Source organism: Rhineura floridana, chromosome 1, assembly GCF_030035675.1.
Source record: "Rhineura floridana isolate rRhiFlo1 chromosome 1, rRhiFlo1.hap2, whole genome shotgun sequence".
NCBI lineage: Eukaryota > Metazoa > Chordata > Lepidosauria > Squamata > Rhineuridae > Rhineura > Rhineura floridana.
Window position 1 is genome coordinate 264,004,381 of NC_084480.1, and position 563,061 is coordinate 264,567,441.

General features: G+C 42.3%; 2 protein-coding genes and 1 long non-coding RNA gene across 12 annotated transcripts; 2 read left to right on the forward strand and 1 right to left on the reverse strand.

The window, feature by feature from the left end:
- The first annotated feature begins 42,470 nt into the window (after positions 1-42,470).
- NKAIN3 (sodium/potassium transporting ATPase interacting 3) lies at positions 42,471-374,937 on the forward strand. The gene is made up of 6 exons (XM_061599855.1): positions 42,471-42,556; positions 97,169-97,306; positions 103,192-103,272; positions 236,777-236,974; positions 350,072-350,179; positions 374,912-374,937. The coding sequence occupies exons 1-5, from the start codon at positions 42,530-42,532 to the stop codon at positions 350,141-350,143; spliced, it is 516 nt and encodes a 171-aa protein (XP_061455839.1). The 5' UTR covers positions 42,471-42,529; the 3' UTR covers positions 350,144-350,179; positions 374,912-374,937.
- A 19,095-nt stretch (positions 374,938-394,032) lies between these two features.
- Positions 394,033-495,129, reverse strand: TTPA (alpha tocopherol transfer protein). 9 transcript variants are annotated; one of them, XM_061599889.1, is made up of 15 exons: positions 494,879-494,932; positions 494,315-494,516; positions 486,305-486,458; positions 482,786-482,979; positions 481,089-481,199; positions 433,703-433,926; positions 425,394-425,524; positions 406,580-406,694; positions 406,036-406,086; positions 403,723-403,807; positions 403,328-403,466; positions 401,121-401,227; positions 400,809-400,899; positions 399,113-399,250; positions 394,033-395,021 (listed from the first exon to the last, which is right to left on the reverse strand). In XM_061599889.1, the coding sequence occupies exons 2-15, from the start codon at positions 494,339-494,341 to the stop codon at positions 394,900-394,902; spliced, it is 1,689 nt and encodes a 562-aa protein (XP_061455873.1). In that variant the 5' UTR covers positions 494,342-494,516; positions 494,879-494,932; the 3' UTR covers positions 394,033-394,899. The 9 variants fall into 9 exon arrangements, 8 of the variants coding, with proteins under 8 accessions (XP_061455873.1, XP_061455863.1, XP_061455907.1 ...); XM_061599879.1 differs by lacking the exon at positions 494,315-494,516 and having other exon boundaries at positions 494,883-495,129; XM_061599923.1 differs by lacking the exon at positions 494,315-494,516 and having other exon boundaries at positions 494,879-494,968.
- On the forward strand, positions 492,136-507,673 carry LOC133371926 (uncharacterized). Of its 2 annotated transcripts, none has more exons than XR_009759423.1 (3): positions 492,136-492,937; positions 503,119-503,450; positions 503,563-507,673. It is a non-coding gene; the product is annotated as an uncharacterized LOC133371926 (long non-coding RNA). The 2 variants fall into 2 exon arrangements; XR_009759424.1 differs by lacking the exon at positions 492,136-492,937 and adding an exon at positions 494,267-494,558.
- Positions 507,674-563,061: the final 55,388 nt, after the last annotated feature.

Here is a 563,061-nt window from a genome sequence, read left to right on the forward strand (position 1 = left end):
ATTTATGGGACATTATAGATGGACCACCCCCGGCGGTATTGACCGCGGCCTGGAAGCGCAAAGATCAGAGGGCGCAGGCGTTTATAATCTTGGCTCTATCGGATTCTCAACTGACGTGTGTGAGAGATGAGCCGTCGGCTAAACAGATGTGGGACGCGTTGCAGGATTTGTCCCAGGAATGGCAGCGGAGGCAGAAGGCGCAGAGAGCCGTGCAGAAGGAGGCTGTCGAAAGCAAACAGGATTACAAGCAGCGGCTGAAGTCTTGTTATGCCTGTGGGGCTCGTGGGCATCTTCAAAGAGACTGTGCAGTCAAGCGCAACTCCAGGGACGGAGGCTTGAAGCAGGGAAGTGTGAACTTTGTTTGTAAACAGAAGTCTCAAGATTTAGGACCTGTTGACTGGATTGTTGACAGCGGGGCAAGCCATATATTAATCAAAGACAGAAGTTTGTTTTACACTTCAGAAGACGTGCAGGATTTTGTGCAACTAGCAGATGGATCGCAAAAGATTGTGGAAGCCCGAGGTCTGGTGAGATTTGACAAGTTGGGAATACTGTCAGATTGTTTGTTTGTACCAGAACTGAATCATAACATGTTGTCAGTCAGAAAACTGGTGAATTCTGGGTATTGTGTAACATTTGATAGAGGAAAATGTTTTGTGCAGAGAAGAGGCAAAGTTGTCTGCCGGATTCATGACACAAGGGCTGTTTAGAATGTCCATGGGTGTGAAGTGTGCTGATGCTTTGCGTTTAATGGGGCGGAAAGGGAATGACCGCCAGAGCTGTAAAAAGACAGCTGTAAAAGGCACACAGTCAGTATTTACTGCTCACATGGAATCTTCATGTAATGCAATCAGGTTAATGCCTAAGAGAGTGCAAAGCAGCCGGGTACACATTCCACAGAGAAAAAGAAGAGGCAAACTTGCACCCAGAGAACAACAAGAATTTGTTTGGTTGTCAGAAACACAGCAGTTAATTCTGAGCAGAAGCATTAAAGTCTCAGAAAAACCTTGGGATCAAAGGGAAACAGTCATTCTTACAGGGTCAGATGACACACAATCACAAACATTTAAGCCAAATCCAGACATAAAGGTGGAGGGCACACATATTCCTCTCAGGGATGCATTAAATGAGCTCATATGTGGGAAACGTAGAGCGAAGAAACGCAAGGCTGAGGAAATGGAATCTCCTGCGCAGGCTGTGCCAAGTACCAGCTCAAATGGGGGGGCAGAGAGAGCAAAAGTCCTAGTGCCTGAAACCGCCTGAAAGATTCACTGTGGGATTAGTGACCAGTCCTAGAATGCACAAACTGGTTGAAATGGATCCTGACACGTTATATATGACATGTGTTCAGCCAAAGTTTGATTGAATAAAGTGTTAGCTAAATGTACAGAGATGTTCTGAACTGTACTGCAATGTAAGCTGTATTGCAAGATGTATTGGAGAAATGTATTGTTGTTATTGTTGTAATGAGTTACAGACATGATGGGAAAAAGGGGGGGATTGTTGACCATTGAACCGCACTGTCACTGAGTTTGTTTTCCATCAAGTCTGAAAAACTGTAGCTTTGCCCAGTCTGGGAACGGACAGCCAAGGCTGTTGCTATGGTAACCATCGCGATAGACTGGGAAAAGTTCTAGCAGCTATCTGTGTTGAGCTGAGTCTTCTGTGTATTGCCTCTGAACTGAGAGGTTGTCTTCTGTGTTTACCTTTGGAGAGAGATGTACCAGAAGGGGGGTGACTGAAGAAACTCTACATGTTTTTACTCTTAAGCCTTTGGCCGTAATGTCTTAATAAAGACTCTTAACATGATCTAATGCTCTGAAGAAGTTTCTTGCTCAACTTAACTCCAACGTAATGTATGCTGTTTCACGCAACAACGCACAAACGTCAACAGTTATGTGATATCAGATGGGCACGGACAAGAGGCAAGGTCTTGTAGAATACCTTCCCAGGGAAGGTCCACTACATTCCTCTTTCCATTTTTAGAAGGCTTCCAAAGGCATCATTATTTCAACTAATTTTTAAAATGGGATTTGCTGTTTTTAAAGAATTGTTATTCATTGTATATTTCCCCCCAAGTTATTTCTATATTATTGCACATTATTAACCACCTCAGAGATTGAGGAGGCTAAGAACAGAGAGAGAGAATTTTACTTCTGAACGTACTGCATTTCCCATGTTCATAAGACACAGGAAAGGTGAAAGCTTCCTTAGGAACACATGAAGCTGCCTTTACACTGAGTCAGACCATTGGTCCATCTATTCCAGTATAATCTACAATGATTGGCAGTAGCTCTTCAGGGATTCAGGCGTGAGTTTTTTTCAGCCCTTCCTGAAAATGCTGGGAATTCAACTTGGTACCTTCTGCAGGCAAAACGTGCTGTTCACTGAGCTATAATTCTTATCAGTATGCAGAGACAGAAAGATCCATCAGTTTTGTTTCTCTTGGTTTCTCATTTTTCTAATAATAAATTCAAGTTTCCATATTTCTGTAGCAATTTATGTTTTTTTTAAAACAAGTCAGCATTTTAGTGCTAATTTCTCCTAATAAATTTATTTTTGTATGCAGGTTTGACTAATTAAACATGTTTGCAAGCAATTTCCCCTAATACAATGCATTTTATGAACACTTTACCTTAGCATATGCATTTTTCTATTTGTTGCCTGGCTGGAGAACTGCATTGCAAAATCCAGAGAACTTCAATTTTTTAGGGATGGCTGTGCTTTGGTTAATATATTGTTTCCAAAAGTGTGAACTGAATCTAGTATCTCTACCATCCCTACTTACAGGGCAATCCTCACCATGTTTACTCAAAAGTAAGTCCTATTGAATTCCATGAGGCTCACTCTTCAGCATTTTAGTGTGAAGTTCTCCTAATAAACTCATTTTTGTTTGCTGTTTTAATTAATATACACATTTTTGCAAGCAATTTCTCCCAACAATGCATTTTTGTAAGTTATTTTCACCAATATATTCATTTTTATGTACACTTCCACCTAATGTATGCATTTTTAAAGCATTGTTTGGTTGGAGAACTGCAAAATTTGGATACGTGCCAATTTCTAAAGATGCCTGTGTTTCAGTTCTCGTGTTGTTTTGGAAAGTGTAAATTTGATAGATTTGGCTTTAAATGCAAACTGAATTGAATTTCTCCCCCATCCCTATCAGTTTGGCATCTTCCTCCCTGCAGACAGAGCTTGGAAAAGTTACTTTTTTGAACTACAACTCCCATCAGCCCCAGCCAGCATGGCCACTGGATTGGGCTGATGGGAGTTGTAGTTCAAAAAAGTAACTTTTCCAAGCTCTGCCTAAAGAACAAAAACGTATGTACCCTAGAGGGCTGTGTGTATCCAACAGTGCACAAACTGGGTCATACTCATATTATTTAATATATTAAAGTTATTTGATGAACTAATTTTGTCCCCACAAGATTTCTGGTGCCAAATAAATAATTGGGACAGACTATATTTTATCTGGTTGCTTTCATTAATAAAGACAGACATGTGAACTATCTCCTTCTACTGATTGCTCTTCAGCAATAGTATACTAATTAGGACAAGCCAATAATCGATGAATCAGCATCCACCCTCTGAACAGTGTGATCCTTCAGCCTGCAAGGATGTTAATTTGCATAATTTTAATAGAAATAAGTGTTACCATTAGCAAAAGGAAAATCAGTAAGAACAGGTGATAAGTCAAAGTCTGATTTATATTACTCTCTTAGGTTGGTTCAAAATACATGGGTAGGTATGATAAGTGAGAATTCATTAAGGAATGTGTGCAGTAGTCTTTTAAACCCTCAGGGTAAACCAACAGCGTATTCTGGAAAGTGAGACACAAGTCAAGTGCAAAGTGTTTGATAATGCCTGCCAGCCTTCTGCACACTGTATGTTTATATATGTGTGTGTGTGAGAGAGAGAGGGAGAGAGGGAGAGAGGGAGAGGGAGAGGGAGGGGGAGAGGGAGGGGGAGGAGGAGAGGGAGAGGGAGGGGGAGGGAGGGAGAGGGAGGGAGGGAGAGAGAGAGTATATGCAGCATCCACACAATGGTGGTCTATAGAGGAACCAGAAAGCAGACAGTTTTGCAGAATGAGAGGCTGTGAACACACTTAGTTGCCTACAGCAAAGCATTTCCATTGGCCACACCTGGAGGGGCAACGGGGTGATCTGCCGATCAGTTGTGAAATCTCTTTGAAGTGAATTTTTAAAAATGCATTCAAGCTGATCCCACGCGATTTTTAGACTAAAAAGAGTTGGGGTTTGACTAGTGTCGTGTGCCCCTGTTTTCAGAAAACAAAGGTGGAGATACTCTGGAACTGGCAGAACAGTGTGTCTCTATCCAGAGGCAGCCAGGAATGCAGACGAGATTCCTTTGTAGATTAGGGTACCCGTCATGATTGACATCTTTTCCTTTCTCCTTTGATGAATGTAAACTCATATACACTCATCTGTGATTTTTGGGTTGGTCCTGTTTTACTATCCCTCTCTTGAACTTTTCTAGTTGTGCTTGTTCCTCTATGACAGCCATAGTGAGATTAATTGTTTGCCCTGCTTCTGTCTAGGCATGTTACAAAAGCCAACTGCTCCTGGTGCTACTTGTTTCACCCATATCACAAGCTTACCTCTGTCTGTTCTCTCATTTAGTGGGAATAGTCTAGAAAAACTGAATATCTGTTAATACTGGTGTAGATAATTTTTTGCTCTGTGTGGCAGACATGAAGATGATTATTTTAAAATACAGATAGCAGTACAGTTCAGAAATGAATGCAGTTGTGCTAGTGCATGTTGAAGTGAAATCCTCCAGGAGGAAGCACAGATTTTCCAAATGTATGGTTGTATAGTGAAGGAGAGAATGCTAGCTATGTTGGTCTGTAGTGATTTCCACGAAGATTACAATAAATCCAGCCTTTATAGCTTGATATTACATGCTAGAATGTTGCAGTGTGAAAATTATTATTAAAATAAAAATTATTTATATTTTAAAATTGCCCTTCAGCTAAGGCTCTCAGGGCAGCCTACAGACGTTAGAATACAATACGAAATTAAAATATCAACATCAAAGCTATAAAATCACAAATAAACATAAACAGGCTTCCCTAAATTTCACTTCAACTCTATATAATTCCACCATGAACAGAACAACCAACCCCTTCCTCAACCTCAAAGGCCAAAGAACAGATGATACAGCCACAAGAGTGGCTGTATACTATAGCCAGTGTGGATTTTTCACATTCCGCAATGTTATATTGAAAATACCCCCATGTCATTCTGATGCTTCCCATAAGCTCATTTCAGAACAAAACCTTACAAAACTTATAGTCCTGAACTCATAAAAGTTTGCTTAACAACCCTGTAAATTTTCATGGCGATACACAAAACAGTCAGAGAGAATAGAAGGTTCCAATTCTAAAAAGAGAGGGGAAAAACTCAGAGCCCTTTTGGACTTTTCTCTCTCTGAGTTTTCATAATCTGTTGAAATTCATTAAAAATTAGCCATGTTCACAGAGTACCTGTACTCCTATTACTGACCTTGCCCCATACTCTGACCTTCATCTTCTGCAGTTTAAAAGTTACAAAAATGCCTGGCTGATTTTTATTTAATTTAAGAAATTTTGCATTGAAGTGAATGATAGCTCAGTAAGAACCAACTGCCAGTGTTCTAAACGCCAGACTCACAGCTGTGTGGCTAATCAGGGGGCCACATCCCACCAGACTTTGATTTCACTTGAGACAGTCATGGCTTCCCCTAAAGAATCCTGGGAAGTGTAGTTTGTGAAGAATACTGAAAGGAGACTTCTATTCCACTGACAGAGCTCCAGTAGCGAGGGGGGTTTAACAGTCAGCCACTCTGATTGAAGGTCTGTGAGGGGAACGGGGCTTCTCCTAGCAACTTTCAGCACCCTTCACTAACTACACTTCCCATGATTCTTTGGGAGAAGCCATGATGGTCTAAAGTGAAATGAAGTCCTGTTGTGGATGTGGCCAGGGACAGCTTTGGTTTAAATTTGGGTGGGAGGCTACATGTGCCTGCTGTAGAATAAAAAGGTGGGAGAAACCCTGAAAAGCAATGACACTATTCACAGTGTTTTCCTTTTGGAAAGGAAAGGGCTTCCCCTCTCCCCAGTGCCTATCCACCCAATCTCCTCCCTTCCTCCTCCTCTCCCTGCCCTTCCCCCAGGCCAGTGTTGGACTACGACCTGGGAGACCAGGGTTCAAATCCCCACACAGTCATGAAGCTCATTGTGTGACCTTGGGCCAGTCACTGCCTCTCAGCCTCAGAGGAAGGCAATGTTAAAACCACCACTGAATGCTATTTACCATGAAAACCCTATTCATAGGGTTGCCATAAGTTGGGATCAACTTGAAAGCAGTCCATTTCCATTTTCAGACATGATTGCACAGAAATAAATCCCATTGAACTCAAAAAGAATGCAACTGATCAAACCCACCCTCCCTTCTACTCCCTCCTATCCCCACCCCCTTGCCCCTTCCCTCTTCCTTCCTTTGCCCCTCCCTACCCATCCCCATCCCTTTCCAATTCTCTCCTTCCCCTTTAATGTAGGAGGGGAGCAGGAGACTTGATGTCCTCTCTGAGATATTGTACTGCCTTACAAATTTGTCAAAATGCAAACACAATTTGGGTTGGTCTTTCACAGTCCAATCCACTTACTGTGTAGCTTGGAAGAATTTGGTAACATGTGCCTCTGAGAATATGGTGAGTGGTGGCAACACTTGTAACCAGCCCAAATAATAGAAACAAGACATGTGCTGTGCTGATCTTGTTTTAGCAGGGAGGAAGTAACATTATTAAGACAGTTGATATAGTTCAGATGGTCACTTTAAATATGTCTGATTTACTTTGCAATTTTAGTGAAGTTTCCTATAGGAAATCATTTTCTTTTGTTTCTGTTTCTGTGAATATGTGAAGTACAGCAACACTTTGCAAAATTTACAGTAAGAAAACTCCAAAAATAATTGTGGAATAATTACACTGACTATTCTGCAGAATAGTCTCCAGTAGACATCAGGAGTGTCTCAGTTTGCACAAGATAAAACAGTGGGAGGTGAAATATATTCTAGCAAAATTCTAGGTGTGCTCTATGTTTTTAATTGACCATGCCCACCTTGCCTTAAATGAAATGGTTTAAACATAGCAGGCTGAAAACATGCATCTTCTTTTTTCCAACAGCTAGAGTGATTGCTGAAGTAGCAACATATTGTAATCAGTCTGATTTTACATCAAACTGCAGTTTCAGATTCAACTGTTAATGCACCCAAAATACAAATAGAACATAACCTCCAATTTGAAACACAAAAGGCTGTCTTCACCATCTTATGACATTGACCAATAAAAAGGTTTTGAAATTAATAAAAATAAATTTGACACAGATTTCTAGGATGAATTAGGGAAATAATATTTTCTAGATTAGATTCTCTGTAGAAACATTAGTAACACAGGAAAGAAGCAAAGTAAGAAGAATACCATCAAACATACAAAAATATAATTCTCTATCTTTGGAGATGGCAGGTGTTGCCACCACTCATCATATGCTCAGAGGCACATGTTACCAAATTTTTGCAAGCTACACAGGAAGTGGATTGAACTGTGAAAGACCAACCCAAATTGTGTTTGCATTTGGACAAATTTGTAGGGCAGTCCAATATCTTAGAGAGGAGGTCAGGTCTCATGCTCCTCTGGTGCATTCACTATAGCCGCCCAATTTCCCTGCTGTTTAAAGTTTGATAGAAATATCTGTGGGCTATAGGCACATTATTAAACCGTAAGGTTTTTTGCCTATTAGTGAATATGTCTTCAACTGATATCCAATAAGTGCGTTCATGGAAAGTCTTTTTGTTTTGACCACTGTTACAGAAAGATTCCTGCTAAATATTAGGGGGAAGTATGACTTAGTCTGTTGCAGCAGCTCATATTTTTTATCAGTCCTTTTTACTGCTTTCCCTTCTTGACACGTGTTGAGATGCACATGTTCAGTGAATGTTACACTGAAGTCAGTAGCTTTTTTTTCTTGATACATTCTGCCAGAGGAGCTTAGAAATCTTTAAACAGCAGACAAATGGTACAAAAAGCATTGCTCTTCTCATATTCGGGCGCTTTCTCTTAGAGTCCCCAGGATACACACAGTGGAGCATTTAAACTGAGGCTGAATTCAAGTTAACTCATTACATAATTTTAATTTATATTTAATTTTAGTTCTGAGTCAGCAGAGGAGTGAAGTGGACAGGAATCAGTTAACTCCTCCTGAAGGCAGAATCAGCACTAGAGAAAAAAAGATTAGTTGGTGGCCAGCCGAAAGGGGGAGGGAACCTTCTCTCCATCTTCCATTCTTGACTCCACCTTCAGCAATGAACAGAGTCAACCTATTTATCTTGGGTCGCCATAAGGCATCCAGGAGCAGTTTAGTTGTGTTTCTGTTCTTCTCAGAAATTTTCTTCTTTTTCGGCTGCAGTTGCAATACACAGACTTCTGCTTCTCTCTTCTTTCACTCCCCACCCTTCAGTGAATAGGCAGATTCAGGGGCGGAAGAGAGGGATTGTTTCTGAGAAGCGTGGGAAGCGCCAGGATGCAGTGGAGGGTGGGATTTGTCTCGCGCCTCCCCCTGCTGTCTTTTGTCGGAACACTCTGCTGTGATCCTAAGGAGTGGGAAGCCCTTTCTGGAGCATTGCTGGGGAGGAGCAGGGACTGGTCCCTTACTATCCAAGGCTCCTGTAGAGCTAGCCCCCCTCAGCAATGTGCCTTCACAATCTGTGGTAGCCACCTTTGCTGCCTTTTCAGGTACACCCGCTCAGCTTTTCTGGGGGGAGGGCATCACCTGCTTCAGCTCCAGCTTTCCCCTTTTGGCCATGATTGAAGTTATGCCTAGTGGAGGAGGCAGCCCATTTCTATCCTCGACCAAGGAAGATGGGTCTCTGAGTAGGGGGAATCTACTCCTCAGTTAAGTAATCCCCTAGCCACCCCGACTTCAGTGGCGGGTGCCATGTTAGACTCCCTGCCTGAAATAGATTCATTTTCTCAGCTCCCTTCTACTCAACCAGGGGGAGGGGAGGAAGTACATGACTCCTGTCGGAAAAAAGTGTGCCAAATTTCACCATCTAGAGAAGCCCTCTACCTTAACAAGGCCATGATGATGGAGGCGGGTGCTTTCTTAGCCAAGTGTTGGATCCGTGCACTTAGGCAAAAAGGCTTCAAGCATTCCAGGGCCTGCTATGGCTATGTAGACCCTGCTAAGGAAACTCCCCAGGAGGGAGAGCTAGAGGAAGGGAAACAGGGATTCTCAGATGTTTTCCCGAGATCAGGGGATCAGAAGAACTTCCCCAAGTTCTTCAAGGACATTGTTAAGGAGGAATGGGATCATCCAGCCAAATCCAAAGCTCCTCATGCTTTGTCCAGAAACTTCCATGGCCTTCCTGCCACAACCACGCCAACCTTTCAAGTTCTCGTCATTGATGAGCCCGTGTCTACCCTCAGGGCAAAGATGGCTATCCCCAAGCAAGGAACAGATACTCTTATCAGATCAAAGTGACAGGTGCAGTGAGTCTAGCTTAAAATGTGCACACGAAGCATGAGGGCTTCGGCAACCAACTCCTTTCTAGCACAAGTGGTTGTCAAATGGACTAAAGCACTACTGACTGAAGTACCACCAGCACCAGGCACATCAGTGAAGGACTGCCCAAATTGGTAAAGACAGCTGAATTCCTACCAAACTCCTCCATGGAAAGCCTGCAATATAGCACGAGTACTCAGATATGGTGTGGTAGTAAAATGCAACATTTGGCTGGAACAGTGGGAGGTGGACCATCACTCCAGAGTCAGCCTTTCATCTCTGCGTTACTCAGGTGGCCAGCTCTTTGGCAAGTCTCTAGAGCAACCTTTTCCAACCACTGTGGCTCCAGATGTTGTTGGATCACAACTCCCATCAGCCTCAGCCAGCATTGCCAATGGTCAGGAAAGATGGGAATTGTAGTCTGTGATGATCCCACATCTGGCTCTACCTATGATACTCCCACCAGAGCCACCACCTGTCAGGATCTCGGGTTTTTTTTGTTCTCTCACACGCTCTAGCACAGATCTCACAAGATCCCACTGCTAGGCAGCACTACCAGCCCCTTCCTGTAAACAATACTGCCTGAGACTTCGCCTTTAGTCTCCTTCTGGCTTCTTGCTACTATGTGTCTGAGTGCCCTTGTCATCCACAACCCCCCTGTACTTTGTCTCTAAAGTATACAGCCCTGGGTTGCTCTATATGCTTGACGATGTTACAATCTCTCTCTGTTCACCACTGCCACCATTTGATACTGTTTCTCTCCAGTCTTTGGTATTACCCTGCCCACCCTTCTGGTCTGTATCAACCCAGCCAAGGATCAGGCTTTTGGTAAACCAATAAAATATTTATTTATAAACACCAGGAAATAACAAGATTATGTAAGGTAGATTTAACAAGCGTGTGGTTTCATACAGTGTCACTCTTTATGTTTCTGGTCATATATAATTTGCCTAAATATCAGCCAAATACAATCCAAGCCTCCCTCAGAACTCTGCCAACCAACTCATCCAAATAACTCTCCACTCACGGCTCTCACGACTCTCACAACTCCCCCACAACTCCCCCTGACTCAACTGTCATCCTCTCATCCTGGCTCATCCTCAGCCATTCAAAACACTCAGCCAATAATCATCCAAAATTCTCCAGCATTCTAGCCCATGTAGTCCCCACTCTCACTCAGTCACTTACCATATATCGCTTAATAAACCCGCACCTACTATATTTACAGATATTAAAATACAGGGACATCACATAGTCCAGCAACATCTGGAGGAACACTGGTTGGGAAAGGCTGCTGTAGAGCACTGTGATGCCCTTCCCTGGCTCTTCCTGTCAGGTTCCTACCTGCGCGTGGCTACTGCCTGTCACTAGGCACCACCAGGGACTCCACCAGTCCGGACTGTCCTTTTTTATTGTTTCTCTCCCCGCTCTAGCACAGATCTCAACAGATCCCCCTGCTAGGCAACCACCAGTCACGTCCTAATACTAGTATTCCCAGAGACTCTGAATACTGGTATTGTTATTCTCTTCACCGCTGCCACCATTTGTTACAGTTCCCCTTCAGCCTTGGTCATTACCTTACCCTCCCTTCTGGTCTGTGAAACCCCAGCCAAGGATCAGGCCTTTGGTAAACCAAATTAAGTATTTATTAAAGATAACAAAGCTAACAAGATTAACAAGATTTCTTCTTAAGGCACATAAGCATATGGTTTTACTCAGTACTAATCCGAACTCCACCCCCCTCCTTCTCCACTCTCTCCTGGCAAACAACTCTCTCAAACCCACCAAAACAGCCCACTCAGTTCACCTCATCCACCACCACCACTTCCCAGATTCCACTGTCTCTCTTCCTTTTATACGTTCAGCCATTTTAAACACTCAGCCAATCATCTAGCATTCTACTGCCCATTCACTCCCCCTCCTCTTTCACTCCACTTACCATGTATCTTCTAAACAACCAACACTTACCATATATACATTAATATAGGAACATCACAAGCACCACCTGGTGGAGGCCAAGGATAAAAATAATGATCTTTCTTCTGCTCCTAGGAAAGATGACAAGTCCCATAAAAAGACTTCACATTCCTTTCATTTCAAGGGCTATCCAACTACCTACAGAACTACTCACTAGTTCCATGGGTCCTGGAACTCTTCCTGGAATTCCTCCTGACAGCACACCCATTCCACACCCTCCTCCAGTGGGGGTGCAACAAATATTGCCGAACATTCCAAGCCCAATGCCAAGCAAAGCCAAACAAGGACTGCCCAGGTAGGGTGCAGCCTTCACCTCAGACAAGTGGATACTGAACACCATCCAGTCTGGCTATTCCCTGGAGTTTGCCACCATTCCTCGGGACATATGGCAGGCAGCCCCCCCCCACATTGTGCCAACTGGAGAAACTACAGAAAACTATGGATGCCATTTCTTAACTCCTTGAACCTGTGCCAGAGCATCAATGGTCCTCAGGAATCTTTACAGTCCCCAAATGCAATGGTGATTACTGCACTATCTTGAATTTAAAGTTCCTGAACCATTTCATATGAACAAAGATTTTCAAGATGGAAATGCTCAGGTCCATTGTGGAAGCTATTTAACCAGGGGACTTCCTGGAATCTATAGACCTTACAAAGGCATACCTACATGTCCCCATTCTTCAGCAGCACGGGGACTTCCTCCACTTCATGCATGGCCATTACCAGTACTAATACAGGGCCATGCCATTCAACCTCTCTTAACCCCCGTGAGCGTTTACCAAAATCATAGTAGCAGTAGTGACACACCTTCACACTCAGGGAGTCCACATGTACCTTTACCTGGACAACTTGTTGGTTAGGGCCTCCTCAGCAACAGTGGCTCAACAGGATCTTGAGACTGCCATCCAGTGTCTGGAGAACCATGGCTTCATTATCAACAGGGATAAGAGCCATCTGATCCGACGCAGCACCTTCAACATCTGGGAGTGATCATCGACACAGCTCAAATCAAGCTCTTCATGTCCAGTGAGTGCATGGACAAACTTTTGCATCAGCTGCACACATGCCTGCTGGACAGACAGGCTCCTCTGATGGAACTGGCTCAGCTGCAGGGCTCCATGATAGCGGCTATGGACTCGGTGCTGTGGGCATGCTTCCACACAAGAGCCCTACAGTGGCTGCTACTTCCATAGGACCAGATTGCCTCATGCCAGAACTGGCCATCACCATCCTGAGGCCTGTGTGGGACTCCCTTCAGTGGTGGGGCCATTTGTGTCATCTGGAGTAAGGCTTTCCTCTCAGAGTCCCAACAGTCTCGGTAGTCACCGTGGATGCAAGTCTATATGGCTGGGAGATGACCTGTTGCTCCAACATTGCACAGGGGAAGTAGTCAGTGCAGGGCTGGTGCTTGTCAATCAACTGGTTGGAGCTCAAAGCCATCCAACTAGCACTCCAGGAGTTCCTACCTCTTCTATCTCAGACATGTGCTGGTACGCACCGACAACGTCATGGCCAAAGCACATGTCTGCAAACAAGGGGGCACAAAATCAAGCCCCCTTCAGGAGGAGACCAACCTGCTGTTCCAGTGGGCAGAAAGACGTGTGGAATCCATATCAGCCATATATTCAGGGATCCTGAACACACAAGCTGATTGGCTGGGCCTGGAACAAGTCCACCAGGGAGAGTGGGCCCTTCAATGGGATGTGTTCCTACAGCTCATGTGCAAGTGGGGGCCCCATGCAAGGATCTGTTTGCCTCATCGGTGAATTCTTATCTGGATCAATTCATGGCACAAGGCTGGGATCCACATGCCCAAGATATAGATGCCGTCTCAGTCCCCTGGCCTTGGGGACTTCTCTATGCCTTTCTGCCTCTAACTGTATTGTCCAAGCTGTTCCACAGGACCCGAGTTTTTCAAGCTCAGGTGATAGTGGTGGCTCCACACTGGTCTTGGAGACCATGGTTCTCTGACTTAGTAGACCTCAGCTCCAGCCCCCCGTGGCATCCTCCTACCAGACTGGCTCCATCTTCACTCCTGGAAGCTGAGCTGCAGTGGTTGAGTGAAGAGGAGCTATCTGAAAGGGTTGTATCCACTATTCTGGCATCTTGCAAACCAACCATTCAGAGAATTTATCTCACCTGGAAGGCGTTCAATAGGTGGTGCAGATGCAAGCAGTTACCTGTTGCAGAATGCCACATCCACACCATCCTCGACTTCTTGCAGAATCGTATTGACCAAGGGCTGGCACCCAACACACTCAAGAGACAGGTGGGAGCCCTTGACAGTGTGTTTCTTCTCACCCTTGAGTCAAATGCTTTCTCTGGGGGTCAACCCTGCTGTCACTTCCAGTACAACACAGCTTTTCCTCCTGGGATCTCTTGTTAGTCTTCAGAGCTCTCTCACAGCATCCATTCGAACCAGCATGTTCCATACCAATCAAGGACCTTATCCTGAATACAGATTTTCTTGTGGCAATCACCTCAGCTAGGAGGGTGGGGTAATTGGGGGCTCTCTCCATCTAGAAGGAGCTGTGCATTTTCCGCCCAGACAAGGTGGTCCTTTGCCCTGACCCTAGTTTTCTCCCTAAGGTCAATTCCCCCTTCCACAGGGGACAGGATCTGTCCCAACCCAGTCCATCACAGGGAGAAGAAGTGGCACAAACTAGATGTCAGGTGGGCCCTTTCAATCTACCTGGACTGAATGGAGCTATTCAGCAGGTCCGAGGCCCTGTCCGTGCCCTTTAAACAGGGTGCACAGGGTTTGAAGGTGTCCAGGTCCACCATCAGTTGCTGAGTGAGGGATTGTGCGGTCAAGGCATATCAAGCCAAAGGGAGAGCCCCCCACCAGGATCACACTCCTGTTAGGGGGGCTGCACTCCACATGGATGCCTGTCTGGAGGAAATCTGCAAAGCCACCACCTGGGCTCACCCATCTTCATCAAGCACTACAAGGTGGATAAGTTTGCATTTGCCAAAGCTGCCTTTGGCAGAAGGGTCCTTCAGAGGGTGGCAGCCTAGGTTTGCTCCTGCCCAAGGATGTGTCACTGCTCAGGTACATCCCATTCCTGTCCGTTCCACTCCTCTGCTGACTGAGAATGGAAAGCTGGACTTACCATGAAGTGTCCTTCTGGTCAGCGGAGAGTGGAGCAGACAGCCCTACCCTGCAGCAGAACCTAGGGAGTTGGGTGGGAAGGGGACCTTTCCAGGAATCCTCAGGCAACCTCTGGTCGCTCACCCTCTGGATAGTGTAGTAAGAGTCTCCTATGCTCCTCCTTGCACTGTCTGCTGATTTGTTAATGTTTTTTCTTAATCTATCCACTCTTCAAGTTTCAGTGTTCAAGTTCATGTAGGTTGGAGTGGCCTGCTGCTCAGTACTCAGTTTTTTTTACAGCTGTGTCACAATCTGAAGATGGGGAGAAGGTTCCCTCCCCCTTGCAGCTGGCCACTAGCTAATCTTTTTTTCTAGTGTTGATTCTGCCTCCAGGAGGAGTTAAACCATTCCTGGCTGCTCCACTCTCCACCGATGAGAAGGATACTTCACGGTAAGTCCAACTTTCCATTCCTATGCTGTGTGGCATGGACCTCCTGATAAGATGATATCTGTGGGAGACTGGTATCTTAGGTAGAATGAAGCTAGTGGCATGAAAGGATAGCATATTGTTTTATGTTTGCCCTCCAGAAATGTCATTTGTGGAATATTCTACCTTTGGTACCATACTATGCACCTTGACACGGTGAGGTTTTTTTTTTTAATTTGCTGTTCTTCTCCAGGGAACAAATGTCTTGAACTAACTCTGAGAAGATTTCTTTCTTTCTGAGCAATTGGAGAGAACAAAATATTGCAGGAGGAGATGTGTCTTTCTAAACCAGGGGTAGAGGACCTTTATCAGCCCAAGGGCTATGTGCCCTCTTGGATGACCTTCCAGGGGCCAGAGGCAAAAAATGGCTGGAACCACAGATGTGACTCTTGCCTTTGTACAGGAGGCTACATCCTGGCCATGGAAAATCCAGAGGTTTCTACACACATCTCTTCATCCAGGCAAGCAAGGCGCGTGATCACAGTTCAAGGACTCATTCCAGCCAGGCAGAAGCACTCAAGGAAAGAATAAAGCAGGGTTAGTGAGGTGTGTGGCCTGAGGAGAAACTGGTCTGGAGAGAGTCCTGAAAAGTGGGTAGAGAGGCCTGAAGTTCCTCATCCCTCCTTTAAACCCTATGGATAAGAAGGGGTTAGTAGATATCCCATTGTCTCTTTGCTCTTTTATACTGTTTCTCTCTGTCTGAGACAGCCAGTTGTTCTAACCTCCATGGCCAGTAACAGCATGCAGGAATGTGGCTTCCTTGAGAGCCTTTTCTTTTACTTGTTCCTCTAAAGGTGGGTTTGGCTGGAAAGGTTGGGGGATGTTTCTGCCCTCTGGAATCTCCAAAGAAGCTTCGGTCCGCATGCAACTTTGTCCCTTCCCCCTCCTCTATCCTTTGTTGGAGTGCTTGGACGTGCAGACCTGTGTAAAGCTGGGTAGAGTTGTGGGGTTTTTTTTGTTACTTTGCAAATCTTGAGGTTCAGTGAGCTCGTTGATACCAATATAAGGTATTGAAAGCACTGGCACTCACCCTTGAATTTAAAAACGGAGATAATATTACTGCCTGCTTGTTTTCCGTAAATTAATTTTTTAAAACAAAAGCTGACATTTCAGCCCTGGTTCTTCCAATTTCTTTTTGTGGGGGGAGGGGATAGTTCAGTGTTGTTGTTTTAAAAAACACGCTGTTTAGAATGACAAATGAAGGAGAGAAGTTAAATTTCTGTTTAATCTGCTCGTGTTCTTCAAAGGTTTTTATTTTTTGCATTTACTTTTCTATCTTTGAGCATTAGTTTCAACAAGAAATTCATTAATGAACTTTTAAAGCATACAAATTGTTTTCCCCTCCTTTACTTGTTTCACACAATTATCCGTGCAGAAGTGACTATGGAGTGCTAAATACGTATGATTGTACAGCCTAACGTAACTACAGGACCCTTGGTTTCTGATATTATTAAAAGTATTATCTGCCCTTCACCCAAGGGTCCCAGTGCAGGTTACAACAGTTCTGAAATATATCATTAAAAATAGATTAAAGCAACCAAAACTCACAGCATCACAAAAAAATAGGATGGGTCCTTAAAATATACATCTCAGGTATCAAAGGCCAGGGTAAACAACAAATGACCCATGTGTTTCCTGATGCCCCTTCACCTCTCTTGCTATCAGTCCAGCATAAATCCAGATGTAATTTTAAAAATGCTGCTAAACAAGTCCTGCTGCTATGTGCCCTCTGCATTCTGAAACTGCAATTGCAATTGAAAGTGAGAGCCAGTGTGGTACAGTGTTTACAGTGCTGGACTGGGATCTAGGAGACCACGGTCCAGATCCCCCTTGACTGTGAAGCTTGCTGGGTGACCTTGGACCAGTCACTATCTCTTAGCCTAACCTACCTCACAGGGTGGTTGTGAGGATAAAATGAAGAGGGAGGAGAACCATGTACACCACCTTGAGCTTCTTGGAGGTGGGATAGAAATGTGATAACAAAATATTTACACAATGACAGTGATGAGTGGCTGACAGTTTTTTGCCAGAGCTTCTGCTTATTAGTATGACATTATATGTCCAGTTTTCTGGAAGATCAAAGTAAGCCCTGTATTTCATTTTGAAGCACCAAACATTTGGTAAATCAAACTTTTGGTAAAAAAGAAAGACGAAGTCCAGAGGGTCAAATCACTCCAAAATGCTTGGGAGTTGTTTAAAAGCACAATAATAGAAGCACAACTGGAGTGTATACCAGAGATCAGGAAAGGTACCACCAGGACCAAAAGGATGCCAGCATGGTTAATGAGCAATGTCCTAGGTTCTAGGCTTAATAGACAAAATAAAAACTGACAAATTGCTGGGTCTGGATGGCATCCACACAAGAGTTCTCAAAGAACTCAAATGTGAAAATGTGATCTTTTAATAAAAATGTGTAACTTGTCCCTCAGATCCACTTCTGCACCTCAGAACTACAAAGTGTAATGATAATCTTTAAAAAGGAATCCAGGGGGGATCCCAGAAATTACAGGCCCGTTAGCTTAATGTATGTCCTGGGAAAACTGGTGGAAAGTATTATTAAAGACAAATTAACCAAGCATATAGAAGAACAATTCCTGCTGAAGCAGAACCAGCATGATACCTGCAAAGGAAAGTCCTGTCTCACTATCCAATTAGAATTCTTTGAGAGTGTCAACAAGCTTATAGATAGAGGGGATCCAGTGGACATAGTGTACTTAGACTTTCAAAAAACTTTTGACGAGGGACCTTACCAAAGACTCCTGAGTAAGCTTAGCAGGCATGGAATAAGAGGAGAGGTCCTCTTGTGGATCAGGAACTGGTTAAGTAGCAGGAAGCAGAGAGTAGGAATAAATGGATGGTTTTCCCAATGGAGGGCTGTAGAAAACGGAGACCCCCAAATATCGGTATGGGGACCTATTCTTTTTAACTTGTTCATAAACGATATAGAGTTAGGAGTGAGCAGTGAGGTGGCCAAGTGAGCAGATGATACTAAATTGTTCAGGGTTGTTAAAACAAAAAGAGATTGCGAAGAGCTCCAGAAGGACCTCTCCAAACTGAGTGAATGGGTGGTAAAATAGCAAATGCAATTCAGTGTAAACAAGTGTAAAGTTATGCATATTGGAGCAGAAAATCTTAATTTCACATATAAGCTCATGGTATCTAACCAGGAATAAGATTTTTGGATTGTAGTGAATAGCTCAATAAAGATGTCAACCCAGTGTGCAGCAGCTGTGAAAAAGGCAAATTCCATGCTAGGGAACATTGTAAGGTACTGAAATACCATTGTATAAATCTGTGGTGCAACTGCATTGGAATTCTGTATACAGTTCTGGTCACCTCACCTCAAAAAAGATATTATAGAATTGGAAAATGTTCAGAAGAGGGCAACCAAAATTATCAAGGGTATGGAGCGACTCCCCTATGAAAAAAGGTTGCAGAATTTGGGGCTTTTTAGTTTAGAGAAAAGGTGAGTCAGGGGCAACATGATGTTGTTATGTGCCTTCAAGTTGATTTTGACTTATGGCAACCCTGTGAATCAGCGACCTCCAATAGCATGTGTTATAAACCACCCTGTTCAGATCTTGTGGCTTTCATTGTGGAATCAATCCATCTCTCGTTTGGCCTTCCTCATTTTTCTACTTCCTTCTGTTTTTCTCAGCATTATTGTCTTTTCTAGTGAAGTGTATAAAATTTTGCATGGCATGGAAAAAGTAGAATATTAGGCAGGCTATCTGCTATCTTTTCGGCACCTTTTGAAGACTTTTCTTTTTCAACAAGCCTTTTAAGTTGAGAGCTATCCCAGTCTGTGTCAGAATCGCTTAATATGTTTTTTAATAATGTTTTTAACCCTTTTTGAAAAGTTTTTAAAATGTTTCTAATGCTGTTTTGTCTTAATGTATTTTAAGATTTATTTTTATGATGTTTTAAAGTGTTTTTAGTGTCTTGTTTGCCGCCCTGGGCTCCTGCTGGGAGGAAGGGCGGGATACAAATTAAATAAATAATAATAAAATAATAATAGATAAAGGTTTTTCTCCCTCTCTCATAACACTAAAACTCATGGACATTCAATGAAGCTGAACGTTGGAAGATTCAGGATAGACAAAAGCCCTGGGCTCCAATAGGAAGGAAGGGCAGGTTAATAAATAATAAATGGTGGAATTCACTGCCACAAGAGGCAATGATGGCCACTAATTGGATGGCTATCAATGGCTATTGGCTATGAAGACTCTGCTCTGCCACCATAACCAGGTGCAGTATGCTTCTGGAAACCAGTTGCCGGTAGCCGTGGGAGGGGAGACTGCCCTTGCACTTAGATGTTGCTTGTGGACTTCCCATGGGTGTGTTGTTGGCAACTGTGAGAACAGGATGCTGGACTAGATGGGCCACTAGCCTGATCCAGCAGGCTATTCTTATGTTTCTATATGCAGAGCTTCCCCCTGCATAAAATGAATGGAGAAGTGGCATGTTCTCACGGTTCTTCAAGCTGTCTGTATGTGTGTCAGCTTTTTATAAGAAGCAAGCCACATGGCTGTGAGTCAGAATTTGAAAAATATTTAAAAATCTTTAGTTTAGTCATAGGATTTCATGCTGGAGAATAGATGAAGCAGATATCAGCTGTTTTTTACAGACACAAACAGCACAGATTATCACAAAAGCACATAAGCCAGCTTTCAGGTTAGATATTGAAGCTACATATATGAGTTTGCAAAAAACAAGCTAATGTGTATAGAACAGCCTTCCCCAGCACTGTGTCTACCACAACCTGTGGTCCTCCAGGTGTTGTTGGACTACAGCTCCCATCATCCCTGACCATAATGGCTGGGGCTGATAGAGTTGGAGTCCAACAGCATTGGGAAAAGGTGGTACAGACCCTCCTCTCTCTGTTCAGACATCCTTCAGCAGATTCTTGTTTGCAGAGTTCAGGAAAAAACAAATTAGAAGCTAATTTAATTGAGCAAGAATAGAGATGTGAAGGCCCAGAAAAAAACCAGGGTAGGAAAAGGTTTTTTTGGTTTTTTCCCCTGAAGCCTTTTTTTCTGGAAAAAGTTTGGATTATGATTTTTTTTTTAAGAATGATGAATAGAATGTTTAAGCCAGGGTGTTAATATATTTCCTCCTTAAGAATGATTTCAAAAACCAAGTAATAGGTTGTCTTTTGAGTAAGTCTGTATCAGATCATCAGATCATCATACCCTGAGGACAAGCAAGTCCTATGTTGTACACTGAGAGTACAGCTCTCAAATGCAAGAGCAAGATGCATACCTACCTCTAGGCGGCGCTGCCATTGACCCAAGAGAAGGAGGAAGGATTCAGTGCCTTCTGTGCTTGTGGGCTTCCTCTTCTTGGCATAGTTGGTGAATCAGGCCCCAAAGGCTGGGAGTGGGGGGAAATACAGAACAACACAAAGAAGCAGAAACTGACAATGATGGCTCGGAAAATGAGACTGATTACATTTCATGCAGTATTCTTTGAGACTCCCCCCCGTCCCCCCTTTTCTCTGTTATTTGTATGTAAATGAGTGCCTTACGTCCACAAGACACTGGAGGACTGGAGAAGACATAATTTTCAGAATACATAATAATTTTCTTTGTTTGACTTTTAAAAAGATGCTTTTAAGATGTTGTATTGCTTGTGTGTTTTCCACCTTGGGCTCCTTTGGGAGGAAGGATGGGATATCAATTTAACAAATAAATAAGTAAATAAATATGTTGATGTTTTCTTCTGTTTTTATTTTTTGCCTGCTCCTCATAAATGGGCAAAATGGAAGAGATGCTAAGTTCCTTACAGCTCAGCAGCTTGTAGCTCAGTTTGTAACAAAGTTTAAAAAAGTAAATTCAATGCGTGATTATTGTCTGAATAAACTGTACTTTTAATACACCAAACATGATAGTGTTGTGGGCACACCAAAGTTATATATAATACGTTTTATGTTCCTCAAGTAACAAAGTGACTTTCAACCTGTCAAGGGTGTTTGAAATAATAAGCATTGCATATGTTTCAAATTTTCCCAAAATTCCGGGTTTAAAAAATTCTGGGAAAAAAACACAACCTGGTTTTATTCCCATGACTTCAAAACTTCTGGAAACTTTACATCTCTAAGCAACAAGCCTAAACAATGCTTTCTGATAACAATGTTATTGTTTAATTTGATGATATAATGAAAGTTTACTTAATCTTTTTGTTTGTCATCCTTTCCTAAATGCAGGGATGAGGAATCTTTGTGGCGTCCCCAGATGTGTTGGGTTCCAACTCCCATGATTCCCAGCCAGTAGTTAGTGGTCAGAGATTATAAGAGTTGTAGTCCAAGAATATCTGTGGAGGGTCACAGGTACACCATCCCTGTCCTGATGCATGAACTCTGGAAAGCTTTTAGTCACTTCACAATAGTAACTTCTGCAAGCATAGCTATTATTTACTAATAGGCAAAAAACCTTGCGGTTTAAGAATGTACCTATAGCCCACAGTTATTTCTCAAGGCCGGTTCTAAAGGGTGGCCAGGTTGGGCACTGGCCCAAGGGCCCCAGAGCTACAGGAGCCCCTGAGGGGGCCTCTGCTCCCCTTCTGCAATCTGTGCCCCCCCATGCCCCCCACTTACCTGTCAGCTGGCTTTTTAGCATTGCCCTTAATGAAGATGGCGGCCGCAGCTTCCCTAAGGTACTGAAGCTGCTGCTGCCATCTTAGTTGATGGCAGAGATGTGCACATGTAGCACGCACGTGTGCAATCAACAAACATGGCAGTGGAGCTTCATTCCCCTTAGGGAAACTGTGGCCGCCATCTTCATTAAGGGCAATGGTAAAGACTAAACAGGTAGGGGGGCCATGGGGGGCACGGGGGGCACATGCATGCACATACACACACGCACACCCACCCACCCATCGGGGGACGAGGGCAAGCTGATGCCCAAGGGCCCCCACATGTCTGGAGCCGGCCCTGATATTTCTATCAAACTTTAAAAAGCAGGGAAATTGGGCAGCTATAGGGAATGCACCAGGGGAGCAGGAGATCTGACCTCCTCTCCGAGATATTGTAGGAGGAGGAAGAAGAAAGAGGGGAGAGGAGGAGGAAGGGAGAGGAGAGGGGAAGGAGGGGAAAGGCAGGTCTGATCATTTGCATGCTTATAGAGTTCAATGGTATTTACTCCCATGCAGTCATGCTTAAGATAGGTAAAACTGACCATAGGGAGGAAGAAGGGGAGGGGGAGGAGGAGATTGGAAGGGGATGGGGATGAATAGGGAGGGGCAAAGGAAGGGGGAGGGAAGGGGCAAGAGGGAGGGGATAGGAGGGAGGAGAAGGGAGGGTGGGTTTGATCAGTTGCATTCTTTTTGAGTGCAATGGGATTTATTTCTGTGCAGTCATGTTTGAAAATGGAAATGGACTGCCTTCAAGTCAATCCTGACTTATGATGACCCTATGAATAGGGTTTTCATGGTAAACGGTATTCAGAGATAATTTTACCATTGCCTTCCTCTGAGACTGAGAGGCAGTGACTGGCCCAAGGTCACCCAATGAACTTCATGGTTGTGTGGGGATTTGAACCCTGGTCTCCTAGGTCGTAGTCCAACACTGACCCAGGGGAGGGGCAGGGAGGGTAGGAGGAGGGGGAGGGGAGGAGATTGGATGAGTGGGCACTGGGCAGAGGGGAAGCCCTTTACCTTTCCAAAAGGAAAATGTGAACAGTATTATTGCTTTTCACCATTTCCCCACCTTTTTATTTTACAGCAGGCACATGTAGCCTCCCACCCAAATTTAAACCAAAGCTGTCCCTGGCCACATCCACACCAGGCCTTTATTTCACTTTGGACAGTCATGGCTTCTCTCAAAGAATCCTGGGAAGTGTAGTTAGTAAAGGGTTCTGACAGTTGCTAGGAGACTCCCTGTTCCCCTCACAGACCTTCAATCAGAGTGGCTGACTGTTAAACCAGTCTGGCCTCTGAAGCTGAGTCAGTGGAATAGAAGTCTCCTCTCAGCACCTTTCACAAACCACACTTCCCAGGATTCTTTGGGGGAAGCCATGACTATCTCAAGTGAAATCAAAGTCTGGTGTGGGTGTGGCCCCCTGATTAGGCAAGCCAAGCAGCTGTGAGTCTGGCTTTTAGAACATTGGCAGTTGGTTCTTACTGAGCATGCCCGACACTATCATTGGGTTCAAGCCAAAATGTCTTAAATTAATTAAAAATCAGCCAGACATTTTTGTAACTTTTAAACTGCAGAAGATGAAGGTCAGAGTATGGGGCAAGGTCAGTAATAGGATTCCAGGTACTCTGTGAACATGGCTGATTTTTAATGAATTTCAACAGATTATGAGAACTCTTGACAGAAAAAAAGTCCAAAAGGGCTCTTGGTCCCCCCCCTTTTTAGACTTGGAACTCGTTATTCTCTCTGACTTTTTTGTGTATTGCCATGAAAATTTACAGGGTTGTCAAGCAAGCATTTCTGAGTTCAGAACTATACGCTTTATAAGGTTTTGTTTTGAAATGAGTTTATGGAAAGCATCAGAATGGCAAGGGGATATTTCCAATTTAACATTGCAGAATGTGAAAAATCCACACTGGCTATAGTATACATCCACTCTCATGGCTGTATAATAATCTGTCTTTAGCAAGCTGCATCCTTTAATTACATAACCAATAGACCTTGAGTGCTTGTCAGAAAAGACAAATTCCCTATCCTGTAAGACCTTTCTGACAGATCAACTAGAAATGCCCAGCTTTAGGTCAAGATTCAAGGCTGCCAGGTCAGGATATGACAGGCCTTTAATGTCAAATATGATATGAATATACTGTATGGGAAAAGAATATACATTCAGATTCATACTCCTATACTCTGGAACTCTTTGTGGACCCAAGGGTTTTAATCTGACAACTTTGGCAAAAAGCATATTGTAGATTTTAAAAATGTACAGACTATTCAGTCATTAATTGTCTGAGGCATTACTTGCCCTTTGTGAAAGTTGGACAAGCAAATCACTTGGCACACAGGACAATTCAATTCAATTCATTTATTTATAGACTTCATCCAGTGGATTCCAGGGTGGAGTAAAGTGATTAGGAACCACCATCACTTTACACCATTCCTTCATCCATGGTGGCAAGATAATATTCTCTTGCTAACAACTGCAGCTTCATTTTTCTGCTGAAGACAGAGAAGAGCAGCCTTTGTTAATATGATGTATTGTCCCCTTAGAGGCAGGTGCTGCTAAGTATGAGTTATTATAGGGTGACAGTTATTCTTGTTTTTCTTCTCCAAACCCCAGGAAATAGTAAACCAGCCCTCCTGACCCTCCTACATTCATTAATAGTGACTAGGGCTGTGCAAGGAGCCTCCAACCCAATTTGTGGCTTTGATTTATTAACACAAATAAAGCCCTATTTGATCTACACATATTTGTAGGCATTCCAACCTGATCTGGATCTGAATTGGGATGCGGATATTACAAATATCCAGAAATTAACTTGAATTGCAAAATGAAAACAGCTCTAACTTTCTTGTTTTTTGACATGAAATTTGGGGACATAGTAGTCCCTAACGAGTGGAGTAACCAAAATGTCAGCCGCCACCCCCCCGCAACTTCTGTGAAATGATCTGTTAGCTGGCTGCTCTAACCCCGCCTTTTCAGGTTTGTAGCAAATAAGTGAAGTCAGAGTTGCAATTGACAATGGATTTCTTGGCTTCCAGGCAGTACCTAGACCCCATTGCAAAAGCAGAAACGGTTGTTTTTTCCTGTTTATCTGAAAAGCTCATAAATTGAGTAAGTATATAGCTTTCAGTTTTTTTCTCTCTTGTGTGCAGGAGTCAGACAAGTTTAAATTTCCTGGGCTGTTAAAGAGGGCAGGGTTTGGAAAACCTTCCCAATATGAAATTTTAATCCAATATTCACAAACCCAGAGTAAACCCCACTGAATTCAACAGAGCTTAGTTTTGAGTATACATGGTTAGGATTGTGCTATAAATTAATTGGACTTTTGAGTGAACATAGCAAAGAACTGTGTTTGTGTTATAAATCTTTGTCTCCCCCTTCAGTCCCATTTTTAAAGCAATTAGGTGGGGCTTACTTAGATATTACAGTTTTTATTATCTAGGAACCTAATACTGATTTTTAAAAAATTGTTCTGCAATGACCAACTGGTTTGACAATAAACTGTTATATGGAGTGTACATATTTTTACATCTGCAGTGTGTGTGTATATATGGAGTCTTTCCAACAACCCTGTGAGGTAGGGTTGGTGATTGGAAACCATGGCAGCTCACAATAAGAAATAAATCCCTTTAAATCCAATAACCATAAAACCAAGTATAAGCAGTTGCAAAACAGCTTAAAGTGGTATGATTCTGAATTTTGGGTTGAGTGAATGAAGTTCCTTATCACTTGAGGTTGCAGTTCTGTTTGAGTAAACCCCACTGAATACATTGGGACTTGCTTCTGAGTAAACAAACATAGGATTGCACTATATATATCTTTACAGGTTGTGTAAATAATAAACATGTTTGACAGTCATGCTTATATAAATAATTCTTCATACTGTGTCCCAATAAGTATTCTAGATTATTATTTCCTGTACACTTTAAGTGTGCCCTTCTTCCTTGGGGTGGTCACGGTTCCCACTATGGTTGTAGATTATTATTTCCGGTACATTTTAAGTGTGTCCTTCTTCTTTGGGGTGATCATGGTTCCCTTCTGTGTTCATCCTGATAGGCTGAGAGATGGTGAGTAGCCCATGGTCACTCAGTACACTTTACAGCTCATTTCCATTTTGAAAAAAATAATTAAAATGATTTACATGCAGGCAAAGTTTATGAAGTAGATCCACACAATACATTTAAAGCACATCCAACTCACATTTAAAGTGCATGACTTCCCCTAAAGAATCCTGGGAAGTGTAGTTTTCCCCTCACAGTTATAGTTCTCACCACCCTTAACAAGCTATAGTTCCCATGATTCTGTGGTGGGATTCATGTGCTTCAGATGTGTATTGAATGTGCTTTAAATTAATGGTGTGGATCTGCCCTGCGCATGATGTGCATTCATTAGTGAGTTGAAAAGATTAAATGTTCCCTACCCAGGCTCCATCTTTTAGCTAAGATTTGTATCTTAATTTTCAATCAGATAAATATTTTTGTTTGATTTGCATGTTCCAAGTAACTGTGATTGATGCTTAATGTGTCATGCTTAATGACATCACTTGGGCCCGCCCCATGACATCACTCAGGCCTGTCCCTATGAAATCATTAGGCCCTCTGTGACGTCCTTCCCCAGCACCACCTGTGAAGCTCTCACTTTGTGGCTACCAGCAGACAGGAATGTCAGGTTTATTTTTACCTTTCACCGCACTAGCACAGATCTCAGAAGATCCCCCTGCTAGGCCTTACTACCCAACACTCTGTATCTCTTATAACCTTTAGACTGTGCCTTAGTCTCTGCCAGGCTATTTTGATACCTTGTGTCTATGGGTATAGGTAATTCCCAACCCCCCCTGCAGCCTCTTGCACTGAAGCTTACAGCCCTGGGTTTCTCTGTGGTACTGGATACAATATCTTTTCCTCCTCCGCTGCCACCATTTGATACAACTGTTCAGCCTTGGTTACTTGCTATTCCCCCTGGTTTGTGTTTCCCAGCTGAAGGAATCAGGCTTTTGTTTAACCAAGAAATATTTATTTAGTATTAGAAATAACAAGATTACTTAAAAAATGTTTCACAAGCGTATGGTTTCATCTATATTCTGTTATGTACTTGACTTCTTACTAATTGCCTCAGAACTCCGACTCACTCTCAACAACAACAACAACCTCCGAACACCACATCACAGCCACCACCTCAATTCACCACTAAACCTCCACCCAGATTCAACTGTCATTCTTCCATTTATACTCCCAGCCATTCAAACGCTCAGCCAATCATTCAGCATTCTACTGCTCATGTACTCCCCCTCCTCTTTCACTCCACTTACCATATATCTTCTATATAACCAGCACTTACCATATTTACAATATAAGCAGGAACATCACACCCTCTCCCAAAATCTAGGGTTTGAGATGCTGCTGACCTGGCAACCCTATTTAACATGATTACAAAAGGGAAAAAGATATAGCAGATGGGCTTAAGAGACAATATTTATTGCTATAGTACAGGGGCTCTGCTAAAGCATTGTGCTATACTTGGAGAGAGAACTAACAGCAGACTGAGTGATACAGAGAAAGTAAGAATCAGTCTCATCCAGCCACATGAAGCATGACTGGACAGCAAAGAACCTTCCCTGCTTTCCCAACCATTTCTCTGTGCTGATTTGCAGGAAGAGAAGTAAAGGGAGAGGCTCAACATTTTCCTTACATGATATGATCCTGCACAAGAGCACAATTATTGGAAGGCAGGCACCTGTCCCCACTGGCACTTTCTGTGCTGATTTGCAGGAAGAGCTGTCAAAATTCAGTGTTTTTCCCCTTCTTGCCATTCATGTGTCAGTGTGGTGTGTGTATGTAATGTAATGCAGCCCGACAGCTAGCCAAAAAGCCAACAAAGAAAAAGAATATCTGGAAATGCTTTATCTGCCCTGTACAAGGCTGTGAGTGACTGCCCGACTTGTAACATCACAAAAAGGTCCCAGAGAGGCCCAATTCACTTCATTTTTCATGATTTGTCTGAACATAGAGCACAGCCCTAGCAGTGAGTGCAAGGGCTTCTGCTCCCTTCTTCAAGATTCCAAAATGGGAAGAGGAGGAGTCAACCTCATGTATTCCCTTGGGGAGCCTTTTTTCAGCTCAAGAGCCACATTCTTCTGGGCAGCCTTCTGGGGGTCCCATGCTAGCGATGGGTGGGGTTAGAGAAAAAATTAGATAACTATATAATTGAGGCATCAGTTTGAGGTGAAGAAAACGTCAAGTAACCGGTTCACTTGACTCAACTCAGCAGGTTAGTTTCTTTTTTTAAAGAGAGAGAGAGGCATCTATTACATGAATAGTGAGAAGATTTTTCATTAATTTGGATTTTAAAATGTAATGTACCTTTTCAGTACAATTCGCAATCGTATTTTCATTTTTATCACGACATCATTTGTTGATGTATTCATAACTGTATATGTTACCTAAATTTGTTAGGTCACTGTTTGATGAGGAAATTTTTAAACCAGCCTTCATAAAAAGCCTAGTGACATGAATTCCATTAGAATAGTCCTTGAATAGTTGTTGCTGCATTCCTAAACTAAGAATTTCATTGATGCCCTTGGGAATCATGGCCTAGTTTTACATTTCTTTAATATTAATGACCATGTGATTGAGAGGTCCACATTTAGATGCCAGTAAATTTGGCTGGTGGACCAAGATGTGAATAAATTATTCGTATGCAAACACACACATGAACATTGACTTTGGGAAATGGCTGTTAGATGGAACAGAACATGGATTATCGTGAGTGTATCAGAAGCTGCTGCAATATGATGGTATTGGTAAGAATATAATTAAAAGGAAGAGTCTTTCATAAACCTGTAAAATATAAGTAACACCCTGGAAAATTGAAATTTTGGTATAACTTATAAATATTTTGTACATTACATTGACACTGCTTATCCACATATAGGGATGTGCTAGAATTATGCCCAATTCGAGTTTGGTACCAAATTTTCCATTAATTTTCTTACTCTCAATTGCTGAAGATTGGATTTTAATGTAGTGAATTTCTGTGGCTAATTTTGAAAACAGACTTTTAAAAAAAAAATCTGCCTCTAAAATATTAGTCAAATGGACTTGAAGACACATAACAACAACAATGAAGTGGCAGCAACTATGATTTGGAACTCCTTGCCTATTGACATTAGGCAGACGTCTCTTTTCAGCACCTGCTAAAATCATTTTTGTTTAGGCAAGCCTATCCATGCATGTAGAAGCTATTGTGTTTTTAACTCATTGTCGGTTTTATTAATTTGAATGTTTTTCAATACATGTCTTTAACTGTTTTTGCCAATAATTTTATTGTTTTAATTCTTTCTGTAAACTGCTTTGAGATTTTTTACAATAAAGCAGTAAATAACTTGTAAATAAAATACATAAATAAATTTTGGAGTCACAGCTTTAAAAATGTTTTTAAAGATGTTTTGTTTTAATATATTTTAAAGTCTGTTTTTATGATTTTTAAAGTTTTTTTAGTGCTTTTGTTTGGCACTCTGGGCTCCTACTGAGTGGAAGGGCGGGATATAAATCAAATAATAAATAAAAATAAATAGACTTCATTCACCCAACCCAAAATTCAGAATCATGCAACTCTAAGCTGTTTTGCAACTGTTTATACTTTTCTTATGGTTATGGGTTTTTAAAGGGATTTATTTCGTATTGTGAGCTGCCTTGGTTTCCAATCACCAACCCTACCTCACAGAACATTTTTTTAAAAATCAGTATTAGTTTCCTACATAATAAAAACTGTGACACCTAGGTAAACCCTGCCTAATTGCTTTAAAGATAGGATTGGAGGGGAAGAGAAAGATTTACAACACAAACACAATTCTTTGTTATGTTTACTCAAAAGTCCCATTAATTTACAGCACAATCCTAACCATGTCTACACAAAAGTAAGTCCTAATGAATTCAATGGGGTTTACTCCAGGTACATGGGATTAGCATTGCTTTACTCCTAGAAAAGCAAGTATTGGATTAAAAACGTTCATATTGCCCAGGTTTTCAAAGTACTGTCTTCTCCAACAGCCCAGGGTCTGACTCTTACACACAAGAGAAAAAAAACTGTAAGCCATATTCTTACTTACTCAAACTGAAGATCTAAAAGTCACAATTTCCTGACATTGCAATGAAGTCTAGGCACTGCTTGGGTCAACAAATCACAACCCTGGCTTCACTTATTGGCTACAATCCTGAAAGGGTGGGGTTAGAGCTAGGAGCTGCTATACAGATCTGTTAAACAGATTTAACAGTCGTAGGGGGGCTGACATTTTGGTGTATATCTCGGGAACCAGACCACCTAGAAACTTAATTTTTAAAAAAAATTGAAGCTGAGAGTCTGGAGATTAAGGTGAGTTACCCAGAGACCTGGAGGGAACCCCAAAACTGGAAACTCTGCCCAGAAATCGGACACCTGGTAACCCTATCCCCGGCCTCCTTTGCTTACAGAACTGCTGACCATGCTGCAAAGCACAGTGCTGATGAGATCCCAGCCATCCACCAACTTAATTTGTTCAGACTTAAATTTGCACCCATACATATAAATTAGCAAGCAGAATTTTATGCAAATTTGCATCACACACTTGTACCCTGAGTCTTTTAAGTGCCATATGCAATGTGAGTGCCTTGTATATGGATTATCTGAATTAGTCCAGTTTGAAGTGTAGGCCAAAAGCAGCTTGCCCATGTGGCAGAGACACAATGCTAGATTTCCAGCAGAATGGGCACTTCTGCTTACTGGGAGGTAGAGAGGTCAGATGGCAGTAAGGTTGCCATGGGGCAGTTGTCCCAGTGGAGCTAATCCAGTGCTCCTGGTGGTGCACCTGCACCACACTGACCTGACTTCTAACTTGCCCCTGTCCTTCTCCTTCCTGGTAAGTGGCAGTGACCCTCCTGCTGGGAAGCTAGCATTGCAACTCCTCCCTATTGTGGGAGCTGGTTCTGATGTAGGCATTTCATCCACCAAAGCTGCCAGAGCAACTACAGTAGTTCTTCAGCGACATCAATGCTTCTGTGCAAGAGAATTCAGCCCACAGTTGCAACCTGTTGAACTTTTCCATGGTTGTTCTCCATACCTTCTTCTGTCCTGTCTTTGTGAGCCTTGTGTGGGACTGGGTCTTCATAGACATAGGTAGTGTCAGTGCTTACTCACATGATTCTTATACAGTGCCCCTCCAAGAGCCAGCACTGATATACTATGTTAACATTTGGAGCACAAGGGGATTATGGATTGCTGTAATGGAGTTGCATGTTTTTCATGGTTATGAGATGGAGAGCATGGAGACTTGCGGAAGGCCACCAAATGAGTTTGTAGCTAACGTAAGTTCTGAGTGCTTCAGTCAGTTGCAAGGAACTAAAATACATGCAGAATTGGCTCCGTGATAGTCACAAACTTTTATTTCTCCTCTGTCTTGATCTTTAGTTGCTTTTCTAACTTTTACAAATAAAAATGTAGCTTGTGTTTTCCAAAGGCCAGACTAAGTAGGAAATATATTTAGCTCACTCAATACATAAGCCAATTAGGATGATTTCTCCAGTGCAACTATTGTGTGAAGGCAAAACACATCCTTTGTTGAAATGTCTCTAGATGGCAATTCAAGCTTTCTAACACATTTTTCTTATTTTGTTCAATTATATCTCTTGCATAACCTTAGAGGCTTGCTGCCACAATGGCAGAGTAATGTTCTGAGCCCCATTTATTTCAAATACTGTTCTTCAAAAGATTTGTCACTTTTTCTTTGTAAGAAACCTGTTTTGTAGACAAGTGGAAAGCACATACGTTAAGCATTCTGTTTCTTAAGGAGTTACAGCATAATATTATTTTGAGGCATTTCAAAAAAGCAAAGCTGTGAAAGCAAGGATGTCTGATTAAACTATGAAAATAAGATATCATGTAAGGCTGTGGTCCATGAGCTTTGGAGTTCTGTGGAGTCTATGACAGAAGGGAAATTGTTATAGTACTGTAGTTCCAGTACCAGAAAAGATCAAAAGTTCATCCAGAAAAATACTGTCTTTTTATCTATACAAGCTTTGAGAAACCTTTGGTCTGTGTGCCAAGTTAAGCCTGGCCAGGGCCCTAATTTGGCCTGCAAAGCTGTTTTCCCTAAGCTGTGCCCATCTGCCCCACCCTGGATGTCATATATGTTGTTAGGCATGGGGTAGATAAAGATGTGACTGCAAAGGAACAATTGGTAGCCTTACAGAACACTCCTGATTGTTCCTTGGTACGCATGGCTTTTATTTAGGGTTGCCACCTATCCATGCCACCTGGTGCCCGCTTAGTCCATTAGGTGGCACAGATTCTCAGCTTTCATTAAAAGAAAAGAGCTAGTCTCTAGCCCTTGTGGATCCAGAGATAGAAGGCAAAATGTGGAGGCAGTTTTCTGCCCATTTTGTCCGGACTTCCAATGCAAAGTATTTAGAGTTTTCACCATAGAGATGACCAGGGCTTTAGAGTGTCGCCAGTCTCCATCCATAAAGCCCATAAGCCTACGTTACTTCCTTGCTTTTTCTTTTAGAGCTTTGGTGGGTGCACATGCTGCCTGAATTTTGTTGTGGTTACTGCAGCTGCCATTTTGCTTGGTCAGGTGGCTATGGTGAGTCCAGGGGATGGTGTTTCTTGTGCATGAACCCTTGAGTGGGGGGGGGACTGGCAGCTCCTGCACCCCAGGCAGTGTTCAACCTAAAGGGATCAATGTAAGATCTGGCGTTAAACAACAACACACACAGGTCACTGGGCAGAGCAGATGAGCAATGAGGAACCCATCCATGAGAGGAGTGGCAGGAAGGAACAAGGAGTAGATAGCCTTGCCCTTGTCTTCTGTGGTAATTCACCACATCCCCATGGTTATATTTCCCTCTACCCGTGATCAGTGAAATTGGGGTGGCATCTCCCATGTTCCTCCATACTAAGACTCCTCCTAAACACCTGATATGGACCCAGCACAAGCCCACCAACAAAACCTGCCTGAGCCAATTATCTCAGTAGGCCTCTGCAAGAATTGGAAACAGTAATACGCATTCAAACTTTTTCACACACACCCTCCTGTCTCACACTCAGGGAGGGCCAGCCTTCTGCCAGTTACAGACTCTCACTCTGAAGGCATCTGTCAACTTTCTCGTATTATTCAGTTCACTACACAGGCTCTCACCCTGTGCAGGAATTACACATGCACCACACACCCTCACCACCACCAGTCTCCTCTAGATTGGTTTAACATTTTTTTAAAAAAGGTAATAGAAGGGTGGTAGCACCCTTGCCCTTGGGACTCCCTAAGGGGCTCTCCAAGGGGCAATTCTCTTTGGTGTTGCCCCTTTGGTGGTAACCCCACTGGTGGCAGACCCACCGCCCAAGGGCAGCTGGGCTTTTATGCCTCCTGGCCCAGCCAGCAGCTAATGCAAGAGGCTGCAAGAGTAACTGAAGCCTCTCTCTGGAGCCAGGGTCAAGCAGGGGGTCCCAGTCCTTGCAGCGCTTACCAGGGACTTCAGCTGTCTTGAGGGACAGGAAGCCAAAGGAGCAAAGAGCAAGCACCCAGATGCTCAGATACCCAGGGCAGGTCTTCTTCAGTCCCTGAGTGCTGCAACTGATTCTAATTAGTAAGGGGAAATAGTCTGGAAAGTAAAATGCAGATACTCCCACCTTCAGAAATGAGGTAGATGGCTATTGGACAAGCAGGCCTTCTTTGTGGTGGCACCTTAGCTTTGGAACTTCCTTCCCAGACAGTTCTCCTGAAGACCTTCAGTATTATCAAGAAGTCACCAGGCCACTCCTTCCTATTCAACAGAGCTTTTAATTACCTTCAAGAGTTTTATTGGTTGTAGCTTGCTCTGTTGATAAAATTGCACTGCTTTTTAGAATCTGATTATAAAACATTATGATTGTATTTTGATGTTTTCATCATGATGGTTTTTAATCTTTCATTCGTCATGATGTTATTCATAGTGAAAAGTGGGGTAGATTAGCCATCTGGCTGTATCAGGCAATAGCCAGTGGCTGACAAACCAGCAGATATCAGTGTGATGGTGGACAGTGCTGCTGGCCACTATGCCATCATTTTTGTGCTATTCAGTAGCACTGGCTGCCAATGGTGATATAAGGTAGACTAAGGGCTTATCCACAAGGGAGCATTACTTCATACTAGCAGTTAACGGCTGTACCTTGTTCCGGTCCTCCCCACATCCATGGGTATGTTGATTGCCCTATCAGCCAGCTCTCGGGTCTCCGGATGCTGCTCTTAAATGCCAGATCGGTATATAACAAGACCTCCCTCATCCATGATTTACTCCTGGAGGAGGCAGCCAATCTGGCTTGTATAACTGAGACCTGGGTGGGCGAGCAGGGGGGAGTTAGTCTCTCTCAGCTGTGCCCACCGGGGTACCAGGTTCAGCATCAGGGTAAACCTGAGGGTCGGGGAGGGGGGGTTGCTGTAGTCTATAGGAGTTCTATTTTCCTTTCCAAGCACCCTGTCCATGTGACTACTGGTCTGGAGTGTTTACACCTTGTATTGGGTCAAAGGGACAGATTGGGGATTCTGTTGGTGTACTGTCCACCCCGCTGCCTAACAGACTCCCTAACTGAGCTGACGGAGGTGGTCTCGGAGATACTGTTGAGATCCCCCAGACTATTGGTAATGGGGGATCTCAACATTCATGCCGAGGCTACCTCATCTGGGGCAGCTCAGGACTTCATGGCCGCCATGACAACCATGGGGCTGTCCCAATATGCTACTGGCCCAATCCATGTAGCAGGGCATACTCTAGATTTGGTTTTCGCAACTGGACAGGGGGATGGTGATCTGAATGTGGGGAGCTTTACATCAGTTCTTTTGTCATGGACAGATCACCGCTTGTTGAAGTTTAGACTTACAGCGGCTTCTCCCCTCTGCAAGGGTGGAGGACCTATTAAGATGGTCCGTCCCCAGAGACTAATGAATCCGGATGGTTTTCAAAGGGTTCTGGGGAGTTTTCCAGCTGATAGGGCTGGCGCTCCTGTCGAAACCCTGGTTGAACTGTGGAATACAGAAATGACCCGGGCAGTTGACATGATCGCTCCTGTGCGCCCTCTCCTATGTAGAGCTCATACAGCTCCATGGTATACTCTGGGGCTGAGAGCGATGAAGCAATATAGGAGACGTCTTGAGTGCTCGGCACCCTGGGTCCTCCAGTATGGAGTTCCGCAGGGGTCAGTTCTATCCCCCATGCTTTTCAACATCTACATGAAGCTGCTGGGTACAGTCATCAGGAGTTTTGGAGTGCGTTGTCACCAGTATGCTGATGACACGCAGCTCTACTTCTCCTTTACATCTTTTTCAGGTGAGGCTGTCGATGTGCTGAATCAGTGCCTGGTCGCGACAATGGACTGGATGAGAGCTAATAAACTGAGGCTCAATGCAGACAAGACTGAAATGCTGTTAGTGGGTGGCTCTTCTGATCAGATGATGGATGTTCGACCTGTCCTGGATGGGGTTGCACTCCCCCTGAAAGAGCAGGTTCGCAGCTTGGGCGTTCTTTTCGAACCATCCTTGTCACTTGAGGGTCAGGTAGCCTCGGTGGCACGGAATGCTTTCTACCAACTTCGGTTGGTGGCCCAGCTACGCCCCTATCTGGACAGAGACAACCTTGCTTCAGTCATTCATGCTCTGGTAACCTCTAAATTAAATTACTGTAATGCGCTCTACGTGGGGCTGCCTTTGAAGACGGTTCGGAAACTGCAGCTCGTGCAAAATGCAGCGGCCAGATTGTTAACTGGGACAATGCGGTCCGAACATATAACACCGATTCTGGCCCGTTTGCACTGGCTGCCTATATGTTTCCGGGCCCAATTCAAGGTGTTGGTTTTAACCTATAAAGCCTTACACGGCATGGGACCACAATACCTGTCGGAACGCCTCTCCCGATATGAACCTACCCGTACACTTCGGTCAACATCGAAGGCCCTCCTCCGGGCGCCTACTCAGAGAGAAGCTCGGAGGGTAGCAACAAGAAAAAGGGCCTTCTCAGTGGTGGCCCCCGAGTTATGGAACGATCTCCCCCTTGAAGTACACCTGACCCCAACGTTAATATCCTTTCAGCGCCAGGTTAAAACGTTCCTCTTCTCCCAGGCATTTTAATTAATTATGTTAATCATTTTTAATCATTTAATCATTCAACATTATAACATCTTTGTATTTTATACTTTATGCTTTTAGTATTTAGAATATCAGTATTTTTAACGTTAGTATTTGTGAGTTTTCTAATTCTATATGTGTTTTAATTGTATATTGATGTATTTATTCTGTTGTGAACCACCCAGAGAGCTTCAGCTATGGGGCGGTATAGAAATTTAATAATAAAATAAATAAATAGACACTGTTTTCCCCTCTGTTTTCTACTTGCACTGTCTGCAGTGAGTGCTACAAGCTAGATGCAAATATGGTCTCTTTAATTCACATCAGCAGTCCTTCTGTGAAGGATCAATAACTCAGTTTCCTAATGACAGTGCCCTCTAATTTTACATTTCCACTCCCTCTGGTTGCTAGGGAACTCAGCATGCTCAGTTTATTTTACCAACTGCAGTAGATTCCTCAAAAAAGGGGGGGAATAATCAAAACATGATGGGCAAAAGAGGGGTGGAGAAAGAATACACCTCCCTCTGTTTACACCCCATGGGCAGAGGATCCAAAATTAGTGTATATCAGGAGTTCTGAAACTTTGTCCCCTACTGTACCTCGACTGAATAGTCAATGGTGTTTGTGGGCAAATGAATTGATTTTATTCCTGTTTTAGCAATTGTAACATGTTGTGCTAGTGATCTATGATTTTTAAATTTATTTCTATTGCTACTATTATTTCTGCTCTGGGTACTTATATATTGATGTTTTTTTCAACTTTCATCTACACAAATGCTATTTAGGTGCCCTAGCAAGCTGAGACTGAAGGGCTAGTCTCCTAATGCATCACCAGATAATCAACTGCCCTTAGATATTTTAAACTGGGTACCCAGTGTGGCAATTAAAAAGAAACAAGCTGGACAAGTTTATTTTGAGTTGATACAGCTGAAAGTACAAACCTTTGTTTGAGCAGTATTACAACTTTGTGCACAAGTCAGACCAAAAAGGAGAAAGGAGAAAAAAGAAATAAAAAATAAGCTCCCCACTCTTTTTAGGTGTCTGCAAATAAGGGAGAAATAGGTGATGCCACCTATGTGAGTAGCAGCAAACACACAGTAAACCACCGTGCTACTAGCATGATGTTAGTACTAACCCAATCTGCTGATTATTTTTTAGCTTGAGTTGTTACAGCTTAAAGGACAAACCTTTGTTTGAGCAGCACAAGTTAGAGGAAAAAGAAAACAAAAATAAAGACACCATTCATCTGCCAGGAATTGGGGCTGCTTGTTGCAGTAAATAGCTAGCAGAACACTGTCAGTAGTCTGCCCCCTGTCGCTGTTTGCAACAACATAAAAAGGCCAGCAGAACTGAGGAGAGCAGCTGGAATTTGCTTGCCACCCTACATGAAACAAAATGAAAGAATGGAGGATATAGTGGGTATGGAAAGGTATGAAAAAGTAATGATCGATACTCCCACCTAAAAACATCAAACTGTCTGCAGCTACTAGTGGACCAGAGTGGAGAGGTATTTTTCTTCACTTTTTGTATTATCAGCTGATTGGGTTAGTACATATTTACAGGGGGAAACTGCATGACAGCTTCTGGTTGCCGGTAACACCATGTGAACGATGTGAATTAAGAGGAGATTTGAGTAGCAGCAAATACACACTAAACCACCATGTAGATAAGCCCTAAGCCTTGAAGCATGGTGATATTTGTTGTTGTTATGTCCCTCCAAGTTGATTTAGACTTATGGCAACCCGGCGCCAGGTCAAAACTTTTTTATTCTCCCAGGCATTTTAATATTCTTAATATTTTTAATACTTGAACTTATTTTAACATATTTCACTTGTAGCTAATAATGTTTTAGGATGTTGAATGTTTGAAATGTATGTTTTGATGTTTTTATTGTGATTTTATTGTATTTTATAGTTGTAATAATTTTATGCTGTGCACTGCCCAGAGAGCCTTCGGGCTTTGGGCGGTATAAAAATTGAACAAAATAAAATAAATAAATAATGAATCAGCGAGCTCAAAGAGCACTGTTATAAACCACCCTGTTCAGATCTTCTAAGTTCAGGTCTGTGGCTTCCTTTATGGAATCAATCCATCCCTTGTTTGGCCTTCCTCTTTTTCTCCTGCCTTCTACTTTTCCCAGCATTATTGTCTTCTCTAGTGAATCATGTCTTCTCATTATGTGTCCAAAGTATGATAACCTCAGTTTCATCATTTTAGCCTCTAGTGATAGTTCTGGTTTAATTTGTTCTAACACCCAATTATTTGTCTTTTTCATGGTCCATGGTATGCATAAAGCTCTCCAACACCACATTACAAATGAGTTGATTTTTCTCTTATCCGCTTTTTTTACTGCCCAACTTTCACATCCATACATAGAGATCAGGAACACCATGGTCTGAATGATCCTGACTTTAGTGTTCAGTGATACATCTTTGCATTTGAGGACCTTTTCTAGTTCTCTCATAGCTGCCCTCCCCAGTCCTATCCTTCTTCTGATTTCTTGACTATTGTCTCCATTTTGGTTAAGGACTGTGCCAAGGTATTGATAAGTTCAATGTCCTCATTGTCAACTGTAAAATTGCATAAATCTTCTGTTGTCATTACTTTAGTGACGTTTAGCTGTAGTCCTGCTTTTGTGCTTTCCTCTTTAACTTTCATCAGCATTCGTTTTAAATCATTACTGGTTTCTGCTAATAGTATGGTATCGACTGCATACCTTAAATTATTGATATTTCGTCCTCCATTTTCACACCTCCTTCATCTTGGTCCAATCCCGCTTTCTGTATGATATGTTCTGCGTATAGATTAAATAAATAGGGTATTAAAAAATTCCCCCAGATGCCTGTGGATTCCCTGCGCTTGCCTAGCTAAAGCTGCACAAGGCTGACCGAAGGCGATCGATCGAGCTCTGCTGTGCCGCTGGTGAAAAATCGAAAAAGGAAGAGGGCGGGCCCTTTTCCTGCGATGGCGTCTGCCTCTGCGCAGCGAGGGGCGTGTTCGCCAGCTGCCCAAGCAAACGATGCTTCCCGCGGCGAAACAGGGTTGTCGCCTGTTTTACGTTTCTGCCTTTAACAGAAGGGAGGAACCCTAAGCGAGTAACAGAGAGCCCACGCTTTGCACGTGGAAGATCCCAGGTGCAGTGTTTGACACATCCAGTTCAAAAAGGACCAGGTAACGGGAAATACCTCTTCTAGAGATCCTGCCAAAGTAGATAATCCTAATCCTGGGTTTGAGGGACGAAAATAATCTGATCTGGCATGAGGCACGTCAGAATTTCCTGGCATGGAAATGCAGTGATGGAGAAGCTGCCCCTGTTGAACTGCTGTTATTCAGCTGCCTTAGCCTTCTGCCAGTCAACCTTATGCGAACTCTCGCAGTCGACAGCAGCCTCCCTTTCTGACAGAAGCCGAGGAAAGGCGCGCTTAAGAACTGTTTCCCCTTACCCTTCCAGCCAACTCCTTTTGTCTTCCAGGGAAAGGCGACCTCCTCCTTGGATTGCTGGACAAAGGGTTCAGCTCTGAGCGACCTCCGGTGGAGGGGAGCTTAAGCCTCCGGGAGTTGGGATGTATAGTTAAAGTGTGCTTAGGCGCTCTACCTTCGAAGGAAACCTTTCAAAACGAAGTTGCAGGGCTAAGGGGGTGACTGTGATTTGACTGTTATCTGGACGCTTCCGAATTGTACAGAACCCTTCGGCATTCTCTTCAATCCGACCCAATCCTAAATTATCGATCAGATTCAAAATGGTCGCTTCTCCGGCAGCCCAAAACGCGATGGGCCCCTTGTCCACTTATCGAGGCTGGTTTGAAGGAAACAAATTCACCAGTTTGGAACGTCTTGGGACTTGGAAAGAAGACAGCCCCCCCCACCTCACCTCCTCCAAAGTACAATGGCCTGAACCCAGGCCTCGGCCTGAGCAGCAGGGCAATCAAAGCAGAAAAGATGAGACTTTCCACAAACCGCTACGACTGTAGGTGGACAACGACTATCTTCCTAAACGTCTTTGGACTACAATCCTAAACCTGGGAGTAAGCTGCATTGAGTTCGGTGGGACTTACTTCTGAGTAGACATGCACTGTTACTTTATGAAGTTTGGAAGGACAGTGGGAATTAATGCCAATACTGCAGTGTTGCAGTGCAGTACTCTCTGTGTCTACTCAGAAGTAAGTCCTACTGAGTTTGTTGGGACTTACCCCCAGGTAAGTGAGTAGGTTAGCAGTCACTTGCTCAATAATTTGCTTTAATAATGTTATTTGTTATCTAATTTTGAGAATTGTATTATTTTATTGAGGTATTATGTTCTATTGATGTATGTTCATTTTTTTTGTAAGCCGCCTTGAGGGCCTTTTGGCCAGAAGGCGGGGTATAAATTTAATAAATAAATAAATAAATAAATAAATAAAATACACCCCTGTCTCACACCCTTTCCGATGGGGAACCAATCGGTTTCTCCATATTCTGTCCTTACAGTAGCCTCTTGTCCAGAGTATAGGTTGCACATCAGGACAATCAGGTGCTGTGGCACCCCCATTTCTTTTAAAGCATTCCATAGTTTTTCATGATCTACACAGTCAAAGGCTTTGCTGTAATCTATAAAGCACAGGGTGATTTTCTTCTGAAATTCTTTGCTCCGTTCCATTATCCAACATATGTTTGCGATATGATCTCTGGTGCCTCTTCCTTTTCTATATCCAGCTTGGGCGTCTGGCATTTCTCGCTCCATATATGGTAAGAGCCTTCGTTATAGAATCTTGACCATCTTTACTTGCATAGGATAGTTCCATAATTACTGCATTCCCTGGAATCCCTTTTCTTTGGAACACAGTGTTGTAGTTGAGAGATATTAGAGTGCATTGCACAATATAACAGAGAACTTTTTTTTTTTAAACAGCTTTACCTCTGTATACATCTTTCACTACGATGTATCTGCATTTTAGGGCTTTTTGAGTCTTTTGCATTCAAGCTGACTGCACTGTTTATGCACAAAGTCCTTCTTGTCAAATTGCTGGTTGTCTCAGAGTCTGGTGACACCTTTGTCCTCATCAAAATGCTTATTTGTGAGGACGGTTTGTTTCTCTTTTCTCTTATTCAAGAGGAATTTTCAGCTTCTCAGAAATGTTTAATGGACTTAGTATTGAGGTTTCTTGGATATATGTTATACTGCTTGATGAGTAGTCTTACTGTTTTCTTTAAAAGGGGCATAGTAGTATCAATATATAGCAATATATAGTACAATAACAGGCTACATAAAGTATAGAGTGGGCAATTAATATTTTCTCTTTGCAGCTCAATTCTGTTTCATAATTGGCATGCTATTCAGAAAGTGTAAGTGACCAAGAAGGCCAAAATATGACACAAGGAAAAACCCTGTATTTTAAGAAACTTTAAAATAAGTACAGGTGGCCTTTAGTATTGAAGCAACAGTGCTAGGTTATAGGTATTTAATTCTCCTCCCTCCTCATGCGGGGAGGGGGAATACAAGTACAGATGTTGTTCCTGCATTCTTTCCCCATGAGGGAGGATCCTAATATCAGCCTTGTGTATCTTCTTAGATGGAATGATAGGATAAATTAGTGCAAGCCTGAATACCCTACACACACACACACACACACACACACACACACACACACACACACACACACACACACACACACACACACACACACACACGCATGTATGCACACACACATACACACATATTTTGTGGGACCATTTGTCTTCTGCAAAAGGGAGCAGGAATACCAGGTGACTTTCAGGTGTGTGTGTATACAAGGTGAAAGAAGGCTTTTTCCCTTCTCCCCTCCCTGCTTTTTTTTTTTTTTACATAATGTCATTCCCAGTTTCTCCCAGCTTGAAGCAGCAGCAAGGCTCTTTTTGATGTTTTAAAAAATGAAACAAAAGAAATAAAATTCTCAGCCTCTTCATTTTTAAGGTAAGACAAAATTCTTCAGATTTGCTGCTATCAAGTTGTGAAAAATTACTGGGATGAATATTCCATCCCAGTATAACCCATTCATCCAATGCCATGGCACCAATCAAATTCAGATCCTCCTGCATCCGATTTAACTAAAACAAAAATTCCAGAAGTTGGAATCTGTCATTATGCATCTTCTGTGTGGCATAGGTTTTGGCTCTGTCTCATCTTTATCTTTTAACCTAATTCTCAGCTGCTTCCTTTATATGTGTCCAGGAGTAATGAAAAACTCAGCATTTGCTAATTATGCATTTGATTAGATCAGATAGGAATGTGAATCTAGCCAAGCCACAGTACATGTGTTGGTAAGTAGTTTCAAAACACTATGCAAATCATTTATTAGTAGCTCTGGTATTCTGTTTGCTCTCTTTCCTGCAACTGTAATGCATTGGAAAGTAATTATCTGCTTACACTGAGACAAGCAATTCTCCATTAATGCAAGCTTTTAAAAATGTATTCAGGCAATTTAAGCAAAAGTGACTTTTTTGTTCTGCTCAGTGTTTGAAACTGATTGTAGGAATTTTGGTGACAGCGCTTGCAAACAACAACAAAACTTCAAAATGTAACTCTCTTTGTTGTAAAGGTATCCAAAGAACAAGTGTAACAACTACCATGAAAACATTAATGACTGGGTCTGAGAGAGGAGTTCCTTAAAATAAATTTCTAATAGCTTTGCTCATGATTGAAGAAACAGGAGAGAATACAGTAAGTATTATATACATGATAAAATTTTATAGCAGTCCTGTAAGTATATCTCTGCTTGACAGGCCATTTATCATAACTGCAACCTGGAATAGAACACTGTTCGCATGGAGGGTTTAATCACCCAAAATAGGCCACAGAAATGTTGTTCAGATAAATCTTATTTAGCCTCATATGTTTCAGAAAATTGAAGAACTGAAATATTTTTGAAAACACACATGTATGTTATAATCCCCAATTTTTGCCTTCACAATGGACTTATGCTTGATGCTTTCCCTGTTTTTACACCAGGATTAACTTTAAAAATATAATTTAGTATAACCTCCCAATTTGCTGCTTGTCTTCCGTGCAACAAAAATTTGGGTATCAGAGATGTTGTTTTAGACTACCTGAACAGTCTTGAAAACATCTGTTCTGAGCATGATAAGGTTCTTATAGTTGGAACCAAAGTGAGCTACTTAATGAACAATCTCTATGTCAAATACAAGTGCTATATGCCTTTTTAGTGACCCAAAAACCTTTCTGTGGTGTTAATGTGACCCAGGGGTATGTGCACTGAAATTAATATGTGGCACATGGTGCGTATCAGCATGATAATTGATGCCCTGCCTTACTGGGCTTATGTTTTATCTTTTGCATCCTGCCTTTGATCCTCTTCTTGGAGGACAGAGGAATAATCACTCTTGAAGAAAATGCAAATGGCCAGCACATTTTTTTTTAAAGCCAGATGAAATTCTTTATCACATTTTTGCTATGAAAGCAAACTTTCTTCAGCTATAGGGAAGGCATGACTGATATCTATATAATAATGTGTAGGTTACGGCAGAATTATTCATCCTTGGCCCCCCAGATGTTGTTGGACTACAACTTCATCATCACTGAACATTGTCTAGGATGGCTGGGGATAAGAGACTTGTAGTCCAACAACATCTGGGGACACAAGGTTGAAAAAAGGCTGGGCTAGGTTACTTGAGACCTTAAAAAAAACATTAACATAGTTTGGTTAGCAAGGAATACAACAGGAGGTACCTGGACTACTACTAGGAATGTAGAGATCTCAATATTGCTGTCCTATAAGATGAGCCATGGGTGTTGGCAGTAAATGTAAAAGGACTGGGCAGCAGGTGACGCAAAAGACTTGGAGAGCTGCTGTGAGTAGACAATATTGGGCTATTAGTCTGTCATGGTGTAAGGCAGCTTTTTATGTTCCTAACTTAACTGGAAACGTTTGTCTTAAAACTTCTGTTCTGAAGATACTTCAACTTTTTCATTATTCCTTTGGCAGAGTTTGACCCACCCAGTGTTTGTCTCTGCTCATTTGGGGCTCATTTCAATAAGCTGACCTTAATAGTATTGTTTCAATCATTACTGCTGTGAGTGTAAATTTTCAGCATCAAAAGCTCACATAGATTTACAAATGAGAATAGACTCATTTGACTACCAAGAGTTTAATAACTTGTAGCACTGAGTGATCAGACCACAGAGAATACTGGTGGAAAGCTAGGATAATAGCAGCAAACTGTATAATGAAGAGTACAGTCATTTGAAGAACAACAGAAAAACATATAACACCAGATAGGCTTTATCTCTGTCTTTAGGGAAACATTAGGAAACAAAGTATAGATTCTCTTGTGCTCTTTCCTAATTTGAGAGAGGGGAAAGCTGTAATGTTAACCTGAATAATTTAGAGAAGGAAAATGAGGTTTGCCTCCTGGAATAAATTTCTTCAAGCCAAGAAATATGGGCATGATGCTAGAAAATCACATGTCAGAGAATTAAGATCATGCTTTTTTTTACTATTGAAAATGACAAGGTCATTAAACTTTGATCTGTGAAGGTTACTTGCTTAATCTTCAGAAGCAAATATGCCATTTTCCAGGTAAAACACGCAACAATACTGGATCTCTGACTAGCTAAACATCAGACAAATGTGCTTTTAATGTTGTTTCTTTTTATTATTATTACAGCTCAGTGTTGCATTTTACCTTAGTTCACGAAAGAGTCCCTGAACCCATTGGGTTGGTTCTAGACATGCTTTAGATAGAAGCTGAACTGGAATTAGAAAAAACAGGCTGAAGCTACAGTCAACAGACCACATTTCCTATGCTGGTAGAACCCATATCCATCATAGGTAGATCGTTATTCTAAGACCTCAGTTATATCTCAAAATATGAGATACTATGTTCTTCAGGACACAATTAAACATGAGCAAGTGAGAGCACCTCCTAAGAAAGCTTTACCAGAGGGAAATGGGAGGAATAATTCATTTCTATGGCTGATTTTCCTGTCCAAAATGTTTGTGTAAGATGCCTGTTCCTAAACCTGGGCATGTAGGGAGTATTGTCAGGTGAGCTGCCTATCTGTACTTCACTAACTTTTGTATGGTTCAAATTGTTTCCCCCCCTTGACTTTGTGTCTGGTGCTGGTGGGCAGAATTGCTTTTTTGTAGGCACATTATCTTTCACCATACTTTTTGCATGTGAAAAAGAGGGAAAGTCATTTCTAGTGGCATACACAGTTAGATATACAATTTATCAGTTATATACATTTAAAAATACATTTTTGAAAGCTTCATGTATCTAAAGAAAAAAGTCTAGGAAAAACTGTGAACTTTGGTATGATAATCAAGTGTCCAAAGTTACCTACAGGGGGGCAACGTTTTAATCTCCAATTTCATGCAACAGGATTATGTTCTCTGAGGCTGCCAATCAGCAAGGCTTGAGCAAAAACCATTTCCAATTGTTCACTGAAAAAATCCTGTGCATGTTGGAGGAGTGGGTTTAAGAACAGCTCTAACCTTTTCATTGTTTTACCTCTGCTGGGCAGTGGGTCAGTGTTTTTTAGCATAGTTTAAAGGAAAGGCATATCAAAAGGCAGCATTAAACTGATGTGGCTCAGTGCATTTTCCATTCATCTTAAACAAGCGTATCATACAGTTGTTGGCATGTCATTGTCATAACTGGAATAGCAAACTCAAGCTCATTTGTATTATAAACTAAGAAATGCAATAAACCTTCATAAATGATTCATATGTATTGGATGCTATTTGATATTTTGTTTTTTCTTCACACATGATAAAAAAGAATTAATTTTTAATGCTATTTGCACTATAATATGAAGTAATAAAGTAGCACTGAAAGCAGAGAGTCGAAAGCTGCCAAATGAAAAGGAGGATTGCTTTGCCAAATTACTGCTGAATTTCACATATAATTAATAATGACAAAAACTTTTGAGGTGGAAGGCAGAAAGCCAGACTAAAAACAAGGCTATGTATCAGTTCTAGGCTTTCACTCAGTCTTTGATAATTGGCAAATAGCCACAATATCCTGTAAAATGGAAACACTTTATAGCGCATGCCTATGCATGTTTACTCAGAAATAAGATGCATTGTGTTTAGTTGGGTTTACAAACTAGTAAATACAATGATGATTGCAGCCTTAAAATTGTTTTAAAGTGGGCGTGCACACACCCAATGCATCTCATTTTATGTGTAGCTATAGATACAGGTTTTGTTTGACTCCTCTTTAGGAAAATTGTTCAAGTACTTGAACACAGATAGAAAGCTGAAATTTGGTACACCCATTCCACCGAACCTGAGCATAGAAGGAATGTGTTCATGTAGGAGTTCCCTCAATACATACATGAAGATATCTTTGATTAGCAGTGGTGGCTCTGCAGTGGCAACCATAAGCATAATCTCTAATAGAATACAAAAATGTAGGAGTTCATACACTTAAACAGTCCTTGGATTGAGAGAAGGAGTTTGCCCATGTCAGTAAAAAGGAATGCATGTGGAATGTAACATGTGTGTTAGGATGTGTGCACACATGCATGCATGCACGCACATGCACTCACTCACACATACTCAGAGAGACAGAGAGAAACAAATGCCTCATCTGGAGGATCAACTTGATTTTGGTACATAGTGGTTTTTTTACAGCTGACAGTTAAAAATATAACAGTATCACACACTACTACTAATATTGTTACTTCTTTTATTATTATTATTGTTGTTGTTGTTGTTGTTGTTGTTTACCCACCCCTCATCCTGAGATTCCAGGGCAGGTTACTACAATTTAAAATACATCCCTAAAAACAATGTAAAAACAACTTACAATCACAAAAAAATAGGGTGGGTCCTAAAAATTTACATCTCGGGTGTCAAAGACCAGGGTAAAGAGGCGCATCTTCAGCATTCGCCAAAAACTGTACAGTGAAATTGCCAGACACACTCTGTGGAGACTGAGTTATACAATTTAGGGGCTACAACAGAGAATGTCCTCTCCTGGGCCACCACCCCTCGAGTTTCTGAGGAGGATGGAACACCTGAGAGGTTCTGTAGAGGAGGAGGCAGTTTTCAGATATTTGGGATCTAAGTCATTTAGGACTTTAAATGCTAATGTGAGCATCTTGAATTGGGCCCCGAAACAAACTGGTAAACAGTGCAGCTTTTCAAAATGGGGGAATGGAACCCCAGTAAGTAATCTGGCCACTGCATTTTAGACCAGTTGAAATCTGTGAGGCATCTTCAAGGGCAGTATTAATCTTCTGGTACCACCTGATCCCTCTGTGCTAAACAGTACTAGACTGGCCATCTACTTTGACAGAGCAACTATCTGTTGTAACTTTCTCCCTGCAGAGCACATATATATGCATAGTATGACTGACAGCTCTTGAATAGATGAAATTAATAAATCATTTTTGAAAACTGGTACCATTGCCTTGGTCTTTGTGCTTTCCTCCTCCGATCCTAGATTGCATTAATGACAAGAGGCAGCAAAAAGCTGTAGCTGTTAAAGACCAACTCTTATTGTAAAGGTCATTGCTAGAATGACTGGAGGTATTAATGTTCTCTTGGAGAGATTGTCCTTATAAGTATAGAACAGACACAATAGTGGTAGCTGTTCTAGAGCCACTCGTATTTGGTGATCATACTTACCTATGCTAGCAGAATGGATTATAAGTATTTGCCTTGCTGGAGTAAGAAGAGCTTTGTTGACATAATTTGAGGTGAAGCGGAAATCAGCAGAAAAAAATTCTTAGTGTGTAAATGACTGTCCCAAGTGGGTACAACTGGAGAGCTGCTTCCAGCTGAGATGTACTGGTGGGGTCATGGTATTCCTGGCAGGGACTGGTCAGTGTTGACTCTCTTGGGATTGAATGCCAAGGTCTATGAAACTGTAACTTACTTGGGTTTACATATTCACTGAAAACTCAACAGCATTCACTGATATATTCTGCATGCAATTTGACTTCATTGACAACTGCTCCATTCAGATGGTTGCATCCTAATTTCTTTCCACAGTTGACAGAGAATGTTAATAAATAGTGGTGGTATAAAATATTTAAAGCCCATGAAGCACTGCAAATTGTCAAAGTGTTCCATTCTGTACATGCATCACCAGCCCATGTATTTAATGACTGCGTGCAGTTTATAGTCACCGTAGCTTGAATCACTATTTTCTTTTCAGTGAACTGCATCATAAAAGTGACAAACTTCCTTCTTCTTTTTATCCAAGGGGTTACTTCTTGCTGGTGGAGCACACTTATAATTTTGACATGGAAATTAACTTGGGCTAGATGAGCTGACATTTCATGTATGTGTGGTTTGTTTAAGTAAATATTCAGCTTCTTCTTTTTTACCTTGCTGATTTGACAGCGTGAACTAATCCAGAGAAGTGAAGTTTGGAGGAGAATAATTCATGTGAGTGTTATGAAACTTCTCTTTGGGCTCAAGGAAACCTATTTGTGTTCTGCTAGGTTTGCCACCTGACATGAGTAACACCTTAAAAGGGGTGATTAGAGAGAAGGGAGAGATAGACATGCAGAATAATAATTAAAAGCATAATGGTAATTCATGATGAAGTAATATGAATATACTAAGAACATTATATGTGTGTGTGCGCGCGCACACGTAATTGTGATTAACAAAGAGGGTTTTATTGTATTACCAAAACGTTTTGGCTTCCGCCTTCATCAGCTGCTAACATACAAATGCTGTTACCAAGGTGGCAGTTATAGAGCTTTGAGGATGGAATGCTCAGAGGGGCTTCATTTGCAGAAGCTAAGCGATGTTTGTACTGTCCTCCAGGTTCAGGCCATGTGGTGCCAATGTGTCCAGAGGGTATATCCAAAAGTTCTCCCTTTTAGTCAATGCTGCTGGATCTGTTGGCATCTCTATAGCTGTTATAGACAAGTCCAACAGGCTGTGACCCTCAATGTTGAAATGTTTTGCAACTGGTTGCTCTACATTTTTTGTTAAGATTGCCAATTTGTGGTTTCTGAAGCGTGTGCGTAGGTCACTTGTGGTTATTCCTACATATTGGATATGACATCCTGGTATTTTGCATTCAGTGACATAAATTATATTGCAGGACTTGCAGGTGATGTTCTGTTTGATGTAATATGTCCTGCCTGTCCTAGTGCTTGTAAAAGTGGCTGTCTCCCTGAGGTACACACAGGTGATAGTGTTTGGAGTGACAAGGATGAGACCCAGGATTGGTGATAGGTGGCTTAAGCACAGCTCTCACTAACAGTCTGCGCAAATTAGGAGGCTGGCAAAATGCTACAACAGGAGGCCTGCTGATGGCTCTAGCAAGATGTTCAGAGTTTGCCAGCAATGGGTAGCTCTCCCTGATTGCTCAGTGATAGGAGATGCTGGATGGAAATCTACCACAAATGGAATCTGTTGCTCTCTGCTCTTTGACACCTCAGTATGATGGAGGAGGTTTTCTCTGGACAGAATGGAGGCTTGGTGGATGTTGCAATCAATAATATGTGGAGGATATCCTCTCAGAAGAAAGTGTTCTTTAAATTCACTGATCCTTCTTTGGTATTTATCTTCAGTGTTGCAAATAAGTTTGATTCTCAGAGCTAAGCTATACATAATGTTTTTCTTTATATGCTTAGAATGGCAGGATTTCCAGTTTAAATAGGTGTGGGCATCAGTGGGTTTGCTGTAGAGATCAGTGGCTATTTTGTTGTTTTCAATGGTGAGAAAGACATCAAGAAAAGGGATGTGCGGATTGTCATTTGTACTATTAAATGTAAACTTAATAGAGGGATGGATAGAGTTGATGTCATCAATGTATCACCATCATATAAGTGGCTTGTGGCCTATTGCCGAAATAAAACACAAACACCATTCATTGGGTTAAATCATGGGCCACTTTATTAAACGGAATCAATTAGAATAATGAACCTGCAGAGGGGAAATGAAGTGCGGGAGCATTCTGATGATCCAGGCAAAGCCTGCTTGCAGCCATAGGGCGACTAAACCTTGCCTGAGCCCGGGGCTGCCCTATGCCAGACCCCAGCTCAAGCCACACCCTGAAGATGTGTAGGGGGTCCAACCCGCATCACCGCCCCCCGGAGCCGTGAAACTCCGAGCGGATGAGGCACGTTGGCCCCAAAGGCGGCCCGTGTTCTGCCCCCTGGGCCGTATAGCCCTGAGCTGCAGGCCCCCGGACCGCCAATCGCCCCCAAAGGTGCCTAAAGGTGTCACCTAGCTGCCCTTTCCCTTTAAACCTTTTCCCGCACTTCTTTGCCACAAAAGGGGGACAAGCTTCTGCTTAGTCTCCCTTTACCCCACACCCGATAAGAATCTCATGCAGACCCCTCTGCAGGTCCATCTGGAAGATGCCATCGTTGCCCCACGAACTGCATGTCCACGCATGCCTACTACTGAGGGCCTTGCCCTCCATGTCTGACCACAGCAGACGACCCAAGGCTACCGAGGCCTCAACTGCATGTCCTCACATGCCTGCCACTGAGGGCCTTGCCCTCCATGTCTGACCACAACAGACGACCCGAGGCTACCGAGGCCTCAACTGCATGTCCTCACATGCCTGCCACTGAGGGCCTTGCCCTCCATGTCTGACCACAGCAGACGACCCAAGGCTACCGAGGCCTCAACTGCATGTCCTCACATGCCTGCCACTGAGGGCCTTGCCCTCCATGTCTGACCACAGCAGACGACCCGAGGCTACCGAGGCCTCAACTGCATGTCCTCACATGCCTGCCACTGAGGGCCTTGCCCTCCATGTCTGACCACAGCAGACGAACAGATGCTATTGTGGCCTCAACTGCATGTCCTCACATGTCTTGCCCTTCAGTAACCAAGGTAATTCCCACCCAGGGGAATGACCACCACCTGCAGAACCTTCCGCCCTGAACCCTGCTGGAACAACATGGGTAGGAGACCATTCCAGTGCATACTCTGTCAACCCAGCCACCAAACTGTGGCCCACCATCCGAGGCCCAGCTGTGAACCAATGTGCATTTGCGGCCCCAAGGCCAGCCTATGAGATCATGCCATGGCTGCAGAGTAGGCTGCGCGTCTGCTCCATCCCCATCCAGCAACCTGCCAAAACAGAAACAATCGTGAACAGTTGGGTCGCGGACCTTCAGACTCACCCCCAGGGTGAATGTATTTCATGCGCCCCCTACTTCCACCTCCTAATGACGTGCACCTGCATATACCAAAACCAAATGGACCGTCCCAGGTAGGCAATTCCACTGCCGGGTAGGCAAACCCCATTCCGGAGGAGCATGTCCCTCAAACCCCCATGGGTCTGCTCCCAGGCACTGCGACGCTAAACTGAAACTTTATAAGGGAAGATCCCTCCCCCTGAATATCAGGCAACCAGGCCTGTAGCTTCAGGCCAAAAACACTATGACACCGTCATGGGGAAATGTCCAGTCCAGGGGGAGGGTAAAATAATGTGGACTAACTCTTGCACCCCTGGTCTGCCTGGAAGTCTGACCTGGCCCCCAAACACCCTCGCCCCCCATCCGGAAGGCTCCGAATTAAGTGTGAGGGCCGCTACATGCAACTGCTGAGCTTTGAAGCATGATGGTCTCAGGGCACCTCCCTGATCAACCATCCCTGGCGGGTCAGGTGAACATGGAGGATGAGGATAAGGGGTGTGGGGGTGTGCATGGGCCAGCTGGCCAGCACCTGACATATCCCAAGACATCTGAATGGTCCTAAAGGCCCCCTGCCAGCCTACCTTGCGACACACTGACAGACAAGCTACACTCCTACCATGTGATGAATTCCAGCACGTGATTCATAGGAATAGGCCACACTTTGCATAGCCCCTGCCAGCCCCTAACTCCCAGGAATCCCCTCCTGCCCTCTGATAGCTGGTGAGCATGCTGGGGCAGCAGATAGGCATATGGCCATCTCTGACTCCCTTCCCCCATCTCCCAGTATGCGGTATGGGACTAGCTGAGTCGGTCCTTCCTCTAACTGAAACACCATTGACGCGCCGCAGGAAAGGAGGGGGCCACCACAAGGCAGCCAAAAACTTTGAACTTGTGGTAAGGCTGTGAAATCCCTGTTATGGCACCATCACCCCCACCGTAGAAGGCCCCCAACACCTTCCCCAGCCCCTGAAAACTGCAGGATCTTGATCTGCAACAGTTCAAGCTTTTCCAGGGGAGCCTGCAGCCCTGGGTCCAAAAGTCAGTCTTCATACCCTGGAAGGTGAACACTGGGGCAGGATCTTCCCTTTCCCCAGCTGCCAAAGGAACCCCCCAGTTCATAGCTACGCTATAAACTGTGCCATCAGGTGCTAATATGCACCCAAAGTCTGCCCTACCCGTAAACTGTAAATCATGAAAGTAGTGCCCCACTGCTTCTGAGCCCTCTCGTCTCCAAGAAGGGGCTGAAGTGCTCCATGCAAGAATACAGCAGCCCCTAGGTAATGCTCTGCTGCATAGTTGACTTAACAGGCAAAACTCAGCAGCTCAAAATCCACCGTGTGTAACGGCCGGCAATGCAGGCAGATTAGCTGCCACACTTGCCCATAAGGCATCACTGAGTGACCCCACTTGTATGACAGATGGTGAATCAGGTAGACTTTGCCCACTGCCACTTTGGGCACTATACGGGGGGGGCGCTGAGAGAGCAGAGGTAGGGGATGATGGGAAGGGGCCAATAACCCTGCCCAACTGTATGTCTTCATCAATTGTCCCCTGGACCAGTGCGTCCATAGGATCCGGAAAACCGTATAATAAAGAAAAACCACATCATAAAATGAGTCCCCCCATAACTGGGCAGTCTGCAAGCAAGGTCCATAGCCCTCGAACGTAGCTGGGAAGGGACACTTTTTCCGAGCAGCCTCTGCTGGGGGCTGCCCTGGCCCCACATATCCTTCTGGCTTGTTGTTGTGCCTTTAATAGCAGGTTCGTATTCAGCAGTTATTACATGGCATGGAGTTAAGCAATGTCATCTTCTAATGTCTGCAGATCAAATGACCCTTAAAGGCACAGGACTAGAGGCCTGTAAAAAGGTGGGCACCTTATCTACAGACCAGTTTGTAAACTAGCTAAAGTGAAGATGCAAGCAAATGTGCAGCCTGCACGTGATTAATTCCATTATGTTTAAATAATTTACTCAGAGAAATATGAATTGGACCAATTCTATGCATACTTACTTACGAGAAAATCCCCGAGTGTCTCGTTACTTCTTCCCCTGGAAGGGTGCATGTGATTGCACACATACAGAAGAATCCTATGTGTGTTTACTCAGAATAACACAGATTAAATGGGTTTTAGGACAGAGGTTTATGGGACTTAACTGATGGAAAGGTTCATATATTTTTACCTGGGTTTGAAGAACGTATTTGGGGGGGGGAGAAGCTTAACAGTGAAAAAAGGGGGGATGAGTTCCCTTTGCATTTTGGAGTTGAGGTAGTTTTGGAGGTGAGGTTGCAGCACTAACTGGGGTCCCTACAGGCTCCTGCCGCCTCCCTTCTGTCTCCAGCTGCCCCCCACCCTCCTCAAAAAGCCCCTGCTCTTTGTAATTACATTGCATTGCTCCAATCCAAATGGCTGCTACGTTATGACAGAGCATCTTTCTAGGTTATTCTGCAAAAGAAGTGGCGGCCACAGGCAGCAGGAGGCTGAAATTTAAAGGAGGATTAAATTTAAAAGAGGATTAGACAAATTCATGGAGGACAGGGCTATCAATGGCTACTAGCCACGATGGCTGTGCTCTGCCACCCTAGTCAGAGGCAGTATGCTTCTGAAAACCAGCTGCCGGAAGCCTCAGGAGAGGAGAGTGTTCCTGCACTCGGGTCCTGCTTGCGGGCTTCCCCCAGGCACCTGGTTGGCCACTGTGAGAACAGGATGCTGGACTAGATGGGCCACTGGCCTGATCCAGCAGGTTCTTCTTATGTTCTTAACCCATGGCTGCTAAGCTCTGGAGGAAACCAGGTTAGGGAAGGCTGACTTATAATCATAAGATCACCTAGCATTTCATTTTCGTAAACTGTTGTGATACCTCAGTTTGGTTCTTCAGCTGAATCCCTTTTTAAACAGTATTGTCACCCATTGTATCACATTGATTCACCATTCTGTGCAGTGAATTAAATAGGAATTAAATGATTGACAACAAAAATAAGCAGCTGTTTTTAAACAAAAACACTCAACTAAATTGTACTGAATGGTTTTGATGTTCAAACAAAAATCAACCACCTGAATTCCCACTATCCAGGGATCTGCAGTTCTGACTCATTTAAACTTCAGATGCATTTTCCATCTCCACTGCATATTAACATATCCTCCTGCTAGGATACTTTGAAAAACATGGATTAAATGCTAGCTTGCTCTTTATAATTCCATGGGTAGATCAGGATAATGAAGCAGCTGCCTTTTTATGAACAGCCACAGAGAATCAACAGGACTAATCAAGTAGTTTGGGGGACCAAAATCTTTATTAACCTCGTTGCCATGCTTGAAATTCTCACTGATGCACAGGATGGTGCTTTCAAGATAAACCAAGAAGCCAACCAAGTAATTAAAAAGAAGCTGGTAAATGTCCCTGGCTGGCACTGATTAACAATCAAACAACAAAGCACTAGTTTAGATCTTATTCTACCGAGTGCAACTGGGAAGAATAGTATAAGCAGGCTGATCCTTTCTATGCTACTTAGAAGTAATTCTCCCCGTATTCAGTGGGCCTTATTTATTCTCTAAGTGTGCTTAGGATGCAACCATAAATCTTCCTTACACCACCTCGCCGTGGCTGAAAGTCCTCCGGCGCCTCGCCGCCGCTGGAAGTCCTCACGTGTCTCGTCGCAGCCGCAAGGCTGGCCCATCGCGGCCAGAAGGCCCCCCGCGTCCCGCTGCCGCCGCTGCCCTTGCAAGGCCAGCTCACCAAAGGCCCCGCCGCGGCCGGAAGGCCTCGCCCGCGCCAGGAGGCTCCCCGCGCCGTGCAGCAGCCGCCGCCACAAAGCCTCAGCCGCCAAAGGCCGACTCACCAAAGGCCCCGCCGCGGCCGGAAGGCCTCGCCCACGCCGGGAAGCCCCCCGCGCCGCGCAGCAGCCGCCGCCACAAAGCCTCAGCCGCCAAAATTCAAAGGAGGGTGGGAGGCTGGCAGAGCGGCCTTAAATGGCCTTCAGCCGCCCCGCCTCCTTCCTGTGTGTCACGATGGTGCGCCGGCGTGCCGCGTGCATGCCCGATGGCGGCCTGAGCTTCGGCTGTGGCCACAAACTCGCCCCTTTGCCCGGAAGTACCGGGCACGGAACGGGATTGTTGATGGCCTTTTTGAGGATCTCCTGTTCCAGTTTATCCATAAAGAGATTCACATATGATGGAGCCATGCGAGTCCCCATAGCTGTGCCTTGTGGTTGCAGGTAGTGTTCTCCATTGAATGTAAAGTTGTTGCAAGTCAGGACTAGCGTAGCTAAAGTTGTGATAACCTGTGTTGGAGGATTGTTCGTATTACTGGTTTTAAGGAACTCATGAGGTATATTGGTGTAAAGAGATGTGACATCTAAAGTAGCTAGTATAGTATTGTTGTGGAATTGATACTGCTTGTTTAAGACTCATTTTTAAGCAAGAAGTCCTTGGTGTATTTGATATATGATGGGAGGTTTTGCACCATGTTTTGTAAATTTAAGTCAATGTACATAGAAATCCTTTCAGTAGCTGTGTTGTTGACAATTGGGCGACCAGGATTGTTGGCTTTGTGGATTTTAGGCAGCATGTAAACCCTTCCAGGGATGGGATTTGGATTAACAATGAGATCAGCAGTCTCCTCTTTAAGAAGCTTCCTACTCGTATCATTACATCTATACAAAACCTTACAAGTAGGAAACTTCTTAAAGAGGAGACTGCTGACATGTAATTTCACACAGTCAGGGGAAATGTTGGCATTGACTGACTTGGTTAGAAGCAGGATTACCTTGTGTGGTTTTCACAGTACAGACTCTGCTCATCTGGGTGTTTTCAATATAGTAATATAGTGAAAGTAAGCATTGGTTTTCTTGCATTACAGTGCCGTTTCTTTTACAGTGATTTGCTGTTTTTCTTGCAGAGTATAATCAATTAGGCAACTGAGTGAATAATTTATCATTGATTCTAATATACACTTGAAGTGGGACACTGTCAGACAGTTGTTGTTCATAGCTTGCCATATCTTACAAATTGTTTTGCCACAGTATAATCCTTAGGAGTTGCTTAATGATCAATTAATTTCTATTTAGGTGGCATTTAGATGGTTTCATTTTTCTTGCATATTGAGCTTGTGGTCAGAATCACCAAAGTGGCTGTAATAATGTCATTATTGATTACCAAGAGAAGTTTTCCCCCCTCATTTGGATGTCTCTTTAGGAAATTGTCAGAGGTTAGCAGAAAGTGGAACTACTTCTTCCATTTACCAGGGAGGCTTTGATTTCTGGATGAACAAAAAAGGCTGACAAGAGAATGCTCAAGAAGAGTCTGTAATTATTGCTTTCTGTATGCTAGTCTGTCATTAGTGATTAGTACTACTTGCTCACCTGAATGTTACAATGCAACAATGTCCATCTCTTCACTTATGTGTCTCACTAAGGCCAGGAGCTTATTGAACTGTGAAACCTGCAAGAGCGCCAGATGAACAATTAAGAGGAATCCTGTCTCTGGCAAGGCAGGCAGAACCATCTGGCTCTATTCCCTGCCAAGGAAATACACATTGTCTTGGATCCTAACGAGGCTTCTGATGGCAGAGTTTTGCTTATGGGACATTCTCATCAGTGAAAGGGGGATAGGCAATTTTCACCAATTTCCCCTGTCCCCTGCAGCCCTTGAAAATCTGCTCGGGGGGGTTGGTGGACCCTCCAGTGCAGCATGAGAGGTGGTACAGGGAACTACAAGACTGAATCAGCTTTGGTCGCCCTGATGGATGACCTTTATCTGGAGAAGAACAGGGGGAGTGTGACCCTGATATTCTTACTTGACCTCTCGACGGCTTTGATACCATTGACCATGGTATTCTTCTGAGCCGACTTGGTGAGATGGGTATCAGAGGCACTGTGTTACAGTGGTTCCAATCCTATCTCCATGGACATTTTCAGAGAATAGCATTGAGTGATTGTCTTTTGGCCCCTGGCAGTTGTGCCCCTGTGGGGTTCTGCAGGGTGCCATTTTGTCCCCAATGCTATTTAACATCTATATCCAGCCCTTGGGAGCAGTCATCAGGAAATTTGCGGTGAGGTGTCAGCAGTATACTGATGATACCCAGCTCTATTTCTCTGTAACATCTGAATTGGGTGCTCCTGGATCCATCTTTGTTGCTAGAGGCTCAGGTGACCTCAGTGGCTACAAGTGCCTTTTACCAGCTTTGGCTGGTAAGACAGCAGCGGCCGTTTCTGGGCCGGGATAGCCTGACCACCATTGTCCATACACTGGTAACCTCCAGGCTGGATTACTGTACTGCGCTCTACATGGGGCTGCCTTTGAGGTTGGTCTGGGAGCTGCAGCTGGTGCAAAATGAGGTGGCAAGACTGCTCACTGGGGGAGGTATCGCCAACATGTCACCCTGCTGCTGAAAGAATTGCACTGGCTGCCCATTTGCTACTGAGCCAAGTTCAAGGTTCTAGTTTTGGTGTACAAAGCCCTATACAGCTTGGGACCAGGATACCTGAAAGACTGTCTTATTCCTTATATACCCAGTCAATCACTGTGCTCTGTGGGTGAGGGCTTATTGCAGATACCATCTTATCAGGAGGTCTGTTCAACACAACATAGGAAGCAGACCTTGTGGCACCGACATTTTAGAATTCCCTCCCCTTAAATAGACAGGTGCTATTTCTGTTATCTTTTCAGCACCTATTGAAGACCTTCCTCTTTCAGTAAGCTTTTTGAGTAGAGACCTTATCCCAGTTTGTGTATGTGCTGGAATTGCTTTTTAAGTTGTTTTTAAAGTTGTTTTTTTAAAGATGTTTTGTTTTAATATGTTCTAAAGATGTTTGTTTTTAAGATGTTTTAAAGTGCTTTTGGTGTTTTTGTTTGCCACTGTGGGCTCCTTCTGGGGGAAGGGTGGGATATAAAATTAATAAATAAATAAACAGTAGACAATACAAGGAGAAGGTACAAATTGCCTCCTTTCTCCCCTTCCACCAGTAGGTTCCTCCAATGGATCTTCTTCCATTTGTGGGGCCTAGTTAAGATGTAAGCTGTCATCAGTTATATTGCCTTGGATTTGGCTAAGGAGGCAGCCATGGGTTGCACTGGATTAAAGCGTTATACAGTGCTGCTGTAGCAAATGATTATTATTCATTTCTATTTTATTATTATTTATTACTAGCCCTTCACTGTAAGATCTGATGGTGGGTTACATCTAAAAAATTAATACAATGCATTAAAACAAACCATTGAATTATGTCAATGAATGTTGTCTTGGAATGTAATAATTTTATATATTAATATTTCATAACTTTTAAAATGTAAATTGACCATTAAAATACACAACTCCCCTGCATATTTACTGCTATTTAATAGATTTACATAATATTCCACATTTCTTATAAGTAGTTTAAGGTGACATACATGGGCCTCACTATTCATTTTATCCTGCCAACAGTCTTGTAAGGTAACTGAAGCAGAGAGTGTGTGACTGGCCAACGTTGGCCCAACAGCTTCATGGTTGAGTGCGAGTGTGAACCTGGGTCTTTCCAGTCCTAATCTGACATTCTAAGCACTAACCACTCTGACTTTCAAAATCCAAATAATTTCATGGAGACTTAAATCTGTCAGTTCCTTTGGAAGCACAAACTATATTTTTCTGTATCAGAACAGTCACAGATGCCCAGCCACTGTTCCATCACTCATTATGCCAGAGGTAGCCAATGTGGTGCCTTCCAGATGATGTTGGACTACAATTCCCATCATCCCTGACTATGGATGGGTGAGAATTTTGATACAGTTTGCATTTAAAGGTGCATCTATGAAATTTGCAATTTCTGAAACACAGCCATCCTTTGAAATCCGCACATATTTGAATTTTGCAATGCAGTTTGCCAGTCAAACAATGTTTACAAAAATGCATATATTAGGGGAACATGTTCATAAAAATGAGTATATAAGTGAAAAAAACGTACAAAAATGCATTGTATGACATGAAATGGCTTGCAAAAACATGTACATTAGTCAAAACTGCCTACAAAAATAGGTTTGTTAGAAATTTGCACTAAAATGTTGGAGAATTTTCATGAGGATTTTTTTTTAAAAAAATTGCAAATTGCTGCAGAAATGTGGAGAACTGAATTTAACACTGGAAAAATGAGATTGGAAAGATGAGAAATTGACAGCCATAATGGCTGGTGCTCACAGGAATTGTAGTCCAACAGCATTTGGAGAGCACTATGTTGGCTAATTCTGCATTCTAGATTGCAACAGAATTGCCATTCAGCCCCTCCAGAAAGGTTAATGAGAATCTTCATTTTTCAGTTACCTGTATTTCTGAAGAGGCAGGGCTTTGACCCTTTAAGAGCTGTATAGGCAACTACCTGCAGGTAGTGCAGAATGTGACCACTCAGTTGTTGACAGGCTTGAGGCAAGACAATGATATAATACCAACCCTGACACAACTTCAGTGGCTGTATGTTTCTAAGTTGGTTCTAAGTTGGTTTGTAAAGCCCTGTACAGCTCAAGATCCCAATATATTTTGGAATGCCTCTCTCAGTATGAACCTACCTGGACTCTTCAATCTTCATTTGAGACCCTTCTTCAGGTGCCCCATTTGAGGGAGGTTCGGAATGTGGCAACAAGGGAGAAGACCTCTTTAATTTTGGCTCTCTACTTCTGGAGGGCTCTCCTCAGTGAGGTCCACCTGATGCCATCATTTAAAATCCTTCTCCTAGGCTTATGACTGAGTATGATAAATGTTTTGCTGTTTATTGATAACTGTTTTCTGACTTTTTGCTGAGCCAGTTGATGGGCCATTGTTACGATTTTATTGTAAACTTTTTCATGCCGTTGACTCTTAAGTTTTTGTAAGTTGCTTAGAGGCTTTTTTGTAGCGAGTGACTAATACATCAAATGATAAACAATAATTTACCGCTTTACAACCTCCAAAATTTGTGTACCTAAACAATTGTATCAATATGTGAATAACTACCTCTTCTTGCTTATGCACTATTATAAATAGGAGTAACTTTCTGTTATCTATGTTGAAGTAGTTTTAACTATCTTTCATCTGACTGTGATGTGCTTTGTGAAATCAAAGTGTGATGATATGAGAAGCTGAAAATAACTCTTGACACAGCCGATATCTTAACAATTCCATTTTCACCACATGTAAATGTAAAAGATGTAAAAGGCATCTAAAAGTAGACTCTTCATTTTTTTTATTTTTCATTGTATTTTTAAGATGCTTTGTAAATGTGCTGTTTTTAAAGAATTCCTGTTAATGGCATTAGAGCAATAAGATGTTGATACTGAATAGGTAGAAGGAAATAGCGTATGAAAATCTTTTTTACTTCCTTAAATATACAATTTTAATTTTAGAGTGTTTGTACTGTCAGTTAATAAAAATATTATTTTTCCTGTAATAAATATGGCAGCCAACACATAATTCATTTGTGTGAAGCCATTACTATGATTCTGCCACCACACATCTGCTCTTTGTTTCTGTCCCAGCTCAGCAGATGGGGGCTAACTGGAGAATCACAACCTCTGCTGCAACTTCTTGGTAATGGTTTCAGGTTGATGCAGCCTGATGACATAGAGAAGGTGCTTGTGATGATGCGGCCAGCAATGTGTTCTCTCAACCCTTGCCCTTCTTGTCTTATTACAGCTTGCTGAGGGGGTTTGACCGAGTGGATCCAGGGTGTGGTCAACACATCATTGAGGGAGGGAGTGGTTCCACCCACCCTGAAAGAGGTGGCAATCCAACCACTCCTGGAAAAGCCCACCCTGGACCCACTGGTTCCTGACAATTACCGACTGGTCGCAAATACCCCTTCTTAGGGAAGGTGATTGTGGCACAGCAATTGCAAGTACTCTTGGATCAAACAGATTATCTTGACCCATTCCAGTCTGGGCTCAGGCCTGGTTATGGGACTGAATCGGCCTTGGTCGCCCTGATGGATGACCTTTATCAGGAGAAGGATAGGGGGAGTCCGACCCTGTTACTCTTACTTGATCTCTCAATGGCTTTTGATAGCATTGACTATGGTATCCTTCTGAGCCGACTTGGTGAGGTGGATATTGGAGGCACTGTTTTACAGTGGTTCCAATCCTATCTCCAAAGTTGTTTTCAGAGAATAGCATTGGGTGATTTTTTTCCAGACCCCTGGCAGTTGTGCTGTGGGATGCTGCAGGGTACCATCTTGTCCCCCATTCTGTTTAACATCTATATGAAGCCCTTGGGAGGGGTTATCAGGGGATTTGGGATGATGTGTCAGCAGTACACTGACAATACCCAGCTTTATTTATCATAACATCTGAATTGGGAGAGGCCATTCAAGCCCTGGACTGCTGCCTGGACTCGATGGTGGGCTAGATGAGGGCCAATAAACAGACTCTGAATCCTCGCAAGGTGGAGGTGCTGTGGGTTGGTGGTTCCCAAGTTCAGATAATTGGTCAGTTTCCTGCTTTGGATGGGGTCGTACTCCCTCTGAAAGAGCAGGTCTGTAGTCTGGGGGTGCTCCTGGTTCCATCTTTGTCTCTAGAGGCCCAGGTGACCTCAGTGGCTACAAGTGCCTTTTACCAGCTTGGGCTGGTAAGACAGCAATGGCCGTTTCTGGGCTGGGATAGCCTGACCACCATTGTCCATGCACTGGTAAACTCCATGCTGGATTACTGTAATGAGCTCTATGTGAGCCTGCCCTTGAAGTTGGTCTGGAAGCTGCAGCTGGTGCAAAATGTGGTGACAAGATTGCTTACTGGGGGAGGTATCACAAACATGTCTCCCTCCTGCTGAAAGAATTGCACTGGCTGCCCATTTGCTACTGAGCCAAGTTCAAGGTTCTATACAGCTTGGGACCAGGATACCTGAAAGATCATCTTATCCCTTATACACCCAGTCAATCACTGCACTCTGCAGGTGAGGGCCTCCTGCAGATACCATCTTATCAGGATATCCATTCTGCACAACATAGGAAACGGACCTTTAGTGTGGTGGCATCTACCCTGTGGAATTCCTTACCCTTAAATATTAGACAGGCACCATCTCATTATCTTTTTGGCGCCTATTGAAGACTTTCCTCTTTCAACAAGCCTTTTAAGTTGAGACCTTAACCATTGTGGAGAGTTTCTACTTAAACAGCAGAGTACAACACAGTAATAGAAGGAAAGTTTTTCATCTGTATCTCCCCCTGTGCCCTATCTCATATAATCTAACAGGAGTACACAACCCTCCAGAGAGACTTTTTAGGGTGATTGCAGCGACCTCCAATAGCATCTGTTATAAACCACCCTGTTCAGATCTTGTAAGTTCAGGTCTGTGGCTTCCTTTATGGAATCAATCCATCTCTTGTTTGGTCTTCCGTTTTTTTCTTTTCCCTTCTATTTTCCCCAGCATTATTGGCTTTTCTAGTGAATCATGTCTTCTCATTATGTGTCCAAAGTATGATAATCTCAGTTTCATTATTTTAGTTTCTAGTGATCGTTCTGGTTTAATATGTTCTAACACCCAATTATTAGTCTTTTTCGCAGTCCATGGTATACGCAAAGCAGTCCTCAACCACCACATTTCAAATGAGTTGATTTTTCTCTTATCCACTTTTTTCACTGTCCAACTTCCACATCCATACATAGAGATTGAGAATACCATGGCCTGAATGATCCTCACTTTAGTGTTCAGTGATACATCCTAGTTTTCTTCAGATTTCTTGACTAATGTCTCCATTTTGGTTAATGACTGTGCCAAGATATTGATAATCTTTGACAATTTCAATGCCCTTGTTGTCAACGTTAAAGTTACATAAATCTTCTGTTGTCATTACTTTAGTCTTCTTGACATTCAGCTGTAGTCTTGCTTTTGTGCTTTCCTCTTTAACTTTTATCAGCATTCGTTTCAAATCATTATTGGTTTCGGCTAGCAGTGTGGTATTGTCTGCATATCTTAAATTATGGATATTTCTCCCTCCAATTTTCACACCTCCTCCATCTTGATCCAATCCCGCTTTCCATATGATATTGTACTGCGTATGTTGTTATGTGCTTTCAAGTCGATTACGACTTATGGCGACCCTATGAATCAGCAACCTCCAATAGCATCTGTCATGGACCACCCTGTTCAGATCTTGTAGTTCAGGTCTGCGGCTTCCTTTATGGAATCATATAGATTAAACAAATAAGGTGATAAAATACACCCCTGTCTCACACCCTTTCCGATGGGGAACCAATCAGTTTCTCCATATTCTGTCCTTACAGTAGCCTCTTGTCCAGATTATTGGTTGCTCATCAGGACAATCAGATGCTGTGGCACCCCCATTTCTTTTAAAGCATTCCATAGTTTTTCATGTCTGTTATCTATAAAGCACAGGGTGATTTCCTTCTGAAATTCCTTGGTCCATTCCATTATCCAATGTACGTTTGCATTATTATCTCTGGTGCCTCTTCCCTTTCTAAATCCAGCTTAGACATCTGGTATTTCTCGCTCCATATATGGTAAGAGACTTTGTTGTAGAATCTTGAGCAATACTTTACTTACATGGGATATTAAGGCGATGGTTTGATAATTACTGTATTCCCTGGGATCCCCTTTCTTTGGAATTGGGATGAATATTGAACGTTTCCAGTCTGTGGGCCATTGCTTTGTTTTTCGTATTTGTTCAATTTTTTGTCAACATTTGGACAGATTCAGTCTCAGTAGCTTGTAGTAACTGTATTGGTATGCCATCTGTTCCTGGTGACTGGTTTCTTCCAAGTATATTAAGAGCAGCTTTCACCTCACATTCTAAAATTTCTAGTTCTTCATCATACAGTTCCTCCGTGAATGAATCTGTCCCTTTAATTTCTCTAATCTTTTGGAATAGGGCTCTTGTTCTACCCTTTTTGTTGTCCTCTTCTATTTCTATACAATAACTATTGTAATAGTTCTCTTTGTCCCTACATACTAGTCACTGTGTCATTGCATTTAGGGTTCTAACCGTGTTTCTATCTCCTTTTGCTTTTGCTTTCCTTCTCTCTTTAACCATTTTAAGAGTTTCTTCAGTCATCCATTGAGGTCTTTCTCTCTTTTTAACTAGAGGTATTGTCTTTTTGCATTCTTCCTCGATAACGTCTCTGACTTCAATCCGTAGTTCTTCTGGTTCTCTGTCAACTAGGTTTAAAGCCTCAAATCTTTTCCTTATTTGATCTTTATATTCTTTTGGGATGTTATTTAAATTGTATTTTGGCATTATGCTTCTTCTTTAGCTTTACTCTGATTTTCGAAATTACCAGTTCATAATTTGTACCGCAGTCTGCTCTTGGTCTTGTTTTCACAGAAAGTATGGAACTTCTCCATCTTCTGCTACCAATTATATAATCAATTTGATTCCTATATCAACCCTTTGGTGATGTCCACATATACAGTCATATTTTTAGTTGTTCAAAAAATGTTTTTGCAAGAAACCAATTATTGGCTTCACAGAATTCAATAAGCCTTTCTCCTGCTTCATTTCTGCCTCCTAAGCCCCATTTCCCCACAATTCCTAGTTCTTCTTAGTTCCCTATTTTTGCATTCCAGTCCCCCATGATTATCAGCACATCTTGTTTTGGTTTGTGATCAATTTCTTCCTGTATGTCTGCGTAAAATCTTTCCAATTCCTCTTCTTCTGTGTTTGCCATTGGAGCATAGGCTTGGATGATGGTTATGTTGATAGGTTTCCCATTAAATCTCATTAACATAACTCATTCAGACCTTGAGTTATAGCTCTTAATTGCTTTTGCTACCTTACTTCTCACTATTAAAGCAACCCCGTTTCTTCTTAATTTCTCATTTCCTGCATAAAATATTTTGTAGATCCTGACTGAAAATGTCCAATTCCCATTCATTTTAATTCACTCATGCCAAGTATTGTAATGTTAATATGTTCCATTTCTTGCTTGACAATTTCTAACTTTCCCTGGTTCATGCGTCTCACATTCCATGTTTCTATTGTGTATTTTGTGCAACTCCAGACTCTCCTTGCGCATCTGTGTGCATCAGCTTCCAGACTTCCTTTCGGCTTTGACCCAGCTGCATCATTAGTCACAGTGCTACTCGTACTTGTCCTTTGTTGTTCCCCAGTAGTTCGGTGAGTGCCTTCTCACCTGGGGATCTCAGCTTCCAGCACTATGTTGTGTTGCATTTTGAATACTCTGTTCATAGGGTTTTCGTGGTAAGAGGTATTCAGGAGTGGTTTTCCATTGCCTTCCTCTGAGTTTGGATGCATCTTAGTCTGGTCTCCGCTTTACCATTCCACCTTGGGTGCCCCTGCTAGGAGTCTAGCCTCTTGGTCTAGACTCCTGACAGCATTGCTCTCAGCTTCTTTGACACTCTCAAACCCACTCACCACGTTAAGGTGTGCATCCTAGAGGGGTTTACATTCAAGTAAAAATGGAAAATCTAGTTTAGGTATCTGTGGTCATTCAAACATCATTTCTGTTTCTTTTCCTTTTCTGTGTCTGATAACCTTGTCGCACAAAATACTTGGGCCAAATTCTACAGTATTTAACATATGAGACCTGCTGTATTTGACTTAATCAAGGACTTGTTCTTTATACATGGCTGATCTCAGTAATAGATTGCCAGACATCAGGGCATAGGAAAATGCCTTTTAAAACTGCTTCCACCAATTAAATCTAATTTCTAGTTTCAATCTGTGGCTTTCAGAATACCTGCACTTTGTGTAGAAACCTTTTCAGACAACAGTATGCTACCTGCTGCTACCATTTGTAACTACTGAGGCTTAATTCTTCTTTTATTCAAATAACACCTTCCAGTTATTAAAAAAAAACACCCTGTGAATTATGTTTCCATTTCTTGCCATTGTCTTCTAGTTAATTAGCTCTTGGCATGCCTGAGCGTCTAAAGAGATTGCAGAAATGATGTGTAATTGCTCACTGAAGTAGCGGTACTTGAAACAACCACAAAAGTACTCAGTTGCTAAAGAAGTATATTTCTGTCCAAATCATCATTTAGTTTTTATTTCATATATATTTACCTGAGTTTTGCAAAATCTTAAAACATGCAGTTGCAAAAATAAATGAAATGGAATTTTGCAGCACAAGCTGGCAAATGAAGTGAATCCTTTTATTTATGACTTAACTATTCATTAACAGATTTCGGTGCCATTTTGCTTTTACAAAAAGAAATCCCAAAGCTGTCCACACAATAATAAAGCATAACCAAGACAAATAATCAGCAATAGAATGAATAAAAGCATAACAATGATTCAGGAACCAGTACTAAAGACAGGGAAAGCTGTCTAAACAGGTGGGTAAGGGTAAGTCCTAATAAGGGAGAGCATTTCATGTGGTGAGCACCACAGCTATACCACCAAAACTCTCACCTCTTAAAAGATCTCTGGCATAAAATAGTTCTCACTGATATGGTTGTATTGCAAAGGATCTAGCACACAGAGTGAGAGAGCCAGCAAGCTATTCAAATGGTGGAAGTGGTGCCACACTACAGAAGGCAGAGCCCCAGTAGGAGATTATGGCCAACCAACCACTGTCTGCTTTCAACATTGCATCAGGTGATGGAAGATTCTTGGCTGAAGAGGTTCATTGTCTGAAGAGGAGACAGATGTGGCTAGCTCATGCTGCATCTGAAAGGTACTGGGAGGGGCTGGCTTAAACTCCTTAATTGCCTCATTTCAGAAAGGCAGCAGTGGCAGAAGTGGTTGCTAGAATGTGCTCCAGCCTACTGGAGAGGAAAGAGTGATCCCCACCTATCACAGCTCACTGAAGAGATAAGTGAGAGCCAGAAGACTGGGCAAACTGTATTTGAGAAGGCACTCCAGTCTGAAGAAAGCACAATGGAAAAGGACCACCCTATGGGAATCTGGAGTAACATACCTTCAATGCCTCATCCAGCTACCTCATTGTGTGCTGCTGCTGCTGCTGTTGAGTATGTGGGAACCCTCCCCTTTGTTTCATGAAGTTCCACTCTTTTTCATTGGTTCTCTGCAACCCAGGCCAAGATGCACTCGCATTACAGGTGACAAAGGCTTTGTTCTTCCACTCAACAGTTTGTTGAGATCTCCAGGTGTTGCAACATCCCCATCTCCATCTCCCAAGGGCTCTGTTTTGCCTCTGTGAATGTCATCCTACAAGCTCTTCTATATAGCTCTCCTAGTTGCTTTGTGCTTTTTTGTGTGCTTGAAGCTGGCTCTGCAAATTAGCACGTACTATTGTTTATAGTTTGTAAGAAAGAATACAGATGATATGCCATGTCTGCAGTGTTTATGCACATATCCCCAAGGGCAATTACAGGCTAAATTAGAACTCCATATGGGTCTGCCCCAGTTTGCATCAGCAGCTTATAAGGCAGCTTTTTGGTTGTGTCTACAATCAGTCCATTAGCTTTGGTAGCTCAGTTGGCCCCTATGACTAGAACACATTAAGCCTGAACTGCCAGGACCATTCCTAATGCCTGGCAAGTATGGCTGTAAAGTGTTACAATCCACATATTTATAGACAAATTATTAGCTTGAATCCTGACTAGTTTCTTTTTTCCTCTGCTGACGTAATAGGGTTAAATTCAGTGGGCTACTGTGTCTTGCTCAGATCTCCTGTTCTGATGTCTGTGGAGACTGGGAGAGTTCCCTGTTTTCCCTTTAGAATCATTTCAGTTTTAATGGACTGGAATTAGGATAGCTACATGGTGTGTCATGTGTGCATTTACTAGATCTAGTGGTTGTGATCCAAAGGATATCCATTGAACTCTTGAGAGAGATTTTGAATTTAGTGGATGTTAGATTTGACCCTCTGTACATATTTTGTAAGCTGTTTCCTTAGAGCAGACTTGATCTTCTAGGAGATACAATGGGCCCCATTCTGGCCCCAAATGTTCACTTGATAGTGTAATATTTTATCTCTATGTAATAATAGATGTGGAGGAAGCCTGAAATTGTACTGGAGAAATACCAGCCTAAGGTTGCAATCCTATGCTCCCTGGAAAGGCACTGGATTTTTCTCTCCAATGGTGGGGAGAGAGAGAGAATTATGCCCTCAGACAGAGAGATCTGATATCAGATGCATCCTCCATGAGGCTGTAGAAAGGTTCATAGTCAGTTCCTCTCCAGGGTTCAAGCTCCATCAGAGAGCGCAAAGAGGAGATGTTCCAAGGGTGTGTTAGGAGAGACAGCTTCTATTTATTTAATTATTTAATTATAGAATTTATATCCAGCCCTTCCTCTCAAAGGAGCCCTGGGTGGCAAACATACCAACAAAAACAACTGAACAACAAGAAAAAGAAAAGTATAAAACTAGTTAAAACATTCTACAACACGGTTACAGTTACAAACTTTCTAAAACACAGTCCCTGTTAAAAACAGTTCTACAGCCCTCTCTTTCCCTTGACACACCTCTGGAACCGGTATAATTTATTTCCCTCCCTTTGAAAATTTATTTTTTTAAAAATTAAAAAACAGAAAAAAGGAAGAACACACCTTCTGCCCTTCTGGGACGAGCACAGTAGTTCATTTGCTTCTGTTTCTCTCTGTCTGTCTCTCCCCCCACTCGACCATTTTGGATTGCTTTGCCCATCATCTGAGCCCCCAAGCTTTACATTCCTAGATTTAAGAATGGAAACTGTACAATTACAAGCAACTCCTTTTTCTTAGCTCAGCTTTTTGTTGTTTACCAAATGCTCAGTCTTCTGAATCCATTATGTATCTACAACAGAGGTTGTCAAGTGCCTTGTTAATGCAAAATTGTATTGTACTGCAACAATAGTGACAGATAATTAGGCTGACAGCACAAAGACTCTCCTACAACACTGATGGCATAAACATTTTTTTAAAAAAAATATTGCACATTCTTGACTTAGCGGAAATGAAAAGATTGGAAATAAAACAATGAAATCTACTAGCCAGTTTATTGTTTTGCTCACCATCTCTTACAGAATTATTTCTGCCTAACATCTTTTGACTGCCCCTCCCCCCAACTCTGAGCTGCCAGTGAGCTCTTAATTCTTATAATTAGATCAGAAATGCACTTTGGTGTGAAAACAGTGTTTTCACCAACCATAGCCACTTCAAATAATTTTGCAATGTTTACCTTTTTTATGACCTCACACTGACTTTACAGAAGTTGTCCTTTTGATATCTACCTGTCTTTGAACATGGTCTGTTTTGTGAAGGGGAAAAGTGGGTATTTGTTTTTTTTTTAAATTAAATCTGTCTCACACACTGCATCTTATATATCGGGTAAAGCGGGGGGGGGGATTGCACAGCAGAGTGTGGGACCAGTTTGCCCAGGTGTAGCTCATCAATGCAGGGGTTAAGCTGGTGAGTCTTCTCTAGCTCAGATTTCAATGCAAGCCAGGGAAGAAGTTTATTTGTTTGTTTATTTATTGAATTTATATCCCACACTTCCTCCCGAAGGAGCCCGTTTGGGGACTTTGAACGAGGCAAGCATTATTGAGTCCCTGAATCTTGTTCTCAGGCATGAGCATCTTTAGTGAAGATAGATGTTGCATTTAATTGTGGTGAAAGTGGTTTCTGAAAACACACTTACTGCATTCTGAACCTTTTTTCCCCCAAGGCAGCAAATGTGCACTGAAGCCACTTCTAGACTTAAAATGTTATATCTGGCTTTTCCCTGCTGCTCAGTTCCAGACTTCAGTTCTGTACACCATCACTGCTGTCACTACTTCCAACTGTCAGAATCTGACAGTTTTGTTAGCTGGGAGCTTAGTGTCCTTAGCTGCTTCTTTCAACAAGCCTTTTAAGTGGAGATCTTTATCTCAGTCAGCATCTGTATTGGAGTTATTTTTTATATATATATGTGGAATTGTTTTTAAATGTTTGAATTGTTTTTAATGTATGCAATTGTTTTGCATAGGAAACTTTTTATTTATTTATTACATTTTTCTTCTTTTATGGCTGTAAGTGTTTTATTTGTTTTGCAGTTGTATACTTTATTGTTGTAAGATGCCCTGGGACCTTATGATAAAGGTTGGGTAAGAAATCTAATTAAATAAGCTGGGAGCTTGTGAGAGAGGGGAATTGCCTTACTTAGAACAATGGGTGGAGAACCTGTGGCTCTCTAGATGTTGAACTAGCATGGTCAACTCTCAGAGACCATGGTCAACAGTCAAGGAGGATGGGAGTTGGAGTCTAACAGCATCTCAAGGCAATGGGTTCCCCATCCTTGCCTTATGTAGTTGGTGATTCTGTAGATCTTTAGATTCAGATTCTTTGTTTGAAGAGACTGAGACTATGGGCATATTAGTCACTTCAAAAGTAGCCAGAATGGTTTTTATGGGTATATTTTGAGGTGATACTACCCCCTGCTGGCCACATCTCCCTTCCCATCTGCTGGCTTCAGACCTTTAAGGACCACCCACAGGAAAGTGTGGGGCAAATCACTGTGTCTGCCTGAGCCTGCAGCAAAGCGTTTCCACCTGGAAGACAAAGGGGTCAGTCTACCAATCAGTTGCAAAACTTCCCTGAAACTGTTTTTTTTTTTTTAAACAACACACTGGAGCTGATCCAACAAGGATTTAAGAGTAAAATGGGGCAGAGTTTGACTACTGCCACATGCCACTGTTTTGAGGAAAGTAAGGTACAGACACACTGGAACCAGCACAACAGTGTGTCTCTACCCTGAGTCCCTCTACCCAGTTGCATTTCTTAGGATGGCCCATGGATTGCTCTCCTTCTGTCTGAGCCTTAACCAGACTTTGCATATGTTCAGGAAGTCTCAGTCACTATCTAAGCTGTCTGAAGACATGGACATCTGCAGGCAGGATCAATGTTCTCCGAGCTTGACTGACCCACTTGGATATTCAGGGAGTCCTGAGGTCAAGGGTACTACCCCCTTCTATTTAAAAAAAAAAAAAACAATCTAGAGGAAATGGATGACCTCTATTGGGAGAAGGATGGGGGAGTGCAACCCTGGTATTCTTAAATAATCACTTGGTTGCTTTTGATACCATTGATCATGGTATCCTTCTGGGCCGACTTGGTGAGATGGGTATCAGAGGCACTGTCTTACAGTGGTTCTGATCCTATCTCTAGGGTCATTTTCAGAGAATAGCATTGGGTGATTGTCTTTCAGCCCCCTGGCAGTTGTGCTGTGGAGTGCTGCAGGGTACCATCTTGACCCCCATGCTGTTTAACATCTATATGAAGCCCTTGGGAGTAGTCATCAGGAGATTTGGGGCTAGGTGTCAGCAGTACACTGACAATACCCAGCTCTATTTCTCCGTAACATCTGAATCTGGAGAGGCCGTGCAAGCCCTGGACAGCTACTTGGACTCAGTGGCGGTCTGGATGAGGGCCAATAAACAGACTCTGAATCCTAGCAAGATGGAGGTGCTGTGGTTTGATGGTTCCTCAGTCCGGATAATTGGTCAGTTTCCTGCTTTGGATGAGGTCGTACTCCCTCTGAAAGAGCAGGTCCATATTCTGGGGGTGCTCCTGGTTCCATCTTTGTCTCTAGAGGCCCAGGTGACCTCAGTGGCTAAGAGTGCCTTATACCAGCTTTGGCTGGTAAGACAGCTGTGGCTGTTTCTGGACCAGGATAGTCTGACCACTGTTGTCCATGCACTGGTAACCTCCATGCTGGATTACTGTAATGAGCTCTATGTGGGGCTTCCTTTGAGGTTGGTCTGGAAGCTGCAGCTGGTGCAAAATGTGGTGGTGAGACTGCTTACTGGGGCAGGGTATCACCTGCAAGTCAGGCCACTGCTGAAAGAATTGCACTGGCTACCTAATAGCTACTAACTATGTTCAAGGTGCTGGTTTTGGTGTACAAAGCCCTATACAGCTTGGGACCAGGATACCTGAAAGACAACCCTCTAAAATGTCATCGCGATACACAAAACGGTCAGAGAGAATCGAGAGTTCAAAGTGTAAAAAGAGAGAGAGAAAAAAAACAAGACCCCTTTTGGACTTTTTTCTGTCCATTCTCATAATTTGTTGAAATTAATTAAAAATCAGCCATGTACACAGAGTACCTGTAATCCTATTACTGACCTACTGACCTTCTGACTTTCATTGTCTGCAGTTTAAAAGTTTTAAAAAATGCCTAGTTGAGTTTTAATTAATTTAAGAATTTTAGCATTAGAGTCAATGATAAGCCCTGGCATGCTCAGTAAGAAGCAACTGTCGGTGTTCTAAAAGCCTAATCTGTTCTACCAGTATGGGTAGACAAACAGAAAAAAAGTTACTTGTCCTTCACAAAATTCAAAAGTTAGAAAAAAAAGTTAAAGATAAATAATACATAAATGTAAGAATTTTAATGTATCAAACAATAAAAGCAAACTTTAAACACTTCTTCCAAAGGCACTTATATCACCAGTTGATGAGACAAAGACATATTTTTTAAAAGTGCTCCTTTGGTGTTTTGGCCAGACGTTTTGACAACCTTCCTCAGTAGCCAAGTGCATAAAATCTAACATAAAAATACAAATAGTAATGATTAATGTCTCAAAAGGAAAAAGGAAAAAAAACTCTGGTAGGGTCAGCTTGAGTGCTTTTATTTTAAAATCAGCTTCAAAGAGATTTTGCAAGTGATCAGCAGATCAACCCATTCCCTCTCCAGTAGTGGGTAATGGCAATGCTTTGCTCTGGTGACTGGTGTGTTCACAGCCTATACCTCTCAATACCAGTTGCTGGGAATGAGAAGTGGAGAGAGTGCTGTTAAACTTGCGTCCTGCTTGCAGGTTTCCCTAGGCATCTGTTTGGCCTCTGTGAGAATGCAGTGCTGGGCTAGATGAGCCTTTGGTCTGATCAAAGGGCTCTTCTTATGAGCTTATGTTAGTTTAATGTGCGAGATGCTCTTTTTTGATAAAATTCCTGCACAATTCCATTATGTATACCAGTCCTCCAAGAAGCCTTTCTTTCCTATTTTTTATGCTTACTTTTCTAAAGGGATATATTTAGTAACTTTTTTATTTTACCAGTTATTGTACTTTCCAAATATGTTCCATTTTTATTAATGACTTGGATAAAGAGGTGCTAGGAATGCTTATCAGATTTTCATATGATACAACATTGGGAGGAATAGCTAATAGCTTGGAAGACAGATACGAAATTCAAAGGGATCTTGATAGGCTGGAGTGTTGGGCTGAAAACAACATAATACAATTTAAGAAGGATAAGTGCTAAGTTCTATACTTAGGAAAAAGAAACCAAATGTATAGTTATAAGATGAGGGATATTTAGCTCAGCAATACTACATGTGAGAAAGATCTTGGAATTGTTGTCACAAGGGGAATATGAGCCAACAGTGTGATGTGGCTGCAAAAAAGGTAAATGCTATTTTAGGCTGCATCCACAGAAGTATTGTTCCAAATTGTATGAAGCATTGGTTCCCCTCTATTCAGCACTGGAACAGGTTCAGAGGAAGGCAACGAGGATGAGGGGACTAGAAACAAAGCCCTATGAGGAGAGACTGAAAGAACTGGGCATGTTTAGCCTTGAGAAGAAAAGACTGAGGGGAGATATGATAGCACTTTTCAAGTACTTGAAAGGTTGTCACACAAAGCAAGGCCAGGATCTCTTTTCAATTATCCCAGAGTGCAGGACATGGAATAATGGGCTAAAGTTACTGGAAGCCAGATTTCAACTGAACATCAGGAAAAACGTCCAAACTGTTAGAGCAGTACAGCAATGGAACCAATTCCCTAGGGAGGTGGTGGGCTCTCCAGCACTGGAGGCATCCAAGAGGCAGCTGGACAGCCACCTGTTGGGTGTGCTTTAATTTGGATCCAGGGGGGTTGGCCTCAATGGCCTTACAAGCTCCTTCCAACTTTATGATTCTATGATTCTAAGTCCTATTGAACTATTGAGCGACTCCCTTACGAGGAAAGGTTGCAGCATTTGGGGCTTTTTAGTTTAGAGAAAAGGCAGGTCAGAGGAGACATGATAGAAGTGTATAAAATTATGCATGGCATTGAGAAAGTGGATAGAGAAAAGTTCTTCTCCCTCTCTCATAATACTAGAACTCGTGGACATTCAAAGAAGCTGAATGTTGGAAGATTCAGGACAGACAAAAGGAAGTACTTCTTTACTCAGCGCATAGTTAAACTATGGAATTTGCTCCCACAAGATGCAGTAATGGCCACCAGCTTGGACGGCTTTAAAAGAAGATTAGACAAATTCATGGAGGACAGGGCTATCAATGGCTACTAGCCGTGATGGCTGTGCTCTGCCACCCTAGTCAGAGGCAGCATGCTTCTGAAAACCAGTTGCCGGAAGCCTCAGGAGGGGAGAGTGTTCTTGCACTCGGGTCCTGCTTGCGGGCTTCCCCCAGGCACCTGGTTGGCCACTGTGAGAACAGGATGCTGGACTAGATGGGCCACTGGCCTGATCCAGCAGGCTCTTCTTATGTTCTTATGTTCAGTGAGGTCTGCTCTGAGTAGACATGATATGCGTGCAGTGCAATCCTATACAACAGAATGCATATATGAAGAACATAATAATAATAATAATAATTTAATTTCTGTGTCGCCTATCTGGCCAATGGCCACTCTAGGCGACGTACATCTTTGTTTCAATAAAATACATCATAATAAAACAATACAACGATAAAACTATAAAACTATAAACAATGACAGTTCAGAGTACTAGGCAATTTATCATAGTGATTAACCCTCCCCGGAAGTCCCAAAGGCCTGTCTGAAAAGCCAGGTCTTCAAAGCTTGGCGGAATACATTCAGGGAAGGGGCATGCCGAAGATCATACGGGAGGGAGTTCCAGAGAGTGGGGGCCGCCACTGAGAATGCCCTCTCTCTCGTCCCCACCAACCTAGCTGTTTTAGTTGGCGGGACTGAGAGAAGGCCCTGTGTGGCTGATCTTGTGGGGCGGCATAATTGTGTTGACTAGCTGCAAATATGTGTACTGAAGCCTGTGTTGTCATGTGATATGACTATAATCAGTTGGATTTAATCCAGCATTGCATTCTTAAGATTAACTTTATTTTAATGCCATAACTTTCTTAGCAGGGAATATTTCAATTTTCCTTTCCTCATCCATATCAGTGTAATGATTCTTAGCCATCATAATAGGAATAATGAAAATGCTTCATTAATGGACAGGGACATTAGAGAATCATGTCGATTCTGAAAATGCTCTACACATTTCATTATTAAGAAGCCATTGATTCAATATCTTTTTCAAAGATTAAAAAAGGAAGACATTTCCCCAGTGATATTTACATGTATCAGAACATTGGATAATCTAAAGAGAACCCCCTCCCTCCTCTCTTTAGAAGAAGCATTTGTCTCAGCATGAGAGCATTGTTGAATCTCATAACTTGCCTGAAATATGTAGATTTGATATCAGTGTGTCTTTTTATCTGTAGCTACACATATATTAGCCAGTGGCGTACCAAGGGCGAAGCAGTGGGAATGGTCTGCCCCTGGTGTAGGCAATAAGGGGGTGGCTGTGGCAAACAATGGAGCGGCTCCCTTGGGCTCCAGCAGCTCTTTTCAGCGGCAGAGGCAGGAATGCCTCTGTGGCAGCCCCATGGCTGGCTGGCTGGCTGGCTGGCTACAAGGAAGGGGGCCGGTGGCGCAGCTCACACCCACATCTGCGGGGCTGCGCCAGAGGCTCCTCCATGGTGCCCCTCGCTGATCTCCATCTGCCGCCTGGCCGCAGCGCTCGCTGTCGCCTTCTTCCTCCGCCTCCTTCTCTGCTTCCCTGACCGCCCCAAGAGAGGCAGCCCTCGGGCCTGCAGAATGGGGCAAGCACCAGACTCCGTGCCAGGGCGGGGAGAGCAGGAACGTGCCAGGCCCCTCCCTCTGGCCAGGCAGGTGCTTTGGTGGCCAGACTCATTCACCGCCTGCCCGCCTGTCTGCTCAGCAGTGCCGCCGGCCGCCAGACGAGAGGGTCGTTGTGCTGCTTCCTGGCCCTGCTTGTGGGCATTCCTGCGGGCATCTGGTTGGCCATGAGACAACAGCGGGACAGGCTAGGTGGTGCCAGTGACCTGATCCAGCTGCAGGGCTCTTTCACGCTCCCCACAAGCAAGCGGGGCGATCTCCACGGCGTGGCCACCACTCGCCACCCTGCCCGCGTCACCGTTTCTCTGGCACATCCCTAGCCTTGCCTGCTCACAGCCAGTCCTCAGAGGGCTCCTCCTGCAGCCGCTGCAACCTGCCTGTACCAGCAGATATGGTGAGGGCCTCCCGCTTGGCTTCTGTGGAGCCCCCACAGTCAGAGGCAGTCTACTTCTGTGTCACATTTGGCCCGGGGGGGAGGGGGGAGGGCCATTATTATTTGTTGCATTTCATGATTATTACTGAAAATAATTTTGTCGTATGGAGGAGGGGAGTGTTAAAAAATGATCTGCTCCGGGTGTCAAATACGCAAGGTACGGCACTGATATTAACAACATGTTAAAAGTCACTTGAAAACTTTAATATGTGACCAAAAGCTAATGTGCTTATTTGTGAATTATTACTCTAATCCAGGAAAGGTGGCCTGCATGTGGAAGAAGGAAGGCTTATGTGTTCAGACATTCAACTGACAGGCAAAAATGTGTAGTGCAGAATTGAAACTGCTACTTCAGGCACCCAGGACCATATGCACAGTGAATGTCATTGGATGAAGTCCCCTTAAAAAAAGAAAGAAAAAAAGCCAGTGCTTTGGAAGGATGGGGTAAATGATTTTATCAGTCATTCTATCAAACGATTGACTCTCTATCCCAAACATAAAATCAGTGTTTTCATCGCTAAAAAAACTTACCATATGTTCAGCGGATAGTTGCATGTTTGTGCACTAGGATCTATGGATTGGAGCCAATGTATAAAACCTTAGTCCAGTGATCATCTTTCCGTGTCCATAGAAGAGCATGTGCTTTCTATAGCATTGTGTGAGTGCAAAATTCATGTATGTAGAGAGGAGAATATCATAAATTCACCTTGAAACCTGTTCTGAGTCAATAGGTGCATTATAGTGAATATTTGGGATTAGCTGAATGTCAGCATTTAGATATAGATACTGGCAATCCCAAACAACTTTTCTGAATGTCCAAAAACTGATAGGGTGAGATCCAACAATGTATGAATGGACTTCTGTTTATGCAATAGGTATTCACCTTCCTCTTCTCCCCCAGCACATACCCAAAATCTTTGTGGGTGACTGTATGGAGGTGGAGAGTAAGATGAAGTCCTGTTGCATGAATCAAAGTGTATTCCACTCACACATGGACACCATCGATACAATCCATAGCAATACCAGTGAAAGCTGACACTTGCTAAATGTGATGTTCTGCATTTGCTGGTGTGTCTTCAAACAGTGGCTAAACAGATAACTATTTTTATACATTCACAAAATTAAACTGGGATCGTCACATTCACCAAATGTTGGACGTGCAATGTAACAGACACAGACTTCATTATCACCTAAGATCCTGTCCTCAAATAATTAAGCATATGTTTAATCTCTTTTTAAAGAGGGTAACATACTCACCTGAATAGAGGCTGACTAAAATTGTTTCTGTTCAGAAATAAGAAGTTTTGTGTGCAGGATTACATTGAGAAGGGTTTCAGGTATTATATACCATAGAAAGAAATAGCTCAGCTCAAATACATTATTCTGATATCTTCTTTCTTTCTTTCTTTCTTTCTTTCTTTCTTTCTTTCTTTCTTTCTTTCTTTCTTTCTTTCTTTCTTTCTTTCTTTCTTTCTTTCTTTCTTTCTTTCTTTCTTTCTTTCTTTATTTATTTATTTATTTATTTATTTATTTATTTGTGAGTTTTTGTTTATATCAGAGTTACTTATTTTCACCAGCTAGGAATCCATCCAAAGAGAGTGGAAGCAAGATGTGCAGAGATGGCAGATAGGCTGGGGTCAAATACAGCAAGAGGGAAAAACCAGTCAAGGAAGGCCAAGACAGTTGCTGTCCATTTAAAGACCCAGGCTTGATCTGGAAGCAGTTATTGCCAAACCAGACTAGGAGGATCAATAAATTGTTTGGAGGGGGTCAGTGTTTGAGCCTGGGGAACGAAGGTTCTGCCTGACATTCTGGTAAGAGTGTCCCCAATTCAGGACTTGCTAATTCTAAAAAGATGACATTGTAAAATCTATGGTCAAATACTCAATGATTTTTAAAGCGTCTGTTTTGTATTTGTGGTGCAGTGAGACCACAGTCCACCAGCATTCACAGTCTTAGGGTGGTGGTGGCCACATTGAGCAAGGAAGTGAAAATTTCCATGGGGTTCCTAAGCATTCCCATGTATATGAATGCTTTTCAGGTGCCTCCAGATTCTTCCAAAATATCTGTCTTCAATTACTATGCAATTGTAAGCTTTTTTTGGCTGCCCTGAGCAGATTCGGAAATAGTCCCAGGGCTGGTTCCGGGTTTCTGGGGGCCCTTGGGCACAGTGGACCCCTAAGGAATGACTGGATCACTTCCTCCTGCCACTTGTCTTTGTTGCTGCAGCGGCCCTCTGCTACCTCTATCACCACCACTGCCACCACCTCCACTCTTGCTCGCCCATCCCTTTAGCAGATGGAGGGTCTGTGTGCTCCACTACAAGCCCTTCCATAGCCACTTCCACCAGAAAAACAAGGGGGCTTGCCCCCGCAGAAGCAGCTTCCATGATGCAGTAAACTTCACCTCACTCTCCTGTGGTATCTCGTATGGCAGTTACAGTGTCCATGAGGGACAGTTTCCCATGGATTTCTTCTGGGAGGAATGGTGGGATGTAAATTAATTAAATAAATAAAACAATGCAAGCTGCTTCCAAGGGGGCAGGGCCTGACATGTTTCTGGTGGCGGTAAGCGTGGAAGGGCTTCTGGCAGAGCACCTGGAGTCTCCAGCCACTTGAAGGGATGGGCTAGCGAGAGCAGAGGAGGAGGAGGAGATGGTAGCAGCACCAGTGGGCCCTCACAGCAACAAAGGCAGGTGGCAGGAGGAGTGCCAGGCCCAGTGCTGGTGGGTGGTGGGTCCCTGTGACCTTCTGGGGCCTTGAGCCTGTGCCTGAACTGGCCGCCTTCTGGTGCCAGTCCTGATAGTCCCTTTAAGCTAAACCTCATTTTAACATATCTTAACTACAAAAACTGAATGAGGTTTATTTTTGCTTTCTTGAATACTACTTATGCACAGTATTATCTCCCTTTCTATGTTTTGTTCTGCTTAGGATTTTAAGAGGAATGATGGCACCTCAGTGAAAGAGCACATGTTTTGCATGCAAAGGGCCCCAAGTTCAATCCCTGGCCTCTCCAGGTAGGGCTGGGAAAGACACCTATTTGAAACCTTGGAAAGCTGCTGCTAGTCTGTGTAGTTGACAGTAGTGAACAAATGGAACAGATTGTCCGACTTGGTATACACAGTTTCATATGTCCCTAAAGAGTTTAACAGTTCAGTTAATCACTTGTTATTTAGTGTCACAACTCAGGCAGTGACTGATAGCTTCATAAAGATAGATAACCAATGATTAATTTGCAAAGGAAGTTTAGCATTTTTACAATGCTGAGCATCACTTGAACTATTCTGTGTTGGAAAACGTTAAGAGCAGCCATCTGGAATGCTCTCTGGCCAACTTCCTCCTTGTCCATCAGTATGTAAAGCTGAGTCAGATTCTATTCCTGTCCCCCTTTGTTTTTAGCATTCATATGTGAGGAGGTCTGGACATACTATATCTTTTTGCATTGGTTTAAATTTGTGCAAAATATTTGTGCAAAATAAGATCGGCTTCCAACAGAGCTTTTCTTCTTATTTTTCAAAGGTAATTTTGAATTAAATTACTCATAATCTTGTGATGCTCTGGCAAGTGTTAAATTCATAGTTCGTTACTCAAGGAAAAAAGGGGATTGCAGTGCCAGAAGCAAATGATAATAATTGTTTTTTCTTAGGTATGACAGAGCTGATGATGACTCCAAGTGCTAAAGCAATGTCTTATGACTGTAGAATAAAATCTTTAAATGAAAAGGTCTTGTTTTATGTGGGCAGTGAACACAGAGTATCAGAATAGTAATGGGGGGAATTCAGATACATGAGATTTGGCTTTAGGCTTTTTAAGTACAGCCTGTTACTGCTTTATAAAAATGGATGAAATAAACCACATTAGGAATGTAATATTTTATAGGCAAGAAACAAAGATGCATAGCTAGCTTGTTGTGAAAATGAGCTATGAATATGGAATAACTGCATCTTTGAATCCCTGTTTAATGCTTATTCATAATCTTGAGAGTCATTGTGGTATTGTGGATAGAGTACTGGGCTAGGATTCGAGAGACCTGGCGTCAAATCCCTATTCCCTACTTGGCTCCACATACAGACCAAATTTGCCAGGTGGGCAGGACCAGGAAGAGAAATTGATCCTTAAACTACTCTGGAAATTGTTGCTCTGTGAGGAGTATAGGGGTCTCCTAACAACTCTCAGCTCCCTTAACAATGACAATTTCCAGGATTCTTTGGGGGATGCCAGACTGTTAAAGTGGTATAATAGTGCTTTAATGGTGTGGATGTCACCATAGAGTTTTTACCTATTTAAATGATTGATATCCAGTGTTAGTCCTACTCAGAGTAGACCCATTGAATTTAATAAACATGACCTTTGGTTTATTAATTTCAATGGGTAAACCCTGAGTAAGATTTAGTTGAATAGAACTCAATGTTAGTGACGGAAAGGCCAATTATTTTTGTTAGTTCAACGGCATCGATTCTGTTGTGCTTTTAAAAATGGCCATATCTAGACATATCTTGCATGTGGAAATGGATTCCGTGTGCAGAACACTTGTTTTGTTCATTCAAGCACCTTTTTAAGTGGTGAGCAAGTAAACATTTTTCAGTCTGGCATCTTTTTCTATTGCATTGCATGACCTGGCAGGCCAGCTTCCAAAACCTGAAAGCCTAATTCTTTCTTTGCAGACGTGGCTTGCATTCAAGTCGAGTCTTCAAATTAAGAATAATTATTTGCATCTTGTGCTTGAATCAGGGATGTTGTTTTGCAGACTCAACTTTCATTCAAACCAGGAATGCAAATGAAGATTATTGCTTTCTAGACGTGGCTTGAACGTAAGCCATTGCTGCAACAGAAAAGCTGGGCCTTCAAAAGATGACTGTTCCTTTAAAACTGCAGCTTGAACTTTGAATCACCTGATGTCATATGATGTCAGGTGATTGACTGGTGGGTAGCCCCACTTACCTGACAAATTGTCCTGCAGGGGATGGGGCAGTTCTGGATCTGACCCGCTAGCTAGATTCAATTTCCCCCACACGCTATAAACCATCAAGTAACCTGTTGTGATTTCTCATAACTGCAGCGAATGAATCTTGTAGAGGAAATGGCAACTGACTAGCCTTACAAAAAGGCTTTATGTTTTATTTCCTTTTCTGCTTAGATGGCTGCTCTAATATGATCATTGTGAATGAAGATGCTTCTTCCTGTATAACAGCTTAGCCTCTGGTGAGATCAGTTGTTCCCTTCTGTTAATGTCCATTGTTGTTCACTATCCATGATTGACATCTCCCCTGTCAGTTATATAACAAAAAGTTACTAGAGCTCAACACACATCAAGGGTATTAAAAAACTAAGCTCTGTTCTCAAACTTCTAGGCCACTATTCTAAAGTCCCATAAGATTAAGATCTACAGAGGATCCCCCTCCCTTTTCTTTTGACCTACAATAACAGTGATTGAATCACCTTATGGAAGTGAAATAATTCCTTTCTCTTGTCTGAAAAACATAGGCTGCAACCCGACCCTTCCGGCCTGCAGTGGTAAGGCTTAATAGAACTTTTAGCCAGTGCTGCATTCACAGCCCTGTTATTCATACCACCAGGGTGGAAAGGGGGAGGGAGGAAAAATGCCCCTTAGCTATGCCAGCTCCTAGGCTGATGTAATGAAGACCTGGACTGGGCACATTGCCATCATGAGATGGTAACAGGGCCAGTTCAGGATCCCGTGGATCCTATGCCATCCTGGTTTTGCCCATGTTTCAGGTGTTTCCACTGGCTGCCACCAGAAGGGATACTGCCGGAGGTAACTTCTGCCTGCTTTTGGGGTGGGTGCACTGGGGTGCTCCTCACTGGCAGAGCTTCCTCACTAGCAAAGTCCAAAAGAACTGGGCAGAGGGACTTGTTCACCTCATCCAAACATTCAGAAGCCCTGCAAAATAGGAAGACAAGGATTGTCGGTTGTTTTCTGTCCCTGGCACTTTGGGAAATAGGATAAAGTCGAGCCAGTGTGGTGTAGTGGTTAAGGTGTTGGACTATGACCTGGGAGACCAGGGTTCGAATCCCCACATAGCCATGAAGCTCACTGGGTGACCTTGGGCCAGTCACTGCCTCTCAGCCTCATGAAAACCCTATTCCTAGGGTCACCATAAGTCGGAATCAACTTGAAGGCAGCACTACATTAGGGCAGGTTCATGTTTGTCACTAGTTCTTTTTTTCTTTCTTTCTGGCAAACTGAAGGTTCTGGAGCCCTCCCAATCCACAAATAGGTATTTCCTTTTGACCCAAGGATTATGTTTCTGCAAACTTCCAGCGCAAGGCTTGAAGTTTGATTCAAGCCTAGAATGACCAAACTTTAGCCCAGGTGGGGGAACCTTTGTTCTTCCAGATGTTGTTTGCCTCCAACTCCTAGCAAATCAGCCAGCATGGCCAATGGTTAGTGAAGATGGGAGTTGTCATCCAATAACATTTGGAGGGCCACTGGTTCTCCACCCTTGCTTTAGCCTATTGAAATTTGCCTGCAGTGTGTCTGAGAAAAAGAATTAGCAATTTTATTTAATTGCTAAAAAGTAAAGGTGTCCCCGCACTTATAGTGCGAGCCATTTCCGACTCTTAGGGTGATGTCTTGCGACGTTTACTAGGCAGACCGTATATATGGGGTGGGATTGCCAGTTCCTTCCCCGGCCTTTCTTTACCCCCCAGCGTAGGCCGGGTACTCATTTTACTGAGGACGGATGGATGGAAGGCTGAGTGGACCTCGACCCCTTTTACCGGAGATTCGACTTCCTCCTTCCATTGGAATCGAACTCTGGCCGTGAGCAGAGCTTCGGCTGCGTTACCGCCGCTTACCACTCTGCGCCATGGAGGATCTTATTGTATAATAAAATGGAACTTGGAAATAACAGCATTGCTCTGATAAGTTCTAAATGATTTACCAATTTCAGAGCATCTAAGCAGCAGGTTCAGAAGTACATTTTAAAAGCAACATAAGACCCTACTTCAGCTATGAACTTAAACAGCATCTGAACATCTTTAGCGAGTACTACCCAGCAGTTGTGAATTTAGCACACTAATAAATGCTCACAATTGCTTCTGACTCATTCTGTACAGTTTTTATCATTTTATGATTTCAAGGCAAATAAAAACAAAATCCTAAAAACAAACACAGTAGATTATTGATGGGTTTCTTAATTGCTTGCCATTTTTTGAGACAGCCGTTCTGTAAAGTTTGTGTGTGTGCGAGCTTTCATTCTGTCAGTCTTCTAATTAATTATTGATTGAGTGGCAAACAACTGTGCAAAAATAAAAGTTTCAAAGGAGATGGGCACCATTTAAACATTTATTTCTTGTATGTTAGCTGAAGGAATGAGGAGTGAAGGTTTCACTTAGGAAATGGGACCAAAATGAAAAAATTAACCTTCAGGCTGTTGTGGAATTTTCTCCTAAATGGAGTTCTTGTCCAGGAAACGACACGAAGGCAGTTGAAGCTTATAGCTGTTTATTACAATTGTAAGGAGTCCCTGCTAGCGTGTGCTATGGCGGGAGACTCTTCTTCTCCACATCGAGGGTCTTTTATAGGTTTGTACAAGGTACAGTCATGTGTCCCAAGGTACCCAATAAGGGGCTTTACCTGTTTCCCGCTCCCACCTGGCTGCGTGATTCGTCAGGTAAGTCTCCATTAAAGGGAAGTAAGAACGCACATACTCATCTTTTGTCTGCCCTGTCCAGTCGCAACATCTGTCCCCTTCCACCTTATGCACGTACTAATACCAACGACCCTCAGAGGTGGAATTTTCCACTTCAAGGCTACATTGGGTTTCTTGCTTTTTACTCTGAAAGCATTCATTAACTTATGCTGTTTTAAGCTGTTGTAACCATGTAATATTCTTTAAGAGAAGTACTGCCTTTCTTCAGCTTGCTGCTGTAAGTCTATGGGATTTTCAGCTTGTTTGACTTTCCTTTAAAACGTAAGTGTGATAGTTAAAGTCTTTTATTTAAAGAGCATTATATCCATTCTGTATGAAGCGTAGCCTGCTCCATGCTTGCTGCCAAGCACATCTTGAACATGGATCTCCAGAGGGTGTGTATGCTCACACCTAGCAGGTGCATAATTTGGCTTTGTATACAGTTGTATTAAAAATGTATTAACTGTACTTCATGATTAACATTGACTGAAGGGTCTTGGAAAACAGAGCCCACTCAGTAGCAGTTCATTAATATCACCTTGGCTTATGCTGAGACAAGTGATGCAGAAAAGTGCGGAGGGGAGATGGTGAGCAAGCTCATGTAAACTTCTTCAATCAACACTAGCATAATAGTTTTGGCTGAGGGCCATCAAGTCATCAGCCCTAACTTTAATAGAGAGTGTTGTAGGGAGATTGCTACCAGAAGCCTCCTAATGAGAGATGATTACATTAAAAGCGCCCCTCAGGGAATTTGTGTAGATGATGATCATTATAACTTAAATTTTGAAGGAGGCAGGCATTAAGGGGAAAGAAAACTATATTGGACTAAATAGGCTTATTAAAATGTCAAGGTATTTTATATAAATAATTCCTGTGTGCAGTGGTGGCTGGTGATTCTAGCGTCTTGGACAACTCCTTGAAAGTTCGGACTAAAACCTGGAGCAGATTCCACTGCCCCACTGACATGCAGTTATCAGCCGCCACTGCCCTTGTGTGTGTTTCAAGATCTAGAGCAGTGGCTTCAGCTCCCTAGCAGTACCTCACTGAACAAAACCCATGAACATTAAGAGTACAACCTAGCTGATTGTATCATTCAGTTTTCTTGCCAATCTCCTGCTTCTCCTTGGGTAAGGCATTTGAAGTCATTGCTAATTATTTCTTCTTATCTTACGTCAGGGGAAAGGGAGATAGTGAACATTACTTCATTAATGTTTGTGGAGGGTTTTAAGATGTGGATTTGTTAAGAGTTTCATTAACAGACTGGAAGTCTATGAGACAGAGAGAAAAAGAGAGGGAGTGCTAGCCAGTGGAGGCTGGCCCATTAGGGCAACTGGGGTGCTGTCCCACCAAACTCAGTCTGCCCTTAGCTAGCCCCCCACTGCCTTCTTACTTACCTCCAGTCCAGGGGGTAGCACTGCCTATCAGCTTCCTCCTCCTTAGTCTCAGTGTTGCTTTTCTCGAACACAAAGCATAGACAGGCTCTGGTGCTTCCTGGAGTGAGATGTTTATTTTTCTCTCCACATTTCAGAACTGAATCTCCTTCATTAGGAGCTGTAAACACTTGCAAATATCTTGGACCTCAAAAAGCCTTGTTCTGTACACCTAAACTGAAAACAGCTTCAAGAAAGCTACGAGGCTGTAAAATAATATTTTTCCTTTCTGTGTCTCCACAATGAATGATGCTCTCCAGGTGATAAAAAGGTGATCAAGAGACTACTGAAAATCGAAAGTGAGGATGCTTGCCTCATCTCTGCTGGAAGAATGTTTCACAGCATGGGACACTAAATGCCTGACTTCTAGTTGAGGCCAATTGGGCCTCTGTAACATAGAGGACAATATACAGGAGTAATCCATTTCCAAGAGGATATGATTCCTGATAGTTTCCAAAAAGGAAATGTGCAAGAGATGGAAGGACAAGAATAACATAGAAAAGACAAAGCTACTGTATTTGAAAGCCATCATTATCTTGATAAAGCAAACTCCCCAGTGAAAAATGATGTTAGCTGAAGTTTTGAGAACTCTTCATTTCTCTTCTAAGCTAATTCGTATGGGCTCTGATACAGATGTAAACTATTAGGTGAGATGAGTTGTATACTTAAAAATAGGAATTCTTCCATTTGGCAGGTATCCATTAAGTTGGACCATCTGTTTACAAATATACTGGCTTAAAGACTGTCTCAGGGTTCAATGGCTGTCTCACATCTTAATGAATGAAAAACTAAAGATTCATCAAGTGATGCATGATCAGTGCACTGTTGAGCAGGGGTTGATCCTGTAGGCAAGTTTACCATTTTCCTGTGAGCCACTTTCCTAGGTTGTGTAAGAGCATGTTAACTGGCCGACCATGCCTGGAGTAAAAGGGGGTAGACCAGAAAGGTATATTTTCCTTCACTTTGTGTCCAAGGCTAGTTCCCCACACCGGAGGGCTTGAACATGGTCCATAAAAAGGCCTACTGTGTTTCCACATTTGTGATTTAGTTCTCTCTTCCTCTTTCTCAGGTTCAGCTCCTCTTCTTTTTTCCTGTACCTCTGCCTCATTATTTCCTCACATTTATCCTATTCTGCCAAGTGTGGGGAACCTTTGGCTCTCCAGATGCTGCTGAACTACAACTCCCATCATCCCGGGCCATTGTCTATGCTTGTTGGGGTTCATGGGAATGGTACTGCAGCAACATCTGGAGGGTCACAGGTTCCCCACCCCTGCATTCCACATTTTGTCAGTCAGTGTGACAGGGGTGGAGCCATTGTGTTTGTATTGAAGGAATAAGGGGTAAAAACACTGAGAATCTCCTAAGTGACTTCACCAGTTTTGAAAATATTCCTTGCCATCCTTTTGGCAGTTATGTGATATACATTCTGATTGATGTAAAGTCTTAACATTTGTTTAGCCTTCATTGTTCATATTTAGGAAGCAGCAGTTGACAAAAACGTGTGTATTTGTTTGTCTGCTAGAGTTTTGAAGAGGAAAAAGAACAGCTAGAGCATGATCCTTTTCCTTCCCCCTCCTCCTCCCCCATGGGTAATTTTACCTATCCTAATCATGATTGCTTACGAGTAAATCTGATTGACTTCAATAATCATGCAAATGATCAGACCTGCCTTTCCCCTCTTTCCCCTCTCCTCTCCTTTCCTCCCCCCCTTCCCCTCTTCCTCCTCTCCTGCCCACTTCAGCCTTCCTTCCCTTTCCCCTGGTCAGTTTTACCCATCCTAAGCATGATTGCATGGGAGTAAATCGCACTGAGCTCAATCAACATGCAAATGATCAAATCTGTCCTTCCCCCATCTGCTCCCATCCCAGTCCTCCCCTCTGCCTTTCCTCCTCTCCCTCCTCCTCCCTTCCCCATCCCCTGTGGTCAGTTTCACCTATCCTAAGCATGATTGCAGGGGAGTAAATCCCACTGAACTCAATAAGCATGCAAATGATCAATCCATTCTCAGCAAACTTGCACAGGATCCCATTTCTTACCTCCCGGATTAAAAAGCAGAGAAATTCACTAATAGGCAAAAAAACCTTGAGGTTTAAGAACGTACCTATAGCCTACAGATAGTTCTATCAAACTTTAAAAAGCAGGAAAATTGGGCAGCTATAGTGAATGCACCAGGGGAGCAGGAGACCTGACCTCCTCTCTGAGATATTGGACTGCCCTACAAATTTGTCAAAATGCAAACACAATTTGGGTTGGTCTTTCACAGTCCAATCGACTTCCTGTGTAGCTTGGAAGAATTTGGTAACATGTGCCTCTGAGCATATGGTGAGTGGTGGCAATACCTGCAATCAGCCCAAATAATAGAAACAAGACATGTGCTCTGCTGATCCTGTTTTAGCAGGGAGGAAGCAACATTATTAGGACAGTTGATATAGTTCAGATGGTCACTTTGAATATGTCTGATTTAGTTTGCAATTTCAGTGACGTTTCCTATAGGAAATCATTTTCTTTCACCTTTATTTCTATGAATATGTGAAGTACAGCAGCACTTTGCAAAATTTACACTAAAAAAACCTCCAAACATAATTGTGGAATAATGGCATTGACTTCTGTAGAATAGTCTCCAGTGGACCTCAGGAGTGTCTCAATCTGCACAAGATAAAACAGTGGGAGGTGAAATATATTCTAGCAAAATTCTAGGTGTGCTCTGTTTTTAATTGACCGTGCCCACCTTGCCTTAAATAAAGTGGTTTAAACATAGGAGGCTGAAAACATGCATCCTCTTTCTTCCAACAGCTAGAGTCGTTGCTGAAGTAACAACATATTGGAATCAGTCTGATTTTACATCGAACTGCAGTTTCAGATTCAACTGTTAATGCATCCAACATAGAAATAGAACATAACCTCCAATTTGAAACACAAAAGGCTGTCTTCACCATCATATGACATTGACCAAGAAAAAGACTTTGAAATTAATGAAAATAAATTTGACACAGATTTCTAGGATGAATAATGAGGGAAATAAAAATTTCTGGTTTAGATTCTCTGTAGAAACATTAGTAACACAGGAAAGAAGCAAAGTAAGAAGAACACCAACAAACGTACAAAAATATAATTCTCCATCTTTGGAGATGGCAGGTCTTGCCACTACTCACCATATACTCAGAGGCACATGTTACCAAATTCTTCCAAGCTACACAGCAAGTGGATTGGACTGTGAAAGACCAACCCAAATTGTGTTTCCATTTTGCCATATTTATAGGGCAGTCCAATATCTCAGAGAGGAGGTCAGGTCTCATGCTCCTCTGGTGCATTCTCTATAGCTGCCCAATTTCCCTGCTTTTTCAAGTTTGATAGAAATATCTGTGGGCTATAGGTATGTTCTTAAACAGCAAGGGTTTTTTTGCCTATTAGTGAATATAGTATTTTATTCTGAGATCTGGGGAAGTCTTCCTTGATACCTGCACTTTTTGTGCTTTAGAAACATTAAACATAAGTAGTGAAGTAACCATATTATTATGCTTGTATTATTATTAGCATGCACCTTTCCCTTCTTGTTTGGGTAATAAGCCTATAATGCATCAGCTCCATCTTTCTTACATGCTGTTATTTGTAATTCTGCTAAATATATTTGTCCCTGTCTAGCTAAGGACATCCATGTAAGATGCAGATGCTGGATTAGGACCCATATGCATAAATCAGATGTGAGGCTGAATACATGACTCATTAAAAATATAGTCTAGCAACAGTATGTTGGTGGTATTCCAGGCTAGTCCTATTCATTATAGACCCAGTGTTCTTAATAAACATGACTACCTTGGATTATTAATTTGAATGGGTCTAGTTTGAATAGAACTTAGTTGAATATAACTCTTTGTTTTGATTGGATGCACATTCTGATACACATTGGGATGTGTATCTCCATTAATGTTTTTACACTCATCATGCCATATATCACAATCTTTTTTTAAGAGCTGAATTGGAACCATTATGCTATGCTCCCCCTTCCCCCCAAATGTCATGTTATCAGCCATTGTTTACATTATTTTGGTTACTTAAAAAAAATAACTTGTATGAACAGGACTGGAAACAAAGCCCTATGCAGATCAACTGAAAGAACTGGGCATGTTTAGCCTTGAGGAGAGAAGACTGAGGGGAGATATGATAGCACTCTTCAAGTACTTGAAAGGTTGCCACACAGAAGAGGGCCAGGATCTCTTCTCAATTGTTGCTGAGTGCAGGACACGGAATAATGGACTTAAGGTACAGGAAGCCAGATTTCGACTGAACATCAAGAAAAACTTCCTAACTGTTAGAGCTGTACAACAAATGGGACCCATTACCTAGGGAGGTGGTGGGCTCTCCAGCACCAGAGGCATTCAAGAGGCAGCTGGACAGCCATCTGTTGGGTATGTTTTAAGTTGGATTCCTGCATTGAGTAGCAGGTTGGACTTGATGGCCTTACAGGCCCCTTCCAACTTTATTATTTTATGATTCTATGAACAGAAGAAGAACCCTGACGGATCTGACAAATGACCCATCTAGTGCAGCATTTCCCCACTACAGTGGCCAGCCAAAGGCCTATATGGAAGCCCACGAGCAAGACATGAGCACAACAGCCCTCTCTTGGGTTACATTTCTCAGCAACTGGTTTTCAGAGGTAGGACACAGGTTATGACTAGTAGCCATTGACTTCATTTCCTCCTTTTTTTTTGTTCTTTCCAAGAAGGAAACATATATTTCTAGATATCCCAGTAGACTGCAGCTACTTCATTTCATGGTTCATGGAGGATTCTGGGTATCTGTCAAAATTGGAAAGGCAAATATTTTGCAAGCAAGGTTGTCTAAATGAAAAATAGTGCAGTGCAAAGGACACATTGTACAGATCACTGCACTGTACAACACTTTGTGCCTGCACCCATAAAATGAAAGGTCACCACATCTTTTCTTTTCTTTAAAGCCTGTAGGACAGCAGTAATTCAGTGAGTTGCAAAAACACTGTGGTAAAAAACCCCTACATTTTGGGATTATTTTGCTGCTCCTTTTTTCTTAACACTGGCCTTGTTCACTCAAGCTGGTATTGAGGTATATATGTTTCTTGATATAAATCTTGATATCTCTGTTCCATGATTGAATGGACACAGCAAGTTCAGGAAGATCCCAGATAGAGAAATTCAAGATTGCACTGCTTTATATGGAATTTATTCCCCAGGAGGGTGTTGGGATAAGGGTATATGTAATTTTGAGACTTTGACTGCCTTTCAAAATTGGGCACACAAACAATAATTAAACTGTTCTCTTACATACATGTTGGGCTTCAATATATACATCTTGGATGAGATTCCACAGCATGAAGTTATATTCACTTATTCTCACAGATTAGGCAATCTCACTATAGCTCAATTTGACTCCTGTATGCTAGCCAGTTCTGAGATTCCACAGAGCATGTGCAGAATGCCTCACTGATTTTCTTCATCACTTTCATTTTTATCATCTGAACAGAAGCAGCCTTTCCACCAACACAAAAGGCTACACTTACTGTCAGCTGAGCGCTTTATGGTGTGCACAATAACATCTCTGGATATATGCCTGTTCTGACAGGAGTGGTCAATTGAGATGGAAAAATGGATTAATTCAATTCTTCTGTGAATTGTATCTAGTGCTTTATAATGTGTAGAGCATGAAAAACTGAGAATTAGAATGTGGTTTTGGATCACTAATCAACATTTTGTATAGCAAGCAATTCCTTCCGGGGAGAAAAAACAGTACATTTCATGGTCCTTTGCTTAGTGTGTGCTGGCATTTAAATAATATATATTATAATGGATGTCTCAAATTCCATCATAGACACTTTATTCCTAGTGTTTGTGGGATTCAGCCAAAAGTTTCAGTGCTAATGTTTTTGGTTTATTTGCAGCATCATAGAAGAGTCGCCTATTGGTCCTGTGGGTCACTGGGTCTTCATTACAGTAGCTAGACTATTACTAGACCAGAATACCTCTTTCACAGAGCATAGCTTTAGTTTTGAAATATTTGCTTAATCCAAATGCAGCAGTCAATTTATAGAACAATATAGAAGGAAACAGTTATTTAGGAGGCAAGACAGTCTTTGACAGATGTGTGTTATGAAATAATTTTGGCATATGTTTCTGTTGGTGTTTTTGAACTTGATAACTAAAGTTTCAGTTGGACACCCCTTTTTCATCTGACCTGGTCATTAAGTTTTGCTTCAGATCTCTCTCTCTCTCTCTCTCTCTCTCTCTCTCTCTGTGTGTGTGTGTGTGTGTGTGTGTGCAAACTCAGCTGCAGTTCTAGTTCGTTTATATGCAAACTCAGCTGCAGTTATAGGCAATTTAAGTTCGGGCTATCTGCACATACCATACCTGTCCTGTGGCTCTGATCGGGGGGGGCATCGAGATTCTATAACATTCAGTGACAGTGACAAATCAAGACAACAGCAAACCAGGTGATGCTCCCACCATTTAGGCAATGCCGCTCTCTTCCACACTAGCATTCAATGGGCTGGTTTTTTATATGTAGCTATGAAAATCCCAGCTATGGCATATGCATGTTGGTAAGACTGATGTTCGTGAAGAGAGTAGGACTTGAGTGGAACTGAGTATCTAAAGAGCTCTGACATTTGATGTTTCTATTATGGTTTCCATAAGCTTGTCCATAACGTCAAATCATAGGTTCCCATCATATCATTGGACCTCTTTCTACATCCCTTTCTGCTATTTGATGACTGCAGAAGTGTGTGTAGTATAAAATCTTGGAAAAGATGGAGTAGGGAAAGAGTGTTCAGAGGGAAATAGAAGCAGAAGAACCAATACATGGAGAGCACATGATGCAACTAGTGCATAAAGAGCAGGAGCTAGGATTCCCCTTTGGGCAATTTAAACCAGTGTGATTCTTTTTCCCTGGGTGTGGTGTTTGTGTGTATGCCTGCATGCAGATATTGAGATTTCCCGATTTTTGTTGGAAATGGTATCCATCTAATACCAACACAGGTTGGGATATCAAAACGCTGTTCTCTGCATGTTTCAGTTTTATATAACATTTAACAGAGCTTGGAAAAGTTACTTTTTTGAACTACAACTCCCATCAGCCCCAGCTAGCATGGCCACTGGATTGGGTTGATGGGAGTTGTAGTTCAAAAAAGTAACTTTTCCAAGCTCTGATTTAGCAGTAATAGTATTGTTACAACAGCTGGTGAATTTAAACATGGGATGTTTCCACACTAGTGTGGAATTGCCATGCTTTGTTCTCACAACAAAACATCCATACAATATTTTCACCCAGTTATTTCCTTCGACATTTTTCCTATGTTTCTTCTACCTTTTCCCAGACTGCAGAAACACCACCTTTTTTTGAATGGAAGAGTAGTGCAATCTCCAAAGGAGTAGATTGCTCCTCCTCATACTCCTTTTTTTAAAAAGGGTTTTAACATGTGCAAATATATAGGTCAGGAGAACCAGTTACAACTCAGCACACCTTCACGGTTACCTTTCTGGTCATCTCCATTTTATTAGACAGTCTTATTTAACAGGAGCCAGTGTGGTGTAGTGGTTAAGGTGTTGGACTACAACCTGGGAGACTAGGGTTCGAATCCCCACATAGCTTTGAAGCTCACTGGGTGACCTTGGACCAGTCACTGTCTCTCAGCCTCATGAAAACCCTATTCATAGGGTTGCCATAAGTCAGAATCGACCTGAAGGCAGTACATTTACATTTTTTTATTTAACAGTCTTTTAATTAGCTCTGAAAGTTTCCATGCCTATGTATTTTTTCAAAAATATTGTTCTTACATGAAAGAGCTTTACAATAATTTACAATAATTTGATTTTGTAAAAATGTCCATTGATTTGTGTGGGAGAAAAGAGAAACTATGCCTCAAAATGATTAATGGGCAGGCAAAGACACAATTCCCCAGCAAGAACCCTTGGAACAACAGGGTCCATGCTGGAGGGTGGATGCTGGTGAATTGATCCTTCTTCACCCACATGACTATGCTGGGGCCACTAGTGTGGATGGAATATCGTGGTATGATGTATACAAAGAAAAAGTGAGGAAAGTCCATTTCAGTTCTAGCTGCAGGTTATAGAAGGTAAGCAATGACTGTTAGCTCTGAGATCTTTTTGTCTGGAAGCACCCATGATGTTTTTCCAGTGAGACTTGAGTAGAGTCACAGAGTTCCAATTGTCAGAGTGGTTTAGCAGCTAGTCCCTCTTCCCAGACAACTCTGAGAATTGTACCTCTATGAGGAGAATTGGAGTCTCCTAACAACTCTCAGCATCCTTCACAAACTATACTTCCCGGGATTCTTTGGGGAAAGCCATGACTGTTTAAAGTGGAATAATAGTGGAATAAATGTATGACATGAAAGTGGCCTAAGTCTAGAAAAAGAAAGTGGGCTTCTGCTTTCTGCATTGAAAAATAAAGTATCTATCTATTATTTGATTTATATCCTGCCCTTCCTCCCGGCAGGAGCCCAGAGCGGCAAACAAAAACACTAAGAACAGTTTAAAACATCATAAAAACAGACTTTAAAATACATCAACACAAAACATCTTTAAAAACATTTTTTAAAAAGCTTTGAAGACATCTTAAAAAGAAAAAAGAAAAAGTTTAAAATATTAAAAATAAAGATTTACAAATATATTAAAAAGCAATTCCAACACAGACGCAGACTGGGATAAGGTCTCAACTTAAAAGGCTTGTTGAAAGAGGAAGGTCTTCAATAGGCGTCAAAAAGCAGAGATGGTGCCTGTCTAATATTTAAGGGGAGGGAATTCCACAGGGTAGATGCTGCCACACTAAAGGTCCGTTTCCTATATTGTGCAGAATGGACCTCCTGATATGATGGTATCTGCAGGAGGCCCTCACCTGCAGAGCGCAGTGATCAACTGGGCATATAAGGGATAAGTCGGTCTTTCAGGTATCCTGGTCCCAAGCTGTATAGGGCTTTGTACACCAAAACTAGAGCCTTGAACTTGGCCTGGTAGCAAATGGGCAGCCAGTGCAATTGTTTCAGCAGCAGGTTGACATGTTGGTGATGCCCTAGTGAGCAGTCTCGCTGCTGCATTTTGCACCAGCTGCAGCTTCCAGACCAACCTCAGAGGAAGCCCCACATAGAGCACATTACAGTAATCCACCCTGGAGGTTACCAGTGCATGGACAACAGTGGTCAGGCTATCCCGATCCAGAAACAGCCACAGCTGTTTCACCAGCCGAAGCTGGTAAAAGGCACTCCTAGCCACTGAGGTCACCTGGGCGTCTAGTGACAAAGATGGATCCAGGAGCACCCCCAGGCTACAGACCTGCTCTTTCAGAGGGAGTATGACCCCATCCAAAACAGGCAACTGACCAATTATCTGAACTCGGGAGCCACCAACCCACAGTACCTCCATCTTGCTAGAATTCAGACTAAGTTTATTGGCCCTCATCCAGCCCACCACTGAGTCCAGGCAGTGGTCCAGGGCTTGCACGGCCTCTCCTGATTCAGATGTTACAGAGGCCTCTGCGAGAATTTGCAATAGTCAGACCCACTCAATATTTTTCACACAGGGTACATCTACTCCCCCTCTGTCTCACACCCAGGGAGGGCTGGCCTTCTGCGAGTTACAGACTCTCACTCTGAAGGCATCTGGCGACTTTCTCCTATCATTCAGTTCACTGCACAGGCTCTCACTCTGTGCAGGAACTATACATGAGCCATATGCCCTCCCCACTACCAATCTCCTCCAGATTGTTTAGGGGGGAAAAGAAAGAAACAGAAGAGGGTAGCACCTTAGTCCTTGGGACTGCCTAAGGGGCTCCCCAAGGGACAACTCCCTTTGGTGTTACCCCTTCAGTGGCAACCCCAGCAGTGGCAGTCCTGTCGCCCAAAGGCAGCCACGCTTTTATGCCTCCTGACCCAGCCAGAAGCTGATGCAAGAGGCTGCAAGATTGACTGCAGCCTCTCTCTGGAGCCAGGGTCAGGCAGGGGGTCCCAGTCCTTGTAGCACTTACTAGGGACTTCAGCTGTCTCAAAAAACAGCAACCCAGAGGAGCAGGCAGCAAGCACCCAGATGCTCAGATACTCACTCCCAGGGCAGGTCTTCTTCAGTCCCCCCAGTGCTGCAGCTGTTCCCCATCTCTTCTGCTGTTTCTCCCTGGTTGTGGGTGAGTGAAATGATAACATACATTATTTTTTGTTACAAGTTAAATGTAAGTCAGATGAAGGGGAAATGGTCTTTAATCGCACCTCACTCCAATTTTAAGGTTCATCATAGTCAGACCCACATTAGTTAATAAGCATGGTAGCTGACTAAATACTCGGAATAGACCCATTGAAATCAATGGACAAGTCCATTGGGTCTATTATGAGTATGATTTAATCATTTACCAACCTGTATAGAAAATGGTATCTCTAACTGTTGTTATAATGTTGTTGTACAGAATGGATTCAAGTGTATATAAGCAATAAGTACAACCAGGATATTTATTTGAGGAAGTCTTATATGATGAGACCAGAGTCATCCAGGGTCTCAGGGGGTCTTAGACCCTTTACTTTTTTGGGAGCAGGGTCCCAATGTCTCTAGCTTCCTAGGAGCCAATGAGCATGAAAAGGGAGCCATTTAGAAGAGTCTTCTAACATTCTTCCTTGTCCTTTCCTGATGATTTGAGCTAATCAGAGTGAAAGGAGGTCAGTCAGCCAGTAAGAAGACTCTTCTCAGTAGCTAACACCCCTCCGGTCATGTTTATTGGCTTAACAGCTGTTGTGGGAGAAGCCACTTATAAGGATCTCAGCAAAAAAAGGGGAGGGACATGTGACTATCATGAAGGGACCTTGCACTTCTGAATTTGCCACCACACTGCTGTGTTTGTCCACATAGAGTACAACGCGTATGAACATTGTTAATGCAGGACAGAAAGTGAAAATAATTCATTAAAAAGTAGAAATAATTCATTTAAAAATCAAACATACATTCTTGTCAATGTGGAATTTACATTCAGTGTGAGCCAGTGGAGTAGAGTAGAGACTTGGATTTGGGAGAACTAGATTCAAATCCCTGCTCAGCCTGAAGGTTCACTGGAGACTCTGGAACAGGCAGAATCTGGCCCTCTAGACCTCTCTGTCTGGCCCTTTGAACTCTCCCCAGGCCATACCCCTCACTGGCCCTGCTTTACACCCAGAATGTTTTACCTGTCTGGAATGTGTTGTTGAACTTGGAGGGGGGGTTGTCCAGGAGAGGGCATTTGCTCCGGCAGCCCCTAAGTTGTGGAAATCCCTCCCCACAAAGGTGTGTCTAGAACTTCACTGTAGAGATTTCGCTGAATGCTGAAGAGGCACCTCTTTATCCTGGCCTTTGACACCTGAGATGTAATTTTTTAGGACCCACCCTTTTTGGTGCCTGAATTTTGTGACTTTAGGTTGATTTAATTGCTTGAATGCTACAAGCATTGAATGTAACCCACCCTGGAACCTCTGGGTGAAGAGTGGGTGATATCATCATCATCATCCTCATCTTAGAAGGGACATGGCTGTAACTATCATGAAGGGACCCCACACTTCTGAATTTGCTACTACACTACTGGATGAGACCATGAACATCAATGCATTCCACAAAGGGGGTTATAATTGCTTTTTTAAAAAACCCAAAACAGGACTTAGCATATTATTGGCTGCTTTTATCTGGTGTGTATTGCATGATATGTCAGTGAAACAGCAAGCAAGACTCAGGGGTTTGGTTTCATGCAATGGGGATCAGATAGGAAACATACCCATTTTAAAGTCAGTAGTTTTTCCAGCCATGAATAATAAAATAAATTCCTTATGCAACAAAGTAATGGATAATAATCCTTCTTCTTCAAAAGCTTTATCACTAGGTCTTAAGAATGATACTTATCTATGAATGTCTGATTTAATCCTAATTAAGACTTTTTTTATATATATATACATTCTGTTTCCTTACAGTTAGCTGCCCTGGAGAGACAGATCTTTGACTTCCTTGGATTCCAGTGGGCTCCTATCCTTGGTAATTTCCTGCACATAATAGTTGTCATTTTGGGTTTGTTTGGAACTATACAATACAGACCTCGATATATTGTTGTGGTAAGTTTTCTTTTCACTGATTTTTTTTAAAGTGGATTTATAATATTTCATCTCAGTTGATTATTCAGTGTTCTCAATTATAATTGTTTCTTTTGTACAATTTTACATTTTTGTTCTGTTCTCCAGTGCATTTGATTTATTTGTACCATGAATATTGTAAGAAAAAAGGGGGTAAGTGCTAAAAGCTGAATAGAATATTGGCATTAAAGCAGATGTCTCAGAAAATGCAGATGTAGATATATTCTACCAAGCAGAGGCTTCTGAAAATGTCATGGGTTGGGGCAATTGACCTCAGAGGAACTGTCCTTCAAAGCCAGAAGCTCAAGGAGTTCTACATTCAGGTCTTGGATAAAGAATGTCACTGTCCAAGACTTTAACTCCTCCCACAGTGGTTAGGCTGTAGAGGTAGTGCCTTTCAGCAGAAGGGAGTGCTACTGATGGGGGAGCTCCATCACAGTGAAGGCCCCTGCTGTGTCCAGGCAGGCAGAAAGCTATCACCAGTGGGAAGTCATAAAACAGGGCGTTTCCCGGTTAAGGTGAGTTGGGGCACCAGCAGCTTTGGATCCATTTTAAAGTCAAAGTAATGTCTGCAGCCGTGAATAAAAACAAGATGAATTCCTTATGCAACAAAACCGTAGACTTTAGTGACTGAGCCTGAAGGCAATGAAAAGACAACGGTTTCAAAAAAATAACACTGGAGTGTCCCTAGGCTTTCACATTAATTGTGTAAACTTACACAATTCCAGGCACAGTCCGTATATAACTTTCAGCTATACAGTTTTTCACTGTTGCAAAGAAAACCCCAGGGGCTCTCTACAACTTAACCCATCCAGAAATCAAGAATTCTGAAGCCTCCTGAAAAAGTAGCCGCTTCCACATATTGGTGACCCTTAGCTGGCTAGAAAGGTTGAACACTTATTGCTTTTCCTCCTGAAAATGTCAGCACTTGGGATCTCTCTATAATTTTATCCATAATGGCTTTTGAGATGTAAAGATCACCTGTTTTATTTTTATTTTTTAAGGCTATCCGTTGGAGAATTTTATAAAATGTGCTTTTATTTATGTTTTTGCTATATTGAGACCTGTAGTTCTTTATCATTTCTAAAAATATGGTTACAACAAAAAGACCTTAAGCATGGAAGTCTTGACAACTAGCCTTTTTTCTAAAGATCTTACACTTGGGGGGGCATAATTTTATGTGGTTGGGTGAGCTTTTAAAAAGCAACTTTACTGCCAGCTGGAAAACATTTGAATCAGCCCCAAGCGCCACCTGTGCAGCTCCTTAATATCTGTATATTTCCAGAGATTTTTTTTTTCATATTGACTTCTGCCCCCCCCATTGCCCAGTCCTTCCCAGAAGAACACAAAGTGGGAAGAAATGAGACTGGAGGGGCTTTAGCTGTGGGCTTCCTAATTACTGTAAGTGAATATACAGAGACTTCTTGTCGTATAGTCTTGGTAAATAGGGAGTTAGGTGATGTAATATTTGTGCAAGTACAGAACTCTATGTATTTATTCACTCAGCTTTAACATGAAGCCAATTAACCTGAGTTTCTGAAGGAACATAAGAAGGAAAAGTGGATTCATATGGATCTTATAGTGGTTTGTCAGAAAACATATGGCTACTTCATGTATTTTGGGAGATGTGTGTGCTCTTTATAGATGTGTACACTTCATGGGGAACTCTAGACAGTAATGGCTCCTTGGAGTCTGTGTAGTGGTAGCTAACCTGTGGCCCTCCAGGTGTTGTTGGACTCCAACTTCCATTAGCCCCTGCCAGTATGGCCAGTAAGAGGATTGGAGTCATAGTCCATCAAAATCTGGAAAGTGGTAGTTCTCCACCCCCGGGATACATGGTGTATGTGAATGAAAAATTACAAGCACACTCCATGTCATTCTTCATTCAAGCACTCTTGCAAAACTGTAGAACTACCCCGAATACTTTGTCCAATATATACAGCTTAAAAATGTTTCACAAAAAGTGTTTCTCTGTTCATTCTTTTTATTATTCCTACCAAATTTTGTCGTAGTATGGGAGATTCCCAAGCTGTTATTGGTTAAGGATGATGAGAGTGTATTTGCTAGGGTTTTCCTTTAATACTGATGGTGCCTTACATTTGTGAAGTGATGCTTCATGTCATTAAAATTGGCCTAATGTAGTCCAGTTCAATAAAATAAAATAAAATCAGTTTACACATTTCTGAAAGATGGAAATAGGACATGTTTTCCCTCCAGGGGAGCACAGAGGGATTTCATATTTGCATAGATAATTTTATGCTACCTAGTGTGCTTTTACAGTGTTGGAATGTATATAATATAAATTCCTACAGAGGCAGAGTTAGATTAGTGTGGGGAAGAAACCAAATCTTTTGAGAGTAATAAATGCAATATCCACAAGGAGCGGAACCAGATTACTTGGATTTAAGCCAGCCTAGACAAGAAAGGCAATTCCACACTGACTTCAAAAATACTGTGAAATGGTTGATAAGGCAGAGTTTTTCTGTGGAAAAAAGTGATTTTGATAAATTTTGGGACGATCACTTTCATTTTCTGTCCTATTGCCTTGGCCTGTAATTTCCCTTGTCACTCACAAGCAGAGCTGAACTGGGTCAGGGATGATTGTAAGATACACCTTTAAGGTGCAGGAGGCTGTAGCTGGCATTCTTGATGCTTTGCTTAAGGCAACAGCTCATTCTACAGCTACAAAGATATGGATATATAAGGCTGGATATATTTCTTATCAGTTGGTCCTCAGCATTCTAGACACTAGTGCTTCTTGCTTTGTTTACAATTGGCAGGATTTCTTGACTTTCTATCCAACATTTATTGAATTTTGGACTGCTTACATATTTTTGATGCCTTATATCAGAGGTGACTTCATGACAGTAACAAATGAAATTATGTGATTGTGTTCTTTATTTAGTGTAGGATAGGATTTGATAGATGTGACAAGGTTAAATCCACCTTCTGCTTTTGATATGGGGTTCTATCATCACATTATTTATTTATTTGTTTGTTTGTTTAATTTGTATCCCACCCTTCCTCCAAGCAGGAGTCCAGGGCGGCAAACAAAACGCTAAAAATTAATTGACTGTCCCATTTTATATTGCCAGCAACCATGTGAGTCAGTTAAGAGGGTGTGTGTGTGTGTGTGTGTGTGTGTGTGTGTGTGTGTGTGTGTGAGAGAGAGAGAGAGAGAGAGAGAGAGAGAGAGAGGATCTTGCATTCTGCCATGAAGTCACACTAATTGTACTACAGTTCAGTGACCCATCTTATCCTCCAATACTGGAGCAACAGCTGCCATTGGGACTGCTGCATCTTACGGGGAGAAGTGTTTTTGTTTTTTTGAGAGGGGGAAGGAGTTGGACAGCCCCTCATGCCTCAGTGAATTACCACCTTAAGATACCTGCAACATCAGCACAGTGTTATGTTGGCAAATCACTACAATAAAAGTGTTCCTGCTTGTACCATATGAATTATGTATATGATTGAACTTCCCATCAATGAAAATTCAGGTGTAAGAGCAAGCAAGCAGTAACAGCACTGCATAGAAGTTGTGAATCCAAAGTCCTTGGTTCACATTTAATATATTAATTGACTAAACATTGCATGCCTTGTTAAAATAAGTATTAGCTACATCCGCCGAAAGGCATGTCACAGAATCCTTTCCTAAGCTGCCCTAGCCCTGTTTTCTCTTTCCCCCCACTGACAATTGATGGTTCCCATTCCTATTTGTCAATTCCACTTGCTCCAAGGTGCTGTCTCCTAACGCTGCTTTATCTTAAAGAAGAAATAATTCAGGTTTTGTTACATTGAGGGTAGCCAGTAATGGTGCCCTTCAGATGTTATTGAATTCCAAATCCCATCATCCCTTACTATTACATGCTTGCTGGGGCTGATGAGAGTTGATGTCCAACATCTGGGGGACTCCATGGAGGACACTGGAGGACAACTGTGTTATATTCATTTGCATGTAGCGTGTTGTGAAGGTCCACCAGGGACTGCCTCACTGCTCCCTTGGCTTCAGCCCTATGTGGATTCAGAATCAGGTCCCCAGTCAACTGAACTGGTTGAGGAAGAAGGGCCAGAAGACAAGCCAAAGGAGGATTAGCTGGGGGGAAACTCACCTGTTGGTAGGGACCCTTTAGAAGCCCATATAAGAAAAAGCAGGAAGGAAGCTGCAGGGAGTCTTCAGCCTGAGAGGGAGAAGAGACTGTCAGAGACCTTGAGGGGCTGGAAGGCTACAGGACGAGGAGTGAGGCCTCAGCATAGCCCCCCCCGGGACTGGGAAAGGACCCTCATGGAGGAAGTGGGGAGTGATGTAACCACCTGTCCCCAATAAAGCTTAAGCAGCAAGGTTGCTCTGGGAGTTGTAATTCTTTTCCCACAGTAAGAGGGAGACCCTGGCCATGGACCCTGGGCCTTTTGATGTTCCCTTACTCATGGATGCCCAACACATGTAATTACAGTATGTGTGTTGCGTGTAGATATTATTCTGGATCCCAGATTTCCCCATGGAAGGGAGAGCAACTTGGCATGGAAAAGGAGATTTTGAATAGACCACTGGCTGCAAGAGAAAGAGTTCCCCTCCCCCTACTGTAATTCTCAAAATTTGGAGCAAATTTCACCAAGAAAACTGTCCTGGGAAAGAGGCATATAAGTTCATGTCATGTAGTTTGATCTTAATCATTCTCAGTTCCATACTCTGAATGTTACAGAGCACAGAAATGTAGCGCAGTAAGACCTAGTCACAAAATTATATATAGTGAAATATTGGGATTGCACCTGTTGTCCTTAAGCCCAGTCTTTGTGCTTTCATCCAAACTGTGAACAGAGCCTAAAGGCACACGTAGTCTCTATGTACAATCAGGGATCTTTTTTTCCCCTTTGGGTAGCATTCCCCCTGAAACATAGGCTCTGTCCACCACTTCACTTGAATGTGTAGAGGTCGAGAATGTGACAAACAAGCACTGTGAAGCTGTATAACATTATTAATTTTGGTGTTTATCCTACTCTGCTTCACTGCTTCTGAATTAACATATTTGGGTTGTGTGATCCAACCCATTATTCATATACAATTCCTGTCCTGGAATTGACTTTGAATTGTGTGAACTAGCACGAAATAAAATCAAAAGTATGTTTAAATCCAGATATCTGAATGCAACCTGCATTTTCCTGGGATAGTTTCTGTGCTCTCAACTGTGCTCTGTAGTATCTCTCATTTCTAACAAATCATTGATCATGTGTGTTTTCACCTCTTACTTCCTTCTTCCCACCTTCAGACATATATGCATGCATACATGTGTGTTTGTGTGTGTGCTTCCTGTACTCATTCCAAACACTCATGATCGGGTAGGATACAAAATATACAGTTAACCAAAGTTCAGGCTTTCCCCCCCTTTTATCTGCAGTTTTACTTCTGTACATATGTCCTTCATGTGACCTTTATTAGTGTGATCTAATGATGGCTACTCCTGTTTATTCCAGCACCTGATTACCAGAATTTCTGGATATACTCCAGGCCATTCAGCAAAATAAGGTTATAGTGTGATTGTTTCTGTGCTTTTATGTATAAAGATGTATCATGAAGAGGAAAAGGTAGAGCACAAAATCTTTAACTGGGTCAATGTTTTGGAATTTACTGGTGTCAATGGGCTAATATGGCACCATAAATAATAAATCTAACTTTTCCTTGAGTGTTGTTAAAGAAGCGAATAATATTGGATTTGCAGTTGGCTACAGTTCTACAGTTTCTGCCAGGAGAAATCTTCTACTCCTGGTATGATGGTTCCCAGAAGTGCTGTACTTATTGAACTTTTATATTATTGATCTACGCCTTGTGTACAGTATTTTCATCTTCACATTTTCTCTTTTTTTCACCCTAGTACTCTATATGGACTGCTATCTGGGTCACATGGAATGTTTTCATTATCTGCTTCTATTTGGAAGTAGGTGGGCTTTCTAAGGTAGGTTTCACATAATTTCTGATTTTGGAGAGGCCAGGACAATGATGTTTTGATAACAACATTTTAGGACTATTTTTTTAAAAAAAAGAAGTACAGAGATGTGAACTTTTGCTGATGGTGTGCCAGTCTGTTTGCTATAGTAAATGTTTGGGCTGCTTCATTTGCTATGTTTGCTGCTGGAGGGTGACATAGAATGAACTTAGATATGAAAATGGTATACAATGATTCCTATGACCATTATCATTGTTGCAGGTGAACTGAGGGTCAAACTAGAAGAGAGGTTAATTGCATGAGTACAATTAATGTCCATGGTTTTTTAATAGAAATTGACATAGCAAAAATATGCACACTGATTACATTCACACAACTGATTGTCTCATTTGGACCTCCCTCTTGTTAGATGCAGTGGCAGTTCATCAAGTATTGCATTGCTTTTTTCAGAATGCTGTTGGTAGGTTGCCTCCTGAATCCACATGCAGGTGGGGTGACTTGGAGCTGACAGGACAGTCTGTCTTCAATTCTTGCTTCCTTCTTTTTAACTATAGTGAAATTTCATCTCCTTCCTCTTGTCTCCAAACATGGTAGTTTTTCTTCTACATCTGAACCACTGAGTAAATCATAAGTGCACAACAATAATCGGAATGACTTCTGCTTTAGAAGTCATTGTGGCTGAGTTTGGCCAAATTGGAGAACAAACGTGCAGGAGAAGTTGGAAATGGCAACATCTTTATTTATTTATTTATTTATATCCCACCTTTTCTCCAAGAACCTCGAGGTGGCTTACATGGGTCTCCCCCTCCTCATTTAATCCCCACAACAACCCTGTGAGGTAGGTTAGGCTGAGAGACAGTGACTGGCCCAAGGTCACCCAGTGAGCTTCATGGCTGAGTGGGGATTCCAACCCTTGTCTCCCAGGTCCTGGTACAACACCCTAACCACTACACCACACTGACTTTCCTTTTCTCCAACAAGGTACAATGTAGTACAACATCCTATTCTTTTGCTAGCTTCCAGTAGCTATGGTGATTGAGCAGATTTGGGGATAACTGTAGTAAAAAAAAATTGTTACACTTTAAAGACTAACAGATTTATTGTCCCATGATCTGAAGGGACCTGATTCAGCAACCTTGCAGAAGCTAAGCAGGTTTGTCGGGTCAGTGCCTGGATGGGAGACCACTTGAGAACCTCTTATATGCCACCTTCAATTCTATTATGTAAGAAAAGTGGGTATATACATAATATAATAAAAATGATACTGTGGCATACATTTTTATGAAGAGGAACCCATTCTGTTAGATCACATTGCAGTGTAGACCCTGTAGATTCAACAGGCATCACAATAGGAATGGGATTGGGACCCTCCAGCCCAAGGAAGCAGCCACCCTGCTTAATTTCACCCAGCCCCTGGGGTCTTTTCAGCACTGAACTGGTGCATAAAGCATCTGCTCAGTGCTGAAGCTGGCCTGCTATGCTGTGGAGGCGCTTAGGAGAAAATGGTACTGCCTGGCCGAAGAAGGTGGCTTGAGGCCCAGCCTCCCAACAGTAGGAGCGAAATCGTGAAAGAACAGATATGGAGGAGGAAGATAAGCAATTGTAGCTCTTGTGGATGTGAAAGATCAGAGTCCAAGATGGGAGGCCCAGAGTCTACAGGACAAGCAAGACTACCTACTGCTGCATCAGGCAGTAGCATACTCATAGCATTCCTTCTCACACAGTGCTGATGACAATGAGTACTATTAGACAAGAGCTCCTGCTTTATCCACTCTGAGGTGCAGGATATGACACCTTCTGCTTCTGCCTCTTAATTCAGCAGCCGTCTTCTCCACTTTGACTACCACTGCACAAGGTGGCAGGAGATAGATGTAGAAGAAAGGGTGGTGGTGGTTAGAAAGGCTCTGTTTATATGAGCAAAAAAGCAAAGGCTTCTATCCCTAACCTGAAAGAGTTTCTTCCTCCCCATTTCCTGCATCTAAAATCCTGTACCCAATTTTTGCCAGATTGCTGGGTGCAATTTGATGCAGCCTTGTTTAGGAGTAAGTTAGTTCTTGGTAAGCATACATAGGGTTAATCTGCTAGCACAGTTAACCTGGAACTACTGGGGGAGGAAAGCAGCAAAAACATACTTCATTAAATAATTTTGAAAATCTTAATATATATGTATTAATGCATAATATATATGTGAGATATATATATCAGAAATATACATAATGCTAGAAGCATGTTGTGTCCAACTCCTTATCTGTCTCCCCCTGCAGAAATAGTTATAGCATTGTTCTTGTTATTCAGATGTGGAAGATATAGGGCAGATACTCATGCTTGAACTGACCTTTTACAGGAAAGGAGTCTGATGAACTGAAGCAAATAATGGTGATGTTAGACAAAATTCTTGGCAAATTTTGAAAATGATCAAATCAATGGGGTCAGATGCCACCCACTCAGATTAGAAACTACTGATCTTTTAACAAATATATGTGACCGATCTCTAAGATCAGCTGCTGTAGTTGAGAACTGCCCCCTGGGCTCCTACTGGAAGGAAGGGCGGGATATAATAATAATAATAATAATGATGATGATGATGATGATGATGATGATGATGATGATGATGTCGATGTCTTTTTTGTGGTCCATTGTATCTGGAAAGCTCTCCTTCAACGCTACATTTCAAATGAAAATATTTGAAATGTGGTGTTGGAGGAGAGCTTTGCGGATACCGTGGACCGCGAAGAAGACAAATAATTGGGTGTTAGAACACATTAAACCAGAACTATCACTAGAATCTAAAATGATGAAACTGAGGTTATTATACTTTGGACACATAATGAGAAGACATGATTCATTAGAAAAGACAATAATGCTGGGAAAAACAGAAGGGAATAGAAAAAGAGGAAGGCCAAAGAAGAGATGGACTGATTCCATAAAGGAAGCCACAGAACTTAGAAGATCTGAACAGGGTGGTTTATAAGAGAAAGCCACAGACCTGAACTTACAAGATCTGAACAGGGTGGTTTATAACATGCTACTGGAGGTCGCCGATTCATATGGTCTCCATCAGTCGTAATTGACTTGAAGGCACACAACAACAACAACAACAACAACAACAACAACAATAAGTGACCAGTGTAGTTTTTAAAAAGGGGTCTTGGGGGTGTGTGGGAAATTATAGGCCAGTTAGTTTAACATCTTCTCTGGGAAAACTGGTAGAAAGCATTATTAAAAATAAAATTACTATGCATATAGAAGAAAAAGTCTTGCTGAAGAAGAATCAGCATGGTTTCTGCAAAGGTAAGTCATATCTCATTAATCTTTAAAGTGTCAAATCTCTAGAGTAGACATTTTGAGAAGAAAAAGCTTGAAAAAGTCTCTCAACAACCATTCCCTGAGTAAGCTTAAGAATCACAGGATAACTGGACAAGTGCTCTCATGGATCACGATAGCTGGGGGTAAGAAGTAGGGTCCCCCAAGAATCAGTAATTAGTTGTGTGGGTCTTTTTTTAACTTGTTCATAAATGACCTGGAGTTAGGGGTAAGGTGGCCAGGTTTTCCTCAGAGTAGTAAAAAAATTGCAAGGAACTCCAAAAGGATCTCTCCAAACTGAATGGGCATTAAAAGGGCAAATGTGGTTCCATGTAAGCAAGTGATACACATTGGAGCAAAAAGTCCAAACCACGTGCATACACTGATTAGGTCTCAAGAGGCAGTGACTTAACCAGGAAAAATATCTTGGCTAGAGTGTATAGCTTGATGAAAATGTTAACCTAGGGTACTGCAGCTGTGAAAAGGCAAATTCCATGTTTGGTATAATTTAGAAAGGGGATGAAAATAAAACTGCCAATATTGTAATACACACCTCAGCTGTCCAGTGTATCTAGCTGTAGTGTCCCATCTTTTGTGTGTACCACCTGGGAGATCCTGATACAAAACCAATGTGTTGGGGACAAAGTTCAGGTGCACATTCCCCTTTTTTATACCAGCATAGTTCAGTTCAGAGGAATGAGAAGGTAATTTGGAAGGATACAAAATGTGATTAACTTTTTATCTATAAAACAAAATGAAATGGACTGCCTTCAAGTCGATTCCGACTTATGGGCGACCCTATGAATAGGGTTTTCATGGTAAGCGGTATTCAGAGGGGGTTTACCATTGCCTTCCTCTGAGAGGCAGTGACTGGCCCAAGGTCCCCAGTGAGCGTCATGGCTGTGTGGGGATTCGAACCCTGGTCTCCCAGGTCGTAGTCCAACACCTTAACCACTAGACCACACTGGCTCTCTCTGTATCTCTAAAGAACAATTAAATCCATGTGATTATGTGAATATTTAAAAGCATGCTGTTGCTTTATCTGAAGTCTTGAATATGTAAATTAAAAATGTGACTCCTCTCCCCCAAGCTGCTTTTACTGGCTAAAGAAATTGACTAGGAAAGTTCATGTGACAATCTGTTGAGTAAATGAGTCTCATTGGAAAAATGTTAATTTGGCCCCTAATATTATAAGTAATCCCCCCCCTTTCCCGTGCTGTTGTGTGGACCTTTTTCTGAAGTTTCATATCTGAAGAATGTTTATTACATGCATGAAACAACCAATATTTTATTGTATTGAACTTCTGTTGGTATAACTTTGCATTCATGGGAAATTCTATGTATTAACCTCTTATTCTTATCCAGATGTGATGCACACATTTATTGCATTCATTTTGTTTATCTGTTTAATTGAATAAACAATAATTTTGTTTGTTTGTCTTTATATGACTTTGGGATGGATCAGACTTGAAGGGGGCTAGTAAAAGTCTCTCTCACATTTAAAGGCATGGCACCTGGCCTTGGGAAGAAGCCCACCCATGCTGTATGTTGAAAGTAATGTGCAACTTATCTCTCTTGTACGATTGTATATCCTACTCACCTGACCTTGAAGGAGCGAGGACTGTGATGATATGGGAAAATTTATTTATTTATTTCCCGACCTTCCTCTCAGTAGGAGCCCAGGGCGGCAAATCGCATGCATGAATCATTTTCTGAGGAAGCAAGAACCTCAGCCCTTTTAGTAGGATTAGTTTCAGAACTTTGGATTCCCCCCCCCCCGCAAACAACTGGTATTCAGAGGTATACAGTTTCTTGCCCTTAAGTCAGTTCTGTGACTGCTGACTGCCCTGTAATAAGATTCCTGTTGCTGCATGAACGGCTTAGCAACATTCACTATGTGAGAATTCCATTTTTGTGTTGCTTCTTCTGTGTGCTTGCTGAAGGCGTAGTGTGGACCACAGGCTTAGATTCCTTTAAAATGGTGTCAGACAAATTAATGGAGGGTAGATCTATCAGTGGCTATCAGCCATGGTAACTAAAATGCATCCATCACATTCAGAGGCAGCATGCCTGTGAAAACCAGTTGCTAGGGGGCAAATGCTAGAATAGTGCTGCTACTTCGTACCCTTCTTGTGGGTTCCCCTGAAGTATCTGTCCGGCTATTGCTTAATTAGAAGGGCCCTGGGTCTGATACAGAAGGGATCTTACGTAATATAGTTAAACATTTGTGCCACTAAAAAGCAGCAACATAGCCATGTAATGTAGTAGCATGATGGCATGGGAAACATAAGCTTGATATGAGCTGGACACATGGGGTGGTATTCAACTTATTCATCCCATCAGCACAGGGATTACCACTAGTGCAACAGGGCTTCCCTTCTGTCTTCCCCCTGTACATACCCATGCCCTCCCCAAATCTGCCTTAAGGAGTTGGGGGAACCCCTACAACAGATTTAGGGGGTATGCAGGGGGAGAAGGGGAAATTCCCATTGCACTAGCGGTAATCCTTGCATCCTCTTTTAGCACTACGTTGGATACAACCCATGCTCTTGAATGATAGCAGAACAAATCTCTGAAAATCTTCAAGCACCAAGTTCAGATGATGGTTTGCAGGAGTGTTGCATTTGTTTGGAGAATGTATCAGCATGAGATGAAAGAGCTCATTGGGCAGCAATGGAGTGAGCTCTTGCGTGTCACTGAATATATATCACCTTTGGTTTTCATGCTCATCTAAGATGTAAAAACTTGTCCATTGCACTAATATGCTTTCTAATCTGACCAATGCATGAACTATGTTTCAAATTCCAGTGGAGACAGAGGTTTATCATCTCTGAATGCAGATGGAGGCAGGAAACATTCTGGTTTACTGGTAGTTTAACTTTGTAACCTGCTCTGGAGTTGTCTTTTGCAATGAACAGCAGGCTACAAATGTTTTAAATATATAAATAAAATTTTAAAATGGTGTGGCATTTTAACACATACAGTATGAAAACAAGCTGTTTGGAGCACCGTTATACAAAAACAGCTTGCTGTCATTATTTCATTACTATAATTTTATTACTATTTCATTAAAATGAAAAAATCACAGATGAGAGCATGCATGTTTTCTAGTTTCTATGCTTGGAGAGTTACAGGGGTATCTCTTACTTTCAGGATGTGTGAGTGCTCAGGGGTAAGGGACCCCCAAAGCTTATTTTAAAACTGCAAACTGCCATCATCTCTGTAGTTTAAATAGGCCTCTGAGACTCCCTTTTGTGCCCAATAAGATAACTCAAAAGATTTGAGTCCCAAGAAGTATGGGTAGTCCGAAATTCTGTAACACAGTCAACCAAAGAGGCATGGGGGTGTGCGGGCAGGGTGAGTGTGAATGAACCTTGGGCACAAAAGTTTTATAATCAAAAAGTAAATGGCTATACCTTTAAAGAAATTAGAGTTTACATGGAATTATAAAAGTAAAAGAGAAGAAGTTGTTCAAAACAAAATATTGTCAAAACGATTAAAATAACCAGGCAAGTTTCTTACACACAGCTGACCTGGTTGGATCTCCTGCTCAGACTTTTCTGTAGTCTTACAGCTTCACTTTAGACCCATAAATCCTGCAGTATTTCATCATAATCTAGTTCATTCTGGATTTTCTAACTATTTTAATCATCATACTTAAATAAATTCAAAAGTTATTTTAATATATTATTTCTGGTCTTGAAGAGTTATAGCTAGTCTGATTGTTTTTTTCTACAGCATATTTTCAGAGTCTGGCTTTTTGACTTTCAAGCTTTAACTTTTAGCCTGACTTTCAAAGTAAAACTTTCATTGCATTGGTTATAAATACCAGAATAACCCGGCCTCCGTCGTCCATGCTCTAGTGACCTTCTGCTTGGACTACTGTTATGTGCTCAGTGTAGGGTTGCCCTTGGAGACTATCTGGAAACTGCAACTAGTGCAGAATGTGGCTACTAGGTTGGTAAGCAGGGCAGACCCATGGGGCCATGTTTCACTGATCCTGAAAGCATGGCACTGGCTGCTGGTGAGTTACCAAGCCTAATTCAGGTGTTAATACTAGCAAACAAAGCACGAAATGGCTTGGAGTCCTAAGGGAGCAACTCCCTCAATATCAATCATGTTGGGTTCTACAGGTGGCAGGGGAGGCCTTGTGGTGGTGCTGCTGGTGGCTGCTGCCCAGTTGGTGTTGACCCATGAGAGGGTCTTCTCGGTGGTGGTTCCCCATTTGTGGAATGGCTTCCCTGGTGAAGTGCATCTGTCTCCCTCATTATTGATTTTCAGGAGAAATTTAAAACATTCCTGTTTACCTAGGCATTTGATGGTTAAGAGATACTGGCCATGGCCACTGTAGAATTACTTTTCAATTATTTTAGATGTTCTAAATATTTTTAAATGTTTTACATGGTTTTTAATTGTTTTAAATATGTCATTTATTTTAAATTGTACTGTTTTAACTCTTAAACCTTTTGTCATTTACCTTCTTTTGGGAAGAAGGGTGGGATATTAATTGAATGAATAAATGTAAAATAAAATAAATGTTACCTTGGAGCAAAAGGCCTTGAGATACCAGAGAAGTTGGTTCTTTCTTCCACAGTGTGGTTGTATGGAGGTGTTAGGTTTTCTTTCAGATGTCCTTTATTATATCTAATAAATGAGATTGTTCTATAGCGTGGCTACCGAAGTAGCAGCAAAGTTCATGATCTTTGTAGCTCAGCTCTTATTTCATATTTTTTAAAACAATGTTTTTCTGAATTTGTAAACGTTGTAAAAAAAACACCACCATCCTGCCAGTGCTGATAAAATACACCATTATTATACCAACCTATCTTGCTGGGAGCGTGTCTGTGGCTGAGAGAGCACAAGTTATTCTTGCAAACTAGCCCCATGTTGTTACAGCCGTTTTGCTACAGGGAGAAGGGAGTTAATGTCATGTATGACAACTCTGAAGTGTAGTTCGTTGTTGTTACCCTGGCATGTTAGTTTTTGGGGGGGGGCATTGGAGGAGGGCTGTGAAGTTGATTGTAGCTGCATTGCTATTAAGGGTTGCAGGGAATGAAGGAAGCCAGGAAAAGAACTGAGGACTTCAGTGGTGGGTGGAAAAACATTGTCTGAATGCAGGGTTTATCCATGGATGGTTAGCAGGTCTGCCTATTGAGAAACAACTGAGCAGTAGACCTGGGGTGCAAGTTTCTCAGAGGCCAGGTATACCCAAATTTCACCACTGCTCAGTCACCAGATCTACCAGAAATGATAGAGCTGTTCTCTGGTGCTAGTTAAAAATCTCTGTGGAGTATCCATGGGAATGGAGGGACAACTCAACACAGAGCTGTTGTTTTTGGATGCAGCTCTGTTTCTCCCTTGCTGTCTAGTGTTTTCCAAACCATCTTTCAGCTCATCCTAAATACTTTTGTAGTCTTTCTTGTTTCCTGATGTATCTTGTCACAAAGATAAACAAAGCATATGTGATACATTTATCTGCTGCTCCTAATGTTCTCATTCAAAGCCTATTTGAATCAAGCCAAATGGCCTTTACAATGACTGCTTTTGGTTCTTGTGTTCTTTAAAATTCGGGTGTCTGTTACCCACTTGTAGAATCCTTGCTTCTTGAGCCTTTGCTTTCATTTGTGACTGGCATTTAAACAAAAGCCTATGGTGCTCCTTTATAATTTCTAGGTTTGTTGTATAATCAACCACATAAGTATGATGAGTGAGTGAGTCCTGAAATGTTTTAAGAATTTTTTATTTATTGACTACAGAAGGAGAAGAGTGTCTAGTATTGAAAGGAAGACTCAAGGTTTCTGAAATCAATGATTCTGAGAATTGCCTAAGTGTTGAATGATATGCATGAATAATTTAGGACTATTTTGTTTAAATGTGCAAAAGTCAAGTTATCCTTGCAGTGTGACACATTATCAATTGCCAGCAATTTCCTATGTTTTTGAAAACCACAAGCAGCAATTTACAGGAAAGATTAGGGTTGTTACTATACAATGTGTGACATTTTCTTGATTTAACCTGTCATTCTGAAAAGCTGTTAACAGAGATCTGGAGTTGGAGAGAGGATATAAACTTTAGTGGAAGACTTTTTCAAGCTGAGCTTCAGCTCTCTCTCTATTTTTTTTTTTTTTTGCTTGTTAAAAGCCAAGCACAGAAGTTGAAGAATGTGTGTATACTGTAGCGCACTGCGTGTGTAGGTGAGACGTGGTATGGATCCAAGAGCCGTTTAGAACAGGAATAAGACAGGCCAGGCAAGTTTCATGTAAGAGTCTTTACTAGGCAAAGACATTAGAGACATCTTCCTCCATTGACAATTCTTCCCCCACACTCGAGTTCCTGCCAGTTCCCAGCTTATCACACTCTCAGCTAGCCAGACCGACCTTGATTGTCTGGAACTCTGTTCTCACAGTTTAACCCTTCTGCTTCAGGTTTCTCTCTCTCTGCTAAAAACCTTATCTGTAAGTCTCATAACCTGCGTCACTGACCAACAGCCCCCACCTGAGACTTGCAGACTTCAAAACATCAAGTTACAATTATTACATTTCTACAACATTAACTTTCATTACAAATACATTTCAGTACATGGATTCTTACAGTTTCTATTTACAGTTTCAGTTCAGTTCAGTTTCTCTTTATTCTTTATTTACACAAGTTTCACAGATTCAAGTTTGCTTTTATTTGAAGATACATTTACATTTCATTCTTCAACACGATACTTCCACATTAGATCCATTGTTTCTTTATCTATAGGCCCCTCTTTTTCCCATTCCTCTGGAATTTCATCTGTTTCATTATTCTGTTGTGTAACATTAAATGCAAATCTCTGAGGAGGTTGACCTTTCGTTTTTTTCTCTGATCTCCTGACATTATCTATTTCCATTTCTTCCTCACTTTCAACTTTAGTTGGACCAGCACTCGTACTTGGCATTTCTGTATCATGTGTTGTTATGTCTTCACCTCTCAGCCTTTTAACAGTACGCTTGCCACCACATATTAAATCTGTTAAAGCAGCTTTTAATGGAATTTGCTGCCCGAAAGGAACATCTGCAGCTTCCTGTCTGTTTTCACTCTCTAAGATCACTGTTTGGCTGTGTCTCCAAGGTTTATCTATCACTTTTATGTTTCTGCTTAACACTACTTGTTGTTTCTCAGGTAACCAAACTCTGTAATATGAATTCTGAAATCCCAAAATGCGTCCTGCTTGAGCTCTTGAGCCTAATTTGCCATGTCTTCTTTGTTTTACTACATGTACCCAGCATTTTGCCCGAAAACGTTCTATGTGTTTCACCCTGGGTTTTCTCCCAGTCAGTTTCTCATAGGGAGACATGCCTATTGTTCTGTGCATTAGGCGGTTCTGAATATAAACAGTGTACAGTATACATTCACCCCAATAAGTGTTATTCATATCAGCATCTGCTAGCATTGCTCTCAATGAATCCTGCAATGACCGGTTCCTCCTCTCTGCCGTGCCGTTGGAGGATGGGCTGAAGGGAGCGGTGAGACTATGAATTATTCCCTTCTTTTCCAAATATGTTTGAAATGAATTACTGGTAAATTCTCCTCTATCTGATCTGATATTTTTGATAACAGCCCCATGTTGTGTCTCTGTTTTCTGTATGAATGCCTTTAATTTCTCTTCTGCGTCACTTTTCTTTTTCAATAAGAACACATGTGTAAATCTGGAAAAATCATCCACAATCACTAAATAAAACCTTGCTCCACCTTTTGAGCACTGAAAAGGACCAGCTAAATCCACATGTATAAGCTGATAGGGTTCTGAAGTCGTGCTTTCACAGCTCTTATTTACTGGCTTCACAGTCATTTTTGTTTTATAACATACCTCACACTCATCCACATGCTCACAGTGTGTTAACTTCAAATCTTGACTATATTTTGGGGTGTTTTGTATCTTTTGGAAATGTCCGTGTGCTAATTTTCTGTGCCATTCATGGACACAATTCTCATGTTTCTCTTTATTTACTGCTATCCAAGCACACATGTCTTTATCAATCTTGCATTCAACTATAAACATTTTGTTCTGTAATTTCCCTTGCATGCATATTTCACCATCTTTTCTCACAAAACATCTATCCCCTTCAAATGTAACTTTACAACCTATTTGAGCCAATTTTCTCACTGATAGAATGTTATATTTTAAACCAGAAATCAATAATACATCTGTTAAAATTCCCAAATTACCCATCTTCAGCGTTCCTCTTGCAGTCGCGTCCTGAGTGGATCCGTCAGCCAGATAAAGCTTCTCCTGCGTCGGCTTTGAAGTGTAAAATAAACTAGAGTCTGTGATTAGGCAATTAGACGCTCCACTGTCAAGAAGCCACTTAGAGTTAATCAGTTTATTGCTTTCCTTAGAAACAAAGTTCACGCTTGCCCTCTGACTTTCAAAGTCTCTGTAATTCCTCTTCTTTAAACAATGTCTCTGTATATGCCCACGTGACCCGCAAAAATAACATGTTTTAGTCTCTTCCCTGCTTCTTTGATTCCGTTGTACAGACACAGTCCCAGCCTCTTTTAAGTCCATTTTCTTGTTTTCTTGTCTCCTACACCACTCTTGTTGAAGTTTCTGTTCCACAAAGTCCAAAGATAGAGTCCCGTCTGGTTGACTTTCAAGACCAGCAACCAGCACGTCCCATTTTTGATCCAATGAAGATAACAGGAGATAAACCATCTGCAAGTCATTATGATGAACGCCTCGATCTTGCAGCTCTGCTTTTAATCTACGAAATTCAGCCAAATGCTCTTCCATAGTCACATCATCAGTAAAACGCATCTGATAAAGCTTCCGTGCCAAACACAGCCTGCTCCCCGCAGTTTGTTGCACGTGTGCAGCTCTTAACTTTTCCCACATCTGATTAGCAGTCGGCTCATTACTCACCAGCAACAGTTGTGAATCTGATAGCCCCAGAGTAATAAAAGCCTTCGCTTTCTCGTCTTTCTTCAGCCACGCTGCTGAAGGAGCTGCCGGAGGGGGTTTTTCCATGACATCATTTAAATCCTCTTTAATCAGTACAGCTCTCATTCTCCACTTCCAGCTGGAGTAATTTACAGCATTCAGTCTCTCCATCGGCATCCCGGATAATAGATTTACAGCCATGTTGCCCACTCTTACTTGCCTCTCACTTGCGCTTTGTTTCTCTCTGCAACTACGCCACTTCACCAGCTCTCGAACCCGCTACAACGCCTCATAATCTGGGCCCATAACCCCTGTAGCGCACTGCGTGTGTAGGTGAGACGTGGTATGGATCCAAGAGCCGTTTAGAACAGGAATAAGACAGGCCAGGCAAGTTTCATGTAAGAGTCTTTACTAGGCAAAGACATTAGAGACATCTTCCTCCATTGACAATTCTTCCCCCACACTCGAGTTCCTGCCAGTTCCCAGCTTATCACACTCTCAGCTAGACACACCGACCTTGATTGTCTGGAACTCTGTTCTCACAGTTTAACCCTTCTGCTTCAGGTTTCTCTCTCTCTGCTAAAAACCTTATCTGTAAGTCTCATAACCTGCGTCACTCATAACCTGCATTTTCAAAGGAAATTGTACATTGTCTCTTTTGGCATTCGTGTGATGTGGTAGTGCATTCTACAGCACAGACATTTTACATCTTATAAGTACGGCTATGTATTTCTTAAATATCACCATTGTTCTAAGGATATGCCAGAAGCATGATCGTAAATGTTGCAGACAGCTGGCACCACACTATTATATACAGTGCTTTTATCTCACTATGGCTTTCTAGAAATAATGCTTAGGGCTTTTTTTTTTAGATATCTAGAACAAACTCCACTTAAGCTGTCTAGTTGTTTTATGTTTAAAGATAGTGGGTGTCAGTAATTATTCTGTAAACTGGATTGTATTCAACAAATTTTATAATGATTTCTCTAGCCAAATTAACTTCCAGACTAAATTCTGGGTTTGGTTTGCCTTGCTTCACACAAATCACTCCACATTCTGTCACCATTTCACCAAGGCAATGTGTTTTTTTTTTGTTTTTGGGTACTGTTTATTACACAGCACAAAATACATACAGCAATGACTTGAGACTACGGCAAAACAAGTTCTAATTGTTATGCACAGAATTCATCTAGTGTCTCATGACTCAATAAATGTTGAACCTTGCAGTTTAATTTTAAGTTGAGCTATTCAGTTTCTGAGGAATAGCATTTTGGTGTCAACATGTCTATATTAATGCTTACATGTAGAAATTAGCAGTGCCCCGTTTTTTCTAACAAAGTCACCTCACATTTCCTGCTTCAGCACTTGGGACAGCTCCTTGAAAGTTAAGACTAAAGCCCAGATTCCACTTCTCCACTGACGTGGAGCCACTAGCTGCCACTGTTAGCCCATTAGTTCAGTACTGTCATATTCTGTGGCCTTGATTTTCCCCTCAAGCGCCACACAGGAAACTATCATTCCTCACTCCAGGACCTTCTAGGTCAGGGATGGGAAACTTGTGTCCCTCCAAGTGTTCCTGGTCTCCAACTCCCATAACCTCTGATCCTTGGCGATACTGGTTGGGGCTAATGGGAGTTGGAGTCTATCAACATCTGAGGGCCACAGATTCCCCATTCCTGACCTCGTCAATAGAAGTGGCTTTGCTGGACTTCTCTAAGTCAGAAGACACTCTCAGTGCAGTCTTTATCACCCCCATGCTACAGGATCTAATGGGTGCAGAATCAGGCAATGACCTGTAAGAGTACAGATAGTTTCTGAGATGGGTGGGCCAACAGCAGGCCCGGAGCAGCTAGCCTTCCAAAGGCCTCTGTACTCTGCTTGAGGCAACAGCTCTCCTTGTGAGTAAGCGAGTGAGTGTTCCAGCCAGCACCTATCAGGGTGCTCTGTCCAGGGTCCTAACAGACTTTGCCTTCCCAAATGTAACTCTGCCTTGCCAATAAGTGCCTTGTTTGCCATCAGCTTTCCCTAAGTCTTGAGCTGTTGAGAAGAATTGATTACAGAAGTGGGCTCCAAAGAGGTAACTGTTTCTCCACTTGATAGTTCCCACATACAAGTGAGCTCTAGCTTGGACTAGAAATTGTGATTATGTTCCAGGCCTGGGACATGAAAGATATTTGTCTATGCATTGTTGACCAGATCATGTGATTCTCACCTGGTAACAAGAGCATTTCTGTGAAATCTAAGGAACAATACAGTAAAATGCATGTGTCTCTCTGTTTTTATAATGTTTCCTTAGATGTTAGAAAGAAGCTAATGAATATGTGCTTCTGCCTCCCTGGAACCCTGTTATGAACTTGTGTCAAGTCCAACTAACTTCACTAATGTTGCTGAAATTATGAATCTATATAGAATATGAACCCTTTCAATGTATTTTTCTCTACTGCAGTATGTATAGTATCCTTGATTTATGAGGCCATTTTTAGTAATGTCATGTTTTATTACCTAACTATGAATTCTGAATCTTTGATGACTGCAATTCCAACCCAGGTAGTAGCTTTCATGTCTGGATATGTAAGCCTAAACATATTTGCATTTTAGAGATTCATTATTCTTGCTGGGTGAAAGTTGTGATATTAAACTATTATTAGTACTTGGTAAACACTGCTTGCAAGTTTTGGGTTTGGATAAATTAACATTTAAGAGCTTTATGCAAGTTAGATAACACTAGACATCTCATTTGTCTCTGTGTCTGTTGTTGAGCCAGGACTCATGTCCAAAATATGCTTTCAAAAGGTATAAAACAATAGCTGATTAGAGTGCTATCCAACACATGTGGAAAGCATTTCCCTCAAATCTAAGTAAGCACAGCCTGTCACTGTGTTGGAACTGAATGCAGGCTTTCTATCATAGTGCCCTTCAGAGAAGCTTGAGCCATGGCATATCTCTTTTAGGGATTAATCAGAATTTATTTCCTTAGAGTTTATATTTAACAAAAAAGGTTTTGGAGGAAATATGGGAGTACAGACAGTGGTTAATATCTGAGGGATAGGCATTGCTTCCTCAGATGCCTGTAGACTTATGACTGCTTCCTGATGGGATGGGGTGGCATATTGGTAGTATAGTTTCCACTACTGAATTGTGACAGTCTTCTGAGGTTGTCCATAAATTTTTTTAATTCAGTTTTATTCAGAAAGTTTATTCAGAAATCTCCTGGTTAACATCTAACATTTGAAAAATATCCAATTTCTGCTGCCTATTCCTATGAATGCTTGAGCACTAACAGTTACTCAGCGATAAATATATATTTTGCAAATGCCTACATGGCTGCCCTTTTTCTTCCATAGCTTTTCTCCATTTTTTCTGTGTCCCCTCATCTATTTGGACTTCTTTTGTATGCTGTCTTTCTTCAGGATTGAAAACATGTGCAGTGTGTGCTTTTGGTGTTTTTAAGGAAAGAAAATGGGGCTGTGGCCGTGCAGTCTCCTTGCAACATCTTCTTCTGCGGCAATGCTTTCCAGTGTGCCAAGTGCCTGCTGTTTTCCTTTATTGGATAAATGCTGCTTTAACACTTGTCTTTAGTGATACCAGCTTATTGTTGTTCTCTTTTTATGTGAAAATTCCCTAAGCTATCCTTTTTTTTTGTACAAGACTTGAGCAGTATTTGATTTCAGTTAGCACAGGAATGAGGGTGTCGATCAAGGCCAAGGAGTTTGTGTCCAAATGACAGTCACAAGGGCCAGAAGGGACTGAATTTGACCCCTGGACTGGAGGTTCCCTGCTTCTGTTTTAATGTATTCTCTAACATCCTTACTCTCTGTTTTATTTTTAAAATAGAACCATGGTGAGATTCAGCATATGGTGTGACATAAACTGAAATAAATGTTACTTATGAGATTTTATGTGCTCACAAAAATGATAATAATTTGACATACAGGAATGTAATGGCACATTCCATCCTGGCAGAAGCAAGGAAGAAAGCCATGTATAAGCAACAGCAAAGAAATTGCCACTACTTTCATCTGGAGTGATATGCTGTTAGATGGTTATCGAGTGCCTTAAAAAGGATATATTTAAGTGACAATCATTCTGAACAGCTGAGTGTTCATTTCATTGTCTTGGCAGTTGCTATGATATTTTACTGCCCCAGACTTTTTTTTAAAAAAAGATCATATGGCCTAGCAGCAATATTTCTACTCTTTGTAATAACTGAAGGGCTATAGGCCTCTTCTAACAACTAACTTGGCATGTGATAGTTATGGATAAACACCCAGCCCATGCCATGTTCCAGCACATTGGATTGAAATGTACATCACTGTGCACTGAACTCACCCCAAATAAAGTTTTAGCACATACATTTGTAGTGATCTGCCAAAAGAAAATCTAGACATTCTTTAGAGTGGAAATGACTAAATCAGATGCAGCTTCTAATTCAGTCTAGTCAATTTCACCACTTCATTGATTTGTACAACACTGGGAGAAAGTTGCATCTGGGATAGGAATTAGCTAGTGTTTTTTCCCTACATGGCAAGGTTCCACCCTATTGTCAGGCTTTACTTTTAATCATCATGTGTTGAACTAGGTATGTACCACATTACAGCTTTCTGTATTCTGGCAAGTACTATTAAAAGATGACTGTGATCGTTTACACTTCAAGCAATGACACATGGAAATGGTCTGCTTTTGGTTATATGTGCCACAGGGAATCTTACTACACTTAAATTTAATGATTAGCACAGCATAGCCAGTAGATACACAGTAAACCAAGCTATAGGGAATTGGGGTGTACCAGGCATTTTCAAGGCCATCTTCTGTCTTTCCTGTACTGGAATACTGCTGTCTTTACAGCCCAAAACTATGTTAATACTTTTTTTTATAATGTCTTACCATTAATAACCAGAGATCTTTGGACTGAAATTAACATTTCTCACAAACTAATCTGAAATGTATCTCTTTAACAATTCCCCTCACTTCTTTGTGGCTGTCTTGGGAATATGATAAAGAGTATTTTTAATAGGAATGTTTAATCTGTTTTAATTTAAACATTGCTCAGATCATGCTGTTGGGTGACTGTTAAATGAAATAAATAATAAATGAACACAGGCATTTATCATACTTAAGTCTTTATTTAGACATTTATACCCTGATGTCCTTTCAGTGTTACTTAGGGAGGCGGACAATAACAAAATTCAAAGCACTCAACAAAAACAAAAACAATATGAAACAGCTGGCTGAAAGAGGAAAGTAAACCACAAGAGCAACAATGAATTAAAACAGCCAGATGTCAAAAACAACACTGCTAGTTTGTCTCAAAGACTTGGATAGCCAAGTCGAGCAGCATAGTGGGCATGCAGCCTTCTTGTTCTGCAATTGGAATCGCCCTGCTTCCCATCTCGACCTGCCGTGCATCAGACAGTAGGAGACCAATCAATTAATGGAGACAAGTTCTTTCAGAAGGGTCCTGTACACCCCACCCTGCTCCGCCCAATTACTGGAAGCTGCTGATAACACCAGTTTCACTTAAAATAATATTAAGCTTTGGACAAACTTTTAGCACGAACCTGCTGTCATTTTGTTGCACTGTGTGTCTTTGGAACTCATATGAGAAAAATGAAAAAAAAATCCCTTGTATGGGGGAGTCGGTGCAGCCATCCTCCTGTAACAACAGTGATCAGCATCTGATTCCATAGAGGGTGGGGATATTGGAAAGAGAATAATGAGCTTGTACCAGACACATCTTTGTCTGTTTATTTTATTATTTGATTTATATCCTGCCCTTCCTCCCAGCAGGAGCCCAGGGTGGCAGTCTGTTGTCAGTGTGTGTATGCTACCGGACAGACCCTTATCCAGTGAATGCACTGGGATGAGGGTTCTACTCGTTGTTTCCAGATTTTTGTTTCTCCAGAGCCTTATATGCCAAACTCTGTCCTCGACTAAGTGAATCCTGTAATTGACAGCTGACAACTGGCTAGGTAAACCTACAAAAGGAAATTCTAACCAAGGAACCTCTTCGGGCTGAGGATGTATCAGGAAATATATTAATAGAATTCCACAGTGGAAAATACAAATACATTTCTTTATTTCTATATTAAAGTTTAGTGTAGACTAGATATACAAGTAACTGGCCTCAGCCAGTACAGAAATTGTGTATATATAGTTGCAGAGAAACTCTGGCCTTAGCCAGTAACTTAACAGTTAAATAGAGGTGTATTTCTGGCCATAGCCAGGACATACAATGCTAACAAACATATAGCTGCTTCTGTCTTACATCACATGGGTTAGATAGGTACATAGCTGGCTTTATCATTTGGATTAAAGTGGCACATAGCTGGCTTTAACAAGTTTATAATAATTCTTATATTTGTGAGGCCATACTGTGGCTAGCAGTAGTGTAGTGGCAAATTCATAAGTGCAGGGTCCCTTCATGATGGCCATTCTACCACCCCCTTTTATGCTGGGTTGAGAATGAGATTCTTGTTAATGCCTTCTCCCACAACAACATACATCTCTAGGAGCCAATCAGCATGAAAGTGTGTTAGCTGCTGAGAAGAGTCTTCTCAGTGGCTGACTCACCTCCTTTCACTCTGATTGGCTCCAATCAGCAGGGAAGGACAAGGAAGCATGTTAGAAGGAATGCCGGAGAAGTAGGCAGCCTGCTGGGACCCTACTCCCAAAAAAGTAAGGGGTCTAAGACCCCCTGAGACCCTGGACAACTACACCCCTGGTGGCTAGCAAATAACATCTTCATGTGGGTGGCTAATATTTTCACATGGCTGTCAAACAACATTTTATCTAATAACAAACAAACAGCTTTACGAACGGCTTTATGCACTTCTACTGTTCAAATAGTTTTATACATTTCTTGTTTGTACAAACAATGCTCTTTTTGGCCCCAGCTAAAGGGTCTTTAAACTTTATATAATTATTCCCTCTCTCGCCTTAGCTAAAAGTTTTTACACTTCATATAATATACTCTTTTTTATTTCAGGAAAGAGTTTGAAAACTTCACTTAATGTTCTCTCTTTAGCCATAGCTGAAGAGTTTAAAAACATTACTTAATATTCTTTTATAGTTTAAATACCTGCTAAAAGAAATGCTCTCACTCTTTTTTGTAATTCTATAAAATTGCGCAGGTTGTTGGGCTTCAGTGTCAGACAGCATCTTTGCTTTAATCTTAAGGATGGGCTTGTAATCTTATCTTTAGTCATCATTAGCAGACTTGCTTTGATAGCCTTCGCTTTGTTAATTTTCTTCGGCAGCTTCTGTGACTTATCTTCTACCTCTTTTAAGCAGACTTGCTTCAATATTCTTCATTCAGCAGTCTTGCTTCTTTTCTTGTCTCTTTGGCGCAGTTGCAAGGACTGGCCACGAACAGCTCTGTTCTGGCTTTTTTATAGGCAGTATCTAGGCTGCATCTGAGGTGGGGGTTCCTCCCAACAGTTGACATGTTCAGTTCCTGTCACCTTTTAAAAGAGTGACAGGACATAAACTGTAGACTTTTTTTTTTTTTTAAACCTCACTTTTGCATATCGTCTCCTCTCCCTCTTGGCTGTCTTCCCAGACTCAGCAGCAGTCTTCTAATAGTTATGTAAACAAGAGAGGCAGGAGTTTGCCCATTCTTCAGAAAGGGAGGAGGGAAGAGGAGTGAAAGAAACTTAACCCTTACAGCTGTCAGCAGCTAGGCTTGTTCTAATGGGAGATTTTTCACTGCAAACCAAACTCCTATCTCCCAATTTTTACGCATTTTATTCACCCTTAGAGACTTTGAAAGGGCCAAATATCAGGAAAATCTCAGAAAGCCCACAATCCCCCCATTCTTGGACATTGAAAGGTGTCCAAGTTACAATATCCCCTTTAATACATTAAATATATATTTAGCATTCTATTCAGAATTAGATGCCACATGTGGAGTTGGCTGGACAACATACGTGGGTACCTCTGGCAGCTCCTCTTGGTTGGATGTCTCCATTTGGCTGGTGACACATCTCATATAACTTGGTGGTGTGTTTCTTCAAGAGGGCAGGGAACTAGGGTGCTGGGTAAAGACACACTGTGGTGGAAGAATCCTTTTCTGTTCATGGTGTTTCTTATTCTTGTTTCTTCTGGACATACTTTTCTTAGGACAGTTGTCAGTCCCTTCTCAGGAATCTATCCTGGATAAATTTTAACAGGTTAAAGCATGGGAAAAACTATACACGTGCTATCCTTATACCTACTTTGGGTTATAGAGCCATACCTGCTATTAGCAAGCCATTCATTTACTTCATATAATTAGAGACCACATCACGTGGTCAAGGAACCCCTTTTATGTAAGCCAGCATTCATTACTCAACCCATCTAACGTAATTTCTCTATGTTATACCATTGTCAATGTTTTAACATGACATTCTCAACTTTTTTGGAGTCATTGTTCAACTGTTTATGGTGCTCTGGCACAGTTACAGAGGAAAATCACGTCCCCTGATGAGAATGCAAGAAATAGGGAGCTGCAAGTCCTATGAAATTGGTTAGGACTCGTCTTGTGGCATTAACTGCTGAATACCAGATGAAGTGTAACCACATATCTCCAGATAAATATTTTCACAATTTAATAAGCCTTCTTTCTCTTAGAAGAGCAATTGGTCTCTCCATTGCATGAAGGTGATTACATGTCTCTACGTCTGAGGAGGCTTAGTGCCATCTGCATGGTTATCTTTATCAATCTTATTTAATCATGCCATGCAATAAATGTGAGAATGCTTACAATGTTTATAAACCTGTTTGTTATTTCAAATATAAGCCAACATTCATTACTCAACCCATCTAACACAATTTCTCTATGTTATACCATTGTCAGTGTTTTAACATGACATTCACAACTCTTTGGAGTCATGGTTGAACATTGTTCAATGGTTTATGGTGCTCTGGCACACTCTTATTTATTGCTTAACTTTTTTAGTTAACTGTTAATAGTGCTTTTTAATCATGGCTTAAACAATATAGCGTACGTTTAGTACTCACTCATTTTGGTGGTATCCATCTTTGATGGGATGCTCATTCAACACCCTCGGATGTATTTTCCACCTAGGTTTCAGCTAAATGGGGAGAGTCAGGACAGCAAAATATATTTTCATATAACAAGGTCACGTGTGGGTATGTCTCCGATGTTTCTTCTTGTTCTAGGCACATTAAGCTCATATACCATCTTTCTCGCCTTTTTCTCTTAGGGCAGGTGCGTAGGTGTTTCACAGCTTTTCATTCTAGCTGGGTTTTTCTGTCTCCTTTCTGGGAGTAATTCACAGCAGAGTTGCTTGTTTCTCAAGCGCCATCTGATCCTCTTCTCTTCTTTATTTATTTATTTATTTATATACCGCCCCATAGCCGAAGCTCTCTGGGCGGTTCACAACATAAACATCCAATATACAATTAAAATATATATTAAACAACTTAAAAATAAAGTAATTATACCAGAAACCTAAACATAATTAAACACATAAGCAGCTACAAAACTCAACACTAAAATATTAAATATTTAAAAAGTATTAAATTGGTTAAATATTAAGATGTTAAGATGTTAAATATTAAAATATTAAATATTAAATATTAAATATTAAAATATTAACGTATTAAAATGCCTGGGAGAAGAGGAAGGTTTTTTCCTGGCTCCGAAAAGATAACAATGTTGGCGCCAGGCGTACCTCATCAGGGAGAGAATTCCATCATTCGGGAGCCACCACTGAGAAAGCCCGTTTTCTCGTTGTCACCTTCCGGGCTTCTCTCTGAGTAGGCTCCCGAAGGAGGGCCTTTGATGTTGAATGCAGCATACGGGTAGGTTCATATCGGGAGAGCCGTTCCATCAGGTATTGTGGTCCCAAGCCGTGTAAGGCTTTATAAATTAAAACCAGCACCTTGAATTGAGCCCAGAAGCATATAGGCAGCCAGTGCAAGCGGGCCAGAATCGGTGTTATATGTTCAGACCTCTGAGTCCCTGTTAACAGTCTGGCCGCTGCATTTTGCACTGTAGCTGTAGCTTCCAAACCGTCTTCAAAGGCAGCCCCATGTAGAGTGCATTGCAGTAGTCCAATTTAGAGGTTACCAGTGCATGGACAACTGAAGCAAGGTTTTCCCTGTCCAGATAGGGGCGTAGTTGGGCCACCAACCGAAGTTGATAGAAAGCACTCCTTGCCACCGAGACTACCTGTGCCTCTAGTGACAGGGATGGTTCTAAAAGAACTTCCAAACTATGGACCTGCTTCTTCAGGGGGAGTGCAACCCCATCCAGGACAGGATGAACAACCACCATCTGGTCAGGGGAACCACCTACTAACAGCATCTCAGTCTTGTCTGGATTGAGCCTCAATTTATTCACTCTCATCCAGTCCATTACTGCAGCCAGGCATCGGTTCAGCACCTTGACAGCCTCACCTGAAAAAGATGAACAGTATAGGAGAAGTAGTGCCTAGCAAATTCATTACAACGGGCTTCGGATGGATCTATCATGTCCTTAGGGCCAGAATGTAACAGCCCTCAGACAATTTTAAAAAGCTCCGCTGGCTGGCAGATAGAAGATTGTATGGTGGCAACAAAATATTGTTTTTTCGCTGCCCGCACTGCCCCTAAATACAGCTTGGTATAGGCACTTACCAGTGCGAAATTGCATCCATCAGGAGTTCGTTTCCATCTGCGCTCAAGCCGTCTCCTATACTGTTTCATCACTCTCTGCTCTGGAGTGTACCATGCAGCTGTATGAGCTCTACCCCTCAGGAGCGATCATGTCAGCTGCCCGGGTCATTTCAGTATTCCACAATTCGACCAGGGTTTCGACAGGAGCGCCAGCCTTATCAGCCGGAAAACTCCCCAGAGCCTTTTGAAAACCATCCGGATTCATTAGTCTTCAAGTTTTTTTCATCACCAGAACATGGTGGCACTTCTTCGAAATCTCATAAAATCTTAGAATCACAGGGTTGGAAGGGGCCTATGAGGCCATCGAGTCCAACCCCCTGCTCAATGCAGGAATCCAAATTAAAGCATACCCGACAGGTGGCTGTCCAGCTGCTTCTTGAATGCCCACAGTGTTAGAGAGCCCATCATCTCCCTAGGGAATTAGTTCCATTGTGCCACTCTAACGATTAGGAAGTTTTTCCTGATGTTCACTTGAAATCTGGCTTCTGGTAACTTGAGCCCATTATTCCGTGTCCTGCACTCTGAGACGATCAAGAAGAGATCCTGGTCCTCCTTTGTGTGGCAACCTTTGAAGGACTTGAAGAGTGCAATCATATCTCCTCCCAATCTTCTCTTTTCCAGGCTAAACATGCCCAGTTATTTCAGTCTCTCCTCATAGGGCTTTGTTTCTAGTCCCCTGATCATCCTCCTTGCCCTCCTCTGAATCTGTTCCAGTTTGTCTGCATCCTTCTTAAAGTATGGTGTCCAGAACTGGACACCGTACTCAAGATTAGGCCTAACCAGTGCTGAATAGAGGGGAACCAATACTTCACGCAATTTGGAAACAATACCTCTGTTAATGCAGTCTAAAACAGCATTTGTCTTTTTTGCAGCCATATCACACTGTTGACTCATATTCAGCTTGTGATCCTTCTCGCATATAGTATTGCTGAGCCAAGTATCCCCCACCTTATAACTGTGCATTTGGCTTCTTTTTCCTAGATGTAGAACTTTGCACTTATCCCGGTTAAATTTCATTATGTTGTTTTCAGCCGTATGCTCCAGCCTATCAAAATCCCTTTGAATTTTTTTCTGTTTTCCAAGCTATTAGCTATCCCTCCCAAGTTTGTATCATCTGCAAATTTGATAAGCATTCTCAGCACTTCCTCATCCAAGTCATTAATAAAAATGTTGAACAGCACTGGGCCCAGGACCAAGCCCTGCGGTACTCCACTCATTACCTCCTCCCAGTTGAAAATAAACAATTGATAAGCACTGTAGCCAACTGTGGATCCACCTGATAGTTTCCATCCAGCCCATATTTAGCTATCTTGCTAATCAATAATATCATGGGGCACTTTGTCAAGAACTTTGCTGAAGTTGAGATATATTATGTCCACAGCATTCCCACAGTGTACTAGGAAGGTTACCCGATCAAAGCATGACATAAGATTAGTCTGGCAGGATTTGTTCTTGATAAATCTACGTTGGCTTCTAGTAATCACTGCATTGTTTTCAAGGTGCTTATAGATTGGCCGCTTTATAATCTGCTCCAGATTTTTTATTGATGTCAGGCTGAGTGGTCTGTAGTTCCCAGATTCCTCATTTTTGCCCTTTTTGAAGATAGGGACAATGTTAGCCCTCCTCCAGTCATTTCACCCATCCTTTTCTATTTCGCAAAGATAATAGAGAGTGGTTCCAAGAGTTCTTCAGCCAGTTCCTCCAATACTCTAGGATGCAGTTCATCAGGCCCTGGAAATTTGAACTAGTTTGTATTCCTTGACCATTTGTCTATCTGTCTCAAGCTGCAATCCTGCCCCTTCGACTTCATGTTTCCTAGGAGGGTCATAGACCCTCTTTTGGGAGAAGACTGAGCCAAAGTAGGAATTGAGCACTTCTGCCTTTTCTTCGTCATCTGTTATCATTTTGCCATCCTACCATTTCTTTTCTCTGTCTTTTACTATGGATGTACCTCAAGCAACCTTTTGTGTTGCTTTTAGCATCCCTCGCTAGCCTCAGCTCATTCTCAGATTTAGCCTTCCTGAAGCCATCCCTACAATTCCTTGCTACCTGTCTGAACTCTTCCTTTGTGGCCTGGCCTTCCTTCCACTTTCTGTACATGTCCTTTTTTGTTTTCAGGTCATCTCTAAGCTTTCTGTGAAGCCACATTGGCTTCTTCTGCTGTCTTTCCCCTGTTTTCCTTGATGGAATTTTTTGCCATTGTGCCTTGAGAATTTCCTCTTTTAGCAACTCCCACTCATCTTGGGCTCCTTTTCTCATTAGGATCGCTTGCCACAGAATCTTACTTACTATTGTTCTGAGTTTATTAAAATAATCTTTCCTGAAGTCCAGGGTACACATATGGCTACTCTCAGCTTCTGCTCCCTTTAAAACCAAGAATTCAAGTATAGTGTGGTCACTTTTCCCCAGAGTTCCTGTAACTGACACTTAATCCACCAAGTCATCTCTATTGGTTAGAATCAAGTCAAGGATAGCTGATCCTCTCATTGCTTCCTCCACTTTCTGTAGGAGAAAGCTATCTCCAAGACAAGTCAGGAATTTCTTGGCAGGGCCGTGTTTGGTAAAATTTGTCTCCCAACAGATATCGGGGTAATCGAAGTCCCCCATTACTACTACATCATGTCTCCTAGAAACACTGCCAATTTGCTTTGCAAAAGTTTTATCCTCATCTTCTCCTTGATTGGGTGGTCGATAGTAGACTCCAACTACCATGTTCCTTTTATTCTTTGCTGAATTAATTTTAATCCAGATACTCTCGGTGGAGCCATCAAGCTCATCCTTGTGTATTTCTGTGCAGGGGTATATTTTTTTTAACATATAGTGTGACTTTGCCTCCCTTTCTATTCCTTCTGTTCTGTTTGAACAAGGTATATCCTTCAGTCACTGTATTCCAGTCATGGGAGTCATCCCACCAAGTTTCAGTTATATCTCTTGGGTCTAGTCTTCATTTCTTCTGTGGAATCCCCTTTTGTAAGATTATTACACAGGCAACGTGTGAGTCTTCTTCTTTTCCCATCCTTCATCTCTTCAGCTCAGACTATATCAATTTGATTTGTCATGTCACAGATGACAAACTGTCATTCCTTTAAGCTCTCTGTCACTGCCTCTATACCAGCCTTCTCTGTCAATGAATGGCTGGGCCATGATTAAACATTATGTCTTCTCGAGACTTCTCAGGTTATGAGTTACAGGGGTTTCTTGACTCACCCTGCTTCTCAATATGGTCCATAAATCTTTCACACAGTTCCCTGCTTGAGCTATTACACTGTAGTGGTGTTCACATATTACATACAATGAGTGTACAATCTGTGTACCTGGGTACACAAATAGTTGGGCTGTATACTTATGCACTTATTTGCATGTAACATCCATGACTGTAGAGTCTGTGTATCTGTGTACACAATAGTTAAGCTGCACAAATAAACAAGTGTTCACTTTTTCAAACACTTGTACATGTGTGGAGATGGCTTGTACCTGTGTCCAGTGCAACAAGCCTTGTGTTAAAGACCTACCTGAGTGCAGTTTGCTTTAGTATCAGTTGCCTCTAGATCCACTTAGTGTTGAGATGTCCCCCCCAAAAGAAAATGCCCTAGTGGGTTTCTGATGTTTTTTGTGATCATTATGGAATTTACACCCTTTCTCATAACTGCAAAGGTGTATATATGAAGGGGAGTGAGCACAATTGTTACTCTCCAATATCAAGCTTATTTGCTTATTATTATAAATATTATTATGTATTATAAATATATTCCTACTCCACCTTTTAAGACAAGCTATTTTGAGGTGGCTCACAATTAGGGGGTGTTGGAGAATTCTGTCAGAAACAGAAACTGGAGTGGAAATTGCTGCAATTGGACATTTGTTGGAATGTGCAGTAACAGAAATCATACAAGTACATAAATGTGGTATTCACTATCTTTTTTTAGTCCACAATATGTAAACAATTTATGCTATTTTTTGTGTTCTTAACATTTCCCTTTCACTGAAATGCTTTGAAATGAATTACGTAATTAATTACATAATTATGTTGGCTTCTGTCATAGTGAATAGTGAGAACAGCATATGTTTTAGTGGAAGCCAAACTTTAGCAGTACAGAAACAGTGCTGATTGTGACACAGATAGGATGGGACAGAAACTGCTGCTTCCTTACATCCCCACTTACAAGAAAAACCTTTTTAAAAACCAATTGACCAATAGCAGAGTGAAAACAGCATCAATTAAGTTCATATACAGGAGCCAGCAAAATTAATATATATTTGGGTCCATAAGTGTGGGGCCACAATTCAAAAGAGCTGGTACCCATCAACCTCCTCAACGAAGCAGTGGGCCTGAAAGCAGAGGCACTGAGACTGATCTTAGAGTCTAGGCAGGCTCCTATGGGTGTAGGTGTGCCTTCAAATACTCAACTTGTCTCCTTGTGGATGGTTTCAGTTTAGAATTTGTACTATAAGCATTTGGATTATTAGGTTTTAAAAAGTAATAATTTATCTGGCATTTCAGTTCATATCAAGTATGTGTTAGAGGCTGGCAGTCCAAAATTGGACTCATCCATCCAAAATCTGTCACATCACAAAATTCCATCCATGCTGCATGGCCTCAGTAGAAGAAATCCTCAAAGTGACAAACAGAGCAAGCCTAAATATAGGAAGCTGGCACAAAAGTGGCTAGGTTGGTGGGGACTAGAGAGAGGGCTTTTTCGGTGGCGGCCCCCACTCTCTGGAATTCCCTCCTGTTCGATCTTCGACATGCCCCTTCCCTGGATACCTTCCGCCGAGCCTTAAAAACTTGGCTGTTTGGTCAGGCCTTTGGGACTATTGGGATGGGCTAATTATATACTCAATGCCCATTGCTATGTATTACATTTGCTGCTATTTGTCACTGTTGATTATTTGCATTTTATTGTATTTACTGTAATTACTGTATTATTGTATTTTATTGAATTTGTTATGTACGCCGCCTAGAGTGGCTTCGGCCAGATAGGCGGCCTAAAAATTAAATTATTATTATTATTATTAAGTTACTCTATTCAGGAACTTCTGGGAGGGGTTACTGCCAGCTGAGCCAGTAGGTGAACATGGGCCTGAATTTTGAGATTGGGCCCTAGGTCACCTGATCAAGCTGAACAGGGTTTGGAATAGCTGTATGTCTCTCCTTGCCCCATCCTGTTCCTACCACACCCTTTTGGGGGATTTATGCCAGCGTAACATATGTTGGAAGAGACCTGGCTTAGCCAGGGTGAGGGATTTATTCCAGTGTAGGCCCAGCTGGGAAAGCCTAAGATCCATCAAATCCAAACTCCCTTATCCTGACAGATACTGGGTTGCTCTTTAGAATAGGAAATTGATTTTCATGGGATTTTCTCCTCCATTTCTTCATGATAATTTGCTGTTTATATGAGTACCAAGCATATGCTAGCCACTATACAAAAATAGAAAATGCAACTCTTTGCCTCTAAGCTCACAATCTAAAAGCATGTTACAAGGAGAGGAACTGGAGAGAAAAGGAAATTTTTGCTCAAGCTGAGAGAGAATGAAAGCAAGACTTAAAGACTACAATAAACATGCTTCCACCTAAATATGCGCAGTTATGATTACAGCCTTAATATGTTTACATTTATAACTCTGAAATCTTTTGACTGTGTGCCTAAAGGGAAAAGGCTGTGGCTCAGTGCCAGAGCATTTGCTTTGCAAGTGGAAGGTCCTAGGTTCAATCTCTAGAGACTCAAAGTAGAGCTGGGAGAGACCCCTGTCTGAAGTCCTGGAGAGCCGCTGCGAGTCACTACTGAGCAAGACGGGACAATGGTCTGACTTGATACAAGGCACTTCCTATGTGTCAACTGGAGACTAAAGGGGAAATTGTGGCAAACATCTTAAACCAGAAGGCTGCTTGGGGATGCATTGCTTAAGTGTAAACGCTGTGCATAAATAACACAGAAGGAAATGGAGGTGTTTCTTCTTGAAGATGACATAGAGTCTATTTATCCATAATTTTAGTAAATTTCCACATGTTCACTTCTGACACTTTAGCAGTGTATTCTGTCCTTAATCCTATTTTGTTGCAGGATTGCTCTTTTCTTCCCCTGAAAGGTGTGGAAGCAGTCACTGAATTATTGATGGAATCATCAAACTTTCAGAAAACCTCAACAGCTGTTCATCATACTGTTAGATCCAGTTTGCATGCCATACATTTGTAGCGGAATTGCAGGGTGCCTATGCTTCAACATTACAAGTAAGGATCACTTTCTCTCTCACACCAAATGAACTATTTTGCCAGGTCCTCACCTGGACCACCTCGTAAAATTTGCTGGAGTCGGAATTCTGAAGCAGGGCTGTGTTTTAGTCCACACGCTAATCTGGGAAGAGCAGATCAGGTGAGTTCACTTGAGAATTCAGATTCAGTTAATTCCTTCCCCATCCCTAGAGTTCAGAAGGAGTTACTCTCTACTCTAGCATGTATTTGGGATTATAAACTAAGTCTGTCAAAAGGTCCCAATTGGTACATAATACAGCAAGTTTTGTAGAGTACTGAAACAACAGTACTCTTGAAATATTGTCCCCAATATTTTTCTTGAAAATATTGGGGCAATTAATCAGTATGAATTACTTTCATATCCCCATATGGATTTGACTGATTTGTAAACTATATTGTTAAAATACTGTCAGCTCACATTAAGGATACAATAACCATCAATACATCCATCTCAGGTTAAACATCTAAGTTAATAGAAACCCTCCAGACATTCAAACAGGTATCCAGATAAAGCTGATGTCTGTAAGAAGTATATTCAAATGTAGTCAGCGCAGTAAGGTCCTCTCACCATGGCATAATAGACAATGGATGTTTATCCTTGCAGGCTGAAAGTATGTTTTTTAGCAGCCATAAGGCTCACAAAATCCACTTTTGTCTTGCCATTAATCTCCATACTACAGGAATAAAATTTAAAAGTATGTAAGCATCTGCAAATACTGTATCAAGGATTTTGCCAATACAACATTAATACAGACAACAACTTCAGTCCAAAAAGAATATATTTCTGGGCAAGCCCACATTATAAGCCTCAGGGCAGCATTTTCAGCTTTACACCTCCAACATCTCTCTATATTGGACAGTGCCTTCCTATACATATGTTTTGGAGTCCAATATACCTGAAATATTCATTTTGGCTGGATAAATCTCAATTTCAAATGTAAAGATTCTAAGGCAATTTTCAATTGTTTAGGCTGTATTATACAGCCATATTAATGTTCTGATACATTTATAGTTACATGTTTTTATTTCCAAGCAGGGCTAAACAAAGAAACAATAACCTCATCATTCTTGTCTTTGGGTGGCCCTATGAATAGTGATAGCAGGAGACTTGTGAAGGGAAGAACAATGTGTAATTGACTACCTGCAACTTGGTTTCCATGTCTTTTTTGCAGTATATATGTGTGTGTGTGTTGTGCATGCCATTGCAGTTTTGAAAAATGAGAAGGCTTACATCGTTCTTCCTTGGCTATAGGGAAGATTTCATCAACTGGAGCTGATAAAGAACATTTTATACACTTCCTGTCAGAAAATGGGAAGTGGCTGCTGGTGATAAAGTTAATTATTAATGGAATGGAAACTAGGCTCTCAATCTATTTTTGGCACTGGAAAGAAAAAGTCATATTCAGGCTGACTATTGCATCTCAAAATTGCATCTGCCCTGCATTGCTTTGGTTAGAATCCTGAATGTAGCTTAACAGTTTAGACTCTTCACCTATCTCCTAGGATTTATTGAAGTGGTCTGAAGTACTTAAACAGTAAGGGCATATGCACTGTCCTTTGGGGGTGGGGGAATCAGATATGAGCATCATTTGATAAAAAGGTGGAATACAATTTAACTAATACACTTTACCAAATCCCAGGTGAGAAGTGACGGTGCTTAGAACACCAGATTTTTCTTATTTCCAAAGTGGTAGTCATGTCAGCCCAGGAACATAGGAAGTTGCCTTATACTGAATCAAACCTTTAGCTCAATATTGTCTACAGCAGGAATAGGGAATTTATGCCCCACCAGATGTTGCTTGACTTCATCATCTGTGACCATTTGCCAGAGAGCAATAAGTTCTCCATCACTGGGTCTATCCTGACTGGCAGTGACTTTCACACTGGAGTATTTCCCAGCCTGACCTAAAGATGCCTGGAATTGAACCTTGTACCATTTGCACACAAAGCATGTGCTCTGTTGCTGATTTGATAAGCCCCTCCCCCTTTTGTCATCCCAGGCAGGAATCAAAAATAAAAGGTACAACAAGCCCTAGGTTGACTTCATGTAGCTTGCAAATCTGTTGAATTATCTCACCCTTTTTTGAGAGATCCCCAGGAATATCAGACTTGACTTTGCCTGTAGCTATATTCCCCTGTGTTCTGGCTCTGATTCTTTATGAACTGAACTACTTTGATAAAGACTGTGATATCCTGCACTTGGCTTTGATGCTGCATTAGGTATCTTAGTTTTAGATTCAACCTGAAAAACAAACTTGTCCATGCTATTTGATTTTAAAGGGAAAAAAGCTGAGAGTAGCCATATGCGTACCCTGGACTTCAGGAAAGACTATTTTAACAAACTTGAAACAATGATAAGTAAGGTCCCATGGCAAGCGACCCTAATGAGAAAAAGAGTCCAAGACAGGTAGGGATTTCTTAAACAAAAGGAAATTCTAAAGACACAATTGCAAACAATTCCAATAAGGCAAAAAGATGGAAGGCAGCAGAAGAAGCCAATGTGGCATCACAAAAAGCTTGGAAAACAAAAAAGGACACATTCAGGAAATGGAAGGAAGGCCAGGCCACAACGGAAGAGTACAGACAGATAGCACAGAATCACAGGGATGGCATCAAGAAGGCTAAAGCTGAAAACAAGCTGAGGTTAGTGGAAGGATGCTAAAAGCAACAAAAAAGGTTTCAGGTATATGCATAGTAAAAGACAAGAGAAAAGAAATGGTGGTTAAGCTAACCAGTGAGGCTTGCAAAATGACAACAGACAACAGAGAAAAAGTAGGACTCAATTTCTACTTTGTCTCAGTCTTATCCCAAAAGAAGACCTATCACCCTCCTAGCAAACATGGAGTACAAGTTGAAGGGGCAGGACTGCACTGGGCTGAAAACTCCGAAGGAAATTTAACAGGGATAAGTGCAGTGTTTGATACCTAGGACAAAGAAATGAAATGCACAGTTATAAGATGGGAGATGTTTGCCTCAGCATTACTACACATGAGAAGGATCTTGCAATTGTTGATCAAAATCTGAATATGAGCCAACAGTGCAATGTGGCTGCAAATGCAAATGTTGTTTAGGCTGCATTAACAGAAGTATAGTTTCCAAATTGCATGAAGTACTTGTTACCCACTATTTGGCACTGGTTAGGCCTTATCTTGAGTACTGTGTCCAGTTCTGGACACCACAATTTTAGAAGGACACAGACAAAGTGGAACAAGTGGAGGACAGCAAGGATGATCAGGGGACTAGAACAAAGCCTTATGAGGAGAGACTGAAAAGAACTGGGCATGTTTAGCCTTGAGATGACAAGACTGAGGGGAGATATGATAGCACTCTTCCAGTACTTGAAAAGTTGTCACTCAGAAGAGGGCCAGGATCTCTTCTCTATCATCCCAGGGTGTAGGACACAGAATAATGGGCACTGGAAGCATTCAAGAGGCAGCTAGAGAGCCACCTGTTGAGTATGCTTTGACTTGGATTCAGTGGCTTTATGAACCCCTTCCGAAGGGCTGCCTTTGAAGATGGTTCGGAATCTGCAGCTTCTGCAAAATGCAGCATCCAGATTGGTAACAAGGACCAGATGGTTCGAACATATAAAACTGATTCTGGCCCGCTTGCATTGGCTGCCTGTATGTTTCTGAGCTTGATTCAAGGTGCTGGTTTCAACCTATACAGCCTTACATGGCTTAGGACCACAATACCTGATGGAACGCCTCTCCCGACATGAACCTACCCATACACTACGCTCAACATCCAAGGCCCTTCTCCGGGTGCCTACTCGGAGGGAAGCTGGGAGTCTGTCAATAAGGGAGAGGGCCTTCTCAGTGGTGGCCCCCAAATTATGGAATGATCTCCCTGACGAGGTGCGCCTGACACCAACACTGTTATCTTTTCGGTTCCAGGTCAAGACTTTCCTCTTCTCCAGGCATTTTAGCATGCATTTTTAAATTGCTTTTTTAAAAAAATGTGTTTTCAAACTTGTATATTTGTTTTTAATGTTTTTAATTGTTGTAAGCCACCCAGAGAGCTTCGGCTATGGGGCGGTATACAAATGCAATAAATAAATAATAAACTCTACTATTCTGTGATTCTGCAAGTTTAGGGAAGGGCACAGAAAATAAATACTATAGGGTGTATTGTTAACTCCTCCTTGAGAGTCCTTCCTTCTTGTTTTGTTCCTGGTGTTTAGATTCCCCTTTCTGTTGGACAAGCAAGGGAAAACATTTTAATGGTCTGCTATATAAAGGAGGCGCTTATACTGTTGTAAGTGGTCTGCTCATTTGAACTTCTCGCTAGCCTGCATTCCCCTGATGAAGGCCTGAAAATCAACAGGCTGAAACGCATTGGGTTTAAACACACAATAAATTCCTGTTTTTCTAGCATCTTGGTTCCCCCCCCTTTTATCTCTGTATTTCACCCTTTAGCAAGAATCACCCAATCCTGCTGTACTCATCATGATAGCTGTGTAAAAAATAAACTCTTTTTACTGCAGGCAAGCAAACATGCTTCTTTATTGCTGGCTTGGTGGACAGCACAACTGAAACTGAAAAGCAGGAGTCTAACTCTAGCCCATCATACATCATTCTAATGCTTAACTCTTAAAGGATCATGTTACTATACAGGCTGTTTTTTTCAGAATCACTAAAGCAACTGTAAGGTGATTGTGGTATTGAAAAATCCACCCTCAGTCAGGGAAAGTCTTGAGTGAACAGATGTTTGGGGACTCTTCCAGATGAGGGTTTTGTTGTGCACTCCTTGCCTTATTCACTGAATTTTTCAGAGGGTCCTATTCTTAAATTGCTCCTGTTCTTAAAACAAACTGCCATTCTTTAAATGGGGGTTGTCACTGTCTGTCATGCCACAAATTGAAAAAGGAGTCAATTTCCCAAAAAAATCCTGGGGGGGGGCAACGCACAGCTCTAGGGCTCCCAGCTACAGGCCTGGATGCTAAGTGGACAAAATGTCCTGAATCCTCACCTGGGTCCCAGCATATGTGGCATGGACAACCAGACTTTAATAAACAGCATTGTTGTTCTCATTGAAATGTTTACATTCTAATTCATTGTCAAGGATCGCCTTTGTGTATATAACTTTGTTGTTATATGTCTTAAAGTTGATTATGACTTATGGCGACCCTTTGAATCTTTTGGATATATTCATAGGATTTTCATGGTAAGAGGTATTCAGAGGTGGTTTACCGTTGCCATCCTCTAAGCCTATGGCACCTGGTATTCCCAGGCAGTCTCTTAGTCAAAATAATAATATACAACTTTTCAATCAAAACTTCTCAAAGTGGCTTGCATAGAAACATCTGTTGGTAGGGACGGGATATTCAGAATATTTTGTCACAACCACATAATTCAGCTGAATCCATACTGAAGTTTTTCTCTTCAATTTTCTTCCAGATAAGCACTTATGCTATAGTCTGAGAATTCTCTGTTGTTCAGTCATTTTCATAACCTATACCATGCAAAAGGAGATCTGCATTTGAGGATTGTACTCTTCTCACACTGGAAGCATTTTAATTCTTTTCTACAATATTCGTGCAGGGTAGGAGAGTCGACAAGCCTTTTGTGAAACTTCTGTTTTACTTATACCCCTTAGACCAGGTATAGCCACTGTGCTACCTTCCAGATGTTGCTGAACTGCAGCCCCCATTATACTTGACCATCCGTCAACATTTTGACAGAGGAAAAAAATATATTGTGCGTTCCAAAGATTGTGAGCCTGCCAACTAAGAGATTCCTTCCAATGGTAGCATATCATACCAATGAAGTTTTTAAAATACTAAATTCAAACTATACATATCCTTCCAACCCAGAGAATGAAGCTTTCCTTGCCATTATTTTATTTATTTTATTTTTATTTATTAAATTTATATCCCGCCTTATGGCCAAAAGGCCCTCAAGGCGGCTTACAAAAACACGAATATAACACATCATAAAGCATAAATACAATAATGCAATTCTCAAAGTTAAATAGATGCCACACCATATTTTGTTCTTTTGTGTCACAACTTCATCCCCAAACAGTAAATTAATTTGAAGCTCCCACTGGTTGTGTAATATTAAACTTGATGGCTGAACGATACTGTTCCTAGCAACCTTGAATTTATTAGCTCTCAGAATATGTGACTGTTTTACATTTCTTTAGATTTATAATATTTTAGATGTTCTTAATGATTTTGAATCTTTTTTTTAAATTTTAATTGTATTGTTTCACTGCTTTGGTGTTTGCTGCCCTCGGCTCCTTTGGGAGGAAGGCTGGGATGGAAAGTTAATAAATACATGAACAAACTTGCTATGGCCCATTTCCCAAGTAGAGAGAAACTGACAATAAAATATGCATAGTGGGCATGTAGGCTGAAAGTATTGGGGATCAATCTGCTGCATATCATCAGCCTACAGCTATGGTAAAAATGAGAGGGTGATAGAGTTTGAAATAAATGGAAAATGGGGGTAAATACAGACCCATTTTTCTCAAACTGTTTGGTTGTGGGTTCTGTACATATGCTTATTTTTACATCCTGGTCTTATTGCTGGTAATAGTTTCAACTCATTGGTAACAAGCTGCTGAAAATAGGTTTTTTAAAAAAAATACTTTCATATTTTCACCGTGATCTTGTGGAGTTAATATGCATCTGAAAGTTGGGAAAAGACCACAGCTCAGTACTTTGTATGCAGAAGGTCCCTGATTCAGTCCCCAGAATCTCCAGCTTCAAAATGATCTTAGGTAGCAGTGCTGGGAAAGACCCCTGTCCAATGTATTGGGGAGCCAATTGCAATAGACAGTACTGGGCTGGACGGACCAATGATCTGACTCAATAGAAGCCAGCTTCATATGTTTAAAGTTGGAACCAGCTTTCTGTTTTCATTATGAGACCTTAAGAACATACATAGTGAAGCTAACATTTTCATGTAAGTCTAATCAAATTGTGGATCTTAATCACCCTAATTATTTCCAGTTCTAAAATAAGCAAACCACTGCAGTCCAAAATGAACCCTAACTAGAGGTTAAGTGAAGCTAGGAATATCATTAATGACTCACTTAATTATGAAGGTAGTAGGTAAATGATCCAGATAACCTTTCATTTTCATCCTGTTGGAGGAATTTGGCCATTGTAACCCTTATGTTAGAGGCAGATAGTTGGGGAAGTATCTATGGAAATTAATTTCCATAGAGAGCATAAAGTATTTATGATTTAAGCTTCAGTGATCTGTAGCTCAACATTAAATGTAAAGTTATAAAGAACCTTCATGTCATCTGAGAAAGCTGCCCAAAACTGTCTTGTAAGAGGCTCTTTTGTAAGTGCCTAAACTGATTACTGGAAATGTCTGCTCTGCCCTGCCATACTCACATAGTGGAAAAGTTGTTCCCATGTTAACAGATGAGAAATGTAATCAGATTTGTCAAAGCTATAATAACTGAGTTTGTGGGGTATAGTAATAAGAGAGAGAAGGGATCATTAACCTGAGCTGTATGAACAGTTTAAAGAAAAAATCCTGGACTTTAGAAGACTGCCTGTCAGACCTACTACTTAAAATCTTCAGTCTCCTGGAAAAAAATCCCAGAAACCTATTAAATTGTATCTGGCAGAAATAAGAGACCAATTTTTGATTTGGTTTGATCTCAAAGTCAAAATGAAAACAAGAGAAAACAATTAGAGAGCCGAGCTAGGAAAAGATCTGGGAGCACAGAACCTTCTCTTTTGTGATGTATAAATAAGCTGTCTTATACCATCCAATATTTAACAAATGAAAACAGGTAAATTTGCAGTTAGTGCAACATGGTTGTGATGGGTGCATTTCAGTTACTTTGGAAATGAGCTCAGAAGATGAAATTATTGTAAGAACATAACAAGAAGAGCCTGCTGGATCAGGCCAGTGGCCCATCCAGTCCGACATCCTGTTCTCACAGTGGCCAGCCAGATGCCCACTGCAAGAGCACCCCCACCCCCCACCCCCGCTGTAGCTACAGGGAAATAGTTTTCAGAAACATACTGCATCTGGCTATGGTGGCAGAGCACAGCCATCATAGCCAATAGCCATTGATAGCCTTATCCTCCATGAATTTGTCTAAAGTTTTAAATCCATCCAAGTTAGTGGCTATCACTGCCTCTTGTGAAAGCAAATTCTATAGTTTTACTATGTGCTGCATGAAGAAATACTTTATTTTTGTCTGTCCTCTCCTTCTTTTTGTACGAGGAAGATCTGGAGTAGCTTGCTTTTTCTGAGTTTAATGTCAAAATCAAAAATTCCATCTTGCTCTTGATGTCACCAGGAGTCCAATAAATACCTGTACCTCAACTGCCCCTTCCTATGACACCTAAACCCTGTCCCAATAGGCCCTTCTCTTCCCTGAATGTGTTATAGGAGAATAGGGGTGATGGCATAGCCACAGCAAGGCCTCCTCACATGAGACCGTCTTTATCTTTCCCTGATGTCTAGAAGACTGCAGTGGCAGTGTCCCAGGGAGCCTGGGAAATGTGCTTGTGCAACAGAACTTCCCCAACTCTCCTCTCCCTTGCAGCCCCTCACACACCCTCAAATGTGCTTCAGAGGGTTGGGGAACCCTCTGGAGCAGATGAGGGGGACGCATGGGGAGAGGTGAGGAAGAGGAAATCCTGTTGCATGAGCAGCGTGCCGCTCACACAACATTGGATACAACCCAGCGTTTCCCAAGAAAAGAGGGTGGCTTCAGACCTCCAGAAAGATTTTTCCAGTATTATGCTGTTGCTGCTGCCGCCACCAGATAGGTATGGGGGAAAGGAAGTGAGACAAAAGAGAAGCAGGAGATAAAAGAAACTCTCAGGGATTGGCTATTTCCACCTGCCTTGCCCCATCCGCCAGTCCTAGGAAATAAGAGAGCTGTTGCCAGAAGAATTCTGAGGGATCTTTCTGGCCTTTGGGGTCCAGATGTAAAACATTTTTTTGGGGGGGGGGGAGTTGCTAGTCACCAATATTATCAGCTTTGGGGTTATTTTGGAACGTGAAAGTACTGGATATTGTTACTTTACCCATTGATAAATTATAGTCAATTACATTTTTGATATATGTTAAATGAACTGTTGTCACACTTATGTTTGATTGGTATTATAATTTTTATTATGTATCACAGTGCTATTAGCAGTGAACCGACAGTGACTACATAAGGATTGCTTGGGAGTGTTGTGGGGGGGGCAGGTGAAGTCCTCCACCCTCTAGTGATCCCAGTCTTGGCTATATTGGGATCGCTGAGGGCAGGGGGACTTGGAGACAGCTATCTTAACTGCCTCAGGAGTGCTGGGGAGGTTAAAATAAGTGTGTGTGTGTGTGTGTGTGTGTGTGTTTGTGTGTGTGTGTGTGTGTGTGTGTGTGTGAGAGAGAGAGAGAGAGAGAGAGAGAGAGAGGTCTTGTGCGTGAGGACAGAGAGTATAGATCTATATGTGTGTCTGCCTGTGTGAGCGAGGGGGCAAGAAGGGAACTGACCTTGGTCCTGGGTCTGGCCCCACCCACTAGCATCAGGCTCCATCCACTGCCACATGTGGTCTTTGGGGGCAAAAATCTGCCCTATACATTTATACAAACTATACATTTAAATAATTGGTTTAACAATCAATTCCTCTTTCCAGAGAACTCGGGAATTGTAGCTCTGTGAGGGGAATAGGGGTCTCCAAACAACTCTCAGCACCCTTAACAAACAGCAGTCTCTAGGATTCTTTTGGGGAAGCCATGACTGTTTAGTGGTAAGTGGCGGTAACGCAGCTGAAGCTCTGCTCACGGCTGGAGTTCGATTCCAACAGAAGGAGGAAGTCAAATCTCCGGTAAAAGGGGTCGAGGTCCACTCAGCCTTCCATCCATCCGTGGTCGGTAAAATGAGTACCCAGCATATGCTGGGGGGTAAAGAAAGGCCGGGGACGGAACTGGCAATCCCACCCCATATATATGGTCTGCCTAGTAAACGTCGCAAGACGTCACCCTAAGAGTCGGAAACGATTCACACTACAAGTGCGGGGACACCTTTACCTTTTATGACTGTTTAAATACTGCTTTAAATACATGGGGCAGATGGGGCTTTAATAGGGAGTAACCTCAGTGAACACTTGTGAGTCTTCTGAATATACATGTGTACAATTACACTGTTAATCATTTATGCAAAGACAATTTGGATATATTTTTGGGGAGTAAAATATTTGGCAAAATATATGAAAGAGTCAGCTTGATTGTTTCTGTGGTGATTGCTGTTTGTTCAACCAACTCCTAAGAATTCACTCAATGACAGATTCCACTATGATTTATTATTTATTCATGGCATTATCACCTTCATCCTCTAAAACCAAAGAAGCTGCAACATATTTATAATACTTGCAGAGAACTGGTATTGGAAAGCATTTGTCTTTTCTTTCTTTTGTTTGACAGAATCATGTTAAAAACAAATCCAAGGTCAAGATATCCAACAAAAGTTAAATACTCCTAATGATTTCTGTGAGGAAGTTGAACCCCATTTAAAATTATTGGGACCAAAAATGCTCTCCAAGTTCAAAGACCTTTCTAACCCTGTTGCTAGAATTTCTAAGATAAATGTTATGTGCAGGGATATTATTTCCGGGGTTTAAGCTACAGATCTCTAAGAGAGAATTTTCCCTGATTTCTACATGTATATAGTATTAGGCACAGCATTACAGACTGTTTTAAAACAGACAAATGTTTTTGGCTGAAGGAAACATAAGAACAGCTCTTCTGGATCAGACCAAAAGCCCACATGGTCCAGCCACCTGTTTTCCATGGTAGTCAACCAGATGCCAATGGGAAGCCCACAAATAGGACATGATTGCAACAGCACTCTCCCCATACTGACACTAACCATAGTAGTATACAGCCATCATGGCTAGTAGCCATTGATAGCCTTATCTTCCATAAATTTGTCTAACCACCTTTTTAAAAGATACAGACACACATGAATGAATCTATCAAACTTTTTGTTTTCATTTGGTTTAATGGACCAACGATGACCACAAATTTGCTTTCTAGAGATTAAGGCCCCTGGGTTTGATGTGAAAGATGCTCAGTAATATATTGTGATGAGGTTGAGGATGGAGCAAGATAATCTCCTGGGATTACTTCTATTTATTTATTTATTTATTTAATTCAATTTTTATACCGCCCATAGCAAAGCTCTCTGGGCGGTGTACAACAATAAAAATATAAATTTACATTTCAATTTTAAAACCACATAATCATCAAATCAACAATTAAACAAACAGATGAAACATGTAACTGACATATATAACAATAATAATAATAATAATAAATAAATAAAATTTATTTTTAAGCCGCCTATCTGGCCGAACCAACAGATACTAAAATACTAAAATATTAAAAATATTAAAATGCCTGGGCAAAGAGGAAGGTTTTCACCTGGCGCCGAAAGGATAGTAAAGTAGGTGCCAGGCGTACCTCGTCAGAAAGGGTGTTCCATAGTTCGGGGGCTACTACCTAGAAGGCCCTCTTTCTTGTAGTCGCCTTCCGGGCATCTTTCTGAGTAGGCACCCAGAGGAGGGCCTTCGATGTTGAGCGTAGTGCACGGGTGGGTTCATATCGGGAGAGACGATCCACCAGGTATTGTGGGCCCGTGCCGTGTAAGGCTTTATAGGTCAAAACCAGCACCTTGAATTGGGCCCGGAAACGTATAGGCAGCCAGTGCAAGCCGGCCAGAATTGGTGTCACATGTTCCGACTGCTTGGTCCTGGTTATTAATCTGGCCGCTGCATTCTGCACAAGCTGCAGTTTCCAAATCATCTTCAAGGGGAGCCCCACGTATAGTGCGTTGCAGTAGTCCAATCTTGAGGTTACCAGAGCATGGATAACTGAGGTAAGATGTTCCCTGTCCAGATACGGGCGTAGCTGGGCCACCAGCCTAAGTTGGTAAAAAGCACTCCGTGCCACCGAGGCCACCTGTGCCTCAAGTGACAAGGATGGGTCCAGAAGGACTCCCAAGCTACGCACCTGCTCCTTCAGGGGGAGTGTAACCTCATCCAGAACAGGTCGAACATCCAACTGGTCAGGGGATCCATTTACTAACAGCATCTCAGTCTTGTCTGGATTGAGCTTCAATTTGTTTGCTCTCATCCAGTCCATTATCGCGGCCAAGCATCTGTTTAGGACCTTGACAGCCTCACCTGAAGAAGATGAAAAGGAGAAGTAGAGCTGCGTATCATCAGCATACTGATGAGAGCACACTCCAAAACTCCTGATGACCGTACCCAGCGGCTTCATATAGATGTTAAAGAGCATGGGGGACAGAACTGATCCCTGCGGGACTCCATATTGGAGCGCCCAGGGTATCGAGTAATGCTCCCCAAGCACTACTTTCTGGAGACGACCAGCCAGATAGGAGCGGAACCACTGCCAGGCAGTACCTCCAACTCCCAAATCCGCAAACCTCTCCAGAAGGATACCCATGGTAAGAGTAGGATCTGATAAACTGGCTGAATCAGTGAGACTGCTGGGGATCATCTTAATAGCCCTGGGAAGTATCCTCTTTGTTACTGAGATTGCTGGTAAATGATTAAGGAATGCACAGAGATTATTCTGGAATGAGGATGCCTTTTCTTCCCTCTGCCTCCCAAATTGGGGATGCTGTAAGCAAGAAGTAAAGAGCAATCATGTGGAAGTTTGAGTCATTCTTTTTCAAGAATGAAAAACAGCCAAGTTGGCCTCTGTGGTAATCCACTGGTGCTGGCTGTTCCTTTAGAAGTTCTGATGTGGGAGCAGTGACCTGGAAGCGGGGAGGGGAAATGAGTTGTTTAATGCTGTACCTCCATCTGTGCTAAACCTATATATTAGTAAATAAAGGCAAATATTAGAAAAAGCCAGAAGGCCTCCAGTGACCCCATTCCAAAGGAAACCAAACCCAGGGAAGCACTGGAACATCTGACACTATGAGATGTAATGGCCTAATCTATGTGGACTGTAGTTTGTGAGCAGTGATGTGATCCTGATTCACCCCCATCCTAGTCTAATATGCTAACCATTAAGCCACACTGACTCTTGTCTATGCAGCTGTGAATTGTCTATGTAATATCTTTCTGTTAGAACTAACATCATCCTATATGATGTGATATAGGCTACCAATGTGATAGATGATAGCCATGCTTTAAGTCCACTTCCATGTCCTGTGTTGAACCACTGACTGGTTTTACAGTCATCGTGGTTTCCCTTCTTTAAAACTGGTGTAAATTTAATCTACCATACATGTTTATGTTTGTTGGTGAACAGTTGAATAATTGAGGGTAGTATTCAGTGACAGTCCTACTCTGAGTACACCCACTGAAGTTAATAGACATGACTAACTTAGGGTCAGTAATTTCAATGGGTCTACTCTGAGCAGGACTTGAACACAACCCTGTATGTGTACCTTCAGTAAAAGGAAAATACAGATTTGAAAGGAACTCCAGCATCTCAGCTAATTGCTAACAGACTCTGTGTATGACCTGAAAGTACATGAGGCAACCATTTCTGACCAGTCTGGGTCTGCTCAGTGCCTGGTTGAAGATGATCTGGGAACCATGCATATGATGCCTTGGGTTCCATGTTGGAAGGAAGGCAGGATATAAATGTAAGAAAATAAATAAATTAGATAAGTATTGCTTAGGAGACATGGGCAAAGAAATCACTCTTTAAATCAAACCAACAAAGCTTTTTTTAAACCCCAAAAACGATAAGATTTAAACATTCTGGACAGATAATTATTAATACATTTGCTTCCTAAAGCAGATCTCTCATGTGTTGAGAGTCTAGATTGGGGGGAGGAGACATTATTGACAGTAGCACCGGTCATCATGGCTATGTTCTACCTCCACTGTTGGAGGCAGTATGCCTCTGAATGCGAGTTGCTGGGAATCACAAGTGGGGAGAGCGCTGTTGTGCTCAGGTCCTGCTTTCAGGCTTCCCACAGGATCTGGATGGCCACTGGATGCTGGACTAGTTGGGCCACTAGCCTGATCCAACAGATTCTTCTTAGGTTCTTAGTAGTACCATGCCTGCTCAGGACATACATCTCTATGCATATCTGAAATCTACTTCTCTATGTTTAAGGAATAAGTCCTTCTACAATACAAATAGCTGGAGGAAAGATTCAGCTGAGGTGTTTATTTATTATTTGATTTATACTCCATCCTTCCTACCAGCAGGAGCCCAGGGCGGCAAACAGAAGCACTAAAAACAATTTAAAACATCAGAAAAACAGACCTTAAAATACATTAAAACAAAGCAACGTTAAAAACATTTTTTAAAAAAAAGCTTTTAAAACATCTTTTGAAAAAGGGTTAAAACATTATAAAAAACACATATTAACAAGCAATTCTAACACAGATGCAGACTGGGATAGGTCTCAACTTAAAAGGCTTGTTGAAAGAGGAAAGTCTTCAAAAGGCACCAAAAAGATAGCAGAGATGGTGCCTGCCTAATATTCAAGCGGAGGCAATTTCACAGGGTAGGTGCCGCCACACTAAAGGTCCATTTCCTATATTGTGCAGAACAAACCTCCTGATAAGATGGTATCAGTAGGAGGCCCTCACCTGCACAGCGCAGTGATCAACTGGGTATATAAGGGGTCAGACGGTCTTTCAGGTATCCTGGTCCCAAGCTATATAGGGCTTTGTACACCAAAACTAGAACCTTGAACTTGGCCTGGTAGCAAATGGGCCGCCATTGCAATTCTTTCAGCAGTGGGGTGACATGTTGGTGATACCCTGCCCCAGTGAGCAGTCTCACAGCTGCATTTTGCACCAGCTGCAGCTTCTGGACCAACCTCAAGGGCAGCCTCACATAGAGCGCATTACAGTAATCTAGCCTGGAGTTTACCAGGTCAGGCTATCCCAGTCCAGAAACGGCCGCAGCTGTCTTACTAGCCGAAGCTGGTAAAAGGCACTCCTAGCCATGAGGTCACCTGGGCCTCTAGCAACAAAGATGGATCCAGGTGCACCCCCAGACTATGGACCTGCTCTTTCAGAGGGAGTACGACCCCATCCAAAGCTGGCAACTGACCAATTATCCGAACTGGAGAACCACCAACCCACAGTGCTTCTGTCTTGCTAGAATTCAGACTCAGTTTATTGGCCCTCATCCAGCCCACCACTGAGTCCAGGCAGCGGTCCAGGGCTTGCACAGCCTCTCCTAATTCTGATGTTACGGAGAAATAGAGCTGGGTATCATCAGCATACTGCTGACACCTTGCCCCAAATCTCCTGATGACTGCTCCCAAGGGCTTCATATAGATGTTAAACAGCATGGGGGACAAGATGGTACCCTGCAGCACCCCACAGTACAACTGCCAGGGGGCCAAAAGACAGTCACCCAATGCTATTCTCTGAGAGTGACCCTGGAGATAGGATCAGAACCACAGTAAAACAGTGCCTCCAATACCCATCTCACCAAGTTGGCCCAGAAGTATACCATGGTCAATGGTATCAAAAGCTACTGAGAGATCAAGTAAGAACAAGAGGGTCGCACTCCCCCTGTCCTACCGATAAAGGTCATCCATCAGGGCAACCAAGGCCGATTCAGTCCCATAACCAGGCCTGAACCCAAACTGGGATGGGTCAAGATAATCTGTTTCATCCAAGAGTACTTGCAATTGCTGCACTACAACCCTCTCAATCACCTTCCCTAAAAAGGGGTATTTGCAAGCAGTCGGTAGTTGTCACAAACCAATGGGTCCCGGGTGGGCTTTTTCAGGAGTGGTTGGATAACCGCCTCTTTCAAGGTGGCTGGAACCACTCCCTCCTGCAATGATGCATTGACCACACCCTGGATCCACTCGGTCAGACCCCCTCGGCAAGCTTTAATAAGCCAAGAAGGGCAAGGGTCGAGAGGACACATTGCTGGCCTCATCATCTCAAGCACCTTGTCTATGTCATCAGGCCTCATCAACTGAAACTATTCCCAAGAAGTTGCAGCAGTTGTTGCACTGGACACCTCATAGGGGACTACAGTTGATGTGGATGGGGCATCAAGACTGCTATGGAGGCGAGCAACTTTACCCTCAAAGTGCCTTGCAAACAATTCACAGTGGGCCTCCGAAGGGTCTAAAACTCCATTTCCTGGAGTTGATGTCAACAGACCCCTGACAATATGGAAAAGCTCCACCGGACGGCTACTTGAGGATGCGGTGGAGGCAGAGAAGTGGGCCTTCTTTGCTGTCCTCACCACCACACAGTAGGCACAGTTATGATGTTTTACTCATGCCCAATGAGCCTCAGAGCATGCCTTTTGCCACTTATGCTCTAGCTGTCATCCAGCCTGTTTCATTGCCCTTAGCTCACTGGTGTACCAAGGTGCAAGCCGGGCTCCAAAATGCTGGAGAGGGCGCTTGGGGGTAACCGTGTCAAGAACCCGACACACCTCGCTGTTCCACGGTGTGACAAGGGCTTCAACAGGGTCACCAGTTCTATCTACTGGGACCTCCTCCAGGGCATTCAGGAATCCTGTGGATTCCATTAGGCTCTGGGGGCGGACCATCTTAATCTGTCCACCAGCCCTGCAGGGAAGGATCGGAGCCATAAGTCTAAACTTCACCAGGAAGTGATCTGACCATGACAATGGGGTGACATCCACCTCCTATCTTCAGACCACCCCTTCCTCCATCTGGAGCAAAAACCAAGTCAAGTGTGTGCCCTGCCCTATTTGTTGGGCCAGTGACAACTTGAGACAGCCCCATGGTCATCATGGAGGCCATGAAGTCCTGAGCCGGAACACTAGAGGCAGCCTCAGCATGGTCATTGAAATCACCCAGCGCTATCATTCTGGGCTCCTCCAACACCACAGCCGAGACGGCCTCCGCCAGCTCAGTCAGAGAAGCTGCCGGGCAGCAGGGTGGATGATACACCAGCAACAACCCTAGTTTACTGTCTCCTCGGCCCAACACCAGGTGCAGGCCCTCACAGCCAGCTCCAAGACAGAGTGGTTTCCTGGTGACAGAGATGGAAGTTCTGTAGACCACAGCAACTCCTCCCCACCATCCCTTCAGCCTGTGGTGGTGCTGCACCAAGTATCCAGGTGTTGAGGGACCTGTCTCCAGCCCAAGGAAGCTGTGTGATTATGCTTCAGAGGGATCCCATGTAATAGCATGACATATAGTGTAGCTTAGGGATGGGGAAGAATATCTGCTAAATCGGACTTAATGCCAGATACCAACCGAAACTGACAGTCCACTATCTTTTAAGATGGGCACTGATTTCTTGTGGTGGGCCATGGCTGTAATCAGCACAGTTTTTTTTAATTCCCCCCCCTATTTTACATAATTATCTTCGTAATTTCCTCTAAGTTGCTGCATTCATAACACTTTTTTTATTAAAAAAGCTTAAAATGTAGCAGGAAAAATGATATTAAAATACTACTGCAAACAAAACAAAAATAGCGAATACCGAAAGGGAGGGGAATCATTAAGCAGCATGTCAGTTAGCTCGAGGCAAGAGACAGACTCAAAGGTGATTATCTGCCTCACTGATGTGTAAATAGGAAAAAAACCACATGGAACACCGTGTTCATTTACATAAGTATGTTAAAAATTATGCCATTTTTTAGCCACCAACCCCCCACAGTTCGAATCACACACCCTCAAAACCCCCCCACAGTGCATCGAATTGGCAAGTGCCAAAACAAGCAGGAACAAAAAAAAAAGTGGATCAGGATCGAGCAACGGACTATCTGCATACAAATGGATCAGAACTAGGCAGTGAATCCATCCAGCTACAGCGGAATCATTGAAAACTGGGAGGGCTCCCCTTGCACAAGCATGCATGTCTTATGCTATTGCCGCTATACTTACGAATCCAAGCCAAGAGTGTTGGAAAAGTGTGTGTGTGTGTGTAGGCACTGTTGGTTCATCTCTGGGAAATATACATAATAGATCCTCCTATATTATGTCTGCCACAGACATTTCCCCCTAGTTTAGTCTCTCTAGTCCTCCTTATAATTCTTCCCATAGCAGTGACACCAGATCAGAATGCTTAAATCAGTTGAAAAATGTCATAATCATCCAGTATTTAGTAGGCAATAAAGCAGTAGATAGAATAATGAATGTAACTGAATGGGAAGAAGTGACAGTGCTTTTCAATTAATCTACTGTGGTAGCCAAACAAACGGTGCATAAAACTTTTACAACCACATAAACAAACAACAGGAACACACACACACACACAAAGTAATAATTTGCTGATGGAGAAGTAATAAGTAAATGCTAGTCATAAAAGCAAATGCTTTCAGCGAGGTAACGTGGGACATGGTACTCCCATGACCATGATTTTTTTTAAAAAAAATACACAGGCTAAAGTCAATTACCAAATAAATCAGTTACAAATGACTGCACTGGTGAAGAGGCCCAGTGACAGGCATGTAGTGGGGGGGAGTGGGGGAGCTGCCCCCATAGAGCTGTGCTTTGCCCCCCTGGATTTTTTTTTGGGAAATTGTCTTCTTTTTAATTTGTGACATGACAGTGACAACCCTCCTTTAAAGAAAGATGGCTTGTTTTAAGAAAAGGAGCAATTTAAGAATAGGACCCTCTGAAAAATTCAATGATTAGGGCAGGGCAAGTGCACAATGAAACCCTCATCTGGAAGAGTTTCCAAATGTCTGCTCACTCAAGACATTCCCTGACTAAGGGTGGATTTTTCATGTTCACAGTCACCCTATAATTACTTAACTTATCCTGAAAAAAAAAAGCTAGTATAATAACATGACCCTTGAGGAGTTAAACATTACAATGTTGTATGATGGAGTAGAGTTTAACTCCACCCCTTGGACTTTGCTCTGCTTTTCTGTTTCAGTTGTGCTGTCCACCAAGCCAGCAATAAAGAAGTACGTTTGTCTGCAGTAAGAAGTAAGAGGGTTTTTTTTTTATTCTGCAGTTACTATAATGAGGAGAGCAGGAATGGATGCTTATTGCTACAGGGTGAAATACAGAGATAACTTAAAAGCAATCTGAAAAAATGGCTACCCTTCACTCTTTTAAAGCACTCACTATACTCACAATCATAGTGGCCATTTTCTTTTTTCTTTTTCTTGATTCTTTGATGGCAAAGAATGAAAACAGCTTCAGAGGAATAGAAATATTGCTGTGTACACTGCTGTTAGATATCTGGCAGGAGGAACACATAGGCTCTAACTTAGGCCTAAATTATCTCAATATGTGAAGCCCAGCATGAGGCTTTTTTAGGGTTTCTGGAAAGAAAAGTCAACCGAATAACCAGTAAAAAGAATTCCAACTGCTTTTCACAATAAGTTTCAAATTACTTAGTTCATCCTTTATATAGCAGCCAGTTAATTTGTTTTCCCTTGATTGCCCAAGAGGAAGGAAAATCCGAAGGCCAGAAACACGACTAGAAGGAGGCACTCACAAAGAGGAGTTAACAAACACACCCTATAGTATTTATTTTCTCACTGCCCTTCCCTAAACTTGTAATATGGACAACTTTGTTTTTCAAATGGAATCTAAAACTGAGATACCTAATGAAGCATCAAAACCAAGCTTAGGAGTTCACTGACTTTACCAAAGTAGTTCAGTTCATGAAGAATTAGAACACAGGGACAGATCACAGGTGAATGGGACTATAGCTATAGGCAAAGTCAAGAGTGGCATTTCTGGGGATCTCTCAAAAAAGCATGAGACAATTCAACACATCAAGCTTCATTCGTGTAAGTTAATACACACTCTGGATAGAGGAGGAGTGATAGGGAAGGTCACTGCTTTTCTCTTCCCCTGGCCTGGCCCTCATATCCTCTCCATTAGTGGGGGGGAGGCATTGGCTGCCACTATGCACCTCCCCCCCAAAATGCCCCACCTTGAAATGTGGCTGCCCCACCTAACAAGGAATGCTGGCAACAGGGTTGCCTAGTGATAACTGTGGGTACTTGATCAGGACAGTGTGTGTACACAGGTACTTAAAGAATCACATCTAAGTGCATCTACTATTCACATTTACCAATCCCCAGTAAGTGCTGCATGGACTGGGACCCCCTGCCTGACCCTGTCTCCAGAGAGAGGCTGCAGTTAATCTTGCAGCCTCTGGCATCAGCTCCTGGCTGAGTCAGGAGGCCTAAAAGCCTGGGTCTGCCGGTGGTGGGGTCGCCATCGAAGGGCAGACACCAAAGGGGATTGCCCCTTGGGGAGACCCTTAGGGAGTCCCGAGGGTGAGGGCTCTACCCCCTTCTATTTCTTTTTTTTAACCAATCTAGAGGAGATTGGTAGTGGGAAGGGTGTATGGCACATGTGTAGTTCCTGCACAGGGTGAGAGCTTGTGCATTGAACTGAATGATAGAGGAAAGTCGCCAGATGCCTTCAGAGTGAGAGTCTGCAACTGGCAGAAGGCTGACGCTCCTTGGGTATGGGACGGGGGAGTAGATGTGCCCCATGTAAAAGATATTGAGTGGGTCTGACTGTTCCCAGTTCTCTCAGAGGCCTACTGGGATAACTGGTTCAGGTAGGTTTTGTTGGTGGCCTCTTGTTGGGTCCATATCGGGTGTTCAGGGGCTTGGTAAGGAGGAACATGGGTGATGCCACCCCAATTTCAGTGATCACAGGTACAGGGAAGTATAGCCATGGGGAGTGGTCAACTACCATAGAAGATGATGGCAAGGCTATCTACGCCTTGTTCCTCGCTCTCACTCCTCTCATGGATGGGTTCCTCGTTGCTCATCTGCTCTGCCCACTGGCCTGTGGTTGTTTAATGCCAGATCAGTACACAATAACACCACACTCATCCATTATTTGATGGTGGATGAAGATGCTGATCTGGTGTGCATTACCGAGACTTGGGTGGGTGAGCTGGGAAGAGTTGTTCTGACTCACCTTTGCCCACCTGGATAGTCAGTGCAACACCAGCACAGGCTGTGGGGAGGGGGAAGGAGCTGCTGTGGTCTACAGGACTTCCATTTCTGTCACCAGGAAACCGCTCTGTCTTGGAGCTGGCTGTGAGGGCCTGTACCTGGTATCAGGTAAACTCCTGGTGTACCATCCGCCCTGCTGTCTGGCAGCTTCTCTGACTGAGCTGGCGGAGGCCATCTCGGCTGTGGTATTGGAGGAGCCCAGAATGATAGTGCTGGGTGATTTCAATGTCCATGCTGAGACTGCCTCTAGTGTTCTGGCTCATTTCCTGGTGAAGGTTAGACTTATGGCTCCGATCCTCCTCTGCAGAAGTGGTGGACAGATTGTCCATCCCCAGAAACTAATGGAATCCACTGGATTCCTTTTTTTTTCAATTAATTTTTATTCTAATTTTCAAAACCAAAATAATACAAAAAGAAAACAACACAAATCAATAACTAATACAATACAAAAAAAATACATATATATAAAAATATTGACTTCCGATTTGTCATAGTTCAGCTATAAATCTATAATATATAACAAACCTATCTCTTAATAGATTATAAAATCACCTTCCTCCAGCGGTTATCTTAGTTGGTTTCAAATCTCATTAACATCATATCATTTTAATATTCCACAAAAAGTCAAAGAGAAGTTTCCAATCCTTGAGATATATATCAATCAATTTTTTTTCTAAATAAACATGCCAATTAATCCAGCTCATCAAATCTACTAAATCCAGTAATTTCAAAACACTATAATTCAACTATAAATCTATAATATATAACAGACCTATCTCTTAATAGATTATAAAATCACCTTCCTCCAGCAGTTATCTTAGTTGGTTTCAAATCTCATTAACATCATATCATTTTAATCTTCCACAAAAAGTCAAAGAGAAGTTTCCAATCCTTGAGATATATATCAATCATTTTTTTTTCTAAATAAACATGTCAATTAATCCAACTCATCAAATCTACTGAGTCCAGTAGTTTCAAATCGCTCTTCTGTCATTATCCATATTGGGTCCATCTTCCATCTTTACGCACCCAAAAATCTTGCTGTCATAGTCATATAATAAAAGTCTGATAGGAATTTCCTCCATCACAGATATTTTCTTACCATCAAATCCAAACGTAACACTGAAGTATTGTTTCAAAGCCGCATCTCTGCTCCTCTTTTCCACATGATACACTAGTACATTTCTTGAAGGTTTTTCCATTGACACAAAACAGGGATTAATTCTATTAACTTTCTCCATTTCAAGTTCCATCAAATCCTTCCAGTCCAGGAATTTTTTTGAACCGATAATATCTTTATCTCCAATCTCTTCAATTCCTTCAGAGACAGCGCTGTATTCCAAACTGTAATATTTATCTCCAGGATCCGTCACAACCAGGAAATCCAAATCTTTTTTCATGTCCATATTTAAGCCAATCTCCATAGATTGAACCTTGCCTTTAATTTCTCTTTCATCCTTTTTTTGTTTTCCAGATCTATCTTTATTCTCCTTTCTCATAGAATCCTGAGTTTCTTTCAGCTCCTGTCTAATTTCATGAAATTCAGTTCTCCACGCTTGTCTATTATTTCTCAGTTCTTGTTTTATTGAGTTAATCCCATCCATTATTTTCTGAAGCATGTCTAGAAATAAAGTCCCTTCTTGTACATCCATGATCTTCTTAATTGCCATTCTTAAAACCAAAAGAACAAAACTCCTTCAATTTTCAATGTCCCAAGCAAAGAGCAGTTTATTTCTTTATCCAGTTACAAAGGAGTTAATCTTTCCAACCAACTAACGTCACACGCTAGACAGTCCTTATCTCTTAAATGTCCAGAAGTGCAAAAACAGCTTTTAGTTCACAGCGTTCAAATAACTAGTAGCAGAGAGAATGAGCAGATTCGTCAACAACAACAACAAAAAGTAGATCAGAAAAAATAGTCCCTTATATATATTACACAAAAGTCTTGTAAATCAAAAAGTTTTCTTATCTCTCCCAATCAGAAAGCTCTCATCCGTTGTAATCTTTAAAACGCAATTTTCCATGTCAGCTTTTTGCAATTAAAAAAAAAAAGATAAGCTATTTACATTTTCTTCCCCCTTAGTTCCGTAAATAAAGAAGGAAAGTCTTACCTCATCTAGGTTATCTTAATTGCTGTTACTTTGACAAATCTCTTTAGCTATATAGATAAGAAAATGATAAATGTAGACAGGAGGTTTGCCTGCTAGTCCGTTAAAAAAAAAGGGTCACTTATCCAGCTGAGCTAGCATAAAATCCTCGCTCTGTCTGAACTGCTGGAAGACAGACAATTCTGACGAATTCCAGGCTCCAACAATCAAAACAAAACTATGTGGCAGATCTCACACTTCTTCCTTATCCGGAAGAAATCATCCCCAGTCAGAAAAAACCCTTCTGACTGAATTTAAAACTGGATAAGTTTCATCCAAGACGGGAGCCCGTCTCAGAGGCAGCACAGGCGGAGGGATCCTCCTGGGAAGTCGGAATCCACTGGATTCCTGAATGCCCTGGGGGGGTAGCAAAGGGCAATAAAACAGGCTGGACGACAGCTAGAGTGCAAGTGCTGAAAGACATGTTCTGAGGCTGATCGGGCATGAGAAAAACATCATAACCGTGCCTACTGTGTGGTGGTGAGGGCGGCGAAGAAGGCCCACTTCTCTGCCACCATTAAATCCTCAAGTAGCCGTCCAGTGGAGTTTTTCCATATTGTCAGGGTCTGTTGACATCAACTCCAGGAAATGGAGTTTTAGACCCTTCAGAGGCCCACTGTGAATTGTTTGCAAGGCGCTTTGAGGGCAAAGTTGCTCGCCTCTGTAGCAGTGTTGATACCCCATCCACATTTACTGTAATCTTCATTAAGTCGTCTAGTGTAGCGTCTGCTGCAACTTCTTGGGAACAGTTTTAGTTGATGTCACCTGATGATGTGGACAAGGTACTTGCAATGATGCGGCCAGCAACATGTCCTCTCAACCCTTGCCCTTCTTGGCTTATTAAAGCTTCCTGAGGGGGTTCCTGGGTCTGGTCAACCCATCATTGCAGGAGGGAGTGGTTCCAGCCACCCTGAAAGAGGCGGTGATCCGACCACTCCTGAAAAAGCCCACCCGGGACCCATTGGTTTGCAACAATTACTGACCGGTCACAAAAAAAACCTTTTCAGGGAAGGTGATTGAGAGGGTTTTGGTTTAGCAATTGCAAGTACTCTTGGATGAAACAGATTATCTTGACCCATTCCAGTCTGGGTTCAGACCTGATTATGAGACTGAATCGGCCTTGGTCGCCCTGATGGATGACCTTTATTGGGAGAAGGACAGGGGGAGTGCGACCCTGCTACTCTTACTTGATCTCTCAGTGGCTTTTGATACCATTGACCATGGTATCCTTCTGAGCCAACTTGGTGAGATAGGTATTGGAGGCACCATTTTACAGTGGTTCCTATCCTATCTCTAAGGTTGTTTCAGATAATAGCATTGGGTGATGTCTTTTGGGCCCATGGCAGCTGTGCTGTGGGGTGTCGCAGGGTACCATCTTGTCCCCCATGCTGTTTAACATCTATATGAAGCCCTTGGGAGGGGTTATCAGGGGATTTGGGGCGAGGTGTCAGCAGTACACTGATGATATTCTATTCTAGCTCTATTTCTCTGTAACATCTGAATCGGGAGAGGCCATGCAAGCCCTGGACCGCTGCCTGGACTCGGTGATGGGATGAATGAGGGCCAGTAAACTGAGTCTGAATCATTGCAAGATGGAGACACTGTGGGTTGGTGGTTTCCCAGTTCGGATAATTGTTCAGTTGTAAGCTTTGGATGGGGTCGTACTCCCTGTGAAAGAGCAGGTCCACAGTCTGGGGGTGCTCCTGGATCCATTGTTGCTAGAGGCCCAGGTGACCTCAGTGGCTACGAATGCTTTTTTCCAGCTTCAGCTGGTAAGACAGCTGTAGTCGTTTCTGGACTGGGATAACCTGACCACTGTTGTCTATGCACCGGTAACCTCCAGGCTGGATTACTGTAATGCATTCTATATGTGGCTGCCCTTGAAGTTTGTATGGAAGCTGTAGCTTGTGCAAAATATGGCAGTGAGACTGCTCACTGAGGAGGGTATCGCCAACATGTCACCCCGCTGCTGAAAGAATTGCACAGGCTGCCCAGCAGCTACCCTACCAAGTTCAAGGTTCTGGTTTTGGTGTACAAAGCCCTATACAGCTTGAGACCAGGATACCTGAAAGACCATCTTATCCCTTATATACCCAGTTCATCACTGCACTCTGCAGGTGAGGGCCTCCTGCATATATTATCTTATCAGGAAGTCCGTTCCGCACAACATAGGAAATGAGCCTTTAATGTGGTGGCACTTACCCTTTGGAATTCCCTCCCCTTAAATATTAGATGGGTGCCATCTCTGTTATCTTTTTGGCGCCTACTGAAGATCTACCTCTTTCCACAAGTCTTGAGACCTTCCCGGTCTGTGTCTTTGTTGAAATTGCTTTTTTAATATGTTTTTATACCTTTTTTTTAAAAAAAAGTTTTAAAACCTTTTTAAAAGATCTTTTAAAACCTTTTTTAAGAAATGTTTTTAAAAATGTTTTGTTTTAATATATTTTAAAGTCAGATTTTATGATGTTTTAAATTGTTTTGAGTGCTTTTGTTTGCCGCTGTGGGCTCCTGGGAGGAAGGGTGGAAGATAAATCAAAGAATAAATGAATAACTTGTTTATAGCTGGAAGTTTGAATGTAACACCATTTTTTATAGCTGGAAGCTTGAATGTAAGACAAGTATGGCTGCGGCAAACATAATTGCTGCGTAACACAGAAAGCAAGTCCTCCTTACTCTATTTTAAAATCTAGTTTTAATTGTTTGTATTTTTTAAAAACTCATTTGGGTTGTATTCAGCTAAGTTGTACTCAGTTTAGACCCAGTGAAGTTAATGGACCTAAGTGAGTCATGTCTTAACTTCAGTGGATCTGCTCTGAGCAGAATTAGCATTGAATACCACCCACTGATTTGTGGGCTGTATCCAATCGATGGTCTTCCAGAAATGTAAGGACCTTCGGTCCCTCAACCATCTGGAACAGATTTTGGTGAGGGTTGCAGAGGGAATGGGAAATGGTAAAAATTTTCTCCCCTCCTTAATTAGTGGACGTCTTTGTTGGGACAACAGTGCTTGGAGGACAAATGGGCTTCCTCCAAATCATTTTAGAATCTGATGAAGATTTAGACTGTGGCCCAGAATTAATCACATTTTGCCATGTGGGATTGATATACCAATGGTGGCATAGAACTAAAGAATGGAATAACTAAATGCTCTAGCAAACTAGGTCTCAATTTATGAATGAACAACAGTGGCTGTTAGTGGGGAAAAACAGCTGTGTCAGTTAATGTTATGTTACAATCAAGTTCAGTTACCCATGATTTGTGCAAAATGGGCTTGTTGGCAAGCAGTTCCCTTTCTGGAAGAGAGAACTCATATAACAGGATATGCATACATTTGCACCCCTCCATTTTCGGGGGAGCTTGCCTCTGGTAAACTCTCTGGTCCTTGTGGCCTTTGATTCTCTGCTTGCAGGGGCCTTGCCTCTGCTTTTTCTGTACAAATTATGATTTTTAACATTTATATCCCACCCTTCCTCCCAGAAAGAGCCCAGGATGGCAAACAAATCACTTTAAAACATCTTAAAAACAAAAGACTTTAAAGCATATTAAAGCAAAACATATTTAAAAACATATTTAAAAAACAACTTTAAAAAATCTTTAAAAGTAATTCCAGCACAGAGGCAGGCTGGGATAAGGTCTCTACTTAAACGGCTTGTTAAAAGAGGAAGGTCTTCAATAGGTGCCGAAAATATAACAGAGATGGTGCCTGTCTAATATATTTATGGGGAGGGAATTCCAAAGTATCAGTGCCACAACACTAAAGGTCTGCTTCCCTTCCCCAAGGAAGGCAACAATCAAAAAAAGACACTTTCTCTATAAGGATATCAAACAGAGGGGACAGGTATCCGCCCTCTTCTGGTACTTTTATTTAAATAGTTTAGTACTATATATTATGCCTATTCTGGTGTCTCTGTTCACAAAACTTCTAATTGAGCGTGTGGGGAGACCCAGGGCCTGCAGGAGGAAGAGACCATCGCCCAAGGGAAGGAGAGGCTGCTGCTCTTGCTGCTGCTCTGCTGCTGCTGCTGCCGCCGCTGCTGCCGCCGCTGCCGCCGCTGCTGCCGCCGCCGTGGGACCACCACCTCCACCACCCTTCCCAGAGGGACTTCTGCCTGGCAGGACCAGGCCCCAGGTACCCAGCCAGCCAGGACTGATTCTTACCACCTGTCCCTCTTTGGAGGGATACATAAGCCGGCTGGCTGAGGTGGCCTGGGAGACCCAGGGCCTGCAGGAGGAAGAGACCATCGCCCAAGGGAAGGAGAGGCTGCTGCTCTTGCTGCTGCTCTGCTGCTGCTGCTGCTGCTGCTGCTGCTGCTGCTGCTGCTGCCGCCGCCGTGGAACCACCACCTCCACCACCCTTCCCAGAGGGACTTCTGCCTGGCAGGACCAGGCCCCTGGCCTGATCCTGATCAGGGCGTGGACGTTTCTGTTGCTGCCATTGGGCTGTCCTGGAATGCGAGACTGAAGTGCTGCTGTTGCCTCTTCTGAGGTGTATGCCACCGTTGCTGCTGTCATTATCACCAGGTTGGGGGTCATTGCTGTCTATCGTTCTTGGGTCCCATTACATCAGCTGCTATGGATTATCGGCTGCTGAAGCTCCTCGGATGCTGCTGTGTTGTCTGAATGTATGAGTGGGTTGTATGAGTGAGTGTGTGATTGTGTGTATATGCCATGAGTTTTATTATTTATTTTATTTTTATTATGTGCCTGGGCGAGAGGACAGTGTTGTGGGAGGGAGGACCAAAGGGGGCCCCTATTAATGTAGTGACGGGTAATGGGAGGTATGGTGCTGTGAGTAGGACATGCCAGTTAAGGGGAACTCGCCCCAGACAACTGGTGGCTGTGACGTGTTCCGGTCCTCCTCACACCCACAGGATTGCTGGTAGTTCTATCAGCCAACCCTCGGATCTCCAGTTGCTGCTTTTTAATGCCAGATCGGTAAATAATAAAACCTCCCTCATCCATGACCTAATTGTGGATGAGGTGGCCGATCTGGCATGTATTACCGAGACCTGGGTGAGCGATCTGGGAGGTATTAATCTCTCCCAGTTGTGCCCACCTGGGTATTCGGTTCAGCATCTGGGTAGATCCGAGGGTCGGGGAGGGGGAATCGCTGTGGTCTATAGAAGTTCCATCCCTCTTGTTAGGCACCCTATCCAGATGGCTAATGGTCTAGAGTGTCTGCACATAACGTTGGGTCAGCGAGACAGACTGGGAATTCTGTTGGTGTACCGTCCACCCTGCTGCCCAACAGCCTCCCTAACTGAGCTGACAGAGGTGGTCTCGGATCTATTGTTGCGTTCCCCCAAACTTTTGGTATTGGGGGATCTCAACATTCATGCTGAGGCCGCTTTATCTGGAGCAGCTCAGGACTTCATGACCTCCATGACAGCCATGGGGCTGTCTCAATTTGTTACTGGCCCTACGCATGTGTTGGGGCACACTCTGGACTTGATTTTTGCCACTGGATTAGGGGATGGTGATCTGAGAGTGAGGGATTTTTCATCTATTCCTTTGTCATGGTCAGATCACCGCCTATTAAGGTTTAGACTCACACTGTTTTCTCCCCTCTGCAAGGGTGGAGGACCAATTAAGATGGTCCGTCCCCGGAGACCAATGAATCCTGAGGGTTTTCTGATGGCTCTAGGGAATTTTCCGGCTGATAGAATTGACGGTCCTGTCGAAACCCTGGCCATGCTGTGGAATACGGAAATGGCCCGGGCAGTTGACACGATCGCCCCGGTGCGCCCTCTCCGTTGCAGAGCTCAATTGGCTCCCTGGTTTACTCCGGAGCTAAGAGTGATGAAGCAAGAAAGGAGACGGCTTGAGTGCAAATGGAGGCGAACTCCCGACGGCTGTAATCATGCACTTGTGAAGCTCTCTACCAAACTCTATGTGAAGGCAGTGAGAGCAGCAAAGAAGCAATACTTTGCTGTCTCTATTCAGTCATCCCTTAACCGCCCAGCGGAACTTTATAAAGTTGTCCGGGGACTTTTACACTCTGGTCCCCAGGATGCAATAACACCATCAATTGCCCGCTGTAATGAGTTTGCGCGACACTTTCGTGATAAGATCATGAACATCCGCCGGGACCTTGACTCCATTATTGTAGCAGTTGATCCTAATGAGGTGTCCAGAGCACAGTCTTGTCCTGTTTTATTGGATGAGTTTCAGTTGGTACAGCTCGAGGATGTGGACAAGGTGCTTGGACAGGTGCGGGCAACCACTTCTGCTCTGGATCCTTGCCCCTCATGGCTAATAAAAGCTAGCAGGAATGGAACAGCCGGCTGGGCCAAGGAGGTGATTAATGCCTCTTTACGAGAGGGAGTGGTCCCACCCTGCCTGAAACAGGCGGTGGTGAGACCGCTCCTAAAAAAATCCTCCTTGGACCCTGATAATTTGGACAACTATAGGCCAGTAGCAAATGTCCCATTCCTGGGCAAGGTTCTAGAGCGTGTGGTCGCTCGCCAACTCCAGGCTCTCTTGGATGAAACTGATTATCTAGACCCATTTCAATCGGGCTTTCGGCCGGGGTTTGGTACAGAAACGGCCTTGGTCGCCCTGTATGATGACCTCTGTCGGGAGAAAGACAGAGGGAGTGTAACTCTGTTGGTTCTCCTTGATCTCTCAGCGGCGTTTGATACCATCGACCATGGTATCCTTCTGGAGCGACTTACGGATTTAGGAGTGGGAGGCACTGCTTGGCGGTGGCTCTGCTCCTATCTCGGGAATCGTCTCCAGAAGGTGATGCTGGGGGAACATTACTCGAGTCCCTGGGTACTCCAATATGGGGTCCCGCAGGGTTCAGTTCTGTCCCCCATGCTTTTTAATATCTATATGAAGCCGCTGGGTGAGGTCATCAGGAGTTTTGGAGTGCGTTTCCAGCAATATGCTGATGATACGCAGCTCTACTACTCCTTTTCATCTTCGTCAGGTGAGGCTGTTGATGTACTAGACCGCTGCCTGGCCGCGATAATGGGCTGGATGAGAGCTAATAAACTGAAACTCAATCCTAACAAGACTGAGATGCTGTTGGTGGGAGGACCCTCTGCCCAGATGGTTGACGTTCGACCTGTCCTAGATGGGGTTACACTCCCCCTAAAGGAACAGGTACGTAGTTTGGGGGTCTTATTAGATCCGCTCCTGTCACTTGAGGCTCAGGTAGCCTCGGTGGCACGGAATGCATTCTACCAGCTCCGGCTGGTAGCCCAACTACGACCCTATCTGAGCAAGGAGCATCTTGCCTCAGTTATCCATGCTATGGTAACCTCTAGATTGGACTACTGTAATGCACTCTACGTGGGGCTACCTATGAAGACGGTTCGGAAACTTCAGCTAGTGCAAAATGCTGCGGCCAGAGTTCTCACTGGGACAAAGAAATTTGACCATATAACACCTGTCCTGGCGCAGCTGCACTGGCTACCGATATGTTTCCGGGCCAGATTCAAAGTGTTGGTTCTTACCTATAAAGCCCTAAACGGCATCGGACCGCAATACCTGATGGAGCGCCTCTCTCGCTATGTACCTACCCGTTCACTACGCTCGACGTCGAAGGCCCTTCTCCGGGTCCCAACCCATAAAGAGGCCCGGAGATCAACAACTAGATCTAGGGCCTTCTCGGTGGTGGCCCCCGAACTATGGAATGCCCTCCCAGACGAGATACGCCTGGCTCCTTCTCTGTTATCTTTTCGGCGCCAGGTAAAAACTTACATTTTCGCCCAGGCTTTTTAAATTTTGTAAATTTTTAAATATTTTAATTTAACATTCTAAACTTAATATGATCTTAATTTAAATCTCAATGGCAATTTTATTAATGTTTTATAATTATACTATATATATATATTTTTTCCACACTTGCTCATATTTTAATTGTGATTTTATTTGTTGTACACCGCCCTGAGAGCTTTCTGCTATAGGGCGGTCTAGAAATGTAATTAAATAAAAATAAATAAATAAATAAATTGTAACAGGCTGGTATCTGAATGACTGACTTTTATTTGTTGATCATCAATAAACTTTAGTACACGTTGTTGCTGTGCTCTATTACAATATTGGTTTGAGGAGGTGGGAGATGTCAGCAGGAAGACAGGCAAGGTATTTGGCATTTTAAAAAAAATGGCTGAGAGCTGGGTGTCACAAAGCAATCACTTTCTGTGTCCTCATCACTCACACAAGGTTGTTTCAAAATAAAGACTTTGATGATTCTTTTACCGAAATCAAATAGACTGTACATTGCCTTACCCTTTTAAATGGAATGTCTATATTTTGTTCTTCTTAGCAGAAACGCTTCTATTAAAAGACCTGTTCCTTTGTTTCCTTGCACTGTCTTAATTGAGCCTTTGAACTGCATTAAAAGCTTGCAGTGCATATAGTCTCCAATAAGTTGTATATTTTTGAACTGAATCTGCATTTGAATACCTTTAGTTACTTCCCACCAGCACCTGTGCTCATAGAAAAAAGTCTGTTTAAAAAGAAAATATATTTGCAAGTTTAATTTCCCTGGGGAGAAGTGGGCTTTTCAGAACAGCTTTGATATGTTTTTCCTTTCTTTTCTGTGTAACCTGTGGTTTGATTCCTATTCACATTTTGTATTCATATTTGCATGATAAAAGAGTACCACATCTTTTTAAAAGTTCCCTCTTGAAAGTCTGAATTGTTCATGAAGATTCAAAAGAGCAAAGCAGGAATAAAATAAATCTCTTTAAAAATTAGCATAATCTTCTAACATTCACAATTTTAAGAGATCCTGCTATTGTCTTTAGGAAAGCACATGAATAATAGGGCTTGACTGTTTTTATGGGAGCAGCAGTGTGACTCTGTAGTTCCTTTCTTAATGGAATCACCTCCCTGCTGAAATTTTTGGCCTCTGTGTTAAAAACATTTTCTGTGAATGTTCCCCAAACCAAATAATTCAATTAGGTCCTTAACATCTCAACTGGAGGGGGGGAACCACCAGTCTATCTCCCTTGTAGGTTACACTTGGCAAGTGCACTAGATGTTAAACATGACATGATGCTGCAGTTAACTTTGTGTTTTTCTGTCCTATTTGATAACATCAACATTACATGGGAATGCTACTTAAAATATTGCCAGCAACCAATGATGTGGAGGGAAATGCCCAGCAAAAGGATACCACAACTTGAGTTATGCTTTGTTACCAGACTCCCAAGTGATGGCAGTTCTGGGTCTCTTTATCATTTCGTTCCTCCCTTAGTGACATTTTAGTGAAACATGTGAACCTCTGAAAGGAATAAGGACATCTCAGGGTAAAAAGGTTGACTGCAGATTTGAGTCACCTGTGTACCACAGTGCAGAATTCCAGAAATGGAGAGCCTGTGGCCCTCCAGGTGTTGTTAACATGTTGGACTACAACATTTATTTCTATTTCTATTTTATTTATTCATTTCCATCCTCCACATACATATAAAAATAGATCTATGCAGTGTACAAAGCTTCAGTTAAAACCAAGACAACATAAATGAACACAAAGCAAAATACATTCAGGAAACTGAAGTACAAGAAGGTCATAAAAACAATAAATCATGATCATAAGAAGATTTGCTGAAATAACAAAGTCCTACCACACTGAATACACAATTCCTTGTTGAGGACAGTGTGACACTGCCAGGCACTGTTAGATGTGCCTCAATGGCAGATCACAAAGATTGTGCAGGTGTGTAATGAAGGTGATATTTGTAAGTACACTGGTCCCAAGCTGTTTAGGGCTGTATACACTGGTAGTGTACTCACAGCCAATGCAGCTCCCTCAGCACAGGTGTTATGTGTTGTTAATAGGCAATGCCCAATAGCAGTTGAGCTGCAGGATTCTGTACCACCTGCAGCTTCCAAACCAGTCTCAAGGGTAGCCCCACAGAGAGTGTATTATAGGAGTCTGTTCTCAAAATTACCATTGTTTGGACCACAGTAGCTAAACTATCCCAATCCAAGAATGGACACAGTTGATGTACCAGCTGAAGCTGGTAAAAAACAATCCTAGCCACTGTGGAAAACTGAGCCTCAAGCAACAAATCTGGGTTTAGAAATACCCCCAGATTGCATGCTTGCTTCTTCAGCAGGAGTGCAACCCAATCCAGAACAGACAGCTGACCTATCTCCTAGACATGGAAACATCTTACAGTGCTTCTGTCCTGCCAGAATTTAAACTCAGTTTATTGGCTGTCATCCAGCCCACTACTGCATCTAGGTACCATTCCAGAACTTGCATGGCCTCACGATGTCATGGCGAAGAAGAGCCGGGTGTCATCAACATACTGGTGACACCCTACCATAAAACCTCTAGTGATTACTCCCAACAGCTTCATATAGATGTTAAACAGCATCAGGGATAATATAGTGCTATGTAGTAACTCTTCTAGGGCACAGTCATTAAGGCATCTAGAAATTGTACTTCATTGTCATTTCTGCAACATGCATTTTCCCAGTCTATGTGAAGATATCAAAATCTCCCATTAGTAAACCATTTTCTCCTTGGGATGTCTCCTTGATTCATTCTTCATCTCAAGATCACCTTGGACATTGGGTCAGGGAGATGGACCATACATCCCTAGTACTCTTGGGGCTCAACATTGCCCCTCACAGTGCTTCTGTGGATGAGTCTGCCTTTTTAGGGACTTCACTTTTTGTGTGAAGTCATGCAGCCTGAAGTTTGAGAAACAAGACATTTTGCACCCTGATGAAAAGAACAAGGTGGTACCTCCTCCAGGCCCTGGCCTCTTTTGGGAGGAAGGGTGGAATATAGGTTTAATGAACAACAACAACAACAACAACAAATGTAATGTAAAGAAACCAACAGGACTGGCAGATGAGTCTTAATTCATCACTGACAACAAGACAGCATCCTCCACCATACCTGAGAGCAGCAGACTAGCCGAGGGGTCAAGAGCACACAGCAGCCTGTGTGGCACGTGCAGCTCTCGACTCCAGCAACTTTCTGCTGCTTCCCACCCATTCACCTCCATCTTTTGAGGCATCCACCTAACTCTGCCTAATTGTAGGGCTGGTCATGGTGGGGTAACTGCATTTGGATGCATTCTTGAGAATTCCTACCCATTTCACTAGATGTAGATGTTGTACAAACACAGTAGCTTTTCACTCTTATATAATTACGGCTTTACATATAGTTGCGTTTAGAAAATATTTTAACCACAAGTAGATCTTTTCCTTTGTTCTTAAAATGAATAAAGTAACTTTATTTGTTAGTAAATACTTTCCCCCCTTTTGTTGTCATGTATCTTTACATAATAGCATTATTGAGAGAAATGAACAGCAAAAATAATTTTAACTCTGGAAGTGGAAGCAGCTATTATTTTGCGGGGTGGGTTCTTGTATAATGATATCAGGATCCTTTAGAAATTCTTTATTATGCATTGCTGAAGCTTCACCAACAGAAAAGCATCATTCATGTTTCAGCAGCAGCAAAATAGCATATTTATAGTTGCTGTGAAAAGAACTATTTTAGCAGTTGGATGCTAACAGGAAAAGTGCCATTCCAATGGATGGTATTTAGTTTCAGGAGCTTTTGATCTTAGGAATGGAATATGCAGCATGAAGAACAGGGTTGGGAAAAGTCAATGGTAGATGGGTATCGTTGAGCAGCAATGCTGTTGATCTTATCCCAGTGGGAAATTTTGGGAGAGGCTGTTATGTCTTCTAGTCCATAATAGAATGATGAGTTGCCATTAATGCAACAATCATGTACATGGCATAGCTGATTCCAAATCCTGTTAATCCAGTGCATAGCTTCAGATTCATGGCATCTGTGTTTAGCAGTCTCTTTCTGAATTATCTAAAGGCCTGCTATTTAGCTGTTATGGCAATAAACAGTTCAGTATGACAAGGACCTGGCTTACGCTGCTGGCCACAGGATGTGTTCTTTACTGTGAGTTATTACTCACTGGCTCTCACTCTGCAACCTACTTTAGTCCCTGATTTAGATACTTCTTTGGGGCTTAATGTGGCTTCCTGATTTCTTGCTCTGGTGATTTTAGAAACCTAATGTCTGGTTTCTGCTTAGTTATTGCATCTTCAGACCTGAACGAGGTTCTAATTTCCTAGCTCAGAGATTATCCTAAAACACATCAGAGAAAAGACAGTTGGCTGGATTCAGATATGGCCTTCTCCTCCTGAAAGCATCTTCTAGTTGCCCAGAGACTATTTCAAAGCTCATGCTGGAGGGGTCTTATCAAGTGCTATTCAATAAACCTAAAATCATGATTGTAAGACCCCATCCCCATATACATTTAAAGCAGTACCACTTTAAACAGTCAAGGCTTCCCCCAAAGAATCCTGGGAATTGTAGCTTGTCAAGGGTGCTCAGCATTGTTAGGAGACCTCTATTTCCTTCACAGCGCTACAGTTCCCAGAGTTCCTTGGAAAGAAGGATTAATAGTTAAACTACTGAGCCAGGATTAGGGAGTTATGCTGGTGTAGACCTGGCTCAGCCAGGACAACCCAGATCTGCCTATACTAACCTTCTCACCCCAGCAGATCTTGGGTTCGGAATTTGCTGTAATTGTGTATTGAACTTTTCTCGTAATCGGATATTTACTTTCAGCTACTTTAATTATTGGGAAATTTTCTTGAGATATTTATATAGCATGTAAAATTAACAGGACGTACTTCAAACATTTAGCTAGCTTACTACGAGTCAAGCTTGTTAAATTGGATCTTAATCTAATTGGGGCACTAGAATGTTTTCCAGAAAGCTCACTTTTCTGTACAGCGGGGTTAGGGAACACCTGGCCTGTGGGCCTCTCCATTTGGCCTGCCAGGCTGTTCTGGGGAAGCCATACCACCTGCCCTTCACCGGACATCATACATGACATCAGGTGTGGGGCAGGTAAGGGCAGGGTTTCAAAGGAACCATTGGGAGCTTAAAGTAGGTTCCCAGTTGTTCCTTTGCTGGAGCAAGGCATGCTCCCTGATGGGCAGGAGGAATGTGCCTTGCTCAAGGAGGGGGAAGTGCCACCCTGGGCTCCTACTGGGAGGAAGGGTGGGATATAATAATAATAATAATAATAATAATAATAATAATAATAATAATAAAAAGTGGACATTCAGTGAAGCTGAATGTTGGAAAATTCAGGACAGACAAAAGAAAGTACTTCTTCACACAGCACATAGGTTTTTTTATGTTGTTTTTGTTCTTGTTAACCGCCCAGAGAGCTTCGGCTATGGGGCGGTCTATAAGTTTAATGAAATAAATAAATAAATAAATAAAATAGTTAAACTATGGAATTCGCTTCCACCAGCTTGAATGGATCTAAAAGAGGTTTAGACAAATATATGGAGGATAAGGCAATCAGAAGAGCCAGTGTGGCATAGTGGTTAAGGTGTTGGACTACGACCTGGGAGACCAGAGTTCGAGTCCCCACACAGCCATGAAGCTCACTGGGTGACCTTGGGCCAGTCACTGCCTCTCAGCCTCAGAGGAAGGCAATGGTAAACCCCCTCTGAATACCACTTACTATGAAAACCCTATTCATAGGGTCACCATAAGTTGGAACCAACTTGAAGGCAGTCCACTTCCATTTTCAAGGCTATCAGTGGCTACTAGCCATGATGGCTATGCTCTGCCTCCATAGGTGGAGGCAGCATGGTTCCAAATACTAGCTGCTGGAAGCTGCAGGAGAGGAAAGTGCTCTTTGCACCCAGATCCCAAGGGCATCTGGTTGGCCATAGTGAGAACAGGATGCTGGACTAGATAGGCCATTGGCCTGATCCAGCAGGCTCTTATTATATTCTTAAGTGGTTTCCATTGATTAAAACCACTTCTTCCTTCCAGCACTGCTCTTTGAAGCTGCCCTGCCCTGCTCTTTTCAACCTCTTAAATCAGAAGTTGAAATGATCAGAGTGGAACAGCTAGCAAGCTGCTTCACACTACTCCTTTCACTATCTGATTTCAGAGGCTGCAAGGATCAGCATGAAGCAGCTTGCAGAGCATGGGGCTGGCAATGCTCATTGCCCTGTGGTTCCCAAACATGGGGCTTTTGACAGGTATACAGTGCAACTCACCTGTAAATATTGTGATGTCACAATTATACTGTACCCACATGTCAAAGTTGGCCCATGGGTTGGCCAAAAAGGTTCCACCACACCACTGTGCTACAGATATAGTATTACTGTTAGTTAGATTTCTAGTCCTCTTTTCAAGGTAAAAACCTTCACAGAGTGGATTACAGCATAATTTCAGAAAACAAATAATGAAACCATAGAAATAATAAATGATATTCAAAACATAAATAATTAAAATAACAAATAAGATAGCAGCAACAGTTATACATAAAATTAACGGTGTAGATCTTGAAAACCCTCCTAAATGCAAGCTATGCAAACATATGGACGTTATTCCAAAGATGTGGTGCCACCACAGCAAATGTTCTGCCCCTAGTATTCACTAAAATCACAGATCTCACCAGTGGCCAAGAGAGCAAGGCCTCAGATGCTGATCTAAATGCTTGAGCAAGCTTGTATGGCTATAGGTGATCCTTTAGATAATCTGGTTCAAAGCCACTGAAGGTTTTAAAGGCTAATAATCAGCACCTTAAAATAAATAGCCAGCCAGTGTAGCTGATGTAGAAAGGGTGCAGTGTGATCCAAACACCCATTTCCAACAATTTATTTTATTTATTAAATTTATTAGTCACCCATCTGGCTGGCTGTCCAGCCACTCTGGGCGTCGTACAAAATAAAAACATACAAATACATTAAAACATAAAAAATCTCAACAATAATAATAAAACCTAACCCACCCCAAAAGCCTGCCTGAAGAGCCAGGTCTTCAAGGCCCAGCGGAAGCTCATCATTAGAGTTACCAGGTCTTCGGTTTTCAGCCGGAGTTTCCGGTTTTTGGGGGGCCTTCCGGCTCTCCGGCTAGCACCCCTTAATCTCCGGACTCTCAGCTTCAATTTTTTTAAAAAAGTTTCTAGCTGCTCTGGTTCCCGAGATATACACCAAAATGTCAGCCCCCCCGCGACTGTTTAATCTATTTAACTGATACAACGCTGAAGTTGGTTCCTAGTTCCCAGTTCCTTATTTGCTTGAAAGTTCAAAAAACTAAAAAAGAAGAGTTGACAACTACAGCAACTTTAAACCAAACTCTACATGCCTCTGAACCCCAAAATATATGTTGGGGTACCCTGTATGATATATCACTGTGATCGAAGGACTCTCCCCGTCAAGAATAACAATACATTTATGCAATCAAAATCATCAGGCTTCTGATAGTATCATAAATACATAATGATGTCATAAAATCATAAAAAAATAAGTAACTGGGGGTGCCCACCCCAAACTCTGCTCTGGGAGAGGACAAATCATATACCCCAGGGAAGGGGAGGGTATCCTCTATGATATGCCATTGCGTCCCGCCTGGCCCAGAGCTTCTGCTGGGCGCAGGGCACAGAGGAGGGCATCTATGCAAAATCAAAATGGACCAAAACATGTAGAAAAAAATAAGTAACTGGGGGTGCCCACCCCAAAATCTGCTCTGGGGCAGAACAAATCATATACCCCAGGAAAGGGGAGGGTGTCCTCTACGAGATGCCAGTGCATCCCATCCGGCCCAGAGCTTCTGCTGGGCACCAGGCACGCACGGGTGCATCAAAGCAAAATAAAAATGGACAAAAACACATAGAAAAAAATAAGTAACTGGGGGTACCCCCCCGAAATCTGCTCTAGGACAGCATAAATCATATACCCCAGGAAAGGGGAGGGTGTCCTCTATGAGGTGCCACTGCGTCCCGCCTGGCCCAGAGCTTCTGCTGGGCGCAGGGCACAGAAGAAGACATCTATACAAAATCAAAGCAGAAAAAGACATACAGGAAAAATAAGTAATTGGGGGTGCCAGCAATGCCGGAGGACGTCCATCACGCTCTAGCTGAATAAACGACACGTTTATCTTTTCTTTAAAGAAGAACGGATTTAAACAAGCAAGCACCCTTCTTTCTATATTTTTTTTTTTATTTGGTTTAAATCGTTGCTGCAAAAAGAGATTTGTCAATGTATCAGCTATAAAGATCTTCTGGTTGAGTTAAAAAATTTTTCTCCTTTATTCACGAAACTAAGGAGGAAAGAAATTGAAAAAGCCTATCTTAGTTTTTATTGCAAAAAGCTGGCCTGGAAGTGCATTTTAAAGATATAAACGGAAGAGGGATTTCTATTTCGAGGAGGGGAAAAAATAAATAAATTTGATTTATGAGGTTTGGAGCATTATATGTTTGGGATTATTTTCTTTTTGGTCTATTTCATTTTGACGAATCTACTTGTCCACGACGCCACTAACTCTTTTGAAGCTGGGAACTAAATTTGTTTTGTATTCCTGAACATAAGAGATAAGGCAGGCTGTACTGTCTACATTGTGACTTCAGCGAACCTGGAATATTAACCCAATTGTGACTGAAATAATTTTTGTTTTTGTGGTTCTAAGAATGGCAATCAGGAAAGGGGCTGAGACCATGGAAGAAATCATGTTTCAGAAAATAATGGATGAGATTGAGATAACGAAACAAACCCTGAGACAGGGTAGACAGAAGATGAAAAATGAATTTAGCAAAATGACGCAGGAGTTTAAAGAAATAGTGGATTCTGTGAGAGAGGCTCTGGAGACTGGAACAAATGTAGAATTGGAAAAAGATCTGGAGTCTATGGATACAAGAAACAAAGCTTACTGCTTGGAACTTAACGTTGTCTCTGAAGAAATTAATGAAGATAATAGAGATAAAGTTGTCAATGTATTGGATAATTTTTTGGACTGGAATGATGTGATGGAGTTTGACATAGAAAAAATCTATGGAATTGGCTACAGATATGGGACAATGGAAAAATTCTTAAGAGATGAGCCAGTGCATTTTGTAAAAAAGAAGAGTAGAGATGTGACTCTACAACAATATCTCAGCAACATATTCAGAATTGATGGCAAGAAAAGATTTGTGATGAGGGAGATTCCCATCAGACTCTTATTATATGACTATGGCTATGACAGCAAGACTAATATGGGATACTGATAATGGAAGAATGGATACTGAAAATACTGGATTGAACAAGACTACTGAAGATGGAAGATGGAATCAATATTGATATTGGAAGAATGGCTATTGAAATCATTGGATCAAATTGGTTTGATGAGATGGATTAATCTATATGTTTATTTGGACTATGGCTATGATAACAAGATTATTATGGGATACTGATAATGGAAGAATGGCTATTGAAATTATTGGACTTAATAGGATTATCGATAATGGAAGAATGGTTACTGAAATTATTGGACTTAACAGGATAATTGAAGATGAAAGATGGAATTAATATTGATAATGGAAAAATGGCTATTGAAATTATTGGACCTAGTGGATTTGAATGAGATGGATTGGTCGACATGTTTATCTGGAGAAAAATTGAAAGATATATCTTTCAAGGAATTGAAATCTCTCTTTGACTTTTTGCGGGAAGAATAAAGTAATGTTTATGAGATTTGACGATTAGTTAAGATAGCTACTGGAGGAAAGTGATTTTATAACATAATTTAGGAGACAGGATTGTTATATATTGTAGACTTATAGCTGATCTGCGATAAATCGGAAGTCAACATTTTATTTTATTGTTTAATAATTTTTGTTTTGTTTTGTTTTTTGTCTTTAAAAATTTGAATAAAAATTAATGGAAAAAAAAAAGACCTGAGCCTCCATGGACAGCTGGGAGTCAAGAATGACCCCCAGGCTGCGGACCTGGTCTTTCAGGGGCAATTGTACCCCACTGAGCACCAGGTCAACATCCCCCAACCTTCCCTTGTCTCCCACAAACAGTACCTCGGTTTTGTCAGGGTTCAGCTTCAGCTTATTCCTTCCCATCCAGCCACTCACTGACTCCAGGCACTTGGATAGGGTTTCTACAGCCAACCTCAGTGAAGATTTGAATGAGAGATAGAGCTGCATGTCATCAGCATACTGGTGACACTGCAGCCCAAATCTTCTGATGATAGCCCACAGCAGCTTTATATAGATGTTGAACAGCACCCATCCTCTCCCCGAGAGAGTGAGAGGCCAAGGATCCAAAACCTCATCCCACAATGCCACTCTCTGGTACCTACCAGAGAGGAAGGAACAGAACCACTGCAATACAGTGCCCCCTATGCCTAACCTCTTCAGGCGGTCCAGAAGGATACCATGGTCAACGGTATCAAAAGCTGCTGAAAGATCCAGGAGGACAAGGAAGGTGCATTCGCCTCTATCCAACGCCCTCCTCATATCATCCACCAAGGCGACCAAGGCCGTTTCAGTCCCATGTCCAGGCCTGAAGCCTGATTGAAATGGATCCAGATAATCTGCTTCCTCCAAATGCACTTGCAACTGCTTCGCCACCACCCGCTCAACTGCCTTGCCCAGGAATGGCAGATTTGAGACCGGGCAAAAGTTGTTCAGATCTTGGGGATCTGGATGCTGTATTCTGCACTGGTTGCAGCTTTATATAGGCAATAATGGTCTGGAGTCTCCTCTTTCTGCCTTCCAGTGGTTGATAAGAGGGAGGGAGGGGTCTGCCCTGAATCCCTAATCCACCAGGGGGCTTTTTCAAGCACAACAGCAAATGTGCAAGCAGGGGTGCCTTCAGTTATTTGCACTGGGCCAAAATCCTTACATTTATAGCAAAATGCCTACCTCACTTTGCAAACATGTGTTTGTTCTTGTTCACCTTTGCTGTAATCCTTCAAGTGGTTGTGTGTATAAATATCATTGCTATCTTGCATTTGGGGAACCATGTTCCAGCAGTCCTTCTTTTGTTTACAAATTTACATTTCATATTCAGTCTCTTACAAAATGTACTTTTTCTCTTTTCAATCTCTTATAAAATTCTCAGAAGTATTCTTTTTTTTCAGAGTGGTAAAAGGATGGAGAGATTTCCAAAGGAAATGTTAGAGCCTTTAAGGATCTACCTTATGTTTTCACTGTCTCCTTCTACTTGACTAGTTTAATACCTGTCATTTTAGATACTTCAAAAATGGAGGGAACCCTGCCATACTGGACACAAATAGCATGGAATCTTTCCAAGATTTGAGATGTTATACCAAAACATTATTTACACAAGTCTATAGTGTGTTTAAAGACTTGATTAGATTTGTGTTTGTTACTGTCAGATTTGTGACAACACACCTATGGAACACCAATAGGACTCTTACTATAGATCTCTAGCGCAGTAAGCTTTGGAAAACTGCCACTGTGGAGAAACATATGCACCAAATCCATGTCATCAGGGGACAAGCAAAATTTGTTTGTTTGGTAGAATGAAGTATACTGACAATACATGGAGACATCCAGTGCAATATGCAACAGTCTGGAAAATAATCAATCACTGAAGTGTCTGGGGACTTACCATCAGTGTGTTATTTATGATTATGCCTTAAGTCCCTCTGTCTGTCAAATATGCTAAAGGTGATTGTCTTCTTCTATACTAGACTCGTAATGAACAAGAATATTATGTTAGCTCAGCTGATGTGCCATTATAGTTGTCGGGCCTTGCCTCTCACCTGGACAGGACTGGCCTTAGGGAGGATGGGCAGTCACCCAGGGGCACCAGGCTGAAGGGAGCTCTTAGTTGAGCTGAAGGGGGTGCCTAGCTGAGCTGGGGGGGGCACCTAACTGAGCTAGGGTGTGTGAAGTTGAGTTGAGGGAGGTGCCTAGCTGAGCTCGGTGGCTGTTTTTTTTTTTAATGCACTGTCTGCAGTGAACTAGGGTGGCAAAAAGCAAGTTGTAACTTTTTTCAAGGTGCTACAGATTGTTTGGGTACTAACTACAAAAAGATCTTCCTTCAATTAGCTTTCTAGTATGTTTCTCTTTCAGTTTCTGCTTTGATGTCATTTACACTAGGTAAAAGTAAATGGAACACAGCTTTACTTTGAGGCAATGTTACTGAGCAGTTAGCACTTCAAATATTATAAGCACTATATAAAGAATAATAGCATATTATAAAGCCATAGACCATAAGAGGTCAGCTGGATGCCTTTTTATTTATAATTTATTTTAAAGATAAAAATAATAGATATTCTAATATAGAGACTGTTTACCATAAGATAGGAACTGCTATAAAAAAATATTAGAAGTGAAACCTGTGATACCTGAGGAGGAACAGTTGGAGCTCATGGAGGAGAGCATGCAGCAGGAGCTATTTTGTGTGTGCTTGCTGAACAAAATAAAGAACCTAGGCCTATAACTCCATGAGAGTCATCCTTTGAGAGTCATCCACACCATATGACAGAGACTTTATTGGGATCCTAGAACTGGAGCAGGAGTGCACTGAAAGCAGAGCAGCAAATAAGAGGCAGCTTTTCATTGGTATTGCTGGGGAAAAGTCTAGGGGTACCAAGCTCTGTTACACTGCAATGTTTTGTAACCCTCCACAAGGCATACAGCTGGGTAATACTGCAAAGCTACAGGGGTGTCTGGGGAGGGAGGATAACTGGGGCAACAAAGCAAGCCTTGGTTCCTATGTGCAGCATTGGCTCCTTTCCTAACCCCCCCCACTAGAATTCTTGATATTTTGTTTACCATTTTCATAAAAAGAAGAAATGGCATATTAGAGTGTAAGACGACACTGAATCTCAACATGTAGTTGTGACATAATGGGACCTCTCCCTGGTCATGATGAAGTAAATATTTTACATAGTTGTGCATGAAATAGAATAGATGCCAATTTCAGGCTTAAGCTCGCTGTAAAATGTATCCTTGGGAGGCTGGAAGGGTGGTTGCCTGCTTATTAGCCAGGCCTGCAGCCCAACTGTAAGGGAGTCTAAACCAATCATCGTAAGGTAAAATCTCTCCTTATGTCTAGGCAGCAATAGAAATAAGGTTGGTTAGGCAGGCATATGATTGGCCTAGGCCAAGTAGCCCTGGTTACAGAATTTGTTGTAAGGAGAAAAGGAACAGGGAAGGCTTTAAGGAAGAATTCTTTGGCAGAGCAGGCAGCCTATTCCTGTCACAGAGAACTCCAGGCCCACTGAGGAAAGAGTTCATGGAGTGAGTTAGTGAGTGAATGCCACCTAAGATATCCTGGCAAAGCACCACTGGAGAGTAATTTTCTGTAGCAGTTATCACAGGGAAAGGCATAAGAGTAGTGTGAGACCTGTTGTACTCTCAGAAGCAATGTGTTTCCACAAGAACAGTAAAACAGGCAATTATGTGGTTAAGCCAGCAAAGTGTACGTGCCAAGGCCAAACTGCAGATGTTGCTGAGCAAGGGCACAGAAATGAGATAAAAGCGCTGGGCAAAACCAAAAGTGTTGTGGGGGTTGATTTTTGGAGCTTGTAATTCTTGTAGCTGAATGTCTTGTAGAATAAAGACTCTTAAACCTTTTAACGCGTCTGCTTCTCTACCGGACCTGAAATCCTTTAACAGGGATACTCACAGCAATCTCTTGTGCACGCTGCCTACGCTGCATTACACAGAACAACAGGGGTTATGGGCCCAGCCTATGCAGCATAACGCAGAGGTTGCAGGTTCGAGGAGACGTGTGAAGTCTGTGGCCGAGTGTTGGAGAGGTGAGCAGAAGTGTACTGCTAAGTATGGCTGTGGTGATGTCAGCCGGGTTACCTCTGGAGCGGCTAACAGAGAAGAATTACAGTAGCTGGAAACTAAGGATGAAAGCATTCCTGATTAAAGAGGACCTCTGGGATGTAATTGATACGGCCCCACCGGCAGCTCCGCAGAATGAATGGCTACGCAAAGACGAAAAGGCAAGAGCGTTTATAATTCTGTCATTGTCAGACTCTCAATTGCTATATGTGCAGAATGAGCCCACTGCCAAAAGGATGTGGACAGTGTTAAATGGGATCCATGTGAGACAGACAGCGGGATCTAAGATATTTCTGGCTCGGAAATTATATCAGATGAGACTGGAAGAAGGCTGTTCCATGTCAGAGCATCTGCTGGAATTCAGACGGCTGTTTGCGGAACTAGAGGAGAGAAATGTGGCACATACAAGGCTTCAAAGAGTGTTTGTAATCTTGTCATCTCTTGATAAATCCTGGGATTCCCTTGTGACGTCGATTGAAGCGATGCCTGAAGCCGGTCTTAATGAGGAATATATTACGTCTAAACTTCTTCAGGAATGGCAGAGAAGAGAAGAAATAGCCAAGACGGAGCAAGAAAGAAGCAAGAAGCAAAACTTCAAAGACAGTGAATGGGCAGAAAGCATGTTTTTCCTGTGGAGATAAAACGCACTTACAACGAGACTGTGCGGCCAAGCGTGGCAGACGGGGCTGGCAGCAATCCAGCGTCAAACTGGTGAGTGAAAGAGCTCATAAATCAGAACCTTGTGATTGGATTTGTGATTCGGGGGCTTCTCATTGTTTAATAAAAGATCCAGAACTGTTTCATACGTCAAGATCCGTGACAGAGACTGTGCTTTTAGCGGATGGATCGAAAAGAGAAGTTATGGCTCGAGGAACGTTGAAATTGTGTAAGCTAAATACGATTATTACAGATGTATTGTTTGTTCCACAATTGGATTGTAATATATTATCTGTAAAGAAGCTGAATGAAATGGGTTATTCTGTGTTGTTTGACAAAGGGAAATGTAAAGTGATTAAGAACAATGTGGTATGCTTACAGGGGGTTCTGGACAGGGAATTATTTCATATGACTTTGCATGTGATGAAAAGGAAACAGGCTGATAGCAAGCAGGTTGTAAAACATGAGGGACATAACAGAAAGGCTCTGGAGAAAGCAGTTGTAACATGCCCGCATGCAACCTTCACGGCTAAGTTAATGAACCATGAAATAACACGGGAGGAACCATCCTCCATAGATAAAATCAGGCGATTGCCTTTGGCTGAACAGGACAAATGGCAAATGGCTATGCAGGAGGAGTTGCAAGCCATGGCTAACAATGGAACATGGACTTTATGTGACTTACCCACAGGAAAAAGGGCCATAGGATGCAAATGGGTGTTCAAAAGAAAGCGCACCAGTTCGGGGGAGGTACAAAGATACCGGGCAAGATTGGTGGCTAAGGGATTTACCCAACAATATGGCACAGATTATGATGAAGTGTTTGCGCCAGTGGTGAAACACGAATCCATACGTGTTTTGTTGAAGATGGCTGCAACGCAGGGTAAGAAAATAAACCACTATGACATAGGCACGGCTTTCTTATATGGAAAGTTAAAGGAGGAGATATATATGGAACAACCTCCAGGTTTTGTATTGCAGAAAAGTTTAGTCTGCAAACTAAATAAATCTCTGTATGTGCTACGTCAAAGCGCCCGATGTTGGAATGAGAAGTTAGATCAAGTGTTGCAGGGCATGGGATTTGAACGTTGTAAGTTAGACACGTGTGTGTATGTGAAAGGGAAAGGGACAAGAACCTCCTCATATTGCGCTGTGTACGTCGATGATATTTTATATATTTATCAGGATGATCAAGAGGAACAGGACTTCCATGAGAGCCTGAGCAGGCAAGTGGATACTAAGAGGTTAGGTCCAGTCACACATTACCTGGGCACAGACATTGTGCGTGCAGCTGACCGCACCATAATGCTGAGACAGGAAGGGAAAATTAGACAGCTGCTGGAGGACTGTAAAATGTCAGAATGTAACGCAGTCCAGACACCTATGACAGTTACATTCCAACAGAACCTGAAGGAGACTCCTTGTGCCAATCCAGCTCTGTACAGACGAATACTGGGCAAATTGCTGTATCTGGTCAAAATATCAAGACCAGATATTTGCAATGCGGTCAGCATATTGAGCAGAAAAGTAGAGCAACCGTCTGAGGCTGATTGGCAAGGAGTGAAGAGGGTGTTGCGCTATTTACAAGGTACGAAGACAAAGGGTCTAGTTCTCTCTGTTGAACACGAAGGAGGTTTAGAGTGTTACGTGGACGCTGATCATGTGGGTGAGCTGGAAAGCCGAAAGTCAACCACAGGTATAATTGTAATGCTACATGGATCAGTGGTTGACTGGAGCAGTAGAAAGCAGGCTGTAGTTGCCACCTCCAGTTCGGAGGCTGAATATGTTGCTTTGTCTAATGCTTGTAACGAACTTCAATGGTTCGAAATATTCATGCAGGAAGTGGGAATAGAATTGAGGATGCCTATTACAGTCCATGAAGATAATCAATTGTGCATTAAAATGGCCACTTCAGAGGCACACACTAAACGGACAAAGCCCATAAGTGTGAGGTATCATCACGTCAGAGATAACATAAAAAATGGGTTTATCAACATTACATATTGCAGCACTGAAAACATGTTGGCTGACATAATGACCAAGCCATTGTGTGAGGACAAGTTCACCAGATTAGTGAAAAGGATTGGTGTGTTAAATATATGTGAATAAAGAAACTGAGTGTGTGAAAACTGATAGAAATGAAATGAAATGAAACGTAATGTGATGAAATGTAAAAATGTTTGCTGTCTTGTGGGGTGGGGGCTGTTCTACTCTCAGAACCAATGTGTTTCCACAAGAACAGTAAAACAGGCAATTATGTGGTTAAGCCAGCAAAGTGTACGTGCCAAGGCCAAACTGCAGATGTTGCTGAGCAAGGGCACAGAAATGAGATAAAAGTGCTGGGCAAAACCGAAAGTGTTGTGGGGGTTGATTTTTGGAGCTTGTAATTCTTGTAGCTGAATGTCTTGTAGAATAAAGACTCTTAAACCTTTTAACGCGTCTGCTTCTCTACCGGACCTGAAATCCTTTAACAGGGATACTCACAGCAATCTCTTGTGCACGCTGCCTACGCTGCATTACACAGAACAACAAGGCCAGGTCTTAAGGGAGGAATTCTTCCTAAGTAGTGGAGACTAAGTAGTGGTCAGTATAGGAATCTAATTGATTATATTGGAAACAGAAGATGGAGAAGTTCCATACTTTCTGCAAAAACAAGACCAGGAGCAGACTGCGGTACAGATCATGAACTGATCGTATCGAAAATCAGAGTAAAGCTAAAGAACAACAAAGCACTCATAATGCCAAAATACAATTTAAGTAACATCCCAGAAGAATATAAAGATCAAATAAGGAACAGGTTTGAGGTTTTAAACTTAGTTGATAGAGAACCAGAAGAACTATGGACTGAAGTCAGGGACATTATCAGGGAAGAATGCAAAAAGACAATACCTCTTGTTAAAAAGAGAGAAAGACCTCAGTGGATGACTGAAGAAACTCTTAAAATGGTTAAAGAGAGAAGGAAAGCAAAAGCAAAAGGGGATAGAAACACAGTCAGAACCCTACATGCAACTATACAATGACTAGTACGTAGGGACAAAGAAAACTATTACAATAGTTATTGTATAGAAATAGAAAAGGACAACAAAATGGGAAGAACAAGAGCCCTATTCCAAAGATCAGAGAAATGAAAGGGAAATTTAAACCAAGATTAGGGATGTTGAATAATCAACAGGGGAACACACTGATGAAATAGAAGGAAGATGGAAGCAATACACTGAAGAACTCTATAAAAGAGATGACAGGATGACAGATTCATTCATGGAGGAACCATATGATGAAGAACCAGAAATTTTAGAGGTGAACCAGAAATGTGAGGTGAAAGCTGCTTTTAAAATTCTTGGAAGAAACAAATCACCAGGAATAGACGGCATACCAATAGAGTTGCTATAAGCTACTGAGACTGAATCTGTCTAAATTTTGACAAAAATTTGTCAAGAAATATGGAAAACTAAGCAATGGCCCACAGACTGGAAGCGTTCAATATATATCCCACTTCCAAAGAAAGGGGATCCCAGAGAATACAGTAATTACCGAACTATTGCCTTAATATCCCATGCAAGTGAAGTAATGCTCAAGATTCTACAACAAAGGCTCTTGCCATATGGAGAGAGAATTGCCAGACGTCCAAGCTGGATTTAGAAAGGGAAGAGGCACCAGAGATCATATCGCAAACATACGTTGGATAATGGAACGGAGCAAGGAATTTCAGAAGGAAATCACCCTGTGCTTTATAGACTACAGCAAAGCCTTTGACTGTGTAGATCATGAAAAACTATGGAATGCTTTAAAAGAAATGGGGGTGCCACAGCATCTGATTGTCCTGATGTGCAACCTATACTCTGGACAAGAGGCTACTGTAAGGACAGAATATGGAGAAACCGATTGGTTCCCCATCGGAAAGGGTGTGAGACAGGGGTGTATTTTATCACCCTATTTGTTTCATCTGTACGCAGAATATATCGTACAGAAAGCGGGATTGGACCAAGATGAAGGAGGTATGAAAATTGGAGGGAGAAACATCAATAATTTAAGATATGCAGACAATACCATACTCCTAGCAGAAACCAGTAATTATTTGAAACGAATGCTGATGACAGTTAAAGAGGAAAGCACAAAAGCAGGACTACAGCTGAACGTCAAGAAGACTAAAGTAATGACAACAGAAGATTTATGTAACTTTACAGTTGACAATGAGGACTTGTCAGGGATTATCAATACCTTGGCACAATCATTAACCAAAATGAGGACAATAGTCAAGAAATCAGAAGAAGGCTAGGACTGGGTAAGGCAGCTGTGAGAGAACTAGGAAAGGTCCTCAAATGCAAAGATGTATCACTGAACACCAAAGTCAGGATCATTCAGACCATGGTATTCCCGATCTATATGTATGGATGTGAAAGTTGGACAGTGAAAAAGGGGGATAAGAGAAAAATCAACTCATTTGAAATGTGTTGTTGGAGGAGAGCTTTGCGGATACCATGGACTGCGAAAAAGACAAATAATTGGGTGTTAGAACAAATTAAACCAGAACTGTCACTAGAAGCTAAAATGATGAAACTGAGGTTCTCATACTTTGGACACATAATGAGAAGACATGATTCACTAGAAAAGACAATAATTCTGGGGAAAACAGCAGGGAGTAGAAAAAGAGGAAGGCCAAACAAGAGATGGATTGATTCCATAAAGGAAGCCACAGACCTGAACTTACAAGATCTGAGCAGGGTGGTTCATGACAGATGCTCTTGGAGGTCACTGATTCATAGGGTCACCAAAAGTCATAATCAACTTGAAGGCACATAACAACAACAACAGTGGAGACAGCCAGCAGCAGGCCAGAATCAGCAGACCTGTGAAACTGAGCCCCAGGACACAGAAAAAAGCTCTGCCAGAAGGGGTTTGGAAGTTGGAGGAGTACTCAGGAGAAGTACAACCAAATCCCTATTCCCTTATCCCCTTGTAAGAAAAAATGATGCACATCTGTCATTCTGCTTGATCCCAGGGCAAGGAGGAGCAGCAGCCAAGAATTCTCACATGTACTCTGTGCATGCAATTATTATCATGTGTGGCCCCCCAGCTTTGCACACCCATGCATGGGTCCTTGTAGGGGGCAGCAGCAGGGCCCTCAACATTACACCTGCACTAGGCCCATAAACCATCTGGAGGCCCCTGCAAAGCTGACCACGGGGGATACAGAAGGCATTCCCTCACCCTCAATGCTATTTAACCTAGGCCAAGCCCTGCGTTTGGAGTTCTGTTTGTTTCTTAGTGTTTCTGTATGATACAAATGAATAATTGTAGTTCTCAAAAATAAATAAATAAATAAAAGTCTGCCATGTAAAAGGAAATTGCCTTCACTTCAGTGCAGACATCTAAAAACAGAAACCAGCATGACAATCTGTTCAAATTTTCCCCAAAATCAAAGCAAAGTAAATGTCTGGGGGTTTTCTTTTTCAGTCCGTCTTCTTCACTCAGCATTTTTATGCCAAAAAAAAAAAAAGGTGGAGGCATTCACATTTGTTCCCAATTAAAGTTGCATTAGATCCAAGAACACATACGTAATGGGTGGACAGAATCTGGAGGCCATAGTTTAAGCTTTATTCTTAAGCTTTTCTTCTTTCACCTTTAGAGATTCTTTTCCAGAGACCTTAGCACAACCTTCACATGCTGGCTGGGGCTAATGCAAGTTGTCGTCCAAAACACAGAATTATAGAATAGTAGAGTTAGGTTTTATTATCATTGTTTGAGATTTTTTAATGCTCTAATGTAATTTGTCTGTTTTTATGTTGTACGTCGCCCAGAGTGGCTGGATAACCAGTCAGATGGGCGACTAATAAATTTAAATAAATAAATAAATAAATAAATAAATAAAGTTGGAAGGTTGGTTGCCAGGCCCAGCCTCCAAGAGGCCTTCTGTATCTTTAAAAGTTGTGCAGGGGGAAGGGAGAACTCCACCTTGTGGTTTTTCCCATTACAGTGTTGCAAGAACACCTGCACTTGGCTGACCTTCTCTTCTCCTAAAGATACAGGATCAGTCTCAGACCCTGAACCTGGCAACCCTACTTACCACACACACACATGCAGACACACACATTCAAAAAATAAATTATGCCCAGCCAGATATCTAGCCTGCCTTTTTGTTACATAGATGCCTGAAAATGCTTAGTTTATTTTGCGGCTTAAGAAAGCTTATATCAAAGTTCAAAAACCTTGCTTCAGAATCATAAGAGCTATATAAATTATCAATGGTTCCATATTTGAGCTTTTTGATTGCAATGTTTTAAAATGTAAATTGTTTGCCTGAAGCCATGCATAAAGAATGACACTGGTGTTTGCCTTTACACCTGCTGACACCTTGTCATGTTACAAAGTCAGCATTAAACTCTATAGTTCTTGAGTGAAAAAGGTTGCATAATGCTGGGCATGATATACTGAACAGTCTAATTCTACAGATCATTGCTTTTTTTAGCTTCTGGGGGATTACAGTTTTTATCAAACTGATTTTTAAAAGTGCACAATATTCTTTTCAGCCACTCTAGGTGGTTTTGAATACAGAAGTAAGCCTCAGCAATAATGTGTGTGAAGCTGAATTTGATAATATTATTTTATATTTCTTCTAATTTAAACTCATGTGCAGAAACATCTCTATATGACTGATCAGAAATGGGATCTGTTTCAGCCAAAAATCTTGTCAGTTCCGTGTAGACTGCAAAAACCTTTTTAAAAAACCAAACAAACTGATTTACCCACTTTGTCTAAGTGCGGTCAAGTACACTTATTTGGAGATAGCTAACATGGAAATCAATTGGTTCTGTTTAAGTCTTAAGAAGAGGAGCTGATCCACATATCCAAATCACACTTACTTTCTCCACAAGATCCTTTATAATATTCACTAATAGGCAAAAAAATCTTTGTGGTTTAAGAACGTACCTATCACCAACAGATATTTCTATCAAACTTTTAAAAACAGGGAAATTAGACAGTTATAGTGAATGCACCAGGGGAGCAGGAGATCTGACCTCCTCTCTGAGATTTTGTACTGCCCTACAAATGTGTAAAAATGCAAACACAATTTGTGTTGGTCTTTCATAGTCCAATCCACTTCCTGTATAGCTTGGAAGAATTTGGTAATATGTGCCTTGGGGAATATGGTGAGTGGTACACTAATACCAATACAACCAAAACAGGCTCTAACAGAATCTGTAAACAATTAGCACAAAAACAACAGCAATCAGAACTATTGGAATCAAATAAAACAGTGTCTAAATGATTATATATATACCAAAGATGATATGAATTTGGAAGTAAAAGCTCTAAATTGCTTGCCAACAAAATTAAAGTTAAGCAACAAAATAAAATAACCCACTATTTAGAAATTCAAAATGGGACATTGATAAGGAACATAGAACAAATTAACAAAGCATTTGCACATCACTTTGAAGTTTTATACCACCTCCCTCTCATCGAGAATTAATGACTCAATATCTATCAGAAATTAATTTGCCAACAGTTACAGCAGAACATCATAAAATTTTAAATGCCAACGTAACAGAGGATGAGGTGAGAATAACATTTAAATTTATGAAAACTATGCCCACCTGGGCTAGATGGTTTTGTTAGTAAATATTATTTTAAAAAAAGAGATTTTATTCCTCCATTAACAGTACTTTTTAATGACATCTTACATGGAGCCCAAATCCTCCTACTTGGAAGAAATCAAGAATAATAGTACTCCCCAACCCTTTAAAGACCCCAGCAAATTAGATTCCTATTGTACAATATCTTTATTGAATCATGATTATAAATTGTTTACAACTTTATTAGCAAAATGATTGAATCTTCTACTCCCTAAGTTGATACATTCTGATCAAAGTGCTTTTATTCCCAACTGTCAAATTGCAGATCCTATCAGAAGAGTTTTAAATGCAATTCATATTTGTAAAAACATCAGCATCCCCTCTTGCTTTGATTTTCCTTTATATACAGTATATAAAGCATTTGATTGCGTCTCCTGGGATTTTTTAAAGTTGATTATTAAAACAATGAATTTGGGTGAACTCTTTAACCAGGTCATTAATGCATTGTATACTCCTTCTCAGGCTGTGATTAATGTAAATAGAATGGACTCTCAACCAATCACCATCAGACAGGGAATGAAGCAAGGTTGCCCTTTTTCTCCACTCTTGTTATTAATAATGGAACCATTAGCAGAAGGTCTTAGAGAAAACTGACATATAGAAGGGGCAGAGATGGGAGGACAAATCCATAAATTAAGTCTTTATGCCAGTGATTTGGTGCTAATGTTGCAGAATCCTGAACAAGTGGTCCCAGTTTTATGCCAGTTTTACTAGACATATTTCATTTAATATCAGGGTTACAAACAAGCTATACAAAATCTGAAATGCTTTGCTACCATGTTTGCCCTGGGCATCTCCTTACACAGTAAACAGATGGGGTATCTAGGAGTACAAATAACAAGGGATTTAAAAAAATCTTTTTTTAGTCAATTACACACCAGTCTGGTCTGCTATCAGTGCCTTAATGAAAGCGTGGGGAAAATTAAATTTGTCTTTATTGGCTAGAATAGCTGCAATTAAAATGACAGTGGTTCCTGAATTAACCTTTTTATTTCACTCCTTACCAATATGGATCCCAGACACGCAATTTAATATTTGGCAAACAGAAATGGAATCTTTTATTTTTTCAAAGAAAACCCCCCAGATCAGACAACAATATTGTTACAGGCAAATAGGATGAGGGGGCTGGGGATACTTCATCTTCACTCTTGCTATGAAGCTAGTCAATTACAGCATTTGATTTCTTTTTTGAGAGAGAATGAGGAAAAGAGATGGACATCAATGGAAAAACAGACATTTTAAAGGGTACACTATAAGCTCTTTATTTTATACACAACAAAATAAACAAAACATAGATCAAATACAGGACAATCCCTTCACAGGAGCCTTATATTGATGTTTCTCTCGCAGAGTAAAATCAATTTCCTCATGGATCTCTCCACTTTGTTTTTCCATCCACATTTTTTAAAATAAATATAGAATATTTCTATGGCAAGACTGGAAGTCTAAAGGCCTTTATAGGCTAAGGGATTTTTACAAAGATGGCAGGATGTTATCTGAGGAAGAAACTAGGGTAATCTTAAATAAAGTTCCTTTAGGATGGTTTCAGTGGCCACAACTGACAGCTTTTCTAACAAAGGAAGAAACAAAGACACAAGCAATGAAAAAGCTGTCAGCTTTTGAAATGATAGTGGTTAACACAACATCTGCAGCTAAAGGTCAGATCTCAAACATTTATACACTATTAACAGACAAAGATATGGGCAATCTCACAGGCCTTAAATAGCAATGGGAAAATGACATAGGTATAACTATAGATAAATTGTGGAATACGCCAGCCTTGGATACCCCTGCAACACAAGTTAAAGAACAAATACTTAAATTAGAATACCGTTGGTATACCACTCTGATTCTGTTGTCTAGAATGACAGCGTCTACTTCTCCAATTTGTTGGAGAGGGTGCCAAATGAAGGGTACGTATTCTTACATATGGTGGTCATGCCTCAGGGCGATGGAATCTAAACAGGGTGGTTCATGACAGATGCTCTTGGAGGTCACTGATTCATAGGGTCGCCATAAGTCGTAGTCGACTTGGAGGCACATAACAACAACAAAGCTAATAATATGATCCCTCCAGCACAACAGCTGTGGAATGCTTGATCACATTTACTGTATTATTAAGATTGTTACCTGTATTATGTTAACAATCTTTGCTTGGTGCCAATACGCATTAGGAAATGAATGAACTTTGATAATGTTATATCCCATTCAGCAGTTCCAGCCACATGATGGTCTAGCTCCCAGCATATAGCAAATCACTGAATATATAACATTTAACAGCTTTAACACCTCTTTAAATATCTACATGTATGGCTTCCTTTGCAGGGTTCATTTAGTTAGTTAATATGTTTAGTTGTTTAATTTCTAGTTAATATATGGGAGGAATAGAGAGGGGCTCCTATTATCGACAGCAATAATTGTAAAATGATTTTGTATACTCCATTGTTTGTAAGCAGTATATCCTGTGAAATTTTTTCTTTGGTTGTGATTGCTGCATATTTTTCTGGAGTCAATGTAGATATTTCTTTTTATTTATTAATAAAAAATTAATTAAAAAATACAAAAGAAGCAAAAGAAAATGATATGCTATAGGAAACTTCATTAAAATTGCAAAGTAAATCAAACACATTTAAAGTGACTATCTGAACTATATCAACTCTCTTAATATGGTTGATTCCTCCCTGCTAAAATAAGATCAGCACAGCACGTCTTGTTTCTTTTATTTCTGCTGATTGCAGGTGTTGCCACCACTCACCATATGCTAAGGAAGGGGGAAGGGAGGGACAGGACGGAGAGGATAGGAGACAGGAGGAGGGTCATTTGCATGCTTATGGAGTTCAGTGGGATTTACTCCTGTGCAATCATGCTTAGGATAAGTGAAACTGACCTGGAGGAGGGGAGGGAAGGAAGGAAGGGGAGGGGTAGGGAGGAAAGTGGAGGGGAGAAGGGGAAAAGTAGTGGAGGGGAGGGAGGGGAGGAGATTGGAGGGTGGGCACTGGGCAGAGAGAAAGCCCCTTTCCTTTCCTTTCCAAAAGGAATACATTGTGAATAGTATCATTATTTTTCAGGGTTTCCCCCACCTTTTTATTCTATAGCAGGCACATGTAGTCTCTCACCCAAATTTAAACCAAAGCTGTCACTGGCCACGTCCACACCAGACATTTATTCCACTTTAAACAGGTGTGGCATCCCCTGAAGAATCCTGGGAAGTGTAGTTTGTGAAGAGTGTTGAGAGTTGCTGGAGAGGCCCTATTCCCATCACAGTACAGTCCCCAGAAGAGGGGCTGACTGTTAAACCACTGTGACCACTGGAACTCTGTCAGAGGAATAGGAGTCGCCTAGCAACTCTCAGCATCCTTCACAAACTACACTTTCCAGCTTTCTTTGGGTGAAGCTATGGCTGTTTAAAGTGAAATAAATGTCTGCTGTGGGTGTGGCCCCCTGATTAGCCAAGCCAAACAGCTGTTAGTCTAACTTTTAGAACACTGACAACTGGTTTTTACTGAGCATGACTGCTCTATCATAGACTCCAATGTTAAATTTCTTAAATTAATTAACAATCAGCCATAATTTTTTTTAACTTTTAAACTGCTGAAGATGAAGGTCAAAATATGGGGCAAGGTGGACATTCCCAGGAGGATCCCTCCGCCTGTGTAGCTCTGACACGGGCTCCCATCTTAGATGAAACTTTTTCAGCTATAAATTCAGTCAGAAGGGTCTTTTCTGACTGGGGATAATTTCTTCCGGATAAGGAAGAAACGTGAGATTTCCCACATAGCTTTGTCGTGACTGTGGGAGTCTGGAATTCGTCAGAATTGTCTGCGAAAGAAAGGCTTCCAGCTGCTCAGACGGAGCAAGGATTTCTATGCTAGCTCAGCTGAATAAGTGACCCGTTTTTTTCTTTAAAGAACAACGGACTAGCAAGCAAACATCCTCCTGTCTATGCTTATCATTTTCTTATCTATACAGCTAAAGAGATTTGTCAAAGTAACAGCAATTAAGATAACCTAGGTGAGTTACGACTTTCCTTCTTTACTCATGGAACTAAGGGGGAAGAAAACAAAAATAGCCTATCTTTCTTTTATTGCAAAAAGCTGATATGGAAAATAGCATTTTAAAGATTACAACGGATGAGGGATTTCTGATTGGAAGAGATAAGAAAAATCTTTTTGATGTATAAGACTTTTGTGTAATATATGCATGGGACTATTTTTCCTGATCTACTTTTTTTTTTGACGAATCTGCTCATTCTCTCTGCTACTAGTTATTTGGACGCTGTGAACTAAAGCTGTTTTTGCACTTCTGGGCATATAAGAGATAAGGACTGTCTAGCGTGTGACATCAGTTGGTTGGAAAGATTAACTCCTTTATAACTGGATAAAGAAATAAACTGCTCTTTGCTTGGGACATTGAAAATTGAAGGAATTTTGTTCCTTTGGCTTTAAGAATGACAATTAAGAAGATTATGGATGTACAAGAAGGGACTTTATCTTTAGACATGTTTCAGAAAATAATGAATGAGATTAAGTCAATAAAACAAGAACTGAGAAATAATAGACAAGCGTGGAAAATTGAATTTCACGAAATGAGACAGGAGCTGAAAGAAATTCAGGATTCTATGAGAAAGGAGAATAAAGATAGATCTGGAAAACCAAAAAAAGATGAAAGAAATTAAAGGCAAGGTTCAAACTTTGGAGATTGGATTAAATATGGACATGAAAAAAGATTTGGATTTCCTGTCTCTGACGGATCCTGGAGACAAATATTATAGTTTGGAATTCAGCGCTGTCCCTGAAGGAATTGAAGAGATTGGAGATAAAGATATTATCGGTTCAAAAAAATTCCTGGACTGGAAGGATTTGATGGAATTTGAAATGGAGAAAGTTAACAGAATTAATCCCTGTTTTGTGTCAATGGAAAAATCTTCAAGAGATGTACTAGTGTATCATGTGGAAAAGAGGAACAGAGATGCGGCTTTGCAGCAATACTTCAGTGATATGTTCGGAATTCATGGCAAGAAAATATCTGTGATGGAGGAAATTCCTATCAGACTTTTATTATATGACTATGACAGCAAGATTTTTGGATGCGTGGAGATGGAAGATAGACCTAATACGGATAAAGACAGAAGAGCGATTTGAAATTACTGGACTTAGTAGACTTGATGAGTTGGATTAATTGACATGTTTATTTAGGAAAAAAAATTGATTGATATATATCTCAAGGATTGGAAACTTCTCTTTGACTTTTTGTGGAAGATTAAAATGATATGTTAATGATATTTGAAACCAATTAAGATAACCGCTGGAGGAAGGTGATTTTATAATCTATTAAGAGATAGGTTTGTTATATATTATAGATTTATAGCTGAACTATGACAAATCGGAAGTCAATATTTTTATATATATGTATTTTTTTTGTATTGTATTAGTTATTGATTTGTGTTGTTTTCTTTTTGTATTATTTTGGTTTTGAAAATTAGAATAAAAATTAATTGAAAAAAAAAAAGGAATCCAGTGGATTCCATTAGTTTCTGGGGATGGACAATCTGTCCACCACTTCTGCAGAGGAGGATCGGAGCCATAAGTCTAACCTTCACCAGGAAATGAGCCAGAACACTAGAGGCAGTCTCAGCATGGACATTGAAATCACCCAGCACTATCATTCTGGGCTCCTCCAATACCACAGCCGAGATGGCCTCCGCCAGCTCAGTCAGAGAAGCTTTTCTTTTCTTTTTTTATTGTATTAGTTATTGATTTGTGTTTTTTTTGTATTGTTTCGGTTTTGAAAATTTGAATAAAAATTAATTGAAAAAAATATGGGGCAAGGTAAGTAATAGGATTACAGGTACTCTGTGAACATGGGTGATTTTTAATTAATTTCAACAAATTATGAGACCACTGACAGAAAAAACGGGGGTCTGGATTTCCCCCCCTTGTTTTACAGTTTGAACTCTAGGTTCTATCTAAGTGTTTTGTGTATTGCCATGAAAACCTAGAGGGTTGTTAAGCAAGTGTTTTTAAGTTCAGGACTATTAAGTTTTTTAAAGATTTTGTTTTGAAATGAGTTTATGGGAAGCAAGAGAATGGCATGGGTTTTTTTCAATTTAACATGGTGGAATGTGAAAAAATCATGCTGGCTATAGTATACAGCCACTCTCATGGCTGTATAAAGAACCTGTGGCCCTCCAGACTCTGGTTCTCATGAGCCCCAGGCAACGTGGCTGATGGTCAGGAATGATGGCCATTGTAGCCCAGGAACATCTGGAAGGCCAAAGGTTCCCCATCCCTCTACTTTATAATATGAATACACAGCTGTGCCAAAAACAGTAGTGTTATCTGGGATTATTCATATACCACTGTTGTGATTCCTGTGGTCCTGGTGGATGGGTGTAGGATCGTCATGTGTGTGCTCACGTGTATAGCAGCATGGAGAAAATAAGGCGGGCTCAAATGTACGCACAGGGCATCATATCCTTGGACTTCCATTTGTACCTGTAAAACTGTTTGTAGTGCAGCTTTGCGTCAGCTGGATGTTCATTTTTCCTAAAAATTTGAAATTGACCCATCTCTGTTTTAGACTTTGCATCTTCCCCCCTACCCCAATTCTGTTTAAAGTGGTGGTATAAAATCATCCTCTCAGCTTTAACTATATTATTTCCGTCTTTTGCATTATTTTACCTTTTATCAATTTTCATCTGTTTTTTCTTTTGCCTCTGTCTGAAACTTTTCCATTGTTTCTGTTTCATACAATCCAAAATTAAGGACTCCCTGACCCTGGCATGATGACAAATAAATATTATATACACACAAGCTTTTTCTCATACCACCTTGCCCAAAAAGGGATATTGCTAGAGCGTGGCCCAGAGGGCCTGAGTCCCTTTAGTATCAGATCCCAGATCTCCTATCCCTTGATCCCCTTCTATTTTACTCTCTCTTTTTAAAAAATAAATTGCTTACAGAGCTTCTGAGTCTGGTGAGACCCCACCCTCTCATCTTAATTTGGTCAGAGGCACTGCATACATTTCTGCAAATTTGCGTCAGGGGCCTGTGCCAACCCCAAATCCTTTAGGTATGCAACATTGCCCCTGTTGCCTGTTCCCTAAGATCAGAAGGAGAGCCCCCCCTCTTTGTCTTGGCTATGGTGGAAGCACAGCTGGGTTGAACAAGGGAGATGGCTTCTCAGAAATAGCAGGAGGTGGGGTAGCAGTGCTTGCCTACATTCCCATCACTGGCATGATCCTTACTGGGAGGAAGAGGGGCAAGGCAGTGGCTAGATTGGTGCAATTGCAAATACAGTAGCAGGAGCACCAGACTGGCTCTGCTGGTATGTTTGCACAGTGCAGACCTCACCACTGTCTTCCCCCTCCCGCTCCCAGTGACACAAGGGATGGGAGGTCAGGTAGCGCTGATAGTGATTGCTATTGTTTCCCAGTGGCTGCACCCAGATTATAGGACACCTTTCCCATGAAGTTGGCCTCCTCCCTCACTGTTTTCCCCAAGTTATGGAAGAATTGCTCATTCCAACAGGCTTTTATTTTATTATGCAGGCAATGTTTTTATGATTTCTTCAGTTTTATGTAATGCTAATGTTATATATGTTGCAAGCCACTCTGGGTGGTGATTTCATTTTTACATTGGAAGGGTGAGTTACAACCATTTTAATAAATAAATCTAAATAAATAAAATTACTGAAAAGCACATGCTAAAAGTTATTATAATAGAACCAAAATCTAATTCAAACACTCACTCAACCCCACCATCTTAGCCTACCGGGCTAATGTACTGCTGTTTACATATTTTAAAATCTTACAGTTGGATATAGCTCTTCAGCATGCAAGTCATGATTTTAAGATTTCCTCCTACCCATCTTTAACACAAAAATATAATTTCATCTTGTTAATACTGTATTTTTCTTCTATGCTCAAATCATGCACCCATAGAATTATGGGAATTGGGGGAAGGGGGAGTAAATACTATTAACGCTAATTCAGTTCCCATTCTATTACACTGTTCTCTGGTGTATATTTGCATGTATTTATTATTAGCCTTAAAATACAGCTTTGACCATTTTCCCATGGAGGAAGTGTTTTGAAGCCTTACTGTTCTCTCTGTAAAGCCTTCTGTCATCTTTGTACAACTAGATTTTTTAGTGAACATAGGTCGCAGCAAGTAAGAGATCACAGGTTTTCTCGGCCAAGGATTATAAATTGGCAAATTGAAATTCATTTTTGCTTTATTCATAGTGCAGCTTCATTTATTCAGACAACACCCAAAATGAGACATTTAGGACAACATGAGTCAATTTACACAAGATGACACTGACATGGTGCTATGTATTTAACAAACTATAACAAAGACTATCTTATAAGAACAACCAATGAACAAACTTCTAGACCAAGTTTTAATCAACACTGCCACCTGAAAACTTCCAGTTACAAACCTCAGTTCACCTATTAAGTAATTCTAAAAATAACACCAAAAAACTGCTTTAATTAACAAACAATAGCACGGTTGACTGGTATCAAGCTACTAGTCATTTTTTTATAAGTAAACTCCCCCACACCCACTTTACATGTGGGTTTCAGGTAGGACCCAGGTTAGCTCATGGCAGCAAGTTTAGATTAGAATTTAGTATAGCAAATGATATAAACGTGGCAGAATCCTGCCTATTTATATGCTCATGTCTACACTGTTCATTAACAACACTACATGTGGCAACAATGTCCAATAACACCAATTTATTATCGTATGTAAATTCTGCAATAGCAATATGGAAGTGCATTTTGAGGGTGTTTATGCATAGACATAAATCTTATTTAGTTATTAAATTTATATTCCACTCTTCCTCCCAGTAGAAGGAGCCCAAGGTGGCAAACAAAAACACTAAAAGCTCTCTAAAACATCTTAAAAACAGACTTTAAAATATATTAAAACAAAACATCTTTAAAAACATTAAAAACAAAACATCCTTAAATCTTCACCTGTGTTTAACATAAAGGAGCACTGTGGTATCTAATTAGTGGTATAGTTCCTAACACTTCAGATTTTAGAAAGTAAAATTCAGTGATAACACTATTTGTCTCATCATGTTTCTTCAGTTAACAATGCAGAGTCTTAGTAATTACAGTGTACAAATGAATGAAATGATACCTTTACAAGTAGATAATTACCTTTTACCTTCAATCTTCTACAAATCAACTTTGTCACACAAATTGCAGGTTAAATGGCAATTAATCATTGTAGAAATAGGACTTATGGAACGGGAGAAAAATAAGGAGGCGGACATCAAACATGGAATTGAGTTAGGCTGCAACTATCTTTAATGTGAGAGGCCAGGGTTGAAGGGAGAGTAGAAAACTCGTAATGCACTGCACAGGGAGACCTGCATGGTTAGTGTCTGTCAGCAGTTCCCCATACCTGGGAGCAGGGTGAACCAGCACTGGAGTTAGTGATGCTAGGATGTGCTGAATGTGTAATAGTGCCTAGGAGAGACTACCAGGTTTATATCTTCTTAGATAGCTACTCTTGCTTCCAGGTCATCTGCTAGGTCTGATCCTTCTCTGGTTTTTCTCTCTACCCAAGTAGATCCTTGTTAGTGAAGCCCTCTGACCGCCAGGCAAGCATTCCTCTGCCAGCTCTAGATTTCTCACTGGGCCCAACAACACTTCCATTCCTGGAGGGCTGAAGATGAGAGTCTAGGCTCAAGGTGAGAGTCCAGATGTGTGTGTGTGGGATCATGGGAGGGGCAGGTAGGGTTGCCAGGTCTCCGGTTTTCACCGGGAAACTCTGGTTTTGGGGGGCCCTCTCTGGGTGATTCACCCCAATCTCTGAACTCTTAGCTTTTCTTTTTTAAAAATTAGGTTTCTAGGTGGTCTGGTTCAAGAGATATATACCAAAATGTTAGCTCCCCCCCCGGCAACTTCTGTTAGAACTCAGCTGCTCGAATCCCGCCCTTTCAGGTTTTTAGCCAATAAGTCAGGGTTGTGATTGATGAAAGATTTGCTGACCTTGAGGCAATAGCTAGAACACATTGCAAATCCTTAAAAGAACCTTCCTTTTCCTGCTCGTTTGCACATCAGAAGTTGAGTGACTATATAACTTTCAGCAACAGCGAGATTGCATTTCTCTACAATAATACAGCAGGAAATCTAGTACTGAAGATCACAGCTGGATCTTGGTACACATTGCAAAGTAAACAATTTCAGTTATGATTATAATGAAAGTGTACATGCAGGGTTTTTAAAAAATACTTAAGAATAGCATATTATACATTTTCACATAATTTTTGAACAGAAATTTGAAAATGTGTACATGCTGCAGCTTGTGATGGCAGTACAACATGTTATTCTTTTCTAAATATAAGGAGTCAAAGAAGTTTAAATTTCCTGGGCTGTTGAAGAAGGCAGTTTATTTGTCTAATTCATAGCCTGTTTGGAAAACCTTTCCAATATAAGCCTTTAATCCTATACCTTTTTCCTGACACTCTCTCCAGCAGGCAGGATTCATTACAGATGTAAATCGAGCAATCTGAACTGGAGTTTTGTACTGTCTATGATATATTTTTAAACTCATTTCTTTCAAATTAGTGGAGACTGACTTAAATGATTTCAACGTCCATAATGCCTCTCACTTTTTATTCTCTATTTTTATTTTAATATCCTCCCATATTTGTTTAGGAAAAAGAGGAGGTCCTGTTTGAGTATTCACTAAGATTTTATAAAAAAGTTTTACTATCCCTTTCCATGTCAACCCCTGATTCAGGACCGCCATTTCAAATTGTGTAAGTGACCTCGTAGCATGTAATTTAAGATTAGCATCCCAAAGAAAATGTGCCATTTGTTTTTCTTGTAACCAATTTAGATCATAGAATCATAGAATAGTAGAGTTGGAAGGGACCTATAAGGCCATCAAGTCCACCCCCCTGTGCAATGCAGGAATCCAAATCAAAACATTCTCGACAGATGGCTGTTCAGCTGCCTCTTGGATGCCTCCAGTGTTGGAGAGCCCACTACCTCTCTAGGTAATTGATTCCATTGTCGTATGGCTTTAACAGTTAGGAAGTTTTTCCTGATGTCCAGTCGAAATCTGGCTTCCTGCAACTTGAGCCCATTATTTCGTGTGCAGCACTCTGGGATGACTGAGAAGAGATCCCAGCCCTCCTCTGTGTGACAACCTTTTATGTACTTGAAGAGTGCTATCATATCAAATCTGGGATATCAATGTTCAATTGTTGTATTGTCACCGACGCACCGTGTAAAAACAAATCTTTTATTCTACAATATCCACCTGTTTCCTGTTGCTTAATTTTGCCATGCAGGGTGCTGCCAGTCAAACCAGGATATGAATTTATTGGGCTCAATGGTGAGAACATAGGGGCAAGTTTAAACTGCCATCTCTGCCACACAAGAAATGTTGAATTATTATTATTATTATTTATTAAATTTATATCCCGCCTTATGGCCAAAAGGCCCTCAAGGCGGCTTACAAAAACACGAATATAACACATCATAAAGCATAAATACAATAATGCAATTCTCAAAATTAAATAACAAATAACATTATTAAAAGAAAAGAAAAAACATTTAAATGTGTCACAATAAGAGAACCAAACACTTTATAAAAAGGCCTAGATAAAAATCTTCAATTTCCCAGCAAATAAGTAGCATTTTTATTTTTAACATGTAAATATACACAGTATATAAGTAGCCAAACAATAATAATAAACAACAAACTAATGAGAACATCTCAATAAATATACAATTAAACAATCCCCACACACTTCACAACAGTGTTTAACAAAAATATGCTATAGTCTAAATAAGTAAAAGTCTAAATAAGTAAAAGGGTTATTTATCTGAGCTATTATTGATTTCCTGTGGGGCAGAAATGGAAATCCCGATAAGTGTCCATTAGCCAACATATTTTCTTCAAATGATATCCAACTTTTATTTGATTTAATAATCATAAAGGCCAATTGCCAAAATTGGAAGGCCACTCAGGAGGATAGTATGTTTCCACATAGACAGTTGAGAAACAGCACTTATTGGGTTAATCCAGCAACCAAGATGTGCCAAGGTCAGATAGCAGATGTTGCTTGCCAAGGGCACTGTGTTGTGATATAATGCTGGAGAAACCGAAAGCTAAGTGTGGGGGTGCAGTAGAACTCAGTGGGGGTTGAAACGCTGTGGAGTGAGAGAAGTCTGGAAGGAGCTGGAAAACCGTGTGATGCACAGACTAGGTGCAATAAAGACTCTTAATACTTTTTCGTCTGAACTTGTCTTGTTTCTGGCATCCAAGCCTAAGACTGGTACTTTCTTCTGAGCACTGGGCCAGGCAGCTTTCCGCACAGGACGACAAGGGTTATGGGCCCAGCCTAAGGCCTAAACTGCCAAGAAGAAGGTCCTGAAAGTGCAGAAACAAGCAAAGGAGACGATTGGAGACGTGGCCATGTGTTGGAGAGGTGAGCAGAAGATTGCTGCTGAGGATGGCGGTTACGTTATCAGCAGGTATGCCTCTGGAACGGCTCACAGAGAAGACTTATGCCAGCTGGAGACTTCGTATGCAAGCATTCTTAACAAAGGAAGACCTCTGGGAAGTAATTGAGGCAGCCCCCCCGCGGCTCCGCAGATAGCGTGGACAAGAAGAGACGAAAAGGCAAGAGCATATATTATATTGTTGTTGTCTGACTCCCAGTTGTTGTATGTTCAAAATGAAACAACAGTGAGAAGAATGTGGACAGTGTTGAATGGGGTCCATGTTAGACAAACAGCGGGAAGTAAATTATTTCTGGCAAGAAAACTGTATCAAATGAGACTGGCTGAGGGAAGCACCATGTCTGAGCATTTGCTGGAATTTAGACGACTGTTTGCTGAATTGCGGGAGAGACAAGTAGAACACACAGATCTTCAAAGAGTGTATATCATCCTGTCCTCCCTGGATGACACGTGGAATTCTCTTGTCACCTCAATGGAAGCTATGTCTGACGTGGATTTGACGGGGCAGTATGTTACTGGGAAACTTTGTCAGGAATGGGAAAGAAGAGAAGAAGCCAAACAGACGGAGTCGAGAAGAAGTAAGACAGAAACAGCAAATGGACTAAAAGCTTGCTATTCCTGTGGTGAGACAACACATTTACGGAGAGACTGTGCAGCCAAGCGGAGAGGACAAGGCTGGCAGCAATCAAGTGTGAAATTAGTGAGTGCAAGGACTCATAAATCTGTATGTTCTGATTGGGTGATAGATAGTGGAGCAACGCATTGTCTGGTAAGAGACTTAAACTTGTTTAACACTTCGAAACCTGTGACAGAAACTGTGATTTTGGCTGATGGATCAAAACGGGACGTTTTGGGACATGGAACTGTGAAAATATGTAAGCTGAAAACCATTATTACTGATGTATTATATGTGCCACAGTTAGAATGTAATATTTTGTCAGTTAAGAAATTGAATGACATGGGTTACTCTGTAACGTTTGCAAATGGGAAGTGTACTGTGCAAAAGGGTGAAGAGGTCTATATGCAGGGGTGCCTGAAAGACACTCTATTTGTCATTCAAAGCAAACACGCAGGGTGTGCTACACTAAGTGCAAACAGACAGACACATGAAAGCTGCGTGCATAAATGGCACAGAAGTCTAGGACATGTTAATGTGGAAACTGTAATGAAAACTCCAAAACATAGTGAGGATATGAAGTTAAAGGAGTGTGGGCAGTTTCTTGAATGTGATGCATGCAACAAAGCCAAAGCCACAGTAGCGCCTATAAACAAAGAAGCAGAGTGCACTACAGACGCACCATATCAATTAATTCACATTGATTTGTCAGGACCATTGCAAAGTTTGAAAGGAGGTGCAAAGTACTTTATGGTCATAGTTGATGATTACACGAGGTTTTGCACTGTATATTTGCTTAAGAGCAAAGACGAGGCAGAGAAGAAACTGCGTTTGTTTGTTGAGAAAGTGAAAGTGCAACATGGAGTTACAATAAAACAAATACGTTCTGATCAGGGGGGTGAATTCACAGGCAAAGCGTTGCGTGAATACCTGGAGAGTAAAGGCGTTGAGCAAAACTTTACTGCCCCGTGTTCACCGGTTCCGAATGGGATCTCAAAGATGAGAAGTATGTCACTGCAAGAGGCTACGAGAGCCATGCTTAACGATTCAGAACTAACAAATGCTTTTTGGGGAAAATGCATCCTGTACGCAGTGTATATACAAAACAGGTTGTTGCATAGGGCCCTCGGTATGTCACCTTATGAGAAGCTGACAGGAAAGAAGCCAAGATTGAATCACATTGTACAGTTTGGGGCAAGGTGCTGGGTGCACGTTCCTAAAGGTAAAAGGCAAGGGAAACTGGCCCCAAGGGCACAAAGGGGAAATGTGCTTGGATATCAAAACGCATATTACAGAGTGTGGGTGCCTGAGCAAAGGCAAGTAGTGCTTAGTAGAAGCATAAAGGTTTCAGAACAGGTGTGGGAACAAAACAGAAGTGTTGAATTGAGTGGTTCACAAAACACACACACACCACAAGAGGTGAAAGATGAAATGCCTGGTACTAGTAGTGGCACAGGGGAAGTAGTGCCTACTATACCATTAAGATGCTCTGAAAGGGCTAATTTGGGACAGCCTCCAGATCGGTTTAGAGTGGGCAATGTCAAAAGCCAAAACTCATGCACAGACAAAGAAACAGATGGTGAAACTCTGTACATAACATGTATGAAACCTCTTGTGTATAAATAAAGAAAAAGGAAAAACTGAAAATGTAAAGGATGCTGAAAGTGAAAAATGCTCTGTAATGAACTGTAATGAAAGGTAATGAAATGTAAGGTTTAACAGATATGACAATGAAATGTAACTGTCTTTATGGAGGTGGGAGCTGTTGGCCACTCAGGAGGATAGTATGTTTCCACAAAGACAGTTGAGAAACAGCACTTATTGGGTTAATCCAACAACCAAGATGTGCCAAGGTCAGATAGCAGATGTTGCTTGCCCAGGGCTCTGTGTTGTGATATAATGCTGGAGAAACCGAAAGCTAAGTGTGGGGGTGCAGTAGAACTCAGTGGGGGTTGAAACGCTGTGGAGTGAGAGAAGTCTGGAAGGAGCTGGAAAACCATGTGATTCACAGACTAGGTGCAATAAAGACTCTTAATACTTTTTCGTCTGAACTTGTCTTGTTTCTGGCATCCAAGCCTAAGACTGGTACTTTCTTCTGAGCACTGGGCCAGGCAGCTTTCCGCACAGGACGACATGTTTGCAGATGTGCCAGCCTCCAGCCTCCTCCATCTGATTTCCTATAATATACTTTCATTGCTATTTTTTTTTGCCATTTCTGAAAGACATCCTGATTGGGGGGGGGGTGACAGGGAGAGTTTGAAATAAATGTAAAAATCTAGGTATGATTTTCATTTTGAAGAGCTGCAATTCTTCCTAAAATTGATAAGTTTAATTTACTCCATTTACTAATATCTCTTTTCAAATTCCTAATTAATGAATACTAGTTCAGATAAAACAACGTAGAGAGTTTCCTGGGAATCTGAATCCCTAGATATCTAAATTATGTTCTGCATATGCGTAATTTAAAAAAATTACAGACTTTCATTTGAATCTTAGGATGACATCTATGGAACATAATAGTAGATTTTTCAAAATTTACCTTTAATTCGGATATTTGTGTGAAGGTATTCAGTTCCCTTTCAAGTGCTACCATGGAGTCCTGAGGTGCCCCCAACATCAATATCATATAATCTGCATACATATTAATAAGGTGTTCCTTGTCCTCTCCCCGGTATCCAATTCTGTTCGGATTGTGTGGTGTAGTGGTTAAGGTGTTGGACTACGACCTGGGAGACTGGGGTTCAAATCCCCACACTGCCATGAAGCTCACTGGGTGGCCATGGGCCAGTCACTCCCTCTCAGCCTCAGAGGAAGGCAATGGTAAACCCCCTCTGAATACCACTTATCATGAAAACCCTATTCATAGGATTGCCATAAATCAGAATCGACTTGAAGGCAGTCAGTTTCCATTTTGAGCGTAATCTATCTGCCAAAGTTTCCAGGGAGAGGGTGAAGAGCAACGGTGACAAAGGGCAGCCCAGTTTTGTTCGTCTTCCTATACAAATTGGTGGAGCATTAATATTATTTGTGTGAACAATTGCCTCGTTTCCAGAATACAATGTGGTAACTGCCGAAATAATTTTTTTTCCTAATTCAAAGTGATGTAAAACTTGTAAAAGTGTTCTTGCACTCAGGTCCTGCTTGTGGGCTTCCCCCAGGCACCTGGTTGGCCACTGTGAGAACAGGATGCTGGACTAGATGGGCCACTGGCCTGATCCAGCAGGCTCTTCTTATGTTCTTATGTTCTTAAAAAATATGGCCATTCCAAACAATCAAACTCTTTAAAAATATCTAATGATAACAAAGCAAGGGGACGATCATGTTGTACAGAGTGATAGACTACATTTAAAACTCTGCATATAGGGTCTGAAATATGTCTTCCAGGTATAAAACTTGTTTGGTCTAAATGTACAATACAGTAGGGCCCTGCTTACTTCGCTTCCCGACGTTCCTCTAATGCGGCAGCTTTCATTCCCCGTTTTAAAGCCGATTTTGTGTTTTGGCGGCATTTTGTGGCATTTTCACAGCATTTTCACACGACGCACCCTGTTATACTCAATAGGGTTCCGCTTTATGGTGATTTTCGCTTTACAGCGGGGGTCCGGAACGGAACCTGCCGTATAAACGGGGTCCGCCTGTATGCAAAGCTGTTCTGTTTAACCTAAAGGCCAGAATGGATGTAAACAATTTCTGATCTTGGTTCAAGAGGGTAATCGGACAGTATGCTTCCACTTGGGTGCTATCTTTCCCTGGTTTGGGTATTACAATTATTCTTGATTCATGCCACGTGTTTGGTATTTGTCCCTTAGTCCAAACTGCAATAAATAATAATCGAACCAAATTGGGGATCAAGATATCTCTAAATATTTTATAAAATATGCTCCCAAACCCATCACGTCCTGATGCTCTATTGTTTTTAAGATATTTATTGCTATTTTGATCTTTTCTTCAGAGATAGGAGGGTTCAAGGAGGACAGTTGATCAGGGTTTAATTTTTTTGGAACAAATTCTGATAAAATCCTTTATACTGTGTTTTAATGGATTTGTAGAGTTATATGATTCTTTGTAAAATTTAGCAAATTCTAAATTAATATTTTCCTAATCACGTATCACTTTGCCTGATTTGTTTTTAAGGCATATATTTTATTTACATTTTGTTTCTTTTTTAATGCATTAGATAATAGTTTACAATGTTTATTCCCTGCCTCATAATACCGTTGTTGAACATACAGTAAAGAAGTGGCAATTTTGTTAATTTCCAAGGCTTCAGGTTCTCTAATATATGCAAGATTCTTCTAGAGCCCCTTTGTTTATAACACTGTTCCAGACTCAATATATCTTTTAATAATTGGGACCTAATAGGATCTGCATTTTTCTTCTTCTTTGCTTGTTCTGCTATGCATACTCCTCTGATTGTTGCTTTCATAGCATCCCAAACTGTGATAAATGCTATATCTGGAGTTATGTTAAATTCAAAATATTCCTTTAATACTCTTGTTATATTTTGAACTAAATCTTGAGAGGCCATTAAATTTGGATTTAACCTCCAGATTGGATGAGCAGGGGTGGATTGCAAATGTCGAAGTACCACTTCAACCATTGAATGGTGTGACACTGTCCTTGGCATTATGTCTGCTGACCACAGATTTGAGAGCAGGGGGGGCAGATATTAATACATGATCCAGCCGGGAAAGAGATTTATACCTTGAAGAAAAATATGAATAATCTCTGATCCCCGGGTTGGCCTATCTCCAGGCATCAGACAAATTAAATCCTGTTAATAGTTGTAATAATTGTTTTCTCTCACTTATAGGCCCTCTCTGCCCCCTGTGGATCGATATATATTTGCATCACAGACCATGTTCAAATCTCCCCATATAGTAAGACTAGTTTCTTTTGCAGATTTGATTGATTTTTTAACAATTTTACATAAAAAAGAGGATGGACATATATTCGGAACCTATACCGATGCCAGTGTGAATAACTTACCATCCAACAATCCTCTAGCAAAAATATATCTTCCATCAGGGTCTCTACAGATAGCATGTAACTGAAAATCCACAGAGCTTGCCAATACAATACTCACCCCACGAGAGTGGGAAGACCACTTTGGTACAAATTGTTGACCAAAATATGAATGGATTATTATTACAACCTACTTTATATGTTTCTTGGATGGTCTCCGAACACGTAAGTGCTCCCTCTCTTGATAATGTTCCCACTCCTCTAACATTTAATGTTACACACCAAAAATCAGACATTTTAAAAAAATAATAAACTGTCCGCCATTTAATTATACCACTGCCAGCAAAACCCAAATTGCTCACCATATTGTTCTGCAGTTTCCCTTCAATTTTATTTTATCTAGTTCCTCTTTCTCATAGACCCCCCCTTCATCCCCTCCTACCCAACTGCCCCCACTGCCCAGCTACAGGCTCCCATATATATCTCAGGAGCCTGCAATATAAACCAGATGAATTCCCGCCGACTTTGGGCTTGTCTAAAGTGGGGGTAAAAACATGCGCTGTTGCTATTAACAAAGCTAACCACCACACTTGTAACCAGATCATACTAGGTCAATCAGAGTCCGGGCACAGAAATGTCCCCCCATCCCACATCATACTTAACATTCTCTAATTACTGTGAATAAACCTACAGCCCCCCAGCAATAAATTTGAATTCTAAACTGACTCAATAACCATACACTTATTTATATATTATCCCTATATTAATTATATCATATAAACCTTTCAGTTATATATATATGTATCATATTGCTGTGCATATAGACTCTTATTTTCTTTTTGCAGCATTTGATCTCGTGCTGCTTTCTGTGCTCCTTTGTGGGAGAGGAATAAAGGGGACAATATAGTTTGATGTTACTTTAGGGCGGCGTCTACGTTTTGCCACCTGAGGAAATCTCCTCCAGTCCTCCCCTGCAAGGACCATATTGATCAAGTCATCTGCCTCCAGATCCTCCTCATTCCAGGGTGACACAATATGCAGTAGAGCTAACAAGAGGGATGTCTCTTGTTGCCTGTTTTGTTGAGCAGAGCTTGGAAGATTACTTTTAAAAAGTACTAAATTACAGTTACAATTACATGGCCCCCAAAAGTAGTAATTACTATTACAATTGCTCTGAAAGTAACTGATTACTTTGCTTTTTCTCAGACGTAATCACTACAGTTACCTTTCAGGCACTTTAAAAAAAAAATGCCTACAATGTGCTGGCCTTGGCTGCTGCACATCTAAGTAGCCTAAAATAACATTAAAAATAAACACATACATACAGAGGTAGTAGAATAATTCTTTTTATCCATAAGATAGCAATGGTGGTCTCTCCACGGGTAAGGGAGGTGGGGAGAGAGGCAGAGGCCACTACTCAGATCTTTGCATGTCAAACCAAGTGCAACCCCCCCCCCTCAGCCAGCAAGCATAATCTCTCTCACTTAACCACCTCCCGGACCCTGCCCTGCCACTAACTAAGGGACACTCACCCAAGAAAACATTTTCCCCTGAGATGCAAACAAGTTAAAATACTGCAAATGCAGCACAGTAGCCAGAGAGGGTGGTAGACACCAATTTGTGTGCCAAATGCAAACACAGTATTCATACACACACACACACATTGTCATCTTTCACCTCCACAGTTCTTTATCTCCATTCTTCTGCTGCCTCTTTCTCCTTCTTTATCCATGTTCTTGCCCTCCAGCTCCTTTTCCCCTCCACTCCATTCTTCACCACCACCATCCATTTCTTTTAAGCAATTGTTTTCTCCACTTCACCTTGGGCTGGTTCACATATGAGCTAAGATCCACATTAAAAATGCTGCTTTTTCCATCGCGATTGTTTTTTACAGCTCACATACTTCCACCCTCATCACTACGAATAAATTGCCTGTTTTTCTTTTTAGCATTCACACGCGTGTGCGTTTATTGCTATCAGCATTTTCTTGTTGCCGCACCCACACATTAGAATGTTAACTGCGGAGGCAGGGAATGGGCGGTGTTTCCCTAAACGAAGGGAGGGATAGGTGCTTGAAAGAGGCTTTCTCCCATCCCCCCTGCTCCCACCCGTGGCTGTTAGGCTGTCCCTGTATGAGATTGGTGTGCCTTTGGCACCCTGAGACAAGCCTCAGCATGCGTTCTGGGAAACATAAAAAACCCCAAACAATTATCTTTAGAGAGACCTTAAATGCAGCTACTAAAGGAAGCATTGACTGTTTAAGATGCCAAGGCAGCTCCCTTTTCCCCTGTGCTTTTGGGCGCTTATAAATTACCCCAGCGGCACCTTCGCCAGCCTCCTCTCACCATGGCTGTATGTGCTCCAAGCCTGGGTGTAGCTCCAGCAAGCAGCATGTAGCAGCTTGCGGACCCCCCCCCCCCCGCAGCTCAAGAGAGAGAGAGCCATGCAAGGCTGAAGTCTCCCTCTCTGGCGGCCAGGAAGGAATCTCCTGAGCTCCAGCTCTCCCTTGCTACCCTCGGGGAGTTGTTGGTGTCGCGGCAGAAGAGGGAGAATGCAGGGGTGGGAATGTGATTTTGTTTAAAGGAGCGGGGGAGGAAATGTATTGGGGGAAGTGGAAGAAAGCGGGAGAAAGGAAGGCAAAAGCAACCGAGTTGCTTCGTCAATGGCAGGAAACAAAGTGATGCCCAGAGACAGTTAAAGGGGCGGAGAAAAGGGAGGATCTAATGGCAAAGAAACTGCGCAGCCAAAAAAAGGTGCTTAAAAGATAATACACGTTAGAAGCTCACCGAAGCAGGTGCGGATTTTAAAAGCAATTTTGAGTTTTTGTCGCATCCATTTAATCCGGAGTTAAAGGCAAAAGCAGTGTTGGGAAAAACTTCATGCAAATGGTCCAAATTAAAAGGATCTGCAGAAAGCCTCTGAACAAGCCCCTTGTCTCACTCTTCACCTCCTCCCTCATCACCTCCTACCCTCCTACAGAGCATGAGGGAAGAGCGACGCTGCACAGAAGCCCAGTTTGAGGCACATGATTTTCATCCACAAATCAGAGGAACAGAAGACTTCCCCTGCTTCCCCCCACCAAGTAATGCTGGAAACATTACAATTACTCCACAAAAGTAATGAAATTACTCCTAGTTCTATTACAATCTAAATGTAAAGGAATTAACCACTTGTTCCTCAAAAAAGTAATGAATTACAAGTAATTTGTTACTTGTAACTAATTACTTCAAAGCTATGGTATTGAGCCATCAATTTCCATTAGGGAAAGGGAGTCCCCATCTATATTTCACCTCTGCTTCTTGAAGCAGGTCCATAGCTGGTTTCAAAGTTTTTTAGCAGCAGAGGGTTTCAGAACTAAGGTCCTCTCCTGAGATTTAGGACCTAAATTCTGACGTGTTCTTTCAATGTCCTCATGGACTATATTATATTCAGGGAGAATGTCCTTCCACCAATTTAATAAAAATTGTACCATATCCTCTGGAGCTATTGATTCTTTCAGACCACGAATCCTCAGGTTCCTTCTGCAATTCTCCTGATCATCGAGGTAATTCTGTAAGTCTCTTTGGCTCTTTATTAAATGTTTAATAGTGTCAGTATGTTGTATTCCAATATCTGGAGCCTCCCCCACTGTCTTAGCTATCTTGTCCACATGTCCAGTTAAGGTGGAAATTTTTTCTTCCAAGGATTTAAAACCAGTATCCCATCTCTTTATGAGATCTGTGCTTAAGGAGGCAATCTGTAACACAAGTGATCCCTCTTCTGTATCCTATCTCGCACTTTGATTTTCTTTAGCGTTTTTGGAGCCCTTCGACCCCATTTAAGGAGCTGGCATTAAACTACCATCTCTGTTGTTTATCTTGGTTAGTGGTTTAAAGAAGTTCATAATTACTTTTTCTTTAGCTCCGGAGATGCTAGACAACATCTCACACCAGTTCCTTGTAGTCAGTAAATTAAACACGTTCAGTAACTGGGGGTTAATGGCTTAAAATGTGGGATGGGGAGAGGAACATCAGAGCTGCCCCACTACTTCCCTCAGCGCGCACAGGCACCCCCCGCATGCTTCCCTGTCTGAGTAAGCCCCATTGAATACATTGGGACTTGCTTCTGAGTAAACATGCATAGGATTGCATTATAAACATCTTTACAGGTTGTGTAAATAATAAACATCATTGACAGTCATGCTTATATAAATATTTCTTCATACTATGTCTTAATATGTATCTGATTTCACACTATGGTTGTACATCATTATTTCCTCTACATTTTAAGTGTGCCCTTCTTCCTTGGGGTGGCCATGGTCCCCCTCTGCTTTTTTCACCCTGAGGGGCAGTTTAAGCTGAGAGATGGTGAGTAGTCCATAGTCACCAAGTAAACTTTGTAGCTGATTTCCACTTTGAAAATTAATTAAAATGATTTACTGTACATGCAGGAGAAGTTTATGAAGGAATGCAGATTCACATAACACATTTAAAGCACATCCAACTTGCATTTAAAGTGCATGACTTCCCCCAAAGAATGCTGGGAAGTGTAGTTTCCCCTTCACAGTTATAGTTCTCATCACCTTTAACAAGCTACAGTTCCCATGATTCTGTAGTGGGATTCGTGTGCTTCAGTTGTATGTTGAATGTGTTTTAAATGCATGGTGTGGATCTGCCTTAGGTATGCTGTGCGTTTATAGATCATAGAATCGTAGAGTTGGTAAAAGGTAAAGGTATCCCCGCACTTATAGTGCGAGTCATTTCCGACTCTTAGGGTGATGTCTTGTGACGTTTACTAGGCAGACCATATATATGGGGTGGGATTGCCAGTTCCTTCTCCGGCCTTTCTTTACCCCCCCAGCGTATGCTGGGTACTCATTTTACTGACCACGGATGGATGGAAGGCTGAGTGGACCTCGACCCCTTTTACCAGAGATTTGACTTCCTCCTTCCGTTGGAATCGAACTCTGGCTGTGAGCAGAGCTTTGGCTGTGTTACCGCCGCTTACCACTCTGCGCCACGGAGGATCATAGAGTTGGAAGGTGCCTATAAGGCCATCGAGACTAACCCCCTGCTCAATGCAGGAATCCAAATTAAAGCATACCCGACAAGTGGCTGTCCAGCTGCCTCTGGGAAGCCTCCGGTGTTGGCGAGCCCACCACCTCCCTACGGAATTGGTTCCATTGTTGTACCACTCTAACAATTAGGACATTTTTCCTGATGTTCAGCTGAAATCTGGCTTCTTTTAACCTGAGCCTGTTATTCTGTGTCCTGCACTCTGGGACAATCAAGAAGAGATCCTGGCCTTCCTCTGTGTGGCAACCTTCGAAGTACTTGAACAGTGCTATCATATCTCCCCTCAGTCTCCTCTTCTCAAGCCTATACATGCCCAGTTCCTTCAGACTCTCCTCACAGGGCTTTATTTCCAGCCCCCTGAACATCCTCATTGCTCTCCTCTGAACCCATTGAAGATTGTCTGCATCCTTCTTAAAGTGTGGTGTACAGAACTGGATGCAGTACTCAGGGTGAGGCCTAACCAACTCCAAATAGAGGGGAATCAATATTTCAAGAAATTTGGAAACTATAATTCTGTTAATGCAGCCTCTAATAGCATTTGCCTTTTTTGCAGCCACATCACACTGTTGGTTCATATTCAGCTTGTGATCATCAACAATCCCAAGATCTTTCTCACATGTAGTATTGCTGAGCCAAATATTCCCCATCTTATAGAATGCTCAACCATAACAGTGAGTTCTTCATAGTCCTTGTGGCACTGCAGAGTCCCACATGTTATCCTCAAATGAGGTCTCCCCAGAGTGATGACAGGACTCCTGAAAGTTAGCCTGCTGCAATTTCCCCCTGGCACTGCCTGCTTAAGTCAATATCTCAGAAGTTGGTAGCCTTATCACCCAATGGGTAAAGACAAGTGAAAATATACTCAAGCTCTGCTGGTTGTCACCTGGACAGCAGAATCACCCAGCCCTGTGAATGATAGTCTACCCTTAATCATTCATGGATGAACCTTCTAGGGCACTTTCCTATGCTCCTTCATCTGGGAACTTTTTCCTCATCAATACTGTTCCACCTGCCATAGGAAAGGGCCAGCCTACCTTGACTTGCTTTCTTTCCCCAAAAGCATTTCAATAAACATTTGGATCGCTCTAGGATAGAGCTCACATCCCACATCAAATAGGTGAACTACATTCCCCAGGGGTTATCCTGGCTAACCAATCACCATCTCACTTTTCTAACCTATAATGCTAGTGATCGTACTATTGGCCTTCTACTTCACCCAGTTCATGAAAGCAGCATTCATTTTATGTCAAGGATTCAGGATGGCGTACAAACATGGTTCTCCCCCTCTCCATTTTATCCTCACAACAATCCTGTGAGGTAGGTTAGGCTGAGAGACAATGACTGGCCCAAGGTTACCCAGTGAGCTTCATAGCCAAGCAGGGATTTGAACCCTGGCCTCCCAGGTCCCAGTCAGACACTCTAACCACTACACCACACTGGTCTGTGCAGGGCCAGCATCTCCACAATCTTCACCTCAGAGAACAGCACAGCAATATGGTTTAAATCTCTAAACTGATGCTAGTTAACTCCAGGCTGGAGATCTTGTTCAAGTCATTCTGCCAAGGTGTAGTGTAGGACCAAAACTTGTTCAGGCTGTTCATCCTGCAGCTATTCACGATGCTAAGGCATTGGCACATCCCACCACATGCTCCTCCATCCAAACCAGTGGATAACTATCAGCTTACTGATGCCCAACTGGGACCTGCAGACTGCCAGTACCCACTTCTAAGCAGGGCCGTAGGCAGCCTAAAAAGTTTTGTGGGGAGGGACCAAAATAATAATAATAGGGAACAGAATGATTTTAGCGTACGGGTGGACCCCCTAGACACCCCCTGGCTACAAGCCTGCTTCTAAGCCCAGAAGATAAGCCTGTGCCCACAACTGACACCCAGTTGGCAATGAGTCAGAAAGAGGGAGTCTTGGCTTTTCATTCTCATAGAGCAAGTTTTCAGTAGAAAAGTTAAAGCAATATCTTTGAAGATTTAGGTTGACCTTATGTATAACAGCCTGGAATAATTTTATGTAGAAGTGAAAGACAGGGTTAGACCTACTTCATTATAATTCAAGTTACCGCAAGAGTTATAGATCCCAAAGGATCTTTTCCATCAAATGAACGTAGTGTGAGATATTGGATAAAAGACACTAAGTCATCCCAAAAGTACAGCTGCCCCTAAGCTACTGACTGCTTTATGAGAGCAAATTATTTTAAAGTCATTGCTTACAGTCTTTTGAACTATAGGAATGTTCTCATCAATCAGTCACATAGCAATTGATAAGTAATGAATATTCTTGAATGATCTATTTCCCTATATTTTTCTAATGTACAAATGTTCATGATGTCATATCCTGCAGCTACCAGATACTCCTTTTTTCAATAGCGAATTAACCTAATTAACGTGCCCCAGAAAGCAGATGGTGCATTTGTATTGAATCCTTGCAGTCAAAGCTCTAAACACCAAGCAAACATGTTTCTTTTTTATTTTCAGATTTCTTAATATATAGTATACAGTTCCATTTATACATAAACAAATAATTATTTAAAAAGCTAAGCTACACATAATTCATCTTATTTTTAAATAGACAGAGTAATACATCCACAATGTGCAATTCATTAAATTGATATAAAGAAAGGATATGGTTGTGCATCATCACTGAGGCTGCAGTCCTAACCCCAGTTACCGGAGAACAAGCCCCACTGAATTACTTACTTGCGTGTAGACAGGGTTAGGATTCTGCTGGAAACTAATAATTCCAAGAATGAATTAATATTGACCAATACATAAGCTTTTCATGGGACAAAATATATTAACTTGTAGCTACATCCCAAATCCTTCAAAAACATTAAGATAGTGGAGGTGCTATTCCCACCCCACCCCCGTTCATGGTGATTGACAATAAATTTTAAATCATCTCAATATCTTCTTTATTGACACATCCTTTAAAGTAATTTAACAATACTATAATGAGTTCGTTTGGGGTATTATACCCAGTTATCTGTCTGATATAGTGCAACATTCCTTGCCAAAACCTTCTGATCATATCACTTCCAAAATACATGCATACAATCTGCATGAGGTTTTCCACTTCCTGGGACTATTCTGGGACAAACTGTAGATCTACTTTAATTTATACAGTGTCAACTACCATTGATGCATAGTTTTTTTTTATAATAGCTTTTATTAGCAGCAATTGACCCTTTTGTCTACATTTCCCCCAACCAATTCCATACTTTTCTGAGATAGTTATATCTAGATCTTTTCCCAATTTCTTTTCATAGTTCCTAGAGCCTTTATACTGTATTTCATGAAGCTTCCTGTATATCTCTCCAATGACTCCCTTCCTTTCTGATGCATATAGCAACTGCTCCACTACCACTGAGTTCCACGTTGCACTACCAACCAAACATATCAGGAATGGAGAATTATCCACATTTCCTTATTGAAATTTGGGGCAAGTATTTTAGTTTAAAAATTGGCTTCAGTATTATCATGATTATGATTAAATCAGTTTCTGCACAGGGACTTTTCACTCTGAATGTTAATGCATCCTTTTCATTGCTCATCCATGAGGTAATCATGGGTGTGGGGACTGACCCTGTTAATTGCCAAGACCTGGGTGGATCTGTTCTGATTCCACTATTATTACAGGTCTTCGGGAGGTGTACCAGAAGTTTGAATTGAAGGTTCCTAATAATACTTCCTTATCAATTTAATCTTTGGTCCACTGAGCCTTGATCAGCACCTGAAGTTGGTGCATTCAAACAAATATATTTATGGTTTAACAAACCTTTTTATTGAAAATATGTGCACACAGCTTCATGCAAGCATTTCAAGAGAAAAGTACAATTACTCAAAGCATGCATAAAGAATATACAAAGTAATTTTGTATGTTCCAAGATAGCAGAGATAATGACAGTGACCTGTAAGCCTGGATCCCACATTTTAGCAAATGCTCCTCATGGGGGGTAGGTCCAAGGGAATCAGGGTTTATTCTAAGCTTTTTTCCCTACTGCACAAGCAGCCAGCACACTGCCAGTCCCTGAACTAGTCAAGTAATTTGTCCCATAATTACTGTTAGCAGGTCTTTTTTTCTGTGATAGTGTTTACCTCTTTTTTGGCTACCCCTGCCAGACATTTTACGCTGGCACCCACAGTACTTTTATCAAGATATGAGTACTAACACCTCATTTTTTTTTACCAAAAAAGCACTATTAGTATAGGGTTATTAAGATTTGAAAAGAACCAGAATTTATCTTCATTTTCTATTCCTTTTTATCTTTTCTTATTTCTTTTCCCCTCAGAAACTATATACAGAAGCTCCTTATTAAATCCCATACACTCAACTGCAAAAAACACCCCTCATTTCACACTGCACAGATTTTTTTTGACACTGCAGAAAATGTGTCTAGCTGCATGTTAGAATAAACCCTGAAGAGGATAATCTCTGTCCGTACCCCATCGCCAAAGTGATGACCTTTCGCCACGTGTCTCTTGTACATGTACATCCCATACACATAGCCAAGAGCCTCCACATGTATTGTGAATTACTCAAATGCTCCAGTTAAGTCCCTAAATGTTTACTTCTTGTTCTGTGTGTGAATCCAGCCCCTCTGTACATTTGTCATTTGGTAAACACCAATTTCATCAGTCTGGTAGGGATGCTGAAAGGTTTATGTTCCAGGACTCCTCACATACGTTTCCAAGTAAACACCTGAAAAATCGAATGTGTGCATGTGACAAGTGTGTGCTCATAAAACTGTGAAGCGTACAGAAACACACAGTCTGTCAGAGTATTAACAATTATTATAAAAAGGCCATTCAAGAGATTTGGCTGTAAGTAATATGTATGTATGTAATGAGGCCTTAAACACTAAGGGCTATATTCAGCATAACACTAATGCGAACATTCTGTCAAAACAAGGATTTCTCCTTGCACGATGGAATGTATTCCTCTCCCCCCTTGCACCCCCTAAATCTGTTCTGGGCTTTTCCCCTGGAGCAGATTTAGGGACACCATGGAGTGCACGCAAGGGAAGGACAGGGGAGGGAGATCCCCTTGAGCTAGGGCTAATTCTTGCACTAGTGCAAAAATTTTGTTGAATACTGCTCCAAGTACTATGCATGTTTCTATCACTTAGGGTCAGTAATGCTAAAACATTATTTTAAAATTAATCTTATGGTCAGTGATGCAATCCCCATTTTCTTACTGTCTCCTGTTTTCATTGTATTAATCTCTTATAACTAATGATTTGGCTCTGAGATTAATAGTCAAGAGTTTGGATAACCCTCCTGGCACCTGCCCTCCCAAACTTGCTTTTGCTTCTCAAAGCAAGGAACATATTCACCAATAGGCAAAAAACCTTGCAGTTTAAGAACGTACCTATAGCCCACAGATATTTCTATCAAACTTTAAAAAGCAAGGAAATTGGGCAGCTATAGTGAATGCACCAGGGGAGCAGGAGACCTACAAATTTCTCAAAATGCAAACACAATTTGGGTTCATCTTTCACAGTCCAATCCACTTCCACTCACCATATGCTCAGAGGCACATGTTACCAAATTCTTCCAAGCTACACAGGAAGTAGAGGTCAGGTCTCCTGCTCCCCTGGTGCATTCACTATAGCTGCCCAATTTCCCTCCTTTTTAAAGTTTGATAGAAATATATGTGGGCTATAGGTACGTTCTTAAACCTCAAGGTTTTTTGCCTATTGGTGAATTTCTCTGGTTTTTAATCCGGGAGGTAAGAAATGGGATCCTGTCCAAGTTTGCTGAGAATGGATTGATCATTTGCATGCTTATTGAGTTCAGTGGGATTTACTCACCTGCAATCATGCTTAGGATAGGTGAAACTGACCACAGGGGGATGGGGAGAGGAGGAGGAGGAAGGGCAGGGATAGGGGAGGAAGGGCAGGGGTAGGGGAGGAAGGACAGTCGGGATGGGAGCAGGCAAGAGGGGGAAGGGAGGAGGAGGGCAGATTTGATCATTTGCATGTTTATTGAGTTCAGTGGGATTTACTGCTGTGCAGTCATGCTTTGGATAAGTACAACTGACCGGGGGGAAAGGGAGGGAGGAAGGGCTGGAGTGGGCAGGGAAGGAGGAAGAAGGAAGAGGGGAGGGGACAAGGAAGGGAGAGGAGAGGGGAAGGAGGGGGAAGGCAGATCTGATCATTTGCATGCTTATTGAGTTCAATGGGATTTACTCCTATGCAATCATGGTTACGATAGGTAAAACTGACAATGGGGGAGGAGGCAGGAGAGGGGGAGGGGGAGGAGATGGAGCAGATTGGAGGGGGGCAAAGGAAGGGAGAGGGCAGGGCAGGTTTGATCATTTGCATGCTTATAGAGTTCAATTGTATTTACTCCCGTGCAACCATGATTAAGATAGGTCAAACTGAACATGAGGAAAGGGAGGGGGAGGAGGGGGAAGGGGGAGGAGGGGAATGGAAGGGGATGGGGATGGGTACAGAGGGGCAAAGGAAGGGGGAGGGGAGGGGCAAGAGGGAGGGGATAGGAGGGAGGAGAAGGGAGGGTGGGTTTGATCAGTTGCATCCTTTTTGAGTTCAATGGGATTTATTTCTGTGCAATTCATGTTTGAAAATGGAAATGGATTACCTTCAAGTCGATCCCGACTTATGGCAACCCTATGAATAGGGTTTTCATGGTAAACGGTATTCAGAGGTGGTTTTACCATTGCCTTCCTCTGAGGCTGAGAGGCAGTGACTGGCCCAAGGTCACCCAGTGAGCTTCATGGCTGTGTGGGGATTCGAACCCTAGTCTACCAGGTCATAGTCCAACACTGACCCAGGGGAGGGGCAGGGAGGATAGGAGGAGGGGGAGGGGAGGAGATTGAGTGGGTGGGCACTGGGCGGAAGGGAAGCGCCTTTCCTTTCCAAAAGGAAAACATTGTGAACAGTATCATTGCTTTTCAGTGTTTCCCCCACCTTTTTGTTCTACAGTAGGCACATGTAGTCTCCCACCCAAATTTAAACCAAAGCTGTCCCTGGCCACACTGACACCAGGTTTTTATCTCACCTTGGACAGTCATGGCTTCTCTCAAAGAATCCTGGGAAGTATAGTTAGTGAAGGGTGCTGAAAGTTGCTAGGAGACACCCTGTTCCCCTCACAGATCTTCAATCAGAGTGGCTGACTGTTAAACCACTCTGGCCACTGGAGCTCTGTCAGTGGAATAGGAGTCTCCTCTCAGCACCCTTCACAAACTACACTTCCCAGGATTCTCTGGGGGAAGCCATGACTGTCTCAAGTGAAATCGAAGTCTGGTGTGGGTGTGGCCCCCTGATTAGGCAAGCCCAGCAGCTGTGAGTCTGGCTTTTAGAATGCTGACAGTTGGTTCTTACTGAGCATGCCCAACATTATCATTGAGTTCAAGCCAAAATTTCTTAAATTAATTAAAAATCAGCCAGACATTTTTTTAACTTTTAAATGGCAGAAGATGAAGGTCAGAGTATGGGGCAACGTCAGTATTAGGATTACAGGTACTCTGTGAACATGGATGATTTTTAATGAATTTCAACAGATTATGAGAACTCGGACCAAAAAAAAATGTCCAAAAGGGCTCTGGTTTTTTCTCTCTTTTTAAACTTTCAGCTCTCTATTCTCTCTGACTGTGTTGTGTATTGCCATGAAAATTTAGAGGGTTGTTAAGCAAGCGTTCAAGACTATAAGTTTTGTAAGGTTTTGTTTTGAAATGAGTTTATGGGAAGCATCACAATGGCATGGGGGTATTTTCAAGTTAACTTTGCGGAATGTGAAAAATCCACGCTGGCTATAGTATGCAGCCACTCTCATGGCTGTATAATCTGTTACTTTCAAAGGATTGTATTGAAAATTGTATCTGCTTCCCATATTAATTGTTGTTTGTGAATGGTGGCTATTTGTTTGATGAAATGTAATTGGAAAATCAGAGTTTTTGCGGGATTGTTAAGAATAAAATGAGAAATCACTTGGAAGATGTCATTCATCCTTATACTCTGCAGTAACCCTCCTCTTAAGGTAAACTAACATTTTATACCAGCTGACTATTTCAGTGACAAGACACATTAGAAATAGTAGTGTCTTCATTCCCTAGTCACTGCCTTGAATAGCACCCTCCGCTTTATTCTGTTTCATTATCTTTCCAATCTTCACCAGGAAGTGATACAGATTTAATACATTTTCTTATTCCCTTTTGCTTCCTCCCTGAAGCAAACCAATCTCTTTTGGCATTTAATAAATAACAAGCATTCTCTTCTAACATATGTCATCAGCTCATAGCTTTACTTTTTATGAAAATTAGAGTACATTTTACCCTAAGTGAATGGAAACAATTTTTCCCTCAGTAAAATAGATTTTGCTTTATGTATGGCCACAGCAACATTCAAATATCTTTCCATTGGGCTTTAATTAAAGGTGAGAATGGTGGTTACGTAAAAAATAATAGATATAGGCAACTAGACTTGAAAATAAGCAGAATTCACAGTTTAGAATCTATGTCTGAAGCCATGTATCTACTTTGTATCATTGTGGTTGTAACTACAGTGGAAAGCTTATACTGTCACATGCACAATGGGCTCTCCTTACTTTATTTCCTTACATATTTATAATATAAGAATATATCAAGGCAAAATACAACATATAAAATCAGTAAAAATAAATGTATTTATTTATTTGATTTATATCCCTCCCTTTCCCCCAGCAGGAGCCCAATAAAATAACAATAAAAATATGATTAAAAACATCATGCATCAGTAAATGTAGATTGGTTGAAAAGAGAACATTCTGTCTAAAGAATACAGCTTTTAAAAGATGTCTGAAAGAAGGGCCTGCTATGCTAAAGGCTCAATCCCTGGTGAAGGCAAACCGAACTTTCTCCCAACCAAAATGTACTTCAACAGCAATCCCCACATAGGGATTTCTAATTTCTTTCTTCATTTGTGTATACTGAACTCTAGCTTTCCACAATTCCATCTCCCCCCCACTTTTTTATGCTTATTTTTTGCCCACACTAGCAGAAATTAGTGGTGGGTGAGAATTGCATCAATATCCTTTTTTTAAAAAAGAAAAAAACCTAAGTTGAGCTCGCAATGAGGATAAAAGGAAATATGTATGTACTGGACGTATGTGAAGAGCAGCACAGGGACAACAAGAGTGCAAAACAAAGTGGGAAGAACTTTGATTGAGGGCACTGGAGCAAACATATCCTTTGGCTGCAAGTCTAACCATGTCTCACTGAATTCAGTAGGTCTTATTCCCAGATAAGTGGGGTGAAGATTGCAACCTTAGTGCAATCACCTTAGTATCACCTGTTTCTTTACTAATTATATGCAGTCAATGAACTCAACCCTGTAAGTGGCATAATGTAAGGGAAGGCTTGTGTCACAGCAGCTAAGGGATTGTAGAGATAATTCCAGTTTTGAAAAATGGTGACACATTACAATAACATAAGAAGAGATGGTTGGATTAAGCCAGTGACCCATCTTGTCTAGCAATCTGTACTCACAGTGGCCAAAGATGCCTGTGAGATGCCCACAAGGAGGACCCGAGTGCAACAGTGCTCTCTCCACTTGTGGTTCCCAGAAACAGGTATTTACAGACATGCTGCTTCTGACAGCAGTGGTAGGACATAGCCATATGGCTAGTAGCCATTCATAGTCTTATTCTCCATGAATTTGTCTAATCCTCTCTTAAAGTCATCCAAGTTCGTGGCCATCACTACCTCTTGTGGGAATGAATCCCATATGCCCTGTGTGAAGAATTACTTTCTTTTGTGAGTCCTGAATCTTCCAACATTCAGGCATAATACTATGTAATAATAACAATATTATTATTGTTGTTGTTGTTGTTGTTGTTGTTATTATTATTATTATTATTATTGATATCTTGCCCTTCCTCACAGTTGGATCCCAGAGCAGCAAACAAAAACACTCTAAAATATCATAAAAACAGACTTTAAAATAATTAAAAGATAGCATCTTTAAAACATATGTTTTAAAAACATATTAAAAAGCAATTCCAACACAGACGCAGACTGGGATAAGGTCTTTACTTAAAAGGCTTGTTGAAAGAAGAACGTCTTCAGTAGGTGCTGAAAAGATAGCAGAGATACCACTTGTCTAATATTTAAGGGGAGGGAATTGCAAAGGGTAGGTTCCACTACACTACAGGGCACTTCCTATGTTGTGCAGAATGGACCCCATGGTAAGATGGTATCTGCAGGAGGCCCTCACCTGCAGAGAGTAGTAATCAACTGGGTATATACAGGGTAAGACGATCTTTCAGGTATCCTGGTCGTCAGTGGCTCTGCTTCGGACTGGAAGGAGGTTTCGAGTGGAGTGCCACAGGGTTCTGTCCTGGGGCCGATTCTCTTCAACATTTTTATCAATGACTTAGATGATGGGGTGGAGGGAAGCCTTATGAAGTTTGCGGATGATACGAAACTGGGAGGGATAGCTAACACAATGGAAGACAGGAATAAAATCCAAAGGGACCTGGATAGACTTGAAAATTGGGCTGAAATTAATAAAATGACATTCAATAAAGACAAATGCAGGATTCTGCATTTAGGCCACAAAAACAAAATGCATGGGTACAGGATGGGAAATACCCGGCTTAGCAGTAGTGCGTGTGAGAAGGACCTTGGAATTGTAGTGGATCGCAAGTTGAACATGACCCAGCAGTGTGATGCTGCGGCAAAAAAGGCAAACGTGGTTTTGGGCTGCATAAACAGAGCTATAGTTTCCAGGTCGAGGGAAGTAATAGTCCCACTATATTCTGCATTAGTCAGGCCTCATCTGGAATACTGCGTTCAGTTCTGGGCGCCTCATTTTAAGAAAGATATAGACAAGTTAGAGCGGGTTCAGAAGAGGGCGACAAGGATGATAGCCGGTATGGAGAACAAGTCTTATGAGGAAAGGTTGAAGGAACTTGGCATGTTCAGTCTGGTGAAGAGAAGGCTGAGGGGCGACATGATTACACTCTTTAAGTACCTGAAGGGCTGTCACATAGAGGAGGGTACAGATTTGTTCACTGCTGCCCCAGAGGGTAGGACTAGGTCTAATGGTTTTAAGTTGCAGGAGCGTAGATTCAGATTGGAAATTAGAAGGAACTTCTTGACAGTAAGGGCAGTTTGGCAATGGAACCGACTGCCTAGGGAGGTGGTGGGATCCCCTTCACTGGATGTCTTCAAGCAGAGGCTGGACCGCTATCTGCGGGAGATGCTCTAGCTGTGGATTTCCTGCTGTGAGCAGGGGGTTGGACTCGATGGCCTACAAGGCCCCTTCCAACTCTATGATTCTATGATTCTAAGCTGTGTAGGGCTTTGTACACCAAAACCAGAACCTTGAACTTAGCCCAGTAGGTAACAGGCAGCTGGTGCAATTCATTCAGCAGTGGGGTGGCATGTTGGTGATACCCTGACCCTGTGAGCAGTCGTAGTGCCTCATTTTGCACCAGCTCAGCTTCCAGACCAATGTCAAGGGCAGCCCCACATAGAGCGCATTGCAGTAATCTAGCCTGGAGGTTTCTAGTGCCTGGACTACAGTGGTCAAGCTATCCTGGTCCAGAAACGGCCACAGTTACTAGCCGAAGCTGGTAAAAGGCACTCCTAGCCACTGAGGTCACATGGGCCTCTAGCAACAAAGATGGATCCAGGAGCACCCCCAGACTATGAACCTGCCCTTTCAGAGGGAGTACGACCCCATCCAAAGCAGGCAACTGACCAATTATTCGAACTCAGGAACCACTAACTCACAGCGCCTCCATCTTGCTAGGTTTCAGACTCAGTTTATTGGCCCTCATCCAGCCCATTACCAAGTCCAGGCACCGATTCAGATCTTGCATGGCCTCTCCTCATCCAGATGTTGCAGAGAAATTGAAATAGTACTAGATCAGAGTTAGAGAAAGAGCAAATTAACTATACACCTTCTCCACACTATGCATAATTTTATACACTACTATCCTGTCTCCTCTTACTTTCTGTCTCCTTTTCTGTAAACTTTTCTCTAAACTAAACCAAACCATTTCTCTAAACTAAAATTGTAACCTTTCCTTATAGGAGTGTTGCTCTCATCACCTTGGTAATTTTGGTTGCCCTTATCTAAAAGTTTTCCAGCTGTAAAAATCTTTTTTGAGGTGAGGTGACCAGAATTGTACAAAGTACTCCAAATGTGATCACACCATAGATCTGCATAGCAGCATTATGATATTGGCAGCTTTATTTTCATTCCCTTTCCTAATGATCCTTAAAACAGCCTTTTTCACAGCTGTCATACACTGGGTTGACATCTTTCATCAAGATGTCATACAGTGTGTTTGAGGGGGAGAATGCAAATGCTTCCCTGCCAGATTGTATATCCAGTGCTCAAGAACCACATTTTATAAGCACTCAAAACTGTCATTATTAAATATAAGTCTCCAATAGTATACATATCTCATTTGACATAACTGTGTGTAAGGAGATGTGCAACTGTCATGGAAAGCAGCTGGATAACAGCTGTGACATCACTCATTACAAGCAAATGACAAAGAGAAAAGTTACTTCCATCACTTAAAATAAAATGCTCATTTGTCATCCCTTTGGCTACAACGGTTTATTGAGACAATATGCCTTCTTGAAAATACTTGTTTTTAAAAGTGTTATACTCGGGCAGATGTAAACTCTGGGAAGCTTCCAAGTCCTCTGTTGACTGTATCTGTATTTTGAATTCTTAGAAAAAGTATTTAAAAAAAAACTAGAAGAGATGTTCATAGCCCCTTGTATTGTATCCAGTGTATTTCACTGTATTATTTGCAGCTGAAACTTTTTCCAGTATAGTATCACCAGAGCTTGGAAAAGTTACTTTTTTGAACTACAGTTCCCATTAGCCCCAGCCAGCATGGCCACCATGGTTCAAAAAAGTAACTTTTCCAAGCTCTGTGTATCACAGGTAAGACAGTAACTATTTACATTTGTTGTGGGTCCATTCTAGCAAGGTAAATGTTCTTTGATATGAGTAATAATGTAGGACAGAGACAGAGAGCTAATATTTTTGTATTGTTACTGAATTGCCATTGTTACTGTTTCAAACACCCCCTTTTCCCTATGAAGAAGGGAATTGTTGATGAAGACATAGGTTGCAATCCAGTGAAATTCAAGTAAGTCCAAGTTCCACTGAGATGAACAGAAGAGAAATGCACAACTGTTTTCAACTAGGATGCCCAGGCTCCATCCCAGATACCATGGGCCTCTTAACACCTTTTCAACAGTGTACAACAATATACATCTTCCCCTGCTCTCCTCTCCTTATATTCACTCTCTTTCTACCTACTAGATCAAACAGAACCCTCAATAGGCAGGGATATGGGGTGGGTGATGGGCTCAAAGGGGAACAGAACAGGTGAGTGTATGGTTACAGAAGGCCAGTTAGATGTGTAATCTTTATCTTGTGGTGTAGTAAGCTTAATTCAATTAGACGTCAGAGTGTACTTGTTGGGGCAGTATATAGAAGCAGTATCTATTACCTGCTTTTTAAAAAAAAATGCTGAGAAGTATGAACAACATATAGTCTATTAATCCAAAGAGTTTATGGATTAGTAAGAGTAAAACCATTTTAAAACTATTTATTTAGCTATTGCAAATAGCATGATGAACTTGGTGCCCTTCCCCTTTCATTTTGCAAATTTTAAGTATTCTTAGCATAATTAAAATTTGCCTAGTGGGACCTTCTCAGTGGTGGCTCCCGAACTATGGAATGGTCTCCCCGAGGAGGTGCGCCTGGCGCCGACACTATCATCTTTTCGGCGCCAGGTTAAAACCTTTCTCTTCTCTGAGGCATTTTAATTCCTGTTAATTGTAAATTATTATATTTTGATTTTAGACTGTACAGTTTTGTGTACAGTTTTGTGTTATTTTTATTGCATTTTTAATGTTCACCGCCCAGAGAGCTGTTGCTAGTCGGGCGGTATATAAGCTTAATTAAATAAAATAAAATAAATATCATTACAACTGGGCACCTTATGGGAGGAGATCTGAAGTACCAAGCTGTGTGTCTCACTGGTCACTGGTCCTTGGTACAGATCATGTGTTATAGTTTAGAATAGACATTCTTCCTCGAAAGAAGTCATACAGATGACAGGTCAAGGAGGCGCAGAAACAGGAGCTAATTTATCATGGTTTCAAGGAAGATTAGAATTAGTAAAGACACAAATAACAAGGAAACAAAAATAGAATGTGATATTTTACATGGGAGTGGGAACAGGGACAGTGTACGGCAGCTCTTTGAAATGTAACAAAAGTGTCTGAGGAATTTCTTATCAATTTTAACAGCATCTCATATTATTCTCAGCTGCAAATGAATTTGCCTAGTGGGATAATTTTGAATCTGTTCTAAAAGTGTTAAAGTAAGAGCAGCTTATATGGCCATAACTGGAAGCTGACACAGAACTGAGTTAGTTTTCTGCCTTGTGTATTCTCTGTCAAGTTGCAATGAATTTGTTCCACTAAAATATGAAGCCTAGTATAGGACTTCCAATAATCCACCTGGCTTGGTTCCACTTGTTTGAAGTCTGAGTGGGATTTAAATGTGAGACAATAAAAAAAAGAGACCTGCCTACTGAGAGACAGTTGCTATCTATTCATAAGAATATAAAAAGTCACCTGTTGGATCAGATTAAGGGTCCATGTAACCAAGGGACAGAGAACCTCAGGCCTGGGAACCAAATGCAATCTTCCAGGCCTTTCTGTCTGGCTCTTTGGACTCTCCCCAGGCTGCACCCCCTCTCCCACCCCTCTCACTGGCCCTGCTTTGCACCCTCCTTGAGTGTTTATGCATGAACAAAGTGTATCCTTGAACTCTGAGAATGCTTCTTGATGGCCTGGGTGGAGGACAAAGAGGAGCATGCAAATTTTATTTATTTATTTATTGCACTTGTATACCGCCCCATAGCCAAAGCTCTCTGGGCAGTTTACAGCAATCCAGTGGTGTCACGAGGGGGGTGCGGGGTGTGTGGACTGCACCAGGTGACACCATCAGAGGGGGGTGATTCTCAACTTTAATTTTTTTAAAAAATTAAGTTTCTAGGTGGTCTGGTTCTCGAGATATACATAAAAACATCAGCCGCCCCCGTTAAATCTTTTTTAACCCCGCCTGTTCAGGATTGCAGCCAATCAGTGAAGTGTTTGTTTGACCTGTGGCAGTGTCTAGTAAACCTCATTGCAAGGCCAGAAAATGGTGGTTCCACCCCCTGTTTATCTGAACATCTCATAAATTGGGTAAGTATATACATTTCAGTTTTTTCCCCTCTTAACAATGGCTAATTGGCCGCAATAATAAAAGCTACTACTACTAGTAGTTTTTTCCCCTCTTGTGTGTAGGAGTCAGATCCTGGGCAGTGTTTTGAAAACCTTCCCAATACTTGCTTTTGTGAGGGTAAAAGCATTGCTAATCCCATATCTCCAGAGTAAATCCCATTGAATTCAATAGGATTTACTTTTGAGTAAACATGGTTATGAATGTGCTGAGAATCAATGGGACTTCGGAGTGAATGTAAAAAAGAATTGTGCTTGTGTTCTCTTTCTGTCCCCCCCTCCCTCCAGTCCTATTTTAAAGCAAGTAGGCAGGGCTTACTTAGGTATTACAGTTTTTATTCTGTAGGAAACTAATACTGATTTTTTTAAAACTAATATTGATTTTTCTGCAATGACCAACTGGTTTGACAATAAACTATTATATGGGCTGTATGTATTTATACATCTGCAGTGTGTGTGTGTGTGTAGTCTTTCCAACAACCCTGTGAGGTAGGGTTGGAAACCAAGGCAGCTCACAAGAAGAAATAAAGGCATTTAAAATCCAATAACCATAAAGCAAGAATAAACAGTTGGAAAACAGCCTAAAGAGGCATGATTCTGAATTTTGGGTTGGGTGAATGAAGTTTATTTATTTATTATTTGATTTATATCCCGCCCTTCCTCCCAGTAGGAGCCCAGGGCAGCAAACAAAAGCACTAAAAGCACTTTAAAACATCATAAAAACAGACTTTAAAATATATTAAAACATCTTTGAAAATATTTTTTAAAAGCTTTAAAAAAACATTTTTTAAAAAAGAAAGAAAAGGCTTAAAAACATATTAAAAAGCAATTCCAACACAGACTCAGACTGGGATAAGGTCTCAACTTAAAAGAACAAGTTGAAAGAACAAGTTCCTTATCACTTGAGGATGTAGTTATCTGCACACTTCCCAGTTTGAGTAAGCCCCATTGAATACATTGGGACTTGCTTCTGAGTAAACAAACATTGGATTGCACTATAAATATATTTACAGATTGTGTAATTCATAAACATATTTCAGAGTCGTGTTTATATAAATATTTATTCATACTGTGTCTCAATAAGTATTTGATTTCACACTATGGTTGTAGATGATTTTTTCCTCTACATTTTAAGTGTGCCCTTCTTCCTGGGGGTGGTCATGGTTCTCCATTGTTTTCATCCTGAGGGGAGGATAGGCTGAGAGATGGTGAGTAGCACATTTAAGGTCTCTTCACCTCCCCCCCTTTTTCATTTGTATTTATTTTATATTTCTCCATTTCTCTGTTTTTATGTATTTTAAATATTTTTAGATTAAATAAATAGGAAATCATAATTGTGAACCTCCCTAAAAGCAATTTACCTATCCTTATGTTTTGGCAAAGTGATGGTGTGAAGGCATGCTGGTAGAACAAGAGACCATGTTTGAGGCATGTTATAAGGTGCTTGAAGACTTTGTGACACATTACTTTTTGAGACCTGTAGATTCATGTCGGAAAGAACACGTGTACGTATTGAATGGTGGCTTGGGTGCTGTTTTTTCAGTCTATGCTACATGCGTAGGGAAGGTGATACATCATCTGGCAGCTAGCTTCATAACGTGAGAATGAAAAACATTTGGATCACCATTCATTTGTTTTCTTTTCTCACTATTGAGACCACTTCATATATTACTTTTTCATACACAGAAATTTAATCTTTGTATAGGAAAAAGTATTTTGTAAAATGTGAAGGACAGTGGCTGCCCAGTCAGTATAACTACTGTACAAGATCTACTCAGCCACTGTAATTACCTTTTTGTTTTGAGTGCCCTTTTGTCTGGGTCTTGGTTCAGGTGTGTATCCAACTTTGATGTGCTTATGGAAGGGGTGTGCAAGTAGTGCCCCCCCAAGTGTGGAGGCTTGGACAAACATTGTGTTATGGAAAACCAAAGTCTGTGTGAAAGTACATATTTGGGAATGCCATCAGTGTAATCCTAAACACACTTAATAAATAATATCGAACTTGCACATCACAAAATATATTACGGTCATGTCCATAAGCACGAGAAGGGTAGTCGCCCAGGGGATCTTAGTCTCTCTGCTGTTTTGGGAGCAGGGTCCCTATGTCTCCAAGCATCCTACAGTCAGCATGAAAAGGGAGTGTGTTAGTCACTGAGAAAAGTCTTCTAATAGGCTTCCTTGCCTTTCCTGCTGATTGGAGCCAATCAGAGTGAAAGGAGGTGAGTCAGCCACTGAGAAGACTCTTCTCAATTGCTAACGCTCTCCACTTACATGCTGATTGGCTCCTAGAGATGTTTGTTGTTGTGAGAGAATGCATTAACAAAGATCTCATTCTTAATCCAGGAGTAAAAAAGGGTGTATGTGGCTGCAACTATCATGAAGGGACTCTGCACTTCTGAATTTTCTACTAAACAACTGATAAATACCTATGTAACTTTGTGTCTGGAGACTTATTATTAAGAATCACTTTCCATAACTGTAAGGAGGTATGTCTACACGCATGCATCCCAGACTCCTAAATGAGGGGTGAGAGCAGCATAGGTACATAAGCAGATGTCTTACACCAGGGGTTCCCAAACTTTTCTTCTACATAGACCACTTGAAAATTGCTGAGGGTCTGAAAGTATCTGAAAATTTACTATGGGCATATGCAAGATAATTAACTCCCATTAGTGATAAGAGCAAGAATTTGAGCTGTGTGTATGATATTGTAATTTAAAGGTGTAATTTTAATTTTGCTAGCTGTTTATGTCACTACTATTGCCATTACATTCAGTGATATACGGGAATTACTATTTACGAGTAACATTAGTACAAAAGACATTACTAAGGATTCTGTATGGTCTGGTACGGGAGGAGGTCCATGGGGGTGACACCATGAGTTACCGCACCAGGTGACACCAACCCTAGTGATGCCATTGCAGCAATCAAAAACAATGTTTGTAGAAACTAACCTACTGTACACAGGCTAAATTCACATGTGTTGCTCTGCCAACTTTTGCTTCTGACTGAGCCCACCACTCATATGTAGCCCCTAGAAGCTTTCCCAGAAGGGAATGTGGCCTTTGAACTGAAATAATTCCGTTTCTTACAGTGGTCAGCTAAATGCTAGAATTCACATTATTTGACAGAAAGCTACATTAGACATTCAGAGTCCCTGGCAACCCCATCAGCACTTACCCATCGCAATTCCACTTTCATCAGCAGTAGACCTGAGATTCCCTGTGAGAGTTCTGGAATTGTGAAGCAGGATATCTGTGGGGGTTTAGGGAACATTAGATTCATCACTCTGTCTTCCTTACTTTGGCTGTTTGCTTTTTGTACAGCGTGCTTTTACCAAATTCACTGTTCATATATCCATAATTCTGTAGACTTGGGTGGAGTGTGATGTAGCCTAATTCTACACATCTTGTTATATGAGCTGTGATGCTTTGCATTAATACACAGCTAGTTCTGTGCAATGATCAGTCAATGTTCCCTCTTCTAATGTGACAGGGATGTAGAGCAGGAAAGTGTTTAAACTTGGGAATCCCATGCTTAAATTTATTTCAAGATCTTGTTTATAATTTTAGTGCCTATCATTCATTAATTTTTATAATTTTTAGTTATTTTTTAAATTAGGCATATATACTTTTGCTTATAATAGCTTTTATTCAAATGTTATGTGTTGCATTATTTAAAACCTTTTAAAATGTGGTATTTGATTACTCCGTCCTACAGTTCTGTATTTGGATGTAAATTGTGACAAGAGTGCTTAGGAGTACAGCCTTAACATGATTTGTATTACCTTGAAAGTTTTCAAATTTATTTGTCATTAAAGGTGAACACATTGCTGACAAACCATTAAATTTCTTGATGGCACATCAGAGGTTTTTATATGTTTGTTATTATGACCACCTGTATGTTAAAACCTATTAGAAAGAATAGTTATCAATTATGGCATCCCATATTTCTGACCAATTATTTTAATGGACATTTTAAAAGGTGTAACTTTCCATGATAACACACTGAGCAACAGTGATGCAGCAACATGTTCTTGACCAGATTGCTGTGATACTTTCACATTTTCAACATCAATGTAGGTTAGATTAATCTTAAACTTTAGAAGTCTGTTGAGGAAGAAAATATGAATGGACAGTCTATTTCCAGTCCATGTCAATCTTGCATGTGTTCATTGATAAGTCTGTCCCATCCCATATTATTTATTATTTATTTATTTGTTAGATTTTTATACCGCCCCACTAGCATAGCTCTCTGGACGGTGTACAGCAAATAAATAAATAAATAAATAAATAAAATTAATTTGTGATGAATTGGAATTGCTTTTTAATATGTTTTTAAACCTTTTTCTTAAAAAAAAAAACACCCCAGTGTTTCTTAATCTTTTTTTAAAGATGTCTTCAAAGCTTTTAAAAAATGTTTTCAGAGTTGTTTTGTTTTAATGTATTTTAAAAATGTCTGTTTTTCTGAAGTTTTAAAGTGTTTTTAGTGCTTTTGTTTGCTTCTGCGGGCTCCTGCTGGGAAGAAGGGTGGGATATAAATCAAATAATAAATTAAATAAATAAATGTTTAAAAATCCATACAAAAATCCATATTTAAATATGTTAAATACATATTGTCTCTCATTGTGCACATTTCTAAACATATTTTATCCTCAATTACACATCTGTATGTGTTTTGCTATGGGTTTTGAGCCAAGAAAGTTTGGAGAAATGCAAAATCCAAAGGATAATTACATTCTGATGCATACATTAGTCCAGAATGTGTGAATTAGATCAATTTACTTATAGCTGCAGACCGAACGAAATTGTCCTCCAGCGAGTAGGATTGCCAGGTCAGAAGCATCCCAAACCCTGAGAATTTGGGGTGGGCCTGAATAATGTCATGAGGTGTTCCCGAGTGATGTCATGGGGTGAGTCCAAGTGATGTCATGGGGTGGGTCCAAATGACATCATGGGGCGGGTCCAAGTGATGTCACGGGGCAGGTCCAAATGATGTTATTAAACATGATACATTAAGCGTCAACCACAGTTGCTTGACGAATACCATTCATACAAAAACATTTCTCTGATTGGAAATTAAGATAGAAATCTTAGCTAAAAGATGGAGCCTGGGTGGGGAACATTTAATCTAGCCAATTCGCTTCTGGCAAAAAGGGTTCAAGTGCCCTCAGGCCAGGCCAGGCCAGTCACCAGAAGGCCATTGTAGGAAGAAAGGAGCCTATTGTTGTGGAGATGTTAGATGGGAGCACTCAGGAGTAAAGATGGATGCCCCCGAAGAGCTGCAATTCTAAACACACTAAGGGACTAAGCCCCATAGAACTCAATAGGACTTACTTCTCAGTAGATATAGTTTAGATTGTGTTGTTGGTAAAGCTTGACTAGGGATCTTCTGCAAAGATATCCATATCCAAGTATCCATATCCAAGTAGGTTTGGCAACCCCCTACCTGTAATGCTCTGCCCCTACCTTTTAACATTCAAATTTCTTTACAGATTTGACCCTTCACTTCAGAAAGAGGTCTGAGTAATGAGTAAGAAGATTCTCTACACTTTTCTGTCTCCCCTGTGGGCTGCTATAAACTCACTTCATCAGCCAACCCAATTCCAGTGAATATAATTGACAGAGAGAAAGCACACATGATTTAGTCTATCTTCATATTATTATTATTATATAATAATAATAATAATAATAATAATAATAATAATAATAATAATAATAATAATAATAATAATAATAATAATAATAATAATAATAATAACATTTGTATACCGCCCCATAGCCGAAGCTGTCTGGGCGATTTACAACAATTAAAAACATTAAAAACAAATATACAAATATACAAATTTAAAAACACTTAAAAAAAAACAATTTAAAAACACACGCTAAAATGCCTGGAAGAAGAGGAAAGTCTTGACCTGGTGCCGAAAACATAACAGTGTTGGCACCAGGCACACCATGTCACAAAGATCCATACTGGAGAGTCCACGGTGCCGAACAATGCTTCCCAAGGACCACCTTCTGGAGCCGACCCACCAAGTAGGAGCGGAACCACTGCCATGCAGTCCCTCCCACTCCCAACTCAGCCAGTCGTCCCAGAAGGATACCATGGTCAATGGTATCGAAAGCTGCTGAGAGATCAAAGAGAATCAACAGAGTCACACTCCCCCTGTCTCTCTCCCGACAGAGGTCATCATACAAGGCAACCGAGGCTGTTTCTGTGCCAAAACCAGGCCTGAAACCCAACTGAAATGGCAGCAGCTTGGGAATAACAACAATTGCAGCCATGCTACCCAGTATGTGAATTCTCTTTTACCACTATTGAACAAGAAACAAACAACAAGGTGCATTATCAGTGGGTTTAAGAAGGTTGAGCGGAGCACATGGAACCACTGTTGTTGCTTCTATGGATGAAAGGGAGTGAGGAAAAAGGTAAATAAAATGCAAATAGAAAAACAAAAACAAAAGCCAGTGATGATTTCTTAAATGCAATACCATACCAACCACAACAAGATTCCTACGAGTAAGGCAGAAAACTAAGCATCCCACAACCAGTCAGTATTCCTAACCAAAGATCAAAAATATGATAAATGAAGAAATATTTGTATAAGCATGACTATCAAATTTGTTTATTATTTACACAACCTGTAAAGATATTTATAGTGCAATCCTACCTTTCAGAAGCAAGTCCCAATGTATTCAGTGGGGCTTTCTCAAACAGGGACAGAACTGCAACCTCAAGTGATAAGTAACTTCATTCACACAACCCAAAATTCAGAATCATGCAACTTTAAGCTATTTTGCAACTTTTTAGACTTGTTTTTATGGTTATTGGATTTTAAGGGGATTTGTTTCTTATTGTGAGCTGCCTTGGTTTCCAGACTGCAACCCTACCTCACAGGGTTGTTGAAAAGATTCTCATACACACACACACTGGAGATGTAAAAATACATACACCCCATATAATAGTTTATTGTCAAAACCAGTTGATCATTGCAGAACATTAAAAAAAAATCAGTATTAGTTTCCTACATAATAAAAACAGTGATACCTAAGTAAACCCTGCCTAATTGCTTTAAAAATAGGATTGGAGGGGGAGAGAAAGCTATACAACACAAACACAATTCTTTCCTATGTTCACTCAAAAGTCCCATCAATTTACAGCACTATCCTGACCATGTCTACTCAAAAGGAAGTCCTATTGAATTCAATGGGGTTTACTCTGGGTATGTTTACTCTGGAAAAGCAAGTATTGGATTAAAACTTCATATTGGGAAGTTTGTAAAACACTGCCCTCTTCAAAATTTAAACCTGTCTGACTCCTATATACAAGAGAGAAAAAGACTGAAAGCTTACTTATTCAATCTGTGAGATGTTCAGAAAAGCAGGAAAAAGCACAGTTTCTGAGCCTTGGGCCATTCAGTGCCTCTCAGCCTCAGAGGGAGTCAATGGTAAACCCCCTCTGAATACTGCTTAACATGAAAATCCTGTTCATAGGGTGGCCAAAGGTCAGAATTGACTTGAAGACAGACAATTCAGTTTGACTCTATAATTTCTTGGCTCTATAATTTCTTGTCAATCACAATCGTGACTTCTTATTGGCTACAATCCTGAAAGGGCAGTGATTAGAGCAGAATTTAGAGCAACTAAGAAGTTGGGGGGGCTGATGTTTTGGTGTATATCTCTGGAACCAGACCATCTAGAAACTTAATTTTTTTAAAAAAATGAAAGCTGAGAGTCGAGATTAAGGTGAGTCACCCGGAGACACAGAGGGGACCCCCAAAAACCCGAGTCTGTGGCTGAATATGGAGGTGGCTGAAAATGGAGGTCTGGAAACCCTAACCAGAAGTAGGATTGGATAAATCAAGTACACATCTATGTGGTGCAGTCCTCATGCACTTGGGTGGCAAATAGGGTTGCCAGGTCGGAACCATCCAAAAACCTGAGAAAATGGGGGCGGGCCCTAGTGATGTCATGGGGTGGGCCCTAGTGACGTCATGGGGCGGGCCCTAGTGATGTCATGGGGTGGGCCCTAGTGACATCATGGGGCGGGCCCTAGTGATGTCACGGGGCGGGCCCTAGTGACGTCATGAAGCATGATACATTGTATCAACCACGCTTGCGTGCAGCATACCATTCAAAAAAAAATTTCTGATTGGAAATTAAAATAGAAATCTTACCTAAAAGAGGTCCAGCTGAAGTGACAATATCATTCCTTCTCACCATCTTAGGGAGTATGGATGGAAAATGGAAATGGAATGCCTTCAAGTCGATCCCAACTTTTGGTGACCCTATGAATAGGGTTTTCATGGTAAGAGGTATTCAGAGGTGGTTTACCATTGCCTTCCTCTGACTTTGGACACATATACTTTGGACACATAATGAGAAGACATGATTCATTAGAAAAGACAATAATACTGGGGAAAACAGAAGGGAGTAGAAAAAGAGGAAGACCAAACAAGAGATGGATTGATTCCATAAAGGAAGCCACAGACCTGAACTTGCAAGATCTGAACAGGGTGGTTTATGACAGATGCTATTGGGGTCGCTGATTCATAGGGTCACAATAAGTTGAAATTGACTTGCAGCCACATTAACAACAACAACTGAATTAAAGATACAAAAAAGGAAAGTGGAAGGTGTTTTATTTTATTTTTTACAGCCTGGAGAAGTGGTAAGAGGTAAAGTCAGGAATGAATGCATTTTTTTAATGAACAAGATAGCATGTTGAACTATCTTGTAAAAATGAACTAAGAGTGCTTGCAGCAGCAATGCTAATGCAGAGTGAGCCAGTTGTTATCTGCATGGTGCTATGAAGTCAGTTGTATGTTAACTGTATGCTCATGCAACAGATGGTATAGCACAGTGGGGAGGAGAGCCTGGCTGGGAGTCCAGAGTCTATGAGTTCAAATCCCCACTCGTGTCTCCTGGATGTCAAGGGCCAGCTAAAGATCACCCCCACAGTGAGTGGCTCAGGGATTATGTGCCCTGCCACCTGTGGGCAAGGTGCATAGTCGCAAGGAGCCGTTTCCCCCAGCTGGCAGTTGCGGACAAGGAAGGGACTGGCTTGTGCAGCTGTGGCAAGCTGAGCAGGCCCTAGCCAGGTGGGGAGTACTAGCCTTAGATGGTAAACCGCCTCTGAATACAGCTTACCATGAAATCCCTATTCATAGGGTAGCCATAAGTCGGAATCGACTTGAAGGCAGTCCATTTCCATTTCCATGCATATCATTAAACAGATGCAGTCACGTTTTTGGACTTTATTGTGATTGCTGGTCAAGCAGGATAGGGCTCATGGGAGTTTTAGTACAATATCTGGAGGATGCTACTTTGGCTGCCTTTGGGATAATAGATGGCAGCCTTAAGTCTGAAATGGTGTTTGGAATTCTGTAGAGACCAGCCAGTACACATTATGTCATAAGGCCAATTCTTAACCATTTGGCTGTGGCAGTTACCTGAAATTGCTCTTTCGTGGGCTCTCACAAACACCACCAAGCTTTTCTTTTAAAACAGACCAGCTTGTTTAAGTACATACAAAGAATAAAAAAGGAAGTCAACTGACAAGAACAAGACACTTTTTTTCTAAGCAAAATTGATCAAAGGAAAAAAGTATGCTTGTGTGTGTGCCTGTGCGTTTGTGTGTAACACACACACACACACACTTACATGTATTATAGAATCACAGAGCTAGAAGGGGCATTTTAGTCCTTCTAGTCTAAGCCCCTGCTGGAAGTCCAAAACCCAGAACAAGATCAGGTCTGTTCGCTTAAATTGCCACATTAGAGACTTAATGAGACAACACGAGTCAGTTTAATGGGAACTTTCCCACAACAGGGTGACCATATGCTTAGATCTGATAGACCTGAAGTAGCTGACAATTTAGGGCAGACTTCCCCAGCTTGGTGCCCTCCAGATGTTAGCTGGTGGCAGCTGTATGCCCAAAGATATCTCGAAGGCACCAGGTTGGGGAAGGCTGCTTTGGGGAGATGGGAAATGTGCAGAAAAATGGAACAATGGCACACATTCCTATTTGTTGTAATTTCAATCTCACTCCCACATCCTGTCAAGAAAAGACAATTACATGATGATTCTGTCCGTTTCCAGCAGTGCAATTATCCAGAGGAAATAGTAAGAAACTGAGGATTAGGGCCAAACTCTCTCTTTCTCTCTCCAGCCTCTCTCTCTTTCTCTTTCTCCAGCATCGCTCTCTTTCTCCAGCATCGCTCTCTTTCTCTCTCTCTCTCTCTCCAGCATCTCTCTCTTTCTCTCTCTCTCTCAGCATCTCTCTCTCCAGCATCTCTCTCTTTCTCCAGCATCTCTCTCTTTGTCTCTCTCTCTCTCTCTCCAGCATCTCTCTCTTTCTCTCTCTCTCTTTCTCCAGCATCGCTCTCTTTCTCTCTCTCTCTCTCCAGCATCTCTCTCTTTCTCTCTTTCTCCAGCATCTCTCTCTTTCTCCAGCATCGCTCTCTTTCTCTCTCTCTCTCTCTCTCCAGCATCTCTCTCTTTCTCTCTCAGCATCGCTCTTTCTCCAGCATCGCTCTCTCTCTCTCTCCAGCATCTCTCTCTTTCTCTCTCTCTCTCTCTCCAGCATCTCTCTCTTTCTCTCTCTCTCTCAGCATCTCTCTCTCCAGCATCTCTCTCTTTCTCCAGCATCTCTCTCTTTGTCTCTCTCTCTCTCTCTCCCCAGCATCTCTCTCTTTCTCTCTCTCTCTTTCTCCAGCATCACTCTCTTTCTCTCTCTCTCTCTCCAGCATCTCTCTCTTTCTCTCTTTCTCCAGCATCTCTCTCTTTCTCCAGCATCGCTCTCTTTCTCTCTCTCTCTCTCTCTCCAGCATCTCTCTCTTTCTCTCTCAGCATCGCTCTTTCTCCAGCATCGCTCTCTCTCTCTCTCCAGCATCTCTCTCTTTCTCTCTCTCTCTCAGCATCTCTCTCTTTCTCCAGCATCTCTCTCTTTCTCCAGCATCTCTCTCTTTCTCTCTCTCTCTCTCCAGCATCGCTCTTTCTCCAGCATCTCTCTCTTTCTCCAGCATCTCTCTCTTTCTCTCCAGCATCTCTCTCTTTCTCCAGCATCTCTCTCTTTCTCTCTCTCCAGCATCTCTCTTTCTCCAGCCTCTCTCTCTTTCTCTCTCTCCAGCATCTCTCTCTTTCTCCAGCATCTCTTTATCTCTCTTTCTCCAGCATCTCTCTCTTTCTCCAGCCTCTCTCTCTTTCTCTCTCTCTCTCCAGCCTGCTACCCACAGCAGCAGTGGACGCCGGACGGGGCCAGCTCCTTCTTAGCCCCGAGGATGCCCGGCCGCTTCACCCCTCGTGCTGTGGGCGCCGCTGGGCGGCAGCGGCCGCGATGCGCTCCCCAGCCAGAGACGCTGCAGCTGCCGCTGCCGCCGCCACTTCCGAGCTCCATCGCGGCCACTCCCGCCCAGCGGCGCCCACAGCAGGAGGGAGAATGACAGCGCCGTGCTCGCCTGACTGGCCTTTTAAGCAGCGCCCGCCTCGCGCGCCCAGGGCCAGCCCCTCGTTGCCGCTCCCGCCCGCCCCTGTCCAAGACAGGCTGCTGCCTGGGAAGACAGAGCCCGGCTCCGGCGGCACTAGCTCTCCCTGCCTCAATGACAAAGGGCGGGAAGGCGGCCAATGAAAAGCCGGAGATCATCCAGTTTAAGCAAAGTATTGCCGGAGGCTGGAGATGGCCCCTTTTTCCCTGAAACTCCGGCCAAAAACCGGAGACCTGGCAACCCTAGTGGCAAATGTTTGTTGTGGATGTGAATATTCTGGATTTGAAATACTTCCATTTCTCCATGAAGATTTTTTTTTAGTACTGTAGTTCAGTGGTCTCTAAATCATGAGCCATGCAATGGTAGCATTATTATTATTATTATTATTATTATTATTATTATTATTATTATTATTATTATTATTATTTCTATCCCGCCCTTTCTCCCTGAAGGAGGCCAGGGTGGTAAACAAAGGGCAAAACACTAAACACATCTGAAAAACATTTAAAAAAATAAAACGTATTAAAAACATATTTTAAAAATCTTTAAAAGCAATTCTATAGAGAATTCACTATGGATAATCAAAATGTAATCTTTACAAGCAATATGATTATGATCTACGTAGTGTAATATTTGGGGTTTATTTTGTTGGTTGTGTTTATATTTTGTTTTGTTTATTTTGAAAATTAAAAAAAGTAATTCCAAAACAGATGCAAACTGGGATAAGGTCTCTACTAAAAGGCTTGTTGAAAGAGGAAAGTCTTCAGTAGGCGCCGAAACGATAACAGAGATGGTGCCTGTCTAACATTTAAGGGGAGAGAATTGATGGGGATATATATTTCTCACAGTGGTTGTAGCTCTGTATTGCTCTTTTTACATTATTGTCGGGAAAGTCAGTCACCACAGGGAACAGCTAAAAATAGTTTTATATCTAACTCTGAACTAATGACAGTGTGCAAGGGAGAAGGAATACTCCATTGTTAATAGCATTACAATGCACTATTAAGTGATGAGAATCTAATGACTAAATCAGTCTTTCTAATGAGGCCATCTGAACTGAACACTTTGCTGTGGAAGGGTTCATTCTCTTCAATGGGCTTTATTTCTGCAGATCATCATCATCATTTTATATAATTTATGTGACACCTATGACACCGTGGGCACTCTACAAAATGTAACAGTCAGTTCACAAAGGAAAGGGGAGAAACTAAGAAGCAAGAATGCATGGACGTACAATACATATATATGCACAGAACAACAGATGGCAAAGGATACAAAGGCCACAAAGAAGTGTTTTAAGCAAATTTATAAAAGGTGAACGATCCTGCCAAATATTCAAAGGAAGAGCGTTTCATGCATTGGAGAAACTACAGTAAAAAGAGAGAGGACAGTGCCAGTCTGTAGGTCTACAGTCTAAACACTGAGTAGACGCCTGAGTACAGCTTATGCCAATGTAATGTTTCCTGTTCTTAAGAGACTGGATTCAGATGGTCGCTCCCCAGTCCCTGTACTCTTCAGCATTAACCATGATACAGTATACTGTTTGGACTGAGATGAATGCTAACCATAATTAATGCTTTAAGTCAGAGTTTGAAACCCTTCTTCTTCTCTCTTTGTTTACTAGGAAAGTGATCTCATGACTTTTAACATCTCAATGCATCGATCCTGGTGGCGAGAACATGGGCCAGGCTGCATACGAAGAGTGGTGCGTCCTTCAGCTCCTGGGATGCTGGATGATTTTTCCTATGTCTCTGTGACAGGCTGCATCATCGACTTCCAATACCTAGAGGTCATTCACAGCGCCATCCAGATATTACTCTCTGTAAGTCACTGTTTACTGAGAAAATCAAATTATGCCATTCCTGTGTTGCTGCCTTATACAATTTACACATTGCCACTACTGCTTTTTCAACCCAGAAGCCTAGATTTTTGTGTTAACTTGAGACAAAAAGAAGAGGATTAAAAAATATTACAGAAGATGTCACCAGGTGAAACATTTCTATATAAATATATATAGGGAAGGGAGGAGATGTATTATAGAAGATTGTCCCAATTTTTTATCAAAATTTAAGAATATTTCTGTGAGTGAAGGTTCTTTTTGTGACATGTAAATGTTGTGCAAAATGGAGAAGTTACATACTTCTGGTATCTATAGCCACCAAGGATATGTGGCTAATAGCTGGGAGCAGCAGAAATATGTCTCTATATTTTAGTTTATTTCTCAATGCCGAAGATGGTTCCTGAATCCTATAACACTTTAATGCTTGTTAATGCAGATATTTCTTAAGTTTATGTTTTGAGTTTGTCAGGAAGGCTTCTATTGCCTAGAGGCTACACTGGAGGACTCGCATATGAAATCCTGTACACACAAATTTACGTGTACCTCACAACACATCTTTACACCAACACACAGAGACATTGTTATTCATGCATGCAAATGGCATTGTTTCATACATCTACAGAAGAGCGGCCAGAATTATTTCTTTCAAACATACAAATAATCCTTTGTTTCATTGGCGCTGCCTTCAATAGGAACTGTGCACAGCTGTTCCAAGAATAAACTTGCTACTAGGAATGGAAGAGAAGCATTTTTCTCCATCTGTAGGAAAACCTCATGAAGAAGGCCTAGTTTAGCACAACTGGTGCTGCCTATGCAGATGGATGGGAATTTTACCAAAATTAGCGTTCATCAAAATAAAGGATTCTTAGAGCTGTTTTAGATGAAGGATATAGAAGACCTAGTTTGGCTCATAGATGGGAAGTTTTATATCTTTTCAGGTAATTGAGCATGTTTGCCCCTTTGCACAGCAGCAGTTTTCAATCATGGTGAGTAAAATGTATATGCAAAAACACATGGAGTAATCTAATCTAAATGTGTTCATATTGTATGTGAGTTGAAGATCTTATCCAAATTTAGTCAACTGGATGTGCATGGATCTTTTTTCTAGTAGTCCCCTGGTTCTTCATTGTATCTCCTTGCCTGATAAAGTTTAGGTTAGTTTTAAAAGTTAGGTCATTTGTGAGAAAGGGGCGGAGAATGGAAAGGTAATAATGACTATAATAATTAGGAAAGCATTGTAAGAATGGAGCCCATTTAGAATTGGTGGCAATTTTGTCTGTATAATGTGGTTATCCATAGTGCCTTATTTTGTAAATTAGCATAAATCATTATGTCAATTAGTGAATGAAATCACAGAATGGGAAAGAAGAGTCAATGAGGTGCCTCAATTAGCCAGAAAGAGGTTATCTTCATGGGGAAAGCTTCAAAACATCAAGGGAACTTAATCTGCTGGCGTAAAAGTCATCTTCTGATTGTCAATCACCTGCAATTGCCCATTAACATGAGAAAGTGTTTGATTAGACTGGGGCAATGGTCTCTTTACCCTTTTAGTGTATGTTGTCCTGGAAAGCTAACCACCTGAATTAATCACTTATTTTCTAATTGTGCTCTGTGACTTGGACAGGCAGTGCTGCCTCTTACGCATAGGGTCTTAAGAGTGGACTCTACTGTGTGCATTTACGTTACATATATTTTTCTTTTACTAACATATTATATACTGCAAAAGAACTCATCCTTTAGGATCTTTTTCCTTTTTAGAGGCAGTGAATCTTTGAATTATTATTTTTTGTCTGAAAAGATGTAATAATGAGGGGATTTTTTTAAAAAAATATTACATGACATGTAGGCAATTGACTTAAATCATGTGGGAAGCAACTCAGAGTATTTTTTGTAAAGTTTCTCTGATTAAATATGCAGTCATTTTGTTACCAGACTACTTGATTTGTCAGAATTATGGATTGTAGCCAGCGGTGTTGCTCAGCTGATGGCAATGCTTCTGTCAGTGGAATAGGGAGAGAAGCCATTTTCAACCATTTCTCCTGGGGCCCCTCCCCAGATCTGCTCTGGAGAATCTTCCAATCCTGCAGAGCAGATTTAGAAGGGTGCAGGGGTCTGCAGGGGGGAGAGGGAATTGCTGAACATTGCTTTCTTTCCCATTCAGCTGACAGAAATCTTACCGTCAGTAGAGCAGCACCATTGAATACAGCCCTTAGGAGTGATTTTGCATGTCGCCATTCTTAATCACTGTATTGCAAACTCAAATCAATAAAATTTGGGATCAAATACATTTAATGCAATTTCAACAAAGCTCTTCAGAAAAAAAAGACTCCTAATAAGTGTTGGAAAGCCAATGTACGTGTTCCTCCTTTGGCAGAACATGGTTTGTCAGGAAATTACAGATCATTCATAGATTATGTTGTTTCCCCTCCCCACTCCCAATGCAGCAGTTGGTTTATTTTTCATGTAATCCAAGTGGTTCCGCTTGCAAGGAAAGTGGTTAGCATGCCACTTCCTGACCAAACAAGAAGCACACAAAACCTAAAATTTGTGAGAAGGTAATTATCTTACATCATCACCTTCTTGCCCTTTGCCCCACACTTTTAGGGTTGTAATTTGCTATTAGGTAGTTGGCTTCTATACAGTATTGATTTTTCATTATACTGTGTAGGATAGAATACCAAACACACAAGGCTGAAGTTTGATAACAAGTGTATCAGATGACTCTCATTTTGGAGAAATTAAATATTTGACTCATGAATACATTTAAGTGCATCCTTGACTTCAATAGTGTATATAATGTTTCTCTTTGGTATGCTTTAAATAAATCTTCATAACTATAAATACTTTTAAATAGTCTCCTGAACGAAGATTCTTTTTTCCTAAAATGAAGTTAATGGAAAGACCCTTTAATATAAAACAAAACAAAATTGGTTACATTTATTTCACTGTCTATAGCCAAATAGCCTACAGCCAAACTATCCTGAATACACCCGATCTCTTAAGCTAAGCAGGGTCAGGCCTGGTTAGTACTTGAATGGGAGATCTCCTAGGAATACCAGGTGCCATAGGCTTAGAGGAAGGCAATGGTAAACCACCTCTGAATATCTCTTACCATGAAAACCCTATGAATATATCAAAAAAAGATAAGTCATAATCTACTTGAAGGCATATAAATATACACTTATGTAAACAAATCTTTTTCACACCCATACCACTACTTTGATTGTTCCTGAACTAAATGTTTAGTTTTCTTCACGTGGAACTTTTTGTGTGAACCTGTAGTAATATAAGTCATTTTATAATGCAGCAAAATGTCATAACAAGTACCAAAGCTTGCTCGTGTGCAAATGAAATACGTGAGTTCATTTTACAGGAGGCTACTTTAACTCTCATCCTGACGGGGGGGGGGAAATCACACTAATGTTTTTTGGGGGTATATTTTGACCCCAATGAGATTTCCAGTGGTAAGGTGGGGTCATTTTTTAATCCCAGAAACCATTTTCTTTGGGGGACAATGTCAGCACAAGTGTGCTTAACAATATCCAAGTGACCAGAGCCAGAAAACAGTTATTTAGAGGAGGTAGAATTTTTCTGAGTGGTAAACTCTTGTCCCTTCCTTATGCTTATTGAATAAACAATAAATTTTTTATGTTCAGTTACAAACAAAAACTATGTTTTAAAGGGGGGAAGTTAAAATATGATAAAAATACTGTAAACTGTTTAGAAACAACTTTAATCTGCTAACATTGGCTGGGGTCAAAACAGACCCGAATGGCAAAATTCAGTGCATTTCTTGGGTATATTTTGACACCATGTGTTTTTTTTTTCCAGAAGGAAATATGAAGTGGTAACTGGCTGAAATTTGGGGATGTTGTAAGGCTGACAATTTGTGACAATGTCCTAGAAAGACTACCTGTATATCTACTTATGTATAAATTGTAGAATGAAAAGTGCACCTGGGTGAGGTATTGACCCCAAAAGTCAGTTAATATTTCTAAAATAATATAGGGTGTGATGTTGCTTGTATCTGCAATTTATTGAAAGCTTCCTACAGAAAAGAATTTTCTAAACAACTTGTTTTAGTTTCCCATTGTACTGTAGCTATGATCTGTAATTTTATGTTTAGTGGGTAAACTGTGCCTTCAATCATATAATACAAACACTGTGTAATCAACTGATGTGTTTAGAGAAGTGGGGGACAGTTTTTAAGTCAGAGGGAAAACAGGAGTTATTCCAGGACTCAGAGCCAAAGGACCAAGCCAAAAATCAGTACTGAAGAAGACACCAAAATGCACCATAGTAAGACAGATTATTGTTTCTCAAGTAACAGCCCAACCAGAAAGCCTTTTATAGCACTTCCCCTTAGGGATGGCCCAGTGGCTGGTCTGATGGTAAGGTCAGTCCAGCACCTGAGACGGCTCCATTGCTTTAGAAGATGTGCCATTCTGCAGCTCTGGAGGCCCACCATACAGGCAGCTGCACACAGAGCCAAGGGTCCCTAGTTCTGGCTTAGGTAGTGCCTCACAGTTTCAGATCCTTGATTAAAGTAAGGGCTCTTGATAGCTACAGCATAATTACTGTCACTCTGGGTCTAATAGTGAATCACTAGAACATGGGATTGGTCTTGGCATTCAAAAACGAAAAGTGTGGGGGAAGCTCCTAGTCCTGCATCCCACTCCCAGTTGTTTAATCATGGCTAAGCAAGCAGGAATATTGCATCATCCAATAAATACAGCTGAAGATGGAAGACAAACCATATAGCTTTGGTTGTACCTCTTATGTAAACTACAACACAATTTGTTTTGAATATCTTTTTTTAAATTATCCTGATTTATAGCAGCTTATAAAATATCTTATTATAGAAAATAATTTTGGAAAGGAAACTATAGAGAGAGAAATTTTTCATTTGGGATTACTTCATTCGGATATATTTTAATTTGTATTTATAAAAGCTGAAGTGATTCTGAATGGGGACTCTTTTATTGTTGTTTTTCTTTCATATTTCCTGAATTCACCTCCCTAATAAACAGCCAGATTCACTCCCTGCTTTCTTCCACTTGGTCCCTATCTATTGTCTCTATCGCTTGAGGATTTAGTTGAACGTGGTCCAGAGACAGAAAATTAGGAGCAAACATTTAACATCCTCTGAAGCTGTAAAATACAGACCTTCAGGTAGCTGAAACCAAAGAACTTGATAGAACTAAAAACTGGTCTGCTCACAGTAATGCAATATTTTATTCTTATTTATTTATTTATTTATTTTTATTTATTAAATTTATATACCGCCCGACTAGCGATAGCTCTCTTATTATTTGATTTATATCCAACCCTTCCTCCCAATAGGAGCCTAGGACGGCAATATTTGGATGAGGAACTAGCTATTCTAATAATGTATCTGTAGGTGCTGTACTTTTCCAACTTTAAACAGTACCAACAGATTGTCAGATTTGGCCCAGGAAATCTATGATTAGAAACCTCCTGGGTGCAAAACCTGGAACTTATTGCCTGGTTAACACAAAACTGGAGGGTTTGATTTTACATAAAATTTAATACAGGAATAAACTCACAATAAATGAGCTTATTTGAGTTTTATTTTCATGTTCACTGAACTAGCAGATGCTAATTTGGGATTATTAACGTGATAAACCAATCATTTATTTAAACCATAGGTTAAAACAAAAAAGACTAATATCAAATATAGGTCCAAACCACAATTTAAAATGTAAAACACAGAATATATATACAGAATAAAATGCAAAACAAAGTATATTACTGAAAAAGCAAATTTCTGTCCACAGATTTCCAAAGTTTTTGCATTCATACTGAACTTTCTGAAGCTGTGATGTCAGATGTACCCACCAGGTCATGTGTCAGTTAATGAGTGCACAGCAATGGTTGTGAATCAGCCAAAACTAGAAAAGCCATGTTTGCACTTCACAATAAACTAGGATTTCTGGCTTACTATGGTTTACTGTGTAAGAGCAATATGCTAGTGCATGCTGCCATGTTAGGGTTGCCAGGTCAGAAGCATCCCAAACCCTTAGATTTCAGGTGTGGGCCTGAGTAATGTCACAGGGACAGGTCCGAATGATGTCATTAAGCATGATACATTAAGCATCAGCCACAGTTGCTTGGCTCATACAATTCAAACCAAAATATTTCTCTGATTGGAAATTAAGATAGAAATCATAGCTAAAAGATGGAGCCTGGGCTTTGTTGTTGTTACGTGCCATCAATTACGACTTATGGCGACCCTATGAATCAGCGACCTCCAGTAGCATCTGTCATGAACTACCCTGTTCAGATCTTCTAAGTTCATGTCTATATCTACCTTCATGGAATCAATCCATCTCTTGTTTGGCCTTCCTTTTTTTCTACTCCCTTCTGTTTTTCCCAGCATTATGGTCTTTTCTAGTGAATCATGACTTCTCATTATGTGTCCAAAGAATGATAACCTCAGTTTCATCATTTTAGCTTCTAGTGGTAGTTCTGGCTTAATTTCTTCTAACACCCAATTATTTGTCTTTTTTGCACTCCGTGGTATGTGCAAAGCTCTCCTCCAACACCATATTTCAAACAAGTTGATTTTCCTCTTATCCACTTTTTTCACTATCCAGCTTTCACATCCATACATAGAGATCGAGAATACCATAGTCTGAGTGATCCTGAGTCTAGTGTTCAATGATACATCTTTGCATTTGAGGACCTTTTCTAGTTCTCTCATAGCTGCCCTCCCCAGTCCTAGCCTTCTTTTGATTTCTTGACTATTGTCTCCATTTTGGTTAATGACTGTGCCAAGGTATTGATAATCCTTGACAAGTTCAATGTCCTCATTGTCAACTTTAAAGTTACATAAATCTTCTGTTGTCATTTCTTTAGCCTTTTTGATGTTCAGCTGTAGTCCTGCTTTTGTGTTTTCCTCTTTAACTTTTATCAGCATTTGTTTCACATCATTGCTGGTTTGTGCTAAGAGTATGGTATTGTCTGCATATCTTAAATTATCGATATTTCTCCCTCCAATTTTCACACCTCCCTCATTGTGGTCCAATTCCGCTTTCTGTATGATAGGTTGCACATATAGATTAAACAAATACAGTAATAAAATACACCTGTGTTTCACACTCTTTCTGAATGGGAACCAATCGGTTTCTCTATATTCTGTACTTACAGTAGCCTCTTGTCCAGAGTATAGGTTGTGCATCAGAACAATCAAATGCTGTGGCACTCCCATTTCTTTTAAAGCATTCCATAGTTTTTCATGATCTATACAGTCAAAGGCTTTGCTGTAATCTGTAAAGCGCAGGGTGATTTCCTTTTGAAATTCCTTGGTCCGTTCCATTATCCAATGTATGTTTGCGATATGATCTCTGGTGCCTCTTCCCTTTCTAAATCCAGCTTGGACATCTGGCATTTCTCACTCCATATATGGTAAGAGCCTTTGTTGTAGAATTTTGAGCACTACTTTACTTGCATGGGATATTAAGGCAATAGTTCAATAATTACTGCATTCCCTGGGATCCCCTTTCTTTGGAATTGGGATGTGTATTGAACGCTTCCAGTCTGTGCGCCATTGTTTAGTTTTCCATATTTGTTCACAAATGTTTCTCAAAATTTGGACAGATTGTCTCAGTAGCTTGTAGCAGCTCTATTGGTATGCCATCTATTCCTGGTGATTTGTTTCTTCCAAGTATTTTAAGAGCAGCTTTCACCTCACATTCTAGAATTTCTGGTTCTTCATCATATGGTTCCTCTGTGAATGAATCTGCCATCCTGGCATCTCTTTTATAGAGTTCTTCAGTATATTGCTTCCATCTTCCTTTTATTTCCTCTCGGTCAGTCAGTGTGTTCCCCTGCTGATTATTCAACATCCCTACTCTTGGTTTAAATTTCCCTTTCATTTCTCTAATCTTTTGGAAGAAGGCTCTTGTTCTACCCTTTTTGTTTTCCTCTTCTATTTCTATACAATAACCATTGTAATAGTTTTCTTTGTCCCCACATACTAGTTGCTGTATTGTTGCATTTAGGGTTTTAACCGTGTTTCTATCTCCTTTTGCTTTTGGTTTCCTTCTCTCTTGAACCATTTTAAGAGTTTCTTCAGTCATCCATTGAAGTCTTTCTCTCAAAAGGTATTGTAGTTTTGCATTCTTCCCTGATAATATCTCTGACTTCAATTCATAGTTCTTCTGGTTCTCTATCAACCAAGTTTAAAGCCTCAAATGTGTTCCTTATTTGATCTTTCTATTCTTCTGGGATGTTATTTCTATTGTATTTTGGTATTATGATTGCTTTGTTGTTCTTTAGCTTTACTGTGATTTTCGATATGACCAGTTAATTATCTGTACCAGAGTCTGCTCCTGGTCTTGTTTTTGCAGAAAGTATGGAACTTCTCCATCTTCTGTTACCAATTATATCATCAATTTGATTCCTATATTGACCATTTGGTGATGTTCATGTGTACAGACATCTTTTTGCTTGCTGAAAAAATGTATTTGCAAGAAACAAATTATTGGCTTCACAGAATTCAGTAAGTCTTTCTCCTGCTTCATTTCTATCTCCTAAGCCCCACTTCCCCACAATTTCTAGTTTCCTCCTTTTGCATTCCAGTCCCCCATGATTATCAGCACATCTTGTTTTGGTGTGTGATGAATTTCTTCCTGTACTTCTGCATACAATCTTTCCAATTCTTCCTCTTCTGCATTTGCCGTTGGAGTGTAGACTTGGATGATGGTTATGTTAATAGGTTTCCCATTAAATCTCATTGATATAACTTGCTCAGACCTTGTGTTATAGCTCTTAATTGTTTTTGCTACATCACTTCTCACTATTAAAGCAACCCTGTTTCTTCTTAATTTCACATTTCCTGCATAAAATATTTTGTAGTTTCCTGATTGAAAATGTCCCATTCCCATCCATTTTAATTCACTCACGCCAAATATTGTAATGTTGATACATTCCATTTCTTGCTTTACAATTTCTAACATTCCCTGGTTCCTGCTTCTCACATTCCATGTTGCTATTGTGTGTGTCGTACAATTCCAGACTCTCCTTTCACATCTCTGCACATCAGTCCCTGGGCTTCCTTTGGCTTTGACCCAGCTGTGTCATTAGTCACAGCAATACTTGTACTAAACTAGTCTACTTGCTTCTGGCAAGAAGGATTTAAGTCCTATCAGGCCAGGCCAGTCACCAGAAGGCCACTGTAGGAAGAAAGGAGCCTAGTATTGTTGAGATGTTAAATTGGAGTACTCAGGAGTAAAGATGGATGCCCCCAAAGGCTGCAGTTCTAAACACACTTATTAAGGGATTAAACCCATAGAACTCTATAGGACTTACTTCTGAGTAGATATAATTTAAATGGTGCTGTTGGTAAGGCTTGATTAGGGATCCTCTGCAAAGATATTCATATCCAAGCAGGGCTGGCAACCCACTGCCTGGAATGCCCTGCCCCTCCCTTTTAATATGACTGCTCCAAACATCTTTACAGATTTCACCCTTCACTCCAGAAAGAAATCTGAGAAATGAATAAGAGTAAGAAGATTCTCTACACTTTCCTGTCTACCCTGTGGGCTGCTATAAACTCACTTTGACAGCCAACACAATTCCAGTAAGTAATAACTGAGAGACAGAAAACAAGCATGGTTTGGTCCACCTTCACAGGGAGCAGTTTGGGAATATAACAATTGCAGCCACACTTCCCAGTACGTGAATTCTCTTTTACCACTATTTGGCAAGAAACAAACCATCATGCAACCAACAAGGTGCATCATCAGTGGATTTAGGGGGGCTGAGCTGAGCGCATGGAACCACTGCTGTTGTTTCTATGGATGTAAGGGAATGAGGATAAAGGTAAATGAAATGCAAATAGAAAAAGAAAAACAAAGGATGGTGATGATTTCCTAAATGTTATACCATGCCAACCATAACAAGATTCCTATGAGTAAGGCAGAAAACTCAGTATCTCACAACCATTCAGGATCCTTAACTAAAAACCAAAACTAAAAAAAATCCTGGCAGCCAGTCAGCCAAGGTCACAGAAATCCCTTTGCAGCATAACCTGACTCGGGAGCTGCAGTTAGTGCAGAATACTGTGGCACGATTGCTGACATGAGTGAGACGCTATCAGCAAATAATACCTCTGCTCTGAAATCTGCAGTTGTTGCTAATGATTTCTTTGACGAGGTGCCCCTGGCACCAACACTGTTATCTTTTCGGCTCCAGGTCAAGACTTTCCTCTTCTCCCAGGCATTTTAGCATGTGTTTTAAATTGTTTTAAATTTTTAAATTGTGTTTTAAATTGTTTTTAAAAGATGTGTTTTTAAATTTGTATATTTGTTTTAATGTTTTTAGTTACTGTAAACCGCCCAGAGAGCTTTGGCTATGGGGTGGTATATAAGTACAATAAATAAATAAATAAATTTACTACCAGGCCAAGTTCAAGATGTGCTTTCCAATTTACGGGTGCCACATGGTACTTGTTCTGATTTTGTAAGAAATCAGTCCTTTAGTGTGGCAGCACCTACACTTTGGAACTCCCTGCCTATTGACATTAGGCAGACACTTTCATTGTACTATTTTCAGCACCTGCTAAAAACATTTTTGTTTAGACAAGCCTACCTAGGCATGTAGAAGCTATTGTGTTCTTTTATCTGTTTTTTAACTTCTTGTTGGTTTTATTATTTTGAATGTTTTTAAATACTTGTCTTTAACTCTTTTTGCAAATAATTTTATTGTTTTAATTCCTTTTGTAAACCACTTTGAGGGGTTTTTTTACAATAAAGTGGTATATAAATGTTGTAAATAAAATACATAAATAAAGTTTGGAGTCCCTGTGGCCTTTTGGTCTCTTTCCACTTTTAGAAACAAAGGAATCTGCCTTATACTAACTCAGGCCATGCCAATGATCAAGGATGATGGGAGCTGTAGTCAAGCAACTAGAGACAGCATAGTGTAGAGGGTTAGAGGGTTGCACTAGAGCAGCCCCCTTGCTGGATCGTCACCTTGTAGTGGTGAGTGGGCTTGCATGTTCCAATGAACCCTGTGAGCGATGCCGTCGGGAGTCATGTGCTCCCAGTAGGGTCACCCATGGCGGTAAGGTCGAGGGAGAGGAACCAGACAAAGAACGATCCAATAATGTCCTCAACGGCAGAACAGGCAGAGGATAACAATGTGTATGTTACAACGGCTGTGAAGGCGGATGAAGGCTGCAGCAGATAAAAGACTTCCAATCGTCATGGTACCTATGCCATTTGATCAAAGTCTTTTTCTATCAAGATTGTGTGTTGATCATCATGCTCCAATCTCCCCACATAAAACAAATTCACGCACAAGCGTCTTCCAACCAAATTATCTTGGAAGACAATCTTACTCGGTCACGAGTGATCGCCAACCACAACCAGGCCATTTGGTACTATCTAGCTCATTACCGATAACATGGACTAGCATTGGCTCTCCAGGATTCCGGGCAATAGTCTTTTCCAGAGATTGAATATTTGGACCTTTGCATGCAAACTAAACTAAAAAGCCCCAACATGTTGTAACCTTTCCTCATAGGAGACTTGCTCCATCCTTTTGATCATTTTGGTTGCCCTTTCTGAACCTTTCCCAGCTCTACAATATTATTTTTTATTTTATGGAAATCAAAACTTTTCAAAGTCAAACTTGCTTTAAGCTGCAATCTTGTACCATCTCCCTTGGGAGTAAGCCTCACTGAGCTCAGTGGGATTTACCTCTGAGTAGACTGTATAGGATTGAGCTGCTATTCAATTTGTTGGGTCCATTATGTTTCTACAAACAGTATCTCTTATTTTTCTTAATGTACAGAGTACCTCCTTTTGTTAATGCTACTTCTAAAGGAATGTACTGACTCTAACTAAGCACTTAGTAGCCTCTCTCTATTAGATAGGCCTTGTTCACTTATTGGCTGTGCTCACGTGTCATGACAAACCAGAGTTTATAGTGCATATATATTTAATAACCTTTATAAAGTTCATAAAGATATCTAGGATACATGTACCTTAATTGTTTTTAAAAGCCTACAGATACAGAATCCTCATTTGTCACAACAAAATCAACTTTACTATTCCCTATTTCTTTTGGATTCAGATTATGAGGAGTTTTAATATAAATTGTTAACATTAAATAGGCATGGTTTGGATTTGTCCTTTAGCCAATAGATCATAATCACCACCGTAGTCTCCTTGATTTTTTAAACAGATGTCTGCCTTAACGTTTTCAAAGCACCTGTAAAGCATTGATTATTTAATGTGAAGATGAGCAATGGCATTTTGTGATCTTAAGTGCTATTTCATCAAAGGGGAAATAATTTAATTAGCAAATTTAATTAGTAATCTTTAGTAGAGCAGCCCTTAAAATGAGGAACATGTCAATTAATCAAATGCTATAATTTGTGGGCTTAACAGAGGCTTATGGCCTTTCCAAATAAATGTTTCTATGATAAATAAATATATTGTTGCTGTTCTGTTGTTGCAGGGAATCCAGACATCTTCCCCTGTGGAAGACCTGTGGTGATGTCACATTTTCCTAGAAGTATAATATTTTGTCACCAGCTAGCATATCTATTTCCCCAGCTAGAAATGTGGAGTGTCGTTAAAATGATTCTCATGGGCATCTATTGGACAATGGGTTGCCAACCTTTTTAGGCTCGTGAATGATTAGTACTGTGGATGCCACCCCCTCTGGTCACTTCTCTTCCGTGGACTAGCCTCTCCTCCCCTGAAAGAGAGAGTGCACACATAATTTTCTTTTCCAAGGGATCAGGGTAAAATTCAGATATAGTAGAATTAATATGAGGCTTGACAATTGCATAGAGCCAAAAGTGGAAATGGGAAACCTTTTCCAACTTCCTGCTTTTCAAGGGAGAAAAAGGTGACCACATCATGGCCAAGGAAGCAGTGAGTGGAGGAGCTCATGGGTGGCAGGGGAATACCTCAGGGGCATCATTGCAATCATGAGCACCACTTTGGCAACCCCTATGCACATGATCACAGCAGGGACAATGACTAACATAGTATCATGTTTTTCTGTTGCAATCTGCCCTGTGACCTTTTGGCAAGTGTGTGTGTGTTCCAATAATGCTTAAGCACGAGGCAACTGGCTTTCACTATCTCCCTTATCACCATATGATGGTTTTAAAACAAAGCTCAGACTGAATAAATTTGCCTGGGTTTTTTTTCCTTTTTACATATTTTTCTCACTTGTCTTGTCTCTTTGGTGTGCCAGGCTTGTATTTGTGCTCTATACTTTCACCATAAAACAATGCCAAAACATATGTAGACTTGTTCCAACGTGTTCTAGTCACAGAGTACATAATAAGAGTTGACATGCATCTATTAGCTTTCTCTTTATCTGGCACTGTGGTAGACTGTTCCTTTAATAGAACTGTAGAAAATGCTTGTTGAGCAAATGTGAACTGGGAACTGGTAGTTCTGTAAACTGTGAACAGGGGCCTACTAGCAGGGCCTACTAGTTTTGGTCTCAACCTGAGATCCTCAAGGTGTATGTTTTGCTTTGCCATGTCTGAATCATATTAATAAATGTTGGTACTTACAGAAGACTTGGATATGCTGAGATTTAGCAACTGACGTTATACCTATTCTCTGGTCTGTTGAAATGCCAACATTTATTTTGTAACGTATTTGTTTTTTCACAGCCCTGCCCCCAGAGGTCCAGGCCCCCAGAGGTCCAGGCCCTGGGGATTTTGCTCCTCACCTCCTGCTCTTGTCAGCCCTGACCCTCTGACAGTGGATCATCCTAATAGGGCCTCTGCCTCTGCAGAGGGGAAAAAGATGCTGAAAGGCTAAATCACAACAGGAGGTGATATCCCCTTCTTTCAGATCACCCTCTTCCTGCCCAGTCGAGAAAACCAGATCTAGAGTGTGGCCGTCAGGCCTATGACATGGTGGGACAGCTCCATGGGTTGCCATGGTGGCCATGAAGTCCTGAGCTGCCGCAGAGTTAATGGCCTCAGCATGGATGTTGAAGTTCCCCGGGACTAACAATCTATGATTCTTCAACTCCACTTCTGAGACCATCTCTATCAGCTCAGGGAGGGAGATTGTCGTGCAGTAAGGCAGGCAGTAAACCAGCAGAATCCTTCATATATCCCGATTACCCAGGGCCAGGTGCAAACACTCCAGATGCCCACTCAAGTGGACAGGAAGCATGGAGAGGGAGATAGTATCCCTATAGAACAGAGCATCTCCCCTGAGCCACAAAAGGTTGGGGACTTCTCGTGTACAGGATGTTGGAAAGCATATTATTAATATTGTTGTTAAGATAATTGCCATCTATAGCTCCTAAGATTATGGTACTCTAGAAAGTACTAAACCTGGATTCACCAACCACTGTATGGATCATAAACTTCAATAAGGGATCATTGGATCAATTTTGCAGATGGCAAAAAAAGCAACCATTTATGATTGGGCAAGGAAAATCAGTAGCTTCTTTCTAATTAACAAATTGCTTGTGACAGTTAATGTCATCACCAGTTGCCTACAATGAACAGTAATTCAGCGTTTGGGGATTTGAACATAAAATATGTTCCTTGTTACCCTTTTCATTTCAGGTTTATTCCCCACATTTGTTATGTTTATTGGCTAGGAACTACAGGCCTAGGGAGAGCTCAGGAAAGTAAAACAGTGCTGAACCTATAGATAGCCTTTAAAATGTAGAACAAAAGACAATCTAAGATGAAACCTTGCATTTGTAATAGTTAAGGTGAAAATACTTGATTGACAGTCACAGGAATAGCATTTAGCCCATGGATTTCTCAAAGGTTCATTACTAGCTTGGGAATGTGTAGATTGAAAATTACTGATGTGTGTGTGTTTTATACAGCCACGATTCCACAATTTTAAATTGAAAATAACCCCCATGCCACTCTGCTGCTTCCCATAAGCTCATTTCAAAACAAAACTTTGCAAAACTTATAGCCCTGAACTCAGAAACATTTGCATAACAACCCTGTAAGTTTTTGTGGTGATTCACAAAACACTCAGAGAGAATCAAGAGTTAAAAGTGTAAGACAAGAGAAACAAATCCAGACCCCTTTTGGACTTTTTTCTGTCAGAGTTCTTCTAATCTGTTGAAATTCATTAAAAATCAGCCATGTTCACAGAGTACCTATAATCCTATTACTGACCTTGCCCCATACTCTGACCTTCATCTTCCGCAGTTTAAAAGTTTTTTAAAAAATGCATGGCTGATTTTTAATTAAAGAATTTTAACATTGGAGTCAATGATAAGCACGGGCATGCTCAGTAAGAACCAACTGTCAGTATTCTAAAAACCAGGCTCACAGCTGTTTGACTTGGCTAATCAGGTGGCCACACCCAAGCCTGACATTGATTCCACTTGAAACAGTCATGGCTTTCCCCAAAGAATCCTGGGAAGTGTAGCTTGTGAAAGGTCCTGAAAGGAGTCTGCTATTTCCCTGACAGAGCTCCAGTGTCCAGAATGGTTTAACAGTCATCTACTCTGATTGAAGCTCTGTGAGGGGAACAGGGCATCTCCTAGCAACTGTCAGCACCCTTTACTAACTATCCAGGATTCTTTGAGGGAAGCCATGACTGTCTACAGTGGAATAAATGTCTGGTGTGGATGTGGCCAGGAACAATTTTGGTTTAAATTTGGGTGCTCAGACGTACGTTACCAAATTATTCCAAGCTACACAGGAAATGGATTGGACAGTGAAAGACCAACCCAAATTATGTTTGCATTTTTAAAAATGTGTAGGGCAGTACAATATCTCAAGCAATCTTCTGCTCCCCTGGTGCATTCACTATAGCTGCCCAATTTCCCTACTTTTTAAATATCTGTTTTATATAGAAAATGCCTGTTTTAAATAGAAATATCTGTTGGCTATAGGTACATTTTTAAACTGCAAGGTTTTTCGCCTATTAGCGAATATTTCTGCTTTTCAATCAGGAAGGTAAGAAATGGGATCCTGTTGAAGTTTGCTGAGTATGGATTCTTCAGTTGCATACTTATTGAGTTCAGTGGGATTTACTCCCCTGCAATCATGCTTAGGATAGGTGAAACTGACCCCAGGGGGTGATGGGAAGGGGAGGAGGAGCAAGGGGAGGAGGAAGGGAAGAGGGGGATAGGAGAAGGCTGGAGGGGGAGGGGAGGAGAGGGGCTGGGATTGATCATTTGCATGCTTATTGAGTTCAGTGGGATTTACTCCCATGCAATCATACTTGGGACAGGTGAAACTGAAGGGGGGAGGAGGAGAAGAGGGTGAGAGGGAGGGCTGAAATGGGCAGGGGAGGAGGAAGAAGGAAGAGGGGAGGCAAGGGAGGGGAAAGGAGAGGGTAGGGGAAGGGGAAAGTCAGGCCTGATCATTTGCATGCTTATTGAGTTCAGTGGGATTTACTCCTGTGCAATCATGCTTAGAATAGTTTGATTATTTGCATGCTTTTTGAGTTCACTGAGATTTACTTGTGTGCAAATGTTTAGGATAGGTGAAACTGCCCTGGGGGAGGGGCAGGGAGGGAGGCGGAAGGGGAAAGGGGAGAGAAAAGGAGGAAGTGTAGGGGAAGCGAGCAAGTGGGGGAGAAGGGCAGGGGATGGGAGGAAATTGGGTGGGTGGGCACTGGGCAGAGGGAAAGCCCCTTTTCTTTCCAAAAGGAAAACATTGTGAACAGTATAATTGTGAACTTTCATGAGGACTCCAGTACAGGAGAATGGGTTCAGGTCCTCCTCATTCACTGAGTCCTCTTTTCTTCCATCGCTGCTGTTTAACAAAAAATCATGTTAACACATTTAACATGTTTTCTAGTTTGACTTTAAGATGTGCACTTTTTTCCAAGAGTGTCTCCTTTGAAATCAGTCTGTATACGTGGCAGCATGAGTATGGAGATGAATCAAGCTTCTCTTTCACTATGAGGCAGGGATGATGTGAAATTGTCATATATTAGTACTCTTCTAATGAACACTTCCAAATGTGCAATGATAGTTGGCAATCCCTGAGTGAGGATCTGGAGGAAAAAAACACCAATGGACTTCTTTACTCATGAGGCTTAGAGTAGCTTGTGCTTCAGTTGATTTGTAATGGGAATGTTCAAAAATTTTCACTGGATAAAATGCTCCTTCCATTAACCAAAACCCTGTCGTCTACTTCCTCTTCTATAGTGACAATGATCAGATGTTAACATCAGTAACACAAAAGAGGCTGAAAGGTAATTTAACGCTCCCTTATGATAATGTTCAAAGGAACAGCTATTGTTATATGACTGTTAGGACTGATGTGACAGCCCTGTAGCCAGTGTTCCTTGTTTGGTGGGGCAGCCACACTTCTAGGTAGAGCATTGCAGGAGAGGTGCATAGCGCCACCCAATCCCACACACATACACTCACTCACTAGTGGAAAGGATATGATGGCCGGGCCAGGAGAACGGAAAGGCAGTGACCTTCCCTCTCATTCCTCCTCCATGCAGAGAGTGTGTTACATAATAGGGTATGTAATGATCAAGTTAACAGAAAATTTAATATGAACATTAGGAATTAAATGACTGGCATTTTTTGTTTCATAAGAAAAAAAGGATGTTAAGGATTCAGTGAACAAGAAGATCTCAAAAGGTGTTAACTCCTCCTTGAGGCTTCCTCCTAATCTTATTCCTGACCTTTACATTTTCTTTCCTGTTGGACAATCGAGAAAATCTATTAACTGGTTGCTATATAAAGGGCTAACTGATTGGAAACTAACTGTGGAAAGCTTTTTTTTTCTAATTGCTGGCTTGATTTTTTTGCCCAGAAACCCTGAAAAGGTCTTATTCTGAGCTACACACATTGGGAAAATCAAAAACTAGGTCCAGGTTACAGCCTATGTAGCCAGCCAGCCAGCCAGCTAGCTAACTGTGGTGTGCACATGAGTGTTCCTATTCCTCCAGGGCTGTTTTCATACTTTGCCATTAAGTACTCAAGAAAAAGAAAATATAGCCCCATGAGTATAGTGAGTGCTTTGAAAGTGTAAAGAGTAACTTTATCCCTTTATCCCTTTCACCCTTTAGCAACAAGCATCCAATCCTGCTCTACTAATCATGATAACTGCAGGATAAACAAAGTTACTTCTTACAGCAGGTAAACAAACATGCCCCTTTATTTCTGGCTAGGTAGAGAACACAATTAAAACTGAAACTGAAAAGCAGAGGAAAGGAAAGTCTAGGGGGTGAAATCTAACTCTAGCCCATTATACAAAGTTCTAATATTTAACTCTTCAAGGGTCATGTTACTATATATGCTGTTTTTTTCAGGATCACTTAAGTAATTATAGGGTGACTATGATATTGAAAAATCCATCATCAGTCAGGGAATGTCTTGAGTGAGCAGACTTTGTGGGGCTTTTCCAGATGAGTCTTCTATTGCACTTGCCCTGCCGTATTCACTGAATTTTTCAGAGGGTCCTATTCTTAAATTGCTCCTGTTCTTAAAATGAGCTGCTGTTTTTAAAACGTCTGTCACGTCACAAATTCAAAAAAACAATTTCCCCCAAAAAAACCTGGGGGGGGTGAAGCACAAGGGGGAGAGCAGTGCTCTGGCTACAGGGCTGGGATGTGGAAAACCCAGGTTGACATCTGTGCCCAGCCATGAAGCTTCCTAGGTGGTCATGTCTAAGTCACTATCTCCAAGTGTGATCTGGATTCTTGTAAAGATCAGATAACAGCCTATTTGTGTGTAAGCTGTGCTCCATGGACGGAGGACAGGAAGAATTGTCCCTCGTTGGTAAAAATGGAAGGGCAAGGTCACCCAAGATAGCAAGGCAAATATAGCTTAGCTATAGGAAATTCATCTTTAATATAAATTCTGCTGGTATAACTCAAGTTCTGCCCACAAATCTCAAAGCATTTTTTTAAAAACACATTACCTTGGTTGCTTTTTCGTTCACAAGAATTGTCTGTTCCCATTTGTAATGTAGTTTTTTTGAACTATATAGTTTAAATGGCTTGACTGTTTCTTTTTGGGGTGTGCATATCTGTCCATAGCAAACATTTGGTATAGTAATTTATGTGGTCTCCAGGGTACATTTCAGAGCATCAGTTTCACTTGGTAACGTCAGTGAACCACTGACTCATAGCCCTCTAAAGGCATTCAGCTTGAACATGCAAGGGCAAAGTGAGAAGAGGGGTGGGAATACAGGTGTCACCCCTCTACACAAATAGATACAATGTTTCTTGGTGCACCCCCTCCATTCCTGACCTTTGTGATTTAACATAAAGGACTGAACACGCTTCCAAGCCTGCTTGCAGTCAGGAACTCTGCCTTATCAGGATTCCCAATCACAAAAAAGCTTATAAGTAGCTTAAGGAGCTTACAAGCCCCCCTTCAGAACATGCAGACATGTATCTCCATACTTCTACATACTTGTGACCTTATCCAGGATGAATGCCTAATGAGGATTTATGAAAATTTGATACATTTTAATTTGATTTTATTTTCAAATGGCCCCACTCATCCATAGAATAAATGCAAATCCACTCCCAGGTTGGATATATATCTCCTTCTGCTTAGATCACATAATAAAATATCATTAATATTGGGAGACTGTTTTCTGTTAGAAAACAATTCATTTTTCAAAAACGAAACATCCTTCCCCAGTACTCAATAGTGTCAGTTCTCTAGTCTCATTTATCAACCAGGTTTCAAGATAATGGTCCATGTTGTGCTCTTGATAGGATGCTTCAAAGGGATGTTGGGGGGGGGACCTAGTAATTTGCTCAGTAATCTGCCTAATGATCATATTATGCTTTGCTTTGTCCTAAATGCCTTTGCTGCTTTTAGAAAATACAGAGAACAGCAATGAATTCTAAAATGTTGTTAAAAGCATTGATAGATGACTACAGTTTCAACCCAGTGCACAAGTCAGTAGTTTCAAATCTATGCTAAGCAGCTTCTCACTATCCATACTAAGCATGTCTAATTAAGCCTGACATTTCTGAATTAAATAATATCAATACCTGCTGACATTTTTCACTGTGAACCAAAGGATATAACTAATGAGATGCTTTCAAGGAGACTGTGCAGGCTCCTTAACTTGATTGACCTATACCTGTGCCTAGACAGCAGTTGGCAGAAGGGTGGTGGGTTTTTTTGCATCTTCCTATTTCTAATTGATAGACAGATAGATAGACAGATAGATAGATTAGATAGACATCCCTGCCTCCTCTCTTATGTGTACAATGTGCCAATATAACTTGAAACACATGGGGGGAATGTATGGGGCTAAAATCAGCATAGTGCTAGGTAAGCTTCCCATCAGCACAAGGATTACTGCTAACACAAGAGGACTTCCCTCCTCCTTCTCCCCTGTGTGTCCTCTAAATCTGTTCTGGGGTTCCCCCAAACATCTGAAGCAGATTTTGAGAGGAAGCGAGGGGAGAAGAGGGGGTCCCATTGCACCAATGGTAATCTTTGAGTTGGTGGGATGCGTTAGTTGAATACCACCCATGGTGCAGATGTTCCTAACACTAGTTCATGGCTCAACAGTTGTAGAAGCATGTAGTTCAGTGATCTCTCCATTATTTGGGTGTGTAGATTATATAACTGGAGGACAGTTGGCTGGATTTGGCACAGTCCTGTTATTTACAGGAGAAGACTTTGGCCTGGTTCATACACTTTTGAGGCGATGTCAGGAAAACATGGAAGTTCTGTTCATTGTGGTGTTATCCATTTTGGCCCATTCACATAAACAACTGATTTGCTTGATGTTGTGATTATCAAGTGATGATTCTGCAGATGTGAAACTGCCCCTTCGGAATAATTTTTTCCCATAGGTCACAGGTTGCCAAAGGGCAGAACACACAGCCTGACTGAATGAATTGAACTTTATTGGTCATAGTATGTGTACATGCAAAATTGCTATTGGTTACCATGGGAAGCTGTATAATCTTTCCCCTCTAGAAGGTTTTCAAGAAAAAAGTGAGAGGGATCAATAGATCTGTCAAAAATGTTTTAGATATAGAATAGCTTGTCTCAGGGGACTTGTTTGATCTAGATCAGTGGTTCCCAACCTAGGGGCTGGGACCCCCAGGGGGGCCACGAACTAATCCAGAGGGGGCCGTGAACAGTAAAGAAATGAATTATTTATTATTATTTTTTAAAAAGTCTTCACTGCCTCGACACTGTCTGCTTTCCACTGCCGCTGCAGATGACACCTCCCCCTTGCTCCAAACGAGAGGGGATGCTTTTTGCTGAAGCTCCAGAGCGTCTTTCAGGTGCACCAAGGGCAGGCATCTGCCTATAAAATACATGGCAGATGCCAAAGGAGGCTGAGGGTGGAGCTACCAGGAAGAAGAGGGGATTACTATCACTGACTCCTGTCTCCTTGCACTGCCGCTACTGACAACACCCTTACTTAGAATGAGAGGAGAGGGGTTTTTGTGAAGCAAAAAGAAGCAAGGCTGCAAAGAAAGGCTGCTTTCCCCTTTCCTTCCTGGCTGCCAGCCTGCCTCCGTGGGGGAAGGGGGTCACAAAAAACTTTCAGCTTATAAAGGGGGGTTCCATGCTCATAAAGGTTGGGAACCACTGATTTAGATGACTAATTGCTTCCCTTCCATCTCAATGCACACTTACATGCATATCAAATTCCCAAGATAAATTCATTCAGAAGTCTGCAAAATCCTATTACATTAAATATTAAAGTTGCCTTTAAAAGTTATACTAGCACTGTAGGAACCACTTTTCTGTGGGTTTCTTCCACAACTTTTACAATGTTTAAAGTCCTACAACTATGTGGGCAAAGCCAGTCATGGGAGTCCTTACCACAAAATCACCACTCATGATCCTGGCCAGGCAGCAACTTCATTGTAAGAACCTGCCTAGTTCACCTTGCCAACAGGGTTGTGGGAATTTAAATATTTCAGCAATGCTGCAGCAAGAACTTACAGAAAATCAGATCCTTCTATACTATTGTAACAGGCTACTTTAGAAAATACTTTTCTGGAGCCAGACAAATCCAGTCAAATCAAGAAAAATAATCATATTAAGAACTCAATGGTTAACCAGCAGTTTGGCTATAATTGGAATGTGCCTCTTATACTTAATAAATTTAGGATACTGCTCCACATTTAAGAGGTAAAAACTGATTCAAATAAATCTTTTACTATGACTAATTGCTGAGATTAAAAAAAAATTAAAATGGAAGTACACCTGGCAATGCCTTTGATGCTGTTTGCTGCAACAAGAGATTACAACATTGTGACATTTAAAGTGCTTGGCAATTAAAATCAATTTCATTCGGAAGACACTGAAGAGTTTCTTAGGTTCTTCTTTGGCAATCAGGCCAACTTGCCATTATAGCACTGTACTAATGAATGACTTACGGGCACATATCACCTTGTTCAATTTAATAGACATCTCTAAAACATCTAATTGTACAACCATGTTTCTCTAATGACTCCATGGGGACTGACATCTGAGAAAGACCTTCAGTCTCAAATGAGAATGGAAAATGATCCCAGTTTCAAGTAATCTCACTACAGTGATGCAATCATATATGCTTGTCCACATCCTTGTCAAGCACACTCTCCCCACATCAGTATATTCTGTACCCTGTTAATCCGCTATTAATGAGAATAATTCACTAATAGGCAAAAAACCTTCCGGTTTAAGAACATACCTAGAGCCAAGAGATATTTCTATCAAACTTTAAAAAGTAAGGAAATTGCGCAGCTATAGTGAATGCACCAGGGGAGCAGGAGACCTGACCTCCTCTCTGAGATATTGGACTGCCTACAATTTTGTCAAAATGCAAACACCATTTGGGTTGGTCTTTCACAGTCCAATCCACTTCCTGTGTAGCTTGCAAGAATTTGGTAACATGTGCCTCTGAGCATATGGTGAGTGGTGGCAACACTTGCCATCTCCAAAGATAGAGAATTATATTATTGTATGTTTGTTGGTGTTCTTCCTTTGCTTCTTTCCTGTGTTACTAATGTTTCTACAGAGAATCTAAACTAGAAAATTTTATTTCCTTCATTATTTATCCTAGAAATCTGTATCAAATTTATTTTTATTAATTTCAAAGCCATTTTAAAGACATCCTTTTGTGTTTCAAACTGGAGGTTGTGTTCTATTTCTATTTTGTGTGCATTAACCGTTGAATCTGAAACTGCAGTTTGATGTAAAATCAGACTGATTACAATATGTTGCTACTTCAGCAATGACTCTAGCTGTTGGAAAAAAGAGGATGCATGCTTTCAGCCTCCTATGTTTAAACAACAAAGCAATCATAATGCCAAAATACAATTTAAATAACATCCCAGAAGAATATAAAGATCAAATAAGGAACAGGTTGGGATTTAAACTTAGTTGATAGAGAACCAGAAGAACTATGGAATGAAGTCAGAGACGTTATCAGAGAAGAATGCAAAAAGACAATACCTCTAGTTAAAAAGAGAGAAAGACCCCAATGGATGACTGAAGAAACTCTTAAAACGGTTCAAGAGAGAAGGAAAGCGAAAGCAAAAGGAGATAGAAACACAGTCAGAACCCTAAATGCAACAATACAGCGACTAGTACGTAGGGACAAAGATAACTATTACAATAGTTACTGTATAGAAATAGAAGAGGATAACAAAAAGGGAAGAACAAGAGCCCTGTTCCAAAAGATTAGAGAAATGAAAGGGAAATTTAAACCAAGATTAGGGATGTTAAATAAAAACTGACTGACCGAGATGAAATAAAAGGAAGATGGAAGCAATACACTGAAGAACTCTATAAAAGAGATGCAAGGATGACAGATTCATTCATGGAGGAACCATATGACGAAGAACCAGAAATTTTAGAATGCGAGGTGAAAGCTGCTCTTAAAATACTTGGAAGAAACAAATCACCAGAAACAGATGGCATGCCTATAGAGTTGCTACAAGCTACTGAGACTGAATGTCCACATTTTGACTAAAATCTGTCAAGAAATATGGAAAACTAAACATTGGCCCACAGACTGGAAGCGTTCCATATACATCCCAATTCCAAAGAAAGGGGATCCCAGGGAATGCAGTAACTATCGAACGATTGTCTTAATATCCCATGCAAGTAAAGTAATGCTCAAGACTCTACAACAAAGGCTCTTGCTATATATGGAGCGAGAAATGCCAGATGTCCAAGCTGGATTTAAGGGAAGAGGTACCAGAGATCATATCGCAAACGTATGTTGGATAATGGAATGGAGCAAGGAATTTCAGAAGAAAATCACCGTGTGCTTTATACATTACAGCAAAGCCTTTGACTGTGTAGATCATGGAAAACTGTGGAATGCTTTAAAAGAAATGGGGGTGCCACAGCATCTGATTGTCCTGATGCGCAACCTATACTCTGGACAAGAGGCTACTGTAAGGACAGAATATGGAGAAACCGATTGGTTCCCCATCGGAAAGGGTGTGAGACAGAGGTGTATTTTATCGCCCTATTTATTTAATCTATACGCAGAACATATCATACGGATTGGATCAAGATGAAGGAGGTGTGGAAATTGGAGGGAGAAATATCAGTCATTTAAGATATGCAGACGATACCATACTACTAGCAGAAACCAGTAATGATTTGAAACGAATGCTGATGAAAGTTAAAGAGGAAAGCACAAAAACAGGACTACAGCTGAATGTCAAAAAGACTAAAGTAATGACAACAGAAGACTTATGCAACTTGAAAGTTGACAATGAGGACACTGAACTTGTCAAGAATTATCAATACCTCGGCACAGTCATTAACCAAAATGGAGACAATAGTCAAGAAATCAGAAGTAGGCTAGGACTGGGTAGGGCAGCTGTGAGAGAACTAGAAAAGGTCCTCAAATGTAAAGATGTATCACGGAACACTAAAGTCAGGATCATTCAGACCATGGTATTTCTGATCTCTATGTATGGATGTGAAAGTTGGACAGTGAAAAAAGCTGATAAGAGAAAAATCAACGCATTTGAAATGTGTTGTTGGAGGAGAGCTTTGCGCATATCATGGACTGCAAAAAAGACAAATAATTGGGTGTTAGAACAAATGAAACCAGGACTATAACTAGAAGCTAAAATGATGAAACTGAGGTTCTCATACTTTGAACACATCATGAGAAGACATGATTCACTAGAAAACATAATAATGCTTGGAAAAACAGAAGGAAGTAGAAAAAGAGGAAAGCCAAACAAGAGATGGATTGATTCCATAAAGGAAGCCACAGACCTGAACTTACAAGATCTGAACAGGTCGGTTCATGACAGATGCTCTTGGAGGTCACTGATTCATAGGGTCGCCATAAGTCGTAGTCGACTTGGAGGCACATAACAACAACAACATGTTTAAACCACTTTATAAAAGGCAAGGTGGGCACGGTCAATTAAAAACATAGAGCACACCTAGAATTTTGCTAGAATATATTTCACCTCCCACTGTTTTATCTTGTGCAAATTGAGACACACCTGAGGTCTACTGGAGACTATTCTGCAGAAGTCAGTGCCATTATTTGTTGTAAACCGCCGAGAGAGCTTTGGCGTTATACAAATGTAATAAATAAATAAATAATTCCACAATTAAGTTTGGAGTTTTTTTAGTGTAAATTTTGCAAAATATTGCTGTACTTCACATCTTCACAGAAAGAGAAACAAAAGGAAATGATTTCCTATAGGAAACTTCACTAAAATTGCAAAGTAAATCAGACATATTTAAAGTGACCATCTGAACTATATCAACTGTCTTAATAATGTTGCTTCCACCCTGCTAAAACAAGATCAGCACAGCACATGTCTTCTTTCTATCATTTGGGCTGATTGCAGGTGTTGCCACCACTCACCATATGCTCAGATGCACATGTTACCAAATTCTTCCAAGCCACACAGCAAGTGGATTGGACTGTGAAAGACCAACTCAAATGGTGTTTGCATTTTGACAAATTTGTAGGCAGTCCAATATCTCAGAGAGGAGGTCAGGTCTCCTGCTCCCCTGGTGCATTCACTATAGCTGCCCAATTTCTCTGCTTTTTAAAGTTTGATAGAAATATCTCTTGGCTATAGGTATGTTCTTAAACCGCAAGGTTTTTTGCCTGTTAGTGAATTTCCCTGCTTTTTAATCCAGGAGGCAAGAAATGGGATCCTGTGCAAGTTTGCTGAGAGTGGATCGATCATTTGCATGCTTATTGAGTTCAGTGGGATTTACTCCCCTGCAGTCATGCTTAAGATAGGTGAAACTGACCACAGGGGATGGGGAGGGGAGGAGGGAGGGGAGGAAATGCAGAGGGGAGGACTTCGATGAGAGCAGGCAGGAGGGGGAGGGGAGGAGGACAGGTTTGATCATTTGCATGTTTATTGAATGAATTGTGATTTACTCCCGTGCAATCATGCTTAGGATAGGTAAAAGTGACCGGGGGGAGGGAGGGAGGGCTGAAGTGGGCAGGAGAGGAGAAAGAAGGAAGAGTGGAAGGAAGGAGGAAGGGAGAGGAGAGGAGAAGGAGGGGAAAAGCAGGTCTGATCATTTGCATGCTTTTTGAGTTCAATGGGATTTACTCCTATGCAATCATGCTTACGATAGGAAAAACTGACCATGGGAGAGGAGGAAGGGGAAGGAGTATATTGAAGGGGGACAAAGGAAGGGGGAGGGGAGGGCAGGTTTGATCATTTGCATGCTTATAGAGTTCAATGGCATTTACTTCTGTGCAATCATCCATAAGACTGGTAAAACTGACCATGGGGATGAGGAAGGGGAGTGAGAGGAGGGGGAAGGGGAAGGAAGGGATTGGAAGGGGATGGGGAGTGAGGGGCAAAGGAAGGGGGAGGGAAGGGGCAAGAGGGGGTTAGCAGGAAGGAGAAGGGAGGGTGGGTTTGATCATTTGCATACTTTTTGAGTTCAGTGGGATTTATTTCTGTGCAGTCATGTTTGAAAATGGAAATGGACTGCCCTCAAGTCAATCCTGACTTATGTTGACCCTATGAATAGGGTTTTCATGGTAAATGGTATTCAGAGGTAGTTTTACCATTGCCTTCCTCTGAGGCTGAGAGGCAGTGACTGGCCCAAGGTCACCCAGTGTGCTTCATGGCTGTGTGGGAATTCGAACCCTGGTCTCCCAGGTCATAGTCCAACACTGACCTGGGGGAGGGGCAGGGAGGAGAGGGGAGGAGATTGGGTGGGTGGGCACTGGGCAGAAGGGAAGCCCCTTTCCAAAAGGAAAACATTGTGAACAGTATCATTGCTTTTCAGCCTTTCCCACACCTTTTTATTCTACAGCAGGCACATGTAGCCTCCCACCCAAATTTAAACCAAAGCTGTCCCTGGCCACATCCACATCAGGCCTTTATTTCACTTTGGACAGTCATGGCTTCTCTCAAAGAATCCTGGGAAGTGTAGTTAGTGAAGGGTGCTGAGAGTTGCTAGGAGATGTCCTGTTCCCCTCACAGACCTTCAATCAGAGTAGCTGACTGTTAAACCAGTCTGGCCACTGAAGCTCTCTCAGTGGAACATGAGTCTTCTCTCAACACCCTTCACAAACTACACTTCCCAGGATTCTCTGAGGGAAGCCATGACTGTCTTAAGTGAAATCAAAGTGTGGTGTGGGTGTGGCCCCTTGATTAGCCAAGCCCAGCAGCTGTGAGGCTTTTAGAACTCTGACAGTTGGTTCTTACTGAGCATGCCCACCCTTATCATTGGCTTCCAGCCAAAATTTCTTAAATTAATTAAAAATCAGCTAGGCATTTTAAAAACTTTTAAATTGTAGAAGATGAAGGTCAGAGTATGGGGCAAAGTCAGTATTAGGATTACAGGTACTCTGTGAACATGCCTGATTTTTAATGAATTTCAACACATTATGAGAACTCTCAGGGAAAAAAGTCCAAAAGGGCTCTAGGTTTTTTCTTTCTTTTTACACTTTGAACTGTCTGTTCTCTCTGACTGTTTTGTGTATCACCAAGAAAATTGAGAGGGTTGTTAAGCAAGTGTTTCTGAGTTCAGGACTATAAGTTTTGTAAGGTTTTGCTTTGAAATGAACTTACGGGAAGCAAGGCCGGTTCTAAAAGGCAGCCAGGTTGGACAGTGGCCTGATGGCCCCTGGAGCTACAGGGGGCTCCTCAGCTGCCCCTCTGCTCCCCTTCCGTGATCCGCAGGCCCCCCACGCCCCACCTACTCCACCTACCTTTCTGCTGTCTTTTACCATTGCCCTTAACGAAGATGGCGGCTGCGGTTTCCCTAAGGTACTGAAGCCCCTGCCGCCATCTTAGTTGATGGCAGAGATGCACACGCATAGGACGCATGCGTGCCATCAACAGAGATGGTGGCGGAGGTGTCATCTCATTAGAGAAACCGCGGCCGCCATCTTAGTTAAGGAAATGGTAAAAGACAGCAGAAAGGTAGGTGGGGGCGTGGGAGGGCGTACGTGCGCAATGCACGCGCACACATGCCGGGGGCCAGGGCAAGATGATGCCCAAGGGCCCTGGCATTCCTGGAGCCGGCCCTGATGGGAAGCATCAGAATGGCATGGGGGGTATTTTCAATTTAACATTGTGGAATGTGAAAAATCCCCGCTGGCTATAGCATACAGCCACTCTTGTGGCTGTATAATTACACTACTAAAGACAACATGAGCTTTCAGATAATAGTGTGAAAGTACACACCTGTCCTCAGGGGCCTACCAAAAAAAGACTGGGGAAGAGTTCCAAGCCTACTGCACAACTCATGAGATGTAAAAGCATTTCACAATACCATGTCTTACCCTTCTGCATCCATTACCTTCCTACTGCTTGTGCCACCTTCTGTTACAAACTGCTCTGCAATTATGTGCCTAAAACAGATTCTAATCTCAGGAACCTGTCTTCAAGATACATTGTTAAATTTCCCAAGCCAGAGCAGGAGGAAGGAGCCATGAGGGAGTGGAAAGGCTGAGTTTCAACCAGTGTTCAGTTCACTTGATATGCCTGCCTGTCGATCAGTTGCATAGAGGAAGGGCTTGCAAACAACACTGCTGAAGGTCATGCACTGAGCCCTTCTTATATCATGTATCTTCTCTTGTAGAGAATCAACAGCATACAGAACACACAGGTCTTAGCAATTTAAAACAGTCAGATGCAAGTTTGACACAGATTTCTCTCCCAAGCCTCCATCTCCCCATACTGGAAGTTAGAGCCTAGACCCAGGACTGTGACCCCAAATGCCAGGAATCAGAAGAGTCTGCCGTAAACAACTCCATGCACCTCTTAATACAGCCTTCCCCATGCTGGCTAGGGCTGATGAGAGTTGTAAGTCTAAAGCATCTGGAGGCTGGGGGAGGCTGTTCTAATACAGTATATCTTTTTATGGATAGTAATTGTATTTGGGAGGCAATATTTAAATATCTACTGTATTTTTTGAAAAGTTATTTGCTAGGCATTTGGACACCTCTTAAGATGTTGTAACCAAATTTTGCATAAAGATTCCTGAGATCAAGGAGCAGGTTGTCGTCTATGTTTGGATACAAATGGATGCCATTTTGAATCAAGATGGTGAACTAGACCTTTCAACATTGTGCTGATTTTAACCAGTTTTTGCATGATGTTTCCTAAGATCAAGAAGCAGGTTTTTGTCTAAGTTTAGATACAGTTGGATACAATTTTGACTGGGCTGAACCTTTCAAAACTGCACTGATTTTAAGTACTGATTTCACTGATTTTTTGCTTTCTTAGAATTCCAGTGCAAAGCCAGATATGAGTCTGCTAGTAACAAATAACTAAACGAAACAGATTGGCTAGCTTCAAGGACGTTCCCCCATACTGTATGTAAACTTATTTGTTTGTCAAGGCCTGAAGTGCCTCTGATTGCATCTGAAGTCTGTGGTTCAGAGACCACCACATACGCTCAGGACCACAAATGGTCAATGGACTTAAGAATAAGCCTAACATCTGAAATGGGCCATATAAATTGCGGCTCTTCCCTTCACCACCACCATAACTGTTTATCGGCAGCTTCAAGTTACAAACAATGCAGAGGTTTTAATTTTAAGTACAAACAATGTAGAAATCTTTTAAAGATATACTACCCTTTGTTAAAAGGGTTTCAAGGGCAGTACATTGAAAGGAGCCAGTTTTTTTAAAACACACACAACTAAAACCTCCCATTGAAGCATTAGATGTGATTCCCACTGGAAAAGAGAAAGTATAAGGCCTCGTTTTCCCTCAGTGAGGGGTATTTTTAGCTGAAAGGTCTTTTTCTCCATTCCATGCTGACCTGGCAAGTATTTGTTTCTTACGGAAAAAGCTGGCTACTTGTACATTTGCTAAGTGTTAGACCTTCTAAGTAACATTACTTGTAACAAATTAACATGCATTTTCAATGGCAAGAGTTCCTGTTTCATTTTCATGCCAGTCCAGTGACAGCTTGTTCACTTGAACCTTCCCTCTCTGTGCTCTGCATGGAATAGATAATGGCCCAGCATTTCAGACACTGGCTTCTATTCCTGCAGACACGAGCAATTGTGGGCGCAGTTTCAAAAAGACAGGTCTCGTTGAATGCAACAGTGCTGTGAAAATGAGGATTTCACAGAGGAAGGGACATAGTGGAGGAACAGAGTTGGGATTACGAAAGACCAGGAAGTTCCTGTTTCAAAAGAGGGAAGGGGAGAACTGCCCATGTCGGTTTCTCTCAGTTCAGTTCAGTTCTCCATATCAGTTTGTGATTTTATTTATTTATTTAGAAAAGTTATGATCAGCGTTTTAGTGTGAGTTTCTCTCAATATGCACATCTTTGTATGCCGTTTTGCCTCATATAATGCACTTTTGTATGTTATTTGCTAATATGCATTTTTATGTGCATTTTACCCTGGTATATACATTTTTGTCCGCATTACTTTGAGGGAGAGCTGCATTGCAAATGTTGGAAAAGCGTGAATTTTAAAAAGGTGTTTTAGTTGGCATATTGTGTTGAAAAGTGTGAATTAGTAGCCTCACCTTTAAATGTGAATTGAATCAGATTTCTCTCCCATCCCTTGAAAATGAAGACTATTGCGATGCTTGCCATCCTTTGGCAAGGAGAAAGACATCCTTTTCTCAAAACCTTCACCTCCTTCCTTGGCAAATGAGTACCCAAGGAGCCACAAAATGGGATCCTACTTACCACACTGTCTTAACCTGATTGAAGGCTTTAGCTGTGCCCACTCTTCAAAGGCCAGTCTCTTACACAGGAACTATCCCTTTGTATATCCTATTACCAGTCCTCTCCCCACACAATACTCAAGGCCTACCTACATGATGTTTCTGTAGATCAGCTGACCCACCTAATTGAGTTGTGTGATATTCCTGTATGTCTGTTGCCCGCACAACTGTATTACAAGTGCACTTATTAAACAGCTCCATGTGGGAAGCCCAACCATTAATTAGAAAGGGTAACTGGATGAGATCTAATATATGAATTTGGCCAAAACATTGTAGAGCTAAGTTGGCTTCCTCTTTACTCTGAGATAACTAATAATAACCTTTTCACTTAAAATGTTTCTCCTTGAGATCTGAGCAATTTCTAACACATAGTATACTTCCCTATTTCACTTGCCCCTTGGCTTCTCTCAAAGTCTTTGCATATCTCGTTAGCAAAGCTGTAAAATCTGTTATCGGTTAGGACCGTTTGATGATATATTGAAGAGATTAATGGGTACATAACTGCAAATACATAACTACAAATATGGCTTGGGCTCATTGCTTTCAGTGGGGTCCTCCCTCCCTATCTATCTATCTATCTATCTATCTATCTATCTATCTATCTATCTATCTATCTATCTATCTATCTATCTATCTATCTATCTATCTATCTATCTATCTATCTATCTATCTATCTATCTATCTATCTATCTATCTATCTATCCATCCTGAGTGGCCACCCTTCTCACCACTGGCACTATTGTCCATTCACTTTTCCCCTTCCTCTGGGCTCAACCCACACACCTGTCCAGAGGGAGTTGCTGACTTCCTTCAAGAGGTACAAATGATTTTTGAAAAGTGGTTACAGCTTTCATTTAACGCTGCATGTGCTCGTTATAAGGCATTTGACTGCTGTTTTTCTGTAACATAGTGATGATAGTCCTAGGAAATGGGCTCTAAACCATATAATGGAGCAACTTTGCTGAAGCTAATATGGTCTTGCTAGGGTACCCTATATATGCTACCATTAACTTTCATCCATGAAAGTCTTGATCCAGAGAGATCCTGCACTGTGAGTGTGCACATATCCTTCAAGCATTATGATTTTTTTTTTAAAAAGAACTTCTATAAAATTCTCATGAGTAGAAATCATGATCTAGGAAATAGTGTAGATAGGGGGATGTCAGTTTGATACCTACTGGGATTCTGTTTCAAAAAGCTTTTCTTATTTAAGTCAACCTTCTTCTTGGCAGAAATGTGCCTGAAGAGGATCTTTGCTTAGCAATTAAGTCTTTACATAAATTCATAGAATACTCTTTATCAAGCATCCACTATAAGCACCAAATTTTGGTCTTCACCATTGACAGATGAATCAGGTGATGTACCCAGAGAGGCTTAAAGGAGATTCCAAAAACTGGCAGGCAGTATTTCAAGTTTGGTACAAATATTCTAATAATTTTACCTGCTGACATAAGGTATTAAATTGCCTTTTTTAAAAAAAATAAATCATTATTTTATCTAAATATTTTATAACATATTATTCTGAGATTACTGAAAGGTGTACTGAGTAGCAAGCTGTACACTTCATTAAGTTGGGGGAACCTCTCTTAAAATATCTATTGCATGTTTCTTAAGGAGGAAAGTGAGACTTGAGAACAATGACAATCCATATCCCATGACACAAGTAATTAGTACTCTCTGAAAGCTCTTGATCAGAATTGACAAGATAGGTTCTTACTTAAATAATGAAATATAGATTTCACAGCTAGACATGGATTTAAGTAGAGCCATAGGAAAAACAAGCCAGATTCAGAGAAGGAAAGTATTCACAGTGGGATGTTTTTAGTAGATTCAGCTGCCTTGAGCACTTTATTTATTTAAAGCATTTGCATCTCTGTCCTTTCTGCCCCAAGGACCTACAATCTTTAATGTTTAATGTTTATTGTTAAGTTAATTTTATACCAAGTGGTTAAATGCTCAAGTTGTATGTTTTTACTGATTTTATCTGATTTTTATGTCACTGTATTGTATTTTATTCTTTGCTGTGAACCGCCCAGAGAGCCATTGGCTAAGGGCGGTATAGAAATGGAATGAAATAAATAAATAAATAAATAAAGTAAAATAATTCAGAGATCAATATAACAACATAATCTAACCACAAATAATGAAATCTGGCTATAGCTCAGTGGTAAAGTATATGTTTTGCATTCAGAAGGCCCTAGGTTCATCTCCAGGATGGGCTGGGAAGACTCCAGTCTGCAACTCTAGAGAACAGATGCCAGTCAATCCCACCATCCCAGGGTGGGAACCTTTTTTCTGTCAATGAGTGCATTCCCTTTCTAGGGGGAGTAATCTGCCAGAGATGGACAGGAGCAAAGTGTGGTTTGAGCCAGAATCAACACTGGGTGGGGACACCCCATTTTCTCTCTCTTTTTCTGCCCTTTCTTTCTTCCCCTCCAGATGTCCTTTCTATTGTACATTCATTATCATTTGAACACTGTTATATTTTTGGTGCCGGGTCAATACTTTCCTCTTCTCCTAGGCATTTTAGCATGTGTTTTTAAATTGTTTTTAAATTTTTAAAGTTGTGTTTTTAAATTTTTTGTTTTAAAATTTGAATATTTGTTTTTATTGTTTTTAATTGCTGTAAACCGCCCAGAGAGCTTCGGTTATGGGGAGGTATATAAATGTAATAAATAAATTATTTGTGCTTCAGCTGGTACAGAATGCACTGGTTAGACTGCTGATGGGGATATGTGACACCTCTCCTAAACATCTACACTGGCTGCCCATATCCTACTGGGCCACATTCAAGGCTCTTGCACTGATATACAAAGCCCTGAACAACTTGTGTCCAGGATACCTAAGAACTGCCTGAACCCTTATATCCCAGCCCAAACACTGAGGCCATACAGAGAGGTGCTGTAGTTGTTGTCTCCCATGTTACAAAAGCCCAACTGGTCTCCACCAGAAGTTGGGCATCTGGTGTCACCAGTCCCCTGCTGTGGAACACTCTTCCAGCAGAAATTTGGCTGGCATTCTCTCTTTTGACTTTCAGGTGTCTCTTAAAGACTTTTTTTATGCTGACAGGCCTATGCAGTTGTTTAAAATTTTCTTGAGTAGCCAGTTGTTTTAATGATTGTTTTGTATGGATTTTGAAGGGCTTTTATGTTGCTGTACACTGCCCTGTTGTTTTGCGAGCTGGCAGTATAGAAATACTTTTAGGAATACATTAATAAGCAAATAAAAATCATGCTATCAGGGTAGTCATACGCATTCCCAATTTCAGTGTTTGTGCTTGAAAATATTTTGGGGTGGTCTCACTGCTTCCTTTTCATCGGAGCATATCCTGTAACTTTCTGCTAAAATCCCATAACTTTTTATACCAGAAAAGTTCTGGTTTATTTTTGTCCTGCCTTTGTTGTGCTATAGCCCTCTGGAGAGTAATAATGTGATAGCATTGGGGAAGCACTGCAGAACAAACCAAAGCAGAATAAATCCATCACTAATGCACTATTATTATATCAAAAACATGTTGCAGAATACACCCACAATAAAACTCTAGTCTCATTGAGTGCTTTCTGTCTCTCTCTCTTTCTGTCATGCGCACGCGCATGCACGCACACACACATCTTCCTCCCCACTCAGCAGACTTCTTGGGGAAGGACAGCTCTTACCAGAGATCTGCAGAGGACCTTTCTCACTCCTCCTTCCATCATTCCATCCATGTTGACTGCTTTCCATGTTTCGTCCTGTGAAGGAAGTTCCTGGTTTGGGGAGCTGGAGCTTTGAAGGAGCAGGAGAAAAAGCTCATAGTGTACTAAAGTTAATAAAGAGTTGTTTGCTTTGATAAATTGTGGAATCAATTGATCAAGGCCCCCTCATATCACATGGCAGCAGTGCTGTGGATCCCACACACCCATAACCTGACAGGAAAAGAAAGACAGAAAAAGAGTATGGAGAGCCACCTTGGGGTGCCAAGAACAGCAAAGGTGAGAAGAAGCCTGCATCTTGGGCAGGGAAAACATGGCAGCATCTTCCTTTAATGTCTAGTTCCCTAAGCCATCTACATTTACAACCCCCAGTGAATAGCCCAAATGGAGACACAGGTTTGAGAACTTCTGAATAGCTCCAAGGTTAAACAGTAAACCTGAAGAGGAGCATATTAACAGAATGGATTATCTAAGAGGGGATCAAGCAGATGATATCCTGCCATCATTCAGGCTGAGTTTTGGAAGATATACAATAAAGTGATGGAACGTTTTGGAAAACAATTTGCTGTGAGGTGTTATGTGGTTTAGAAACAGGCAAATTTTAACTCCCTTGTGCAAACAGAAGATGAACCTGTGGATAGTTTTATTACCTGTCTGTACTCTTGAGATTTATGAATATTGCACCTTTCAAAGGTTCCCCCAAGCCTCTGAGACAGAGTCTGGGGGAGAGTGGCAACTGCAGGTGGAAGGAGAGGAAGGGGGAGTCCACTGCACAAACTGGTGGGCAACATTTAGATATTGGATGTCTTATTTTCATCTGCAAGAGTGGTTCCTCATAAATTTATTATTAGTTTGTACTATGGCCTTTTTCCAAATTCTCAAAATCATACACACAGGAATAGAGCTCAGACGGCTCCCTGGTATACTCCACGGTTGCGAACTCTGAGGCAGGAGGTGAGACGGCTAGAGTGCCGGTGGCAGAAATGTCGCTCTGACGACGATCGGACACAGGTTAGAGCGGCTGCTGCAGCCTACCATGTGGCGATGAGGGCAGCAAAAAAGGATTTTTATGCTGCCTCTATTGTGTCCACAGAGTGCTGTCCCAGGAGCCTGTGCCAAGTGGTCCGGAGCCTGGTCGGTCCAGTTGCCCCGGAACCGATGGAACATCAGTGGTACATGCTCTGGTAACCTCACGTTTGGATTACTGTAATGCGCTTTACGTAGGGCTACCTTTGAAGACAGTTCGGAAGCTACAACTAGTGCAAAATGTGGCGGCCAGATTGCTGACAAGGACCAAGCGGTCCGAGCATATAACACCTGTTCTGGCCAGCTTGCACTGGTTGCCAATATGTTTCCGGGCTAGATTCAAAGTGTTGGTATTAACCTATAAAGCCTTATACGGTGCGGGACCACGATACCTTGCGGAACGCCTCTTCCGATATGAACCGGCCCGTGCACTACGTTCTGCTACGAAGGCCCTCCTCCGGGTTCCAACTCACAGGGAGGCCCGGAGGGTGATGACAAGATCTAGGGCCTTCTCAGTGGTGGCCCCCGAACTATGGAACAGTCTCCCTGAGGAAGTACGCCTGGCGCCGACTCTGCTTTCCTTCCGGCGCCAGGTCAAAACCTTCCTATTCTCTGAAGCATTTTAAGTTACATTGATCTAATTTTAATAATGTTTATTGTATTGTTGATTGTATTTTAATATTATTTTGTTATTCATTGTATTTTTATACTATTTTATGTTCACCGCCCAGAGAGCTGTCGCTAGTCGGGCGGTATATAAATTTAATAAATAATAATAATAATAATAATAATAATAATAATAATAATAATAATAATAACATGCTAAGGCCTCCTGTGATGAGTTTGCAAAGCACTTTATGGAGAAAATCGATCGTATTAAGAGTGCTATTCCGTACGCTGTGGACACAGTGAGCAAGCCAGAGGCAGCCAGTGGTGCTTCGGTGGTGTGGGATTGGTTCCAGCTTCTTCCTTCTGATGAAGTGGACAAGGCGCTTTCAACCTTAAAGCCAACCACTTGCTTACTTGATCCTTGCCCGTCGTGGCTCATTATGAGCTGCAAGGACAGACTGGGCGAGGAGATCAAGATGGTGGTAAATACGTCCCTGGAAGAGGGAGTAATGCCATCAGCTCTCAAGGAGGCAGTAATAAAACCAATTCTAAAGAAGCCCTCCTTGGATCCCCAAGATCTGAACAACTTTCGCCCAGTCTCAAATCTGCCATTCCTGGGCAAGGCGGTTGAGCGGGTGGTGGCGAAGCAGTTGCAAGTGCATTTGGAGGAAGCGGATTATCTGGATCCATTTCAATCAGGCTTCAGGCCTGGACATGGGACTGAAATGGCCTTGGTCACCTTGGTGGATGATATGAGGAGGGCGTTGGTTAGGGGCGAATGCACCTTCCTTGTCCTCCTGGATCTCTCAGCGGCTTTTGATACCATTGACCATGGTATCCTTCTGGACTGCCTGAAGAGGTTAGGCATAGGGGGCACTGTATTGCAGTGGTTCTGTTCCTTCCTCTCTGGTAGGTACCAGAGAGTGGCATTGGGGGATGAGGTTTTGGATCCTTGGCCTCTCACTTGTGGGGTGCCACAGGGCTCCATCCTCTCCCCGATGCTGTTCAACATCTACATAAAGCCACTGGGGGCTATCATCAGAAGATTTGGGCTGCAGTGTCACCAGTATGCTGATGACATGCAGCTCTATCTCTCATTCAAATCTTCACCGAGGTTAGCTGTAGAAACCCTATCCAAGTGCCTGGAGTCGGTGAGTGGCTGGATGGGAAGGAATAAGCTGAAGCTGAACCCTGACAAAACCGAGGTACTGTTTGTGGGAGACAAGGGAAGGTTGGGGGATGTTGACCTGGTGCTCAGTGGGGTACAATTGCCCCTGAAAGACCAGGTCCGCAGCCTGGGGGTCATTCTTGACTCCCAGCTGTCCATGGAGGCTCAGGTCTTGGTTGTGAGCCGGGCGGCGCTGTATCAACTCCATCTGATATGTAGGCTGTGCCCCTACCTTCCCAACCATCTGCTCCCATCTATGGTACATGCCCTGGTCTCCTCTCGCCTAGACTACTGTAATGCACTCTACTTGGGTTTACCCTTGAAAATGGTCCAGAAGCTGCAACTGGTACAGAATGCGGTGGCTCGCCTGATTAAAGGCAGCCGCCAGCAAGATCACATCACTCCAGTGCTGAAGGAGTTGCACTAGTTACTGGTTGTTTTCCAGGCCCAATTCAAGGTGTTGGTTCTGACCTTTAAAACCCTATATGGTTTCGGCCCAGTCTATCTGAAGGAGTGCTTCCAACATCATCAGGGATGCCGCTCAACAAGATCAGCCTCAAAATGCCTTCTCTCTATCCCACCAGTTAAAACAGCTAGACTGGTGAGAACTAGGGAGAGGGCTTTTTCAATTGTGGCCCCCACTTTGTGGAATTCCCTCCCAGATGATCTCCGCCATGCCCCCTCTATGATGAGCTTCCGCCGGGCCTTGAAGACCTGGCTCTTCAGGCAGGCTTTTGGGGTGGGTTAGGTTTTATTATTATTGTTGAGATTTTTAATGTTTTAACGTATTTGTATGTTTTTGTTTTTTTTGTTTTTTAATATGTTTTTTATTTGAAATATATAAAGAAAGATTGAATATTAAATATTCACATAATACAGAAACCATATACGCAAAGAATAGTACATTACATATAAAAGTACTACTCAGTCTATCACTATCCACATACAATACAAATTACTTAGCATTGGTTATTAGGCAGTTTTAGATAATAATTAATTAGCAAGAGGACAGATCCCAGATCTCCAGAGAAACTATTGTAGCCATAAGCTATTAAAGGCAATTGGAACCTGTATTGGTGCTGATGTTTTGTTTGTATGTGTAATAAAATATGACCACTCTGTAGCAAAACGATCTTTTTTCTTTTGTCCTCTTGCTACTCTCAAACGTTGAGTAAGTTTCTCTGAGAGCGCTATTTCCCATACTATGCTATACCACTTCCCAATGTTTAATCCTTTTGCCTCTTTCCAGCATTTAGCTATCAACATGCGTGCTGCTATTAAGAGATACTCATTTTGCTTTTTATCTGATATGGTTTGGATTTGGCCATCAAATTTTTTAAGTAATGCCAATTCTGGTGTTTTTATTACTTTCATTCCCATTATAATGGATATTTCTTCAAAAACCTCCGTCCAGAATCTTTGAATACATTCACAGTCCCACCACATGTGAACATAGGATCCGCGGACCCCACATCCTCTCCAGCACAATGGTGAGTAAGACTTGTCTATCCTTGCTATTCTGGATGGCGTTAAGTACCATTTTTGTAAGATTTTGAGTGATGTTTCTATGTATTTAGCTGATATGACTTTAAAAGGAAATTTCCCCCACATTTTTGTCCAGTATTCTTGATTAATTTTGATAGCCCATTCAGATTCCCAGCAAGTTGGTAGTCCTTGTTGTGATCCTATATCCTGTTTAAGTAGCAATCTATATAGGGTAGTTATTTGCCCTTTATCTTTTTCTGGTATGTTAACTACCATTCTTTCAAAATCTGTCAAGTTTCTGGTGCCTTGCTGTATGACGTGTTACTTTCTAATAAATGTAGTTAGTTGATACCACGCTAACCATGTTATATTTGAATTCTTCAGTGATGTCCTCCAGACAGTCCTGGATATGGGTAGTAAGTCAGTATAATAATGCATTAATCTGTAGAGTTGATTATCTTTTAATGCCTTTTTATTTATCATTCTCTCTTTTAGGTAAAAGTCCGGGTGTCCACAAATTGGTATCAATGGGGATATCCCTGGCATCAATGATTCCTTTCTATATTTCCAGACCTTTAGTATGGGATTAATGCTTGTATGTTGTTGTATTCCCTTTCTAATTTCTTTTTTAATAAAAGGTAATACTGCAAGATCTATGTCTTGTAATAAAGACTTTTCTATACATACCCAATATTTTTCTTGAGAATCATTGATTATGGACATCAAGTGTCTAAGCTGATAAGCTTCATAATATAGTTTCAATACGGATATTCTCCATTCTCCTTCTTCTACCCTCCTATATCTCAAGTTTTTTGATGTCCTAGGTCTTTACTTTTAAAGATAAAGGTGTCAATTGTTGATTGCCATATTTTAAAAAATTTTGGTGCAATATCAGTGTGTAATACATAGAACAAGTACGTACATTTTGGCACCGCCATCATCTTTATAACTGATATTCGGCTCATTAGCAACAAGTTCATTTTATTCCATCTTTTAATATCTGCTGTTACTTGTTTCCAGATTCTTCCATAATTTAATTGAAAGGATTTGTTCATATTTTTTGAAATTTGAACTCCTAAATAGCGGAATGACTTGTGAACTAATGGGAGTATATTGATTAGACATGTCAATTTGATCTTTGGGAGGTATATTGTAACATAACAAATCTGATTTTGTGAAATTATACAGCCACAAGAGTGGATGTATACTATAGTCAGCGGGGATTTTTCGCATTCCGCAATGTTAAATGGAAAATACCCCCATGCCATTCTGATGCTTCCCATAAGCTCATTTCAAAACAAAACCTTACATAACTTACAGTTCTGAACTCAGAAACGCTTGCTTAACAACCCTGTCAATTTTCATGGCGATACACAAAACAGTCAGAGAGAATAGACAGTTCAAAGTGTAAAAAGAGAGAGAAAAACCTCAGAGCCCTTTTGGACTTTTTTCTCTGAGAGTTATAATCTGTTGTCATTCATTAAAAATCAGCCATGTTCACAGAGTACCTGTAATCCTAATACTGATGTTGCCCCATACTCTGACCTTCATCTGCTGCAGTTTAAAAGTTTAAAAAATGCCTGGCTGATTTTTAATTAATTTAATAAATTTTGGCTGGGACCCAATCATAGCGCGGAGCATGCTCAGTAAGGACCAACTCTCAGTGTTCTAAAAGCCTCACAGCTGCTGGGCTTGGCTAACCAGAGGGCCACACCCACACCAGACTTGATTTCACTTGAGACAGTCAAAGACTCCTGGGAAGTGTAGTTTGTGAAGGGTGCTAAGAGACTCCTATTCCCCTGAGAGAATGGTTTAACAGTCAGCCACTCTGACTGAAGGTCTGTGAGAGAAACAACCTAGCAACTCTCAGCACCCTTCACTAACTACACTTCCCAGGATTCTTTGAGAGAAGCCATGATTAGCTTTGAGCCATGGCTTTGAGAGAAGCCATGATAAATTGTTTTAAATTGTTTTTAAAAGATGTGTTTTAAAATTTGTATATTTGTTTTTAATGTTTTTATTTATTGTAAACCGCCCAAAGAGCTTCGGCTATGGGGCGGTATATAAATACACTAAATAAATAGAGAAATAAATAATGATTGTCCAAAGTGTAATAGAGGCCTGGTGTGGATGTGGCCAGGGACAGCTTTGTTTTAAATTTGGGTGGGAGGTAGGGTTGCCAGGTTCAGGGCCTGAGACTGATCCTGTATCTTTAGGAGAAGAGAAAGTCAGCCAAGTGCCGGTGTTCTTGCAACATTGTAATGGGAAAAACCACAAGGTAGAATTGTCCCTTCCCCCTGCCCAACTGTGAAAGATACAGAAGACGTCTTGGTTGGCAGGCCCAGCCTGGTCAGTTTTACCTATCCTAATCATGATTGCATAGGAGTATATCCAATTCAACCCAATAATCATACAAATGATCAGACCTGCCTTTTCCCTCCTTCCCCTTTCCTCTCCCTTTGTCCTTCCTTCTTCCGCCTTCCCTGCCCACTCCAGCCCTCCGTCCCTCCCCCCCGGTCAGTTTTATCTATCCTAAGCATGATTGCATGGGAGTAAATCGCACTGAATTTAATAAACATGCAAATGATCAATCCATTCTCAGCAAACTTGCACAGGATCCCATTTCTTACCTCCCGGATTAAAAAGCAGGGAAATTCACTAATAGGCAAAAAACCTTGCGGTTTAAGAATGTACCTATATCCCACAGATATTTCTACCAAACTTTAAAAAGCAGGGAAATTGGGCAGCTATAGTGAATGCACCAGGGGAGCAGGAGACCTGAACTCCTCTCTGAGATATTGTACTGCCCTACACAGGTGTCAAAATGCAAACACAATTTGGGTTGGTCTTTCACAGTCCAATCCACTTGCTGTGTAGCTTGGAAGAATTTGGTAACATGTGCCTCTGAGCATATGGTGAGTGGTGGCAACACCTGTAATCAGCCCAAATAATAGAAAGAAGATATGTCCTGTGCTGATCTTGTTTTAGCCAGGAGGAAGCAACATTATTAAGACAGTTGATACAGTTCAGATGGTCACTTTAAATATGTCTGATTTACTTTGCAATTTTAGTGAAGTTTTCTATAGGAAATCATTTTCTTTTGCTTTTGTTTCTATGAATATGTGAAGTACAGCAACACTTTGCAAAATTTAGACTAAAAAAACTCCAAACATAATTGTGGAATAATGGCACTGACGTCTGCAAAATAATCTCCAGTGGACCTCAGAAGTGTCTCAATTTGCACAAGATAAAACAGTGGGAGGTGAAATATATTCTAGCAAAATTCTAGGTGTGCTCTATGTTTTTAATTGATTGTGAACACCTTGCCTTAAATAAATTGGTTTAAACATAGCAGGCTGAAAACATGCATCCTCTTTTTTCCAACAACTAGAGCCATTGCTAAAGTAGCAGCATATTGGAATCAGTCTGATTTTACATTAAACTGCAGTTTCAGGTCCAACTGTTAATGCACCCAAAATAGAAATAGACCATAACCGCCAGTTTGAAACAAAAAAGGCTATCTTCACCATCATATGGCATTAACCAATAAAAAGGCTTTGAAATTAATAAAAATAAATTTGACACAGATTTCTAGGATGAATAATGAGGGAAATAAAATTTTCTAGTTTAGATTCTCTGTAGAAATATTAGTAACACAGGAAAGAAGCAAAGTAAGAAGAACACCAACAAACATACAAAAATATAATTCTCCATCTTTGGAGATGGCAGGTCTTGCCACCACTCACCATATGCTCAGAGGAACATGTTACCGAATTCTTCCAAGCTACACAGCAAGTGGATTGGACTGTGAAAGACCAACCCAAATTGTGTTTGCATTTTGACAACTTTGTAGGGCAGTACAATATCTCAGAGAGGAGTTCAGGTCTCCTGCTCCCCTGGTGCATTCACTATAGCTGCCCAATTTCCCTGCTTTTTAAAGTTTGGTAGAAATATCTGTGGGCTATAGGTACATTCTTAAACCGCAAGGTTTTTTGCCTATTAGTGAATTGACTTTCAGTCCTGATGCATTTTGGAAATGTTCTAGTTCCTCTATATGATATATCTCATACTTGTTTTTGGATTTTCTAGCATAAGTACCATGTCATCAGCATACAAATTTATTAAATGAGTTTGATTTTTAATTGGCACTCCCTTGATGTTATCATTGTTTCTTAATTTGTCTGCTAAAAATTCAATTATCAGATCAAATAATAATGGGGATAGAGGGCATCCTTGTTTGGTACCAGATTGAATTTTAAAGGGGGATGTTTCTGTATTATTAAAGCTAATTGTCGCTGATGTTTCGGTGTAAATTGTTTGTAAAACGTGAAAATTTTGGGCCAAATTTGTATACTTGTGGAATATTTAACAAAACTTTTAGGTTAACACTATCAAAGGCCTTATAGAGGTCTAGAGCCAAAATTGCTAGTGATATTTTTGATTTTTTTGTGTGAGTGATTACACTATATAATCTTCTAACAGGATCTGCTATATGCCTTTTGGGGATAAACTCAGACTGGTCTGGATGAATTATTTTCCCTATCATTGTCTTTAATCTATTTGCCCATATAGTAGCAAAGATTTTATAGTCCACATATATGAATCTGGAAGTTCTGGGGCTTTACCAGGTTTTAATAAGAGAATTATCCTTGATTGTTTCCAAGTATCCGGTAGTTGTGTTCCCTGTAATATTGCATTAAAAACTTCTGAAAGTTGTGGAATCAGTAATTCAGCATATGCTTTATAAAATTCAGCTGTAAAGCCATCAGGGCCTGGTGCTTTATTAGACTTCAAATTTTTTATAGCATTTTTTATTTCTTCTACTGATATAGGCTGTTCTAAATATGTTGACTGCTCCCTTGTTAGGCCTGTAATCTTACTTCCTTGTTGGTACTCTTTTATAAATTCTCTGTCTATATTTGTTCCTTTGTATAAGTTTTCATAATATTTGGTTAATATTTTCCTCATTTCATTTGCGCTATAAGTTGTTATGCCTTCCTTAGTTGTTAAAGGTACAATTCTATTACTATTTTTCCTTTTTTTTACTCTATTTGCTAACATTCTTGATCCCTTTCCATCAAATTCATAATATTTTTGTTTAACATAGAGCAAATCTACCATTGTTTTGTCAATATCTAGCAGGTTTAGTTCTGTTCTTTTCCATTTTTTGTCTAATAACTTGTGAACCAGTACCTTTATTTTGTGCTGTTAGAACTTCTACAGTTTTTTCTAATTCTGATTTCTGTTTTTTAGTATTATTTTGAATAATGGCCATTTCTTTAATATACTGCCCTCTAATTACTGCTTTCATGCAATCCCATCTCACCCCTCCTGAAGTGTCATTAATATGATTTTCTCTGAAATAGTTTACTATTCCCTCCTGTATTCTACTTTTACATTCCTGTCTTGCTATTAAGGTAGGGTGTAATCGCCATATTGGTGTTGTTTTTTCTTTGGCGCACGTTGCCATCTCCAGGAGCACTGGGGCATGGTCAGATGTGTTTATTTGGCCTACATGCATTCTGACTAACCACGGTAGTAGACCCTTTGTAACCATTATTGTATCCAGTCTTGAGAATGAACCATGGGGTTGTGAGTAAAATGTGTGTGTGTAGTCTTTTGGGTAGAGTTCTGCCCATGTTTCATAGAGTTCATATTTTTGTAAAATTTTCATGCATTTCATTACTCGCGTATGGTGTTGAGATTCATCTCTAATTTGTTTAATATTATTCACATCTCTGATTGCTACTGCACCTTGTAAATTCCAATTAATGTCCCCTCCTATCAATAATTCTGTTTCTGTAAATTTATGTAATTTTCTTAGGGTTCTATCTAAAAAAGTTAGTTGATTTGTGTTTGGGCTATATATTGATGCTAATATAATTTTTGTTAGTCCATTCAGAATTCCTTCCACAAAAATAAATCTTCTTTCCTTATTTTTCATTATTTTTGTCTCTTTGAAATCGATTTCAGTCTTGATTAATATTGCTACCCCTCTTGCTTTGCAGGATCCTTTAGCTATAAATATTTTCCCCCATTGTTTACTGTTGAATATACCGTCCTTTGAAGTTGCCTTATGGGTTTCTTGTAGCATCATTATTTTTGGCTTCAGATCCCTGATCAATTTGAACATCCTGGCTCTTTTTATAACACTGCCTAACCCTTTAATGTTAAATGAGACTGTTTTTAGATCAGCCATAGAGATTGCATAACTATTAGAGTTGTTATTCCTTTCTCAGGTTTCATTTTTAATATCTTTCCCAGTGAACTTCCCCTAACAACTAACCTCCCCCCTTCCCAACTGAATTAGATTCAACCATTGGATTAACAAATAGTAAACACTGCAACCAACCTTCCCCCCACCAAAAAGAAAAAAAACTATGTTGCCCCTCAGGAGTGCTGCAAGCACCTTCCCGCAATTTGAACTTCTTAAACTAAAGAAAGAAAGAAAAAGAAGGGAGAAAAAAAGAGAAAGAAAAAAGAAAAAAAGAAAAAGAAAGAAAAGGGTATATGAAAATGGTGAGGTGAGCAATTCAGATCTATTTGTGGCATAGATCTGACTACGTGAGAGGAGTCCCTCTAGCCCTTTGTTCAAAAACAAAAACAGAAAATAGTATAGTCCCAAACCTTTTACGAAGCGACTATGTTTTTATTTTGTACATCGCCCAGAGTGGCTGAACTCTGGGCGACGTACAAAATAAAAACATTTTCTCTGGGCGACGTACAAAATGTTTTTATTTTGTACGTCGCCCAGAGTGGCTGGACAGCCAGCCAGATGGGCGACTAATAAATTTAATAAATAAATTAAATAAATAAAAAATATCTAATGTTATTCTCATAAGAATCCTGTCAAGCAGGTTACCTAACTTGACTTCTCCAGGTTTATGGCTGGGTTGAATCTGGGGGTTTCACATCAAAACTCAAAATTCTAGTTACTGCACTGCAAAGAGTTTTTCTCCATATTCTTCATTAAGACATTTCCGGCTTCAGTAAGGAGGTGAGGTGTATATGGATAGAGGAGATAGTTCACTATGTACATGATGTACACTGGGAATTGTTCCTGTCCAGTTCCCATTAAAGTCAATGATTCACAACTTGTGCAACTTCCATGCATGTCTGTAGATTGGTGAAGTGTCTACGTTATGCATCTAAACTTTTAAAAACCAGGAATCAGCAGTATATCTGAAATATTAGTTGGTATGCAATGTGCTTCAATTTCATATTTTGGGATACCCTCCACCGCTATATTGATGGGAATTCTAAAATCATAATTGCCATTGCAAGATATTCTTATATGGAGACTTTCAATGTTACAGACACTTCTGTGTGTGTTATGTGCCTTCTAGTCAATTACGACTTATGGCTACCCTATGAATCAGTAACCTCCAATAGCATCTGTCATTAACTACTCTGTTCAGATCTTGTAAGTTCAGGTCTGTGGCTTCTTTTATGGAATCAATCCATATCTTCTTTGGCCTTCCTCATTTTCTACCCCCTTCTGTTTTTCCCAGCATTATTGTCTTTTCTAGTGAATCATGTCTTCTCATTATGTGTCCAAAGTATGATAACCTCAGTTTCATTTCTGCTTTAATTTGCTCTAATACCCAATTATTTGTCTTTTTCGCAGTCCATGGTATGCACAAAGCTCTCCTCCAACACCACATTTCAAATGAGTTGATTTTTCTCTTATCTGCTTTTTTCACTGTCCAACTTTCACATCCATACATAGAAATCAGGAATACCACGGTGTGAATGATCCTGATTTTGCTGTTCAGTTATACATCTTTGCATTTGAGGACCTTTTCTAGCTACCCTCCCCAGTTCTAGCCTTCTTCTGATTTCTTGACTATTGTCTCCATTGTGGTTAATGACTGTGCCAAGGTATTGATAATCCTTGACAAGTTCAATGTCCTCATTACCGACTTTAAAGTTACAGGAATACCCCGCATTAACATATGCAATGGGTCCGGAGCGTGTATGTAAACCGAAAATGTACTTAAAGTGAAGCACTACCTTTTTTCACTAATTGATGCATGTACTGCACTGCAATCGTCATATACGGGCATAACTGATGTAAATAACGCATTTATAACTAAAATAAACATAAAATAAAATAAAATACCGTAAACCCTTTAAGAGAAAGGCTACGCTTACCTTTAATGTCAGCTGGCAGATGCGAAATGGATGAACAAAAATTTACATGTATTGTAGGAAGGATGAAGGAGAGGGCATATCTTCTATTTCATAAGTTGAGTCATCAAGGGCTAGACGCTTTCTTGCTGGCGATTTGGATGGACTACTTGAAGTAGGAGTAGGGCTTGGGGCTGATGTCAATGCTAGAGATGGACTTTCAGTGGATGTTGATGGTCTGGGAGATTGACTGGGTGCTGCTGGCCTTTTACGAAAGTAGGTGTCTAAGAAGGTTTGAACTGTAGCTCTTTTCTTTTCCCTGTAGATTTCTTTGTAACAGGCATAAGCCCCCAAAATGATAGCACTGACTTTGGAACTTCTTTCAAAGTCCCTATCATGCTTTTCAAAAACAGTCATGGCGCTATCAAGATGACGGAAAGCTTCCAAGATAATTTTTGAAGTTAGGCCTTCAGGCTGTTCCATGGTCTCATCCTCATCCCGCACATTTTCTTCTTCTCTCTCCTCTTCAAGTTCCAGAAGATCTTCATTGCTGAGGGGTTCAGTATGGGACGCCAGAAGTTCAGCGACATCTTCTGCCTCCAATTCCAGCTCTAACTGCTTTGCCATCTCTACAATATTTTCAGTAACATTAGCTACAGGATCTTCAAAGCCTTCGGAATCATCAACTAACTGTGGGCATAATTTTTTCCAGGCCCCTTTCATTGTTGTTTCCTTGATGTCATTCCAAGCGTCTCTTATAGTTTTGATGCAATCCAAGATGTTGTAGCTTTTCCAGAATTTCTTTAGGACTTCTTGCCCCGTCCCCTCGTCATTTTCTGTTGCTGCAATACACTTACTGAATGTTCTTTTCAAGTAGTTCAACTTGAAGGTGGCTATGACACGATCCATGGGCTGCAGTAGTGAGGTGGTATTCGGTGGTAGGAATTCCACTCGAATGTTAGGGTTCAGCTCATCTAATGTTCGAGGGTGGCCAGGAGCATTGTCTACAAGGAGCAAAATTTAAAAAGCGATATTGTTGTCACTGCAATAGGCTTTCACTTCTGGTACAAAGCAGGTGTCAAACCATTCTTCGAAAACTGCTGCAGTCACCCATTCTTTTCTATTAGACCTCCAATGCACTGGAAGTCTAGTTTTAACGTAGTTCTTCAAAGCTCTAGGGTTTTGCCAATGATAAATTAGCATAGGCTTTAGCTTTAAGGTACCAGAAGCATTGCCATCTAACAGAAGGGTTATTCTATCTTTAGCCTGGCATTGTTTTCTCCTCTCTTGCGATGAAGGTTCTTGCAGGCATCTTTTTCCAGAACAGCCCAGTCTCATCCACATTAAAAAATTGTTCCTTGGAGTAGCCTCCCTCTTCAATAATTTTGGCAAGGTCGCGTGGATAGCTTTCTGCAGCCTTAGTATCTGCAGCAGCTGCCTCTCCTTGCACTTTGATGTTATGTAGATTAGACCTCTTCTTGAACCTGTCAAACCATCCACGGCGTGCAACAAATATCGGCATCCTTCCCTGCCTCACCTTTCTTAGCCTTCAGGTCATTGAATAGGCTTAAGGCTTTATTTTGAATCATTGCCTGGCTTACAGGAATCTGGCATGCAAATTGATTTTCTATCCAAACTATTAAGAGTCTCTCCATGTCTGCAACAACGCTGTCCATTTTTCTAATTGTTGTTGTGTTAACTTGCGTAGCACTCTTAACTTCCGCAAGAATTTTTTCTTTACTCTTCATGACCGTGTTAACTGTAGTTCAAGTGAAGTCTAGCCTTCGGCCTATATCAGCTTGTGAAACACCTTCATCAGACAGTTTTATCATTTTAAGCTTCATATCTAAGGTAATAGATTTACGACTTTTCTTTTTATCTGCCATTAATGTATGTACTGTACTACTGTACTGAACTGTACTGTAGTACTGTACTGTATGAAATTGTGAAGCCAAACAATTGAAGACAAGGGAAGACAATACCAAGAGGCACCCCCCCACACACACACGCAAAACCACCCTATCAAGGCTTGCAGTTTCTATTGGGAGTCACAAGCCAGCAGTGGCAAAAGCCAGAACTAATGATGGGCAGAGACAGAGAGAAAAGTATTCTGGATTAATTAATTCAGAATAAAGACTGCCCTGCTTCAATTTTCACTAGGGTAAAATTCCCAATCCTATGCAAGAAGTGAACACAATTGCTTTTTTACTGTACTTTAGTATGCTACAGAGAGAGCAAGAGAGCAAGAGCGCAGACTTCTGCTATTTTGTTCTCAACTAGCTGGGGGGAGGGAAGCCTTTTCCTCAAGTCATAAAACTAAATTTTATTTTATTTTTTTAATTATTAATTTTTTTAAAAAAAAATATTTTTAAAAAAATTGCGTCACAATGAAATAAAGCAGGAAAGGAAACTCTGATGGGACAATGGAGAGGTATAAAATGAAATCAGGTGGCCCGTGTAACTCCTGGACTTCAGGTTGTACCTACTGTATAGTAAAATTGAACTTAAATGTAAAGGAGTCGCTTAGCCTTCAGGTTAGGAGTCACTCAGAGTCGCTCAGATCCCAAAGGAGAAGACAATGCTAACGCTGCTGCCGCAAAACATGAGGCACGTGCTGTACAGAAAACAAGTTCGGGCGGTTGCGTCAGTGTCCATAAGTGCGAAGCAAGCATCCATAAACGGGAATGGTGGAATATGGAGTATGTCCGTACTCGCGAGTGTACGTAAAATGAAGGTCCATAAAGCGGGGTATTCCTGTACATAAATCTTCTGCTGTGATTACTTTAGTCTTCTTGATATTCAGCTGTAGTCCTGCTTTTGTGCTTTCCTCCTTAACTTTCATCAGCATTCGTTTCAGATCATTGCTGGTTTCTGCTAGTGGTATGGTATCGTTTGCATATCATAAATTATTGATATTTCTCCCTCCAATTTTTACACCTCCTTCATCTTGGTCCAATCCCGCTTTCCCCGATATGTTCTGCATATAGATTAAACAAATAAGGTGGTAAAATACTCCCCTGTTTCATACCCTTTCTGATGGGGAACCAGTTGGTTTCTCCAAATTCTGTCCTTACAGTAGCCTCTTTTCCAGAATATAGGTTGTGCATCAGGACAGTCAGATGCTGTGGCACCCCCATTTCTTTTAAAGCATTCCATTGTTTTCCATAATCTACACAATCAAAGGCTTTGATGTAATCTATAAAGCACAGGATGATTTTCTTCTGAAATTCCTTGGTCCGTCCCATTATCCAACGTATGTTTGCAATATGATCTGTGGTACCTCTTCCCTTTCTAAATCCAGCTTGGATATCTGGCATTTCTCATTCCATATATGGTAAGAGCCTTTGTTGTAGAATCTTGAGCATTATTTTACTTGCATGGGATATTAAGGCAGTAGTTGGATAATTACTGCATTCCCTGGAATCCCCTTCCTTTGGAAGTGGAATGTATATTGAATGCTCAGTAACCTGTAGCAGCTCTATTTGTATACCATCTATTACTGGTGATTTGTTTCTTCCAAGTATTTTAAGAGCAGCTTCCACCTCACATTCTAAAATTTCTGATTCTTCATCATACGGATCCTCCGTGAATTAATGTCATCCTTGCATCTCTTTTATAGAGTTCTTCAGTGTATTGCTTCCATCTTCCTTTTACTTCTCAGTCAGTCAGTGTGTTCCCCTGTTGATTATTCAAAATCCCTACTCTTGGTTTAAATTTCCCTTTAATTTCTCTAATCTTTTGGAATAGGGCTCTTGTTCTACCCTTTTCGTTGTCCTGTTCTATTTCTATACAATTATTGTAATAGTTCTCTTTGTCGCTACATGCTAGTTGCTGTATTGTTGCATTTAGGGTTCTGAAAAAGTTTTTCTCTCCTTTTGCTTTTGCATTCCTTCTCGCTGTAACCATTTGAAGAGTTTCTTCAGTCATCCATTGAGGTCTTTCTCTCTTTTTAACTCGAGCTATTGTCTTTTTGCGTTCTTCCCTGATAGTCTCTGACTTCAATCCATAGTTCTTCTGGTTCTCTATCAACTAAATTTAAAGCCTCAAATCTGTTCCTTATTTGATCTTTATATTCTTCTGAGATGTTATTTAAATTATATTTTTTTCTTCTTCTTTAGCTTCACGCTGATTTTCGATATTACCAGTTTGTGATCTGTACCGCAGTCTGCTCCTGGTCTTGTTTTCACAGAGAGTATGGAACTTCTCCATCTTCTGCTACCAATTATATAATCAATTTGATTCCTATATTGACCATTTGGTGATGTCCACTTGTACAGTCATCTTGTCAGTTGCTCAAAAAATGTTTTTGCAAGAAACAAATTATTGACTTCACAGAATCCAATAAGACTCTCTCCTGCTTCATTTCTATCTCCTAAGCCCCATTTCCCCACAATTCCCATCGTCGTCAGGCCAAAAGGCTCTGGTGAGGGTGGGCCTTTGCAGCCATGCCGGGGAAGACCTGGAGCTTCTAATTACAGTCATGTTTAGGGTTGGACCCCAACCAGTTTGGTACACACTCTTTCCATAGGGGTGTGGCTTCTATAATAGCTACGTTGGGCTGTGGGAGCACAGCCGCGCAGGCAGTGGGGCACTGGAATTGGGCCATTTAAGGGCCCTCCTTATCCATTGTGCTGAGCATATTGATAATTGTTGTTTCTGTTTTAACAGGTTGGAGGGTGCTGGAGAGAGTCAAGGTACTCATGTGTGGCCACAGATGGAGTTCTGTGCCAAGAGGAGGGTGTCACAGACTTTGCACGGAACTCAGTTGGGGCTCAGCCATTGCGCGTTGGTCCAGTGGCTGGGTAGATGTGGCATGCTGTGGGAATGCCTCCTGCCAATGCTGTTTGATGCTTCGTTGGTGCAGCACCCTCCACAGGTCATAGTGATACATTTGGGAGGCAATGACCTGGGAATGCTGAAGGGGAAAGCCCTTGTCATTCAGGCTTGCCTGGACTTTGAAGCCATACACAACAGGTGGCCTGGGACCATGATTGTTTGGTCCGATATTCTCCAGAGGAGAATTTGGAGGGGTGGGAATGACCCCAGAGGCCTGAATAAGGCTTGCCATAAAGTAAATAGGGAAGTCCAGCTTGCCCTTGCTTATCAGCAGGGCGAGGTAATACATCATCCAGAGGTGAGGTGTGAGCGGGCTGATCTTTACCGGCCAGACGGTGTACATATGTCTGACCTAGGTAACGATCTGTTTCTTTCTGATCTGCAGAGTGCCCTGCATGAAATAATTTGGCACAGGTGGGGGAAGAGGGACTAAGCAGAGGCTTGTCCTCTTCTGTGGCGGATTGTGGTGGAATTTAACAAGGTAGGGTTTGGTGACCACCCTTAGGCACACTTTAAGGTGATTGGTGGGTTCTGAGGCCTGCCTTCCAGGTTGTGCAGCCCGTTGGCAGGATAAGGCTCACTTTTGGGGCTAACCTGTACCACCCAGTCAGAGGTTGTGCTGCCCTGAGGGGGGGTGGATCAGGAAGGCCTCCCTAACCACCATGCGGGGATGGGGCCCAGAAGAAGGGATTGGGCTTGGCTCACCCCCCTTTTCCCATGGCAGGGTGCCCTCGCCCAATGGAGAGAGATATGTTCCGCAATGGCTCTGCAGATCATTCTACCATGCAATCAAGCATGTAATTGGCTTCATTCAATAAATGTGGCCCTTGATTTACCCACACCTCACCTTGTCTTGCGTGTTCATTTCCCGGCTATGCGCTGCAATTTCTAGTTCTTCTCTGTTCCCTACTTTTGTATTCCAATCCCCTATGATTATCAGCACATCTTGTTTTGGTGTGTGATCAATTTTTTCTTGTACTTCCGCATAAAATCTCTCCAGTTCCTCTTCTTCTGTGTTTGCTGTTGGAGCATAGACTTAGAAGATGGTTATGTTAATAGGTTTCCCATTAAATCTCATTGATATCACTTGCTCAAACCTTGCGTTACAGCTCCTAATTGCTTTTACTACATCACTTCACATTACTAAAGCAACCCCGTTTCTTCTTAATTTATCATTTCTTGCATAAAATATTTTGTAGTTGCCTGACTGCAAATGTCTCATTCCCATTCATTTTAATTCATTCACGCCAAGTATTGTAATGTTGATATGTTCCATTCCTTGCTTGACAATTTCTAACTTTCCCTGGTTCATGCTTCTCACATTCCATGTTCCTATTGTATGCGTCGTACAACTCCAGACTCTCCTTTTGCATCTGTGCACTTTAGCGTATGGGCGTCCGTTCGGCTTTGACCCAGTAGTGTCATTAGTCACAGTGCTACTTGTACTTGTCTGTTTTTCTTCCCCAGTAACTTGATGAGTGCCATCTGACCTGAGGGTCTCATCTTCCAGTACTATCTCATGCTGCATTTTAGATACTCTATTCATAAGTTTTTCATGGTAAGAGGTATTCAGAGGTGGTTTACCATTGCCTTCCTCTGAGTCTGGATGCATCTTAGTCTGGTGCTTCAGCTTTGACCATTCTGCCGTGGGTGACCCTGCTAGTAATCTGGCCTTTTGGTCATTATTGACCTAGAATTAGGAGTGAGCAGTGAAGTGGCCAAGTTTGCTGACGACACTAAATTGTTCAGGGTTGTTAAAACAAAGAAGGATTGTGAAGAGCTCCAAAAAGACCTCTCCAAACTGAGTGAATGGGCAGAAAAATGGCAAATGCAATTCAATATAAATAAGTGTAAAATTATGCATATTGGAGCAAAAAATCTTAATTTCACATATACGCTCATGGGGTCTGAACTGGCGGTGACCGACCAGGAGAGAGACCTCGGGGTTGTAGTGGACAGCACGATGAAAATGTCGACCCAGTGTGCGGTAGCTGTGAAAAAGGCAAATTCCATGCTAGGGATAATTAGGAAAGGTATTGAAAATAAAACAGCCGATATCATAATGCCGTTGTATAAATCTATGGTGCGGCCGCATTTGGAATACTGTGTACAGTTCTGGTCGCCTCATCTGAAAAAGGATATTATAGAGTTGGAAAAGGTTCAGAAGAGGGCAACCAGAATGATCAAGGGGATGGAGCGACTCCCTTACGAGGAAAGGTTGCAGCATTTGGGGCTTTTTAGTTTAGAGAAAAGGCGGGTCAGAGGAGACATGATAGAAGTGTATAAAATTATGCATGGCATTGAGAAAGTGGATAGAGAAAAGTTCTTCTCCCTCTCTCATAATACTAGAACTCGTGGACATTCAAAGAAGCTGAATGTTGGAAGATTCAGGACAGACAAAAGGAAGTACTTCTTTACTCAGCGCATAGTTAAACTATGGAATTTGCTCCCACAAGATGCAGTAATGGCCACCAGCTTGGATGGCTTTAAAAGAAGATTAGACAAATTCATGGAGGACAGGGCTATCAATGGCTACTAGCCGTGATGGCTGTGCTCTGCCACCCTAGTCAGAGGCAGCATGCTTCTGAAAACCAGTTGCCGGAAGCCTCAGGAGGTGAGAGTGTTCTTGCACTTGGGTCCTGCTTGCGGGCTTTCCCCAGGCACCTGGTTGGCCACTGTGAGAACAGGATGCTGGACTAGATGGGCCACTGGCCTGATCCAGCAGGCTCTTCTTATGTTCTTATGTTCTTATGTCTAGACTCCGGATGGCATTGCTCTCAGCTCTTTGATACTCTCAAACCCCCTCACCACATTAAGGTGTACATTCTAGATGCTTTAATTGGAATTAACTCTACTGTACAATGCCAGCAGTTGTTTCATGCTGTACTATATATGACATAAATTAGCAAAAGCAAATGTAAAGTAGACCACAACCCAACAGGTGCTAAGCAGTGTCTGTAATTGCCCAGCAGGCAAGCCTCAGTATGAGCACTTGAATTATTCAAACAAGGATTCAGTGGCATTTTGAGGAATAGTAAATTCAGCTATATAGCAGACGAAACAGTCGCTGTGCAGTCCAATTATCTCTGCTCAGTGTGCCTTCCTTTCTGTCCCGTGCTAATCTTATAAATCATTTCAGTAGACAGTAAAACAATGTAGGGATCAGTTCTGCAAAGGCTTCCCTGGAACATAGCTTTCCTAATTTAAGCTGGGCCCATCTTTCTCTCTTAGAGTTAAGCTTTGAATACAATATTGGCATTGCAGCTGAATTCTTTGAAGGTACTCAGCTTCTCTGTAATGATCTTTTACTTTTTTCTCCATGATGGGCACAATCCAGAGCCCCCATATACACAGGAGTGTCTCATTCTCATAAAGACGAGGAAATAGGGTTGCCACATCTCCATTTTTCAGTCTGAGATGCTGGTTTCTGGGGTGCCCTCAGGCTCTCTGGCTGACTCACCTTAATCTCTGGACTTTCAGCTTTCATTTTTTTAAACATTAAGTTTCTACGTGGTCTGATTCCAGAGATATACAAATGTCAGCTGCCCCCCCCCACAACTTTTGGTTGCTCTAAATTCTGCTCTAATCCCTGCCCTTTCAGGTTTTTAGCCAATAAGAAATCAGGGTTGTGATTGACAAGGAATGATAAAGACAAAAAATGTAGAGTCAAATTGAATTGCCTACCTTCAAGTAGATTCTGACTTATGGTGATCCTATGAACAGTGTTTTCATGGTAAGAGGTATTCAGAGGGGGTTTACCATTGCCTCCCTCTGAGGCTGCGAGGCAGTGACTGGCTCAAGACTCAGAAACGTGCTTTTTCCTGCTTTTCTGAACATCTCACCGATTGAATAAGTAAGATTTCAGTCTTTTTCTCTCCTGTGTGTAGGAGTCAGACAGATTTAAATTTTGAAGAGGGCAGTGTTTTGCAAACTTCCCAAATTGAAGCTTTAACCCTCTTTTCTCTTCTCCCAGGCATTTTAACAGCATTTGAATAACATGTGTTTTTAATTTGCTGATCTGTTTTTATAGGTTTTAATGGTTTACATTTGTATACTTGTTTTTAATGTTTTTAATTATTGTAAACTACCCAGAGAGCTTCAGCTATGGAGCGGTATATAAATGCAACAACAACAACAACAATAACAATGCTACCATTGCATGGCTCATGATGTAGAGACCAGCGAACTACAATACTAAAAATAAAACTTCATGGAGAAATTGAAGTATTTCAAATCCAGAATATTCAGAATATCTAGTACTTTATTTTCCAGAGTAAACATACCCAGAGTAAACCCCATTGAATTCAATAGGTCTTCCTTTTGAGTAGACATGGTTAGGATTGTGCTGCAAATTGATGGGATTTTTGAGTGAACATAGGAAAGAATTGTGTTTGTGTTGTATAGCTTTCTCTCCTCTAATCCTATTTTTAAAGCAATTAGGCAGGGCTTACTTAGGTATCACTGTTTTTATTATGTTGGAAACTAACACTGATTTTATTTTTTTTAATGTTCTGCAATGATCAACTGGTTTTGACAATAAACTATTATATGGGGTGTATGTATTTTTACATCTCGAATGTGTGTGTGTATATGGGAATCTTTCCAACAACGCTGTGAGGTAGGGTTGCAGTCTGGAAACCAAGGCAGCTCACAATAAGAAATAAATCTGAATGATGTTGCTTGTCACCTGAGGTTGCAGTTCTGTCCCTGTTTGAGTAAGCCCCACTGAATACATTGGGACTTGCTTATGAATAAATAAACGTAGGATTGCACTATAAACATCTTTACAGGTTGTGTAAATAATAAATTTATTTGATAGTCATGCTTATACAAATATTTCTTCATTTATCATATTTTTGGTTTTTGGTTAGGAATCCTGACTGGTTGTGAGATGCTTAGTTTTCTGCCTTACTCATAGGAATCTTGTTGTGGTTGGTATGGTATTGCATTTAAGAAATCATCACTGGCTTTTGTTCTTCTTTTTCTATTTGAATTTCTTTTACCTTTATCCTCACTCTCTTTCATCCATAGAAACAACAACAGTGGTTCCATGCGCTCCGCTCAACCTTCTTAAACTCACTGATGATTCACCTTGTTATTTGTTTCTTGTCCAATAGTGGTAAAAGAGAATTCACATACTGGGCAGCATGGCTGCAATTCTTGTTGTTCCTAAGCTACTACCTATGAAGGTAGACCAAGTGTGCTTTATCTCTGTCAATTATATTCACTGGAATTGGGTTGTCTGATGAAGTGAGTTTATAGCAGCCCACGGGGAGACAGAAAAGGGTAGAGAATCTTCTTACTCATTACTCAGACCTCTTTCTGAAGTGAAGGGTCAAATCTGTAAAGAAATTTGGATGTTAAAAGGTAGAGGCAGGGCATTCCAGGCAGGGGGTTGCCAACCCTACTTGGATATGGATATCTTTGCAGAGGATCCCTTTTCAAACTTTACCAACAGCACAATCTAAACCATATTTACCGAGAAGTAAGTCCTGTTGAGTTCTATGGGGCTTAGTCCCTTAGTAAGTGTGTTTAGAATTGCAGCTCTTCAGGGGCATCCATCTTTATTCCTGAGTGCTCCCATCTAATCTCCACAACACTAGGCTTTCTTCCTGCAATGGCCTTCTGGTCACTGGCCTGGCCTGAGGGCACTTGAACCCTTTTTGCCAGAAGCGAATTGGCTAGATTAAATGTTACCCACCCAGGCTCCATCTTTTAGCTAAGATTTCTATCTTAATTTCCAGTCAGATAAATGTTTTTGTATGAATTGTATGCGCCAAGCAACTGTAGTTGATGCTTAATGTATAAGAACATAAGAACATAAGAAGAGCCTGCTGGATCAGGCCAGTGGCCCATCTAGTCCAGCATCCTGTTCTCACAGTGGCCAACCAGGTGCCTGGGGGAAGCCTGCAAGCAGGACCCGAGTGCAAGAACACTCTCCCCTCCTGAGGCTTCCGGCAACTGGTTTTCAGAAGCATGCTGCCTCTGACTAGGGTGGCAGAGCACAGCCATCATGGCTAGTAGCCATTGATAGCCCTGTCCTCCATGAATTTGTCTAATCTTCTTTTAAAGCCATCCAAGCTGGTGGCCATTACTGCATCTTGTGGGAGCAAATTCCATAGTTTAACTATGCGCTAAGTAAAGAAGTACTTCCTTTTGTCTGTCCTGAATCTTCCAACATTCAGCTTCTTTGAATGTCCACGAGTTCTAGTATTATGAAAGAGGGAGAAGAACTTTTCTCTATCCACTTTCTCAATGCCATACATAATTTTATGTATCATGTTTAATGACATCACCTGGACCCATCCTGTGACATCAGTTGGACCCACCCCATGACATCACTTGGACCTGCCACATGACGTCATTTGGACCTGCCCCATGACATCACTCAGGCCCGCATGGAATTAGTTTGCTTTCCACCCTCCCTGTCTCATCACTTTTTTGAGTTGTACACAGGTCAGAATTACTTTTACCAGGTCACTTTCCTTACTTTTGCCAGGTCACTTTCCTTTGCAGGAAAAGAGCGCTGTAGATCTAGGTTTAAAAGAAATGGTATGGTTTTTATTGTAAAAAAAATGCAACAATAAGAATAATCAGATAACAGATTCAAGGGCTATTTGTTGCCAGGCCTGTCCTCCAAGAGGTCTTCTGTATCTTTAAAAGTTGTGGAGGGAGGAGGGAGAATTCCACCTTGTAGTTTTTCTCATTACAGAGTTGCAAGAACACCTGCACTTGGCTGACTTTCTCTTCTCCTAAAGATACAGGATCAGTCTCAGACCATGGACCTAGCAACCCTAAATTGTATATATAGGAGATGAGCGTCTGAAACTTCTCCTTTTACCAGTGCTGAGCCAGAACCAAAGGTACTTTCCTTGCTCCTCTTCTGCAAGTGTGGGTGATTAACCAGATGGGCACTCTGTATTCCATCTGGTAACACAGTCAAAGCAACCTCTAATGGCACCTTTCTACAGTATGACCATTTAAATAATATGGAATAGCTTCACCCGATATAAGAAGGAACAGGACCCGATTACATTTCCTGTTGACTGGTGATTATATTTCCTGTTGGCTTCTATGACTTTTAGATCCAGCCCCTAGCTTGAAACTGCTGTAATGCATTATCAGAATACCCTCATGAATTGGTCCTAGAGAACAATTGGGTGGGATTTCCTTCTGCAGATGGCATGCGAAGGTCATAATGACTCATAACATCTTGGTAATGCAATGCACAAAACAATAGGGAACCTTTCTGGCTGATGTGCTGCTGTCAAAAGGACATTTAAGCTTCATTAGCACCTGGAAGTGGCAACAAAATTACAATGAACATGGCCAGAAAATGTCAAAAGTTATACAACAGCTAATGATGTTGATAGGAATTTAAAATCAAAATAAGTTGTCACAATAGATTAGTGATTACTGAAGCACTGTAGCTCAATGCTAATTGGGTATGGAGTGGATTAGCACAGGGTTCTCAAGCAGGAGGTGAAATGTGTAGCCAGGAAACGTGAACAGAATTTGGAGAGGTTCCCTGATGCCAGCAAATTATTTCTTTCTCTCATCAGTATTTTAGAAAGCTGGACAAGACTTGTGAAATGGGCAGTGGGGATTCTTCACAGTTTTCACTTTTCTAATTAGAAGAGAGAAATGTTTTTTCCCTGTTGATTAATATTCAGAAAGACGGGTACCCTGCTAATTACTGAAGATTGATATTTATAAAGCACAGCACATATGGGGATATCAAACTGCAGAACCTTTTGTTTCAGCTTCTAATGAACCATAGTGGCACTTGTTGAAATAATGAACACCAGGCATATTACCTTGAGTTTTATCCTTTGACAAATAGAAAATATTTCAATATTCAGCTCTCTTACACATTGTTTAGAAGCAGAGTGAAACAAATTCACCAACATGTCCTCTTGAATATTTTGCAAGAACAGGATAAAGGATAATCGACAAAAAGGCAAACCCAGTTACTTAGTGTTGAATTTGCACAGGGCTTGCAGAACAGATAGGTTCTCTTACTGTGTATATATGGTGCTAATTGAGTTTCTATTATTGCCTTGGCACTCCAAGTCTCTGATCTTACTAAACAAATTTCTCCCCTCTGTTCTCTTCAATTATGTTCACTTCACTTTTTCATTCAGTCATTGTCACTGATTGATTGAAGAGAAAAGTTATCCCTGTGAGATTCAAAGTGAGTAGTAGCAGTAATAGTAATCATGTCATACAGCAGAAATGGAGAATCTATGGTCCTCCATGTGATACTGGACGCCAGCCACAGCCAACATGGGTAGTGGTGCCTGTACTGCGATACTGGTGGCAGAAAAGAAATGATACTTTCCTACCACCACTGCATTCATACAAAGCTGTTTGAATGGTAAGGAGTCTGCTTAATATAGATTCCAAGAAAGATAATTTGGAAGGAACCCTTGACAACTTGCTGTGATTCATTTGCTAGACACTTCACAGATACAATCTTCTCTGAGAATCCACTGTTAACACAAATACTGGCTGTTCCCAGAGGCCTCTCTTTCTGTTTTGCATAGATGAATATCAGTTGTTGCAGGCCAAGGAGTGTATATCCCAGGTCAAGTCGTAATGCCCAAGGGCAAGATTCTTTGCAGATTTGGATACAATAACAACACAGATGGGATGAAAAGTCACAGGTTTATTAACTAGTAAGCAAAGTATAGAGATACAGAAAGCAAAGCAGTCAGTCTTGCATTCCTTCTGTTGTGGGGGAACCCTTCAGAGAGACAACTAACATACAGCAAACCATCCCAGAATCTTGGGTCTACACTGAGTTCCAACATAGGGCAGTTTTGCAGGCCTTTTGTGCTCCTAAATGCTAATGAGCCACACCTGATTTTGAGGGGGTTATTGTGACAATGTTTATGTTTTCCACAAGGCTTAAAAAGCACTTAGTAGATAGCTGGGACAGATAACTCATGGGAAGTAGCTAAGATCTGCAGATGGCTAGTGAGTTTCCCCAATTCTAAGCAACAGGTGCAGAGCATGAGATGAGCTCATCTTATGTGAAAGAGTCTAGTCAAAGGGAGATATTCCCTAGTTGTTTATCCCATAGTCTCATATTCTCACACTGCTGTAGTCATATACTGATAAGACATCTGCCCCTGAATACACTAAACCAGGCATGCTGTTGCATATATCACTTATATGGCAATACAGCCAGTCAGATAATATTAGGCATTAACCAATTATATGCATTCTTGCCCAAAAAGGATACCTAGGCATGGAAGGAGCAAGTGTTGTGCACCAATCTAAACCTCCTTGAAATACAATAGTGGAATGATTGGTTGATTCTAGACCAGCGACTGGGAACCTGTGGCCATCCAGATGTAGGATTACAGCTCTAATCATCCATGACCATTGGCCATGGTGGGTGAGACTGATGGGAGTTGGAGTCCAACAACATCTGGAAAACTGCCTGATAAGGTTGTGGTAAATGTGGTGGTTCTGACTGCCTTGAAGGTGGTGTTCAGTAAGCCAATTCTGAAAAAAATCTTCCTTGGACCCAAACAATTAGACCCAAATATGGCTGCAAATCTACACTTTTGAGGCAAATTGCTCAAATGGGTGGTGGCTACTGAATACCAAACACTCCTGGATGGCACTGAACTATTTTAATCTGGCATCTTACCCACTTTTGCCTTGACCATTCTGGTTCACAATTATTACCAGGATTTGTGGGGATTCTTGTTCTGAATCTGATTCTGAATCTGTTGATTCTTCAGAAAGGGGAAACCAAAATGATCAAGGGAATGAAGCAACTCACCTATGAGGAAAGGTTGCAGCACTTGGGGCTTTTTTGTTTATAGAAAAGACAAGTAAGAAACGGCATGATAATATATAAAATTATGCATGTCATGGAGAAAGTGAACACAGAAAAGTTTTTATCCCTCTCTCATAACACTAGAACTCATGGTCATCAATTAAGCTGAATATTGGGGGATTCAGGACAGATAAAAGAAAATACTTCACACACAGCAGATATGGAATTCACTCCCACAGGAGGCAGTCATGGCCACCAACTTGGAAAGCTTTAAAAGATGATTAGACAGATTCATGGAGGATAAGGCTATCAGTGACTACTGGCCATTATAGCTGTGCTGTTACTCCACAGTTGGAGGCAGTGTGCTTCTGAATACCAGCTGCTAGAAAGCTCAAGGGAGGAGAGTGCTTTTGCAGGCTTCCCATAGGCATCTGGGTGGCCAGAGTGAGCAAAGGATACTGGACTAGATGGGCCATTGGCCTGTTTCAGCAGGCTCTTCTTATGTTCTTATGTTCTAAGTCTTCTTAGTGTTAGTGTTGGGATGGGGACCCTGATGCCATTCAGAACTTCCATAATCATTGACCATTTTGGCTAAGACTTATGGGGGTTGCAGTCTAACAACAGCTGGAGGCCTACAAGTTCCCCATCCTCATCTTAGTAGCTATGGCTATTGTATCTTTTTGGATCACCTGTACATGTTGGGGATTAAAAGGACTGCATTCTGTTTGTTCCTAGTGGGTAGGTTCCAAGTGATGGAGCTAGGAAATTCTGTTTTGTTCCATGGTACTTGAAATACGGAATGCCTCAGGGCTCTCTCCTATGCTAGTTTATATGTATATCAAACCACTGGAGATGGAACTGTGTTATATGCTGATGTCACCTAGCTCTGATACACTGAAGCTCAATCCAAACAAGATCAAAGTGTGGTTTGTATGGAAGTTGGTAGACCAGGAAGGTAGTATTCAAACTGAGTTGAATGGGGTTTAACTTTCCCTTGGGGAACTGAAAGAGCATTTATTTTTATTTATTTATTTATTTAAACAATTTATATCCCGCCCTAGTTAATAGAATTCAGGGCGGCGAACAAATAAGACAAGTCTGATACAATCCGATATAAAATTAATAAAATAAAACAATTCAAATATTAACTTTAAAAGCTTGACGAAACAAAAATGTTTTTAACTGACAACGAAAATCCATGAGTGAGGGAGAACATCGGATCTCTGGTGGCAGGTTATTCCATAAGATGGGAGCTATGGTCGAGAAGGCTTTGTTCCTAGTATTGGAACGGCGAATTAAAAAGGTAGAGGGAATAATAAGAGAGTGTTCGAGGAATACTCTTGTCAGTCGTCGAGATTTATACTCCAGAATACGGTTTGATAGATATGTTGGAGCTAATCCATGTAGAGCCTTGAAAGTTAATACCAAGATTTTAAATTGGTGACGAAATGAAATCGGTAGCCAATGAAGTTGATAGAGAAGAGGTGTGGTATGCATTTGTGGGCCAGCTCCAGTCAGCATTCTGGCCGCCGCTCTCTGTACCAGCTTAAGCGGATGGAGTGATCTTGCAGATAGTCCAATATAAAGAGAATTACAATAATCCAATCTAGAGGTCACAAGGGCCTGTGTCACTTGCCTCAAGTTTGACGATCCTAGAAACGGACGGAGTTGGCGGACTAGTTTTAATTGAGTAAAAGCACTTCTGGATACTGTTGTAATATGGGGTTCAAGAGTCAGAGCAGAGTCAAGAAGAATGCCTAAACTCCGAACTTGGGATTTCAGAGGGAGTGGAACCCCATCTAAGGTAAGTAGGTTTTTAACTTCATGAGAGGGTTTATGTCCAATTAGTAGAACCTCCGTCTTTTCTGGGTTGAGTTTTAATTTGTTCCTGTTAGTCCAATTTTGAATAGCAACCAGGCATTGGTTTAAGGGATGAACCGCCTCCAAGGCGTCTGGAGGGAAAGAATAGTAAAGTTGGGTATCATCTGCATATTGGTGGTAACGTATTCCAAAATCATGGATAATCCTTCCTAAGGGCTCCATATAAATATTAAATAACATTGGCGATAATACGGAGCCTTGGGGGACACACATCTTGAGGGTACACTTAGATCTTGTGTTATCAGTGGAAGCCCAAGCAGCTTATGTTGCATAAAGCATCTTTTGCCAACATTGGCTGGTATGCCACCTGAGCCCTTTCGTGGAAAGAGATGGCCTTGCCATAGATATCTGTGGGGTTTTCTTCCCTACAGACCACTTGAAAATTGATGAAGGCCATGGCAGACCACTTAATGATTTTTCTGCCTCTTGTTATAATTATAGTGTAAGGCGCTTTATGACTTTTAATTGTATAATGAGGTATAAGTGCAAAATTCTACACCTAGGAAAAAAAAACCAAATGCACAGTTATAAGGTGGGGGATCCTTGGCTCAGCAATATTACATGTGAGAAGGATCTTGGGATTGTTGTTGATCACAAGCTGAATATGAGCCAACAGTGTGTTGTGGCTACAGAAAAGACAAATGTTATTTTAGGCTGCATTAACAGAAGTATAGTTTCCAAATTGTGTGAAGTTTTAGTTCCCCTCTATTTGGCACTGGTTAGGTCTCATATTGAGTATCAATTCTAGATGCTGCACTTTAAGAAGTATGCAGACAAACTGGAACAGGTTCACAGAAGGGCAACAAGGATGAACAGAGGACTGAAAACAAAGACCTATGGGGAGAGACTGAAAGAACTGGGCATGTTTAGCCTTAAAGAAGAGAAGACTGAAGGGAGATATGATATCACACTTCAATTTCTTGAAAGGTTGCCACAGAGAGGGGCCCCAGGATCTCTTCTTGATTGTTCCAGAGTGCAGGACACAGAATAATGGACTCAAGTTTCAGGAAGCCAGATATCAGCTGAGCATCAGGAAAAACTTCCTAACTGTTAGAGCAGTATGACAATGGAACTAATTACCTAGGGTGGTGGTGGGCTCTCTTAACACTGGAGGCATTCAAGAGGCAGCTGAACAGACACCTATGGGGTATGCTTTCATACACTTAGCAGGGGGTTGGACTTGATGGCTTTATAGGACCCTTCCAATTCTAATATTCTATGATCCTATGATTATATTTTTACAGACATGCTGTGGACCACCTGAATGAAGCTCACAGCCCACTGGTGGTCCATGGGCCACAGTTTGGGAATTCCTGTATCAGACTACTGTAAGGCATTGTGTGCCACTGAAGACCATTTGAAAGGTTCTCCTGCTGGGAGGAAGGGCAGGATATAAATCAAATAATAAATAAATAAATAAAATAAAGGTTCAACTGGTTCAGAATATGACAGCCTGCTTGTGAACAAATATCCACTATAATGAGCTTATTTCATCTGTGCTGAAAGATCTATGCTGCCTCTCAGGTTGTTTCAAGGTCTAATTACAATAAAGCTCTAAATTGCCTGAAACCAGGGTAACTGGATGACTGCCTGTTCCCGTGTCAGCCTGCCTGGTCCCTTAGATCTTCCTTTGCATCAGAGGCCCATTACCTTTGCAAGAAAAGCAGGTGGCAATAGAGGAGATGACCTTTCAATAATGGCTCCATACCAGATTTGACAGGTGCTGATACTATTATCATTTAGGCATCAGTGAAGACTATCCTGTTTTGTTGGTCCTGCTGCAAAAAACAATTATGCCATGACCATACTTCTCAGCTACAGAACTTTCTGCTGGTTTTATTGGTGCTGCTTTTTAACTTGGGAGTATTAGTTGCTTGAGGCTACTGTCGTATACCCACTGTACCTGGCAGTAGGCCCTATTGAACTCAGTGGGGCTTACATCTGTGTACACAAGCACTTGATTGCACTGTAATTTGATTGTGCTTTGTTTGGTGCTCTTAAGTCTTGTGAGCTAGCTTTGACACCAATAGTGAACAGATGTGATAGATGTATTTTAACCAATGTAATAATATCACAGACTGTGAGGGGTTCATGATTAAACTGCTGTCCAATTATTGAGTGGCAGTTCTTTTACCATATAATGTGTGGATTTTGGCACAAATGTCTTTCTTCTCCCCTATCTGGGACATTGCTTCTTTTTCTCTTTGATTTGTTACCACTTACAGATGGAGATATCATTTAAAGTAGCTTCACCAGTTATGCAGGTAATTGTGGTCTAGTCATGCTGTTCTCTTAACCTTTAGTTTGACGTTTGAAAATAGACTCTGATAACTTTTCCTTTCCATAAATGTAATTATGAATATAAAATTCCCACCGACTAAAATATAGTATGGTAGGGCTATATCACCTGCAGCATACTTATAATGTCACTAATTAAGATAATAGTAGTCATAAAATTGAATTTGTCATTTAGACTAAATGAGTAGAAATAATTTTAGCTTTGAGTTAAACAGACTGAAAATGTGATCAAGGAGAGATACAGCTGGATTGGAAAGGGATTTAGATATATTTTAATTGGGAAATTTTCACAATTTGAAATAATTCATTCTGATCCAAATTCATTTTAGCTGTAGTTCAACAACTGGAGTGCCTAAGAAATTGCATCAGAGTTAATGCATTGTTCCTTCCTCATTAGGAAGAGGGATTCGAAACTTACTTATTTGATCAGTGTTTGAGCGCTGCAACATTTCATTCCTAATAAAAGTTCTCTCTCCCTAGCAAAACTTATTCAGAGCATAAAATTCAAATACCCAGTTTTGACAAGCAAATGATTTTGCTTTTTAAAATTGGTTCTTCATTTGCCAGCTGGATGCTCCTCTCTACAAAAACCTGCCTCACATTTTAAGAACATGTATCTAAACAATCTCCTATGATTTAGGAGTGGACAACAGGCAAGGGAATAGTCAAGGTCCCTCAAGAATTTTTTTTTTAGTGTTCTCTTTGGGGGAGATAATATATCAGGCTGCATGGACCATTGGGTTGTCTCATTTGGACTACTTTTATATTATTTTTATTAAGCAGCTGGTGCCAATGTGTTTACCTGCTACGGAAACTTAATGAATCGAGACTGCCCTAGCAAAGTAAGTTTTAAATTTGAACTGCTTCCTGAGCACAAGCCCTATTTATCTCAACAAGATTTTTGCCTGGGCCAGCATGCTAAGTAGAATACATGTGTTGCCTGCTGAAATTCCAGGTTTAATCCCTAGCATTATTTTCTTTTTAAAATAAAAACCTTGAGTAATAGGGCTGTGGAAGATATCCACCTGAAATATGTTGGGCTAGATGGTTCAGTGTTCTTACATCCATTTATCAGCCTATAATGGCAAATCCTATTATGATAAAAGCTGCTGGAAAGCAATGAAAAGTCGGTGGCCCTACAGATGTTGTTGGATTACAATTCCTGTTACCTGTGATCATTGATTGACCTGGCTGAGGGAGTTGGAGTCCAGCAACATCTGGAGCAACACACATTTTGCATCTCTGCTGCAGAAGATTCCGTTCATTCTATGTTATTTCTCTCTCCACAAATCTGTGTCAATATGTCATTGATAGTAGGTGTAGGTAAGGTACGAAACTTTTATTCCCAATCTGAGAGGATCCTTCTCTTTGATTGTCCTTAGATGCCCCAACAACACATAAAAATGACTGCACAATTTTATGCCTGTGGTTATTAGTTCTTCTGAAATTTTGTAGGAGTGTAAGATGCTTTTTTTTAATGAAATGCCAAATCTACTACTCCTTTACCCAGAAATGCAGTGGTTATAAAATTTCAAACCATGTTAACAGCAGGTATGCAGGAAGGAGTGATTGGCAGAAGCGTCTGTAAACTATTATTGGCTCCTGTCTGTTTCACATACCAAGAAAATCAGACAATTTGCCATCCTGGATCACACTAAGGAATAACTTAGTACAGACTTCCGGGAAGGGTGACTTAGCCTGTGCCTGCTTTTGAGACGGGCTCCTGCCTCAAAAGAAGCTTATTCAGATATATCAGTCAGTTTTTTCTTTTTTTTTTTGACTGATTAAACTTCTCCCGGGTAGGGAGAAACGAAGAGATTAACCTCAAAGCCTATTTTTGTTGGGACGACCAGATCTCATTAATTTATGGGACGAGGTCCAGCCGACGAAGGTGGGACGGATTTTTAACAGCAAGCTCTATCTGGAAAAGCGAACGTTCATCTTATCTTCTAAGAGAGAACGCACTAACAGGCAAGCACCCTTCTTTCTATATTTTTCTTTTACTTGACTTAAATTGTTGCTGTTTAAAAGAGATTTGCCAGATTGATCGGTTTTTGACATCTCACTGGGGAGTCGTAACTTCTCTCTGCTACGCACTAATTAATAGCTTATCTCTGTTTTTGTTGCAAAAAGCTGTCCTGGATTTTGCATTCTAAAGATATACACAGAAGAGGGATTTCTATTCCAGATTTTTATTTTGAAAAATATTATACTGTTTTGAGACTACTCTCTTTTTGGTCTATTTTATTTTGACGAATCTGTTTCTTGACGATTGCCATTAATTGTTTCGATCCTGGGAACTGCATTTTGTTTACTTAACTATTGGAGAGATAAGGCTGTCTGCTCTGTTTATACTGTGATGTCACCAAGTTTGGAGTATTAACCCAATTGTTGCTGAAATAAGAAGTGGTTTTCCTATATTTTTCTTTTAAAATGGCAATTAAGAAAGTGGCTGAGAATCTGGAAATAACTATGTTTCAGAAAATAATGGATGAGATTGAGATAACGAAAATTGAATTGAGTAAAATGAAGCAGGAGATTAAAGATATAAGGGTCCCTGTGAGAGAGGTGACCCTGGAAGGGGTCCCTGTGAGAGAGGAGACCCCGGAGATTGGAACAGGGGTCCCTGTGAGAGAGGAGACCCTGGAGACTGGAATAGGGGTCCCTGTGAGAGAGGAGATCCCGGAGATTGGAACAAACGTGGAACAGGAACAAGATTTGGAGTCTATGGACTTTAGAAATAAAATCTATTGTTTGGAACTCAATGTTATCTCTGAAGAAATTAATGAAGATTCTAGAGATAAAGTTATCAATGGCATGGATTATCTTCTGGACTGGAATGATGTGATGGAGCCCAATATAGAGAAAATCTATGGAATTAACTGCAGCCATGTGACAATGGAAAAACTTTTAAGAGATGACCCAGTGTATTTTGAAAAAAAGAACAGAGATATGATTTTACAGCAGTATTTCAGCAACCTATTCAGAATGGATGGCAAGAAAATATTTGGGATAGAGGTAATTCCCATCAGACTCTTACTATATGACTATGGCTTTGACAGCAAGATTATTATGGAATACTGATAATGGAAGATTGGATATTGAAATTACTGGACTTAACAAGACTACTGAAGATGGAAGATGGAAAATGGAACTACTAGAGATAATAGAACAATGGCTACTGAAATTACTGAACCTAACAGATTCTGATGTGATGGATTAATTGAAATGTTTATTTTGACTATGGTTATGACAATAAGATTATCATAATTAGTAATGAGATGGATTAATCGATATGCTTATCTGGAAAAAAAAATTGATAGATATATTTCTTAAAGAATTGAAACCTCTCTTTGACTTTTTGTGGAAAGAATAAAGTAATGTTTATGAGATTTGATGATTAAGTAAGATAACTACTGGAGGAAAGTGATTTTATAATATGACTTAAGAGACAGGATTGTTATATATTATAGACTTATAACTGATTTGATCTTTGACAAATGGGAAGTCAATATTTTACTCTTTATTTTTTATTTTTGTTTTTTTTTTCTTTTTTTCTTTTTGTTTAACTATTTTTGATTTTGTTTTTTGTCTTTGAATGTTTTATGATTTTGTCTTGTATGTTTTATGAAAATCTGAATAAAAATTATTGAAAAAAAAAAAAAGGAATAACTTAGTACAGTATTTTCTCTTCAGCCGTGGCTAGCAAAAGTGAATCCATAAGCTGGGCTTGAAGATCGTGGGTTTCTGTTGTTTGACCCCAATGTGCTATATTCAGGGTTATAATGCTTCTGAATTCTGTCACTCTTGTTAGCTCTTGGCTGATAGAGACCTTAGATCCACGAATATGAGAACTATTCCCTGCATTTGTTTGTGTATCTGTGGCTTTTCTTTTCATCTTTCCAGCTTCAACTGTATCTTTACAGTGACCAAAGCACTAAGTTGAACTATGTAGGTACTTCCACTACTGCTTTCATATTGGCTTACACATTGACCCATAAGACCCAGTAAATCATGTCTGTGTGTGAGAACTCTCATGTGCCTGTGGAGTATATTAGAAGCTCATCTACAAGGGTTTCCCCGTTCTCTGCAATGGAGTGGACAAAGCACACAAGTGAAACTCCTTTCTGAATTGAAATTAATGGAAGAGCTCATTTGTGTAGAAGGCAGCTCCTTGTGTACTCTCTAATGCACATAGGGTTCTGGATTGAAGGACTAAGGCTGCAGTCTTTAGTGGCTTGTATCCAGTGGTGTCCTTCACACTGATGGAAGGGTCACTGATCCACTGGAAGCTTCTGTCAGTGCAAAGGACACCATTGCATTCAGTCAATTTTCCTTATCTATTTACATATGCCCTGTTCAGGTGCCAAAGAGGATCCCACAGGGCACAGCAAGGCAGTTAGGTTGTTGCAGCACCATGGAAAGCTCCAAGTGAGTAACTTGCCCTGAAGAGGGCCTTTTGAGCCTCTGCCTTGAGCCCCTCCTTATCGTCAGCCACCCTCGTTGAACAACTAGGAACGTAGAAGCCTGTCTTATAGTGAGTCAAACCAGTGGTCTGTCTAGCTCAATGGCCAGGGTTTCAGTCTGGGCTCCTTTTGGGAGGAAGGGTGAGATAATAAGAATAAGCCCTACCTGGAGATGCTTAGGATTAAAGCCCTGGCTTGAATAGAGGAGCCTTGTTTGCTCTGTGGCCTCCTGACTGGTGCTCTGTGGGACTGGCAAGGTACTATGGGAGGCACTTCAGCTCCAGGGATGGCACCCATGAGTGTCTCAGCTCTGACTCTGCAGCCCTGATGCTGTGGTATCCAGTTCAGCAGCCTACTCCCTGCCAGCCTCAGATTCATTTGGCCCTTGATCACCAGTATCGAGCCTAAAGCCAGGAACCTTGTCCAGCTGCTGAGCTAGTGGCCCTTTAGCCTGTCATTTGGTGTCCTGGTCCCTGCTGGGCTCTTAGATCATGACAATTTGTTACATTTCCCCCCACCCTTTTTAAAGGAGTATTAGCACAACATACTTGTTCCATGCCACAATTTTATCTTCACAACAGACCTGTGATGTAGTGTGACTGGCTCATGGTCACCTTGTCAGTTTCATAGCTCAGCAGGAATTTGATCCCATATCTCCCTGGTTAAACTACAACACTAGCCGCTATGCCACACTGTCAATCTTGTATTACAAAAGTTGGTTGGAGTCAGTAGAATGTACTCAGAGAACTGACAGGATTGCACCTTACTGGGAATTTGACAGCAGCAATTAATCAAGTAGATAGTTTTACAAATCATTTGTCCCAAGTACTTTTTCTTTAGAAGATTCAGTTTAGTAAGAGTGCATCCTTCTCTAGACAAGTTTAATTAGACTTTTAGGAAATCTGACATTCCAGACTGCGTGGATTTTAGATTAGCCATCTGCAATTAGTTTTATCTCAAGAAATATTAAAATGTGAAATATTGCCTGTCATTAACAGATTGTAAGTGCTGGCATGTTTGTAATTCTGTAAATGTCAATCTCAAAATCATTCATTTGTCAGTGAGAAAATAAACACTTGATCCTGCAAACACTTCTGCATAATCCTCCCCCCCCCTTGATAATTTCTGAAATGTTTCTGAAGTCTCATCTTGTTACATGTCCACTGGTTAAAAATTACCTTAAGAAGATGTATTCATGTTGACTGCTGGAACTTCTGGTTAGTGTACCTCTGCCACTCCTCTGTTTAACCTTTAACCACTAGTTGGTTGCTGCTGAAATACAACTTAGGATAGCCTTTTCTAACATTGTGTCCTCTATATATTTTGGACCTCAACTTCTGTCAGCCCCAGCATGTGCCCTGTAGATGTTTTGATGCTCTCTAGATCTTTTGGACTACCTGATGCCCTCTACCTCTTTTGGACTGTGACGCCCATTCCATTTAAAATACATGTGCTGGCTGGAGTTTTGCAGTCCATAACTTCTAGAGGGTGCCAAACTGGCAAAGGCTGACTTTAAGAACATAAGAACATAAGAAGAGCCTGCTGGATCAGGCCAGTGGCCCATCTAGTCCAGCATCCTGTTCTCACAGTGGCCAACCAGGTGCCTGGGGGAAGCCCGCAAGCAGGACCCGAGTGCAAGAACACTCTCCCCTCCTGAGGCTTCCGGCAACTGGTTTTCAGAAGCATGCTGCCTCTGACTAGGGTGGCACAGCACAGCCATCATGTAGCCATTGATAGCCCTGTCCTCCATGAATTTGTCTAATCTTCTTTTAAAGCCGTCCAAGCTGGTGGCCATTACTGCATCTTGTGGGAGCAAATTCCATAGTTTAACTATGCGCTGAGTAAAGAAGTACTTCCTTTTGTCTGTCCTGAATCTTCCAACATTCAGCTTCTTTGAATGTCCACGAGTTCTAGTATTATGAGAGAGGGAGAAGAACTTTTCTCTATCCACTTTCTCAATGCCATGCATAATTTTATACACTTCTATCATGTCTCCTCTGACCCGCCTTTTCTCTAAACTAAAAAGCCCCAAATGCTGCAACCTTTCCTCGTAAGGGAGTCGCTCCATCCCCTTGATCATTCTGGTTGCCCTCTTCTGAACCTTTTCCAACTCTAGAATATCCTTTTTCAGATGAGGGGACCAGAACTGTACACAGTATTCCAAATGCGGCCGCACCATAGATTTATACAACGGCATTATGATATCGGCTGTTTTATTTTCAATACCTTTTCTAATTATCCCTAGCATGGAATTTGCCTTTTTCACAGCTGCCACACACTGGGTCGACATTTTCATCGTGCTGTCCACTACAACCCCGAGGTCTCTGTCCTGGTTGGTCACCGCCAGTTCAGACCCCATGAGCGTATATGTGAAATTAAGATTTTTTGCTCCAATATGCATAATTTTACACTTGTTTATATTGAATTGCATTTGCCATTTTTCCACCCATTCACTCAGTTTGGAGAGGTCTTTTTGGAGCTCTTCGCAATCCCTTTTTGTTTTAACAACCCTGAACAATTTAGTGTTGTCAGCAAACTTGGCCACTTCACTGCTCACTCCTAATTCTAGGTCATTAATGAACAAGTTGAAAAGTACAGGTCCCAATACCGATCCTTGAGGGACTCCACTTTCTACAGCCCTCCATTGGGAGAACTGTCCGTTTATTCCTACTCTCTGCTTTCTGCTTCTTAACCAATTTCTTATCCACAAGAGGACCTCTCCTCTTATTCCATGACTGCTAAGCTTCCTCAGAAGCCTTTGGTGAGGTACCTTGTCAAACGCTTTTTGAAAGTCTAAGTACACTATGTCCACTGGATCACCTCTATCTATATGCTTGTTGACACTCTCAAAGAATTCTAATAGGTTACTGAGACAGGACTTTCCCTTGCAGAAGCCATGCTGGCTCTGCTTCAGCAAGGCTTGTTCTTCTATGTGCTTGGTTAATCTAGCTTTAATAATACTTTCTACCAGTTTTCCAGGGACAGAAGTTAAGCTAACTGGCCTGTAATTTCCGGGATCCCCTCTGGATCCCTTTTTGAAGATTGGCGTTACATTTGCCACTTTCCAGTCCTCAGGCACGGAGGAGGACCCAAGGGACAAGTTACATATTTTAGTTAGCAGATCAGCAATTTCACCTTTGAGTTCTTTGAGAACTCTCGGGTGGATGCCATCCGGGCCCGGTGATTTGTCAGTTTTTATATTGTCCATTAAGCTTAGAACTTCCTCTCTCGTTACCACTATTTGTCTTAGTTCCTCAGAATCCCTTCCTGCAAATGTTAGTTCAGGTTCAGGGATCTGCCCTATATCTTCCACTGTGAAGACAGATGCAAAGAATTCATTTAGCTTCTCTGCAATCTCCTTATCGTTCTTTAGGACACCTTTGACTCCCTTATCATCCAAGGGTCCAATTGTCTCCCTAGATGGTCTCCTGCTTTGAATGTATTTATAGAATTTTTTGTTGTTGGTTTTTATGTTCTTAGCAATGTGCTCCTCAAATTCTTTTTTAGCATCCCTTATTGTCTTCTTGCATTTCTTTTGCCAGAGTTTGTGTTCTTTTTTATTTTCTTCATTTGGACAAGACTTCCATTTTCTGAAGGAAGACTTTTTGCCTCTAAGAGCTTCCTTGACTTTGCTCGTTAACCATGCTGGCATCTTCTTGGCCCTGGCGGTACCTTTTCTGATCTGCGGTATGCACTCCAGTTGAGCTTCTAATATAGTGTTTTTAAACAACTTCCAAGCATTTTCGAGTGATGTGACCCTCTGGACTTTGTTTTTCAGCTTTCTTTTTACCAATCCCCTCATTTTTGTGAAGTTTCCTCTTTTGAAGTCAAATGTGACCGTTTTGACTTTTGAAGTCAAAAGGTAACCTGACTTTTGGCCAGGTTACCTTCCTGCCCTTGAATTAAGATCAACAAGGAAGACTCTTCTGTATGTCCCAGGAACAGAGGGACATTTGGCCAGGATGAAAGAGAAAAAATTCTCACTTGTTACACCCAGATTGTGGAACTCCATTTATGTCATAATGTTAAGACTCCTGGCAAAGTAAGAGTTAATGCAGCTTCTCCTCCTGTTTCTCCCTCCGTCTGATCACCTCCCTACACTCTGCTGTTGTGACAGATCCAGGTTTGGGGCGCCCTTGGGAAGGTGCCACTAGTGCTCCCTCCTCTCCAAGGTGCCTCTGCTCATTCATTTGGCCTCTCCTTCTGGACAACTGACCAGTGGTAGAGCATGAGGGAAATGGAGGAAGTTGCACTGTCTCCTCACTCTTGTCATTGCCTGATGCTCAAAGAGGGCAGGTGAACAGGTAGCCACGGCAAAGAGCAGGGGTCTCCAGAGAATGCCAGTGGGACCCTGAAGTGTTATGGGCCTTGACAGGTGCCTAACAATCCCTACCCCTGATGCTGGCCAGCTGTGCTGCACAGAAGTTGGGGAAGGACACATTCAAAAGGACCAAGGGAAAAAATAGACAGATGAAGCCACCTGAAAGTTATAAATTTGTCAGGAAAAAAACTTCTTCACAGGGAGGAAAAAATCAACTCTTACTTCACCAGGAGTCTTAACATTATTTAAAAGTGAAGGTAGCTGTGTTGGCCCACAAGAAAATTCCAAATCTATATTAGGGTAATACCTTTATTAGATGAAAAAAAATACCACAACACAGTGTGGAAGCTTTCATGTTTCCCAGAACTCTTCATCAGGCTAGATGGCTCTGTTATATTTTGGTCAACCTAATAAAGGTATTGCCCTAATATAGATTTGAAAGGTACATTGTTTGTCTCAGGGTTGTAACCTGCCCATTCTTCCCATTATCCCTTTAAGCATGATAAAATACCATGTTGTCCTTCAAAAAACAATAGAAATGAATGTAGCCCCTGTTATCACCCCCTAATGCACAAGCTTCCAGACCACAAGCAGCCAAGGATGATGATGATGATGATGATTAGCTGCCTTCACCCAGAAGTCCCAGGGCAGCAGGTTACAACAAATTTAAAACACATAATTAAAACAGTTAAAAACAATCTAAACAACATCACAGAAAATAGAGTGTGCCCTAAAAATATACATTGCAGGTGTCAAAAGGCCAGGATAAAGAGGTGCATCTTCAGCATTCACCAAAAGTTTTACAATGAAGTTGCCAGGCGCACCTCGGTGGGGAGGCAGTTCCACAGCCTATGGGCTGCCACAGAAAATGTTCTCTCCCGGGCCACCCCTCCAAACGTCTGAAGGTGGCAAATTGAGATTTGCTGATCTCAACATCCAAGAGGGTCTGTAGGGAAGGAGGCAGTCTTTCAGATATTTGGGATCTAAGTCATTTAGGCCTTTAAACGCTAATGTGAGCATGTTGAACTGGGCCTGGAAATGAACTGGCAACCAATGTAACTGTTTTGAAACAGGAGTTATATAAGTTCTAAAAGGAATCCCCTCCAGTAATCTGGCTGCTGCATTTTGGACCAGTTGAAATTTCCGAGTCATCTTCAAGGGCAGCCCCACGTAGAGCGCATTGCAGTAATCCAGTCTGGAAGTTACCACAGCATGGAGCACTGTGGCCAAGTGTTCTCTGTCCAAAAGGGGCCTAAGCTAGCCTGAGCTGGAAAAAGACACTCCTAGCCGCTGAGGCTACCTGAACCCCCAGTGACAGTGTTGGATCAAGGAGTACTCCCAGGCTGTGTACCTGCTCCTTCAAGGAAGTAAGTACATGTTAGTCAGTAGGAAAAGACTAAGCTTTTTACAATCTCTTTTAGTATTCCTAGATGTTGTGCCTTTAAGTAACAGTCTGTGAGCCAATGGGATTACTTGTGGAGCATTCATTCTGGATCTTACTTTCATGCTTTAGTTTTACTCACTGGCAGCTAGTGGTATATAAATAAATAATGAAAGCACTGGTAAAATACACTGATGTATTTATTATAATGCATTAGATGTACTGTTTAAGAGAGCTAGTCATGAAATGGGACCCCACAATGAGAAGCAATAATTAAAACTATTTATAAGAAATCTCATACCAAAAAACAAACCCCAAAACCTCACAAGCTGTTTCACAAAGGTTAACTGCCATATCTGAGGTTTGAAAAAACATTTCCCTAGTACACGTTGACTGTCAACTCTTTCTCTCTCTGTGTGTGTGCATGCATGCATGTGCCATGGCACTATCATTAACTACTTGAGCTATTGGGGTGTGTGTGTGTTTGTGTGTGTGTGTGTGTGTGTGTGTGTGTGTGTGTTTTAAGGCATTTCTTACGGGTAGCTTTGACCTTGCCCATTCACTTGCTCTTGATAAGCGTATAAGAAGAGCTCTGCTAAATCAGAACAAAGACCTATCTTGTCATTCAGATATCACTATGGGAAGCCTGCAAGCAGGACCCGAGTGCAACAGCACTCTCCCACTTCTAATTCCCTGCAGGTGATATTCAGAGGTGTCCTGCCTCTGACAGTAGAAGTGGGCTTGTATAACACTCTAATCTGGATGATGAAGAGACAAGCATAATGGAAATGGAGGAACTTTCCCCATTGTGGGTAACTGGACTGGATGTGTCTGTCAGTCTTTCAATATTCCTGGTATATGTTGAAAAAACTAGATGTCCTCAGTGTTACAGAATCAACGTCATAAAAGAAAAGGCAAGTATTACATAGCCTGAAACATGCTTTTATTTTATTTAACAAAATGCTGTTAAGAATTCCTTCTACAAAGGATTATTTTGGATCTTTTCTTGTTGGATCTTTTGTATACATTATTTTTGAAGCCTAGTTTGGGAATGTGCAGTTGTATTTTCTGTTCTATAAAACAGCACATCCTAAGGCATATTTCCTTATAATAGTCCTGTCTTTATATTGCCTTAAAAAGAGTTGTTGCTATTACCACATGTGAACTGTCATTCTTGTGTAGTTTCTTCAAACAAAATATGATATATAAATATAGCTTTTGTGGTGTTTGGTGGTGTTTTTCTCCTTTAAGAACTTGCTATCAGTTTTTATGGGTTTTAATTTGGTAGCAGCATCTCAGTCTTGTCTGGATTGAGCCTCAGTTTATTAGCCCTCATCCAGTCATGAGGCTGAGAGGCAGTGACTGGCCCAAGGTCACCCAGTGCGCTTCATGGCTATTTGGGGATTCGAACCCTGGTCTCCCAGGTCATAGTCCAACACCTTAACCACTACACAATCAGTCTCTCTTCTCAGAAAACTCTGAGAATCGTAGCTCTATGAGGAAAAACAGGGTCTCCTAACAACATTCAGCACCCTTCACAGACTACACTTACCAGGATACTTTGGGGAAAGCCACAAGTGTTCAAAGTGAAATAATAATGGAATAATTGTATGGTGTGAATGTGGGTGCTCTAGGATTGCCAGGTCAGAAACATCCCAAACCCTGAGATTTCAGGGGTGGGCCCTAGTGATGTCATTAAGCATCATACATTAAGCATCAACCACAGTTGCTTGGAGTATACAATTCAAACAAAAACATTTCTCTGATTGGAAATTAAGATAGAAATCTTAGCTAAAAGATGGAGCCTGGGTAGGGAACATTTAATCTAACCTACTTGCTTCTGGCAAGATGGGTTTAAGTGCCCTCAGGCTAGACCAATCACCAGAATGACATTGTAGGAAGAAAGGAGCCTAGTGTTGTGGAGATATTAGATAGCAGCACTCAGGAGTAAAGATGAATGCCCCTCAAGGCTGCAATTCTAAACACACTAAGCCCCATAGAATTCAATAGGACTTCTGAGTAGATTATGCAATAACGAGAGTGGCTATATACTATAGTCAGCATGGATTTTTTGCATTCTGCAATGTGAAATCGAAAAGATGCCCCCATACCATTCTGAAGCTTCCCATAAACTCATTTCAAAACAAAACCTTACAAAACTTATAGTCCTGAACTCAGAAACGCTTGCTTAACAACCCTTAACAATTTTCATGGTGATACACAAAACATGCAGAGTCAATAGAGAGTTCAAAGTGTAAAAAGAGAGAGAGAAAAAACCAGACCCCTTTTTAGACTGTTTTCTGTCAGAGATCTCATAATCTGTTGAAATTCATTAAAAATCAGCCATGTTCACAGAGTACCTGTAATCCATTACTGATCTTGCCCCATACTCTGACCTTCATCTTCTTAATTAATTTCAACAGATTATGAGACCACTGACAGAAAAAAAGTCCAAGTCTGGATTTTTTCCCTCTTGTTTTACACTTTGAACTCTGGATTCTCTCTCTCTCTCTCGCCATGAAAATGTAGAGGGTTGTTAAGCAAGCGTTTCTGAGTTCAGGACTATAAGTTTTGTAAGGTTTTGTTTTGAAATGAGCTTATGGGAAGAATCAGAATGGCATGGGGTGTATTTTCAATTTAACATTGCGGAGTGTGAAAAATCCATGCTGGCTATAGTGTACAGCCACAAGAGTGGCTGTATAATATATCTTATGGGGAAAGAGCCATAAATATATTTTCTGCTTTGAAATATTCCATAGTGTTTGTTAACAGAAGGTTTCGTGTCTTTGATTTATCTGTAAAACAGAAGAACCAATATGTCTTATAGAGTCCAATAAGACTGAAAACAGAAAATATGTTGTTTTATCTGATCCTAAAATTCTACCTTTTAATGAATCCATTGATCATTTATGATGTAGCAGTTCTGGCAGTTTTATTTCAACTCTAGTGAGATACCCAGAGGACTGTTTTTTAAAGTCACGATGTATGCCTCTGGAAGTTTTCATTTGTGCTTCACAAGAATCAATGGTATCGATATTTAGACAAACACAATGAACTAGTATAATTAAACATTCTGCTAAATAAATGAAATGGCTTGCATGAGAAGCACAGTTAGTCTAGGCAATAGCCCTGTTTCTGTGTAGACATATTTTATCTATGATTAGCCAGTGGAATATTAGCAACACATAGAACAACCTTCACTAACCTGGTGCCCTTCAGATGTTTTGGATGACAACTTCCATCAGCCCCAGGCTGGGCTGATAGGTGTTGTAGCCCAAAACATCTAGACAGCACAAGGTTAGCAAAGGCTTAGTCATTATGCATATCTGTAAACACAGTAGGGCCCCGCTCATACGGCGGGTTCCATTCCGCACCCCCGCTGTAAAGCAGAATTCGCCGTAAAGTGAAACCCATTGATGATAATGGGATGCGTTGCGCGAAAATGACGTCAAAATGGCGTGCAGCGGAAAAAAACCGCCGTAAAAATGGAACAAGTGCCTTAATGCGGGGACTTTCCCTAATTGAAAGCCGCCGCATTAGCGAATCGCTGTAAAGTGAAGCGCTGTAAAGCGGGGCCCTACTGCATAAGAAAAAACCAGCTGAGGGGGTGAAGCAAATGTTAACCATTGTAATGATAATTTTCACATTTGTTTTTCCCAGAATAAATTTAAATGATGATAAATACAGAGAATAATGTAAATGTTGTGACAACCCAAATCCCTTCTGGTAAACCTCACGGAAGAATGTATTACCCCCAAAATTACTTTCAGGAGATCATGTTGGCTCTGTTGATTCATTGTAATAACCTTTGTTAGAGAACTGGATCACCTCTGGTGTTTGTCTGCGACTTAACAACATTTCTTTGAATTATAGGACTGCAGTGTAGTGGGGTCCAGTTCTAGTTGAGAGACCAACGTGGGACCCAAAATCACTGCTGTAAACCCAGCGTGAGTGAGGCAAGGGAATAGCATCTTTTAAATTTATAAGTTGTGACATTCTAAAGGAGTGTAAAAGATCACACTGGGTTACGTATGACCTACAAAGGCAGCCTCTGAAACTCATTAGGCATTGCAGCTTGACAGAAAGTGTTGCTTCGTTGCTGCTTTTGATAGTTTTTCTGCCCGCTGGGAACAAAACTCTAAAACCTTGCAGCACAAATTTGAACTGGAAGTACCTGTGTAGATGGATAATGCTGCTATTTTTATGGCAACCCTTTCCCCCCTTTTTTTCATCTTGCGTCTGACTGACCATTTCACTGTGGGTGTGGGTGTGGGTATGGGTGTGCATGCATGTGTGTGTTGAAAAAATTCTGTACTTATCAAACTGAAATATTATAACTAATATCGAAAATATTGTGTAAACTTAGAATTTAAGGCAGCTGCTATCATATCTCAACTTAAGAACATAAGAACATAAGAACATAAGAAGAGCCTGCTGGATCAGGCCAGTGGCCCATCTAGTCCAGCATCCTGTTCTCACAGTGGCCAACCAGGTGCCTGGGGGAAGCCCGCAAGCAGGACCCGAGTGCAAGAACACTCTCCCCTCCTGAGGCTTCCGGCCACTGGTTTTCAGAAGCATGCTGCCTCTGACTAGGGTGGCACAGCACAGCCATCATGGCTAGTAGCCATTGATAGCCCTGTCCTCCATGAATTTGTCTAATCTTCTTTTAAAGCCATCCAAGCTGGTGGCCATTACTGCATCTTGTGGGAGCAAATTCCATAGTTTAACTATGCGCTGAGTAAAGAAGTACTTCCTTTTGTCTGTCCTGAATCTTCCAACATTCAGCTTCTTTGAATGTCCACGAGTTCTAGTATTATGAGAGAGGGAGAAGAACTTTTCTCTATCCACTTTCTCAATGCCATGCATCATTTTATACACTTCTATCATGTCTCCTCTGACCCGCCTTTTCTCTAAACTAAAAAGCCCCAAATGTTGCAACCTTTCCTCATAAGGGAGTCGCTCCATCCCCTTGATCATTCTGGTTGCCCTCTTCGGAACCTTTTCCAACTCTATAATATCCTTTTTGAGATGAGGCGACCAGAACTGTACACAGTATTCCAAATGCGGCCACAGCATAGATTTATACAACGGCATTATGATATCGGCTGTTTTATTTTTAATACCTTTCCTAATTATTGCTAGCATGGAATTTGCCTTTTTCACAGCTGCCGCACACTGGGTCGACATTTTCATCGTGCTGTCCACTACAACCCCGAGGTCTCTCTCCTGGTCGGTCACTGCCAGTTCAGACCCCATGAGCGTATATGTGAAATTAAGATTTTTTGCTCCAATATGCATAATTTTACACTTGTTTATATTGAATTGCATTTGCCATTTTTCCGCCCATTCACTCAGTTTGGAGAGGTCTTTTTGGAGCTCTTCGCAATCCCTTTTTGTTTTAACAACCCTGAACAATTTAGTGTCGTCAGCAAACTTGGCCACTTCACTGCTCACTCCTAATTCTAGGTCATTAATGAACAAGTTGAAAAATACAGGTCCCAATACCGATCCTTGAGGGACTCCACTTTCTACAGCCCTCCATTGGGAGAACTGTCCGTTTATTCCTACTCTTTGCTTTCTGCTTCTTAACCAATTCATTATCCACAAGAGGACCTCTCCTCTTATTCCATGACTGCTAAGCTTCCTCAGAAGCCTTTGGTGAGGTACCTTGTCAAACGCTTTTTGAAAGTCTAAGTACACTATGTCCACTGGATCACCTCTATCTATATGCTTGTTGACACTCTCAAAGAATTCTAATAGGTTACTGAGACAGGACTTTCCCTTGCAGAAGCCATGCTGGCTCTGCTTCAGCAAGGCTTGTCCTTCTATGTGCTTGGTTAATCTAGCTTTAATAATACTTTCTACCAGTTTTCCAGGGACAGAAGTTAAGCTAACCGGCCTGTACTTTCCGGGATCCCCTCTGGATCCCTTTTTGAAGATTGGTGTTACATTTGCCACTTTCCAGTCCTCAGGCACGGAGGAGGACCCAAGGGACAAGTTACATATTTTAGTTAGCAGATCAGCAATTTCACCTTTGAGTTCTTTGAGAACTCTCGGGTGGATGCCATCCGGGCCCAGTGATTTGTCAGTTTTTATATTGTCCATTAAGCTTAGAACTTCCTCTCTCGTTACCACTATTTGTCTTAGTTCCTCAGAATCCCTTCCTGCAAATGTTAGTTCAGGTTCAGGGATCTGCCCTATATCTTCCACTGTGAAGACAGATGCAAAGAATTCATTTAGCTTCTCTGCAATCTCCTTATCGTTCTTTAGGACACCTTTGACTCCCTTATCATCCAAGGGTCCAATTGTCTCCCTAGATGGTCTCCTGCTTTGAATGTATTTATAGAATTTTTTGTTGTTGGTTTTTATGTTCTTAGCAATGTGCTCCTCAAATTCTTTTTTAGCATCCCTTATTGTCTTCTTGCATTTCTTTTGCCAGAGTTTGTGTTCTTTTTTATTTTCTTCATTCGGACAAGACTTCCATTTTCTGAAGGAAGACTTTTTGCCTCTAAGAGCTTCCTTGACTTTGCTCGTTAACCATGCTGGCATCTTCTTGGCCCTGGTGGTACCTTTTCTGATCTGCGGTATGCACTCCAGTTGAGCTTCTAATATAGTGTTTTTAAACAACTTCCAAGCATTTTCGAGTGATGTGACCCTCTGGACTTTGTTTTTCAGCTTTCTTTTTACCAATCCCCTCATTTTTGTGAAGTTTCCTCTTTTGAAGTCAAATGTGACCGTGTTGGATTTTCTTGGCAATTGGCCAGTTACATGTATGTTTAATTTAATAGCACTGTGGTCACTGCTCCCAATCGGTTCAACAACACTTACATCTCGCACCAGGTCCCGGTCCCCGCTGAGGATTAAGTCCAGGGTTGCCGTCCCTCTGGTCGGTTCCATGACCAACTGATCTAGGGAATAGTCATTTAGAATATCTAGAAACTTTGCTTCTTTGTCATGACTGGAACACATATGCAGCCAATCTATGTCCGGGTAGTTGAAGTCACCCATTACTACCACATTTCCTAGTTTGGATGCTTCCTCAATTTCATATCTCATCTCAAGGTCTCCCTGAGCATTTTGATCAGGGGGACGATAGATCGTTCCCAGTATTAAGTCCCTGCTGGGGCACGGTATCACCACCCACAACGATTCTGTGGAGGAGTCTGCCTCTTTTGGGGTTTCGAGCTTGCTGGATTCAATGCCTTCTTTCACGTATAGAGCGACTCCTCCACCAATACGTCCTTCCCTGTCCTTCCGATATAGTTTATATCCAGGGATAACCGTATCCCACTGGTTTTCTCCATTCCACCAGGTCTCGGTTATGCTCACTATATCAATGCTCTTCTCTAAGACCAAGCACTCCAGTTCTCCCATCTTGGTTCGGAGGCTCCTAGCATTAGCGTACAGGCACTTGTAAGCAGTGTCTCTCTTCAAGTGTCTTTGGCACTTGTGGTTAGGCCTGTGGTAATTTTGCTCTTCTGAATTTATATCCTGTGCCCCTGCTCTCACAATGCCTACTTCTAGGCCTACCCCTTTTAAAATTTCATCATTTCTTTGGTTTTTATCCCAGGGGGTTTATTCCGAACCGGACCTTTCTCAGCTCCTGTCGGGTTTCCCCCCTCAGTCAGTTTAAAAGCTGCTTTGCTACCTTTTTAATTTTAAGTGCCAGCAGTCTGGTTCCATTCTGGTTCAAGTGGAGCCCGTCCCTTTTGTACAGGCCCGGCTTGTCCCAAAATGTTCCCCAGTGCCTAACAAATCCGAACCCTTCCACTCTATTATTAGTAGCCTTTCTTTTTTAAAGAAAACCTGAAGTGTAACAAGTGTTTCTCTTTCATAGATAAAGTATTATTTCTCCTTCACACACACATGCAGATATATAAATGTAAATAAGCATTCGATTTTAATTTACATTTATGCAATTAGAGTGATTAATGGAGAGGCCTCCTGCACACACCTGCATAAGCAGGTATTATACTTTGAAAATATTATATGCATGCGGCAAAATGCAAATTAAAGTAAATTAAACTGTAAATAAAATAGAACTTTCTAGGCAGTGGTGCAGTGGAGGGAAAATGAAGAGAAGTGCTGCTCCACAAGGTTTCTTTTTAATATCGGGAGTGATGATCTGTTGAAGCACCAAGGTAATTAGACCCTCCTTGTTCTGGCAAGTGAGTGAAGGCTGTCAAGTGTTGCTATTGCTTGTGTCAGATTTGCATAGAGAAAGACAGAAAATGGCAAAAACAATCAAGCACAGCCAGGATCTGCATGAAACATTTGGGTTATTTACCAATACTGGCAAACAAATATTCATTTATTTATTACGTGTCCTCCCCTCCTTTTCTTCCCAAGGAAGTGTACATGGTTTTTTTTGCATCTTTTTTATCCCAACTCTTCAGTGAGGCTGAGAGACAGTGGCTGGTCCAAGGCTATTAAATGAGCTTCAAAGGGATTTGAACACATATCTCCACACTCTAACCGCTCTAATCCAACCCTATAGAGGAGTAATTGGAAGGTAAAGGAGGATCAAGATTCTTGGTTCCTTCCCTAACCTTTCTGTGTTCAGCTGACAATGTAAAAGAGACCGCATACACACAAGTTGTTTGTGCATAGGCTATCTCTGTGCAATGTGGAACTCTGCAAAAGGTAGAGTTCCTGGCCATGAATACTCTAGGATGTAAAAGAGAAGCAATGGTTATCTCAGAAAAAGCTAACAGTCCAGAGTGTAGCCTTGGGGTTCGTTTAGCCATGGAACTGTGTCATCAAGTGTTGGCATACACCTGTGCCAACACTTCCTGCAAATAAAAAATCGTCCAGGTAATGCACCGCCGAATCCAGCCCAGTCCGTCCTTTAATAGCCCACTCCAAAAAGGTGCTAAAATGTTCAAAAACAGCGCATGAGATAGAGCATCCCATAGGCAATGCTCGATCCATGTAAAATTTGCCATCAAAAGCAAAACCCAGCAGTTCAAAATCTTCGGGGTGGACAGATAAAAGGCGGAAGGCGGATTTGATGTTGCACTTGCCCATGAATGCACCCCAGCCACAAGCGTGCACCATGCGCATCGCAGTATCAAAAGAGGTGTAGTGGACCATGCATGTAACACCAGCTTCAGGTGTAGCCAGCTCGCCTCCAGTCCCTGTTGCTGCTGATGGTGCCGCAGGAGTAACCTGCCTCTCAGTCCCCATCTGGTCCAACACAGGGCGGGCCTCTAATGCGTCCAGCCATGCTAGAATTAATGCAAGGACATCCATGTTAGCACCCTGCCGCTGTCCCATAGTTGTATTCCCCCGAAGCCGTGTCTTTAGCCCGTTTTGACCTAGCAACAGCACCTGTGGACGTACCCAGAGTGGCTGCCTGTTCTGCTGCAGCCAGAGGTAACCCGGGACCAGGATCCGGCACCACCCAACCCCACTGCTCTAAAGCCTCTAGGCATGCTAAGATAGCAGCCCAAGGTGGCGCCTCCTCCTCATCAGAAGAGCCAGGCACCGGGGCAGGGCGCTTTTGGGGGGGCCTGCAGGCCTTCCCCTTACCTTTTGCCCCCCCTTTCCCTTTTTTGGATGGCATAGCTAATAAATTCAACTCAGGCTTATGACACAATGTATTATTATTATTAGTAGTAGTAGTATCAATATTATAATATATATAATATATTATATATATATATATATAATTATATATAATTATTGATATAATTATCAATATTATAAGCCACCAATACAAACTGCCAACTGTAACAATTACTATCTGCAAGGTATGCAGCTTTTATATGAAAAGCCTGCCCTACCCTGAAATATTGATAGTACCTAACTCCATCTAATGTTAAAAGGGGAAACGTGTGCATAGCTTGCTTAACCAGCTGCAAGAGAAGCCTTGAATATTAATCAAGCCTTGCAGCTCTGCCATATGAAGGGGCTTCAGGAACTGTATATAATTGACAGAGTGTGCTTGTGCAAACTGGCTGCTGCCGCCGGGGGGGGGGAGTCGCAGCGTCCTGCTGAGCAGGCCCCGTTGCAGAGGCCCACATCAGCCGCCGCGCTCCTCAACACCCTGCTGCTCGGCCACAATCACCACCCCCTCTGGGGTAAACAAGGCCTAACCGGCCAGAAGAAACCAACCTGAGCCACTGCAAATAATGCTGGAACAATGGCCTATGCGGCTGAAAAACCAGCGCCTCAAAATGGCGCCAATCACTTCAACTCACGCCGAATAAAATGGCCACTGTGCTCTCCTCAGCGTCATCCTCTTCGTCCCTCGTCGTCCGTCAACGTCGCAAATCGGAAGAGGAAGGTGGGAGGGGTGACTGGGCTTAAATAGGCCCACCAGCTTCGCCCCTCCCTTCAGCCGAGTCACGCTCATGTCATAGGCGCGACGTGCGACTTTACTCCCTTTTTAAAGATGGGAGTGGCTGCTTTGTCCCCATCAGCAACTATGCCCCGCCCATCAGCTGCGCGGCGAGCAGGGCGTCATTTATGCATGGCTTTACAACCATGGTCTTTAGGAGGCCATAGACAGGGGCAGCACTAGGCTTTCTACTCTGCCAAAAGTCACTTCTGTGGCACAATATAACCATTCAGGGGCTCTAAGCAAATTCTGATACTCATATTAGTGTCAACTTCCATGACTGAATCATAGAATTTGTTTTTATGTGTTTCCAAAGGGGTGGCCATGTTAGTCTTTTGTAGCTAAAATAACACAGTCTTGTGAAAGATTAACAAATTATGGCATAAACTTTATTGATTACAGACAGATGCATGGAGTGCTGTCCTGAGTTGCAGATACATAAATTCATGTGTGTGTGTAAAAAGTGAGATTAGTGGAAAATGAAATGCAGTAAACTACAAGACAGTGATAATTACATACTTAACAGTGGTAATTCTCAAAACAGTTTTTGATGACACAGATATCCTGACATTGATGAGCCAATTAACACATCTAATGCTTAAAATGTTTAAATCTTTTAATCTTTTTAGTTAGTAGCTGTTTTAATTGTTTTAAATATGTTTTAATTACTTGTTCTTAACTGTTTCATTGATAATTCTAATATTTTTTGTAAACCGCTTAGAGGTCTTTACATTCAAATGGTATATAAATTTTGTTAAATAAAATAATAATAAATAATAATAATAATAAGCAATCCTGTTCTCACAGTGGTTCCTTTGCTTCAAGATAGCTATTTAAGGTCTTTACCAGCAAATTATTCTGGAGGATTGCTACGGGGGCAATGGCTCATCCCCAAGGGCTGTCTCCTTGTTGCATCCCTCCATATGAATGGGAAATATATTTTTCTGCAAATCTCCATGACCCCAGTACCCCGTTTACATGCAGCATTCAAGTACCCATCGATGCCCCAGAATGGGAACCCATAACTGCAGGTGAAATCAATGAATTGATTACTGAGCTTACACCTGGGAAAGCTCCGGGGCCAGATTCTGTTCTCCCAGATCTTTTGAAATCTAACCCCGATTGGTGGGCTCCACTGCTTTCAACTCTCTTCACTTTTATAAATAGCACCGGAAAAATCCCAGAAACTTGGCGCAAAGCTATTATAGTCCCTATTTTTAAGAAAGGCGACAGGACTAACCCGGCCAACTATCGTCCCATTAGCCTTCTATCTACAATTGGGAAACTCTATGCCAGGCTTCTAAAACACAAGCTATTATCCTGGATGGAGGGTAACAACATAATTGGTGCTGAGCAGATTGGATTTAAAGCAGGCTGTTCAACTCTAGACCACTGCTGTATCTTAGTACACTTAGCCGAGAAATTCACCACTGTTACTGGTGGCAAACTCTTTGCTGCATTTATAGACCTTAAAGCTGCCTTTGACTTGGTCCCGAGAGACCTGCTATGGTCAAAACTACAGAGTAGCGGTATGGACAAGCGTCTTCTGTTTCTTATTCAATCACTATATGACAGGACCTGCAGCCAAGTCAGGTGTGGTGTGCAAGGACAAATTACCAACCCAATTATGATCACTAGGGGGGTAAGACAAGGATGTATTTTAGCCCCTTTTCTCTTCAATTTATTTTTAAATGATTTGGCTCCTTCTCTTCAGAAAGTTGACTCTCATACCCCTAAATTGTCCAACCTTAAGATACCACTGCTTCTCTACGCCGATGACACTGTGTTATTATCTCTGTCCAGAACAGGGTTAACCCGATTACTTTTGGAATATATTGTTTTAACAATCGGCTAACTATTAATTACAGTAAATCTAAGATTCTAGTGTTTTCTATAGCCCGAAGACAATATAAATGGACTCTAAATGGCAATGCCATTGAGCAAGTCTTTTGCATGAAATATCTTGGAATCCAAATGCAAAACTCTGGGCTTTGGTCCCAACAGAGTAGGCAGGGAATCAATTTAGCGAGCCTTAGTCAACAGCAAATTTTAAGATTTTTCTTTTTACAAGGTGGCCAATACATCCCTGCCACTATCCAAATCTACAAAGCAAAGACTCTGGCCCAGCTCACATATGGTGTCCCAATCTGGATCTTGGGCTTTAACTCCCATTTGGAAAGAATCCAATCAATATTCATTAGGAAATTACTGGGTCTTCCCCTCTGTGTGAGTAACGCTGCTATCTACTTAGAAGTAGGCATCTGCTTGGTGGCTTGCAAAGCTTGGATCGACGCCTTGAAGTGGTGGTTGCGATTACATTTCCTAGCATCTCCTGGCACTTATCTTTCCCTATTGCTCTCAGATACCTTCAAGAGCCACTGGATGCATGCGGTGGCGAAGAAAATAAACACCTTGGGTTTTTCCCTTGAAGTGCTGGGGAATTATGGGCTTGAGAAGGCTCAGTTTTCAGTCGTTCAAAGATTAATTGATACAGATTTGCAGTACTTAAGAAATGCAGCTAACAAACTGCTCCCCATTAACCTATAGGAACTTCAACTATGGAATCACTGTAGTCCCCTATATGTTCTCACTAACCATTCCAAAATATAGGAGAGCATTTACCCTTGCTCGATTTAACGTGCTCCCTTCGGCACTGTTGGAGGGTTGTTTTAACAAGATTCCAGTTAGTGAATGGTTATGCCTCTGTGGAGATGGTGCAGTGGAGTCTGTAGAACATGTTCTTCTATTCTGTGAGCTATATAAAGAATACAGGAGAAGGCTAATTTCCCCTTTGGTAACAGCTTTGCCTAAGGGCAATTCCGCCAATCTTGTGTCGACCTGTCTTGGTGATGTGTCATCTTATATCACTGCTAATGTTGCAAAGTTTCTCCTTATTTCAATGCAAATTAGGAAAAAAAGTTGCCAACCTGCTCTTTTAAAGAATTGGGCTCTTGGAACTATGGTAGTTCTGTATCCTAAATATCCAAATCCTCCATCCTGTATGTTTTTTCAGGTCAGGGGGAGGACGGCGTCGGCAGCCCTCAGAGTGAGCTCCTTTCTCCGATAAGTTTATTTTATATTTTCAGGGTAACCTTTTATTATTTTTAAAAAATTTAAATGACTGACAAGTGCTCATGTACTGACGAAGGACCCTCCTTCTATTTGATAGCTTGAGGTTCTTGCTGATAGCAGCCTTATTTCGTTTATCTCATTTACTTATGGAGAAACTTTCTCCCCCTCCTCTGTGTTTTAATGTCTCCGGTAGATCTTTCAGCCGTTTGTTTTAAGAATTTCCCTTTGCCGAACAGGGAGTAGAATAGTAAATTAGAAGAAGAAAGAAAGAAAGAAAGAAAGAAAGAAAGAAAGAAAGAAAGAAAGAAAGAAAGAAAGAAAGAAAGAAAGAAAGAAAGAAAGAAAGAAAGAAAGAAAGAAAGAAAGAAGTTAAGGAAACAAGGTAAGGAAATAAGGAAATAAGATACTCTTTGGCAGCTCACAGGCAAATTATCCTGAGACTTTTAAACTTTTATAAATACGAAGCATGGTACTCACTAGAACTGGGTACAAGGCCCTGGGAATTTCCCCTTTTTCACAGGATGGTCCTTTGCAGAAGAAAGTTACCCAGACAAAGATTACGCAATTCTTCGCAGAAAAGCAGCTAGAAAAGAACATGGAGGAGGAATCTTGCACTAGTCACTACTGGACATTCGGTTGGAAAACTGACGTCCCTGAGTTAAAGGGAAATGACAACACTCACAGCCTGGCTTATGAGATCTCTCAAGCAGAAGTGACTAACTTGCTTACGTCTGTCAGTATCTTGGACTATGAAAGGGAAGACACTCAAGGGATTCCGTCCCCTGATTTAATGTTGCAGCAAGTGGTTGCAGCCTCACCTAAGTGTGAAAATTCCACCAAGGGATCTATAAACCAGCCAGAGTCACCCCTTTGTGAAGATTCCTCAAGCCAGAGGTGGCTTTATCCTATTATGAGGGAAATTGACCGTATAAAACTATTCCTGGACAAGAGCAATACCTTGCTAACAACTGTTGCCGAAATTGCACGGGAAATTTTGCTTGATTTATCCAAAATGAATGCGGATATACCAACTAATACGAATAAGACCCAGATAAAAAACCCCAAGGTAGCAACCTCCAGGGGGTCTAAGAGACGTATTTCTAAGCTAGTGGCTAAAAAATGCAAGAAAAGCAAAAACATAAAAAATCCAAAGGCCCCTAAATATAAGAAAATGCAATTTGGCAAACTATTCAGACTTCTTGGTGCGAGACCTCCCCCTAGAGTGGCACTTCAAAACAGTATAATTTCTCCAAAAAAGGATGGTATCATCGAACCTGTGGCTGCCCAGGCTCTGAAGACAATGAATGTGGCTCTTCCGGATATGTCTTCTCTTCAAACTCCGGATGATAAGCTTAAGAACAAAGCCTCAAGTTCGATTTAGTTTCCAATAGTAACTGCTGGTCGGGAGAAGCCCTACAAAGTTAATAATTGGAACTTGGCTTTAAACAGCAAAAAGCTTACCCTCTGCAATTACCCAAAACCGTGGGGTTTCCTCACACAGTCGCAGCAGAAACTACATCTTGTAGATCTCTTGAGGGGGTTCCCTTCAAGCACTCTTTCCACCGAGGACATTGAGCCTGTGGAATATTTGTACTACTCTGGGGCTGCTGCCCGGGCAATGATATCCTTCATAGAGGACAGTGCAGCAAAGAAATTATACGCTTGCAGGGATGCTCTGCCTACCTACAACATCGCGGTGCAAAGAGTCTTTGATAATGTGGCACCACCTATGTCTCTGGTATTCCACCCGAATGACTGTTTTTACCCTAGCGAAGTCAAGCATTCATCTGAACACTGTGCTGGGGTTCTAACTGAGGAGTTGATTGCTCCTGCTCACAACGTGAAAGAAGACCAACTACATGTGGAGCATTCCCAAGTTGTGGCATCTGTCCAGCGATCCCCTGTATCGCTGAATAATGAACTGGCTAATGATTCACTTGATATGGAGGAGCACAGACTGTTTGAGTCCTTCGGAGCTCTTCCAATACAAGCCCAAAAGGACATAATATCGAGACTAGACTTCCTTAAATCCCGATTGCTTTCATCTGTACAAGACACTAAGGAATTTGTTAGCCATAGTGGCTGTTGGGCTACAGAAACCTCTTTACCACCAAATAACAAAGTTAGCTCTTCTCCTCGACAGAATAAGCCAGATGTACAGGTGTTGGCGGAAATTAACTTTTCCATTGACAATTTCTCCGCCCTGGATTTGTTGAACTCTCCTGAGTGTAATGTGGTGGATGGTCTTTCCTCCCTTTTGCCCAATCCCCCTAATTTGTTGGGTTCGAGGGATATGGAGACCATCGAGCAGGATACTTTTGATAATTTTGAAACTGTTACCTCTTGCCCTGCTCCTTTGGAGAAGCTGCCCACTAGGATCACTTCTAACGTTAGTTGGTGGAGCACTGCGTTAGAGGAGATCCTACCCTCTGAGGGACCTAACAAGGTCCAGGAGGCCATAATGTTATTCAATAGTTCAAGTAAATTGAAGGAGTCGAAAGCTCATACTCTGCAGGGTGTCTCCCCTTTTACATCTAATGCCCCAAATGTGATGTTGGATAATTCTGCTCAAATAGGCCCCTCACAAATCCCTCCTGGTCAGTCTGGGGTTAATTCTTCTTTAGTAGGCAATGTACTGTGTTCCACGGTCTGACATAAGGCACTTCGGTCAGACGATTTGTTATCAATAATCTCCTGGAATGTGGTGGGCTGGTCCAATAAGTGCTTTATCCCCGATTTTCTTACGTTCCTTAATAAGCATCACATTGTATTGCTTCAAGAGACCAGGCTCACTGAGGAACTACACTTAAGTGGATTTGTAAGTTATTCACTTGAGGCTGTCCCAAGTATTAGAGGTGGACGTCCAAAAGGTGGCCTAGCAACCATGATCTCAACTAAATTAGGTTTAACGATGACGAGAACAGAGGGGTTGGAGGATACAGCACTTGCTGTAACATTCTTCCTGCAAGCTGATCTTTTTGTGGTGATCAATGCTTACCTCCCCCCCCCCGCAATTAAAAAACAATCAGTCAGAGAGCTATGGTCTAGGTTACAGGAGTATATTACTAAACTTATGATTAAGTACCCCTCAGCTCATATCATTCTGGCGGGGGATCTTAATGCAAGGACCGGTGCTAATGATGAAGCCTTATATGAACATTTCCAGCTAGTTCCTCCAATAGTGGAATTGCCCCCCTTTTCCCTTGTAGACAATCTAAGCGTAAAGGTTGTAATTTCGCTGGCCTTTGCCTTTTACAGATGACCCACGCTCTTGACTTGATTGTGTTAAATGGAGGTGTGGCGGGAGATCTGCACGGCGAATACACCTATGTAACGTGCCATGGGGCATCCACTATTGATTATTTTGTGGTTTCACCCAACCTGCTGCAGTATGTCTCAAGATGTAATATAGATATAAGGGATGACAGTGATCATCTCCCCCGATTCTCACACTAAATCTGGGATATGGAAAACTATTATTGGCTTGTGAACGCTTGCACAAGCTAGCAGCAGAGAGAAGAGTTGCCCGTATTAGGTGGACTCCCACTACAGCCAATAAGATTTCTAAATTTCTCTATTCTGCAGACATACTTAGCCTCAGGGACAGGTTCTTGCTTGAAACTGCCCCAGAGTCTATTTGTATACTGTATCAAGACCTGTTGAGATCTATAAATAATTCCCCAAATTTTAAAAATCAGTTAAGATCTCATGCCATCGGGAGGGTGTCCAAGCCTTGGTTTGACCAGGACTGTGTCTTACTGAAGAATACCCTTATGGAGATTTAGAGGAGATACAGAGTTTCTGAACTACCAGCTCTCCCTGCAGAATATCTAGTTATTAAAAGACACTATAAAATCTTAATTAAAGAGAAAAAGATATCTCATCAAAGGGAAGCCTGGCAAAGATTAATAGAAGCCTCCAGATTAAAAGACTCAGGAAGGTTTTGGAGGCTGGTCTCCAGAGGGTGCCAGTCTGTTCCGCCGTGTATTGAATATCACATACCGGCCAGCAAATGGGAATCTTACTTTGCTGACATTTTTGCCTAGAGTTACAATACTAATAGTTTACCGTGGGACGATTTTAATACCTTGCCCAGCTGGCCCCCAGTTTCCATCTGTGAGATAACCGCACTTATCAATAATCTAAAGATGTGCAAAGTACCAGGTGTTTCTTAAAAGAACATCTAGATTGGTGGGCACCTATTCTGGCGGCCTTGTTTACAGCTATAGATCAATCAATCTGTATTCCTGATGATTGGCGGATGGCTATTGTTGTCTCCATATATAAGAAGGGTAAAAGAGCGGATCCATCAAACTACAGACCTATTAGTCTTCTTAGTGTCATCAGCAAACTTTATGCTAGCCACCTCCTTGAGAAGTTAAGCTCTTGGATGGATAATGAGAATCTTCTGGCTGATGAACAAGGGTCGCTCTACCGTGGATCAGGGTCTTGTCCTTCAGCATTTGGTTGAAAAGTCCTCTTCTTGCAAGGGGGAGCACTTTTCACTGCTTTTATAGATCTGAAATCAGCTTTTGATCTAATATCCCGGGAAAGACTCTGGGAGAAATTAAAGGATAGAAATATTGATAGACGCCTGCTCTGTTTAATCTGCTGCTTGCACGAGAAGACCCAGCTAAGAGTCAGATGTAACCAGGCTGGACATTTGTCTGCACCAACTCCAACCTTTAACGGAGTAAAACAGGGATGTGTCCTCGCGCCCTCTTTATTCAATCTTTATATTAATTCATTGGTTAAACATTTAGTGGTGGTAAATTCACACACCCCCAATCTGGCGAGGAGACACCTGTCTTCTCAATTGTACGCTGATGACATTGTTCTTATATCCCAAACGTCTGCTAAGAGAACTTGCCTTATTTTGTACTGAAGAACTTTTGAAAATTAACTATGCCAAATGTATGGTGTTAGTTTTCTCTGGAAGAAGACACAAGCACCGGTGGCTAATTGATAATTATCCTATTGACCAAGTCGATGCCTTCAGTTACCTTGGAATGCTATTTCATTTCTCGGGCTCCTGGAAGGCACATCTGACCAGGTCTGCTGAGATTGCTCAGAAAACGGTTAAAGCTCTGCTCTCTTTTTTTTATACAAAGAGTGGTTCATATGTGCCAGCAGCTGTACAGGTATTCATTGCCAAGGCTCTTGCCCAATTACTTTATGGGACGCAGATCTGCAGCAGGGGTAACTATACACTGCCGGAAGTTGTTCAATCTAAATTCCTGAGGACTGTATTGGGCATCCCGAGCTGTGTCCCTAATGTGGCCATACGTTTAGAATTGGGAGCCCTCTCAATTGAGACCCGAGCCTGGATGTATAGATTCAGTTATTGGCTGAAACTTTTATTTGTGCCCACAGGATTGGCCCCTTTAACTTTGGTAGATACCTTCCAGTCCCAATGGAAGCAGGCACTGACAAAAAAATTGGAAACCCTTGGTTTCTCGCTCCCAGCGATTGGGGTCTTAGGTTATATGAGGGCTAAAACAACCATTATTCAATGCCTCAAAGACATTGAACTTCAGAACAATTTGAGCCTGGCCGCTGCAAATTCTCTCTGTTACATCAATTTGAAACCCTTTGTCCCCCCTGTTAATTATATTTCAAACTTGCTCAATTTTAAATATAGGAGAGCATTTGCTTTAGCAAGATTTGATGTCCTCCCCTCAGCACTCTTGGAGGGTAGGTATAAGGGTGTTCCCCTCTCCAAACGGACTTGCCCTTGCGGAGCTGAGAAAGTGGAGTCCATATGGCACGTATTGCTGTACTGCCCTTTATACTCGGACCTTCACCGTAAATTTATTTACCCAGTTTTGGATGATTTTCACCCGGGTTTGGAGACGGTTCTCTTGCAGCGCCTATTGGCAGACTTGGATCCCCGGATTACCATGAAGGTTGCTTCATTTTGTGTTGCAGCCATGGCCCGCAGGAAGGAATTAATGAGCTCTTTGTAATCAACTTTTAGTGCTGTTAACTGTCTTAACCTCGGTGACCTTGATTTAAATATTAACCCTTATTTTTTTTGTTTCTCTTTTAATATTTTGTTGTCACTTTTGCTATATTCTTTTGTATTGTGGTACTTTTGCTGGTCATGGACCGAAATAAATTCATTCATTTATTCATTCATCCTGTATGTTTGCCTTTTTATGTCTCTTTTTTTACTATCTGGTCTGTGACCTTAATAATAAAATTCATTCATTCATTCATTTAAGGTCTTTTACAGTGTATCCTGGAAGACATGGGAGACCAGGTTTTGAATCCCCACGCAGCCATGAAGCTCATCAGGTGACCTTGGGTCAGTCACAGCCTCAGAGGGAGGCAATGGTAAACCCCCTCTGAATACCGCTTACCATGAAAACCCTATTCATAGGGTCACCATAAGTCAGAATCAACTTGAAGGCAGTCCATTTCCATTTTCTATTTCTGATGTCAGATTTGTGTTCATTTATTCTTTTGTGTAGAGACTGGCCTGTTTGTTCCATGTAGAATGCTGAAGAACATTGCTGGCAGATGATGGCATATATCACATTGGAAGATGAATAAACTTCTGATGTTGTGAATGAACCCTTGATGTTGTGGATGACATTCTTAAATCTTGTAATAGCGTTGCTATAATAGATATTTGGGCAGAACAGGGGTTTAGCTCAGGTGCATCATTTTCAGTAACCGAACTTTGGTTGGACAATTGTTACAGGAAGCTCACAGGTCTCCATTATGGGTCCATATAAACTTAATTAGTTTAATTAGTTTTGTTAAGATCAGGTAGCTTTTGCATGTATATCTTTGAGAATACAACATGGTTATGGCAGTGTACTGATCAGAGTAATACCCAGGATTAATTGGAGCCTTGGGTCAATTATTGGCCAGTCCTATGGGCAGTGGTGCGGTTTGTGGACTAACAACATCTGCTTTTCTGGCCAGCTACATGTGAACTACAGCACTCCATAAGGAAAGAAAACTCAGGAAAGATGGACCTCTAGATTATGGGATATTTGAAACAGGGACTCAACATTGGGGCTTCTGAGCTTGTTAGACCCTGATCCAGGAATGGGCCTATAGTCTTACCTGTACTCACTGGTTGTTCGTAAACATTATTCTTCTACCTGTAAATGTTCAGGGACCACATAGTACCCCAAAACTCCTTTCCTTAAAGAAGACTGACCCTTAATGCCCAACTGCTCTAAGATGAGAGAGAGAGAGAGAGAGAGCAGAAAACAACAATTTCCAAGCAGAATTTGTATAATCTCTGTTTGAAATTGAATGTTAAAAGTATCTGGTTCAAGCATTTTATCAGATGCAACATCTACCATACCTAACAATCTGGAAGTTGAATTAAAACTTCTTTTATTCTACTGATGAAGTGCTGAAGTGAAATGTTCTGTACAGTTAATAAACTTTAATCATCCACTCAGAATTGTCTGGATGCATTGTTGTGTGATTTCAGTTATTGCAGGGGTAAGTGGACATCTTTCAGGTTCTGGAGCTTGCTTTTGAAGTATATTTCTCTACCCACATTTCCTGCAAATCCTGTCTGAGGGTTTCTCTAGAGGGCCTAATAAAGTCAGCCTGGCAAAGGCAGAGAGAAATGCATCCACACAGTCCATTAGATCATTGAACGTTTTCTAAGATAAACTGATTTGATGGTGCCTTAGGTATCCTTTGCTGGTGAATCCCCACCCTTGGCATGCGGGGAGGTTTGGAGAAGAATGCAATAACAGTTATTAATAGTGTTACCTAAGCATTTATTTTCTACAGTCCTTAAGTCAAGCTTGTAAATTAATGTCCGTTGAAATAGTATAGTATTCTTTCAGCTTTTAACGTGCTTTAAAAGGCCCTACAGTAATACAACTTGGATGTTTTTTTAAAAAGTGGAAAAGTAGTAGAAAACAAGCTCTGTAACTAACTAATTCAAATTATTAAGATTATACAGGCATGCAGAAGTATTTTTAAATCACAAAATATACGTACATACAGTTTCTATCTGTGGGGGGAATGTGATAGACATAGTTGAATAAGAGTGGATTAACAATCAATCCTTCTTCCCAATAACTCTGTGAGGGAAATAGGGGTATCCTAAACTCTCAGCACTGTTAACAAACTGCAGCTCTCAGGATTCTTTGGGAGAAGCCATTGCTATTTAATGTGTATAACACTGCTTTAAATATATAGTGCAGATGGGGCCTGACTCTACGAAGAAGGTGGTGCATCTGAAATGTCAACCATGTTGGTGACTGCTTTAAATAGCCCATGATGGTGGGCTCTCTCCATGTGGTAGCTTGCTAGTGTGCAATGGCTCACCCTGCATTTTACAACATTTTTACCACACCACCAGAAATCTAATTCAAAATGGCATCCCTGTGGTGGCTGTTTTACTTTCCTGGTTGTTAGTCCTATTAATATGCTAGTAGGAGTTTCTAGAAAACTAGAAGAACTAGATGTGTTGGGACCTGTCTTTCTCTATCCCTAAGGAGTTCAGGCCAAGCATGAACTCTTGAGGATTAGGTCCAGCAAAATGGTTATGGCCAATGCTGGGGAAAATATTGGGAAGCCTGAAGATTTATTTATTTTATTCGATTTATTAGTCGCTCATCTGGCTGGAAACCCAGCCACTCTGAGCGACGTACAAAATAAAGGCATATAAACATCAGACATAAAAGCATATAAACATCAAAAAAGAAGCAATAAAACTAAACAACAAAGTAGAAGCTATCCCCCAACCCACACAGCCCAACCCAAAGATCAGAAAGTCCTCCTAAAGAAGCTCCCTTTTGAAGGCTGGAGGGTGGGGCAAGGCAGGTGGAAGCAGCCTCCCCTGATGGCAACAGAGTCTCTCTCCCCTCATAGTCCTTCTCTTGAGGCAGCTCCCTTTTGAAGGCTGGAGGGTGGGGCAAGGCAGGTGGAAGCAGCCTCCCCTGATGGCAACAGAGTCTCTCTCCCCTCATAGTCCTTCTCTTGAGGCAGCTCCCTTTTGAAGGCTGGAGGGTGGGGCAAGGCAGGTGGAAGCAGCCTCCCCTGATGGCAACAGAGTCTGTTGATCAAGCTGGTTCAAGCCTAGTCTTGAGAGACTACGGTGATAGATTCATAATTGGTATCCCAAATTCTTCTCTCTCTCTCTCTCTCGCACACACACACACACACACGCACACACACACATTCACCCACAAGGTCTGCTTATTTGATTTGAGAATGAGCTGTTAGGTACCTGACTTCAATTGCTCCATCCCTGAGCTGCTGCTTGATCCATAGGGGAAAAAAATATAGACAATGATACAGGCACCTGTATTTCTCCTCCATCCCACCTCTAGAAAAAATAGATTTGATTCAGAGTGGGAAAATTGTGCCAGGAAGGAAATTATTAAATGCTTCTAGTCCCTGAGCCACTTTCCTAGTCAAATTACCAGCCTCCACCTGCTCACCATGACTGCATTTATTTAACAAAAAAAAATGTTGGGAGATCAGTTATTATTATTATTATTATTATTGTTGTTGTTGTTGTTGTTGTTGTCGTTGTTGTTGTCTTTATTTATACCCCGCCATTTTTCCAAAACTGGAACTCATGGCGGCTTCCAGATAAAAAATACATATAATTAAAAACATACAAAGTCTACATTAAAATAGGATTAAACTATTTCCAATATTAAAACCATACACACATATAGCTAAAAGAGTTCAAACTAGTTTAAAAATAATATAATAGACATTAGCAATGCAGCACCCTTCACGCCCTATCCTTAGCCTTCAATTCCAAAGGCTTGTTGGAATTAGAAGGTCTTATGAATCACCTGACAGAGTGTGTGCTTTGGTTCTGACTGAAGTGGTAAACCTGTTGGCCGCTGTGCAAAAACAGGATGCTGGAAGGGCCACAGCTTGGAAGTAATTTGTTACAAGTAACGAATTACTTGTAAGTCATTATTTTTTTGAGGAACGGGTGGGTAATTCCTTTACATTCTGGTTGTAATAGAACAGCATTACTTTCGGGCATTACTTGGGGGGGACAGGGGAAGTCTTCTGCTCCTTTGATTTGTGGATGAAAGTCATGTGCCTCAACCTGGGCTTCTGTGCAGCGTTGCTTTTCCCTCATGCTCTGTGGGTGGGTAGGAGGCGACGAGGGAGGAGGTGGAGAAATAGATAGGGCAGAGTGGAGAAAACAATTGTTTAAAAAAATGGATGGTGGTGGTGAAGAATGGAGTGGATAATATATGTGTGTGTGTGTGTGTTTGCACTTGGCACACATAGTGGCCTTTACCACCCTCTCTGGCTACTGTGCTGCATTTGCAGTATTTTAACTTGTTTGCATCTCAGGGGGAAATCTTTACATGGGTGAGTGTCCCTTAATTGGTGGTTACGTTTGAGAAAAGGAATCAGTTACTTTCAGAGTAGTTGTAATTGTAACAGTTGTTTGTTGTTATGTGCCTCCAAGTCGACCACGACTTATGGTGACCCTATGAATCAGTGACCTCCAAGAGCATCTGTCATGAACCACCCTGTTCAGATCTTGTAAGTTCAGGTCTGTGGCTTCCTTTATGGAATCAATCCATCTCTTGTTTGGCCTTCCTCTTTTTCTGCTCCCGTTTTTCCCAGCATTATTGTCTTTTCTAATGAATCATGTCTTCTCATTATGTGTCCAAAGTATGACAACCTCAGTTTCATCATTTTAGCTTCTAGTGATAGTTCTGGTTTAATTTGTTCTAACACCCAATTATTTGTCTTTTTCGCAGTCCATGGTATCTGCAAAGCTCTCCTCCGACACCACCTTTCAAATGAGTTGATTTTTCTCTTATCCGCTTTTTTCACTGTCCAGCTTTCACATCCATACATAGAGATCGGAAATAGCATGGTCTGAATGATCCTGACTTTAGTGTTCCGTGATACATCTTTGCATTTGAGGACCTCTTCTAGTTCTCTCACAGCTGCCCTCACCAGTCCTAGCCTTCTTCTGATTTCTTGACTATTGTCTCCATTTTGGTTAATGACTGTGCTGAGGTATTGATAATCCTTGACAAGTTCAATGTCCTCATTGTCCACTGTAAAGTTACATAAATCTTCTGTTGTCATTATTTTAGTCTTGTTGATGTTCAGCTGTAGTCCTGCTTTTGCGCTTTCCTCTTTAACTTTCATCAGCATTCGTTTCAAATTATTACTGGTTTCTGCTAGTAGTATGGTATCATATGCATATCTTAATTTATTGATATTTTGTCCTCCAATTTTCACACCTCGTTCTTCTTGGTCCAATCCTGCTTTCCGTATGATATGTTCTGCGTATAGATTAAAGAAATAGGGTGATAAAACACACCCCTGTCTCACACGCTTTCCGATGGGGAACCAATCTGTTTCTCCATATTCTGTCTTTACAGTAGCGTCTTGTGCAGAGTATAGGTTGTGCATGAGGACAATCAGGTGCTGTGGTACCCCCACTGCTTTTAAAGCGTTCCATCGTTTTTCATGATCTACACAGTCAAAGGCTTTTCTGTAATCTATAAAGCACAGGGTGATTTTCTTCTGAAATTCCTTGGTCTGTTCCATTATCCAACATATGTTTGCAATATGATCTCTGGTGCCTCTTCCCTTTCTAAATCCAGCTCACTTTTTTGGGCCATGTAATTGTAACTGTAATTTATTACTTTTTAAAAGTAATCTTCCAAGCTCTGGGAAGGGCCATAGTTCAGCGTACAGCATCTGCTTTCAATGCAGAAGATTCCATGTTCAATACCCAGCATCTCCAGGTAGAGCTGGAAGAGACTCCTGTCTTACATCCTGGAGATCCACAGCTAGTCAGTATAGACAATACTGAGCTAGATGGACCAATGCTCTAAGTTAATATAGAGCCGCATTCTGTGTTCTGCGTGCTGTTAGATAAGACTTTGGGCAGATCCAATACAACTCTTCTTATGTTCTTATGAGATCTCAGGACTGATTGCTTCTCAATGCAATTTTTTTCTTTCACGTAACTGGCTTTTCAGGGACAATGTTTCAGTCAGTTATGTGAGATCAGGCAATGAGCCAATAAGGAAGATGAAAGATATATTGTAAAAGAGTGCACAGTATATGGTAAAAGTAATTTGTTTTGTGCAAATCAGCTGTGTGAGTGAGTCACTCAAGAGGCCAAAGGGTTGATAGGTCTAGATTCTGGAGCCACATAGTGCTGTTATAAGTTTAAAATTTTCCTAGAGTTTGGCCAGTTGTGACTTACTGCAGCAACTGTAAGGGGGCACCGAGGGCCTATAAACTTTGCAGTTGTGAGGTAGAACTTTGCATATAGATTTTGGACTGCCCAAGCAATTCTTTGGCTGCAGGCTTTTATTTCAGACGAATATGACAAATATTACAGTGTAACCTTGGAAATTATAGCATAAACTCAGAGCGTTCACATCCTGCTCTTTTTACTGGTAAGAGGCAGGTATCAGCCCCCCCATGGAAAAAGTTCATTAAGTTAATTGGGTCAACATGACATCCCTAGACAGAGGAGTAAACCCATTGTATTAAAAATCAATGTGTCTGTTAAAGAGCTTGAGGCAATGATGGGTCATATCAACTAGACCATGTAATACAACTCATCGTCTTCTAATCTCAGATTACAGTTATCTAGGTAGAAGCCTAGGTAGAAGCCTTTAAGTTCTTTCTAACTTGAGTTTTTCAGGTTAGTATACTTTCAGGCACTAAATAAATGATCAGTCCAAAGCATGGTATCAGGCAGACCAAAGGCAGATATTAGCAAAAAAATATATAATATTCTACATAATATGTAGAAAGTAAAACACACTCCAAAACTCTGTTCAGCAGCACTGCATTATCAGTGCTTCTCCACTAGTACATACAGCAAGATTGTGCCCAGCAGTCAACATTTTTTAAATGACTGGTTACAGAGTAAGGTATGCAATTTTTTAAAATGTTATTACTGTTATTACAAAAGATGTTAGACAATTATTTATGGACGGTCTGTTGCAGGAGTCGCCTCTGCCCATCTTTATGGGATTCTCCTCATTCAGCAAGGTCCTCTGAGCCCTAGGAAAGACTTTTTAGGGAGGCTGGTAGAAGAGAAGGGGCAGGGAAGTCATCATCCACCAGTTCCTTCCTGTGCACCATTCTCTGGATCCAACCCAACTTACTTTTGCTAAGTTGCCTTAGCAACATCAATTGGCATTGAAAGGTAGGTGATACATGTGAGAAGATAAATATTGCTTGCAAACACATGCTAGGTTAGCCTTTTCCCATATTCAGAAATAAATGCAGAAGTGACATGGGAAAGGTAACAGGCATGTTTGTGTTCAAGAGAAGGTGTACATTTGAACAAATTCTGGAAGCTGGTTAGAAAACATGGTTGCTGTGATATAATAACCATTGGGAGGGCATCCTGGGGCCATATGATCAACTGGATCCCCCTTTTCAGTGCTGGAGTCAGAGCTCTATGCTGGATCTTCTCTCCTTCCCAGCTGCTCCTGGATCCCCTGATGCCTTGTCACAGCCATCATTGGAACTCCGACATAAATAGTGCCAAAAGGAGGGGGGATGTCAGGGGAGGATCAAGAACCAGCTTGGATCCAAAGCCATCCCAGTTCCTTGACCCACCCCCAAACTGGGAAGACACACTCAGGAGAGTCCAAAATTTCTTCCATTTTTTCTAGTGAGAGGAAAAACACAAAAAGAAATTTAAAAAATGAATAACCTGGAAGTGTATGAATAACACAGAGTGCCTCTGCCCTCACGTCTGCCCTGCTAGCTCAAGCCCAGAACTATGTAGGCACTGATGGCTGGTGGCTCCATGTCAGTGGAATCTGCTCTAGGTTTTAGTCTGAACTTTCAAGGAGCTGTCCAAGGTGCTTCATCTGAAGGTGAACCACTTTCAGATTTTGCCCAGCCCCCTTTGGGTTTCAGCCTTGATGTCTTATTTGAGGAACAAAATGAATGCTCCCCTTCCAACAGTACTTTTGTGTCTTAAAACATCTTTATGCATGTCTGTCTTCAAAAGTAACATGTAAAGCAGTTCCCAGCTGCAGCAAGTTCTCCATCAAATTATTGTACAGTGTCTGGTAAATAAAATCCAGGGTCTTATACAAGCCTGAGGATTCCTTCTGAGCAGCAGAGTGAAGAAACGCAGCACCCAGCACTAAATGAACACATTTATATGGGTACTTCTAGAGAGAGATTTTCTCAAGAGGATTGAGCTTTGCCCTATGAATTCCAATAAACTTAGTATTTGAGGAGAGTGAAGAAGGAGTTATTCACCTGGAAGAGGTGGGAGGGGGAGACAGGGAGACCAGCTGCCAGAAATGGAATGGAGGGAGCACAACATATATGTTGGCACCTTCTTAGATATGGTGCTGAAAGAATGTGTTGCGGAGATTGTGGCCTAAAAAAGGAAACAATGAACATTTCACGTTGTTAAATTAATTCCTCTTAATATGGTGCTGACAGTAGCACAGTGGGAGAAAAGCCTGGCTGGGAGTCCAGTCTGTGAGTTCAAATCCCCACTCGTGTCCCCTGTGTGTAAAGGGCCAGCTATAGATCACTCCCACAGGGAGTGGCTCAGGGGTTACGTGCCCTGCCACATGTGCAGCCGTGGGCAAGCTGCATAGTCCCAAGGAGCCCAGTTGCCCCTCGGCTGGCAGTTGCAGACAAGGAAGGGGCTGGCTTGTGCAGCTGTGGTAAGCTGAGCAGGCCCTCGCCAGCTGGGGAGGCCTAGCCTCAGAGGGAGGCAATAGTAAACCCTCTCTGAATACCACTTACCATGAAAACCATAGGGTAGCCATAAGTCTGGATCAACTTGAAGGCGGTCCATTTCCATTTTCAGTATGGTGCTCATGGGTAGCCAGTATGTTGGACTACAACTCTCATCATCCCTTACTATTGTCCATGCTGGTTGGGGCTGATGGGGATTGCAGTCCAACAACACCTGAAGAGTTCCACGTTGGATATCTCTGAGCTACAGGACATTGCTTGAACAACAGACGGTGTTAATTCACCACTTCTCTGAGTCTGTTGTTCTAAATCAACCAAATGGTTGATTATCAGTTTTGGGTGGGTGGTGGTATATTTGGGGTACATCTTTAGGAGTGGAAGGAATGGAAGATCACATTCTGGGATGGGTGGCGTCATATCTTTAGCTGTAAAGACTCATACAGATTCCTTAAAATCTCACTGTTAGCTATTGCAGTCAAACTTTATTCAGCTCCAAGATGATCTAAAAAATTATCCATGGATAATTAGGTGCACCTAGTTTTCTTTTTGTTATCAGTACAAGCTACACTCTGCCAGTTGAGCTGGGCAAATTGCCAGCAGAGGGTAGTTTCATTAAGATGTTGAGAAACCAAGCCGTGCACACCAATCATCCCACAGCAAATTGGTGATTAACCTAACAGTTAGATGGACTTTTGTGAGTGCAGCCTTATTAATTAAGCATCAGTTGGGTTAATCAAGATACCAAAACCAATTTGTAGGAATAAATGTTTTATTGCCATGTCCATTAATAAAGCAAAAGGAAATATCTTAATGAATTCCTTCGTAGTAATGTTCAGACTGTGGATACCAGTATCTGGAAAAAAATTTTTTTTTAATATCTACATTTGTAGGATTTAACATTTGCCATTGGGTAGGAGGTCATTCAATATGCACAAATTGCTCGATTTTCAGCCATGCATTTAATTACTGGTGTAATTAAATTTCTTCAGTTCTAATTCTAATTTCTTCAGCTAACTATTTGTGGACATTGTGAACAACTCTTATCAGGGTTTCTTTCTGGTAAATTGGGAATCTGAGCCTATAGTGGCAGGAGGGACAGCACTTTCTTCTGAACATTAAGTGACTAGTTCAGCAGATGAAACCTGTCTGTAGATCTTCTCAGCTGATGATCCACACAGAGGCGTTTTATAAAACCAAAAAAGGGTCCTGTGGCACCTTAAAGTCTAATGCATGTATTATGGCATAACCTTTCATGGACTAGAGTCCCCTTCATCAGATGTATAAAGTGTTATCCTGAGTTAAACAAGGTTTGGGGGGGGTGAGGCCAGAGGGAGATGAAATACAGAAAGTACAGACACTGGTCATTAATTACATTACAATATTAACAGCTGGCATTCATAAAATAGTTGTTGTTCATGCAGACATCCTGGCATTGTTATGGTAATTAAGCTAATTAACACAAAAAGTGCGATATATCCCCTTTGTCCTGGTGATAGTGTTGAATCCCCTGAGCAGTGATGCAGTGTTTTCATATTGCAGTCTCCCTTTGAAGTTCCTTTGTACAAAGATGGCCTCTTTAAGGTCAGTTGCAGAATGTCCTGTGAGGTTGAAATGTATTTTGCAGTAAGTGGTATCTCAGCACATGTGCATGATACAAAATACATTTATGTGGAATCATACTATGTAACAATATAGCTTGCATAATCTTTCTTACTTGGAGGTGTTTTTCATAATGTATGAAGCAGCCATCATCATTGTTGTTATTATTACATGTATATACCACCATTTCTTCATGGAGCTCAAGGTGCCGTACAAACATGGTCATCCCCCTCCCGATTTTATCCTCACGACAACCCTGTCAGGTAGGTTAGATTGAGGGACGGTGACTGGCCCGAGGTCACCCAGTCAGCTTCATGGCTGAGTGGGGATTTGAAGCCTAGTCTCCCATGATCCAATCCAACACTCTAACCACTACACCACACTGGTTATGTTCACATTAATGGTGTTGGGTGCTAGTGAAGAGGGGCAGAGGCAGTAGTGTCCACCTGGCAGCAGCTCTGCACTCAAGGGGAAGGGATGAGGTGAGGCAGTTGTGGTGAGGTCTGGGTAGCTTGAGTTTTGTGCTGGTGACCTCAAGAGTGTGCGCACACCTGTGGGGCCATTGCCACTCCAGAGCTCCCTAGACTTGGCTTCTACCACCTTGCACCACTCCATCCCAATGACTGCAGCACCATTGCCACTGGGAGGACACTACTGCTACTGCCTCCAATCCCACCGCCCCCCCTTCAAGTCACTGATGAATGGTGGTGAACCTTAGTGCCCAACATATGCCTATGCAGCTACAGAATACATTTAGATGCATCATACTTGTCAAAGACTCCACCAGAGCCATTGTGCTGTGATCTTAAAACATTCCCAAGGCTGTAAAACTACTAAAAACATCAGTTCATGTTGATCTCTATGGGGAAAAAATCCTCTGTGAATTGGTTGCTAGTGTTATGGATTAACCTTCATATGGTTCTGCAGGATGTGCAATAGTTGTATCATGGGAATGGACAGTTTGGCTGGAAATATGGAACTTAAGTGCAGAAATAAAATCAAGATCTACAACATAGGTTTTCAAATCTTAGCAGCTATCAAAGAAGTATGTTGTAATTAAAAATGATCCAGCATTAAGCCATGTTATGTCTCAGTGTCTCAGACACACATTTCATAATAATATTTTGCATAAGGCTTTTTACAACTTCCTGCTGCAATTCTCTTACAAGTTTCAGCCAGATCCAGAGCTGATCCTTGGGGTAGCTTATTGGCTGTTTCAGGCCAGTTTATATCTATCATTGTGGCATGACGACCTCTTTTGCAAGTTAATGCTCCATGCCACATCAATAATATCTGCAACTGACAACTTCAAAAGTTTAATGACTTTGGTTTGGGAATTTTCTACAGCCAAGACCCACATGCAAAGAAAAAACACAGTTCATAAAAGGATCCTTTTATCAAATAGGTCAAAGTAATTATTTAGTAGCATAAAGCAAACAGAACTTTCATATCCATTGCTCTGAGAATATGGAAATTACTTGAGGCACTAAATACTTGTTTAATGCTTCTTTGTACTGACTCATTGTCCTCCAAGTTGAGAACAGTATTATCTCAGGGAAAATATATTTTTTCCGACAAATCTTGGCATACCTACAAAGAAAGTGGTGATCTTAGACATTTGTGGTAGTGTTTCCAGATAGAAATGTATTGGAGAAAGATGATTCTGAAATACACAGATATGAAATTCTTATCTAATATTCCTGGCTTTCTGTTTGGTCTACAAACATGAAGAAATCTAGCAGACATTATTTTTTGGTTGACAATTTATTTATTAACTGTAGTCAGGATTGTATTTACCACAAAGTGAAAAAAAGGAAGGTCACTTACTTTTGACCTTTATCTAAAAAAATATGTTTTAAAGTTGAATAAATGTACTATTTTATTGGTGGAAGGTAACCCACAAAAGTTAGTATTAAATAACTAAAATTGCAAGAGTACTTACTGTACATTCAGATGTCATGTTACTTCTACTTTCTAAAAGCATATATGTTAAGCAAGAACAATTTTCTTTAAACCTGTAAAATAAAATAAAATTCCCTTCCAACTCTTTTATGGATCAGTGCTCTTAAATTTCATTAATTTCAATGGACTATATGACTTCAAATGTGTATTTTAGTCTGAGTCCTATTCCCAATGGGACTTACTTCCAAGCAGACATGTATAGGAATGTGCTGTTAGAACCTAAGTGTTTGGATTGGAGTTAATGATATACAGCTGATACCTTACAACAAATGCTGCAATATCTCCTTCCTCAGGAAGGGTTTCCTCTCAGATTCATATTGTGTGTGATGGTGTTTTGTTTTGTTTTGTTTTAAGATTCATTTTGGAAAGATGAGATAAGTATCTTTTTATTTGTTTGTTTGCTTATATATTTATATTTTAGATGATTGATTTTATCTATATCCCAGTCTTCAACAAATTCCCAGAGTTTAACAAAAAGTTAAAATTACAGTAAAAGAAATCATAACAAAAATCCTGTATGAAGCACCAGGAAAGACAGAAGGGGTGGTATCTAAGCCATACTCAGAGTAGATCCACTGAAATAAGTGAACTTAAATTCAAACCTAAAGTTCATTGATTCAAGAGGCAGCAGGACAGCCACCTGCCAGGTATGCTTTAACTTGGATTCCTGCATTGAACAGGGGGATTGCCTTATAGGACCTTCCAACTCCACTGTTCTATTATTCTATTATTTTATTGGCTTGCTCTGAATGTGACTCAGGCTATAATATTAACTCTACTTACCTGGGAGTAAGCCTTACTGAATACAATAGGAATTACTTCTGAGTAGGCATGGTTAGGATTGTGCTGTCAGCAGTCTTGTGAAATAATTCCATTGCACAATCGGAGAATTCTCTGGCCTTTGGTGTATTTATTCATCACAAAACACAGATCCAGGGCAATATACTCTAACAGGTTTTGTTTGTCCAGAGACAAGGTTTCTTTTATTGGCTGTGGCTAAGGAAACATTTTGTCATTGTTGGAAGACAAATGATTAGATTCCCTAAGCTCTTGTGCTTCCTCTCCTGAAGCAGTCTGACACCGGCTGAATAAGGTTAAGAGAGATTTATAGAATACCACCTTATTCAAAATATTGTCACAATGTGTCTGGTATATTCCTTATGATTTTGAAAGTATTTTAGTTAGTTTACAATGTCTGAGGGTAAGAATGTTCTGGAGCTGAATGATATCACACGCCTTTGATGGCTGAAACAATGGGTTTTACAAAGCTGTTATGTATAGCATAAACAATGTTAAATACTTTTCAAAATCAAGAACCTGCTAGGTAGATCTTTGATTCCATGCACCCCCTGCAGGTGTGAGGGCTAGAAATTTCTTAGTTCAAAATGGAAGCTGAAGTTCACAGAAAACCAAGGGTTGCCCCAGATTCCAAATCAAACACCCATCAAAAATAATGTAGGAAAACTAGAGAAAGTCACTGTGCATACATCCCATTAAAATCAATGAGACTTAATCAGTGCTCTTAAATTCCATTAATTTCAGTGGACTTTCAGTGTGCAAAGCTTTATCTGGCTTTCAGTTATTGTTTTGAAGTTGATGTCATTCTTGAAAGTTCTGTAACATGGACATCTGAAACCCAAATGCGTGTCCACTCCGCACGAGACGTAAACACACCCCAAGAGCATAGTGGAAGCTTTTCTGGAATTTAAACCTGCACGCTGCTTTAAATATGTGATCCTACCCTTAATAACCCAAGAAAACACACATGAAAGATAAAATAAAAGTTGGTTTATTGAAAAAGGAAAAATATAACATTAGATTTACAGTTAAATATGTGCAGCAGCTAGCTAATACAATCACACACTAGAATTATAAGAATATAAAGACATTCTACACCAAGGTAGTGAGCACATAGACTCGCACCAAAGAAACAAGAAAAAGAGAGAAGAAAATAGTGAAGGAATATTCCTTTCCTGAAGACTGTCAAGACACAAAGTCAGGAACAAGATTTCCGTACCTGGCAAGAGTTAAGCTTTCCCTTCTGCAATAACCAGCAATCAGACACAGAAGATTTCACCCTTCTTTGGCCTGAGCACACAGGGAGTGATGTTCCTAGAGAACAATGTGTCCAGGAAACCATTGGAGTCAGAGTGTACTGATTAGAACCTGGCAAAACCTTTACCTTAAATGTATTTTCAGACTGCATAGGTTTGCATGTAAACTGAGAGGGTACAGGTGAGTGATCTAGTGACATGAAAGGATTTCCTTTGGACTATTTGCCTTACCTAGGAGAAGTTAAAGAATTTACCTGCTGTATTCTGTGCCATGTATGAGCATAAATTCCTGTTTCTGGAAGGAACTTATATCCTATGTGTGTGTTACATTAACCATACATTGGGTTGAGGATCATTGTTAAGTTAAAGGGATTGTTCCTGAGGTAAATCTTCAGTTTGGCACCTTCCTTATTATTTACTAACTTGTAAACATGTGTTTTCCTGAGGTCAGCAAGCCAGTTCTGGACATCCTGAAGTTGAGGTCATTGTGAGGGCTGTATCACAGAGTTCACTTTAGCTAAGCTTCTATGCCTTGATCCATTAATATGAACCAAAAAATAAACCCCCCAAAATGTGCATACCCCTTTACAGTGCCCACAGTACTATGCTGGTTTAGGGTTGCCACATCAGTAGCATCCCAAATCCTGAGTTTACAGGGATGGGCCCTAGAGATGTCACGGGTGAGCCCTAGTGATGTCATTAAGCATGATATGTTAAGCTTCAACCACAGTTGCTTGGAGCATACTATTCAAACCAAAATTTCTACAATTGGAAATTAAGATAGAAATCTTAGCTAAATGAAGGTGTTCCCAAGTCAAGTTGAAGCGACAGGCTCATTCCTTCTCACCTGTTTAGGGAGCCTGGGTAGGGAACATTTAATCTAGCCTACTGGCTTTTGGCAAGAAAGGTTTAAGTGCCCCCAGGCCAGGCCAGTCACCAGAAGGCCATTATAGGAGGAAAGGAGCCTAGTGTTGTGGAGATGTTAGATGGGAACACTCAGTAAAGATGGATGCCCCTGAAGGCTGCAATTCTAAATGCACTTACTAAGGGACTAAGCCCCATAGAACTCAACAGGACTTATTTTTTAGTAGATATGGTTAGGATTGTGCTGTTGGGAAGGCTTGACAGGACAGATCCCACCATGCATTTAAAGCACATTCAACATATGTTTGAAGCACATGAATCCCACCACAGAATCATGGGAACTGTAGTTTATTAAGGGTGATGAGAACTATAACTGTGAGGAGGAAACTATACTTCCCAGGATTCTTTGGGGGACATCATGCACTTTAAATACGAGTTGGATGTGCTTTAAATGTATTGTGTGGATCTGCATTACTTCATACACTTTGCCTGCATATAAATCATTTTAATTAACTTTTAAAATGGAAATCAGCTACAAAGTTTACTTGGTGACCATGGGCTACTCACCATCTCTCAGCCTAATCTGCCCCTCCAGGTGAAAACAACAGGAAGGAACCATGACCACTCCAAGCAAGAAGAGCACTCTTAAAATATAGAGGAAGTACTCATGTGCAACCATAGTGTGAAATCAGTACATATTGAGACATAGTATGAACAAATATTTATATAAGCATGAATGTCAAAGATGTTTATTATTTACACATCTATAAAGCTGTTTATAGTGCAATCCTATGCTTGTTTACTCAGAAGCAAGTCCCAGTGCATTCAATGGGGCTTACTCAAAAGAGGAAGTGTGCACAGGACTGCAACCTCAAGTGATAAGGAACGTCACTCACCCAACCCAAAATTCAGAATCATGCCACTTTAAGCTATTTTGCAACTTGTTTTATGGTTATTGGCTTTATTTCTTGTTGTGAGCTGTCTTGGTTTCCATCCCTACCTCACAGGGTTGGTGGAAAGATTCCATATACACACGCACTGGAGATATAAAAATACATACATCCCATGTAATAGTTTATTGTCAAAACCAGTTGGTCATTGCAGAACTTCTTTAAAAAAAAATCAGTTTCCTACTAAATAAAAGCAGCTACCTTTGGGTGTAGGGAGGATAATAAATTCTAATTCTAATAATAATTCTAAGTAAGCCCTGCCTATTTGCATAAAAAGGATTGGAGGGGGAGAGAAAGATTTACAACACAATCCTTTGTTATGTCCACTCAAAGTCCCATTGATTTTACAGCACAATTTTAACCATGTCTACTCAAAAGTAAGTCATAGTGAATTCAATGGGGTTTACTTCCAGGTATTAGCATTGCAGCTTTACTCCCAGAAAAGTGAGTATAGGATTAAAGCTTCATATCGGGAAGGTTTTCAAAACAAGTTATGAATTAAACAAGTAAAGTGCCCTCTTCCAACAGCCCAGGAAAATCTAAACTTGTTTGTCTCCTCATAATTAGAAAAGTATAACACATTGTAATGGCATCATTAGCTGCAGCATGTACACTTTTTCAAATTTCTGTTCAAAAATTATTTGAAAGATAAAATGTATAATATGCTATTTTTGCAAGTAACCTGCATGTACACATTTATCATAATAATTAAAATTGTTTACTGTGTATACCTACCAAGATCCTGTTGTGATCTTCAGTTCTAGATTTCCTGGTATATTATTGTACAAAGGCAATATTGCTGCTGCTGAAAGTTATACACTCACTCAACTTCTGATGTGCAGACAAACAGGAAAAGGAAACTGTTTTCAGGATTTGCAGTGGGTTCTAGTTATTGCCTGGAGGTCAGCAAATCTCTCGTCAATCACAACCCCAACTTCACTTATTGGCTAACAACCTGAAAGGGCAGAGATTAGAGCAGCCAACTTCTAACAGGAGTTGTGGGGGTGGGTGGGTGACATTTTGATGTATATCTCTTAAACCAGACCACCTAGAAATTTAATTTTATAAAAAGGAAAACTAAGAGTCCAGAGATTGGGGTAACTCACTAGGAGACCCAGAGAAGACCCCCCAAAACCAGAGTCTGTGGGCAAAACCTGGAGACCTGGCAACCCTACGCTGGTTGCATGTATGAGTTCAATACTGTGTTAACAATGCATTTTTTTTAAGAAAAAACAAGATAATTTAAATTTAAGTAAATAAAACTTTTGAACTGTATCCTTGGCACTTACATGCAAGTATTTACTGTGTGTTGTGTGACTAACTGGTTCCTCCCCCCTTATTGTTTTCCCACAGTTGATTGGTTTTGTTTACGCCTGTTACGTGATCAGCATTTTCATGGAGGAAGAGGACAGCTGTAAGTACTGATACACATCTACCCATCTCTGGAGCTACAATCCTGGGGTGAGATTTAGTATTACACTATAGCCAACTGTATGGAACTGGAGGCATATATTTGCAAAATTGCACAGGTGGCTCTGTCCCAAATTAATCAATTTCCTTTAGGCAATATACCGGTGGAGAATTTTTATTTTGTCCTGTGGGATCTTTGCTGGGGGTCCTTTAAGTAATTTAAGACACAGGCTTAAAGCAAAAAAGTAGGCCTTTATTCTTGACAAGCATATGCAGGGTCAGTCCTCCAGAAAATTCTGGAGAGGACTGCAATAAGGAACAGTATGCACAGATCTTTTATACAGTATTGAATACACATGTGACATTAGTTTACCAATCACATAAGTTCCTTCCCACATAACATCACAGTTCTTCCCTCTTACAATATTTCTACCCAACCAGATAACTTTATTTAAATGAATACATGTATATTCATATTTTTGCAGATACCTCCCATCCTATTGTCTTGTCTTCCCAGATTGATATCCTCAATCTATCCTACTGTCTATTTGACCTGGGTTACCGCTATTCTCCTGTCTTACGTTACTAATGATTTTGTACCATACATTCCATTCAATCATGAGTCCTGATCAGCCAAGCTGGCCAGGAACATCTCTAGGACATTGCAACATGTTCTTTTAAGTGATACTATGATGCAAGGCCAAGTTTGGTTCTCCTTATAGTGACTGGAAGTTTCTATATGAAATTCCACTTATAACTACCCTGCTATAGAGAAAATGTTATTTTTAAATCACCATATTATAGCTGAAAGCCACACAGTACAAAGAGTGATTAGGGAACACAGTAAAGAAAAGGGGTAATTCTGAGCCAGCCACTCTCCATCAAACACAGAGGGATGAAGAAGGCAGCCCACCTCAGAATACCTCTCACCTCGAGAACACACTTATTATATTTATGAAGTAAAATTATACACGTCATGTTATTGTAAAAATCAGTATCAAGCTCAAATTTTATCTCCTTTCTACCTTGATTCTGTTATGAAGATTTCCCTTAGATGAGGCCATTGCTCTGCAGCATACGAGACCAGAAATCTCTTTTCCAAGATCAAATAGTAAAAAATATATTAATCAAAAGATTGTACACATTTTCCTTAGGACAAAATACTCATTAAAGGTAATCACTCATAGTGAGGTGAGCGTGACCCTTGCCTGCTAACCAGGTTTTCAGTCACAGGATTCTAGGATTTTATGATCCTCTGGATATATTTCTTAATTTTATATATCTATATAAAGGCAAACATAAACAAAAGGATACATAAATTCTCCATAATCTTAACCCCTCATTTTTACCATGGGAAGATCTAACCAGCCCTCTTCAACACTAGTTACTTTTTCCCTACATGCATGCTTGCTCATCAACAATATATAATTAATCATACACATAGGCCTCCTTGTCATGGGTTGGGCCAGGGCTGGTTCCAAAGGGTGGCCAGGTTGGGCACTGGCCCGAGGGCCCCGCAGCTCTAGGAGCCCCTAGGGACCCCCTGAGGGGCCCTCCACTACCACAATCCCACGGATCGCAAGACAAGCTTCCGAGCCGCCCGCCATCCCCTGCACTTCACCTACCTTTCTCTGCTGTTCGCGCAGGGTTGCCATCAATAAAGATGGCGGCCGAGGTTTCCGTAAGGGACTGAAGCCTCTGCCGCCATCTTGGTTGATGACAGCAATGCGCACGCTGCATGCCATCAACCAAGATGGTGGCAAAGGCTTCAGTCCCTTACGGAAACCTCGGCCGCCATCTTTATTGATGGCAACCCTGCGTGAACAGCAGAGAAAGGTAGGTGAAGCACTGGGGATGACGGGGGATGGCGGGCGGTTTGGAAGCTCGTCTTGCGATCCGCAGGATCGCAGAAAGGAAGCAGAGGGGCCCGGGGTAGGCTAATGCCCAAGGGCCCCCGCATTCCTGGAGCCGGCCCTGGGTTGGGCAGTGCAAGCTGAATTCCTTTTCTGTGATCAGAGAGCCTGTGGCCTTCTTTGTTTGATTCCTTAGCTCCTTGTGATTTTATTATATAAACCTATACCTTTTTATATCAATGTTTATATTTATGAATATATAAGAAGAAAAATCCATTTTCTTCTCCATCAATACATCAGCAGGTTCAAGCACTTGCATGTGTTTTGTCAAGCTGTACAAAATCAACATTCTCCAAAGATGTATCTACATTATTTTGCAAAAATGTATCTACATGTTCACTGACATTTAACATGCCACCTTGACTGACCATGATAAACTGATATTGGGAAAGCTATATTTTCCATTACAGTAATAGTTTCCCATAATGCAATTTAACCCTGACATGAGTGGGGTTCAGATGACACCCACATACATTGAAAGACCATGTGAGGGGGTTTCATGGGCTATTCCTGACCTGCCTGTGTATGCTGTGGCCACACATGCACTGGTCGCACATTCAGCCCTCATGTGAAGCATAGAGCCTCTTCACATACTGTTCAAATGCATAGATGCTGAAAGGTGTGTCTACCGTCTGTGTTACTGATGGAGGGTAGGACTCATGATTGTGGCCCCACAACTGTCATCATGTCTCTTTTTCCAAGTATATCTGTAGGTGTCTGAATCCTTCCCCCCCCAACCCATCTGCTTACCACCCTCCATTTCCCTTCCCACTTTCCTGCAGTTTTTGAGGCACATTTTATTGTTCCTGAAAAGTTCAAGCACAGGAGAGATGATACCAGAGTTAATATAATATTAAGGAACAAAAACAATTCTCACATCCATAAGATCCAATTTCCTCATGATTGTAACAATTCTTTGAAAAGAAGGTTCTGACATCCTTACCATATATAGCACTGTTCTAACTATTTTATGGGTCAGCCTGATCCTAAGGAAAGGATGTTTTTTGCTCTTTGTCCATCTTATGCCTCTAAGCTACACTAGCATCTAATTATTAGGACAAATGAGTCACTGCCCCACCAAGCTCATTCTACCTTCAGCCAGCCCTCACCTGCCTGCGTTCTTATTTAAAAGCAGTCTGGGAGAGATAGCACTGCTTATCAGCTTCCTCTTCCCTAGTCTCAGCATTCCCCTTGTAGAACTCAGTAGGGAAGAGGGTGGAGACAAAACTGGAATCAGTTGGCTCTGCCTGTCATTGGCTCTGGCTTCATCTACTGTTGGTCCCTCTGCCTTCCACCCTACCATTCCGAATGGGCACCAGCCACCACTGAGTATCTATAATAGCTTAATATTTCTCTAAATATGAGAGATGGGCAGCTTCTTCTGCTTTGGAAACCATCAAAATTATAAAGGTTTACTGCATAGTTCCAGCGTCCAGTTAGCCCACACTCATTGCCCTTTAAGACTGTTCTTAATGAAATGTTCCTGCCTTATTCAGCTCACCAAAATTCTTGGTCTGAAACCTGTCAGGAAGGCTTAAAAATTAATAAAAGCCACCTCTTTCATTGCCATGGAAGGCTTAAATGGATATGGCTGAGGATCAGCCAATGATCACATTCAAAAGGGCAATAAACTAATGAAGGAATGATCTTTAAAGCTGTTGTTCTTCTACCTTTTATCTCACATGGGGACATCTTTCATTATCCCTTTCAAAGATCTGTGTATACAAACACAAATCACTACCTTATAAGAAATCATAGTTCAGTGGTCACAACACAGATATGATGTCCCAGGTTCATTTCCCATCATTTTCCATTCATGAATCTCAAGTAGTAACATTCAGAAAAACCTCTGTGAGAAATCCTGAAGAACAGTACACATCTGTTTTCTTCAACCGAGCAATTAGCAGACTCTTTTTTTCACTTGGTTGAAGGATTAACTCCCCCAGCACTACGGTCCTAAGCTGAAGTGGGTCTTCTGTACAGCTGCTATTTGCTTAAATTTGCTAAGCTTCCTAAAGATATGAACAATCCAACTGGTTCTCCAGTGTTTCATCTAATTTGTACACACACACACTTTAAAATAGCAGTCATCAGAAAGAGAGATGGTCCAGATAATAAAGACTCAGGGATATGGAGATTAATCTTTTTCTCTAGACTATGGAATGCCCACCCCTGTGAGATAAAATCAGCCCCATCTCTTCCCATTTTTAGATGGCTGCTGAAGACCCGTCTTTTTATTAAAGCATTTGGTTAAATTTTTACCCTTTCATATTGATGCTTTTAAGGATTTTCAGGATTTTATGGATTTGTGTATGTATGGTTCTTTGTATGTTTTTGTATTTTTAAATTTCTATATGGTTTTACGTGTGCATTGTATTTTTAAATGTATGTAATCCACTTGGGGACCCACATTCCAAGCGAGAGGTGTAGAACACCTCATTATTATGCAAAATACAGTATTTTGTTTTTGTTATTTTCCCCACACCCTTTTCCCTACTGGAAATTATCCCCCACTCCACAAGTTTCTGTTTGCCCAAACATGCTATTGCATGACATGCCAAGGTTTAAGTGGCTTTTTGCTAGCAGCACCAATAAGCTCCATGAAATCACCTTGCAGAAGGACCTATCAGGGGAGGCATATGTGGATTGAAGGGAAGGAGAAGTGAAAGGCTGGAAATAATATATTTCCTTTCTCTGCCCACTATCCTCACAAGTGAATGGTTTGTACGTGTGTATGTGTGCATGCATGCATGGATGCATTCATGAGAAAGAATGTGTGCTATTACAAAAAACTGAAGAACTGCTTCCAGATTCTTGACCTTACTAGCTGGTCTTCTGGCAAAGCTAGTTCCCATAGTTAGTGTTCTCACATTACCTTTGCGCATATTTTTGAAAGTGGAAAAATGCATCAGTCCAAGTGTAAAAATTATGATAGCTCAAAAGGATAATAATGAAAAACATGTTAAAGAAGTATTTCAGGAACAGTCTTAATACTTTTCATCTCTCAGCCTAATGAAAAAATATTTATTTTAATTCCTTTCATTTGTCAGTCCTTCATTTGTACCTGTGTTAGCCTTAATCTGCACTATATAAAAAGTGAAATTTGCATTCAGAACAAATGAAAAGCAAACTCAAAAGGTGGTTCCCTTGATAAATTGCATAGCAGTCTGAATCTCAGTAAAAATGTAATATAAACACATTATTAGTCTTTACACACACTGTCATACACAAAAAGTGTGTGCATGTGGGGCCACTGAAAACTTTATTGAAACAATAGGACATTAATAGGTAACTATTTGTATATGTGCAGCTTGAAGTACATGTGGCATTTTAATGCACTTGAGTTGAAAGGCATAGGCAAAACAATAAACAGATATAATGTGGCTTCTCAATGTAAAGATAATATTTTTTTAGGCCCTAAAAGCAGTGAAACCAAAAATATTTTTCTGATGTCTAGGAAGTAAAGTCACAGTTCCTAAATTCATTACACATTGTAACATATATCAAGCTATTATTTAAAGTTAATATATTCTAGAAGCCCTCATATTATTCTTTGCCAGTTCTTGAAGGGGACTGTTGCATAATAACAGAATCTCCTGACTCCCACAGAGAAATAGCCAGCTGGTATTGCTAGCAATGATATTAATTAACACATAATACATTACTGCCCTTCCTCTAAAGCTGTTAATATTTGACTGCAGTGAATGAAATATAATACAGAATTTGCACATGAACACTCACCATCTGTTGCTAACATCCTAAATACTGTGAGATTTATTTTAACTGTTGCATTCAATATTTAGTGTTAGGTAGTATGCACAGTATCTCTGAATAACTTTTAATTAATAAAAGCATTTTCATAAATCTGTTTATAGATTAGATCCAGGCTACGGTAGGCATGTTTTACCACCACTGAAGGCAATAGGGCTTACGTTAGTGACTAACTTGTTTCATTGATTTCAGTGGGATTAAAGTCTGGATCCAACCTATTGTCCTTATTAACAGTGCTGCACTAGAACCTACCCTGATTTCTTTGGCTAGATGGTTTTGAAGTAAACAGCATAGTAGTACTAAAAAAGAGTTTCCCCAATAATAAACACTGGCCACTTCTATACCAGCTGTGTACTTTGTATTTGCCGTGTCCCAGAACTAAGTTTTAGGCATGCATTCAAACAACATTGTGCTGGAGTGGAAAATGCCCTGGTCCATCCCCCCTCTCCATATTATGCGGATGTTTCCGCAAAAAAAAATCTGTTAAGTATCGTAAAGACAGGTATGATCACACAAACTGGCTGTTTCCAGCCTAATTCAAAATGACACTATTCAGTATTTGAAGGTAGTGCTTTTCTCACGTGTGACATTTTGAGGGGGGCGTTATTCCTTCATGCCTCTTCTGTTCCATTTTATTTCTGGGAGCAGCCATTGTAAGTTGCCTTAGACATTATATCAATTACTTGGGAAATCTGTGCTTAGGCTATATTGCAATTGATTTAATTATACCTATAATCAAAATGTTTATGAATAACGATTTCTAGTAAACTGTGGAGCATGTACAGTTGAATAATGTTTATTCATATTAGCACATGTTATCAAGACACAGTTCAAGAGTACATCTGTGGATGCAATTCCTCTTCACTTGAGGATAAGTGATTAAGGGTAGAGACACACTATTATGCCAGTTCCAGTGCATCTCCACCTCTCTTTTCTGAAAACGGGAGCACACGACACTAGTCAAACCCTGCCCTTTTTTTTACTGTAAATCCTGGTAGGATCAGCTTGAGTGCATTTTTTAAAATTGTTTTAAAGTAATTTCCCATCTGATCAGCAGATCATCCTGTTCCCCCTCCAAGTGTGGCAAATGGAACCGCTTTGGGGTAGGCAACTAGTGTGTTCACAGCCAAATACTCTGAATGTGGGAAAGATTCATATTGGATTAGATTTAGACTTTGCCTTCCACAAATGGAAAAGCTCCTTTTGATCCAACAGAGAGATCCCACTGACAGAGGGCAGTTGACTTTGCTGATTTCCTCCCTCAGTCCCCACTACCACCTCCCACACAGTTCTGGGGGGAGGTGTCTCCAAGCCCTCTGAAACAATTGGGGATTGGAGGTTGCAGGGGGAAGGGTCACCTCCCTTGTCCATTAGCCAACAGAAATATCCCCTAATCAGAACTGTGCTCAGGGAATGTTCCCACATGCAGGAACTCCCATTGGGATCTTTTAAAAGTCAGATATCCGAAGCTTCTATTTTATAATCTGATATCCTATACTGAGTTTAACCACCAGTTGTATCCACCCAGTATTGTCTGTTCCAACTGGCAGTGGCTGTCCAAATCCTGCTACCCAGACAGACTAGGAATTGGATCTGGCACCTTCTGTATGAGAGCTAGTATGGTGTTATGGTTAGGGTATTGGACTAGGACTTGGGGGAACAGGGTTCAAATCCTCACTCAGCCATGAAACTCACTGGATGACTTTGGGACAGTCACTACCTCTCAGCCTAACCTACCTCATGGGGTTGCTGTTTTGAGGATAAAATGAGAAAGAGGATAACTATGTATGGCACCTTGAGCTCTTTTGAGGAAAGGTGGGATATAAATGTAATAAATAAAAGGAAAGGCATATGTTCTGTACCACTGGATGCATTCCATCAATCTCTGTTTTCTGGTTCCAGTCATAGACTGTTGCAATTTTGTCTCTTTTCTCTTTTTTGGGGGGAGGGATACTTTTTTTTAAAAAAGTGACTACAGTTGAGGTTCAGATTACAGCTCTTTCCATTGCGTATCTAGAACAGAGGCGACTAACCAAATTTTCAGATGATACAAAATTGAGAAGGTAGCTAATACTCTGGAAGACAGAAACATTCAGAGTGATCTTGATAGGCTAGAACGTTGGACTGAAAGCAACAGAATGAAATTTAAAAGGGATAAGTGCAAAGTCCTGCGCCTAGGAAAAAGAAATCCAATGCATAGTTATAAGATGGGAGATACTTGGCTCAGCAATACTGCATGTGAGAAGGATCTTGGAATTGTTGTTGATCACAAGCTGAATATGAACCAACAGTGTAATATGGCTGCAAAAAAGGGCAAATGCTATTATCGGCTCCATTAACAGAAGTATAGTTTCCAAATCACATGAGGTACTAGTTTCTCTCTGTTTGGCCCTGGTTAGGCCTCATCTTAAGTACTGTATCCAGTTCTAGACACTGCCGTTTAAGATGGATGCAGACAACCTGGAACAGGTTCAGAGGAAGACAGCAAGAATGATCAGGGGACTGGAACAAAGCCCTATGAGGAGAGGCTGAAAAAACTGGGAATGTTTAGCCTTGAGAAGAGAAGACCAAGGGGAGATATGATAGTACTCTTCTAATACTTGAAAGGTTGTTACACAGAAGAGAGCCAGGATCTCTTCTCGATCATCCCAGAGTGCAGGACACAGAATAATGGGCTCAAGTTATAGGAAGCCAGATTTCGACTGAACATCAGAAAAAACTTCCTAACTGTTAGAGCAATATGACAATGGAACCTAGGGAGATGGTGGGCTCTCCAACACTGGAGGTATTCAAGAAGCAGCTGGAAATCCACCTGTCGGGTATGCATTAACTTAAATTACTGCATGGAGCAGAGGGTTGGAAGGGGCCTATAAGACCAAGATGGCAGCAGAGGTGTCACCGCATCAGCATGCATGCATGCCACCACCTAAAATGGCAGAGGGGGATTGTTGACACCCCTGCTGCCATCTTGGGTGATGGCAGGCATGCCTGTGACACAGTGACACAACAGGGAACATAACCGGGTTATCAAAATGCACACATGTATACATTGGGGGCATAGCCGTCTGCTGCCCAGGGGCCCGTAGCAGTCTGGCACCAGCCTGGGGCTTCCCATAGGTATCTGGTTGGCCATTATGAGAACAGAATGCTGGACTAGATGGGCCACTGGCCTGATCCAGCAAATTCTTTTTACGTTCTTAGACGTTGTTAGATTACAACAGGCTGGGGATGCTGGCCATTGGAGTGCAATGGCATCTGGAGGGCCAGAGGTTTCCCCTGTTTTGTTCCAGAAATTAAACCTTTTGGTGCAAGGTAGGAGTAGATGCATACTGTCTATTTAAATATGCACAGATGAACATGAAAATGCCACCTAGTGTGCATAGCCTGCCAATCTACATTCTGCAGCTGATGAGTTTCAATTTGAAATGTTGATATATTATAGGAACTTTTTGCTTTTCTAGCAGATTTTCAACGAAAAGAACAAACACATTTCATAACACTAGCATAACATTTTGCACTACCTGCAAAATGTTGGAAGATAGGTGCTGCCCCCTCTATCCTGGGTATGCCACAAGTGAATCCCATGTTTGGATGACATGTTAATGTCTGACTTGTGTATAGACTTGAGTGTATATCTTTTCCACCTTGCAGTTTTAATTACAGGAGTGATTTTCATTCAGAAAGCCCTAAACAACGTGTTATCCTTAATGTGTAGTATGCAAGCTTTTCTTTAGTTTCTCTCTCTCCCCTCCCTGCAATCAGGATGAATTCCCCCCCCGTCTCTCTCTCTCTCTCTCTCTCTCTCTCTCTCTCTCTCACACACACACACACACACACACAGAGAGAGAGAGAGAGAGAGAGAGAGAGAGGAGGCTTAGAAAAAGTTGCCCATTGGTGTAAACTGCACAGGGAAGGAGATGCTTTTCATCCTGATTGAGGCTAGGTAGGAAAAGATAAATCTCTATGTGTCCCATTGTATTGATAAAAACATGAGGACTCTCCTCACCTGTAATTAACTAATGAAAATCAGGAGACATAGTTGCATGCTGTGCATTAAGTGTAACCATGTTGTTTGGCCCAAACAATTTTGTGGCACCTTAAAGACTAAGATGTCTTAAGACTCTGCTGTTTTTGCTTCAAGAGACTGGCATGGCTACGCCTCAGTAAAATTCCCATGCATATGAAAATTACCTTGTTGGCAAGAGTGTGGCAGGTGGAGCATGCCGTACTTGTGAAGCTGGTCAAGCCATTTAGCATGAAGACCCAGGCCACTGGATCATTTCCCACTCCCCAGACATTTGTACTGCCATCAATCTAAAGAGGTCTCATTATGTTAAGTGTCACTTTTTCTTCCTACAATTTCTATGCTTCACTTTCAATCATCAGTTGTCAATATTAGAAGCATTTTTCCCCATCTTGGAGGTGGAAGCAGAAGGGACAGAAGCAAGGACAATAAAAAAAATTAAAATAGAGGCATCATTTCAAAATGATGCTTGGGGTGGATAGGTTTCTACATAATGCAGTAAGCACAATGCATTTTGGTATATATCACGTTGTCATGTTCTGCTGATCGCTGGGCAGCATATTGTATCGTTTAATCGATTTCTCTACCTCGAGCCTCCTTTTTAAGACTTTGCCTACCTTGGCTTTCCCCACACAAGACCTCCATCTTAACAGCTGCATTGCCTGTATTATGGCAGCCTTGGTGGAGAGGTAATTATTGTATATATTATGAGGCAATGTGTGGTGCAGAATAGATTATAGACTTAATTAATCAGGCCCTACACCTTATGTGCCCTGCCCATAAATTAACTTAATTATATACTGGTGAATAGTCTTGGGTTTCAGTTTAGATAAATCTCCTCAATGATATTTTACATGTCTGTTTGTTTTGTTTAAGAGTGAATTAGTTTGCCTTTCGCAGCATATTAGCATGCAGGGCTTGGTTTTTCTCTTGGGCTTTTCTCTGTATAGGACACAACTGCAAAAGAGAATATCAGCTTTTGTTTCATTTGAGGCACGTGGAGTGGGAGTGTGTGGGAGGAGAGAAAGTACCTGAATATTTGTTTGTGGGGCGGGGTTGTTTCATATAGAATTGGCCTGATAGCTTGCCATGATTTGATTAGAGTGGCTTTTTTATATATAAAATGCTACCAGTTATTTGCACTTACAGCTACACAGGATGATGCTTCATCAGATATGATAGCTTGATGTGGTGTCTGTGGCTTTCCTTTTGTGCCTTAGGAGTTTTAAAGGTGACAGGTCCTTGTGCTGTCTCAAATCTCAGTCTAAATGCCACTGAAAGTGAGACAAGTTGCTACTGAATTTCAATGAGAACACAAGGCAATTTCTGTTGGGAAAGCCTTGTGTATATGTGCGTGTGTGGAAAGTGGAAAGCAACATTACAAAAAACAAGGGGTTTTGTTTTTTTTAAAAAAAGGATGAATCTATTCTGTCCTGGAAACACTCTGTGAATGCATTTTATGAAAAGCTCTAGATTTTAGGAAAGGAGACAGTTTTTTGGAGAGGAGCACTTCCTGTTGGACAAACCCAGAAAAGTAATTTTCTTTTAATTAGTCAAAGGTATCACTCTTCAACTCAGTTTTCAGCACACTGCTATCCTGTTATTTACCTTGGCTGAACCAACATCTAGCAACTGCACAGGCAACCACTATTCATGTCGGTGTGCATTCATGAATGCTACATCATCATTAGTTTAGTGTATCTACAGTGAAGGTAAGACCAAGAGTTGTTTCTCACCTTCTGTTTCCTCTTCTTCTATCTCCTCCTCCTCCAGTATTCATTTACCTCTCCTATTGAACTCAGTTAGACTTACTTTTGAATAAACATTACAGGATTGCACTGTAAGTAATATAAGTTGTTACAAGTGGTCGCTTTTTATTATTTGTGGTTATTCTGGGAGAGACAGTGAGGCGGTTTGGCTCCCAGCTGGCTGGAATTAAGCCCAGGTAGACTTAATATCCTCCTCTTCGGATGCACACCTTAACACGGTGAGGTGGTTTGAGAGTGTCGAAGAAGCTGAGAGCAATGCAGAATGGTCAAAGCTGAGACACCAGACTAAGATGCATCCAGACTCAGAGGAAGGCAATGGCAAACCACTTCTGAATACCTCTTACCATGAAAACCCTATGAACAGACCATCCCAAATGCAACACAAGATAGTGCTGGAAGATGAGACCCCCAGGTCAGATGGCACTCATTGAGCTGCTGGGGAAGAACAACGGACAAGTACGAGTAGCGCTGCGACTAATGACGCAGTTGGGCAAAGCCGAAGGGAAGCCCAGGGACTGAAGCACACATATGGAAAAGGAGAGTCCAGAGTTGTACAATGTACACAATAGGAACATGGAATGTGAGAAGCATGAACCAGGGAAAGTTAGAAATAGTCAAGCAAGAAATGGAACATATTATTACAATACTTGGTGTGAGTGAATTAAAATGGATGGGTATCGGACCCTTTCAGTCAGGCAACTACAAAATATTTTATGCAGAAAATGAGAAATTAAGAAGAAACGGGGTTGCTTTAATAGTGAGACGTGATGTAGCAAAAGCAATTAGGAGCTAAAATTCAAGGTCTAAGCAAGTGATATCAATGAGACTTAAATAAAATAAAATAAAAGGAAGATGGAAGCAATAACTGAAGAACGCTATAAAAGAAATGCAAGGATGACAGAGTCATTCATGGAGGAACAGTATGATGAAGAACCAGAAATTTTAGAATGTGAGGTGAAAGCTGCTCTTAAAATACTTGGAAGAAACAAATCACCAGGAACAGATGGCATACCAATAGAGTTGCTACAAGTTACTGAGGTGGAATCTGTCCAAATTTTGACAAACATTTGTCAACAAATATGGAAAACTAAACAATGGCCCACAGACTGGAAGCACTCGATATACATCCCAATTCCAAAGAAAGGGGATCCCAGGGAATGCAGTAATTATCGAACTATTGCCTTAATATCCCATGCAAGTAAAATAATAATAATTAATTTCTACAACAAAGGCTGTTACCATATATGGAACAGATGTCCAAGCTGGATTTAGAAAGGGAAGAGGCACCAGAGATCATATTGCAAACATATGTTGGATAATGGAAAGGACTAAGCAATTTCAGAAGAAAATCACCCTGTGTTTTATAGATTACGGCAAAGTCTTTGATTGTGTAGATCACGAAAAACTATGGAGGGTAAAAGAAATGAGGGTGCGACAGCATCTGATTGTGGATGCACAACCTATACTGTGGACAAGAGGCTACTATAAGGACAGAATAAGGAGAAACCGATTGGTTCCCAGTTGAAAAGGGTGTGAGACGGGTGAATTTTATCACCCTATTTGTTTAGTCTATATGCAGAACATATCATATGGAAAACAGGATTGGACCAAGATGAAGGAGGTGTGAAAATTGGAGGGAGAAATATCAATAATTTAAGATATGCAAACGATAACATCCTACTAGCAGAAAATAATAATGATCAAAATGAATGCTGATGAAAGTTAGCGAGGAAAGCACAAAAGCAGGACTACAGCTGAACATCAAGAAGACTAAAGTAATGACAACAGAACACTTATGTAACTTCAAGGTTGATAATGAGGACATTGAACTTGTCAAGGATTATCAATACGCTGGTAGAGTCATTAACCAAAATGGAGACAATAGTCAAGAAATCAGAAGGCTAGGACTGGGAAGGCAGCTATGAGAGTACTGGAAAAGATTCTCAAATGCAAAGATGTATCACTGAACACCAGAGTCAGGATCATTCAGACCATGGTATTCCCGATCTCTGTGTATGGATGTGAAAGCTGGACAGTGAAAAAAGTGAATAAGAGAAAAACAGACATTTGAAATGTGGTGTTAGAGGAGAGCTTTGCAGATACCATGGACTATGAAAAAGACAAATAATTGGGTGTTAGAACAAATTAAACCAGAACTATCACTAGCAGCTAAAATGATGAAACTGAGGTTATCATACTTTGGACACATAATGAGAAGACATGATTCATTAAAAAAGACAATAATGCTGGGGAAAACGGAAGGGAGTAGAAAAAGAGGAAACGAGATGGATTAGAAGATCTGAACAGGGTGGTTTACAACAGATGCTACTGGAGGTCACTGATTCATAGAGTCGCCATAAGTTATAATCGACTTGAAGGCACATAACACACACACACAGACACAGAGACTTAATATTGGTGGGTGTCAGAGAGCAGAGGCATAGAAGAAGCAGGAGGTGCGCTTCCTCATTATAAGCTGCAGAGACCGCTGGGTAGGAAAGAGAGGAGTAGGACGACTTTCAGAATAGAGGAAGACTGCGTAGGAAACAAAGTAGCAGCAAAACCACTGAAGTAAGGAGATTCTAGGAACCAATAATTGGTCTGTTGAAGGGGGTGGGGTGGGATAGGTTGTCCTCAGCTGCCACCCCCACTCCCATGAGGAGAGACCAAGAGCAGCTCTAAGCTGTGTCCTCCAACATAAGAGGGGACTGAGAACACTTTGTTGTCTTACGAAGAACACCATGTTCTTGTTGTTTTGTTAAATGACGTGTGTCACATCTTTATATTGTAAATGGCTCTCCAAGTGGCTAATAAGCACTACAGTTAAAATCATGTAGGCATCAATAAATGTAGATAAAACAGCAGCCTAGCTGACAAAACACCATCGCTTGTTAATCTCAAGAAGCTGGGCAAAGAGGCCAGACTCCACCTGGCATCAAAGACACAGGCTGCTTTCATGTGAGATGTTTACAGCAGAATCACTGCCCTTCTTTCTTTCGCATTTCATGGGGGGTTCAGGTGACACAGTCCTCCTCCCTTGTCAGTTGACCCACTACCCATCCGTATGCTTCTAATGCTCATCTATATTTTTCTAACATGTAAAAGGAGACTTTTAGTCCTAGCTATCATCCTTACAGATATTTTCAAGAGGGATAGGATATAGCAGGAAACTACAAGCTGTACCACCCACCTGTTCCTTTTATGGTCTTCCTCCTCCCTTCCAAAAGAGGAGTAGGAGTAGGAGAAGTTGCTGGTTTGGGACATTAGGGAAAGGGGCAAAGAGGACTCACTGCCAACTGTTGCTTATTCCTACATTGTTTTATTGCTTCCTTTGGTACCAATTTCCCGCAGCATTACCTTCGCTATTTAAGGTGACGTAGATAGTTTTCCACCACATTGTATTGTGCCAGCCATTGTGAATCCTGCACAGCCACAAAGCAGCTGTCATTGGAAGATAAATAATCTTTTACAGGCGGTAGTGGCTAAAACTACTAGTTTCTCCAGCAACCAGCAGTGATCTGCAGGTAGCTGAAAAATCATCTCTTCATCTCCACAAGACGTTACTTAATAACTGGATTCCACGCAGGGCTCTTTTCGTAGTAGGAATGTATCAGTGCTGCTAAATTGTTTCTTAATGCATAGGCTGTTTGACTGTATAGAAGATATAATGGTGTCTACATTTGATGATATTCCCAGCATTTGTGACTTTCCAAATTCAACCCTATTTCCATCTTCTTGAGAACCTGTAATAGCTATTACCTGCAGACATCAACCAGGCATGAGATAGATAAAATAGGTTTGCAGATGCCACCTTTGGAGTAAATGATACAATTTTCACTGGAGAGTTTATAAGTAGGTTTATGTTGTCCATACATTAACTCTTTAAATGTCAAAAAGCCTGCATTTTAAAAGCCTACTTTGATAGATAGTAATTGTACTTGGATGTAGATATTCCCAGTGTCCTGATTTGCAGTCCCTGCCTGCCCGCACCAGCTGTGCCAGCAATAGCATCTCTAGCCACATTAATAAATCAATATGCTTCCTTGCCAGGGCAGCATGAAGCAGGCAAAACAAAAGGAGAGTGCCACTGGCCAATTGTAATGACCCCAAAAAAGTTTCTTACTCAGCAGCATCAATGCTGTCCTACAATTGTGGGTTGCCACTTGGAGGAAAGACTGGGTTGCTTGAGGGTGGGGGCAGCATTCCTGCACATGACAAACCTCCCTCTTTCACCTCTTCAGGGCATTGGGAGGAAATTTGCCCCTGACGTAGCTGTGAAGAATGTCAGCACTGAATGGAACTGGCTGCCATTCTAATTGCTAGGCATATAGAACTTCCACCAAAGAGAAATAGGGATAGAGTGGTATCCTATCTGCATCCATAGAATGTCATAATCAATGGCAGCTTTGTTTAGTACTGAAAGTTCAGGTTACATCTCTCTCTCTCTCTCTCTCTCTCTCTCTCTCTCTCTCTCTCTCTCTCTCTCTCTCTCTCTCTCTCTCTCTCTCTCTCTGTGTGTGTGTGTGTGTGTGTGTGTGTGTACTGGTGACTTTAAAGTGTCAGAATATTTTTAACATTTCAGGAGTGTGTGTATGCATGCCCATTCACACACAGCTCTAACTGACACTGTTTTTCATTTACATTAGCTTTAAGGCAGTGTGTACACTTTGATTCCCCCAATTTCATGTTGAACTATGTTGTATTTTCAGTTGATTTCATAGGTGGACTTGTTGACACTTGCTCCTACCAACAACCCCCCAGGAACTTAGTGAGTTAAAGCCTGTAAAGTTTGTAAGGAAGAGTTTGGTCAAAGGGACAACATTAATCCTTCTACTTGCACTGAAAATTTAATCCGCTGCTCAGATAGATTTGGCATGAGATTACTAACCATTTCATTATCTCTAACCCCCTCAAAGTGCAAAACACATTTAAAAATTTGTTGGCACAGTCACTTTGCATTATGTGACTGATAACCAATCTACCAATGAATGCTCCCCACCTTTTTGTAGCAGAATATTTTCTCTATTTTGAAGAGAAAGATAAAGACATCCCAAGACAGGCTGATTTCAGCCAAAGGCTGTTTCAGTGGTCCTAGTGGGCACAGTTCAGATGTGAGGGACTCTGCAGTCTGTACTGGTAGCTTCCACCTACCAAAAAAGTAGCATCCTACTGTGGGTATGGGAGAAGTTATGAGTCTCATGTCTTGTGGGCAGAATGTAGATCATGATCTCCTGGATTTGCTGTAGATTGGCAAGAGTTTCTCACTCCCAATTGTTCCCAACAGCAATATCAAAAAGATCTCTCCTTTCCTCTCTAAATTAGGGTGGCAAACCTAAAAATGCTTGGTAGGAAGCCAAGAATGGATTTTTGTGTGAAAGGAGTGGACTCTATTCTGGAACTGTAAACATCCTGGGCTTTGGATTTGGATCTGGCTCTGGCTAGTGGACCCTGAGGTTCTACTATAATAATAATAATAATAATAATAATAATTATTATTATTATTATTATTATTATTTAAAAAATCATGCAGCCTGGAGACTGCCCACTTGTGCAGTAAGACATATCCCACATTCTTGAGTGTAAGTTCATTACCTGGCTGGGAGCACTAGATGCAGCTGTCCGTGTAAAATGTATTTGGGTTTTGCACAATCAGGGGACAGGTAAGGTCTTCAACTCTGAAAGGAAGAGCTGAAATGACATTCCAGGAATGAGCTGAAGTAATTTTTTGCCTTGCACAGCCTTTACTGCTGCCTGCAGTTTGATGCAATAGCATGTCTGGAGTTCAAAAACAAAAAGAGTTTTCCATATTCTTATCAACAGTATGTTGAAAGCAATGGGTTGCGGCCAACTACATTTTACTCAGAGTAGACCCATTGAAATTAGTGGATCTAAGTTAATCATGTCTATTAATTTCAATAGGTCTAGTCTGAGTAGAACTAGCAACTAGTGGTGCAGGCAGTTTTTAAGATACCTGAACACATAAATCTAGCTCTAAACAAGAGGTTTAGTGAATAGGTTAAGCCTGAAATACAGAACCAAAAACGGAAAAATAAGATGCATATATAATTTTTAGATCTTTCAGTGCATTTTTTTGTATTGTGTACTCATCTTCTTACTGACCAGGTGATATGCGATTTAGCATGTGCGATGTTAGGAGAACGACAGTAGTTCACAGATTCAAGCTCTAGAATATCCAGCTTTAAAAGAGGATGTGAACCTCTGTCTGAAACCCCAGTGAGCCACTGTCAGGCAGAGCAGAGTAGCAGTCAACCCTGGGCTTATTGTCTGACTTGCTTCAAGGGAGCTGACTGTGTTATCCCTCCTGGTTATCCCTGGAGAGAGAGGGTACAAAAACAGTCACAGAGTGCAAACAGGCTCTAAAGAATGAAGAATTTCAGTGATCAAGGTGAATTTCCATTAAAAGCCTAGCTGCAGAAAACAATTTGGGTAGTCAGTGAACTGTGCCATCCGCCACTTTCAAGATGCTTATCTGTCTGTGGTGTGGCAGCCTGCCCACTTGGATTCACAATAAGATAATTGGTATCAGTATCGGTTGCAAATGGGCTGTATTCAGAACTAATGGGCCTTTCACTATCCAAACTGTGAAACACTCAGCACTCTTTAAAGCTGAAAGCTGGAGGTGAAAAAGAAATGTATTTGCTAACTTTCATTAAAACCTGAAAGCATTTATGTACCTTCTGGTTATTTTTTTCCCCCCAGCATTCTTGCTATTGAGTTATTCATTTAGATTCTTCTGCTCCCTATCACCAAAACATCAGGGCAGATGACAATCCATTAAAAACAAATAAACTATTCAGTTAAAAATGAATACAATCAATCCAGAGGAGATTGGTGGTGGGGAGGGTGTGTGGTGCATGTGTAGATCCTGCAGAGGGTGGGAGCCTGTGCAATAAACTGAACGATAGGAGAAAACTGCCAGATGCCTTCAGAGTGAGAGTCTGTAACTGGCAGAAGGCAGGCCCTCCCTGGGTGTGATACAGGAGGGGGAGTAGATGGGCCCTGTGTGAAAAAGTTTGAATGGGTATGACTGTTCCCAATACTCACAGAGGCCTACTGGAATAATTGGCTCCGACAGGTTTTGTTGGTGGGCTCGTTTTGGGTCCATATTAGGTGTTTAGGAGGAGTCTTAGTAAGGAGGAACATGGCTGATGCCACCCCAATTTCAGTGATTACGGGGCAGAGGGAAATATAGCCACGGGGAGGTGGTGAATTACCAGAGAAGGTGAAGGCAAGGCTATCTGCGCCTTGTTCCTTGCTGCCACTCCTCTCATGGATGGGTTCCTTGTTGCTCATCTGCTGTGCCCGCTGGCCCATGTGTCTTGTTGTTTAACGCCAGATCGGTACACAATAAGAGCACTCTCATCCATGATTTGATTGTGGATGAAGGTGCCGATTTGGTGTGCATTACCGAGACCTGGGTGGGTGAGCTGGGAGGAGTTGATCTGATCCAACTTTGCCCACCTGGATACTCGGTGCAACACCAGCACAGGCTGCAGGGATGGCGGGGGAAGGAGTTGCTGTGGTCTACAGAACTTCCATCTCAGTCACCAGGAAACCACTCTGTCTTGGAGCTGGCTGTGAGGGCCTGCACTTTGTGTTGGGCCAAGGAGACAGTAAACTAGGGTTGCTGCTGGTGTACCATCCACTATGCTGCCTGGCAGCTTCTCTGACCGAGCTGGCAGAGGCAGTCTCGGCTGTGGTGTTGGAGGAGCCCAGAACGATAGTGCTGGATGATTTCAATGTCCATGTTGAGGCTGCCTCTAGTGTTCCGGCTCAGGACTTCATGGCCTCCTTGACTACCATGGGGCTGTCTCAAGTTGTCAATAGCCCGACACATAGGGCAGGGCACACCCTTGACTTGGTTTTTGCTCCAGATGGAGGAAGGGGTGATCTGGAGATAAGGGGGTGGATGTCATCCCATTGTCATGGTCAGATCACTTCCTGGTGAAGTTTAGACTTATGGCTCCAATCCTTCCCTGCAGGGGTGGTGGACAGATTAAGATGGTCTGCCCCCAGAGCCTAATGGAATCCACAGGATTCCTGAATGCCCTGGGGGAGTTCTCAGTAGTTAGAGCAGGTGACCCTGTTGAAGCCCTTGTCACGCTGTGGAACAGTGAGGCACATCGGGCTCATGACACGGTTGCCTCCGAGCACCCTCTCCCACATTGTGGATCCCGGCTTGCACCTTGGTACACCAGTGAGCTAAGGGCAATGAAATAGGCTGGACGATGGCTAGAGTGCAAGTGGCGAAAGATGTGCTGTGAGGCTGATCGGGCATGAGTAAAACATCATAATCGTGCCTACTCTGTGGCAGTGAGGGCGGTGAAGAAGGCCCACTTCTTTGCCTCCATCGCATCCTCAAGTAACCGTCCAATGGAGCTTTTCCATATTGTCAGGGGTCTGTTGACATCAACTCCAGGAAGTGGAGTTTTAGACCCTTCGGAGGCCCACTGTGAATTGTTTGCAAGGCACTTTGAGGGTAAACTTGCTTGCCTCCATAGCAGTCTTGATGGCCCCTCCACATCTACTGTAGTCCCCAATGAGGTGTCCAGTGCAACGTCTGCTGCAACTTCTTGGGAATAGTTTCAGTTGATGCAGCCTGATGATGGAGACAAGGTGCTTGCGATGATGCAGCCAGCAACATGTCCTCTTGACCCTTGCCTTTCTTTGCTTATTAAAGCTTGCCGAGGGGGTTTGACCGAGTGGATCCAGGCTGTTGTCAATGCATCATTGTGAGAGGAAGTGGTTCCAGCCACCTTGAAAGAGGCAGTGATTTGACCACTCCTGAAAAAGCCCACCCTGGACCCATTGGTTTGTGACAACTACCGACCGGTTGCAAATACCCCCTTCCTAGGGAAGGTGATTGAGAGTGTTGTGGCATAGCACTTGCAAGTACTCTTGGATGAAACAGATTACCTTGACCCATCCAAGTCTGGGTTCAGATCTTGTTATGGGACTGTATCGGCCTTGGTCACCCTGATGGATGACCTTTATTGGGAGAAAGACAGGGAGAGTGCGACCCTGTTATTCTTACTTGATCTCTTAGCGGCTTTTGATACCAATGACCATGGTATCCTTCTGGGCCGACTTGGTGAGATTGGTATTGGAGGCACTGTTTTACAGTGGTTGAGATCCTATCTCCAGGGTCGTTCTCAGAGAATAGCATTGGGTGACTGTTCTTTGGCCCCCTGGCAGTTGTGCTGTGTGCTGCCGCAGGGTACCATCTTGTCCCCCATGCTGTTTAACATCTCTATGAAGCCCTTGGGAGTGGTCATCAGGAGCTTTGGGGCGAGGTGTCAGCAGTATGCTGATGATACCGAGCTCAATTTCTCTGTAACATCTGAATCAGAAGAGGCCGTGGAAGCCGTGGACCGCTGCCTGGACTCGGTGGTGGGCTGGATGAGGGCCAATAAACTGAATCCTAGCAAGATGGCGGCACTGTGGGTTGGTGGTTCCCCAGTTCGGATAATTGGTCAGTTGCCTGCTTTGGATGGGGTTGTACTCCCTCTGAAAGAGCAGGTCCATAGTCTGGGGTTGCTCCTGGATCCATCTTTGTCACTAGAGGCCCAGGTAACCTCAGTGGCTTGGAGTGCCTTTTACCAGCTTCAGCTAGTAAGACAGCTGCGGCCGTTTCTGGACCGGGATAGCCTGACCACTGTTGTCCACACACTGGTAACCTCCAAGCTGGATTACTGTAATGCACTCTATGTGGGGCTGCCCTTGAGGTTGGTCCAGAAGCTGCAACTGCTGCAATATGCTGTGGTGAGACTGCTCACTGGGGCAGGGTATCGCAACATGTCTTCCCGCTGCTGAAACAATTACACTGGCTGCCCATTTGCTACCAGGCCAAGTTCAAAGTTCTAGTCTTGGTGTACAAAGCCCTATACAGCTTGGGACCAGGATACCTGAAAGACCGTCTGACCCCTTATATACCCAGTCAATCACTGCACTCTGTAGGTGAGGGCCTCCTGCAGATACCATCTTATCAGGAAGTTCGTTCTGCACAACATAGGAAACAGACCTTTGGTGTGGTGGCACCTACCCTGTGGAATTCCCTCCCCTTAAATATTAGGCAGGTGCCATCTCTGTTATCTTTTCGGCACCTTTTGAAGACTTTCCTCTTTCTACAAGCCTTTTAAGTTGAGACCTGTCCTAGTCTGCATCTGTGGTGGAATTGCTTTTTAATATGTAGCAGCTTTACCTTTTAAAGAACAACATAATTTTCAGTTGGGCAAGTCACTACTTTCCAATGCAGTCCCAAATGTGTGTACTCAGAAGTATGTCTAGTTGTTATTACCAGGTCAGTGGGGTTAGGATTGCAGCCTTAGCAAGGAGATCAAAAGCTGGAGTACAACAACGATCTGCCACTTCCTGCCAACTTTCCATTGACTCTCCTGGGCAAACAAACGGAAGAGGAATGCAGCCACAACCCAACCATTCCCCCAAAAAACACCTTGTGAACAAACAAACTTGCAGAAGAAGAAAGTGATGGGACATAGGAGAGCAGAGACTTATGGCCACAATATTCTCTTTCCCCCCAACTTTATAAAAGCCCCTCTGAGCAAACATACTTGCAGAAAGAGGAGTCCGGGTGGCAGTACAGGAGATATACTTACTGCAATCTCCTCCTAACTTTCCAAAAGCCTTTGTGAGCAAACAAGCTTGTAGAAGAGGAGTTTTTAATTGGGAAAGTCACCACCTTACAGTGCAATCCTAACCATATCTACTACTAAGTCCTATTGGATTCACTGGGGCTTACTGCCATGTAAGTGGGTTTCAGATTTCAGCTTTAGCAAGGGAGCAAAAGCTGGGTTGGAATATTTATTTATTTTATTTAGTTGCATTTCTAAACCGCCCTATAGCTAGCAGCTCCCAGGGCGGTGTACAACATGATAAAACCACAATATTGAAAATACAGCAAGTGTGTATTGCGCAGACAATATAAACATTATATAAACAAAGTGAAAGAAAACTAAAAAAAATAAGATTAAAAGCTTAAATACTTTAAAATGCCTGGGTGAAGAGGTGGGTTTTTACCTGGCGCCGAAAAGATGACAGAGAAGGTGCCAGGCGTATCTCATCTGGGAGGGCATTCCATAATTCGGGGGCCACCACCGAAAAGGCCCTAGATCTTGTTACTGTTCTACGGGCCTCTGTATGGGTTGGGACCCGGAGAAGGGCCTTAGACGTCGAGCGGAGTGAACGGGTAGGAACAATGATCCACTGCCTTCTCCCAACTCTTTCACAGCAATCTTGTGGGCTTATAGAACAGAAAGGTGGGTGGGACGTTAGGAAAGTGGAGACTTGCTTTCTGAAGGCCCTTGAGAGCAAGTGGCATGAGTAGGAATTGGAAAATTACTCACCTTCACCCACTACCCCCACTCTCAACAGACTATCAAATATAGGACTACAGGTCACCATTTCTCCTCCCAATTCTCCTATAACATCCCCCAGCCAATTCACAAAAATAAGTGCAAATAGTTTGAAAAGTTAAAAAAATGTTTATTATAATGATTCACACTGTACACTGTTGTTTGGTTGGTTGGTTGCTCTCCATCTCTCTCTTTATCTCTCTCTCTGTTAACAAATGCCAATAGAAAAAGCTATTCAGACTAACTACCACTCCCTTCTCCTGCCTGCCTACAAAGAACCTGCTTCAAGCTATTTAGAGATGTAGCCTTGAAGGAAACCGCTCTGAACATGTTCAGAATAGCTCCTGGGGCTGCAAGAAAGGTAGACCAGTTAATTTTGGATACATTACCTGCTCTTGCTCTAGCTCTTGCTCTTGGAGGTCGCTGATTCATAGGGTCGCCATAAGTCATAGTTGACTTGAAGGCACATAACAACAACAACCTGGTCTGAAACAACAAAAGGGAGGGGAAAACTGCACAACCGGGGCAAATAAACAAGTAGCACCAGTAAGGTAAAAAAACCCAAAACACTGTCACGTGGTCTTTCTGCTTGGGAGATAGATGTGTGGGAACTCTTGGCCATAGCAATCGTTTTGGATTTGATTGGCTGAGTAGTGCAGGGGGCTGTTTGGCCAGGAAACAAGAGATTGACAGAAAAATATCCAGGATTCTCTCTACATTGAAATGGATTGTAGCAGAATGTGTGGGAGAGGAAAGAATGTGGCTTTAAGATTTTGGTGAAACTTAAAAAAAAATTGTTGGGCATTTTACTTGGTGACAACAGACCAGCTTCCACGGCTGGTTGGTCTAATAAGGCCCAGGAGACAGAGGTTCCCCTCCTGTGTTCTAAAATACCATCTAAAAATCTTTAGAACAATTGCTTTTCTAGAATAGTAATAATTGTAAAGTGCTTACTAATGATCAAAGCATTTCACATGCCTTATCTTAATTCTTAACAACTATAGGGTAAACTGGTATTATCATATCCTATATTGCAGACGAGGCAGGGGGACTGATGGCTGTGAATAGCTGTGCCCAAGATTACTTAGTGATGGGATTCAAACTGCACATTTATGCAGATTTAATCAGCTAATTGAATCAAGCAAACTCATACAGTTAACAAGCTTTTTTAAATTGATCGACAGCTCTATTTTTAATGACCCGAAACAATGTTCTTGACTCAAAAAAAAAAAAAAAACCTAAATAACTAAAATCCACATTTGCAGGGTACCCAAAGCAGCAATGTGAAGTTATAAAATGTCTGAGTGTGGACATATATCCTGGGCTCTTTTTCTTGAATGTTTTAATACATCTTTTTAGTTTTGGGAAAACAAATACTAATGATTCTATATTTTATACCCTATCTTGACAGAATATGCTTTAAATAAAGCAAAATGCTCTCGTTACTTCATTTATAAGATTTATCTCTTGCTTAAGAAATAAATAGCAAGAGATAAAGAGATAGCGCAATCCTATATGTGCTTCCTCAGAAATAAGTCCCATTGAGTTCAGTGGGGCTAAATTGCAACCTTAATTATAAAAACCACTGCCCACAGGACAGAGGTTCTAAAATACCATCTAAAAATATTCAGAACAATTGCTTTTCTAGAATAGTAAAAATTGTATAGAAATAGTTTAAAACACTCAAATGCAATAATAACATCGGTAACGTCAACAGAACCCATCATAAGACTTCAAATGTAAACACAATCTGAATTTGAAAAGAATGAGCTGTATAAGGATCTTGCAGAGACTAGTCTGAATGAAATGCTTGGCATTGTTTGCTGATGCACCAAAAACATCAGAGTTCACAGAATGTAGAAAATAGCCCCCTTTCCATCCTCCCCTCAGTAACTTGTATATTCTTGTTTCAGGTCGAAATAAGTAATGAACGTAGATGCAACGCTTGTGTTCAGCAGTATTTTGCTGAGGAATCGGACTGTTCCAAGGAAGCACCAGCCCTGCGAGACCGTCTCACAGAAGAGACGCAACACACGTTTTACCTGGACCGTGGATTCCTCTACCAAATGTGTGGCTGAATAGTTCAGTCACAGTTTTCTTATCATTGTTGTTAGGTGGATCCCTGTTAGATGATCTTGAATCTTCTTTTAATTATTCACTTTTATGTACACTTGTAAATTGTATTTTTTTCTTTTGAAAAGATTTTTTTTTTTACAAATATCTAGTGTTTAAGGCATGAAATAACTGAATGCGTGTGAAGGGGGGAAAGTCTTTTTCCAGAAATTCAGCCAGTATTTTTGGATTAATACAATCATACTGTACCTGCATGTGCTAGTGATAATTTGACACACCCACTCTTCTCAAAAAGCACCAGGTTTGGGGGCAGTGGTAGCGAGGAGGTACAGCTGGGACATGACATCAGACCTTGTACTCACAGTGGGTTTGCCACAGTAAGCCATGGGTAAGAATTTACCATGAAAGAGCAGATAGTTCCTGCTTTGCTCCACCCCAGCTCATGCAGAAGCAACAAACCGCAATCCTTGATTTAGGACACTTCCAGATGACTTGTTTATTGAGCATTTATCCTGTCCTGTTTGCAGGAAGAGCAGAAAACAAAACATTTGCTTTTTAATGAACATTCTATCCGATTTGTTTGCAGGGAGGACATTGTCTCAAAGCAAGTGTTATCCTGCACTTTCCAGTACATTCCCCTGTCAGTGCCCTTATCGCAACAAGTCTGATCTTTTGGGGAAGCAGGTTTGTTTGCACAAGACCACCAAATCAACTATAGTTACCCAATCTGAACTTGCAAGTATGTGATGGAATCCCACTTGAAAATAGTGAGTTTGGAAGCACTCTCTGTATGATTCTCTCCAAACAGACCATGTTCTGAAGCTAAGGTTTGCTCTTGACTTTCTGAGAGCAGTTCATTTGTTTGAAAGAAACCATGTTCAGGTGTCATGCTATGCGAGGAATTGTGGCTTGTTGCTCCAGGTTCATGATAAACCATTAGCCGTGGCTTTTCATGATGGGCGTATGAGAGCACTTAAAATCTCATTATTAGCCTACTGTGTATGTAGGAATTCTATGCGGTTGTAGTTACATTCCATTTGTTGTAATGTTATCTATATGTCCTAAGAGCCCAAGTCTGTGCATGTTTACTCAGATGGAAGCCCCACTGAGTTCAATGGTGCTTTCTCACAAGTAAATAAGTATGCATAAGGATTTGCAAACCTAATTCGCATATGGCTTCATCTCTCAGGTTGCCCTGTTCCCACATGCATTACCTGTAGCTGTCGGTGACTGGTAGAGAAGTGAATGGAAATACTGTTATCATTCTGCAGAAATTCAGGGCAAGTGCCTGTAATTTGCACACATGGCAGTTTTTTGGGGTTTTTTTATTTCTCCTAAGAAGGAGCCAAATATGAATGTGTACTACACTGCAGTAAAGAGTCAGGAGGTGGCACCAACGACAGCCTTATGATCCTCTGATGATTCATGATGCCATTAATTTAAAAGGTGACCAGAAGGTATTAATTATGAAATTGTGTATAAAAATTTGTAAAGTTATCTGTAAATATCTTTAGAATGAGAATATGTATCAATGTGGCATTTTGGTGTTTTTTTTTTAATTACTTTTCCAATGGTATAAAAAGTGACACACACAAATAATTTTTCTGTATATATTTGGCACTGAATTAGTTGCTTGTCTTTCTCTTCTGTGTGCTGTAGGAAAATATTTAGCTCAATTCTCATGGTGCATATTCCTGGGGACTCTTGCAAGCTGTTTGTAAAATCAGTTCTTCACTATGTGCAGAATTAGAAGTTTTCCTGGGGGCCCAATCATTGTTCTTGAACTCCATGTGGGAGGGAACACTGAACATTTATCGCATTTGTACTATTGTATTTGTGAAGTTCATTTCTGTTCTTATTTAAATTGATACTGCTAATCTGAAAGGCAGCTTTGCTGCAGCATTTTACACCTACAACATGATTTCATACATTATCCTCATAGATGTATATGTGCAAAATTGTTTCTATGGAAGGGCTCGTCTATGGTGCTTCCACATGATGGTCTGGTCTGGTCCATTTATAACCTTGACTCCCAGAAACCATGGTTTACAAATTAGACCTACTCTCAAGAACATATGCTCCCTTCCAGTCTCTATTCCCTTCTTGGGTGTAAATTGCCTATTCCTTTTTTGTTTGTTTGTTTGCCTTAGTGTTACCTCTGCTAACAATGGTTTATGCCAGGTATGGGGAACCTGTAGCCCTCCAGATGTTGTTGAACTCCAATTCCCATCAGATCCAGCCAGCATGGCCAATGGTCAAGGGTGATAGAAATTGCAGCCCAGCAGCATCTGGAGGCCAACCTTGGTTTAAGCTAGGCAGGTTTGCACTCAGAATCTGAAACCAGAATTTGAAGTGGGTTTGCTAGTGCTGGTTATGAGCAAGCCTAGTTAACATTAATTTATTATGTATTTATTTCATGTATTATTGCATTTATATCTCATCTTTCCTCCAAGGAGCTATAGGTGGATTACATGGTTCTCCCCCTCCTCTCCTGATGTTATCCACACAAACCTGTAACCTGCAAGTTAAGAAACAGCAACTGGTCCAAGGTCACCAAGCAAACTTCATATGCTCAGAGGCACATGTTACCAAATTCTTCCAAGCTACACAGCAAGTGGATTGGACTGTGAAAGACCAACCCAAATTGTGTTTGCATTTTGACCAATTTGGAGGGCAGTACAATATCTCAGAGAGGAAGTCAGGTCTCCTGCTCTCCTGGTGCATTCACTATAGCTGCCCAATTTCCCTGCTTTTTAAAGTTTGATAGAAATATCTGTTGGCTATAGGTACATTCTTAAAGTGCAAGGTTTTTTGCCTATTAGTGAATATATATTGTTGAGCACCTCCCAAATCTCCGAGCTGTGAGATTTCTGGGGTCCCTGTGCTCCTCCAGGGTTTGGTTTCCTTTGGGAAGAAGGTCAGCGGAGACTGCAGTGTCTTTATGAAATATGGTTTGTTTATTTATTTACACACATTCCAACCTGAGCTCAAGGATGGAGGGGGTTCAAGGCATCAGCAGTCCAATATCCAGCTTTTCCATCTGGGTTACAGGAGGCACCCCAAATGCCATAGTGCAGAGAGCCAGTCTCTCTCCTGCCTTCAGTCTCCAAGCATTCTCTAGACCCAACTCAAAACTACAAGCCTCTGCTGGGCTCCAAGAAGCGGGGGATGCTCTCCTGAAGAGTTTCAATGACAAAAGGGTCTTCCTGGCTCATTCACTGTTGCTGGGCAACTGATAAGCCCATTATCTTACCTGGCCAATCTATTTGACCAGCAGAGTGAGTTTCTGTCCCCAAGGCATAGGATTCCAACTCAGAGGCTGGGAAGGGGATCCACAGGAATCATCCATCCCAACCCCCATGCTCATAACAATATACTGAATAGACAGATGTTAATATCCATCAAATGTCATACCTTTGATAACTTGTCTTGGTTTTCTGCACTTGAAGGATGGGGAAAGCACATATTTTCGGCAATATCTAATCATGCAAAATTCTGTGAGCAACATCTCTGTAAGGGCCCCTCTTTGAACACCTAATATTGGCCTTTGGAACTGGGTTTATCATTAGCAGATCCACACCATAGCACATCTAATGCTCATTTAAAGCACATGCCTTCCAAGATTTCTGGGGGACTATTTTCTCCCTCACAGAGCCATAGTTCCCAGCACCCTTAAACTACAGTTCACAGGATTCTTTGGGGCAGCCATGTGCTTTAACTGTACATTGAATATGCTTTACATATATGGTATGGAGCTGTTTCAAAACAGCCATGAACAGCCAGACATCTATGATATTGTATGTGTTCCTCTGCCAAGTTCTCTCTCCTTTTCGCTTCAGAATCACCTGATTAGAAAATCCAGGGTTGCAATCTGTCAAGTTCCTGTTGCAGTATTTGACAGCAGCAAACAAAAATTGATGTGCCAAATTAATTGGCCTGCCTCCTTCTAAATTCAGTCTCGTTTAGTATCATTATAATAAATTACAGGCCCGGAGCTGTTTTATGCAGTGAAGAAAGAGACTGCCTCCTAGCCCTGTAAAACATTCATCACGTATAAACATTATTTCTACATCCTCCCTTTGAGGACCCATTGTAGCCCATTCCTAGCATAAAAAGCCTTTGTAGCAGAAAGTGATTGGGTGGTGTTTTTCCTCTGTCCATCTGGCACTGTGACTCTAAACATTTGCAATGGCTAGTCTGTATTTACAATGCTAGTGTAAATATCCTTGTATAACATGTGCAGTCACTGGTGTCCCTTACCCTAGGAATGTATCTGCTGAAGAAATCAGTATTAGGACTGGGCCATGAAAGGCTTGCAGCCTGATCCTACATGATGGCTGAACTGGTTTGCATCACTGCAGTAAAGTAGCACCCTGTGCCAGTGGGGCAAGGCCATCCAGTTCCACCCCTTGCCATTCATACCCATTTATACTCAGTTGACTGTGAGACAGGGTTCCTAACCAAGGGAACAGAATCTCTGAAGACCAAAGCCACTCCCCTCTAGCCCTCAAGTCTAGTTCTGTGCTATACAAAGAAGCGTGGTAGACACATTTGGGAGAAATGAACACAAACAACTCTTGTTTAACCAGATTTTGGTGACAGAAGCCAGGTCAGAAGTAACAGATCTTTTGCCATTGATTGACTGGGTATTCATTAACAGCACTCACATACTCGAGGGGACTGCAGATAATCCACCTGGGGTGCTGAGACTGGGGAATAAATTGGAAAGGGAGAAAGTGTGTAGATGCATAATTCAGTATCGAATTCAGCTTTCCCTCTGATGCACCACCACCCCACCTCTGCCCTGCACTACACTACACTTTTGGAGGTGGCCCCACCCCCAAGCCTCCATATGCCACAAGAAGGGGTGGAGAAATTTAAATCCCATCACACTACACAATCCCACTCCACAGCTTACATGATGACTTCTGCCACCTTTCTTGTGTTCTACTGTCCTGATGTTTATATATTATTATATAATCTTTTTTTTTTTTGCTCTAGCAGAAGATCAGAAGTAAGGAGACTATAACAGTATAACTATACTGAGAGACAGAGGCCTTTGATAACATTATATTACCCATACTATAATAACAGCTATTAAGTCTGCTTCCAATTTTGGTAAAACAAGTGCAAGTGCACGGAGAGGAAAAGGGATAAATTGTTCTGCTTTCTTCATAAATGTCAGGCAAAAAAAGAGAGGGAAATACAGAAGAAAAGCAATGCATCCCTTAATAAGTGAATTAATCTGAAACCTAATTCCTCAGATATAAAACAGGCAACGACCCACTGGAGTGTGAGTCTGAGACTGTTGCTGGCTTCGATTGTGATCCTAACAGTGCCTACTCAGAAGTAAGTTCCATTTAATTCAATGGAACTTACTGTCAGGTAAATGGGTTTAGAATTTCCGTTTTAGATTAGTAATAGCTTTCAAGTGGCTTTTACTGGGGAGTTGGTATTTAGGGAAGCAGCTGTAGTATATAGACCAAGGGCCCATAACAAAGGGCTGGAAGTCCTACATAGAGTTAAGCATTTTTGGAAAGGTTAATCAGGTTTTCATGTGGAAAATATGCCTATTCTGCTTACTCCTTTTCTTTTTTAAGGAAAGCTGGAAATTCAGCATTTGACCTCAAATGTCTCTGGGGGACCTACATCGCCCTCTAGTGGCTACCACTCTGCTCACACTACTGTATAAATCAAATCCTGAACATGAGTGCAGTCCCATCACATGAAGTAGATGGCACCTGATCCAGAATGCTGGACTTCAAAGAATTATCTTCAAGTGTAAATTTAGTACAGCAGAAACTCCTTTGCAATACAAAGTCATATTTAATGAAAAAAGCAATTAAAAACTCCTTATCTATATGAAAGATAATGCCAGAGGCATCAAATCCCAGAAGGATTATATATGTCAATTAACTTAAAATGCACAAATCACTAACTGAAAGTTATCCTCCATATTTTAGAGATATCTGCTAACACTGAAACTAAATTTAATTTGTGCTTTTTCAGATAAATGTGATTTCATACACACATACACATTGTATAAGCCGCACTGTACTTCATGTGATGTGTATTGATGAACAAGATTAATCAGAGTGTGTTCCAGCCAAAGTTGAGCACTTTGAAGTACTACTGATTTCAACTGATGTGGTGCAAGTATTAACTTTGGCTGAATCATGCCTTCAGTAAATGGAGGTTACAATAATACAATTTCTGCTGCCATGCTAAAGAATTAAACTTTTTCCTTTGGGAAGAAAAAATCGCTCAGTGGTGAAACATATGCTTTGCATGTAAAATGCTCCAGATTTAATTTCCAGTTTAAAAGTCAAATAGCAGGTGATGGGAAAGAGCTGTGCCTGATACTATCAGTCAGAGTCTGTAGACACACTAGTCACCTACAGCAAAGTGTTTCCACTGGCCACACCTGGAGGGGGAACAAGTTGATCTGCCAATCAGTTGCAAAATCTCTTTGAAGCTGAATTTTTTAATTGACAAAATGCACTCAAGCTGATTCCACCAGGTTTTACAGTAAAAAAGGGGTGGGGTTTGAATCATTGTGAGCCCCAATTTTCAGAAAAGAGAAGTGGAGACACACTGGAACTAGCAGAACAGTAAGTGTGTCTCTACCCAGAGTAGACAATACTGGTCTAAGTGGAAAAATTGACTTGGTATAAGGCAAATTCCTATATTACTTACGTAATGTCTTTTTAAGATGATAAATGCATGTGCTGTGCTATTGTAATATTATAATTTGAGATGTCACTCTGCACCATTCTTTCCCACTGTGCTGTCAACCCCCACAGTTTATTGTGTCAAAGGCACCATTGCAGAATGTCTAAAAACTGGGTGCGGTATGAGATAGATATTATCAAATACTGTGTGTGACTTTCTTCAAGTCCAACCCTAAGGAACATGGAACATCCCTAGCACTCTTTCAACAGCACAGGGCTTATAGTAAGGCATGTAACAGGAGCAGAAATAGTTTAGTCCTGAGTCAAACAATGAATGTAGGTTTTATGAAAATGCTCCAGGCATTCAGTTCAAGCCACTGGATCAGAGGGGAAAGCCATGTGTGCAGCCAGTGGTGGCTTGTGCCCATTGGGATTGGTAGGGAAGAAGGAAGGGAGTCAAATAGTAGGTGGTGTCAGAGCCAATGAGAGGCAGAGCCAACTCATTCTAGTTTTATCCCCACCCTCTTCCCTACTAAGTTCTACCAGGGGAATGCTGAGACTAGGGGGGAGGAAGCTGACAGTTACGACCACCGCTTGGACTGGCTGTAAGAAAGAGGGAAGGTAAGAGGGCGGCTTGCTGAGGCTGGGGCACTGTCCCATTAGCTCTAATGGGCCAGCCTCCACTGTGTGCAGTATACCCAGTTCCCCATCCAGTGTAGGAGAAATTTTTCTCCATTGGGATCTTTTGCTGGGGGTCCTTAAAGAAAATATTTGAGGACACAGGCTTGAAGCAAACATATAGGCCTTTATTCTTTACAAGAATATGCAGGGCCATATGCAGGGTCAGCCGCTCAGAAACTTCCAGGAGAGACTGCACTGCAAGCTCCCCTATAGAGTACAATAACAGCATGTGACAATGATTTCACCAATCTCATGAGTCCTTGCCCACATAACATCATTCCAAACCAGTAAGAAAGCATTAGCTAACTCCAGTGGTGATTCCAAAATTCTGTCCATATCATAAATGTTACCATTGTCCTACCGTCTCTTCAAGACTAATTAATTTTGGTACTAGTTGGAACAGTTACTACTGTGAATGTTTTCAGGCATACCCAGTACATTCCATATGCCATTGTTTCATTGTTTCTGATCAGTCAGGCTGACCCAGGTACATCGGAGAAATTTGGACAAGTTCCCTTGAGTTAAGTTTGGGAACTTAACTCAGGGTGTTTATGAATGTATGAGTACCCCCAGTTCTATTCCTTTGCCACAGGGGTTCTTATGTCTTTATACTTTCTCAGAAATCCAATTTCCTTTTCTTATAAAATACATAGCTCATGAAAGAGGATTTTATTTAAAACCTCTGAGCTACATTGTGAAACCACACAGACTAAGGAAAAAGCTGGATGACTCTGGCTAACTAGTAAGCAGGCCACCCCAGATGTACTCTTTTCTTTATGAAAACACACTTATAAAGTTGTAAATTTAATACATTGGATTGTTTTAAAATTAAAATATCACTATTTCTCTTCATTAAAACATTTGATTATGCTATAAAACTTTTCTCCTTTACATGGCATTCAAGAATAAAACACTGGCAATCCCTACTCATTTCATCAATCACAGCTTCTTGATTCCAAACAATAAAGTAATTAATCATCCATCAGCCAGGTCTTAGCAAAGAACCAGGAGATCACTGTGACCTGTTTCCATCGCAACAGGTTTTTCCTGTTAGCCTGAATAAAATGCTAAGATTCAGGACTCCCTGTTAGCCTGAATCTCAGATCCCTATGATTGTAAAACATATACCCCTTTTAATAATTTTTGATCATACATGTATAGATATATAAAATTCCCCATTACCAGCTCAGGATACATGGGCATTGAAGTCAGATACATTAAACCCATTTTCCTATATTAGGATTCTACTTCTCTGTAATATCTTCAGCTCAAGGTGCTGGTTTTGGTGTACAAAGCCCTATGCAGCTTGGGACCAAGATACCTGAGAGAATGTCTTATTCCTTATACTCTTGTGGCTGTACACTGTAGTCAGCGTGGATTTTTCACATTCCGCGATGTTAAATTGAAAATACCCCCATGCCATTTTGATGCTTCCCATAAGCTCATTTCAAAACAAAACCTTACAAAACTTATAGTCCTGAACTCAGAAACGCTTGCTTAACAACCTTCTAAATTTTCATGGCAATACAAAAACACTCAGAGAGAATCCAGAGTTCAAAGTGTAAAAAGAGAGAGAAAAATCCCAGATCCCTTTCGGACTGTTTTCTGTCAGAGTCCTCATAATCTGTTGAAATTCATTAACAATCAGCCATGTTCACAGAGTACCTGGAATCCTATTACTGACCTTGCCCCATACTCTCACCTTCATCTTCTGCAGTTTAAAAGTTACAAAAATGTCTGGCTGATTTTTAATTAATTTAATAAATTTTGCATTGAACTGAATGATAGTGTCGGGCATGCTCAGTAAGAATCAACTGTCAGGGTTCTAAAAGCCAGACTCCCAGCTGCTGGGCTTGCCTAATCAGGGGGCCACACCCACACCAGACTTTGATTTCACTTGAGACAGTCATGGCTTCTCTCAAAGAATCCTGGGAAGTGTAGTTTGTGAGGGGTGCTGAGAGGAGACTCCTATTCCCCTGACAGAGCTCCAGTGGCCAGGCTGGTTTAACAGTGAGCCACTCTGATTAAAGCTCTGAGGGGAACAGGGCATCTCCTAGCAACTCTCAGCACCCTTCACTAACTACACTTCCCAGGATTCTTTGAGAGAAGCCATGACTGTCTAAAGTGAAATAAAGTCCTGGTGTGGAAGTGGCCAAGGTCAAATTTGGTTTACATTTGGGTGGGAGGCTACATGTGCCTGCTGTAGAATAAAAAGGTGGAGGAAATGCTGAAAAGCAATCATACTGTTCACAATGTTTTCCTTTTTTAGGTGTACTCTATGTTTTTAACTGACCATGCCCACCTTGTCTTAAATGAAGTGGGTTAAACATAGCAGGCTGAAAACATGCATCCTCTTTTTTCCAACAGCTAGAGTCATTGCTGAAGTAGCAACATATTGTAATCAGTCTGCAGTTTCAGATTCAACTGTTAATGCACCCAAAATAGAAATAGAACATAACCTCCAATTTGAAACACAAATGTTTCACCATCATATGACATTGACCAATAAAAAGGCTTTGAAATTAATAAAAATAAATTCAACACACGTTTCTAGGATGAATAATGAGGGAAATCTAGGTTAGATTCTCTGTAGAAACATTAGTAACACAGGAAAAGCAAAGTACCAACAAACATACAAAAATATAATTCTCCATCTTTGGAGATGGTAGGTGTTGCCACCACTCACCATATGCTCAGAGGCACATGTTACCAAATTCTTCCAAGCTACACAGGAAGTGGATTGGACTGTGAAAGTCCAACCCAAATCGTGTTTGCATTTTGACAAATTTGTAGGGCAGTACAATATCTCAGAGAGGAGGTCAGGTCTCCTGCTCCCCTGGTGCATTCACTATAGCTGCCCAATATCCCTGCTTTTTAAAATTTGATAGAAATATCTGTGGGCTATAGGTATGTTCTTAAACCACAAGGTTTTTTGCCTATTAGTGAATAGACCAAATCAATCACTGTGCTCTGTAGGTGAGGGACTCCTCCAGAAATCATCTTATAAGGAGGTCTGTTCCGCACAACTCAGGAAGCGGACCTTTGGTGTAGTGGCACCTACCCTTTGGAATTCCCTCCCTTTAAATATTAGATGGGCACCATCTCTGTTATCTTTTTGGCACATGCTGAAGATCTTCCTCTTTCAACAAGCCTTTTAAGCAGAACCTTACCCCAGCCTGTGTCTGTGTTGGAATTATTTTTTAACATCTTTTTTTCTTAAGATGTTTTGTTTTAATATGTTTTAAAAGAAGTTTTAAAAAATGTTTTAAAGTCTTTTTAAAGATGTTTTAGAGTGTTTTTAGTGTTTTTGTTTGCTGCCATGAGCTCTTTCTAGGAGGAGGGGTGGGATATAAATTTAATTAATTAATATGTGAATAAGGAGAGGCTATGACTGTTCTGAACCGGAATATGGATTTGGTGGTGCGCTGGATGAGTACAGTAGGGCCCCGCTTTACAGCGTTGCGCTAATACAGCAGTTGTGAATTGTAGAAAGGCCCCGCTTTACAGCACTTGTTCCGCTTTTATGGTGATTTTTTGCCGCCGGGTGCCATTTTGGTCAATGTAGGTAAATGGGATCCGCTTTACAGCGGTTTTCGCTTTACAGCGGGGGTCCGGAATGTAACCCGCTGTATGAGCGGGGCCCTACTGTACTAACAAACAGAATGGAGGCAGAAACTGTGTGCATGAATGGGTTCCCTGATCTGGGAACTGGGAATTGTATCAATACTGGATGGGGTTGCACTTCCTCTGGAGAAACAGGTATGTAGTTTGGAGGTGCTCCTATAGTAATCTCTGGGTGGATCCATGATGAGGATGACCTCTAATCAATTTAGATTGGTATGCCAACTACATATTTTCCTTCAGAGGGATAGTTTAGCCACTCTGACTCATACATTGCTAACCTCACAAGTGGACTACTATAATGGACTCATGTGGGGCTTCCCTTAAGATTGGCCCCAAAATTACAACTAGTGCCAAAAGAACACTGTGGCCAAGTTGCATCAAGACACATACATATTATACATGTGTTGAGGCTACTGCATGGGTTGCTGATTAGCTGCTGAGCCATGTTCAATGTCTCGTTATTGACATATCAAGCCTTGAAAAACTCAGGGCTGGTTACCTGTTCAAAGACCGCCTGTTATTCAGCCACTTAGATCATCAAGGGAAACCCTACTGGTGACACTGTGCCCTACAGATTATTGCAGGACAGCGACACGGAAGCTGACATTTCCCATGGTTGCTCCTGTAGCCTGGGACACCCTTCATCACCTATCAGTTATCTGTTTTAAGTGCCTCCTGAAAGCATACCTTTTTGCCAAGGCTTTTACTGACCCTCAAGGTTATTTAAAAAAAAAAAAAAACCTCTATCTTTGTACCCCTGTTGTTGCTTTTTACTGTTTATGCTTTTGTGCAGAATAAAGGTAATTTTATGTTACCTTTTTGATGTTATACTTTTATTTATATTGTATCATTAGCACTTGTAAGCAGTGTCTCTCTTCAAGTGTCTTTGGCACTTTTGGTTTGGCCTGTGGTAATTTTGCCCTTTTGAATTGATATCCTGTGCCCCTGCTCTCACAATGCCTACTTCTAGGCCTACCCCTTTTAAAATTCCCTCATTTCTTTGGTCTTTATCCCAGGGGGGAGGTTTATTCCGAACCGGACCTTCCTCAGCTCCTGTCGGGTTTCCCCCCTCAGTCATACCTGGAGCAGTTGTAGAACTGTTTTGAGGGGTGCTATTAAAACAAAACATTGTACATGCAAAGATGAGTCTGTATTTTAAACATGAGGGAATATACAATTTTCAGGAGGAGTGAAATTGATCAAATCAGAAGCTGCTTGTGCTGTAGCCTAGTTAATATTATCAAACTAGGGGGAAATTGGAGAGTCAGTGTGGTGTAGTGGTTAAGGTGTTGGACTACGACCTGGGAGACCAGGGTTCGAATCCCCATATTGCCATGAAGCTCACTGGGTGACCTTGGGCCAGACACTGCCTCTCAGCCTCATGAAAACCCTATTCATAGGGTCGCCATAAGTCGGAATCGACTTGAAGGCAATACATACATACATAGGGGGAAATTAGTGCTATGCTGAAACCTGTCCTCCATTTCCCCCAATTTTCTTCTCAGAAGTGGCTTGTTTTTCTGCCTCATTCTCAAGGCACTTTAGTCAGTGTGATGTAGTGGTTAAGGTGCTGGACTAAGACCTGGGAGACCAGAGTTCGAATCCCCACATAGCCATGAAACTCACTGGGTGACCTTGGGCCAGTCACTGCCTCTCAGCCTCATGAAAACCCTATTCATAGGGTTGCCATAAGTCGGAATCGACTTGAAGGCAGAACATTTACATTTATTTAGAATTTCCTCATAATTTCAATGGGTGTGCAGTTCATCTTGCTTGTTGCGTGGTGGCCAAGGGCATTACACAAGTTTTTCTTTCCATTAAACATTTGTCCAGAACTCTGCAGCCTTCCTGGATCTGCACCCTTTCCTGATCTGAAAATCACCATGAAGAAGATGCCCCCTTTATGAAAAGGGGGAAGATGGATACCAAATGCCTGAGATCAGCACACTCACTGATCTTGTTTTTATGGGAAGCACTTCCTTTTACCATTAAAATTAATCTTTCCATACTGATTTCTTTAAAAATAAAGACTTCACTTAAAAAAAACACCAGTGAACAGGTGCATTTCACTTACAGGAAAGCCCAGCCCAGGGCATCATGGAGTTTTCAGGAAGCATGAGTGCTCAGCTCAGGAAGGTTGCTGAATGGAGGCCACTGGATAGATGACTTATAGAATGAAAGAAAGGATGCCCACTGAACCCCCTGGCCAACTCAAAAGTAAGGTGAGTGTGACACAAACCCTGCACCCTAGAATTTCAACATTTTCTTTCCTGTTTGATAAAATGCAATTTCCTTTCTCATTAATTGACAGAGAATGGTAGAAAGGACTACAGAAGAATTCTTCAGTACAGCACTAGTTAAAACAGGGAAAGTGGGAGGTGAGCATATCAGCCTTTTCACAGAATGGTTCCCTGTCTTTATTCTGTTTCTACAGTTATCAAGGTGCCAACATCAGTTAATATCCATGTAATAATAAAGTGGAGGTTGTTTCAGTTGTGCCACACAATCTATACATGTAAGACTCAGGGCTACTTCATACATTTTTAGGTACATAGCCAAGTTCTTTTAAGTGTGAATGTGGCAAATTGAATACACACGTGGTGACTGATACAAGTTTGCCTTTGCATCACTTGTGGAATGACCTTCTAACCGAAAGGGTCTCACAGATTCAGCTTTTCCTATACACCAGATTTCTATGCTTGATACATTAAAATGAGAATGCTCTGTAGATTCTTAATATTGCAGCCCTCAATGAGTCAGCAGCAACAACAGATGGCTTATTTACTGAGGAGACGTCCTTATAAAAGAAAATTAAACAAACAAAAAAGATTTAAGAGGAGCGGCACTAGACACATCTTGTCAGATGTTTAATTAGGCAGAAAAGACATTCCACATTTCAATTGCTTCACTTTTTTTAACCATGCAATCCCTCAAAAGGGGTGTGGGAGGCTAGGGATCTGAAGCATCATGTGGCCTTTGGGACATCCTCCTAGAAAATATAGGACTGTAGCCTTAGTTAGGAAGACTGAGTAGCTACAACATAATTTACCAATCATGTCTGTAGCTTCCTTCAATTTTTACAACTATCCAGATTCCAGGAAGGTTGTAGTTGTCAAAATGATAAAACTGAGGACAGTATGTCTGTGACTTCACATAATTATTCATTCAGGTTGTTTTCAGCTATTCTCATATTCCAATATGATTTAATATAGTATGTACATTTTAATAAAATCTGTAAGGGTGCAGAGGGTAGCATTTGCAATGTTCCCCTTTTTACAAACGGGGAACTAGCCATGATTGTAACAGAAGCCACTCCTTCCTGACAGGTGAATTTATCATGTAGTTACAGGATTACAGCTCAGCCTTTAACAAATTTAGAGTTGGGGAACTCGAGACAGGTTCTTTGCCTTCCCAGTTCACTAACAATTAGCAAGTTACCAACCTCTGAGACATTGACATGACACAATTACTTACTACCTGGTCTTGGTAAGCTTAGCCCCAGTCTAATTTCCCTATACAATCTGTATTAGGGACGTGGCCAGCTGGTTAAACAGGGTGTTATGCATATAAAAGGAACAAAGATAATTAACAAACATTAAAGGTTATTGTCCTCAAGCTGCATACACACATATATGCAGTTGCTAAACAGACTCTGTGGTAGAGCTGGGAATTGCACCTCAATCTTGCAATCTACATATAAGGCTGCACTCTGTTATTTCTTAAAATGAGGCTTTTAATGTACTACTGATTACATGCATAAGTTTTGATTATTCTAATAATTTTAGAAATCCAGCTAAACCTGAGAACGTTTAAATCCCATCAGCTTCAGTGGAAACAATTTTAGTCTGCAATCCCATGCCCATTTATTTGGGAACAAATCCCAGTGAAGTTAGTAGGATTTGCTTCCGAGTAAACATGCAGATGCTTTGGATGCAAGTCTCACAATGGAAATCAATAGTACTTAGAGAGCCTTTGCTTTGGCTAAATTTGTTCTAAATTAATATATGTTTACCTGTGACTGAATAATGCTTTCCACTATTTTTTTTTAAACAACTGGTGGTTTTACGCTTCCAGTGAATTATTTCAGCATGGCAAAACATACATGCCATTATCCACAAAAATGCATTCTGTAATAAACCTTTTCTGAAGGCTTTAGAGCCCTTGGAAAGCAGTTTGGTTGTATATCAAACTGCAAATTTAATAAGATGGTTCATGTAGGCCATCTAGTGCCAAACATGAAACAGTACAATTAAAAAAACTCACCTGCTGTTACATCAGCTGCTCAAGATGCAATTCCAGGTCACTGAAACAGTCCCAGGCCAGGAAGGCAGAAAATCATTGTAATGCAGTTGGTAGTTTTCAGAGTCCCAAAGGAAGTCACATTGTTCTAGGCATCGACTGACCTAGTTCTATACCAGTCCCAGTTAGGCAAATGAACAAAAATCATACTTTACCTCTGGCCTGTGGCAGTGAATAATAGTTCATGCTCTGTCTCCAATATGACAGTTGTCTATCAGCCCAATTAAGTGTGGCAGATGCTAGTAGATTGGCATACAAACACATAGACAAGGTGTGTTTTGTTTTGCTTATTACAATTATGCAAGAGACTAGTATCTAATATCGAACTAAAGGGGGGATGCTTTAGGGGCAGTGGAACAGCCTGGAACAGATTCTTCCTGAAGCTTTGGATCAGCAGAGAGTACTCTGAAGACAGCCACTGGGGCTTTTGCAAGCCTCTCTCTCCCTCCCTCCTTATAGAAGTCAATGGAGACAGGGCTTTCTTCACTGACTTACATAGAGGGAGGAAGTCTGGCCCTTCAAACGTGTCTGTTGGGGAAGCACACCAGGGAGCCTGATGCCCCAAGGCTTCTCAATGGTGGAGCTGGGCTTCCCTCATTAGCCAGTTTCAGGTGTACATTCCATATTCTGCCCTACAATACAAAAATCAACAGGGGCAGTACTGTCTCCACTGACTTGCATGGGGGAAAGTAAGACCCTCCTTCAGTCTGTCAAAGCAGGTCTTAACCAAAGTGAACAGGTGAAGCTGCCTCCTGTATGAAACCAAACAAAACAGGAGTCTTTGAAACCAATCCCTCTGTTATAGCACTGGAAGAGGCGTAGCTCCCTACTAACATAGGCCTAGTTGGAGGAATTGATGCTACACAATAATAATAGCTTTTTCAAAGACAACTAGCCATCAGGCCAGCAATAAATGCCAGTCTTAAAAGTTTTGGAGGAAACCAGCTATCCTTCCCATCTGTTGTGGTGTAAATTTGTTAAGCAGAGAGTAACAGCGGTCTGAGATGCGTGTGTGCCAGTGTGTGTGTTTACCTAAGTGGCAGACCTTTACCCTGCATTAGGATCACTGAGACTTAAGATTTAGTAAAATAAGAAAAGCTACTTTATTTATAGAAATACATAGTAGATAGAAAGGCATACCTAGTTCTAACTAAGTTGGAGGCGCAATACTCAGGCGTGGGAATTGCCCTCATGGCTAGGAGAGAGAGAGCAGAGACAAAGGTGTCTCCTCGCTCCCGGACAGTTGGGAAGAGAAAAGAGGAAAGGGCAGAAGGAGGAAGGGCAGATAAGTTTCCCTTAAGTATCAATCCAACAACGGAAGGAAGTTAGAGCATCACAGGTAAAGGTAATCAAGCCTATCCATCTGGAGGACCTAACTCTATCTCCCTTCTGGAAAGTAAACAAAAGAACAAAACAGGAGTTGCTCTTGCCTCATTTCCAACACCATCCCTCTTATACTGAAAATCACCAATATGCAGATAGGCTAAGGATGCATGAGATGTAGTGTCAAAAGCAAGCATTATTTGAGTCTGTTGTAATTTCCTTTATTGTATAGCAATAAGGGTTTGATTAGAAGTAAGGTCACCAGTAATGAATGGTTACATTTAACTAACAAGGTAACTAGCAATGACAAATATATCCACATTATTATTTTATCAAAGTTCAGCTTTGATCCCAGCCAGTCTGAATATTATCATTAGACATTTGAATGGGAAACAGCTATAGAAAAAGTGCAATTATAACCCCTAGCTACAGAGACAAATAATCCTATGTCCTCTAAAGTCTCGTCCTGAATTCACTTAAGCTTGTTGGAAATACCCCCAAACCAAAAGGCTGAAAGTGTACATGTCTGTCAGATTCATCTATGGAAAGGGCAAAAGCATGCACCTCATTAAAATACAGAATTTCCTTTCCCCATAGGCTATGATGGAAACACACATGGGTTTGTGCCAATAGGATCTAGTTCAGAGGCCAAATGATCTCCAGAAGCAAAATGGCTTGCATCAGACTTTTCAGCAAAATGAGACTCAAGATGATATATGGAGCAGAAAGCCCATGTATGTTGCAGGTAAGAATCCAGCCTTCCAAGTTGCCAAATTGCTCCTGACGTATAGAAAATCTGATATTCCTGTTTATTAAACTTCACCTTGCAATGTTTAATTACAGTGCTCAATATATACAGTCCATTAAAATTTACATATTACTGCTACTAAGCATATTTAGCACCTATGCTGTCAACCAATCAAGAGAAATCTCAGTCATTCATGCAATCAAATCTGCATACATTTGTGTGAACATATCCAACAACACTGAAGAAAAAGAAGCAAATTCTTTTTAGAGAATTTGCACATGGCATGGCACTACCATCATAGAAGATATATTCCCTGCTGTGCAACCAAGAAAGGAGAATTCCTCTTCTAAACTGGCACCAAACACCTGCAGTTTTTGTAACAAAAGTATTTTTTTAAAAAAAAATACAGGAGGCACCTTTGATCTGATCAAGTAGTTTTTTAAAAAAATTATGATCCCACTAAACTAAGGCTACACTCATTTACCTGAAAGTAAGCCTCACTGAACACAAACGTTAACTCAAGTGCTAAATTTTGAGTATACATATAAACTTATGCTGCTCTACTTGCCTCCAGTGCCTAGACTGCATAGAAGATCCAGTCATAATAAGGTTGGAGGGACAACACATGACCTGATTAGGACAGGGTTGGGTGAAAGTGAAGGATAGAAAATGGAGGGGGTGGGGCGTAAGAAGACTAACAAAAGTCAGATCCAGTAGAATTAATCTGAACCTTGAAATACATTGAGCTGAAAGAGGAAGTGAGAAAACATATCTTCCAGCTTCAGTTCTGTACTTTTTTCCCCTCCCTTGAAAAGTAACCACCCTATGTCCAAGACACAAGGAAGGGGGGTGGGGTGACTCTCATGGATGGTATGCTGGGGACCCTTAATCTATATAGTGACTTGTTACACACCTATACCTTTCTTTTAAATAGTGGAACAGACCAGTATATTAGCATTTTTATATACCACTTAATGCATTCAGAGAATTTACAACTAACTAAATTGTTGCTTTTATGTTATTGTTAGTTTTTATTGTTAGTCTCTTAATGTTTTGATGTTTACATGTTCTGCTTTGTACGTCGCTTAGAGTGGCTGACAATTCAGCCAGATAAGCGACTAATAAGTCAAATAAATAAAAACAAGGTCCAATGATTGGTCAAAGACCACTTAACCCTACAGCAGTGGTGCAGCTATGTCCTAGTGTGTTGCTGGACTTTGAGAAATCTTAGCTTTTACTGGTATTCAGTTTGGTGCTGTGTTTTCATTGTTTTGTAGATTTTTATTGCCATTTTAATGTTTTATAGTAGTTTAAATAATTGTTGTGTAGTTGTACACTACATGAAAGGTAGTAATAAAATGCTTTAAATGAATGAATTAATGTGGTGTGGACATGCTTGGTGTGAGCCCCAAGGTCATGGTTCAAGTTCTGTAATGGAAGAGCAAGATATAAAACATTTGTAAAAGCTAACATTGTTCAGGGAACTTTATTTTTTTTTCTCAAGAAGTGGATCTCAAGAAAGGAAATTGTAGAGGAGAAGGTGCCATCTTGATCACTGGGGTGGATGATGGTGTCTGATCCAGACATGGAAAAACAACATATGAAGCACAGGGAGAAGGGACTCAACAGCAGAATTGCTTTAATCCACCAGAAGACTGACATCTTCAATATCTTCAGATAAGTAAGATTTTAAAATTCACATTGGTATGCAAAAAGTATTTCTCTGTTGTATGGATCAAGAAGTGATAACAAGTACAGTTATAGCAGGAAATAAAACTTACAGCATTTACTACACAGCCACACCATGCACATGATTAGGAACTGATCATTGTGCCAGAGGTGGGGTGGGGTGTTTGCCATACCATTACACACGTGTGTCTGCCTCACCAAATATACAAATAAAGCTGGATGGTAAACTTGTTCCATGTGGTTTGCAGTTTAAGGGTTATAATCAAAAACCCATCCAACACTGCTCCTTTCTATTCCTCCTGATGGGGCCAGGACACAGTCAGGTGATGGGGGGGACACGCATAATATAGCCACCTTGCTGAAGCTAAACAGAGCTAGGTCTGGATTCCCTCTGTCCACTATCTTGAGTTGCATAGTGGAAAAAAGTGGAATGTAAATATCATAATAAATGAATAAATGAAAACGTGTGTAGGAGTTGCAAGTGTTGTCTTCCCAGTGTATTATTAAATTAGGACAGACAGAAATCTTCCTGCACAAGCTTCACAGATTACAGTGCTCCTAGCCAGGATAGCATGCCCTTCAACAAGATTTTCAAAAGGAGCCCTTCTTGGTGGATTGTGCAACTTCAGAACAAAAAATGTGCAATTTTACAGAGGACTGCAAAAATAAGTTTAGCCAGAGCTGTAAGCCATCTGTCATCTTGCTCTATGCAGCTGCATTGCATTCGTTTAATCTTGAAAAATACAGCTACATCATTTCTAAAACAACCTCTCCCATACTTCTGGCTGGACATTTAATCAAAAAAATAGGCTTGGTCAAAGCAAGAAAATAATCCAGTGTAAACAGGGCTAAAATTATAGATCAGTGCATTGGTCTCTTCTTTTTTGCTGGAAAAATGATGGTCACTCTTCCGGGCTGCAAAATATTGGAGGAATACAGATTACTTCCATGTTGTCACTTGTGAAAGACTAAAACATCTTATATTCTAAGATATCATTTTAGAAATGATATTTTGGTAAATAAAAGATACTTAGATGACATCTTCATGATTTGGACATGTACAGAGGACAGACTTAAGGATTTTGATAAATTTATTAACACCGTGCATCCCACTATTAAGTTTGATATCACTTATGATTCCAACTGTATCCATTTTTTGGATGTTGAGATTAAAAATAATCATGTGACTTTTATTACTACTGTTTATAGGAAACCAACGGATGTTAATTCATATCTCAGATATCTCCCATTTACCTTAGACGCAATCTACACAAGCCAATGTGTTGATGAGACAACTACAACACAAGGGATATCCTTGTAGGATTTTAAAACAGGCATTATACAAAGCTAAAAGTGTAAATCGTACAACCCTACTCACACTCAAGATTAGACCTACTTCAGGGCCTAGGATGATTGTACCAGTTACATAATACACATATGCAGCATCTGTAAAGGAGACTATTAACAAAGATTGGCATCTCCTACAGGATATTCCACGGTGTAAGAATTATCCCATGTTTGCATATGAAAGTGCACGTAATCTAAGGGATTTGCTAGTACACTCCAGCCTGAAAACACCTAAATTGTGTAATGGCCCTATAGATGACAGCAACCTTGTTGGTCAATTCCCATGTGGCAATTGTAGTGTTTGTTCCAATTGTTATAGAATAAAATCATTTACTAATCCTGGAAATCAGAGATTATTCCACATCAAATACTTTTTTACATGTAGTACTAAGGGGATTATATACATAGTGGTGTCCATGCCCACTTTTGTATGTGGGTATGACCACCAGGAAAATTAAAACACGCATTTGTCAACACAAAAGTTGTATTAGAAGCAAGAAAGTACATGCCCCATTAGTAAAACACTTCTTGGAATTCAAACATGATGAGAAATCTCTTTTATTTTGGTGTGTAGAAAAAATTTAAACTTCAGGTAAAGAACTATCTAAACAGATCAAAAGGAGGGAAATATTTTGGAATTATAAATTAGGCACTTTAACGCCAAATGGTTTAAATGAAGAGCTAGATTGGATGCCTATCATGTAGAGTTATATCCTTCTGTTTATCAATTTTTGTATTTAGTATTCCTAGCCATTGTCTGTGAGCCATTTTGGTTCCATTTCAAGAATTTTTGTTTGCATTTTATTTTAAGTTCTCTTATTTCCATTCATTGCTTTTAGCATGCTAAGTATTGACAGAATGAAGTTCTTGTATATGGGTGTTGACTTTGCTTCATGTGGTTTATTCAATGTTACATCATCCCTATGCTGGATGCTGACTCATGGCATATATATAAAGGAACACACTGACCAGCCTATTTTTGAGCATGGACCTTTGATTGGATGCATATGTATGCTGTATATAAGCAAGAATTTATTATCATTGGGTGATATTTGCATTGATAATTCTGAAAAGTTTTTTTAAAAAAGATTTTTGTTTCAGTTGGATTATAATTTTTAGCAGTTTTTTACACGGGCCTATATCATGCTGCTTTAGAGAAGGATTGCCTTGTAATAGTTATATATGCTATCTGCAGCAGCAGGATAGTTCATCTGGTAAGCTGTTTTTTAAAAAAATAATTTTAATATTGAGTATGTACAAATATGGTTATATATTTTTATGTTATTTAGTTTTTTTTGTTTTCTGTTTCTAAAGTATTGCACAAATTGAACCAACGCACAAAGAAAAGCCACTGATGAAGACTTGAGCTTAATCAAAACGCGTTTGGCACAACTGGCACACCAACTAACTTTTATTGTGCATTTTATCTACATATGGCATATTTGGCATACTATTTGACTTTTGGTGTACATTTCATTCATGTTATCTTCATATTTATGTAATTGTTCTTTTTTACATTCCACTGTAATATAGGGTGGTATTTTGCCTTCAGAGTTAACCTCTTACAGCACACCCTGTTATTAAAGAGCTTGTGCATTTTATTTTGGGCAATTTTGTCAATTCTGTCAATTACTAGTTAAGTGTACATACTTATTATCCATTTGCATATTTTTTAACCTTCTCATGTCTGTTTAGACCTTGATTCTTGTTGTTTTTCCATTTGGTTTTTGGTCAGGATAATTTTCTTTACTTCAGGCTTTTGGTCATTTGTGAAAGACCAACTTTTGTCAAATGCAACTCTACACTAATTCTAACACTTCAGAGCCCAGACCACACAAAGACTTCATGACCTCCTCTATGAGAAAAGAAGTGCATGTAGGAAATGTCACCCACACATACAGCTTCTTTTCCTCTAGAAGAAAACAGGAAATGCCCCCTGTGCTTCTTTGGATAATTTAATCTTATTTCATTTATATTTTTAAAAAACACATTTTATAGCACTTTTCAGCCCCAATACTTAAAAAACAACACTCTTGTGTACAAGCAAACATAGGGTATATGTTTCACTGCAAGCAGCATTGATAAAAGAGTATAGAGGAAGATATTAGGCAGCCTTGTTACACAGCCACAAGATATAGGAAGATGCCTTATGCTGCGTCAGACCACTGGTTCATCTAGCTCAGCATTGTCAACACTAAACGGCAGAGAATCTACAGGGTTTCAGAGAGGAGTCTCTCCCAACCCCTTCTGGAGATGCTGGGGATCAAACTTCAGACCCTCTGCATGCCAAGCAGATGTTCTGCCCTTCATTACTTGAGAGCAGTGGTTCCCAATCTTTTTTTCCCATGGGCAACTTGAAAATTGCTGAGAGTCTTGACGGACCACTTAAAGTTTTTTCTCTTTGTTGCAGCAATAGTGATGTGCTGTGCTAGATGATGTATGTTTGTAACTGTATATTCAATATGAATATTTAATTCAAACATGCCATGGACCTCGTCAATGAAGGTCATAGACCACAGTTTGGGTAGGCCTGCTCTAGAGTAGTCCTCTTGACATCAATGACATTGAGGTGACATAAGCAGTTTGAGTAAGTATGGCAGCTTCTAGTAACCAGCCACCTGGGCCAACTTTTCATTATACAGTATATTAACTCCACACAATAACTTTCATTCTGTGGACAGCTGGCCAAATTAAACAATTTGTTCTGACGTATCTACAATAACACAAAAATCATAAAACTGAGAGGCCCAGATTGTAAAACTACAACTGGTTTAAAAAGACCTGGGTAAATAAAAGAACGTCTTTACCTGGTGCCCAAGAGATCGTAAGGATGGTACCGGGTGAGCCCTTCTGAGGATGCTGTTCTATAACCAGGGTGTCACACCTGAGAAGCCTTCTCAGAATTTCTGAGAAGAAATTGTATTTCTACAATTCCTTTGAAAAGGTCTCTCTGCTCAATGGTTAGGTTAAAAAATTAAGGATTGCAGCCAACAAAGTCGTCCCATTCACACAATGACTTTCCCTCCCACTCCTCTCCCCACAAACCTGTTCTGTGGTTCCCCCAACCCTCCAGAGAAGATTTGGGGAGAGGGAGGGGGAAGTTCCATTGGAGAAATGGCAGATCTTACACAAACAAGATGACTTATTGAATGCTATCCTAATACCACTCTCTACAATGTGTGGATAAAAGCTGGCACCATTTTGCTTAAGTTTTCATGAATAAGGCAATATGCTTGCATTGTCATCTGCTATTCCAATTTATATTTCCACAGTTTAGCTCCTATTTATATTTATTCAATTTATATCCCACTCTTCCTCTAAAAAGGAGCCCAAGGTGGCAGAAAAAAATGCCACTCAACATACAAGTGTTTCTCCTTTCAAATAAAGTTTCAATGACCTCCATCTACCAACTTTTAGGCTTGTGTCCAATATAGCTCTAAGTAACTCACTCAAGGGTCTATGTTTGCGCAATTGAATCCCCCCTCCCCACATGCTCCCTAAATCTGCTCTGGGGATTCCTAAACCTCCAGAGCAGATGGGGGGGGGCAGGTAGGGGAAGGAGAGGTGACAAATTCCATTTTGCAAGCACAAATCCTTGCACTAAAAAAACAAAAGCATTGGATACTGCGCGTAATACATTCCTTACAAAGACTCCATACCTTCATTGACTAAGAAGTCAGCTGTATAAAATCCTACTTTTATAGCTGATCGGGAATGTGGAATGCCTGCTGAGTTTTTCCATTCAAATTGATTTTTTTCTGGATGCCACTGGACACCATATATAGGGTATCTGTAAGCTAGAACACAAAACAGTGTCCATCAACGTATACAAACAAGACAACAGCCTAAAAGATAATAATAATTTTAACAAAGATTTTATGGAGACATGTAATAAAAATAAGCATTTCTATGTGGTGCTTGAGAGTTTTCAAAACGCTTCACAAATGTCCTTGCTGTCATGCCAGTTGATCCCCTTAATTATTTTCCTGGGTCCCTGGTCATAGATAGTTAACTCCTTTGATATTTTTTCATCCCAGAGACCCGGTGATTTTTACAGCCCCAGCTGTATCAGCTTACTGCAAATTGGCACCTCTTTATCAGCAAAGAGGGGCCTGGTTCCGTCAAGGCCGTAAAAACTCCTACGGTTTGTTATGGGAAACCAGGAGAGACGGGCCTGGTACTGTGGGAACATCGTTTCATCATTCCTGTGTTGGAACTGCTAAATTAGTTGATTGCTCCCAGCTGAGGCAAGGATTTTTCTCTATAAGAGAAGGCCTCAGCTTTTGGGCTGTGTTCCACTTGTGGGCACCACCTTGCTTATGGTGATGCTCTGCGGTGGCTCCACTATACTTCCTGACTGACCGTCCCTGAGGGGAAAGATACTAACTCCTGAGAAAGAGCTGAGGCTTGTAAGTACAATTGAGGCAGTTAGTTTTATTATTTTCATTTTGTGCCAAGAACCTTTATATCTTGTTTGTTATATACCTTGCCCCTTTTGGGTGTTGGTTTTAGGATTTGATTTGCTGCTCCAACTAATTGTATGTACCTTTTTATCTTTTGTACCCTTTACCCCTTTTCTTATTTTCTTTTTAATAAACTTTACTTATTTTAAAGCAACGTGTGTTTATTCCAGAGAAGGGGTTCAGTTACTAAGTTCAGTCCTGGCTGCTTGACCAAACTACCGTGTACTAGAGGAACATTTTCACTTAAGACTTCTGAAGGGGCCAGGAGGGTATTGAGCCTCTGGTCCTGAGAGGCTTGAGTGTTCAGTGGGCTCTGGGGGTCCCTTCACCCCAGAGTGTTTAACCAATAGAAGGGTGGTGGCAGTACTACCGTGCAGGGTTGGTGTAAACATACACAGCCCTAGCAGACCAGGTTTGCTAGGATCAATTGCCCAAGGTTGGGGATTGATTCCTGGGACAGTAAAAGTAGGAGGAGGGGAACTCCCTGCTTTCACTACACTTGCATTTCTTACAAACAACTCTGTAAGGTAGGTCAGGGCTATCATCCTTATTTTGTGGATGGGGGCAGTGAGACAGAGTGGCTGGCCACCTAGTGAGTTGAATGGGGCAGAGGCAATACTGAGGCCCAGAAGGAGAAAAGGAGGAATTGATGGAGCAATGGGAGGAGGAAAGGAGGGAGGGACCTTTGCAAGCCATCAGCTCAGATCTGTCACCACCACCACTCAGCAATCCACAGGGCTAGGAGGGAGGAAAGGGAGAAAGAAAGAAAAAGGGAGAGAGTGGCCGCACCCACTGCCAGCCTCAGCCCCGCCCACCACCAGCATGCAGCTCTTGATAGACTCCCCCCCCCCAAGGAACAGAAAAATGGTTCTTCGCCTCTGATTTACATTACCTTCCATGGTGGATATGAACTCCACATTGTTGTGAACATTAGTTGTCAAGATCTTATAGAACTTGCTCAATCTCTTGTTATTTGTAAAATTCTGTAAGATAAGAAAATATATTTTTTTAAATTTACTTTTAAACAGGGCACTTTTCCATTGCATCATTCTCCAAATTCCTCTTCTCATATTAACATGTACATCTGTCCTGCTGCGGCTATTGGCACCTTGTCTTTCTCTCACTTTGTGAGGGAATAGCTCTAGAAGGCAGATCAATACTTTTTAAATAAATATTTGACAAAAAAATTAAAAATAAAAGTTACCTGCACGGAAAGGCTCCAGAAATGAAAGTTTGAAGTTACAGGCTCAGAAGCCATCACTTGCAACAAATCATCGGGGAAATCCTGGAACATTCTGCCACCTTTGGTATCTTATAACCAAAAAAGGCAAGAAAGTTAACCTTACCATCTGCAGGGTGCTCATTTGTTTATTTAGCTTTAAAGCCTTGCCCTATTCCACAAGAGTTCAGGTAGCACTTACAAAAGCACAGCTGCTATTCAATGAAGCAGTAATGGTTTCTATGTGTGAAAGTGTAGCCAATAGCAGAAACCACAGTCAACCATAATCATAAAACGTACCCTGTGAGAAAATTCTGTAAGTGTCCCTTGTTCTGGGACAGCAATGGTTACCCAATGTGTTAAATATTCAGAAGCACCCTTTTAATCGTATGCATTTTTTCATGGAATTCATTATCATCCACAGATTCAGGATTAACTCAAGGAGATGACAAACCATCTATTAGTGCTGGAGGAAGAACCACACCGGGATATGGCTTAGGACCTTTCAATAACACAGACTAACCCACACGTAGGAGCAGACCTGTTTAGTCCAGCCTGTTTCCCTGCCATGGCTGATCAGATGCCTCTGGGATGCTCACAAGCAGGGCTCAAGGGCAACAGAACTCTCCTGCTGTAGTTCCCCAGCAACTGGAATTTGGAGGCACACTGCCTCCGATCTTGGAGGTAGCATAATACAGAGTCATCATAACCAGTAAGCATTTCCTTATAAACGCATGAATGTAATCCAGCCCCAGTAATGCTGTGCCCCATTTGCAATCAATAGAGGGTGGGGTACCCATGCTGCAGGGAAATAGCTGTGTGCAGCTCTTTAGTTCTTCTTCTGTAATGAAGAGGAGTTGGGTAGATGTATGCTGTTGGGCTCCAGGACAGGGGAATGAAGATCATTCGGCCTTTGAACAAATACAAAGTGAAAAATCTGAAAAATGGTGGAGTATTCCCTCAGGACAGCAGCTAATGTCACCACATTCCTGCGGTTGCTATATGCCCTTCCTGTACCTGAGTAATACAATAGGAGAATGCTCAGCATCTAACATTTTCTTTAAGACAATTAAAAGCAATTGTTTTTAAAATTTTATGACATAGCATTGGGAGGGGGTGTTGTTTTCTCATTGCTGAATGTGTTACTGCCCAGGAAGTGCCCATCACATTTGCACAGTCACATTCCTCTTGCATTTTTCACACTGGAGCACTTGGCACTGAAATGGAAGCATGACGTCACAGGAAGAAAGTATTGCAACATGAAGCAATGTCCTTTCCCTGAAATGCAAGCACTTAAGGATGACACTGTGTGTTTAAATCACACCAAGAATATTCCAGAAAACTCCTCGCTACCAAATTAACTTCCTGCTTTGCATGACCTGCCTACTAAATGATATCCTGCATTATTCACAGCTCAGTGCTACTACCAAAATAGTGCTATCATTTAAAAATTAAATAGGAACAAGACTGCAAAATTCAAATCAAATGTCTCACGTAGTGAGATACAGTTATATTATGATCAAACATTTTAGATACAGATTTTAATTTATTGTTAAGTTCACTGGTATTTTCCATTAATTTCTCAAGCAGAGGATTGAAAAGTAGCAGCATCCCACACGTTATGAGACCCTTAATTTCCACTGCTGCTCTAAGCAGCCAGCACAACTTATCAGTGCTGCTAGGGAGGCAGAGCCACCATTCTGGCAATGGGGCCATCCGCGACTCTATCCCAGAGACGGAAAACGGGAGTCCAACAACATCTGGGAGGTCACAATTCCCATCAGTCTTAACCAGCATGGCTAATGGTCAGAGTTCAGGAAAGATGCAGTTCAGCAACATCTGGAGGGCTGCAGGTTCCCAACCCCTACCCTATCCTCTTCTTCCAGTCCCCTAAAAATCCTTGTGCAGCACAGCTGTACTATCAGCAGACGTCTGTTCCAGCACAGCTCATAGAACCAAACTGCAGTAGAAAGAAGAGACACTTGCACCAGACCTTATATTCTGCTGCTGCTGATCTTCAGTGCAGTACAGTATCAGGCCACAAACATATGAAATCTAAGACTAAACATCTCTAGGACCCCAGAGTACAATGTATTCTTGAAGTCATTATTTCAATTTGACTCAGAATGTATTAATAGGCCAGCTTCATATCACTCCTGAGTCTTTTATGAACTAAAATTGCAATTTTTTACCTTGAGTAAAGTTGAGTGGCAATGCAAAGCCATCCGTGTTAGTCCAAGTGAGGAGGTCTTCTCCAGAAGTGAGAACGCTAAGCAACTGGTGTCCCAGGCATGTCCCCCATACAGGAAAATAGTCCCCTCTATCATTAGCCTTGAGAACAATAAGAAAATATATATATACAGATCTCAGATATTTATATTCCCCACTATATAACTACCTCGGAAGATGGAAGGCCAAAAGATGTTGGGGACTCCCGATATATACCATTAGGATAGATCTACTTTATTTATATCTTACAACTAGTTCTGAAGCCATCCATAAAAAGATAAGGTATGCCACATGTCAGCTTCATTCCTCAACACTGCCAACCTCCCAATGCAGAAACAATGTATGCTCAAATATTTACCTTTAGTGCTTTACTATAGAATATCTTTGAAACTCTGGCAAATTCAGAAGTCTTAAGATCAACACTACCTCCAGGATAAAGAATCCTAAGCAAACAAAATGATAATATGTTTGTCAGGAGCAATGAACTACCAGTTGATCACATAAAGGTAATATGGATAATCCTGGGTTGTAATAATGGAATGATTTGCAAGACAATCTTTAAAGAAAAGTGAGATACTAAAGAAACAAGTCAGCTGTTGGGTCAATGGAACAGTTCTTCACCTCTTCCAACTACTACAAGGAAGTGTTGTTCAAATAGTAATCATGGAATGTGGTGGGAGGAGGAGGAAAACAGCAATCAGAAATAAAAGCCTCACTTTCCTAGGGGTTCCTAACGCTAATGCTCTATTGCATCTGGATTTTCCATAACACTGTTGTCAGTCCTGGAAATGACCTCACTGAGAGGAATCACTAGGTCCCTCTCACCAACAGGAGCCATCAGGGCAACCCATGTGACCCATGCCCTTAACTTTGTGAAACGTTTCTCAGCTGCCAGCACAAACCACACAATCACCTTATGGGGGTGACTAGTTAAAAGAGGGACATGTTCATAAAAAGATTAAATATAGCTCTGGGTGTTTTCAGGTGGTGTACTTTTGGTGATTTTGCCTGACCTGCAGCTATGCCAAAACACTCATCAGACACTTTACATCATCTGCTGGATTAGCCTGGGATCTGCATTGAGGAATTGTCTAGGGTTTGTTGGACATCAACTGCATAGCTATCAATGGCTTATCCTGGTATTGACAGTCCTGCATTTACATATTTCCTCTGCTAGGGCTCCATGCCACCAATGTACACATGTCTTTAAAGGCTTGCACTGGCTGGCTGTTCATCACCAAGCCCAATTCAAGGTTGTTAGCTTTGATGGATAAAGCCCTGAATGATTCAGGATCCAATTACCTGAAGAAGTAACTCTCCCCACATTGTCCAGCCCAAACACTGAGATCCGTTGGGGTAGCCCTCTTGGTTATATCATCTTTAATTGAAGTCAGAGGAGCTGTGACCTACCAGAGAGCACTCTTGGCATTACCTTCCCTCCCAGGTTTTGCTGGCACCAACATTATCTTTTGGTGCCAGTTGGAGACCTCTTCCACCAGGCATTTCAGCTATGATCTCATTGCACCTGCACTCAGACACATGAGTGATATGCTGTATTGTATTAAAATTCCACTATTTTCACTGAATGTGCTTTGTTTGTTTATAATTGTATTTCAGATTGTTGCTACCTGCCTTGAGATCACTGATGATGAAAGGCAGGTTGGAAATTGTACAAATAAATAATAAAATCTAGTGACTAACAGCCAAAGTCAGTTCAAATAAACCACTGTGAACTTATGTAGTATGTGGGTAAATATGCACTTTTGGCAGTTATTATACAAAATGTCTCCCAGAATTATGATAAATGCACTTTTCAACAAAAGACTGATGTTAAATACACATGGTGTGCCTGCCCCAATACAGATTTGTCTTTCATTTTCATTTTAGTTTGCCTCTTATTCTGGTATTGATAGGCCTTCAGTTACACACTTCTTCTGTGTTAAGGACTGCATGCCCAGGTTTTAAATCCATCCCCATTCCAAATGCCAAATTTGAGAAATAGGCATTTGTAAGCCCATACAAAATACCAATAATCTTAAGACAGCATACAAAAGGTGCTTGTGTGTGGAAAGAGAACCTGGACAAGTAGCAAAGCCCCTCTACAGCCAGAAGAAACTTCCTCATCCTAAGGAGAGGAGACGGAAATAGCAGCTGAACTTGGTTAAAGTGACCTGGTATGTTTTAAAAACGTTTTTATTTTTAAGGGAAAAGGTTTAAATAATGGACGAGGGGTGGGAAATTCCCCGGAACAAAATTATTTTTCTAGATTAGTCATAGGAAGGTTTGTATATCTTTAAGGTACTCTAATGCTCACAAAAACAACGCAGAAAATGGGGGGCAGGAGCAGACTGCAAAAACACACAGAATTATCACTGAGTACAGCAAATCATATAAAAAGCCACCATTCTGGCCACAACCTTAGTACACTATTATTGCTACATATTTTTTATTATCTATAACACTTTGTACCCTACAAAGTACCTTACAAACCTTATCTTATCACCTTCCCAACAGCCTTGCGAGGTAAGCTACTCTGAGGTGCAGTCATCCAGTAAGATTCATAACTGGGTGGACATTCGAACTGAGTTTCTGATATCATCTTGGATCCTAACCCCCTGCTCTGCACTTTACTGCCATTAACAACAAAAGAGATGTTCATTAATACACTTACCCATTGACAGAATTGAAAATCTTATCATATTCTTCATCTGAACGATTCAGTCTGGAGCAATTAAAATTTTAAAAAAGTTACAGTGTAAGTTCCCTGCATCAGTTTAGAACAGTTTTTAGCAAAGGAGCTAAAAGATTATAACAGTTTCTTGTGCCACAAGTTAAATTCATGGTAAGTGAGTCAGTAGTGCAGACATACTGGGAAGTATTATCAATAGTCACATTTATGTCCTCTAAGTGGATCAAGGCAACATACATGTTTTACCTCATGTATCCTCACAATAACCCTGCAAAGTAGCCTAAATTGAGAGATTTGCCCAAGGTCACCTAGTGAGCTTCATGGTTAAGTACAAATTTGAACCTGGGTCTCCTCAGTCCCAATCCAACACTCCAACTGCCACAACACAATATCTCCACAGGTACAACCATACTGGAGAGTACTAATCTGCTTCTACCCTAAATACTGGCAAATATTAAGGACTGAGCAAGTTTCTGCTCTGTATTACAGGATATGTAACGTGAACATAGTATTCATGTAAGCTTACCTTATTGGCACTACCCGTGCTCCAGCAGACTCAAGAAACTTCACGTATGAAGCACCAATGTAAGAACTTCCAAATTTTTGGAAGCTTTTAAAGTCGGTTTCCTGTGCTAATATTCCTAAGAAACCCAGAAAAATAAAGTACATATGTTATACACTGATGGTGCGATAGATACATTCAGATACCACTGATAAACTAGCAGTAGGTAGAATGACAGTTAATATTGTCCATGTCTGAATCCATGAAAAGAAGAATGTGGTTTTTGACATATCATCACAGTAACAACCCATCAGAAATATCACCTGTTCATGTGGAGTTAGACACAACTATATTTGGGACTGTTTTGCATGTTACTCATTTCCTGCTGAGAAATCGTATCTGGTGAAACCAGGATAAATTATGTGCAATGACTGAATGTGTATCTCACTATGTGTACACGGGGGGCGAACATTCTGGGACATTCCGTCATCATCACACGTGACAGTTTACAAAAGGATTTTGTGCTACATTGAAATACTTCCATATGAAAAGTGCTGTAATGTATAGAATACCCTGAAAAGTCAAAGGCAGAATACAGAGATTCCAATATATATTTTGAATGCCATATTTTAAAGTAACTAGATTATCCTTTTTAACCTGACTTGTTGAAATATGAGACACTTTTGATCATCTGAGTTCTTCACAGTTTGAATAAACGCAGATGAATGTTTCGATCCAGGAAGTGGGCAAGTTCCAGCAAACATTTATTCTGTCACATTCTGCGTATCACAAATATGTATTTATGAAGGGATTTTGAACCAGCTTTCCAAAAGGTCATGACCTAGCCAAAGCAGAATACCACTCTATACTTTCGAGTAAGTAATGCAATCCTATCAGAAAATTGATTGCACCAACATTTGTAAACAAACAAAAGTTGGGGCACTCCAGAGAGCCAGCTCAACCATTAAGTGGTATTGTCTGACCTAGCACTTCTTCCTTGACAGAATAAAACTAGCTGACAGAATAATGGCTCCAATGACAGAATGATGATGATGCAGGGGAAATAGAAACCTTAAAAACAAGGATGTTCTAAAGTTACTGGCAGTCACACATGCTCCAAAGATTACTGACACAGACACAGTTTCCATCAAGGAATATATATCAGGGATTGGCAGACTTTACAATGGTCAGATCTACTTTGCTTTTGACTAGAACCTTTAGATCTAGCATCCAGAACAATGTGGAAAAGACTCAGAATTAAGGACAGGTGCCTGTGAGCATATTCCAAGCCTAAGAATTTGTTTTCAATACCAGAACTGAACAGAGGTCCCATTTCTTTTGCACAAAACTCCACCCCTGATTAGCTTTCTTTATTTCAGCGGCCTAATTTAGGTGTGAAAGTCATTCTGTTGCTACTGCAAAACAACTGCAAATCACCAAGAGATCTACAAGTAGGTCCTGATACCCCTTCTGTCAACCCCTGGTATATATATCCAACACAAATCAAAATAAATACTGTAACAGTTACTTTAAAATAGCACAAAAGTGAATTTTCACAGCACACATCGTTTGGTTAGTGCAAAATATCTGGACAACAGGTTGGGAAAACGTGATCCAGAGCAGCTCCACTAAAGACAGCAAGTCTCTTTTGCAAAAGAAGAGCTTGTAAACTGCATTCCTAGCTTTGCTTCAAGATTTCTGTTGACATACCTTTCCCCCAACATGCCGTTGTGTGTGTGTGTGAGATTGATATTTTCACAAAGGCTAAACTCTTTATTACATCACTCAAAAGATTTTGAGGACTAAGGCCACAATCCTATCCCACTGAATTCAGAGGGGCAGCTTACTTCCACATAAACATACATAGGAATGGGCTGCCAACCATGGGTACACTCCAGTCATTCGGCCTTTGCTGGATCTTCTAAAGTGAAGGAGCTGAACAAGGCAGAAGAAATTAAGCAACAATTCCAGTAGCTCTAAATCTCCCAGATACTAGAAGGAGGGCATATATTTTAATCAGTCAATAGTATCCTGTCTTGCCAGCGACAGATGAATACTGATCTAAAGTCAAGAGTGTGCAGTAGTGTAGTGGCAAATTCAGAAGTGCAGGGTCTCTTTATATTAGTCACAGCCATGCCCCCTCCCCCTCCCTTTTTGCTCCTGGGTTGAGAATAAGCCTTGTTAATGCCTTCTCCCATATCAACAGATACTCTTAAGAACCAATAAGCATGAAAGAGGAGACTGTTAGCTACTGAGAAGAATCTTCTCAGTGGCTGACTCATTTCCTTTGATTGGCTCGTAGGATGCTGGAGACATAGAGACCCTGTTGGGACTCTGTTCCCAAAAAAGCAAGGGGTCTAAAGACCCCCTGAGACCCTGGACCACTACACCTCTGAGAGTGAGAGGGAACCTTAGGAATCTTCCTACTCAAGCCAAGATCAATTACTTGGAAAAAATGCTACTGTTTCCAATAGAAACAGTACATTCTTCTAAGAAAATATATTTAGGATCAGGGCGTATACAGGATGTCACCTTAGATATCAGGTATGGTGCAGTCAGGGCCAAAACAGCCACCTGGTCTCTCCCAACGATCCCTTTGGATGCTCCCTCTGGAACCACACAAAGGCATCTGACCCACAGAACTAGAGCAGCTGAAGGGGAGGGAAGATTTTTAATTTTAAAAATCCCACACCCCTTATCAAAGCTCCCTTTCTTTCAGTCTTAAAAGCAGTGGACGAAGTAGAGGATCACCCGGTGCTACTGCACCGCGCGGCGACTCACCAATAATCGGTCTGTCATTATTGCCCCGCAGCACAAACGAGAGCGCGGAATTACAGAAAAAACCGAGGAGGCAGCAGACGCCCACCGTGCACAGAAATCCTTGCCGGCTCGCCATGCCCGTCTGTCATTCGGCAACCAGCCCCTCCTGAGAACCTTTGAGCAATGGAAGTCTACAGCGCGCCTCTCCCCTGCGCGCGGAACTTTCGGGCGCCGACAAGCGAATGCAACTCCGCCCACTTAGGACGCCTCTCGGCTGCCAACAGCATCCTGGGAAATGTAGTCCTAGGGCGGCTGGTCTCTGAAAGGTGGCGTTTCTTCTTTGGAACACATTTTCTTCTTCCTTCCTTGAAGTTTTTCCAACGCAAAACAAATAGTTTTAAAAGGAAGGGCAGTTGCTAGAAATGCCTCTGTAGGAATCAGTGCATGCAGAAGATCCTGTTTGGGAAGGAGAGTAAGAAAATCAAGGTGGGAATCGCCCGCTCTTCTAAACAACCTTCCTCGACGCTGATTCGGGTTAATTCTACAGAGGTATCGCACTGACGTGTGGCTCTTGCGTCATAAATAATGAATAAGGCGATTAGAAAAATCACATTGGAGAAGACAGAAAGGTGTATCAATGTTGGAACAGCTTCCTTGCTTCCTTAACTCCATTAGATTCTGATTAGAACATAAAAGGGGCCCTGCTAGACTGGACCAAAAGCCTAGTATCTACTCTAGCATAGGACGCTGAAGTGGGTTCCTAGTCCCCAGTTCCTTATTTGCTATAAAGTTCAAAACAGAAAAAATAAAAGTTAACAAGTTAACATGTCTCTGAACCCCAAAATATATGTTGGGGTACCCCATATGATATATCACTGTGACCGGGGGATTCTCCCCATCAAGAATAACAATAGATTTATTCAGTCAAAATCATCAGGCTTCTGAAATTGTCATAAATGCACAATGATGACATAAAATCATAAAAAATAAGCAACTGAGGGTTCCCGTCCCAAAATCTGCTCTGGGTCAGGACAAATCAAACACCCTAGGAATGGGGAGGGTGTCCTCTACGAGATGCCAGTGTGTTCCGCCTGGCCCAGGGCATCTGCTGGGTGCAGGACACAGATGAGGGCATCTACGCACAACCAAAACAGGCAAAAACACGCAGGAAAAAATAAGTAACGGGGTGCCTGTTGGAAGTGGGGCAAGAGCAACTCCTGTTTTGTTCTTTTGTTTATGTTCCAGAAGGGAGATAGAGTTAGGGTCCTCCAGATGGCTAGGCTTGACTACCTTTACCTGTGATGCTCTGACTGACTTATTTCCGCTGCAGACTGATATGCTTAGGGAAGCTTAGCTGCCCCTCTTCCTTCTGCCCTTCCTCTTCTCTTTTTCGACTGTCTGAGAGCGAGGAGACATCTCTGTCTTTGCTCTCTCTCCTGAGCCATGAGGGCAGTACCCACGCCTAGGCACTGCACCTTCAACTTAGTTAGTTAGAACCAGGTATGCCTTTCCTATCTGCTCTGTATTTCTATAAATAAAGTAGCTTTTCTTATTTTACTAACTTTTAAGTCTCAGTGATACTAATTTACTCAGGTAAAAGCCTGCCACTTAGGTTAACTCACACACTGGCACACATGCATCTCAGATTGTTGACGATCTCTGTTCATTTATAGAAATTTATATAACAGTGGCCACCCCACAATCTGCTCTGGGCCAGGACAAATCATACACCCAGGAAAGGGGAGGGTGTCCTCTACGAGATGCGACTGCGTCCCACCTGGCCCAGAGCTTCTGCTGGGCGCAGGGCATGGAGAAGAGCATCAAAGCAAAACCAAAATAGAAAAAAGGACGCAAAAAAAATAAGTAACTGGGGGTACCCATCCCACAATCTGCTCTGGACCAGGACAAATCATACAGCCCAGGAAAGGGGAGGGTGTCCTCTACGAGATGCCACTGCGTCCCACCTGGCCCAGAGCTTCTGCTGAGCACAGGACACAAATAACGGCATCTATGCACAACCAAAATGGACAAAAAGAGGCAGAAAAAATAAGTAACTGGGAGTGCCATCTCACAATCTGCTCTGGGCCAGGACAAATCATATACCCCAGGCAAGGGGAGGATGTCCTTTACGAGATGCTAATGATTCCCACCTGGCCCAGAGCTTCTGCTGGGTGGAGGGCATGGATGAGGGCAAGTACTCAAAACCAAAATAGAAAACAGAAAAAATAAGTAACTGGGGGTGCCCACCTCATAATCTGCTCTGGGCCAGGACAAACCATACATCCCAGGACAAAAGAGGGTGTACTCTATGAGAGCCAGTGCTTCCCGCATGGCCCACAGCTTCTGCTGGGTGCAGGGCATAGATAAGGTCATCAATGCACAACTAAAACAAACAAAAACATGCAGAAAATAAACAAGTGCCCACCGCAAACTCTGCTCTGGGCTAGGAGAAGACATACACCCAAGGAAAGGGGAGAGTGTCCTCTTTGAAATGCCATCAATGCACTACCAAAATAGACAAAAACATGCAAAAGAAAAAGTAATTGGGTGTGCCCACCCCTAACTCTGCTCTATGCCAGTACAGACAATATACCGCAGGAAAGGGGAGGGTGTCCTCTATGAGATGCCAGTGCTTCCCGTCTGGCCCATAGCTTCTGCTGCATGCAGGGCATGAATAATGGCATCTACGCACAACCAAAATAGACAAAAATGTTAAACAAAATAAGTACCTGTGGGTGCCCACCCCAAAATCTGCTCTGGGCCAGGACAAATTGCACATCTCATGAAAGAGGAGAGTGACCTCCATGAGATGCCAGTGCTTCCTGGCCCAGAGCTTCTGCAGGGTGCAGGGCACAGATAAATGCATCAATCCCAAACCAAAATAGACTAAAACATGCAGAAATAAATAAATAATGGGGGTGTCCACCCCAAAATCTGTTCTGGGTCAGGACAACTCATGGATCCCATGAAAGGGGAGGGTGCCCTCTATGACATCTCAGTGCTTCCTGCCCGGCCTAGAGCTTCTGCTGGGCGTAGGGCACATATAAGGGCATCAATGGATAACCGAAAGAGACAAAACGTCTAGAAAAAACAATTAACTGGGGGTGCCCAACTCAAAATCAATATATCACTGTGACCGGGGGATTCTCCCCATCAAGAATAACAATAGATCTATTCAGTCAAAATCATCAGGCTTCTGAAATGGTCATAAATGCACAATGATGACATAAAATCATAAAAAATAAGCAACTGAGGGTTCCCATCCCAAAATCTGCTCTGGGCCAGGACTAATCATACACCCCAGGAAAGGGGAGGGTGTCCTCTGTGAGATGCCTGTGCTTCCCGCCTGGTCCAGAGCTTCTGCTGGGTGCAGGCTATGAATAAGTGCATCTATGCACACTCAAAATAGACCAAAACATGCATAAACAAATAAGTAACTAGTGGTACCCACCCCAAAATGTGCTCTGGGCCAAGATAAATCATACACCCCAGGAAAGGAGAGTGTGTCTATCAGATTCCACTGCTCCGCACCTGGCCCAGAGCTTCTGCTGAGTGCAAGGCATGGGTAAGGGCATCTATGAACAACCAAAATAGAAAAAAATGTGTAGACAAAAGAAGTAACTTAAGGTCCCCACCCCAAAATGTGCTGTGGGCCAGGACAAATCATACACCCCATGCAAGGGGAGGATGTCTTCTATAAGATGCCAATGCTTCCCACCTGGCCCAGAGCTTCTGTTGGGTGCAGGGCATGTATAATGGCATCTATGTACAACCAAAAGAAAATGAAGAAAACGTAAGTATCTGGGAGGTGTTCACCACAAAATCTTCTCCAGGCCAAGACATATCGAACACCCCAGAAAATGATAGGGTGTTCTCTATGATACTCTAGTGCTTATGGTCAGTGCTTTTGATCGTTGTGGAATTTTTAATGTTTAATTTTTGTATTGGTCTTCCCTGTTACTTACCTTGTTATAGCTCAATTATTATTATTTTTAAAAGTCACTGATGTTGGTGACAGAAGGACTCGTGGCAGGATCAACAAACAATGATTTCTTGAAGATGTAATTTCATAGATGACACTCTAAAGTATGCATGGATAGCATCTCATAGAACACACTCTTCAAGATGTATACATAGTATTATTTGTGGTGCCCCAAATCATCTTTTAGGATGGGCACCCCACTTTCTTATTTTCTTTCCTCTACATAGTCACTATTTTTATAATACATATATGCCCTTGTCTGTATCATACATACAAAATAAGCACTGAATTGGGTGGGAACTCTATACATGGGTGTATGACATGTAGTTTCCAAAGCATGTTTTGGGGTGGGAACCCGCAATTCCTTATATACATTCTGCATTGCTTGTTGTGCATAGATGCACATATCCATTTCATGTTTCCACAAGAAAATCAATGCCAGGAAGCATGCAGTGGCATCTCGTTGAGGACACTCTCCCCTTTTCTCAGGTAATTGTGTTTCATGGCCCACAGCAGGTTTTGGAGTGGTGACCCCAAATTACATATTTTTCTCTACTTTTCATTATTTGAGTTCTGCATAGATGCCCTTATGAGTACCCTGCACAAAGCAGAAACTATGGGCCAGGTGGGAAGTACTGGCATCTTGTAGAGGACACCCTCCCGCTTCCTGGGATGTATGATTTGTCCTGGCCCATTGCAGAGTTTGGAGTGGGCAGCACCAGTTACTTTTTTCTGTATGTTTTTGCCTATTTTGGTTCTGTGCAGATGTCCTCATCATTGCCCTGCACCCAGCAGAAGCTCTTGGCCAGGTGGGAAGCACTGACATCTCATAGAGGACACCCTCCCCTTTCCTGGGGTGTATGATTTTTCCTGGCCCAGAGCAAATTGTGGGGTGGGCACCCCCAGTTACTTATTTTTTTCCTGCATCTTTTTGTCCAGTTTAGTTGTGCATAGATGCTGTTGTCGTGGAATTTACGACTAGGTTCTTTTTGGAGGACACTCAATAATGAAGTCAAAGCCTGTTTTAAGGTTATTTATTCAGCAAAGCGCTTTACTGGAGCAAAGTACAAAACTCGACTAAAAAATGGCGGTTGGGTACAGACATATATATACCCCTACATTCATCATAGCCATAGCAACGGTCTCATCCAATTATTCTATGCTACTCTGATGCTCTGCCCCCATACTAGCTACCCTCCTCTATGCATTCCTGTGATATCAGTATCCTTGGCACATGTTCAGTCTGCTACAGCAGTTCCATTCACTATTGTCTACATGACTCCCCTGCTCAGAAGGAACAGCGGCCAGAATCCTCCTTACCGTTATATATGTTCAGCGCCCAGCAGATGCTCTGGGCCAGGTGGGAAGTACTGGCAGCTCTTAGAAGACACCCTCCCCTTTCCTGAGGTGTTTAGTTTGTCCTGGCCCAGAGCACATTTTGGGGTGGGTACCCCCAGTTACATATTTTTCTGCCTCTTTTGGTCCAGTTTAGTTGTGCCTAGATGCCATTATCCGTGCCCTGAGCCAAGCAGAAGCTCTGGGCGAGATTCACTGGCATCTCATAGAGGACACCCTCCCCTTTCCTGGGGTGTATTATTTGTCCTGGCCCAGAGCAGATTGTGGGGTGGGAACCCCCAGTTACCTATGTCATTCTACATGCTTTTTTCTATTTTGGTTTTGTGTTGATGCCCTTATCCATGCCCTGCACCCGCAGAAGCTCTGGGCCAGAGAGGACACATTGGAATCTCATAGAGGACACCCTCCCCTTTCCTGCAATGTATGATTTGTCCTGACCCAGAGCAGATTTTGGGGTGGGCACCCACAGTTACTTAATTTTTTTCTGCCTCTTTTTGTCTATTTTGGTTGTGCATAAATGTTGTTATCCGTTCCCCAGGCTCAGCAGAAGATCTAGGCCTGACGGGAAGGACTGAGATCTCACAGAGGACACCCTTCCATTTCGTAGGGTGTATGATTTGTCCTGGCCTACAGCATACTGTGGGGTGGGCACCCTCAGTTACTTATTTTTTCTTGTGTGTTTTTGTCTACTTTGGTTTTGCATAGATGCCCTTATCCATTCCCTATGCCCAGCAGAAGCTCTGGGCCAGATGGAAAGTACTGGCATCTCACAGAGGACATGCTCCAATTTCCTAGGGTGCATGATTTGTCCTGACCCAGAGCAGATTGTGGGGTGGGCACCCCCAGTTACCTATGTTTTTCTGCATGCTTTTTTCTATTTTGGTTTTGTGTTGATGTCCTTATCTGTGCCCTGTGCCCAGCAGAAGTTCTGGGCCAGATGGGAAGCATTGGCATCTCATAGAGGACACCCTCCCCTTTCCTAGGGTGTATGATTTGTCCTGGCCCAGAGCAAATGTTGGGGTGGGCACCCTCAGTTACTTATTTTTTATGATTTTATTTATTCATTCATTCATTCATTCGATTTATTAGTCCATCTGGCTGGATTAACTAGCCACTCTGAGCGACGTACAAAGCAAAAACATACAAAGCATCAAAACATCAGAAAACATCAAAAAAACTTAACAGTAAAAGCTAAACAATAAGGTAGAGGCAACTGAGTTTCAATAATAAGGCTTCTCGCCTGTATAGTCTGAAGATGTAACTGCAGATGGAAGTTCCTGGTATAAGTCTTCCCACATTGGCATAAAAACCAGTGTGGATGATAGTCCGTTTGCAAGATCTAAAATGGCATTTATGTCATCATTATGCATTTATGACCATTTCAGAAGCCTGATGATTTGATTGAAGAAATGTATTGTTATTCTTCATGGGGAGAGTCTCCCGATCACAGTGATATATCATACAGGGTATCCCAACATATATTTTGCGATTCAGAGACATGATAACTTTGGCTTGAAGTTGCTGTAGCTGTCAGTGTTTCTTCTTTTTAGTGTTTTGAACTTTCAAGCAATTACGGAACTGGGAACAAGGAACCAACTTCACCGTCGTCTCTAGCATTTTGTTCCCGCAGGGACCAACCTTACTTATTTATTTATTTATTATTTGATTTATGTCCCACCCTTCCTCCCAGCAGGATCCCAGGGCGGCAAACAAAAGCACTAAAAACACTTTAAAACATCATAAAAACAGACTTTAATATACATTAAAACAAAACATCTTTAAAAACATTTGTAAAAGCTTTCAACGCATCTTTAAAAAAAGGTTAAAAACATTGTTTTTTTAAAAAAATTAAAAACATATTAAAAAGCAATTCCAACACAGACCGCAGACTGGGATAAGGTCTCAACTAAAGTCTTGTTGAAACAGGAAGGTCTTCAATAGGTGCCAAAAAGATAACAGAGATGGCAGCTGCCTAATATTTAAGGGGAGGGAATTCCACAGGGTAGGTGCCGCCACACTAAAGGTCCATTTCCTATATTGTGTGGAACGGACCTCCTGGTAAGATGGTATCTGCAGAAGGCCCTCACCTGCAAAGCACAGTGATTGACTGGGTATATAAGGGATAAGACGGTCTTTCAGGTTTCCTGGTCCCAATTCAGGACAGACAAAAGGAAGTACTTCTTTACTCAGTGCATAGTTAAACTATGGAATTTGCTCCCACAAGACGCAGTAATGGCCACCAGCTTGGATGGCTTTAAAATAAGATTAGTCAAATTCATGGAGGTCAGGGCTATCAATGGCTACTAGCCATGATGGCTGTGCTCTGCCACCCTAGTCAGAGGCAGTATGTTTCTGAAAACCAGTTGCTGGAAATCTCAGGAGGGGAGAGTGTTCTTGCACTCGGGTCCTGCTTGTGGGCTTCCCTCAGGCAACTGGTTGGCCACTGTGAGAACAGGGTGCTGGACTAGATGGGCCACTGGACTGATCCAGCAGGCTCTTCTTATGTTCTTATGTTCTTATGTTAAGCTGTATAGGGCTTTGTACACTGTGATGTTCCTCTATTAGTGTATATATGGTAAGTGCTGTTTGGATAGGAGATACATGGTAAGTGGAATGAAAGAGGAGGGGGGAGTGAATGGGCAGTAGAATGCTGTATGATTGGCTGAATGTTTAAAATGGCTGAGAGTATAAAATGGAAGGATGTCAGGTAAATCGGGGTGGACGTGTGGGGGTTTTTCTGAGAGTTGTTTGAGAAGTGTTGGGTGGTGTATCTCAGGAGAGCGTGGAGAAGGAGGGGGGTGGAGTTCGGATTAGTATTAGATAAAACCATATGCTTATGTGCCTTATGAAGTAATCTTTGTTATCTTTGTTATCTGTGTTATTTAATAAATACTTAATTTGGTTTACCAAAGGCCTGATCCTTGGCTGGGGTTTCACAGACCAGAAGGGAGGGTAAGGTAAATACCAAGGCTGAAGGGTAACAAATGGTGGCAGCGGTGAAGGGAATAATATAACACCACAAGTATCCAGAGCATACCAGAATTATCTGCTTTGATACAAAGAGAGTGGGACAGCTTAAGCACGCAGTCACAGAAGTAACCTGATTGAGAGAGACTCAGGCAGAGTCTCTAGGGATACTGGTTATAGAACGTGACTGGTGGTGCTGCCTAGCAGGGGGATCTGTTGAGATCTGTGCTAGAGCAGGGAGAGAAACCATAAGAGAGGGCGGTCCGGACTGGTGAAGTCCCTGGTGGTGCCTAGTGATAAAACATCATAAAAACAGATCTTAAAATACATTAAAACATTAAAAACATTTAAATTTTTAAAAAAAACATCTTTAAAAATAGGGCTAAAGCTATTAAAAGACATATTAAATTAATATTATTGAATATTCAACATATTCAATAAATTAAAAGCAATTCTAACACAGACGCAGACTGGGATAGGTCTCAACTTAAAAGGCTTGTTGGAAAAGGAAAGTCTTCAAAAGGTGCCAAAAAGATAGAGAGATGGCGCCTGCTTAATATTTAAAGGGGGGGAATTCCACAGGGTAGGTGCCGCCACACTAAAGGTCCGTTTCCTATATTGTACAGATCGAACCTCCTGATAAGATGGTATCTGCAGGAGGCCCTCACCTGCAGAGCGCAGTGATTGGTTGGGTAAGATGGTCTTTCAGGCATCCTGGTCCCAAGCTATATAGGGGTTTGTACACCAAAACTAGAACCTTGAACTTGGCCTGGTAGCAAATGGGCAGCCAGTGCAGGTCTTTCAGCAGCAGGGTGACATGTTGGCAATACCCTGCTCCAGTCAGCAGTCTCGCCACTGCATTTTGCACTAGCTGCAGCTTCCGGACCAACCTCAAGGGCAGCCCCACATACAGCGCATTACAGTAATCCAGCCTAGAGGCTACCAGTGCGTGGACAACAGTGGTCAGGCTATCCCAGTCCAGAAATGGCCACAGCTGTCTTATCAGCCAAAGCTGGTAAAAGGCAGTCCTAGCCACAGAGGTCACCTGGGCCTCTAGCAACAAAGATGGATCCAGGAGCACCCCCAGTCTAAGGACCTGCTCTTTCAGAGGGAGTACAACCCCATCCAAAGCAGGCAACTGTCCAATTATCCAAACTCTGGAACCACCAACCCACAGCGCCTCCTTCAGACTCAGTTTATTGGCCCTCATCCAGCCCACCACCGAGTCCAAGCACCAGTCCAGGACTTGCACGGCATCTCCCGATTCAGATGTGACGGAGAAATAGAGCTGGGTATCGTCAGCATACTGCTGACACCTCGCCCCAAAGCTCTTGATGACTGCTGCCAAGGGCTTCATATAGATGTTAAACAGCATAGGGGACAAGACGGTACCCTGCGGCACCCCACAGCACAACTGCCAGGGGGCCGAAAGACAGTCACCCAATGCTATTCTCTGAGAGCGATCTTGGAGATAGGATCAGAATCACTGTAATACTCATCTCCAATACCCAGCTCACCAAGTCGGCCCAGAAGGATACCATGGTCAATGGTATCAAAAGCCATTGAGAGATTGCACTTCCCCTGTCCTTCTCCCGATAAAGGTCATCCATCAGTGCAACCAAGGCCGATTCAGTCCCATAACCAGGCCTGAACCCAGAATGGGATGGGTCAAGACAATCTGTTTCATCCAAGAGTACTTGCAATTGCTGCGCCACAGCCGTCTCAATCACCTTCCCTAAAAAGGGGCTATTTGCAACCGGTCGGTAGTTGTCATAAACCAATGGATCCAGGGTGGGCTTTTTCAGGAGTGGTCGGATTACCGCCTCTTTCAAGGTGGCTGGAACCACTGCCTCCTGCAATGATGCGCTGACCACACCCTGGATCCACTCGGTCAAACCCCCTCAGCAAGCTTTAATAAGCCAAGAAGCAATGGTCGTAAGGACAGGTTGCTGGCCGCATCATCAGGTCATCAGGTCGCATCAACTGAAACTGTTCACAAGAAGTTGCAGCAGACTTTGCACTGGGCACCTCATTGGGGACTACAGTAGATGTGGAGGGGGCATCAAGACTGCTACAGAGGCAAGCAACTTTACCCTCAAAGTGCCTAGCAAACAATTCACACTGGGCCTCCGAAGGGTCTAAAACTCCATTTCCTGGAGTTGATGTCAACAGACTCCTGACAATACGGAAAAGCTCCACCGGATGGCTACTTGAGGATGTGATGGAGGCAGAGAAGTGGGCCTTCTTTGCTGCCCTCACCACCACACAGTAGGCACAGTTATGATGTTTTACTAGTGCCTGATCAGCCTCACAGCACGTCTTTCGCCACTTGCGCTCTAGCAGTCGTCTAGCCTGTTTCATTGCCCTTAGCTCACTGGTGTACCAAGGTGCAGACTGGGCTCCACAATGCTGGAGGAGGCGCTCGGGGGCAACCATGTCAAGAGCCCAATGCGTCTCACTGTTCCACAGTGTGACAAGGGCTTCAGCAGGGTTACCTGCTCTATCTACTGGGAACTCCCCTACGGCATTCAGGAATCCAGTGGATTCCATTAGGCTACAGGGGCGGAGCATCTTAATCTGTCCACCACCCCTGTAGGGAAGTATTGGAGCCATAAGTCTGAGCTTCACCAGGAAGTGATCTGACCATGACAAGGAGGTGACATACACCCTCCCCTATCTCCAGACCACCCCTTCCTCCATCTGGAGCAAAAACCAAGTCAAGGGTGTGTCCTGCCCTATGAGTCGGGCCAGTGACAACTTGAGACAATCCCATGGTTTGCCAGAATTGCTCTCTATTGAGATGTGTAGCAAAGTTGCGTAGTGCTGTGGAACGGAGAGTATTGAGCAAGCTGTGTGTGTGTGTTTGAATCTGTGCTAAGATTCTACCTTCCCTGCAAATTAGTCAGACAGAGACTTTAAGCTTTAAAATAAGAAACAACTACTTTATTCTGGAAGTACATGCTTGATAGGAAAGAGTTCTATATCTAGCTTAACTGGCTATGCTGGAGAAGCGAGCACTGGTCCCAGTACTTGCCCTCATCCTGGTTGAGAGGAGAGACAAAGAGAAGATGTCTGCTCCCCTCTCGAGAGAAAGAGAAAACTGAGAGAGGCGGGAAGGAACTGGGATTCAACATTCCTTTGCTTATCAGTCTAGCAGGAAGGGAAGAAACGGCAGGATCAAAGGGATAGGTATAGCCTTAACCAGCAAGAGGTCTAGCTCTCTCTAGCTACCCTTATTAACCCCATGCAGCCTCAACCCACCAAGTTGGAGTTGAACCTCATATATTCCAACATGGTTGTCATGGAGGCCATGCAGTCCCGAGCCAGAACACTAGAGGCAGCCTCAGCATGGACATTGAAATCACCCAGCACTATAGTTCTGGGCTCCTCCAACACCACAGCTGAGACGGCCTCCGCCAGCTCAGTCAGAGAAGCTGCTGGGCAGCAGGGTGAATGGTACACCAGTAGCAACTCTAGTTTACTGTCTCCTCGGCCCGACACCAGGTGCAGGCTCTCACAGCCAGCTCCAAGACAGAGTGGTTTCCTGGTGACAGAGATGGAAGTCCTGTAGACCACAGCAACTCCTTCCCCCCGTCCCTGTAGCCTGTGCTGGTGTTGCACCAAGTATCCAGGTGGGCAAAGCTGGGTCAGATCAAATCCTCCCAGCTCACCCACCCAAGTCTCAGTAATGCACACCAAATTGGCACCTTCATCCACAATCAAATCATGGATGAGAGTGGTCTTATTGTGTACCGATCTGGCGTTAAACAACAACACACACAGGCCAGTGGGCACAGCAGATGAGCAATGCGGAACACATCCATTAGAGGAGCAGCAGCAAGGAACAAGTCGCAGATAGCCTTGCCCTTGTCTTCTATGGTAATTCATCACATCCCCATGGCTATATTTCCCTCTACCCATGATCACTGAAATTGGGATGGCATCACCCATGTTCCTCCGTACTAAGACTCCTCCTAAACAGCTGATATTTATTTATTTATTTTATTATACTTGTATACCGCCCCACAGCTGAAGCTGTCTGGGCAGTTTACAGTAACTAAAAACATTAAAACAAATACAATTTAAAACAGATCTTATAAAAACAATTTAAAACACAATTTAAAAATTTAAACAGTATAAAACACATGCTAAAATGCCTGGCAGAAGAGGAAAGTCTTGACCTGGCGCCAAAAAGATAACAGTGTTGGTGCCAGGTGCACCTCGTCAGCACCATCATTCCATAATTTGGGGGCCACCACTGAGAAGGCCCTCTTCCTTGTTGCCATCCTCCAAGCTTCCCTTGGAGTAGGCACCCGGAGGAAGGCCTTTGATCTTGAATGGAGTGTACGGGTGGGTTTGTATCGGGAGAGGTGTTCCATCAGGTATTGTGGTCCCAAGCCATGTAAGGCTTTATAGGTCAAAACCAGCACCTTGAATCGAGCTCGGAAACATACAGGCAGCCAGTGCAAGCGGGCCAGAATCAATTTTATATGTTCGGACCATCTGGTCCCTGTTACCAATCTGGCAGCTGCATTTTGCACAAGCTGAAGTTTCCAAACCGTCTTCAAAGGCAGCCCCACGTAGAGTGCATTGCAGTAATCTAATTTGGAGGTTACCAGAGCATGGACAACTGAAGCCAGGTTATCCCTGTCCAGATAGGGACGTAGTTGGGCCACCAACCAAAGTTGGTAGAAGGCACTCCGTGCCACCGAGGCTACCTGAGCCTCAAGTGACAGAGATGATTCTAGGAGAACCCCCAAGCTACGAACCTGCTCTTTCAGGGGGAGTGCAACCCCATCCAGGACAGGTTGGATGTCCACCATCTGGTCAGAAGAACCACCCACTAGCAGCATCTCAGTCTTGTCTGGATTGAGCCTCAGTTTATTAGCCCTCATCCAGCACATTGACAGCCTCACCTGAAGAGGATGAAAAGGAGAAATAGAGCTGCATGTCATCAGCATACTGATGGCAATGCACTCTAAAGCTCCGGATGACCGCACCCAACGGTTTCATGTAGGTGTTGAACAGCATGGGGGACAGAACTGACCCCTGCGGAACCCCATACTGGAGAGTCCAGGGTGCTGAGCAATGTTCCCCAAGCACCACCTTCTGGAGGCGACCTGCCAAGTAGGAGTGGAACCACCGCAATACAGTACCTCCCACTCCCAACTCAGCCAGTCTCCCCAGAAGGATACCATGGTCGATGGTATCAAAAGCCGCTGAGAGATCAAGGAGAATCAGCAGAGTCACACTCCCCCTGTCTCTCTCCCGACAAAGGTCATCATACAGGGCGACCAAGGCTGTTTCTGTGCCAAAACCAGGCCTGAAACCCGACTGAAATGGATCCAGATAATCAGTCTCATCCAAGAGTGTCTGGAGCTTGCTCGCAACCACTCGTTCAAGGACCTTGCCCAGGAATGGAACATTTGCTACCGGCCTATAGTTATTAAGATTTTCTGGGTCCAGGGAGGGTCTCTTCAGGAGTGGTCTCACTACTGCATCTTTCAGGCAGCCAGGGACCACCCCCTCTCACAGAGAGGCATTAATCACTTCCCTGGCCCAGCCGGCTGTTCCATCCCTGTTACCTTTTATTAGCCAAGAAGGGTAAGGATCCAGCACAGAAGTGGTTGCACGAACCTGTCCAAGAACCTTGTCAACGTCGTCAAGCTGCACTAACTGAAACTCATCCAAGAAATCTGGACAAGGCTATGCTCTGGATACCTTGCTTGATTCATCTGCTATAACACTAGAGTCTAAGTCCTGGCGGATGCTAAAGATTTTATCCTGGAAGTGCCTAGCAAATTCATTACAGCAGGCCTCAGATGGTTCTACCTTGTCCCTGGGGCCAGAGTGTAATAGCCCCCGGACAATTCTGAAGAGCTCCGCTGGGTGGCAGATTGATGATTTGATAGTGGCAGCAAGATATTGTTTTTTTGCTGCCCTCACTGCCCCTAAATACAGCTTATCATAGGCACTTACCAGTGTATAATTGCATCCACCAGGAGTTCGTCTCCATCTGCACTCAAGCTGTCTCCTATATTGTTTCATCGCTCTCAGCTCTGGGGTATACCATGGAGCCGTATGAGCTCTACACAGGAGAGGGCACTCAGGAGCAATCATGTCAACCGCCCAGGTCATTTCTGTATTCCACAGTTCAACCAGGGTTTCGACAGGAGCGCCAGCCCTATCAGCCGGAAAACTCCCCAGAGCCCTTTGGAAACCATCCGGATCCATTAGTCTCTGGGGGCGGACCAACTTAATAGGTCCCCCACCCTTGCAGAGGGGAAAAGCTGCTGTGAGTCTAAACTTCAGCAAGCAGTGATCTGTCCATCTGTTAATTTCTTACATAATAAAAGCAGTGATACCTAAGGAAGCCCTGTTTAAATGCTTCAAAAATAGGATTGGAGAGGGAGAGAAAGATTTACAGCACAAATACAATTATTTGCTATGTTCACTCAAAAGTAAGTAAGTCTTATTGAATTCAATGGGGTTTACTCCGGGTATGTGGGATTAGCATTGCAGCTTTACCCCCAGAAAAGCAAGTATTGGATTAAAGCTTCATATTGGGAAGGTTTTCAAAATACTGCCCTCTTCAACAGCCCAGGACTGTTTGACTCCTGCACACAAGGGAGAAAAAGACTTTTGCTACTGCTGAAAACTATATACTTAGTTCATGAGATTTTCATATAAGCAGGAAAAACCAACAGTTTTCTGGGCTTGCAGTGGGGTCTAGGTACTGCCTGGAGGTCAACAAATCCCTTTTCAATCACAACCCTGACTTCACTTATCAGCTACAAACCTGAAAGGGCGGGGTTACAGCAGCCAGCTACAAGCTAATTTAACAGAAGTTGGGGGGGCGTGACTGATCTTTTGGTGTATATCACCTAGAAATGTACTTTTTAAAAAAATGAAAGCTGAGAGTCTAGAGATTAAGGTGACTCACCCAGAGACCCGAAAGCAACCCAAAAATCCAGAGTCTCTAGGCAAAACCCAGAGACCTGACAGCCCTAGGGTAGCCAATGTAGTGCCCTCCATATATTTTGGACTACAACTCCCATCAGCCTTAGCCACCATGGCCAGTGGTCAAGGATGATGGGAGTTGTAACCTAATGATATTTGGAGGGCACCATGTTAGTTAGCTTCACTCCTCCACTGGTATGAGCAGAAGAAACAAACAAACTCAGAAGCTGCAATTAAGATTTGCTTATATAGATATAATATGTTCCAAGATATATTAGAGCTATTATTTTTAAGCATAGATGTTAATCCTATTTATAGAGCCAATGCATTATATTTACATGGTTTCTATGTTTTATTGCAGGGATGTTATTGTGGCCTTGAAAATATTACCAATAATCATCCTTCTGTTAACCAAAAGAAGTTAACTGTTCACATATTTTGCAAGATTCATGGTTGTGTGCAAGGGCCACAGAGATTATTTTGTGAATAAAACAGGGAAATGCTCAGCTGCTCTTGAAGAGCAATGTGGAAGTTGCATCTGAGAGAGAGAGAGAGAGAGAGAGAGAGAGAGAGAGAGAGAGACTCATATCAGCAAGTCCAGGCCTCAAAGCAAAATAACCCAACATCTTCACAAAACTATAGACATGAATGGTTTGAAAACTTTGTGTCTATGAAAAGTGTCAAAAGGAAGCTATTTACATACATTATTTATGATTTAAGTATGGTAATAATGTGTGCGAAGGTGGTAGGGAGGCAAGATATGGTGATATGGCAAGAACATAGGCTATGCTATGCTAGAAGTTTCATAAATACCTGTAACATTTCTTGATTTCTTCATGGGATGCCCTCTTCTCAAGACCCAGAAGTTCGTAGAGTGCTTCTCCTGACGTAGATAAAGCACGCTGCCTTTGTTCAGCCATGTTATTAAAGCATTTCCAAGAACTCTAATGTGCAAGAAAGGACACCCTCAGGGATAATGTTTCTTAAGAAAAATAGGGGAACCTCAAAAGGCTCCAATACCACTTAACATTATTTTTTCACACTTCACAGTAGTTGAATACAAACAACCAATTTACCATGTGGTAAATGTGGGGACCTGTCCACTTGTTAAATGTATACTAAAGTGCCCCAGTACATATGATTTTGCCTGGTATTGAAGTATTGTTTGGCTGCTGTTGCTCCATCCCTCGTTAATGACTACTTCTATTTCCATGGTTTGAAGATGCTAGTCCTACCTATCCATGCATTGCTGCAATGTTTTACCACTACTTCCTGGTTCCTTGTTTATGGAATCAGAACTGATCTGTAATATCTGTTCTAATTTATACATCTTCACAAAGTGTTGATTTTAACCCTGAAAAGTCCATTAATGATTTTGAGATGTACAGCTGACATTTTTATTTTATTGCCTTCATTTCTTTTATGTTCAGAGGCATGTGTTACCAAATTCCTCCAAACTACACAGGAAGTGGATTGAACTGTGAAAGACCAACCCAAATTGTGTTTGCATTTTCACAGATTTGTAGGGCAGTACAATATCTCAGAGAGGTCAGGTCTCCTGCTCCCCTGGTGCATTCACTATAGCTGCCCAATTTCCCTGCTTTTTAAAGTTTGATAGAAATATCTGTTAGCTATAGGGACTCCCTTAACCTGCAAGGTTTTTTGCCTATTAGTGAATTATAAAAAACAAACATACTGATTGGTAGTGTGAGGGAAGCCTTACCAAATGATAATGTGAGGAAATATGTGGCAAAACACACAGACCATGTTTGGACTGATACAAATGACCAAGCAACCATGCAGCATAAAACCTTACCATGTGGACAGCTGGGTGTCTGGATTCACCCACTGAATAACTTCAAACTGATTTGCACAATGAAAATAGACAACAGAATCAAGAGATCAATGTGTTGTACCCAAAAATCCTAAACATATGTCCCTTTCATTTATCTAGAATCATTGTATTAGTTTTAATATTTGCAAAGAACAGTATGTCTCTCCAGATCCCATATTTTATTTTTTGGTGCCAGAATCCTTTATATCTTAATAGTTCCTGCATAAGGTGAATGCCAAACCTCCAATCACAAAAACCAGACTCAGAAATTTAGATTCATGCTTGATCACTGCCACTTATCCGGTGCCACATGCCACGTCCCTGAAGTAAAGTCCCCTAATGTGTTCTTGCCCTTGCTAGTTTCCTTGAACACTAATATTTAAAATATTCTGTGCAGGTTATATACTGAACATTTTCAACTGAAGAAACTCTTAAAATGGTTAAAGAGAGAAGGAAAGCAAAAGCAAAAGGAGATAGAAACATGGTCAGAACCCTAAATGCAACAATACAGTGCCTAGTACGTAGGGACAAAGAGAACTATTACAATAGTTATTGAATAGAAATAGAAGAGGACAACAAAAAGGGAAGAACAAGAGCCCTATTCCAAAAGAGAAATGAAAGGGAAATTTAAACCACAAGTAGGGATGTTGAATAATCAACAGGGGAACACATTGACTGACCAAAATGAAATAAAAGGAAGATGGAAGCAATACACTGAAGAACTCTGTAAAAGAGATGCAACGATGACAGATTCATTCACGGAGGAACCATGGACTGCGAAAAAGACAAATAATTGGGTGTTAGAACAAATTAAACTAGAACTACTATTAGAAGCTAAAATGATGAAACTGAGGGCCAAGTTCAAGGTTCTAGTTTTGGTGTACAAAGCCCTATACAGCTCAGGACCAGGATACCTGAAAGACCGTCTTACCCCTTATATGCCCAGTTGATCACTGCGCTCTGCAGGTGAGGACCTCCTGCAGATACCATCTTATCAGGAGGTTCGTTCTGCACAATATAGGAAATGGACCTTTAGTGTGGCGGCACCTCCCCTGTGGAATTCCCTCCCTTTGAATATTAGGCAGGCTCTTTCAGCGCCTTTTGAAGACTTTCCTCTTTCAACAAGCCTTTTAGGTTGAGACCTATCCCAGTCTGCGTCTGTGTTAGAATTGCTCAATATGTTTTTTAATAATGTTTTTAACCCTTTTTTAAAGTTGTTTTTTAAAAAAATGTTTTTAACGCTGTTTTGTTTTAATGTATTTTAAGATCTGTTTTTATGATGTCTTAAAGTGCTTTTAGCGCTTTGTTTGCCGCCCTTGGCTCCTGCTGGGAGGCAGGGCGGGATACAAATTAAATAATAAATAAATAGTTTGGACACATAATGAGAAGATATGATTCACTAGAAAAGACAATAATGCTGGGAAACACAAAAGGGAGTAGAAAAAGAGGAAGGTCAAACGAGATGGATTGATTCCATAAAGGAAGCCACAGACCTGAATTACAAGATCTGAACAGGGTGGTTCATGACTGATGCTCTTGGAGGTCACTGATTCATAGGGTCGCCATAAGTCGTAGTCGACTTGAAGGCACATAACAACAACAAACAACAACCCTGAGGAAGAGTGAGAGTTGCAGCAGTAATGTGGCAAAATCTTATGAAAGCAGCAGGGAGACTTGGGGATAGTTATATCTTCCCCAGTACCACTGTACCCATTCTGTGGCTGTTTGAAATGTACTGGGCGCATATGTGCAATATCCTTACAACAGTGGTCCAGGAAAGATTGATGAAACAGCCTGTTTCCTGAGGGAAGAGGCAGCAAGAGCACTAGTCTACCTGGAATGAGTGTTGCATCAGAGATAAGGGGTGGGTTAGTGGTTAGGAACATGAGGCAGCAAATCCTTCCCCCACCTGAACCTCCAGACCCTTAGGGTCTCACAAATATACCTTAAGGTCAACCCATGCTAAACCAGTTATGCACGGGGGTGGTGGTGGTGGAAACAATAACTTTCTTCACTGCAGCTAAAACAGCATCCCATTAAGAGAAGCAGATCTATGTAATTCTTTGCCTCTGAAAGGAAACCCTCACTACAAAACTTACTGCTGCCCCACAGGGCCAGTGTCAAGGGTCAATATGGTCAGGCACCTGCTGAGGGCCAAAACCCAGCAGGAGGCCCACTGACACAAGTTCCCTGGACGTGCTTCTCTTCAACCCTGCACCCTGCTTGTTCCCTTGACTCTCACTGTGGCCCAGAGGGGATGAGCAAATGAACAATACTTGTGGTGGTAAGTAGGGGAGTAGCAGCTGGCAACAATGGCAATGAGGGGGGTAGACTCACTGAGCGAGGAGCCTATTGAGAATATCTTGCCCAGCCCCCCTCAAAACCTGGAGGAGGTACTACTACTCAGTCTAGATGTAGAGTTGTACCAACCTCTTCAAAGAGTAAGAGGGGACCATACCCTTTTTGTGCATTGTGATGTTCCTATATTAATGTATATATGGTAAGTGTTGTTGTTTTAGAAGATACATGGTAAGTGGAGTGAAAGAGGAGGGGGAGTGAATGGGCAGTAGAATGCGAGATGATTGGCTGAGTGTTTAAAATGGCTGAATGTATAAAAGGAAGAGTGAGAGTGGAATCGGGGGGGGGAGAAGAGAACTGGGTGGGTTGGTTGGTGGGGTTTACAGAGTTGTTTGCCAGGAGGGAGGTGGAGTTCGGATTAGTATTGAGTAAAACCATATGCTTATGTGCCTTAAGAAGAAATCTTGTTAATCTTGTTAGCTTTGTTATCTGTAATAAACAGAGCTTGGAAAAGTTACTTTTTTGAACTACAACTCCCATCAGCCCAATCCAGTGGCCAATGCTGGCTGGGGCTGATGGGAGTTGTAGTTCAAAAAAGTAACTTTTCCAAGCTCTGGTAATAAATACTTAATTTGGTTTACCAAAGGCCTGATCCTTGGCTGGGGTTTCAGACCAGAAGGGAGGGTAAGGTAATGACCAAGGCTGAAGGGGAACTGTAACAAATGGTGGCAGCGGTGAAGAGAATAACAATACCAGTATTCAGAGTCTCTGGGAATACTAGTATTGGGACGTTACTGGTGGTTGCCTAGCAGGGGGATCTGTTGAGATCTGTGCTAGAGCGGGAAGAGAAACCATAAGAGAGAGCGGTCCGGACTGGTGGAGTCCCTGGTGGTGCCTAGTGACAGGCAGTAACCACGAGCAGGTTGGAACCTGACAGGGAGAGCCAGGGAAGGACGCCTCACATACACCAAGACTAGAACCTTGAACTTGGCCCGGTAGTGAATGGGCAGCCAGTGCAATTCTTTCAGCAGCAGAGTGACATGTTGGTGATACCCTGCTCCAGTGAGCAGTCTCGCTACAGCATTTTGCGCCAGCTGCAGCTTCTGGACCAACCTCAAGGGCAGCCCCACACAGAGTGCATTACAGTAATCCAGCCTGGAGGTTACCAGTGCATGGACAACAGTGGTCAGGCTATCCCAGTCCAGAAATGGCCACAGCTGCCTTACCAGCCAAAGCTGGTAAAAGGCACTCCTAGCCACTGAGGTCACCTGGGCCTCTAGCAACAACGATGGATCCAGGAGCACTCCCAGTCTATGGACCTGCTCTTTCAGAGGGAGAATGACCCTATCCAGAGCAGGAAACTGACCAATTATCTGAACTTGGGAACCACGAACCCACAGTGCCTCCATCTTGCTAGGATTCAGAGTCAGTTTATTGGCCCTCATCCAGCCCACCACAGAGTCCAGGCAGTGGACCAGGGCTTGCACGGCTTCTCCCAATTCAGACGTTACAGAGAAATAGAGCTGGGTATCATCAGTGTACTGCTGACACCTTGCCCCAAATCTCCTGATGACCACTCCCAAGGGCTTCATACAGATGTTAAACAGCATGGGGGACAGGATGGTAGTCTGTGGCACCCCACAGCACAACTGCCAGGGGGCCGAAAGACAATCACCCAATTCTATTATCTGAAAATGACTTTGGAGATAGGATCAGAACCACTGTAAAACAGTGCCTCCGATACCCATCTCAGCAAGTCAGCCCAGAAGGATACCATGGTTAATGGTATCAAAAGCGGCTGAGAGATCCAGTAAGAGTAACAGGATCACACTCCTCCTGTCCTTCTCCTAATAAATTTCATCCATCAGGGCGACCAAGGCCGATTCAGTCCCATAACCATGCCTGAACCCAGAGTGGATTCCATGTGCCTATGGAAAGCCCATAAACGTAACACAGTGGCCAATGTGTTGACGCACAGCCACGGAGCCACCCTCCTGAGGTTGGGGTTGTGCAGATGCTCCAGTGGGAGTATCGGATTGGTTCCGCCAATATATCTAAGCATTGCTGCCCTTGCCCCTGCCCTGCCCAGCACCATCCAAGCAAGCTGTAGTGACTCAGGTGTCAGGAGGGTTTACCCCACCACACTGGCTGCTGTTGGTGCAACAGCACTTTCCTTACTCAGGATCCCAGCAACTAGTATTCAAATACTCAAATACTGGAGATAATATACTGGAGATATTATAGCCATTATATATTGGCTGTAGAACTGACACTTTTACAAGTGCCACTGAATGCTCGTTCTGCATTTGTAAGAAATCAGTCTTTTAGTTTGGTGGCTCCTATGCTCTGAAACCTCCTGCCCACTGACATTAGACAGGTGCCTTTGCTGCACTCTTTTTGGTGCCTGCTAAAAACTTACCTAAAGTGACATTCAGAAAACTAAAACAATACAGTCTATAAAACAATTTAAAACTAAAGAACAGAACCCAAAATAATAATGTCATAGCAACACTAAAATGTATTATCACCACTGAATTTCTAATTTGTTTTGCAGTACAATCCTATGCATGTTTACTTAGAAGTCCCATTGTGCTCAGTGGAATTTATTCCATGAAAAACATGTAGGATTCTCCAACCTTAATGTTAATTAATTAATATTGTTATTAATCACTTTTGTTAGGTGCCTTGGGCAAACAGAAAAAAAGTACTTGTTTACTAAATAGGCTCAGTATAAATCTTTGTCATATATTAAAAGGGATCTTAACAGTTCAGCATAAGCAAAAAATATAGCCATCACAAGTTGTCCCAACTAGCTCAGTATTGTTTATGTTGGCTGGGAGCAGCTCTTCAGGAGTTCAGACAGAGTCTTTTCCAGTCCTGCCAGGAGACACTGAGGAATGAACTTTGGACCTTTGTTTAGCAGAGTAGCAAAACAGCACAGTAGCTGTGCTATGTGTGTGTGAATCACATCTGAAGTAGCACACTTTTTTCTCTGAATTTAATCACAGTGAAACTCTAGGTTTAGGAAAATAAGCAAGGTTGGTTTATTACAGGGAAATGCAGTTAAATGAAAGTAAGTGTAAAATGACACAATGGGGCAAAAAATCCTAACTTCACACATAGATTTATGGGGTCTCAGCTGGAGGTAACTGACCAGGAAAGATCTTGGGGTTGTGGTGGACAGCTGATGAAAACATTGACTCAGTATGTGGCAGGTGTGAAAAACACAAATTTCATGTTAGGAATCATTAGGAAAGAAATTAAAAATAAAACTGCCAATTTTATAATGCCTTTTTACAAATCTTATGGTGGGACCACACTTGGAATACAATGTACAATTCTTGCTGCTGCATCTGAAAAACTATACTGTAGAGCTGGAAAGCACAGAAAAGGCAACCAAAATGAACAAGGGATTCACAATACTGGGCTCACCCGATTAAATTGAATTTCAGGAGAGAAATCCTTCTTTACACAGTATATCATTCAACTATGGAATCCATTACAAGATGTGGTGATGGCATCGAAGAAGAATTATACACATCCGGGAGGAAAAAGCTGTCACTGGTTACTAGTCGTAATGGATATACGCTATCTCCAGTATCAAAGGCAATATATCTCTGAATACCAGCTGTCAGGCAACTCATGTACCATTTCTAGGCTTCTCATAGGCTGGGGAGTGAGTGAGATTTGGATATGGCCAGTAGGCTGGATCCCTAATTCCCCCAACCCCTGTGGGCCAACTTGGACTTGTTAGAACGAAGTGAAGGTTCATGGCTCATAGTGGCAGAGCATATGCTTTATATTCAGAAGGTCCCAGGTTTGAGCCCTGGTACCACCAATGCAAAGGGTTTCAGCTAGCAGGAGTAGAATGGAAAGGACCTCTGCTGGGAAACCTTACAGAAATACCTGCTTACAGGTTATGCAATACATTTCAGAATTACATAGAAGGGATAATTTTTGGCAGGGGCAGCTTTTCCCATCAGTATTGGAAAAGTATATCCTGCACAGTTTATCCCTTCTGTACACCTATTAAGGTCACATCTGCTCCCGTATTTCATCTGCAACAACATTTCCCCATGATGCACAAGCAGTATTCATACATGTTATTTTGTTTCTGACCTTTGCTTTTACTGTATTTTTCATGTTTTTACTGTATTTTGTTTTACTTGTAAACTGCTTTGATATTTTTAAACAAAACAGTGGTATACAAATATATTTATAAATAAATAAAATGTCACAGGGGACACGACTTTGAGTTCTTTCTTAAGTTCTTTTGAAGACTTGCATAGAAATAGAAGTATAGTTGAAAGTAAAGAAGGCTTGAACAACGTAGTGCTTGCAGAAGAAACACTTTGAAATGAATGAAATTTATACCTGGCTTGCACAGGAAAAGGATAGATTCCCAGTTATATCAAGATTTCTGTCTAGATACTAATCTAGCTACAATGAGAGGATCCTGGGAAAACCGAATAGCCATGAATGTTTGGAAAAGTCTTTTCAGCTACAGTGAAAAGCCATTGAAAATACCTAAAAGGCACAGATTCGTAAAAAGCATGTGCATAACTAGTCTCCTTAACAAATATAAGGAATATAAATTGATATTTGTCACTAGAAGTTAAAATGATGAAACTGAGGTTCTCATACTTTGGACACATAATGAGAAGACATGATTCATTAGAAAAGACAATAATGCTGGGAAAAACAGAAGGGAGTAGAAAAAGAGGAAGGCCAAACAAGAGATGGACTGATTCCATAAAGGAAGCCACAGACCTGAACTTACAAGATCTGAACAGGGTGGTTCATGACAGATGCTCTTGGGGGTCACTGATTCATAGGGTCACTATAAGTTGTAATCGACTTGAAGGCATATAACAACATGATAAAGATGGCGACTGACTAAGACGCCCAGCCAGGAGCTCCGCTAGCTGACGAATAACAACAGATAATTATTCAGCAAATTATTCAACAAATATTGGTAAATTGAACTTACCTTGTTGCCGGAGGTGGTCTGCAGCTGTGGATGGGGTGGTCCCTATGTTGGTTCAGGCCGGTCCGAACTGTGTGGAGCGTGGGCCTCGCTGCCTGGGTTGCAGCGTGATTTTTCCATTTGGGGTTTCTCCGCTTGTTGATCCATCTGCCCGCTCCGGTCGCTGGTGGATGACGTGGCTCCGAGGGACCGTTCTGGGGCCAGCCGAGAGGCACCTTGTGATGTTCCTGTATTAATGTATATATGGTAAGTGCTGTTTGTATAGGAGATACATGGTAAGTGGAATGAAAGAGGAGGGGGGAGTAAATGGGCAGTAGAATGCTGGATGATTGGCTGAGTGTTTAGAATGGCTGAGAGTATAAATGGAAGGATGACAGTTAAATCTGGGTGGACGTGAGTGTGTTGTTTTGGTGGGTTTTTGAGAGGAGATTGTGTGGAGAGTTGATGGATGTGAGGAGAGTGTGGAGTTCGGATTAATACTAAGACAAGTACCAGAAATAGATGAAACCATATGCTTATGTGCCTTTATAAAGTAATCTTGTTATCTCTGTTATTTAATAAAAACTATATTTGGTTTACCGAAGGCCTGATCCTTGGCTGGGGTTATACAGACCAGAAGGGAGGGCAAGGTGCTTACCAAGGCTGAAGGGAAACTGTAACAATTGGTGGCAGCGGTGAAGGGAAGAATATAACACCACAAGTATTCAGAGCAAACCAGGATCGTATGCTTTATATATAAAGATCAAAGGGATTGGGGACAGCTTAAGCACTCAGTCACAGAGGTAACCTGATAGAGAGACTCAGGCAGAGTCTCTGGGAATACTGGTTATAGGACGTGACTGGTGGTGCTGCCTAGCAGGGGGATCTGTTGAGATCTGTACTAGAGTGGGGAGAGAAACCATAAAAAAGGACAGTCCGGACTGGTGGAGTCCCTGGTGGTGCCTAGTGACAGGCAGTAACCACGAGCAGGTAGGAACCTGACAGGGAGAGCCAGGGAAGGGCGTCACACACCTCCCGCCGACTTTGGACTGTGTGGTCGTCCCCTCCTTCCTGTGGTGTCGTGTGGAGTTGAGGGGTGCCAACTGGGGTTGCTTTTGCGCTTGCAGGGGGGGGCGCCGGATGGAGGAAGGTTCTTCTGCCTCGTCCTGTTTTCCTGTCCTCCGCTTTTCGCTTGTCCCCTGCAATTGTTGACGACCCGAGGTTCGAGGCGAGGACTCCTTTTTCTTCGGAGTGGATTTCCAACGGTATTTTCGGCTGGCGTGGACTTGGATTTACGAGCTGTTTACATTCGCTGCTGTGGTCTGCGAGCAGGAATTCCGGCTTGGCGCTTGTTTTGATGGAGGCCGGCTGGGGCTACTCTTGACAGAGTGAGGGATAGCTGTGGCGACGCTGCTGGATCCATTTTTCCATCACCAAGGGCTTGTTAGTCGCGGACTGGCTTTTGGCTGTTTTGTCTGTTGATTGTGAGTGTGTATGTGTGAGAGTTTGTGTGATGTATGGTGTATGCTGTAAGTGTGTGTGGTGACATTTTATATTATGTGCCTGGGAGAGAGGAATCATAGTCAGGAGGAATTTGTGGGGGCCCCAATAGGTGTAGTGACGGGTAGAGGGAGATATCACGTTGTGTGGAAGACAGGCCAGGTGAGGGGAATGCGGCCCAGGCAATTGACGGCTGTCCCGTGTTCCAGTCCTCCACACATCCACAGGTATGCAGGATGTCCTATCAGCCAGCTCTCTGATCTCCGGATGCTGCTTTTTAATGCCAGATCGGTACATAATAAGACCGCCCTCATCCATGATTTAATTGTGGATGAGGCAGCCGATCTGGCATGCATAACTGAGACCTGGGTGGGTGAGCAGGGAGGAGTTGGTCACTCTCAGCTGTGCCCACCAGGATACTCAGTACAGCATCACGGTAGATCTGAGGGCCCGGGAGGGGGGGTTGCTGTGGTCTATAGGAGTTCTATCCCCCTCTTCAAGCACCATGTCCATGTAACTACTGGCCTTGAGTGTTTGCACCTTGAGCTGGGCCAGAGGGACAGATTGGGGATCCTGTTAGTGTACTGCCCACCCCGCTGCCTAACAGACTCCCTGACTGAGCTGACGGAGGTGGTCTCTGAGGTTTTGTTGAGATCTCCTAGACTATTGGTACTGGGCGATGTCAACATTCATGCCGAGGCCATCTTATCTGGGGCGGCTCAGGACTTCATGGTCTCCATGACGACCATGGGGCTGTCCCAATACACCACCGGCCCAACTCATGTGGCAGGTCACACTCTGGACCTGATTTTTGCTACGGGACATGATGATAGTGATCTGTATATAGGGAGCCTTACATCAGCTCCTCTGTCATGGACAGATCACTGCTTGTTGAGGTTTAGACTCGCGATGACTTTCCCCCTCTGCAAGGGTGGGGGACCTATTAAGATGGTCCGCCCCCGGAGACTGCTGGATCCGGATGGTTTTCAAAAAGCTCTGGGGAGTTTTCTGGCTGATAAGGCTGGTGATCATGTTGACACCCTGGTCGATCTGTGGAATGCGGAAATGACCCAGGCAGCTGACATGATCGCTCCTGTGCGCCCTCTCCTTTGTAGAGCTCATACAGCTCCATGGTATACTCCAGAGCTGAGGGCAATGAAACAGTACAGGAGACGGCTTGAGTGCAGATGGAGACGGACTCCTGACGAATGCAACTTTGCACTGGTGAGTGCTTATAATAAGATGTATTTTGGGGCAGTGGGGGCAGCAAAGAAACAACATATCACTGCCTCTGTTCAATCTTCTATTTCCCGTCCAGCAGAGCTTTTTCAAACTGTCAAAGGGCTCTTACATTCTGGCCCTAAGGACGTGATTGAATCTTCTAAAGCTCACTGTGACAAATTTGCCAACCACTTCCAGAATAAAATCTCTTGCATCCGTCAGGACTTAGACTCCAATGTTATAGCAGTGGAATCAAATGAGGTCTCCGGAGCACAGTCTGGTCATATTTTATTGGATGAGTTTCAATTAGTGCAGCTTGAGGACGTTGACAAGGTGCTTGGACAGGTGCGTGCAACCACTTCTGTGTTAGATCCTTGCCCCTCTTGGCTAATAAAAGCTAGCAGGGATGGCACTGCCGGCTGGGCCAGGGAAGTGATTAATGCCTCACTATGTGAGGGAGTGGTCCTGAACTGCCTCAAGGCGGCAGTGGTGAGACCACTTTTGAAGAAATCTTCCCTGGACCCAGATAATTTGAATAACTACAGGCCGGTAGCAAATGTGCCATTCCTGGGCAAGGTTCTGGAAAGGGTGGTTGCATCCCAGCTCCAGGCACTCTTGGATGAGACCGATTATCTGGATCCATTTCAATCGGGTTTCAGGCCCGGTTTTGGCATGGAGACGGCCTTGGTCACCCTGTATGATGACCTTTGTCGGGAGAAAGACAGGGGGAGTGTAACCCTGTTGATTCTCCTTGATCTCTCAGCGGCTTTTGATACCATCGACCATGGCATCCTTCTGGGGAGGTTTGCGGATTTGGGAGTTGGAGGTACTGCTTGGCAGTGGTTCCGCTCCTATCTGGCTGGTCGTCTCCAGAAAGTAGTGCTTGGGGAGCACTACTCAATACCCTGGGCGCTCCAATATGGAGTTCCGCAGGGATCAGTTCTGTGCCCCATGCTCTTTAACATCTATATGAAGCCACTGGGTGCTGTCATCAGGAGTTTTGGAGTGTGTTCTCATCAGTATGCTGATGATACGCAGCTCTACTTCTCCTTTTCATCTTCTTCAGGTGAGGCCGTCAAGGTGCTAAACCGATGCTTGGCCGCGATAATGGACTGGATGAGAGCGAACAAATTGAAGCTCAATCCAGACAAGACTGAGATGCTGTTAGTAAATGGATCCCCTGACCAGATGGATGTTCGACCTGTTCTGGATGAGGTTACACTCCCCCTGAAGGAGCAGGTGCGCAGCTTGGGAGTCCTTCTGGACCCGTCCTTGTCGCTTGAGGCGCAGGTGGCCTCGGTGGCACGGAGTGATTTTTACCAACTTAGGCTGGTAGCCCAGCTACGCCCGTATCTGGACAGGGAACACCTTGCTTCAGTTGTTCATGCTCTGGTAACCTCGAAATTGGACTACTGCAATGCACTATACGTGGGGCTGCCCTTGAAGACGGTTCGGAAACTGCAGCTTGTGCAGAATGCAGCAGCCAGATTAATAACTGGGACCAAGTGGTCGGAACATGTGACACCGATTGTGGCCCGCTTGCACTGGCTGCCTATATGTTTCCGGGCCCGATTCAAGGTGCTGGTTTTAACCTATAAAGCCTTACATGGCACGGGCCCGCAATACCTGATGGAACGTCTCTCCCGATATGAACCTACCCGTACACTGCGCTCAACATCAAAGGCCCTCCTCCGGGTGCCTACTCAGAAAGACGCCCAGAAGGTGACTACAAGAAAGAGGGCCTTCTCGGTAGCGGCCCCCGAACTATGGAACACCCTTCCTGACAAGGTACGCCTGGCGCCTACATTACTATCCTTTCGGCGACAGGTGAAAACCTTCCTCTTTACCCAGGCGTTTTAGTATTTTTAGTATTTTAATATTTTAGTATTTTGTATTTAATGTTGTAAAGATAGTTATATGTTCATCTTTTTCTAATTACTTTTTGACTTGTAATTAATGGGTTTAATTATGTTAATCTTAGTTTTTGCTGTATGTTTAAATTGTTGATTTGATGACCAGGTGGTTTTAAATTGAATGTAAAGTGTTTTTACTTGATGTACACCGCCCAGAGAGCTTTGCTATGGGCAGTATAAAAATTGAATTAAATAAATAAATAAATAAACAACAACAAAGTTGATATTCTTGACAGAAATGGTTTGCCTTCATATTTTGACTGGTTCATGGACTGCTTTTAGAGTTACGGATGAACAGAAATAAACTGTATTTCATTAACATGAGTATCATTGAGAAAACACATGCTCACACATGACAACAGCTTGGTTCATTTATAATGCTTAATTTTCTTTTAATCCTAAAATGTACAAAATTATAAAAAAATTACAGTATATAACAAATTGCATTTGTGTTTGCTAACTTTTTTAAGGCATACTTGGTACAATCACAGAGAAGCAATACATGATAGCAATTACTTCATCAATTCTAAGTTGCATTTCCCCTTCCCCGCTTCCTGTTCTGCTGATGTAATATTACTTATTGTTTGGAAGCCTAAAGTTGCTGAATGAAATATTAACTAAACATTGGAAAACTAAATATATTTCCCATTAATGAATAATTTGCTTAGTAACTGATACGCATTTATCTAAAATGTTCATTTGTGGAAGCGACACAGCTCTTAATTTTCCATATTACATGAATATATATATTAAAAACTCTATTTTCCATTGCAATAATTTTCCCTCAACTGAGGAAGTAATCCGAAAGAAATATTCCAGACCTCATGGGAAAAACAACATAGAGTCTTGTGACACTTTAATTAAAGACTAAATATTTAGACTGCAATCCAATGTACTTATATCAATGAGGGTTACTTTTGAGCAGAGATGCTCAAAAAAAGGATTATGCTGTTATCACAGCATAAGATTTCTTGGTCCAGCGTCTACTTTGTCAGATACATGAAGTGGTTACCTAACTGGGTCATGCAGAGAAAATAGAAGTTCTGTCACAGTAATATGTGGACTACACATGAATATAGAATACAATCTAATAAATATGATTCATTCATCATGGTCATTACCTGCTCCCCATTAGAGCAGATATTAAAACCGATAATGTAAATAAGCATCTACATAGCAATTATTTTCTGTAATGAGCAGGCCACTTCTAGGATTTCATGAGAATAAATTCCACATTATCAAATTTGTGGTGAAATTTGATCTCAACAAATCCTGAGAGTTTTATAGTCCAAAACTTCTAGATTGCCCCAGTTTTGGAAAGGTCTCTCTTCAGGGTCTTTATTTACTCTGTGGATCTTGCTACACCTGTTCATCCCCAGTCCTGATCTTTTAGACTCACTTTTTAAAAAATCAAAACAGAACGCAGCACTTACATAACCACTTCATGCAGCTGAGAGAGTGACCTCTGGTCCATGAAAATTATGTCACAACATGTTTGTTCAAGGGGGTAGATTCTTTTTTAGCCTTGCTGGAACAATCACAGCTACTTCTCTGGAAATTTGTTGTGGCAAAAATGCAGCCTAGAAATGGATGTATTTTATCCTGGATGAAAAGAAAAATTGGCCAATACAAAACAATGAACACAATTTAGGTTTTTTTTTTTGTACCTCATATGAATACTCAGGTTTTGTTCTAAAGAATAAAAAGTTTCCAGTTACAAAACTCAAGTGAATAGGAACTAGTGAGATGAAATATTTGTAGTGTGATGAGTCTGCTCGCTTACTGACACTTCAACTTCAACAGGGTCACCTGCTCTATCTACTGGGAACTTCCCCAGGGAGGGATTCCATTAGCCTCCAGGGGCAGACCATCTTAATCTGTCCACCACCCCTGCAGGGGAGGATCAGAGCCATAAGTCTAAACTTCGCCAGGAAGTGGTCTGATCATGAGATTGGGGTGACATTCACATGCACCCATCTCCAGACCACCCCCTCCTCCATCTGGAGCAAAAACCAAGTTGAGGGTGTGCCCTGCGCTATGCGTCGGGCCAGTGACAACTTAAGACAGTCCAATGGTCATCACAGAGGCCATGAAGTCCCGAGCCAGAACACTAGAGGCAGCCTCAGCATGGACATTGAAATCACCCAGGACTATCATTCTGGGCTCCTCCAATGCCACAGCCAGCTCAGTCAGAGAAGCTTCCAGGCAGTAGGATGGACGGTACACCAGCAGCAACCCTAGTTTACTGTCTCCTTGGCCCGACACCAGGTACAGACCCTCACAGCCAGCTCCAAGACAGAGTGGTTTCCTGGTGACCGAGATGGAAGTTCTGTAGACCACAGCAACTCCTTTCCCCCCCCCCTGCAGCCTGTGCTGGTGTTGCACTAGGTATCCAGGTGGGCAAAGCTGGGTCAGATCAACACCTCCCAGCTCACCCACCCAGGTCTCAGTAATGCACACCAAATTGGCACCTTCATCCACAATCAAATTATGGATGAGTGTGGTCTTATTGTGTACCAATCTGGCGTTAAACAACAAGACACACAGGCCAGTGGACACAGCAGATGAGTGAGGAACCTATCCATGATAGGGGGAGGAGCCAAGATGGCGACTGAGTCGGTTGAATGATTACTCGGCTCCTATATTAATTTTATATCTTTGGCCATTGTGAGTTATCTAAAGTGAACGGACTCAATATAGGAGTAAGACAACTCCTCTATCTTCCCTGGGCTTTTGAAAACATCTGAAAGGAAAAGTGAGAAACCGGAGAGATAAGCTACAAAGCAGTTTATGTTGAGACCTGGAGGAGGGGAACACACAGGAACAGTAAGCTGAAAACATCGACTGCTTCTTTATTGTATCGCAAGGAAGCAAGGAAGCTCCAGTTTCTTTTCAAGTACATCTCTGTAGTGGAATAGACGTAATTCCAGCGTACATACACAGGTACTCTCTATTATCTTTTTCCCAGCGGCTCGGCACCTCACTTAATTAATATAAACATCAATGTAGCTGCAATTTCAACGGAGAGAGAAGAGTTCTAAAACACTAAACTGAATTCTTACTCGTAGGAGCACGAGAGCAGAAGTAAACCTGAACTATAAACTACATAAGGGGTAGAAACATTTTTGTGAGTTGGAAGGAGTAATTCTACATGGACCTTTAACAGCTTTGACGTCACGACCCCCCTTGCATATTACAAACTAATTAGTCTCTCACTCCTACAAAAGCCTTGACTCCTTTCTTTAACATTGCAGCTGCCAAAGTATCTTTTATTGAAATCAGAACAGAGTGCTAGGAGGTGAAGAGAAATTAGTGCTGTTTAAGCATATTTCACTCTTTGAAATTCACCTGACGGGTACAAAATGGTGACCACGCGTGCTCAAAGCCGTAGTACTATAATTAACAGCTCAACTCCTAATCTAATCCAAAAATCAATATTAGACTATTGTGGGATAATTAAAAGTAATAAACCTACAGCAAAAGTAAAAGAGCAGCAGTTGGACCAAAGAACTCCAGAATTAACACCTATGGAGAGTCTGGGTCTCTTTGACAGCACCAGTTTTATAACTGAGACAGGAGATCATCTAGAAGATAGAAGAAACTCAGACAAGCATTCCTATAACGAAAGTCCAACAAACTGGTCCACTGATCCTGATTTGAGAGAAGACACTTTCCAATTTTGTAGACAAACACAACTTACAGTAAGCAAAGAAACTCTAGATTCTTTAAAGGAAAACTGAGGCAATTTAGTTTTGGGAGAAAACGAGGAAAAAACTCCTTCCTCATGGGAAATTTTAAGAGATCAATGTTTTTTAACCAAGCAGACAACGGAAAAATTTTTTCATAACATGGATAAACTGCAGCAGGAAGTCTCTGGCCTGAAAGCTACCATTGGAACTTTAGTTGCCCTTGTAGAGTTGGGAATTTTGACGATAGCCCCTCAGACAAATTTTACTATTCAAGGTTTGGAGGACACCGTGCCACAGAAAGAACAAGCAGTTAGAGATATTCGGCATAAGGAGGATTTCGACCAAAACACAACAACTCAACAACTAAAAGATATACTTGAAGACTGGAACAAGCACTCAGAGACATTCCCTTATGTTGGTAACCAAGAGCAAGCTCTCAGCAATAACGATGTTTCCATTTTAAATCTCACACCCTCCGACCCAAGACTTTTAATAATTGATAAATATTCAGACAAGGCCTCTACTCCACTGATAGTGGAAAACATGAGTTGCCCACCTAATATTTTTAAGCAAACCCTGAAAACTCCATCAGAAGAAGATGGTTCAGTCAAGTCTCACCAACAGTCTCCCCGTATGGTTCAGCAACGTAGATGGGAGGCAACCGAGGAACTCAGTGAATCATCACATCCCCTAAAATACAACTATAAAGACAATAGAAGGAAAAGGAGTAAATACAACCCTTTTTACAAGAAAAGGATTAGATCAAAGGAAAGAATACCGAATGACTTTCAAGTGATCATCCACAACTGGTTAGTGAGAAAATCAGGAGGGAGATTAAGTTCGTGGAAAGAACTCCTAACTGATATTCAATCTTATTGGGAACAGCCCTTGATATAAGAAAAGGAGTTTTTTGCAAATGTCTACCCTCTTTTGGTCAATTGGGAAGCATCGAGCTCACATTTCGGAGTTCGGAGTTAGGGTACAATTTCTGGTCCCTATTACATAGGTTTTCCAACAGAGGGCTACTATTTGAACTCATAAGAACACCAAACAAGTCCTCTCAAGGGCATCATAATATTTCCACTTGGATTCCAAAGACTGGAAGTAAAAGATGGCTGGAATATAACACTGGGGAAAATAGAGGTTGGAGGAATCAGAGATACGAGCTCCCCAAATTTGTAACGTACCCAAATAACATCAGGCTGCAAACACATACCCACAACCAGAAAAATTGGAGAACACAACACATGATCCATATTAAAGATAAATATTGGATCAAGGGTGATAATAATAAGCCCAGAGATTACTCTCCTAAAACCTCTTTGGACTATTCTAAATGACTTGATACAAAATATAAAGGGTTAAAGATAATCTCCTGGAACGTGGCAGGTTGGGAAAATAAGATGGCAGATAAAGAATTTATTGAGATGCTCCAACTATATGATATAGTCTGCTTACAGGAGACTTGGACTAATGAACTCAATTCTCCACTGCTGCGGGGTTACAAATCATTCTATCTACCAGCCACAAAGAAATTCAAGAAGGGCAGAGGTAGTGGTGGACTGGTGTCCTTCTTATCGCTGGAATTAATCGAAGAATCCCAGTTGGTTAAATTGGAATCTCAAAACAACTATCTTCTTCCAGTACAATTAAAAACAGAGACTGGAGTCCCCTTCTTCTGCATAAACACATATTTTCCACCGTCTAACAACCCTGTAACCGTTACCAAGATATGGAAGGATTTAGTATCTTTACTGGAACAGATAGATCAGAAGTTCCTGCAAGCATATATTCTAATCTGCGGGGATTTTAATGCCCGAATTGGGGCAATTTCAGAAGGTTTCTTTCATCCCTTCGGTTTAGATCTGGAAGAGATCTTTCTAACTCCCCACACCTCGATGGACAGCAAATACAATCAACAAGGTCTTAAATTCTTAGAATTTATATACCATCAAAATTTATATTCGCTGCATGGGAGTCCACTGGACATAACTGAAGGTTATTATACCTATCTGAGCAATTTGGGTGCCAGTGTTATCGATCATATAATGGTTTCAGTCTCACTTTTCCCGTTAGTAAGTGCTTTTGAAATTCTTGGAAGAACAGAAAGCGATCATCTCCCCTTAGTGGTGACTTTAAATCCCTTGTTGGAACGGATGCCAATAACAGATACAACTAATCTTACCGGGGAAATGCTGGGCGAAAGGAGACTGAAATGGTCTAACAAATTAAGTAGTAACATCCAGCAAAAACTACAAAACAATTTTCTGATGAGCAGGCGACAACAATTTGGGGATAACTCAGCGAATCATATAGATATTTTCCAGCAAATAGTTACTGAACTTAGACCTTGTTTAATAACAACTAAAGATAAAAGTAAACAGATATTCCAACACGGCTGGTTTGATGCAGAGTGTAAGAAGGCTAAGAAAGTATTAAAAAAAAAATCAGAGAATCCTGTAAGAAACCTTCAAAAGAGAAAACGGAAGAGTTAATTAAATGTAGGACGGAATATAAAAGTTTACTTAAAAATAAGAAAGGGGTATATATAAAAACTCAGTGGCAAGAATTGGAACAAACAGTAAGGGAACACAATGAAGGTAAATTCTGGGAGCTGGTTGCACGAGGATTAAAGGAAATAAGATCTACCTCGGAGGCTGCAGTCCCTGCTTCTTCCTGGATTAAGCACTTTACTAACTTATTTGGTGGTCAACCTAATGATAGTGCAGAGATTGAGATATCTAAAAACTTTGATAACTTACCTGAGTGGCATCCAGTAACTACACATGAGATAAAGACGCTTATTGCATCCTTGAAAACTAAAAAAGCACCAGGAGAAGATATGCTTCCCCCAGAACTCTTTACAGAAAATGTAGACTGGTGGATACCCATCCTGGTTGGATTATTCACCACAATCAACAGCTCTGGTCAAATGCCTCTCGGATGGAAAACAAGCATAATATTTCCAATCTATAAAAAAGGGGATAGAAATGACCCACAAAACTATCGTCCAATCAGTTTGTTAGACATCCCCTCAAAAATATATGCTCGATATTTACTGCAAAAACTAACTGATTGGCTGCAAGATAATTTGATTATCCAGGAAGAACAAGCAGGGTTTAGAAGAGGTTACAGCACGATTGACCAATGCTTTGTCTTAAATCATATTATAGCGAAATACACTAAGAACAGAAGACATCTGTATGCTGCCTTTATTGACCTCACTGCAGCTTTTGACTCAATCAACAGATCCAGACTATGGGAGAAATTACAAAGCATTGAGATGGATCGTAGACTTTTACAGTTGATTCAAGAGTTGTATAGCAACACAGAACTGAGGATCAGAATTGGCTTAAAGGGTGCATTAACTGAAGCTTTGAAAACTACACGAGGGGTGAAGCAGGGATGCATTTTGGCTCCCACTCTTTTTAATATTTATATCAATGATCTGGTCCCATGGTTAGCTCGAGTAGATTCGCCTGCACCAGCAATTAGCAATAGAAAGATTTTTATTTTAATGTATGCAGATGACTTGGTACTTATTTCTCTTTCTCGTTTGGGCCTTAAAAACCTCCTTGACTCATTCAGCACTTACTGTAAAAATGAGAATCTATTGATAAACTACTCTAAGTCTAAAATTATGGTCTTTGGCAAACGTAATCCAAGGTATAAATGGTGTTTGGATCAACAGGTCTTAGAACAAGTTCGCTCATTCAGATATTTAGGGATAGTTTTCAGCGAGTCCCTTTCGTGGAAACGGCATAGTGAGATGATTAAGCTGAAAGCAGAGAGAACAATTGGAGCCTTAATGAAATTTTATTATAATAAGGGTGGACAATTGATCGAACCTGCCTTAAAGATCTTCGGCAGTAAAGTAGTCACACAAATGCTCTATGGGGTAGAGGTATGGGGAGCAGATACGAATGTGATCACAACCCTGGAAATAGTGCAGAATAAATTCTTTAGAAAACTATACTCCTTACCCCCAGGAACACCTGCAGCTTTCTTGAGAACAGAAACTGGCTGGCCATCTATAAAGATAAAAGCTGTGTGGCTCCGCTTGAATTATTTTAAGCGAATTGCTTCTTTGATAACGGAACGTTTACCAACTTTGTGTTATAAGGAGTTAGAAAATAACCATAACTGGAAGTTAATGTCCCATAACCTCTTAAATAGCTACCATCTTCCCGAGCTAAAATATCTCGTGGACATAGAAAAAAGACACCTAAGGGACTGGCTCCTTTGGATAGACGCTAAAAGAGATCTGTGTCTAATCAAAAAATCCAGATTTTCTACTTATTTTGCATTAGTGAAAACAGAACATTTTAGAGCTTGTTATCTGACTAAATTAAGGCTAGCCCCCTTAAGAATTGCTTTCATGGAACTTCGGTTCCAAGTTATGCCTACAGCGGTACTGGATGGTCGTTATCAGAAAGTGCCATTTGAAAGAAGACTGTGTATTTGTGATCTAGGAGAGGTGGAGGATATTGTGCATTACATGTTAAGATGCCCTCTTTACGATCATCCAAGAGAGAGATTTATTAAACCTTTGTTGTCCCAGGGAAATGGGAACTCCCTGGAGGAGACCTTATATCTCCTGAGTGATGTTAACAGCTACGTGACCCACAAGGTGGCTCTTTTTGCCCTTGCGGCAAAAAAGATCAGAAAAAAAGAATTAGACTACATAGCAATTAACTGCCAGGGAGATTCTGCTTGTTAATTTTTATTATGTATATTTTCTATGTCTTTGTTTATATTCAATATTAAAGTTTTGTACAGTATTTGTCATGGCTTATGGCTAGCACAATAAACATTACTTTGACTTTGACTTTGACTATCCATGATAGGAGTGGCAGCAAGGAACAAGACATAGATAGCCTTGCCCTCATCTTCTATTATAGTTCACCACCTCCCCATGGCTATACTTCCTTCTACCCATGATCACTGAAATTGGGGTGGCATCAGCCATGTTCCTCCTTACTAAGACTCCTCCTAAACACCTGATATGGACCCAGCAAGAGCCCATCAACAAAACCTACCTGAACTAGTTATCCCAGTAGGCCTCTGAGAGAATTTGGAACAGTCAGATCCACTCAATATCTTCACACAGGGCACATCTACCCCCCCATCTCACACCCAGGGAGTTGCAGACTCTCACTCTGAAGGCATCTGGTGACTTTCTCCTATCATTCAGTTCACTGCACAGGCTCATCCTGCACAGGAACTACACATGTGCCATACACCCTCCCCACTACCAATCTCCTCTAGATTGGTTAAAAAATAGAAATAGAAGGGGGTAGTGCCCTCTGTGATGTTCCTGCTTATATTGTAAATATGGTAAGTGCTGGTTATATAGAAGACATATGGTAAGTGGAGTGAAAGAGGAGGGGGGAGTACATGAGCAGTAGAATGCTGGATGATTGGCTGAGCTTTTGAATGGATGGGAGTATAAATGGAAGAATGACAGTTGAATCTGGGTGATGTTGAGGTGGTGAAGTGAGGTGGTGTTTAGGTGGTGTGAGGTGGTGGATTGTAAGGTGAATTGAGGAGGTGGATAGTGTTTGGTGTTGTTGTTGAGAGTGAGTCGGAGTTCTGAGGCAATTAGTAAGAAGTCAAGTACGTAACAGAATATAGATGAAACCATACGCTTGTGAAACATTCCTAAAGTAATCTTGTTATTTCTAATTCTTAATAAATATTTCTTGGTTAAACAAAAGCCTGATTCCTTCAACTGGGAAACACAAACCAGGGGGAATAGCAAAGTAACCAAGGCTGAACAGTTTGTATCGAATGGTGGCAGCGGCGGATTGGAGGAAAGTGTATCCAGTCCCACAGAGAAACCCAGAGCTGTATGCTTCAGTGCAAGAGGCTGCAGGGGGGTTTGGAAATTACCTATACCCATAGACACAAGGTATCGAGATAGCCTGGCAGAGACTAGGCACAGTCTAAAGTTTATAAGAGATACAGAGTGTGGGGTGTGACGTCCTTCCCCAGCACCACCAGTGAAGCTTTCCCTTGTGGCTACCAGCAGACAGGAACATCAGGTTTTCTTCTTACCCTTTACAGCTCTAGCACAGATTTCAACAAATCCCCCTGATAGGCCTTACTACCCCACACTCTGTATCCCTTTTAGCCAATAGACTGTGCCTAGTCTCTGCCAGGCTATCTCAATACCTTGCGTCTATGGGTATAGGTAATTCACAACCCCCCCACAGCCTCTTGTCTCTGAAGCATACAGCCCTGGGTTTCTCTGTGGGACTGGATACACTTTCCTCCAATCCGCCGCTGCCACCATTCAATACAACTGTTCAGCCTTGGTTACTTTGCTATTCCCCCTGGTATGTGTTCCCAGCTGAAGGAATCAGGCTTATGTTTAACCAAGAAAGTATTTATTTAATATTAGAAATAACAAGATTACTGAAGGAATGTTTCACAAGCGTATGGTTTCATCTATATTCTGTTAGGTACTTGACTTCTTACTAATTGCCTCAGAACTCCGACTCACTCTCAAAAACAACACCGACCACCATCCACCTCCTCAATTCACCACTTCCAAACACCTTCTAAACACCACCTCTCAAACACCACCACCCAGATTCAACTGTCATTCTTCCATTTATACTTCCAGCCATTCAAACGTCCAGCCAATCATCCAGCATTCTACTGCTCATGTACTCCCCCCTCCTCTTTCACTCCACTTACCATATGTCTTCTATATAACCAGCACTTACCATATTTACAATATAAGCAGGAACATCACATTTTCCCCCCTTAAAATAACAGCAAAGTATTATTCCTACTCCAAGATTCATACGACGCGTTAATAATAAAAAACAAGTCTCTTAGGGGAAAATGTCTTTTCGCACCCATGTCTGGGTCACGTCACTGCAGTCCCGGCCATCTGTATTGAAAGTCCATCGGCTAATACATTGTCCTTGCCTTTTATGAACTTAAAGTCCACCTGGTATTCTTGTAAAACCGAGGACCACCTCTGCAGCGTGGTGTTATTATTTCTCATGGTCTCTAACCATAGCAATACTCGATGATCCATTGTCACTGTAAATCTTCGTCCCCACACGTATGGGCACAACTTGCTCAGTCCCCGCACGACCGCTAGGCACTCCTTTTGGACCGATGAATAATTCTTCTCCCTCGATGTCAGCTTGTGACTAAGATACGCCACTGGATGTCTGGTGCCTCCCCTCTCTTGCAGCAAGACAACTCCCAGCGCTAGGTCCAACGCATCCGTGGCCACGATAAATGGTTGCTCGAAATCTGGTGCTATCAATACAGGCCCTTGGCACAAGGCTTGCTTTAGAAGGTCAAAAGCCTTTTGACATTTATCCATCCACACCACACACTCAGCACATTTTTTTCTTGTTAGCTCATGCAAAGGGGTTGCTATTTTCCCAAAATCTTTTATAAATTTACAGTAGAAACCAGCCACACCTAAAAATGCTCTCCCTTGTTTCCTGATTTCCTCAAGCACTCTTTCATTCTGACTCACTCGTTTGTGTAATGAGAAAGAAATAATCGGGCTTGACTCCTTTAAACTACTGGGATGCTTGGGTAAGGTACATGTTATGTCTGCACCATGAGGCTTTTTGACCCCTTGATCTAGAGTCATTAGGATTTTTTACTTCTGTAGAAAGACTAGTGAAGAAATCATTCAAGAACCCCAGGGTATCCTGATCAATATTGAGACGAAGTGGCACTAATGACACTCGTAAACAACACTCTTGTGATCTGCCCGACTCAGGACACACCTGCAATGCTTTGACTGTCAACATATTAGAATGTGCCTTTCTAAACATTTCTTTACTACAGTAAAGGTATAGAAATTTATTCATCTGAGATGTATCCAAACGATCTCTGTTCTCAAGATCTTGAACCACAACCACTTGACAAGAAACTGGTTGCTTTAACAAGTTGACCTCACATTCTGGTTCGCCAGATGGATATACTTCAGGCTTGAATCTCACCCTGCTTAATTGTATTTCCATCAAAAAATCTGGGTTCCTTCCTCTTTCCCCACAGGATGTATTACACCCATGCCTCGTGGATGTATGAGAAGGAAAACTCTGAAGACTAATGTAGTTTTTAACCAAAGATGTAGGTGGTGCATTTCCAAAGTCCTTCCCCCCATAAAAGTACCAAATGGGTGAGGTTTCTTTCACAACATAGCACACCAATGGAATAGGAAATCTCAGTGGAGCTTTTGTTTTTACCCCATTTTTCCCCACTTTATGACATACCATACTTGATGAACAATATTGTTTGACATGTTCAGAAATGTTTGGCCAATAATAGTGTTCAGCCAATCTTTTCTTGGTCTTCTTTATTCCAAGATGCCCTGAACATGGGACATCATGGGCTACCTCTAGCAATCTGGCTCTGTATTTGCTAGGTACCACCAATTGTTTCACTGGTTCACATTCATTCTCTCTCTCAGCAGGCATCCATAGTCTGTACAGCACACCATTCTTCCACACAATTTGATCCCTCAGAGTCTCTGTAAAGGGGATTCTGTGTTGGAGGGCTTTTCCCTTTATTATATCCAAACTGCTATCATTTTTCAGCTCCTCCCTAAATTGCTGTGTCTCTGTGTCAGAGACCATTCGAAACAGTGTATCTCTCTCCGCAGGCCTGCTAGGGGTTGCTATGGTGACCTCAGGCTCGATAACAGGTTCCACCCTGTTTTCTTCAGCCTCTGTTGAAATGGCTTCTGTTGCTTTGCCAAGTTGTTGTCTGGTCACCACATATATTTTTCCTTGTGCCCCCATAACATCTCTTCCCAGTATCACTGGTTCTTGTTGTTGGGCATTAATACCTACTTTACATATCTCCTCCTTTCCTCTCCACTTTAATTTTATCAGGGCCATGGGTAAGCTTTCTGGTTTACCCCTCACTCCTTGGATAGTCACCGTTTCCTGAGGTAATATTACCTCAGATTTTATTAAGTCTGGCCTCAGTAACGTCTGAGCGGCACCAGTATCAAGCAATGCCCAATAATTTGCCCCTTGCACACTCACTTCTTCCCTCAGACTCGAATCAAAGTCTTGTACATTTGTCCAGTTTATCTGGTAGAACGGAACCTTTTTCGTTTCCAGTTCTTTTGGTTCTGTTTTCACTGCCCTTCCCTGAGCAGGATTACCAATGCGGTTGGCAACCTCACATTGAAAACATAGGTGCCCTGGTCTACCACATTTATAACATAATTTCTCCTCCATTTTGAGGTACACAGATCCACTCTGGGGTGTCCTGTGCCCTTCAGACTTTATTGGAGAACTCACTCGCTGTGGTACCACATCCTTTCTGCCACCATTATATGGTCTGGGTTTAAACTCTCTCGATGTTTTGCTCACCCAGCCAGTTCTATTTAAGGCAAAGTGATCTGCCAGTTCTGTTGCCTCTTGAACAGATTTAGGGGAATGGTCTTTGACAAGGAGCCTTATTACTGGTGGTAACTGATGGTATAATTGATCCGGTATCATGAGGCTTTTCACCTCTTCTACTGATTGAGCTTTAGCACTTCCCATCCACTTTCCAAATACGTCCACCAATTTTGCTCCCAGTTCAACAAAAGACCTCCCTGCCTGGATCTGGCAGTTTCAAAATAACTTTCTGAAATAGTCAGGTCCCAGTCTGAATCTTTTGTACACTGCCTCTTTAAACTCGGCATATGTGACGGGCCTGTCTGAGGGGAAATATTGGTATACCTCAGCCAATTCCCCTTTGATCAGATTTGATAAATATTGCATATATTTATCCTCCGGTAGCCCCCACATCTGAGCTGCCTTTTCGAAGGCGTTGAGGTAAATTTGTGGATCTTGTCCAGGCTCATACACTGCAAAGTATTTTGGTGTAACCTTGATTTTTGTTTCATTTCTGTCTTTCCTTGTTTCATCAGAATGAAACTTCTCTCTTTCAAATTTTAATTTTTCCACTTGTATTTCAGCATCTACTATCATTCTCTCTATTTCCAACTCCCGCTGTTTTTCTTTCTCATCAGCCTCCATCACACGTTGCCTTTCCTTTTCTGCAGCTTCAAAGACCCTCTGCTTGTCTTTTTCCTCAGCCTCCCATCTTAACTTGTCTCTTAAATATTCTATATAAGCAGGATTGCTTGAGTACCGTTCTGGGGTCTCTTCCCTGACAGGTTGTTTTTGTTGGACAGATGCGAATGCTATCAATGCTACTCGCAATTCATCTACCCCTTTACCCTCATGAGGTAAATTGAATGTTATGCACTTCTCCACCAGCTCCTCTCTTTTCATCTTTATATATTCAGCCATGTTTTAGGAGTTCACTCACACTTTACCACACACTCTTTGCCAGTCACTCTCACAAGTAATCTTTGTTTGTTATTTCTTTTAGCCACACCAGTTTTAGGGACACTTTGTTGTTCGTATCCCACCCCTGCCACATGTGACGTCCTTCCCCAGCACCACCTGTGAAGCTCTCACTTGTGGCTACCAGCAGACAGGAACGTCAGGTTTTCTTCTTACCCTTTACAGCTCTAGCACAGATTTCAACAAATCCCCCTGCTAGGCCTTACTACCCCACACTCTGTATCCCTTTTAGCCAATAGACTGTGCCTTAGTCTCTGCCAGGCTATCTCGATACCTTGTGTCTATGGGTATAGGTAATTCACAACCCCACCCCCCTGCAGCCTCTTGTCTCTGAAGCATACAGCCCTGGGTTTCTCTGTGGCACTGGATACACTTTCCTCCAATCCGCCGCTGCCACCATTCAATACAACTGTTCAGCCTTGGTTACTTTGCTATTCCCCCTGGTATGTGTTCCCAGCTGAAGGAATCAGGCTTATGTTTAACCAAGAAAGTATTTATTTAATATTAGAAATAACAAGATTACTGAAGGAATGTTTCACAAGCGTATGGTTTCATCTATATTCTGTTAGGTACTTGACTTCTTACTAATTGCCTCAGAACTCCGACTCACTCTCAAAAACAACACCGACCACCATCCACCTCCTCAATTCACCACTTCCAAACACCTTCTAAACACCACCTCTCAAACACCACCACCCAGATTCAGCTGTCATTCTTCCATTTATACTCCCAGCCATTCAAACGCCCAGCCAATCATCCAGCATTCTATTGCTCATGTACTCCCCCCTCCTCTTTCACTCCACTTATTATATGTCTTCTATATAACCAGCACTTACCATATTTACAATATAAGCAGGAACATCACATGGGGTAGTAAGGCCTAGCGGGGGGATTTGTTGAAATCTGTGCTAGAGCTGTAAAGGGTAAGAAGAAAACCTGATGTTCCTGTCTGCTGGTAGCCACAAGTGAGAGCTTCACTGGTGGTGCTGGGGAAGGACGTCACACCCTCACCCTCAGGACTCCCTAAGGGGCTATCCAATGGGCAACTCCGCCAGTGGCAGACCCGCCGCCCAAGGGCAGCTCAGCTTTTATGCCTCCTGACCCAGCCATGAGGTGATGCAAGAGGCTGCAAGATTAACTGCAGCCTCCCTCTGGAGCCAGAGTTAGGCAGGGGGTCCCAGTCCTTGCAGCTCTTAACAGAGACTTCAGCTGTCTCAAGAGATAGCAACACAGAGGAGCAAGCAAGCAAGCACCCAGATGCTCACACCCAGGGCAGGGCTTCTCCAGTCCCCCAGTGCTGCAGCTGTTTCCTTATTGTAAGATGTGTGGGGAATCTATGGTTCTCCAGATATCACTGCACTAAATAAATGTTTGTTTAACATTCCCTATATACTGGCTCAAAAAAGTACCTGTTCAGAGAGGGCACACTCATCATCATTAACTTTAAAATAAGAATAATGTGTGCCCCTCTTCTTTCAGATTCATATTGTGTGAACATAGCTTCACATAGCTTATAGTGTGTTTCACATTAAGTTAGCACTAGTAGCTTTCCCACATAAATAACTCCTTATGTAAATTGTACCACTATTGCTAATCATTTGTCCCATCTAAACCAAGTAGCCTTAACAATTCCAAACTCACTCAAAATCAAGGTCCTAAGAATAATTTCAAGTAAAGATAATCTTCTGAAGGCAAACAGTAAGGCCAAGAAAATCTTTAGTGAATCTAAGTACAATTAGTTTAATATCTGGGTTGCTGCAATTCAGACATATTATTTTATTTACTTACTTGTCTGTCTCTTGTCAGTTTGAACCATGAAATAATAACTAAAGGCTACAATCCTATACTCACCTACCATAGAACTCAGTTGGGCTTACTTCTGAGTAGACATGTATAAGATTAAGACCATAAGAACATAAGAAGAGCCTGCTGGATCAGGCCAGTGGCCCATCTAGTCCAGCATCCTGTTCTCACAGTGGCCAACCAGGTGCCTGGGGGAAGCCCGCAAGCAGGACCCGAGTGCAAGAACACTCTCCCCTCCTGAGGCTTCCGGCAACTGGTTTTCAGAAGCATGCTGCCTCTGACTAGGGTGGCAGAGCACAGCCATCATGGCTAGTAGCCATTGATAGCCCTGTCCTCCATGAATTTGTCTAATCTTCTTTTAAAGCCGTCCAAGCTGGTGGCCATTACTGCATCTTGTGGGAGCAAATTCCATAGTTTAACTATGCGCTGAGTAAAGAAGTACTTCCTTTTGTCTGTCCTGAATCTTCCAACATCCAGCTTCTTTGAATGTCCACGAGTTCTAGTATTATGAGAGAGGGGGAAGAACTTTTCTCTATCCACTTTCTCAATGCCATGCATAATTTTATACACTTCTATCATGTCTCCTCTGACCCGCCTTTTCTCTAAACTAAAAAGCCCCAAATGCTGCAACCTTTCCTCGTAAGGGAGTCGCTCCATCCCCTTGATCATTCTGGTTGCCCTCTTCTGAACCTTTTCCAACTCTATAATATCCTTTTTGAGATGAGGCGACCAGAACTGTACACAGTATTCCAAATGCGGCCGCACCATAGATTTATACAATGGCATTATGATATCGGCTGTTTTATTTTCAATACCTTTCCTAATTATCGCTAGCATGGAATTTGCCTTTTTCACAGCTGCCGCACACTGGGTCGACATTTTCATCATGCTGTCCACTACAACCCCGAGGTCTCTCTCCTGGTCGGTCACCGCCAGTTCAGACCCCATGAGCGTATATGTGAAATTCAGATTTTTTGCTCCAATATGCATCATTTTACACTTGTTTATATTGAATTGCATTTGCCATTTTTCTGCCCATTCACTCAGTTTGGAGAGGTCTTTTTGGAGCTCTTCGCAATCCCTTTTTGTTTTAACAACCCTGAACAATTTAGTGTCGTCAGCAAACTTGGCCACTTCACTGCTCACTCCTAATTCTAGGTCATTAATGAACAAGTTGAAAAGTACAGGTCCCAATACCGATCCTTGAGGGACTCCACTTTCTACAGCCCTCCATTGGGAGAACTGTCCGTTTATTCCTACTCTTTGCTTTCTGCTTCTTAACCAATTTCTTATCCACAAGAGGACCTCTCCTCTTATTCCATGACTGCTAAGCTTCCTCAGAAGCCTTTGGTGAGGTACCTTGTCAAACGCTTTTTGAAAGTCTAAGTACACTATGTCCACTGGATCACCTCTATCTATATGCTTGTTGACACTCTCAACGAATTCTAATAGGTTACTGAGACAGGACTTTCCCTTGCAGAAGCCATGCTGGCTCTGCTTCAGCAAGGCTTGTTCTTCTATGTGCTTAGTTAATCTAGCTTTAATAATACTTTCTACCAGTTTTCCAGGGACAGAAGTTAAGCTAACTGGCCTGTAATTTCCAGGATCCCCCCTGGATCCCTTTTTGAAGATTGGCGTTACATTTGCCACTTTCCAGTCCTCAGGCACGGAGGAGGACCCAAGGGACAAGTTACATATTTTAGTTAGCAGATCAGCAATTTCACATCTGAGTTCTTTGAGAACTCTCGGGTGGATGCCATCCGGGCCCGGTGATTTGTCAGTTTTTATATTGTCCATTAAGCTTAGAACTTCCTCTCTCGTTACCACTATTTGTCTCAGTTCCTCAGAATCCCTTCCTGCAAATGTTAGTTCAGGTTCAGGGATCTGCCCTATATCTTCCACTGTGAAGACAGATGCAAAGAATTCATTTAGCTTCTCTGCAATCTCCTTATCGTTCTTTAGGACACCTTTGACTCCCTTATCATCCAAGGGTCCAATTGTCTCCCTAGATGGTCTCCTGCTTTGAATGTATTTATAGAATTTTTTGTTGTTGGTTTTTATGTTCTTAGCAATGTGCTCCTCAAATTCTTTTTTAGCATCCCTTATTGTCTTCTTGCATTTCTTTTGCCAGAGTTTGTGTTCTTTTTTATTTTCTTCATTTGGACAAGACTTCCATTTTTTGAAGGAAGACTTTTTGCCTCTAAGATTGCGTTGTAAAGCTCAAAGAAAGCTCCAGTGAACATAATAAGGATCACTTCTGTGTAAACATTTGTAATTACAACCTGCATATATGATTTCTTAATTACTAGTTTTAGAAAAAGTTTGATCCCTCTCCAGTATTCCAAAGACAGCATCCTTAATAGACTGATAATAATACAATTTTGTGTATGATGCATTATGGCTAACTGTTAGAGCAGTGACTAAGATGGCGGCGTAGGAGGACATTAGACCAGGAGCTCCGCAACTTTATACTTTTTTCTACACTCAACAACAATACTTATTTTAACAACTACCACCTCTGAATGAGACAACTTTTAGCTCTTTTGCCAGCTGCAAGACTGCTCAAAACAGCGTCTTATTCTACTCTCACGTTCCATCCAGGCATTGGCCTGATTCAAGCCGCTTGCAGAGCTGCTCCTCACCTTTGCTAAAAGCCCTCCCGTCCCGTCTTCGTTTCTCCTAGTCGAGTTCTTTGGAGAGATGGAGAGAGAGAGATGGAGAGACGGAGAAAGGGAAGAGAATACGAGGGGCCGCTGCCATCGACAACGCCGTTCGCCCTACCCCAGCCCGTACGTTTCCGCCGATGGCCTCCCCGCCACCGCTGCGGCCTGTGCTTTCCGCCACGGCACTCCAGCTGCCGCCGATCGATTGCCTCTTGAGGGAGGGCGGCGTCTGCTTTGGAGTGGCCTGCGCCTCCTGTCGCAGCCTTCCAGCCACCACCGCTCATTTGCCTCTTGAGGGAGGTGAGGCGTGTGCTTTGGGGCGCCTCCTGTTCGAGCGGAGGAGCCAGCTAGCTGAAGGCATGGAGCGGCGAGCCTGGACCGCACCTCAGGTACGGCAACGCCGCCCACGTCACACGCCTTATTTTCTGCGGCCCTCGGGGCCTTGCCCACAGCGGAGGAGCAGGGAAAGGCCGCAGCACTATCAGCGCGGCACAGCGCGCCTGTGATGATCCTCCCCCGGCTCTCCCTGTCAGGTTACTACCTGCTTGTGGCTACTGCCTGTCACTAGGCACCACCAGGGACTCCACCAGTCCAGACCACCCTTTTTTATGGTTTCTCTCTCCGCTCTAGCATAGACCTCACCAGATCCCCCTGCTAGGCAGCACCACCAGTCACGTTCTATAACCAGTATCCCCAGAGACTCTGCCTGAGTCTCTCTCAATCAGGTTACCTCTGTGACTGCGTGCTCAAGCTGTCCCACTCCCTTTGTATCAATGCAGATACATATATTTCTGGTTTGCTCTGAATACTTGTGGTGTTATTCTTCCCTTCCCCGCTGCCACCATTTGTTACCCTTCAGCCTTGGTATTTACCTTACCCTCCCTTCTGGTCTGTGAAACCCCAGCCACGGATCAGGCCTTTGGTAAACCAAAAGTATTTATTGAATAACAAAGATAACAAAGATTACTTTAAAAGGCACTTAAGCATATGGTTACATCTATTCCTGAGGTACTGGTCTTAGTATTAATCCGAACTCTACACTCTCCTCTCATAAACCCACCAAACAACCCTCTCACATCCACCTCACATCCCCCAACTTCCACACAGATTTACCTGACATCCTTCCATTTATACTCTCAGCCATTTTAAACATTCAGCCAATCATACAGCATTCTACTGCCCATTCACTCCCCCCTCCTCTTTCATTCCACTTACCATGTATCTCCTATCCAAACAGCACTTACCATATATACACTAATAGAGGAACATCACATTCCCCCCCCTTAAAACAACAGCAGAGTATTATTCCTGTTCCAGGATTTATACGTCGCGTTAACAATATAACAAGTCTCTATGGGGAAAATGACTTTTTTGGTCCTTCCTCTGGGTCACGTCACTGCAGTCCCGGCCACTTGCCTTGAAAGTCCATCGGCCAGTACATTGTCCTTGCCTTTGATGAACTGGAAGTCCACTTAATAGTCCTGTAGGGCCCAGGACCACCTCTGCAGCATAGTGTTATGGTTTTTCATAGTCTGTAACCATAACAAGGCCCGATGATCCGTTGTTACCGTGAATCTTCGTCCCCACACGTATGGGCGCAACTTGTTCAGTCCCCACACGACCGCTAGGCACTCCTTTTGGACTGACGAATAGTTTTTCTCCCTCGGCGTCAGCTTGCGACTCAGGTACGCCACTGGATGTCTGGTGCCTTCTCTCTCCTGCAGCAAGACGACTCCCAGCGCGAGGTCTGATGCATCTGTAGCCACGATGAATGGTTGTTCATAGTCTGGTGCTATTAATATGGGTCCTTGGCACAAGGCTTGCCTCAGCAGATCAAAAGCCTTCTGACATTCATCCATCCATACCAGATGCTCAGAACACTTCCTCTTCGTCAATCCATGCAAGGGGGCTGCGACTTCCCCAAAATCTTTCACAAACTTTCTATAAAAACCAGCCACACCTAGAAATGCCCTAACTTGCTTTTTGGTTAAGGGGATAGGCCACAATTGTATTGCCTCCACCTTGCTCCATAAGGGGGTGATTTTCCCACTCCCCACCTTATGTCCTAAATAGACCACCTCCTTCAACCTAAACTGGCATTTCTTCGCTTTTATTGTGAGGCCTGCTTTTCTTAAGGCCTCCAATACTGTTGTTAGGTGTTGGACATGCTCAGGCACCGACTTGCTAAAAATGGCCACGTCATCGATATAGGCCACTGCAAAATCTGACATGCCTCGCAACACAGTATTGATTAGCCTCTGAAACGAACTTGGTGAGTTCCTCAGTCCCATGGGTAAGGTCACAAACTCATATAACCCATCTGGTGTACTGAAGGCAGTTTTGGCTCTGGATTGCTCGTCTAGTTCCATTTGCCAAAATCCTTTACAGAGGTCTAACGTAGAGATAATGGTTGCTGCCCCCAATAACTCTAACATTGCGTCTACCCTGGGCATAGGATACGCATCTGGGACCGCAATTTTATTGATTAGCCGATAATCAATGCAAAATCTTGTCGTTCTATCTTTTTTCGGAACCAGGACAATACTTGAGGCCCAGGGACTGATAGATTCCCTGATCACTCCTAGTTCCAGCATATCTTGGACCTCCTTTTTGATCTCACTCAAAACTTTCCCATTCACACGGTATGGCATAGATCTGATTGGGGCATGATCTCCAGTATCAATGGAATGTCTGACTATACTGGTTCGGCCAGGTTTATTGCTAAAGAGATTCCCATAGTTTTTCAAAACTCTCAGAATCTCTTCCTTTACTTCCTCCTTCACCTCCTCTGACCATTCCAATTGATCTACCCCTCCCTTGTCTTTGCTTTCCTGTACCAAATCTGGAAGTTCAGGCCCACTTCCCTCAGGTAATAAGGTAACTTGCAACACCTTTGCATCCCTGGTATGGTAAGGCTTTAACATATTTACATGAACCACTTTGCTTTTGTTTAATTGGTCTGTGGTGATTACATACGTCACTGTGTCAAGCCTTTCTCTTATGGTATGTGGTCCTTCCCAGTTAGCCTGTAATTTGTCATGTTTCCTGGGTATGAACTCCATAACCATATCTCCCACATCATACACACGTTCCCTGGCTGTTCTGTCATACCAGTAACTTTGCTTCTGCTGAGCTTGACTGAGATTCTCTTTCACAACTTCCATCATTGATGTTAATTCATTGCAGAATTCCAATACAAAATCTACTACAGATGTTTTGTACTCTCCCAGGGTTCCTTCCCATGAATTTTTTAACAGTTCCAAAGGTCCCCTCACTTTTCTAGTGAACATCAGTTCAAAGGGTGAGAAGCCTGTTGACTCCTGAGGGACTTCTCTGTATGCAAATAAGAAGCATCCCAAACGTTCATCCCAGTCTTGTGGGTGATCTTGAACATAGCTTCTTATCATGCCCTTCAAAATGCCATTGAATTTCTCAGTTAGCCCATTAGTGGTGGGATGGTAAGTAGTGGTCTTTAGATGTTTTAGACCACAACATTTCCACATACATTGCATCACTTCTCCCATGAATACACTGCCTTGATCCGTCAGCACTTCATGAGGGAAACCCAGCCTCATAAAGATTTTTAATAAAGCCTCTGCCACTACAGGGGCTTCTACAGATCTCAGTGCTTCTGCGTCTGGGTACCTGGTGGCAAAATCCACCACCACCACTAGATATTTCTTGCCATGCCTTGTGGGTTTGGAAAAAGGGCCCACCAAATCTATTCCCACTCTATAAAAGGGTTGTCCAATTATAGGAAGGGGCTTTAAGGGTGCCTTAGTCTTTACTCCACTTTTTCCCACCTTTTGGCATATACCACAAGATAGACAATGTTGTTTTACATCTTTGGAGATGTTTGACCAATAATAGTGTGCAGCCAATCTCCTCTTGGTCTTTTTTATTCCCAGATGTCCTGCACATGGGACATCGTGGGCTACCTCTAGCAATCTGGTTCTGTATTTGCTAGGTACTATCAATTGCTTCACTGGTTCACATTCATCCTTTCTCTCAGCAGGCATCCACAGTCTATATAAGATCCCATTCTCACACACAACTTGATTCCTCAGTTTGTCAGTGAAAGGAATCTGTTGGGCCAGGGCTTGCTCCTTTATTTGATTCAAACTGGTATCCTTATTCAGTTCTTCTCTGAAATGCTCTGTCTCTTCCCCAGAGACCACTTGATATAGTTTGTCTCCTTCAGCAGGCCTGCTAAGGGTTGCTATGGGGACCTGAGGCTCGCAAACAGATTCCACGTTGTTTCCTTCTGCCCCCCTTAACATGGCTTCTTTTTCTCTGCCAAGTTGCTGTCTGGTCACCACATATATTTTCCCTTGCGCCCCCATAACATCTCTTCCCAGTATCACTGGTTCTTGTTGTTGGGCATTAATGCCTACTTTATATTTGCCCTCTCGGCCTCTCCACGCCATTTTCACTAGGGCCACAGGCAAGCTTTCTGGTTGACCCCTCACTCCTTGGATATTCACCGTTTTCTGAGGTAATATTTCTTCAGATTTTATTAAATCTGGCCTCAGTAACGTCTGAGCGGCACCAGTGTCAAGCAATGCCCAATAATTTGCCCCTTGTACACTCACTTCCTCTTTCAGACTTGAATCAAGGTCTGTTACTTCTGTCTAGTTTATCTGGCAGAACTGAAACTTTTCTGTGGTTAGATCTCTTGGTTTTATTTTTACTGCCCTTGTCTGAGCAGGATTACTAATGGGGTTGGCAACCTCACATTGAAAACGTAGGTGCCCCGGTCTACCACATTTGTAGCATAATTTCTCCTCTGTTTTAGGGTACACAGATCCACTCGGGGGTGTCCTGTGCCCTTCAGATTTTACTGGAGGACTCACTCGCTGTGGCACCACATCCTTTCTGCCACCATTATATGGTCTGGGTTTAAACTCTCTTGATGTTTTCCCCACCCAGCCAGTTCTGTTGGAGGTGAAGTGATCCGCCATCTCTGCTGCCTCCTGCACCGATGTAGGGGGACGGTCTTTGACAAGGAGCCTTATTTCTGGTGGTAACTGATGGAATAATTGATCCAGTATCATGAGGCTTTTCACCTCTTCCACTGACTGAGCTTTGGCACTACTCATCCACTTTCCAAATATATCCATCAACTTAGCTCCCAGTTCAACAAAAGACCTCCCTGCTTGGATCTGACAGTTTCGGAACAACTTTCTAAAATAGTCAGGTCCCAGTCTGAACCTTTTGTATACTGCCTCTTTAAACTCAGCATAAGTGACGGGCTTGTCTGAGGGGAAATATTGGTATACCTCAGCCAATTCCCCTTTGATCAGGTTTGATAAATATTGCATGTATTTATCCTCTGGTAGCCCCCACAATTGAGCTGCCTTTTCAAAGGTTGTGAGATAAATTTGAGGATCTTGACCAGGCTCATACACAGCAAAGTCCTTTGGAGTAATTTTTATTTTTGCTCCATCTCTGTCTTTCCTTGTCTCCTCAGAGTGAAATTTCTCTCTATCCAATTTTAATCTTTCCCCTTGTATCTCAGCATCCACTCTCATTCTCTGTTTCCATCCTCAATCTCTCAGTTTCCATCCTCAATCTCTCAGTTTCCAACTCTCGCTGTTTATCTTTCCCATCAGCTTCCATCCTCAATCTCTCAGTTTCCAACTCCCTCTGTTTTTTCTTCTCTGCACCTTCCATCTTCAATCTCTTAGTTTGCAACTCCCTCTGCTTGTCTTTTTCCTCAGCCTCCCTCCTCAATCTCTCAGTATCCATCCTCAACTTCTCAGTTTCTAACTCTCGCTGTTTATCTTTTTCCTCAGCCTCCCATCTTAACTTCTCTCTCAAATACTCTATATAAGCAGGATTGCTTAAGTATCCTTCTGGGATCTCTTCCCTGACAGGTTGTTTTTGCTGGGCAGTTGCAAATCCTATAAGTGCTACCCTCAATTCATCTACCCCTTTACCCTCGTGAGGTAAATTGAATGTTATGCACTTCTCCACCAGCTCCTCTCTTTTCATTTTTATATATTCAGCCATGGTCACTCACTCTTTGCCACACACTCTTTGCCAGTCACTCTCACAAGTAATCTTGTTTTGTTATTTCTGTTTGCCACACCACTGTTAGGGATTCTCTAGTATTCGTATCTCACTGCTACAGCCAACACCTGTGACGTAGTCTCCTTTGTTCGTATCCCACCGCTACTGCCACCACATGTGACGATCCTCCCCCGGCTCTCCCTGTCAGGTTACTACCTGCTCGTGGCTACTGCCTGTCACTAGGCACCACCAGGGACTCCACCAGTCCAGACCACCCTTTTTTATGGTTTCTCTCTCCGCTCTAGCATAGACCTCACCAGATCCCCCTGCTAGGCAGCACCACCAGTCACGTTCTATAACCAGTATCCCCTGCTTCTCTGCTTGCCCTACGCTGTGCAGGAAGACAGCGCCTGGGCTGTTTCAACATCTTAAAAAAGCAGCAGAGATTTGGATTGTCGGTTGGATTTGAGGCATTTGGGGGTTGTTTTAAGGGTGCGGGCCTGCCTGATTGGCGGACAAGGAGTGGGGCATGTGCAGACCGGAGGGGAGTACCGTGGGGATGATGGGGAGCCATGATATTAAAAGGCTAGGTGGCAGATCCTGGAAAGGTGCAGGTGGCAGGCTATTCCAGTTTAGGGGAACAAGGGATAGATGCATAATATCCATCCCCTGTTCCGGGCCTGTCCAAAACCAGAAGACAACTGGGGGACGCAGGACTCCATCTGACCTTCGACTGCTGTTGTGTAACGCCAGGTCTGTGGCGCACAAGACAACGCTTATCCATGATATGATCTTGGATGAGGGCGCAGACCTGGTACGTATTACGGAGACCTGGCTGGATGAGGCTTCAGTTCCTACGCTTGGAGCCATGTGTCCAGCCGGTTTCCAATACGCACAGCAGCCAAGGGTGGGTAGGCGGGGAGGGGGAGTGGCAGTCATCTATCGGGGGTCCTTGGTTTTCACCAGACCCCCTCTCCACGAGACCAAGTTTGTTGACTGCATGTACTGGAGGTTGGGCCCAAAGGGCAGTTTAGGGATTCTACTTGTGTACCGCCCACCCCGCTGCACAGCAGACTCCCTGACCGAGGTGCTTGAGGTGGTCGCAGGTGTACGGATGCTCTCCCCCAACCTACTGGTTTTGGGGGACTTCAACGTGCACGCCGAGGCCGTCCTCACTGGAGCCCCTCAGGATTTCATGGAAACCATGACTTCTTGGGAACTGCACCTTAGTAATACAGGGCCCACCCATGTAGCCAGTCATGCTCTTGACCTTGTGTTTGTCTCAGGAGAGGAGGGAAGTGCTCTGAAAATGGGGGCTGTTCTTTCTAACCCCGTGTCATGGTCAGATCACTACCTGGTGAATATAGACCTCTCAATGCCACACACCCTCCGTAGGGGACAAGGACCTATTAGGATGGTCCGTCCCAGACGCCTGATGGATCCTATAGGATTCCTGAATGCACTGGGAGATTTGGAGCCTGCTGAAGGACGCCCGGTCGAAGCCCTGGTGATGGAGTGGAATGAGGAGATCACTAGGGCAATAGACCGGGTGGCTCCGAAACGTCCTCTCCCCTGAATAGGACTCAGATAGCACCCTGGTATACACCACGGTTGCGGGGTCTGAGACAGGAGGTGAGACGACTGGAGCGCCGGTGGCAGAAATCTCGCTCTGAAGATGATTGGACACTGGTTAGAGCAGCAATAGGTGCCTACCAGGTGGCAACAAAGGCAACAAAGAAGCAGTTCTTTGCTGCCTCTATTGTGTCTGCAGAGTGTTGTCCCAGGAGGTTGTTCCAAGTGGTCCGAGGCCTGGTCGGTCCAGTTGCCCGGGAACCCATGGAGCACTCTAAAGCCTCCTGTGACATTTTTGCTAAACACTTTGCCGATAAAATTGAGCGCCTGAAGAGCACAATTCCATACGCCGTGGACACAGGAAGTGAGCCAGAGTCAGCCAGTTGCATTCCAGTCCGGTGGGATCGATTTCAGCCTCTTCCCTCTGAAGAAGTGGACAAGGTGCTCTCTACTGTGAAGCCAACCCCCTGTCTATTGGATCCTTGCCCATCATGGCTCATTATGAGCTGCAAAGAGAAGCTGAACGATAGGATCAAGGCAGTGGTAAATGCATCCTTGGAAGAGGGTGCTTTGCCATCAGCCCTCAAGGAGGCAGTAATAAAGCCCATCTTGAAAAAGTCCTCCTTGGATCCCCAAGAGTTAAACAACTTTCGCCCAGTCTCTAATTTACCATTCTTGGGCAAGGTGATTGAACGAGTGGTGGCCAAACAGTTACAGACACACTTGGATGAAGCAGATTATCTGGACCCATTCCAATCGGGTTTCAGGACTGGACATGGAACTGAAACAGCCTTGGTCGCCCTGGTGGATGATATGAGGAGGGCGTTGGATAGGGGAGTATATACCTTCCTTGTCCTCCTGGATCTCTCAGCGGCTTTCGATACCGTTGACCACGGTATCCTTTTAGACTGCCTGGAGGGATTAGGAATAGGGGGCACTGTTTTACGGTGGCTCCGTTCCTATCTTTCAGACAGGCACCAATGGGTGGCATTGGGAGATGAGGTTTCAGACCCTTGGCCTCTCAATTGTGGAGTGCCACAGGGTTCTATCCTCTCCCCCATGCTATTCAACATCTATGTAAAGCCACTGGGGGCCATCATCAGGAGATTTGGGCTGCAGTGTCACCAATATGCGGAAGATACTCAGCTCTATCTCTCGTTTAAGTCCTCACCAGAGTTGGCTGTGGATACCATGTCCAAGTGCCTGGAATCTGTAAGTGGATGGATGGGAAGGAATAGGCTGAAACTAAATCCCGACAAGACCAAGGTGTTGCTCGTGGGAGGTAAGAGAAGGTTGGGAGATATAGACCTGGTATTTAATGGGGTAAGATTACCCCTGCAGGACCAGGTCCGCAGCCTGGGGGTCGTTCTTGACTCCCAGCTGTCCATGGAGGCTCAAGTCTCAGCAGTGAGAGAGGGCGGCGTCTGAGGGAGGGCGGCATCTGCTTTGGGGTGGCCTGTGCCTCCCGTCACGGCCTTCCAGCCACCGCCACTCGTTTGCCTCTTGAGGGAGGTGAGGCGTGTGCTTTGGGGCGCCTCCTGTTCGAGCGGAGGAGCCAGCTGGCTGAAGGCATGGAGCGGCGAGCCTGGACCACACCTCAGGTACGACAATGCCGCCCGCGTCACACGCCTTATTTTCTGTGGCCCTCGGGGCCTTGCCAACAGCGGAGGAGCAGGGAAAGGCCGCAGCACTATCAGCGCGGCACAGCGCACCCTCCGCCGGTTGTTCCGGAGGAGGAGCGGAATACGGGAGAAGGACGACGAGGCACTTCCTCGATAAGGAAAAGGAGACTCTGTCGGAGGGGGGAGAGTGCCGCTGTGTGGGCCAGGAAAGAGTCATGGTGGAGGCCCGGGAGTAGCGGGAGATGAGAGGCTCACCGGCTGCAGGCGAGCCAACCCCACCTTGTGGAGTAGGAGAGGGCTGCTCTTGTGGGATCTGCCGCTCAGGCCCAACCTGAGATCTGCAAGTAGGAGCTGCAGCTGGACTGGTAGCACCCTGCTGCCTGCCGCCGGCTTCTCTGCTTGCCCTACGCTGTGCATGAAGACAGCGCCTGGGCTGTTTTAACATCTTAAAAAAGCAGCAGAGATTTGGATTGTCGGTTGGATTTGAGGCATTTTGGGGTTGTTTTAAGGGTGGGGGGCCTGCCTGATTGGCGGACGAGGAGTGGGGCATGTGCAGACCGGAGGGGGGTACCGTGGGGAGGGTGGGGAGCCATGATATTAAAAGGCTAGGCGGCAGATCCTGGAAAGGTGCAGGTGGCAGGCTATTCCAGTTTAGGGGAACAAGGGATAGATGCATAATATCCATCCCCTGTTCCGGGCCTGTCCAAAACCAGAAGACAACTGGGGGACGCAGGACTCCATCTGACCTTCGACTGCTGTTGTGTAACGCCAGGTCTGTGGCGCACAAGACAATGCTCATCCATGATATGATCTTGGATGAGGGCGCAGACCTGGTATGTATTACGGAGACCTGGCTGGATGAGGCTTCAGCTCCTACACTTGGAGCCATGTGTCCAGCCGGTTTCCAATACGCACAGCAGCCAAGGGTGGGTAGGCGGGGAGGGGGAGTGGCAGTCATCTATCGGGGATCCTTGGTTTTCACCAGACCCCCTCTCCACGAGACCAAGTTTGTTGACTGCATGTACTGGAGGTTGGGCCCAAAGGGCAGTTTAGGGATTCTACTTGTGTACCGCCCACCCCGCTGCACAGCAGACTCCCTGACCGAGGTGCTTGAGGTGGTCGCAGGTGTACGGATGCTCTCCCCCAACCTACTGGTTTTGGGGGACTTCAACGTGCACGCCGAGGCCGTCCTCACTGGAGCCCCTTGGGATTTCATGGAAACTATGACTTCATGGGAACTGCACCTTAGTAATACAGGGCCCACCCATGTAGCCAGTCATGCTCTTGACCTTGTGTTTGTCTCAGGAGGGGAGGGAAGTGCTCTGAAAATGGGGGCTGTTCTTTCTAACCCCGTGTCATGGTCAGATCACTACCTGGTGAATATAGACCTCTCAATGCCACACACCCTCCGTAGGGGACAAGGACCTATTAGGATGGTCCGTCCCAGACGCGTGATGGATCCTATAGGATTCCTGAATGCACTGGGAGATTTGGAGCCTGCTGAAGGACGCCCGGTCGAAGCCCTGGTGATGGAGTGGAATGAGGAGATCACTAGGGCAATAGACCGGGTGGCTCCGAAACGTCCTCTCCCCTGAATAGGACTCAGATAGCACCCTGGTATACACCACGGTTGCGGGGTCTGAGACAGGAGGTGAGACGACTAGAGCGCCGGTGGCAGAAATCTCGCTCTGAAGATGATCGGACACTGGTTAGAGCAGCAATAGGTGCCTACCAGGTGGCAACAAAGGCAACAAAGAAGCAGTTCTTTGCTGCCTCTATTGTGTCTGCAGAGTGTTGTCCCAGGAGGTTGTTCCAAGTGGTCCGAGGCCTGGTCGGTCCAGTTGCCCGGGAACCAATGGAGCACTCTAAAGCCTCCTGTGACATATTTGCTAAACACTTTGCCGATAAAATTGAGCGCCTGAAGAGCACGATTCCGTACGCCGTGGACACAGGAAGTGAGCCAGAGTCGGCCAGTTGCATTCTGGTCCGGTGGGATCGATTTCAGCCCCTTCCCTCTGAAGAAGTGGACAAGGTGCTCTCTACTGTGAAGCCAGCCCCCTGTCTATTGGATCCTTGCCCATCATGGCTCATTATGAGCTGCAAAGAGAGGCTGAACGATAGGATCAAGGCAGTGGTAAATGCATCCTTGGAAGAGGGTGCTTTGCCATCAGCCCTCAAGGAGGCAGTAATAAAGCCCATCTTGAAAAAGTCCTCCTTGGATCCCCAAGAGTTAAACAACTTTCGCCCAGTCTCTAATTTACCATTCTTGGGCAAGGTGATTGAACGAGTGGTGGCCAAACAGTTACAGACACACTTGGATGAAGCAGATTATCTGGACCCATTCCAATCGGGTTTCAGGACTGGACATGGAACTGAAACAGCCTTGGTCGCCCTGGTGGATGATATGAGGAGGGCGTTGGATAGGGGAGAATATACCTTCCTCGTCCTCCTGGATCTCTTAGCGTCTTTCAATACCGTCGACCACGGTATCATTTTAGACCGCCTGGAGGGATTAGGAATAGGGGGCACTGTTTTACGGTGGCTCCGTTCCTATCTTTCAGACAGGCACCAATGGGTGGCATTGGGAGATGAGGTTTCAGACCCTTGGCCTCTCAATTGTGGAGTGCCACAGGGTTCTATCCTCTCCCCCATGCTATTCAACATCTATGTAAAGCCACTGGGGGCCATCATCAGGAGATTTGGGCTGCAGTGTCACCAATATGCGGATGATACTCAGCTCTATCTCTCATTTAAGTCCTCACCAGAGTTGGCTGTGGATACCATGTCCAAGTGCCTGGAATCCGTAAGTGGATGGATGGGAAGGAATAGGCTGAAACTAAATCCCGACAAGACCGAGGTGTTGCTCGTGGGAGATAAGAGAAGGTTGGGAGAAATAGACCTGGTATTTAATGGGGTAAGATTACCCCTGAAGGACCAGGTCCGCAGCCTGGGGGTTGTTCTTGACTCCCAGCTGTCCATGGAGGCTCAAGTCTCAGCAGTGAGCCGGGCAGCCTGGTATCAACTCCATCTGATACGGAAGCTGCAACCCTACCTTCCTGCCCATCTTCTCCCACGGGTGATACATGCCCTGGTCTCCTCTCGTTTAGACTACTGTAATGCGCTCTACGTGGGGTTGCCCTTGAAAATGGTCCAGAAATTACAGCTGATACAGAATGCGGCGGCATGTTTGATTAAGAACAGCAGTCACCGTGATCATATCACTCCGGTGTTAGTGGATCTACACTGGTTACCAGTTGTTTACCAGACCCAATTCAAGGTGCTGGTGTTGACCTTTAAAGCCCTATACATTTCGGCCCAGTTTATCTGAAGGAGCGCCTCCAGCATCACCAATCATGCCGCCTGACAAGATCAGCCACACAAGACCTTCTCTCGGTCCCACCAGTTAAAACAGCTAGACTGGTGCAGACCAGAGAGAGGGCATTTTCGATTGTGGCCCCCACCCTCTGGAATTCCCTTCCTTTCGATCTTCACCATGCCCCATCCTTGATAGATTTCCGCTGAGCCTTGAAGACCTGGCTGTTTAGGCAGGCCTGCGGGAGCTCTGGGGTGGGTTAGCTTTTAACGTTGTTGATTAAATATAAGTGGTGGTTGGTTTAATTATTGAGTGTGTTGTATTGGTTTTATATTGTATTTTATCTTGTTGGTGTATGTCGCCTAGAGTAGCCGTTAATTCGGCCAGATAGGCGACTCAGAAATAAAAATTTATTATTATTATTATTCATAAGAACTAAATTGAGCCTCTACATTCAGAGGCACCATATTTCTGAATACCAGATATTAAGGCAAGAGACTGAAAAGTGCTACTTCCATTTTGCCATGCTAGTCAGTTTCTCAAGGGGAACTAACTGGGCATTAGGAAGAGTGGTGGACTAGATGAGCCTTTGGTCTGATCCAGCACAGGCTGCTTTTATGTGTGTGTTTTTAATCCTACATTTTGGCTAGTAATTAGATTAGCACATAAGAAGTTGCATAATGCCTTCTAGGGGAAACAATTCCTTTATTGTAAGATGTGTGGGGAACCTATGGTTCTCCAGATATTACTAAACTAAAACTCCCATCATCCCTGACCATTGGCTATGCTGGCTCAGACTGATAGAAGCTAGAGTCCAATAACATCTAGAGGGCCCACAAGTTAAACACCCAGGATCAAACTTACATTTTACTTGTTCTCTTCCTCACTTTACCAAAGTATGCTGCAAATAGGGCATTTCTTCTCCACAAATATTATTCAGATATCAAAACGTTTGACATTGGTCCCAAAACGATTTCACATTTATCTAAGTTAAGTCTCCACATGTAGTTGTTTTCTTCACTAACATCTGTAGAGTCTACGCCAACCATGATTTAAATCAGCTAGAAACTACCATGGCTTTTGGAATAGATCCCATAATTCATGAAACTAGAAACATCTCATTCTTGCTCATTCTTTGGTTAATTACTAAATAACTATCCCTCCCCCAGAACATACTACTGAAGAAGAGAAATACTCTGAAGATAACTTGCAGATTCAATTATGAAGTCAGTCCATTCTTGGGAAAGGGTTTCAATGGAGACTGCCTCACCACTATATTCTTTTGGGAGAATCCTGGCTGGAAAATGTTGCTGGAGACTCCGTGCATAGTTATTTCCATGCATATGGATCTGCAATGAGAGGAACTGTTCCTGTTTTTTCACAATATTCCAGAAGGTAAAATGCATTCCCACAATAATGTACAATTAAAGCATTGTCAAGGCAAGTGCCTTAAGTCAACATGAGTCTACAGTCATTCACTAAAATCACTGGGTGCCAGTTTGCTATCAGGCCCAATGCAAGGTGTCTTGGGACCCAAGTACAAAAAGAAACACCTCTCCCTATACCTGATGGTCTGTCCCTTCAGATCTGCAGGGAAGGCCCTGCTCATAGTCCCATCACAGAACATGGCACGATGTGTGGCGGTGGAAAATAGGACCTCTGTGGTGCCCCAGATGTGGAACTCTCTCCAAGGAAAATACTGTTGTTCACTGGTGGCTTTTCATCACCAACTGAAGACACGTCTTTTCCTTCAGGACTTTGGGAGTCAGAGATTATCTAGAGGCCAACAGTTGGTAAGTTGCTGATGCTGTACTGTATTGATATTGTTTATGTTAGTACAGTAGAAGATCATTGTAACACAGGACAGGAAACAAAGGATGCATCCGCCTTATGGGGGCTCCGTGTTATAATGAAAACTGCACTGAAAGCCAGAGAGTGCCAAACCACCAGCAGCTTGGAAACCTGCAGGAAGAACAGCAGACACTGAAGCGAAGAAAGTTGTTTGGAAGGACGGGAACCTAATGCATTTTTTGATCTTGTATTTTAAAAGATATGTGTAAACTGCTGTACGGTGTATTTTACTCGGGAGATGTAGTCATACCTGCAGTATACCCCAAACCATGGTACAGCGAGAAGCTTTCTAATGAGCTTCCACTGTCACTTGTTTTTATACTATGATTTCAGTGTTTTATTATTTGCTCTGTGATATCTGTATTTTTATTTAACTATTTTGTAAACCACCCTGGATATGAGTAGATGAAGGGCAGGTTTAAAAATACTATTGTAGTGGAAGCTTTTTATAACACTTCTCACTGTATTGTGGTTTCAGATATACTGTCAGCATGACCATGTCCCCCGAGTAAAAATACAGCACAGCAATTTACACATATTTTTAACTCACAAGATCAAAAAATGTGGTAGGTTCCTGTCCTTCCAAACAACTTTCCTCATTTCAGTGCCTGCTGTTCTCCCCATGGGTTTCTAAGCCACTGGCATTTGGCTTCTCTCTAGGAACCAGTACTCATTGTTTTTAACCCTTTGAGCCTGAATGAAAATGCACCTTTAAAACCTTTAGCATGTACTTTACTGTAGTACACACATCATTTTAAGTGTCTGCTGTTCTTCCTGCATGTTTCCAAGCCACCAGCAGTTTGATACTCTCTGGCTATAACCCTTTCAGTGCAGCTTTCATTATAACACAGAACCCCTATAACATGGGTGCATCCTTTGTCCCCCACCTCCCATGTTATATAATGAGCTTTTACTATACTACTACTACTACTACTACTACAAATAGTAATAGTAGCAGTCCTGTTGTGAACTACAAGCTCATACGATAAGAATTCGGGGGAAAATAGATGTCATGGCAACAGACCTGCATGTTCAAATAGGAACTTCACCAAATTTCTATAAAGCTGGTGGAAGGAGGCAGAATGATCTAATGTGCAGGATGGGCCTCAAGACTGGAAATAACCCCATCAGGATAAAAATCATTGGGGTAATGCAGTTTCAGGAGGGAAATCATGGGTCTGCATCTCCTCCCACCCACACATGCTGTAATTGTACTTCAGATTGAGCCAACACAGGAATATAGCATTTAGATGGGCCACTGAGAGTGTTAAGAATTGATCTATTGTATGCACTGGATACTCCTCTGCATTATTTCAAGGTGTTGGTGATCACCTTTAAAAACTCAACTGCAGGGATGGGGACCCTGTGGTCCTCCAGATGTTGTTGGATTCCAACTCCCATCAGCCCCACCCCATCTATGCCTTCTCATTGAGCTCAAAAAAAGGAGACCTTGTTCTATGTACTTCATTATTTTTTCCTGAGGTAACACTTTAGGGCTTTTTCAGTTGGCAGAATTATAGCATTGTAAGGAAAGCCTGTTTTTAGTTCCAAAAGCCCAAATTTGTTTGTGCCTGGCTTAATTGCCAGAGATTACTTGAGATCACCATGAACTCCTCTTTTCTATGGCATGTGGAGAGAACTGGGGCTGGGGAGGAAGGGGTATTTTATCTGAGTTTATACAAGGCTTTTTGAGAAGGTAGCAAGGTGCTGTTTCTCCCTACTGTAAAGTCCAGTGGAAGGGAGATAAAACACCTTTTCCCCTTATCCATGTTCCCTATGAACTGCAGAGAACCAGGGAAGATGGGGATGAAGAGTGCTTTCTCTCCCTTCCCATGGAGTTTTTCAGAAGTTCTGCTCCGCCCGCCTGAGTGAAGCCTGGACGGGCGGTGCATGTTTGTGGCTGGAGTTGAAGCCCCAGTTGCCATTAGAGGAGAGGGCAGCTGCCGTGCATTGCACTGAGAGCGCACACTGCTTGCTGTGGGAGTGGGCGGGTCAGCATCGGGCCTATTTAATTCCTTTCCACCCTCCCAGGCCTCCTCTTGGCGCGCAACGGAGGAGACGGAAGACAGGAGCAGCGCGGCGAGAGAGCTGGTTGCAGTGACCATGTTGAGCCACACGCGGTTGGCACCATTTTGTGTGCACCGTGGCCTGCATAGGCAGGATGGTTTTCTGTGGCAGGGTGAGCTGGGGCTCCAGTGCACCCTAAGGGGATTGAGGCTGGCTTGAGATTGCCACCCCCCCTACTGTGACACTGCGGGCAGCACTGTTTTAGTGTGGTGCCATGTGTGCTGTGGGGCTTGGGGGAGAGGGCTGCATAGGCATAGGGGGTGGCCTCATAGGCTTCGGGCCTGGCACCCCACCACATCTTTTAAGCCTTTTCAATCCCCCCTACTAGGGAAGGGACTGTACAAGCCTTGCAGCCTTCAAGCCTTCCCCCCCCACACACAGGGTGGTTTATAAAGGAGGTGATTGGATTAGGCTGCTGGGGGACTAGTCCTCAATAATGCTGGTAATTTAGCTGCTTCCAGTAATTTCTCTTCACTTGGTTCGGGCTATTGATTAATTTGATTGATTAATTGATCAACATATTGATTAATTGGTTCATGCTAATAATTAATTAATGTTGATTGATTTAATTACTTAAGATATTAATTGGTTAAGTGAGTTGATTATGCCTCCTAAAAAAGGTAGAAGGGGCGAAGGGTAAGGGCAAGGCCCCCAAGGCCCACAGTGATGGTGTCGTCAGACAAAGATGAGGCGCCCCCAAGGGCAGCTATCCTGGTCTGCTTGGAGGCACTGGAGTGGCAGAAGGGACAGTTGGGAAGATAAGACCAGCCTGGTCCTGATCTGCTCGGGCCAGCAGGAGTGAGGCCCAAGTGGGCTGAGAAGGTAACGAGGAGGAGCAGTAAGGGATCCGATGTTAATGCGGTCAATTTAATTTCAGTGCGGCTAGATGTACTGGAGGCTGGGCTTAGCATGGCCCCCATGGCAACATCTGGAGGAGGAGTGACAGTGAGGCCGGTCATGGAGTGCCAGCTGGCAGGAATTTCATCAGCAGCGACAATGGGAGGTGAGTCAGCCACACAGGGTCAGTTACCAGGATGGCCTGGTTGGGGAATGCTGCTGTGGGGGCCTTGGGCTCAGGACCAGGGATGGCCTGCTACCCAGCCTAGCAGAGAGGAGGCAAGCCCAGCAGCTAGCGCTGGTATAGGAGTTAAAGTTTCGGGTCATAATCAAGCACTGATCATGGCAGCTTGTAACCAAGTGTGGCAATCTTCTGTACCAAGGCTGGCAGTGGATGTGGCCTCAGTGGAGAATGTGAACCAGCCCGTGGAACCAGTTGTTCCTCCTAAGGTAATGGAACAGCCAGCCAAGGAGATTGCTGATGACCCGTTGGGGGCTATTGCTGAAGACGCTATTCCCTTTGGTGAAACATCAGTGCCACTAGGCTTCCACCTGCTCCCTGCCACAAAGGAAATTTATTTGTGGGGGGAGTATGTGGACTTGTTCTCCCTGCTTTATCTGGAGCCACCTAAAAAGGACAAAGCAAAAGGGGACAATAGGGATCAGGATAGACCCAGGCGTAGGAAGGTAGACAGGGCGTGGGCCAGCTGGCTGCTGGCATATCTAATTTATGCAGGGGTTATAGTGCAGAAGCAGCCGCGGAAGGGTCTGCTGCTGCTTAAATGCCTTGACATAATTTACAGGGGCTATTTGGAGTTTTCAGGCCTTGTATGGCTATCGTACGACGAGGCCTTTCGGATGTGGGCGGCCTTTGAAAAGGCTTTACAGTGGGATAGAAAGGAGCCTGAATTATGGCTGCAATTCATGGTAGCAGCTTGGGCTCTAGTTGGGGACAGGAATGGACATCTGCTGAACAGGCAGCCATTGGCTACCCTTCCCCGCTTCAACATGGGGCACGGGGTTCAACACAGACTGCTCTGCTGGGAGTTCAGCTCCAAAGGGGTCTGTGCCCATAATCCCTGTTGTTTCCGGCACAAGTGCTCCATCTATGGTGCCTCGCCCTTCTGCGCCAATTGCCCTCATGCCAGATCCTTTAGAGGGGGGCAGGGACATGCAGGGAGGCAGGAAACAGCCCTCTCCTGGCATTGCTCAAGGAAAAGGGTCCCTCCCCAGTTAAGCTGGAGGTACTGTGGACTTTGTTGGTGGGCTACCCAGCTGAAAGGGGTGGTCAGTTTTTGTTACAGGGTTTTTTGTTGGGTTTTAGGATACTGTATACCGGTCTGCTGATTGCTTTCATGGCATGGAACCTTAAGTCTGTCTGGGGCATTGAAGCAATTGTAAGGGATAAGATTGAAAAACAGGTATGGGCTGGTTGGGTGCTGGGGCCTTTCCCAGTTCCCCCTACCTCGGCTCTAAGGGTGCCCCCCCTTGGAATAGTGCCCAAGAAATCTCCTGGGGAATTTAGATTAATTCATCATTTGTCTTATCCATGGGGGCACTGTTAACAATTTCATACCAGACAGCCTGTACATGGTTCATTATACCTCTTTTGATTCCACAGTGCACATGGTGTGCACGTGCGGCAGAGGTGACCTTATGGGCAAATGCGACATCAAGTCTGCCTTTCATCTCTTGCCCGTCCACCTGGGGGATTTTTAGCTGCTGGGATTTGCCTTTTCAGGCCAATTCTATGTGGATAAGGCATTACCTATGGGATGCTCTATTTCCTGCACAGTATTTGAGCATTTCAGCTCATTCCTAGAGTGGGGTCAAGAGGCGGGAGGGTTCTGATGCAGTAGTGCACTATTTGGATGACTTCCTGTTTGCAGGTGCTGCGAGTTCCATTGAATGCCAGCACCTGATGTCCCATTTTTATGACTTGACTAGTGAATTAGGGGTTCCCCTAGTCATGGAAAAGATGGAGGGCCCAGCCTCAGTGTTGACCTTCCTAGGTATTGAGATTGACTCTAAAGCGTAGTGCTGCTGACTGCGCATGTGTAAGCTTGACCTATTGCAGGCCAAGATCCAGGAAGTGTTGGGGGCCAGGAAGGTTTCCCTGTCAGCCCTGCAAGAGTTGGCTGGCACTTGAGCTTCGTGTGTAGGGTTGTAGTGCTGGGCCATGCATTCCTCAGTCTGCTTTATGATGCCATGGTATGGCTTTCCTGGCCTTACCACAGATATAGGGTCACAGCCATCTTACGTGCCGACCTGGAGGTTTGGTCATCCTTTTTGTGGGGTTTCAATGGGGTTTCATTTTGAAGTGAGTACCTGCTTCTGGAAGCAGAGTTACAAGTGCAATCAGACGCCTCAGGGGCATTTGGTTTTGGGGTAGTGTTGGGACCTTTCTGGTGTAATGGAGGTTGGCCAGAGGCTTAGATTCGGAAATGGCTAACCAAGGATCTGACTTTTCTTGAATTCTTTCCCATCATAGTCGCGGCCTACTTGTGGGCAGAGGCTACAGAACTCCATTGTCCATTTCTGGTGCGATAACATGGCCACTGTCCAGGTTATCAACTCCCTTACGTCTAGGAACGTGAGGGTTATGGGTCTGGTCCATTTCTTTGTTTTTCAATGCCTGCGTTTTAATGTCTTATTCCGGGCAAGGCATGTGCCTGGTATTGATAATGGTGCTGCTGATGCTCTGTCGTGGAACCAGATGGAGAGGTTTCGACAGCTGGTGCCACTAGCCAGGGCTCAGCCGGAGGCTGTGCTGCCCAAGATTTGGGAGATTGGAGAGCGGAGTTGGAGAGGGCCATAAGCCTATCCATTGCACCCAGCACGCTTGCCAGCTATCAGAGAGCAGGTAGGGAGTTCCAGGAGTTTAGGGGCAGCAGGAGCTATGCCCAGAGGTGGCCTATCCCAGTTGATCACCTGCTGAAATTCCTGGTGGAAGGCCAAAAAAGTGGCCTTTCTGTCAGGACTCTCAGAGGTAAGCTGGTGGGGCTTTCCTTTTCAGCCAAGGCAGGGGTTTTTACGGATCATACGGAGGATTTCTGGGTCTGCCATATACTGGCAGGCTAGGCCAGAGAGCGCACTACTGCCCCTGATTCCCGCTGCCCCTTTTTGCCTAACTTACTAGTGGGGCTTTTTGGACAGTGGGGCAGTACTTCCTGCTATGAGAGGTTCAGCTGTTTCATGCAGCAGCCCTCACTTTATTTTGGGGGGCTTTCAGGATTGGTGAAGGATGGTGGGGTCCAAGTCGGACTTGTTGTTACATGCCCTCCTCTGGTCAGATGTCAGTCTAGAGGGGGGTTGAGCCACGGTGGTCTAAGATGGACCAGGGGCATAAGGGGCGCAGCGTAGTGCTAGCATTGTCCCCAGTGCCGGAGATATGCCCAGTAAGAGTGTTGCACTGCTTTCTGGAGGTGAGGGGCACAGAGCCAGGTTACTTGTTTATGCATGAGGGGGGTCCCCCTCACTAAGTTTCAGTTTGGGGTGCTTACCAAGCTAGTGCTGCAGGGTTTGGGGTTGACTCGGTGAGGTTTGGGACCCACTCATTCAGAATAGGGGCTGCTTCTATGGCAGCCAGTATTGGATTTTCGCCAACATGTGTACAGGTCATCAGAAGATGGAAATCGAGGGCGTACAAAGGTTACATTTGATCCTTGGATAGGACAGGAGGGACTCAGGCCTAACCTCTTATAATTATTTTGTTTTGGCAGGTTGCTGGAGGGGGAAGGAGCGGATGTGCATCCTAATCGGTGGCCATAGCATGGTCTTCTGGGGGGGTCATAGGGCCACTAAGTCACATTTTGGTGCGCACCTGGGCCTCAGTCTGTGGGCTACTGTGCAATGGCTGGGCCGACAGGGGATGCACTGGGATGGGCTCCTACCCATGTTGTTCCAGCATGGCTTGGTGCAGACGGTTCTGCACGTGGTGGTCATTCATCTGGGAGGGAATGACCTCGGTTTACTCAAGGGCAAGGCCCTTAGTTTGCAAGCATGCGAGGACATGCAGTAGGTGAGGCAACGTTGGCCTCTGGTTCGGCTGATATGGTTGGACATAGTCCCTTGCAGGGTTTGGCATTGTTTTGGGGACCCAAAGGAGATTGACAGGGCATGCAAAAAGGTCAACCAGCAGCTTCAGCTGGCTTTTCTTGCACATGGGGGTTTGGCTCTGCATCACCCCAATATACGGCACACACGGGCTGAACTTTACAGGGCAGATGGGGTTCACCTGACTGATGCAGGGAACAACATCCTTCTAGAGGAGCTGCAGAGGTGTCTGTGAGATGTGCTTCTCGGCACTGGGGTAAAGAGGGACTAAACAGAGATTTGTCCCTTTTGGTGGCAGCTAGGTGCAGGAAGGGAAGTAGGTAAGGACAGCTAAGTGGCCCTCTTAGGCACCTTTGGAGATTTGGTGGTTGCAGAGGCCTGATAGGAAGGGCTTTACAGCCTAAGGGCAGGATATGGACTGCTTCTGGGGCCTACTTACTTCATCCACCCAGAGTTGTAGGGCCCAGGGGGGTGATGTGGGAAGGCCCCTTGCCTCACCTACAGTTGTGGTGGAGGTAAGGGGTAAGAAAAATGGCTTACACTTGCCCCAGCAGGGGCTGGTCACCCAAGAGCTGTACTCCAAATGCTTGCTTATAGATAGTTCTTGCACCTATGTTCTCCTTTTCAGGTTAGTTAAGAGTTTGGTTGTAGTTTAATAAAGTGGCACTTTGTTCAACCCAGCTTACTGTGTCCATGTGTTATTTCAACCCTCAGCCACAAAATGTAAGCAGCAGCTCAGCAGGTAGGGGGAGAAACAACCCTTTCCCCCTTGTGGATTCTCTGTGAACTGCAGAGAACACAGGGTAAAGGAAGTATGTGTACTCTGCCTCTGTAATGGGATGTTGTAGATACACCTCTTTCTCCTAATTTGTCTGTAGTTCACAGAGAGCTGTGGAGAGGGGGTTTTGTGTTGCGCATCAAGTTGTAGCAGTCATTAGAAGGGGAAAGAGCGCTCACTGCCAGCAAGCTGGGAAGTAGATTTGTGGAAACTTTTTTTCCAAAATTCAGAACCATTCATTCACCACAAATCTACCCAGAGCTTGGAAGATTACTTTTAAAAAGTACTAAATTACAGTTACATTTACATGGGCCAAAAAGTAGTAATTACTATTACAATTACAATTTCTCTAAAAGTAATTGATTACTTTACTTATTCTCAAAAGTAATCACTACAATTACATTTCAGTCACTTTTTTAAAAAAAATGCCTACAAGGTGCTGGCCTTGGCTGCTGTACATCTAAGTAGACTAAAACAACATTAAAAATAAACACACACATACAGAGGTAGTAGAATAATTCTTTTTATCCATAAGATAGCAACAGTGGTCTCTCTGCTGGTAAGGGAGGTGGAGAGGAAGGCAGAGGCCACTACCCAGATCTTTGCATGTCAAACCAAGTGCACCCCCCCACTTGGCCAGCAAGCATAATATTTCTCACTTAACCACCTCCTGGACCCTGCCCTGCCACCAACTAAGGGACACTCACCCAAGCAGACATTTTCCCCTGAGATGCAAAAAGGTTAAAATACTGTAAATGCACAGTAGCCAGAGAGGGTGGTGGAGGCCACTTTGTATGCCAAGTGCAAACACAGTATTCACACACACACACACACACACACACACACACACACACACACACACACACACACACACACTGTCATCTTTCACCTCCACAGTCCTTTATCTCCATTCTGCTGCTGCCTCCTTCTCCTTTATCCATGTTCTTGCCCTCTGGCTCCTTTTTCCCTCCACTCCATTCTTCACCATCACCATCCATTTTTTTAAACAATTGTTTTTTCCACTCCACCCAGTCTCACTCTCCACCTCCTTCCTTGTTGCCTCCTACCCACCCACAGAGCATGAGGGAAGAGCGATGCTGCACAGAAGCCCAGTTTGAGGCACATGATTTTCATCCACAAATCAGAGGAGTAATGCTGGAAACATTACAATTACTCCACAAAAGTAATTAAATTACTCCTAGTTCTATTACAATCAAAATGTAAAGGAATTACCCATTGGTTCCTCAAAAAAGTAATGAATTACAAGTAATTTGTTACTTGTAACTAATTACTTCCAAGCTCTGAATCTACCTATGCTATTCAGACCACATTATGCCATAAGTAGAGAATTCCCAAGTAAAAGAACCTAGCATGGTGCTGGCAATAACTAAAATGTTAAGCAGAGGTATTAGCAGTTGCAAAAATGAATATGCTGTATTTTTGCATGAGGTCCACTCTGTATGTGTAGAGGAAGTACAAGTCTAAACCAGTGGTGGGTATCTCTGTAAGGAAGTTGCATGTGACATTTGTATATTAGCCTATAAATTAATATCATTCATTAAAAGGAATGTATTCCCAAAGTAGATTCCCCTTATTAAAATATTCACAGAAATGTCCACAGGTGGACAATTAAGTTTTACACAGCTCTTTAAATGTCTGTGTCTACAATGACACAACCCCATTTTACACATGAGTCATGTGAAGGGCAGTTATGGATTCAACAGGGAGTGGGCCACCCCTGCCCCCAATGTTGCATACGCACTAGCCCCACCCTATTGCTTTCCGTGCATTTAGGGTTCAAGTCTGCAAAGGGGTGTCTGTGCTTGAGCAGCTGCTTATGCACAGATTCATCATGTAGTCAGAACTTCCAGTCATGTGGAGTGTCTATACAGGAGCAGTTGTTCTTGTGTAGGTGTCCCTTTGGAGGCAATTGGGGAATTGGTGTCAGGGCTGCGTGGCCTACATGGGAATAATTCATGAAAAGGGCTTGCATCTTATTATTATGGAGCATTCTGAACTAGTATATGAATTCATATTAATGAAAATATAGAACTTATAGGGCATTATTGAATAAAAGTGGTGTGGTCTCTTTGTTTAAAAAGAAAATGTATTGTGATAATACTGTATGACTTGAACAGAAAAAGTACTAGCATTTACTCACCCGTGCCTTGATTTTTTCAGAAAGAAAGGGCTTAATTAGAGCAAAGACAGGGCGAAAGAACACAGGCTCATTAACCAAGTGGATTCCACGAGCTTTTAGTGGAAAGGAATCCTGCCAAGAGAGGGGGAGAAAAACAAGAGAGTAAGCATAATACAAGATTAGGAGCTTCATAATTCTGATGTCTACATTCACATAATTCTAATGTCAACAAACAGTTTTAAATGTAACACTTCTCAAATAAATAGCCATCCCAGATTTTGAAATATTTAGGGTGAAACATAAACAGTTACAATATGCTTATCTTGCAAGAAAGAAAATAAATGTGGAGTTGAGAATATGCATGGAAGTATGGCCCAGTTCAGACAGACATATATTTTGGCTTATTAAGCTGAGATCATAGAATCATAGCCTTGTGCTTATGCATTCCATTCTCATGTTACCCTTCCATTCTCCCTTCTTGGTGTTCCTGGGTTAATCAATAATAGCTTCTCCATTATTCCTGAACCAGGAAACTTTGATTACCAGGAATGGAATAAACCAGGACCTTAAAATAACTTCAAACCATGGTTTCAGATCCTGACATCCTGTCAGTGTAAGGATTTCTGCTTGCGCAACAGAATGTTCTCCCTTTCTCCTCCCCCCACATGCCCCCTAGATCTGTTCTGGAGGAGGGGAAAAGTCCATTGTTCAAGTGGAAATCCTTGCGGTAATAGGATGTTTTAGTTGGAATACCGCCCATAATTTCCCGGTTCAAGTATTACAGGAAACTATGGTTAAATTGACCCCAAAAGTCATGGCACATTGAGAAAGGAGGAGAGAATGGGCAGAGTAAGAAAACAGCATGAAGGCATAAGGCTCAAGCCTACCTTGTTTTAGTAAATGGAAATATGTACATCTAAACTGGTCTGTGGTTTGTGTGGGAAATCATGAGCAGACCCTATGTACACCACCTTGAGTTCCATCATTGAGGAAAGGCAGGACACATATGTGATATAGGTAAGCTTGTGGTTGCTGTATATACACTTTTGTGTACAGCAGCCAGGAACACATATGAAAAGAGAAATTAGGTATTGCTGAAAGCAACTGCTTCAAGATCAGATTTGGAAAAGAAAATTAGAGATGTTCCCTAAGAAAGAAGTGACACATGCTGCCCACTTGGCAAAGTGCTAATACTAAATATCAGTAGTGCTGTGTGTAGTGAGACAGAATCACAGAGCCACCCTCCTGACACCAGCATCACTGCTGTTTAATGAACAGGACTGGAGTGTGGCTGGGTGGTGATAAGGTCAGGGCTACATGGGTGCACTAGTAGAGCTAATCTAGTGCACCCAACTGGCCCTAACCTCACTGCCACTTCCCTCACCCCAGCCCCATCCAGGTAAGCAGCAGTGACATCAGTGTCAAGAGGGTGGCTCTGCTCAACCACACAAGCAACTACTGGTAAATATTATTTTAAGGGGTGGTAGAGGCTGCAAAATTGTTATGCTGCAAAACATCTTTTCACTGGATTGGACTGGAGTGCAAATCCATGATTTTTGGACACCTGAAATTCTGCTTGGTGTAACACATCAAGAACTACAGCATTAAATTATATTGAAAATACAGGATTTGTTTACTTCTCTTGTTCTCGAAAAACAATGGTATATGATTACCACTATCTGCTTATGGAGTAACTAAGATTAAGCAACAGAACTTACTGTGAGCACAGCAGCTATTCTCTTGGCCACTGTTGGACAGATATGAAATGCATGAGCAAATCTCCATCCTTGGAGATCAAAGATGGCCTTGACTCCATTCCGCTGTGTGTCTAGCTCCCTTACAATAAGCTCAGATGTGATAAGGCTTACACGAAACACATCAAATGCTGTAAACATCTTTGGGTCCCATCGTGCTAAATGAAAGAGAGAGAGAAAAGATGCACATATAAAGTAAGCACACTTTTCCACCAAAGTCAATAGAACTAAACTGGCTTAAATCTAGTATCTTGGCTTAAAACGGACTATAAACTAGGCTGCAAGAGTAAAAGGGCAAAATAAACCCAGGCATTTGATGGCTGAGAGATACTGGCCATGGAAATTATTATATTAACAACAGTGAAAGTATAAGATGGCTTTTAAACGTTTCTAGATATTCTAAATGTTTTTTTTAAATTAAATGATTTTAAAATAATTTAAGTAAGTTTTATTTGATTTCATATTGTACTGATTTAGCATTTAATGTTTGCAACCCTGGACTCCTATGGGAGGAAGGCACAGATACATGCATACATACATACATTTAATATAGCTGCCCAATTTCCCTGCTTTTTAGTTTGATAGAAATATCTGTTGGCTATAGGTACGTTCTTAAACCACAAGGGTTTTTTATTTTTGCCTATTAGTGAATTAACATAGTGTGAAAAAAGTGATCTCAATCCAAGCCACAAATGGCAGAATTAAATTGCCTGACAAATAGTAATTCAGAAGCTTCTGGGGTATCCTTTGAAGTTCCTCAGATCAAGTGTGGCCATTTAAGGTCAGTTATAAAGTGCCTTGGGAGGTTGAAATGTTTTCCTACTGGTTTCTGGATATTGCCATTTCTCATGTCAGATTTGTGTCCATTTATGATTTTGCACAGAGACTGAGCTGTTTGTCTAACATAGAAAGCAGAAGGACATTGTTGGAAGACGATGGCGTATACTGACTGAATTGGAAAGTCACCAGGTGAAATATCCAGTGATGTTATACTGATATTATTAGGCAAATAAATACTCATCCTTCACTCTTTAATTTTTGAACTGGTAAGTGAACCTTAGTCAGTACTGGTGCATGAGGTGGGGCACAGCCGTAGAGACACCCTCCCAACACCACAGTCACTACTGCTAACTTGGACATGTCTGGTGTGGCGAGAACATCAGAAGCGACTACTGGATCAGGCCAATGGCCCATCTAGTCCAGCATTCTGTTCTCACAGTGGCCAACCAGGAGCCTATGGAAAGCCCGCAAGCAGGGGCCAATCAGAAGAGCACTCTCCCCTCCTGCAGTTTCCAGCAACTGGTATTTGGAAGCATACTGCCTCTACCTATGGAGGCAGAGCACAGCAATCATGGCTAGTAGCCACTGATACCCTTTTCCACCACAAAGGTAGGGGCAGTGCAGGTGCACCAGTGGAAGTACTGGACTGGCTCCACTAATGTGCCTGCATGGCCCTAGCTTCACTTCTGCCCTGCCCGATCTCGTCCAGATAAATATCAGAGACAGTGGTGTCAGGAAGACTGCTCTGACCCTCCACATGTGCTGTTCCTGACCTCAGCCCAATATAGTGACCCAGGTGGGTAGGGAGGCTTCAAGGCACCAGACTCTGACATTGAGGACAGGGAGGATGAGCAGGGGGAGGGGACAAGCAGCAGGGAGAGTTCTCAGAGCACGCACATCCCAGTCACTGACACCTCGACTTCCCCCGCCTCTGCTCCCCCCCAAAGCACAACAACGGCTGGGGGAGACTGCCCCTGTGGAGACTGAACTGTTATGCATCCCCCTCCTCCGCCCACAGTCAAGGCACCACCTGATACACCAGACATTTCCCAACCAGGCGCCCCACAGGTTCCCACGGTCCAGCAGACTGACCGCCCACAATTCTCAGTGGGAGAAGCGGAGAGCCAGCCTCCTTCACCCCATTTGCGCCGATGGTAGAAGAGAGAGTTTGAAGTGTCATTAAGGAGGAGACAATGACTTCGCGTGAAACTCAGGCTTCTTAAGGAGGTGCAGGGGGGTGTTTCTTTGCTGTGTCAACTGCGGAGTGCTGCAGAGTCATGCTTAGTCAGAGTTAGTCAGGACAAAGTTCTTAGAAAGCATAGCTAGGTGGATGAGTCGTAAAGCTTTTGATGTAACTGTTACTTTAATAAAAAGAGAAAAACTCACAGAACTGAGTGAGCCTCCGTTCCTTGACTCTGGGCAGGATACCCATTTTACTTTACTTTTTTAGACTTTAACTGATACTATATCTTCATCAAACCATTATCCAAAAAACTTAACTCAAATATCATAGTTACTATTAATTAGTAAACTCAGTGCATTGACAATAATACATCAGTAATATCGCAGTCAATTCAATTTCAATGCAGTCATAAGGATAGTTGATTAAAGGCAACAGTAATCTACAATAAACTCAATAGGAATCTTTAATGCTAATCAATTCTCCAGTCAGTAAGTCTCAATTGATTGTTCATAACACACACACACACCTGATGAAGTGGACTGTAGTCCCCAAAGGTTATGTCATAGGAAATTTGTTCACCATTAACGTGGCACAACACTCTTGGTTGGATTTAATTAAGTGCTACAGAGTAGACTCATTTAAAATAAACTAAGAGCATAATCCAGCTGCCACTTACACTGGGCTGAGGTGCAGCTAGATGTGGTGGAGCTGCAGTGGAGGAGGTAGGGTGTTGGCAAGCGCTGGGCTCCACTAGCAGAAGTCCCCCCCCCAATGCCACCCTGACACTTCACCACCACATGGACACAGCCGGGCCCAACTGGCTCAGCTGAGACTGGCTAAAGAAGAGCTGGCAGAAGGCCTGAAAAGGGGGCAATCTGGGTGTGTGTCAGGAATGGAACCAAGGGGGAGACTTATGCTGCATCCCAAGCCCATTCGACTCAGTCCTGCGGCCCTCTGTCATGGCAGCAGCTACCTGGGAAAATGGGTGGTGGAAGGAAATACACATTTTGTTTCTTTTTGCTGCACCCTGCCAGCATCCTCCCCTTCCAGTGGCTCCTGGATGGACTTGAATGTGGTGGCCCCTTTTGCTGCCTCCACTTCTGCCAGCCTCCCCAAGTTGGATTGCTCCATAAGTCAGTCATGTCTATCAACTTCAATGGGTCTATTCCAGCCTTTCCCAACTAGTGGGCCACCAGATGTTGTTGGACCACAACTCCCATCAGCCTCAGCCAGCATTGCCAACGGTCAGGAAAGATGGGAATTGTTGTCCAACAACATCTGGTGGCCCACTAGTTGGGAAATGCTGGTCTATTCTGAGCAAGACTAGCATTGAATACCACCCTATGACAATTCATTCAGAATGTCATGTTAGTAATCCATGAATGAGAGAAAGAAGTTGTCAAAAATTGTTGCCATTCTAGAGGCTGGTACAGAATTCTGAAACCTGGTTTAAAGAATGTATCTTGAAATCAAAGGCAGAGCAAGCTACTTTGCCAGTATTGTAAAAAGAAGTTACTTGCCAATTCTGTAAATGACAACTTTACTACCCGTTGGGTCCCTCTCCTTCAGGACTCCATGGTAACCAGCATGCAACAGGCTGAGAACAGAGGAAGGCCGTAGATCTGCACTTATTTCTGGGCATTCAGCTCTCCACTTGTGATAGTTGTTTAATAACTGGTAAAAGAAATAGTAGGAAAATGAGGAGATAGGAACTACCAAAACAGTAAGTTGTGGAACATCCTGTTACCCAACTGTTATGCCATTAAACACTACTTGCCTCCCAATAATAGTATACATATTTTTATTTCAGTGAATTGTTGCAATCTGTGTGCAAATAAATTTTATCAGTTCAGTTAGGGTTGGGTTTTGGGTTTTTTTGCACTTAATCTCCTGTAACACTAGACTTGACCACAGATTAGCAATGCTAATTGCAAATAATTAATAAATGTTTATTACTAATAATAACTAGCTGTCACTGGTGAGTAGCCCAGACCCATGGTCTATTTCTTGGAAGAGAACCAGTAGCTACCTAGGAGTATGTATTTGTAGCTGAAATCCAGAAGTAGACTGGCAAGAGAACAGAGAAATTCTGAACTCTTAATACAGAGAAAGGACTCTCAGGTATCAGTGTGAAGCAAGTAATGACCATACTTGATACTGTGGGAAGCAGAAAAGGAGTTTGTTGTTTCTAAAACGAGCATTTGTAAGCTAACATGGAATCCTGCGATGTGGAGCAGTGGTTGGCAAACTCCAGCCTACAGACCTAATTAGGTCCAGCAGGAGTCCTGATTTGGCCTGCAAGGACATTTTCCCCAAGCCACACCCATCTGCTCCACACCTGATACCATATGGGGCAGGTAAAGATGCGGCTGCAAAGGAATAATTGGGAGCCTTAAAGTGCACTCCCAGATGTTCCTTGACATTGGTGTTCCTTGGCTTGTATTCAGTACCTTTTAAATTTGGCAGCAAATGCAAACCTCACTGGGGAATCCCTGCCAAAAGCAGTGTTTAAAGCCTCTGCTGGGATCAAACCGACCCGGGAGTTCTTGAGCGTTGCTGTTTCCTGCCAAAGTGGGGTTTGCATCGTGTTCCCCATTACTGATGCAGAGCTATCCCTTGCAAATCCCAAGGGAACAATTGGGAAACACTGTGGTAGGATACTCTTGTTCTCCTTTATAGAGTATGCAAAGGTATTGTGTGCCACCCCAGTCTGTGAGCAGTGTGAGACTTCCAAGGGTTCCTGTGCTTACACAAGGTTTGGTTTCCTTGGGAAGACTTTATTACACATATTCACAACCTGAGCTTAAGATGTCTCAACATTAATAGTCGAATAGATCTTGCTTTTTCATCAGGCTTGTAGGGAGGTGCCCCAAAGGCATGGTGCAGAGAGCAGTCCTCTCTGTGTGTCTTCCTAGTTTCCAGCTTCTCCTTGGCTAGACTGAAAACACAAACTTCTCCTGGGCTCCAGGATGGGGGGGGGAGGAGGAGGGCCTCTCTCCACAAAGAGTTTCAATAGCAACATAATCTCTCTGTACCATATTCTTACATATACTAATAGTGGACACTTGACAAACCCATTAGCTTACAGGCTAGCTTAATAAAAGAAACTTTCCACTGCAGATGCCACTTCCAGATTCAAAGCTTGAAGGCAACCCAGAGAAATTATCCATCTCAACCCTCAATCAGATGACAGTATCATTTCTGTGAATCAAAGCAGGTCTTCTTTCCCCCTGCTTTCTATTGCAACTGTATGGGTTGTATCCAAAGTGCTGCTCTGCTGAGGGCAAGGCTTGCACCAACAGGAGAGGGAAGCAATTTTCAGCTATTCCATCCCCCTTCCTGTAACCTTCTAAATCTGCTCTGGAGGGTCCCCATACCATTTGCAAGGGGGAGTGGGAATTGTTAAAAATTATTTCACTGATGGAAGCCTTATTGTCAGCTGAGTGATGCTGTTGGATACAACCCTGTCTATATTCGAATATACACTTACGGTGCAATCAGTATTCTCATGAAAGTCACGACTCTGATCAACATGGATCATACTGAGTTACTAGATCAATGTAAGTGTTATAGCCTTAATGTTGCTTAGGTCCATCCTTTGCAGTGAAAAATTTCCTATAGCAAGTGGGGAAATGATCTGACATTTTTGTAGCTGTTTGATATTCATAAACACAACATCAGCTGATGAGGAATGAGAACAGCTGGAAGTTGTCCAGTTATTACCATGGGTCATTTTCAGTATTCAAGATTACACAACGGTGAATAAAAACAATTTTTTTGAACACTGTCTCATTGTCTTAATTTTGGAAATAGGCATGCTCTCCAAATGATATTATATATATATATGGAAGGTGCCATAACAATGGATCAGATACTGCTTTGACTAGGCCACTCATAACTACAATGATCAGGAACCAAGGGCTTGTCTACATGGGAGTTTAATGTGAATCTGCAGCCCACACTTTCTCCCCAATTTATTCCAAATTTCTCAATCTGCAGATAATCTGATAGGGAAGAAAATCCAATATAAAACTGCATGTCACCCAACTGTCGACTCATTGAAGAATATTGTGTGGTTGGGGTTTTGTCTTGTTTTTCATGTGCATGGTAACATCTCACCATCTATCACCACTGCCCCTACTTCAGTTTGCTCCTCACCAGAGCTCAACTGAGCTATTTTGCTTCCATCAGCCCAAACGACAGGACGCAGAATGCCTATTCCACCAGGCACATTGATGGCATACACAGCTGTTTTGTGCAAATCTGTTCTTGTGCAAGATCAGAGCATGGAGCAGTTGATGAATGAGGCAAGGCAAGCGAGTTCAACTGCCAGGATGGGGGATGGGAAAGGAGGTGGAGAGCGAGTTCTACTTAAACCTGGCAGCAACCCAAGACTGACTTGAGAATGGTTGAAAACCATGGAAGAAATTCCAAAAGCAAACTTTCCCAGGCAATATGCTGCCTGTCCCCCATGAGCCATAGGTAGGGTTTGGGCACACACATCCAGATCTATGATGGTGTTGTTGAGGATGGAAAGGAGACAGTGAATCTGCAGAGCAGACAAAGGAAAGAAGCATACAGAAGACTGGCTATAGCTCTGAAGACAACCTTCCCTGAGTCCTACCCTCTAAAAAAGTGATGCATGCAGGTAAACAAATGCATGCAGTTACCTGCCCGCATCACTTTTTTAAAGGGTGTCCACAAAGGACCTCAGGATTCTGGAAGTTCCAGAATTTGGGAATTGAGGGGAGTAGGCAAGAAGACATAGCACCAATACATCCCATCAAACCTGTCAACTATTGTGCACAGGAAAGACTGAAACAGATTTTGCAGACACAAGTTTGAAAGTGCTTATGTGTGGCCAACAGTCACTAAAGTGCACACAGAAAAAAATTGATATTATGAAAGCCCTAGTGTGGACACAGCCTAAGAGTCTGACACAGTAATTCAGTAATTTGCAGGCAGCTCTTTTCCAAATCACAGGAAAGAATTAATGTCTGACTTCTTCCCACTGAAGGAGGGAGACGTTCTTTCTCCAGAAAAGGAAAATACAAGACTCTTTCCAGTTGTAGACTGCATGACCAACCTAACACTGCCAGACCTGGTTCATTAACACAACTATTTCACCCTGTATAGCAACTTGTAGGATGTAGATCCTAGTTTCTGACCATGTGCCTCTGTGTAGATATCTATTTGCAAGTCCTCCCCATCATTATGTGACTGATATCACATTTCAGCTGTCAGGACAGGTCAAATTATAACACTAAAGATCAGTGAAGGTGTTGTGAGATTAGATTTAAAAAACCACATGTGGTTGAAGAACAGGAGAGGCTACATGCTGTTCATAGGAAGGGCTGCAATAAAAGAGGGGTGAGAGTTTTACTCAAAACAAGTTGTTCTCTAATGTTGCTCTAACATATAATAACTGTGCAAAGCATGGATAATATGCATGCTGCCTTCCCCAATTACAATGTTGTTTCTTTCTTTGCAATTTCTCATATACTCAAAGGAAAGCTACTGGATGCAGCAACAACAATAGATTTTCTGTCACATCCAAAGCAGTAAAGAATGCTAGTGCACATACATTTGTTAATGATCCAGTGAGGAATTAGGCTGGAGACCAAATATATCACTTTACTTGGATCCACACATCAGTATGAATAAAATAAATGTTGCCATTTGTAGCAAACTATTAGTTGTAGAGCTTTGTTACATTCTCAGTGTGAAAGGTCTGCAAGAGGAGAGTTTGCAAGGCAAGCAACTCCTGTCAATTAATAACTTTAACATTACTTGACTAGGGAGTAAATAGAACTACCTTGATTTAATTTAAGTGATGCAACCAATTAATTTCCCCCCCAAAAAATCTGTAAATAACCCTACATGCTGGAGATCCCCAAGGATTTTAAAAAATACTGAAGGCCAACAACCCCACACTCCCTATGAAACCACTCTAAGATTACCTCCCCCACCATAGTGCTTGCATGCCAGGTTTCAGCCTACCAGGACTGCGTAACAGTCCAGACTAGTGTACAGGAGATGGACTTTCTGAGGACGCATAGGAGGCAAAGAGGATCAGTGGACAGCCCTTCAGATGCATCTCCTGCCCACAATGTATCAACAAATACCCTCTGTCTTAGACCTCTTCTATCACAGACTTCTGGGAAGGAAAATGTCCATTTCTTCCAGTAAACAGCAGTAAGAATGTGGAAAGCTCAATTTATTTCATTAATGTGGAAGTATCAGTTTATTTCATTATAATATTTAGCAGGCATATCTCAGCATGGTGTGATTTTAACAAGGTGACTATAAATCTGTTGCTAAATAGCTGTAGTATCCATTTTTATACAAGTGTTTCTCTGTGTGGTAGGAAGTCCCAGCATGGGGGGAAAGTCCAAAGGTGCAAAGTAAAGTCACTTTAATTCCAGCTGCCCCCGATCTCCTGAAGTATTACATGTGCAAACATGGATGTTTCAGAAAGCTGTTCGAAATGGGAGCTGCTTTGAACTACAATTTGATGCCTACTTCTGATGCGAATAAACAAAACCCTCTCCACAGTTTGTAACACCTCAGATTGGCCTAGATCTATGCTGTGGCCACAATCTAGGGCTTATTCATTTTCTCATCACCCTCAGATATTACCCAGAAAAGGGAAAAAGAGAAAGCATAGCAGTCCAATCTTAAGCACGTCTACTCAATGGAACTTTGTCCCAGTTATGTGTGTGTTGGATTGCAGCCTAGATCATGTATGTTTCCTCTGTCCTTCCCCCCCCTTTTCATGTAACTTTCCAGTCCTGGTTCAGAAGGTACCCTGATGTGTAAGATACCCAGCTGCAGAGAGATTCTATCTTGTGGGCACTCCTGAAAATGGAAACGGGCTGCCTTCAAGTCAGTTCCACCTTATGGCAACCCTATAAATAGGGTTTTCATGGTAAGTGGTATTCAGAGGTGGTTTACCATTGCCTTCCTCTGAAGCTGAGAGGCAGTGACTGGCCCAAGGTCACCCAGTGAACTTCATGGCTGTGTGGGGATTTGAACCCTGGTCTCCAACACCTTAACCACTACACTGCACTGGCTCCTGTGGGCACTCCTAGAGTTGCATAAATGTCTAAGGTTATACTTCCAAAATGTGTGTGGACACACAGGCATACACACCAAATTCATACTTTCAGTGGCATACACAACAAAGAAGCACAAGTAGAGAAAAGACAAGGTGGTAAGGGTGTGAACTAGCCCTTTAGCCCATCCATCCTCACGTCCATTATGAAGACCACGTCACAAACAGCGCGTTGCCCTCCTTTCTCGCTCGCTTTCTAATTTAGGCACACATTCACTGTGCCCGCGCTGAAGTCGGAAGTGACACTTGGTCGCTGCCAGGGAGGCGTGCCGCGCTTCGTGCCGTTCCAAGTTACCCTACTTCAGTCTGGAAAGAAGTTAAAACTGCCTATAAATCCAGACGACGAGGCTCTGAGCCTCCGAGGGCAGAACCCCGCGCGCCGTCAACCTTGAGGGGCAGGCAGCTGCCCGTGTTTGTGCGTGCGCACGCCCTTTACCTTCCACGCCTGGTCGCCGTCGAAGTCTCGGGCTCGCAAGAAGCGGACCAGGAAAGCATCGGAAAGGGGAAAGGGGAAAAGCTGGACGTTGTCCTCCTCGACTCGGCGCCGCAGCACGACCACCGCGGCTTTCACGAGCGGGGAGCCGTCGGGCAACTCGTTGAGGTTCTCCTGCAGGGGACGCGGCTGCTCTTGGCTCATGGCGCTTACCTGACCAAAGGAGAGAAGAAGGGGCCACCCTACAACAAACTAACTCGCCCTGACACGACACGGCTGGAACAGGAGGCTTCGGTTGTGCCGTTTCGTGCGGCCGCGCCACATAATAAAAACCAAGGGGAGAAACTGCTGCCAAACCCGCAGGCAAAAAAAAAAAGAGAGAGAGACGCCACACGATCCGCCTCTCCATAGCAAACAATGTGTAAACCGCCAAGCCGGTCAACAAGCCGACCTTACACCTTGGCCGGCTCGGCTCCTGGCCAGGCTGCCTTTGCTCCTCCTGTGCCTCCCCCGTCGCAAAGGAAAGACGGGGGTCCCGGGCCTGACTTAATGTGGAAAGCATTGTGGGTAGAGAAGGGGCGAAGAGAACATGTCCAGGCAGCCCTCGTGAGTACTCCCTGGGTCACCTAGGGCGCCATTTGCTGTAGGACATCCCTGAAAGCTTTTGAAGATTAGCCCACTGGGGCCTTGGCTTGGAGGGTGTGTGTGTGTGTTCTATCTATACAGTATTCAAGACGGCTAAGGGAGGAGTTCAAAATTTAACTCGATTTGGGATCACTGGGATTTAATTCCCCCCCCCCCAAAAAACAATTTTTAATGTCAAGCTCCAGCCCTGTTATGCCACAAGTAGCAAATCGTTACAAAAAAAGAGTGCCCCTGGTCATGTGTAGAGTGGCTTTCTCTTACCACCTACTAGGTAGAACACAGCAAGCCTGCTTACGTCAGCAATTCTAGGAAGGGTGCGCGAGAGAGAGCGCACACTCCGGTGTTTCCCACTGTAGAAACTAACCACAGGATGGGAAAAACTCTTTGGCACAAAAACAATAGTCTTGTAACACTGCTATTATCAACATTTATGTACAGCATGAAATTCAAGGTGGCTTACATGGGGTTCCCAGATCTCCCATCCAAATATTAACAAGAGGTAGTGCTATTTAGCTACAACAGAGACTAACAGCTATCTCTCTGAAAATTAATCAGTAGGGACTCACATTCAGGCATAGGTACAGAAGGGATTCCCATTATGTATTAAGTTGTTTTAGCATTCACTGCTTCCTTAAACCATCTTGGCCCTTAAAAGCCATGTAAATGCTGAAGTGCTGGATTTCAACAATAGTTGAGCATAGAATACAGATACAGCACAGAACAGCAAAAGACTAAATCTAGGCTAATCAGAAATAATAGAAATATGAACAATTTGCTTAGTGTTTTTGTTAGGGCTGCAAAGTTTAGTGGTTATTATTAAAGCCAGCAAAAAGTATGCACCTTGTCACTGAAACTGGCTTCCGTACTAAAGTTACACTTTTAAAAATGGGGATCTGTAATTTAACAGGCTGTTCATTCAAGAACTGCTGTGGTCAGAAAAAAATAGGCTGCAAGGAAGAGCAAAGAAAGAAACAAATTGACTCAATAGCACTATTCAAAATTCTTCATTATTTTCTGCATCTGTGCATTTCACAGTACCCTGTCTGGCTATCTGTTAACCCCCCTGGGAGTCAGTCATTCTCAGAATTCTCAGCTGCCTCTGCAACTTGTCCAGATTTCTGCTGTGCACAAGCATCTACATGTTGAAGATGTTAACTGAGGGTTGTTGGCACTGGAACTACTGGTAGTTGCGGTGGGAACATAATAAAATTTATAATGGAAATAAGCACGTATGAGAAGAATTCTGTATCTTTGCAGAGCAATACACTTTAGTATTATCTGTTCCTTTGATTTGCAGTCTGTTGAGAAAACCTGGAGTTTTTGATGTGCTTAACTTACTTTTGAGGTGAATGAGGGGTGTGTCATTTCTTTCCTTTTAGCAAATTATCTCCCCAGTGGTCAGCACTGTCCAGCCTTCTGGGGTGTCTCTGCTTCCATAAAGTCCAGGGGAAGACATCGCAAGGTTACTCTTCCCATGGGCCTTTTTCAAGTGGGAAGTGTGGACAGCCAGGGAGGCTGCAGAGTGCTGGAGAAATATTTACTGAAAAGAAAAACACACTGATGGCCACCTTGCAACAATAAGGTAAGCTCAAAACTGAACACCAACCAACATTCTAAAGAAAATCTCGTGCCCTGAGAATGCAGCCAAAAAATGAAAGCCTCTTACACAGATGAGGAAAACTGTTGAGAAACTGGTGCACAAATTTTTGGCACAGCACTGTGTACATCTGTTAGCATAAGGTTTTGAGATGTGTGGTGAAAATAATGTTTCTTCATTTTAACACAAAGTTCTCCCTATACAGCCTATCCTAAACCACAGCACCTTTTCTAATAGTCATATTGACAATTAGCACTGCTGCTCAAGAGGAGAATTTCAGCACCCACGAGCAAAGGTCTACTTACCTACCAGAAAGACTTCCGGTTGGGTGTTTAATGGCGATGGGTTTCTACGCTTCTCCCTGCTTGCCAGTGATTTTCTTCCCAAATAGCTCATTATTTTGCACAAGTTTAGAAGGCTGGTCTTTCATCAAACGAACAGTTTAAAGTTTTATCTATAGCTGAAAACTTCAAGCATCCCTTCCGGCCAGTCGGTATAGGCAATAGTATACAGCCTTGAAACTATCTGCTCGGTTTGTCTGCCGGCCAGGCATGCTAGATATGTGTTTCTAATTACTAACTTGGCCGTTAGATAAGAAACCAAAATAAATTTATAACCTACACAGCTGTCCTCCTGAGTTGACTGTAGAGGGAGGGTAACCTCTTACGTTGAGGTCTACTGCCTAGGGCCATGAGGGTGATATAAAGTACACGCACAAAATGGCTTTGACAAGGAGAGCAAGGAAAGCCCAGGGATTTCCCCCCCCCATGACAGCTTACCTTTATGAAACTCCAAGAGGGGGAAGAAGGAACAGGCAATACCTCACGTACAACAACAACAAAAAATAACTCACTGTTTTTACACTATTTCTCAAAAGCCGCGGGAGACAGGGGCCATACAAGGGCTTCCGTCTCCTCATGACTGGTCCATTATGTCTAAAGATATCCTACAAAGGACCTGGGAAGAACCCGCAGGCTTAAGCCTGGCTGAGGAAATTGCCGTGGCTGAGAGTAAGAATACAACTTGTGTAACACCTGCACTGGGCAATAGCCGAACACAGCTGCTATCAAATACTCTTGACCGAATGCAGTCACCCCCTATTGGTTTGACGGCCTTATCGCCAGAACCTACGCTAATGGACTCAGGGGGCGGAAAGGTTTCTATTAATGAAGAACATAACAGTCCCCTATCGGAGTCATATAACCAACTTGCCCAAGCAGATTCCTCTGGGCTGGGGCTTACCCTGAAAGGCTGGATGTTCCTATTGGCATTGGAACTGGACGGGATGAAAACCTTCCTAAGTGAATGTAATCACCTCTTAACATGCCTAGTTGAACAACAAAAACAAAAACCCACTGTGTCTGTGTCGTCCGCTGAGTTGACATCTATTCAAAAGGATATTGTGTCAGATTCCCCATCACAAGCTGTAACTAACCCTCCGAAAGCCAAGTCTTCTCGTAAACGTAGACCAACTATAATAAATGCGAAAAAGAGTAAAAAACAAAAAGTGCAAAAACCAGCGTGGGGAAATAAGATGAAGTTTAAGAGACTCTTTGAATTGATGGATAAAAAACCTTCAGTGAGTGGTAAGAAAACAAGAAGTCTATCTTCGAAGCAACCCAGCGTGGAAGGGTCATTCCACTCGCTAGTAGATGATACTAACTTGTGCCCCTTTCCATCTGCCAAGGATTTGCCGTATAGCTATATCCCTTTGCAGGACCCTTGGCAAGAGGGGACAAGAAACCCAGGACAGAGTGACATCAGACCCGGTACAACATTGGAATCTGGTCCTGAACAAGCGTAAGCTGGTGTTTGCAAACTATCACAAACCCTGGGGTGTTATCTCAGCATTTGAATGGAAGCGCCATTTCGTTAAAACAGTACAGGCCGTTCTCCCATTTGCCATTTTGATAAAAGATATTGACCAGGTGGAATACCTGTATTTCAATGGCAGAAGAGCTCGTGCAGTGGTTACTTTTCTCACACAGAATGTTGCCTACCAAATTATTCACAATAAGGAGGCCTTGTTGTGTGCAGGATTAGTTACGTTAAGATTCTTCGAAAATAGGATGCAGCCAATAGACCTAATGCCCCGACCCCGCTCACAACATAACATCTCTCAGGGAGGGGCCCAGTCAGACTGTGGTCTTCTGATTGACTTGGATTCACTGATAATCCACGACAAGAGAGGAACCCTTGTACCGAAGGCCCATAGGGGTTGGGAGGAGCTACAGCCACAGGATAAGTGCCAAAGTGTGGATGGGGAGATTGATCCCTTGGTTGAAGAGGAAATAACACTCCTACAATCCTTTGGTGCTCTACCCTCTGCAGAGTGGAAAGCGATACTAAATAGACTGGACTGTTTAATCAAGCGCCTCGCTGATATACAAGCGCGAGCCAGCAGCATTGAAGTAGCACCTCCGCTCAGAACCTGTGAAGAAAGGGCAGGAGGCGAGGCCCATTTGGCACCCCATGAAAGACTCCCAACATCAATATCAGCTGCAAGCTACAGGGCAACCAAGGAGGCTACCTCTCCCTCCGACTCAGGGTATAATCCAAAGTATATGGATGAGGACAAGAGGGAAATTATTGAACATACTCGGGATACAAGGGCTCATGCCTGTCGGAACATCATACCCACTGTTGTTGTGAGAGAGGGAGCAACAATTCCCCGTGGTACCCAAGAAAGGGTTCATCAGGGCCCTGGCTTGCCCGCGTCCCCTCGGCTGCCTTTACACTCCTCAGCTAATGGCTGTGTATGCCCCTCGGAAGTAGCGGATGTAATATTCCCAGAATGACAATTTACAATCCTCTCATGGAATATAATGGGCTGGGATAGTAAACTTAGGGAGGATGACCTGAGTTCCTTTTTTAAAGGTTTTAAGATCATATGCCTTCAGGAAACATGGATCCCTCATGATAAAACACTGAGCCTTAGCGGCTTCCAAGCCTTTTCTACCCCGGCAGTTAAACTTAAATCTAAAGGCCAGGCTAGTGGTGGCCTCAGCATTCTTATTTCTGTTGACTTGCCGGCCGAGATACATATGCTAAATACGAACTGTACTCAATGGATCCAGGGTCTGAGACTGGAAGGGGTGGTTACGGGATCGCTTATCATCTTAAATGTCTATTTTCCCCCAGTCATCGCAAAGAGGGTTGAGGAGGGAAGCGTATGGGACCAACTATCAGAATATATAACCTTATTGGAGTCCCAGTGCCCAGGCTCTAGACTGATTATATGTGGTGATTTTAACGCCAGAATGGGGGGCTTGGGGCTGGTGGAGGGTCTTACTTTGAATCATGGGCCCGATATTACTGCTGCCCCCCCTGTTAGGGTCTCCCAGGACCTTAAGTCCAACAAACAAGGTTGAAGATTAGGAGACCTTACACAACAGCATCAGCTGGAATGTCTGCATGGCTCTTCGGTCAATGTGACCAAAGGAGCTTTTACATATTCTACTAATAGAGGAGCCAGCGTGATTGACTATATGTTTGTATCCTGTGCATTGATGTCAGAAGTGGGAGAATTTGAGGTTGTTGATAGAATTGAAAGCGACCATTTCCCTCTGTTGACTCGGTTGAGCCTGCGCCAAGCCCTCCCTCCCTCCCCCCTTATGTAAAGTTAGAGGGAACTCAAATAGCTGATCGGAGAGTGCGCTGGTCTACAGCTTTGCATTCGTCCACTACACAACTCCTGGACAGCGTAGCACTACTTTCTGCCAGGCAAGAAATTTTGGATGCTGAGACAGATGTCCTTAAGCCCTATCAGCACATGATTTCTCTTCTGAGACCTATGTTGACCCAGGACAAGCAATCTAAGAACCAATGGCGTAGGGGAAACAGATGGTTTGACCAGGAATGTAGGGTTGCCAAGAGACACCTGGTAAAATACGCCTGAAAAGCAATAAGAAACCCAGGGTTGTTTATCCATGACTGCCTGGTTTACCTTCGAACTGCGTACAAGTCTTTGTTAAAAAAGAAAAAGGACTTGTATGTGAGAACACAATGGCAAAAATTAGATCAGGCAATCACGGACGGAAATGAGCGTCAGTTCTGGGACCTGGTGGCCATTGGGATGCGGGATTATAGACAACTAATAGTAGGGCAAATTCCTGCCTCTACTTGGCAAGACCATTTCTGTAGTCTTTACATGGCCCGTAATGTCAACAGCGGGCTCTGCCCTGCCCCGCAGGTGGTTGATTTACCACAGTGGCCCCCAGTCACCCCGGCACAAATTGGAGCCCTTATTTCCACATTAAAGTTGGGAAAGGCACCGGGGGAAGACATGCTACCCCCAGAACTTTTTAAAAACTTCCCGGAGTGGTGGGAGCCTATTTTGGCCAAGATGTTTACCCTTTTTAATTCTACAGGGATACTACCAGAGGGATGGAAACAAAGCATTGTAATTACCATCTTTAAACAGGGAGAGAGGCAAGATCCGAAAAATTATCGTCCCATTAGTCTACTAGATATCGGCGCTAAATTATACAGCAAGTATTTGCTGAATAAATTAGAAGAGTGGGAAGCAGCTAATCAGATTATTAGTCTGGAACAAGCAGGTTTCCGAAAAGGACAAAGCACAATAGATCACTGCTTTACCCTTTATTATCTAGCGAGGAAGAGTATGCTTGGCCCCACGAAGCACCTTTACGCGGCTTTTGTGGACTTGGCAGCTGCCTTCAACTCAATAAATAGATCTATGATGTGGTCCAAACTCGCCAAAACTAATATCGACAAGTGGCTTCTGTTTCTAATTAACAAACTCTACTCCAACACCACCGCTAGAATCAGAGTAGGCCCCTCTGGCTCTCTAACTGACCCTATAGCGGTTAACAAAGGGGTTAAACAAGGCTGTCTTCTGGCTCCAGCCTTGTTTAACCTCTACCTTAACGATATAATCTCAGAATTATCTGACCCGGCCTTCTTCCCCCCTTCGGCAGGGAATAGGAAAGTCTCACTATTGTTATATGCGGACGATATGATCCTACTATCTATCTCCCGTATAGGCCTAAGGAGACTTTTGACAAGTTTGAACCAATACTGCAAAAGGGAACAACTTCAGATTAATTACCTAAAAACAAAGGTTATGGTTTTTGGGAAAAGACAGCAGAATCTCAAATGGTCTATTGGGGGCCATGCAATCGAACAATGCCACACCTTTAAATATATGGGTATCCAGTTCCAGGATACTCTTACCTGGAAAAATCAGCTTGCTGCTATGAAAGCCACAGCTCTAAGAACATCCAGAGCTATTCTTAGATTCTACAGGACTGCTGGTGGTAATCTGGTGGCCCCGGTATTGAAAGTTTTCCAGAGCAAGGTCCTGGCGCAACTTCTTTATGAGGCAGCAGTATGGGGATGGGAGGACTCTCTCCTCCCTTCCCTCAAGTCCATCCAAAATAACTTCCTTAGAAGGCTCCTGCGATTACCCACCGGTACGCCAGCCGGATTTCTCCGCACAGAGTCCGGTCTAATGCCCCTTAGTGCACGCGTACATAGTGCCCTGCTTACCTTTTGGGGGGTCACAACAAAGGCACCAGCTAAGATTTTATTGAATGCCTGTTACACAACCGCCTCCACTGATAGTTTTTGGCTCAATAAATTTACGAACATAGCTCACAGGTACCATATCCCGATACAGACTCTAAATACACTCAGTAGAACAAAGTTACGGGAATTCATTGCTGGGTACTGTGAGTGGATAGATAGATTAGCAATCACCAATTCCAAATTTTCGAGGTGGTATGGTCTATTTAAGCAGGACCATTTGAGGGCAAGCTATCTGACTTACCCTCTATCTGTCCAATTTAGGCATGCCTTTACAGCGTTAAGGTTTCAGACGATGCCCAGTGCGACCCTCTCTGGCCGCTATGCACAGGTACCCTGGGAGCAACGATTATGCATCTGTGGGTCCGGGGAGGTGGAAGACCTCCCCCACTACCTATTGGCCTGCCCTCTCTATAAACAGCCCAGGTCCAAATTCTTAGGTGATTTGATTCTATGGCAAGGAGTTCCACAGGGTATTAATGTTATCCCTTTTCTGCTAGCAGACAATGACTATATGATCACGTATAGGGTAGCCCAATTTGCCCTGGTGGCCCAAAAACTACGGATTAAACATCTCGATGGCCTGGGTCAATAGTAGGCACGTGCCTACCCAGGGGATCTGTGGAACTGTTTTATTTAGTTTTATGTGGTGTATTTTTGCTGTACATCTGGTTTTAATATGAGATTTGTGTTTGTCTGTTGCGACGGCCTATGGCTTTGCAATAAAATTATACCTACCATACCTACCTACCTACCACCTAGGTAGAGCTGTAGAGACATCACAATCACCACTCTGGGACTGAACTCTGTTTCCTATTCAGCACACTCTGCAGCATCTCTTTAACAAGTTGGCATTTCATAGCTACCTTTTGGACTGTCTGATGTGGTATGGATGTTAAGAGTTTTTGTTTTTAATAGATTTGGAGTTGGATCTACACTTACTGCACAATCCTATGCCTGTTTACTCACAAATCCTATTGAGTTCAGTGGAGCTTAGAAGTAATTCATTAGGAAAAATGCATTACTTGTAATTTATTACTTTTTTGAGGAATGAGTGGGTAATTTCTTTACATTTTGCTTGTAATAGAATGAGGAGTAATTTTATTACGTTTGAGGTATAACTGTAATGTTTCCAGCATTACTTTTGCCGTTACTTGGGGGGGGGGAGCAGGGGAAGTCTTCTGCTCCTCTGATTTGTGGATGAAAGTCATGTGCCTCATACTGGGCTTCTGCAAAGTGTTGCTCTTCCCTCATGCTCTGTGGGTGTTTAGGAGGCAACGAGGGAGGAGGTGGAGAGCGAGACGGTGGTGGAGTGAAGAGAAAAATTAAAATTGTTTCAGAAATGGACGGTGGTGGAGATGAATGGAGTGGAGGGAGAAAGCAGCCAGAGGGTAAGGACATGGATGAAGGATGAGAAGGAGGAGGCAGCAGCAGAATGGATGTGTGTGCGTGTTAATACTTTCTTGGCTCTTAGCATGCGAAGCGGCCTTCACCCCCTTCCCTAGCTACTTTGCTGCATTTGCAACCTAGGAGAAAATGTTTGCTTGGGTGCGTGTGCCTTAGATAGTGATAGAGCAGGGTCCAGGAGGAGGTTGAATTGTGAGAGAGACAATGGTTGCTGGCTCTGAGAGAGTGTGCTTGTTAATATTGTGTTTGCACTGAGTGCATGAAGCAGCCTCTGCTACCCTCCCTGGCTACTTTGCTGCATTTGCAGTGAGAGACCTGATACTTAATGGGGTGAGTTTGCCCCTGAAGGACCAGGTCCGCAGTCTCGGGGTCATCTTGGACTCCCAGCTGTCTATGGAGGCTCAGGTTTCTGCAGTGAACCGGGCAGCTTGGTACCAACTTCATCTAGTACAGAGGCTGCGACCCTATCTTCCCATACATCTGCTCCCACGAGTGATACATGCCTTGATCTCCTCTTGATTAGACTACTGTAATGCGCTCTACGTGGGGTTACCCTTGAAGACGGTCCGGAAACTCCAGCTGGTACAAAACGCGGCGGCACGCTTAATAAAGCAGACCCGCCGCCACGATCATATCACCCCAGTGTTGATTGAATTACACTGGTTGCCAGTTGTATACCGGGCCCAATTCAAGGTGTTGGTTTTAACCTTTAAAACTCTATACGGTTCCGGCCCAGTTTATCTGAAGGAGCGTCTCCAGTATCACCAAATATGCCGCCAAACAAGATCAGCCTCACAGGACCTTCTCTCGGTCCCACCGACTAAGACAGCTAGGTTGGTGCGGACCAGGGAGAGGGCTTTTTCGATCATGGCCCTCACCCTCTGGAACATACTTCCCTTTGACCTTCGGCATGCCCCCTCCCTGTTGACTTTTCGCCGAGCCTTGAAGACCTGGCTCTTCAGGCAGGCCTATGGGATCTCTGGGGTGGGTTAGGTTTTACACTGTATTAATGTAAGATGGTCTTCAGATGAGATGTTATGATATTAATAATGTGATGATTATGTATATGAGCAGATTGTATTTTATATTGTATTTTATATTGTACGTCGCCCAGAGTGTCCGTTCAGTCGGACAGATGGGCGTCTGCTAAATAAAATTTTATTATTATTATTATTTGTTGAAAGCATTTTTGATTACATGTTATACCTCCTCCTTGGTGTTCCAAGCTTGTCATGGAATACTTCTCATACAGAATTAATTTGAAATGCTGCATATTTATTATCAGCACAATCATCTTCAAATCCTACCTCAATTCATTGTACATGGCTCTCCCCCACTTCATTTTATTCTCACAACAACCCTGTGAGCTAGTAGGTTAGGCTGCGCGACGGGCTCAGGCAGGGTTATTCAGTGAGCAAAAATTATGCAAAGAGGATCTCTTTTAATTGTGCTATCAGCCTGCTTACTTCCACTCTGACTGGGGAGATCTTGCAGGATGGGGAAGAGATGGGGGAACACTTCCCATGGCATCACAGTTGAAGTTCACCCATATAGGAGCATTATCTAAACAAATCTATCTTATTTATTACAGACAAGCCTGTTGCAGTTGTTGTTGCTGCTGAGAGCAACAAGCCAGTTGGTGCAGCCACTTGAGTCAAAGCTTGTTGATCATGAGGTGGTAAAAACTAGAAAGTGAAGTTCACAAGGGAGACTCTGTGCATGAGAAGGAGGACAGCATGAAACAGTGCCAGTTGCCAACAGCCACATCTGTAGAACAGCAAGTACCATAGTTTGGCTTTGAGAAAGCTTGTACATTTGTGAACCAGATTGGGAGAAACTTCATTGTATGATGCAATTCCTGCCTTCCAGGGATCAAAACTGAGATCAGCTATTTCCTCATCCAATGTGAAGAAACATTTAAAGGTGAGCCTTTGTCATGCTGGTCCTCAAAGAGTGTCCATTGTCTATTTATGTTTAAATTGTGAAGTTCCTCTTCCATTTTTTCTTGGATTCATGCTTTGTTCTTCTTCCTCAGAGGGCACACCCTGAGAAGCTGAGAGCAATTGAAGAAGCAATAAAGGCAAGGAGACGTGGCCTTCCTGAACCAATGCATGACACCCCTCCTCCCAAAATGCTGAAGCAGCATCAGACAACCCTTGAGAGGTGGGGATCTGGCAGGGAGCCTGTCACCCAGAGCAATCTCGACAGGAGAATCATTGATTTCATTGTAGAGGAGACATTACCACTTCAGACTGTGGACAAACCATCATTCATTAATCTGGTTCGCATTGGACTCCCAAAAGATCTCACCATCATATGTGCCAAGACTCTGAGAGACAGAATTGAGAAGAGAGCATGCCACATGAGAGAAACTCTTGCAAACCGAATGGGTGCTGTGGCATATATAGCAACCACTGCAGAATGTTGGACCAATGGCAAGAAGAGTTACTTTGGGGTAACAGCCCACTGGATCAACCCAATTACCCTGAAATGTGAGGTCGGGGCCTTGGCTTGCAAGCTTCTGAAGGGGAACCATACATATGATGTCCTTGCAAAAGCACTGCATGATGTGCATGTGCAGTACAGGAGTCACAACAAAGTTATGTATACTACTACAGACAATGGTTCCAACTTTGTGAAAGCGTTTGAAGTTTTCATGGCCACAGAACCAGCAGAAGCTGCAGACACCAGTGCAAATGACTCCCAAAAGATGATGATCAAAATGATGATGATGATGATAACCAGGAGGAGGAGGCTGAGGTGGAGTTTGTGCCCATCTGTGAGATCCTGGACACAGGACCTGAGGCAGATGCAGAGGAAGAAGCTGCAGACTCATCACACTAGAGATGTTGATGGTGGCGGTTCTTGCGTGACACAGCATACGTTACTTTGGAGTTAAGTTGAGCAAGAAACTTCTCAGATGCATTAGATCAGGTTAAGAGTCTTTATTAAGACATTAGGGCCAACAGGCTTAAGAGTAAATACATGTAGAGTTTCTTCAGTCACCCCCCCTTCTGTGCATCTCTCTCCAAAGATAAACACAGAAGACAACCTCTCAGTTCAGAGGCAAAATACAGAAGAACAAACTTACAGACTCTGTTAGAACTTTCCCAGTTGCTATCTCATGTTACCATGACAACGGCTGGCCTTGGAGTGTCTGCTCTCAAGCCAGCAAAGACATAACAGTGTTACTTCTCCAAACTTGCAGGCTTTATGGAAAACTACTAGAGACAGTAATGCCTATGGGTCACAGCCCAACAAGTCACACCCTCAACCTGATGGCAACACAAGACATAGAGGCCATGCTTTCTGACTCCTCCAAAAGTAGCCCTCTTGGTTCTTTCAAGAAAGACTTTCATTCCTTGATGGGAAAGTGCAGCAAGTTGTGGTCCAAGCAGAATCAGTCAGCACAGATTGCTGGTACATCCATGCACAATGTGGTGTGTATCTGAAGGTACCGAACAAGACCAGGTGGAATTCCACCTTTGATGCATTGAAGCAACTACATGAGCTCCTGTCAACTGTGCCACTCAAAATGAACACCATAATGGACCAGTGCTCCTTGTTCAGGATTACAGCTGCTGAGACTGTAGTGGTGCAGGAATATACAGAGATAATGGGGCCACTAACCCAGTCCCTATACATCCTGCAATGGGAGAATGGCATGGAAGGACTAGAAAACAAACCTGTGAGATTTTCAGCTGTTTTCAGCTGTTGAGAGGTGTGCACGAAGCCCTACAAAAGTGGTTTGCAACTATATGAGAGGACAAGAGGCTTCTGGCAGCCTGCCTACACCCTCGCTTCAAACTAGAGTGGCTGGAATTGTGCCAGGCAACCACCCATAGCAACAATTAAGAACATTAGGGAAGCTGTTTTGGTGGATTATTCCAAGGGAAATATCTCAAGGGATGCATCTGAGGGCTTAAGGTGGTAGCTGGGCCTTTTCTTTCTGCAACTCCACATCACAACCTTGGTGCTGCAGGGTAGTAGTAGTAGTAGTTTATTACGGTCAAAGACCAGACTGAATACACTCAGGGTCAAATAATCATAAAACACATAATTATGACAGGACACACATTTTTTGTATAAAAATAATAACTAAAAACCCAAACTCAGGTCTGTATTGGCAGTTGAGTTAATTGTTCTCTTCGAAGTGAAATAGCAGCAGCACAAAATATCGCTACCTTAATTGTGACCTGCGAAATTTGGTCAGATAAAAGATATCTGACATGGAAAGCAGCGTCCCCACCTGGGAGACTTTGCGTGATTGGGGTGAACAACATGTGTCAGAGATCATTATAAAAAGTACAGTCCAATAGAACATGTCCCACAATCTCTACGGCACCCACTCCACAGGGGCATAATCGCTCGGCATAGGAGATTTTTTGAAATCTGCCATCTAAAAAGGCCGAGGGTAGTACATTAAACTTGGCCATCGTGAATGCTTTCCGGAGCCTCGGGGTAGGAAGGGAAGCAAGGTAACATGCAGGGGTAAAGGGTCCAGGGCAAGGTATAACTCCAAAATTGGGCACTGGTCGAGAACAATAATTTTGGAGTTCAGCATCAAGGATTCGTTGAGAGATTGCCTCCAGCACCTTGGTATGGCCTAACAAAAGCACAGCAGTAGCCGAAAATCCTAGAATGGAAAGTTTCATAGTTAAAGTTTTTTTCCACCTCGACTGGAAGACGTCTGACAGGACAAGGGGCCAGACCCACAGGTAGAAACAGGAGTTTTAACCAGTACTTAAACTTAAGTGTCCATATACGGGCCTCTATCGAGGGAAGCCCAGTTTCCAGGCGAAGGTAGGCATTAGGGACGCAGGATGGAATGCCCAAAATCATCCTCAGGAATTTGGTTTGGATCACTTCATATGGCGTGTATTTATCATATACACTAATCTGGCAGCCGTATGTCATTTGTGAGATAACTTTGGCAACAAAGACTTGTATGACAGGGAACATGTTGCCCACCTTTGGTGAAAAAAAGGACAGGAGAGCCTTAATGTTCCTCTGTGCATTAGTAATGACAGTTTTAGTTTGTAGTTGCCATGATCCCGTAGAATGGAAACTTACTCCCAGGTACCTAAACGATTTGTTCAATTTGGCGGCCATTTAAATGTCAGTGGTGCTTCAGCTTCTTTTTGGTAAACACCGCTACCTTTGACTTGGCCTGGTTAATTTCTAGCAGATCTTTTTTGCAATAGTTCCCAAGCTCCCTCAGCAGGCGACGCAGGCCAACACTTGTTAGAGATAGAAGTACTGCATCGTCAGCATACAGGAGAACTGACAGGGGTTTATTCTCCAGAGTGGGGTGATGGGAGGAGACCGACGTCAAGCTGCTGACCAGGGAGTTGATGTAAAAATTGAACAGAGAGGGGGCCAAGATACAGCCCTGTTTAACTCCCTTAAAAGTGGGAATAGGTCTAGTCAGGCTACCGGAGTTATTGCATCTTATGCGTGAGTATTTTCATGTAGCCGCCGAATAAGTAATAGCAGACCCCTGTTGATGTTTGTGGCCTCAAATTTTTCCCACAGTCTATCTCTGTGTTACGCTGCAGCCAACTCAGAAGGGACAGGAAGGGGGGAGGCATGAATTTCAGGCGCCTCCACAGTCAGAAGAAGCAGAGTTGGGGATTTTTGTGTCTGAGCAGGAGCGTGCGGGAGGGGGGCAACCTGCTCTTCAGCCATTTCCCACGAGTAACGCCCTTTCCGAGGAGCTGAGCGCACCGCCCCAGTTGAGGCAGAGAACTTGTGGGAGGAAGCTTCAGAAGCAGTGCCAGCTCCTCCTTTCCCAAGCAGTTCCCAGGAGGATTCCAGTGAGGCACCGCCTCTTGACCTCGAGCCTGTTGTTTGGGAGCAGGTGTCTTCGGATGAGCAAGTGGAAGCACGGCCCCTGTCTCCTTGTTCCCGCCACCGCAAGAAACAGACAGGGCAAAGACAGGAGTTACGAAGGAGTCAGAGATTACGTTCGAAAACATTTCCTATATAAGCCTGCTGCTCCCAGGGGGGGGGGGTCATTGAATCAACTTCCTTCACACGCTGCAGAGCATGTCTAGAGTTTAGTTAGGGACTTTAGTGAGTTAGCATAGGGTTTCCTATGAAGCGCAATGCTTTTGATGTATCCATTACTCTAATAAAACGAGATTTACTTGCACACACGCTCCAGCCTCATTCTTTCGGCTCTGGGCGGGACACTCTGGGAATAAGATCGAAAGCTGATTTAAAATCTATGAAGGGCTCCTCCCGATTTGGTTGAGTATTTTTCCACCAAGTGTTGGACCACCAGACTATGATTAATAGTGGAATGCTCCACCCTAAACCCAGCTTGTTCCTCTGCCAAGATGTTTTCATGGTCTAGCCAGCTTTGTAGTTTTTCCAATAGGTGGCTGGCGTATAATTTACTGACGATGTTTAACAAACTAATAGCTCTGTAGTTGGGAGGATCTAAACAGGAACCTTTTTTGTAAATTGGGATAATAATTGCTGAGCCCCAGTCATCAGGAATATCAGCAGTGCGATTGATATACATAAATAGCACTGCTAGAACCGGTGCCCACCATTCAGTGTTTGATTTAAAAGCTTCCGGGGGGATATTATCGGGCCCAGGAGCCTTAGCCGGCTTCAGCTTTGCAATTAATGTAGTAACTTCCTTAGTTGTAACCTGAGGCCATTCAGGAAGATCTTTTATAGAAATTTCAGCAAAATGAGAACGAATTTGGCCTCTAGCATAAATGTTATAAAAATGCAGTTCCCAGGAATACATGGGAATATAATAGTCCAGATTAGTGGAGGTTTTGGGCCAGCCTCTAGCCACCAACCTCCAAAAGGCAGCTGAGTCCTTAGATCTAGAGGCTTGCATCAGAGTTTGCCAAAGCTGTTTCTGAGCCAGATTTTTTTTCATCTTAATTAAAAGTGTATATCTTCTCTTTAGATCTAACCATTCAGTGGGTAATACTGGTAAATTCATGTCTCTGTACAATCTGTACAATTAGCAATTTTTTTCATGTCCATACATTCCCTGTCAAACCATGGTTTGGAATTGCAGAGCGCGGATGGAGCCTTGTCGAGGGCATAACAGATAGACAATTTTGGAGGTCTGCCAACAGGCCTTGATACACGACAAGCAAGGATTCAGTAGTTACTGCAGTCGTCAAGGATTCACGATGGCGGAGGCATTGGGGAGAGTATAAAGTTCTCTTTAGATTGGTCTCTAGTTTGGTGGACCATTTAACGCAGGCAGCTCTTATTTCATATTTCTCTTCTGAAACCGGAACACAATCAGCGTGAATGATTTGATTACCACAAAAAAGGGATAAAGAAAGGGGTAGGTGATCACTTTTGGTGCGATTACCTACTGTGGAAGAGGATATGGCGCTAAGTAGCTCGGGGGAGACAATAAAAAAGTCTATGGAGGATGCCCCAGAGCCTGAAAAGTAAGTAAATTCACTGTAACAGTCACCTTCCACTGATCCATTTAGCAGAACAAGGATCAGTCTATGCAGCATTTGGAGTAGGCAAAAGCCGGCATAATTGTATCCCAAGTCTTTTGATCGGCGATCTGGTAAATTTAGGGCCTCATCTGGAGCAGGTGGAATTTCATGAAAATGGCCATAAAGCGCTATATCATTTGGGCCTAGTCTGGCATTAAAATCGCCGGTGATCATTATCACAGCTTTTGGGAATAATGATGTTAAGTTGGCAATACAGTCATCCAATTTTTTTTTTTACAATAATTTTTATTCAAATTTTCATAAAACATACAAAACAAAATCATAAAACATTCAAAGACAAAAAACAAAACAAAACAAAAATGATTAAACAAAAAAATAAAATGTTGACTTCCCATTTGTCGCAGATCAAATCAGTTGTAGGTCTACAATATATAACAATCCTGTCTCTTAAATTATATTATAAAATCACTTTCCTCCAGTAGTTATCTTAATTAATCATCAAATCTCATAAACATTACTTTATTCTTTCCACAAAAAGTCAAAGAGAGGTTTCAATTCTTTAAGAAATATATCTATCAATTTTTCTCCAAATAAACATGTCGATTAATCCATCTCGTTAATAATAATAGTAATAATAATCTTATTGTCATAACCATAGTCTAAATAAACATATCGATTAATCCATCTCATCAAAATCTGTTAGGTCCAATAATTTCAATAGCCATTATTCCATTATCCATATTAATTCCATCTTCCATCTTCAATAGTCCTGTTAAGTCCAGTAATTTCAGTGTCCAATCTTCCATTATCAGTATTCCATAATAATCTTGCTGTCATAGCCATAGTCATATAATAAGAGTCTGATGGGAATTTCCTCTATCCCAAATATTTTCTTGCCATCAATTCTGAATAAGTTGCTGAAATATTGTTGTAAAGTCATATCTCTGTTCTTCTTTTTTACAAAATGCACTGGCTCATCTCTTGAGAGTTTTTCCATTGTCACACGGCTACAGTTAATTCCATAGATTTTCTCTATATCAAGCTCCATCACGTCATTCCAGTCCAGAAGATTATCCAAGCCATTGATAACTTTATCTCTAATATCTTCATTAATTTTTTCAGAGATAATGTTAAATTCCAAACAGTAGATTTTATTTCTAATATCCATAAACTCCAGATCTTTTTCCAATTCCACATTTGTTCCAATCTCCAGGGCTTGTATCTTCCCTTTATTTTTTCTTTTCTCATCTCTGATCTCATTCTCCTCTCTCAGAGGATCCCCTATTTCTTTAAGCTCCTGCGTCATTTTGCTCAGTTCAATTTTCAGTTCCTTACTGCCCTGTCGCAGGGTTTGTTTCGTTATCTCAATCTCATCCATTATTTTCTGAAACATAATTACTTCCAGATTCTCAGCCACTTTCTTGATTGCCATTTTTAAAACCACGAAAACAAAACAAAACAAAAATAAAGAAGAACCACTTCTTATTTCAGCAGCAATTGGGTTAATATTCCAGGCTTGATGACATCACAGTATAAACAGAGCAGCCTGCCTTATCTCTCTATGTTCAAGAACACAAAACAAATTTAGTTCCCAGCATCAAAACAGTTAGTGGCGTCGTGAAGAAGCAGATTCGTCAAAATAAAATAGACCAAAAAGAGAATAGTCCCAGACAATATAATGTTCCTCGGAATAGAAATCCCTCTTCTGTTTATATCTTTAGAATGCACTTCCAGGACAGCTTTTTGCAATAGAAACAGAGATAAGCTGTTAATTTCGTGAATAACAGAGAAGAGTTATAGCCCACCCAGAAGTTCTTTAAAGCTGATTCATTTGACAAATCTCTTTTTGCTGCAACAATTTAAACCAAGTAAAAAAAATAATAGAAAGAAGGGTGCTTGCCTGTTAGTCTGTTTTCTCTTTGAAGAAAAGATAAACGTATCGCATTAATCAGATAGAGCTTGTTCCGAAGTCCGTCCGGCATTGCTGGCTGGACCTTTTCTCATAAATTAATGAAATCCAGTCCTCCCAACAAAAACAGGCTTTTGAGGTTGATCTCTACATTTCTCCCTGCCCGGGAGAAATTTCATCAGTCAAAAAAAATATGTTCTGACTGATTTATATCTGAATAAGCTTCTTCTGAGGCGGGAGCCCGTCTCAAAAGCAGGCACAAGCGAAGTCACCCTTCCCGGAAGTCTCAGTCATCCAAATTTTGATTAATAGTTTTCAACAGTTTTTTTTTATGTAGAGGAGGAAGACAGACATTAATCAATAGTAGCCAAACCCATTTAAACTTGATAACAAGTGACATAGCTAGTCCCGGCAAAGGGGTTGGACTACTAATAGAGGCTTGGAGATTAGTGGCAACCATCATGCATAGGCCCCCTTTGGACCGTTCACCTTTATCACTCGGGGTAGCCTGCAGAGAGTAAACTGAAAAGCCATTTAATTTGGGCTCCTGTCTGGCCCAGGTCTCCTGGAAAAGAATAATGTCATATCTTTTCAGAAAGTCCAATAAAGATGGGTTCGAGGCTTTAGTCTTCCAGCCTGAGATATTCCAGGAGAGTATAGATAGGTGGGATGTAGAATAGGGCGAGATATGTCATGTTGGAAAAGATGGCCCCATAGCATTGGGTTGAGCTATAGTTGCGATCTTCCGGTCGAATATTTCCGGCGAAGAAGTTATTGTCTCTAAGTGTGGATCCAATCAGCTGACATTTGTCACCAACGCTTTAGCAGGAATAAAAGTGGGGGCCATAGGAGCAAAAGCCTTTTGCGGTGAACCTTCTTCTTTTCCCCCCAAGTATCTCATGTCTGTCCAAGATGGAGTTGGACGTAGTATAGATCTTGAGTAAGTTGTAGTAGGTATTAATTTGTTTGGGGAGCGTTTTTGCACTCCACTAGTTGGGGGCATAAGAGCTTCAGAAACTGTCAGTGGGAGGGGACTACTTTTAACTTCCGGGGGTACCCAGATTTGGGGCTTACATTCTGTAGAGCTGGCCTTTTGCATCCTGATGGGCTCCTCAGCACTTTCATGGACTACTTTCTCAAGGCAGATGCCATGTCCAGATTTCATCATCCTGTCACAAAGGTGTAAGGTCAATCTCTGAAGTCTATGGATAATATTGGTTTGGTCAGGTGGGGGTAAAGCTCCAAAAGCAGCAAGTAGCCTCTCCTCCTCTTCAATACACAGGGCCATCTCGACAGTATTCACTGTGTTATTGTTGGCAGAATCATGTTCAATACTTGTCACATTCATCTGGTGTTGGAGAACTTTAGCTGGCAGGTGGACTAACTCAGCTTCCATAGGTTTTTTGACTGTCTCACAGTGCAAGATTGATGGGAGTGCTTTTTTGTGTGATAAAGGGCAAACAATTAGAGGCTGTGGTCGAACCCTGTTCATGAAGCTTCTGTGTGTTTTTATGCCCAAAGAGAAGAGTGCTCCTTTGTTTTTGATAAGAAGACTAGCTTTATCTGGAGTGGGTGCTGCAGGTAATCCTTAAGGGCCTGCTGTGCTGTACCTTGAGTGTGGTGACTAGGTCACCCTCCTACCTTCCATGTCATCATCTCCTCCCTCTCTCTGTTAACATATCCTCTCTCTTTCTTAGATACACAATGGAAGCCTTGTTGAAAGCTGAAATAAAGATGGGTGCATTTAATGAGGACAGTGATCAGTCTTCAGACAAAGACCAGGGAGGAGATGACTTGGAAGATGACTTCTTTAATATTCAGCCCCAGGGCAAGAAGTCAGCAGTGGAGGAATTCTGCTGATGAGGAATTCTTGAGGTACCTGAGGTCTCCCAGCAGGAAAGTGTCATCACTCCATGGCTTTCCATGTGTGTTGAGGTGTTTTTTTGCAGCGCAGTAGAACTCATGTTCAGTACCAGTGGCAATGTAATGACTGTAAAAAGACATTCTTTGTCTGACATGCTCTCTGAGCATCTTGTTCTTTTGAGACATAACATCAATGTAATGTAAAAGGAGCATTTCAAGTGTAAAATTTGATTTCTATTGAATTATTTGTGTGTTGGGGTATCATTTTTGCTAGGGGATGGCGGGATGTGAGCTTCTGTTATGCCATTCTGTTAATTCTAGGGATAAAAAAAATACTCTACTACCCTCTGTGTGTGTGTGTGTTTATTTTTAATGTTGTTTTAGGCTACTTAGATGTGCAGCAGCCAAGGCCAGCACCTTATAGGCACTCCATTTTTTAAAAAGAGTAACTGAAGTGTAATTGTAGTGATTACTTTTGAGTAACGGTAAATAATCAGTTACTTTCAGAGCAATTGTAATTGTAATGGTAATTTATTACTTTCTGGGGCCATGTAACAGTAATTGTAATTTATTACTTTTTAAAACTAATCTTCCAAGCTCTGGGAGCTTATTCCTTGATATGTGTTGAGGAGGATTCTGGCTGCCATTCCTTCTAATCAGGGGAGTCATGTAGACAATAGTGAATAGAACTGCTGTAGCGGACTGAACATGTGCCAAGGATACTGATATCGCAGGAATGCATAGAGGAGGGTAGCTAGTATGGGGGCAGAGCATCACAGTAGCATAGAATAATTGGATGAGACCATTGCTATGTCTAAGACATGGCTAGAAGGCATTTTTATTGATTCAGTATTGCAAGGAGGTATATCACAAAAAGGCCAGTATCTACTTATTAATATTCACTCACAAAAAACCTTGCAGTTTAAGAATGTACCTATAGCCAACAGATATTTCTATCAAACTTTAAAAAGCAGGGAAATTGGGCAGCTATAGTGAATGCACCAGGGGAGCAGGAGACCTGAACTCCTCTCTGAGATATTGTACTGCCCTACAAATCTGTCAAAATGCAAACATAATTTGGGTTGGTCTTTCACAGTCCAATCCACTTGCTGTGTAGCTTGGAAGAATTTGGTAACGTGCCTCTGAGCATATGGTGAGTGGTGGCAACACCTGCCATCTCCAAAGAAGAATTACATTTTTGTATGTTTGCTGGTATTCTTCTTACTTTGCTTCTTTCATGTGTTACTGATGTTTCTACAGAGAGTCTAATCTAGAAAATTTTATTTCCCTCATTATTCATCCTAGAACCCTGTGTCAAATTTATTTTTATTAATTTCAAAGCCTTTTTATTGGTCAACGTCATATGATGGTGAAGACAGACTTCTGTGTTTCAAATTAGAGGTTATGTTCTATTTCTATTTTGAGTGCATTAACAGTTGAATCTGAAACTGCAGTTTGATGTAAAACCAGACTGTTTACAATATGTTGCTATTTCAGCAATGACTCTAGCTGTTGGAAAAAAGAGGATGCATGTTTTCAGGCTGCTATGTTTCAACCACTTCATTTAAGGCAAGGTGGGCACAGTCAATTAAAAACATACAGCACACCTAGAATTTTCCTAGGACTGTTTTATCTTGTGTAAATTGATACTCTCCTGAGGTCCACTGGAGACTATTCTGCAGAAGTCAGTGCCATTATTCCACAATTATGTTTGGAATTTTTTTTAGTGTAAATTTTGCAAAGTGTTGCTGTGCTTCACATATTCACAGAAATAGAAACAAAAGGAAATGATTTCCAATAGGAAACGTCACTAAAAGAGTTTGATCGAAAGATCTGTGGGCTATAGGTATGTTCTTAAACCGCAAGGTTTTTTTGTGTATTAGTGAATTTCCCTGCTTTTTAATCCAGGAGATAAGAAATGGGATCCTGTCCAAGTTTGCTGAGAATGCATTGATCATTTGCACGCTTATTGAGTTCAGTGGGATTTACTCCCCTGCAGTCATGCTTAGGATAGGTGAAACCCACAGGGGATGGGTAGGGGAGGAGGAGGAAGAGAGGAGGGAGGGGAGGAAAGGCAGAGGGGAGGACTGGGAGGGGAGCAGGCAAGAGGGGGAGGGGAGGACAGGTTTGATCATTTGCATGTTTATTGAGTCTGTGCGATTTACACCCATGCAAATCATGCTTAGCGTAGGTAAAACTGACTGGAGGAGAGGGAGGAAGGACTGGAGTGGGCAGGGGAGGAGGAAGAAGGAAGAGGACGGGAGAGGAGAGGGGAAGGAGGGTAAAAGCAGGTCCGATCATTTGCATGCTTATTGAATTCAATGGGATTTACTCCTATGCAGTCATGGTTAGGATAGGAAAAACTGACCATGAGGGAAGGGGGAGGGGGAGGGGGATGGAGTGTATTGGAGGGGGGCAAAGGAAGGGGGTGGGGAGAGCAGGTTTGGTCATTTGCATGCTTATAGAGTTCAATGGCATTTACTTCTGTGCAATTATGCTTAAGATAGGTCAAACTGAGCATGGGGATGAGGATGGGGAGGAGGAGGGGATTGGAAAGGGATGGGGATGGGTAGGGCGGGGCAAAGGAAGGGGGAGGGAAGGGGCAAGAATGAGGAAATAGGAGGGAGGAGAAGGGAGGGTGGGTTTGATCATTTGCATACTTTTTGAGTTCAATGGGATTTATTTCTGTACAATCATGTTTGAAAATGGAAACGGATTGCCTTCAAGTTGACCAGACTTATGGTGACCCTTTGAATAGGGTTTTCATGTTAAATGGTATTCAGAGGCGGTTTTACCATTGCCTTCCTCTGAGGCTGAGAGGCAGTGACTGGCCCAAGGTCACCCAGTGAGCTTCATGGCTGTGTGGGGATTCTCACAGGTCGTAGTCCAACACTGATCCGGGGGAGGGGCAGGGAGGGGGAAGGGAGGAGATTGGATGGGTGGCCACTGGGCAGTGGGGGAGCCCTTTTCCTTTCCAAAAGGAAAACATTGTGAACAATATTGTTGCTTTTCAGCATTTCCCTCACCTTTTTATACTACAGCAGGCACATGTAGCCTCCCACCAAAATTTAAACCAAAGTTGTCCCTGGCCACATCCACACCAGGACTTTATTTTGCTTTGGACAGTCATGGCTTCTCCCAGAGAATCCTGGGAAGTGTAGTTAGTGAAGGGTGCTGAGAGTTGCTAGGAGATGCCCTATTCCCCTCACAGACCTTCAATCAGAGTGGCTGACTGTTAAACCAGTCTGGCCACTGGAGCTCTCTCAGTGGAACAGGAGTCTCCTCTCAGCACCCTTTACAAACTACACTTCTCAGGATTCTCTGAGGGAAGCAATGACTATCTCAAGTGAAATCAAAGTCTGGTGTGGGTGTGGCCCCCTGATTAGCCAAGCCATGTGTTTAGTTCTGGGCGCCTCATTTTAAGAAAAATATAGACAAGTTGGAGCGGGTTCAGAAGAGGGCGACGAGGATGATAGCTGGTATGGAGAACAAGTCTTATGAGGAAAGGTTGAAGGAACTTGGCATGTTCAGTCTGGTGAAGAGAAGGCTGAGGGGTGACATGATTGCACTCTTTAAGTACCTGAAGGGCTGTCACATAGAGGAGGGTACAGATTTGTTCTCTGCTGCCCCAGAGGGTAGGACTAGGTCTAATGGTTTTAAGTTGCAGGAGCATAGATTCAGATTGGACATTAGAAGGAACTTCTTGACAGTAAGGGCAGTTCGGCAATGGAACCGACTGCCTAGGGAGGTGGTGGGATCCCCTTCGCTGGATGTCTTCAAGCAGAGGCTGGACAGCTATCTGCAGGAGATGCTCTAGCTGTGCATTTCCTGCTGTGAGCAGAGGGTTGGACTCGATGGCCTACAAGGCCCCAACTCTATGATTAAAGATTCTATGGAGCTGTGAGTCTGGCTTTTAGAATGCTGACAGTTGGTTCTTACTGAGCATGCCCGACGTTATCATAGGGTTCCAGCCAAACTTTCTTAAATTAATTAAAAATCAGCCAGGCATTTTTTAAACCTTTAGACTGCAGAAGATGAAGGTCAGAGTATGAGGCAAGGTCAGTAATAGGATTACAGGTACTCTGTGAACATGGCTGATTTGTAATGGATTTCAACAGATTAGGAGAACTCTGACAGAAAAAAGTCCAAAAGGGCTCTGGGATTTTTTTCTTTCTTTTTAGAATTTGAACTCTCTGTTCTCTCTGACTGTTTTGTGTATCGCCATGAAATTTAGAGGGTTGTTAAGCAAGCATTTCTGAGTTCAGGAGTATAAGTTTTGTAAGGTTTTGTTTTGAAATGAGCTTATGGGAAGTGTCAGAATGGCATGGGGGGTATTTTCAATTTAACATTGTGGAATGCGAAAAATCCCCGCTGGCTATAGTATACAGCCACTCTCGTGGCTGTATAATCAACTGTTTTAAGAAACAGTACGGAACAATCATTTATTTCTCAAACATTATTTTGACATTCATATACACCTAATCTAGCTAAGCACTGGATTTGTATGCTAAGCTATAGATATTGGCAATCTTGCTATTGAACTTGAAATATTATTGAACAGGAATTCAGTTTTCTACTCCAAGAGAAATGGGGCAGGAGGACTATCATTTGTGAAGGCCTGTGTCTCAAATGGAACAACAGGTCATCAGTGTGAATGGTAAACATTTTGTGTGGGAGCTATGACATTTTTTAATTTGCTAGTTGAAAATATCCACCCTGATTGCATTTCCAGTATACATCTTCCTTAACTAGCTAATTAATCATACAATTTTAGCTGAAGGAAAATGCTGCATTAAGAAATCACTTCTCTTTTTTTGTATTTGGCAATACTGGAAAATTAGAAATCTATTCTAAAAAGCTTTACGCCATCCCAGCTTCATGTTACGATGTTTTATGGAGGAAGACTTGGATAGTAAATGATTTTATAAAGAGGAATTTCTTCATTGGCACAAAACACATGCAAACATTGATCTATGATCAACTCACCAATGATGGAAGACCATATCCCTATGTGATGGATAGGTGAGGGAGACTGGACTTGATGCAAGGGGACTGGCCATTTTAAACGTCACTTTTTAAAAAATCAGGCACTGGAGATTCGTCCACATAGGCAAATGGAGCACTACCCCACTAATCTCAGTCTGCCCTCAGCCAGCCCCTGTCTGCCTTCTTACTTACAACCACTTCAGGTGGGTGGCATGTCACCTTCCTCCTCAGTCTGAGTGTTGCCCTTGTAGAACTTAGCAGGGCAGAGGATGGGCTCTGCCTGTCATTGGCTCTGGTTCCATCTATTGTTGGTCTCCCTGCCTTCCTCCACACCAGCCACCATTGAAATCAGGGAAAATGTTCTGCAATGTTTGAGTGCAAAAATCTACCCAAGGACACAAAGCAAAAGTTTCACAAAATTGTAGGTCACGGCTGTGGAAAGCAAGGGTGTTTTTTTCTTACATTTTTCCTTTTTATTTATCATTAGCTCTTTGTAGAATTACAAAAAATGAATGTATCTATAACATTTATATCCCACCCTTCTTCTGAAAGGAGCCATAGGGTGGCAAAACACACACACTAGTGCAGCTCACAGAATAATGCAGGCTGGTAGGAGTTCAATCTCTGGCTACCAGTAGTATCACAAAGAGTACTGGGTAGGTTCTCAGGTTCTCAAATAATACCACATTCCACACTTTAGCTGGGATGTGGAAGGGAAAATGTTATTTTTCTTTCAAATGCCCCATTTTATATGCTCCTGCACTTGCATTAGCAGAAAAAACATATGATGCTCCTGGAGAATATGTAATGGCTAGATATGGATATAGTATGCTAGAGAGACAGTAAGCAATTTGTGAACTCATCCTCTTTCCCTACATAATGATGTAAAATATAAAATCTTTGTAGTACAAAGGTTTTGAGATGATCCAAGAATTAACTGTTAACTCTGTGAAAACTGGCACCTCGTGTTAATGATATTAGAGAAGAGAGAAAATCAAAACGACTTAGAACACTAACACTAAAGCTCATTTCTTTCCACCAGTAAGGCTGCAATCCAACACACGCTTACCTGAGCAAGTCCCATTGAACGCAATGGAGCTTGCTTCTGAGCAGACATGTATTAGATTGCAGCCTAAGGCTTATAGCTTAGTCTAATGTATTGTTGCGCGCCTCCCCCAATCTCCGAGCGGTGAGATTTCAGGGGGTCCCTGCGCCCATCTAGGGTTTGGTTTCCTTTGGGAAGAAGGCCAGCGGAGACTGCAGTGTCTTTATGAAATATGGTTTATTTATGTACACACATTCCAACCTGAGCTTAGGATGGAGGGGTTCAAGGCATCAGCAGTCTAATATCCAGCTTTTCCATCCGGGTGCAGGGGCATCCTATCGCCACGATGCAGGGAGCCAGCCTCTCACCATGCCTGCAGCCCCAGCCATCCTCTAGAACACACCCCAAAACTACCCGCCCACACCTCTGCTAGCTGCCAGGAATGGGGGGGAAGGCTCTCCTGTCGAGTTTAAAATGACAAAAGGATCTTCCTAGGCCCTTTCACCAGTTGCCAGGGCAACTAAATAGGACCATTAACTACCTAGCCACTCTATTTGATTAACAAAGGAGATTCATCTGGCTAGCAGAGCCAGCCTCCCAGGCATAGGATTCCAAATCAGAGGCTGGAAAGGTGACCCACAGAAATCATCCATTCCAGCCCCCCCCATGCTCATAACACTACACCCTTCTCTGAAAGAGGTCTGTCCCAGACCTGCAAAAAACGACAACAGAATAACAACTTTTCCTACAAAGAAATAACAGATACAGGTTAGGAAGACATTGCAATATACATCATTACAACATAGTCATTTTACAGTCTCATTTCCACACTACAGAACAGCAAATACAAGTCACTATTCCAGCTCAGAGATCTAATCTTTGTGGCATGTTCCTATGTCTCTGAGGTCTTCTGGCAGACAGTGTAGCGGAGCCCCCACTACCTAACCCAGATGAATAATCTTCGGCTGCAGCAGCTACCATCAAGGAGCCCCCTTGCATAGGCGGAACCCGTTGCTCTGTCTCTACACTTGCTGGGTGAAACCCTACTGTTGATTGGAAGAACCAGTTACATGTTTGGTTCCCTTGATACTTCCACAGCTGGTCCTTATGAATAATTTTGGGCTTGTGCCTGGGGCCTAACTGGATCTGGTAAACTACCTCATTTATTTTTCTGAGAACCACATATGGCCCTTCCCAAGGTTTATCTAGTTTAGGGCTCCTGCCTTTTTTTCTTTTTGGATTATAAAACCACACCAGGTCACCCTTCACAAAACTTTCCCCATAGGACCTCACATCATACAAGCGTTTCATCTTATCTGAGGCAATCTTCAGATTTTCTCTTGCAAATTGGTGCACCTTCTCTAATTTACATTGCAACCCTTCCACATAGTCCAAAGGGTCGGCATTATCCCTCTCACCCTCAGGGGTGCCATAAAGCAGGCAGGTGGGAGTCCTCAACTCATGCCCAAACATGAGGAGGGCTGGAGTACACTTGGTGCTTTCATTAACTGCTGTCCTATATGCCATCAGAAGGAGTAAGATATGTTCATCCCAATCCCTTTGATGATGATGCACAAAAGTTGCCAGTTGTACCCCCAGGGTGCGGTTGAACCTTTCCACCATGCCATCTGACTGGGGATGTGCGGGGGTGGTCTGTGTTTTGTGGATTCCCAGAATTTCACATACTTTCTGGAACACTCTTGATTCAAAGTTCCTACCCTGATCAGAGTGTAATTCGCCAGGCACCCCAAATCTTGAAAAGAAGTTGTCAACCAAGGCGTTTGCCACTGTCACAGTCTCCTGATTTTTTATGGCATAAGCCTCAGGCCATCGTGTAAAATAATCCATTGCAACCAAGATGTAGCGGTTGCCAGCATCTGTTTCGGGGAGGGGCCCTAGAACATCTATTGCAACACGTTCCATTGGGGCACCCACCAGATATTGCTGCATTGGGACTCTCCCTGTCCTAGGGGGGCCCTTCTTTGCTGTGCAAGCATCACACTTTCTGCACCAGTTGTCCACATCCCGCATGCACTTGACCCAGTAGAAATTCTCCCTTACCCGGGCAAGGGATTCTGCCACAACAAAGTGTCCAGCCGTTTTAGTATCGTGGCACAACACCATCACTTCTCTCTTTAGTTTTGCTGGCACAACCAGCTGCCACCTATATCCAGTCCCCACGGGCTCTATCCATCGTCTGTACAATATGCCATCTCGAAGCTCTAGACTCTCCCACTGAGACCAAAAGGCCTTCACAGTAGTGTTGAGTGGGGACACCATTTCCCAGGGAGGGCAAATTTGTGAGTTGACTTTCCACGCACACACAATCTTGATGTCTGGGTCTTCTCTCTGTAAGGCCCTCAGTTGCTCCAGGGTCCACCCCTGTAGCATCTCAGTCTCTCCAGAAGGGATAGTCGTGCTTCTGCAAACCAACAGGCCTGGGCCTTCCATCTGCTTCTGCCCTCTCTCCTCCTCCAAGGCAGCCAGCTCCTTGCTTTCCTGCCTTGGGCAGTAGCTGCAGTTGTCCTGCCAGCAAGGCCGCCTGGATAATGCATCTGCATTAGAATGTTTTAAACCTGGTCTGTGGGTGATGGTAAAGTCATATTCCTGCAGCTTCTGTAGCCACCTTGCTATTTGACCCTCAGGGTTTTTGAATCGGAGTAACCATTGCAGGGATGAATGATCTGTTCTCACGACAAACTTTCTCCCATACAGATAATGGTGAAAGTGTTCTATGGACCTCACAACTGCAAGGAGCTCTTTGCGGGTAGTGCAATAATTTCTTTCTGCAGTAGCCAAGCTCTTACTGAAGTAAGCAACCGGCTTTTCCTGCCCAGCACGTTCCTGTGACAGCACCCATGCCATAAGCACTGGCATCAGTGTCTAAAATGAATGGGGTCTCAAAGCATGGGTAAGCTAAGACTGGAGCATTCACAAGTGCCTTTTTCAACTCTCGGAAAGCTTCATCACATTCAGATGACCAGTGGAATGCCTTTCCCTTCTCTCCCAGCCCATGAAGAGGTTTTGCTATATCAGCAAACCCACAGATAAACCTTCGATAGTAAGAACAGAGCCCAACAAAACTTCGCACCTCAGTTAGAGTTGTAGGGGTAGGCCAGTCCTCTACAGCAGCCGTTTTCTCCTTGTCTGTTGCAATCCCTTTTTCACTCAAGGTATGCCCCAAGTAAGTAACCTCTCTCTGGAACAACTTACATTTCTTTGGATTCAGTCTCAAATTGGCACCCTTTAATTTGTCACAGACCATCTGCAAGTGTGCTAGCTCTTGATCAAATGTCTTGGCATGAACTAGGATATCGTCTAAATACAACAAGCAGGCTGACAGGGGTAGGCCATAAAGCACCCTCTCCATCAGCCTCTCGAAGGTGGCAGGAGCGTTACACAAGCCAAAAGCCATCACCCTAAACTGCCATAGCCCCTGCCCTGCTGTGAAAGCAGTTTTTTCCTTGTCCTTAGGGTCCATCTCCACCTGCCAGTATCCACTTTTGAGATCTAGTGTGGAAAACCAGGCAGAACCTGCCACTGCATCTAAGGTGTCATCTATTCATGGCAGAGGGTTGGAGTCCTTTATTGTGGCTTCATTCAACTTCCTGTAGTCCACACAGAATCTAAGGCTACCATCTTTTTTTTTTACAAGGACAATAGGGGAGGCCCAAGGACTGGTGGAGGGTTCAATTATCCCCTGATCATGCATGTCCTTAATTGCCTGTAAAGCCTCTCCCTGCTTTGCAACAGGTAATCTGTGGGGTGCCTGTTTGATAGGATGACTATTGCCTGTATCAATCTTGTGTCGCACAAGTGAAATGCACCCTATATCTGCGTCTGATTTTGAAAACAGGCCCTGGTTCCTTAGTAGAAAACCCTTTAGGGCAATTTGCTGCCCCTCATTTAGATGCACTGAACTGCCCTGATACAACCCAGCGAGAAACTGAGGCAGCTCCTCTTTGATGCAGTCCCCCTCCCAACTGGGCTCTGTGCCCACCCCTAACAATTGAACAGGCTCACATTTTGCCACCATGAGGCCTTTCCTCAACATCCGGGGCTCATCAGAAACATTCAGAAGCCGTACTGGCACCCTGGGCTGCCCCAAATCCACAAGAGCCTTAGCTGCCAAGATCCCTTCTAATTCCTGCCCGTCTGGACACATTTCCACCAAGCCCCAGGACTCTGCCAGGGGAGAGCCCTCTGAGCATTGAGCCATAATAATGGTCTCTGCCCTGGGGGGAAGGACAATCCTCTCCTCACAGAGCAGGCGCCTGCAAAGGGCTGGCTGGCTTTGAGCTGCATCTTTGAGAGGCACCTCAAAAGAGCATACCTGCAGGGTACCTCTCATAGTGTTAATAACACAACCATTGGCCATCATCAGATCCAGGCCGATTATAAACTGGTCCACAATGTCTGCCTCCCAGATCACATGTTGCAAATGGGCTGGGCCAATCTTTATGCTCACACTTCCCCATTTCCTCACAGGGGCTGGGGTTCCATTTACCATCTCCATCTGAGACCAAGTGGCCTCCCCAACCCGAGCCCCTTTCTCCCTGAACATGCCTACCATATCAGATCGAAGAACAGTAATATTTGATCCCGTATCTAGTATACCTGTGCATTTCACCCCGTCAACTTCACAATCAATTGCCAAGCTACTATTATTATAGTTCAATTGCCCAGATTTAGGCACACACCGTGGGGCCTCCCTTCCTCCCTCCAAGCCTTGCCCCTTCAGCTTGGTGGCGCCCCGTTTCCCTGACCTGCTTCATTGTCTTTTGGCACTTGTGAACCTCTGTCCTGGCTTCCCTTGGCAAGATAGCAGTTCTCCCTTTTGTGGCCAATTTTGTCGCAGTGCCAGCATCGAAGTGGCACCTTGCCCCTAAACACTTTGCCATTACCAATTGCCCTAGGTTTTTCAACCAAATCTAGGAACTCTTCTAACCAGTCTAAAACATTAGCTGCCCGGTCAGATGGTTCCACATCCCCATTCACATTAGAAAAAGGTGCATGCTTACCCACGAAGGTCTTTCTCATGAGGGGCTGCCTCCCACTCGAACTGGTAGCTGCGTAGAATGCTTCTATCTCCGTGGCAACTTCTACTGCTTCTCGCAAGGTCTTTGGACGCCGCTCCATGATCTTCATGCGGAAGTCCACATCACTCTGTCCATCAAGGAACTGGTCCTTTGCCAGTGTCTCCTGCATCTCCTCACTGGCATCCCGGTACGCTATTCCCACCAGGCGTCTCAACTCGTCAGCAAACTCGGGGAGGGCTTCTTCTTTCCTCCTCCTGCGACTCCTGAACTGGGTCCTGGCTAACTCAGATTGGTGCACAGCCCCAAACCGTAGATCCAAGGCTTTCACCAAATCTGGGTAACTCTGCCTTTTCTCAGATGGGAGATTCTGCAAGACCACCAGAGCTGGCCCACTAAGGTTGGCTGCGAGGAATCCTCCTTTCTGCCCTTCATCCCAGCCATTTATTTGGGAGATTATTTCAAACTGGGAAAGATAGGCTTCCCAGGCAATTTTTCCATCATAGAGAGTGGGCTTCTGGACCACACCAACTGTGGTGACCAGCCCCCTTCTCTCGTGGCCCTTAAGTGGAATGCATGGGGTAGAAAAGTCTATGAGGGGAAACTCCTTACCCCCAGTTGCTGGCTGCTGGTCTCTCACCCAGCCACTCATTCCCAAGGTGGGTTGGTACTCTTGCTTCATCTCCTGCAGCTGCCTCTCCAGTTCCCGCAACTCTTTCTGGAGCTTCTCATTTTCATCTCGGTTGGCCAGTTCCAAGTTGGCTACAGCTTTTTGAGTTTTGGCTACTGACTCAAACACCCTAGAGTCCAGGCTAAGCAGTCTCTCATCAATCCCATCAACTTTCTTCCAGAAGTCCTGCATCTGGGCATCCTGTCGCTGTTGGTCCTCCTGGCGCTGTTTTTGCCTTTGCTGCTGGTCCTCCTGGTGTTCTTGTTGCCTTTGTTCTGTTTGCTGCTGGAACAGCAATTTCATCTGTTCCAGGAGAGTTGCTGTTTCTCCCTCCATTTTAACTTAGGCACACCTTGCTTCCAATGCCTCTTCTAGGAAACTCAATCCCACTTCTAACACCAGTGTTGCACGCCTCCCCCAATCTCCGAGCGGTGAGATTTCAGGGGGTCCCTGCGCCCATCCAGGGTTTGGTTTCCTTTGGGAAGAAGGCCAGCGGAGACTGTGGTGTCTTTATGAAATAAGGTTTATTTATGTACACACATTCCAACCTGAGCTTAGGATGGAGGGGTTCAAGGCATCAGCAGTCTAATATCCAGCTTTTCCATCCGGGTGCAGGGGCATCCTATCGCCACGATGCAGGGAGCCAGCCTCTCACCATGCCTGCAGCCCCAGCCATCCTCTAGAGCACACCCCAAAACTACCCGCCCACACCTCTGCTAGCTGCCACGAGTGGGGGGGAAGGCTCTCCTGTCGAGTTTAAAATGACAAAAGGATCTTCCTAGCCCCTTTCACCAGTTGCCGGGGCAACTAAATAGGACCATTAACTACCTAGCCACTCTATTTGATTAACAAATGAGATTCATCTGGCTAGCAGAGCCAGCCTCCCAGGCATAGGATTCCAAATCAGAGGCTGGAAAGGTGACCCACAGAAATCATCCATTCCAGCCCCCCCCATGCTCATAACAGTATATTTATTCAGAAGGCCTTCTCTGTTCCATGAGTCTTACTCCCTCATAATTGTGTTTAGGATTGCATCCTTCAAGTGCCTTAAGTAGAAGCATACAGTTGTACTAGACTAGACAATCCTGTGCATATTTACTCAGAACAGAGCCGCCTCTAGGCACCGGGAAGCAGGGCAGTTGCCCCCGCCCCCGCTCTTTGGGGGCCCCCCACACTTGGCGATCTGTGTATATAGAGAAGCTGGGCTGCGGCGGGGTTTTTTCTCTCTCTTCAGCCATGCAGTGGCTGTCTTGCCAGCCGCTTCCTGAGCTGATTTTGGGTGGGAAATTTGAATTTCCCACTCTTGGGGAATCTTCCGCTCTTCGGCTGCGTGCTTGAGTGGTTTTCTCCCTATCCTGCCTGCCCGCTCATCAGCTGTGCAGTGGCTGTGCAGCGCTTAGCAAGCTAATTTTAGGCAGGAGGTTTGAATCCCCTGCTCTTTGGCTGCGTACCTGAGTGGCTTCCCTGTGCTGCCGCCCACTCATCAGCTGTGCAGCGGGTGTGCGGCGCTTAACAAGTTAATTTTAGGTGGGAGGTTTGAATCCCCTGTTCTTTGGCTGCATGTCTGAGTGGATTCCCTGTGCTGCTGCCTGCTCAACAGCTGTGCAGTGGGTTTACAGTGCTTGTCGGCTTATTCTGGGTGGGAGGTTTGAATCTCCCACTCTTTGGCTGCGTGCCGGACCGTGTTCTGTGTGGTGTCATTTACGTTAGTAAGAAACGATTTGTGTAGTGTAGCATGAAAATAGTGTATCTAGTACTGTTCGCGTTGAGAAAAAAAATAGTGCCAAGACAACAGAGGCGTGAATTTGATTATAAATAATTGTGCCGCTAGTTCATTTGAGTGTTGACAACTAAAACGTAAGTACCACTGCATCTCCTTTTTTCTTAATTCATTTTTGTTTACGTTGTGATAATTTCATTTTAATTTTGTAGATCTATCTATAATTTATTATTATAGATATTTATAATGAATGCAAGTCGAGATCGAGATAAGAACAGAAAATATGAAAGTGGTGCCCATAAGAGAAAAAAGGCTGAGAAGAAAAAAGAAATAGAAAATCTTCAAAGAGATGGGCTGCTTAAATTTTTAAAGACTGCAAAAAATGAGGGTGATCAGAATTCTGTGGAGTTGCTTACAGTTTATGAACAGGACATGTTAAATTCCACTGAAAACGAAACGTATTCTCGTAATATATCGACTTCGACTGAATCACATGAAATCTGTGAAGCATCATGTTCTTCACATAATACAAACTTAATCGATGGACACAGAGAAAGTAATGAAGACAATTGTGCATATAAAATAAATAAAATCTCTCTCTCTCTCTAAATATATATATAGAGAGAGAGAGAAAGAAGGAATGTGGGGGCCCCCCAACTATGCTTTTGCCCCGGGCCCCACACATGAAGGTGGTCCAAATTTGATAGCTTTACTTGCTAGCAGATGTTAACTTTATTTTTATGGCAGTTGTATGCTGATCCAAAACATAGTTTTCTGGGTGGCTTACAATAAATAAGTAAAAAAACACAATTTAAATACAAAATAAAAAAAATTGAGTCATGCAGTCAAAATCAGCATAAATATAGCAGAAACAAAACTCACTGCACCCCAGAGTTGAAAGCAGGTTTTAAAACTGAGAGGCCCTATAATGAGTTTCGGACTGCAGCCAGAGGATCTATTTTTTTGACTGCTGCTTACTACTACAAGGCAGAATGACTTGAGCATTTGAAGTACAAAGCACAGAGAAGGAGACAGAGGTGTTTATTTAGAGATACATTTCAAAAATGTAACAAAGATCCAGATAGCTACACTCAAGGGATTATGTATGTCTAATAGAATTTTTACAACTTTTTTCTCCTGTCAAAAGTTAACTTGCCATCTGCCATGCCATTTAACAAAGTGTAGTAAAAGCATTTCTAATCTTCAATCTGGTTGAGGAGCTGGTGTACAAGAAGAACAAATCCAATGCCCTCTTAATCACATGGGACTAATTATATAATTCTTTAGATCCTGGCTGCTATATTTAGATTTATAATTGGCTAGTTGTTTAGTCTCAGAGATTCATATTGGTAATCTTAGGCTGAAATCCTATGCACTCTTATATAGGAATAAGCCACATTGAGCTCAGTGAGATTTAGTCTAAGTAAACATTGTAGGATTAAGGTGCATGTTGGTTACATCAAAAATGTGGAACTGAAAGCACTGAAGGAAAAAATGCCTTAAATTCAAGTATTTCCATTTAACTCATTTGTGGTTATCACAAACTAATTAAATAAAAGTACAAGAACTGTCAAAGAGTGGATATGGAGAGACACGATTAAGTAGCTAGGGATAAATTATTTATACCTAGAGTTTTGTATAATGACTACGATAGTGTTGCATGCCTCCCCAATCTCGGAGTGGTGAGATCTCAGGGGTCCCTGCGTTCCTCCAGGGTTTGGTTTCCTTTGGGAAGAAGGTCAGCGGAGACTGCGGTGACTTTATGAAATATTGTTTATTTATTTGCACACATTCTAACCTGAGATGGAGGGGGTTCAAGGCAGCAGCAGTCCAATATCCAGCTTTTCCATCAGGGTTACAGGAGGCACCCCAAATGCAATGGTGCAGAGAGCCAGTCTCTCTGCCTGCCTCCAGTCCCCAGCAATTCTTCAGACACACTCAAACTACAAGCCTCTCCTGGGCTCCAGGAGGAGTGGGGGAATGCTCTCCAGAAGAGTTTCAATGACAAAAAGGGCTTCCCGGCCCATTCACCGTTGCTGGGCCACTCTGTTTGCTTAACAAAGGAAATTCATCCGGTCAGCAGAGCCAGCCCCAAGGCATGGGATTCCAAATCAGAGGCTGGAAAGGGGACCCACAGGAATTATCCATCCCAACCCCCATGCTCATAACAATATTATTTTATTAGTTTTATATCCTGCCCTTCCTCCCAGGTGGAGCCCAGGGTGGCAAATAAAACAATATTATTATTATTAATTATTATTATTTATCACATTTGTATACCGCCCCATAGCCGAAGCTCTCTGGGCGGTTTACAACAATTAAAAACATTAAAAACAAATATAAAAACACTTAAAAAAACAATTTAAAAACACATGCTAAAATGCCTGGGAGAAGAATAAAAACACTATGAAACATCATAAAAACAAACATAAAAATATAATAAAACAAAATATCTTTTAATAAAAATATATTAAAACAAAATATCTTTAAAAACATCTTTAAAAAAAAGCTTTAAAAACATTTTAAAAAGCATTTCCGACACAGACACAGACTGGGATAAGATCTACTTAAGAGGCTTATTGAAAGAGGAAGATCTTCACAAGGCGCTGAAAAAATAAGAGATGGTGCTTGTCTAATATTTAAGGGGAAGGAATTCCAAAGGGTAGGTACCACTACACTAAAGGTCCACTTCCTATATTATGCAGAGCAGACCTTCTGATAACATGGCATGTACAGCAGGCCCTCACCTGCAGAACGTAGTAATCGATTGGGTATATAAAGGGTAAGACAATCTTACAGTATCCTGGTCCCAAGGGCTTTGTACACCAAAACCAGACCCTTGAACTTCCTAATTTCATGAATTGTGTGTGTATGTGTTTGGAAGGAAGCTGTGTGCTGCTGCAGCTGTTGCCATTTACCCACAATGGACCCATATTTCTTCTGCTGATCCAGGTATATAAAAGGGAGGGGCTGCCTAAAGCTGTGTGTGTGTTTGGAAGGACTGTGTGCTGCTGCAGCTCTTGTCATTTGCCCACAACTTTCCCATATTATACAGCCAAAAGAGTGGCTGTATATTATAGTCAGCATGGATTTTTTGCATTCTGCAATGTTAAATTGAAAATACCCCCATGCCATTCTGATGCTTCCCATAAGCTCATTGCAAAACCTTACAAAACTTATAGTCCTGAACTCAGAAAAGCTTGCTTAACAACCCTCTAAATTTTCATGGTGTTACACAAATCAGTCAGAGAGAATTGTGAGTTCAAATTCTAAAATGAAAGAAAAAAAACCCCAGAGCCCTTTTGGACTTTTTTCTGTCAGAATCTGTTGAAATTCCTTACAAATCAGCCATGTTCACAGAGTACCTGTAATCCTATTACTGACCTTGCCTCATACTCTGACCTTCATCTTCTGCAGTCTAAAGGTTTAAAAAATGCCTGGCTGATTTTTAATTAATTTAAGAAATTTTGCATTGAACAATGACAATGTCAGGCATGCTCAATAAGGACCAACTGTCAGTGTTCTAAAAGCCAGACTCACAGCTGCTTCGTTTGCCTAATAAGGGGGCCACACCCACACCAGACCTTTATTTCATTTTAGACAGTCATGGCTTCCCCCAAAGAATCCTGGAAAGTGTAGTTTGTAAAAGGTGCTAAAAGGATACTCCTGTTCCACTGAGAGAGCTCCAGTGGCCAGACTGGTTTAACAGTCAGCTGCTATGATTGAGGTCCTGTGAGGGGAACAGGGCATCTCCTAGCAACTCTTAGCACCCTTCACTAACTACACTTCCCAGGATTCTTTGGGAGAAGCCATGACTGTCTAAAGTGAAATAAAGGTCTGGCATGGATGTGACCAGGGATAGTTTGGGTTTAAATTTTGGTGGGAGGCTACATGTGCCTGCTGTAGAATAAAAAGGTGGGGGAAACGCTGAAAAAGAATGATACTGTTCACAATGTTTTCCTTTGTGAAAGGAGCTTCCCCTCTGCCCAGTGCCTGCCCACCCAATCCTGTCCCCCTTCTTCCCTCCCCCACTCCTCCCCACCCTCCTCCTCCCCCACCCCTCCCTGCCTTCCTCCCCCCCACGCCTCCCCATGGTCAGTTTTACCTATCCTAGCCATGAATGCAGAGAAGTAAATCCCACTGAACTCAATAAGCATGCAAATAATCAGACCTGCCTTTCCCCTCTCCTTTCCCTTCTTCCTTCCCTCCCCTCCCATATTCTTTCTTCCTCCTTCCCTGCCCACTCTAGGCTTCCCTCCCCATGGCCACTTTTACCTATCCTAAGCATGATTGCATGGGAGCAAATCCCACTGAATTCAAAAAGCATGCAAATGATCAATCCATTCTCAGCAAACTTGCACAGGATCCCATTTCTTACCTCCCAGATTAAAAAGCAGAGAAATTCATTAATAGGCAAAACAAAACCCTTACGTGTTAAGAACATACCTACAGCCAACAGATATTTCTATCAAACTTTAAAAAGCACGTTACCAAATTCTTCCAAGCTACACAGGAAGTGGATTAGCCTGTGAAAGACCAACCCAAATTGTGTTTGCATTTTGACAAATTTGTGGGGCCGTACAATAGAAGAGGAGATCTTCTGCTCCTCTGGTGCATTCACTTCTTCTGCTCCCCTGGTGCATTCACTATAGCTGCCCAATTTCCTTGCTTTTAAAAGTTTGATAGAAATATCTGTGGGCTATAGGAATGTTCTTAACCCTCAAGGTTTTTTGCCTATAATTTAATTTTCTTCTGCTGCTCCAGATATACAAAGGGGAGGGGCTGCCTGAGGCAGCGCCTCAGCACTGTGCAAAGTGTGATGCTAAGTGTGCACTTAGCATTGCACTTGGAGTTGTCTTGGGGTCTGGAATCCATCGCCTGCCAAGAAAAATTGTTACTGCAAGTGCTAGAAAGGGAGGGCAAACCAACAAGCTGTTGTGATTGAAAGCCTGCCCTTCTTTAGGGTGAATATTTGTTACTTGAATGGTTTTTGTTCCTCAACTGAGTGATGAGGGAAGTGTCATTGCCTACTATGTTGGAAAAAGTGGTGAGAGCTTGGTGGGCATAGTTTCTCCCCTGTTGAGTGAGAGACAAGGGAAAGTGTGTTGTATGAATGTTGGCCTTAGAATATGTGTGTGCATTATTTGGATGTAGGTAGATTTGAGTGGTTCTCATGGTATGGATATGTGAGTGTGCTGCTTTTAGGATGTGAGGTTGAATTATGTGAATGCTTGTAGAATGTGATTTGAGGTAAGTGTGAGTGTGTTGGCTTAGAATGTTGATAAGTTTAAATATGAATGTGCTGATCTTGTAAGGGTGTCATGGCCCCGTCAGAGGACTCCTCAGATGAGGACGACTCAGGAGTAACAGCAGCAGACCCAGGAGCAGCAGGAGACACGGAGGAGCCTCCTGAGAATCCAGCTCCTTCTGCCCCTCAGCTGCAGAGCACCCCAGGGACAGCAGAGGCCCTGCAGCCAGACACAGACAGTGAACAGGATACTCCCCCCTCACCTGCAGAACGTAGACAGCAGAAGGTCAGGCAGAAAAGAGGCAGGCCTGTCTCCTTAAGGCCCAAATGCTGAGGGCTCACACCTGCTGTCCATCCTGCTCTTTATTAGGCACACCTTGGCTGCAGCTTATTGCTGACTGCAACGTCAGGCGTGGCTTTGTGTAGACCTAGTTTTCCTGCAGCATCTCTTTGACTGACCTCCTTGGCAATTGATCCTGGACCTCCACTGACCTCGCTTCTGGACTTCTGACTCGGCAAGTACACTTCGGATAGGCCTGGCAGATTTACAACCCGACTGCTGGCTAAGGACTTTCCTTCCCTGCCAAAGACCCCGGAATTTCCAGCCCCCCCTGACACTGCTGATGCAGTGTAGAGCTGACAAAGGGTATGTTTGAGTAAACTATTTAACTGTAGTTATAAATGGGGCCGCCTGTTTTGATTTTTATTATACTGTGAGTAAGAAATGACCTGACATAATAGAAAACATCTATTATGTTTAAAAATAAGCTTGTTGTAACTTGTTTTTTTTCTTTGAAGCGTAGGGACTATTCTGTTTATACAGCCACGAGAGTGGCTGTATACTATAGCCAGCAGGGATTTTTCACATTCCGCAATGTTAAATTGAAAATACCCGCATGCCATTCTGATGCTTCCCATAAGCTCATTTCAAAACAAAACCTTATATAACTTATAGTCCTGAACTCAGAAACGCTTGCTTAACAACCCTGTCAATTTTCATGGCGATACACAAAACAGTCAGAGAGAATAGACAGTTCAAAGTGTAAAAAGAGAGAGAAAAACCTCAGAGCCCCTTTGGACTTTTTTCTCTGAGAGTTATAATCTGTTGAAATTCATTACAAATCAGCCATGTTCACAGAGTACCTGTAATCATAATACTGATGTTGCCCCATACTCTGACCTTCATCTGCTGCAGTTTAAAAGTTTAAAAAATGCCTGGCTGATTTTTAATTAATTTAATAAATTTTGGCTGGGACACAATGATAGCATGGAGCATGCTCAGTAAGAACCAACTGTCAGAGTTCTAAAAGCCTCACAGCTGCTGGGCTTGGCTAATCAGGGGGCCACACCCACACCAGACTTTTATTTCATGTGAGACAGTCATGGTTTCCCTCAAAGAATCCTGGGAAGTGTAGTTTGTGAAGGGTGCTAAGAGAATCCTATTCCCCTGAGAGAATGGTTTAACAGTCAGCCACTCTGATTGAAGGTTTGTGAGGGGAACAGGGCATCTCCTAGCAACTCTCAGCACCCTTCACTAACTACACTTCCCAGGATTCTTTGAGAGAAGCCATGACTGTCCAAAGTGAAATAAAGGCCTGGTGTGGATGTGGCCAGGGACAGCTTTGGTTTAAATTTGGGTGAGAGGCTACATGTGTCTGCTGTAGAATAAAAAGGTGGGGGAAAGGCTGAAAAAGAATGATTCTGTTTACAATGTTGTCCTTTTGGAAAGGAAAGGGGCTTCCCTTCTGCCCAGTGCCTACCCACCCAATCTCCTTCCCTCCCCCTCCCTGCCCCTTCCCTGGGTCAGTGTTGGACTACAACCTGGGAGACCAGGGTTCGAATCCCCACACAGCCATGAAGCTGACTGAGTGACCTTGGGCCAGTCACTGCCTCTTAGCCTCAGAGGAAGACAATGGTGAAATCACCTCTGAATACCGTTTACAGTGGAAACCCTATTCAAAGGGTCACAATAGGTGGGGATTGACTTGAAGGCAGTCCATTTTAGGGTTGCCAGGTCTCCGGTTTTCTGCCGGAGTCTCTGGCAAAAGGGGGCCATCTCCGGCCTCTGGCAATACTTTGTTTAAAAAGGTGGATCTCAGGCTTTTCATTGGTCCCCTCAGCTGCGCATGCGTGATTGACACACGCATATGTTGGCTATGGCTGGCCACCTTCCCGCCCTTTTTCAGTATTGTGCTTGAGGCCCATCATAGAGCACGTCTAGCCGCTGCCCCTGCAGGGACCCCCCCCAGCAGCAGCCCCTGCCCGCTAGCGAGCGGCACGCAGCTACAGCTGCAGCCAGCGCCCACCCACAACTGCAGGTGAGGTGCTGGCTGGATGTGGAGCCTGCAGCCGCCTGGGTGCACGAGGGCAGCCTCCTGGCCCGCGTCTGCCACAACGTGGGCTCCGTTCAGCTGCCACCCCTTCAGCGACCCCCCCAAGCAGCAGTCCCTGCGGGAGCAGTTGCTAGGTCCGAGCGGCCTGGCAGCCCCTGAGCCATGAAGAGGCGGTGGCAGCGAGGCTGGGCCAGCTCCTTCTTAGGCACCCGGAGCCAGTTCCCCTGCTCCGGAAAGGGCGGCTGGCATCTTCTTCACGGTTCACCCCTCCTGCTGTGGGTGCCACGGCTGGGCAGCCGCAGCCGCGATGGGCCCCCCCAGCCAGAGACTGCTGAGCCCCATCGCGGCCGCTGCCGCCCAGCCGTGGTGCCCACAGCAGGAGGGTTGAAGAAGATGCCGGCTGCCCTTTCCGGAGCAGGGAACTGGCTCTGGGGCTAAGAAGGAGCCGGCCCTGGCCGGCCTCCACTCCTGCTGAGGCTGCCAGGCCGCGTGGGCCCCGTCTCCTAGCAACCGCTGCCGAGATGGGGCCCACGCAGCCTGGCAGCCTCAGCAGGAGCCGTGGAGGGCAGGCCGGGCTGGCTCCTTCTTAGCCCCGGAGCTCCTGCTCTGGAAAGGATGGCCGGCGGCTTCACCCCTCCTGCTGTGGGTGCCACTGGGCAGCAGCGGCTGCGATGGGGCTCAGCAGTCTCTGGCTGGGGGGGCCCATGCTGCCCAGTGGCGCCCACAGCAGGAGGAGTGAAGCCGCCGGCCGTCCTTTTCGGAGCAGGGAAACCGGCTCCGGGACTAAGAAGGAGCCAGCCCGGCCTGCCCTCCATGGCTCCTGCTGAGGCTGACAGGCAGCGTAGGCCCCGTCTCCTAGCAACCGCTGCCGAGATGGGGCTCACGCGACCTGGCAGCCTCAGCAGGAGCTGTGGAGGGCAGGCTGGGCCGGCTCCTTCTTAGCCCCAGAGCTCCTGCTCCGGAAAGGACGGCCGGCCACTTCACCCCTCCTGCTGTGGGTTTGCAGCCTTATTTAAGAGTATGCCTTACTGAGCAAAGGCTATTATGGTCACTTTTGAAAACATCCTCACAATATTCTTTTCTGCCCTTCCCAGAGCATTCAGTTAAAAACAAAAGACTCTTGTCAGATCTCTCCCTTCCTCCGAGTCCAAGTAAACAGGCGGGTCATGTGCTACCATGCCCTGAAAGTCAATAAATAACATTTATGGTAAGCTAGAAGTATGGAAGATACATATTTTTGACTTTTCATGAAAAGAAATTAGGATAGAAAATGACTTTGGATGCAAGAAGGGAAAGAACTCTATGTATTTTGAGTCACAGGGTAGAGGTACCACTTCTCCTGTTTGAAAAGAACTTTAGGATCAATATATTGGGCAGGAGGATGCCCAGTTAATCCACATGGGTGCATCCCCTTTTGCTGAAGAGAGAAGAATGGTTCCAAAAACTCAGCTGGGCAACCTTATACTTTCCACTTTAACGCACAAAACAAAAATCATGTGATGCAATCAAACAAAAAATTGGAACAGACACATCAAACAATAAGAGATCAGGAAGGGAACAGCATTAACATAGCACATAAACCCCAAAAGAAACAGTCCACTAAAAACCTTTTTAAATGCTTATGCAGTGCCAGGGCTTGACAGATCTCACCTGATAGGGTATTCCACAAGGTGAACCTCACCACTGAGAAGGCCTTGCTCCCTATCACTGTCACCATACCACAGATGGCTGAAGAACCTGGAGCAAGGTCTTCAGATGCTGAATGGAGAATGCATCTTTCCTGACTATTGGCAATGCTGCCTGAGGCTTATGGGAGTTCAGCTTCATTTGATGTCCACAGTTTCTAGTGTTAGGAGAGAGGGAGAAAAACTCTCTATCTACTTTCTCCACACTGTGCATATTTTTATACACCTCTTTCATGTCTCCTCTTACTTGCCTTTTCTCTAAACTAAAAAGTCCCAAATGCTGCAACCTTTCCTCATAGGGGAGTCGCTCCATCCCCTTGATCATGCTGGTTGCCCTTTTCTGAACCTTTCCCAACTCTACAATATCCTTTTTGAGGTGAGGTGACCAGAACTGTATACAGTGTTCCAAATGCGATTGCACTATAGATTAGATCTGGGAGGACCTGCTGGTGAAGGGTGGGTACTAAATTTAACAACAACAACAATAATAATAAACCACTCTGAACAATTTGGTAACATTAGCAAACTTGGCTACCTCTCTCCACCTCACCCCTATCTCTTTAGTAATCTCCCTTCAGTGATTTAGTGATCTCTCTCTCTCTTTTCAGGACATGGAGCTACTTTATCCCAGGAGGCAATTGTAGGGCGAAAGGGAGTTGTAACACCTTATAATGTTGTTCTCTAGACCTCATATATTATTAATGTAATTCAAGATTAAAATTCATCAACCAAACTATACAATCAAAAACACTAATGCTCAGCACCAGCAAGGCAAATGAAACAATACAAATGTTACCCACCAACCAACCAAGCAACCACCATCTACGACAGGGACTCATAATATCAATCCTTAAGAATAGCAGAAGTATCTTTATAAACTACTGGTAGATGCTAAAATAGTATTAAAAGACAATGTTTCTTCAGACTTCAAACAATCCATTTCCCACCATCACCAATGGTAAAATAAGAATAGGGCACATTATTAACCCCATGGACTTCTGATTGATATTGAACTTTCCAACCACAAAGTTAGCCAGATCTTTTTGTCTTGTGTTGAGAATTAATTGCCCTTTAGTGTCTGACTTGGAAATTTTTAATACTTTCCACTCTCTCAGCATGGATTACACCATATCCTTCATAAAACCTCCCTCCTTGTCTTGCTTTGTAAATCATTATGAAGTCAACTGTAGAAAAAAAGGGGTGTGTGAGGAGGAGCTTGCATTGACAGTTGTGGCTCCTTCGTGCAAACAAGAGTAAGAGAGGAATGCAATTTTTTATAGTCTTGCATTTGGCCTCAGCAGCTCTTATTTGTTACACTTCAAGACAGATTCCAAGTGAGGTCAAAGGCAAATAATACACACAAATTGCTCTCAGAAAGCTGCCAAAATGACAGGCAGAACTACAAATTGTCAGCTACAAATTGTCAAGCAGCAGCAGCAACAAGGCGGCCTCCCTGACTGATATAACATCTAATGTAAGGAAGTGATTGGCGGATGAGAAGGGTAGTAGACAATGTCTGTTACTCTTAGAATCTATGGTTTCCCAGTTTTGTCTTATATGTGAATGGGGCCAGCTTTTGCCCATGTGAATTCTTCCCACCATATTTCATGAACTGCTCCCAAATGCTGATTCTCCCAGTGCCATTTGCATTAATGCACTACTGAACCTCGCATTTGCCAATGTATGATTGTGAGAGACACACTGATGCCATATAAACAAGGTAACGCTAATGTATCCTTTGCTAATTAACCAGAATTAAGCCCCTTCAGTTATGTCTTCACAATCACTATGGTGGCTTAGAATCCTACTTCACCCTTAAGCATTAATTGAAAGGATGGAATAAATTTGACCGTTATTTTCAACTCTTTAACCACCCCAATTCTGTGTACAATAAGATAGCTAATGGATGTTACGGAATAATTCTCTCATCTCCCTCTTTAGCAGTTGTGAGTATTTATCTGCTCTGGAATAACTGAACGCTTATTTGAAGGGTGGTTCAAAAAAAGGCTCTGTAGATTCAGGGACTTTAGATTTAGCCTAAAGCATGCACTGTAGTTATTCTGAGGGCGTGTATACATGCAGCCTTTGAAATGCACATAGGTTGTTTTTCCCTGGAGCACTTTTGTACATAGTGCTTTGTAATTGTACACACCTTCCCACCACAACATTTTTAAAAGAGGCAGCAGCTATCCATGCCATCTGGACACACTGGTGGGCTGGTTTACCAGCTAAAGTGCATTGGTCTTCTCTACTCTCCCCAGTGTGGTATAGTGGATAAGGTGTTGGACTACGACCTGGGAGACCAGGGTTTGAATCCCCACACAGCCATGAAGCTCACTGGGTGACCTTGGGCCAGTCACTGCCTCTCAGACTCAGAGGAAGGCAATAGTAAACCACCTCTGTCTGAATACTGCTTACCATGAAGACCCTATCTGGGATCAACTTGAAGGCAGTCCATTTCCATTTTGCATCACCCTAAGCTTGTGAGAAAGAATGACCTTGTCACTTCAGATAGACCTAGGAACACCCTATGTTAGGTAAGATTTCTATTTTAATCTCCAGAGAATTTTTTTTGAATGGTATGCTCCAAGCAACTGTGGTTGATAGAATGTATCATGTTTAATGATGTCACTAGGGCCCGCCCCGTGACGTCACTAGGGCCCACCCCGTGACGTCACTAGGGCCCGCCCCGTGACGTCACTAGGGCCCGCCCCGTGACGTCACTAGGGCCCCCCCATTTTCTCAGGTTTTTGAATGGTTCCGACCTGGCAACCCTAGTCCATTTTCATTTGCAAACATGATTGCATAGAAATAGATCCCACTGAACTCAAAAATATGCAAATGATCAAACCCACCCTCCCTTCTCCTTCCTCCTATCCCCTCCTCTTGCCCCTTCCCTCCCCCTTCCTTTGCCCCTCACTCCCCATCCACTTCCAATCCCCTCTTTCTCCTTCCCCTTCCCCTTCCCCCTCCTCCCCTTACTCCTGGTCAGTTTTACCTATCTTAAACATGATTGCATGGAAGTAAATACCATTGAACTCTATCAGCATGCAAATAATCAAACCTGCCCTCCCCTCCACCTTCCTTTGCCCCCCTCCAATATGCTCCTTCCCACTCCCCCTCCTCCTCCCCCATGGTCAGTGTTTCCTATCCTAACCAAGATTGCATAGGAGTAAATCCTATTGAAAATAAGCATTGAAATGATCAGACCTGCTTTTCCCCTCCTCTCCTCTCCCTTCCTCCTCCCCTGCCCAGTCAAGCCCTCCCTCCCTCCTCTGCCCCCGGTCAGTTTTACCTATCCTAAGCATGATTGCACGGGAGTAAATCGCACTGAATTTAATAAATATGCAAATGATCAAACCTGTCCTTCTCCTCCCCTCCCCATCCTGCCTGCTCCCCTCCCAGTTCTCCCGTCTGCATAAGAACATAAGAAGAGCCTGCTGGATCAGGCCAGTGGCCCATCTAGTCCAGCATCCTGTTTTCACAGTGGCCAACCAGGTGCCTGGGGGAAGCCCGCAAGCAGGACCCGAGTGCAAGAACATTCTTCCCTCCTGAGGCTTCCGGCAACTGGTTTTCAGAAGCATGCTGCCTCTGACTAGGGTGGCAGAGCACAGCCATCATGGCTAGTAGCCATTGATAGCCCTGTCCTCCATGAATTTGTCTAATCTTCTTTTAAAGCCCTCCAAGCTGGTGGCCATTACTGCATCTTGTGGGAGCAAATTCCATAGTTTGACTATGCGCTGAGTAAAGAAGTACTTCCTTTTGTCTGTCCTGAATCTTCCAACATTCAGCTTCTTTGAATGTCCACGAGTTCTAGTATTATGAGAGAGGGAGAAGAACTTTTCTCTATCCACTTTCTCAATGCCATGCATAATTTTATACACTTCTATCATGTCTCCTCTGACCCGCCTTTTCTCTAAACTAAAAAGCCCCAAATGCTGCAACCTTTCCTCGTAAGGGAGTCGCTCCATCCCCTTGATCATTCTGGTTGCCCTCTTCTGAACCTTTTCCAACTCTATAATATCCTTTTTGAGATGAGGCGACCAGAACTGTACACAGTATTCCAAATGCGGCCGCACCATAGATTTATACAACGGCATTATGATATCGGCTGTTTTATTTTCAATACCTTTCCTAATTATCGCTAGCATGGAATTTGCCTTTTTCACAGCTGCCGCACACTGGGTCAACATTTTCATTGTGCTGTCCACTACAACCCCAAGGTCTCTCTCCTGGTCGGTCACCGCCAGTTCAGACCCCATGAGCATATATGTGAAATTCAGATTTTTTGCTCCAATATGCATAATTTTACACTTGTTTATATTGAATTGCATTTGCCATTTTTTCGCCCATTCACTCAGTTTGGAGAGGTCTTTTTGGAGCTCTTCGCAATCCCTTTTTGTTTTAACAACCCTGAACAATTTAGTGTCGTCAGCAAACTTGGCCACTTCACTGCTCACTCCTAATTCTAGGTCATTAATGAACAAGTTGAAAAGTACAGGTCCCAATACCGATCCTTGAGGGACTCCACTTTCTACAGCCCTCCATTGGGAGAACTGTCCGTTTATTCCTACTCTCTGCTTTCTGCTTCTTAACCAATTTCTTATCCACAAGAGGACCTCTCCTCTTAGTCCATGACTGCTAAGCTTCCTCAGAAGCCTTTGGTGAGGTACCTTGTCAAACGCTTTTTGAAAGTCTAAGTACACTATGTCCACTGGATCACCTCTATCTATATGCTTGTTGACACTCTCAAAGAATTCTAATAGGTTACTGAGACAGGACTTTCCCTTGCAGAAGCCATGCTGGCTCTGCTTCAGCAAAGTTTGTTCTTCTATGTGCTTAGTTAATCTAGTTTTAATAATACTTTCTACCAGTTTTCCAGGGATAGAAGTTAAGCTAACTGGCCTGTAATTTCCGGGATCCCCTCTGGATCCCTTTTTGAATATTGGTGTTACATTTGCCACTTTCCAGTCCTCAAGCACGGAGGAGGACCCGAGGGACAAGTTACATATTTTAGTTAGCAGATCAGCAATTTCACCTTTGAGTTCTTTGAGAACTCTGGGGGGGAAGCCATCTGGGCCTGGTGATTTGTCAGTTTTTATATTGTCCATTAAGCCTAGAACTTCCTCTCTCGTTACCACTATTTGTCTCAGTTCCTCAGAATCCCTTCCTGCAAATGTTAGTTCAGGTTCAAGGATCTGCCCTATATCTTCCACTGTGAAGACAGATGCAAAGAATTCATTTAGCTTCTCTGCAATCTCCTTATCGTTCTTTAGTACACCTTTGACTCCCTTATCATCCAAGGGTCCAATCGCCTCCCTAGATGGTCTCCTGCTTTGAATGTATTTATAGATTTTTTTGTTGTTGGTTTTTATGTTCTTAGCAATGTGCTCCTCAAATTCTTTTTTAGCATCCCTTATTGTCTTCATGCATTTCTTTTGCCAGAGTTTGTGTTCTTTTTTATTTTCTTCATTCGGACAAGACTTTCCATTTTCCTCCCCTCCCTCCTCCTCCTCTTCCCCTCCCCATCCTCTGTGGTCAGTTTCACCTATCCTAAGCATGATTGCAGGGGAGTAAATCCCATTGAACTCAATAAGCATGCAAATGATCAATCCATTCTCAGCAAACTTGGACAGGATCCCATTTCTTACCTCCCGGATTAAAAAGCAGGGAAATTCACTAATAGGCAAAAAACCTTGTGGTTTAAGAACATACCTATAGCCCACAGCTATTCTATCAAACTTTAAAAAGCAGGGAAATTGGGCAGCTATAGTGAATGCACCAGGGGAGCAGGAGACCTGAACTCCTCTCTGAGATATTGTAGTGCTCTACAAATTGGTCAAAATGCAAATGCAATTTGGGTTGGTCTTTCACAGTCCAATCCACTTCCTGTGTAGCTTGGAAGAATTTGGTAAAATGTGCCTCTGAGCATATGGTGAGTGGTGGCAACACCTGCAATCAGCCCAAATAATAGAAAGAAGATCTTGTTTTAGCAGGGAGGAAGCAACATTATTAAGACAGTTGATATAGTTCAGATGGTCACTTTGAATATGTCTGATTTCCTTTGCAATTTTAGTGAAGTTTCCTATAGTAAATCATTTTCTTTTGTTTCTGTTTCTGTGAATATGTGAAGTACAGCAACTCTTTGCACAATTTATACTAAAAAAACTCCAAACATAATTGTGGGATAATGGCACTGACCTCTGCAGAATAGTCTCCAGTGGACCTCAGGACTTGTCAGCTTTTCACTGAGACAGCAGTGTCGGTGGGGGTGCAGGCAGGGCTGGAGATTCCTTGGTAATTGCCAGGCCGTAAGTCCTCAGCCGGCAGCTTGGCTATAAATCTGCCAGGCTAGCAAGGAGGAAGCAAGATAAGGGCAGAGGCCGTTCAAAGCTGACGTGCCAAGCCAGAAATCCAGAAGAGACGTCAGTGAAGTTCCGGGTCTAGTTTGTCAAGAGATCAGTCCAAGTCAAGGTTCAGGGGATAGGAAGACTGATGTTCCTGTATTCGTGTAAATAGGGTAAGTGCTGGTTGTATAGGAGATACATGGTAAGTAGAATGAAAGAGGAAGGGGGAGTGAATGGGCAGTAGAATGCTGGATGATTGGCTGAATGTTTAAAATGGCTGACAGTATAAAAGGAAGTATGACAGGTGGATGTGAGGTGGATGTGAAGTGGATGTGAGGTGGACGTGGGTGGACTGGAGTGGGTTGTTTTGGTGGGTTTGAGAGAGTTGTTTGTCAGGAGAGCGTGGAGAAGGAGGGGGGTGGAGTTCGGATTAGTATTAAATAAAACCATATGCTTATGTGCCTTATCAAGAAACCTTGTTAATCTTGTTCTCTGTGTTATTTAATAAATACTTAATTTGGTTTACCAGAGGCCTGATCCTTGGCTGGGGTTTCACAGACCAGAAGGGAGGGTGAGGTAAATAACCAAGGCTGAAGAGTGGCAAATGGTGGCAGCGGGTGAAGGGAAGAATATAACACCACAAGTATTCAGAGCAAACCAGAATTATAAGCAGTCTGAGTAAATCAAAGGGATTGGGACAGCTTAAGCATGCAGTCACAGAGGTAACCTAATTGAGGGAGACTCAGGCAGAGTCTCTAGGAATACTGGTTATAGGATGTGACTGGTGGTGCTGCCTAGCAGGGGGATCTGTTGAGATCTATGCTAGAGCGGAGAGGGAAACCATAAAAAAGGACAGTCCGGACCGGTGGAGTCCCTGGTGGTGCCTAGAGACAGGCAGTAACCACAAGCAGGTAGGAACCTGACAGGGAGAGCCAGGGAAGGGCGTCACAAAGACACACAGTGGTCACGCCTGACGTTGTAGTCAGCAACAAGCTGAAGCCCGATGAGATCAGCCATACAAGACCTTCTCTTGGTTCCACCAGTTAAAATAGCTAGGCTGGTGCGGACCAGAGAGAGGGCATTTTCGATTGTGGCCCCCACCCTCTGGAATTCCCTTCCTTTCGATCTTCGCCATGCCCCCTCCCTGATAGGTTTCCGCCGGGCCTTGAAGACCTGGCTGTTCAGGCAGACCTACAGGATCTCTGGGGTAGATTAGCTTTTAATGCTGTTATTAACTGGAAGGGTGGTGTTTAGATTAATTATTGATTGTGGTTCTCATTGGTTTTTATATTGTATTTTACTGTGTTATGTATGTCGCCTAGAGTGGCCGTTCATTCAGCCAGATAGGTGACTCATAAATAAAATTTTATTATTATTATTATAAGGTTTGACTTTTAAGGAGCAGGTTTGTCAGCAGGTGTGAGCCATCAGTGTTTTGGCCTTAAGTGGACAGGCCTGCCCCTCTTCTGCCTGACCTTCTGTTGTCTATGTTCTGCAGGTGAGGGGGGAGTATCCTGTTGACTGTCTGCGTCTGGCTGAAGGGCTTCAGCTGTGTCTGGGGTGCTCTGCAGCTGAGGGGGAGAAGGAGCTGGGTTCTCAGGATTTTCCTCCATTTCCCCTTCTGGGTCTGCTGCTGTTACTCCTGAGTAGGATTGCCAGGTCGGAACCATCCAAAAACCTGAGAAAATGGGGGCGGGCCCTAGTGACGTCACGGGGCGGGCCCTAGTGACGTCACGGGGCGGGCCCTAGTGACGTCACGGGGCGGGCCCTAGTGACGTCACGGGGCGGGCCCTAGTGACGTCACGGGGCGGGCCCTAGTGACGTCACGGGGCGGGCCCTAGTGACGTCACGGGGCGGGCCCTAGTGACGTCACGGGGCGGGCCCTAGTGACGTCACGGGGCGGGCCCTAGTGACATCATTAAACATGATACATTGTATCAACCACAGTTGCTTGGAGCATACCATTCAAAAAAAATTCTCTGGAGATTAAAATAGAAATCTTACCTAACATAGGGTGTTCCTAGGTCCATCTGAAGTGACAAGGTCATTCTTTCTCACAAGCTTAGAGTGATGCAAAATGGAAATGGACTGCCTTCAAGTTGATCCCAGATAGGGTCTTCATGGTAAGCAGTATTTAGACAGAGGTGGTTTACTATTGCCTTCCTCTGAGTCTGAGAGGCAGTGACTGGCCCAAGGTCACCCAGTGAGTTTCATGGCTGTGTGGGGATTCGAACCCTGGTCTGCCAGGTTATAGTTCAACACCTTTAGGGAACATTTAATCTATCTTACTTGCTTCTGGCAAGAAGGGTTTACGTGCCCTCAGGCCAGGCCATTATTGGAAGAAAGGAGCTTAGTGTTGCAGAGATGTTAGATGGGAGCACAGATGGATGCCCCTGAAGGCAGCAACTGTAAACATGCTTATTAAGGAACTAAGCCCCATAGAACTCAACAGGACTTACTTCTGAGTAGATATAGTTTGGATTGTGCTGTTAGTAAAGCTTGACTAGGGATCCTCTGCAAAGACCTCCATATCCATGCAGTGTTGGCAACCCCCTGCATGGAATGCCCTGCCTTATCTTTTAATGTGGCTGCTCCAAACATCTTTACAGATTTGACCCTTCACTTCAGAAAGAGGTCTGAGAAATGAGTAAGAGAAAGAAGATTCTCTACCCTTTCTGTCTACCCTGTGGGGTGCTATAAACTCACTTTGACAGCCAATCCAATTCCAGTGAGTAATAATTGACAGAGAGAAAACACACATGTTTGGTCTACCTTCACAGGCAGCAGCTTGGGAACAACAACTGCAGCCACACTTTCAAATATGTGAATTCTCTTTTACCATTAGTGGGCAAAAAACAAACCATCATGCAACCAACAAGGCACATCATCAATGGGTTTTAGGGGGTTGAGCTGACCACATGGAACCACTGTTGTTGCTTCTATGGATGTAAGGGAGGAGGGTCAAAGGTACATGAAATGCAAACAGAAAATGAAAAAACAAGACAGTGATGCTTTCCTAAATGCAATACCATACCAACCACAACAAGATTTCAGAGCAGAGGTATCATATGCTGATAGGATCTCACTCATGTCAGAAATCATGCTGCAGCATTCTACATTAACTGACAGGTTGCCAGGATTTTTTTAGTTTTGGTTTTCGGTTATGAATCCTGACTAGTTGTGGGATGCTGAGTTGTCTGCCTTACTCATAGGAATCTTGTTGTGGTTGGTATGGTATTGTGTTGACATCTGCATTGGTTGCTGATTTGCTAACAGGCCAAGTTCAAAGTGTGCTTTCCATGTTATGGGTGCCATAGCAGTACTACAGTGTAGCATTTATTACCCAAATTCAACCACAGCAACACAGACCAAAGGGCCAGCGTAACCCTTCAACTTGTGGGTAGAACTCTTACTAGGACATTAGGGACACTTCTTGGGAGGTGCAGTTCTGATGCCTTCAGAAAAGAAGTGTCTCAGTCTTTCCTGGCCCATGGAGGGTTCTTGCCGTCTTGGGCACCGCAGAGGAAGAGGAAATTTTAAGAGAACGGCGAAAGACGTTATCTGGAAGTAGGGACTGAATCAACCAACCTTGGCTTCCTCTGTGTCATTCAGCTTTCCTCCACTTGCTAAGACTCAGGCCACATTCACACCAGACATTTAATCCACTATTATTCCACTTTAAACAGCCATGGCTTCCCTCAACAAATCCTGGAAAGTGTAGTTTGCAAAGGGTGCTGAAAGCTGTTAGAGGACTCCTGTTGCCCTAACAGAGCTACAATCACAGAAATCTCTGGGAAGAGAGGCTGTCTGTTGAATCACTATGACAAATTGTAGCTCTGTGAGAACAGGGGTCTCCTACGTTGCTGTAACATGAGCCCATTATTTCGTGTCCTGCACTCTGGGATAACCGAGAAGAGATCATGTACTGAGCTATCTTGGCTTGTGCTCCTTGTGACGTCCTCCCCTGGCTCTCCCTGTCAGGTTTCTACCTGCTCGTGGTTACTGCCTGTCACTAGGCACCACCAGGGACTCCACCAGTCCGGACTGTCCTTTTTTATGGTTTCTCTCCCCGCTCTAGCACAGATCTCAACAGATCCCCCTGCTAGGCAGCACCACCAGTCACGTCCTATAACCAGTATTCCCAGAGACTCTGCCTGAGTCTCTCTATCAGATTACCTCTGTGACTGAGTGCTAAAGCTGTCCCAATCCCTTTGTATCAATGCAGATAATCCTGGTTTGCTCTGAATACTTGTGGTGTTATTCTCTTCACCGCTGCCACCATTTGTTTCCCTTCAGCCTTGGTATTTACCTTACCCTCCCTTCTAGTCTGTGAAACCCCAGCCAAGGATCAGGCCTTTGGTAAACCAAATATATTTATTAAATAACAAAGATAACAAGATTTCTTTATAAAGGCACTTAAGCATATGGTTTCATCTATCCCTGAGGTACTGGTCTTAATATTAATCCAAACTCCACACTCTCCTCACATCCACCAACTCTCCACACAATCTCCTCTCTTAAACCCACCAAAACAACCCACTAACATCCACCGTCTACCCAGATTCAACTGTCATCCTTCCATTTATATCCTCCAGCCATCCAAACACTCAGCCAATCATCCAGCATTCTACTGCCCATTTACTCCCCCTCCTCTTTCATTCCACTTACCATGTATCTCCTATCCAAACAGCACTTACCATATAAACACTAATACAGGAACATCACATTTCCCCCCCCCCCTTAATATAACGGCAAAGTATTATTCCTGTTCCAGGATTCATACGTCGAACTTGGTGAGTTCCTCAGTCCCATGGGTAAGGTCACAAACTCATATAACCCATCTGGTGTACTGAAGGCAGTTTTGGCTCTGGATTGCTCGTCTAGTTCCATTTGCCAAAATCCTTTACAGAGGTCTAACGTAGAGATAATGGTTGCTGCCCCCAACAACTCTAACATTGCATCCACCCTAGGCATAGGATACGCATCTGGGACCGTAATTTTATTGATTAGCCGATAATCAATGCAAAATCTTGTCGTTCCATCTTTTTTCGGAACCAGGACAATACTTGAGGCCCAGGGACAGATAGATTCCCTGATCACTCCTAGTTCCAGCATATCTTCGACCTCCTTTTTGATCTCACTCAAAACTTTCCCATTCACACGGTACGGCATAGATCTGATTGGGGCATGATCTCCAGTATCAATGGAATGTTTGGCTATACTGGTTTGGCCAGGTCTATTGCTGAAGAGATTCCCATAGTTTTTCAAAACTCTCAGAATCTCTTCCTTTACTTCCTCCTTCACCTCCTCTGACCATTCCACTTGATCTACCCCTCCTTTGTCTTTGCTTTCCTGTACCAAATCTGGAAGTTCAGGCCCACTTCCCTCAGGGAATAAGGTAACCTGCAACACCTTTGCATCCCTGGTATGATAAGGCTTTAACATATTTACATGAACCACTTTGTTTTTGTTTAAATGGTCTGTGGTAATTACATACGTCACTGTGTCAAGCTTATCTCTTATGGTATATGGTCCCACCCAGTTAGCCTGTAATTTGTCATGTTTCCTGGGTATGAACGCCATAACCATATCTCCCACATCATACACACATTCCCTGGCTGTTCTGTCATACCAGTAACGTTGCTTCTCCTGTGCTTGACTCAAATTCTTTTCCACCACCTCCATCATTGATGTTAATTTATTGCGGAATTCCAATACAAAATCTACTACAGATGTTTTGTACTCTCCCAGGGTTCCTTCCCATGAATTTTTTAACAGTTCCAAAGGTCCCCTCACTTTTCTAGTGAACAAGAGTTCAAAGGGTGAGAAGCCTGTTAACTCCTGAGGGACTTCTCTGTATGCAAATAAGAAGCATCCCAAACGTTCATCCCAGTCTTGTGGGTGATCTTGAACATAGCTTCTTATCATGCCCTTCAAAACCCCATTAAATCTCTCAGTTAGCCCATTAGTGGCGGGATGGTAAGTAGTGGTCTTTAGATGTTTTAGACCACAACACTTCCACATACATTGCATCACTTCTCCCATGAATACACTGCCTTGATCCGTCAGCACTTCATGAGGGAAACCCAGCCTCATAAAGATTTTTAATAAAGCCTCTGCCACTACAGGGGCTTCTATAGATCTTAGTGCTTCTGCGTCTAGGTACCTGGTGGCCAAATCCACCACCACCACTAGATATTTCTTGCCATGCCTTGTGGGTTTGGAAAAAGGGCCCACCAAATCTATTCCCACTCTATAAAAGGGTTGTCCAATTATAGGAAGGGGCTTTAAGGGTGTCTTAGTCTTTACTCCACTTTTTCCCACCTTTTGGCATATACCACAAGATAGACAATGTTGTTTTACATCTTTGGAGATGTTTGGCCAATAATAGTGTGCAGCCAATCTCCTCTTGGTCTTTTTTATTCCCAGATGTCCTGCACATGGGACATCGTGGGCTACCTCTAGTAATCTGGTTCTGTATTTGCTAGGTACTATCAATTGCTTCACTGGTTCACATTCATCCTTTCTCTCAGCAGGCATCCACAGTCTATATAAAATCCCATTCTCACACACAACTTGATTCCTCAGTTTGTCAGTGAAAGGAATCTGTTGGGTCAGGGCTTGCTCCTTTATTTGATTCAAACTGGTATCCTTATTCAGTTCTTCTCTGAAATGCTCTGTCTCTTCCCCAGACACCACTTGATATAGTTTGTCTCCTTCAGCAGGCCTGCTAAGGGTTGCTATGGGGACCTGAGGCTCGCAAACAGATTCCACCCTGTTTCCTTCAGCCCCCCTTAACATGGCTTCTTTTTCTCTGCCAAGTTGCTGTCTGGTCACCACATATATTTTCCCTTGTGCCCCCATAACATCTCTTCCCAGTATCACTGGTTCTTGTTGTTGGGCATTAATGCCTACTTTATATTTGCCCTCTTGGCCTCTCCACGCCATTTTCACTAGGGCCACAGGCAAGCTTTCTGGTTGACCCCTCACTCCTTGGATATTCACCATTTCCTGAGGTAATATTTCTTCAGATTTTATTAAAACTGGCCTCAGTAATGTCTGAGTGGCACCAGTGTCAAGCAATGCCCAATAATTTACCCCTTGAACACACACTTCCTCTCTTAGACTTGAATCCAAGTCTTTTACTTCTGTCCAGTTTATCTGGCAGAACTGAACCTTTTTCGCTGTTAGCTCTTTTGGTTCTATCTTTACTGCCCTTGTCTGAGCAGGATTACTAATGGGGTTGGCAACCTCACATTGAAAATGTAGGTGCCCCGGTCTACCACATTTGTAGCATAATTTCTCCTCCATTTTAGGGAACATAGATCCACTCTGGGGTGTCCTGTGCCCTTCAGATTTTACTGGATGGCTCACTTGCTGTGGCACCACATCCTTTCTGCCACCATTATATGGTCTGGGTTTAAACTCTCTTGATGTTTTCCCCACCCAGCCAGTTCTATTGGAGGCAAAGTGATCCACCATCTCTGCGGCCTCCTGCACCGATGTAGGGGAACGGTCTTTGACAAGGAGCCTTATTTCTGGTGGTAACTGATGGAATAATTGATCCAGTATCATGAGGCTTTTCACCTCTTCCACTGACTGAGCTTTGGCACTACTCATCCACTTTCCAAATATATCCATCAACTTTGCTCCCAGTTCAACAAAAGACCTCCCTGCTTGGATCTGACAGTTTCGGAATAATTTTCTAAAGTAGTCAGGTCCCAGTCTGAATCTTTTGTATACTGCCTCTTTAAACTCAGCATAGGTGATGGGCCTGTCTGAGGGGAAATATTGGTATACCTCTGCCAATTCCCCTTTGATCAGGTTTGATAATACTGCATGTATTTATCTTCAGGTAGCCCCCACAATTGAGCTGCCTTTTCAAAGGTTGTGAGATAAATTTGTGGATCTTGACCAGGCTCATAGACAGCAAAGTCCTTTGGAGTAATTTTTATTTTTGTTTCATTTCTGTCCTTTCTTGTTTCATCATAATGAAACTTCTCTCTTTCAAATTTTAACTTTTCTACCAGTAATTCAGCATCCACTCTCATTCTCTCAATTTCCAACTCCCGCTGCTTTTCCTTCTCTGCACCTTCCATCCTCAACTTCTCAGTTTCTATCCTCAACTTCTCAGTTTCTATCTCTCGCTGTTTATCTTTCCCATCAGCTTCCATCCTCAATCTCTCAGTTTCCAACTCCCTCTGCTTGTCTTTTTCCTCAGCCTCCCATCTTAACTTCTCTCTCAAATACTCTATATAAGCGGGATTGCTTAAGTATCCTTCTGGGGTCTCTTCCCTGAAAGGTTGTTTTTGCTGGGCAGTTGCAAATCCTATAAGTGCTACCCTCAATTCATCTACCCCTTTACTCTCGTGAGGTAAATTGAATGTTATGCACTTCTCCACCAGCTCCTCTCTTTTCATTTTTATATATTCAGCCATGGTCACTCACTCTTTGCCACACACTCTTTGCCAGTCACTCTCACAAGTAATCTTGTTTTGTTATTTCTGTTTGCCACACCACTGTTAGGGATTCTCTAGTATTCATATCTCACTGCTACAGCCAACACCTGTGACGTATTCTCCTGTGTTCGTATCCCACCGCTACTGCCACCACCTGTGACGTCCTTCCCTGGCTCTCCCTGTCAGGTTCCTACCTGCTCGTGGTTACTGCCTGTCACTAGGCACCACCAGGGACTCCACCAGTCCGGACTGTCCTTTTTTATGGTTTCTCTCCCCGCTCTAGCACAGATCTCAACAGATCCCCCTGCTAGGCAGCACCACCAGTCATGTCCTATAACCAGTATTCCCAGAGACTCTGCCTGAGTCTCTCTATCAGGTTACCTCTGTGACTGAGTGCTAAAGCTGTCCCAATCCCTTTGTATCAATGCAGATAATCCTGGTTTGCTCTGAATACTTGTGGTGTTATTCTCTTCACCGCTGCCACCATTTGTTTCCCTTCAGCCTTGGTATTTACCTTACCCTCCCTTCTGGTCGGTGAAACCCCAGCCAAGGATCAGGCCTTTGGTAAACCAAATATATTTATTAAATAACAAAAATAACAAGATGTCTTTATAAAGGCACTTAAGCATATGGCTTCATTTATCCCTGAGGTACTGGTCTTAATATTAATCCAAACTCCACACTCTCCTCACATCCACCAACTCTCCACACAATCTCATCTCTTAAACCCACCAAAACAACCCACTAACATCCACCGTCCACCCAGATTCAACTGTCATCCTTCCATTTATATCCTCCAGCCTTCCAAACACTCAGCCAATCATCCAGCATTCTACTGCCATTCACTCCCCCCTCCTCTTTCATTCCACTTACCATGTATCTCCTATCCAAACAGCACTTACCATATATACACTAATACAGGAACATCACACTCCGCTATTGTGATCTTTGATTTTGCTAACAACAACAGCTACAAAGTGAGTTTTTAATCTACATTTACTTAAGACATATGTTTGTTGTTCATTGGGTCAAGGCTGAGTAAACTGCTACATCAGACAATAATTTGCATTAATTAACTTATTTTGTAGAACCCAAATTTTCTTGTAGGCCTGTAGGAGTTTCATAGGCACTAATGCAGGGGCCTAGTGGGTAATCCAGCCCTGCACACAAGTATGCCACAATGCTGCTGGAGGAGCCCTGTTGGATCAGAGTAAAGGCCCTTCATATCAGAAGCTATATGGCTCTGTGTAACAGTTGCTGAGAATCACAAGTGGGGACAGCGCTGCTGCACTGGGTTCCTGCTTGTGGGCTTCCCACAGGCATCTAGGTGGTCACTGTGCAAACAAGACGCTGGACTAAATGGGCCTTTGGCTGATCCAGCAGGGCTGTCCTTATGTTCTTCAAACCCAGCATCCAACCCTGGCCAGTCAAATGCATCCTGTAAGCTCACAACCAGACAGCAAGGCAATAGACCAGGGATTTGCAAACTCATCACCACCACTACTTGAACATTACTGAGAGTCTTGGCAGACCACTTAATGACTTTTTTGCCTGCTGAAGCAATTGAATGGTTTTTAATTGCATCAAGATGAAACGTCTTAAAAAAGATTATACAAAATAAAAATAATATTTTATAATGCTTGGGAAAATAGCAGGGAGTAGAAAAATAGGAAGGCCAAACAAGACATGGATTGATTCCATAAAGGAAGCCATATGATTCCATAAAGTCATGCCTACCAAGATCCTGCTGTGCGTGCTTCTTAGATGTTCTGGACCTCGTCCCGGCTATCTGCAGCAAGATAAAGGTGGAGGGACAGGCACATCAGCGCTGAGAATTGTTCAGCCCACAGCAGCCCCCCCTCTCTCTGAGGTTATGCAGCCCATTGCTCTCTCTGCCCCCCCTCCGAGGTTATGCAGCCCTCTCCCTGAGGTTCTTCAGCCCCTCTCTGAGGTTATGCAGCCCTCTCCCTGAGGTTGCAGCCATGTTAAGGACAAGGGAGGGCATTCTAGGCAAAACAGACAAATAATTGGGTGTCAGAACAAATTAAACCAGAACTAACACTAGAAGCTAAAATGATGAAACTGAGGTTATCATACTTCGGACACATCATGAGAAGACATGATTCACTAGAAAAGACAATAATGCTGCGAAAAACAGAAGGGAATAGAAAAAGAGGAAGGCCAAACAAGAGATGGATTGATTCCATAAAGGAAACCACAGACCTGAACTTGAAAGATCTGAACAGGGCGGCTCATGACAGATGCTCTTGGAGGTCACTGATTCATAGGGTCGCCATAAGTTATAATCGACTTGAAGGCACATAACAACAACATTTCAATTAAGGAAACTCCTGTTGAGATTATGATGGTGATGATGATCTAACATTTTAACAGTGAAATCCTGTATATGTCTACTTTTCTGGTGCCAGGATTGTTCTTGGTCATTTTTTGTCAGGACAATTGCATTATTTTCTGTTTAAACACACCCCTTGGTATTTGACAACCACAGTTTTGAGATAGGGTCAGCTTCCTACTGCAGTGCAGCTACCACATGCTGAGACTGTTCTATGAATGCCAGCAGTGTGCATATTCCCAGTTTGAATTAGCTTTTTGCATGCTACTCATGCAGGGTTAAAAAAAATCATTGCACAAAAAGCGGTATGCAATACTGGAATTTAGACAACTGCCTTAGCAGACAGATGTGCAGCTTAACATGTGGAAGTCAACACTCATATCAAAAGTTAAAGGCTGCAAGCTTTGGACCAGGGGATGGGGAACCTGTGGCCCTCCAGGAGTTGGCTATATGGGCTGGAACTGATGGGAATTAGAGTACAGCACTATCTGGAGGGCTACAGGTTCTCCACCCTTGCTTTGGGCCACTGAGCCTACATCCAGCAGTAGTGTGGGTGACACCCTCCTGTATAATCTGGGTAGAATAGATCCACGTTCATTCTAAAGGTCTGTGGCTTCTTTCATATGTACCAATCTACAATAAATGAACCCATCCTATCTTTTTCTTCTTCTAGTCATGTTTTAATTAATAAAGAACCTGGACCACAGAAGGAGAATTATGTATGCAGAATTATGTATGCTAAATAACCAAACATATGTCATTTTATTTAATTTGCAACATTTATATTGCACCACAGAATTTGTATTTCTTTGGCACAGACATTGAGTTCACGTAGAGACAAATCTTGACATTTTGAGTGCAGAGGATACGCAAAGTGCCTTTTCTGTTCTGTGTCAGCTGCTTACAGTTGCGGTTACTAGGAGACGGCGTCCGAGCGGCCTGCCAGCCTCAGCAGGAGTGGAGGCTGGCCAGGGCCGGCTCCTTCTTAGCCCCGGAGCCGGTTCCCCTGCTCCAGAAAGGATGGCCGGCCGCTTCACCCATCATGCTGTGGGCACCACTGGGCGGCAGCGGCCGCGATGGGCCCCCCCAGCCAGAGACTGGTGAGCCCCATCGCCGCCGCCGCCGCCACCGCCCAGCGGCACCCACAGCAGGAGGGGTGAAGCAGTTGGGCCGGGGCTACAAAGGGCTGTGCAAGGCCTCTCTGGGCTACCAAGGGCTGTGCAAGGCCTCTCTGGGCTACCAAGGGCTGTGCAAGGCCTCTCTGGGCTACCAAGGGCTGTGCAAGGCCTCTCTGGGCTACCAAGGGCTGTGCAAGGCCTCTCTGGGCTACCAAGGGCTGTGCAAGGCCCCTCTGGGCTACCAAGGGCTGTGCAAGGCCCCTCTGGGCTACCAAGGGCTGTGCAAGGCCCCTCTGGCCTACCAAGGGCTGTGCAAGGCTCCTGCGACCGAGAGCTCACTGCTGCCTGGCAACGCCTCAAGTTCCCCTCCTCTCTCTCCAGCCACAGTCCCCGCCTCAATGAGAAAGGGCGGGAAGGCGGCCAGCTACATACGTCAATCACGCATGCGTGGCTGGGGGGAATGCTCAAAAGCCGGAGATTGACGTCTTAAAAGAACCTATGGCTGGAGGCCGGAGACGGCCCCCTTTTGCCGGAGACTCCGGCAGAAAACCGGAGATCTGGCAACCCTACTCCCGAGTCATCCTCGTTTGATGAGTCCTTTGACGGGGCCATGACAGGAGTGTCTCAATCTGCACAAGGTAAAACAGTGGGAGGTGAAATATATTCTAGGAAAATGCTAGGTGTGCTCTATGTTTTTAATTGACTGTGCCCACCTTGCCTTAAATGAAGTGGTTTAAACATAGCAGTCTGAAAATATGCATCCTCTTTTATCCAACAGCTAGAATCATTGCTGAAGTAGCAACATATTGGAATCAGTCTGATTTTTCATCAAACTGCAGGTCCAAATTCCACTGTTAATGCACCCAAAATAGAAATAGAACATAACCTCCAATTTGAAACACAAAAGGCTGTCTTCATCATCATATGACACTGACCAATAAAGAGGCTTTGAAATTAATAAAAATAAATTTGACACAGATTTCTGGGATGAATAATGAGGGAAATAAATTTTTCTAGTGTAGATTCTCTGTAGAAACATTAATAACAGAGGAAAGCAGCAAAGTAAGAAGAACGCCAGCAAACATACAAAAATATAATTCTCTATGTTTGGAGATGGCAAGTGTTGCCACCACTCACCGTATGCTCAGAGGCACATTTTACCAAATTCTTCCAAGCTACACAGGAAGTGGATTGGACTGTGAAAGACCAACCCAAATTGCATTTGCATTTTGACCAATTTGTAGGGCAGTACAATATCTCAGAGAGGAGTTCAGGTCTCCTGCTCCCCTGGTGCATTCACTATAGCTGCCCAATTTCCCTGCTTTTTAAAGTTTGATAGAATAGCTGTGGGCTATAGGTATGTTCTTAAACCGCAAGGTTTTTTTGCCTAGTAGTGAATTAGTCTATTATGTATGTTATGATTTTTCTTGTATTTCTTGTACTTAATTTTATACGCAATGTTTATGTTGATACTAAAGAGGATGTTTTGTTCATTTTATTGTATTTTATTGATTTTTTTGTTTGTTATTTTAAGATGTTTTGACTTGTACATCACTTACAGTTTTATTTAAATATGGACTGCCTTCAAGTCAATCCCAACTTATGGCGACCCTATGAATAGGGTTTTCATGGTAAGCGGTATTCAGAGGTGGGTTACAATTGCCTTTCTCTGAGGCTGTGAGGCAGTGACTGGCCCAAGGTCACTCAGTGAGCTTCATGGCTGTGTGGGGATTTGAACCCTGGTCTCCTAGGTCATAGTCCAACATTCTAACCACTACACCACACTGGCTCTCTTATTTAAATATAAATATAAATGGCTAAATAAATAAAAATAAAATGTACAGTAGAGAGTTACCATCATTAGCTTTCAGGGTAATTATGCTTACAAAGCTTTCATTTTGTAGAGACAAGGAAGGTCACTTCATAATTTTTTCAAAAGTGAAGAGCTTTCTTCAAAGTGCCTACTTTGAAATCTAACATGAAAACTAATGGCTATGCTATGATATTTTGATTGTAGAGCCAGTATCACAGCTCCCAAAAATAGTTAGAACTAAGTTTTCCTAATAAGCAAGCCAAGTCTGAAAAACAAGCTGATAATTAACTAAGATTGCAACAACGTTCCCAGAATCTCTAGAATTTTTTATATCTTGTTTACTTGTACTTCTGAGCAGCCAACAGCCTTGTGAAAAATGTAGATCTATAAATATTTGAGTATCTTTTAATTATTGACTTTCCCAGTGTCAGTAGAAAGCAAGGAAAAAATACCTGTGAGTATTGATGGCTATGTTCCTTAATATAACTAGATCAGGGGTAGTGAACTACTGGCCAATGGGCCTGATCTGGTCCTCCAACCATTTTTTTATGCTTTCCCCCCAAGACACCCCCCCATTTTGGTGGAAGGGTTAAGGATCAATACATGGTTCTAATAAAAAATTAAGCACAGCTTTTTCACATTACTGATTTTTCTTCTTCATACCTTCTTTATACTTACTGGCCCTTATCCAGTGCTGCAGGTCCACTATTATTTTATTTATTTTTATTTAAAATATTTCTATCCCGCCCTTCTACCCTATAATAGGGCAGTCAGGGCGGCTTACAAAAATAAAATCAGACATGTACATAATAAAATGGTAAGCCGTAAAATCACAAAAACATTAAAATAAATTAAAATACATAAAATACAATATATATATATATAGGGCTCACTAGTACAATGAACTTCTTTGCATCAAGCAGGGTTTTCTCCTCCCCACATGTGCTCTCAAAATCAGCTCCAGAGGGGGAAACCCTCTGGAGCAGATTTGGGGGGCACATGGAGAAGTAGAGAGGAAATGGAATCCCTCTTGCGCCAGCAGAACTCCACTGTTGTTGCATTCAATGCAACCCCCTATATTTGTATCCCTCCTTTCTTTAAGGAGCTCAAGATTAAGTCAGTACTATGACAGCTATATATCCTGATAGAATTGCAAACACAGTGAACACTTACAATTGAGTGTGAAAACAAATATCTAACAAAAAGCCTTGTGAAAACTTAAAGGCAAAAAGATATATCATGATGTAAGCTTTTGTGGACCAGAGCCCATTTCATCAGATGCATGAAGTATTATTCTCAGCAGATTGTCTATTCATTTTCATCCAAGACTGCATGCTTGGTCTTTTCTCCTCATAACAGCCCTGTAAGATGGGCTAGGCTAAGATATAGTGATTGGTTCAAGATCACTCAATGAGCTTCATGGCTGAGTGGGGATTTGAACCAATCTTCTTAGTCTTAGTCAGAAACTCTAATCACTATAGCTATGGCCATTTCAGGACTGGGATAACCTGACTGCTATTGTCCATGTGCTGCTAACCTCCATACTGGATTACTGTAATATGCTTTATGTGAGACTGCCTTTGAAGTTGGTCTGGAAGCTGCAGCTGGTACAAAGTGCAATGGCTTGAGTCACTATTCACTGGGGCAGGATATCACAAACATGTTACACCACTGCTGAAAGATTTGTACTGGCTGACCATTAGCTACAGGGCTAAGCTCAAAGTACAGCTTGGGACCAGGATACCTGAAATATTATCCCTTATATATCCAGTTGATGACTGCACTGTACGGGTGAGGGCCTCCTGCAGATACCATCTTGTCTGGAGATCCATTCTGTACAATATGGCACCTACCCTTTGGAATTCACTCCCCTTAAATATTAGACAGGCACCATGTCTGTTGTCTTTTCGGTGCCTATTGAAGACCTTCCTCTTTCAACAAGTCTTTTATGTAGAGACCTATCCTAGTCTGCATCTGTTCTGGAATTGTTTTTAGCATTTTTTAAAAAAGATGTTTTAAAAGATTTATTTTAAAATATGTTTTGTTTCTAAGAAGTTTTTTGTGTTTGTCATCCTAGGGCTCCTTCTGGGAAGAAGGCAGGATATAAATTTTAATTAATAGTAATCATATGGAAGTCAGTTCTTTATTCAGGGTCATGCAGCTCTTGCATCAAATAAGGAGGCAAGAGCTAGGAAGAACTTCAACCCCATGGTTAACTCTGCTTGCCAAGCAGTGTCATTCCAATCAATATTTTTGTACTTACTCTTTTTTGTACTTGTAATTACTTGTACTTACGGCTGCTGAATCCCCCATCCACTTTTCTGTGTTCAAGCCACTTCTCCCTCCATGATGCAACAGATCAATTCAAGTATTGACACAGTGGAGCAATTCTGCTAGTTAATAGTCCCATACCTTAGTACAAGGGTGGAGGACCAATGCCCCTTCAAATAGCATTGGACTCTAGCTCCCATCATCCCTAAGCTATGCTGATTTGGACTGAAGGAGTGCAACAACATCCAGAGGACCACAGATTTTTCCCACACCTTCTTGTACTCTGTAGAAAGGTCATAGCTGGTTGGCCGGCTCAAAAACTGATCAGGAGCCATCGTGCTGGGAACTCTGATCCAGCTTGTCAGATCTACTTCGCTTCTTAGTAGAACTCTAAGTTCTACCAATCAGTACTCAGTGCAAAAAAGATAAGTTAGAATTAAAGCACAGGGTGCTTCTGAGCACATTCAGAGTCTAGGCATTTGTTCTTAGTTACCAGAAATGAGATCACAATTCTTTCACATATATATGTCCATGCCTGGTTAGTTTTGTTTCAGCAGCCCTATTTAGGTAAGGAAAAGCATCCTCAGAAATAGCTTTGAGATCGCTCTCTCAATAGTAAGAAGTATATAAATATTAAAATAATATTCTCTTCTTGCTCTTGTAAAAACTGGGAGTTGGAAAGTCTTGCCAATCTACTGCAAATGATGCAGACATCTACCAATATGTCCCAGACTACATTACTATTGCCATGTCATCCCTCTCCCCACCCTTAGTGTTTTTTGCCCAACTGACACACAATATTCCATGGCTACTAAGCTGTTTTTGAGAGGGTGTGCTCCATTTTTTAAAAAATGTATTTCTCCAAACCTGTGGGTTTCCCTGAGCATCATTGTTTCTCAGGACCATTTTTGGTTTCAATTCCATCATCACAAGGCTATTAAGTTTACTATTAGATAAAGCCACAGACCAGTGCCAGCAGCTAACAAAATGCTCTCAGCTGTAAGCCTGTAAATACCTTGTTTAGATGGTCTCCAACTTTGTTTGTATTTTAAATAGAGACAGAGTGATCCAATATACAATTTGGGATCCATGGAGGAAAAATACTGACACCAGGATTTTCATTGATACCATCTCTAGAATTTCATTCTAATTTTCTGAAGAAAGCCAAAAGATAGAACAAAAGAAATCAGCATGTCTTAATTTATAGGATATACTCTATCAGGAGCTGGTATGGTTAGTGCTACCTGACCAATTAGTCTCAATATTTGCAATCCTGCGTGAGGCGCTTGTCCATGTGCCCCCGAGAGGGTGGCAACAAAAGAGGGGGTGTTTTTAGTTATGGCCCCTGACTATCATATGCTATGTCCAGTGAGGTCATTCTGCTGCTTGCTTTAACAGCTTTGGGGCACTAGAGGTTAAGACCATCTTCTTTTCCTAGGTTTTTGGTGCATTGTGATAGGACATTAAGGACCATATACTGCTGATGTTTTGCTGCTGCAAAGTGGAAGAGCTAGGGTAAGGATGAGGGACTTGTTGCCCACCAACTATTTGTTGGGACTACAACTTCCATAACCCCCACCCATGAACTATGCTGGTTTGAGTCAAACAACTTCTTCTCCCAGGCATTTTAACATTCAATATTTTAACATTTAGTATGTGTTGATAACTGTTTTGATTCTTTTGCTGAATTTTATAATTTTAAAGTTTTAAAGAAAGTTTACAGAAAGTTTTAAATTGTTTATATGTTGCCTATTGTATTTGATGTTGACTGTTGTGAACCGCCCAGAGAGCTTCGGCTATGGGGCGGTATAGAAATTTAATAAATAAATAAAATAAATAACTTCTGGGGAGCCAGACGTTCTCCATCCCTGAGCTATAGGTAAGTGTAATAACAGAAAGACACACCTTCATCTGCAGCCTACACTGGTACCGTCCAAGAAATTCTTAGTTACTTGATTCTACTGATTGCATAAATGGACAGTCCAGCAACATAAAATCAAGGAACAGTACTCAAGGTTTTTCCATGGCCAATTCTAAATACCAGGTTGTATCCAATGGAGGACTTGCATTAAAGGAAATTGCCTCTCCATTCAGCAAAAGCCTTTCTTAAAAGTCAGGAAACTCACTGGCAAAGCCTAGGATGTGGGACCATCCAATATTTCCACTTCCCACCAATGTGCCTAACACAAAACTGCACTGGATAAAACCCAGCATGCGTTGTGTAAAGTATCAGGCATAGTTGCGCCTATGCTCTTCATTTACAATAGCAATAGCAGTAAACATTCCAGTTTCTCTCCCCCCCATTGCACAAAAATACAATTTAGAGGGTGAACATAAAAAACTTTATTTTCATCTACAGTAAGTTTTATTTGCCTATTTTTTACTTAATTAAGATTCCAAAAACAAAACTAATATACACACAGGGATATGTTTAAATAAGAAAAACAATTATACAAGTGTACAAATGGAAACAGACAAGCAGTAGGGAGCTGATTATTAGCTTCATTAACATAAATTGTCCTGGAATCAAAATGGCTTTTGAGAATACAGACAATGGCCTTGTTCAGACATAACACTAAACTATGGTTTAATGTTCAATTGATAGGCCTCAGGCTTGTGCACTTCCTCCTCTGCCTTTAGCGAAGAGGGTAATGGAGTTTCACTCCTGCTTTAGATTAACCACAGTTGTAGCATTACATCCAAACACTAAAATGTGTTTAATCTTAACTATGGTTTATTGAAATGATCCAACTTCATGGTTTGCAGTTGGGTTCTTTTAGAAAAGCATGGTTAAAGTTAAACTCATTTTACTGTTTGGACATGTTAGAACTTTAATCTAAAGCAGAAGTGAAACCTTCCAATCTCCCGCAGTCATGCAGAGGAAGGGAAGGAGGAGATGATAAGCCCAAGGCTCATCCAGGTAACACTAAAGCATAGTTTAAAGCTGGAACCAAATGCAGCTACTGTGCTATTTTAAACTTAGTGCTACAAACTGTGTGCTCTGTACCTTGAGCAGTCAAACTTACCACTTTTTTTTGTTAAGCAGACATTCAAGTAGAGGTGTACCAATGAAAAATTATAATACTAAAGCATGAACAAAATTGTATAGCCTTCTAAGACTAGGGAAAAAGCTTTAATAAATCATTTACAAATCCTGATGTTCAACTTGATCCTATGCGTGTTAGCTCAGTTCAATTGCATATACGACTGCAACCGTACTTCCTTAAAATTCCCAACTTTGCCTCTTACAAGACATATACTTACTATACCATATTATAACATGGACTTTATAAAGTATATTAGATTTATTTTGTGGCTGATGTTTGAGTTGATATATTTCTAGATGTCAAACTGGAATGGCTTTTGCCAGTTGATTACTGTTAACTTGAACATTTTGGGAGTTATTCAATTGCATTTTATTACAAAAAAACCAAGCACCCCCAATATGCAAGAGACATTTTGCTAAATATTACATGAAGCATTTCTAAAGCCCCATTATACAACTACAGTGACCCTTAAAAATTGTTTCAGTGGTGTGGAAGCTGTATACCTGGCAAGTACCAGTTGGTGCAACTAAAGTACCCAACTACATGGGCAGTATAACATGGTTTGGTCATATAATCGAGCCTCCAGCCATATGCATAAAAGCATCTATGATGAGGCCACTGAACTTTTGAAGGATACTTATGTCTGTGAAAACTTAAACCTTTAGATAGCTCTTTATGTATTAAGGTCAGGAGTGGCAACTCCTGTATCTATCAGTCTTCTGCATATTAAAATTTCTGAAGAAACTAGTTTTTACATTGTAATCCAATAGTTAGACCAGCCTTTCCCAACCGGTGTGCCTCTAGATGTTGTTGGACTACAACTCCCATCAGCCTCAGCCAGCGGCAATGCTGGCTGAGGCTGATGGGAGTTGTGGTCCAACAACATCTGGAGGCACACCGGTTGGGAAAGGCTGAGTTAGACAGTATATAAAAGTTTCTCTAAAATTCTAATAACAAATATTCTCTTTAAAATAGTCACTAATAGCTTTCACTGACGTTTTTGCTGTTTTGTATTATTTAATGGACAGCATTTCACAAATCCTTTGTGGTTCTATACGTGTAGGATATTAGTGTTGCATATTAGTGTAGAAAAGGGCCCTTTTCTGTTTTTTTTCCAGTATGCTGCTAAAATGATTCTGCAGAATCTATTTTTGTGCAGCTTGCACAGTTCACTTACCCCTGCTGATGCAGGTACTAATCTTTTTCAAAGCAATTTCCAATGTTTCCCATACAAAGCAAATAACGTGAAGCTCAAAATAAGGATTTGTTGACATATCCTAAGTTTCATTGTGATAAATATGGGAAAATCCTTGATCAGTGATTAAGAAATCCCATTAACCTAAATGTCTTCTAGGTCAAAGCTTTACACATTAAAATAGGCTATCCAAAAATGGCTAAACTTAGTAATAATAATAATTACGTTTATTGTACTAGCGATTGTACTTAATACTGCAATCATATTTCATTCTACACCATTCTTCCCTAACCCGGTGCCCTTCATATGTTTTGGACTACTATTAGCCCTAGCCAGCACAACTGTGCTGATGGGAGGTATAGCCTAAAACATCTGGAGGATAGCAGATTGGAAAAGGCTATACTACACTATTCTGATCATTGTCAATTGGCAAGCAGATTAATGATGCTCTAAGGGCCCTTTTCCTATTTTCAAAATATATGTATTTGGGGAAAAACTGTGATAACACACACATTTAAAAAATCTATTCTCCACATTGTACTGAATGAATATATATGAAAGAAAAATGTATGGCTCATTGGGATTCAGCCTTTCAGACTCATCCTACCAAATCATTAAAGCCAACCAATCAACTGAAGATTAAATCCCACATGCTTAAGCTAAAGCAGTTGTCAGCAAAATTCTTAAGCATGCCAGGTAATCAGTAAATTACCAAGTTTTTTTTCCTACATAAAGCCATTGAGCATTATACTATGAATCTCTGACAGGTCCGACGTAAGTTTAAGTTACCAAACCTCCTTCTCTCCCCCAAAGGTAAGAAGGTGAGCACACACAAGATTTGTTTATGCATACGGCTGCAAACAGTCAAGTATTTCTCACAAATAGTCTGTCTTCTGCACTGATTAAAAATGCCTTCAAATGAAGTATTTACATATTTGATATTGCAAGTGTTGCAGTGTGGTTATGAAATCCTGTCCCGTATGAA

Coding starts and splice junctions, on each gene's coding strand:
- TTPA (XM_061599870.1), bottom strand. CDS start 492,535: ATGAGCCAAGAGCAGCCGCGTCCCCTGCAGGAGAACCTCAACGAGTTG. Junction 401,228..403,327: donor GCCACTCAACTTTACTCAAG/GTAAAAAATTGC, acceptor TTTGGTTATAAG/ATACCAAAGGTGGCAGAATG. Junction 399,251..400,808: donor GTTCATATCCACCATGGAAG/GTAATGTAAATC, acceptor TTTGTGTTCTAG/CTTACAGATACCCTATATAT.
- NKAIN3 (XM_061599855.1), top strand. CDS start 42,530: ATGATTGAAGAAACAGGAGAGAATACA. Junction 97,307..103,191: donor GACCTCGATATATTGTTGTG/GTAAGTTTTCTT, acceptor TTTTCACCCTAG/TACTCTATATGGACTGCTAT. Junction 103,273..236,776: donor AAGTAGGTGGGCTTTCTAAG/GTAGGTTTCACA, acceptor TTTGTTTACTAG/GAAAGTGATCTCATGACTTT.